The sequence below is a fragment of the Pseudopipra pipra genome, chromosome 20, assembly GCF_036250125.1.
Source record: "Pseudopipra pipra isolate bDixPip1 chromosome 20, bDixPip1.hap1, whole genome shotgun sequence".
Classification (NCBI taxonomy): Eukaryota; Metazoa; Chordata; class Aves; order Passeriformes; family Pipridae; genus Pseudopipra; species Pseudopipra pipra.
The window spans coordinates 10,878,154-11,432,266 of NC_087568.1; the positions used below are offsets into that span (position 1 = coordinate 10,878,154).

Here is a 554,113-nt window from a genome sequence, read left to right on the forward strand (position 1 = left end):
GCCGGGCTCTGCCAGGGAGCCGGCAAAGCAAACGCTAAATGTCACCACAATTACGAGGCGCTCCCGCAGCCCCAGCGTCGCCGGCACAGGAGCTGCTCCACCAGCCCTGCACCCGCGCAGGAGGGATGGGAGAGTGGCCCTACCTGGCTCTGGCACATGCTCTGGTTTCTTCTGAGCCTCAAATCCCTCGGGCTCTGTTAAACCCAGTGTCAGCTGGGCTGCATGGGCAGGGGGAAGGTTTCTGCAAAGCTGCCATTTTTATTTCTGGGCCAGCTCTGTCCTGTTTTGCTTGGGCACAAAGTGTTTTCTAAAGGAAGTGAGTCTTCCTTGCACCCTCTCACCCCTGAAATGTGGCTCTGGGGCTTTGTGGTCACTCCTGCCTGGGCCAGCAGCTCCTGGGAGGCTCCAGATCTCCCTGTCAGCCCCCGGTGGCACTGCAGGACAGGGAGGGAGTTTCTGATGTGACTGCTGCTGTGGGATCACCAACAAGGCATGAAATCCTCCTTTCCCTAGGAGTCCATGGGACTGTGCATACACAGGGCTGGGTAAGATGCAGCCCCAGATGAAGAAGGGGGCTCTGATGGGCACAGGGGACCCCACTTGCCCTATGAGGACTGTGGCTGGTCCCACTCCAACAGTCCAAGCCCCTGGTCAGAGCGTGGTCAGCATGTGGCTCTGGACCTCTGAACATCTCCAAGGATGGAGATGTCACCACCTCTCTGTGCCCTAGTCTACTCTTCAACCCTCACAGTGAAAAAGCTTTTTGCTGTTTAGCTATATGGAAATACAGCTGGAATTTCCCATACCCTGGCTTGTGGCTTTAGAACCTCATTCTCTCACTCCTCTCAGGAGATAACTGTGGAAAGCAATAAATTTTCCATGAGTGTTTTTTCCTGGCAGTTGAGAAACCCCAGGTCTGCAGGCAGGGAGCTGCTGGGGAGGGGAATGAAGGTCACCACACCCAAGGAGAGGGGAGGTGGTCCCTCTGACCCTGCTGCCTTGATCACCCTCCTCCTCCTCCCCCCTGCTCTCCTGCTCAGTGCAGCACCAGCAAGGTGGGCACCCACTTCACACCAAGGGCTCACAGAAGTGGCCACAGTATTAATCACTAAACTAATGGAGCCACTAATGGTAAAAATAATGATTATACCCCTTGCAAGCTATTGGGACTTTAGGAACATCTGTAACCTTCAAGCTGGCCAGAGTACCATGGTGTGTCAGGGTGTTCATAATTCCCAGAATCTGGAGGTTTGTGTGTGGTAGGCTATAGACACTTTGGGGATCTCCTGAGCACCATTTTTCTTGTGGTGGAGTCTCCGTAGACAGCTGTAAGCCTAGAAACTACCACATCCAACCCCCCACCAGTGTGTTAGGACTGTGCTGCAAGAGCATCAATGGCCAGGTCCTGACCACCAGCAGCCCACACACTGCTTCAAACAGCAACCAGAGAACCAGCTCTGCACCAGCTGTGGCATCTTCCACCAACCAGCTGACAACAAGCGACTCTACTGGTTTCTTGGCAGATATTTTAATAGCATCCTTCCCTCAAAATGGTGTTTGCTTTGCCTGGGCAAGCTGCACAGACAGCTCCTGTGTTGGTTTTGGTGGAGCAGCTTGGCAGATGAGAGCTGCCATGCTTTCCTCTTCTGCTGGGGTCTGCGCTGGGCTGCTGATACCACCTCACACAGGCCTGGAGGGCCTCAGCCTGGGACAGAGATGATTGTAGCACTTGGGGTTCCTTCTCCTGATGCTCTTCCCTGGGAAGGAGAGAGTTCTGAGGGGATGGAGCACGAAGGATGAAAATGTGGAGCATGGGCATTGCAGCCACCTCTCCCAGCCGCCCCAGGCTGGGCTGTCCCTCCGGCGCCGGCACCGGTGCTGCCCCACAAGGGCCTGCTGGTAAAGCTGCTCTCTGGAAAGCTGAGGATGAGCTCATTTTTTTGTGGGTGAATTATCTATGTGATGAGTGATTCACCAGTGCAAAACAAGATTGGTGTGAGAAACAGGCTGGATTTTGGAAAGAGCTGTTTATGTGTGCAGGACCCGGACAAAGGAACTCAGTAAGGAGAGCAGCAGAGTAAATAAAGGTGATGTGGGTCACTGCAAAGGGCACTCCAGGAGCTGCCAGGAGCACAGACAGCGTGGATGGGATCTGGGATGGGGGGCAGGAAGGTTGGGCACACACGGGGCTGTCAGCTCACTGGGGTTGAGTGGAAAACAAAGACACGGGTGTCATCACAGCACAGGGTCAACACTGACCAAGGACAGGGCCGTCCTGTCAGAAGAGGTCCTTCCCTGCAGGCATTATAAATCCAAAGGGCAATAAAATCCTGAGCATACAGCTGGATGACTGAGTAGATGATGACTGATGCAGATGGTGAGGAAGAAATTTAGGGTCAAATGACTTTCTGGCATCATCGTTTATCTCAGCAGGGACTGGCCTGTGGTGTTACAGTTCCCAGTACACCTCTAAAGCAAAGGTTCAGAACTGATCCATTTGTGACACTGGTAATGTATGAGTTTGGCAGAAAGAAACTGTGGTTTTATCCAGGTGGTCCCAAGACCAACATAATTACAATAATAACCTCTTGATTATAAACAACAAAACAATCATTTGGGATGCATGAAGTGAACCCACAGGCAAAGCTGCTCCTGTGTGTCTGCCCAAGGAGAGCTCGACAGAGGACCTGAGGACAGCAGGTACACTAGAACTGAGGAGCTCCCTCTGAACCCAAAGGCGTGCTTGGCCTGCTGAGAAGGTCTCTGAAAATGGTGAAATACATCAGTGCCACTTGTAAAAGCCCAGAGAGGACGCCATATCACATCAGCACAGCTCAGAAGGCATCCTGAGGATATTCACATGCAGCCAAAATATGTATATTTATGATAACACACAATACAATAGATTTTTATAAAAGATAATGCTGCATATATGTGTACATGACAAAGTTAGGTGTTAAATCCAAGAACAAGAGACAAGACCCAAAGACAAATGTTAGGGCTTGGCCACAGAGGCTGAGATTTGGTAGGGATATCACTCAAGTCCGCAGCCATCCAGGCCCAGACAGAGATGAAGGGTCTGGGGTTTAAAGGATGAGATTATTTTCAGTTTGGGTAGAAAGCAGAGATATTGGTGAATGAACTCAGCAGAGAAAAGGGAAAGCTCTGCATCGAGCATACAAAGCAGAGGCAGAGCCATTGGGGCAACAGGAGGATCCCAGCACCTTGGCACAAACACACTCTTATTCAGCAGAAAAGATGCCCAATGTAATTTATGATTATTTTTAAATAGAGCTGTTACTTAACTCATAGAGTAGCAGCATAATAACACCGTGTAGCTGGGTCAGCACGGGGATGCCGTATGAATTAATAACAGAAAATGGCTCGTGCTCACTCACTTCCTGCAATTTCCTTTGCTCAGTGAGCTCAGGCGTAATATATTGGCTCTTGCTGTCTGCATCCAGGCACATTAGCAGGGAAGTCAGGAAAAACTGACACAGGGAGGATAGGGAAGATTAAGGGAATCCCTGTTTAGCAGTGTTAGGGTGTGAGACAGCAGCAGCCTCACAGATTTGGGCAGGTGAGCAGATCAAAGAATGGCAGTTAGAGGGACTAGAGGCAAAGTCATTAGAAAATCCCTTATCCAGGGAGAGAAACTTGAGGATTAAAAACACGACCAGTAAACACTATCAACAAGTAAACATGGATTTCCAGGCAGAGGTAGCTGGTGGGTGACACTGCATGGTCTCAGGGGTACCACACTCTGGGGTCGGTCCAGCCTGAGGATGAAGTACAGCTGAGCCCTCAGGACACCGGGGCACTGCTCTGCCCGGGTGGCTTTGGTCATCTCTGCCAGGCCAGGCACGTGGGTGAGACTTTTAGCATCCTTGCCTGGGTGAGCAGATCATCTCAGGGCTGCATAAGGCCCAGTGGAGCTGTGAAATATGTGAAGTCCAGTTTTTGTGTTCATCCCACTGATGGAGGGGCCAGAGGACAGCGTGGGTGTGAGGTAAGGGCACAGCCCCAGGATGACACAGACCCCTTGTTGGCTGGGTCGTCGCTGCAGTGGGGATGGAGGGTCAGCAGGCAGGTCTGGGCAGGGTAACCTTCAGGCCTCAAAATCCAGGCAAAATCCTGAAGGAGTATAAAAAGCTTGAAAATGGCAATGGGTGACATGAGCAGGGAAACTCCAGCAGCACCCAGACAAGCCCAGTGAGTGCCCACTAGCACCCTGCCCCAGCCAGGGTGGGATGTGGAGGGATGGAGCAGGTTTGGATTCTGGTGCCCATGTGCCTGGGTTGCTGTCACTGGGGGGTTTGGCTGTGAGCTTTGGGTCCGGGGATGGGACATGGGGGGCTCTATGTGGGGCTGCCTGCCTGGGGACTCCCCGTGCTGGAGGCAATCACAGTGGGGGGAGAGGGCAGCCTGGCCTCTAATATCTGCCAGGGCATGGCAGGAGACAGGAAACATAGACCAGGAGTCACTCTCCCAGGGCACTTGTCCCCAGCCTACAGGCTCAGGTCTGCCTGTGCCACTGATGCGGGTCAAACCAGCAAGGTTTGACCAAGCCAGCTCACCATGGCAGTGAGCAATGCTCCCCAGTGCTCTGATGGACCTGGCACCGCTGCTGGGATGCAGGGCTGGTGTGACCCCCCACCCACCACTCTGAGCCCACCAACTCCCCAGGGACCAGCGAGACCCTGTGCCTGGCTGCCCTGGAGCTCAGCCAGGCCTGGAGGGCTGTCAGGGGAGCTCCTCTGCTCTGGTCCTGTGGGGGTGGCCGCGGGTCCCCTGGGACACGGTGGGGTGCACGGCTGATTCGACAGTGGGGAAAAAGCGGTGGTGGGGGCATTCCTGGCGGTCCGGCCTCTCCCCAGCCCGAGGGCTGCAGAGGCTGCTGGGGGGACCCACTCCCCGGTGTTGTCCCAGAGCCGCGGACCCGGAGCAGCATCGCCCGTTCCCATCGCCGCGGAGCAGCTTCCAGCGGCGCTGGATGCTGAGTCACCGCGGGCCCCTCGGAGCGACTCGCGGGGGCCCGGCCGGCGGCGGCGGGGGAAGGAGCGGGGCCGCCGCAGGGGGGGTGGGTGCGGGGAAGGGAGGGGTGCGGGGAAAGATGGGGGTGTGTGGGACAAGGGGGGATGTGCGGGACAAGGGGGAATGTGCGGGACAAGGGGGGATGTGCGGGGAGGGGGGCGTGTGGGGCAGATGAGGTGTTGCGGGGAGGGGAGGGTGCGGGGCAAAGGGGAGTGCGGGGCGGGGAGGGGGGTGCGGGGAGGTGGGGGTGCGGGGCGGGGAGAGGGGTGTGCGGGGCGTCAGGCGCTGCGGCCGGCGGGCCCCGGCGCTGCTGAGCGAGAGAAATGTGAGGCGGCTGCACCACTGCGGCGGCACTGCGGGCGGCGGCGGGAGCGCGCAGCAGCGCCCGCGCCGCCGGGCCCCGGGGACGGTGGGCACGGAGCCGCCGCTGCCTGCCCGCTGCTGCCCGCCGCTGCCTGCACCTGCCGAGGGGCACCGAGGGGACCGGGGTCAGCCCCCCGCAGCCTGCGCTGCCCGACGGGGGTGTTGCATCAGCCCCGCGCCGAGCCGGGATCCACGGCCGGGGGCGGCGGGGGGAGCCGGGGGAGGGGGCGAAGGGCCCCCCCCGGAGCGGCAGCGGCGCTACTGCCGCCTCCCCCGGCCTCCGGTCCCCGCGGAGCATCCGGAGGAGCCCGGCGCCGCCAGCCCGGCCTCTGTGCCCGGTGCCCTCCCCGCGCCGCCGCGGCCGCGGCCGGAGCGGGCGGCGGGGCCGGGGGGAGCGGGGCGGGGGGCGGCCCGGCCGGCGGGGACCGTCCGTGTGGAGCAGAGCCTCGGACCCGCCGGCATCCCCGGGGAGCCGCGCCTCGCCGGGGCAGCGCCGCATCCCTCTGCCTTTCAGATAACCTCCGCCGCTCGGGCCTGCGGACCCGCACCGGGCACCGAGCGGGGGCTGGCGGCTGAACCGGGACCCCCCGCCCTGGGCCAGCGCAGGTAACGGCGGGCAGAGACCGGGGGGGTCACCGTGCGGGCGTGCGGAACTGCACGTGTGTGTGTGTGTGTGTGCGAGGCAGCACATATGTGTGTGTGTGGGTGAGTGTGCATGTGCGGGGCTGCACGTGTGTGTGTGTGTGTGTGTGTGTGTGTGTGTGTGTGTGCATGGTGCACTTGTGTGTGCACATGCATGTGCACCGCAGGGCTGCGCGTGTGGGGCTGGGGACTGCGGTGGGAGGTCGGGGGAGGAGGGGGCTGCTGCGTGTCGTGTGGGGGGGTGCTGGGGAGAGCTGTGTCACCGTAGAAGTGACGGGGCTATGGGGTACACTGGGGGGCTGAGTCACCCCAGAAGTGCTGAGGATGTCACCCCAAGGGTGATGGGGTGTGGGGTACAGCAGGGGGCTGTGTCACCCCATGGGTGACGGGAATGCAGAGTACATCAGGGGGCTGTGTTGTCCCAGGGATGATGAGGGTGCAGGCTATGTCGGGGAGGCTGTGTTGCCCCATGGGTGATGGGGTGCAGGCTGTGTTGGGGGGGCTGTGTTGCCCCACCAGTGATGGGGTGCAGGGTATGGGGGGGGGGGGGGTTGTGTTGCCACAGGGTGATGGGGGTGTGGGGTACAGTGGGGGGCTGTATTTCACCCCAGGGTGATGGGGTGCAAAGTGCTGCACCAGGGCTGTGTGTGGAGGGGTGTGACAGCAGGAGCTTGGGAACGTGGTGACAGTGCGTGGCACTTCTGACCACCCGGATCACTGTGCCCGTGGGTGCTGTGGGTGAGTGTCTCTGTGAGAGCTGCAGGCAGAGCCCCCGGGGCTGCTGCTGTCTGCGGGGCAGGGGGGGAGGAATATATGGCACTTGTGGGGTGCAGCGTGAGGGGTGCAGTATGTGGGCCCATGATGGGGGATGCAGGACGTGAGGCCTCTCCTCAGGGCTAGATGCTTGCAGGACCCCGGTGCTGCCAGGGCATGGCCCCTGGGACACCTCGACTGGGGTTCGGCAGGGATCCAGCCCCTCCCCAGCTCTCAGGCACTTGGGGTTGAACCCCCATGGCCTCTCTTCATCCCCAAAGGCTCCTGCTGCAACCAGATGCCCCCCTCGGGTCCCCTCTGCCAGGCCTGGCAGCAGGAGCAGGCATCCCTCTAACAGGATTTGCCGTGTGATGGAGGAAAGCGCCTTCGCCCTTCTCAGAGGAGAGCTGGGCTGGCACAGGGGCTGCTGAGGGAGAAAATGGCCACAGGCTGGGTGCCTGCTCCCCATCTCCTGCCCCCAAATTTGGACTGTCCTCTCCAGAAGCCCCAGGACAAGGGCAGGGAGATGGGAAGGGGGAGAGGAAGCTGGAGGAAGGGATAATAGCAGGGACAGATTGGGAGCAAGCGATGGAGGTAAAAATAGATCCACTGAGCAGAGGAGGGGCTAAACGTGAGAGAAAATCCTGAGCAGAGGCAGGTCGGTGGAGGAGCCCCTTCAGGAGGGGCCCTGTGTCCCAGTGGGACACGGGGGGACCTGCCCTCCCATCCCCAGGGCAGAGGGGGGTTCCAGGACCCCACACTCAGGGCCACTGAGGGGATGCCTGTGGGGAAATACCTGCCTGCTCCCATTTCCGCAGCTCAAGCACGCGGGCGGATGGACAGGACCTGCAGGGCTCAGTTGCCAAATTGCCGGGATGCAGGCAGGCAGGCAGGCATCCTGAGGGAGTGCTGGCAGCCAGTAGATCCCTGAAGAGCCTTGGATCCAACCCTCTCTTGCTTTTCATTTCCAGCAAACAAGAAGCTGAGCTGGGGACAGAGGTACCAGGGACGGAGGGGACAAGGTGCCTGGTGGCCTCGAAGCAGCCAAGGTGAGCTGCCCTCCGGCAGGGGATGCACCCTGAGACCCTGCCCTGTGGGAACTGCCGGTGACGGTGACGTTAAGTGGGAGAGCCGGGAAGTCAGAGCAAAGGAATTTGCAAACACATTCCTCAGCGCCACGAGGATCCCACCTCGAGTAAACAGGAATAAAGGCTGGGCTGGGGCAAACTGAGAGCTGCCTCTGGTTCCTGTGAGACCCTCCCTGGATTCACCTGCCCCGGGCAGTGTCCGGCATCACCATCCCCAGATTACTGTTCCTGACTGCAACTGATCTGGCGGGAAGTGGCAGCGAAGGCAAAGAGGAGGGCTGCTGTGTGACTGAGGAGGGCTGCTGAGTGACTGCCAATGTCACCATAACATCCCAGAGAGGCTGCAGGGAGCTGACACTTTGATCGCCCGCCCAAGAGCATCCTGCAAGGCAGGCAGGATGCCACTCTGAGCCCTGCCTTCCCCTGCCTGCCCCGGCCTCACACCTGGCACCCTCAGGGCTGGCTGGAGAAGAGGGGCGTGGGGCCCTCTGGTGCTGCCCCGTGTCCCCAGGATGCTCTCCCGCGCCAGCAGCTGCTCCCCGTGCTTCTGCTCCGCTGCCAGACCGAGATTGAAAGCTCAGCAGGCTGCCAGCATGTTTTAGCCTCATGCAGGCGTCCCTCGGAGACCCCAGAGCAGTGGACAGTAATGTGAAAACGATACTCATGTCGTGTCTGAAAGGGCAACAGGTCATCATTAAAATGGAGGCGATGAAAATCATCCACCCGGAGAAGTTTTCGGAGCTGCAGGCGTCGCAGCCACGCTACGCGCCGGCCCCGCGCCGCGAGCCGCCCCTTGTGGCCAAGCGTGCGTGGCCCTCCGAGTCCGAGATCATCGTCAACCAGGCGTGCGGGGACATCCCCGCCCTGGATGCCACCCCCGGCCCCCTGCCGCTGCCCCGGACTCCCCCCCTGCCACGGCGAGAGCGCGGGTACCAGAGCCAGCGGAAGGGCAGCTCCGAGGTCTGCTACCACCGGCAGCCCCCGTCGGACGAGGTGATCGTCAACCAGTACGTGCTGCACCCCTCGACGCCCTGCGAGCCCCTGGAGTGCCCCACCTGCGGCCACATGTACAACTTCACCAACAAGCGGCCCCGCATCCTCTCCTGCCTGCACTCGGTGTGCGAGGAGTGCCTGCAGATCCTCTACGAGTCCTGCCCCAAGTACAAGTTCATCTCCTGCCCCACCTGCAAGAGGGAGACCGTCCTCTTCACCGACTACGGGCTGGCAGCGCTGGCTGTCAACACCAGTATCCTGAACAGACTGCCGGCCGAGGCTCTGGCTGCCAACCCTGTCCAGTGGAGCAGCGACACCGACCGCAGCTGCTACCAGACCTTCCGCCAGTACTGTGGGGCTGCCTGCACCTGCCACATCCGGAACCCGCTGTCCTCCTGCACCATCATGTGAGCCCTGCGCCCCTGCCCGCACCTCCTGGCACACAGCGGGTGGGAGAGCTCGGCGCAGCACCACGACTGGTCCCCAGTCCCCTCTTTGCCAGTGGCACAGCCAGGGAAAGCTCTGACACTCGTCACAGCCAAGGACATGGGACCAGCGTCCTCGCTAGCACTGCTGGGAGGTGATGGGGATGCTGGGACCTGGCAGCAGCCCCCAACACACCGGTGGTGCCCAGGGTGAGGGACACTGGGATGGGGAGCACATCTACCAGCACATCCAGGGGCTCCAGCTCCCCCTGGCTCTGCAGTGGGTGCTCCTGCTGTGCATCGAGCACCTCGCCGTGCTCCTTCCCCAGGCACCTCTCCCTCCTCTCTCCCCAGCTCTCCTGAGAGTGGACGCTGGGTCCCATCTGGGGTGACACCCTCCCCATCGCCCCACGGCCGGCAGCAGCAGCACAAGGAGCCCTGGAGGTGCACGATGCCACACTGGGCCACCCTCCCAGCACAGGAAGCGAGGACAGGTCCCCAGCTGCCCCCTCCTCCCCCCGTCTCTGTAAGTTATTTGCCAAAGCTTTCATCTCAGTGGCCACGCCGCCAAGCGCCGAGTCTCAGTAGCCACGCCAAGCCGCCGCACCGGCCCCTCGGATGCCAGCAGACACGCGGCCCGTTTCCTCCACAGGCCCTTGAGGAAAGCTCCACTTTGTCCTCGTTTTGGAGGATTCTTGTTTTTTCCCCATCCATCCCCAGCTGCCCCATCCCAGCCCATTATGTGTTCACAAAGGCATTGAGCTGTGCCCGTTCTCTGCTGCTCCACCTGAGACCCACACTGATGCCCTGTGAGATGGCTCCTGGGGATGGCATGGGGTCCGGTATCCCAAATTGCTTGGTCCAGTGAGGGGATTTGGCTAGGCAGGGGGACTGAGGTCTGGCTCCTGCCCACAGTCCCTTCCCTGGAGCAGCATCTCTGATGTGACCCCTGTGCGGAGGGGCTGGCAGGGCAGCAGCCCCCTGTGCACAGTCTTGCTTTCTCCAGAGCATCCAGAGGAGTAAGTTTGCTGCCAAAAAAGCAAAAAAAATAAAGAAAAAGCCATAATTTGTGGGTGCTCCCACGGGGCTGAGCACCACAACCCAGCACACCAGGGGCACATGCCAGCCAGCCCCGGAGCACGGGGGCTGAGCGAGCCAGAGGGGGCCCAGAACCCTGCATCCTGGAGGAAAGAGCAGCCCCTGGCACTGGCCAAAGCTCAGCATCCACCCAGGGAGAGGGGCCAGACCATCCCCCTGCCCGCCCCGAGGGAGCGGGCCTTGCTGCCGGCACAGCCCCGGGACCACCCCCTGGTGCAGAACGGGGCCGGTACTGTCTCTGTGTTGCTCTGCCAATGCCTCCCGCTGCTGGTTGTGACCATGATCATGTTTTATACCCGGCCTTGTTCTGACCTCCATCAGTCTCCCCAATAAAGATTATATTGGAACGAACAGCGAGCCGGAGTCTTGGGGCAGCGTCGCTGCGGGCAGCAGTGGGGGACACACCAGGATGCTGCACCCTGGCCCTGTTCCATCTCGGGCAAGCTGGGGGAGATACCCAGGGTTAGGGCTTTCCCCTGGGCCAACACCTCTTCCTCAAACCTGGTTCTCGGCTCTGGTGCAGTCGTGTCCCCTCCCTGCCCAGTTCCTGGTCCCACCGCACGTGGATGGGCACCGTGGGGGACCCTGCCCACCTTGGCGAGTGGTCCCCAGCCACACCAAGGGCTCTCAAACACCTGCTGGATGCCCCTTTCTCCCTGAGTGATGTGGGATACCGAGGTGAGGGTATGCCAGGTGGCACATGGTGTCGGAGGGAGCCGGGCAGGGACATGGGCAGTGCTGGGCTGTCTCAGCCCCTCTCTGGGGGCACACAGGGACTGCCCTGGGGGCTGCTGTGCACCCAGCAGCACTGGCCAATGGCATCGGTGGGGAACACCTGCTGCCTGCCCCCAGTGGACCCAGGGGTCACCAGGATGGCAGCTCCCCCTCTGGAAGAGGCAGGAATTTGCAGCAGGAGCTGCTGGGAGGACACTCCCAGGACACAGCGGTTCCCGAGGTGTGAGCTGAGCACACGGGCTGGTGTGTGCACGTGCACGCTGGAGGCTGTGTGTGTGTGCACAGTGAGGGTCTCTGTGCAGGCACAGCCCCACTGGCCCAGTACTGGGCCCCGTATTTCCCTTCTCCAGGGGCAGCAACTCTTGCTGTGGGCCACGGTGGAGCAGCTGCTTCCAAAGCACCAGCATGTCCCACAGCCCCCACCCCAGTGGGTGCAGAGGGTATGGGGTGGTTGCAGACCCCTTGTCCTTGGCTGATGATTCCCATCCCAGGGGGGTTTCTATGCCCGGAAAACAAAACCACATCCCAGTCCACAGTTGCTGAATTACAGCATCAATAATGCAGCTGATGCCATCCCCCTCCCCGAGCACACTGCTACCTGTCTTTCTATCCCTGCAACCACATGCCCATCCTGCACCCACATTCCTGCCATCCTTTATGGATGTGGGGCGTATATGCAGCCCTGGCACAGTGCAGGTGTCTCCTGGTGGTCACAGCAACATCCCAGTGAGTCTGATGTGGCTGCTTGGGGAAGCTGGGGCAGCCCCACATCTGGAATATGCATCTGCCTCACCCCAAAGGCTCATCCCGAACCCAGGATAAATGTCTCCAACACCCCAAAGGCTCATATCAAATCCAGGCTGAGCATCTCTGTCCTCAAAGACACAGAAGCAGTGGGCCAGCCAGGGCAGAGGTGGCAGCAATTTTGCCCTCAAAGCTGGAATTTGCCCTTTCTATTACATAAGGATGAAGGGTACAGCATGTCCTTCCCCACCCTGGTGGCACCTCTAGGGCACAGAGTAAATTTAAAACTGCTAATTTAATTTTGAGTTGCAATTAAGGAAGAAATGGGGCTTTTCTGGAGCAAGTGCTGACTGAGAGCCCATTTCTCCAGCCCTATTAACCTCAAATAAGCACTCAGTGGAGGAGAGGCCGTGTGTGCTGTGAGGGATAAGGACACGGGGCAGTGCCAGCCCTCGGGTCACAGCTGCAGGTGAATTAAAAGTCTTTCAAAGTCACATCCCAAGCCTTTGAATGCTCCCATGACCACACTGAGCTTCGTGCCTCCAAAAAGGGTTTTCATAGAGCTCCCAGGCCCTCCAGCTGCTTAAGCATGGCCAGGACATCACTCCAGGAGCAGGTTTGGCCATGTGTGAGCAAAGATGCCCCCAAAATGTTCCCAGACGAACTAGTTACAAAATCTCCTCATCATTGTAACATCTGTCCCAGGTTGGTATGAAGCTCTGGGCTCTCCCAGTGTCCAGTTTGGCCTGAAACAGGAGAGGGGACTTGGGGGGTTACACTGCTCCTGGGGATGACCCTTTCCCAAATGTCCTCAGATGTGGGATGGGCCAGGCTCATGCTCTGGCCTGGGTTCAGGGGATGATGTTTCACAACCATTCTCCCCAAAGTTCAAGAAGTGTCTGGACAATGCCCTCAGGCACCTGGTGTGATTCTTGGGGTGTTCTGCACAGGGCCAGGAGTTGGGACTCGATGACCCTGATGGGTCCCTTCCAACTCAACATATTCTGTGATTTTATGAAAATCAGCTCCTGCAGCCTGCCTAGTTGGTGCCGGGGGTCACAGGGCTGGGGCAGCTCTGCTCCTGCAGGTGATGGTGGTGGCAACCCTGGGCACTGCTGAGGCCAGTCCCCAGGCACATGGTCCCACCAGCCCCATCCTGCCCCAGAGGCTGCACAACAGGAGCAGTTCCCCACGGACACAGGTAGCGGGAGGATCCAGCCCCAGCGTGGGGCCAGAGCTGTGCCGGGCGATGCAGCACCAACAGGCCAGGCTGGAAGGAGGTGGTTGGAGCACCAGGGCTGTGCTTTCTTTGGGAACATGCAGCCTCAAACCCCAACTCAGGGCAGTCACACACCCAAAACCACTGTTTCAGCAGAGAGGAAGCTGCCTGCAACGGCATGTGCCAGCACCCGGCTTTCACAACGGGGTGCAACCCCACAGTGAGAGGATAATGGGCGGTGGCACAGAGCCCGAGAGGCTGGGACAGATCCCCAGGGCAGTGCTGGCCCTGTGGATGGGGAAGGACTGCTGAGTTCAGGGTTTCTTGGGGTCAAATCCAGGCGAGGTCTGCCCACAGTCACAGGCACACACTCCTGCTCACTGCCCAGTTCCATGTCCAAGGTCAGATTCTGGCACAGGACTTGCCCCCAGAGACTCACCATGCCAGTCCTGTGGCTGCTGGCCCTCTGGCCATGCTCTCACAGGTATGGGATGGGGACATATCCCCAGTGTGGGGGGCTGAGTGAAAAGGGGGAGATGCTGCTGCTGGTTGTGGTGCAATAGGGATGGGGATGCCTCTGGCCTGCGTTGGGTGGGGCCCCTGACATCACAACCCCCTGATCCCCCAACCTCCTGACCCCTGACCCCCAGCCCTTGGCTGCCCAGGCAGGTCAGATCGGGTACACTCAGGGCATGCACGAGGCTGGGAGCACTGTCAACGTCCCCACGGCCACCCCGCACAGCCAGTACCCGGGGGGACACGCCGGGCTCCAGTGGGAGGAGCCAGGATAGAGCTCTGGCCCCAGAGAGTTGGCAGGTCCCTGCAGGGATGGGGACAGCCTCGTCGCTGGTCTAGGGACATCCTGTCACCCCGGTGCCAGCACCTGGGGGATGTGATTGGGGTGCAATGGGGTGTCAGGGGATTGCGGGAGGGGATAGTGAGGGCTGCAAGTGGAGAGATGGGGTGGATCTGGGGGACGGTGCTGGAGTCAATGGTGAGGGGGCAGAGGGGTTGGGGAGCTGCAGTGAGGCAACGGGGGGCAGCAGTGAAGAGCTGGGGGGCAGGCGAGGAGGTGGGTGAGGGCTGCACGGGGCTGCATGTGGTGAGATGGGGGCTGGGGGCTGCAGGGGGTGTGCACAGGGACGCAGGGTGCGGGGGGAGGCACAGTGTTTCATGGGGTGCCAGGGGACAGGAGGGCATCAGAGGATGCCCGTGTGGGGCTGTGTGGGGGGCACTGGGGGGGGCTGTGCCCTGGGTCAGCCCCGTGGGCCCCAGCCCTGCTCCCTGTGGTGCAGCACCCGCATGCTGCCATCTCGGAGTGCTAAATATAACCCAGTCCCTGGGAGCAGACACTGCAGCATCGCCCTCGGGGTCCATCCTGCACCACAGCCCCCCAGGGACCCCTCCCCGGGGCAATGGAGGTGCCCTTCAGTGCTCAGCACCCCAAGGTGCAGGCAGTGGTGAGGGGAGGGTGTGTCGTGCTCCGCGCGTCCCCGTGGGGCAGCTCTGGCCTGGTTCACCCACACACCCATCACACCCCCCATGCAATGTAGAGCAGGGACACGTGCAGGGTCCCACGTGGTGACAGGGTCCCCCCGGGTGTTTGAGCCTCCCCTCCCTGCAGGCTCCATCCAGTCAAAAATGCCCCCAGCCAGGGTTGAGCTGGCGCTTCTCCTGATGGAGCTGCTCCACTTGGTATAAATAAATATTCCTTGGTGCCACAGGGGCTGGGGGCGACCCACCTGCCTCTGCCTCCTGGCCTGACCTGTTTTGGTGTGCCCTGCTCCTATCCCGTGCCTCGGTACTTTGCCAGGGCAACACATGGCAGCGCTGACACCGGGAGTGGCACGAGTGCCCTTGCAAAGCCCAAGCCCAAATCTCTGCCCCCAGAGGCACAAGGACATGTGTCCCACGGGCACAAGGACATGTGTTTCCTGCAGGGCTGTGTGGGCAGGGCAGTGCTCACTACTCACTGACCTGGTTCCCCGTGCAGGAGGAAGGGGAAGGGGGTGGGGGGTGCTGTGTGGTCCCCCACAGCCACAGGCCTGGGGAGGTGCCCACGGTGTGTTTCCAGGGGAGAAGGGCAAAGCTGGGACAAGTGGATGGTTGCACAAGCCCGGCATGGCTGGGCAGGAGGACAGGGAACAGCAATATCACCAGTCCCTCAGCAGGGATGGCGGGGATGGGGAGGGGTGACAGCCCAGGGGGGTGATTTGCACAGGGTCTGTGCAGAGCCTTGGCACGGCACCCAGAGGAGCCCAGCAGTGATAAATACAGAGCAGCAATACCAGGCTGTGACCACGGGTGCCAGCACCCCCCAAATGGTATCCTGGGGGGATCTCGAGGGTCTGACAACTCCCTGCCACCCACTACCAGCCCAAAGGTGGCTGAAAGCCTGGAGGCATCCCCATCCCTGTCCCCTCAGGGTACAGGTGCCCCCAAGGAGTGTCAAGGAGCAAGGGTGCAGAGGAGCTGCACTGTGACTCGGGCACTGCCTGGCTGGGACAGGGCCCCCATCTGAGCCTGGTTGCCCAGCCAGAGGCAGAGTCCAGACCCTGCTCAGCCCTGGGACACTCCTGCTCCATGGCAGCCATGGGCAGGTCCTACGTGGGCATGGCCCCAGTGCCGCTCACCACAGGCTCCTCCACCCGTGTGCTGCAGGGACAGAGCCGTGTTTGCTCTCTTATCTGCCTGAAGGGCACGGCCTGAGCACGGGCTGGCACGGCACGGCAGGGGCTGGGAGGTGCCGGGTGGGGTGGGCACCCCTCTCAGGGTGGCTGGGGAACACTGGCTGTGCCCATCCCCTCCTTGTGTCACCACTGGGCCCCAAGGGGACAATGCTCAGCCTGGACCAAGCACTGAACTCAGCTGGACATGGCTGTGGTACAAATGCAGGTTGTATTTCCAATCCACGCTGGGGAATCCCAGGCTGTCTGTCATGGGCGTGGGTGGCACAGCCCACGGCACAGCCCATGGCACAGTCCTGCTCTGCCTGCAGAGCCCCTCTGGTTCCCAGCCCTGTGCCAGGGATGTTCCCAGTGCAGGAAGGGGTCCCACTCCATCCGCCCTTTGCTGCTCCAGGGCTGTGTCTCCTGGTGCCCCGTGGGGCACCGGTGCTGCCCAGCTTCGGGGTTGCCTCCCTTGGCTGTCTGCTCCAGCTCCTCCGCTGCCTCAACCACTACGGGCTCACCGGCAGCGCCAGGTCAGGGTCACAGGCCTGCTTCCAGCTGGCACCACAACCCAACTGCAGCCCCGGGGCAGAGCAGGAGCAGGGCTCCTCTCCCCACACACAGCTCAGCCTGGGGGCACCAACCCAGCACTATTTATCGAGGATGAGGAAGAGAATCACCATGAGGACGATGGGGAGGAAGATGAGGAGCAAGCTGAGCATCTCTGCCGCCAGCAGCAGCGCCAGGAGCAGGAGGTAGCAGCAGCGGCAGCGGCGCTCCAGCCGCGCCAGCCCGTGGATGAGGCAGGGCGGGTACCGGACACAGGGCAGGCACCCAAACATGCGGCTGGTGTGGAAGCGCACCTGGAAGCGATGCTCGAGGGCACCGGCCAGGCCGGGGCGCCGGGGTGGCAGGGTGGGGGGCCGGGGGGTGGCCAGGGTGCCGGGGGAGCCGGGCTGGGCGTGCAGCAGGAGCAGCTCCTCTTGCAGCTTGCAGATCTCCCACTCCAGCATGGGTGTCTTCTGGCGGCAGATGGGGCAGCGCACGCGGCCGAACTCAGCGCCGGCGGCCGTGTCCATGATGGCGCGCAGGCAGGCGCGGCACAGCCCGTGGCTGCAGTTCAGCAGGGCCGGTTTGTGCCGCTGGTCATCGTAGGGCTCCGTGCAGATGGGGCACTCGTCCTCACTGCCCGCCAGCACGTGGCATGGCTCCGCTGCCGCCGCCATCTCATCGCTCGACATCGCCTCTTCCTTGCCAAAGAGGCTCAGGATAGAGCTGGAGGCGCTTTCCATGCTGGGAGACACCCCCCACGGAGCTGGGCTCTCCCTGCAGGGCGGGATGGGGCTGGTGGTGGTGGCAGCAGGAGGGTCCTGCCCTGCAGGTGGCTCATCATGCCCAGGCAGGAGCGGCTCCATTGCATCCTCCGCTGGTGGTGGGTTCCAGTGTCCCCAGGCAGCAGCAGACGCCTCTCCACAGAGTTGGGGTGGCTCCCCAGGGTCCCCTGGCCCCACAGTCTCACTCTCACCCCACTGCCTGGCACAGCCTTCCCCACTAGCCGTCTGCACAGACTGGGGCCCAGGCTCTGCCTCCTCGCCTGCTGCTGCCTCCATGAGGACAGCAGCTCCAAGGCCACCCCCCTCACCCACCACCTCCGGAGACCCCTTGGGGCTGGGCGCAGGACGTGGGTGCTGCTCCAGGGCAGCAGGCAGCCTTCAGCACGGCTGCCAGAAGGGTTTGGAGGCAGCAGCATGTGCACAGAGTCCCACCATCCCTCTGGCGCAGTTTGGGGCACCCTCCCAGACCAAAGGGTCAGGAGCCATCAAAGCAGGGTGTACCCCCATCATCCTCACCGACAGAACACCCCAAGAGGGGCATCACCATGAGCATCCAACAGCCTCTTCTTCCTCCTCCTCCTCTTCCTCTTCCTCCTCCCCAGCACCAACGCAGTCCTGACCCGCCACGGTCCGGCGGGGAGGACGCGCTGGGCGCTGCCTGCTCTGCCAGGAGGGGTGCAGGCGTGGCGGGCACCCGCACAGGCAGCTGCCTCCTGCTGCGGGCCAGGCAGGGCTGGGGCCGAGCCTGGCTCTAACCAGTCTGGTTTGTCAGCTTCTGGAAGCGGCTCAAATGCAGCAGCCCGGGGCAGGAAGCCATGCCCGCGCCAATCAGCTCCCGCCGGAGCCGGGGAGGAGCCGGGCCCACGGCCGCCTCTTCGCCTTGCCCAGCACAAATGGAGCCACCTCTGCGGCCAGTGCTCCCCACACCCCTGCCCCTGGGCATGGCAGCATGGGCCCCTCCAGTACAGCCCCCCAGCTCAGAGACCAGCACAGCCTCCCAGCACTGCTCCTGTGCTCAGCCAGCACAGCCCCCCAGCACAAGCCCTGTGTTCCCCCAGCGCTGTCTCCCCGCTCAGAGACAGTACAGCCGCCCAGCACAGGCCCTGTGCTGCTCCAGTCCAGCTCCCTATCCCCCAGGTCAGTCCCTGTGCTGGGCCATCTCTCCCTGCCATATCCCACAAGCAGTTTGCAGGGCTTGGAAGGAAGTATCCTGCCTGGATGAGGGGATGGTGTCACCAGCATGATGACTGCCATGCAGGAGCTCTGCACTGTCCCCCGGGGCTGTCCCTGGGCCATGGGGACACTCAGTCCAGCCAGGGGTTGCAAGTGCAAGAGCTCCTCAGGGCAAAATAGAGGGGTGGGGAGCCCCAAAACCACCCTGTTCCCCCTCCCTGTGGTGCCACAGCTCGAGCAATGCCCTGGGGCTCTGCTCTCCCCTGCAAGACCCCATGACTCGGAGCGTGGGAGGGTGGCTGGGTCACAGGTGTGGTGTGGCATTGCTGTCTCTTCCTGTCCCAGCCTGCTCCTAGGGACTGTCCCTGGCTGATTCATGCCCTGGGTCCTAATTGCTATTTACATGGTGGCACCCAGTTTGCTGAACTGGGGGAGGAAGGTGGTGGCACTGGTCCCACTGGGACATTGGCAGGGCCAGGAGGGTGCACAACCCCAAGGCTGCAGGGAAAGGGCTGGAAGCAGCTCCCAGGATGGGGTGGAGGACAGATGCAGCAGAGCAGGGAAGGCAATAACTCAGCAGGAGCTGGCACACAGAGCTCAGACCTCAGCATTAAGCAGGCTCAGGATGATGAACCGGCGGCAGAGACAGAGGGATCGAGGCTTCCTCCTGTGCCTGTCCCTGCTGGCCTTGGCCACTGGAGACAGGGGGAACAGGTCTGTCCAGGCAGCCTCCTCCTGCAGCAAACGCTGCTGACTAATGCCAGGGTGGAGAGACTCCCATGCAACAGTTCACTTCCTCTGGGCCTTCCCTCAAACAGTGGTCACTGCCATTGCTGGCTCCAGCAATGCCCAGCAGTGCTGCCCACCCTTCATGGAGACCCCCGGGGCTGGAGCCCCTAGGACAGCAGATCAGCCAGCAGCATCCCCCCAGAGACCCCTGACCTCTGCTCCAGCGGAGATTGGGCATGGGGAGCCAAACACAGCCCCCCAGGAGACAGCCCCCTCCCACACCTCCCACCCTGCTGCCATCAGGGAAGGGCTGGTTGGGTAAATCCACCCCCTCGGACAGGCCTCTGCCCAGGCTGGGGTAACCCCAGCCCAAGGAAGATGCCAGAGGCAGATCACTGTGCTGGCTCCTTTATTCAGACAGTTTGTGGGGAAGGGGGAGGCAGGGAGCCAGGCTTAGGACCAGGTTTCAGACTGGAAGCGCTGGGACCGTTCCAGGGCTGTTAAATGCTCCTCTGCTTCCGAGGGCGACAGGCCACCCTCCAGCTGCAGCACTGACTGCAGGGCCTCGGCCACCGCCACCGGCATCTGCTTGGCATTCCTGGGGGACAGAGCAGGGGCACAATGCAGCCAGAAAGGAAAACCAGGGGCAGCACCCCAGTGCTCTGGGATCAGGGGGCAGCAGGGCAGTGAGAATCTGTCTCACCCTGCCACATGGGCTGCCTGGCACGGGATAAATGACAGGCTTGTCATCCTACCCCTCCCTCGAGAGCAGCCCCATTATCCACAGGGCTTCCCAGTGCAGGCATTTGCAGTACCCAGACCTCGGGGAAGGAGCATCACAGCTCGGCAGCCTGAACTGCAGCCCCACATGGCTCCATTTGCCAGCATCCTCATTAGAGGGACACAAGGAATATGCATAGAGTTGGAATTTATTGGCAGGAGGGCAGGAAGCTGTCCTTTCATCTCAGGAATCACTCAAAGTCAAACATGTCTGATCCTGAGCTGGGTAAGACACTGCTGGGAAGGAGCAGCCGCTCCCGTCCTGCTGCTGCCAGCTCTCAGGAAATCCAAGATGATTGGTTTGATAGTGACATTTGGAACTGAAGCCAGTTCAAACCTCAAAATAAGAGAAATAGAGGAGAAGACACGAGCCCCTGTGCAAAAAATACCCAAATAGAATTCAATGCTTTCAAGCACAATTATTTCTTAGGGGAAATCAGAAATTCAGACTTTTTTTCCTGGATAGAGTTTCATTTGATGAACTGCCTGTGCGACAAAAAAAAAATCTAATAAAAAATTTCCCAGGCTGCTCCAATTGGCACGAGCATCTGGCAACGTCCTTGCTGTTTCCCAAGAACAAGGCAGAATTCTGACTTGCTGTTTGAAGCTGATTAACATCCCAAAATACCCAGAAAGGAGGTCTTCTTTTTTTGGAAGAGTCTATTGTTTCTGAGTCAGGCAGTGATATGCAAGTACAAGATAATGGAGCTGGGCTTTGTGATGGAAAACATGTCAAATAGCTATTTTTTTCAGAAAAGGAGAGACATTTTCAACCTTTTTGCCCCTGGGCAAGACAAGCTGGGAACAATTCTGTAGCAGATACAGCCCTGGCTCCCCAGAGCTGGCCTGGCTGAAGGCAGACATGACCCAGGGACACTGCTCAGGGACATACAGCTCAGGACTCACTTTATCTTAGTCTGGCTGAAACTCTGAATACTGTTTTTAGGGGGGAAAAGGCCATTTTCGGGCTTGCCCACCTGCACCTTCCTGTCTGGCACCCCACAGGCAGTTCAGAATCTGTGGGCCAGGAAAGGGAAGGGTGATCCTGGGAGTCTTTCCACATAGTGTGGGCTGTTCAGTAGGGGAGGGACAGTGCCCTCTGCAAGTGGACACTTGTACAGGGAGGACAAGGATCCCACCTGCCTGATGGGGGCTGAGGGACACCCTGTGCTAGGGACAAGGCCCTCAGCCTCAGAGCAACCCCGACACCCAAAACACCATCCTCACGGCCACCCAAAATCCTGCCATAGGGACAGTTGTGCAAGCCTGTTCTTTCCAAGACATTGATCCTCTTTTGGGAGTCCCCAGGGTATCTCTGCCAGCACCAGAAAGTAGGGAATAGGATCAAAGAAGTAGGAAAGGGGATGGAAGAAGGACCCAACAGCTGCCCAATAGTCTCAGCATTTGGGCTGTGGATGGTGGCACAACTCACGTCCCAAGTGCACCACACATGAAGCCCAGATCCAAGGGTAGGAGGGCCCAGTTTGGGGTAAGGGCCCAGGAAGCCCTGCAGTGCAGCGAGGCCCGGCAGCACAGGCAGCAGTGCAGGCAGCAGTGACAGACAGTGTGGCGGGAGACCTGGCCTCCACTTCCTGGGCAGTAAACAAGAATCTCCCTCTCCCAGGAATGCAGCAAGGCCAGTCTGGCCCCACGAGGCGCCGGGGAAGTTCCTGCTGTTGCACAGGACAGGCAGGAAGGAGCCTCCTGCAATTGCTGCTCGTGTCGACAGCAAGGCCCAGGTTTGCACAGCCCTTTCCAGGTCATGGGGTGCACCACAAACACCATCACCAGCCTCTTGCCAGCTCAAGAGCCCAAAGCATTTCACAACCCTCACCCTGGGCAATGGGGAGCAGTCCCCTCTCCTCCCTGTTGTGCAGGGAGTCACGACGGCAGGCAGGTCAAGGGCTCTGCCCAGGAAAAGAGGCGCAGAGCTCAGAGCAGAGCTGCCAATGCTCTGCCTCCAAAGACCAGACTCCACCTTTGGCCAGCAGTTCAAGATGTCCAACTAGTCCAAGACAACCACCTGGAGAATGACTGTGCTGTCAAAGGAGACTGGCTGTGGTGCCAGTCTTGTCCCTGCCCCGGGAGGCAGTTTTGCGTGTGAAGAGCCAGACAGAACATGCCGGGGTCCCAAAGCTGTTGCTCTGGAGCCCTGGTATATTATGCTTTCAAAACCTTCTGCCCACATGAGTGGCCATGGGCACCACACAACCCTTTTCTCTGATTTCAAGTGAGAAACAACCCTCTGAGCCCAGAGCTTACAGAGCAGGACACAGGGAGAGGAGGAACAAGCTGTCCCTCTGCAGCAGCCACTGCAGCCCGCAGGGACCTGTCGGGGTACGGGGTGTACTCACTCCAGGGGCTGAGCTGAGGGAATGTCTCCAAGCAGGTGGAGAAGCAGCAACACGCAGCCCCACTCCCCCAGTCCCTGCGCAGAGACCCCTCACTCACCCAGCCAGGTAGACATGAGCATTCCCAGTGCTCAGCAGCTCCCACACCAGCCTCCGGTTCTCCTGGATGCGGTGCTGAACATAAACCTTCTCCTCCTGCGGGTAAACAGGGCACTGAGCCTGCCAGCCCTGGCAGCAGCCACAGCTCCTGCTCTCAGGACTCTTCTCAGGGGCTGTTTGCAAGGGTTCAGGACAGCACAGCCCCCCAGAGCAGGGGCACTGGGAAAGCAGTTGGATCAATGACCACACAGGGAAGGGGAACCCCACATCTGATGTCAGTGCACTGAGATGGGCTGGAGGGAAATTGGTGCAGCAGCAGGAGCTTCAGTGAGGACAAAGTAGCCCTCCCAACTCTTTAGGTGTCCACTGGCTAGGACCATGAGGTGGGGAGGCCCCACGAGGATTTCCTTCCTGCCCTCTCCCCTTTTCTCCCAGCACAGGCAGAGGAGGCTCTGTGGCCTCCCTGTGCCAAATTTCCTGCAGGATAGGGACCCTTCCCCACACCCCTGGCTGCTGCAGACCTGAAACATCTTGGAAGGGCAGAAAGCTTGGAGGGATGGCCTTGGTCCCATTCCCTGCCTCTCCACTGTGCTCAGGGACTGGCTTTTGGCACAGTACAGCCCAACTAAGGAGAGTTCCCAAAGGGTTAATCCTCAAGACTTCAAGAATCCAAGCAACTGCCTACAGCCCTGGCTCCTGCCCAAGAGAACACCATTGCTAGCGTGCCTGAACTCACTGCTGGCCCAGAAGGCTCCTGTGACAAGGGGGACACTGTGATGAAGGCCAGGTCCCGTGCTGGGCATCCCACTACACCCGGTTTTGCACAGCAGTGAGCTGAGCCACAGGCACAGCCCCCTCCCCACACCCCCTCCCCACGTCCAGCCCCAACACCAGCACGGCTCTCGCTGTGGCTCAGGGCCGTGTGCTGCAGGCTGGAGGTGTGTGTGGGAACAACCCCGAGCAGCACCAGCCCTGGCTGTCACAGGAGCTGGTCCTCACGTGGGCAGCAGGTCCCACAGCCCCACTGGCTGATTGCACTGGAGTGCCAGGTCGACCTGGGCACGGCTCCACAGCTCTGAGTGGTGATGCCCATCATGAGCACCTCAGCTCTCAGCTTTGCCTCACATCGTTAACAGTAATGAGCTGAGTGCTGCCAGCCAGGCTGGGGCTCTCAGGGGGTCATTTAAGGACCTGCAACTGCCCAGAAACCAGAGCACTCCAGTGACAAACTGGGGTCACAGTGTCTCAGCTAAACCCTGGGGCATCCTGCTCAGAGTTAGAGGCAGCCACGTTAGGCTGGGATCAGTCTGCACCGTGATGTGACAGGAGGTCACTGCAAAGGGCACCTTAAGAGAGAAGACGGAAATCCTGCTCAGCTATGGAGCATCTCAGCCCCTGCCTGGCTCTTTGACAACAAAATTTTTGATGAGTTAAGGGCTGTGGTATCTCCTGAAGCCCAAGGTACAACGGCCCAATGCAGCTCATCCCACCTGGCTGTGCTCCTGCTCACCTCCTGGCATGGCTCAGGGGCAGGAGACTCTCAGGACAAAGTGCTTTGGCCTGTGGAGCAGGAAGGGACTCCCATGGGAGTCCCATCCCTCCAGAGTCTGTGAGGGCAGGAGGTGGCTCTGGCAGCTCTCAAGACTCCGGGAGCAGCAGGTCCCCCCTTCACTGGTCAACCAAGAACCCTCTGCAGTGCTGCTCCTGTTCATCACAGACTTGGAAAGCCTTCACAGAAGCATCCAGCTCATGCCTTACAAGTGAGTGCATAAAAGATGCTGGACTCATGTCAACACATGCACACAGTCAGGAGAAAGGGCTGGTGCAGCTGAGCTACCGTAAGATCCCCATTCCCTTTTTATCAGATCTCTGTTCCAAAGCCAGGCTGAGCTTTCAGTGCCATCAAGGGACAGGGCAAGGCAGTGAAACAGAACCCCAGCTCAGGGAGCCTCTCTGGCAGCATAAAAAGCCCTGCAGCCCTGAGAATGAGAGCTGCTCACCACAGACACTCTCTAGGAAACCAGGGAGCAAAGTGAGGGGCTGAGTTGTGGGGATGCTTGTACCTACAGGGAACTTTCTCCTGGATGGCTGAGACCTGGGGAGAACTGGCACAGAGGCCAAGCTCCCTGGGCTCAGCCACTGCTCAGAGGGACACAGTGAGAAGGGTGGTACTTAACCAAGGAAAATTATTGCCTGGTAACCCTCCGAGAGGCTTGTGAGCCTTTTATCACTCACGTGGTCCAGCCAAGCAAAGCTGGCTAATGCCTTATCTGCTCCAGTGCTCTCCAGCCCCGTACCAGCAGCCTTTCCAGTCACACATGTCCCGGCAGGGCCCCGGCACTGCAGAGCTGGGGTGCAAATCCCAGCCAGCACCGAGGTGTGTGGGGCAGTGAGGTGACACTGTGCCACCCCACTAGATTCCTCACAGGCCATGCCAACAGCTACAGGGGACAGACACACTGACAGAGTCTCATCAGTGCTGGCTGAGACACTTCTGTATCCACCCTCCTCCTCTGGGAACTAACCTGGTCCCTGGAGAAGGCTGTGAAGAGTGTCAGGAAGCCCTTTGCCACCAGCTCTTCCCACTCTGCCTGGCAGTAGAAGTCCTTGGATTTCTGTCGACAGCCAAAGAAGAGGCAGTTCCCTGCAGAGAGCAGAGCACAAGGGCTGTGCTGGGAGGACCGAATGCCCTGTGAGTGCTGGGCACTGCTGCTGCCCACGGGACCTGGGGCTGAGAGCAGAGGCTTCCACCTCTCTGCTGCACCTGCCTGGCAGCCCAGGCCTGGAAGAGCCAGGAGCCACGTGAGCATGAAGCCAAGTGACCTGTGGCAACCAGAGGCCCCTGTGTACTGGAAAAGCAGGAGGTGGGGAGCAGGTAGAGCAAAAATTGTCCCCCAAGGCTGCCTGTTCCCCTCCACCAGCCTCAGCTTCCTGCTGAGACTCATGGCTGAGTCAGGGGAATGAGAATGGGACAAGGGTAGAGGCACAACTCCTTGTGCAGGAGCAGATGAGCTCAGTAACCCATCTTCACTCTCAGAGAGCCAAGGAAGCTTCTGCAGAGCCCTACGCTGACCCAAGGAGCTGCCCTGCAGCACAGGCTGCACACACAGGCTCTGGTCCTCACCTGCCCCTGAGCCCAGCTTGCTCCCACTCAAACACAGCAAACCCTGCACCCGTCCACACCCTCACGAGCCCCCAGTCCCTCCTTGCTGTCTGCTGACACAGACCTGTCTGCAGCGAGGGGCACCCCAAATCCCTCCCAGGACCACCCCTCACCTCTACGTCCCTGTGCCACCCGCTCCTGTATCGCTGCTCGGAAAGGTGCCACCCCTGTGCCAGGGCCAATCATGATCACGGGGGTGGCAGGGTCAGCTGGGAACTTCATTCCTCCTTTCTTCACCCAAAGAGGCACCCGGACATCACCTGCAAACAAACAGACTGAATAGCATCACTCCACCATCCCTGCCCCTGGCACAGCCTGCAGAGGGGGAGCCAGGCATCCAGCTCTTCCAGGATGCTCCAAAGACATGAACAGCACCTGGCTCACCACCCCAAGCACCAAGGGCACACCCTGTGCGTGTGAAAAGTGCTTCAGCTGACTCAGCATCTCCTCTGCAAGAACCTGAGTGAACCCCAGGGCAAGGCAAGAGCCCCTCAGCACCTGGGCTGTGGGACAGCCTTCTCCTCACACAGCCCGTGCCAGGGAGGACAGCAGGGAAGGCAGGCAGAGATCCCAACCTGGCTGGATGGAAGGGAGGCCACACTTAACTCATCTGGGTGAAGAGCCCCATGGAGGTACTCTGAGAAGCCCCTGTCTTGCCCTGGACCCATACAGAGGAATTCTCTACCACTCTGCAGTTGGGAGACCCCATGAGGTTGTCACATTTGCGTGGGGACCCACTGGAGGTGGTTTGTGGTTAAAGTAGATGAGCAGCACACACAGGCTTTGCAGGACAGGGTGGATGCGCTCAAAGGAAGGACCAGCCTTCCCAGAGCTGGGGCTGCAGGGCTGGAGGTGTCCAGCAGTCAGAATATTACCAGCTCCAGGACACCAGGAGCAGCCATCAGGGGGACAGCAGGGCACACTCGGGAGCAGGAGGGTCAAGCAGCTGGGAGAAAACCAGGAGCTCAGAGGATGCTAGAGGAGCACACCATGCTCTCAAGAAGATGGGAGCAGCAAGGAAGAACAGCTACCTGTGAGTTCAGCTTATCCTGCCAAGCAAGTGTGCTCCAGCCCCCACGGAGGTGGTGCTCCAGCCAGGACCCAGGCAGCTCCAGCACGTGGCCAGCACACACACAGCTCCACCAAGGTCCCAAGGGGTCACTGCTGGGTGCTGTGACAAGCACACAGAGTCCAAGCAATTACCTTGCTCTGGATTGAGAGAAGCCAGCCAGGTAGAGCAGAGCCCACGGCGGGGTTTGCTGAGCCGTGTCTTGTACTGCACCACTGCCATGAGGATCTGGATCCTGTCAGGGTGAGCCTGTGTCCAGACAAGAGCCACGAGAAATGAGGAGATACCCAGCACAGTTTCACAGGAAGGGCCCAGCACCTCCTCCAGGGACAAAACCTGTGCCCAGCTCCTGCCAGGGTGCCTGCAACACTCATCCTAGCCCAAAACAGCCACTTAGAATGGAGCACGCCCTTACCCAAAACCTTTCCAATGGTTTTTCCCAGAGCAGCACTGCTGCAGGAATGCTCTGCACAGTTGTCAACAGTGACAGTGACCGTCCAAGCCAAGAGGCCCCCATGGAGGACAAATCCAGCCGTGCATTGGGCTGATGTCTGCCAGCACTGGGGCCAGGTCCCACTGCCACCTCCCGGCAGCACAGGGAGCAGCACTCCTGCTTGCCAGGGCCACCTGGGGCACTCTCAGCCTTCACAGCACCACATCCCACTGCTTCTGGTGACAAGGACACCAGACCTCTGAGGAGCAGTGGGACAGCACTTATTGGGCTGCAGGAGAGCAAGTGCCCTAATCTGGAGGCTGGCACAGCCCTGAGGTTGGCACCAGCAGATCAGGCTGCTGCAGACTCACTGCAGAGCAGGGGTTTGGGTGGGCTATGGGTGTCCAGGGGCCTGGGAATAGTGCTTGGGCACCCAAGGCATGCACAGCCAGCCCAGGCCCTGCCATACCCCCAGCTTAGAGCCTGACACGAGGCCTAAGGGGCTGAGCTCTTACCAGCAGGGAGGAGGCGATGGAGAAGGCACGGGGTCTGATGCGAGGGATGAGGTCCAGCAGGTAATCAGCTGGAATGGCACACGTGGTGTGAGGGAAATCCCACAGGGCCTGCAAAGCCAAGAGGGGTGAGACCTGCTGCACCCCAGAAGACAACCTGCATCCCCCTAGAAGGCAGCCTGCCTGTTCTCATGTGCCAGAGGCTGTCCCACATGGCTGTGCCACGCTGCCCTCAACCAGAGGCACCCCACCGGGCACCTCTGAGCACCAACCACCCGACTGTGTTCATTGCCCTCTGCCTCTCAGGCTGCAGCAGAGAGCCCACCTCAGAGCGAGAAGGATCTACAGCTGGTCTTAACTGCCAGTGGAAATTCACAGACACTTCATAAAGAGGATGAAGTAGATTAAATTCCCCAGCCAAGAAATTATGGCTGATCATCTGCCTGGGTGCTTTCTGGCCTGGCACAGCCCCCATGGAGCAGGTGTGTCCTGCTGCCCCGCCTCACCTCCAGCGTGGTCCTGCGGGGCCGGTTGCAGTAGCTGTACAGCTCCTCCTGGCCCTGAGCAGAGCTGAACTCCTGCAGCTTCTCCCGCTCCAGCTCGTTGGTGGAGAAGTAGGAGAGGAGCTCGAAGAAGGAGCGCCGTGGCACGCAGGAGATGTCCAGGTAGTGGGTGACCAGGTGCCGGATGGTGCAGGGCTGTGGCAAGAGGGGAGGGAGGGATGTGCCTGCAAGGCAAGGCAGCAGGGAGAGCTCAGGGCCAGCCCTGGGGCCGGATGCCTGGCACTGCCTGTCCCCACACCAGGGCAGCCCTGCTGCCTGTGGGCACCCACACGCTGCACCAATGCCCCAGTGGAGCCAACTTCAGCTCCCACTGCTCCCACCATGGGGCCTCACTCCCTCCTGCTCTCCCCAGTTTGCTTTTCAAGCCCACAGATTTGGCAACAGAGGAAGTCAGTGGTGTTCAGCTGTCCCTTGCTTTTGGGAAGTGCTTTGGGATAATGCCTTATCCATATGGCTCCCACCCATTCTGCACACAATGCAATGGAAATAACCAGTAGTGTCATGTGTCAGCCTGTCCTTGTTTCCTTTGTATGTCCCAAGGGTGTGAGGAGCAGCCTGAATTTTTCTTGGGTTTGCCTGCCAGGCAAAAATTCCAGCACGGACAGACACAGGAAAGGTGGAAGGGGAATAGGTGCTCAGGAGACAAGAGAGAAAACTGTCCCAATTCCATTGAGACTGCAGAGCCACCAAGGGCTCTGAGGGGCCTCCAAGGGGTTTCTCTGGTTTTGGAGCTCATTTGTGGTTGCAGAAACACCTGCAGGAGGTCCGTGGGGTTAAAGTAGAGTGGGGAGACCTGCACTCCCCTTACAAGGAAGCACAGGTTTCATGACCTGGGTCTGAGGAGGCTGCAGGATCCTCCCCACCCTGTGCAAGGTGCTGCCAAGGCACAAGGCCCAGGTGGAACCTGGCACTGCTGGATTCCTCCCACAGTCACCCTGACCCTGTGCAGGATGCACACGATCACAGCACTGGGAGAGAAGGACAGTCCCCATACTGCCAGACAGGCAGGTGTCCTGTATCCATCTGACACTCCCAACTCCATGAACCAGGTCTACAGCAAAGGAAGAGCAGAGCTGCAGGCTGGGCCAGTGCTCAGGGGCTGCCCTGTCCCAGCAGGGAGGGAAAGGAGCAGTGGGCAGGACCTACCAGGCTCCGTGGGCTTCAGCACAAAGTGTCTGTCTGGGTCCAGGCGCAGGAGCTGGCAAAACTGCTGCACGTCCTCGGGGCAGTTCTGGGGCTGGATCATCACCACGTCCCCTGCACTAAACCTGTGGATGCAGCAGGAGCTGCTGAGCACAGCCCCGGGGCAGAGCCACAGGGAAGAGCCACGGGGCATAGCCATGGGGCAAAGCCACAGCCATGGCATGTCCACCCCGACCAGCAACCAGATCAGGGGAGGCTAATTCCCAGTGTCACCAGCGTGCTCTCTTATTGACAGGCAAGGAGAACTGGTCCATGGGCAGGACCCCCACTGCCACACACCCCTGACTTTGTCATGGAGGAGGACCACGTCCTCAGGGCTGCAACATCCCATATTAGTGGAGACAGGGAGTGGTAGAGGAGGGCAGGCTACAGGAGACCTGGTCCCACAGGACAAAGCTTGGGGGAGTCAGGGAAATGCTCACGTGATCGCCGAGCCCGTGATGTCGAACTCGATGAGCCGGACGTCCTGGAAGTGGGACTGTGCCGTGACCCGCTGGTTGGACACCACGGGGGCAGCAAAGGGACAGAGCTCGGAGGGAACAGCCCTGAGCGCTGTCGGCTGGAGAAGGGCACCCTCGGGGGGTGGGGAGTCCTCAGGCAGGTAGTGCAGGGTGTATTTTGGGGGCAGGCTGTGGAGAGGAGAGCAATGCAGTGGTTACTCCATGCCACAGCTCCTCTGCTGCTCCAGGGCGAGGCCTGGAGTTTCCCACTGCATCCACCACCCATCATCCCTGTTCCCCAGAGCTGGCTTTGTAAGGGAATGCAATGCAGACTGCCAGGAGATTCCAAAGTCTCCAGAACAGGCAGAGGGAGGCTGGCTGGGCACACACACTCTGCCAGGGGCAGAGGCACATCAGGATGGCAAGATGGGCACAACCTGGCTGGGGCAGCTGACACACACCCACGGGGGACAAAGGGACACACCATCCAGAGAGAAGTGGGCCACCAGTGGCCAAAGAACAAGGAACACTTGGGACACCAGTAGCTGTGTGGGAAGGGTTCCTGGTCAAAGCAGAGCACATCTCCACTCTGGAGAACAGCCAAGGAAGTGTGGCACTGCACAGCAGCCAGTCCCTGCTGGGGCCCACCCTGCCCACCCTCTGCACCCACCGTGTGTCTGGGCTGATGATCTCAAGGCCAGGAGGGAGAGGATACAAAGCGAGGATCTTGTCCCATAAGGCCACAAGCCATGGATCAACCACTGCATCCGGCCTGCAAGAGGGAAATTCAGGCTGCAGCAGAACATCATCATCCCTTAGGGCCCAAGCCCTGCTACCCCTGCACCTGCCCAATGCTGGGCCAGCCCTGCTCCCCTTGCACTGCACAGTCACCCCAGGCTGTTCCCTTACAGCTTCAGGTCTGGGAGGAAACATGTCTCAGACACTCTAAGCACTCACTTGCTCTATGGGGCCCAACCACTGACACCTGAACAGAAGCACAAGCCCCCTGAGCACTACCTGTGGCCATCACCAATTCCATGAGCCACACAGAGCCTCTGCCCCATGCCAGGTGAGCACAGGTCAGGCTGCTGCAGGCACGTGGCTGTGTGACACAGCCATTCCCCGCTCTGAACAGGACTGGAGCTGAGCCAGGAGATGCTGGCACATCCTGGGGGTCGTGGGACACCCCGGAGAAGCAGGTGACCCAGGTCCTGGCACAGAAGCGTTATGAGCAGAGATCAGCATGTTCACAGAGCTGCTGGAGCAGCCCCGTGGTGGGAGCAGCACACTGCTGTTCCCCAGGCACAGCAGGGCTATGTGTAAAGCACACAGAGCCCTGCCAGCAGCCCAAGGACAGAGCTGTAGTGCACCCCAGGGCTCCCCCTGCCACACCTCCCCATGGCTCTTACCCCAGATCATGCTGGTCATCTCCCAAGGCCACTGGCAGCAGCGGGTTGCCCCCAAGCTGTAGCACCCGTTTGTGCAGCTTCTTTGCAACAAAATTAAACCTAAGCAGAAAATAACACAGCTGTGAAGGCAGGGCTGCTCCAGCAGCACAGCAGGCAGTGCCCACAGAAGCCAGCACCTGCTGCCAGGGCCACAGGAGCAGCACAGAGGCAGCAACACAACCTGGCCTGTGCCCTGCCCAGTCTGTGCCCCAACCTAGGGCAGCTCACAGGAGCAGTTGCCTGCCACTTGCTGGGCCTCACGGGCTGTGCCTAGCTCCCAGAAGGGACTTATGGAGGTCCTGCTTCCCTTCAGGGACTCAGAACACTTCCTTCACTCCAGCCCCTCACTGCCCCATGGAGCTCTGGCACGCCTACCCCTCCCACCACAGCTCTTTCAGGCACACGGGAACAATCTTTTGGGATAGAACTGGTACCAACAGGGCTGGCTGCCATTTGTGTTTGATGTCTCCTGTTGTCTTGGCCCACTGGCAAGTGGCACAGCCTGTGCTGTGGCACAAAGTTGCTTCCCTGCAGTTCAGATGGAAAACTGAACGGCTGCAACAAATGACTGACACCTGATGTCAGACCCACTGCAGCAAACGACCTGCTTGGAGAGGCTGGGGGGGAAGAAATGGGCAGAAGCCTAATTCCTGAGATTTGGGAGGGACACAGGCTGGTAGAGCAAGGATTTTTAAGGCTGGTGGGAATTTCATTTCATCCAGAGTCAGACTCTGTCTCCCCCCACCCCCTCCGTTCTCCAGCCACTCTGGTCCCTCCCGCAGCCAGAGCTGTGAGGAGCAGCCATTCAGGAGCTGCAGAACTGCTTACTTGGGGTAGGATGAGTCGCCAAGGCCCAGCACGGCGTAGTCCAGCTGGCACAGGGACCCGGGCGGCAGGTTCTTCCGGAACAGAAACCGCCAGAACATCTATGGAGGACACAGCTGAGGAGTCCTGCTGCTGCCCAGGCAGCCTGCCCTGCCTGCCAGCCCCCAGATCCCTGCTCTGCCCCCATCGGGCCCATCCTGAACCCCAACACAGGGGGGAGCACTCCTGCAGAGGTGGCCTCTGAAAGCCCCCTCACCAGCTCCCTGCTCATGTCCCATGAGAGGTGACTGGTGCTCCCCCCTCCAAAAACAACCACTGCTCAAGCTGCTTCTAGAGAGAATTCCCTGGATCAGGAACATAAAAGCAAGATGGACAGGAACATGTCCTACCTTCATGTTATCAGGTGGGTCTCCCTGGCCGGTGGTTGCACACACAAACACCACCAGTGGCTCATGGATGAGGTTGGCCTGTGGGCACAGACATGGAGAGGCATGTCCAGGTCAGCAGCCTACAAACTGCTCTGGGAGAGCTGAGGGTGTTCACCTGGAGAAGAGAAGGCTCCAGGGAGACCTGAGAGCCCCTTCCAGCACATAAAGGGGCTCCAGGAGAGCTGGAGAGGGACTGGGGACAAGGGATGGAGGGACAGGACAAGGGGGAACGGCTTCCCACTGCCAGAGGGCAGGGCTAGATGGGATATTGGGAAGGAATTGTTGGCTGTGAGGGTGGGGAGGTTGCCCAGAGAAGCTGTGGCTGCCTCTGAATCCCTGGAAGTGTCCAAGGCCAGGTTGGACGGGGCTTGGAGCATCCTGTTCTAGTGGAAGGTGTCCGTGCCCATGGCCAGGGGTGGAATTGGATGATCTTTAAGGTCCCTCCCAACCCAAACCCTTGTGTCATTCTACGAAATACGTGTCCTGACTGTCCCCACATGGCTGCCCACACCACAATGAGCTCCCAGACTGACCACGCTTGGAATAAAACCCACAGCCCCGCGTGGCACGAGCTCCTCCATAGGCCCTGCAGCAGCATCTGCTGCCCACCCACTCCCCGCAGCACCAGCCCCTCACCTGGCAGGGAAAGGCTGAGTGTCTGTGACTCCATCCCAGGAGTCCCTGCTCCCTTTACCCACCTGATTTAAGGGAGCTGAGTTAAGCACAAGCTGCCCCCAGGGAGGGCACAGAGCCAGGCCCTGGTGACACACAGCAGATCACAGCAAGGGTGGAGGATACCCAAGTGGCAGAAATGGGGCTGGTGGGGATGGAGCAGGAGCAGCAGTGCCCAGAGTCCCCTGTGTGTCCCATCTCACCAGGTCACAGCTGTCCAGGGCCTCCACCCTGCACTGCAGGTGCCGGCGCGTGGCCTCTCTCCCGATCCTCTCAGCCATGTCTTGGGCCGTCCCCGTCTGGCTGCCAAAGAGAACGAGGAGCTTCCGTTCTGCCATCTGCAAAGACAAACCAGAGCCACCACCCAGAGGGGAAAGGAGCTGGGGGGGCAGAGCTGGGCCTGCCCTGGGCCCAGCAGCACCAACCCCACCCAAAGGAGCACCAGGGACTGGGGGCCAAGGTGACGTGTGGGGCTGACACAGCAAACAGCCCAGGAGTGTGACTAGCTGGGATCCAGCACTGGGATACAAGGCTCGTGGGCTCTCTTCCCACCCCTGCACAGCGCTGAGGGATTAACGCCGTGTCCTCGCCTGCAGGAGCAGCTGGGACACACTATGCTCCTTGTCCCCACTGCCCCGCCACGGAGGGACTAAAATGCACATCCTGGCTCGTTTAACTGCCCTCATCCCCACAGGGTAAGTGCAGCCCTGGGATCGGCGGTTCCCCATTGCTGGTTTTAGCTTTCCTGTCTGCCCTATGAATTCCCCTCACTTGAAGGGGCCTGGGGAAGAGCCTGGAGCTCAGAGACAGAGAAAGGTGTGATCAGACACACACTGCTCTCAGCCACACTGCCAAAGAGCAAGGCCCTGTGTGTGACAGGGAATCCTGCAGGGAATCCAGCCCCAGAGGGATGTCTGAGCTGCAAACGGCTGCTGTCACCATGTGCCCATAAAATACTAACAATAAATTACATGATAATAATAAAAAACAAAATCACAGAATCACAGACTGATCTGGGTTGGGAGAGATCTTCACATTCATCCCATTCCACATCCTGCCATGGGCAGGGACACCTTCCACTAGCCCAGGTTGCTCCAAGCCCCGTCCAACCTGGCCTTGGACACTTCCAGGGATGGAGCAGCCACAGCTTCTCTGGGCAACCTGGGCCAGGGCCTCCCCACCCTCACAGCCAACAATTCCGTCCCAATATCCTATCTAGCCCTGCCCCCTGGCAGTGGGAATACATTCCCCCTTGTCCTGTCCCCAGTCCCTCTCCAGCTCTCCTGGAGCCCCTTTAGGCACTGGAAGGGGCTCTGAGCTCTCCTGGATCCTTCTCTTCTCCAGGTGAACCCCCCCGGTTTTCCAAGCCCGTCCCCAGGGCAGAGGGGCCGCAGGGATCGGGATCCCTGGGGGATCTCCCGGCTCTTCGGACTCACCATGGACCGGCCCCATCCCGCCGTGACGTCACCACTGTGCGACCGCTACCGTGACGTCACACAGCGGCCGAGGGGACTCCCCCGCCCGTTCCGCACTTCTTATGACGTCATCAATCACCGCGCCCCTTTGACGTCATCGCCGCGCGCCGCCCGCGCCGGGCGGGCCGAGAGCCCCGGGCGGGTCGGGCCCGGTGCCCCGGACAGGGCCGGTGCCGCTCCCCGGCTCTGCCCCGCGCCCCCCGGACCATGCTGTTCTCCCTGCGGGAGCTCGTGCAGTGGTTGGGCTTCGCCACGTTCGAGCTGCTGCTGCACGCGCTGGCCCTGCTCGCCTTTACGGTGCTGCTCGTGCTCAAGGTGGACGGCGCGGCCGCCGCGCTCTCCTGGTGGGTCGTGTTCGTGCCCTTCTTCGCCGCCGACGGGCTCAGCACCTACTTCACCACCATCGTGTCCGTGCGGCTGTTCCAGGACGGCGAGAAGCGCCTGGCGGTGTTGCGGCTCTTCTGGATCCTCACCATCCTCAGCCTCAAGTTCGTGTTCGAGATGCTGCTGTGCCAGAAGCTGGTGGAGCACACGCGGGAGCTCTGGTACGGGCTCATCATGTCGCCCGTCTTCATCCTGCTCCAGCTGCTCATGATCCGGGCCTGCCGTGTGAACTGAGGGTCCCCGCGGGGACGGGGGGACGGGCCCGGGCCTCAGGCTCCCCTCGGCGTTATCCCTGTGCAGAGGGCGGCGTCAGGGTGTGACAGGCTGGTGACAGGCTGGTCGGTGCCCCAGCTCGCTGCCGTGCCACAGAGCACCACATTCCCCCAAAAGCTCCCGTTGTGCCGCGTTCTTGTTTCAGCCCTCCCAGCCCCCGTGTTGTCCTGCCCTGCGAGCGCTGCTGAGTGTGCCAGTTATTTTATTGTAAAATAAAAGTGCGTTGAAGGATTGGGGTTCATTTAAAACTTTTTCCATAGAAAGCAGTTGTGCCTAAAACTGCCGCTTTGAGAGCAGGAATTGCCTGGAGGGTGGGTGGGTGCTGTAGATCCCTTCATACCCCCCAGACCTCTGCCCTGCCCTACAGCAAAGCTCATTGATTCCCATCTGTCCCCTCACTTCCCTGAGCACTTCATCCCGTCAGAGCTCTCTCAGAGTTTTGTGGGGCTGTGCTGTGAGCCGGAGAACACTGATACGTGTGGTTTTTAGCAGATGTTTTTTGTATTTCACTTCCGTTCCCTACGTCTGGAAGTAGGAGGCTGGGGAGGGCAGGGCAAAGGGCAGGACCATGCACTGCTGATGCCAGTTGTGAAGGGGGGTGTCACTGAACCCTGACTTTGCTGTGAAACACTGTGCTCAGACCCCAGAGAGCAGGAGTTCAGTATTCCATGTGGAAGTGTGGATCAAGGTGTCAGATACCAGTGTCACAGGGAGGTCCCAGTGCCAGGGACACCCTGGCACCCCTGGTGTCCAGCTCCCACCACAAGGGTGTTGGGAACGGCTAATGAGCCCCTCACCCTCAGCTCAGCAGCCTGTGCTCCTTCCCACCCCGTGTGTCACAGACCTGTGTGTTCTGCTGATGTTCCCTCTGACAGAACATCTCCTGGCAGCCAGGGCTGGAGGGGAAGCTCTGGCCCAGCTCTGGCTCTGCCCCCCCAGTCTCCCCTCTGCCCTGGGGTCTGTGCAGGTGGGGTCAGGGACAGGAACTGCCCTATAAACAGCTGTGTCACTGCTCTGTCAGCTCAGAGGCCCGAGGGGCACCAGGGATGTATTGGTCGGGCTGATCTCCCCAAGAGATCCTCTGATGACAACGGGACCAGTGGCTGCTCCTCTTCTCTCTGGAAAGGGGGTGGGAACTGAGGAGCTTCCCATCAGTGACAGAGGCTGTCCCTTGGTGCTGCTGCTGGCTCATCCTGGCTGTTGTGGAATGGCAGTGGGACAACCAGCAGCCCGGGCCAGCAGGATCCATAAACTGACACATATTTAGCCCAGACTGGTCCATACTGGGGATTAGATGCTCAGTGTGACCTGCTCCCACTAGCCTCTATTCAGGTAGCACCTGGCTCCATGTCCCTGGTGACTCCAGGTGGCCCATCCTGGGCTGGCTCCAGGGCATGGGTGAGTACAGGACAGGAGCACCACCCCCCCTTTGTTCAGTCCTCCCTTGGTTGAGGGAGGGGATTGTCCTGCTCTGCTCTGGTCTGGGGCAGCCTCACCTCGAGTGCTGGGGGGCAGTTTGGGCACTGTAATATGAGAAAGATGTGAAGCTGTTAGTGTCCAAAGGAGGGACACGAGGATGGGGAAGGGCCTTGAGGGGCCATACAAGGAGCATCTGAGATCACTTGGCTTGTTCAGCCTCAAGAAGGGGCTGAACTTCAGACTGAGGGGAAACTCATCGGGGTTTGCAGCTTCCTCACGAGGGGCAGTGCAGAGGCAGCTCCGATCTCTCCTCTCTGTGACCAGGGGATAGGATCCAGGGAATGGCCTGGAGCTGTGTCAGGGCAGGGTCAGGTTGGATCTCAGGAAAAGGTTCTTCCCCCAGAGGGTGGTTGGCACTGACCAGGCTCCCCAGGGCAGTGGGCACAGCACCAAGGCTGCCAGAGCTCAAGGAGTGTTTGGACAATGCTCTGAGGGACAGGGTGGGATTGTTGGGGTGTCTGTGCAGAGCCAGGAGCTGGACTGGATGATCCTCGTGGTCCCTTCCAACTCAGAATACTCTGTGATTCTGTGATACTTGCACACCCTGAGGTGGCACTGGGCCCTAGGTTTAGGGACCTGCCTCACAGGAGCTCCTCCTCCTTCCCCTTGTGATGTGGTTTCCCAGGGCTCAGTGTCAGGGCTGAGCCGTAATGGCCCCAAGTGCTCAGGTCACTCCACTGGGAGCCATTTGCTTACCTGGGCCAAGGACACCTGGGAGGAGGTGCCTAACTGCTCCTTGTCACCTCCACCTCACACCAGTGTGAGTTCACCCACACTCAGTGTCCCCATGATGTGGTTGTGCCAACAATGCGCCCAGTCACCCGAGTGCACAGGCCACGGGTGTCCCATCCCCTGCCATCACAAGAGCTGTGTCAGAGCAGCCACAGGGGCACTGCCGTGGCACTGGGGAGGGGGAGGGCCGTGTGGGGGCCATGGAGGTGGGAGGAGAGCACAGCTGGGGCTGGCAGGGTACAGTGTCTGCTGCCAGGGCTGAGGAACAGGAGCTGCAGCTGGTGGGGGACACCAAGAGGAGCAGGATGAGCAGCAAAGCTCTGAGTCAGGAGGGGACACTCACTGAGTGGCCCTGGGGACCAGCGGTGCCTTTGGACACTCCCACAGCTCCCAACCACCAGCTAATTAATAAACTAAGGAAGGGGCTCATCAAAACCAAAGAAGATCAAACAGATGAACACATCCCTCAGCCTCGCTGCGACGCTGCCCAGAAACGGGGATGTTTCCTGCTGCCCAACCCCAGCAGGACCATCAGCCCCAAACTAACACCAGCCCTGTCAGCAGGGCGTGGTGTTTGACATGGGAGCACAGTGCCACATCCCCCCTGTGCTGTCCAGCTCCCCTGCAAGCAGCTCTTACAGCATTTGGCAGCTGCCTTGGGGAAGAGCCAGCGGTCGACGTGTCCCAGCTCTGCTCCTCCAAGGTAAGGCATTACCCTACCAGGGCATCCGGGGACATAAGAGTGACACAATGGCACTTGGGGTGCTGCCTTGATGGGGGTGCCAGGGGAGGGGGGGATTGCTGTCAGCTGGGACCAGCTGTGTCCCCTGCCAGGACTCCTCTGGTGCAGAGGAGTCACCCACGGTGCCCAGGGCCACCAAGTCCTGAAACAAACCTTCCAGGGGCCGTTGCCCTGACAGCCAGCAGCATGCAGTTCTGACACACCTGCATGTGGCCACACAGAACTCCTTCTGGGAGCATCCGCCTTGGAGAAATCCCGCTGGATCCTCCACCTGCTGGCACAGCTGGAGGGGACAGACCCTGACACCCGTGCCCTGCCCGGTGCATGCCATGGGGTCCCTGCCATTCCCTGGCATGAGGCCAGAGGCTCCTCAAGTCTCACACCAACACTCTTCCATGCTGGAACATGCTCTAGCAAAGATGAAAATCTCCCCTCTAGATTTATTCTTGTGCTGAGGTGGGTGTGTTGGGTATTGCTGCCAGCTGAGCCTTTCCCAAACCCAAGAGCACGTGTCAGTGCCTCAGCTCCCAGCCCGGAGCTCTGGCCATGTGGACATGCTGGGGAGAAGCACAGCTTCCCTAGGCTGGTGCTGTGGCCCCCAGCCCTGAGCCCCTCCAAACCCCCAGGCCGGTGGGGAAGAAACCTCTGCACAGCCCAGCCTGGGTGCCAAACAAGCACCCCCTGGCAGAGGGGCAGTACCAGCAGTACCACCCTGTTCTGTGTGTCCCAGCTCCTGCGGGGACAGGAGCAGCTCTTGGAGAGACAACCGAAATATGGAGACGGGAACACTGGCAGGAGAAAAGCCAGTGCTGCCGTGTCCCTGTGGCATCTCCAGAGCAGAGCTTGCCTGGGACAGCACAGATGGGCTCCATGCACTAAGAGAACAGAGGTCCAGCATGACCTGAGCATCCAGAGGGCTCCCAAAGGGCACACCTGGGAATGGGTGGTCCAAGGAACCTCCATCCCTCCCTGCATCTAGACATAGGAAGCACCTGGGGACTGTGTGACCTCCTCAGTGCAGTGGTGGCTTTAACCTCCCAGTGTGGTGGGTGGCTCTGGTCAGGAGCTGGAGCTGTTTCCTGGAAGGACCCTGAGGTTGTCCTTTGAGCAGTGTCCAGCCTTTCCCAAGCTTGTGGGAAGAGAGGCCACACCACACCTTGTGTTCTGTGTCCAGTTCTGGGCCCCTCAATTCTTCCTGACATTGAGGTGCAGAAGCGAATCCAGAGAAGGGCAATGAAGCTGATGAAGGGTCTGGAGGATAAGTCCCATGAGGACTTCCCTGACAGAAAGGTGCAGCTGGGGGGGGAGTGTGTCAGGCTCTGCTCCCAGGGAACAAGGGACAGGACAACCTCAAGTTGTGCCACGGGAGATTTAGGTTGGGCATCAGGAGGAATTTCTTCACAGAAAGGGTGATTAAACATTGGCAGGGGCTGCCCAGGGAGGTAGTGGAGTCTCTATCCCTGGAGGTGTCCAAGGAACACCTGGATGTGGCACTCAGTGCTCTGGGCTGGGGGACAAGGTGGGAATTGGTCACAGCTTGGATTTGATGATCTCAGAGATCTTTCCCAAGCTCAGTGATTCTGTGACTCTGTGTGAGGGCAGGGCTCTGAGCAGAGCAGTTGCCCACCCATGAGGGTGGCTGAGAGGAGAGGAGGGTGGTGTGGTTGAACAAGCAAAGGCCATGGCTGGGGGGTGATGTGTATCCAGCACAGATGAACTGGTGCTGGGGGATGTGCAGATACCAGGCTGGGTGACACAGTTGGCTGTGGCTTGGTGGCTGAGCCCCGGGAGCTGGACTGTGTCTCTGGCACAGTTCTGTTATGTGGAGAGAGCTGGAACTGTTCCAAAAGTAAAACCAAGTTTTACAAGCCCCTGCAAACCTCATGTGCCAGCTGGTGTTCTCAGCCCCTTGCTGCTTTGTTATTCAGTACTCCCAAACAGCAGTGGGAACCCAACCCCCACCTGGTTCCCAAAGCTGGGCTGTCTCAGTGTTCAGAGAGAGCCTGGATGGCATCTTGAGGTGGCAAAAGCAACATTTGCAGCAGAGCAGGTCCTTGGTAAGTTCCTGCCCCAGCATTACCTGAGTTCGGTGTGCTGACACCAAATCATGGTCTGGGAGGTGGTACCAGGGTGGTCTGGTCATCTCACACACAAACCAGTTCCCTTCACCAAGGTGAGGGCCTTGGCTGCCTGCGCTGGATCAGTCCTGCTGGGAAAGCAGAGGGAGCCTGGCAGCCCTGCCAAGAATCACTCTGCCCTGCCAGTGGAGAGAGGAGCTGTAGGTCACCCCTGCCAGGGGTGCCCCGCATGTGTTCCCCTCAGAGCCGTGGACCTGCCTGCAAGCCAGCTTTCCAGCTCTTCCTGAATCCTCCTATTTTAGCTTTGTTTTGTTTTGGTCTTTAGGGGCTGTGTCTCACCTATGTGTCTAACATCATCTCAGCTTCTGGCTGCTGGGAACATTGGGACAAGCAGAGAGTTCTTGGAGAGCACCTAGGAAATGGAGAGATGAGTGTTTCACCTAAGTTTGCCAAGAAACCAGGCTCCCACAGTCTGACACCCCTCACCAGTGTGTGACAGCCTCGCTGGAGAGGAAGGAGTGGTGTGGCCAGCAGCTGAGCCCCCAGAGGGGCCTTTAGGTGTCCTTGGCTAATGGCCCATGTGTGCCACAGCAAATGTCACCGGGGTGCCCTGAGCTGCTGCAGCCCCCAGTTTCAGGGTAGCTGTTCCCAGGATTTCATCCATGATGGCAAGGCTGCAGATGAAAGTGCAGGTCCATGTTCAGTCACAGCTCTTGGAAAGATGTGAGAAGTGTGGAGCGAGTGCTGAAAGCCCAGAGGGGAGCAACCAGGGCAGCAGGGACACGAGGAGGAGGAGGAGAAAAGGCTGAAGGAAGGGAGACTCCCTGGAGCAGCTTCCCAGAAGCTTTACTGAGACTTTGAGGAGAAAGGTGTTAGAGAGGGGCACAGCCTGATGACATGAGATACAGGGAGTGAGGTGATATGGGACATCTGCTATCCACACCCAGCACCTTGGCAGGGCAGCTGCCTCCACCATGGCCCAAGCTGCCCTTCTCCAGACCAGTTTGGAAGTTCAAAGCGGACCTCTCATATCCAGAGGTTTCATGGCCTCCAGTGTTTGCTAAGGGACAGACACCTCCATCACATCGTCCTTTCACCTTCTGCCTTGTTTTCTTGGGGCCCCATTGATTGTGTTGGAGGCAATCAATCATCTCCAGAGCTGCTGCTCACCTCAGTCTCCCTCCCATGCTGTCCCCAAGCATTCACTGTGACATTAGTGGAAAGGCAAATCATGACCTGAGGGTGCTTCATCCTGTTTTCCCTGTGCTCAGGAAGAAAAACCCTTCAGGATGTCCAGAGCCAGAGGAGAGCCCTCACCTGTGAGCCTGTGAGCCAGATCCCAGACACCCTGACCTTGATGCTCTCACCCCCAGGCAACACAGCTGGTGAGGGAGTAAGAGCCTCAACCTCCTGGAGCATCCCTGTGTATCCCAGCAGACATGGTGCCCATCATGGCAGTGCTGGGCAGCACATCCCCCCAGCAGGGAGCTGGGGCCCTGCCCAGGCACCCTGCCCTGCCAGTGTCCAAATACTGTCATTGATATCATTAATTTTGGGGCTCTCACAAGGAGGCAGGTGCTGTGCTAAGTCCCATCTGAGCACTGTGGGGGATGGACCTACTCCCAGACCCGGCCCTGCTGTGTTGTAGCTGCGCACAGGGAAGGGGAATGGACTGGGGTGCCCATGGGTGGCACAAGGGCTGGCTCCAGGCACAGGTCCCTGACCCAGAGCACCCCCAGCTGGGAGGTGGCACCAGGACAGTCACAGTCAGGACAGTCAGGCCATGTTTAATCAGGATGCACACTGGAAAAGGCAGCTGGAAGGAGGGAAGGTTTGGTGTGCTATTTGCCAGCCAGGAACAGCAGGTGAGGGCATCCAAAAGGGATGATCCCAACTCCACCAGTTTTGCTGGAATCAGACTGGATGGTAGGGCTGGAGCTGGTCCCTGCTGAGACAAGTCACAGCAAGACCAAGGGTATGTCTGGAAGGGGGATGTGGGGCAGAAGCAAGTGGTGCAGCTCACTTGCAGACATGGGACGTGCATTGAGCCACTGCCTGCACCTCCCACCCCCAGGAATGGGGTGACCTCATGGTGCAGAAATTGAGTGGTGGGGAAATGAGAGACTCCCTTTTGACCTGAGTCAGGGTGGTTTCCTTTCAGAAGGCACCAGGAAGATGTCAGTGATGGGGGTGATCTCATTTCACAAACACCAGTCATCCCAGTGACTGGCAGTGATGGCTGGGCTCGAGCCCCACTGAGTCCCTGCACCAGCCTGGCAACTCCCTTCTGAGTCTCAGAGTCACTTCAAAGGCCACAGACAAACAAATACATGTCAAAAGCAGATCAAACAGGGGTGTGTGTGTACTCTAGCCACCCTTCTCCACAGCAGATTTGTCTATCTGAAGTCAGAATGAGACATTTGGTCCCTTTTTCAATGACGAGCAAATATCACATTTCACTCTCAGCAGAGCACAGCCCTGAAGGCAAACAGAGCTGGGGCTGATGGGCCCCAAGGACCCAAGGGGAGCCACGTGAGAACAGGTGCCCCTGGGGGCCAGGCACCCAGGCCCTTCCAGGTCCTGCAGTGCTCAGACACCACATCACCCTGAAAGTTGGTGTTTCAGCAGAGAAACCCCTTTGGGTGGGATTACCTGAAGAAAATTGAGGGCTGGGTGTATCACAGAGCCAGGGTGTCCTCACCCTGCCAGAGGCCAGCCACAGCAGCATTATCTGGCAGAGGTGCAGGGCTGCACGTGGGGCCAGCATGGGCAAGAGGGGGAACAGCCCCCCAACAAAACCTCTGGGTCTGTTTCTTTACTATAAGAAAGATCAGGAAAAGTCAAGTGAAGAGTTGTTCATCCCATGTTTGGATTTGGAGCTGGAGGGTTTGGTCAGCTCTGGGTGCACTGGCAATGTCACACAAGCACTGGGGCTGTTTGGTGCCTCTCTGTCCTGGGTGGAGATGAGACCCCCGTGCTCAGAACAGCCCTGTGCAGTAAACGGGGCTTTTCCAGAGCAGGGAAGGTAGTGGACACTCATGACCCCCTTCCACTGAATCCATGTGAATCCAAAGGTTATGTGTTGTTTGGAGATAGGAATGCAGGAGTGGTAGCATCTTCTGGGCTCCAGACATCCATGCCACCAGTCCAGGAGCCACCCCAAAGGAGATTGCCATGGGGATGTTGAAACGAAGTGCCATGAGCCTGTAAACACTGTACTGACGCACCATCACATCACAAAATGAAAGAGTATGTGTTGATTTTGTTCTTTCAGGTAAGAGTCAACTCTGCTTTTCCAAAACTAGGGTGAGACTTATGGGAAATGTACTGTGGACATATCCTTATGTCTCAAAGTGGGGATTTCTTGAAATGAAGTACAATGACAAGGTTAAAAATTCACTAAAGTACAGGACAGGACAAACAAAAGAACTTATGAAAGACGAGGGAATAACCAAACCTGCAGGAACTGAGAGCCATGACCTGAGAAGCACAGAACAGGAGGACACTACGAATCAAATGACAAAGACCAACTTTGTATGACCTTTGTGCTCATTAGCATTGTAAAATCCCCGCCCACAGGCTCTGATCACCCCTTACTCACATAAGCCCCTTCCCCATAGAGCATGAGTAGTAAAATAAGTGTGCAAGGTATCCTTAAATGGAAAGGAGAGAATGCAAAGCCAATGGCTGCAGCTTTAGGTCATGACCTAGAGGGAAATGCTGGTTTCTATTGACCTGAGTGTATAAAACTGGGCACCTGGCATGCTGAAGGTGTGCCAGCTTTGTGGAGTCACCACCCAGCACCCGTCTTTGCGTAGGTATGAAATAAAACTAACTCTGTGTGGATCAGCTTCTCGCACACAGGGTGAAAGAGCCCAGATTTGGGGCAAAAGGAAGAGGGACTGGCCTGGAGGTCTGGGACTGGCCAACAGCAGGGTCCAGCACAGCCCCCAGCTCGGTGAGGGACGGGGAGCACCCCGGGACTGCTGCACCCCAATGGCACAGCGTGGCAATGTCAGAGCACATGGCCAGCCCTCTGAAAGCACCGGGAAGGTGCCTGGGAAGGTCAGGTACAGTTGGGAAGGTCAGGTACAGTTGGGAAGGTCAGACAGTGAGGGTTCCCCAGCACAGCGTTTCGCCCCAGGCATTGCCCTGTGTGACTCAGCTCAGCCCAGGCAGCTGGAACTGGGTCTTTCCAGGAGATTGCCCTTGTGACAGCCCCGCCAGCCTCTTATCAGGGGCTCAATCAGCAGGAAGCAGCTTGGCTGTGTGGCCCAGAGAGAGCAGATCTATGCTCCCCAGCCCTTCTGCTCCCAGGGCGGGATCTGGGCTGGGGTGGCATTCCCTGCCTGAGGGATTCCCCGCCTGTGGGATTCCCTCCCCACAGGATTCCCTGCCCATGGGACATCCTGCCTGTGGGATACCCTGCCCATGGGACACCCTGCCCAAGGGACACCCTGCCTGCCCTGCTGAGCCTCCAACCTGCCCAGGGCAATGGGCAGCTCCTGACAGAGCTGGGGACGTCCCCACTCCCTCAACTCCCCTTGGGGCCTCTAGGGACCCCCAGCCCAGGAGCAGCACAAGGCTGGGTCACACACAGGGAAGGGGTGACCACAGTCCCAGCTGGCCTATGAAAGTGTCATTTGGGCCTCTCCTGTGTCCCCTGGCAAAGCCCAGCCAGCATTGCTGAGACCACTCTCATAGGGTCATCCTCCCCCTCTGATGTGATCTCATTCTAATAAAACTTGTTATCAAGGCACCTACCACTCTATGTGAGATTCCGGGGCGTTGGATACTGGAAAAATCACTGCCACCTCTTGCAGACCTCACAGAGATTCATAATGGGAAGGTTAAGGCTGGTGAAAGCAGAGAGAACAGAAATGGGGGCGGGTTGTGACAGCACAGAGAGGCAGAGGGACAAGGGTTAAAAGGAGAGATGTGTCCTTCATGTGATTCCATTCAAATGAGGAGGAGGGACTAACAGGCTGAAGATAAGGAAGATGCCGAGCTGGGCCATGAGTACAACTCTAAGACAAACGGGAGAACAGATATTAGAGAGTTTTGCCTAAGGCTGATGATCTGTGGGAGAAAATAAAGGGGGAAAGATTTTCCAGCAGTATCCACTTCCAAAGGATATAAAAGGCAAGTCCAAGTGGGTTTGCTGCCCTCGAAGGAGCACAGAGCCACGGTAAGGACTCTGAGCCAGCCCTGAGACACACATCTGGGTGTGGGGCCGGGAGTGCCACAGGTGAGCTGACCTTACTGACAGCTTGTAAAATGCAACCAGCCACTCTCCCCTCTCCTCCCACTGAGGGTTTTCGCAGTTTCCCCATGCTCTCCTCTGTTCCTTGCAGTGTTTCTCTTGTTCCTCCCAGACCTGATCCTTCCCAGTAGGAGGGAGCTGAGCAGGAGTGGGTGCTGGATGTGGAAGATTGTCGTGATCCCGTCACAGCTGTCCCAGGCTGCTGGGCAACCAATCCCTCTCTCCTTTGCTCCTCCTATTTTACCCTATTATTGCTTTTCCCAGGAAAAGATCTGACTATCCACCAGGATTTCTGAGTGGCACAGCTTGAGACAGTGTCACCTTTTGGGGTGTATCTCACTGACAGCATGTTCCCAGGTGTCCTTTCTCCTGTGTTTGGGTTCACAGGAGCCTTCACCTGAATGATGGCTAACAAGAAGCCCTTCACCAGTGCCATCATTGGGACACTGGTGGCACTCTCCATCATCGCCCTTGTTCTCAGCCTGGTGAAGGTTGAAGATGTGACACTGCCACCCACGGTCAAGGTGAGCCCAAAAGAAGGTCCCTGAGCACCACTGGAGAGACCTGTCACCTTGGGCAGGTGCTCAGAGACAACAGCTCATCTCCAGGGGAAGGGGGGCCGCTAGGAACTGCCTTACAGTAGCAGGGTGGATGTTTTGTTCCCACCTCAGAGTGCAGGCAGAAGAAACACAGCCTGGCCACCTCAAAGTCAAAGGGAGAAGCCTCCTCTGGAACGAGCCACCAGAGGCTGTGTTTGGAGATTACCTTCGGGCAGATAGGTAGGGCAGAGCCCTGACCTGCTCCCTCTGTTCTCCCAGGGCAGGGTGATAGAGATCCACAGCCCCTTTGTTCCTGCCAGCTCCCACCAGCCTGTCCTGACCTGGTCACACTGTGGCACAAGGATCGTGCCTCTCCTCTGTCATCCCCTGCAGCTTGGCATCCCACCCCAGCTGCTGGAAGAGGGATGGCAGGGTTTTAGGGTGAGGTGGAGGGCTTTATGGGGGACAGGCAGGGGGCTCCTGGACTGAGCTGGTATAGCCCTGCCAGTCCCTGCCCAGACTGGGTGCAGCTGTGGGGTTGCAGAGAGCACTGGAGTTGGTGAATTGCTGGCCCCAAGGTGGGGCCAGTGTAGACACAAAAGGTATGTGACCATGAAGGAAAATGAAAAAGCATGAGGAAACAATGAAGGAAATGTTTGTGTGAGCTGGCATTGCTGCACAGACCTCAGGAGAGGGAATGACAAAGTCCCTCAGCTGCCGTGAGAAATGCCTGGGCTGAGGTCACCGCTCTGCTCTGCCATAGCTGTGCCTCAGAGAGATGGGTTTTGGGGCATATTCTGACCCCACCACCCTGGCAGGGTCATGGTGGGGTCAGGGGCAGGCTGCTGCTGCTCCTCCACTACCATGATGTCTTGATTTTCCCCTGCAGTATGGGATGGTGTTTGACGCGGGCTCGTCCCACACCTCTCTGTTTGTCTACGAGTGGGATTCAGACAAGGAGAATGACACTGGTGTGGTCAGCCAGACCTTGTCCTGTGATGTCCAGGGTAAGTATTCCCCTGCCCTGGGCTCTGTGCTGCCCTGTGTGTTCGAGTGGTGGGTGGGATGACCTGGCCCTCCCTCTAAGGCAGCTCTGTCCATCGGGCTGGCACTGCAGGCACGGTGTGGAGCCCTGGCTGCAGGCAGGGTGTCCCTGACCCCTGGGCCTGGTGCCCGCACATTGGGTGGGACTGAAATCCCCGGGTGGTGAATGAATTTTCATTCCTCTACCTTGGAATGCCCCCACTTGCTGTCCTGGCTGAGAAAGGTGTCACCCATAGAGCTGGGGACACTGAAAGCATGGGAGATGTTGGGAATACATAGGAGAGGAAATAAATGTGGGTCAATCAGGTCTCCAGGGGACCCTGGAAAAGCACCTCTGTTGCTAAGAGGCGACAGACCTCACTGCCTTGAGCCCTCCCTCATCCCCTTCCCAAGCTGTTCCGACCAGCCTGTCCCAGCCTGACTCTCTTCCAGGGCCCGGCATATCAAGCTATGCCTACGATCCCCCTAGAGCCGGTGATTCCCTAAGGGAATGCCTGGATAAAGCCCTGAAGGTTGTTCCTGCTGCGAAACAGAGGGATGTCCCAGCTTATCTCGGAGCAACAGCTGGCATGAGGCTACTGAGGTACTGCTGTGGGGCACGGGGGTGACAGCAGTGACAGAGCTGCAAACAGCCACTGCCAGGACACAGTGTCCTGTGTGGGGCCAGGATCCCAGATCCCACTCTGCCATGAGCAAGGGATGGGTGAATGGGGATAAGGGGAGAAGGCAGCCCTGTTGGGACAGGGGTGTGACTGAGCTGTCCTGAGCCACTGCCTCTGGGACAGAGAGACTGCTCAGAGGGGCCCACATCCTGGGATGGTGCTGCATGCCCAGTTCCAAGCAAGAAACGCTTCTCAGAGCTCTGTTTGCTCTTCATGATTCCTTGAGCACAAGGGAGTTGAGATACCACCAGGGGATGTGCCACCTGCCCAGGTGGATGGGTGCTGGTGGGGGAGCAGGGGTCAGAGGCAATGAGGTGATGCAGGACCTGCTGTTACCTTTCACCAGCCCGTATTAGCTCTCTTCAAATATCAACCTTCATTTCATGGCTCTTGATTTTATGGCTGCAGATATCCCACATTATTCCTGTGCCTTGGCAGTCATACCCTGTCCCTGGGAAGGAGCTGGGCCATAGCCTGAGGGTTACTCGCTTCAGAAAGCGAGCCCTGAGATATCTTCCCCACTCAGAGGTCTGAAACCAGGCTGGAACCTTCCCGAAACACCCCCTGGAGCTCAGCAACCAGCCCTGCCTTGGGTGCAGTCAGTGGGTGACATCCAAATCTTGGTCTTGCAGCACAACTCCCTCTGTCCCCCAGCACTGTGATGATACTTAGGCAGGGAAGGGTGTCCTGGGAAACCTCTGTGTCACTGGGATCCAGTTGCACTGGAGAGATGAGGTTGCTCTTGCTGCTAGATGTGTGATGCCAAGCCTAGACAGTTGGGATTTACACCCTACGAGCAGCTTCACGCAGCAGGAAATTTCCTTTCATGAAGACTGCTTGTTGCAAGGGCTGGGAGCATGTGGAACTTTGAGATTTCCTCTGTAGTATTGGTTTTAGCTGGGTATGTGTCTTGACCTTTAAGTCTTTCCTAGGGAACAGAACAGTTCAGTAGCAGATCAAGTCCTGGCCGAAGTCACTAAAACCATGCAAGAGTACCCTGTGGATTTCAAAGGGGCCCGAATCCTTACGGGAGAGGAGGAGGGGGCTTATGGCTGGATCACCATCAACTACCTGCTGGACTCCTTCACTAAGGTGGGAGAAGGCTCGAACACCCACTCCTCTGCTAATAAAGCTTTTCTGATTTTCCTGAAGCTTGCTTAGCGCAGGAGATGTCAGGGTTAGAGGCTTTGGGGGATATCCCAGGGGAAGGAGGGACTTATCCTCTGGTTGCCCACAGTGAATGGGGGAGAACTCAGGAATGGAGGTGTCTGTTAAGAGCTCAGGGCAATCCCACACCGTGTGGACAGAGGGTCTCTCGGGGACAGCGAGGTTGGCTGCACAGCCCAGTGGGGACCATTTGCTCCTGCTGGGCTTTGTCTCACTGCCCTGGGAAGCTCCATCTCCCTGTGGCACTGAAAGACACCAGCTTTGGTTCAATGTGCCAGTCTGAAGGCAGCTTGGACCAAAACACTGTCCTGCCACCTTCTTTCCCAGCCCTGCCACAGCACAGTGTGGTGCTGACACCGTTGGGCTCCTGTGCGAGCTGTCGGAGACAGAACATCCTTCCCCTTGCACCAGCCCTCTGCAGCCTGGTCCTTGGGAAGGGCAGGGCCCCAGGTGCCCACCAACACTTTGGTCTGGGGACTGGTGACTCAGAGCCAGGTGAGCCCACAGAATGTGGGCACATCCTGACCATCAGACAGTTCCATCTCTCTGGTAAAGGACCAGGCTGGCTGGGCAGGGAGCTGGTGGGGCCTCACGTACAGGAATAACCAAATGCCCATTGAATTTAGCAACAGAATCCTGTTGAGTTCAATGGGATGAGAATTCTGCTGAGAGCAAGTAAGCCCAGCCATGTACTACTCCTCTTCCTTTCCTGTCTCTCCTTGGTAGTTCTCTCCCAAAGCACACACGTGGCTCCGTCCAGAGGTGGCCAACATTTTTGGGGCACTGGATCTTGGAGGAGCATCCACTCAAATCAGCTTTATGCCCGAAGGTTCAGTGCTAAACCAGAATGAAGCTTCCAAGTTCACCCTGTATGGGTACAACTACAACATCTACACCCACAGCTACCTCTGCTACGGGCAGAACGAGATGCTGAAGCGGCTGGCAAAGGAATTAATTGTGGTGAGAAGGAACTGAGGGGTAATTGGCCTCTGGTCTCATGATGCCAACCACAGACTTGTTAATGCATAAAATAAGACCTGGCAAGGCTCTTTCAGAGAGGTATCAGCAAGGACTGAGAGCAAGTACATGCTCCTTGGAGCATGGCAGGGCAAATGTGGAGAGGAGCACGGGAATCATAGAATCACATCCCTGAAATGGACCTTAAAGACCATTTTGTTCCAACCCCCCTGCCATTGGCAGGGACACTTTCCACTAGCCCAGGTTATTCCAAGTCCCATCCAACCTGGCCTTGAACACTTCCAGGGATGAGGGAAGTCAAAAGGGCACTTCGAGAGAGATCTTCTGGCTGTACACAGGGTGCACAAAAATGTGGGACCAGGCTCTTCTCAGAGGTGCAAAGTTCCAGGACAAGAGGCAACAGGCACAAGTTGGAACATCTGAGTTTCAAACCAGATGGAAGAGAAAAGTTTGCCCCAATAAGAATGTTCATATATCAGAATAGAACCCAGAAGTGTGTGGAGTTGCCATCCTTGGAGATACTCAAATACTCTACTCAGAACTTGATGGGACAAGGCTCTGAGTGACCTGCTCTAGTTGGTCATGCTTTAAGGAGGGGATTGGCACAGGGACCCTATAGGTCCCCCTGAAACTCAGCTACTACTCTGTGACTGCAAGAATATGAGAAAAGTGAACTGAAGACCTTTATTGGACCATTTTTTCGAAGGTCAGAGGTGAAACATGTCTTCATGGAGCTGCACTTTGCCAGGAGAGCAGCCTTGGTGATCCAGAGGGGTTTGCTCCTGCTGTACAGCCAGGAAGGTCCCAGGTGCTGCCTCTGGCTGGGACTGGAGCTAGAGCCAGAGCTAGAGCTGGGTGTAGAGGGCTTTGCATGCCCCAAAAATGATCGTGCTGGCCAGGGGAGACACACTCTGGGACTCTGAAACAGGTCTCCCTCAGTGGAAGAGGGGATGAGACAAAGCAGAGTAAGAATTAGTGCTGGGCCCAGGCTGGGACAAAGACAGCCAAACAAGACCAGGATTGGACAGCAGGAGGATCTTTCCTGCTGAGGAGGTGGGAGATGCCGGTGCCCGTGGCCTTGGGGGGATTCTGGGTGAGTCCTGGCCCCGGCCTGCCTGCCAGGAGGGTCTGGAGGAGGCTGCAGCCTGTGTTTTGCTGTCCCCAGGCATCGGCCCCCAGCACACGGGTCTATCACCCCTGCTACCCAAAGGGCTACAATGAAACGGTCCGTCTGTCTGCCTTCCGCGCCAGCCCCTGCACCGACTGGAGCGACGCCCGCCTGCCTGTCGGTGACAGCACGGTGACCCTGGAGGGCAGGGGCAATGCCAGCGGGTGCCTGGCAGCCGTCAGGGAGCTGTTCAACTTCTCGGCGTGCGGGCAGAGCCGGGACTGCACCTTCGACGGCGTCTACCAGCCCCCGCTCCGAGGGCAGTTCATTGTAAGGCAGATCCGCCCTCCCGCCCCAGGGCAGGGCATGTCCCAGGGCACTGTCACCTCCCTGCAGTGAACCGGGGCAAGGAGCTCTCAAGTTAACACTGTCCCTGGACATGCCAAAGATTGCCACTGCCTGGTTTTCCAGCCAAATCTCCAAAAGGGACCGTGTTAATAATCACAGAGCCTCAAAACGGTTTGGGTTGGAAGGGATCGTCTCATTCCACACCCCAACCCACTGTATCAGGTTGCTCAGGACCCCATCCAACCTGGCCTTAAACACTTCCAAGGATGTGTTAATAAAATAGGTGTTTGTCAAAACCCAAGTTTTTGGTAAAAACCCAGGAGTTTAGCCAGCAGCCTTCAGGCAAGGCTCTGCCCTTGCTGGCTGTCGCTTTGCTGTCACCAGCAGGCACTGACCTCCCAGCCCATCCTCTGCTGGGACAGGGACAGAACTGCCCTGGGACTACCCTGGGTGGGGCAAATCCTCTGAAGGACCAACCCGACCTCCTGATCCAGGGGAGACGGGTGCAGCTGCTGGGGGTTCCCCACTGTAGCTCACCAGCATTTCTGCCTCTTCCTTTCAGGCCTTCTCTGCCTTTTACTACAACTTCAAGTTCCTCAACCTGACGGAGGGGCAGCCGCTGGCCACAGCCAGGGAGGTCATCGAGCAGCTCTGCACAAGGAGCTGGGAAGATGTAAGCTCCCCATGACGGAGGCTGTGGGGGAATTTCACAAGCAAAGGGGTTCTGGGGTGGGGGGAGAGGAGCAGGGACCTGTCCAGGGAAAGGCTCCCCAGTTCTGAGCTGTGCCCTACACAGCTGAGCCATCCCTGCGCTGTGTGGAACCGGGACTGTCCTGCATCCACTCAAGGATGTTCATGCACCAGGGCAGGCAAGGGCAGCACAGGAGCTGGGAATGGAGGGGGTAATGGGGATGGAGGTGGATCTGTGGCACAGGAGGATGGTAAGGGCAGAGACGGCTGCTGGCACCAGTCTGGAGACAAGTCAAACCATAAAATCGTATAATCCCAGACTGGTTTGGTTGGAAGGACCTTCAATCTCATCTTGTTCCATCCTTCTGACATGAGCAGGGACACCTTCCACTAGCCCAGGTTGCTCCAAGCCCCATCCAACCAGGCCTTGAACACTTCCAGGGATGGGGCAGCCACAACATCTCTGGGCAAAAAATGGGGATGGATAAGACCCAGAGATGTGGCACCACCATGGGGCAGAGAGATGGGAGAATCTGGGGCAGGAGGAGCTCCAATATGTCTCTCTGTTTCCATGTGGAATGTAAATCCTCCCCAAAGGAGTTGCCCTGTGTAGAGAGGTCCAAAATCACTGCCTGGTCCAGAAGTCTTTTTCTGGATGCTGGTGACTGTGAAGCCACCGCCGCTCATGCAGCACTTGTCAGGGCATTGTCCCTGCACAGAAATTGCCTGTGGACAACTTCCCTTCATCCCCAAATGTTCCCCATCCCAGCTATCTTCCAGCTACCCTAAAGAGGATCCCAAGCGACTGCCTAAATACTGTGCCAATGCCAACTACATCCTCACACTCCTCCTCGACTTCTACAAGTTCAATGAGACCAGCTGGAAAAACATCTTCTTCCAGATGAAGGTGGGCAGCACTCTCAGCCTGTGAGGGGGAGCAGAGGTGGCACTGGGGGAGATCCAGCCTCTGTGTTGTGATTCAGGGGGAACCATGGTCCAGAGAACCCTGCCTGTCTCTGTCCTGGTGTGGCACTGGTGTGGGGGCAGCTACTGCACCCCGCTTGGGCTGAGCAGAAATAGTGGCCCTGTGATATCAGTGGCTTTCCTGCAGGGCTAACACTCTGTTCCCTCTCTCCCTGGGCAGGCAGGGAGTGCTGACGTTGGCTGGACACTGGGGTACATGCTGAACCTCACCAACATGATCCCGGCGGAGGCTCCAACCAGGGTGAAGGGGCACATGCCTTCTCTGTGGGCTGCAGCCACCACCTTCATCATCCTCATCCTTGTCTTGGGGCTCACTGCCCTGCTGCTACTCCTGTGGGTGTAGAAGCCCAGCTGTGCTTCGGAGCCCAGGAGGTATAAATTGTGCTGGGGTCCCTGTGCTCCTGCCTACAGGACTGGCACCAAAGAACTGGGGTCTGGCCTCCCATGGGACTGGCCCCCAACATGCAGACAGGCACTATGTGAGGTTTCCAGAGGAGCTCTGCTCCCGTGGACACCTGATGGGACCAGCCTACAGAAGCCTCAGCCATGCCTGTCTGCCTTCTCACATTGCTGCCTGTTACAGATACAGCTCCATCCCCCTGGAATATGGGCCCATGAGAGCCAGCCTGGCTCTGGAAGAGCTCCCCAGTGTCAGACTGTTGGTGCTCGGCTGCAGGCACCTGGTGTTGGGGTGCTCCGAGCCATTCTGGGTATGACCTTGGTCATACCGGCATGGCACTTGTCTCCAGGTGTGCAGGCATGCAGGGCTCTGCAGGACCCCATCTGCTCAGGGTCTGTCACTTGGGCTTATGTGGAGATGGTCTTGGAGAGAAAAGGAAAACTGAGCATCCAAAGTCAGAAGCTTGGTCTGTGCCCCTCCAGAGGGTCCATCTCATCTCGTCGTCATGTCATGTCATGTCATCATATCTCACCATCTCATCTCATCATCTTCCTTTGTGTGGGATAAAGGGATTGATGTTCCTGAGTGCCTTAGTGGAGGCAACACTGTCCCACCAGCAGAAGGCCTGGGCTCTGTGAGTGTCAGGCTGAGACTCCAGCAGGCTGTGGGTCCTGACCTGCACATGGCTCAGCTGGGCCCTGCCCACGGCTGTGTCCTAGTTAGAACAGCTGGGACCAGTTCATCACTGTGTGGGTGTTACACAAACTGTGTATTCTACACCCTCCATGCCATTTCCCAGGAACTGTTAACAATAGACCATCTGCAGCAGCTGCCCAGAGCACACCTGACTCCTCAGGCTGTAGTTCTGGGTGATGTTAACTCCCCTCCAGGGAGTCATTAGCACCTCCACACCCAGCCTGAGGGGTCATGTCTGCTAATGGGCCACCAAGGATTCCAAAAGTATCTCACCCATTGTGGAACTCCCCGCCCTGGGGGAGGTACTGGGCATTCCTGCCTGAACCTGAGGGTATATAATCTTGGGGTCTTGGGACTTCTGGTACTATTTGTTGGATCCAAAGGAGGACCAGAACCTTGACCGGACTGCGAGCACCACTTTCAACCAGACTGAGATCACCTCTCTCGACCAGACTGCACCAGCACTCTCACCAACAGGTTTTTCCCTCTCCTTTTACTTTGGACTCAGGGGGGGCCCAATGAACACCATTCTGTTCATGCCCCAGGGTGCTGGATTACACATCTGGGTTTTGTGGGTTAAACCAATTGTTCGTCTGTATAATTGTATTTATTGTATTATTTTTATTTGTTATTCTGATTTATAATCTCTTTTGAGTTGGGTTCATTTCTCCTGCTGATTTACCTTTAAACCAGCATTCTGTGCCCCTGCCTTTGCCTTTGGTTCTGCTTGTTTTTATCTGCCCCGTGGATGACTCATGTTGTTGTTTGCATTCCCATAGCAAGGCGCTGACCTTTGGTGTCCCTGTGGAGTGTCGGACACCTCACAGCTCTTGTGACCCACATAAAGATCATAAAAGGCAGCACATGGGAAAATGTCTGTTCCTTTGCTCCCAAACTGTTATGATTTTATTGCTTCTGTCTTCCAGGTAAAAGCAGGTGATGATGCCGGGAACTCAGGGGAGAGGCAACACTGCTCTAGTCTGTGGGAGACAACCCTGGAGACACTGAGGTGTCTGCTGGACCTCGGAGAGGACCAGCAGGGCATAAGGACAGGCCTTTTTCTTCTGAGAGGAGGGTGTGTCACCTCACTCATCACTGTCTGTCAGTGGGACTCCCCAGAAATGTAAGGGGGACCCTGGTAGCTGCCCCTGACATGTCCCAGCAGCCTTCCCAAATCACCCTGTGCTGGAAAGGGAGGATGAGTGTGGCTGTGTGCCAGGCACAGGGCACAGGGTGCAGCTGGACCGGTGAGGAACCTGGCACAGGAGAGCAGAAGGCTGTGCCATCCCCCACCTCACAGGGCTTCCCAGTCCTGGGCAGAGTCCAGGCCGGTGTCCCCCCCAGAGCCACGGCCCCTCGGGCTGGCACTGGCCACAGGCAGACCCTCGCCCTGGGATGGGGCAGGACACGTCTGCCCCACATGGGGTATCTCCTGCGGGCTGTAACCAGCCCTGTGATGGCCCCACTGCTGCCAGACCCTCCTTCTCTCCTCCCTGACCCCCAATCTCGAGCCACCCCACATCACTGTGGTCCCCATGCCACAGTGCTGAGCCCCTGCTCCACATGGCCATACCCTCCCTCCCGGAGCATCTCCAACCAGCAGGGCGGGGAAAGGAAAACCAGAGAGCACACAGCTACGGGGAGGATGTCTTACAGCATGTGCCAGTTCCAGCTTTCCAGGACAGGGCTTGGGGCCCCCCACAACATATCCATGGCCCCAGGGCACACAGGGGTGATTCCCTGGGCAGCAGCTCCTTGCACAGGTGTGGCAGTGGAACTTGGTGGCCTCAGCAGCCTCCGGAGCCAGAGCTAGAGACGCTCATAGCCAGAGGAATTCCTCTGGAGGCACATGACTGTGAGCAGGCAGAAGGTGAGGATGAGCATGATGGCCAGTAAAACTGTGACTGCTATCCAGCTCTTTCTCTGGAGCACTATGACTCCTGGAGGAGGCTCCGAGGGAATCATGTTGGTGAGATTGAGCATGTAGCCCAGAGTCCAGCCCACGTCTACGTCAGCAACCTGTGCAGACAGAGGAGGAAGAGGAATGTGAAAGGCTGCAAAGTACCAGGCAAGCTGGAGATGTAGAGAAGACCTCTGCTGCTGTACCCCCAGGTCCTGCTCCACAACCACTGTATCTGTGCCCACCTTTGGGCTGCAGAGGCCCCATTAATGAGATAAACTGGGGGAGAGCATAAGGGGCCAGGCCAGATGTACCAGCAGGTGCCTGATGTAGCTCTGGGTATGGGCAGTGGGGCTGTGCTGACCTGGCATCCCTTGTCCCCAGTCAGGGCAGGGGCAGCAGCAGGGTAGGCATGAGCCATTTCATGGCCCAAAGTGTGGAAGCTGGGGGCTGCCAGGCACTCTCCTACCTGTCGGATGAAGTGGATGTTAAGCCATGTTTTCTGGTTGAATTTGTAGCCTTGCAGGAGAAGGGTGAGGATGTAGGAGTTGACTGCACAGGCGTCACGGAGGTGGGTCCTGCTTGTTGTGGGGAACAACTTCTGCACCTGCAGAGGTGGGAGAACAGGGGTGGGCTGCCAGCAGGGAGCAGTGCTCGGTGTGCCCACGCTGGGGAACAGCCCCTCAGTGCAGCTGGGAGCAAAGACTGGGAGAGCAAGGAGGACGTGGGAGGCTACAGGCTGCTCTCCCCTCTCTCTCCAGGTTCAGAGACCTTTGTGCTCCTCCCAACTGTCCCCAGCAGAGGATGGACTGTGGATGAGCTTTCAGGCTGCCCAGCACCCAGAAGAAATGTGGGCAGGGGGTGGCACTTCCTGGGCATGATCTCACCTTGTCCCAGGTCCTGGTGCAGAACTGCCTGATGGTGGCATTGACCGAGGCCAGGGACTGCCCTCCTGTCAGGTTCAGCAAGAGAAAGGCGCGATAAAACCCGGAAAAGGCCTGTAGGTGTTTGAGACCAAAGGTGACAGGCTGATGAAGCACCTGAGCCACTGACACTCCTCAGCCCCATCCAGGGGGGTCCCTATAAGGCAGCTGAGTGGCTCAGAGGGAGCTGGGAATGTTCCCCACAACAACAAGGATTACAGCTGGGACCACAGAGCTCTGGAGCTCCCTGGCACATGGGTGAGCACCTGCGTGTCTCCATGTGTCAGGGACATCCCGGCTCCCAGGACTGGCACCATCCAGACTTTCCTACAGAGCTTTTCCTGGGGTTGTGGCCCAAAACCCAACTCCCCCTCCACCTGCAGGGACGGAGGCTCCTTACAAAGAACTGTCCCCGCACGGGGGGCTGGTACACCCCGTTGAACCCGCACGGCCTCTGGGCCCCGCAGCTGAAGTTGAAGAGTTTCTGCACGGCCGTGATGCACCTGGCTGGGTCCCCTGTGCCCGTCACCGTCAGCACCTGGGCAGGGCTGGCTGTGCTGGGGGCACGCACACACAGGCTGTCGTAGAGCTCTGCCACGGTGACATTCTCCTGGTACCCCATGGGGTAGCAGGGGTGTGAGATCTGGGCAGTCACGCTGTCCTGGAGAGAGAGGGAGCCATCAGTGGGGCTTGGCGTGGGATGCCAGGGAGACCCCACCCGCAGCCCAGCCCAAAAAGCAGCACCTAGACCCCAGGAGGATCTGAGGAGAAGCAGGATCCCTCCTGTGCACGACTAACCTGCCCACGGCTCTCCCTGTCCCCCCACCACTGAGCCGTGCCGGGGGGACGATGGCACTGCCACCCCCAGCAGTGGCACCTGCTCCCCAGGGCAGTGCTGGTGCTCTGCCCGCACAGAGAGCTTGGTGCTCTGGGCACTCGCTCCGTCCCCACTGCACCCTGCAGGCCCTGGCCCAGGGAGGACCAAGGATGGATCCCGACTCTGTGCTTCCCGACATCCCTGCATCCCAGGGCACTGAGCGCTCGGGCCCAGGGCAGGCAGGAGGACACTGCACAGTGCTGGAGCAGCGTGGGGACTGTGTTGGGAATCCTCTCTCGGGCACAAACTGAGCAAGGGGGAGAGAATATGGACAGGGAAAACCTACGGATACAGCTGGGCTTCGGAAATGACAAAAAATGCTATTACACATCAAGATCTGGGGAGAAGGGACCCCTGTCAGGGAACCACCCCATCTTCCACCCAAAGGAGGGAATTCTTTGGTTCCATAGATAAAATCTCAAGCTCTCCCAGTTCCTTAACACTTTATCCACAGGCATGCCCAACGTTCCTGGGAGACACCTTTCGTGGCAGTGGGGGATGGCTGAGCACATCCTGAGGCCCCAGGCTGTGGTACCTGGTGCAGAGCTGCCAGCAGCATCTTCAGGGCCTGTGTCTTCCCGTAGCACAGGTAGCTGTGGCTGTAGAGAGAGTAGTTGGTGCCGTACAGGCGGAAGAAGACCGAGGTGTTCCTGTCCTCCACGGGCACTCCGGGCTGGAAGGTTATTTGTGTCGAGGCACCTCCAAGGTCCAGAGCTCCCAGAACCTCGGTGTCCTCTGGATGTTCCCATTTCTCTGCAAAGGAAAACTGGCCCAAGAGACAGCATGTGTTAGTCTGAACGGGAGGGACTCCCAGTCCCTGGGAAAACCCTCATGGCTTTTGGGCTCAGAAGCCCCAGAGGGACCTTCCATGTCCTGTCTCCCTGTTTTACCCCCCCTGCCCACATCCTCCTCAGCCCACAGAAACTTCCAGGGAGCTCTGAGATCTGGCCCCTTGTTTCTGGGAACCAGAGACTTCGAGGAGGGAAAAAGGAACACTTTCATCTGGAACCTGGTACCGCTGCACCCCTGTGGTACCAAAATCCACCCCTGTGTCAGCGGAGAGCACAGGGCTGGGCTGAGCTGGACACAAACATTCTGTTCATCACGTCACTGGGGTTGGATCTGCAGCCCACGACCACAGGTGAGATTTATGGGGGGACCAGTGCCCTAAAACTACATCCTTCTCTCCTCTGGAACAAAGAACCCTGGCTGTCGCTGGGACAGGGATATTTTCAGCGCTCAGCCCTCCCCTCCCTCTCCCCCAGCTCACACCTTGACGAGTGTCTCCAGCAGGTAGTTGACGGTGATCCAGCCGAAGGAGCCCTCCTCTGTGCCCGTCAGGATCCGAGCTCCACGGAAGTCCACAGGGTACTCCCCAATCACCTTGGCCACCTCGGCAAAGACCTGCTCGGCCTTGGTGCCGTTCTGCTCCCTGACAGGGAAGGGATGAACACGGCTGGGGCAGGAGGCCTCAGCTGGGAGCTGTGGGAGCTGGGCTAGCAGCGAGAGGCTGCCGTGCCCTGCCAGGGAGCGGGGCTGCCCAGAGGCAGGCACATCCCCCAGCACTGCCCTGTCTGTGCTGGCTCCTGTGAGCCCCAAATCCCTCACCCGGGCCATCGGGAGTCTCCCTACAACGCTGCCTGCGGGCTCTGCCGCAGCACTGGGAAGGTCAGTGCCCGTCTGGCAGAGGGGCTTCATCCCCCTCTGGGGCTGCAGTGGGCCGGGGGTATCCCCTGGGCACGGCCAGCGGCTGTCCTGGACACCCCGTGGCACCGCAGACAGGGATGCTCTGCCCACCCGCACGGCCTGCCCGGGCTGCACCCCCTGCCCCCAGCCCGGCCCTGCCCCGGCTGCGATGCAGATGCAGGAGCGCGGGGGGAAGGGGCGGGGGCGGCCCCGGCCCGGCGGTACCTCAGCAGCCGCATGCCGGCCGTGGCCCCCAGGTAGGTGGGGGTCTCCCGCTGCTGCTCCGCCGGCACGATCTTCAAGGCCTGGTCCAGGCAGGGCCTCAGGCTGGCACCAGCCCCCGCGGGGTCGTCTGCGTAGCTGGAGATGCCGGGTCCTGCCAGAGGGCACCAGTGATGGAGAGAGCCCAGCGCACCCCGGAGGGACAGCACAGCAGGGGATATGTCCACCCAGAAAGCTCCCAGGGTTTTTTGGCTGCATAGCCGGGCTAGTCCCACCCTTGCCAGGGGTGTCCCTGAAGTGGGTGCTCCGAGCTGGCCTGCCAGGAGGCAGGACCTGTGTTACAGCCCCACATCCCACGGGAGCCGCTGCGAGTGAGCTCCAGCTCTGGATGCTGAGCACACGCTTAACCCCGGGTAGGCTGAACTGCTCGGACATGGCCAGCCAGTCCTGCGACAAACAGAGCCCTTCCGTTCCCCATGTCCCTGAGGAAGGGGCAGGCTCTCCTGCCTCCTGCTGCAATGGCATGCTGGACTGATACGAACACAGAGATGCCCTCTGTGTGCCTGAATTCCTATTTTCAGAGGCTGGCACTGGATCTGAGCACTCGGCATGGTCCTGCCGTGGGCAATGACAGGCTCTGGGGTGCAAATATCACTATTTACCTTCCCGGGAGCTTTGCACACAACTACTGCCATTAGCCCATGCACCCCTCTGTTACACTTTGCCCTCGGCCAGACCTTTGCAGTTAACCAGTAACTGCCACCACCACTGAGGGGGACAGAAGGTTGGGGTGAGCCCTGAACCCTCTCATCCCCTGCCCAGACACCTCTGCCCTGGCCTGGTGGCCTTTGCCAGCCCCAGCCCAGCTTCATCTACCATTTATCTGACCCCCACATCCCCCCTCTATCCTGGTCCTTTCCTCCGGAGACATTTGTCCTTGTGCCAAAGCCTGACAGCACCTTTGCAATAGGAATAAACACCCTTGTGGGTGTTTAAAAATGCCCAGTAAATAAATATACCATTTACCACACCTGATGTGAACCAGCTTCGGCATGTGGAACAGCCACCCTGGCAAGCACCGGAGCTGGGCAGCCACAGCGTCCCCCAGGTGAGCTGGGCAGGGAGAGGGACAGGCACATCCCAGCACACTCACCTTCCACGGTGCAAACATCCACCTGGGACACGATGCCGGTGCCGTTCTCCTTGTCCGCGGGCCACCGGTAGGTGTAGAGGGACGTGTGTGTGGAGCCGGCGTCAAACACCAGCCCGTACTGGGGGACAGAGGGGACATGGGGTCACATCTCTGCTGGGGCTGCACCAAGTGTCATGGGGGTTTCTGAGAGCTGAATGTGAGCAGCGGAGGTTTGCACGTCCAACCTCCCTACAGCAGCCCTGCTCCACCTCTAACAGCCCCGGTTTCGCCATTCCAGCGAGTTACGGCTCAGGAAGGAAGGACACACAGGTCAGCTGGGGGATTTGCAGGGCAGGGAGGCATCCGGGCATGTCCCAAAAGGCTCAGGCTGCTCCCAGGCCTTTGGCAAATCTCACAAAACCTGACATTTTTTAGCAGACTGGCAGCAGAAAGTAGCAGGGGAGAGAGGTGTAAACCCAACAGGTGAACTGAACGTTTGAAAGCAGGGAAAAGAGTGCAGTCACGGGGAGAGGGCTGTGCTTCTCTTTCCCATCCTTAGCAAGGAGGCAGCACCACAGTTCGGGGGTGATTGATCAGCCCAGTGCCCACCTTGATGAGGTTAAGCCATGAAAAGCTGGGCTAGTTACAGCTAGTTACACTTGCAAGTGGAGAGGAAGGCAGAGCTGATGGAAGAATGAGAGGTGGAAAGGGGCTGGTAGTCACTCCCAGCCTTCCCCAGGTCCCATTGGGCACCTACTTTGTTCCTCATAGGAAGGGCAGCATCCTTTGCCGGGGTCAGGACGAGGAGGAAGACGGCCACCCCCAGCACTCCCAGCAGGGCCGCCGAGCTCCAGCCCACCGCCCTGAGCAGGCGCGTCGGCATCGATGGTCTGTGGGGAAGGAGGGTCTTTGGGAGGGTCTTCGGGAGGATCTGGGGGGAGGGACGGCCTTTGGGAGGGTCTCTGTGGAGGGTTGATCTTTAGGAGGCTCATTGGGGAGGGATGGTCTTTGGGAGGGTCTGTGGGAAGCGATGGATTTCGGGGGGTCGTTGGGGAGAGCTGGATCTGGGAGGGATCATTTGGGGGGATGGCCTTTGGGGGGACGGTTTGCGAGGAGGCGGAGTCTTTAGGAGGAGGGTCTACAGGGAGGGACTGTGGGCAGGGATGGCTTTGGGAGGAGGGTCTGCGGGGAGGGAGGGTCTTTAGGAGTAGGATCTGTGGGGAGGGATGGTCTTTGGGAGGGTCTGCGGGGAGGGAGGGTCTTTAGGCGGAGGGTTTGCAGGGTGGAATGGTCTTTGGGAGGAGGGTCTGTGGGCCGGGATCGTCTCTGGGAGGGTCTGCGGGAGGGAGGATCTTTGGAAGGGTCTGTGGGAATGGATGGTCTGTGGTCTTTGGTCTTTGGGAGAGTCTGCGGGAGGGATGGTCTTTGGGAGGGTGTGAGGAGAGGGAGGGACTTTGCCAGGGCAGTCCAAACCCGCTTGCCCCTGCCCCGAACCTCGAGCCCTTCCTGGGGTCCCGTTCTGCCAGCAGCTCGGGATCCCCCACCCCCTGAGTGACCTGAGTGACCCCCTGGGACACGAGGCGGACGGGTGGGGAGACCGTGAACTCGTCTGGCCCCGACCCGCCGGGCAGGGGCAGGGGCGAAGTTCCCTCCTGCCGTGGTCTCGGCCGCCCCTGTACCTGTTCCGGGAGCCCCCTCGGTCCGCGGGCGTGGGGGGCGATGGGGTCACAGCCCGTTGCCCGCCGGCTCCCGGGCCCTGCGGGGAAGCGAAAGTGGAGCTGAGCCGCTCTCGGATGTCCGGGTCCGGCCCCGGCCGGGGCGGGCTCTGGGCGCTGCCGCGGGCGGAGAGAGCGGCGAGTTCGGGGCTGCGGCTGCCTGAACCGGGCACCCGGCCTGCCTGCACCCTGCCTGTACTTCTGTCTGCACCCTGCCTGTACTTCTGTCTGCACCCTGCCTGTACTTCTGCCTGCACCCTGCCTGTACTTCTGCCTGCATCCTGCCTGGACCTCTGCCTACGCCCTGCCTGGACCTTTCCCTACACCCTGCCTGGACCTCTGCCTGCACCCTGCCTGGATCTCTGCCTGCACCCTACCTAGACTTCTGCCTACACCCTGCCTGTACCTCTGCATACACCCTGCCTGGACCTCTTCCTGTTCCTTGCCTGCTCCGTGCTTACACCATGCTCCTGTACCTCTGCCTGCACCTATGCCTGTACCCTGCATGCCCTCTGCCTGCACTGCACCAAAGCCATGGGGACAGACAGGACCCTGGCCATGGGGGTGGCCCCCTGGCCGTGGGGACGGTTTGACCCCTGCCTGTGGGGATGGATGCCACGTGGATGGCTCTGGGGACAGCTCTTCACTTGACAGGTCCCTACTATTTTTGTCCCGGGCTCCGCTGTCAGCCTGGCTCTGCCTGCAGCGGGGCAGTGGAAGTCCAGCAGAGCCAGGTGACAGCAGGGTGATAGGACAGGCTCTGCCCCTCGCAGTGTGTGCAGCAGGGCTGGGCAGGGATGTCTGTGGGGCTCCCGGAGCTCAGACTCTGCCCCGTCACAGGGCCAGGGGACAGACACTCCGGGGCCAGGGGCTCCCTGGGGATCTGATCCCCCTCGGGCAGCACAGCCCCGCCCGGGCTGAGCGCTCCGGGCTGTCCCGTTCCTCCGGCAGCGAAGTGGTTAACCCCGGATGCGATTTCCACCCCGGCTCTCCAGCCCCAGCCCCGCTGCCTCCCGGACAAGCGCTCTCCTGGGCAGGTTGCTGGTCCGAGGCCAAGGGGAGGGCCACGCCGGCGGGGCAGCCTTTGTCCCAGGAGCGGGCTCCCGGCTCCAGGTGCGCGCGGACTCCGGGACGAGCGCGGCGGGGCCGGAGCGGCGGCCGGAGCCGGAGGGGTGAGCGGGGGCAGGCGCCGGGGGGAGCGGGGACCGAGGGCTGGTGCCCCGCGATGGAGCTGGGCTGGGAGTGGGCCCTGGGCAGCAGCGGGGCTGGTACGAGGGGAAACATGCTCCGTGGGCTGGAGGGACAGGAGGAGAGGGCTGGGGAGGCCACTCGTGGTGCCCAGGTGCGGAGGGCAGAGGGGCACGGAGAGGACACGGGCAGGGCACGGAGGGCACTGCCGAGCCCCAGTGCTGGTGGGAGGCGGGAGGCAGGGGACCGCTCTGCCTGGCAAAGATGCTCCTGGCATCCACATCCACCCTCTTAGAACCTTCAGAGCCCTCTTGCCTTTCAAATCTGAAACGTGCCCGGTGGAGAAGTCAGCTCCTCGTTTTCCTGAGCAACAGGAGGTTTAGATCCAGCAGCGTCTCTGAGCCTTTCCTCCCAAATGTTCCCTGTGCACGAGGGGCGCTGCAGACGAGGGATGTCCCACGGGTGTTTGTCAAGCCCTCTGTCGTACATAAGCAAGTGCAGCCCTGGCCCAGGTGCTGGGCACAGTTGGGAGCTTTCCCCACGTGGAAGTAGACAGGCACTGCACAGCATCGTGTCTTGTCTGCAGCTCTGGAGGTGTCGCCACCACCTTCCCATCCCTGCTGCTCACTGAGCCTGCAGGGGTGGGAGCAGGTGTCAGAGCTGGCCAGCCCCGGGGTGCCACGGAAAGGCTGGGCAGATCAATCAGCTTCTCATACGCCTCTCGCTGGGCTCCCTCTCTATGCCCTGCTCTCGTCCCTGGGAGAACTGGTTCTGTGCTGCTTTTGGATGTTGCCTGCTGCCCAGTCAAAATGGGAATTAGTCCCTACCAGAGCAGGGGGAGTCCATTTGCCACCACTCCCGTGTGCAAGATGATGCAGTTTATCACCAATTCCATCGCACAGTGCCTGGGACAGAATTTTCCAGGATATGGGCTGGGCTGGGGACTTTTGCTATTGCTTTGTTTGTTACCTGGAGCAGATGAATCACATCCCAACAGCACAGTTATATCTGGGCACACTCTAGCAGGGCTGATAGGACTGGGGATGTGACAGATGGTTTAGTGGTGATCATGGTGGGGCTGAGTTAATGATTGGACTCTATGACTTCGAATCAATAACAACTTCGATGACTCAAAGAGTTCTTTTCCAACCGTAATGTTTCCCTGTTTCTATGATAGGGGTTCATCAGCTGCTTCCATATAATCTCTTTTGGCCATTGCTATTGTTGAGGGAAGGGCTCCTGGCTGTAGGATAAGGTCCAAAAAGGGATTTCAGTAGTCCCATGTCCCATGAGGCTGCTGTTCATCGTTGTACATCTCATGCCACACAGGAGATTGGTCACTCTTGTTCATCACTGGAGATACTGACTCCAAAACAGGAATCAGAATCTCCTTTGAGCTTACCTTTCTGCTGACCTGGGAAAAAGACAGGGATATTTATCAGAGGTTTTATATGCTCACAGGAGAATTGTGTAGCCAACTGACAGCTCCAGGTTCCACCCAAAGCACTGGTGTGACTGTGCCCAGGGCTCTCAGGACATCCACCGTTCAGCCAGAGTGTGAAGAGAGGAAAGCCTGGCTCCCTGCAGGCATCCTGCCTGTGCAGCTCATGGCATGGAGCAGGGCAGGGCAGGAAGGAGAGCTGTGCATTTAGAAAAGCCCATCCGGACCAGCTGTGGGGTGCTGAGCATGTGGACGTGTCATTGTCTCTGTGCTGAGCCTGTCACGGAGAACCACTTTGGCTTTGCTTCTCTGCTGCAACTTCTTATGGGTGTCTTGGGGCTGGTTCTGCTGGAGCTGAGCTCTGGCCAGACCAGTGGGAGGTGCAGGCCCTGCTCCTGTCCCCAGGGGCCATTGCTGCGGCCGTGCCAGCCTGGCTGTGGGCTGTGTGCCCATATTGGCAGGAGCTGCCTGCCTCTGCCCTCCTGCCTGCCCTTGGGGCTCCCCCAGCAGAGGCTTGGGGATCACCACAGCGCTGTCCCTGTGTGTCTTACCTGCTGTAGCATCAGCAGGAGTGGAGAAAAGCTGGATCAGGCAGGAGACACATGGCTGGAGATACTGTTCTCCTGCCTAGAGCAGAGAGGACCCTCTCAGGGACAGGCTGGGCCTGTTGGACAGTGGATGTGACCTGATGGCCCAAGTGTGTGGGTGTTGGAGATGTGCAGCTCTGGCCACACTGGGAACCTGGCAGGGCATGGTCCTCCTTCCAGACTGGGACTCCAGCCAGACACAGCCGTGCTTCCCACAGTGCTCCTGCTGGGAAGGAAGATGCTGACCTGCCACTCAGCCAGCAGTTTGAGCAGGACAGAGGGCTGGGGTCCAGGCACAAAGGGATCTGAGGGGCTACAAGTGAGAAGGAAGGGCTGAAAAAAACGTGCTGAAAATCCTCTGAGGAAGGAGTGCTCAGAAGCACAGGGAGTTCCAGCCCTGAGACTGCCAAGAGCCCTGTTGGAGAAGGTCCAGAGGAGACCACGGAGATGCTCTGAGGGCTGGAGCACCTCTGCTGTGGAGACAGGCTGAGAGAGCTGGGGGTGTTCAGCCTGGAGAAGAGAAGGCTCCAGGGAGAGCTTATTGTGGCTTTTCAGTGCTTAAAGGGTATTTATAAGAAAGACAGGGATAAACCTTTTAGAGAAGCCTCTAGTGATAGGACAAGGGGTGATGGTTTTTATCTAAAAGATTTATTTGCAATAAGGGTGGGGAGGCCCTGGCACAGGTTGCCCAGAGAAGCTGTGGCTGCTCCATCCCTGGAAGTCTCCAAGACCAGGTTGGACAGGGCTTGGAGCAACCTGTTCTAGTGGAAGGTGTCCCTGCCCATGGCAGGGGGTTTGGACTAGATGGGTTTTAAAGGTTCCTTCTGACACATGTATTTTATGATTCCATGATAAGAGCAGCTGTGCACCACAGAATGGCTTCATTGTTGGGGAAGTGGAAAGGCCCATCTTGACAGGTCCCATATCCATCCATGGGATTTGCATTTCAAAACTGTCTTTGCAAATGCTGAGGTGTGAGCTGGGGGCTGGGGCTGTCCTTGCAGGTTGGAGGAGGAATGGACACCAAAGCCAAAGCTGTTGCAGGTCTCCTGGCAGCCACCTGTGTCTGCAGCATCATCGCCCTCATTCTGAGCGTCGTGAACGTGAAGGATGTGTTTCTTCCCCCCAGCACCAAGGTGGGTCCTTGGGAGGAGCCCAGCCACCCGCTCTCCCTTGGGTACTGACTCCCATTGGGTATCAGACTTTGCCCAGGTTTCAGGCAGACTGTGCTGTTTGTCAGTAGGGTGGGGCAAAGCCCCACACAGGCTGGGAGGGTCTGGCTGAATTTGATCACTGTGAGTGGCCCTACAGCACATAAAGCCTTTTCATCACAAAGCACTGCCTGCTCCAAGGGCTTGGGGTGGATCCTTGTCCCCAGCACAGCTGATGACTGCAATATCACCAGAATTTCTCTGTCCTGGTGACAGTCTTGGCTTGGCCACTCGAGGTCCCCCTGCTCACCAGCAGCTCTGCTGGCTCTCCTGGAGCTTCACTCTCTCTGCGCGGGTGATGCTGATGGTGATGCTGGTCTGCACCCCTTGACACCCGTGTCCCCTCTGTCCCCCAGTACGGGCTGGTGTTTGACGCCGGCTCCACACACACATCCCTCTACACCTACCGGTGGCCCGCGGACAAGGAGAACGGCACCGGCATCGTGTCCCAGGTGGATGTTTGCACCGTGGAAGGTGAGTGTGCTGGGATGTGCCTGTCCCTCTCCCTGCCCAGCTCACCTGGGGGACGCTGTGGCTGCCCAGCTCCGGTGCTTGCCAGGGTGGCTGTTCCACATGCCGAAGCTGGTTCACATCAGGTGTGGTAAATGGTATATTTATTTACTGGGCATTTTTAAACACCCACAAGGGTGTTTATTCCTATTGCAAAGGTGCTGTCAGGCTTTGGCACAAGGACAAATGTCTCCGGAGGAAAGGACCAGGATAGAGGGGGGATGTGGGGGTCAGATAAATGGTAGATGAAGCTGGGCTGGGGCTGGCAAAGGCCACCAGGCCAGGGCAGAGGTGTCTGGGCAGGGGATGAGAGGGTTCAGGGCTCACCCCAACCTTCTGTCCCCCTCAGTGGTGGTGGCAGTTACTGGTTAACTGCAAAGGTCTGGCCGAGGGCAAAGTGTAACAGAGGGGTGCATGGGCTAATGGCAGTAGTTGTGTGCAAAGCTCCCGGGAAGGTAAATAGTGATATTTGCACCCCAGAGCCTGTCATTGCCCACGGCAGGACCATGCCGAGTGCTCAGATCCAGTGCCAGCCTCTGAAAATAGGAATTCAGGCACACAGAGGGCATCTCTGTGTTCGTATCAGTCCAGCATGCCATTGCAGCAGGAGGCAGGAGAGCCTGCCCCTTCCTCAGGGACATGGGGAACGGAAGGGCTCTGTTTGTCGCAGGACTGGCTGGCCATGTCCGAGCAGTTCAGCCTACCCGGGGTTAAGCGTGTGCTCAGCATCCAGAGCTGGAGCTCACTCGCAGCGGCTCCCGTGGGATGTGGGGCTGTAACACAGGTCCTGCCTCCTGGCAGGCCAGCTCGGAGCACCCACTTCAGGGACACCCCTGGCAAGGGTGGGACTAGCCCGGCTATGCAGCCAAAAAACCCTGGGAGCTTTCTGGGTGGACATATCCCCTGCTGTGCTGTCCCTCCGGGGTGCGCTGGGCTCTCTCCATCACTGGTGCCCTCTGGCAGGACCCGGCATCTCCAGCTACGCAGACGACCCCGCGGGGGCTGGTGCCAGCCTGAGGCCCTGCCTGGACCAGGCCTTGAAGATCGTGCCGGCGGAGCAGCAGCGGGAGACCCCCACCTACCTGGGGGCCACGGCCGGCATGCGGCTGCTGAGGTACCGCCGGGCCGGGGCCGCCCCCGCCCCTTCCCCCCGCGCTCCTGCATCTGCATCGCAGCCGGGGCAGGGCCGGGCTGGGGGCAGGGGGTGCAGCCCGGGCAGGCCGTGCGGGTGGGCAGAGCATCCCTGTCTGCGGTGCCACGGGGTGTCCAGGACAGCCGCTGGCCGTGCCCAGGGGATACCCCCGGCCCACTGCAGCCCCAGAGGGGGATGAAGCCCCTCTGCCAGACGGGCACTGACCTTCCCAGTGCTGCGGCAGAGCCCGCAGGCAGCGTTGTAGGGAGACTCCCGATGGCCCGGGTGAGGGATTTGGGGCTCACAGGAGCCAGCACAGACAGGGCAGTGCTGGGGGATGTGCCTGCCTCTGGGCAGCCCCGCTCCCTGGCAGGGCACGGCAGCCTCTCGCTGCTAGCCCAGCTCCCACAGCTCCCAGCTGAGGCCTCCTGCCCCAGCCGTGTTCATCCCTTCCCTGTCAGGGAGCAGAACGGCACCAAGGCCGAGCAGGTCTTTGCCGAGGTGGCCAAGGTGATTGGGGAGTACCCTGTGGACTTCCGTGGAGCTCGGATCCTGACGGGCACAGAGGAGGGCTCCTTCGGCTGGATCACCGTCAACTACCTGCTGGAGACACTCGTCAAGGTGTGAGCTGGGGGAGAGGGAGGGGAGGGCTGAGCGCTGAAAATATCCCTGTCCCAGCGACAGCCAGGGTTCTTTGTTCCAGAGGAGAGAAGGATGTAGTTTTAGGGCACTGGTCCCCCCATAAATCTCACCTGTGGTCGTGGGCTGCAGATCCAACCCCAGTGACGTGATGAACAGAATGTTTGTGTCCAGCTCAGCCCAGCCCTGTGCTCTCCGCTGACACAGGGGTGGATTTTGGTACCACAGGGGTGCAGCGGTACCAGGTTCCAGATGAAAGTGTTCCTTTTTCCCTCCTCGAAGTCTCTGGTTCCCAGAAACAAGGGGCCAGATCTCAGAGCTCCCTGGAAGTTTCTGTGGGCTGAGGAGGATGTGGGCAGGGGGGGTAAAACAGGGAGACAGGACATGGAAGGTCCCTCTGGGGCTTCTGAGCCCAAAAGCCATGAGGGTTTTCCCAGGGACTGGGAGTCCCTCCCGTTCAGACTAACACATGCTGTCTCTTGGGCCAGTTTTCCTTTGCAGAGAAATGGGAACATCCAGAGGACACCGAGGTTCTGGGAGCTCTGGACCTTGGAGGTGCCTCGACACAAATAACCTTCCAGCCCGGAGTGCCCGTGGAGGACAGGAACACCTCGGTCTTCTTCCGCCTGTACGGCACCAACTACTCTCTCTACAGCCACAGCTACCTGTGCTACGGGAAGACACAGGCCCTGAAGATGCTGCTGGCAGCTCTGCACCAGGTACCACAGCCTGGGGCCTCAGGATGTGCTCAGCCATCCCCCACTGCCACGAAAGGTGTCTCCCAGGAACGTTGGGCATGCCTGTGGATAAAGTGTTAAGGAACTGGGAGAGCTTGAGATTTTATCTATGGAACCAAAGAATTCCCTCCTTTGGGTGGAAGATGGGGTGGTTCCCTGACAGGGGTCCCTTCTCCCCAGATCTTGATGTGTAATAGCATTTTTTGTCATTTCCGAAGCCCAGCTGTATCCGTAGGTTTTCCCTGTCCATATTCTCTCCCCCTTGCTCAGTTTGTGCCCGAGAGAGGATTCCCAACACAGTCCCCACGCTGCTCCAGCACTGTGCAGTGTCCTCCTGCCTGCCCTGGGCCCGAGCGCTCAGTGCCCTGGGATGCAGGGATGTCGGGAAGCACAGAGTCGGGATCCATCCTTGGTCCTCCCTGGGCCAGGGCCTGCAGGGTGCAGTGGGGACGGAGCGAGTGCCCAGAGCACCAAGCTCTCTGTGCGGGCAGAGCACCAGCACTGCCCTGGGGAGCAGGTGCCACTGCTGGGGGTGGCAGTGCCATCGTCCCCCCGGCACGGCTCAGTGGTGGGGGGACAGGGAGAGCCGTGGGCAGGTTAGTCGTGCACAGGAGGGATCCTGCTTCTCCTCAGATCCTCCTGGGGTCTAGGTGCTGCTTTTTGGGCTGGGCTGCGGGTGGGGTCTCCCTGGCATCCCACGCCAAGCCCCACTGATGGCTCCCTCTCTCTCCAGGACAGCGTGACTGCCCAGATCTCACACCCCTGCTACCCCATGGGGTACCAGGAGAATGTCACCGTGGCAGAGCTCTACGACAGCCCGTGTGTGCGTGCCCCCAGCACAGCCAGCCCTGCCCAGGTGCTGACGGTGACGGGCACAGGGGACCCAGCCAGGTGCATCACGGCCGTGCAGAAACTCTTCAACTTCAGCTGCGGGGCCCAGAGGCCGTGCGGGTTCAACGGGGTGTATCAGCCCCCCGTGCGGGGACAGTTCTTTGTAAGGAGCCTCCGTCCCTGTGTTTGCAGGGGAAGGGGGAAGAGAGAGGGTGGGAGCCTCCTCTGCCACCGGTTGTGGGAATGGGTGGGGACAGAGGCGACCCCAGAGCTGGTCCCATCTGCAAACCTCTGCTCCTATACCAGGAGATGGCTTTTGCCTCCTGAGGGAAATGGGAAGGCCTTGTCCAAGGGAAGAAAACTGAGCTAGCTCAGAATGCAAGCACCAGCTCTGCGGCTTGTCAGCCAGCTCCAAGACTTTCTGGTCGACCAACAAGTGGGTGCTGGATGCAGAAACCTGGGAATTACATGGAACTCTGTCCATAGGCAAGAGGGGCCCCTGGGTCTTTTCTTAGGTGATGAAGGAGATGTGGTTTTTACCAGCTTCTCTTATCCCCCAGGCCTTTGCTGGGTTCTACTACACCTTCCACTTCCTGAACCTGACCAGCCAGCAGTCTCTGAATGATGTCAACACCACGATCCTGGCCTTCTGCAAGAGGAACTGGTCAGAGGTGAGAGCCCTGTGCAGGGCAGCCAGGAGCCCTGTGCTTGTCCTGTCCCAAATCTGTCCCCAGGGAACACATGTCCCGCTGTTCCCAGGGCTAGGGAGTGTTTCTGAGCATGTGTTTCGTTCCCTGTTGCCCTGTGCCCCACAGCTGGAGCGGACCTTCCCGCAGGACAAGAAGTACCTGCACACGTACTGCTCCGCAGCCATTTACATCCTGACGCTGCTGCTTGATGGCTTCAAGTTCAATGAGCACACCTGGAGCAACATCCACTTCAGCCAGCAGGTAAACACACCTGTGGGCAGCTGCAGCCTCAGCCTTGCCCTGGGCATGTCCAAGAGCAGCATCTCTGGAGTCTCCTGTGCCAAAAATGTGTCCGTTTCATGGCCCCTCCCCAGCGATCCCAGCAGAGCTTCATTCTTTCTTACTGCTTCCAAATCTCTGACCCCACTCCTTTCTCACTTTCTCTGGTGTGAACTTAACTCATTTTAAGGGGGTCAGGGAAGTGCAGAGTAGGATTTGCCCACTTTGGTCTCTGATGTTCTCATCACAGAGGTGATGGTGGCCGATGACCCATTTGAACCAGAGTATGGCCAGGCCACAATATTTCCAGGATGAGAGAAAACAGCCTCAGGTTGTGCCAGGGGAGGCTTATGTTAGATATTGGGAATTTTTTTTCACAGAAAGGGTGGTCAGGCATTAGCACAGCTGCCTAGGGCAGTGGTGGAGTCACCATCCCTGGAAGTGTTAAAAAAACTTGTGATGTAGCTCTTGGGGTCATGGCTTAGTGGTAAACGTGGTGGTGGTGCTGGGTCGATGGTTGGATTCAATGACCTTAAAGGTCTTTTCCAACCTTAACAATACTATGGCCAGATCAGGAGGATTATGGGGAAGGAGGATAGCTCAGATCCAAAATCCTGTGCAGGTCACAGAGGCACAGCTGGATCAGAGCCATCATCCATGTTCAGCTGTCCCTTATCACTGGGGAAGGGGGGACAGGAAAGCTGCTGGCAGGATCAGGTTCACCATGGGCAGGGCCACCCGTGTGATGGCAGCTGGGGCAGCCCCCAGGAGAGATGCCTGCCAGTCCCCTGCACCAAAGCTACTGGTGCCTGGGACAGGTACTTTAGGGTGGTCCCCTCTGCTCTGTCCCTGCAGGCAGCACACACAGACATCGGCTGGACACTGGGCTTCATGCTGAACTTCACCAACATGATCCCCGCGGAGCCTCTGGAACTCGTCAAGGGCCACCAGCCTGGGCTGTGGGCAGGGGCTGTCTCCTTCATCGTGCTGGCCCTTGTGACAGGCCTGGTGGCTGCTTTCCTCCTGTGTTCCTGGAAAACCAAGTAGCTCCCAGCCTCCTGACTCCAGGCATCCTGCCCACTAACCCAGGCAAGGAAGTGGTGCAGAAGAGGTGGAAGGGGGAGAAGAATGAGGGCATTAGACCCATCTCCATTGCTCTGGAGATCTGACTGGGTCATCTCTGTGAATGTCTAAGATTACAAAATTGTCTTGATCTCTCTGAACCTCCAAGAGGAAAAGACTCCTTTAATCTGACTGCCAAAAGCTGACTGAGACTTGGTGGCTGGATGAAGCCAGATAAATTCAAACTAGAAATAAAATCTGTTTTGTTTTTCAAATATGAATGTCATTGCCCAGCCTAGCACAGTTTCCTTGGCACTGCCAGTCCTGCTGGGCTGCTCTCTCAACAGCCCTGGGAGGCAAGAGATGGAGAGCCATGGTGGGCATCTAACTCTGAGGAGAGGGATGACATCATCTGTATCCTGCCCTGTGCAAGATGTGCAATATTTTTGTAGTATGTGACAGATGATCATCTCCAAAGACACTGTCAGCTGTCTTTAAAAGTATTTACTGGCCTATCTCAGCAGAAAATCACAAGTGGAAGTTGATTTAAGAGTTGCCAACTCTGGCTCAGGGTTTATTTTATATTCAAGTTACACAGCCCAGCTTTGTCAAACTCCAAATCCAGAACGGGTTCCAGCTCCAGACACTTGAGTGTTTTATTTAGATCAGCAAAGCCCAGCCCAGCTCAGCTGGAGGAACTCAGCAGCCCTTTCAGTCCCTGCAGCACCAGTCAGTGCTGCACTTCCCAGCCCTCTCCCCAGTGCCTCCAGGGCTCTCCCATAGCCTAGAACTGCTCTGTGCAGTGCAGGCTTCTGCAATTCCCTCTCCTCTGTGCTGCAACACCCCACCTTGGACTTGGGGCTTAAGGAAAGAATCAAAGGCATCTGGGCTGAAGAATGGTCAGATCATAAAGTGGAAGCATGGTGATCCTAACCCACGGTGTTATCCCATTAACCCCTCTGCAAACTGGTCCCAAAAGCCTTCTGAAGGAGCAGCGTCTCTGCTGCATCTCTGCTGGTGGAGATAAGGTTGTGTGACCCGAGAGCCCGGGGAACAGGGCTCTGCCTCCTGCTCCCAGGCAGCCATCCTTGGCTTTGTTAGAGTGAGGCTCAGCTTTCCAAGCCCGAATGTGAGCAACAGGGGAGAGGGGATGAAGGCCTTCACCCAGAGAAACCTCTTCCCACCCAGAGGAATATCTTCCCAGCCCAGAGGTCTGAGCTGCCACATGGACAACTCCCACAGCCAAACAGCAGATCCCTCTCTGCTCTGCACAGACACATCTTTGGCAGTGTAAGCACAAGGTCTGGGGACAGGCTGTAGGAAATGCTGTCAGACTGCTGGAACTGACCCCATGGGATCTGGGAGCGGGAGATATCCCTTGTCCAGGTTCAGCAGAGCCCCTGGCTGGCTGGGGCCTGAATGAGCTGGGATTGGTGTTTCCCATTCCTGGGAGTGCAGTCGAGCAGGAAAAGGCTCCTGTTTGCTATAGGAAGGCAGCACCACAGCTGGTCTGGGTGGCAAAGCATTTGGGGAAGATGCCAGTCTTGCCATTGCAGCATCCTTCCAGCCAGTCCTCGTTCACTGGGAAAACACAAAGGAGCAGGATGAGTCCTGGCCCATACAAATGTGGTTACTGAGAGTTTTCATGGCTGGAATTTAACTCTGGACAAAACCCAGTGCAAGCCTGTCACTCCTGAGAGTATGAGCCTGAGACAATATGGGAGAGGCCTTGTACTCCCAGTCCCTCCCTGCAGCAGACTCCAAAAGCCTGTCCCAGGACAACCTGTAGCAGGACTGGAGAGCTACCTTCAGAGAGGATATCCAGCACATCTCCCTTGCTGAACTCCAGGTCTCCTGGTCCCTGTGCCAGGTAAGAGTGTTGAGCCAGCATCCGGTACAGAACAGGTCTGCCTGAGTGGGAGTCTGAGTCCTGCAGGAAAAGCCAGCATGGAGATTGCAAGGCAAAGCAGAGACTGGAGCCCAGCACAGCAGAGACACTTGTCACAGCCCCTGTACCTGGCAGTAGAGTGTCACCCTGCCATCTGTCAGCTGCTGCCACATCTTCCCCAAATCCTCCTCTCCCAAGACTGTCCCCAGCTCCGTGCCATCCAGGCGCCTGTAGCTGCAAGAGTTTGTTAATGCGGCACAAATCATCTCATTTAAATCCAGCCTTTGAGAAAAGCCCAGCCCTCTGCCACCCTCAGCCTTCACAGTCCCCTTTGCAGGCCAGCTCTGAGCTTGTCACCTTGCACAGTGACATGGGGCCACCCCACATGCTCAGCAGAAATGGCACTGTGGGGAGTGACACTGTCACCTCCTCACACACTGACTTGAGGGCAAGATCCTAAACTCTCCTGGCTCCATTGACTGTGTCCCAGGGGTGTCACAGTCAGGGAGATTTCACTCCAGGACCTGACTCCCAGATTGCTCTGCACTGATCCCAGTTACTGCAAAGGCTGAGCCGAGCAGGAGAAAATCCGATATACAGCAACTGCATCTACACAGTTTTTCCTTCTGTCCCCCCTTTCTCTTGACATGTACTGTTTTCTGGGAAAGATCCTTTTGGGCATACAAAGCCCATATATCACAGAGTCATAGAATGGTTTGGGTTGGAAGGGACCTTAAAGACCATTCACTTCCAACCCCCCTGCCATGGGCAGGGAATCTTTCACTATCCCAGGTTGCTCCAAGCCCCATCCAACCTGGCCTTGGACACTTCCAGGGCTGAGGAGTTCACAGCTTTTCTGGGCAACCTGTGCCAGGACCTCACCACCCTTATAGTAAAGAATTTATTCCTAATATCTAATCTAACCCTGCCCTCCTTCATCTTAAGGCCATTCCCCCCCTGTCCTGTCCATCGAGGCCCTTGTCCAAAGTCCCTTTCCAGCTCTCTTGGAGCCCCTTTATGTCCTGGAAGGGGGCTTACAGCAGGAACAGTGTGTTATCCTCCATGGAGCAAGAGCCATGGTAAGGTTTGCGTGCAAGGCAGACTGTGCTCACACCTTTGCTGGATCCCTGCTGGAATGCCTCAGCCCTGGATAAATGTCCCCGGGAGACCAGACACAGCGTGGCTGTGTCCTCAGGGGGATGGGTGCCTGCTGCCCCATCTCTGTCTCACACCCCCAGTACCTTGGGGTGCCCCGTTGTGCCTGCTGCCCCACCTCTCACCCCCCCATACCTCAGGGTGCCCCGCTGTGCCTGCTGCCCGAAGTGCTCCCGCAGCAGTGCCCGCAGGGCCGGCAGGGCCGGTGCCTCGCCCGCCCGCAGCACCACCGAGCACTCGCAGCACACTCGCAGCACCACCGGCCTGGCTGAGCCCGGGGAGGCCTCTCCGTGGCTCTGGGGGATCTGCTGGGAGATGTGGCACTGTAGTCAGGCTGGTCAGTCAGACTGCAGAATCACAGAATGTCCTGAGCTGGAAGGACCCACAAGGACAATCCAGTCCAACCCCTGGCCCTGCACAGACACCCCAACAATCCCACCCTGTCCCTCAGAGCGTTGTCCAAATGCTCCTGGAGCTCTGAAAGCCTTGGGGCCGTGCCCACTGCCCTGGGGAGCCTGTTCAGTGTCCAACCACCCTCTGGAAGAGCCTGGACTGACTGAAGTCCATGGACTAAGAAGAACCTCGACTGACTATGTCGGCTCTCATATCCAAGAGGTGACACAGACACAACCTCTCGTCTCTGTGCTGCCATGTCATGGTAGAGCATCATTAAAAGGCAGATCTGAATTTCAGAGGGGTAACTATGGATTCAAAGCCTGGAATCAAATGTTCCTCCAATGACTCAGGAAACCTGTTTCTGGGTCTGATTGCACAGGTATCTCCCAACCCAAAAATTATATGAGTAGGATCCAAATTCCTCCAGTCAGCTGGAGAGAAGCAGCCACATTCCCACTTTGTGCTGCCTTCTGGCTGAAGTACAGCTGACAAAGCTACTCCAAATGCCCTTCAAAGAGGGGTGGCAGAGCTGACCTGCAGCTGGGGGACAGAGGTTCTGCCCCCAGGTGGACAGAGGAGCAATTCCAGGGCCATCACACACAGAAGTTGGCAATGACATGGAGGTGCCTCAGAGAACATCATCCCAGAATGCAAATATGAATGAACTGTGGTACCCAGACTGAGGTGGGACAGAGAATGGCACACGGCAGAAGGGGGAAGAGACAGCAGGGAGTTCAAAGACAGCTCTCCCTTGCAAAGAGTGTGTATGACAACAGCAGTGTGTCTGGGGCTCTTGGCACCTTGGAGGGTGGCAACAGGTCAGTGCCTTGTAAACCTCAGCCCTGGACTGCCTCACAAAGTAGGATGGTCACAAACTTGGGAGTGGAGGAGCAAAAACCACATGGGAGCCTCTCTTTCGAATGAGAAAGAGGTCAGAGGAAGGACATTTTTTCCATGATTTTGGAGCAGCTCAGGAATTTTGGAGGGTCTGGCCAGGAATCTTGCCCTGTTTGCAGCCGTAGTATCTTGAGGCTGTACCAGCTTCCGCTGGTGGAGCACCTCACCTTGGAGTCCATCTGGGCACCGGCATCAATGGCAAAGGCATTTTCTCCCCCAGGAGGCTCTGCAGAACAGAACAAGAGCAGAGGAACAGCCCTGCAGTCAGCAGAGGCTGCTGGAAGCTTCAGCACACAGACAGGGGATCCTCAGCCTCCCCATGACCCCCTGAAGGGTGGGTTTGGGCACAGTTTCACCCACTGAGGTGGCCCAGGGACTACCTGGCTTCTGCTTCACATGCAGGCGGCTGGGAGGCACCTGGGCAGGAGGAAGGGGGATCCCATTGCTGATCTTCTGCAACAGAACAACACCAGAGAGGAGTGAGAAGACACTGGAGCCTGGACAAGGTTGATGCGTGACGGCTGCAGCCAGTTACAATTTGTGGGTGTAACCCCAGGGAGACCAGTTCACTAAATGGTTGGATGATGTGGATCACTCAGGCTCTTGTGGGCAGCAGGAGTGAGGAGAGGTTTGTGGGACACTTCCTTGGCCGCCTGGCCCTGCCTGGGTTGGTGCTGGAGCATGGGGAGGCTGCTCACACTGTGCTGAGGGCTCTCCCCAGCTTGGGCTGGTTCACAGTGAGTCATCCATGGAGCAAATGCCCAAGAGTGTGCTATGCTCAGGGATTCACTTGGAGGGGAAAAAATAATAGTAAAAAAACCCATAGCAACATCTGAACAACAACGTGTTTCAAAAATCCCTCACAGGAAACAGGGGTCTGAATCGCACCTTTCCACCCTGGGTTCAGACGGAAAACGATTGGGATAATGTGTGGATGTGCCTGTGGTGGAGATGGGAGATGAAGTTTTCCAAAGTCAAAGGTGAGGTGCATGATCTCAGGGCAGAAAGCAGGGCTTGCTTAAGGCATTCCTGTCCCACCGCAGGAGATTCACCTGCTCCCACTGTGCTGGTGAACTGGAACATGTGAGCACTCACCACCCTCTTCCCTGCTGCCTCTGGTGGCTGTAGCCATCTTGGGAGCAGGCTGGATAAACCTGTGCCTCAGGCCCTCAAATTCCTCAGCCTATTCCAGTGGCTCAACTAATTACAGTGGGGCAGGAGAGCTGGGGCAGCTCCTTTTGTGTGTTCTGTCAGCCCATGGCAGGTAAGGGAGAACAACACCTAGACCAGGTTGTGATACAAGCTTGGCTACATGTCCAAGCCCACAGATTTTGCTGTAAAGAGATCCAGTGCACTAAAAAAAAAAAAAAAAAAAAAAAGTCCCTTGCTCTTGACTGTTCTGTTTTTCTTGTTTAAGAAAACTTGGTCGTCAGTCAAGGGTCTCAGTGCTTCACACCCTACGTTTTTCTTACACAGTTGTTCTATCCTGTGATTATCTTACAAATAAATGTCCCAAATGCATCTCTTGGTCCCCCCCCTCACCCCTACTGCAAGGTTGCCAGCTCACCCATTTATCCATCCTTGAGACAGGCTCCAGGAGAGAGCTTGGGATGTGCAGCTTCTGTGGGACACAGAGCAGAGCAAAGTGAAACAGGAGCTGCTGCTGTGGCAGCCACAGCCCCAACCCCCCCCAGTCCCTGTCACTGCCTGTCCCCCTACAGCCACACAAATGTGCCTGGGGGGCCTGGGGTGACACACAGCCCCCCATGTGCCTTGTGCTCAGACACTGCTGAACAAAATCCAAGGGTCCTTTTGCGCCTTTCCCACTGTTGATGGAGTGGCTGTAACACATCAGACACTCACCAATCCACAGCCCCTGCTCCCAGGACAGATGCTTAGGCAGAGCATCTGTCCTGGAGCCAAGGACACCCAGGGACACCAGTCCAGCAGCATATCTGTGTCTTCTGACAATCGCTGCTATTAATTTCAACTGATCATTGTGAGTAATTGTTTGCTTACAATGCTTTTTTTTCAGTCCAGAGTCTATTATTTTACTTTTCTTGACTTTGAATTTCACCTGACACTTCACTGAGTGGTCAACCAGCACATCCAAATACTTGTATGACTCTTCACTCTTAGCTGCAGATGCCTCAGGCTCTGCTGAATGGTTTGATTGTCTGTCATGGAACATGGCCAGCTTAAGAAGCACCATATTACTACACCTGTTACTGTAGCACTTAGGAATTTGCTAAAAGTTTATGTCACAGCAGATTCACTGTGGGTACATAATTACTTTGGAAAAAAAAAAAAGAAAAAAACCAACCCTGTTCATTTATACCCACTATTTATTCTGTATTTTAACCTGTTACCAGTCCTCAGAACGCTGCGTCCCTTGCTCAGGCACCTCACTGATTTACAGTAGTCTTGTGAAGAATCTTTTGACTGTTTTGGAAAGACAGGCAGGTAATACATTCACTGGCTGAACCTAATCCAGGTATGCAATGGCTCTTTCAAAGAACTGAAGTAGACATGTGAGAAAAGGCTTCTGCCAACAAAAGATTTTTCATGTTGTTGTGTTTATCTATTTCTATTCAGTCTGTTTACCCTACAGTTCCCCAGTCTGCAGGAAGATGTCAGATTTTCTGGGCTTTAATTCCTTAGTTCTTTTCTAGAGCCCTTTATAAAACCTGCATAGCTGAAACCCTCCCCAAACCGCCCCAAAGTTAATTTAACAGAGGCATCAGAGTAAAGAATGACCCATCTCCTCAGCTCCCTTAGAGCTCTCAGGCGACAAAAACTGCTCTAGTTGGTGGTCCTTGGTGAGGTCTGATGTCCCACATGATTCAGCAGTAGGATCCTGGATGATGGAGAGCACAAGAGCCCAAAAGGTGCCCACATGGAACTGCAGAGGTGAATGGCAGAGGCTGGTGGGAGCCAAGTGTCAGGAAATCTCTGGTATGTGGAAATGAGCTCCTTAACTCACCTCCTGCTCTGCAGGGCTGCAGGTGACCCCGAGGGCTGTGCTCAGAGGGCCGTGGGCTCTGCTGGGGGCTGGGCTGTGCAGCCCCCTGTTCTCTCACCTGTCCATCGTGGATGGCTGTGGCCCAGCCCTCTGCTCCCCTGCTCAGCACAAACACCAAACTGCCGCCCTTCACCACCGGCTCCTCCGACTGCTCGGGGCAATACTGGGACAGGACTCGATGGTATCCTGCCTCACTGTCCCTGTGGAGAAAGAGTGGGAGCACCCTTACTAACCCCAGAGTGCTGGTCCAGAACACTGCACCAATCCCAACTGCCATGTGCCAGAAGTTTCAGGGGTTGGGAAATCAGGATTTCCATTGCTACGCTTTGGTCCAACTGTGAACAAAAGGAGCTTGGAAAACACTGATTTCCCAAATGTAGCTGCATTTTCATTGTACTGATAAACATTCTCCAGATCAAAACAATTGTTAAACTCAGGCCCGAAGTACTGCTGGTACAATATCACCAAAACAAATTACTTTCATGGGTTTTGAACCTGAATTTGGCTCAGCACAGCAGGGCTGGGAGTATTTGGAAGCCTTGTCCTGGGAACCAGGATGGGACAGCTGAGCATCCTCTGTCACAGACCTGGGCATGTCCCACAACCTGCTCTTTCATTCCTCAGCCATAGCATGATCCATGCCTGCCTCCCAAGACTGCTGAATCAACCCCTGCAAACTGCCCAGAGATTCTTGCATGAAAGATTCCAGGGACCCACAGTGTCCTTACATCCACACAAGTCTTTGCATGCTTGTCATTCACCCCACCCTTGGTGAGAAGTGGGTGTGGATCCCTCAGTCTTCACCCAAAGACACCAGAGAACAAAGCATGACTTTCTGAACAGAAACAGTGAGAGGAGAGTTAGACCAAGGTGGACAACACTCACCGCAGAGCATCAGCACTGGGTTCATAAAAGTCCTGTTTCTGTGGGAGAAACAACAGTACCTGTTTATAACAGTGCCTCGTCCAGCAGCAGTGCCACCTTATCTCCTGTCCCTCTGAACACCACACTGAGGTATTTTGTCTTTACTCTTGACCCCTTTTGTCACTCCACACCACCCAGACAGAAGTCTGCTGCTCCACACCTTAGCAGGATGTACCTTCTGTTTCTTCCCCTCCCTCTTTACCTCATCAGGAAGCAAGTAACAAAATCTCCTCCCTCTCCCTCGGTTCGAGGAACTCCTGTCACAGTGCAAAGCAGCCTCTCTGAGCTCATGCTCACAGATTTAATGAAGTGCTGGGCAAAGGCATGTTGAGCCCAGCAAAGTCTCCACTGCTGGTGAAGAGTCAAAAATGTATCTTCAAGGGGCTGGAGACTCCCATCACTGAGTCCCTTCCAGCTAGTACTGAGCCCACTGCTTGGCTCTGAACATCCCCACGGAGCCAGGCTGACAAGTGCGCTGGTTCTTTCAACAATACACTCTTCCCCTCATGTGTTAGGGACTGAGCCCCCGCCTGGAGCTCCATGACAGCTCCACTCCTCCTTTCACAGCTATGTCCTGCTCACCTGAGGCCTGAGAGGCTCAAAGCCAATGTACTCATCATTGGGAATGATGGACGAGATCACCTGTTGGAGGACAAAGTAACGAGTGAGTCCAGGCTGGATGAAGAGACTCCCAAACTTCATCCAAGATTATCTACTCAGACTCATTTCCTTCTGACATCCTAAGGTTAATAGAGCAATGTACACAGTGGAAAAGGTAGAGCTGGATTCCCAAATCAGACCACATTTTTTAAAGTCTTTTCAAGCTTTCTTTAAAAGCACATTGAACGAATTACTTTCCCTTTTCTTGATTCCTGTTAGAGCTCCTTGGCCTGTGACACTTCTGCTCACTGCACTGGTCACAGAAGGGATCAGAGAAATTCTCTGTTGGCTTGTGTTAAGGGATGTGACAAAGCATTTGTCTCCCAAGTGCCCACCTGTCACACTGGGAATGCAGGACTGAGCTGGAAAAATGTGCTCGTCTTCAAAACATCATTGTCAGCAAGAGGGGAACCATGGGTTCCCTGAGTACCTGCTTGGCCCTTTCAGACTTTAAAGTGACCAAAATTGGGAAGGGTTTTTAGTCCCAAAATGCATTTTTGATAGAAGAGGTGGCAATTCTAACGAATTTTGGCTTCTGTGTCCCAGGTGCCTGGACTGGCTGCAAGCACTGACCACCCTGCTCCGGGGTCACCCCCAGCACAGTGGCCAGTAGCACTGCACGCTGGAGTTGGCAGAGGTGGGATTTTAATCTGCTGCTGTTAATCTTAATGATTATGTGCCTGTTACCTTGGGTTTACCCAGGAAATCTTTGGAATCCAACTGTTCAACTTCCTTCTTCCGTGGTCTGAAAAGTTCCCCAAGAGGAACCTGCATGGGCTCTAAAAACAGGCGGTCCTAGGGCAGGGAAAGCAGATAAGGGAAAAGCCATCATCAATTGATATTAAATGAAACTTCAGAGCAGTGAAAAGCAAATCCAGCCTCCCCAGGTGTGCAAGAGCAGCTCCAGGAAGACATTGGGGCAAAAATTACGGCTATGAACTTGCCAAAGGCACTCAGGGTCAACAAGCACATGCAAACTGAGAGCTCAGCAGCCACTCCCCAGTGTGGAGTCAAGGGCTAACATGTCCATGGGATGGGTGGGAAGGGAGGCAGTGCAGGAAGGTTTATTGAACAATTTTCTAGACAGTTTTTTTATTTGACTTCAAATGTTTTCTCTGTTCAGCCACTGAGTAGCATGCTAATAGCAAATATAAATAATACGCTGTTGTAAAGTACAAATATGATGCTAAAGAGATGACTAGATTAAAAACAAAGTGATCATCTCTTGAAAAGTATGCAAATAAGGAAGTATGAAGGTAGCAAACTAATGAACTGCCCAGGAAGAGTTAAATCAGAGATCTGCAAATGTTTCCTGATCATAAAGGAGTCTAACAGGAAACTATTACTTAGAAGCAGCCCTAGAAACCCTTTCACACCCTCCTTAAGCTCTACATCAGATTGGCATTAATATCTGAGCTGCCACCTGAGGCAGCTGTTCCTGAGGCCAAAGGGACTGAAAGGAGTCAGCCACTGTCACCTGAAGGGAGACTCTCCAGATCTGCACTTGTAGGGGTTCTGCACTTAAAACACTGCACAAGGCAACTAAGTGCCTGAACAGGAGAGACCAGGAAGAAACTTCCACAGCCTGACAAGTCACCCCAGAAGTCTCCACTGTGGTGTTTCTGGGCCATGAAGCACCTGGGGGTGATGGAGTTCTTCGATTAGCACTGGTCTGGCAGAGCATCACCAGCAAAAGGCTGGGACTGGGTTAGCAGGTGGATAGACAAGAACATCCAAATGTACAAGGATCAGCACACTCCCATCTCACAGTTCTTTGCTGAAGCCCAAAGCACATACCCAGGAACTCAGAGGTGGTCTTACCTGCACCCGCTCAAGGGCCAGGTCCAAGATTGCTGTTCTTCTCTCAGGTCTCCACACAACAGCCTTCTCTAGGGTGACTCTGGCCTCCTGCCACTGCTGCAGGTGGCACTGCACTGCTGCAGTGCTGTACAGCACCTGGAGTGGGCACAGGGGGAGGGCTCAGAGGGCTGGGACCACGACACCCCCAACACGACCTACTGAACTCAGCCAAGAAATAGGGACCAGGCACTGAAACACCACAAAAACAGCAACGAGAAAGGTACTCTGAGCAGCACAGTTGAAAAAAACGTCATAATCAGAGTGGAAAAAGATAGAGGTGTGGGTGTGCTGGAGCTGCTGGCTCTGGTCAAAGCAAGGAGAGACATGGGGGCACCAGGAAAAGAGTCTGGTGCCACACAGTTTAAATATGATCCTTCCTGCATCTGAAAGGCCAGAAAGCTTTTCTTGTGTTTCCTTCTGCATGCAACTAGGTGATATTTTTTTGTAATTCTGACTGCCTGTCATTGCAAAATAACTGACACTATTTCATGTTGTAGTGGGCTGTGAATGTGCAAATTGTCACTTGTTACCCTTCAGCAGCATGTCAGTCTGTTCAGTGCTAAAGTGCAGGGTGTGGGAGTCTTGCAGACAAGGTGTTGGGGGCCTTGGTCTGTGTGCTGAATTAGGAGTGGGAGATCTCTCCTTGTCACTGGCCAGCAGTCAGTGTGTGGGAAACTTGCTGCGCTACAGGCAGAAGAGAGGCCCAGGAGCCACAGCTCGTTATTGTCTGTGATAAGGTTATCAGCCTGTGAGCTGCTCTGTGTGTCTGGCCGCAAGCCCTGCTCGGGACAGAGCTGCAGCCAACGGGATGTTTTTCTTCACTCCTTAATCATGACAGCGGGGACTGTTTGGGGGTGTGGGGGATGACAATCCTGAGCACGCACAAGAACTGCAGAGGTGCTCCCTCTTGGAGAGGCAAGGCAGCAGTTCTCACTCAGTCAGAAGTGTCACAGCCTTGCAAGAGGCAAATATTTCTGGATTTTCACAGCATACATGTATCTCCCACGAGAAGAGCGGCTGCAGCGTGAGAGGCCAGGCACGGGGAAAGTTGATGGCACAGTTCTGCTGGAGGATTATGTTTGTGTAGTTTGAAAAATGAGCTGCAGGTAGATGTAGGAGCCAGGTACAGTTAAATCAGGACGCTAATCCTGAGTCTGGAGGGCCAGCACGTGTCCTGGTGATGTCTGGAGTGAGGGACTGTGTGTTCACATCATGAAGGGCACAAGCCTGCCCTGGATGGCCTCAGGGCACTCCTGCAGCCCTGGCCCTTTCAAAGGGAACCTGTCACCTCTAAGTTAGCTCGGAGAAGGCAGCGCTGGCATTGAAACTGTTAAAACCAGGGGGGTTTGGGTAATCTCACAGATGCCAAGGAGAGCTTCTTCCTGCCAGGTATAAGGTGCATGAAAATTGCTGATATGCTTGACTGGAGTTACACAATAACTCCTCACTCCCACGGAATTAAGGAGTTAAATACTCTTTCCTGTATCTGCTTTTCAACCTCTATGTGTGGACTCAAGACAGAAGAAGACAGAATGAGCTCTCGCAGTAAAGGACAGTTTCTAGGAGTCTTTTACTTTCCAAATATTACAAATATTTACAATCAATTCAGACTTAGAGCTCTCTGAAACAGGATGGGGCAGGTTGACTCTGTGTAACAGTAAGAGCTGCAGGGCGAAGTGTCACAGAAGCAAACTCAGCCTGCAGCCCAGGGGGTAAGTCCAGGTACAGATGGAATATTAAGATCAGTTGCTGCAGTTGGAAAGTCAGGCTTTCATGCACCTGGATTTCCTAGACTCTGCATTATGACAAGTTTTGTTCTCATCTGTCTGTATTTTAACCTATTTCAGCTCTTAGAGTTGAGGAGTTCACCAAACTGACTGTAAATATTACACAGAATCCAGACTGGTTTGGCTTGGGAGGGACCTTAAAGCTCATCCAGTCCCACCCCCTGCCATGGGCAGGGACACCTTCCACTATCCCAGGATGCTCCAAACCCTGTCCAACCTGGCCTTGGACACTTCCAGGGATGGGGCAGCCACTACTTTTTTCCATGTATAGAGAAGATAAAAACCCTCAGTATACAAATTCTTGTGCACTTGCTCTGAACAATTTCATTTTCCAAACTGTGTAATTTTGCCAAAATCTCCAAAGATGACATTGTTTTATGACTTTTATGATTAAGTTACTTAAACAAAAAGTGCAAGCAGAAATTTTTTACTGTTCTTAGGTATGGTCTTAAAAAACTCTTGGGTTAGTAATGCCTACTGCTGAATCCCCCAGCAGAAGGGCAGGATTGCTGAGACAAGCTGACTCTTACCTCCCAGGCATAGAGGATGTGCCTCAGCCCCAGCTGCTTGTAATCGATGAAGGGATTCTGTCTTAAGTGACTGAAGGCCATGTGATAATCAGAGAGAGCATCTTCAAACCTGCAGCGCAGAGGTGACAGAAGAAACTGAGGCTAAAAAGCTGAAGACTGTTTAAGGAGTTCAAAAATAAAGCAGATAATGTCTTCTGCTCTGTAAGCCTGGGTGGGGAGAGCTGCACCAGAGCTGTATCATCTTGTGACCAGTCCTCTCCCTGTTGGTAGACAGCACACAATGAACATGGTGTGTCTCTCCTCTGGGATTACCTGCACTGCTTTACTCACTGGGATGAACAGGAGGCTTTGATCCCTGGAACAGTCACAATTCCAAGGAGGAGAAAATGTAAAGAACAAAGACTAACCACTGCTGTGAGCTCCTTGCCCAGGCAGTGCTGTCCCAGCACGTGTCTGGGAGGAGTGAGGGCTGTGGGAATGCTGTGGGAACCCCACTGATGGTGAGCAGTGAGGGCATGGCCAGAGAAGTAAGAGCAGAAATTTAGAACAACTCCAAGGATAAGGAGGGAATTAGTCTGCATTTACACCAGCTACACGTCTGAAATCCAAACAGGTTCCCACTGAGGCTGCAGGTGGGGAAAGGAAGGGTCCAGGAAGGGCTGTGCAGTGGGTACCTGACCAAGGGCCAGGGAGCACAGACAGGAGAAGGTGCCCAGGTGAGTGGGGGGGTGGGAGCAGCATCTGGTGAGGGAAGGAGCCACGGGGTGCTGGTGGCCACCAGCTCTTTGGGCAGGAGGCAGGTCTGCCAGCTGTGCTGCCCCTGCAGTGTGTGTGTCCTTGGGGCACAATGCTCTGCTTCTTCTGGCTGTAGAGCAGCTCCAGTGAGCCAGACAGGGCTCCACCAGCCTGGACTGGGGCTCTGTGGGCAGAGGCACAGAGCCTGGAGCTGCCTGACAGCACAGCTGTGAGTGCAGAACTGCTCACTTTAACTCCCTCCCAGAAATTAGGGTCTGGAAAATACAGGGGAAATAACAGGAAAGAGAATAACTGAAGCTCAAAGGTAAGAAGAGATCTTCAAACCTGAAGAAAATACTTCACCCACTTCTCTGAGCAGGATGCCACTGTGATTTAACCACGGAAACAATGAGTAATCAATCCCATGACACTACTGGAGCAATCTCAATCTTTTATCAGCTGTCAGCAGAGAGTGGCAATCAGACACTGTGGGCAGACTACATTTTTAGGAAGGCCAGACTCATGTGTGTCATGTGAAGACACACCAAGCAGCCCAATTATATTTTTTTAATTCCTAAAGAAAATCTGAATGGCAACACAACAACCTGGCAGCCCCAGAAGTCTCTGTGTGTACAGGACAGCAACATCATGTGTTAGCCACCCCTGGGGCCCCAGAGTTGTGCAGCTCTTACCAGAGATAGGACTTGCTGTGACATGGTTTGCAAGGCCAAAGCAGACCCTGTGAACTATTTAAGATTGCTGGAAGAAGTGAATTTTAGAATCATAGATTATTTAGGTTTAGTAATAAAGCATGGCTGGAAGGAGAGAACTAAAGACTGCCCTGGCTGTGCACCTCACTCACATTTCCAGCTGCAGGTGGACCAACCCTCTCTGGAAGTAGCCCACAGCCAGGGAATTGTCCTTCGCCACGGTCTGATCGAAGGCCTGAGGAGGAAAACACAGGCACATCCCCAGGCTCAGCTGGGATCTCCCCTGTCCGTGCCTGGGCACACACACCCAGCCAGCCCTGCCCCAGCTGCCCTGGCAGAGGCAGTCCCTGTGTCCAGCTCCCAGGGGCCACACACGGCCACGAGACATCTTTCAGGTCTTGGCTCCCTACGAGCTGAGCCTCAGGTTTTTATCCCTCCTTGCTATGATGGACTGGACATTCATGAGCTACACTGGCCACCTGGCATCTTGTAATGGGAAGACTGTGTAGCCCGGAGCAGTTTGCTGGGACAGGGGGAGCAGTGGGACGGGTCAGGCTGGGGAAGGCTGCGTGAAGTACATGATGGGAGCACACGAAAGGGATGGAGCTGCAGGGCTGCACACAACGGCCTCTAAGTCAGTATTTCTGGTTCAATTCCATGTCTAAATACAGGCAAGCACTAGCAGAGCTGGTAGCAGCTCGTGGCTGCTGGTTCAGAGTAACTCTGAGCTGGGAAAGCTGTGTGTCATCCTGAGACACTGAGGAGGTGTCCTCCTTCCCTTATCACTGCAGAGACTGCATGGAGACAACAGCTCCTGAAACCCAGACTTCCCTGACACTGCCTGGACAGGGATAGCACTGCAGGATGAAGATATGCAGCAGGAGGTCAGAGAGTGACTGTGTCTCCTGATGGTGCCTGGTTTCCGTGACTCCAGAGCACACCTTACTGGCACTGTCTGCCTGACTGTGCTATAAATGAAATAACCAACAACCAACCATTGAGCTACACGGAAGTAGCTTCTTCCCAGGCAGTGCCCATTGATTGGGGCTGAAAAGTCTCTCTTGGGCATTCCTATGACATGCTCAGTGTGTCCCCAGTAGCAACTGCCCTGCCCGGGGCCCCACGGCTCTGCCGCAGCTCCTACAGCACAGACTTAGCTCCTCTTTCTGCTGTTTAAGGAAGGGCTTATCTGCACCTCCTTACTGGGCCCTGACAGACAGACACACAGACAGATGGATGTGCAGACATGCCAGGTGCTGTCACAAAAAGGCTTTTCCTCAGGGCAGCTGCTCTTGCTTCCCAAAGGCAGCAGTTTTCCAGCACAGCAGCTTCATTTTGTCAGTCTCCACTGCAAAGCAGCACATTTATTTTTTCAAAATACACCTATCTCATTTCTAAATCTGTGCCTATGTAACAGCTATTGGACACCTTCTGCCTGCTTTGATTTAAAGCTACAATGCAGTAGAGGTGTGGTTTTCACATTATAATGAGCTAAGCTCATCTAAAGCTGATTTAGCTTTAGTAAAACTTTAGGTACATTGCCAAATGTGGTTTCTAGTATCTAATTTAAGGTTTCTGTGTTCCTATTATCTCTTCACTTCCAAACCTATTCTGCAACACCTTGAAATTTCCCATTTACCTGGGTTTTCATAATACCTATAGAACCATGGAATCACAGAATCATTAAGGCTGGAAAAGACCTCAAAGCTCATCAAGTCCAACCATTAACCCAGCACCATGGACTCACAACTAATCCACATCCCCAAGTACCACAACCTCTTTAACTTCAATCTTTCTAAGTTTTCTACGATTCACTCTGCAAAATCTTTTTCTCAAACCTCAAACCCTCGCTGTCCACATTCCTGCCGGGCACGCAGGACATGGAATGCTGGATTAACTCGAGTTGCAGCATCGTCCCCTCAAAGATGGACCTGGGGGAGCCGCGCTGCCCATCGCTGTGACCGCCTGTCCCCCTGCCCGTGCCCTCCGACCCCTGGGATCCCTCGGCCCGGTCCCTCACCCTCAGAGCCGCCTCTGGCCGCCGGGCAAGCAGCTGCACGCAGCCCATGTTGAAGCAGATCCGCGCCGGAGGGTCGGGGATGGCGCCGAAGCTCTCCAGGGCCGCGTCCCAGTGCCCGCGGTCCGCCGCCCGCACCCCCTCGTGCCAGCGCCGCACCAGCTCCCGGTACGCCATGGACGGGGCTCACCCGGGGCTCACCTGAGCCTCCCGCACCTGAACCCCACCTGGGGCTCACCTGCCGGGCGGGGCGGGGACGGGCGGCCCCTCCGCCCCCTCCGCTCCTCCCCCGGGCGGCGGAGCCCGCCCGTGCCCGGGGACACGGACACGGAGGGGAAAAGGACACGGGGATGGGACACGGACCCCTTGTGGGGACACGGATCGCATGGGGGCACAGGGACCCGGGGAGTGGTCACGGACCCTGGGAAGGGAAACGGACCCAGGGATGGGACACGGACCCCGGGAGGGGACACAGAACCTCGTGAAGGAAAACGGCCCCCGGAATGAGTCATGGACTCCAGGAGGAGACACAGAACCCCGGGAAGGGACACCGACTCTGGGAGGGACACACGGACCCCGGGAGAGGACACGGACACAGGGATGGGACACGGACTCCAGGAGGGGACGCGGACACAGGGATGGGACACGGACACAGGGATGGGACACGGACCCCGCGAGCCGTCGGGGTAGAGCGGCGAGGGCGGCGGCTACACCTGAGCGGGCAGCGGTGGGATGCTGCTCGCTGAGGGCAGCGGAGGGCACCTGAAGAGCCAGCAGAAGCGATCCTGGCCCGTGTCCCCGCCCTGCCGCGGCCAGAGCGCCGGTTTGGGGCTGTTTAGACTAAACGTTACGGCCACATAGCTGTGCGCGTCAACTACAGTAAGCACGGTAGGCGCTCAGGTAAATACGGTAGCTCCCCTGCCCCGCCCCTCGCCCTCGCGCTGCCGCGGGCGACAGCGCCCCCTGCCGGCGCTTCACATCGGCGCCTCCGGAAAAGGAGACCGGTGGGGACGCGAGGGCTGCGCGCGGGGAGTTCCGGGGCCGCTCGGGTTTCCCGCGCGGAGCGGGGGAGCGGGGAAGGGTTTGAGCGGCGGCCCGTTGGCTGAGGGCGCTTCCGGGCGGCGCAGGTGAGTCCCGGGGCGGCCTCGGCAGGGCCCGGGCAGGGCCGGGCCGGGCACCGCGCTGAGAGCGGGGAAGCGGGGGAGCGGCCCCGCACGGGGAGCCTCGCACGGGGCTACGCCGGGGGTTTCGCTCGACTAAAGCCTCCAAGTGTCCCTGGCCCTCCCGGGGCCGTGCCGGGGTCGGAGGGGGCTGGGAGGGAGCAGGGAGCCCGTGTGTGCAGAATCACAGTTACAGTAGTTAATTACACACCTTGCAGCCCCAGAGCGGCCTGGCAGGTCACAGTGAGTTAGTGACAGATGTCAGGGGAGCCAAAGGAATCCCCGCTGTCCTGTGAGTGGGGGCTTTCAGACAGCTCAGATTTAGACAAATGGGTTGAGCTCCCCGTCGCCAATTTTTAAATGTTGTGGAAAACGGGAAAGTAAAGTCAGAATCACAGAATCGGCAAGGTTGGAAAAGACCTCTGAGGCCATCGAGTCCAATCTGTGACCCAGCACCACCTTGTCACCCAGACCATGGCACTGAAGCCACCTCCAGTCTGTCCTTAAACACCTCCAGGGACGGGGACTCCACCACCTCCCTGGGCAGCCCATTCCAATGTCTCATCACTCTCTCTGGAAAGTCCAACCTAAACCTCCCCTGGTGCAGCTCAAGACTGTGCCCTCTTGTCCTTGAGGGGCTGGAAATCCACACCTGGAAAGATAATGTGTTTTAGGAAAATACAGTTTGTTGACCTTATGTCAGTAGCAGGAATAAAATAAAATGAGCAGGTGAAGCCTTGTAAATAATTAGATGCTGCAAATACAACAAATGTAGAGATTAAAAGCTGAACAACATGTGCTTGGCAAAGAGATTCCCCCAGTGTTCCTTCTTGAGAGGGGTTTGCAGCATCTGGCTGAGTCAGATGATGACACACTTAGTGTCACATACTTGGAATTTTCTGAGGAATTGTACTCTAATGTGACCTGACAGTTTAATTAAATAAAGGTGGTGTGGCAAGGTGAAGTTAGATATTACCTTAAGAGCAAATCCCACATAATTTGTTAATTGTGAACCATAAATGAGTGGGATTCAGCTCCTTCACTTCCCAGATCCATGTTCAGGTGGGGCCTGAGCCCAGAGCAGGTTTGTCACTTCTGCTGACACAGAGGCAGGTGGGCAGTGAGAGATGTTCATGCTGTGCCTGGGTGGTTCCAAGTGGCAGAAGGATCTTGGTGCCACATAAAGTCTCCAGCCCGCAACAGCTTCCACCACAGACAGAGGGGACTGGCAGGGTGGACGTGCACCAGTGACACAGTTGGAAGTTCACTGTTGTGTGTTTTTTCTTCTTCTAGAGAAAATGGAGCTACAGTGATCATGTGTGTGCATGTGGTTGTTAGATCAGGCTGCCAGAGCATCTCCAGTTACAGGAGCTCTCCAGTGAGATAGGAAAATACTGGAGAGCTCAGAGGAGGCCACAAAAATGCTCCAGTTCTGGAAAACAAACCCTTAATGAGCTCAGTTTATTCAGGCACATCCAAGAGAAGGGAGTTCAGGAGTGACTCAGCCACTCTGGAAATCTATGCCTATGGGAAAGTTATCCCAGAGCTGGGTCCTGTCAGCCTTTCCAACAGTGGGATCCAGTAACTGAGAGGCAAAGCTGCACAAATTCTTTTAAATGTGACCCAATTTCCCAGCAGTGCTGGTGGTTCATTACAGGAATAGTTCAGGGGGAGGTTAAAGGCCTGTCAGTGTCTGGGGCTCTTCAGCTCAACCATAACAGTGTTGAGGATGTTTAAAGCAGAACCTTGGGCAAGTCCCTGGGGCCAGGCTGGGCCAGGGCTCTGGGGAACTCGGGGGGGATCCTCACTGAGGCACCTCCTGGGCTCTGCTTGGGCTGCTGGGCTGCAGGAATAGCAGGGGAGTATTTTTGATGTTGCTGAAGGGCTGGTGGTCTAAAGACAGGTTTAAGCAATCTCAGGCTTTTGGATGAAGCTCTTCAGGGGGGAATTCCACAGGCTGTTCTTCCAGAGGAAAGTGAGATTAAGGAGTGTTTCTTCTCCACTGTTTAAATCAGAGGTTGGGCACAGCAGAGAGCTGTGCTACCCCAGTGCAGGGAATCCCCTCCCACATTTATTCTCTTTTCCCCATGTCTTTGCAGTTGATCCAGGTGGGAGATCAGGAAGGGATTCCCAGCAATGGCTGCTTTTTAAGTCACATACAAGTGTTTCATGCTTAGCAAAAGCAGAGTTTTCCTGATGGGACATTCTGCTGGTTCTTGTAAAGGGATTTTGGGAGTTTGTCTCAAACTTGGAATGGTTTGAGTGGGAAGGACCTTTAAAGCCCATCTGTTCTAACCCTCTGCAGTGAGCAAGGACATCTCCAGCTGGATCAGGCTCCATGTACTTCAGTAGGACAAGGGTGCTTTGAGGGCAGGAGGATTTATAAAAGGTGTTGGATGACAGGGTCAGGTAGAGGATCCACTGACTCACTCTGAAATTATTACTTTTTGGTTAAAATAAATCAATAAATCTCCCTGTGCTCCCATGGGCAGTGAAACTGCCTGTTACACAGCACTGTGCACTTTGGTGCTCTCTGAGGGCTTGCTGCCTCCCTGGTTTTAGATGGAAACAGGCACCTGCCCGTGGCTGGGGGCAGCCTTTTGGCACAGCCATCACTGATAGCCAGGACTTCTGATATCATGGTTTTTCTCATGGTATCTGCAAGCAATAGAGCAGGAATAATCAAATTTTAGCATGTGGAGCAGAGCCAGCAAAATGCATCTTCTGGAATGTAAATGCTCCTTCAGAAAAGCTGTCTGGAGTTTTTAAGGCAGAAGTGCTCTCTGGGAGAAATCCTGACACTCCCCTGCACAGTTTTGGGGTGGTGACAGTTCAGCAGTTGCATGAAACTTCTCATCTTTCTTTGTGGTGTTGAACATGCTGCTCATCTGAAACCACATCAGATCAGTGCCTGGGGCACATGCAAAGGGTCGGGGCTCAACTGGACACTACAAATTGCTCCTTTCCATGGCAAACACGAATTGGCAGAGCTGGAACAAGGGTAATTCCTGTTGTTCTCCAAAGGCAGCTTGGAGAGAGGTGAGGGCCAGCAGGGAGTGGGCCCTGTGTTGTGAGTTCTCAGCCCCGTGGTGGGACAGCTGGGGTCCTCATGCACAGGGAGATCCCAGTTCACAGAGGGTCAGGTCTGTGCACTCAGACAACCAAAGTAGTTGCTCCTGTGAATAAATAATTTATCCAAACATGCACTAAATAACTTGCTGATGTGTGATATAGCCTGGGAGGAGAGGGAATGAAGGGGCACAGCCACCTCTGGGCTAATGACAGAGACATTTTGTTGGAATTGAGGGTGTCCTTCTGAACCAAGTTTTAATAATTTGATTGAAAAGCTAATTACTGGGTTCGTATGTATAATATGCCTCTAGGTAAAAATTTTTTTGTAGCTCTCTGAGGATTCATGGTGCTTTGGCAGCCTCCTCAGCAGCTCCCTTGGTAACCAGGGACACTGGCTGGCCACAGAGGAACTGAGCAGTGTGTGAGGAACAGAAATACATGAACAGAAACAGGGCATGTGCTGGGGGCTGAACATCCTGCTGGTCCACATTTTCACCTCTTAATTGAATGAATGTGTAATCAATTGAGTGTTGGAGGAACTATGGTAGATGTCAGTGATAAAAGTCTGAAAAAATCTTGCAGAAAAATGAAACAGGGGAGTCCGTATATGTGGGATGTCAGAACTCTGGAAGGCTGTTTTCCCAGAGGATAAAAGTCTTCATTCTTTTGGAATCCATGTGGAGGTTTAGTTGCACTGTGACCAAATGGCTTAACTTGGGCTTGGAAGGTGAGAGTCTTGTCCAGGTGTTTTAGCTCAGGAGTAGGGAGTCCTTTTCCAGCTGTTCTCACTGCCTGCTGGGTGATTCAGGGCAAATAGTGCTTGGTGGACTGCAGGTCAAAATCAAGCAATAAACCCTGCTTCTGTCATTTACAGCTTATTTAGTCTCAGCGTTGCCACTCACTTGGGCTGTTGCTCTGGGCACAGCCCGTGGTGCTGGCTCTAAGGAGGGATAGGCCTGTTTGAGGGTTGAGGCAATTGCTACTGCCAAAGACATTTCTATAGCAGAAAAAACTCGTGTTGCTAACTTTTACAGAATAATCCTCCTTGCAGTGTCTTCTCCAAGGAGTAGGTGGCCCGATGAAGCTAAAGAAAGATGAAGTGTTTTGGAATCTGATCAGACCAGGAACAGTTAAAAATTCTTCAACTTCTGTCTGATCACCTGTAAAAGCTGAGAGTCCTGTTCCTTCACTGACCAATATCCCACTGGACAAGGTTGTGTATTCCCTGTACTTACCACATTGTGGATCTTGAAGAAGGAAGTTGCCAATGAAGAAAAAGTATATATAAATAATGGAAGAATTAAGCAAAGGAATAAAGTTCTGATTTATATTGTATAAACATTTGAACAGTAACAGCACTGGAACCAGTTTTAAACTGCCCTATCAGGAGTGGTTGGTGTTGGTGTCCTGGTCAGGAGCTGCTGTTCCTGCAGCCTTACCTGCCCTTACTCCTGGTAGTACTGACATAAAAAGTGCGTCAAAGCCTGTTTTTTCTGTCGTAGTGGAGCAGTCAGATTGTCTGCCCAGTACTTCAGTCCCTCCAAGTCTGTCTGTGAGAACAGGAGAGACTCGGGCTCTACATGGATTTCATGCATTTCAATAATTTCCTCTTTATTACATCTCCAGCTCTGCCAAGGATACAGTCACACTTCTTGTTAGGTCTAAACGTGTGGCTGCTGTCATTTTAGACTCCTTTGATTAATATAAAACTTTTTTTTCCTCATTCCATGGCTATTGGTACCCACACAATGTGATTTATTCTTGGCTGTTGCTCATCTTGCCTTCAAAAACAGAATATCTTGCAAGGGCTCACCCTTAAAGCTCTGCACATAACTGCACTTCAGTTACTCATTTCGGAGGTTAGTTTGCTCTTGCATTTTTCTGCACTTTTTAATCTGTGCTGAAACTTCCTGTTCTATGGTTCAAAAGACACTTTCTGGTAATTTTTGATTTTCACAGGAATTCATTGAGCCTTGTTTGGGTTACATGTTCATGGAGGAAAAGTCTCATTTTCAAAATGGCCAGGACACTGTCTGTCCACTGCTAATCTTTGTAATGTTAAACTCGGCCTGAACCTCCTCAAGGAATAAGCTGTTGTGTCAGGAAAAGAGTTGGCTGGAACATGGCAGTGCTGTGAGGAGTGTTTGAACACGTGAGCACAGGAGGGGATCTGCACTGCTGGGAAATCCTGGCTATACCAAACTGCTCCATGTGGCTTTTCTTGGGTTATACAATTGCCTGTACATTTTTGGAAAATACTCCTTGGGAACTAAAAATCTGCCACTGTTACAAACTTAAGGGAGATGGGTTTGGGTGTTTGAGGAGGGCAGTGCAGCTGTGCTGGACAGGCCAAAGCTTCTGTGTCAGCCGGGGCAGGGCAGGTTTTGTCAGCCAAGAGTGTCACTGTCTGGGGCTTCTTTGTGAGCAGTAGTGGCCACTGGGTCAGTGGATGGAGGGAGGGGAGGTGTCCTGGTGGGGCTGTGTTTGTAGAGGTGGAGAACCTGTGTGACTCAGGACAACTGGTTCTGTGAATGGTTCATCACATTAGCACAGTGTTCTGCCTCGTCTTTAGTGACTCTTACCCACATAAAATCACAGAACAACTTGAGTTGGAAGAGACCCACAAAGACCATCCAGTCCAACTCCTGGCCCTGCACAGACACCCCAACAATCCCACCCTGTCCCTCAGAGTGTTGTCCAAACTCTCCTGGAGCTCTGGCAGCCTTGGGGCTGTGCCCACTGCCCTGGGGAGCCTGGTCAGTGCCAACCACCCTCTGGGGGAAGAACCTTTTCCTGAGATCCAACCTGACCCTGCCCTGACACAGCTCCAGCTGTTCCTTTCGGTCCTGTCCCTGGTCACAGAGAGCAGAGAGTTGTAGACTGCTCTGGGGTCTCCCTTCAAAGCACCTCATGATCTTAACTTTACTGTAAAGGTGTTTAGCAAGATGTAAAAAGTTTTCAAGTGTGTAAGACAGGTTCAAGGAAGCATTTGCTGCCTACCAGTCTGCCTTCTCAAGTTTGCACTGACCCAGGTGCTGGTTGGGGCCATGGGGCTGAGGGGTTGTGTGGTCAGGTGCACAAACAATGTGCTCAGAGGCCTCTTTGCTTCCCTGCAGCTCCGTGGTGGCAGTGGGATCCCCCAGGCATCCCTCAGCAGTTAACGCCTTCACCGTCCTTTGGGGTGAGTTTGCTGGTCTGGGGGCACACCCCACATCTGGTGGGATTGGGGCAGCACAGCTTCAGGAACTCCTGCCCCTTTCCAGTCTGTCTTGCAGGAGCTTGGGAAAGGATCGTTTTCACCTTGTGCTCCCAGCTTGGGTGTTGGGGACAGCTGAGAGTGTCCTTGGTGCAGGACAGAGCAGGAGGGAGGGGGCAGGAGCTGCACAGACTGCTCTGGCTGTTCTGAACCCACACTGAACTGCTGTGCTCTCATGGCATATCAATGGGTAGATCTTTAGGGGGAAGGAATGGTCCTATTCTGACAGTGTGATGTTGAGATTATTAAAATGAATGTCTATTCTGAGGATCAATGTGGAGTTTGTTTCTCAAAGTATTATGAACTTCCTTGGTTTGCACGATGGTTCACATAGATGGGTGAAAGGGAACTGGACTATAAACCAAGGAGTGCACAATAAACCAAGTGCCTGTCATACAAACATAACTAGTCCTGTTTCATCACTGTAGCTTGTGTGACCACTCTTAGGTGCAGACATCCTTCAAATAATCAATATTTTATGGTACAGTGGTGTATTAGGGAATAGATTTATGAAGATTCCATTTTGATTTGTGAACTTCCTTCGTGATATTCACTTATTTTTGTAAAGATTGATTTAACTACATTCTATGTTGAAAAGTTACCCAGAAGTTCCTTACAGATAAAGCGGATTGTGTAGAGCTCAGTTTAATTTAAAAAGTTGTAGTGGGTTAACTGTTGTCTGATTCAGTGTCATTTCTTCTCATGGAGTGGGAGAACTGTGAATTTTCCTATCTTTAGTACTGATATTCCTTGGTGATGATTTACATAATACAGGGCACTATGAAATGTCTGTGCAGGAGCAGTCTCCAGTTACTGTGTATCATCTGCTTTTCCCTTTTCAAATGGAAACAAGCTTGATGTTTAACGAGAAATTTCTGGAAAGGCTCATTTTGGGTTTTTCTGCTGTCCTGTGTGTGTGAAATGCAGCCACAGCCTCGTTAGAGGGCACTCTGGCCTCACCCACGGGGAGGCTGAGCAGCCACATTCCCAAACCAGCTCTCTGGGGAAAAATCCTGATGCAAATGTTCTTTACCCCCCAGAGCAGTGAGAGAAGCCCGAGCTGGATTGCCCTGGGTACTAATGATCCAAGGCAAGATTACCTGTGCTGTGGGCTGATTTCATGCTTGTGCTCTGTGTGGAACCTGGCAACAATCTATTAGAGAATTCACTGTAGTTTTCCAAAGGTGAATTAATTAGAGTAACTTGCTTTTCTTGTTGCCTTTACCCATAAACTGCCCTGATCTTAAATGTATATCCATTTTGGAATTTCTTTGGGTTGCTATCAAGTTCAAAAAAGTCAGTCTGTTATAAAAAATAAGTTGCTTCAGAAACTCTTGGGTTTTAATACCAGCCCTTATATCAGTTCCGTCTGTGCCTTTGACAAACAGCTTGTCATATCTCCTTTTACTTTCCTTCTGAAAAAAGAGGATAATGATTTTTAAGTTGGAATAATTAATCGAGTTTATAAATGTGCTTTGAAATCTGAAGTGTTTTAGAATTTTTTAAAAATATAATTAAAATATTGAACAAAGCAGGAGTCAGAGAAGTCAAATTTAAGACCACGATTATTGCTTAACTGCTTTGGTGGTGCTTCTGTTCTGGCAAGATTATAGAGCCAGATCATTTGCATTACTTTTGATTTCTTGATGTTTTTAGGTTTTTGTCCAAGCAGAAGCATTTTTCATATGCAGGAGTCAGATTGTCTGTAAACATAAACACAATCTTACCTTTGTCCAAACATACCTTGTTTTGCTTTCACAAAACCAAACCAAACTGGTGGGACCCGAAACAATTTCTGAGCAATTAGCACTGACTCATAGCCACACTGGGGAGGCTTGGCAAAACCCAGGGCATGTTTCCTAGGCTGGAGCCATCCCTACAGAGCATAAACCTCAGTTTAAGGTATGGCTTTATTCAGCCTCTGAGTTCCCCCTCTGTGAGAGCAGTTCAGGTATGAGCTGGGTTCTGTGTCACCGCTCCTTGGGGTGCTCGTGTGGCTCTCTAAGGTGGGAGAGGAGGCACAACGAGGGACCATGATGTGGCAGGGCCAGCCAGGGCCAGCTGACTGACCAGCTCCTTCCTGGGAAGGATTCCTTCCAGCTGGGACTGGCACATCTGCCTTGCCAGGGAGCTTTACTCCGAGATGCAGCTTTGTTATCCATGGGGTAAGGACAATAAACACTGATAATAGGAGGTTCTGTGCTCCAGCCAGGAGACAGCACTTTGCTTGGATTTCTGAATCACTCTGTAGGGCTTCCATGAACTCTGTTGGCCACGAGACTCCGTTCTCCACAATCAAAGCAGAATAATAAGAAAAAGTACTGGTCAGGCCATCTTTTTCCTCTCCTAGTTTTTAATCTCCTCTTGCACCTTCCCTTTCTGTCCCACTAGAACAGCTCCTTAGCTTTTTGGCAAAGAGGGGTTGCCTGCAGTAGAAGGAAAGCTGAGATGTTCCCGCTCCGAGGTTCTCCAGTGTCTGTCCCAGCTGGAGAGGCAGGAGGAGGCAGCAGCAGCTGAGCTGAGTGGAGCCATGTGGGTGGCTGCAGGTGTGTGGGAAGCAGCGCTGTGGAGACGCTCCTGCAGCCTGGGAGGCACCTGATGGCACAGGGGGAACAGCCCTTACAGTCACATCTGGGGGAGGTATCCTGGCAAACCAGCCCTTGGGATAAATGCAGGCACTTGTGTGATTCCCAGCTCCCACCACTCTCCTGGGAGGGTGGCAACAGCTTCTCTGGGCAAAGGGAGTGGGCCAGGGAGAGGGAGCAGCCCAGACCTGACCCGGGGCTGTTGTGTGGCCCCTGGATTGTTTCAGGGAGTTGGGAATACGGCAGCGAACAAGGCAGGCTGGGATGGCTTCCCAGTGACTGCATCATCTGGAGTTTCTGAGGAACCTTTTATTTGTCTGTCTGGCAAATGGATTTTAAGGTGGAATGGAATATACAGGGACTCCTCTGGCAGAGAAAAAACCGTTACTGAGCTTAAAGCATTTCGTCTGTGGGACTGGGGATTGTGTTTTTCATGGTTTTCAAGAGTGTTTCTTGTACTCTTGTGATTTAAGTTAATGACACTGGGATTCACACTGTGAATGACAGAGGCTTCAGCCAAAGTCTTCACCCCCTTGATGTTGTTCTCCATCCCATATTCAGATTACTCTCATGTTTTACCACAGTCTGGGTGTTCTAAAAAAGGCTGGAAATCCAGGAGCCAGTGACATTACAGAACATACTTAAGAGGAGCTCCAGCCTGCTTGCATAAAACACTTTCCTTCAGTTTTGAGTAACATCTCCTAGAAATATTTTCTCACAGAACATTTCTGTGGAACTGAAAGTTTCATTTGATGATGTTTCGGTCTTTGTCATTGTTTGAAGAGCAGCTGCTGTTCTGTGGGGACGAGTTTGCCTGGGTTAGCCAACGCCATCTCCCCAGCACAGTGTACTGAAGGGTGTAATAAGTGATGTGCTGGTGTCATCTCTGCTTTAGCTCTGAAATCAGTCCCAGGTACAGTCTAATCTTTATTAAAGAAGCTGGTTGCAGTTCTTGGTCCCATCTCTGGTTACAATCAGTGTTGCACTTTAAAGGTTTCTGCCCAGTGCTGATTTTCCCCCTCAGCAGCACAGTGTCTGTGGGGATCTGGGGGCCCAGTGCTGGTTCTGGGCAGTTGTTTTGAGGCTGGTGATGTGACTGAGCTTTCTTGAGCCCATTCCTGCTGTTCACTTACCCTCAGACTGACGTTCTCACAGGGCAGGTTCTTGTGCTGGCACAAATTGCTGTGTGATGGCAGTAGGCAGCAAGAGCTGCAGAGTGTTTCCTGCTTAAAAAAACCAGTGAAAAAGCCACTGCTAACAGAGGTTAAGGGAAGAAGTACAACTGTGTTTATAAAAACACAGGAGAGGAGCATAATGGGGAAAGCTTAAATTGAGGGCAGTCTTCTGCCTGATGTGATGATGTAATGGAACAAGCACCATTTTTTCCTTCCTTTTTTTCTCTTGTTTCAGTAGGAGCAGTTTAGCTAAGAGCCCAGTGGTGCTGTCTGGCTGACTTGTCATAGGTTTAAGCATCAGAAAGTATATATTTTTATGTAGACCAAAGGCAAAACTTTGGGGATATGCTTAAAACACAAAAGAAAACAAAAACAAAAGAACAAAACCAAAGAAAGTCTTTGGTGTACAGTGTCCAGAGTGATTTTAAAATGCTCTTTTGCCATGCCTAAATAAATGGTGATTTCAGCCAAAGAGAAATCTTTCCTCGTGATTTATTACACTAATTTAGATATAAGCCCTCTGAGCAGGATTGTCAGTTTACTAGAACAGCCTTCTTTCTCCTTTCAGATTTAATCCACATGTTGTTGTATCAACAGAGCCTTTGTCTCTGCTCAGTTATGAGTTATCCTTTTTTAATAATAATATTAAAAAAAAGTGAAAACACATGTTTTTTACAGCCCTATTACAAAGAAACATGGGATGACATAGGGAGAGGAGACCATCAACTGGTGACTCTGATTTGTAAGTAACTTCAAAGTGATGCTGCTTATAAAAGGGTGAAAAATGGCCCTCTCCCTTCTCCCTGGGCAGGGACTGTGGAAACCCAGCAGTGAAAAGAGGAGGCAGCATTTTCTTTAGCCAGGATTTCCGAGGTTTTTTCCCCCCAGCTTGTGCAGTGATGCTAAACGTGCTCTTTTTAGTTAACTCTAATTTCCTTCCTTTTTTGTTTTTTTTTAAGGAGAACTTATCCAGAGGTGTATGTAATTCACATTTCCTTCCTTCCTGCCTTCCTCCCCTGCAGAGAAGGAGTTCTTTCTTGGACCCCTCCTGTTTTCTAAATGGAGAGGAATTACTCTCAGGAAACTCATGAGTTTGGTATTATTTCTATACTTGGTTTTGTGAGAAAACATTTATTTTGAGTATAAATGCTTACTTGATACCTGCATGAGGGTTCAGAAGCACATGTGAGAGCTGCTCAATAAAGCAACTCACTACATCATTGGATTATAACCTTTTCTTGGCCCTTATGACCCCACTGACTCCTGCAGCATCAAGAATTAGTGCTCAAGAGTTACCTCAGCACCTCCTGAACGGGCAGCTCAGGGGGCTGAATGCAGCCAAGGGCAGAACAGTTGCCCTGTTGATGTCTTTGGTGCCAGCCTGGTTTCTTGCAGCTTGTGCTGGACTCCTGGCCACTCATCACAGCCTCCTGTAATTCTCTTTCAGATGTCAGCACAGCAGTTCCCACCTCAAGTGTCAATATAATTATTTTTAGTGGTGTGATATTAAAAGAAGCTGCTAATAACCTGTCTTCAAGCAGCAGGAATTTGTCTGGCATTTAAAAAATGGGCATGATCCTATTCTACTTCTCAAAGTTACAGAAGAGAGTAAAAAAGATTCACCTTAAAGGCTTAAATAGTGGTGGGAAAAAGAAGGTTGTGTCCTTGCTGCCTGAGGCAGGTGCAGGGATAGCCTGGCAGGGATATTGGAGCTCTGGGGAAGGAAGGGTCTTCCTCTATCCCTTGATCCACCAAGCTCTTGAATCACAGAATCCCAGACTGGCTTGAGTTGGAAGGGACCTTAAAGTTCATCCTGTCCCACCCCCTGCCATGGGCAGGGACACCTTCCACCAGACCAAATTGCTCCAAGCTGGTCTTGAACACTTCCAGGGATGGGGCAGCCACAGCTTCTCTGGGCAACCTGTGTCAGTGTCTCACCCCCCTCACAAGAAATGATTTCTTCCCAGTATTTAACCCTGTCCTCTGTCAGTGGGAAGCCATTCCCTCGTCCATCTCTGCCTGTATAAAAAGTCCCTCTCCCTCCTTTTACAAGCCCCTTTAGGCCCTGGAAGGGGCTCTCAGGTCTCCCTGGAGCCTTCTCTTCTCCAGGTGAACCCCCCCAGCTCTCCCAGCCTGGCTCCAGAGCAGAGGGGCTTCAGCCCTTGGAGTATCTCCGTGGCCTCTGGACTCGCTCCAACAGCTCCACATCTTTCCTATGCTGGGGCTCTCAAAGCTGGACACAGCACTGCAGGTGGGATCTCACAAGGGCAGAGTAGAAAGGGGAAAAAAAAAAGCAAAAAGGACACAAGAATCCTCAATGGTGTGTGCAGGCCCTGGGAACTGGCAGCACCTTTTTGCAGGAGTCAAACTGGCCTGGCTTTGTTAGTGGCCAGGTGAGGCAAGGCAGGGCTGGCAGAGGGCAGGCCAGGCAGTGCTGCCAGTGTGTGCAGGCTGTTCATGTGGAGGCATCAACCCCCCTGGATGATAACTCTGCAAATGTTCCTTGCACAAGGAGGAAGAACGCAGCCCTTTGAGCACAGCTGTGGAATGCAGACGTGCTGTGGGTTGGGTTTGTTTTCATGCAGACTGGCCTCATGTCGGTGCTGCCTTTTTCTCATGGGCTGAGCATACCTTTCCAATGGGAGATAAAACATGGATCTTGGGAGGATTGGACTTTCCAAGCTCTCCCAGGCAGTCTCCTGTGCTCAGGTCTGAATTCTACCAGTTGAAGTTCTCCAAACCCTGGTCCTAATGCATACTTAGATTAGGTTTGTTTCCTTTTCAGTCTCACTGTTCGTGGTGGCAGCTGGCCATATTGCTTCTCAAAACAGCTTGGAACTGAATCATTTCCAGAGCAGTGGTAAGTGAAGGGGGGATTTGGCTTGCAGGAACAATTTCTTTATAGGTGGATTTTGTAGGGCACTGCACTATGTTGCTCTTTCATCTAAAATATCCTTGGGCAACCTCATCCCACTTTGAAGTTGGCCATTCTTTGAGCAGCTGATTGGATTGGAAACCTCCAGTGGTACCTCCCAAACTAACTGACTCTGTGATTCTGTTTTCTGGTAGACTTATGGCAAAGATGCTTCTTTTGGCTTCATTTCTATCTCCCCTTGTGCTCAACAGCTTTCATCATGTTCCCATCATAAGCAGTTCTTTAAACTGAAATGATGTGTAAACAGTTTCTAAACTGTGACATAAGTTTCCTTCCTTCATAGTTTAGACTTTTTTTATTCTGCCATATTCAGATGATATGAAAAATCAATTTTCCTTTATTGATATCTATTGAGAGCTAACAACTTTTTTTTTTGTCCTCAGACAGAAACATTTTACCATGAGGCAACACAAAGGATAATTCTCTAAAAGTTAATGGGTCTTGTTTCTGGGTCAGCTTTGGTCCTGTGTACTCTTTGTTGGGAAGCTGCAGAAGAAGGAAACACAAAGAGAAAAGAGCCTAGTTATTTGGGGCTTATAAGACTATATCATTACTGCCTTTTGGGGGAGTGTTGCATTTTTGAGTTAAAAACTGGAGTTAAGAGGAAGATACTGTTTTTATGCATATTGGTACCTATTAACCAAACACTTTAGCTCATACTTAAGCAAAATACTGTCCAGCATAAACTTAAAATGTAAGCAGTTGTTTAAGTCGCTTTGACTAGTAATGGACTTAATAATGTGTCTTACTGCTTCAGGAACTGTGTGCTGGACAAGGGAATGCTGACAGTGTTCTGGCTTGCTTGGATTTATGGTTTTATTCTGAGGGCGGGAAAGGATGGCGGGGCAATTAAATAGAGTTACATATACCAAATGCTTAATTTATCACATATGTCCTCAAAACTGAAGCTGCCTAATCTCGTAGTTGGTGCCTGCTGTGTGCTCAGACCTTAACCCCTGTGTTTGGATTGCCAACGTGGTGCCAATTAGTGGGACTGGGCTGCGGACACAGAGGAATATAACTCACTTCACATGGGCTGCCAAACAGCTCGCAGATGTTCAGCTAATGGTTCTTGGCTACTACCAGCCTGACTTGGATTTCAACTCAGAGGTGAAAGAATTTATTTCTCTCCCGTTACCATCTCCCTTGGGCCATATTGTCCCAAGCATCGGGAATTCCTTCAGCTTGCTCTGGAAGATGATGTAAAACGTTTCCCCTCCCCCTCAAACCTGTTCTCACGGTGTCTTGGATGTTGTTCTATTTTGATGTTCATTTGCTGCCTTGGGTATTTGTTATCCTCCTGGTAGGTCTGATGATCCCTGCCGAGTGACAGTGTGAGCCCAAACATGCAGCTCCCTCCTGAGCAGGACAACTCTGTTGGGAGTGTGTGGGGTGGCTCCTGCCCTGTCCCTGTAACCCCGGCTCAGAGCTGTGATGGAAAGTCTGTGGAATTACTGTTACTCCTCTGAGGAACAGAGGCCATAGAAAGTGGTGGGTCTGGGTTGCTGGGATCCTGCCTTTCTGTGTTCTCATGGCTGCATATTGTACTCTCAAACCCTGAAAAATGTGTAACTGCAGGCCCAGAGTTTTCCTCCTGGTGCTGAGTCAATGCTGAACAACTGCCTGGCAGGTTCTGTGGCTTCTCTGGTGGTGATTTAGAGGAGCAGGTGGTAGTTCTGACTCACGACAATTTAAAAATACAGTTTGATAATGGGGTCTTTGCCTCAGCAGCTTCAGGAACAGAGGCTGAGAAATGGAGCTCAGCTGAAGGAGCACTGAAATACTGATTGATGCCTGAATGCCATTTCATACCTCTCTCTGATTTAACTGTCATCTGACATGTTAAATCAGTGTGTGCAATATTAGGGCTGATGCTTTTTATTCTCTCTCCAGTAACTTTGTCTTTCCTTCTGTGAGGCTTTAGCCTTTGACCTAAAAATGTGGGCGGTACCATTCTGGGCAGCATTCAATTCCTCAGCAACTTCTTTCCCTTGCTCATTTCACACTTCAGTAAAAGACAGTGTTATTCAGATAACAGGTGTTTGAAAAGCAAAATTGTACTTAATGAGAAGCTTTCAGCTATAGCTTATTTTCTTAGTGACATGCTAGTTCGAGGTGTCAAACATGATCAGCATCAATACCAACAGGAAGAGCTGAGTGAGGGTTAAAAAACTGTCATAGTTATTTTTCAGTGAGCAATGAAAATAAACCACTTGCAAGGTCCTGTCATTTCTTGGTTTTCTTTGAGGCTCTAAAGAAAATGTTTGGTTCGGTGATGTATTTGATTCTAAACTTCCAAAGAGAGCAATTATTTTCAATTTCTTGTATGAGCAGAACTGTATCTGTCCTATGGATTCATCTTTCTGGATGTTTATGCATGTATTAATGCGAACATAACAGAAGCAATGCAATTATTCTGTACTTACATGACAAATAATAGCTAAATACGAATTACCTTTCTTGAGGCATGATTAACTTTCACATTTTCTGTAGAACAAACAGAGAAAACTCAACATGATAAACCAAGGAATAAGCTGAAATACCTGCTTTTCAATGGCAGATTTTGGGTGATAGGAAACAAAATGCAACAGCAATTTGTAACTACATTGGCTCCTCTCTTTCTCAGTATCCAAATAAGTTGTTCAGTTCAACAGATGCAGCCTCTCTCTAGTGATTTCTCTGACTGTTTGCCCCCTGAGTTTTCCATCCAGCTCTGTAGGATAAATTGGATCTTCTTGGTTTCTTTTCCTTTTAAGAGACTTAAGAAGCACTGACAGTCAGGCCTGTTCTTGTGCACATTGAAATTATAATAAATATGGAAAAAGTTCAGAGTACATTGTTTAACCCCAAAATCAAGACACTAGAAGATTCCCCTCCTCCCACGGGGGTTGCTGGCTTGATTAGTAGAGGTTTAGTCTCCCATCTCTAGTGACTAGTGGAAAATACTCTTGCTGGTTCTTTTTCTTCTATTTTTGGCAAATAATAGCAGAAAAACTGTAAAAATCCAGGAGACACTGAAATGCTCAATGCAAGAATTTATTAGATAACAGAGATGTTTTGGTCTGTCTCTGAGACTTAAACCCACCATGTTCACTTTGTCATTGAGAATTTTCATTGTACAACACACAGGTCTTCCCCTTGCATTGGCACTGACAGAACATGAAAAAAGGAAGCAAATTGGACCAATCGTGTCTATTTCTAGACAGACTCTGAAATCTTAAGGTAGGTGACCTGGGGAGTTTGTGAGACTTGAATAGGGCTGTAAGAAAGTTGGTGGAAAGTAAACTTCAACTGGAAAACCCAGGTACTGAGTTAAAGGTTACATAAAAATGAGAGAGTGGTTCATACCCACAGGGGAGTAGTGTGGTGTGGTAAAGCTGAACATCATATCAGGAAAATAACCGTATTAGTAACAGAATCCTTCAGTTTAGAAATTCTTGGGACTTGTAGATAGGAAAAGTATAGAATAATGCTGGGTATGGAGCTTTAATGTAGGAAACACAGTGGGAGAAAACTGGCACCCCAGTCCAAGAATGACATCCTTGGGAAACATCTGGTGAAGGAATCCAGAGAGGGGAAGATACTTTTGGCTTGCTCCTGGGAATTGCTCTGTCAGTGTGACCACAAGTGCACTTACAGATCCCACAGAAGGAACCCAAGCCAAAAGCTTCAGTGAAGCCAGATCCCTTGGTTTCCAAAGGGCAAGTACATCAGAATGAGGCAGCAGGTTAAAAAGAAACTGAAAGGAGCAGTGACAGGGGTTTGTAGGTAGTTGAAGTGGATTTAAAGGCACTGTGCTGCAGAGGAGGTGCCCCGACTCTATCAAAGGCAGTGTTGAGAGAGCAGAGTTCTGATGTGAAGCAATAGGGAAGGAAGGCTGGAGAGGCAGGGGCATCCTTCCAAAAGCTGAAGTCATGACCAAGCCAGGAAGATAGAAAAGAACAAACACTGTCAAAGGCAAAAAACTTAGAGGAACAGCTTTCAGACAGTATAAAAAGTAACACTTCTTTTCCAAATAGGTTGGGATTAAGAAGCTTGTGGAAAAGTTTGCAAAAGCCCTTGAAATACCAGGGTGTGAAAAATCACTTGCAGAAGGTGAAGCAGAAAGAAACATTGAATTTCTGAGGCATCTACACTCCTCCTGGTTTGCTTACCAGAACCCATGTCAAACCCAACTGTTAACTGAAGAATTTAAGAATGCAGGGAGCAATACCTGCCTGCAGGGACCAGGACGTTGGAGCCCAGGAGGGATTAGCAACCTTCCGGTATCTGAAGGGGTTTACAGGGAAGCCAGGGAGGGGCTCTTCATCAGGAACTGTAGTGATAGGACAAGGAGTAACGGGTACAAACTGAAAGAGGGGAAATTTAGGTTAGGTATTAGGAAGAATTCTTTACTGTGAGGATGGTCAGACACTGGCACAAGGAGGTTGTGGATGCCCCAACGCTGGCAGTGTTCAAGGCCAGGTTGGATAAGACCTTGAGCAGCTTGGTCTGTTGGAAGTTGTCTTTGCTCATGGCAGGGCAGGTTGAGACTAGATGATCTTTAAAGTCCCTTCCAACTCTTAACATTCTATGATTCTGATTAAAGAGAGAAACTGTTGAATAATTAACACTTGTATCACTTGTATCACCTTTCAATTAAAACCTCCTCACTCCTATTAGAGAACAGATGGGGCTGATACGATGCCAACTTGCAAGAGAATTCCAGGAGCCTGGGGAGCAGCAGACAGAAATCTGACTTTGTGTTGTGCAGCATCATCAAAAGAATAATATAGATTAGAATTACTTGGCACATGATTTTATGTGAGTGTGGAGGAGTCTGCATGTCTTTTGTGAAAGAACTTGCACTTGAGGAGTCTTCGAGGACGAGCATCTGGGTTCAGGTGTTCTGGTGTGTGTGGTATCCTCAGATTTTCAAACAGCTTCTGAAGTGGTCCTTTGTTGCAGCATCTTAGAGGGGCTGATCTTCCTGAGGATAAGAGAATGTTCTCTAGTAAACCAGGGACAGGTGAAAGGGTGAGAATATGTGTAACAGTGATGGTTGTTATAACAGAAAGTGGTTACCATGAGAGTGACACGGGAGCCTTAGGAGACCAGTGACCTGAGGGAGGCAATGGATGGAGAAATAACAAAGTCCAAGAGAATTCAAAGCACTTTGGCATAGTCAACTCTAAGGCTGCAAAAGTACCTACTTTTTGGTCCTGTGTGAGTGGAAAATAAACCAGCAGGTTAAACTTTATATTAGTAAATGCGCAGTAACGTGGGCTGAAGCAGGTACTGCCTCCCCCAGTAACAGATTCTGGAACTGTTTGCAAATGTAGAACATCTGGGCCTGAAGAAAGGAGTGGGATAGAAGATAAGCAGTCATTCCCCATTTCCCTTTACAAAAAGTAGGGATGTTAAAAGGACATAGGATGTTCAGTAAAAAGGAAACACTACTTTGCCTGCGGGTTACAATGTGGCAGCTGGTGCAACAAGACTCTGGGGCTGAGAGTTTTCAGGAAAGTGGTTGGATGCATTCTTGGAAGAAAGATAACAAAGTCTATTTCTTACCTATACAGGAGACCTGGCATTTGGAAATCTTAAACTGCAGGTTGTTGTAGAGTCAGGGAACTGTTGGGGATAGAGCTGCTCAGTTCTGGGCACTGGCCCCTGACTGCTGGGCACTGACCAGGACAAGGTGTGATCGGACTTGGCAATGCTTGGCTTTGGGGCCTTATTCCCTTGAATTGTATTTTGCTATTTCTGTGCTTGCCTGTTCCAGCTACTCCCTCCTCTATCAGATGCTTCTCCTACAAAACCCCCCCAAAGTTTGTTTTTTCTCAAAACACACTTTTTTGTATTTTTTTTTTTTTTTGTGTAGTACATTGAGTTGTCATGTATGTAACTTCAGTTTATTGTGTTTCTCTGTAGACTTCTTGGATGGAAAATAGAGCTGCTGCTTAAGCATTTCCATATGTGTTCAGCCATATTGTTCAGCTATATTCTTCACCTAATGTAACTTGTAAAAATAAACATCTTTAAAGTGTTATTTTTATGTGTTGGTGAAGAGTTAATGGAACTAGAAAATGTTTCAGACCAGTGTTTGTCCCCACTGTGGATTGTAAAGCTGTGTTGTGTCCTGCTAGTTTTTAAGTAACCTACAACTTCATGTCTATGAATTTGAAGGCCAATTAGTTGATCCCTTCAGGAGACTTCACTGAATACAGTCCTCCAGACATTTGAACACAGCACAAGACTTGAACGCTCGCAAGTTTTCCATTTATGAGTGAGTTGCTTGTTAAAAGTGGAGAGAACAATCCAGACCCTGCCAAGTACATGCTAGGCTTACACAGCCCTGCTGGCCTCAGACAGAATGTGTTGTCAATTTTGGTTTATTTAGGGCAGATTTGCAGAGCTGGTGTGTTGATATGACATGAGGGAGCCTGTGATATGTCCCATCTGTGTCAGCTCCATTTCTTATAGGCTGCCTTGCACAGATGGCCTGCTCATGAGTGGTTTTCATTTCACACTTGAAGCTGAAGCAGTCAGGTTTGAGGACATGTGCTGTCTGTTGATTTAGTCACTTGTAAACTTGAGATAGATAAAAGTGTTGGCGAAGGGGTAAGTGGCATGAAGGAGTAGCCACCTCTGTCTCCTGAGTCAGCCCATGGCCCCCACCTTTTTGCATGGAGCAGGTAAAATTCTGCCTTCTGTTTTGATTGTGTCTGTGGAATTGAACCATTTATCACTGCAGGAAGAAGTTAATGGGAGTTCTGACATGGAGCATATTCGCTCCTTGTCTTCTGTGTGAAAACATGCTTATGTGGGAATGAAAATTGGGGTGGGTCTAATTTTGTCTGCTTTCTAGTTCCCAGCTTTTCCATCACTGGTAGAACTGAATGAAACAGGAACAGTGGGATGAGGTTAGAGGAGCCCAGTATTGAGGCAAAGTCTGTGGCCTTTATGTACAAGAAATTCTAGAATCCTGCAGAGTGTGGGAAGAAACTTCAGATGCTCCAGAAGGCTGATCATTCCTGGCTAAAGTTGGCCATCATCTCTTTAGCATGGCTGTGTGAAGTGCTGAAAACAGGATGGAGACAAGGCTTTGCTTGTCTCTTACTGCTCTCTACAACTCCTTGCAAAGAGGGTGGAGCCAGGTGGGGGTCAGTCTCTTCTCCCAGGTAACAAGTGACAGGACAAGGGGAAACTCAAGTTGTGCCAGGGGAGATTTACATTGGGTATTAGGAAAAAGTTTTTCATGGAAAGGATTGTCAAGCATTGGAACAGGCTCAAAGGTTCTTTTCCCACCTTAACAATTCTATGGGTTGTAACATTGAGGCAAGGGGATGCTCCAGAAGGATCTTGTGGGTTTTGGTGATGCTGGATGACAGTGTGTCAGGGGCACACGTGACTTTGTTTAGGTTGAACTCAGAGGTGAAACCAGAAGATGGTCATCAAAATGAGAAAGAACTTGGACGAGAATTCGAGTTGGTTTTGGAGATTATTTTTGGCACTTCCTTCATGGGTAGCTGCACAGAGTGCCCAACAGAATCAGAGATGCTCAGGAGCAAGGGAATCTGGGTTACTTGGAAGCATCTCCTCAAAGGAAATATTACTAAAAGCATGGTTTATTTGTAATGGGATGAGAAGACTGGCCACGTTAGTGTGCCAGGCTCTGCAGAGGAGGTGCTGGTACAGTTCTGCTTTGTGCAACAGAGGGAGGGAGTTGGGTCACATGTGATCTGCCACCCCTTGGCTGAGGTCTCAGCTGGAGACTGAGAACCTGGTGCTCAATCACCAAAGAGAGCAGGGTGGCAGAAGGAGCAAGGATTTAGATTCTCTGCCCTGAACTGTGCTCAGGTTTTATGATGAGTGCAGCAGTGTTCTGTGGTAGCTGCTGAGGACAGGAATGACCTTCAAATGCCACCCCATGGTCAATATTTGATGCTGCATTTGGGCATTTTGGCATACACTGCAGAACTGAAATGAAGGAAATCTCCTGGTCAGTAGTACCTTGTGACAGCAATAGTCATGGCTGCAAGAGATATTTAGGACTCTTAAAGAATTTTAAGTTTGTCCTTCTAGCTGTTCTTCACTGAGCATTTGCAAATGAAGGTTTTTCTGGGCTCTCAACGTGGCCTGATTTGCAGAGATTTTAATGAGAATGGCAAAGCCACATCTGGGTGCGGAAAACATACGTGTTTCAGAAATGGAGGAAATGCTTATGAAGGAATTTTCTCAAGTAATTTAGTCTGCAATTTCCATCAAGGAAATATCCTTCCAGATAAAGCTTTTTAAAATTATGAGCAATTTCAAATTACAAGGACATTACAATGCTGTTGTTGGGGTTCTGTAAGTCTGGTCTGTAATGATTTATGCCTTTTCTAGACTGGAAAATAGCTTGGGATCAACTAGTTGTGTGCGCAGACAACATTCACATATTTCATTATTAGCCTCCTGCTGTTGTGCTGTGTGTGTGCTGTGATGTTTCGTTGGTTTTTTAATCTCTTTTGGGTCCTGTTTTGAATGACCCCTCTCCTGGGTGTTCCCGTCCAGGAGAACTTCAGTGCTTATGGGCCTCCCTGGTGAGTTCAGTGGTGCCCTGAGTCCTGCATCTCTTCCCACTGCCTGGAGTGCGACCTGGCACTATATTTTTGGATTAAGGGGGGTGAGAAGTCCCTGAGAGGGAGTGACATCTACTGTGGCTCTGTGCCCTGCAGAGCTGGTCACCTCAGGATCTGTACAGTCAGCGGGGAGAAGTGTCTAGGCATGAGTCTAAAAGGGCATGAGTTTTATCCTAAAATGAATGGTCTCCTAGAACTGTGTGTCCCTTGACAACAGGACTAACTGGAGGAGATACAGATCTCTTGCACGAGGTGTTACAGAACCTGCAGCTGGTATCTCACAGTGCTATGAGAGAACTAGAGGAGAAAATAAGGTAACATACCCTGCCAGAAAAGGAGCCTGGCTAAAACCAAATCAGTCAATTCAAATGTTGCTGTTGAGTAATCAGTGGGAAATTGCTTTCAGAGCAAAATCTTTGAGAGCACTTTCCCCTTTTCCTGTCTGTTGTGGTGTTGGTTTCCATGCCCTGTATCGTTGTGACAGCCCTTGTCACGGAGCTGCCGTGGTTTAACCATGGACAAGTCCAACTCTGCCACGTGTGTAGAGGTTTGTCAGGACCCCCCAGACAGAATGGGGTGCAAAGCAAAATATGCTTCATTTTTTCCTTCCATCTCCCATGTGTGCTAACACCAAACTCCACAGGGATGCAGTTGGATAACCCTGGACAGTGGGAGCTGGTGGGATCCCTGGTGACTCTGCTGCCCTGTGGGAGGGCTGGGGGGCTGTGCAGTGCAGCAGGAGGCTGTAAGGAGGTGGTGACAGTCTGTTCCAGCTGACCAAACATGCACTGTCTTTTAGCCAACATTGGCTGAAATGGTTCAGTAGATGCATATCCTGGATCTGTTTCAATGGGTCCAGGGTGGGTTTTGAGCCAAAGGGAACATCCTTCCCTGGTCACCAGTGAATGTGTCAGTGTGATGTTCAAGACCTGACCATGCCTGTGTTGTGGAAATGATGGCTGAAGTGCTCTGTGTTAGTGAACTGAGATCTGAAAGGGCATTTCTTGAGAGTTTTGGACCCGTCCTTGCCAAAGATAATGGAGTAAGGAGATGTACACTAGTGCTCCTAAAGCTTCCTTTATTCTTTCTGCTCCTCTTATTGCCAAAAAGGAGCTGGCAGGTATCCAAGTGCCACTGAACTATCTGGAGATGGAAACTCCATTTCATCCTCTGGAAGATGGATATCTTCTACTTCCTGTTAGCCTGTCCAGATTCTTCACATTACTGGGAAATATTGTGTCATTTATAAGCATTCATAAAATGCAGTCTTGGATTATGGAGAATTCATGAATATAAAAAATATAAAGGAATGGGAAGCATAAAAAGATGAGAGTGGTATAGAGTCCCTCTTCCATTGGTCTCTGACTGATAAGAGAAGAGTTGCCTGTCTTCCCAAGTGTTCCTGAGTGCATCCTGTCTTCTGGAGCTGCAGCCACAGCTGTAAGTGTGCAGCAACACCAAGAGCTTCTAAATCATTCCATTACTTCATGTAGTGATTGGAATATGGAGTTAATGCAGGATAGAAATAAGGTGCATTTTTCAAATACCCAGTTCTATTGAACAGAGCAAAAGGAAAGGAAAACACAATGTTTTAGTGAACTCTTTACTTTTTAAGGCGGAATATCAGCTAGATTTGAGGCTGACCTAATAGTGCCCCTAAACCTGTGTTTCATTTCAGGTATTTCTTAACTTCAAACTTCAAAAATAAATTTTGCAAATTGATGTGAGGTGCTTTTTGGGACCTTAAGGAGCATATTGGAATCAGTGGGGCATGAAAATTGTGTAAAAGGTTTGTGTGACTTTCCTTTTTCGCTCAGTGACAGTTGCACAGGCAATACTGGAAAGCTGCTGTGTGTGGTTAATACAGGCTAAAATGGAGACCACAATCCTCCTTTCTTAACTCCCTGTTGCTGAAGATTAAGCACATTCTTGGAATAAGGCCTGTCTGTGAGTTCTGGAAGCGTTCCTGCCTTTCTCCCTGGTGTGGTGGGTGCAGCCAACCTGCCGCCCCCCTGCCCAGTTCCCAGGAGAGCCCTTGACCAAATAGCTGTGGGAGGTTAAAAGGATATGGACTCCCTGAAGTCCTTTCCAGGCACATGCTCTCATTGTTCTTACAATTGGAAAGGATTTAAATGACAATCCATGCTGGTGGCAGACTAGCAGCTCTTCTATTCATCTAAATTTATTAACTCCTTGAGAAACAGCAGCATTAAATGAAGAGGAATGTACACTGTTCTGTTTCTCCAGCGGTGAGGACTCCTTTTCCATCATTTTGGGCAACAGGTTAAAATACTGATAAAAAGGCATTGAGGGCCTCAGCAGATTTATTTAACTGAATCCTTACTCTTTTCTGCCTTTGAGCAGATGAACTAGAGAAGTTTATTAGTAGATGCTACAATTAGTGCCTGATGATTCTACTATCTTAATGATTTGAGGATTTATCCCATTATCTCACTACTGCTGAAATTCATGGAAAGGAGAGCAAGAACTGTCTTACAGTGCCCAGCAGAACTGAGCAGTCATCTCTCAAAGTCCTTCAGAGGTACCAGTAACTGTGGTGAGCTGTGTGCCTGGGATACTGGAAATCCGTGTGCTTCCCAAAGTTTTCCAGAATGATCCGTGTTCAAATTCTGCTTAATCACAGAAGTGGATTAATTTGGTGTGCTTGTGTCCAGTTCTTTTTGTGAAAACATAAAAACAAAAGAAATTGCTGGAGTCTTTCATCCGATGTAACAGCCAAAAGAAAATAAAGGAAACTTCCCCAGAGCCTTATATTCATAAAACCTGATCTTTCAGCATTCCTGAAATATCTGCTGATCAAAACTTTGTTCCTCTGAAAAATGGCTCAAATATAGAATCCTGTTCATTCTCATCATATAATTCTATATTTTGTTTCTTTGTTTTCAGCTGCTTTCCAGCTCTTGAGACAATTCAGGGGCTGGGTTTGATACTGAGGCTCCCATCTGCACTCTGTATAGAGTTGATTATTAGTGAAATAAAGAACAGGAGATGGGAGAGCTTGAGAACAATCTCTTCTAATACCAGAGTTGTGGAGCTTCAAAATAACAGTGGAAAGGTCTAGATCTTTTTAGATCTATCAAAAGGAGATACTTTTTCATACACCATGGAGGAGTTATGGAAAGCTTTGATGCAGCGTGGTATGAATGCTAAAGCTCATGTGAATTCAAGAAACAATTGAACAAATTGTTGGAATAAAATTCCATCAAATACTTTTACAAGCACAGTCTCCATCTCTGTCTCAAATCCTCTGTGAAGCAGATTTCTAGAGGCTGGGAGAGAGTCAGGGAAGTATCTCTTCACACCTACTCCATTTTAGTACTATTCCCTTGGCATCTCCTATTGCCCAGCTTTGGAGACAGGACATGGCTCAAGGATCCTTCATCCTAGAAGGATCATGGGAAGGCAGGAAATGCACTGCTGTCCCGTGAAGCTGTCCCTTCAAGGTCCTTCTCTGCAGTAACCCAGCCAGGAGCTCCTTTGTGGAGCACAAAAAAACCCCAATGAGATGACAGAAAAATAAAGACATGACAAAACACATGTCAAAGAGAGTCTTAAGCTTTATCTCTAGGCAAGAAGATGGTATTACTAACCAAAGCGTTAAATATTCAGTAAAATATTGTCGCAGGCTCCTGTGAACCCTTGGTCTGAAGACCAGGGCCTTGTTCTATACAGCACCAGTGTAAAGCTGTCCTGGTATGCTGACAGAAACTTGGGATATTGAGATGAGGTTTGTGTGTTTGAGTCCTGGTTTAACATGAAGCCAGTCCTCTGCTCCAAAGGCCAACTTTATCAGCTCCATCATTTTCTGGGGTGCTTCACTGGGGTGTCAATAAATTCAACATGTAAAGGTGCCCCACGGGGGAACAACTCCTTCATACAAGAGGGGAAGGATGTTTAATGGCACAGTGTGTGTTTACAGCTGACTAGTCCTTGGATTAAACAGTTTATCCCTTTGGTAAGTGCCTGTTTATTTGGATGTTGTGGCCAACCCCCATTAGTCAAGCAGGGAAAGGGAAGCTCTGGCTTTTGGTTTCTTCCACAGCTGCATCTGAAGTGCCTGCTCTGATTTAGGTGTGCAGATGGAGGGTGCACAGAGAACTGATGGGATCCTGGTAGGTGCTGAAATGGATTCTGTGCCTGTTACAGTGGTGGGAACCCTCCCCAAGGAAATGCTGCTGGTGTTCCTGCTGTGCTCCAGTTAACTGGAATGAACTGGAAAGGATGAAGCAAACACAGAGAAGCAGTTTGGCCAGCCAGCCATTTTCCGTGTTTCCACTGCTGCCATCTGTCCTTGGAAAAGAGTTGCTTCTCCCACATATGTGTCTTTAAATATTATGTTCTTCTGGCTTTTTTTTTTTCTTTTAATCAAGTTCAGACCTCTTGTTTCCCCCAAAAGCTTTATTCTGTGTCTCAGTTTTCCCCTCCTCAGTATCCCTGGTGAATTCTGCCTTACAAAATCTGTGGACATAAATTGACCCATCATTAATACGAGAATAAAGTAACAATGAAGAGACACTCCCAGATCCCTTTCAATCTTTGGTGTGGTCTGTCTTAAGACCATACCCATGGTAGTGAGGGACTTGGGGCTCGTGAATGGGGCAGTACTAATGCTAACACCACAGATCCAGTGGTGAGGTCATGGTCTTCTTTTCACAGAAATCGGATCTGGAAATTGTCTTGCTAACACGTTTAATCCATTTCCTTGCCATTGTCTGATTCTTTCCTGCAGTACATTTGTTGGTGGAATGCCCAGTCTCTCATAAAATACCCACGCAAAAGCACTTCCACTGTTTCCCTGAGGACTAATTCCTTAGACTGATTCTCACTCTCTCAGATTTTTTTTTCCCAGATACTCAGCTTACCTTTTGCTCTTCCTTCATTTCTGTGCTGCTGTGCCTGCTGGTGTGGTTCTTGGTATAGTCTGGAAATTCTTCTACTCCCAAAGCTTGCACTGTTTAGATGGGTCTCCTGTTGCTGTGACTGAGCTCAGATGCTGCCTCCACCTTGTCTCCTGATCCTGTAGCAACCTGCAGCTTCCTCCCAAGAGGCAGCTCTGATCTCTGCTCCTGTGACCAGTGACAGGCCCCAGGGAATGGCTGGAGCTGTGTCAGGGCAGGGTCAGGTTGGATCTCAGGGAAAGGTTCTTCCCCCAGAGGGTGGTTGGGCACTGACCAGGCTCCCCAGGGCAGTGGGCACAGCCCCAAGGCTGCCAGAGCTCCAGGAGAGTTTGGACAACGCTCTGAGGGTCAGGGTGGGATTGTTGGGATGTCTGTACAGGGCTGAGGGGTTGGACTTGTGAGTCCCTTCCAGCTCAGGATACTCTGTGATTCTGTGACAGTGTTGGCTCAAGCACATGGTGCAGCAATGTTTGCCTGGTGAGATGCCAAGATTTCAGGAGATGCATTATTGTGTAGGACAGTGAACTCGAACCCAGAGCCAAGATCTGCTTCTGGAGCACTTGTGCATGTGCAGCCCAGAGCACACGTTTCCATGGATCCTGTGTCAGCCCATGTTCTAGGAACTCCGCTGGATGCTGTTACATTGCCGTGCTCTTGGTTGTCCACTTATTTAAGAATATTTCTCTGCAGCACATTTAGTTTAGTTTTTCCTCAGACTTCCTTTATTTTTCATTCACAAGCTTGAGGTTACGCAGGGTTTCTTTGGTGGCCTTTTGCCAAAACTTTTGAATAAGGATCATCTGCTCAATTTTTTAACATACAGTTGTTTAGAGTTGTCGAAGAGAGATGGAGCCAAACAAAAGCATCTTTCCAAGGGAATCTAAATAAATATTTACTACAAGATTTTGTACAATGATGGTGTTGTGAGTTTTACCTGAATTTGCAGTTTTATCAAAAATCCAAGGTAGTCCTCTCAATTAGTCTGCTAAGATTTATTTTTCAGGAACCTGTCTATGGTTCACTGATCACTTGAAAAAAAATTCTAAATTTATTGAAGCCAATCAGAGACCATAAAGAATTAAGTAGTTGAGTTTTTCTCAGCATCCAATTTCTAATGTAAATCTCTTGTTAATACCAAGAAAAATTATGAAAGTCAGTGTTATGTCACAAACACTAGTATGAAGTGTGTTTCAGGATTAAAAAGAAGTGTTACTTTTGACACCCCAGTGTTACACTGACATCTAAAAGCAGATTACTGGGGAACATGGAGGAGGTGAGTGTGTAACTCATTTATTTGTATGTCTCCATCAGAGTGTTTCTGCCCACAGGTGTGGACAGAAGCAACCAGCAAATGCTTGCTAAGACATAACATCCCAACTTTATTTTTAGCGAAGAGCATTGGTGGTGTCTGAGCCTTGAGACATGGGGCCTTTAGCTGCCTCCAGAATATTTCTTTCACTTTTCTAACAAGGTTAAATAGTGAAATAAATTTTCCCTTTCAGTTTATTTTATTTTACTGGTCTATTTTATTTCTTCTTTAAACAATAATATTCCTTCGTAAGTGATAGTGGTTGGCTGAGTTGTCAGCATAAGCTGTGTGGCAGATGGGAACTGAAATTAAGTTTACTACTCTGTGGAGCTAAAATTTTGCCCCTGTAAAAGGTCTTGAAAGAACCAGAGGGAAGCAAGACAATTCAGTCCATGTCTTCACTGCAAAAGTGTGTGATGGGGAATGCTCATCAGCTGAGAACTCCTGTTCAGCAGGTGCCCTCTGCAAGGGAGGGGAAGCACATGGAACAGATGGTGGGGAGCAAGGAAGGTTAACTCCCTTCTCTCTCCTGGGAATCACCTTGCTCAGGGTGGTACAGAGGCTCATTCTCACTAGGTTTGTGCTCAGATGAGATCTGATGTGCATGCTCAGTGAAAATACATATTTTTTAGAAAGGAATACAAAGCCTGTGTCATGTAAGTGACCTTGAAGTGCCCAATTTGAAAAGAGTGATGCAACAATCCTTAACATGGCTGTGCCAGATTTCCAAAAGCTCCCAGCAGCCAGCCAGTGCCATTGTTCCCAACTGGAGGTGCTGGCACTGAGGGCTTTGGGAAATCTGTCTCCAGCACTATCCCCAGTACCCTGCACCCTCGAAGTGCCAGGGGAAGGGAGGTGGAGAACACCATTCCCATTTGACAGGTGGGAAATGGGACTTGTGGTTCTTTGCCCAAGTTAATTAACTGAGCCAGGTGCAGATAACTGCAGGTTTTGATGGCACACTCAGTAAGATATTCCTTAGAACCAATGAACTAATGAACAGTGGTGACTGGGATTCTGCTGGCAGTCAGACTGCCTGCCCTGCTCATTGCCATCACTTCACTTGTGTCACTGCTGCAAGGCTGTAAGTACAGCAGTTTGAAGTAAACTAAGCTATTGCTTTTCTTTAAGTGATCCCTTGTGTGCAGGAGGTGTAGCTGTTCATACCTGTCCTGTGCTTGGAAGCACTGCTGTCGTCCCTGGGAGTCTCCAGCACTGATGGCAGGCAGCGTCCAGGAAGAGGGAACTTTCCTGTCATTTGAGGCCATGTGAGACTCCACTAATCCACAGACAGTAGGAATTATGCTTTGTAAAGGGCCAGTCAGGAGGGCTCCTGACTTTTCTTCTGCTTGGCTGTAAATGCAAGGAGGGAATTTGTGGGATGGAAGCTCTCCAGTCGAGATGCTCCTGAAAATGGGTGTTCTTTTCTAACTGTCCTTTGGCTGCAGGAGCTGCTGCATCACCACCACTGCAGCTGACGTGCAAACCAGAAAGGTTTTGTGCCTCTCACATACCCCCTCTTTCTTAAAACAGTCATACTGTTAATTCCTACTGGAAGAAGATATGTTGAAACTTGGTTAAGATCCATTTTTAAAACCTTTTACTTGATTGCAAGATAATGCTGTTTACTGTCCACCCAGGAGCATTTCCAGTCCTGCCCAGGTAGGATCCATTTTATTTACTACATATTTGTTCTGTCAAACAAGTGGAAGTGAAATGTATTCAGCAGTACCATTCTGAGTTGGAGTTTGGGTAACCATTCCAAGAGTCACATGAAGATTGTGAGAGTTGGTAAGAATAAATGGTATCACAGAATCCCAGACTGGTTTGGGTTGGAAGGGACCTTAACCATCATCTCATTCCAACCCCCTGCCATGGACAGGGACACCTTCCACTAGGTATCAGAGTGCACTTTCAGTGAAGTTGTGTTGATCAGATTTCCATCACGTTGTAGTTCCTGTAATCCTCCTAAACTCGGATCTGTAAGTATTTTTCTAGGGGTCTCAGGTTTTACTCTCTGTGCGCAGTGATAATCTAATATTGGAATTTTGGAAAAGCGTTACATGTGAGATGCTTCCCAAGTCTGGAAGTAGTTTTTTAGAGTGATCCTGGGACACAGTCCTTACAGAAATAAAAGCCAGTCACATGCAGTATTCCTAGAGGCTGGAAAAATGTGTTGTTGCAGTTTTTAGAAACAGTCTATGAGTGAGATCCAGAAAAGTCCATTCTTGGCTGAGATGTTCATGTTAACTGAAGGCTTTTCAAAGAATGCTCTGGGAAGTCATTTCAGGATACATAAAAGTTGTAGCCTGGAAGGGGGCTACATGCATGTGGTTTTAGCTGGGGCAAAACTCCTGGCTCCTGCTGAAGGAACATGATGTTCTCTTTAGAAGGAGGGCACTTAAAGCACAGCTGCGCCCCAGCACCGCAGAGCTCAGACCATGCTGTGCAGCTGCAAATAGATGAGAAGGGGAGGTTGTTGTTGGTTTGGGTTTTTTCTTTTAATTAAACTGTGTTCTAAACTTCTTCACATCAGTGTTTGTACAGTCTTGTAGTTACAGTCAGTGTACACAGGCAGCACAAAAACTCCACGGGACTTGCAGACCAGCTTAACACTTTTACTTTTTGCAGTCACCTTTGCTTTGGAGTAAGGGGGTTTGACCTAAAAACTCTTCCTCCTCTCAGCCCTGGCGTGGGTTATTGAGCAGTGGGCACTGGCACTTGCAGCCCTGGTGTGATAATCAGCCAGGGGTGAGAGCTGGCCCTGGCAGAAGGTGGGTGACAAACTCCTGCCCGTTTCCACGTGTTGGGCAATAGCAGCTGTTGCTGACAGAATTTTGCTCCCTTGGAGCTTTTCTTCCTCATGTTGAATGGAAACCTTGGGAATAAAGTGTGTGGAGCATGTGCACTCCCATGTGATGTACCTGGGGAGGAGGGAAGCAGTCTGGGAGCTCAAACTGTATGCAGATGATTCCTTGGGAATCCTTCTGTAATATACTTTAAAAAAAACTTTTAAGCTTTCAAACAGAGTCTGTCTTTAATTTAAGAAAACAAGTCTGGCCGTCTAGTTTAATTTGGGGGTTTTAGGTTGGCACTATAAATTCTCCGCTATTTCCTCCTCTTAATTACCATAACAATCCTCTGCATGTTTGGATTACCTTAATGCCTTCACTTAATGCTTTACTTTCTTCACTTAATCTGTGCATCTCTAATGCTCAGGACCCTGTGTGTTTGCTGAGGAGGAGAAGTGCCACACAACACCCTATCGACCAGTTTGGTAAGGGCTTAGAACTAGATGAGCGTTAAGGTCCCTTCCAACCCAAACCATTTGGTGAGGATGATGAACTCTGGACAGAGATGCTTTTATTTACCTCTGGGTGTTGGTATAATAATAATGTGGGGTTGAGTTATGATTTATAAACCGGTCTGTAGCAACCCAAGGGAGTGGCAGATACATGAATGTTTTGCTGATATGACCTGCCTATTTCCCAGGGGTTGTTCTCTCCCTTCAATTTTTGCTATAAGCACACGAGTAATCTCTTATTCTTGGCCAAAAAAACAACTGTTGTGTTATTGTGACTTTTCTATTCATTTATAAAGGTGAAGGACAATGGCTGTTTTTGTGCTGGTTTCCAGACTGATCAGGACAATAATGTAACACCACCTTGTTGCTGCAGAACCATTTGAATTTGGAATTGGATATCTATCTACTCAATCTTTCTTTAAGCTTTTAGGCTCTTTTAAATTGAAATTCTGTAGGAGTAGGTGTAATGCTGGCATGGTGCAATAGGGAACTGTCACAATTTGTGCTTTGCTCAGTGATTATCAACCAGCCTTCTGAGGCTGTTCAAACATTTCAGAGGACCACTGCTTCAGTTACATGCAAGAAAACATTGCCAGATGCATACTGCTTAATTATAGGATTATAGAGTCGCAGAATGCTTTGGGTGGGAAGGGACTTTAAAGCTCATCCAGTTCCACCCCCTGCCACGGGGGGACACCTTCCACTATCACAGGTTGCTCCAAGCCCTGTCCAACCTGGCCTTGGACACTTCCAGGGATGGGGAATCCACAATTGTTGCAAAGCAGATAAATGTCATGTTTTGCATTTCTGATATGTGGCCCTTCTTACTGAAGGATAAATAAAAAGGTCAGTCAACACATATTTCCATTCTTTGCCTGTTGCTAAAGCTTTTATCCTTGTTTTTGGTAACCTGGCTGGCTTTATTGCCCTGTAGACACCAGCACAAACCTCTTCCTCTGATTGGCACCCTTATGGAGATGCTTCCTGCTTATCCACCTCTGGGCTTTGGAGGTGTGATCCTGTGGTTTATTGGGACCTGCACAGGGCACAGCTTCCCAAAGCTTCACTGACTGCAGCCTCACTGCATTCAATGGGATCCAGGCTGGCTGAGTGCTCTGTGCCGCTTTCAAACGTTCCCACATTGCTGATACACCATCCACCCTCACAGGGCAGGGCCATTTTTACCTTCATTAATGATTATTTGTATTGTTAAGTCCAGTTGGCAAAAAGGAGGGCCCAAGGCTGCCAGAGCTCAAGGAGTGTTTGGACAATGCTCTCAGGGACAGGGTGGGATTGTTGGAGTGTCTGTGCAGGGCCAGGGCTTGGACTGGATGGTCCTTCTGGGTCCCTTCCAGCTCAGGAGATTCTATTATTATATATGATTCTATGAACTAATATAACAGATTATTTATGGTGATCTCTTAGAAGCATGTTTGCTGCTGGGTGGCAGATTCTGAGTTTCCTGTTTGTTTTTTTTTCCTCATTTTTATTTCTAATTACTTTGTTTCTATTCCTATCCAATTAATAACATGACCTCAAGTAGGTTCTGAGTCATGCTTTATTTAGCAAAGTATTCTGCCTCTGTATTCTTGGAGAAATTAGATAAGAATTATACAGAATGGCTCTTTAATGCAAAGTGGGTCTTGATAAATCTTGTAATTGCTTTACATACTGATTTTTCTTTGGTGAATTTTGCCCCAATACCTCTGTGATCCCAGCTCTGTGGAGGTGTTTTGCACCTTCACTGCCATAACTGATTTAATCATGGGCAGCTAAACTCTATCATCTGATAAACCACAGTGGTAAAATTTGTCACAAGCCATGAGAAACCTTTTGCAGGCAGGATCATTGCACTAAGATTTAATCTGAAGTGCACTAGAAATTAATTTACCACACCACTGCTAGTCAACACACAGGATGATAAAGTTACTCCAAACTGCCAATTAACTCTTCTGAATTGTTTTGGAAACTGTGTCAAGTCTTGTACCTTCTTCCCTAGCACTCTAAAAATACACCCCCCAGCTGCCTCAGCTGCTCCTCATCAGACTTGTGCGACCCTGCCCAGTGAAAGACTGGGACAGAGTCCCTTGGTGAGCTGTTGAGTCTCAGTGTTGGAAAGGTCTGGAGACTGGATTGAGTCTGTTGAAAATGGAGAAGCTACAGTTGACTCTGCCTGGAGGCATGAGAGAAAGACTAGATGAGCTCTTAAGGGCCTTTCCAGCTCTGCTCTTCTCCAGTTCTCTAATACAGTTCTATGTTTTCATGCCATTCATTACTGTCCTCACAAGTGCAGCTCCCTGAAAATGTGCCACTGTACATGCACTGCCCAGCAAATTCAGTGACATACTGTATACTCAACACAAGCTTGTTGCAAAGAATCTTCCAACTTTTCCAGCATGGAAAAAAAAATAAAGAAGCTAGAGCAAGCAATTATATCTGTATTTCATTTTAAATTTGGTCAAACTTGGATTCATCAGAATTTGAGAGTGTAAAGGATGTAGAAAGAAGGTTATTGTCCACCCAGCCATCTGAAGGAGAACATCAAAGGTCCCTAGGGATGTTGCATTGTGCAACAGCGCAAGCTCATGATTTACCTTCAGGAGCTGTAGATAAGAAACATTTGGAGGGTGAAGGCAGGATGTAAACAGTACAGCATGAAAGAAACACTAACACTGGCCTGGGTGCAGGCTGAGATCAGACAGCCAGGATTGTGTTACTCAAACAGGAAGCCGGAGGGACGTTCCTCCAGTGGCTGTCTTTCCATTATCAGCTAATAGTGGCTGGGCTGATAAGGAGGAGACATTTGTCCTCTGGCTACAGTTTTGCCATTCCTGGCACAGTCAGTAAGAACCACAAACACACAGTTTGTGTTCCCTCAGCAGTGCCACTTCAGTAGGAGCTCCTGCCCACTCTCCTGTGTGGTCCCGTAGGACCACCTCTCAACCACTGGTTTGGTCTCGTGAAGCCTGAAAGGCAGCCTGTACTTCAGCTCCAAGAAAGGGAAACCTTTACCATTTGGGCTGACGGATCTCCTCATCAGAGCCAGATGCGACTCGAGGAGGTCAACAAAGAGCAATAATAGATGCCCAATGATGACACTGTGTCAGTCGTCTGGGCTATGCAGAGAAACAGGAGGTTCTGACTAATTTTTTTCCAAAGGTCTCTTAATTGTAATAACTTGAACAGAATTGAATAGAAACTCATAAAGGCAGAAACAGAATGTTAGTCTTTGGCTGTTTTGCCCCACAACAATCTTCATCCACTTTCTCGCCGGTGTTCTCATTTCTCTGCCTGAGCTCTGGGGGTTCCTGTGCAGTGGTGATGAGGGATGGACCAACAGCTCCCTAGTGCAGTATTTATGTTGTATATGTTGTATCAACATCGCTACACATTGATGCCTTTGTGGTGTATCCAGCATGAATCCTGTTCCTATTCCCACTCTGTAGGAACAGTCCCACAGAGAGTCTTTCCCTTCTTCTGCCCCCTTCAGTTCGGGGGTTTGCTGCAGTAGGGCTGAAGGCTGAAGGTTCCTCTTGCAGAGTTGGATGAGAGCTGTTGAGTGGGAGACATCCAGTATCCACTAGCCCTTTCTGGAGACAGTGGGTGAAAGAGGGGTCTGCTCTGAGGTAGAAGATGTTCTAACCCAGGATGGATGGGGAGGAGGAGTGAGGTTGTAGCCCTGCCCTGCAATGCACCCACTGCTCTGGGATGGAGTCCCCAGAGAGGGACCTGTTTCTCCTACCCAGAGAGATTTGCTGTGGAGTGATGTATTAACAATTACTGCTGGTTTCCATTTTCTGAACCTCAGCGCCCTGTCCAGCAGGATTTTGTGGTATCACAACAGGATAGGGTGTTTGAAGGGACCTGCCCGTGAGCACTGTGATCCTGGTGGGCAGCTGAGGGTCTGGGCATTCCTCCTCTAGGAGCAGTGAGCGGTGGACCAGGGTCCTTCAGGGAGCTGAACACCACCTAACCCACAGCACCAGCCACTCCAGCTGTGACTGAACTGCTCCCTCCCAGGTATGGGGCTGGGTGCTCACCCCCTCTGAGGGCTGCTCTGTACCTGTTCTGCAGCTCTGGCTGCCTCCCGCTGCACCGGGGCCTGTTTGGCTGCTGTGCTTTCTCTGCTAAAAGATGTGCAGAACTGTGGCTGATTTGAAGAACTGAAGTTTCTGCTGTGGTACTGAGAGTGTGCTGGAAATGTGAATATTTAGCTTTGATTAAAACTACTTCTGCCCTGAAAGCCTGAGCCATTTCTGTTGGAATCTCTGAAGGAGACTCCTTGCTTTTGAAGACAGTAAAGAATGAGAATTCCCAACAGTGGTACCACCTTTATCACGATCTTGGGCAGAATCTCACTGGCCTTTCCGGTGGGCTCTGACCCTTTTGCCTATCAGAGTAATGCAGTACGTGGACTCCCACTCATGCGTCTCCCCACTTCTTGCTCCTACTTTCCTTTATCTTGGCCAGTGGGTCATTGAGCCATTATTAATGCATTTGACAAGGGGGATGTTCCTGTACAGAGAGATGCCATTTTAGGATGGTAACTTTTGAGTATCAGTATGAAAAGCCATTAGAAAAGTCATTATAAATATTATTAAAAAATCAAAATCAGTTTAGAAGAGTCAGAAAATTTTGTTCCAACCCAGTTACAGCAGATTTCAATCTGTTTAATAACCATAAAGACATAGTCAAACCCCCAGTGCATTATGTGGCAAACATTGTCTCTTTTTGTCCATTTGCTTATACTCTGGCATGGGGAAATGTGTATCTGCAAAAAGGTTAAATGAGTTGTAACCATTTTGCTTCGGAAGATGATGTGAATATAAAAGAATTATGTTCTTTCCTCCTGATGACTTACACTTATTTGTTTTGCTACCATGCATCCTGCCTTACATACATCCTTTCTTCTTCTTGGGAAAGATTCCATCACTGAAGTACTTCGATCCAATGCTGCCATGGTTGTTGTTGTTATTATTTTATACTCTGGATTTTTTCCAGAGTATTTTAATGCCACACTGGTGATGGCTTTGTTTATCTTTCTGTCTCAGCCTTTGGAATGACAGCAGTGTCCCCTCAGTGCCTTCAGGTCTTGGTGGGACCTGACATTTGGATAATGGGGAGAAAACTCCTTCAGGAGATTTTGGCTTGGGTGAAGGGATGAGCATCTGGAGACACAGGGAGATGATTTCCTTGAAGAGGACTCCTTGGAGGAGGCTTCCTGGTGAAGAATACATCTCCTGGTGCTTCACCTTTGAGGAACATTTAAAACCACCCGGGTAAGCCTAAAACCTACAGGGCTTACAACCAAGAGTGCTCCATGGGTAATTAAAATAAAAAATGCAAAATAAGCTTATAATGCTAAATAATAATAATAGTTCTTGAGGCTCAGCAAGCAAATGAATCAAAGCTGCAAATGATCTTTATAGCCCTCTCATACCAAAATTAACTTTTTTGCCTGCTCTTAGCACTATGAGTGTTTCTGTTGCACACAGAGAAGTCAGAGGCTTCATGAGGTTGTACAGTCTGTGTTGGCTTTGGACAGCCTCTATATGCAGTCTGTATTTTATGAGAAGCAGGAGTTCTGTAAAAGAAGAATGGTATCCTTTGAACTCAGGTACAGATATCTGTGTGCTGGGGTCCCACTGAGAGGGTATTTTTGTGATGTACTCAATGTTTATTTTCTGTCACTCAAGAAGAGGATTGAGTTGCATTTTAGGTGGCCAAAATGGCTTTAACACCAAACTGAAGTGAGTTAAACAGCTGAGGAGAGGAGAGGCCACACAAAGGAGAGTTGTGGATAACTCCTCCTTAGTGCTGTGGAAAGAAGGATTTCTCTGAGTCCACCTGTAGCAGACATGTAGGTACAGGATCACTCTGACTCCAGGTGAGTGAGGAACCTACTGCTGGGAGATCCATAGTTACCTTGGAATTGACCTGTGGAGATCCAGTCCACCATGAGGGATGGCAGTGCAACCTTCACCAACATCTCCTCTCTGTCTTTAAACCTGCAGTTTTCCTCTTTGTCTTGCCTGGTTTGAGTTTGGCCACCTTCCCTTACCTGGAGCTCAGCTCAAAATGAGGATGAGCTGCTGGGTGTTAATCTCTGTGTTGCAAAGACTGCATCCTGCCCATCCAGTGAGCCCTCGTGGGAAGTATGGGGAGTCAGAAATTAAGATCATGATTTAGACAGGAAGGGACCTGGTGATTACCCTTACCTTGTCTTCTCAAGGCTGGACCAACTTCAGTTACACCAGGTTCCCTGGGGCCTTGTTCCCTCTTGGATCTGTAAGGATGGATGCTGGTGCCAGAGTCTCGCCAGGCACCTGTTCCAATGTTTGGCTACTCCTGGGAATTTTATTTTCCCTAGCATCTAAGCAGAATTTCCCTGTTTGAAACTTGTTTTTATCTTTGCACAGGCTTCATCATGGGTGCACGGTGGGAAGACAAGCAGTTGAGATTTTCAAACCAAAAGATTAAAAACTGAAGAAAGCAGCCCTGTCCCTTCCCTGGTCAGCCTTAGATCCTCTGGCTGATGGTGCCAGGGTGTGTAGTGATGCCAGCAAAGTTTCATTTGCATCCACCAGCAGCAGGAGAACATTTATGAGCAAAACCCTTCTAATTTCCTTCTCCCCAGGTCTGCAGCTCACCACCAACATTGAAGGAAATGGCAGGGAGCTGGAGGCTGTTCCAGGGTGGGTGATGACAGGCTAACTGGAACCCTGGGAACTTCATTGTGTTTGTGTGACTGGAGTTCTCTATTATATGCAGCAAACCTTGTTGTGAAAGCCAAGAGCAGGAATTACCCTATACCTGTGGGGTGATCTGCACTGGAGTGAGGAAGAGGTGATGTCTGCTTCAGCCTCCCACTTGTGATGTGCTGCCCCTCCAGTGGGGTGTCCCCAGCGTGAGACAGTGTGTGGTTGTGCTGCTGCTTACAGGGGTGTTGGTGCTGCAGAGGGGTCTCAGTTCAGGCCATCTGTGTTTTAAACAGGAGAACAAGGAAGTAGATGATTGTATTGTGCATTTCCCAAATTGCTGCTGAGAGTGGTGGCCCTCACCTGCCGTGTCTGCAGCATTTCATCCCACAGAGATGATGTCCAGGGGCCAAATATCAACAGTCTGATTTTTGGCATGCTTCCATTAAAGGTTTTAACTCAGTGGTGTTTCTCAAATGGGAATTCCTTCCATACAGCTGGATGAAAAATTCTTCCAGTTTTCCCTAAAGCCACTTGAAATGCCCTTCTCCAAAGTGAGAAATTAGTCCTGTTAGTAGAGGAGTCACCTTCAATTTAATGTGGTGAGCTGGTGGAAGAGGAGAGGTGCAGGAAATGGTTAGTGCTGTGTGTTAGAAGTTTTCTGTGCCTTGTAATCATGCATTAAGCACTCCAAACAGTGTTATTTTGTCAGGTAGTTGCTGTTGTTTCTGGCGAGTTCGAGCTGATGAAATGCACAGCTTTGGCTCCCCATGCAAAGGGAGCCCTTCTGAGGGACTCCTGCACCAGGAGGGACTGATTAGTACCGGATTGCGAGAACTCATAAAATGATTTGGAGTTGGTTGGAGAAGTAAGAAATAAAATAAGAAACTAGAATGAATTGCAGATGTGTGTTGTAGATTTTAAACTGGGAATCCTAAAACTGCTTGCCTAAGTTGAACCACATTAAGGGCTTGAGAAACACCAGGTCCATGGGAATCCTGTGCTGTTGGCATCGTGTCCACAAGCCTCTGTTTTTCAGGCTAGACACCACATTTTCAGCTAGAGACTGTTTGGGTTCCAAGCAGATTTTTTTAATTTTGTTTTAAGCTAAATTAAAAAAAAAAATGCAGCCAGCAGCCAGGAGAATATTTGGCTTTTGTTTCTTTACCAGCTGTTTTTGTTCTCGGAAACTCATTTTAGCTCCTGGTGTGTTTCTGCAATTTGTAGCTCACGACTTGCAGGAGCAGATGATCTGCTGCCGAATGCAGCCTGTGCACGGAGCCATGAGGGAACCAGTGTGAGTGAGGGCAGAAGTTTTTGTCAGTAATTCCTAGAAAGAAGGAGATTTGGGGTGAAGGTCGCTAGACAGGATCTTGTGACAGAGAAGTTGGCTGCTTCCAAGAAATCTTGCTTTGTAAGAGGGTTTTAATGAGCTCCTTCCAGATCTTGAAGCTTTTCCTTTAATTGGGCTGATTTCCACAATTCACATGAAGCAAAGGCTGGGAAAAGTCTGTATATGGAGCTTTTAGATAGGAAGAGTTTTATATAGTGGGCTGGAGCACCTCTCATAGGAGGAAAGGATGGGAGAATTGGGATTAATTCTGGAGAAAAGAAAGCTCCAGGGAGACCTCAGAATGCCTTCCAGTGCCTAAAGGGGTTCCAGGAGAGCTGGAGAAGGACTCGGGACAAGGGCCTGGAGGGATAGGACAAGGGGGAATGGCTTCCCACTGCCAGAGGGCAGGGCTAGATGGGATTTTGGGAAGGAATTGTTGGCTGTGAGGGTGGTGAGGCCCTGGCACAGGTTGCTCAGTGAAGCTGTGGCTGCCCCTGGATCCCTGGAAGGCCAGGTTGGACAGGGCTTGGAGCAACCTGTTCTAGTGGAAGGTGTCCCTGCCCATGGCAGGGGGTGGGACTGGATAAGCTTTAACGTTCCTTCCAACCCAAACCAGCCTTGGATTCTGCGATTTACCCTTTCCTCCTCTTTCTGTTTTGGAAGCTGCTGGGCCCCTCTGGCCCAGGGTTCTGTCTGGAGAGCCCCATCCCGGCTGACAGCCAGTCCCTCGGCGGGCAGCCCTGCCCTGCCCTGCCCTGCCCTGCCCGCCCTGGGTGGGCTCCGGCCGCCCCCAGCCCTGCTCCCCCCCGGGCCGGGGTCCTGCAGCGCTTCCTTTGATCTCCTGCTGCTCGGCCTTGGCAGTGACGCCTCGCTCGGGCGGGGGCCAAACTCCTGCCTCCTGCAGCAGAAGCCCGAAGTCTGGTGCATATTTGTTGAGATGCTTCTTATCGCAGCCATTGTTTCACCTTTCCTGCTTGTTCCCTTAACAACCACCCTTGCTCCCGCTCCATAGTTACTGCCCACGCTCCCCCCCGCCGGCCGCGCGCCCCAGCCCAGGGAACAATGCCGTTATCTCCCGCTCCGCGCTGATGGCGTCAATATTATTCTTCATTTGTCTGCTCTAAGAATGAGAAAGACAAAGGCCGTTGGAGTCTGTACTGCCCTGAATGCCGGCCTTGTCAGCCCCAGTCCTTTCGGAATCCATTTACTGTCCAGTTTCTCTCTTTGATCTCAGCCCGTGTGCTCTCTCTGGGCTGTGGTTTGTGGTGCTCCATCATGTGCTGCGTTTCAGGCACAGTGAGAGTGCTCATGTGCTCGGGCTTGTTCTCAGAGGTGTGTCTGTCCCAGGGCTGGGGTGTGAATGAGAAGCCAGGGATTGTGGCTTAATTCTAGCAAGGGATCGAGTGGGGCTTTCATGCTGAAGAATTGATTTTTAGGGATGTTACTTTTTTTGCACAATTAATTTACAGTGTGGTATGATAAAAACAGTATTTAGATTTCTAATGCAAGGAACCTAAACTGAGGAAATGCCAGAGCTAAGGATGCCTGCACACCACCAACCTACCACAATGTGGGTGTGAGTTATGACAGGCTTTAATTACATGACCACATACCAACTTTTTTTCGCCCAAGAACTGTTGCTTTTCCCAGTGTTGAAGATGGATGTGCTCTCGAGTGGGTGGTTAAGAAAGCTCTTGTCTGTCACAGCTCTGCCTCACTTGTCACCCCAGCCAGGGGGTGCAGAGGGCACAGAGCAGTGTATTCCAGGAGAAAAGGAAATTCTGCATTCCTACAAAACCCTGGCTTCTATTCTGATTTCCTCCATAGAGCTCTCAGACAGAGGCAGCTGTGTGGAAGCTAAGCACACTCAGAGCAATTGTTCAGAGTGTCAATTAAATTGTCCCTGAAAGGAAAAGCGATGGGACTTGTAGAATAGGGAAGAGTAAGGATAGTGTCAGGGAGTGCTGAAGGAGAGCTGTGATGAGGGGATCCTTTTTTGGTAAATAGTTTATAACCTGTAGAACATCAGTGGATAGAGGGGGAGGTTTAAATGACACAAAATCCCTCCTTAATTCAGCTCTGTTACCTACAATGTGCTGCTCTGCCTAAAATATTTCACAATTTTTCCCACCAATCTGGTTGGGGTAATTTAGTAAAGATATTCACTGACAAACATAAAACAACACACCCGTAACAGCACCCCTTGGGTGGTCAGGCTGAATGCTTAAAAAAAAAAAAAAAAATAACCTCCAGTTCCTGAGCCGTCGAGGTGTGTGTGCACCTCAGGACAGTGGAATAGTCTCCCCCTGTGTTTCAGGTTCATCTGCTAGTAGAGCTAACACTGCTTGCCTCACTCACTTTCTCATCCCATGGCTTCCAGTCTCAGTGTGCTGTGTTTTGGGGCATCCCCCTCTATTTTGAAGGTGGTGACACTGGAGAAGGAGGTTTCAATTCTACAATTCAGGTACAATTCTGCAGAATTGTAGTTGTTCTTCATCTGATTTCATTCCATACTGAAAACTCCAAATGGAGTTGTATTTTCAAGAAAAATTATCCTGCTTAATTTTCTTTTTTCTTTTATCCTGATTGTAGTCCCACCACCACTCCCATTCCTGTATCTTTGGGGTAGGAGCACTGAGAGCACAGCAGGGCAGTGCTGCTGGTGGGATGAGCTATGAGCTGGCTGTTAGCAGAGCTGGGGATGTGTTCAGCCTGGAGGTTCCTCCTGTGCACAAGCTGGGAGGTGGCAGAGATCTGGAACAGCTCTCTTTGTCTAAAGGTCAATTTAGGGAGGCTGAGACAGCCGAGGGTGTTCACCTGGAGAAGAGAGGGCTCCAAGGAGACCTTGGAGCACCTTCCAGTGCCTAAAGGGGCTCCAGGGGAGCTGGAGAGGGACTTTGGACAAGGGATGGAGGGACAGGACAAGGGGGAACAGCTTCCCACTTCCAGAGGGCAGGGCTAGATGGGATATTGGGAAGGAACTGTTGGCTGTGAGGGTGGGAAGGCCCTGGCCCAGGTTGCCCAGAGAAGCTGTGGCTGCCCCTGGATCCCTGGAAGTGTCCAAGGCCAGGTTGGATGGGGCTTGGAGCAACCTGGGCTGGTGGAAGGTGTCCCTGCCCATGGCAGGTTTGTGGAATGAGGAGCTTTAAGGTCCCTTCCAACCCAAGCCAGTGTGTGATTCTATGAAATGATGATTACCCAAAGCTTTAAATGAGGATGCTTTTGTCCCGAGAATCCAGTCCTGCTCTCTGAGCTGGGCAGATGCTGAGTGTGGGTGCGGGTTGTCTCACTACTGGGTTGAAAGTTATTCTCAATGCTTCTGTCCCCCCCAGCACTGCCTCTGGAATCACAGCTAACACAGCCCTGCAATTACCGTGCCACGGATAAAGTTGGTATTTATTATACAGTATTTCATGCCATGTTTCTGTATTGTTTTAAATTAAATATTTTCACAGGACCAAAAGAACCCAAACCCCACAGATGTAAGGTTGGAAGAGGATTGCATGTTTCCAGAATCTTTGGCAGTGCTTTTAGTTCAGTTGGTTCTCAATTTCCATCATCTCCTTGTGCCATCTTACTGCAGGTGTGCTGCATCCTCAGCTGTGCCTGCTTCACCTGATGTTTAGAACTTGATAAATGTAACAGCTAAGAATGAGAAGTATTTTTTCAGAGTCAATATACTTTTAAAAAGGAAAATCCAATAGGGTGGTTCATTTAAGCCTCTTAAAACTGTTGCAAAAACTCTTGTTAGCTGTTGCAAAAACTGTGATTTCCTCATTTGTATTAATTTGGTAAATTTGTTGGATTTGGAGTTGGATAATTGCTTAGCAGCATAAGGATGTGTGTAATTCCCAAGTAGTTCAGCATATTACCTCTTCAGCAAGACTGTTATATTCTGTCCTCCTTTGTCTCACAAAATTCCTTTGCTCCATAGTGAATCCCACAGCACCAAAAGGGAGGGAGACTTTTTGGTGGTGAACAGCAGCTTGTTGCAATCTTTTAAGTTCAAATTCTCTTCTGTCCAAAACATGTTCTTACTGAGGTTTGGGCAGTTTGAAAAAAACTGATGAACAATTTACTTTTAATTTTTGTCTTACTAAGCCTGATTATTGTTTTAATTATCCATTGTTATTGTTTGTGACCTTCTACTAGAATTGTTCAGTGTGAGTTTAGAAAGATTCCTGCTTTTATGTGCAGAGGGTGTGACTGGGAGGAAATGTTTGTTCAGATGGGTGGAACCACTTATCTTTCTTGTGCTTGCTTTGTGGGACATTCATCTTCAGTGAATGCTGCAGGATCACTTACTGAATTGTTTATCGCCTCAAAAAAGATTTAGCAAATTGAAATGGCTGCTCCCCTAAAACCCCCGGGTGATCCCCTTTACTGGGGTGAAGTGCTTGAAGGACACAGAGATGTTTTAGTACCCAACTTTTGGCATATAGGAAAAGAAGGAATCAAAAAATCCTGGAATGCTTTGGGTTGGAAAGGACATTAAAGCTCATCCCATCCCACCCCCTGCCATGGGCAGGGACACCTTCCACTAGCCCAGGTGGCTCCAAGCTCCATCCAATCTGGCCTTGGACACTTCCAGGGATCCAGGGGCAGCCACAGCTTCTCTGGGCAACCTGTGCCAGGGCCTTCCCACCCTCACAGCCAACAATTCCTTCCCAATATCCCATCTAGCCCTGCCCTCTGGCACTGGAAGCCATTCCCCCTTGTCCTGTCCCTCCGTCCCTTGTCCCAAGTCCCTCTCCAACTCTCCTGGAGCCCGTTCAGGCACTGGAAGGTGCTCCAAGGTCTCCTTGGAGCCTTCTCTTCTCCAGGTGAACACCCCGAGCTCTCCCAGCCTGGCTCCGTAGGAGAGACCGGAAGAAACTGGCGGGAAGGGACTGGGCAAACCTAAGTTCCAGAGAAGCTTCCCTCTGGAATCAAAATCCTTTACATTTGGATTGTGCAATGTAGCCATGAGGCAGGAACTGAATGTGCTTTAATGAATGAAGTATTAAAATTGTCACTCTCTAATTTGTAGTTGCTTCATTTCTGGTTTGTGTCTGGAGGAGTTAAATTCCTGCCTGGTGGAGTCGAGGTTGGTGTGATGTTGGAAAGCCAATGCTGCCAACTTTGAGTCCCTGACTTCAGTAACTGGGGGGCCCACTGTCTTATCTATAACGAATGGGCACTTAAATGCTTTGTGTTTATTGAGCTAATTTCCTAATTTAAATGGCTGTTTAAAAGCTCTGGTTCAGTGTTTTGTTTCTCAGTGTTGTATGGAGAACCTGAGTTTCAGATCAGTGTCCTTCAGGATGTGACAGAGGGTTTTGGAGCACTGCACCATCTGAACTGCACCAGACATGGAAGAGAGTGATGGAAAACACTCTTAGTTCCATGCAAATTGTGTGAGGTTCACTGGTGATTAGGGAATGTGAAGTATATGGCTGAGTAACAATTATTTTGGAGAGCTTTACAGATGTGAAGCTTAACCATTGTGCCACAGTCCTGTGTGTCAGTAATTAAATTATTTTCAAAGGGGTGCCTTAGTCTAGTGCTGATATTTAGTGGGTACACTTTGAAAAGTGTCTGACAACTGAGGTTGTGCTTCCAGCTCCTTCAGTAAGGAGAACAATATAGAACCATATTGTTAATGATCTATGTACCTATTTAGTTTCTCAATATTAAGTACCATTCAATTTTTAAAAACCAGTTGCAAACAGTTTTATATTTTACTCAGTATTTATGTTTGAGTGATTTGTTTGGGGCAGCAAAGAAGTAAAATACGCAGAGGGTCGACTTCTTTAAAAATAATGATTTCAGTGCAATTGCTTTATATGCAGATTAGATGTTTATTATTTATGGAGAAGTGACCAGTAAAAAAATATATGTATCTATTTGAACAAAATAACTTAGATAAAGGCAGTAAAATTGTAAACTACAGAAACCAGTGTGTCATTTCAGACCATGCCTGTTTGGGAACAGGTTTGTGTTCCGGCTCCTTAAAACCATCGCCTCTTGTTTTAATCAGTAGCACGGTCGTTGGAAATAAACTGAACCCCCTGGGGGTGAGCCAAATGAATAATGTCCCACTTTTCATTAAAATCTCATTAGTTTTGCAGTTATGAGGTATAAATCAAAAAATATAAGCAAAACCAGCAGTTCCCAAAACACAGGGCTGTTCAGATTCCCGCTCGTGGATGTTTGGCTCTCTATGTTTCATGTCAGTATGTGATTATAAATCAACAGGTTTTTAGGCTTGGGCTGGTTAGTGTAGGTAATTTCTGATTCACAGGGACGTGGATAGGTAGGAATTCTGCTCCCCAGCATATTCCTGGGGCTTTGCATCCGCAGCCTCTTTGAGCACGTTTAACTTGGCCTGAGGAAGATGCAGTTTTAAAGAATTTCTGCCATGATTGTGAAAAACAGCTTTTAAAAGGCTTAATTGAAACTTCTTGTCTCAAATGTGTTTTGCAACACAGCGATTTTAATTTTAATGAAATATGGACATTGTGAAACTACAGAGATCTGAAAGTGGGCATGAAAATAAAGGAAACTTTCAATGTGTTTCCATCACACACAGTTTTTGCAAGATTATGTTAAACCAGATTGTTGCAAACACAGAGAGTGAGGGTTCATGTAACTGGCTGAGATGCCCATTCCTTTTCATTCCACAGAGTTAAGTCTTCTCTGGATATTTGGAAAGTCTGGATTATTTGGCCTTCTTTTCCTGTTGTGTTTTTTAAGATGGTTGGAAGCTGGAAGAACTCACCATCTTCACTGCAGACCCTGGTTTTATGGGACAGCTGATTAGTCACTGGACTATTGTGCCAAAGGTGCTTCTGTAAGAAGAAGGGCCTGGCAATTGTATCAAACATCAGTAGCAGCCTCATTTCCCAGCTCCCCGTAACTGCTTTAGTGGTCTTGGGGGAAAAAAATTCTGCTATAATAGAAAGTTTGGATTTATTTCCGAGGCTGTGGTGCTGTGTCTGCAGTTGAGTCGTCATGCACAAGAGCTTTTCTTTGACCTGTCCCAACAGTGCTGCCCCCTCAGCATGTATTTGTTCTTGATCGACCGATTTTCTGTTGCTGAGCTGCAAATCCCAAAGGAGAAGAGCAGGGTGTGATCTGGGGTCCCTCAGCACAATCTCATTTACTGTGAGTACAGTAATGAATGAGGCAGCATAGGGAGCAAATCATAGAATAGAGCATAGAATCAGAGACAAGTTTGGGTGGGAAGGGACCTTAAAGCTCATCTCATTCCATCCCCTGCCATGGGCAGGGACACCTTCCACTAGCCCAGGTTGCTCCAAGCCCCATCCAACCTGGCCTTGGACACTTCCAGGGATCCAGGGGCAGCCACAGCTTCTCTGGGCAACCTGTACCAGGGCCTCCCCACCCTCACAGGGAACAATTTCTCCCCAATATCCCATCTCACCCTGCCCTCAGGCAGTGGGAAGCCATTCCCCCTTGTCCTGTCCCTCCATCCCTTGTCCCCAGTCCCTCTCCAGCTCTCCTGGAGCCCCTTCAGGCACTGGAAGGAGCTCTGAGCTCTCCCTGGAGCCTTCTCTTCTCCAGGGGAACATCCCCAGCTCTCCCAGCCTGACTCTAGAGCAGAGGGGCTCCAGCCCTTGGAGCATCTTTGTGACCCTAAGTACCAGGGAAGAAGGTTGGATGATACAGTCAGATCACTGTTATTAATGCCATGGGTTCAGAGGGAGCTTTGCTTTGATGTCACTAGTCACCTGTGCAGTGTTGTGCTGGCTGAGGGCTGGAATCACTGCAGCCATCATTCCCAGTGTGTGGAGTCAGGGCCAGAAACACTGTTTGATCTCCCACTGTGAGTCCGAGTATTCCCAGAGCAGGGAAGGTGGCCCGGAGCACGAGATGAGTCCGGCGTGGCTGTTGCTGTGCCAGATGTGAGGTGTCTGTCCCCCTGCCAGACCGCTGTCCCTGCTCTGCTCTTCTGAGCTCTGGGTTTGGGAACTCCCAAACCAGTATGGGCCCCTAGAAACACTCAGTTGGTTAAAACTTGATGCTGATAATGCCAAGGTCACAGGTTCAATCCGCTATATGGGCCCTTCACTTTGAGTTGGTCTTGATGATCCTTGTGGGTCCTTTCCAACTCAGAACATTCTGTGATGGTGACAAGTTCTGCAGAGCCACCCTCCCATCTCTGCAGCCTTTTCCTTCGCCTGGCATGGACAAGACTCCTTCCAAAATTCCAAATCCAGGGATGGGCTGCACTCTCAAACAGGGGAAGCATAACCCCACACAGAAAACAACGAGCCAAGGAGGAGCTGCTGCCTGTGCTGGGGTGAGGAGTGATGCAGGGTAAGGCTCTCCTTTGGCTGGTGCTGTCACTCGTCTGTTGGTGCTGGCTGTAGGTGCCTGTCTTGTCCTGAGCCCCCAAATGCTTGTTTGCTGTTGCTGTTGTTGACACCAACACCAGGCCCACACAGGCAGCTCTTGCCTGTGGAGCCGTTTCTAGTCAGGCCTTCAGGACAAAGCTCCACTCGCTTGCTTTTTGTGGTTGTGTCTGCTTAACCACATGGCCTGTGTGATAAATATAGGAGAGGATGTATAGAGCAGTTCAAGGAGAGGAAAATGTCTCTAGCTGAACCAAATCCCAAGGAAAGTCAATTCTCCTGTTTAGTATTAAAACCAAAAGACAAGCTGCCTGCATTCATGTAATACCCAACGTGTCATTTGTGCAAGTGGCACTTTTTCTTTCACACCAAAAATGCACTCGCTGGGCCCAAACAGATTTAATAGCTGAGATTGGAGGGCACATGCAAGTCTGTTCAAAATCTGCTGTAATTTGACACGAACTTTGATTTCCTGCCAACCTGCAAATGTAGGTCAGGAAAAACAGGTACTTGTTTCTACAACAACTGTCTGATGGCTGTGGTAGAACTCGCAGGAGTGTTCTGTTTGCCTTTTTTTTTTTTTTTTAAAGATTTGCGTTTATTTATAAATCTTTACATTTAGAAAGGCAAAGTGGTGTTTCACTTTTTCCAGAAGTGCTTCATTCTTTCCACAATATGTGTTTGGAAGTCTGGATGCTCTTTACTTGGAGAGCAGGGGGAGAAGGGAAGGGAAGCGCTGGCCAGTTGGAAATGTTTTACATTTTTGAGAACAGCACAGGCTGCACTAACAAGCAGTGGGAACCCTTCCCTCCGGAGTGCCCTGGGATGCTGCGTGGCCTCATTAACTTGGCTACTCCAGGAACAGATTGAAAGCTGCTATTTTCATAGATATTGTTTAAAACTTGGCTGCATTGATGAGGTGGGGAGGGAAAAAACCAAAAAAAGCGAGAGAGCAAGAAAAAGAGCCTTAAGGCTGATATTGATATTTTTTTGTTACAGATACAGAAAATGTTGCAATTTTGCTAGGATAACATCATTTGGCTTTGATATATTCCATTTGGGATGTTTGCTTTACACTTGCTGAGTTTAACTTGGATTGAGATGAGGAACTTGTTCAGATTTGAGCATGGCTCTATGACGTCTCCCTGGTGGTAGGTTAAAAATAGAGCAGTTTTGCATTATTTTTTTCCCTGCTGTGGCCTAGATGAGGTGCAAAAAGAAACAGCCTTTGCATTGTATGTGCTGCCTCCTGGGTTTCATTCTGCCGTGAGCACGGGACACATCACTATTGTGTCTCCTTTGGAGGAGCTTTAAGCCAACTGGCACCTTGTTCAAGGTAGTGCTGAGGGAAGTTGAGACACCTGGGCACCTCCATGAGTTCCTTGGAAGGGTGTGCACATGGATGAAGCGTATCACACTCTCTCTGTGCCAGTCTCTGTGGATCAGGGATGGAGTGAGGTTGTTTTGTTCTCCCTCTTAGCCAGGAGTAGGCCGTTGTTGAATCACTACCTGAAGTGGGTGTTGAGTATTCTGTGGAGAAGCACACCTCCAAAGCTGGGCTGTGATGGGGAATGTTGCTCAGGAGAAGATCTGAGTTGTCCTGCTTGTGCTGAGCCCTTTGTCCTCACTGTTCTCTGCGCTGTCAGGTACTACCCGCGGGGTTAGCGAAGGTTTGGGTAATCAGGGAATTCTGACAATACGACCAAGGATGGATTTGTCTGTGGAGGGCTTTGAGCTTTCTTGTAGAATCACAGAAAACCTTGAGCTGGAAGGGACCCACCAGGATCATCAGTCTAAATCCTGGCCCTGCACAGACACCCCAACAGTCCCACCCTGTGCCTGAGAGTGTTGTCCAAATGCTCTCTGAGCTCTGGCAGCCTTGGGACTGTGACCACTTCACATGTTTGATAGGCACTGAAGGGTTTTCACATTTGGGTATTATTCAGCCTTCCTTTCCACTGCCCCCCTCCTCCTTCTCCTCCTCCTCACCTCTTGTACAGAAATACCACCTTTCCTCCTTAGTCAAACCAGCACGTAAACAATACTCTCCTGAGATCAGTGACAGGATCTGGTCATCACCAGTTCAGGTTGGTGGAGCCATGTGTGGCCATTGCCACCAGAGCACACTGAAGGGAGTGCCAGACTGTCCCAGCCATTGTCCCCAGGGTCTGGGGCCCATACATGGGAGGGGAGTGAAGGCTGCCCACCCACCACCTGCTCTCTGCTTCTCTCCTGGGAATAAAAGCCCTGTGAAATCTGCATGTTGTAGAAGTGATTAATTTTGGTTTCAGGTACTGCGTTTTGATTAAAAATTTCAAGTACTGGGTTGTCTGAATTTCCTACAGTAAATCAGTTGAGAGTGCTGCTGGTGGTGTGAGTAGAAAAAGAGACACTTTGATGAAGGAAAGCTGGGGCAGGTAATGGCTTTTGTCCTGGTTGTCTCTGGAGTGACAGAACCGTGCAGCTCTGCTGACAGGGGTGACTGGAGTGGGCTATGGGGAAGACATTCCTCACATCAGGAATACAGCGAGGGGCCATGTTGGCAAACCTTTGGATTGTGCAACCTGCTGAAATGCTGTCCTTGTTTCACATGAGAAAATAGTTGCCTTCTGTGATTGCTGTTAATCATGACCCATCCACAGACCGAGTTACTGAGAGCTGAGCTGTTCCCCTGGGAACCCCGGGCTGGAGCCACCTCTGGACATGTGACTTTCTGAGTTTCCAACGGTTGATGAACAGCTTTTGCTGCTGTAGCTGTGCAGATGTGAGAGCAAGCCTGGTGCCATCTGACCAAAGCTTTGGTGTTTGCAGGCTCTTTCTTCCCTGGGACCGAAGTCAAAAGAGGGCACTGGAAACGCTTTTGGTTGAGCATCTTTTGCCGTTGTAGATCAATACAGTTTTATTGTCAGTTCTATCCAGGAACGACTTCTGTTTTCCCTCCTGATTGTTTGCCCAGCCCTGCCACAGCCTGGGGACTCTCCAGTGGCACGGTATCAGATGGATTGTTGGTGTGTCTGAGGCGTTATTGTCCTAAGCTTGGCTTCTGATGCTGCGTGCGGCAGCGAGGGCAGAGAATGACAGATGAGTGGGGGCTTCCCGGCGAGGGCAGCACATCCCCCAGCTGTTTGGGAGAACTGAGGGAGAAAAAAAGGAGAAAGGCAGATTATCCCATTATGTTTGCAGGGCATCGGTCACACAAACAATGACTGTCCTCTTTGACAAGAGGATTGTTTAATTAGTTAAGGGTTTGATAAAGAGATGACTGAACATACAGTGCACTGAAGGCATCTGCCTTTTAGTACAGCAGGCACGTCCTCCCTGTGAGTCCTGGGCTTCTCCTTTCTCCTGAGGAGCACCGGAGGTGTCCAGAGCTCTGTTCCAAGTCTCAGAGCTGCTTACTTTGAACATATTAAATTGGGTTTCTGTTATCTGAGAAGCAAAATTATAATTTAGCTGCCTGTTATAATTTAGAACTAGTTCTGAGCATTCAGAAAGGGTGAGGTGATGTGAGTTACACTTGGAAGGACACACTTTTTCATGCGTGTATTCTGGTACCATCGGTCCTCTTATCTATTCTAGCTTTTTCCTTACTCCTTTATTCTTAATTTTAATCTGTGACAAGCATTGCCAGGTTAAATCCCACAGACTCTGAACTGGACTAGAACATGAATCTGTGGGAAGAGTAATTAAATAGGCACAGGCGAGTGGGTGTGAAGCAGTGGAATTCCAAATGCGTGTTGCAGTGGCTGTAAGTACAATGTTACACTGGCTTCACCTTGCTTCTGAATTTGACTATGAAATCCAATTTGAAATACAGAAGTTATGAGTAGAGATTGGATTTGAGTAGTATATTGCAGTATTAGTGTTAGCATTGATTCTAGTCTGTGGAGCTTCTCAAAAGAAAGGAGTGTACAGAATTAAAATCAATATTCACTACTTCAGAAAGTGTTCCAGCTCAGCCATGAAATAGTTTATGTTTAACATCCTGCTGCACTTGCAATGGTTTGCTTGGGTTTAAATTTGCATCTGCCTTTGTATCTTAAAACTGACAAATAATTACACGCAACACATTCTGTTGTAAGAAATAATGTTGTAGAAAATGCAACTCTTTTTGTGGACTCTGCCTAAAATGTTTTGTTGCTGTATCGTACTTGTAAGCCAACATTAGAAGGCACTTAGTGTCTGTATTATTTTTAAGGTTTGAGCCTCCTGTTGGTTTGGTTTTTTTTCTTGGAGACTTTTCATGCTTTGTAGTGTTTTGTGGCCCCAGCACAAATCCTCCTGCTCTATCAGAGCGTGTGTCATCAGCTGTTTAACCACAGCCAGAAGTGGTCTGTATCAAGCCTTTTAAATTCACAAGGGGATTGTGCCTCAGGATTAACTGTCCAGCGTTGGGGACAAACTGTCACTGTGGCTTCCACTTATTGATCTGTCCTTTGCAAGCTTCCTCTTTGTGTTGAGTGGGACAGAGTGGGGAGGCTGTGCCGTGTGTCAGCGTCCTTCCTCCCTGGGCAGGGACAACAATGCCCTCAGCGGCAGGGGACAGTGATGAAGCTGTGGGTGCTGATGGAAGCGGAGATTGGAATTCTTCCCCCTCAGACACTGAGATTTATTCTGTCAGTGCTCCTGTCTGGAAAGGGCTGCAAGTGCGTCCCAGCTCTCAAGAAAACGAGCTGTTACTGCCTTTCTTTAGGTTAACTAAAATGTACAAATGTGGCTGCAGCCTGGAGCTTCAAAGATGTTATGGAGGCACAGACACTGCTTTTGGGGCCTCCTTCTGCTTGTTCTTTATCCCTCAGAGTGGGGCTTGGTGCTGCAGGGGAGCCAAGCAGGGACTTCACAGCTGACCTCTGCTGCCTGCAAATCTCACACAAGTTTGTGGAGTCCCATGTTGGTGCATCACTTGTTACCCAGAGAGGTTGTGGACTCCCCATCCCTGGAAGGGTCCAAGGCCAGGTTGGATGGGGCTTGAAGCAACCTGGGCTAGTGGAAAGTGTCCCTGCCCATGGCAGGGGGGTGGAATGAGATGATCTTTAAGGTCCCTTCCAATCCAAATCATTCCATGATTCTAAATTCCCAGTATAACTTCCTAGAGCAATGCACAGTATTCACTAAGATGTTTTTTCCTAAATACAAGCAGCCTTCAATTCCTGTCAATGAGCAGTTTTCCTCCTGCTGCACCCCTGTGCTGTCTCTGGTTCAGGTCGCTGCTGCCCCGGCTGCTTCTCTTTTCCACAAACTTAAGCTAAAAGAGTTGGCAAAAGCACCTTGAAAGAAATTCAGGTAGAATATCTCATCAGCACAGGATGCTGCTTCATGCTTTCATACCAGCAAAGATCAAATTTCTCTTTGGTAGGAGCTGTGCCAACTTCACCACCCACGCTTTGACAAAGGGTATTGTTTCAGCATTTGAGGTGATTAATAATTTTTAGGAGGTTGCAGTTTTCCATTTTCAGCATGTTGCCTCTGATTTCCTTGTCATGTCTCAGAGGCTTTGGAGAAGCTGAGAGGCAAGGTGAGGAATGATTGTGTGACCAGGCTTACCTGCACAGAGCAGGGAACGCTGCAGTTCTTCCTCATCCAGCCCTATATGAGAACCAAGTCAGTGGCTTCCTCAGCCACCGAATAATGTTTTCCTTAATTGCCATAAGGCTGTAAGAAATTTCCTCTCTGATACTGAGTTTAAATAAAAACTTTCCTGCACCTTGTTTCCATTGTTAGCCTGAGAAGAATCCCTGAAGAGGGGCTGGAGCAGCTGGGGTTATACACAGCCTGCAGAAACGATCCCTTGCAGAGATGCAGTCAGGTCATCACTGAGTCCAAGACCAGGAACACACAGGATGGTGACAAGAAGCCGTGCTGGCTGTCTTTTCAGCTCATGCCTTACTTGTTTCTTGCCTGTTTTCTGGAATCTCTCCTCACTGATGCACCGTGCAGGGAGAGCTGTGCTGGGCTTCCTACTCTGCTCTGTGCTGCACCTCTTGCATGGAAACCAGACAGGAGAGACATTGCTCTGCTGCTCACATTAAGAATCGAGGGGATGAAGATGTGTCAGGGAGGGTCAGGTTGGATCTCAGGAAAAGGTTCTTCCCCCAGAGAGTGGTTGGGCACTGACCAGGCTCCCCAGGGCAGTGGGCACAGCCCCAAGGCTGCCAGAGCTCCAGGAGCATTTGGACAACTCTCTGAGGGACAGGGTGGGATTGTTGGGATGTCTGTGCAGGGCCAGGGGTTGGACTGGATGGTCCTTGTGGATCCCTTCCAGCTCAGAGTCTTGTATAGTTCTATGATTGTAAGTATTCCTGTGCCTTTCCAGCTCCCTGGAGCACTGTGACAGCAGCTCTCAGAGCTGGAGCAAGGCGTTTCAGTGCCTGGGTTATTGTCTTGTTGAGTGTTGCTGCTGCAGCCCTCTGACTCTGATGGCAGCAGTGGGGTTCTGTATATCTGCCCTCATTTATTTTCTTTAAATCCTGACTTGTCAGCTCCAGAATTTGGTGTCTGCAGAGAGACTGAGACAGACTCCCCTGAGAAAGGGAGCAAAGGGACTTTTTCTCTGAGCTGATGCATGCTCACTGCTGAGCACCTTTCCTAAGATAGCAAGCAGGAAAAATAAACCAGCATAAGGAGTTAAATAATATCCCTGCCTGGCATCCCAGTGTGGAGGGCTGCTAAGGCACAGACATGGGGGAAGGGATGGTATTGAAATCCATTAAGGAACTTTCAGTACAGGTTTAAAAACTTCCAAGATAGTTTGTGGCCATGGAAAGTGAGCGGTGCGAGCAGTGGGGAGCCAGGCAGGTGCAGTGGGGCACTTTGTGCCAGAGCACCCTGCACTGCTGCCATCCTGCATCCTCTGGGGTCCTGTACAGGGCGCAATCTCTTGGCGTTTTACAGAGGAACCCAAGGAGCTGATCTCTCACACAGCTGAGATTGCATCAGTTCTGCTGGTATCAGCACGTAGGATTCTGGTCCTTTGCTGCCCACCACGAGCAGGTGCAGCAGTGGGGCTGCCTGGGTTGGTGATACCAGAGGAGACATCAGGCTTCCCTTTGGTTTGCTTTTCAGACCCTGCAGTTTCTGGTAGGCATTTGCAGACTCAGAGCGGGGAGTGTTGTGGGGGAGCCGCACAGGGTGAGATCTCCAGTGGTTCCTTTAATCAAGTGAGGACTTGTGTGTACATGGTGCTTTACAGCAGAGGTGCTTATGGCTTTGTGGCAGAGCAGTGCAGACACACTATCTTGATGGAGCCGACTCACTGCCCTGTGAACAAGTGAATTGGATTGTAACATCCCAGAGCAGACATGCATTTCATGTTCAAATGCAAAAGGGAGGAATCCCAATCTTTCCAGTGGTTGCCCACAGCTTTGCTGTTTCACTTTGAATTTGTTGCCAGTTGTTCAGATGCCAAATCATTTGGCAGCTGATCAGATACTCCTACCCATGCCTAAAGGAGAATATGTTGGTTCTAACGTTTGTATTATTTTATGGGTCGATTCATCATTACTTAAAGGTCCTCCAAAAGGTGGTTAAAACTATGCATAAACTGTAGTACTTTCTGAAAAATTAGACCATGATTATTGCAACTCTTAACTACAGCTAATAAATCATACTAAGAAAAACACATGCCTTTCAGGTTAATAATATTGTTTATGGATGCAGAACAGTCCATAAGCTGGGTAATGCTGCATTTTTATCAACTTCTTCTGAAGACAGTGATGGAGACATCTGTAGTTATTGAGATCTCCTGATCTGAGCAGATGGTTTCACCCTGACTGTGCATGTCACTGCTCAAAACGCTTCTGAAAATTAATCTGAGCCTTTGAACTGGAGTGCTCTGTTCCTCAGACACAGTCTGACCCACGTGCTGGGGCTGAGGCAGGAGGAGGCTGGAAGGTAAAGCCTTTGCTTGTGTATCAGAATGAGGACCAAAGGGCAAGGAGGAGGCTGTTGAAGATCCGTCTTCCAAACGTGGAAAAACCTGGCTGCCTGCCCAGGAGATTCAGGAGTGGTTTCTCTGTGCTGGCCTTCCAGGAGTTCTGTGAGGAGAACAAAACCCCAACTTCAAAACTCTTGTTCTTTTGTACAGAATCATCTTCTACAAACCTGTTTACAAACCAGTGTTGTACAGAATCTTCTACAAACCTGTTTACAAACCAATGTTCCTTGTAAAAGCCATTTGTGTTGCCAGAGATGACCTGACATCCCACTGATGGCTTCATCACTGCATTCAGAACCTGCTTCCCTCACCCTTTACCTCCTGAATAAGCTTAGAGAAGGTTTCTAGACATAGCTTAGTCAGGAGGTAAAAGCTGAGGAACAACTCTCCATGAAAGAATTTTGAAAAATATTTATTATCAGGCATAGTGGAGATAATAGTGATACAGCTTGGGAAGAGGTAAAAATTCAGCACAGTGTGTAGTGAATAATGTGACTCGACTTTGTGGGATTTGACACTCTCCCTGTGCTCCAGCAGAATGTTGTTTTTCTTGCTGGGGATGTGGGGAAGTGTTCAAGGAGAACATGGTGGAGTTACTGGCTTCATGCTTGACAAAGACTTCATTGAATTTGATAAGCAGCCTTAATTGACCTTGAGGTCATCTGGTGATGACAGTGAAAATGAAACTTGTACAGGAAGAAACAGAGAGAGAACACAGACATTGGTGGATTGATCTGGGGGTGCCAGTCTGTCAGATGCCAGCGTGTGGAATTGCACAGGACAAAGGACTTCCCAGAGAGTGAGAAACAAGGCCAAGAAACAAGGCCACCAGTCCATTGTAAGGTTTGATTTTATAAAGAGATCTACTGGTCAAGGCCAGCAATCAGTAATACCTTAATTTATATTCCAAGCAGCAGTCAGGATCTTCAGCCACAGCAAAGCCAGTGTCTCCTCCAGCTTTTCAACCATGACCAGATGTTGCAGCTGATATGTGCTGCAGCTCCTGCCTCTCCGTCCTCCATGTCCTCCCCTGTTCCTCTCCTTGCTGCCTTCAGCAACGAGGATGGTCCCTGCAGGAGGTGGAAGGACTCACAGGCAATGATGTGGGCAAAAGACAAACAGAAATAAGAGGCAAAGCTTACTAAAACAAGTAGCTGCTTGCTGACATGGTATATCAGATCTCAGGTGAGAAAAAACTGCAAAGGAAATCTAAGTCAAGGCTGATCAGAACCTGGAAGTGAAAATGCCAATAGCTTGTGGAACTTCTGAATCGTGGAAAGGTTTCCAAGGTGCAGTAGCAGTGTTTCTGGGACACAGCCAGGGAGCTGCCCACCAAGCTGAGTGTGGCCTGGGCTGTGCAGGCTCAGAGCTGCTGGCTCCGTTCCGGCTGTGGGCAGCCCCTGAGGAGCCGGGCCAGGACGGAAGATGAGGAGCTGCAGACAGTTGGGATCTGAGGGATTTGCTAGGAACAGGGAAAACAGAGGAAATGGTGATTTGAGAGGAAATCTTTGGATTATTCTGCTTTGATTCACGTTTAGACATGGTCTGGAGTGAAAGTAATCAAGGAGAAATCCACACAGCGGAGCTTCAGCTCCTGTGGGTGAATGGAAGGGAAGATTGGGCAGAGAAGGAGATCAAGATGGTGAAATTTAGCAGATTTCTAAAATTACTCATCTGTCCTGTAAAAGCTTTTTGTTTAGAGTTGTATCTATAGCTAGAGGTATTCAACCAAAGCCCTCAGGAGAAGAAAAGCTTCAATGCTTTTTATAAAAAAAAAAGGGGGGGGGAAAGGTGGTTTTGCCAAAGACAAACCTTCCTCCCTCCCTTCTCCTGTAAATGCCATGATTCATAAAATTCTCTCTGTTTTGTCTGGGAGTTTGCTGGAGCATCTGTCAGTCAGGAGGGATCTGCATTTACTGCACTTTTACCAGCGTAACTGTACTCCTGAAACTATGTAGTGGAGATGTGGCTGCAGAGTCTCTCTGGGGGATCCCCTGGGGCAGCCCCCAAAGCGAGGAGTTCAGCAGAGGCAGGAATTCAGCTTGTGCTCCTGCAGGCACTGCTGAGCTGTGTCAGTGCTCTGACCCTGCCAAGCAGCTGCATTTGGACATCACAGTCCCCTGCTGTGTGCTAGTGCAGCACAAGGAATGTGGCCTCATAGCTCAGCTTCTCCAGCCCAGGCCCAGCAGTTCTGTACAAATACTTTCTCATTAAGATGCCAGAAGTGTGAGCTCAGGTATTGAACATGCAGGCACCCAGCCAGCAGTGCTGTCCTGGCAGAGCCAGGTGGGACAAACATCTGGCGAGAGCAGGGGCTTCAGCTGCCAGAGTCTGTCCAGCCAAGCCTTTCAGAAGTGTCAGACTCTGGAGGATGCTTCATGCTTTTAAAAAAAGCAGAAGATGAATATGCTTATGAGAGATAATAAAGCTTCCTCAGCAATCCAGGAGGAAACGTTCAAACACTCCGTCACAGAGCACTGGACACATGTTAATAATACTGGGTTAACACCACTGCCTGAATGAAATCCAAGTGCTGGGAAGCAGTCAAAGTGTCTGAAGGACTCACACCCAAACAGCCCTGACTCTGTTTTGGGAAGTGGTGGAGTCCCGTACTGAGTCCTCAGTGATGCTGTGCTCACAGTGTTAACAAAGCTGTTCTAGGACTGGAAAAGAGAAAGCCAAATAAGCTCTTTTAATGTGAGAGAGCTTAAGAGAGACTGAGTTGTCAGCATTTAAAGTAACTATGCTGGATTTCCTCATAAGAAGGATTTACATGTTACTATTACAATAGTCTTGATTATTTAGTCCCCTGACATTTTATAGTTTCTCAATTTTTTTTTATATTATAGTGGTTTTCAGTAGTGGCCAAAAATTGGAATGAAATTTATGAAGTGTGTTCACCTGACCTGTTTTTCTGTTTGCTGAGAATTCATTGATTCTTGTTGAAATCCTGCACTCCCTATTTCCAAAGTTGTTCCTTAGGGGTTTTTTAAGGTGCTGTTTTGGAGGTGAAATAATCCTTTAGGATTCTTTCTCCTGAAATGGAGACCCTTTGATAGGTTAAGTACAGCTGCATGGGTTTGAAATAGCCCTTACAAAGTGCCAGTGTAGGTTCTGTTCAGCCTGTGAGCTGTCTGAGATTTACCCAGCACGTGCTGGCACATCATCTCGGCCTCCCTTCACACCAGTAAAGAAAAAGCAAGAATCAGAAAAATGCAGACAATAACAAGGCTGAAAATCAGTCTCTGAAGTTAATACATCCCAGACTATCAGGTTTCTGTTTCACCATTGCCTTTACAGAGAATATTCTGTTCTTGGTGTTCCCTGTTCCCCAGGAATCTCCACGTGCAGCACGGCAGGGTCAGGACGTGGTTTGGTTCGGCAGGTCGGGTGTCACCAGTCACGGTCAGACACCTCAGGGTGTCTTTGTGTGAGACACTGCGGGTTGGACACATTGGACATGTGACAAAGGTGTGGCACTGGTGGAGGGGGTGGCACAGAGCCCCCCTGCCAGGCATAGCTCCGACTTCCACGTGCTGCTGCGGCTGCTGCCACTGATCCTCCTGCCCCCTCAGGGACAGGGATGGTCACAGGGTCACAGCTGCTGTGGGACGACTGTGGTGTGGAGACTGGTGAGGGAATCATGCATCAAAAGCGTGGGACTGGGAGGGTTTGAATAGTTGCCTTGCAGTGATGATTACCTCAGGTGTCCCTGGCTGATTCCTGAGCCAGAACATTGTGCTTTGGATTGTTGCCCTTTTCATTCTCCACATTAATGTTGATGTGTAAATCACTCCCTGGTCACCTCTTTAGAAAGCAGGAGATAGATGCTGCATGCAGGGTGCTGGGGGCACTGGTGGGTGGAAGGGATGAGAAATCCCAGGGGTCTTCAGTGACCCCAGAGACAGAAGAGTAGGACACCTCCCTGTACGGGGTGTGCGTGGTTCCCAGAGCAAACCAAGGGGGAGAAGGGCCGGCTGGGATTAATGTAATTTGACAGACACACGTGGCCAAACAAATAGAAGAAGATTTAAGTTATGGAATGTTCATCTAGCAAAGGACGGTGGATCACGGTCACAGCCTGCCCGTGTGCCGGTGCCCCAGGCACTGGCCGGGCGGGGGTTTGTCAGCAGAGGGTGCCAGAGACCAGCGGCTCCTCCCTGTCCTCCAGCCGCAGGGAACACAGGTGTGAGCAGCACCTGCACAGCCTTCCCGGGGCTGGGCACGACGGCAACCTCCTCCAGCACCAGCACAGACCCTTGCAGTTGTCCTGAGTTCAGCAGAGACTTCAGCTGTGCTGGTTGTTCCCAGGGTGTTTTCCAAGAGGCTGGAGGCGATTGATGTGTAAGGAGAGTGAAATGAGCAGGGAGATCTGGGTGTGTGGAACTCTGCAGACGTGCAGGGGGACAAGTTCTCTGGTGTCCAGGGCTTTCTGCAGCGGGTCAGGTTTTATTTATGCCCTTGGTGTCACAGCAATTTGCTTATTGATGTCAGGAACTTGGGCAGAACTTCCATTAAAAGTACATTCTTGTCAAGCTGGTGGGTTTCACCAGGCTGAGGGGATGGCCTTGGGAATCCAACAGACTTTGATAGACATCTGTTGATATTTGGGCAGCTGCTTTCTAGTTATAGTGTCCGAGCTAATGAGGCAGAGGGTGTTCACTGCAGCAGTGTGGCTGTGCTGGCTTTTGCTGTGTGTGTTCTGGTTTGAGCCTTCAGCAGTTCCAGTGAATCTTATTATGGTAATAATGGTGTGAAGTTATTAAATTACAGCCAGAAATGATTGAAAGTCAATAAACATTTAATAAAAATCCCGTTAAAGTGAAGCAGGTAAAGAGATATCTCCTTAGAATGAACTCCAGTAAAATGAATGGATACAGGAGGCAGCTTTCAGCTGCAGGGTCATGTCCTGGCTCCTTGGCTTCTGCTGTGCCAGTGGTCCTGGTGGTGCTGAGCAGCCCATGGATGGTTGTGAGATCCTGTGGAGCCCTGTTGGCTTTGGGGTGCTGAAGGGGAGGGGAGGTACCCTGGGCTTCTTTGCACAGGCCTGGTGCTGTGGCAGGCACTGCCTGAATGCTGCCTGGGTTTAATTTTCTTTTTTATTTTTTGCTGGTGTCAGTGATTTTTTTCTATATTCTTATCACAGCGAAGTGAAGTTTCTACTTCTGAGTAGTGAAAGATTTACATGATAAAGAGAAGTCTGTAAAAGTAGGTGGAACTGCTGTTTGCACTTCAACCTGAGGTGCTAAGAGGCCACAGGGCTCTTGATCACTTCTTCCCACTCTGAAATAACATATGCTACAGAGCTGGCTTGTAAAGGGGCTCAGGATGCAGGTCATTTGTTACATGCTGGAGTCTGAGATACCTCAATTCAGGCAGAGATTTTGGGTGGTGTAGCTTAGCAGGGGCATTATGAAGAATGAAGTGTTGGGTTTGTTACTGATGGAAGCCAAATTGAAGCTAAACTGGGTATAAGTACAGGATCCAAAGTCTGTAAAGTTAATGAAGTTAATGCTCTTCACAGGTTGTTTTTGCATGCACTCCTGGGACTACAGTTCCTTCACCCATCTTCTGACTCAGATTTTTTTTCTGCAGAGGGGTAGGTGATGCTGGAGACCCCAGAGCTGCCTCCTGAGGGCAGTGGAGGGGCAGCTCCAATCTCTGCTCTGTGTGAGCAGGGACAGGACTGGAGCTGAGTCAGGGCAGGGTCAGGTTGGATCTCAGGAAAAGGTTCTTCCCCCAGAGGGTGGTTGGGCACTGACCAGGCTCCCCAGGGCAGTGGGCACAGCCCCAAGGCTGCCAGAGCTCCAGGAGGGTTTGGACAACACTCTGAGGGACAGGGGGGAGCGTTGGGGTGTCTGTGCTGGGCCAGGAGCTGGACTGGATGGTCCTTGTGGGTCCCTTCCAACTCAGAGTATTCTGTGATTCGATGATATCTTTTGCTGCATGTGCCTTTATGTTCTGTAACAATAAAGCAATAAAAGGCAGGTTGCAAGATTGTGAGATGGGCTTAAAAATCTCAGTATGGAGAGGCCTACAAGTGAGCATTGCTTTGTAGTGTTTTTTTTTCTTGTTTCTAAAGATTTAAGTTTCTCTCACTTCACATTTTCAAATCTTTTTTCATACCCAGGCAGAATAGAAACCTGCTTTTTTTTTTGTTTTGGGGACATTTTCTGAGGAGAGATAAGATTTTTTTACACAGTTTTTCACACTTGGAGAAAAGCACCAGCTCTGGCAGGGCTAGAGATACCAGCAGAGGAGCTGATCCCACAGGGGGGTTAACAAATGGTCAGGAGGGACATTTGCTGCTTTTCTCTGCACAGCTCCAGAGCTGAGGGCCAGGAGCCCCTTGTTCACTGCAGTCCAGCGATGGCCCTGCTTGAACTGAAATCACTCAGAAGGAAACCAGTGGCCTCCAGTTCCCTGTCTGGTGGTGGCTGTGGCCTCAGCTGTTGCTGAGGAAGCAGGACCTGAGCTCTGTTCACACCATCCCCATCCACAGGGAGGTCACTTTGCCCTTAGGACAGGTGTGACCTGCAGGCAGGGCAGGTGTCAGACACTCACCACGCATCCATCCTTCCATCCCTCCCTCCATCCATCCCTCCCTCCATCCCTCCCTCCATCCCTCCATCCATCCATCCCTCCCTCTATCCCTCCATCCATCCATCCCTCCCTCTATCCCTCCATCCCTCCATCCATCCATCCATCCCTCCATCCACTCATCCATCCATCCCTCCCTCCATCCCTCCATCCCTCCATCCACTCATCCATCCATCCCTCCATCCATCCATCCCTCCCTCCATCCCTCCCTCCCTCCATCCATCCATCCATCCCTCCATCCATCCATCCCTCCATCCATCCCTCCCTCCATCCCTCCATCCATCCATCCCTCCATCTATCCATCCATCCCTCCCTCCATCCATCCATCCATCCCTCCCTCCCTCCCTCCCTCCATCCATCCATCCATCCATCCATCCCTCCCTCCATCCATCCCTCCATCCACTCATCCATCCATCCCTCCATCCCTCCATCCCTCCATCCCTCCATCCATCCATCCATCCATCCCTCCATCCATCCATCCCTCCATCCACTCATCCATCCATCCCTCCATCCATCCCTCCCTCCATCCCTCCCTCCATCCATCCCTCCATCTATCCATCCATCCCTCCCTCCATCCCTCCCTCCCTCCATCCATCCATCCATCCATCCATCCCTCCATCCATCCATCCCTCCATCCACTCATCCATCCATCCCTCCATCCATCCATCCCTCCATCCATCCATCCCTCCATCCCTCCATCCACTCATCCATCCATCCCTCCACTCATCCATCCATCCCTCCATCCATCCATCCATCCCTCCATCCATCCCTCCCTCCATCCCTCCATCCATCCATCCCTCCATCTATCCATCCATCCCTCCCTCCATCCCTCCCTCCCTCCATCCATCCATCCATCCATCCATCCCTCCATCCATCCATCCCTCCATCCACTCATCCATCCATCCCTCCATCCATCCATCCCTCCATCCATCCATCCATCCCTCCATCCATCCATCCCTCCCTCCATCCATCCCTCCCTCCATCCCTCCATCCATCCATCCCTCCATTCCACCATCCATCCCTCCACCCATCCACCCATTCCTCCATCCCTCCCTCCCTCCTTTCTGCCCCAGCCCTGGGTCACTCAGGGTGACTGTGTGCACCAGTCGCTCATTTGGCTTAAATAGGAAGCAAAGCACTCCTGCATGGCCCTAGTCCTCGAATCCAGAGTCTGACAGTGCCCACACCTGCCCTGGAGGAATGTCAGCAGCTCTTGGAGAAGCAGTTTGGCAGCTCTTTGCAGAAGCCTTTTCCTTTGCCTGCTCCATGCTGGGTTTCCACAGGGGGAATGTGTGAACAAGAAGGCTTGTTGCCCACGAGCAATTGCCTTCTTGTGGGACATCACTCACCACAGCATCCTGCAGGACTGAAGGTGTGCAGTTATGTTCTGCCTCTGGACACACTTGATTTAGACCTAAGTGGGGCTGACCTTACAGAAAAAACTACAAACTTGATCCTGACCCCAAAAATAGCAGGCAAGGAATGGGAGAATAGCCTTTGGAGTGGGGAACAATGGAATTTCATTTCACATTAATTCTTAAATTACTCTGATATGATGTCAGAAAGGGTTTTCATATAATGTTAAGGTTGAAAGAAGCCTTGAGGAGAAATTGTAACTTTTTTTGTTTACTGTTCAAAGGAATGGAAGTGGTGCCTCAAAGTGTCTTCTGGCGAGAAAGTTTCACTGTAGCAAGTTATGGGATGTGTCTGGTGCAAGTGGTGTGAAAAACTGCGAAGCGGTGCAGAACAAAGCTGAGGCAGGTACTCTGCAGCAAACAGGGGCTCCTGGGGGGTGAAGAATTGGGAGCAGACTGGGGATAGAATCATCTCATTCCACTCCACTAGCCCAGGTTGCTCCAAGCCCTGTCCAACCTGCCCTTGGACACTTCCAGGGATGGGGCAGCCACAGCTTCTCTGGGCAACCTGTGCCAGGGCCTCCCCACCTTCACAGGGAACAATTTTTTGCTTATATCTAACCTCAGTCTATCCTCTAGCAGTGGGAAGCCATTCCCCCTTGTTCTGTCCCTCCATCCCTTGTCCCAAGTCCCTCTCCAGCTCTCCTGAAGCCCCTTTAGGCCCTGGAAGGGGCTCTCAGGTCTCCTTGGAGCCTTCTCTTCTCCAGGTGAACCCCCCCAGCTCTCCCAGCCTGGTTCCAGAGCAGAGGGGCTCCAGCCCTTGGAGCATCTTTGTGACCTCCTCTGGACTTGTTCCAGCAGCTCCACGTCCTTCTTGTGTTGAGGAACACAGAGCTGGAGGCAACACTGGTGGATGGGTCTCACTTAAGCGGACAGAGGGGCAGCACCTCAGAGCTGTGGTGTTTGTTTGATGGCAGTGCTGTGCCTGCCTTTCTCTAGTGTGTTCCTGTGGGACAGCAGAGCCGGGATGTTCAGCTCGGGTTAAAGTAATGGTAGAGGGTGGGATTCAGCCTGGGATTCAGCCTGTGCCTCATGGATGCCTTCATCTGAGATGAAGACTCCCTGGACTCCACCAGAGAGTAACATGTGACTCCACTGATGTCACCTTCACATCACTCCTCATGGGATGAGCTCCCCAGAGGTGCCTCTGTGCTGCATATGATGGATGAATCGCACACAAAGTGCACTTGGAGGGGCTTTGTGTCACCAGAGCAGCACCTGTACTCCCTGCACTTCTCTGAGAGCTGCTTCTGGACTGACTGGGGATCAGCAGGGATCAGTCTTGGAGTCTGAAGTGCAAACAGAGGGGCTGGTTGAGGGGAACTTGCAGGTGTTCACATGGGTGCCCACAGACCAGCTGTGCTTTCCTGTGGGGCTGGTGTGTCCAGCAGAGCCTGGGGGCCCTGCCCATGTCCATGGGTGGGTGCTGGCCCTTGGCTGTCCCACGGCCCCAGAGGCTCTGGAGTCTCCCTTGGCTCTGCTCTGGAGGAGCTGCCTCGTGGCTGGGCTTGTTAAAGCTACTCTAGGTACAAGTGTGACCCCAGGACACTGTGAGGGTTTGGTTCCCTGTCCCTCAGGTCCTGCTGGAATTTCCATTCAATGACATTTACAGGAGTGCACAGAAATGTTGTCTGAGTTCTGGGCCTCCGCCCAAGTCCGTTTATTGGTTACTGTGGTGGGGTCTCACGGGACACAACCTGGGAAGCCACTTCTTGGGAGTGGGGAAATTCTCCTTTGCCCAACTGCTGAGGAGAGCTAAATTCTTCACTGTCCTGGACCATGAATGTGCTATTTCGGTGGGTTTGTGTCTTTGGACAGATCATGGATGAATTACAGCCCTTTTTGTTTTCTAGGAGACCAATGGGATAAAGTGTGTTTAGGCTAAAACCTGTTTGTTCCACTTTTGGTATCTTCCTCCACATACACCCTGCTTTTTTTTTTATTTTTGGGCTAAAGACCTTAAAGAAAGCAAAGGCCCTTTGCTCATACAGCATGTTGAGGTTAATTCTGACCCACTGGATCCCATACAAACTGCTTGCACTTAGGAGCTTGGCATGAGATGCTGCCAAAGGTGACTTTCATGGTGCCTGGTAAGAATCTAAACCTTCTGAGTGCCCCTGAGTCAGGTACACCTCATGCTAAATGTGGAGGAGATGCTTTCAGAGTCTTGTGTCATCCATTGAGAACAGGAGGCTGTTCCTGTGAGGCCACCCGGATGCACTGCTTGTTCTGTGTCATGTCCTGCTTGATGTGCCTCACTGACACTGCTACAAACAACAAACCCAACACACTGCTGTGCCTCCAGCCTGGTGCACAGGGACTTAAATCACTTGTTGTTATTGCCTGTCTGTTTGTATTTTTTTAAGCATTTGTGTTCCACCAACACACTCAGAGTGAGTATTCTCGAGGGGGAATTTCCTTCCTGATAAACAATCCTGTAGTGTGATTCAGCAGGAAGGATGTGGTGGTTAAGGCACTGGACTGGGATTTGGGAGACATGGGTTGTCTTTCCAACTCTACCACAGTCAAGATGTGATGAGTGGAAGGGCAAGCAAAACAAAGAGAAGGAGCTGTTTAGCTGTGGCAAAAACATACTTTCACGTGGTCTGTCTGATTTGGGGTTAGATAGGTCTGGGGTTTTCACAGAATCATAGAATGTGCTGAGTTGGAAGGGACCCATCAGGATCATCAAGTTAACTCCTGGCCTTGTGCAGGAGTTTTGTTTGGCTACTCAAGTAAACAGCATTAGGACTCCTGTTTGTGCAGTTCAAATTTGAAAGCTCATCTTGACCTGTTCCAGGAATCCAGATGTGAGTTTAACTACACGTTGCTTTAACATGCATGAGATCTCAGATGCCACTTTTCAGTGTTTCTTGGTTGACTTAATTCAGTTCACTGTTGAATTCTCTGATCTTCAGGCAATGTGTAACTGTGGCTCCTACAGCAAGTTGTACTTGCACGTAGATTCTCCACTCTCTTGTTAGATTCAAGGACAGCAGACCACACACGAGATATTCCCTTTGTCATACAGGGTGAAGTTCCTGCAATTTGACAGTAACTCTTTTTTCTTTTTAGAAGCAAGAGCTTGGAGTGCCATCTCTGAGTTTAGACCTCCAACCTCAGCATCCTGATCTGGTGCCACCTTCGGGAGGATGAATCAGGACAGTGACTCAAGTGATCAGCCCACGGGTGAGTTTTCTGCTTCTCTAAGTGTTTGCCTGTCTTCTCCTGTTCATTCAGCATGATTTGCTTTCCATTTATTTTCTTAGTGCTATTGGAAGAGAATACTGAGTCACAAATAAAGCAAAACCTGTGAATCAGTGCTAAATTGCATGCCCTGAAGGTTATTGGATCTTTGAGGCTTCCTGTCCACATCTGGATATCAGAATTCTTAGAATTCTAGTCCAGGTTGAAAAGTTTACTAGCAATTGTTTTTATAACTTCTCACCAGTTCAGAAGCACACAGGGTTTTATTACTGTGTTACACAACTCATTCAGCTTTTAGCCATAGTTTAATTCTCTCACTAATTGCTTTGGTACTTGGTTTCCCTGTGCAGAAAGGGAACACATGCACACACACCGTTGTCATGGATGTCCCATGAAGTCTCAGTGTCGGATCCTTGCTGGAGACATTAAATGGACAGGAATTGGTTACTTTTTCTGGCCCAGACCTACCATAAATTTCCTCTCCTCTTCCATCCCCATCTTTGGTTGTTGGAATTCAGCCTCATTGAGTGCTTCTGGCAGTTTCTGCCCCGGGGCAGGGCCTGGGAGAGGCGGGTGCCAGAGGCAGTGCCTGTGGCCTCCCAGGCTCTGCTCAGCCTGGGCTTTTTTGGAAGTGTCAAGGGGCATTCTTAGCTCTGACGTGAGGGCTATTTTTTGACAGTTCCCATTGTTCCCCACTCTTTGTTCATGAGTGAGGTCTTTTCTTCTGAGGCCTTTGTCAGAAATACAGGCTGTTAGGAGGGCTGTCTGCTCACAGGTTTGGGGAGCTTTCTTTAGTTGTCAAGAGTCCTGAGAATTTCTTCCTTCCTTTTTCAGACTTGCTTGGGCAAACTGGCCCAGACAATATGTGCCTGAGGGGATTGCTGGGATACCCCCTTGCTGGGACAGCCAGGACAGTGGTCCTCAGAACCACACCCTGTGTGCCCTGCTCTGGCTGTCACAGGCCACGTGGCTGTAGGCAGAGCAAGTTCATGAGTCTGGGGTTCTGAACACCTGCCTGCACTAAAGCCCTTGCTGTTGTCTATGGGTTTGAATCTGGGAGCTCAAGAATGGAAAATTTTAGAAAAATTCCTGTGGTAGGGGAAGTATCTATTCCGTAATACTCAGCACGTATTATTACTGTGAACAGGTGATGATTACACATCGAGATGTGTGGAGATTCATGAATCATCCACAAAAGGACATTGGGGCTGGGTTTTTGGAAAAAGGCTTTCAAGGCAAGTCTCTATAACACATCCTGGGTGCTCGTGAGAAATGTGCAGTCAGAATATTCATAGATGGCTCGTTGCAGCCTTGTGTTTTGTAGGGGTAATGAATGTTGTGGTTTCAGTTTAGATCCACTCTCTAAAAGAGGCACAGGAAAGAAGTTGTCCAGAGGGACACATTTCCAATGTGTGCATTTTATATCTTCTGTTGAAGTGCTTAGTCCTGGTTACTCTTGGAGTCAAGTCCTGGGTTAGACAGGTGTGATCCACTGGGGATTTATATCTTGGCTGAAGATAGGGATCTTCCACTTTGGGCCTCCATTTGTTCAGCTTCCAGCACCACCTATTGAGTGTTCACTTCATTCTGAGCTGCCACTGTAACTATACTTAGAGAGGAAGGATATTATAATCTTGTGAAAGATTAAAATATTGTTACTGTAATCCAGCTGGAAGGGGAGCACTTTTCTCAGGGTAGGAGACAGCCAAGGTTTTTCCCATTCTGTCCTCCCCTTGTATACAGGAAGGAAGTGCTGGCAAAGGCCCCCCGGGCTTCCTGTCGACTTGGGAGCACATTTCCAGACACAACCTTCTCCACCATCCATCACCCAGCCCAGCCAAACAATCGTGGCAGCGCCAGGGGAAAAACACCCGGCTGGGATAAACAGCAGGGAGGAGCGGGAGCAGCACCCTGGGACCTGGGCACGGGCCAGCTCCTGCTGTGACTGTGTCTGACAGCAGGGCACTGGGCTTCCCTTCCCTTCCCTTTGGAACTGAGAGCTTAATGGTCAAAATTCCCCTTTAGAAGAAGCAGCTTACCAAAGGAAAAAGAGGGGGAAAGAAGGAAAAGGGCTGATGTTTAGTAAAGAGGTTGTGGAGGCACTCTTTACAACACTGGCAGGTTGTGGAGCCTGGAGCCAAGGAGGTGACCGGGGATGCTCCTGGGCACAGAGCACCCTGGGGTGATGTGTGAGTAACTGGGATGGAGGCAGAGCTTTCTGTCAGGTCTGCAGGGCAGGGCAGTGCTGAGGCAAAGGCCATCTGTGATGCCTCAAAGAAGGAGAAACCAAGTAGGGTGGAAGCCTGACCTTTAACTGAATCATCTTTGCTGAATAGGATTCTCTCCAAGAAGATACTCAGAACTGAACTGGGATCTTCTTCTCTGTGTCACTGATTTTGTTTAAACTCTGCATTACAATATTTCAGTAATACTTTCAGATCTGTCTGCTCTGTAACCTTTTTTTAACTTGAAACAACTGTTTGGGTTTATTTTTTTTCATTATGGTTTTAGTATCCTCACAAACTTTGAGCTGGGAATTTCTCCCTACAGCTACCTTAAGGAGGTTATAGTGAGGTGGTGGTTGGTCTCTTTGGTCATGTCCCAAGATACAGGATCAGAAGAAATGGCCTTAAGTTGTGCCAGGACAGATTCAGATTAGATACTAGAAAATATTTTTTCATTGAAAGGGTGTTCAGGTATTGGACTGAGTTGCCCAGGGAGGTGGTGGAGTCACCATCTCTGGAAGTGTTCAAGAGGAGCCTGGATGTGGCACTTGGGGACATGGTTCAGTGTTTAACGTGGTGGTGGTGCTGGTTGACAGTTGGACTTGATCTTAAAGGAATTTTTCAACCTTAACGATTCTGTGATTCTGTGACTCAATATTTGAGGCATAATTCTCCTTCCACACCTATCCAGAATGCTCTGTGGGTAAGCTGAGCACCTGGATTGGTCAGTCCAGGTGTGAGCATCCTCACAGACAGAGCCTGCTAACGTTACCGTGTTCTCACTGTTTTCAAACCATTGATTGTTCCCTGACCTGAGATGCTCCAAAGCTCCCCCCTAGTAGGTTGTCCAATAGCAAGAGGACTTGTACGTGGGAATGGAAAGAGAGAGATGGAGAGACTTAACCACCAAAGCCCTTGTGCCTGCCCTGCTTGTTTCACACTGATGCTGCCCTGCCTGAACTGAGCTCTGTGTTTGAGCCCAGCCTCAGGCTCAGCCAAGCACATCAGCTGGTGAATTAGTGTGGAGATAAAACACCTCCAAGACTTCTCCATTTGGATCATTGGGGGGTATAATTCAATTTAAGAGTCCAGCCTAATGGTAAATTTGGAATTTCCCCTGAAACTTCAGCAGTTGCTCATAGTGTAAGAAAATACTTTGTGGGGTTGCTTTTTTCCTGAATTAACTGATGCTACAGGATTCCATCAATCTTTCCTTGGACTTCTCTCCCTGAAAAAGCCTCTGTCAGTAATTCCTGCAGCATGACCACCTTAACAGTGTGTCCAGTGTGCTCAGGGTCAAAACAGTATTTAGTTAAGGCTTTTTTTTGGCAAAACTGGGATGAAACTTGAATACGAGTGTAACCTCTTGAATTAAGGAAAGAGCGTGTTGTTCATTGAGAAGGTTTTTAGGCTGGAGTTGCAGAAGTAACTGGTAAAGACTTCCCAGAAGCAAATTATATGCTCCTGAAATCTGCCCATTCTGCCCCTGCATGCACACTGACCATGGGATGGGGTACTTGTGACACATCTTTCTACACAGTTTATGCCTTCTATACTTTTTTACTGTGTGTAACTCTTAACAGTCTTGATAAGCAAAAAAAATCCCCAGCTCTGTGCTGGCTACCTGCAGGAGCACCTTCTCTGCCCAGCCATATGTGCCTTTCTGGGGTTCTTTCATTCATTCTCCTGTTTCACATTTTTATTGTCCTTTGTCTGGGCTTACAACAGGTGTGGGGTGGGCAGTAAGCTCCTTAAATGCCTTTACAGTATTCTGTGGGACAGAAATTATTTCTTATTTAAGATTTTTACAGAAAGCAGGATTATGGAGCCCTCATTTAAAAACTGAAAGCATTTCTAAAATGCTAACAATTATTTTTAAGTCTACCAGAAATGCAAATGAACGACAGCAATTGAAAAAGAAGTTACTGGGAATGGGATGGATAATAAATAGCAGTACCGGCTGCATGGTTATGAAAACATTACCCCACAAACTCACCCATCTGGCCTAGAGCTGGGGAATGGCAGGTTTCCCTACTGCTCAGCACTGAGTGTAGGTGCTGGCAGTTGAAGCTGTCAACTTTAAAATTAAAAAGGCAAAACACAGCAACCTGGTTTCAGGTCCTGCTGCAGCCCTGCAGTCCCCAGCCTGTTCGGGGCATTTGACTCTCTCATTTCCCTCTTGGGGACAGTATTAATCTTCCCCTTTGTGAAGCTGTTTGACTGTACCTGGGAAAGTGCTCATGTTAACAGCATGCTAAATTTCTTAATTTCCTTCTAGAAAATAACTGGTTGTGTCTTTGCTTCTGGCCATCCTGATGTCTTCTGGCCATCCTGATGAGAAGAGTAGAGGAGACTGAGGGGAGAGCTCATGGCAGTTCCAGCCTCCTGGGGAGGGGCAGAAGAGGGGCAGGCCCTGAGCTCTGCTCTAAGGGGACCAGGGACAGCGGACAGGGAATAGTCTGGAGCTGTGCCAGGGCAGGGTCAGGTTGGATCTCAGGAAAAGGTTCTTCCCACAGAGGGTGGTTGGGCACTGACCAGGCTCCTCAGGGCAGTGGGCACAGCCCCAAGGCTGCCAGAGCTCCAGGAGAGTTTGGATGATCCTCTGGGGCACAGGGTGTGACCCTTGGGGATGGGCCTGTGCAGGGCTGAGGGTTGGACTCGATGATCCTTGTGGGTCCCTTCCAACTCTGCACATTCTGTGATTCTGTGAGACATCACTTGAATGGGCAGTGGGTGTGATTCTGCTTCGTTCCTCCAGGCACTGCTCTCTTAGTTATTTTATTAATCTAATTATGCACTGTGACAGCAATGGGTTAAAAAAAGAGACAAGACTGTGATTCGTTGACAGTGTCCCTTTCAAGTCCAAGAGTACCAACCGGGAATGAACCCGGAGCAATGTGAGGAACGCGCAACACGATGGGATCTGCCAAGAGCACCAAGTGCCGGGAGAGGCTGCGAGTGCCGGGGTGTTCAGGGCTGGGAGGACTGGGAATTCTCAAAGAAGGGAAAGCAGACAGGGACTGCCAGCCTGTTCTGACATGTGCTAGTGGCTGTCATGGTTCATGGCGCAAGGGAAGAGAAGTCCTTGGGGTTGCCAAAGGCTTTGAAAAGACAAAGACATAGGCTTGTGATAATAAGTGCTGTTTGCCCAGGGATAGGAGAACACTGTGCGTCTGGGAAGAATGTTTACATTGAATATGTGGTCATACAACAGAAACTGATGGATAATGAAGGAGTTTTCCAAGCATTGCCTGCTGGTCTCAACATTCATCTTTGCAAAAAGAAATGGAGTATAATAGTTGTTTCCTCCCTCTCTGGTTCTTTCACATAAATCTAGTGAAGACAAGGGTCAAGTTAAATCCAACAGGCCCCAACACCTTCCCAAATTCTAGCAAGGTCCAGGTAACAAACACTGGTGAAAGAATATCCTGTGAAATCAAACAAGCACTAGTTCTGAGAGAGACAGGAGGTGACTGTGTCCTACACGCCAGGACTATGGTCCTGCCTCTCGGTGCCTGTTCCCATGCAGTGCCCTGGGAGGTTACAGGATTCCCTGCATCCTTCTTTCCTGCTCCACATCCCTGGCTCCCTGGGCAGATGTCCCCTGAGGGGTGGTGTGTGTTGTGGGGGAGCAGGGGGGGCTGCCTGCAGCACACAGCCACAGCTCTTCCCTCAAGGTGTCTGTCCCTACAGAGGGTTTTGTCTATGGAGGGAGGGATGACTCTGCCCCTGCAGGGATTCATTTGTGCTGTAGTGGGAACTGGGAGGCAGTGGAAACGTCCTGCTCGGAGGCTGGAGCAGGGTCTGCTGTGTGTGATTGTGCGTTCTTTTAAATTAAACTATTTTGCAAGCACTTCCTTCCTGCATTTCTCAGAAGGAGGGAGGGGGGTGTGCAAAGAATGTTGAACTGCCTTTGACGGAGGAGGAAAACTGAAGAAAACAAGAGATGCAATCCTAACTACTGACCTTTTACTTGAGCTTGGTGATGTTTTTCAGCAGCAGAGCCTCTGGGGAGTAACAGCATCCTCCTTGCTATTGTGCTGCCTGCCCAAAAAGGGGGCTAAAGTTCAGCTTTTATGATGTTCTCACTCTGGGCTTGTGGGAAAAAGGCCACATTCCCTTTCTTAGGTCATACGAGTGCAAGAGATGACAGAGTCCTACAGTCTAACCCCAGGGCAGGAGGCCAGTTCAAAATGGGACTGGGATAGACAGCTTGGTAAATATGCCTCCAGCTTTTTCTTCTTATGGAGAGTCACAGCAGGTGGGAGGGTAATTTACATTGTTAAATTAAAAGGCACTGATTTATTTTATGTTGGTGTGTTATTGTTTCATAAGAGCACATGGGTTGCCATTACTTGTGATGGACTTATTGTTAAATCCTCCTTTTCCACTTTGGTCGGGAGTTACTGGAAGTGAATGTTATCCATGAGGACAAAAAGGCAAATAAGCATAAACAAAAGCCCAACCTCCTCCCCAGCAAACTGCAGGTTTTTAGGGAACCTTCTGCAGTTTTGAGAATTGAGATTATTGCAGTGGATGTTCTCAAATGGAGCTCCTTGGCCCTCAGACTGTTTATTCCCTGTACCTGGGGGCTACAGAGACACCGGTCCCTTTGCTCATGGGTTCAGTTCAGGCTCCATGTCTCAGAGGTGCCACCTGGTCTCGCTGTCACCCCTTCCCTCAGCAGCATCTGGTGTTTCTCTCCACTGAGGTTTCCTTCAGTTGTTGAGGTGTCATTCAGCAGATGCTGAGCTGGTGTTCTACATGGCGTGATCCTGGCTATGCTGTGCTTCATGAAGTGTTGAGCTGGGTCTGGGGGTAGAGGAGGCAGTTCTGTCTGGAAAGGCTGCCCATCTTAGGGATAAATTCTGTTTTAAAGTTACAGATCCTGTTTTAAAGTTACTATAAGACATGCTGTTTAAAAAATAAATCTGGATGATGCTGACATCTGTCTGTGCACTGACATTCTTCAGCAGTGCTCGTGACTCCTGCTCCAGGAGCTCAGAGTGCTGATCAGCCCATGGCCACACTGTCCTGTGGCTGATGTGTGAGTTTTATCTAAAGTTTGAGCCTTGTCCTTCTGCATGGTAGATCCCATAAAACCTAACACTGTACCTGCCCTGCAGGTCATTAAAGGCTAGGTATCCCTACTTCTTACACTGTCAGTAATGTGGATTTCTATATGTTATAAGGAAAGATGTGTGTTTTGGCAGAATGGAGCAAATGGAAGTGTTGACTGTGAGGGAGGGTCTTGCTCCTGCCCTTCTCTCTCATGTGCTTGTAACCAATTCTGGTACCTTGGGCCCTTCACTAAGTTGCTTCAATTCACTGGCCCAGCAAGAACAGATCCATGTTTTGGCCAAGTAGGTTTTCTGCTGAGGTGAAGCAGAGGGGCAGCACCGATCTCTGCTCTGTGTGAGCAGGGACAGGACCCAGGGAATGGCTGGAGCTGTGTCAGGGAGGATCAGGTTGGATCTCAGGGAAAGGTTCTTCCCCCAGAGGGTGGTTGGGCACTGCCCAGGCTCCCCAGGGCAGTGGGCACAGCCCCAAGGCTGCCAGAGCTCAAGGAGTGTTTGGACAACACTCTGAGGGACAGGATGGGATTGCTGAGGTGTCTGTGCAGGGCCAGGAGTTGGACTGGATGATCCTCGTGGGTCCCTTCCAGCTCAGGATATTCTGTGATTGTAATGAGAACAAGTCACTTTGCTTTTGGACAATGTATGTCCTAAGTAAAATGTCTTGGCACCAACGAAGTAGTGAAATAAAGCCAGGTATTAATTCAAAATGCTTGAGAAAATGTACACACACCAAATCACAGCTTTGGGTGGCTGTTTCAGGGGAGCAGACCTGTTGGTGCTGCTCCCTCAGTGATGGTTTCACCTCCCTGGGTACCCCACACCTGTGACACGGGGGGGTTGTGACTGTGGCGAGGTGAGACCCAGCTCACCCACCCTGTGATTTTTGGTTTGGCCTTTTCACAATGAGCTTTGCCTTTGCAGCTTCTTCCAGTGACTGACCCTCACATTTGGTAAATACGAATACCCAGTTACCTGAGGTGTGCAGGAAGATGTTTGGGTTGTGGAGGAGAGAAATGAGGTACCTGGAGTCTGTCAACTATCTGGTATTTCTGGTTATCACAGCGAGTGATGGAGAACAAATTAGTGCTGGGAAAACAGGCCTGCAGCTGAGGGAGGTTTACCAGGAGGTTTGCCACACACAAGGGATTTGGACCCATGATGTGAAGCCACAGAACAATGGCATTCAGCTAAACCCAGGAGTGTGTCTGGTCAACGCAGGCTCGCAGCTCTTGAAAGTTGCTTAACACTTACCTTTCTTCTGGCTTCCAAGTATTGATTTTTGTATCCACAAGGCAATACCTGTGGCAGCCTGTCTGGTGCAGGTGCTGGAGGTTCAGTCTGCCCCTCTGCCCCCTCCACCCTCAGCTCAGCTCTGGTGGCTGTGGCAGAGCCCCTGTCCCTGCTGCCCTCCAGGGAGGTGCCTGTTTCACAGAGCTGTAGGCTTTGGCTCTGCACATCGCTCATTTAACCTCATTTAATTCTGGCTAATCTGAGGACATATCTCTTTTTATTTTCTGCTGGATGCACTTTGCACAGAGCCACACACACATTGGGAGGGAGAAGTATTTGTCTAAATTGTTTGTTTTTTCTTGGGGAAAAAGAAATGAAGATTTATTATCGGTTTTCCCTCCCCAGGGCTCTACCTCAGCAATATCTTCTGCAGAGCCATGTTTCAGTTGCAGAAGTATGCAGGGAGCTATCAGCAATGCAGCATGACAAAAGTTCACACAGTTCAGAGCTCTCATGATTACAGAGGAGCTTTTCTTGGGATTTTTAAAATGTCCTAGACACAATTAAAGGAATTTCTCAGCAAGGAGAGTGCAAGCTGGGGACTCTCTGGCAGATGTAATCACTCAAGGAAAACTTTGTTTGGCTTGGCTGGGTCCTGCCTTCGTTCCATGCTCTTTCATCCCGCCACCAGGCTTTGTCTCTCAGTCTTTGCAGTGTCTGTCTGTCTTTTCCTCTTTCCATCTGCCTTGCATTCCGCTGCAGGCTGAATGGGACAGCCTTAACCTGGCTACTTCCAAGACAAACAGGGAGTCAGATGGAAAGAGGGGGGCCCTTGGCTGTCAGGAGGCTTCGCGGTCACTCACTTCCTAGAATTAAAGGCTGGGAGTTGATCTGTAAGCCAGCCAAGCCAGAGACAATGATTGGGTTCCCATTTTGTTCCTTTGATACTGCCTTAAATATGTGCACCAACTGGGAAAACAAATTTTACATGAAGTAAGTAGGAATGCACTTTCTCCTGCAGATTTGCTCTACCCCGTGTCTGCCAGGATGGATAACACAGGTAGCAAAGCTCACCTGTTGTTTCCCAGAGGGCTTTGGGAATCAGGCCTGTTCTTAGAGAACTGATTCCTAGTTGTGATGGGATGTTTTTGGTAGCCCTGAGAAGAAGGGAGTGGTGCAGCTGGAACCCCAGGTGGTGAGAGGAGGCTGCACAAACTGTAGTGACTCAGGCTCAGCTCATGGGGAGAGTCCCTGTGTCCCCTGACACCCAGAGGGCTTGTGCCTTCAGCTGGGCACTGCCTTTCCAGAGGTGCTGATACCAGGCTGGAATGAATGAGAAGTGTTTGTTCAAACAGAGGGATCCATAGTGATGGGAAAATGAGGGAGGTCAGAATTGCTTCCTCAGGTTCTTGCTTCCTCAGGGATTCTGCTGGGAGACTTTGGGTGAACTGCTCCACTTCCCTGCGTGGAAGAAGTGCATCATCTTCCTGCCCTGTAATGGAGAGCCTGAGGTGCCACTTTGAAAGGTCTTGGTGGCATTGTTGACTTGCAAGAAAATGTTGGAGTGGTCCCAGTGAGGACTGTAAAGGGATTGCATTTGAGGGATCAGGACATCCTTGGCTGAGTGTAAGTCCCATAGGGAAATTTCAAAGATCTCCTTTTCAAACGTCTTTGAAATAAAGAAAGTGGCAGTGGAGGCGAGGAACCACTTGGGAAGGGCATTAGGTAACTGCAGCTCACTCACTCATGGAGAGGGTCAGGTTATGTATGTGGCTTTGTGTTAAATGGGGTGATGTTTTTGTGTTGCCAGTGGAGCCAGTACAACCTTCCTAATGGGTTTGCTTCAGTGCTCCCAGAGGTCCAAAGCCAGCTCCTTTCCTGCTGAACCAACTACAAGCTAGAATGGCTCATCAAACAGCCTCAAGTTGTACCAAGGGAGGTTTAGATTGAATATTAGGGAAAATTTTTCACAGAAAGGGTGGTGAAGCACTGGAACAGGCTGCCCAGGGCAGTAGTGGAGTTACCATCCCTGGAAGCATTCAAAAAACGTTTGGATTTGGCCCTTGGGGACATGGTTTAGTGGTGAATGTGGCTGATGGTGGACTTGATGATCTTAAAGGTCTTTTCTAACCTTAACGATGCCAAGATTCTCTGATTCTCTGCAGTCTGTGCAGCTCCTGGCTGGCAGATACTCCAGGTAGCATGAAGAATTGCTGAAGGTGGGCACTGCAGTCCACACATCTCTCAGTGTGTGTTCCCCTCTCGGACTGGAGCTGTGTGACAGTGCACAGGCTCTTTGATCCTTAATCCCATGCAGTGCTTGGTGCTCTCCTTGGAGAGGTGTTCCCATACACTTCCTCCTGCTCTGTTCCTTGCTGCTCACTTGTTTAAACGATTACTGACTCCACATATTTATTATCCTTCACTTCAATATCTGATTGTGCTCATTTTTAAGACTTTTTGCATTCTTTATTACACCATTATTATGCTAACCGTGTGCCCACATGTCTCTGTGATGACTGAGGTCCTCCAAACCCCAGCATTGTTCCCAGCAGGTCTGTGGTGGCAGGTCCTGTGTCTGGCAGCACAATTTGCCCTGTGAATGATGGGTGTGCTGTAGTGAGTGGTCTGGGTCTTCTATAGGATATGATGACATGCAAAAGGCCTTAATGAATATTTTATTTTAAATTATATGTGCATTTTAAATAGGCCAAGTGATGAACAGATAAGTATGTGAAAGATGGCTCAGCTTCCCTGTTTCACAGTTGACAGCTAATTTTTGGATAATAATCAATATTTATCAGTATTGATTTTCCTGTGAGGCTGAAGATCAAGAAGACTTTAAGTCCAGTCCTTCGTAGTTCCCAAACAGGAATGAGCCCATGGGAAGTCAGGCTGACACATGCTGTCCTTCTCCTTCATATTCTGTTTAGTTCCATCTAAACCTGCTCTGAGTGGTTTATGTGGAATCACAGAACTCTTTAAGTTGGAAAAGCCCTTAAAGATCATTGAGTCCAACATTTCCCCAGCACTGCCAAGGCCACCACTAACCCATGTCCCCATGTGCCACATGGCTTTTCAGTCCCTCCAGGGATGGTGACTCCACCGTTTCCCTGGGCAGCCTGTGCCAGTGCCTGACCATTCTTTCAGTGAAGAAATTTTTTCTAATATCCAACCTAAATCTCCCTTGGTGCAACAAATATGTTCCAAATATCCCCTGAAACACAGAGGGATGTCCCACTTACAGCCTCTCACTTTTCCATTCCAGCTTTGTTGCTGAACACCCCACTCTTCCTGCCACCACAGCAAGGCAGCCTCTGGAATTAACTTGCTGAGCTGTACTTTTTTAGGTTTTTCTAATATACCTGTGTCTAAGTAAACCTTGTCCTTTCTCTCTGCCTGTGGGTGTTCTTCTCTTCTCCTAAATGAGCAGGATACATTAAAGCCACTGTGACCCCAGGTCACATCCAATGTGTCCAGCCAGCTCCTGGATTAAGTGCCATGGCTTTGTCCTGCAGCTGGATGTTTCTGGGTGGGTGCACACGGGTGACAGGAGCAGGGGTGTGAAGGTGCCTTCCCCTGCTCCAGAACCACCCCTGGACAATGCTGTCATGCTTTTTGGACAGGGCCTAGTTTTCAGCTTTGAACCCCAGTATGCTGCTGGGCTGTACCAGCTCGTGGTGATTAGTGGGCAGGTAATTAATGACCAGCAGTGACTGCAGCCCCGCACTGTGCTGTGTGATTTGGGCACAGTGCAGGTTCTGTCACTGATGGAGTTGGGATGAGGAGTGGGGAGGTTTGTCCTCAGGCACTGGTGGACATTTAAAATGCTGCAAAGTGCCTGCAGGGGTTACTCAGGTTGGGTGAGAGGCCTGAGAATCGCCTGTGAGCTGGTGCTTGTGGCCACAGGCCATGTTATGATGCAGCCTGGCCTCCCTGTGCAGCCGCAGGACCGTCACAGCCCCCGTTCTCTGGGAGTGGCAGATACTGCCCAGGGAGCTGTTCCTGCGTTTTTGTTCAGCGATGGAACTCAGTACCACACACTAAAAAGACTTTCCATTGGTATTCAGGGCTCATATAACAGCTCCTCAGGGTTTCCTGCGGGTTCCAAGGGAAAGGATCTTTCCATGCATAATTTAATCCCATTCAGCACAGGAGCACTGGGATTTTTTTTACCCAGAAAATCTATAACATCTCACTAGTGACCTCCTATACTCTCAGAACTCGCAGTGCGCTTGCTTATCTCGCCCTCTCAGATAAACACCTCTCAGCATCCTGTTTTTCTTGAGCCATACGAACAGGAAGAGAGCGATTGTTTGAGATGTGCGTCAGCCAGAGCGGGAACCAGGCAGCCCCTTACCCTCCCCATCGCCATGGAAACCCCCAAATCGCTCCAAACACACTGGTGCTGAGCTGACAGGTATCCTGGCCTTTCCACCTAACCTCCCCACAGCTATAACTTAAATGTGCAGGACCTCTCAAAAATAGGGGGGTTTATTTTATGTAAGAGGGTGCAGCTATAAATTTTGGAAGTGAACAGCTACCACTACTTTTATGTTAAGCAGCAGTGAGATCTTTTGTTTGGCTGTGTTTTTAGTGCTAGAAACTGGAAAAGCTCCAAGGCAGCTCTGTGGTCAGTGGGAGCACCCTGTGAGGTACAGGGCAAGGTTTTACCTGAGCCCATGTGTGATGCCTGTGCCATGTGCTGGAGGAAATGGTTTGGGCCAGCCGGCTCAGGGAAAAACATTTGGCTGTTTTGCAACCACTTAAGAGAGACCTGGAGAGCTTTGTGTGTACAGGGAGCAGATTCAGGATTTGAGGCACATTTGGGAGCAGTTCCTGGCACCTGAGGATGGGATTTCCAAAGGCAGCAGCAGACATATGGGTGAGGAACATGTTATTTGAAGATTCTTGCTTTCTCTGATAATGTTGAGTATCAGTGCTGGTCTAGTGGAAGGTGTCCCTGGCCATGGCAGGGGAGTTGGAACGAGATGATCTTTAAGGGCCCTTCCAACAAACCAGCCTGTGATTCTACTGGAGGCAGAGTTTTAACCTCCACTCTGAGATGTCATTAGCTATTGGAAGAAGAAGGAATTCTTTTAACATAGGAATTTTACCATTATTTTGTTCAACATAAGCAAAGTAGCAATTTCCCTCTGCCTGTGGAGAGATGGACTCAGCCTGGACTGATGGATCTTCTCCACTTTGTTTACTTGAGTAAACATGTCACCGTGTCCCCAGGTGTCACATCTGCACATTTTTTGAACACTTCTAAGGATGGCAACTTTGCCACTGCCCTGGGCAGGGTGAAGCTGCAGCACTTTTGGCTCTGTACAGGGCCTGGCCCCTGGTCTGCACTGATGGGGATCAGCACCATGACACATCACACAGCCTCAGGAAGGATCTGTGGATGTAGAAGTGAGGAACTGGCATAAGAAAAGGTGCAAATGTCATTTAAAGAAGAATCAGACTATTGTTACTGATCTAAAAAGAAAGTTGGATAGCTGCAAAACATGTACTACAGCTTTTTAGAATTACCAGTTGAGTTTTTTTCATGTAAAACTACTAAGGAGAGACAGCTAAAGGTTTTTAGATTGAGAACTTGGGGATTTCCAGAGGTGTCTGGAGGGGAAAAAACAGATCTCCTTTTAGCTTTATGGTAGTACTCTGCATCTGATGCTTCTTTCCCATACTGCACTTCAGTCCACTGGGGCTGCTGCTGTTCCTGGCGGTTTCAGTCTCTTATGTAAGTAAGAAGTTCCCCCTTTTATCCTGGACAATATTGGCTTTCTTCCCCTTTGCAGGATTGGTAAACTTGAAAGAAGAAATGGTTAGTTGTCTGGAGTGATGTTGCAGATGTTGTTTTTAAACTCCTGAATTTCAGTTTCCGTGGAAGTACCATTAGCTCAGTGTAGGACATAGACTTGCACCCTGGCTGTGCCAGATCCTCCTGTTCCTGGGCTGAGGAGGTTGGTAAGACAGTGGGATGTGAGGAATGGTTCATTCCACGGCACTGATTATTGTCCTCCTTCTGGGAACATGGTGACTTTCTCCTCACCCTTCCCTCAACACTGAGATAGTTTATGGGAACAGAAACCAATTCTCTTCATCACTGAAAAAATGCGTGGAGCTGGTGGCTAAAGGAGGTAAAAATAGCTTGGCTGATTTTTTGGAGGAAGAGGAATACTATGTGATGAAACTGTGGGTTTTATTTAAACAGTTTTGAACACAAGAATCCAAGCCCTGGGTTGGGTAGGACGGAGATCACGGAGCTCAGGGCCTTCAGCTGGATGGAGGGAGAGGGTGTGAAACTGGAAGGGAATGAGGGCCTGCAGTGCTGTCCTCCCCTCCGGTGTGTGCCCAGGCTGCCAGCAGCCCCGTGCCAGAGATCTTGGTGCTCAAGAGCCCTTGACCCTGAGGTTAGAGCCCATGACAGATGAGGAAACCATTTGACAGTGTTGCCAACTACTTGCAAAAGGTTTACAATGCTTACATTTTTAGGCTTTTATGAAGTTAGATTTCATTAACTGCCTAGAAAGCGATTTCTTGGTGTTATTTTTAAATTGCCACTTATGTAAAAATAGCTGCACTTGTCCTTCTTGTCTGTCCAGGGCACATTGAAAGTGTCCCCAGATGACCTCTGTTTGTCTGAGGTGATGACACACATGGTGTTCAGAGTGACAGTGTTAGATGGCCTCCTTCACTGTTGTGCAGTGACCCCCAGACTGTGTCATCTCAGGCACTGTGAGGATGTCCCAGAGCTGGAGAGCTCTTTGGTGGGATTTCATTTTTATCTCTTCAATTGGCACCAGTTCTGAAGGGCATCCCCTACTCCTGTGCCATGTGTGATGCCCAGGTGCTGTGAGGGAGGTGATTTTACCCCCCTGCTCTGCTCAGGAGATATCCCACCTGCAGAGCTGCCTCCAGCTCTGGGGTCCCAGCACAAGAAGGACGTGGAGCTGCTCTGGAGTCCAGAGGAGGCCATGGAGATGCTCCAAGGGCTGGAGCCCCTCTGCTCTGGAGCCAGGCTGGGAGAGCTGGGCGTGCTCACCTGGAGAAGAGAAGGCTCCAGGGAGAGCTGAGAGCTCCTTCCAGTGCCTAAAGGGGCTTCAGGAGAGCTGGAGAGGAACATGGGATAGAGGGACAGGACAAGGGGGAATGGCTTCCCACTGGCAGAGGGCAGGGTTAGATGGGATATTGGGAAGGAATTGTTGGCTGTAAGGGTGGGGAGGCCCTGGCACAGATTGCCCAGAGAAGCTGTGGCTGCCCCATCCCTGGAAGTGTCCAAGGGCAGGTTGGACAGGATTTGGAGCAACCTGGGCTGGTTGAAGGTGTCCCTGCCTATGGCAGGAGGGTGAAATGAGATGATCTTTAAGGTCCCTTCCAACCCAAACCAGTCTGGGATTCTGTGATGTTGTGGGTATGTGCTGGGTGGGAGAAGACTGTGAGTGTCCTCAGGGCTGATGTGAGGTGAGGGAGGAAGGTCCTTGTTTGGAGCACTGGGATGGGGTTGCTCTGTGCCTTTCCTGCCCCAGAGAGCCTGGGGAGCAGCTCTCCTGTCTCTTCATTGACAAAAAGCACTAAGAAAATCAGAGGGTAATGTTACTGGCTGTGGTGCTCAGCCAAGCGAGCCTTCTCTTTTAATGAGAGTGCATTCTGTTTGATCTGTGCTTTTTGGGGGGAAATGATGAATTTTAGCCATTATGAAAACAAAAGCCATGGTTATTTGTAAGGATTGTTTTATAAAAAGCATATGTGTGCTGTATTATTCTTGTGCTTGAAGTGTGGGGATTGTTTTCAGTTGGGAGGCTGCAGTAGAAGAATGTGAACTTCTGACTCACTGAGAAATCAAGCGTGCGTGAGCCAAATGCTGAGGGTTCCTATTATGTTTTCATAACTCAGATTTCTCAGAATGGAAGGGATCTCTCGTGCCCTTAGTTACAGAATGACTTTTGCTGCCATTGAGAAAGGCTGGATCTTTTTCTAGAAAAACTTGTTTTGCTTTCAATGCACTGTTGCACTGCCCACTGTCCTTCATTTCCCTTTCTCCTCTCCAGCAGTTTCTCAGTGTTCTGCCTGTGCAGCTCATTCTCCACCATATTTCTGTTTGAGCTCCTAATTCTGACTTTTCAGTAACAATGTGGTCAGCAGCATACACCAAGGTATGGCTTAACAGAGTGATCCCAGGAAAGCGTAGGCTCACTAATGGCACCTGAGGAATTCTGGCTTTTCTCTGGAAGAATCAAATGAGAAACACGAAATAAGCATTGCTTGCAGGGCTGAGTGCAGCCCTAACCATTCTGAGATTCTATGCTTTGTGATAAGCTTTTGCAAGGATATTAGAGAAAGTACAATTGGTAGGACTAATTCTATGATATATAATTGCTTCCTTAATAGAGTACATCCAAACCAGAGACTCAGCTGAGGAATTGCTGGACTGTAACTTGCTGTCCTACATGGAAGGTGCATCATTGAATTAGAAGTTTCTGTTAAATCCGGTCTGTCTGAAAGATGGTAAAAAACCCTCAGAAGATAAGCTTCTAGATATTGATCTCCCCCTAAAGTGAAGCAAAATATTTCCTGCTCAGTGAAATAACTGTCTCAGTTGGATTGGAATGAAGCTTTGCCTTTGCTTTCAATCCAGGCACAGAACCTGGGCTAGGGGGAATCACTTCAGGCTGACCTGGCTTTTCCATCTGGACTATGAACAAAACAAAAACTGGTTCTCCAGTTCCCAGTGGTGTCTGGACCAGCTCGTGGCAGTGCATTAGGTGATGTGAGCCCATTTATTTCAGTACCAATTCCAACTGTGGGGAATTTTGTCTGTTGTAGAGAGGCTGCAGGGATGTCCAGGTCTCTCTTGGCAAGTCAATGACTGTCATGTAAAGAGCATCTCAGGGCTGGGAGAAACTTATCAGAGCAAGCTGATAAATGCAGAAATAAGGAACCATTCATCTTAAAGGAGGTTTCTGGTGACTGAGAACTAGCTGATGTTCATAGTCAGGTGATAACAAGAGATGAACTTAATGCATTAGGGGATATTTTTCCCCTCCTGTCTGATGCAGATCCTCCCACTGGCTGCATTAGTGCAGAAGGGGAATCCAAATGTGTGAATGAAGAGCTGGAGGAACAAGTAATAAATGCCTTTTCTTTGGTGAACCTAAACTCACAGACCTCCCAAAAGGCTCTATCTTTAATGTTAAAATTACAGGGGAGGTGTGTGGTGTGAGCACTTTAAGAGTGTGGTAGCTGGTGTGGTTCCTTCCCTTCCGGGATGTGCAGGGCTCGGTGTGGTGGAGTTCAAAGCTCTGCCGATGAGAAAGCAGCGGCTGAAACTGGAAATGGAGCCCAGGCTGGAGTGAGCCAGACATACATAAGGAAGGACTCTCCCCGCCTTCTTGCTTCATTTCCTTGGTGTGTGAATTAAGCTAAACCCACAGTTAGATGTTCTAAAGCATATTTGCCTTTTGTGGGAGGCAGTGAAGGAATGAGATGGAAGTTGATGGGATGATGAGGGAGTTTTGGAGCTCTGGAAATGCTGCTAAAGCAGAGCACTGCATTGTTTCTGAAATGAAACAGTTCTGTGACATCCGATCCTCCTGTAAATTTGGCACTGGAGGATTCAGTGGTGGGTGTAATTAGCATTGAAGTGTATCAGGCTCTCCTGGAAGATCCTCTGCCCCTGCAGACACTGCTACCTGAGCCATTGTCCTGCAGGGAATACATCTGGGAGCTTTTATCCTTAGTGAGAGACTCATCACTGCAGTCAGTGGAGATTGGGATGAATCACCAAGTGATTACTCCTTAACCAAAGTGTTCTTTGGAGTAAAGTGCTATCATTCCTGGAAATAACTATTTTCCCTAAGAAACAGATTCTGCCAAGAGAAGGTATTGAAGAGCCTTTGCCCCCCTTGGTGCAGGTGCATCTGAAATAGGACTGGACACTTGTGAGGGAAAATCCTCCCCATCCCCAAGACAGTGCTGGTTTACATTCAAAAGTAACATGCGGGGGTGGAGAAAGGTGCCTTGGAAATTCTTCCTGGTCATGGTGTTACTGGAACGTGAGTGATATCCCTGAAAAAAAAAATCAACCTCCCTTAAGACAGCAGCCAGCAATTTAACTGGGAATGAGAAGGTGTCCAGGAGCCGTCGACTCCCTCAGTGCGTGTGAACTGACAGGTCTGATCAGAACTTCATACAGCCCCTTCCAGGGCCTAAAGGGGCTCCAAGAGAGCTGGAGAGGGACTGGGGACAAGGGCCTGGAGGGACAGGACAAGGGGGAATGGCTTCCCACTGCCAGAGAGCAGGGTTAGATGGGATACTGGGAAAGAGTTGTTCCCTGTGAGGGTGGGGAGGCCCTGGCACAGGTTGCCCAGAGAAGCTGTGGCTGCCCCTGGATCCCTGGAAGTGTCCAAGGCCAGGTTGGACAGGGCTTGGAGCAACCTGGGCTAGTGGAAGGTGTCCCTGCCCATGGCAGGGAATGGAAATGAGATGAGCTTTAAGGTCCCTTCCAACCCAAACCGATGTGTGATTCTGTGACTCTGTTAAGCTGAGGTGGACACTGCTCAGGCGCGTTGCCTGCCCAGGTCCATGTTCGCTTTCCCAGCCCTCAAAGCATGTCTGTTGGGTGCTGATTTGGGCACAGGGCTGTCGGCATTGGGTCCTGGGTTGCCCCAGCAGCATCTGCAGGCACCTGCTCCCCCATGCTGAGCACATCCCGGCCCCACATCACAGCCCTCACTGGAGCAACCTGTACTCTGGGGATACAGGGAAACACAGCCCTTCCCAAAGGGTTGCTAAAGCCCTTGCTTTGGCACTGATCTTCTTAGAATAGTGTTCCAGAGTGGTTTGGGTTGGGAGGGACCTTAAAGCCCATCCAGTCCTACCCCCTGCCATGGGCAGGGGCACCTTCCACTAGCCCAGGTTGCTCCAAGCCCTGTCCAACCTGGCCTCGGACACTTCCAGGGATCCAGGGGCAGCCACAACTTCTCTGGGCAACCTGTGCCAGGGCCTCCCCACCCTCCGAGTTCCTGAGTTCACCACCCAAGTTCTTACCTTGATTCTGCGGTAATTTGGAGCTCTGCCTCTTGTCTGCTTGCTAAGTTGTTTGGTTTTTAATTCTTTATGGGGGAAATACATTGTTATTTCCCTCTTCCCTCCACTCCCAGCTATAACTATGGGTTCAGTGCCATGGTTTTGCAGGGAGCACTGACTGTCCCCCCTGTCCCTTGTGCTGATGAGGGTGCAAAGCAGGCAGAGGTTTTGTTTCATTGTGGGTGAAGGAGGAAATATGAACCTTGGCACTGTTGCAGAAATACAGGCAGCTTCCAGCAGTGGCATTAAACGTCATTTAGAACACATGTTCTCCATCAGAAATGGGGAAGGAGGTCAAAGGGGATGAAGCAGCAATGCCAACAAACCCACTGCTGGGGTATTGCAGCCATCAGGTTCTGACCAACTGAGAAAAATGTGTCCCAAAAAAACATTTCCAAAAAACCCCACATCCCACCTCTGTCCTTTGCAGTTTCTGATGCACTAATTGCCCTTTGCTCTCTCCTCCTTGTGAAACCAGAGAAGAGAATTGCATATGGGGCTCGGAGCAACCTGGTCCAGTGGAAGGTGTCCCTGCCCATGGCAGGGGGTAGAACGAGATGAGTTTTAAGGTCCCTCCCAACACCAAGCATTCTATGTACGTGTGAATACAGGCTTTTACTGGATATACCCAGGATGGAAACACAAGAAGTTACTCCAAAAGACACAGGAATAAGCAAGATTTGCCCAGCAGCAGGAACAGGCTTCCCAGGGATGCTCTGGAGCAGCAGTGTGGGGTTCTACCGCCGTAATTTCTGTTTCCAAAGGGATTTCCCCATTGCAGTCCCAGGTTTGCTGGAAGCCTCAGACTTAAGAGAGGGTTCTTAAAGTGATTCTTCAGTACAAGAGAGGGATGACGTGGCAGGACCAAGAACTGCTGTGACAGCATATTCCTAACTCTGAAATAATCTGTGTCATACCTGTTTTGATTGGTGACCATTAATTCTGGTGTGTGGGACATCTTTACCCATCCATGGATATGTGGCATGTTTGGTATCGCTCCCCAGGCCCTGGGATAAATCCAAGTAAGCAGAAATCACAGAAGAAGCCTCCCACAAAGCAAAAGGAGAGTGGCACTGCCATGCTCTGCTAACACCCACATATTCACTCGTACTTGTTTTTTCTCAAGTCTTCCTACTTACTTTGGATTCACATAGCCCTTTCCTTTTGTTTCTTTATTGTATGTTTTTTTAATTCCAACCCATACTTTTACAATGCATGAGCACATACCTGCATGTTTTAGAATTGGTTTTGTGTCTTTTAAATGTCATTTCACATTGTTAGGAGATGTTCCCTGCGGCATCATATTCTCAAGCTCAAAACTGCTTAAAAACCGCTGGAAGGTTTATTTATATTATGTGTGCCCATGAAAAGGAGGCACAGCGAGAACACCTGGAAGGTGTCACAATCTGTGGATTTCTGTGGAGGAATTTTGTGCCTTTTTAGTTAAATCAGCTTGTCCTTAAAGACTCAAATTTGGTCCCTAGAAAATGCATCCATTCATTTTTGCATTATCAAAGTGATATTATTTCTGTGCCCTCTCAGCGTGTTGTTCTGCAAAAGCAGCACACACTTGTGAGCTGCAGCCACTTCTGAACAAAATTGAGGCAGAGTAGGTTTTGATCAGAGACTTTGATTGGTTCTTACATAACACAGTATTTGTTGGTTCCCAGCTGTAATTTAATGGGCAGTGTGGGTGCACCCATCGTGCTGCTGGAACACGAGCTGGCTGAAGGACTGTGCTCACCCAAACTCTCAGCTTGTGCATTGCCTGTACACTGATATATTGGAGTTTTTAAGTCCAAACGGTCTGGCTGCCCTTGGGCGGGGACGCAGAAATGTCTCAAATTTTTGTTTTCCTTTCTGAAAAATATCTCAGATATATCAGAGATGAACAGGAGTTTTCACAGAGAACATATCTCAGGGATTTATTGGGGCAGAGGGCATACAAGGCAATAAGTAATAGTAAAAATTCACTGATTGTTTACTGGGTGGGTTGGATTTGTTGGATATTCCATTAAACATTTATTAAAATCCCACTAACTTGCAGGGCAGAGGTGTAATCTGGCTGCCTAAAGAAAACATAATCATTGTAGGGGCAGCTCTGATCTGTGCTCCCTGTGAGCAGGGACAGGACCCCACAGAATGGCTGGAGCTGTGTCAGGGCAGGGTCAGGTTGGATCTCAGGAAAAGGTTCTTTCCCCAGAGGGTGGTTGGCACTGACCAGGCTCCCCAGGGCAGTGGGCACAGCCCCAAGGCTGCCAGAGCTCCAGGAGAGTTTCGACAACAATCTGAGGGACAGGGGGGAGTGTTGAGGTGTCTGTGCAGGGCCAGGAGTTGGACTGGATGGTCCTCGTGGGTCCCTCCCAACCCAGAAGATTCTATGATTCTGTGATTCTGTAATTAGCTTTTTGTTCTTGACCTTTCCTGTCCATGACTTTCAGCTGTAAGTGACAGTTTGGGGGCTGTGATACTGCATTTTAGTCACTTGAGCCTTATTTTTGGGGGTTGCTTTTGTTTTCATTCTGTATCTTTTCTTTTGCTGACTGTAATTCTTCCAGATCTCAACATCTGGGGGCATTTAATGGCTTTGGACACAAAGAGAAAGTCTCAGGAATTTTTTCCTTGGGAAATTCCTCCTCTGGGGTTGGATGCCTCACTTGCCTCAGGTGAGAGACACGAGGAGCCTCAGTCAGAACATGGGGTTCTCTTGCCAGGCCATTTCAGCAGCACTGGTGGTAAAGCAGCAGAATTTTGCAAGGATGTCCTGCAAACCTCACCAGCAAACCCAGTGCTACCTCACCAGCCCGTGAGCACCGCTTTTGTTGTGATCACAGCAGGGTCTGGGTGAGGGATGCACAAAGGAAAAGGAGAGAATGAACAGAAAGTACTTTATGGTTTTCCTCAGAGGCACTTTTCTAACTCAGAAATATAAGCCTTGTGGTTTATATGGTTTTGAAATGTAACCACAGATCTTGAGAACTGGAAGACATTTGATTTACCAGCTCCTCCAATTTTGGTACCAGATTCAGGGCAGAGCTCATTTATTTTCAGAATGAAAAATGTTGAGAGGAAATACGTTAATGTCAAAATGTTTAAAACAGGAACATGCTATTGGGAGAAACTCTCAGAGGAAAAACTCAAAGTTATTTGTGTCTTGATGGAGTGGGCACAGATGTGTCTTTTTGAGATCTCCACTAACATTCTTTAACCTTGTTTTGGTGAGGCTTTGCCAGGTGTTTTATGGCCTGCAACCCCCTTTTTTGGAGCTGTGAAGGGAAGGATCAGTGTCAGACTGAGCACTCTCTCTGGAGCTTGGTCTAGGAACGGGGTGGGCTCAGTTGCCTCGAACACGTCTCGGCTGCTGCAGTGGTGGACCCGGCCAGCCCTGCTGCTCACAGCTGGAGCAGGGACAGCTCATCTCTCTGACTTGCCACATTGGGGTTTTTTGCTGGTTTACATCCGTGTTTTGTTTATTTTACTCATTGAATGTCCCTTGCTAATAGCTGGATATCTCTTCAGGATGTAGGAATCTCTGCAGGATTTAACTTCTCTTCAGCAGTGGCTATTCTGGGTGTTCTTGGTGGAGCATATGAAGGTGTTTTTCTGGCCATGCCCCATCCTTGCCTTGTTCTTGTCCTGAGCCAAGCCCAAGTGCACTTGTGGTTCAGTTCTGACCACTTGGTTTTCAGTCTCTTTGCTTTATTCCTCCTTCCCTTGTATTTCTTCCTCACTCTCTTGTGTCTGGAGCAGTTGTCTGCTCTCCAGATTTGTCTGGAAGGCTTATGAAATTCCCTGTAAGGTCCTGTTGTTTTTCCTTGGATATCCCGGCATTAGTTTACTGCTGCTTCCTTCTGTGATGTGGATGAGCAGGAACCTGTCTGGTATTCCAGTGGGAATATAGCAGTAGTTATTAATTCTTCATCAATGCCAAAGACACTAATTTTTTGTTTATGGGTGCCAGGAGAACCATGAGGAGGCCAGTCCTCCAAAGAGGTTCTGCAGGACACAGAACAAATGAATTGTTCATTTCTTTCAGGAGACAAAATTATGTGAACCTTCACATTTCCATCTTCTGTCTCAGCTGGAGAATAACTGGATGCAATAGCTCAAAATCCAGCATGAACTGCAGCATCCCTCCTCTCTGGTGGAATTAGACAATGGCATGATGTGGCTTTGCTGTCCCGTTCATGTTTGGCTCTGGGAGCTGCTACATGTGGGTTATTTTGTTATGTTTAGCCTCTGACTATATTTCATCCTTAGATGCTTACAAGCCTTACCAGGTAAGGAAAGGAGCAGCCCTGTTTGGTCACCAACAGGTGATTTCTCAGAGTTTCTCTCGTTCAACCCCTGCCCTCTGGCAGTGGGAAGCCATTCCCTCTTGTCCTGTCCCTCCATCCCCTGTCCCCAGTCCCTCTCCAGCTCTCCTGGAGCCCCTTTAGGCCCTGGAAGGGGCTCTCCGGTCTCTCTGGAGCCTTCTCCAGGTGAACCCCCCCAGCCCTTCCAGCCTGGTTCCAGAGCAGAGGGGCTCCAGCCCTTGGAGCATCTTTGTGGCCTCCTCTGGACTTGCTCCAACAGGTTTGTGTCCTTCTGTGCTGAGCACCCTGGAGCTGGACAGTGCTCCAGGTGGGGTCTGTGGAAATAACTGAGTACTGGGTGCATTCAGTGCCAGGGTCTGGGGAGGGGAAGGTGCCCCTTGTACCTGTGCCTGCTCAGGGCCATGTTGGCACCACACTGAGCTGGTTAAAATTGACTGGAGAGATGTTTCCATCAGTCTATGTGTCTCAGACCAGTGAGTTTGGGTTTCAGTTGCAGGGAGGTAAGGCAGGAAAAAGTCAGTAAGAAAAGGGCTGGGTTTGTTGATTGAGGTTTAGAAAGCTTTTTAACAAGTTGAATTATTGGCTGTATCTGAAGTGAAACACTGCTCTCCTTAACTGCTCTCATTTCCTGTATCATTCCAGCTTGTTCCCTGCATTAATTACAGCTCAGATTTACAGTGTATTTGGTTACACACTGCATTGCATTCTAGTTTTTTTTTTTCCTGTGTGTGTATAAATTTCTTTGGGAGTTAGGCCAAAAGGAGAGTGTGCAGATATGCACACACACATGGGTTGAATTTGACTGTAATTTGCTAATTTAGTGAGGAGTAGGGATCTGGCTTTTCTTCTGTTCTGGTGTAAAAAGAGCCTTTTCTTTTTCCAGAGGAGGAGCAGTAGCTGAGAACTGCCAGGGTTTGGAGAGTTCAACATTTCAGAACAACCAGAGATGAAAGAAAATATTATCTTATGAATTGTAAATGTGGCATTTTTAATTTGGCTGGTGTTTCCCAGAGGTTAGTGGATAATGGGAATATTATCATGCTCTTGGCTCAACCAGTAATCAGCTTGCTACTTCAAATATTTTATAAATGCAGTGCCTCAGAGTTCAGTTGGATGAGGTAGAGCGTTTCACAGCTGAGGAAGTTTTTTGTGACCTGAAATATGAAGTGTGATGGGATACTGAGCATGAAATCTGGCATTTGGAAATGAGCTCTTTAGGAATTGTAAAACACAAAAGGTGATTGAAAGAATGCTTCCTTTTCAGTTTAACATTTTCTTTTGGCTGTGTGAAAACATAAGAAGAGGTACACGAGAAGGAGTGGTTTTGGAGAGCTCATTCAGATTTTTAAAGTCATTCTTCACATTTAAACTGTTCATGCCATAGACGATTTTCATTCAGAATATTCTGAGTCATGGTTTCATAAGAAAATGATTGTGCATTAAATAGAATCAAATATCAAACATGTTACTGCTTTTAAAATGAGTTATTCCTAAAAAATTGGTTCAGAAATACTGGCATGATGAGTAACAGTATGATGAATGATAATAGACACAAAAGAACAACTGACTTCAAGTTCTACAATAACTAGGTGAAAAGTAAGAGGAAAATTCCAAATAACCTTCTTTCGAAATATTGGATCCCTCTTTGTTTAGCATTGCCACTAATCACAGCAGCATTTCATCTTCCCTCTTCCTCAGATACCACTTTGCCCAGATCCCTCAGCCTGTGTCCAGTCCAGCCTGTCAAGGACAGACTCTCCCCTCCAGCACCCAAATTCACCCACTCCCTCCTCCACCCCCAGGTTGCCATGAGGTTACACTTCAGAGCCATTCCCTAAAAATCTGTGTGCTCATCACCCTTCCCGACCTGTGCAAGGTGTTCTCTCTTCCAGGACCGTTTTGTTTCATGTGAAAAGGGGGTGGGGGTGGACGGGGTGAGGAGCAGCAGCAGGACTGAGCTGTGACTGCACCAGCACAGCTCTGCAGTGTTGGAGCTGAGGGTGCTGAGTTAAAGCCGTGCATGGGTGGTGGCTGTGAGTCGGCTGGGGTTTGGAGTGCAGGGGTTTAGCACTCTAATCCTGACTGGCAGTTGGAAGGTTGGTGGTTTCCAACACAGTGCACGGAGTAGCTGATTTCTCTCGGGTGAAACAATGCCCCAGTGTGTCTGGGCTGCCTTTACAGAGCCAATAAATCTGTTTTGTTTTGTTTTTCTCCCTCCTTTTCTCTCTCTCTTCCCCCTCCTCCAGGCCAGGACCCACTCCTATTGCTGAAAACCCTTCAGCTTCTCTGGACAAAGCAAGAGCTGAGGAAGGTAAGGCTGAGCCCCCTCGGTGACATGCAGAGCATGTCCAGGCACAGGTCAGATCCGCAGTCCTTCACTACTCTTTCATTCCAGCACACAGGGGAAGAGCCTGTGCATTTGCAGCTACAAGTGAAAAGAAAAGGTACTCTGTGTGATGTGGAGCAGCTCAGGGGCTCCTATAAAAGAGCTGGAGTTTACAGGGCTGAGTCACAGAGGGAAAAAAAATCAAAGTTGCTTTTGTTTTGTTTTAAACACTTTTTTGTCCATTAAATGGAGGATCTTTGGGGAGGGGGAAGAATACTTCTAGTAGCTGTAAAAAATGAGGGTTGAAGTCGGTAGAGAAGTGCTCTTTGCCAAGTGGAATGATATCAAAGCTTTCCTATTCAAAGTTTTTTTTTTCTGATTTGGTTTGTCTTTGCCTTTTAGAGTGCTGAATTTACACTGCTTGGCTAAAATTAGTGCAGTATTTTTATACAGCAACCTATGGGCTCTACATGGAGATTTCTCTTAGGCAGTAAAATATATTTAATCTAAATCTCGGAGCTTGAAAACTAACAAAACCAGTAGATGAATTGGCTGAGTGGTGGGTTTCCCATGTTTAACTCTCCACTGTTCAGGCAGGTTCACAGCTGAGATGGTTTCTTTTCTAAAAGACCCAGGACCCTGCATCTCCTGGAATGTGTCCTGTGTGGAATGGCCAGCATGGCTGAGGACCTGGTGTACGTGCTCCATCCTGGGTGTCTGGAGTGTTTAGTCATTGTCCTTGTCTGCTGCACTTAGACTTTCCATTACTGATAGTCTGTGGTTCCCAGCTGGAATTACTAAACAACTGGAAACCCAGTGTGAGAGGTGCCTTTCCAAATGGTCGTTCACCAAGGGAGATTTGAGCTCAGCAACTCTAAAGCCTTGAGCTTTCCATCAAGTTTTGTTACAGTTGGAGGAAAAAAAATATTATCCTTTAGGTCTTGAGGTCAGTTAATCCCACAAAACAACAGTAGGAAAGGGTAATCATCAAAATTCTTTGCACTTGGTACCCTGGGATCTGTGTGTGGATTGGGAAGAAAAATACTCTGGAAATGACAAAACCTCCCATGGACGTGTCGTTGGCCAGAAAACACCAGAGTATTCCTGCAGGAGATGGAAAAGCTGGAGGATCCCCAGGACTCACACTTGCAGCTCCATGTGTTCAGTTGGTTTGTTTCTGTAATGGTCACAGAATGACAGAATCCCAGACTGGTTTGGGTTGGAAGGGACCTTAAAGCTCATCTCATCCTGCCCCCCTGCCATGGGCAGGGACACCTTCCACTAGCCCAGGTTGCTCCAAGCCCCGTCCAACCTGGCCTTGGACACTTCCAGGGATCCAGGGGCAGCCACAGCTTCTCTGGGCAACCTGTGGCAAGGCTTCACCACCCTCACAGCCAACAATTCCTTCCCAATATCCCATCTAACCCTGCCCTCTGGCAGTGGGAAGCCATTCCTCGTTGTCCTGTCCCTCCATCCCTTGTCCCAGGTCCCTCTCCAGCTCTCTTGGAGCCCCTTTAGGCACTGGAAGGGGCTCTGAGGTCTCCCTGGATCATTCTCTTCTCCAGGTGAACCCCCCCAGCTCTCCCAGCCTGGCTCCAGAGCAGAGGGGCTCCAGCCTCCTGACCAACTTAGTGGCCTCCTCTAGATTCATTCCAACAGGTCCATGTCTTTCTTGTGTTGGTCATTCCAGTGGGATGCAGCATTGCAGGACATGCAGGCTGCAGCTCCCCAGTGGGGTTTGCAAGTCCCCCTCTAGGCAGTGCTGTGGGGGTGCTGGTACAGGCAGGAGTGTGTTTCTCCACCTGGAGGGTGCATTTCTGACCCCCAATGAACCCTTTTTGGAGTGATGAGGAGGCCTGTGGTGGGACCAGCTGGTGAGGGAAGCTCAGCAGGAATGTCCCAGTGGGTTCTGACATGTGCTGGTCACGCTGTGACTGAGATGGGCTGATCCCTGCCTAGGGTCATGCACCCACAGCAAGTGTGGAATCTTAAGGGGCAGGGCTGCCCTGCCCTCTCTGTGCAGCTCAGGAGTGTTGTACTGCTGCTGCCACCCCAAATAACTGAGGGAAGTTTGTTTAAATACAGCTCAGTCTGCTCCACTGCCAGGAAAATGGCAGGAGCTTCTTTGCCTCTCGCTGTGTGCCTGTAAGTGAATATTGTCTGTGAACTTGGGAGAATCAGCCCTTGGTCTCAAATCAGTGACCATGGGCAGGAGAGTGTCTGCCATGGCATGACCTCAGTTCTGGAACGCGGGTATAAGAAATGGTCATTTTCTACATAGGAAAGACGGTTCTGGAATAACCAGGAAGCATCCACAGACTACCTGGAGCTGTGTGACTGGAAACAAGGGACCAAAGCTGAATGAAGAAGTGTGTAGTTTGAGCATCAGCAACATTTTCCTATTCCCATGATCTGTCAGGCTGTAGAAATCCCCCAAGGAGCATTCCCTGCCATGGGAATCAATTGAAATGGAAATGGCAGTTATGTCTGAGAGGAATCCTTCTCTGGCAGAGGGATGAACCAGGGAGCACAGCACTCTTTCCTCTCTGATTTAGGTGTCTCATGCCCTTTCTGGTTTTGCTTTTCCCCCTCAGACTACACACCTCATGGTTGAAGGCTTCAGCTTGCTCCGAGGGCTGCAGGGAGGCTTTTTCCCAGCTTGTCCTGGCCTGGCTGGTACCAAGGCCAGATTCAGTCCGGATGAGCGCAGTTCATGCTGCTGGCAGCGGGGTCAGTGCTGGGAGCTGCTCTGCCCGTGCCAGCAGGACCTGGTGTCTGCTGGAACCCAGCCCGCCAAAGCCCAGGCTCGGACTCCAGCCCAAGGAGGAGTTGAGCAGTGTGGTGGAAGCTCTGAATGTGCTGAAGTGGGGCTTTGGGGGGAAAAAAGCCATTTCTAAGCAGTGCAATTGAGTTGGCAAGTTGCTTTGTTTTCCTTTGGCTGTTGTATTGGATGATTGTGGTTGGATAAGACCTCGGCTTTGCCTTCTGCTGCATCTCCCAGTGAAGTTGAAGCGAACTCTTGCCACAGGGAAAATTACTTGCAGGGAGAAATCTCTTATCTGAAGTCACATCTTTGTTAGTCATCAGCTTTTTCATGCTGCCTTTGATAGTCTAGTGAGAAAGAAACAGTTTCTGTTGTAAACGATAGGTTCTGTGGTTTTTCCAGACATGAAAGGCACTCTGGAAAATGACTGTCTTCCAGTAAATATTGTCAATGAATAAAAAAGAACAAATTCATTGGCAGATTTTCTGTAGATTTTCTTTTGTTTTCCATGTTGTTCTTCAAACTTTATGTTGTTTCCATTGGAAGCTCTGACTGGGGCCATGATATACAGTAAATTACAAGTGCTGGCTGCAGCAGGAATGAGCATCTTTTGGATTTGGCTTTTTAGCCAGAAAAGAAAGAGAGCAGCTGCTCTCAGTCATTTCTTGTCTTCTGTCTCTGCCTTTGCCCTGCTCCACGCTGGTGCATGTACCATGCAGTGAGAGGTCCTGTGTGGGTACTGAGGATGCCACTTCCTCACCCTGCCAACCCTCCCAGCTCCTTGGAAACTACTTCTAATGTAAACATTATAGAGATATTGCTCAGTACTGCTAATTTATCACTTCTACCAGATGGGTAGTAAGTAGCCTATTAACATTCACAAAGTGAGGGTCCAATTCCTTCACATTTCTAAACACATCACCCTGGGATTCCTAAGATTTATGGCATGGAATTTTCCCATGTTCCAAACCCCTTTGCAGGGCCTTTAGTCTCTCGGAGGTGCGCGATGCCTGACATGCAGGGGCTGTAGGTGGTCAGCAGAGAATACCCTGCTCAGGGAGGTTTGGGGACAGGAGCACAGATTTGGAGAATGGCAGTCTGACAGAGTTTGAACTCAGATATTTCATTCATTTTGACCCTGTGTGCAAAATCCAAACTATTTTGAGATTCCCAAATATTCCAGTTACGCTGAGGAGCCATTGTGGCTGAAGTGGGGATAAGGTCAAATGTGCAAGTTTGTGGTGCAGGAATGAGGAGGTTCATACACTGTGCTCGTGTAAGTCTGTTAGATGAGCAGGTTTTTGAACCCAATTCTCTACCTTCGGTATTGCCGTTTTCCTAATAACACCCCTCTCTCCAGCTCTCTTCTTTTCTCCCCCTCCCCCAAATCCCAAGCCCCTTTGTCTGCCCCACAGAACAACTTCTCTGTCTTTATGGGATAATTAGTGTGGACAATTGCTGCTTTTCCCATTGGGTTTGAGGTGCAGTGAGCCATGAAGGAATCTGTAATGACATGAAAAGTCACTGGAGGCGCGGATGGTGGCTGAATAGCAACAGTTACCTCTCTGAATAGATTAAATTTAAAAAAATAAAGCTTTGTGTTCAGCTGGGGGAAGGGAGGATTCACTAATCTTTTTGTACGTGACAATGTGGTTTTGTATCTCAGCAGCTCAAGGAAGAAATCAGGCGGGGCTTTGCCGGACTGGAGGACCCTTTGGCAGGACTCCTGGCCATGCTGGAGAACAGCAGTGATTGGAAGGGGAAAGGGCATTCCCTGGGGTATTACATCACCACAGAGCTGCAGCTTTGGATAAAAGAGCATCCTGCTGTTCCACAGGTTAGAAGAGAGTTGGGAGAGAGGGACTGATTTTAATGTGCCTCAAGTATCTCCACTTTCACTTTATTCCATAGTCCAGCATCTTCTCTGTAGCCTTATACACAGTGTGACAAGGTGTGAAACTCTTACTGAGATGTTGTTGTCTGTGGCATGCTGGTCTGAAAATGAAATCATATTGGAAGCTGTGATGCCAGAGCTCTGTTTCCCTTCCCAAGTTGGGCTTTCCAGCCTTCCAGATCAAACCACTTCGATGGAGCGTTGATCTTGCTGCCTTTCCAGGCTGGAGGCTCTCCCACTGGAACTCACATCCCTGCTGTCAGGATAAACCCAGTTGCAGTAATCTGCTCTGTGTGTTCTTCCAGCTCTGCAAATAGAAGCCAGTTACTGTAGGATTGCTTAACTCCTGCCATATGGTGGGAATGCAGAAAATGGGAACAGTCTGCCTTTTCAGCAGCCGAATGATTAGTTCTGTAATGTTGGGTCATCAGATTATACTTCCTGATGTTTACCATTCCTTCTGCCTTTACATATTCTGACCTATAAGGAAAAGAGATTTTCTCTTTCCTATAAGCTGTTGGCTCTGAACTGCAGGATACTTTTATATTTGTGTTGCTTCCTTTCACATTTTTCCAAATGGCTCTGGTTAGATGTTGAGCTCTGCCATTACAGGATCTGCAAAGTGCAGCAAAGTGCTACTGCCACTGAAATTCCTGAGTCACGAGTGTGGGAAATTGTTGTGTCATGAATGATCATGTGGGAAACACAAGGATTAATACCTTTGTCTGTGCATCTTTTGATGGTGCTTTTGCTTTTCCTGCCCTTCTTGCACCCAGGAGCAAGCCTGGGAGTGTGAAATGGAATTCTTATGCCTGACAGGTGAGATCTCCCTGGAGGGGAGTCTCTGGATTCAAAGATTTTCTGCTGAGAACTAGAGAGGAGAATTTCTGAAGAGCTGTGCTAGTTCAGAGGGCATTTTTCCAGTTTCAGATTTTACTTTTGCACAAGGCCATATCCCTTCTCCAGAATTATCCCGCAAACTCTTCATGTTTTTGAATTGGATGCTGTGAAAATAACGTGTATCATATTGTTCTGATTTGTGCTTGCAGACTCCGTGGGGAAATTGGAGAATCCCTTCCAAAGGAATTGGCTTATTCTGTTTAAACAAGCTGCATTTCCCACTGCTGTTGAATCTCAGCCATCTTTACTAAACCCATGTTTGATTTTTTTTTTTGTTTTTTCAAGTCTGGCATCCAGCTGAAGAAGCTGCAGGCCCGTGTGCTCAGAATCCTCTCCCAGTGCCCAGCTAATCTGCTTGACCCCCTGATCAGCATTTACCAGCTCCACACAGCAGACCGGAACTATTTGCTTGAACATGTCAGTCATCTTTATCTCAAGGGCGATTACAAAGAGGTAGGTCATGTCTTTCAAATAAATTTACCTTCCCAGCTCTCTGTGAATGTCTGTGTCCTTCTTTTTGGATGCATTTCAATGTGAATTCCATTTCATCCCAGCAGCTGCACGCTGTGAATGCTGCAGCCTAGCAGGCTCTTCCCCTGTACAGGAGCTATGTCCAGCCTCAGCTTTTCTGCTAGCTGAGTACAGAATGCCAGGGAATCCTCCCTCCCCTCCTTCTCTGACCTTTGAAAGTAATAGGTTAATAGGGTTTAATTTAGAGAATTTAAGGGGATGGTTGTGTTCTTTTTTGTTTTCCTTTTCCATAGCAAGAAAAGAAAGGATTTTGGTAGCCAGTCATAGACCTGCTGTGCTATCTCCAGCCTGCATGCAGCCGGAGGGCTTGGAAAACTCAGTGATTGCCCCAACCTCAACTCTCAGCTGGAGGAGTTTTGAAGCCTCTTTACCAGTGAGGCTCATATTCAAACTGTGTAACTGATCCAGGCAGGAGTTCACTGGACCCAGGAGCCTGTGTGTTCTACCCTGGGGTTACAGCACTGCAGCATCTCTGGCATCACGGATATACCTTGGTGGCCTTGGGAGTTCTCACGTTCTCATGAGCAAACTACAATAGTGCCAGTGCTTTAGATGAGATATTGGGAAGAAATTCTCCCCTGTGAGGGTGGGGAGGCCCTGACCCAGGCTGCCCAGTGAAGCTGTGGCTGCCCCATCCCTGGAAGTGTCCAAGGCCAGGTTGGACAGGGCTTGGAGCAACCTGGGCTAGTGGAAGGTGTCCCTGCCCATGGCAGGGGGTGGAACTGGGTGGTCTTGAAGGACCCTCTCAACCATTCTATGATCTTTCTGTTTTAAAGACAAAAACTATAGGTTTCTTTTTCTCCCAGGAAGGTGGTTCGCTTGGATAGTGTAGAACAGCTTGATCTTGTTTAGCAAAAGGAAAATCTCAAGTAGCAGTATTAAAAATCCTGTTCTTCTGTAAAGCTGAATTCCCAAGTGAGATCCTGGAATTCCATTCATGTTGATTTCTTCGAATACTGAAACAAAGATATTTTGTATTTGGTTCAAAATTCCCAGGTAGCTGCTGGAGACTCACTCTTTTGCTCAAAAAGTTTTTGAATGTGTTTGACAGTTGTAACAATATTGTCCTATTTGACTATATTCAAGTGGGATTTTAAGTTCATGGCTCCAAAGATATTTGTTGTTTTCATGAGAAACACAGTTCTTTCTAGATCTGGTTTTGGAAAGCTGTAAATTTTTTTTGTGGAATTGTTTTTCTGTTCTTTCTTCCTCAGCAGAGCTCATTTGCTGCTCATTCCCAGTGTGAAGAACAGGAAACCTCAACAGCTTCTCGCTCTCAGCCATAACTTTCTTCTAGTTTTGTTTTGTTACCAGACGGATGAATAGAAATATCTTCAAAAATAACAGGAAATCTTTTACTGCCCTTGGGGACTGAACATACCTCAGTTCACAACAAATAACCCCAAACAACCTGGAGCTCAGGCTCTGAGCACTGCAGTGGGCTGAGGGTGTCTGTCCATCCTGCTATTCCTCATCTCTCAGCTGGAGCAGTGAAGCAGATTCACATGTAGGATTTTTGGCTCTTCAGTCTCTCACCTGAAAGGACAGAAACCTATGCAAATCCTGACTACCATTATTTATTTTCATGCTGTGTTTGCAATAAGACACTGGGTGTTTTACAGTTCAGTACTTAAAGGGGCTTATAAAAAAGAGTAAGGGAGACCTTTGCACGGGCAGAAAGTGATAGGACAAGGGGCAATGTTTTAAACTAAAAGAGGAGAAATGTAAATTAATTGTTGGGAGGAAATTCCTCCCTGTGAGGATGGGGAGGCCCTGGCACAGGTTGCCCAGAGAAGCTGTGGCTGCCTCTGGATCCCTGGAAGTGTCCAAGGCCAGGTTGGACAGGGCTTGGAGCAACCTGGGCTAGTGGAAGGTGTCCCTGCCCATGGCAGGGGATGGGATGAGATGTGCTTCCAACCCAAACCAGTCTGTGATTCCAGCACTTATTTTAGGGAAGATTATTCCCTTTGTCTGTGGTTTGCCAACCATGGATCTCTGCCCAGAGGGTTAAGGCTCCCTTCCCTCGTGGAGGTTTTGGAGAAAGTTTCCTTTGGCAAATGAGATCCCAGAGCTCCCTGGGCATGGCCGTGGCAGTTATTTGTTTCTGAAGTGAATCCAACCCTCCCTTGCGCCTGGTTTTAGTGGAGCTGGCGGGAGGCTGAGCAGGGTCAGGGCACTGTGGGAGGGCAGTGGTGGGACAGGGGTCAGGGGGGTGCCCAGCCGTGCCCAGGCAGTGCCAGGCCCAGGACGATGGCGCGGGTGGAGTGACTCGGTGCTGGTTTGGCAGCTCCGGCTGTGGTGAGGAGGCACCTGCTGGGCCAGTGGATGGCACTAGTGCTCCCGGGATGCAGGAAAACAGTGGGTACGGCGGCTTGGGAAAAAGCAGAGATGTGTAAGTGGGGGTTTGAGGTGTCTGGGCTGTTTTGGGGTTTATCCATCCTGTTGTGAGTGGAGTGAGCAGCTGCTGGAGGAGCGCCAGGCACTGGGAGCAGAGTGAGGGGCTCCCAGCTCTGCCCATCATGGCCCCCACAGTGTGGGGAGATGGGAGGTTTAGCATTCCCACTCAGGGAGTTCCAGGTGAAGTGTAGCAGCTTTGTCCCCTTCCTAGAATCCCTCCAAAGCCAGCCGTGGCTCCGTGCTGCCCTCAGCCTGGGTTGTGCCAGTGGTGCCAGAGCCCAGCCATGCTGCCAGGAGGATATAGTGTGGGAGGGCTTTGGGGGAACATGGTGTGGGAAGAGTGATGGGTGCTGGGAGATGTGGTGTGGGAAGGGCTCTGGGTGCTGGGGGCTGTGGTGTGGGAAGGGCTCTGGGTGCGGAGCCGGGACAATGCGGGGATTCAGCAGACCGGGGGTAATGCAGCGCGAGCGGGGCTGCGAGAGGCCCTGAATAGACCAGGCTGTGCTGGAGAAGAATGAGGGGTAGGCAGAAGGCAAGCTAGTGTTTCATGGTCATCTTATGTTACACTTCAGCCTTTCAAAGAGTGTCTGGGGCTGGTTGAATGAACCTCTCTTGCACTGCGAATGCGGGAGCCCAGAGACAAAGGGGACTCTTGTCACTCGCAGGCCCCTTTGGGGAATAAAAACCATTGTCACATGAACAGGGGCAGTCTGGCAGGCTGTGCATGCTTCAGTGCCCCATGATATCGCTAAGTCTCAGCAGAAATCACATTCAGGGCCCTGTCAGCTTTGATTAGCGGGGTCTCATGACTTAATGTGCTGCGATATTTCATGTCTAAGGGTGGCGGCTGTCTTTCTGGGGGATGAATGCCCTCTATTGTCCACTGAGTTATTTTATTTACATTTTTTAAACAGCTTATAAAGGTAAAAAGATAGCTGTGCTTAAAGAAAAAAATCAAATTCCTTTGCTTCTGGATCAGCAGTGAGTGCTGCTCGGGTCAGATACAGTGAAACTTGTTTTCACAGTCAGCATCAAAGTTCTCGTCTTGTTTAACAGCTTTATAGTAAATTCTGAACAGGTGGCAGTGGAGCTGGGTTTAGGAAGGAAACAATAAATAATCTTTTTAGCCTCTGACAACCAGAAATATTCTTGGGCCTGAGAGACCTCCCACTCCAGCCTCTCTGTGTCGGTGATTCGCAGCATTTCTCTCCCCTTCATCACTTTGCTTCTTAAACAAGAATATTGGATGAAGCTGGTAGCGTTTTGTTTTTAAGAGGCTTTTCGGTTGCTGTCCATTCAGATTTCTCTGTTTTCAAGAGCAGAGTATATTTTCTTTACTAATGTTTCATCCATTAATTTCTACATATAAGGAAGAATCATTCCATATGTGAAATTTGATTAATGTTTGCTCTTTCAATTAAGATAATGTGGGTTATCTATTACAGTTCAGTAATTAAAATTTGCCATAAAATATGTTGGAGTACCCAGAGAAAAAGCTGTTTAGACACAGAATGTCAAGTTTTTGTCACCAATACATACTCCTGCAGATGTAATAGAAAGGGGGATGGTTGACCAGAGTTAAACTTAAAGGAGCACAAATACTCAAAGGTGTAACAATGACCAGTTCAATCCCCACCATGACCTTCACTTTCAGTGCTATGATGCTTTGAACACCAAGTTAGGGATGTTGGTGTTTGTAGTCCTACTTCATATGTAGTGCTGGAGTGCACACAATGTATCGTTGCAGATCTGTCAGTAGAGATCAGTGTTAGCATTGATCAGATTCTGGATTCCTTCACTCTGACTTTTTTTGAGCTGTTCTCAGGCCAGGGAAATGTCTCTGATACTGCTGCTTCCCTCCATTCACCACCTTAATTATACAAAGGCTTGTTCAACTTTTGCTGTGTTTTAAAGCATGTGCATTTGACTTTCCTTGTTTCTTTTAAATTGAGAACTATAATGGATAGGAAAACTAAGGAAAATGTTACAGCAGTTTTTTCTCACTTAAAGATGATGATGTTAGTCTCAACCGTTTTTTCCTATTAACTTGCTCTGCTGCTCAAGGACAGCTTTACTGGCAGTTTCCTGCCAGATGATGCCCCTCCAGAGCAGAGGCCCATGCATGGGCCACTGCCACCTGCTCCCGACCCTGCGGCTTTGGGAGTGGCTCTGCTCTTGGCCTCTGCCTGGGGAATGGCGGGGAAGGAGCTTGAACGATGCTGGGAAATCGTAAATGAGATGGTAGTGCTCTGCTCCTCCTGCCAGCACTTCTGGGCTCTGGGAGAAGCCAGGAGGATGAGCAGCGGATCCAACCGTACAGAGAATGTGGATCTGGGAAGGTGGGTGGCCTGAGCCCACAGGAGCCTTGGGCAGTGCTCCAAAGGAGTACTGGAGGGGGCACTGACCAGTTAAACCCCATTTAAAACTGCTGAGTGACCTGAGGAAGACAAATCATAGAAGTGTTGGTCTCAGTTGCCTCCTCCCCTCATCTGTGCACAGGCATATTCCAACCTTGACTTTTACTTCTCCACCTCAAATCCTTTAGCTAGGAGTAACCTGTCACTGCTTCATGTAGATGGTCCTACTCCTTCATGGTCCTTTGAGAGTGGACCTGAGAAATCTTGTGTTTTCCTCATTTCTGCAGACCTTCTCCTCAGCCAGCTGTGTGTGTCGAGTGCCCTTTGAGCAGGAAGCAATCAACCATCGAACCTGATGTCATACGCTGTGCAGGAATGCACTCAGAACTCCATCAAAGCTGATGAGCCACAAGTTTGAAATGAGTGATTCCAACACACAAACCAGATGTGCCCAGTGATTAATACCTGATGTGCCTTTTACTCAGTTATTTCTGCCATTATCCAAGCTTTGATCACTGTGATTTTCCTGGAGGTGACGTTGGATCCTCCTCTGCAAAGTCTGGTTTTGTTGTTTGGTTTATTCTATGGGTTTTCAGAAATTCGTTTGCCTTTGGTTCAGAAATAGTGCACTAAGTCAGGCACAGACTTATTTACCCTTGTGCTGTCCCAGCTTGCAAGCAGAGCTAAGTAACACAGGAGTCATCAGAAACCACTGGTATCTGTCGTGCATCGCCACTCCAAGCAGTTCTACTGAAGAGGTTATTCTTCTGATGTGAACCCCACTGTGGGAAAATTGCCTAAATTGTCAGTGTAGACACCACCCAAGTGCACATGCCCTTGCAGATAAGATCTTGTGTGGCTTCCTGCACCTCATGCTGTACGTGGAAAGAATAGTCATTTTTAGATGAGACAGAGCCAATTGCATTCAAAACAAGGCGAGAGGATCAGCTGTTGGTGCAGAGTGCTCTGGGCCGTGCACTCACCTCGAAACACTCCCCACTTTCCCATGCTCTCAGTGTTGCAATCGCCTGACAAGAGGAGTGTTCTGGTGCTCCTGGCTGGGCCTCGACATGTCAAGTTTGGGAAACTTCCCCCATCCTTTGGTCAATGCACCTACACACGGTTTAGGTAGAATTCAGTGTAGGTTTGGATCTCCCCTGGCCTCAGCCAGCCCTTTGCTATATTTTAGATGTCTGTCCTTGGGAGACTAAACTGTTGCAAAATGTCCAAATAGGATTTTTGCTTTCACCACCATTAAGTAAAGAATGACCCAGAGATCCCTGAGGATGAGAAGACTCAGGAGCTTTGACAGGATTTGAATTAGGTAATGGGCCATCAGCTTTTCTCCTGTACTAAGCAGTGGCTTCATAATGTAGCTCTCCTGTGTACACTTGGGGGTTCAAGGCAAGAGAGGGATCAACGTTCCTCACGTTTGTTATCACCTGGGGTTTTAGTACAGGTTGAATATTGTTAGGTGCAGCAATAATGCTAATTATTGCTGTTATTAGATTACATGCTAGAAACTCTCTGTGTATGAAATGTATTTTTGTGAAAAGGCTCCTTGTACCACCAGCCCCGACAATAACACATTCTCTTTGGAGTTTGAGCATGTGAGTAGACCCTGATAAGCTGCCAGTATCTCAGCATTCCCAGAGCTTCCCCACGTTCCTGCATCCTAACTCGATTTTTTGCTCTTAATGGTCAGCTGGTGAAGTGGGGAGGGTGGTATCTGCTGCTGAGGATTTGTGTTGCCCCGCTGACCCAGCCTGAGGATCTACACTTGGATGAATGGGATTGCCACCTTCCAGCTCCCCGGCTCACCTTCCAGCCCAGCCTGGGAGTGCAGCACTGCAGGTGGGGAATGCTGGTTCTGGGTGGGGAGGGGGATTCTCACCCGTTCAGTTACAGCCTCATTGAAGTGTTTGTTTTCTAACTACAGAATGAGCCTGCGAATGAGGTGTTGCTTTGCTGGAGATCTTATCAGCTATAAACAGACTGTTAAAAATAGGGTCGTTTTACACAAAACTTGTTTGTGGAGTGAAACAATTCAAAACACGATAATAATAAAACAAAATCTTATAATAGCTCGAAGTTGAGACCACAGACACAGCTGCCAAGTGCTTTCATCTTTATTACAGTTACTCATATCTCTTCTCTTGCTATTCCCATTGTAAACATGCTGATGTTATCTCTCTTGTCCTCCCTGCTCGGCCGCCAGCCCCTGTAACTGCACCCTGTGATCCAGCCTGGTGCTTGTTCCAGGGGCCCGGGTCATGCTACTTCTTCCACGTTCAGTTCCAAGTGTGGACAAGGCTGCTGGTGTTCCCTGCTGAGGGAAGGTTCTGCCAGCAGCACTACTGGTGTGGCTGCTCCATCACCACCTTGAGCTGGAGGATGTTAAATTGCTGTTAAAAAACAGCTTATGTAAAGCTTTGGAACAGCTGCCAGAGCAGTGGTGGATTCACCATCCCTGGAACTGTTCAAAGACATATGGATGTGGCACTTGGGGACATGGTTTAGTGGTGAACGTGGTGGTGGTGCTGGGTTGACGGTTGGACTTGGTAAACTTAAAGGTCTTTTCCAACCTTAAGGATTCTATGAATCTATGTGTGATCTGCTTGAAGTTCCTCTGTCCTCCAGCCCTGGTGTGGTAGAGCTGGGTCTGCCAGCCCTGGGGTGGGAAGGTGAGGGCTCTCCATGCTCTGGACAAATGAACATCTGCACCTACATCTACACCCTTTGGTACAGGGTGGAATATCCAACCAGGAAAAGAGGAAAACCCAACCTGACACCATGCATGTTCATCTGATTAAGTCATCTGTACAGTTAATAGAGCTGGAGATAAAGCTTTGCCATTTAGATAACAGGGCTGCAATTAGGTTAATCTGAACATTAAAAAGCCATTAGGGAACCGCTGGATGTTGCACGTTAAAGCTAACGGTGCAATAAAGGTACTCATGAGATCAAATGGTGAAACAGGGTTTGGAGAGTTGCAAGTCTTTTTTTTTTTATGATTTCTTTTAATTCAGCAAACTGAGGAGCTGGGGGAAAAACAAAACCAGCTGCCAAAGCTTTGGAGTCCCAAGCCCCTTCTTCAGGTCCAAACCAGAAGTCGCACCCTTCGACTTGTCTGCCAGTGGAGAATAATCACTCGGTTTGAACTTTGGGATGTAAAACTGATAATTTGAGAGAAAAGGAACTTGATGCTTGTGGAGCAGAGGAGCTATTGACCTCTAAGAGTTGGAATAGTCTGGAGTAAGAGATTTGGCTGAGGTTTAGTTGGGCTGAACGCTGCTCATGTACCTTTTTGTAGCAGTCTCTGTATTAATGGTGGTTTCTGCTTTTGTCACTTAAAGCTCCTCTCTTGATTTCTCTTTTGAGGATGAAGCCTGGACTTTCAGTGTTCAAAAAACCAAACCCCCCCTAAGACCCCCCAAAACCAAACCCAAACCCAAAGCAAACATAAAAAACTAATGTTTTCCAGCTGCTAATTGGGACAGGAGGATTTAACAGCCGAACTTCCATGATGTGCATTGGTTTTCTGCTTTTGCACACTCAGTCTGTGGTGCAGGGGATGAAACACAGGCATGAATTCCCCAGAAAGTAACATAATCCACGGCTCCTGCCGTGAGCAAGGCTCAGATGAGCTGTGAGGTGTCTGTGGGGCTTGGCTGGCTCTGCAGAACACGTGCTGCCAGTGATGGGCTGAGTTCAGGTGTCACTCAAATGCTGGGAGAGATCACAGAAAATGGATTTCAAAGTGTGTGCCTGCCCCCACTTAGGGTACTTTTTTGGTTAAATCTTTCTAGAAAGGTTTCATGCATGTGACATGTAGTGGTGGGGGTTGTGTTTCCTTGGGGAAAGGCACATCTGTTCCTGCATTATGTTTGCTTACATATTAGGGGGCCTATAAGAAAGATGGGGACAAACATTTTAGCAGGGCCTGCAGGGGTAGGACAAGGAGTGATGGTTTTGAACTAACAGAGGGGAGATTTAGATTAGATATAAGGGATTTTTTTACAGTGAGGGTGGTGGTACACTGGCACAGATTGCCCAGAGAAGCTGTGGATATTCCATTCCTGGAAAAATTCCAGGTCAGGCTGGATGGAGGCTCTGAGCGCCCTGATCCAGATGAAGATGTCCCTGCTCACGGCAGGGGGGTTGGAACTAAACCATTCTATGATTCTACATTCTAACAAATAACGCAGTTCTAAAATGCAAATCCTTCTCTCAAATCAAAATCCATCACAGAGAGCAGAGAAATCTGTGAAAGAGAAGAGCTTTTCCTCCAAGCCCTACCACACTGGTTTTACCCACATTTGAGTAAACAGGCATTTGTGAACTCGGTGGGTTCCATGTAGTGCTCAGCATTACACACATGCTATGGCAGGGTTAGTGTTTTCAATACTGCTTAGAACCATTCTGGGAAATACAGCCTAACTTTGCAAAGCAGTTAGAAGGACACTTCTGTAAAACCTCCTCATTCCCTTGTTCCCTGTTCAGCACTAAGACACAGAGGTGCTCAAAGGCTCCCTGCCCTTATTACTCCAATTACTGGCACAATGCACTATATTAAAGCAACCCACTATATGCTTATTCTGTATTTGAGATCCAAGTGTTCTTACACACTTCAGAAATTAGATAGTATTAACTACTGTAAATCCTAATTGGTGTCTGTGCCTCCCAAGCAATGCACAGTTAGAGCTTCCTCCATTCCTGTAATCCCCAGCTGGGATGGGACGGGCAGTGGCTGAACCAGCTCTCCTGAGCCTGAGTTCCTGCAGTTCAGCCCAGCAGGTTCCTTACTGCAGAAGATCCTGATTTGGAGGCAATTTGTGAATGTGGTAGGTCTTGGCTTATGAAAGATTTGGAAATCCCACAAAAGGGAGAAATACAGTGCTTCCCATCTTGCTGCCTCTGGTGAACCTTGGTGCTGTCAGGGATGTGGAGCAACACAGGAGCTGGGAAAACTGAAACCTCTTGATTTCAGGGTGTTCTAAATCTTGAGTTGCTTTCACAAAATCCAACTATTTTACAGAACTTCAGTCTCAGAAAGGTGTGCTGGGTCAGGTGTTTTTTACCGTGCATGGATAGGAAGTAGCCATCTCAGCTGGTTTTATACAAGTGCTTCACTTTCTCTCTTTTTGCCTGACAACGTGATCTTTAATTTTTGCTCCAGGAGATGTTGCTAATCATGATATGCAGGTCTGCCACGAGTGTTCTTGTACATTTGGAAGTGGAATGTCTGTGACCAAATGTTTGCAGGATTTGTGCTTGACAACATAACAGAAATAATTAACACATTAAAAATGTGTATAATAGCCCATTTATCCACTGTGGGGTTCTTCTAAATACACAACTTTTTTTATTTATATTTTCTAGGCAGCCATACTGAGTATTAAGCTGAAATTACAGCCAGATCAAGATGTGGAGAAGGTGAGTCATTTCCTCTGCAGGCTCCTCTGTCATCAGATCCACCTTTTGTTCAGCAGGACATCCATCATGCTGCCTTTCACTTGAGGCTTTACTTCATTCCCCAGAAGTACCTATTGCATTGATGATGTACCTTTACATCCAGGTTAGGCACAGAATGTATTTCGTTTGACCCCATTCCAGCCTCCTACCCTGTGTTTCTGGCTGCAGCCTCTGTTACAACAAATCCTTGCTGTGTTCAGCACTAGGGTGGAGGTCAGTGCTTTTGCTGCACTGAAGCTTTGCTAATATTTGCTGAAACGTCAGAGCACTCTCACAGGCAGCACTGGTGGGCTAAGCAGGGGGTTGGGACTTGCTCACTGTGTCTGGGATGCAGGGAATGGGACAGTCCTCTGCTAGGATTTAGTCATGGACCTTCTCCGTGCCTTCCGTGGGCTCCGTGGGGATCAGAGGTCTTTTCTTATCCTAGATGTGCATCCCACTGCTGCTCCAGGATAAAGTCAATGTGGTGGAAGATTATGTGGGAGAATATCCTGAGCTCCAGAGCAAGCTCCTGCAGATCCTGGACTCGTGGTGTGAACCTGGTGTCAACATCAGAGACATCACAAGGTAGAAACACTTGTTGTCTTTCTGAACAGCCAGGCCAAGGTGCTGCCAGAGCACAGTGTGTTCCCTGGTTGTCTGTCTGCAATCGTGTCTCAGCGTAAGGCAGTGCAAAAGATTGACTTTGAGCTGAGGAAGGGGAAATTCTGGTGTCTGTGCCAGAGCCTTCTCAAACGCCCTGGCCTGCAGGACAGAGGAATTGTTGCTCTTGACAGATGCTCCGTTCCTGCCAGGAGCAGGAGTGCAATGAAACCTGTGCAGCACATCCCAGTAACAGAGCAGTGTCAAAGGGAGGCTGGAGCAATCAGCCTCTTGTGCTCTGCTGCAGACAAGGGTGAGTTTCAGTATCGGTTGTACAGGTTTGGCAGGAAGATAATACTGTGATGAAGTGGCAGAAAAACAAGAGATGCAAGTGGTTAACCTTCATGTGCTTGTCAAATTGTGGTGTGTGTTTTAATTTCTGACTTGCCTCTCACTAGAATAACTCCTGCCAGTCACAGACCCAGCAGCACAGTCAGAGTCACGGTGTAGCTGCAATACTTGCAGTCTTAGCTCTGAAAAAGGGATGAGAAGGAATTTCTCCCTTTCTTTAAAATGAACTTCTAGACTTGCTTCAGTCATTGACTGAAATTTGTGTGGTTGTACTGTTGGCTTTTTGCTGTACCTTGTCCTTACCAACACCAGCAAACCCCAATCCCTCTGCTGTTAAATATCTGCTGTTTGGAAAACATCCTTTAGGTGATGCCACAGGTATGTATTTCTGATGTTGTTACAGACCATATCAAGGCTTGTCCAGATACAAACCAGAAAAATTTAACCACAGAACACTCAGCAAGCTGGTCTTCAGGCTCCTGGACCGATTCCACGTAGATCCAGGTACAGGATATTGCAATATATTGTGGAGTTATGTCAGCAATAAAGAACACACAAAGTCAATTTGTCTTCTTCCATGTTCATCCAGGAATTTCTGCTGTCATTTATCTTGGGGAGTTTCAGGGTTTAATTAATGATCCTGAAAAACAAAGCTGGTAAGTTATGGGAATTATCACTTTGTGCTGTCTAAGAATGAAGTGCTGTTGACTAATAAGCTGTTTCTGCCATGATATGGAATAAATCCTGACCTCAGCATGGCTCTGCATAAACACACCATGGTCAGCTCTGAGTTATGACTCCATTCCTCTCACGTAAGAGGCAAGTCATTATTCATTGGGGATCTGTTTTCTTGAGCTACGGGTCCGTCAGCTGGGAGGAGATAACCCTTTGGAAGCAGGAGCCTCAGAGCCCTTTGTATTCTTTGTATAAACTAGGGTTGGTGGTAGGGAATTTTAAGGCTCCTGCAGCCTTAGAAGTGGCACATCTTCTGTCACTGAACAGATCTGCTTCACCTGCAGATATCAGTTACCTAACAAAATCTGCTTTGCTTTGGTTGCTGGCAGGGACTGTTGATGTTTCCTTCTCTTTAGGACCTTGCATCAGACCCCTTTGGGTGCACCGTTAGCTTTTACCCTGCAGAGCTTTCCATCATCAACCCCCAATATGCAATTCTCTTTTCTTGGACTGAAAGTGTTTTCTAACCACAAATTGTGGGCTTATTACACCTGTCAGGAACACTATTGCATATTAATCTTCCATCTTCAGACTGGTGTTCAAAAGTTAACAAGTTAAACCTTGCAAACCTTCATTGGAGTAGAATTGAATATAATTAAACATGGCACGTTGCTGTGAAAGCTGAGACATATGGGGGGTGATTTATTTAGAAATTAAAACCTTCCCAGGAGTTCACTAGTCTTCAGTAATTTTTCCTCCTTGACAGGGTTGGGCATTCAGTCAGCTGTGTTGTCTTTGATGATCTGTAAAGGGAATTGAGTTGTTCCCTTTCCTTATGAAAGGTCTGCCAAGGGTATGATATAACAGTAGAGGTGAAATAATATAACTGTTCACATGCAAAATCCTGAGAAATAATAATTAAAGAAAAAAAAATCAGGAGAGGAGCATGTAGGTGTGGGTCTCAGGTGCACTCTGTGGGATGCAGTCTGCTTCAACCTGCTGCTGGTTTCTAGATGTTGTAGCTGCTGATAATAATGGCCAAATCTTGCCAGTCCTCCACAGTCGTTCACTGGTGAGGAGGTTCCTTGAGGCAGATACAAATCCCATTCCTGCCTGCACTTCCAGACATTTATCCCATGCAAACTGCAGTGTCTGCAGGGCAGGGTAAGGCCTTGCTCAAGAAGGCTGCCCACCTCTTCTGAAGTGAGAGGGGATGTGGGTGACTGGTTTAGACTTTGGGCAGATAAAAGCAGTGCTGGATGACTGTCATAGTCCCATATGTGAAAAATGGTGTTTATTTTTTGCATAATATCACATGCAGTTATGAGCAGAAATTCACACTTTGCTGAGCTGTGGCAGTCAGTCTCCTTTGAAGTGCTTTGGAAAGGGAAGAATGCCCTGCAGAGGAATTGCTGCCTTAGCACTGGTCATACTGGAACTGAGTTGGGAAATGCTGGCAGCTGGAACAACGTGGCTTTCCTTGTCTTCCTACCTCTCCCCTCCCTTTTGCTGAATTTCTGGGTGTTCTTTCTGCATTGATAGTGGAAGCAGGTCTGACTGTGATGAAATAGTGTGCAAGAAGGCAGCAGACTGGGCAAAGCATACAGATGAAAGAACCCCTCATGACTCTTGTTCTGAGCAGCTTCCCCAAAAACTTGCAGTGAGGTAGAGCTCACACTTCTTGTCACCCCACCTGGCTGGGGGCTCATCTGCTGCCACAGCTCCTGCTGCTGCTTTCGGTCTCCTCCTTGCTGTGACTCCCCCTCACCGTGGGAGCCTGAGAGCAGCAGCAGAGAGGGAAGTGGCTTTGGTGAGAACAGCTGGAGGAGGATGGGGTTTCTGGGTATGAGGAGGCAAACTTGTGTGTGACTCAGTTCTTGCAGTTCCAAATCGACTTTCAGATTTTACTATCCAAGCTCACTCTTGCCCATTCCCAGTAAATCACACTGAGTGCCAAGCTGAGGTGTCCATCAACCACTGGAGTCTGAAACACTCCTGGGAGCTGCCAGCCTTAAACTCCAGAGCCGGATAGGAGGTGGCCCAATATAAAAAAAGATGTGGAACCTCGGGGGAAAAGAAAAGCCATCCTCCTTGATTAGTCCTCCTCTGCTTTTTCAGAGCTATATTCCTGTTAACTCACAGACAGGGTATGGTAAGTGGGAGATTTTCTGCCGAGTCCCAGAGGTGTCCCAATAAAATGTGTGTGGATTCCATTTAATTACCCTTATTGGGCAGAAGTGGTATGTGATTGAGGAAATTGAGGTTTACAGAGTCTTTCCTCACACCTGGGTCAGTATGCTCTGGTTTAATGAGCCTATAGCTGTTTCAAGCTAATTGCATAATACTCTTTGGAGACCCTGTGAGGCTGACTTCACAAACACAAGTTTCAGTCAAAACAGATCTCAGAGGTGAGGGAACAGCCCCTTCCCAAGGCTGCCATGGTCGAATCTGTTCTCTGCTGTGGTTTTGCACAGCTGAGACACACAGAGAGCTCAGGGATGTTTTTCACTGACAATTCCTGGGGTTTGAAATAGAAATGATCCCACTCTGAGAAGTGTGATAACCTCAGACGTTGGGCTTGGTGCCTCTGTGCCAATGAAGGAAATGACAGCTGTGTGACAGAGAGGAGACAGATGGGGCTGAGTGCCCAGTAATGGCGGTGCTTGTGCTGTAGCAGCGTGAGAGGTGAGGTGAGCATCTCAAGGTTTGAATGCTCTGTGTTTTTACCACAGTCTTTAAAAGGTTTTTTAGTATAAACCAAGAGAAATGTTTCTTTTACTTGAGCACCGGGTTATCCGTTTTTTTCAACAAGTAATTTCCGTCTGTGTGACCCCCTTCCCCCACAACACACACATCCAGCGGGGCTGCCGCGCTCCCGGCGGGGCCGGGGCAGCAGAGGGCAGGAGAGGGCTGTGCACAGCCCCACATGTGCCCAGGTGAGGCACAGCTGGGAGGGCACAGCCCCGCATGTGCCCAGGTGAGGCACAGCTGGGAGGGCACAGCCCCGCATGTGCCCAGGTGAGGCACAGCTGGGAGGGCACAGCCCCGCATGTGCCCAGGTGAGGCACAGCTGGGAGGGCACAGCCCCGCATGTGCCCAGGTGAGGCACAGCTGGGAGGGCACAGCCCCACATGTGCCCAGGTGAGGCACAGCTGGGAGGGCACAGCCCCACATGTGCCCAGGTGAGGCACAGCTGGGAGGGCACAGCCCCACACCTGCCCAGGCGAGGCACAGCTGGGAGGGCACAGCCCCACATGTGCCCAGGTGAGGCACAGCTGGGAGGGCACAGCCCCACACCTGCCCAGGTGAGGCACAGCTGGGAGGGCACAGCCCCACACCTGCCCAGGTGAGGCACAGCTGGGAAGGCACAGCCCCACACCTGCCCAGGTGAGGCACAGCTGGGAGGGCACAGCCCCACACCTGCCCAGGTGAGGCACAGCTGGCCCACACCTCCTCAGGCTTGGGCACCTGCACGCCCATGGCAGGGCAGTCACCAGGGGGGCACTTTCAGAAGATGCTGAGTTAAAGAGAAGGGAATGACTTGTAATTCCACAGGAATGCCTTTGGAAGGATGAAATTTCAGCTAGTTTTACCTTTCCCTCACTAAAACAGAGCAGAATGTTTATTCCTCTCCTCCCTTCTGCTCCCCTCCTCTCCCTTCCTCTCCCCTCTCTCTCTTTTTTCCCTGACTTCCATGTGCTGCTCTGGAGTGTTTTAACTCGGGTGTTCAATACCAGCACAACTCTGCACACCCTGTGCCTGAGGAGAACCTCCAGGCTGGGACATTGGCAGGCAGGAGCCCCATTCCCAAGGCTGCAGAGCCAAGGTGCTGAAGGAGGAGGGGATGGAATGATCCCCAGTCTTTTTTAAGGCCCTCAGCCTGAAGAACAGGCAGTAGGATATGACCTGCTCTAGGCTCTGACATGCTGGCCAGGAGCTCCAAGCTTTTTTGTGGAAAAGCTAGCCCCATCCTGGCTATTCTGAGCATGAATTCATCATATCCACATGGTGTCTAAGGGTACACCAGGGCATGTTTTCCTTCAGGTGTAGACTAAACCCTTGTGCTGTGCTCTGTTCTCGCTCCAGGCAGCACAGCCAGCAGGTAGCTCAGGGATTTGAGGGGGAGTCTGAGGCTTCTACCATGTCACCCCCTTTCTGAGGGCTGTGGGCCCCAAGCTGTGGTGCCACTGAGAATTTAATGACACACTAATGCATCTCTCAGGCTACAACAAAAAGAGGTTTTCTTGACTGCAGCCCTGTCCTCCCCTAATTCGCATTTAGGGATTAATCTCATAGCACAGCAAGAGCCCAGTGCACAGACTGCTGCTCCTCAGCTTCACCAGCAATCCTTAGCAATACCAGGGAAAGCCTCTGGAGTGTCAGATACCCTGATTTTATCCAAAAGGCTCCTGTAGTTTGCCCCCAAACCAAGCACACTGTGTGTGGGACCTGCTGTTCTGCCAGGACAGGGAGAAGGAGTCTCTTTGTGAATGGAAGCTCTCAGGGCTATGGACAGAGAGGATTGATTGGGTCCACGTCCCAGCTCGGGAGGCATTGGCATCTCCTGGGAGTGGTACCCACCCACCACACCTAAAAATATATTGCACCATGGCCACAGGAGACACATCTTACCCATCTTGCATGATTGAAATCAGTGTGGACTGTGGGTTTGACCCTGTGTGACAAACAGATTTCATTTTTACTCCTTCTGGAGTAAAAATGACCATTAACTCTGCCAAGGGCTGGGAGCAGGCTGAGGCTTTGGCCTCTGAATCAGGCCCAGGTGTGAAATGTAGCTCAGATGAATGTTTGTGGTGCAACTGCCAGGTTAAGAGTTAACGTGTCCAAAGAGCTGCTTTCATGGTATTAAACCATTTATATTCCACTAGTGCTCCACAAACCAGTCACGATCCCATTGGACAGACACTGACTAAGAGGATGGTCCCTGTTATGGAAAGCTTAGGATAAGGTCTTTTGCTCTGACCAACAGGACATTGGTTGAGGTGCAGGAGACCTGGGTTCAGACTCCTGGTCCCCCAGCTGGGTGTTTGACCTTGAGGAAGGTGCTGTGCCCTGAAGTGCTTTGATTTCTGCATGTACAAGGTGCAGATGATCATGAAGGTGCAGGGAAAGGTCTGGCAAAGGCTCTGCAGTGCCATCTGTGCCCCTTGGCCAAAGGAGCTCCTTCTGATACTTCTGATCTACTTGGGAATGTGCAACCTGTTACAGACCTCCAAGGTGGGAGGTTTGCCATCTCCACACAGCTTCTGCCAATTCTTCCCTTGCATTAGATTTTGCTGGGTTGTGGTTGTTTTTTTCCTCCAAAAGGCTGTATGGAATTTCTCTTGCCTTTATAGCTTTTGACAGAAACATGTTTTACTTTGGGCTTCATGATTTTATGTGTTTCTGCTGTTGACTTGTATGTGTGATTCATTTTTCATGTTCTTTTAACCTCCTTCTTGTGACTGAGATCCATAAAAGCTTTTGTTTTAGCAGTTAAGTCTCTTCACTTCCAGTTTTTCCTTTGTCAGCTCTTCTTAACTCCTTTTTCTCTCATAAATGATTTCCACATGAAATCCAGTTTTCTGAGTTTATTGAAGTCCATTTTGTTGGTTTTATTTTGTTGTTCTTCCTTTCCTTAAGAGCTTTGATCTCTTCATTTCATTGTCTCTCTTACCAAGTTACCATTCTCCCTCATATTTTCCGTAGAATCTCAGACTGGTTTGGGTTGTAAGGGACCTTAAAGACCATCCAGTTCCACCCCGTGCCATGGGCAGGGACACCTTCCACTAGACCAGGTTGCTCCTGGCCTTGGACACTTCCAGGGATGGGGCAGCCACAGCTTCTCTGGGCAACCTGGGCCAGGGACTCACCATCCTCACAGCCAACAGTTCCTTCCCAATATCCCATCTATCCCTGCCCTCTGGCAGTGGGAAGCCATTCCCCCTTGTCCTGTCCCAAGTCCCTCTCCAGCTCTCCTGGAGCCCCTTTAGGCACTGGAAGGAGCTCTCAGCTCTCCCTGGAGCCTTCTCCAGGTGAACCCCCCCAGCTCTCCCAACCTGGCTCCAGAGCAGAGGGGCTCCTTGGAGCATCTCTGTGGCCTCCTCTGGACTCCAGAGCAGCTCCACGTCCTTCTTGTGTTGGTGCCCCAGGGCTGGAGGCAGCTCTGCAGGGGGGTTTCACCTGAGTGGGGCAGAGGAGCAGAATCCCCCCCTCCCCTGCTGCCCACGCTGTGGGATCAGCCCAGGGCACGGGGGGGTTTCTGGGCTGCCAACACAAATGGTCAGGCAGGTTGAGCTTCTCATACACCCACACACCCAAATCCTTCTCCCCAGGGTTTTTCTCGATCCCTTCTCTATCCAGCCTGTACTTGTATTCTTGATTAGTCCTTCTCTGTTTTTTGTAATAAAGTATAAAAAACCAGATTCAAACTCAATTCACTTGTTCCATCAGAATAAAATATGTCACTAGTGCCTTCCAGCATTTTTCCAGTGCATCCGTGTTCCTCTGTCCTTTCCACACAGATGGCTGGCCATTGAAACTCCCAGTTCTACCAGAGCTTCTGCTTTGGATATTTCCTCTAGACACTCAAAGAAAAAATATTCAGTGGATCTTTTGGGTGGCCTGGAGCAGTCATGCCATGGTTCTTTCTGAAGTGCTTTGAAATCTCTGAGTTAGATGGGAATGTTATTAATTTTTACCTTGATCTTATGTTCTTTTTAGCGAGTGTTGCTTTCCATGAGCTGGTGATTTTTCCTCCAGATATTGGGATAATATCCAGAGGAAAGATCATATTTATTGGGACAATATCCTGTGTGATAATTGCAATAATTTACTCAGATCCTTGGAGGGTAAGGATCTGTTGTCACACTGTGGAAGATAAAAATAACAGCTTTAACCTTTTGTGTTTGAGATGGAAATGTTTACATTCTGAAGTGATGCTTCAGAGGACTCTGAGAAGCTGCTGTATCTAGTGGGACATCAACCCATCCCCCTCTGATCCCAGGATCTGGTATCCAGAGATCTTTCTTTGTTCTCCTGGTTTATAATCCTTGGGCATGCCCTGTGTGAGGCACTGAGAGAGATAAGGAATTGCTTTCTCCCTGTGGACTCTTGTTCAAAGGAAGCTGCAGAAAATTTTCACTTTCCTGCTCTCTGTGACCATTTCTGATTGCTGGTCCTGCTCTTTCTGACTCCCGGTGGGATGGTTTTAGCCACTGAAGCCCCACAGAAGGCTTTGGTTAAGCCTTTCCCTGTTCATGCATCCCAACATCCAGCAGGAACTGACAGATACCTATGCTAATCCACTTCATGTATTTTATCTCCTGCCTTTATCTCTCCTTGCACTGGGTTTCAAAACAAGGCACTGTGTGAAGATCTCGAGTTTTGCAGTTGTAATGAGCTATATCTAATGAAGATGACAGCAATAAAAATATTATCAACAAGTGTGGCTTGCTAGCTCAGCAAAACAATAGTCCCCACCCTCTTTGTGTGGACGAGGAGTCTCTTCCATGGATCTGTGTTTTATCGGATAAACTTTAGCCACAAGTTTACATCCTGAGTAAGTTGTTCACAACTGCTTCAATGACTTAACAACACAGGTTCCAATTAAACCCAGAAGAATGCAGCCTCTAGAAACTGAGGTGGTGCCCGTGTGGGGATGCTGCCTAATTAAAGGTGTGAAGTCATTGACTGTGGAGCATATTGAACCACAGGGTGGATCTTATCACTCAGGGGTGGTGGAACCAGAGATATCAGACCCGAGGATTAGCATTGCTAATCACAGTTGAAAGTGTAAATAACAGTTTATAGTTGAGATAAGCTGACAATGTTCTACTCTGTCCCTCACTGTTCCAAGTGTGAGGGCATCCTGCCTTCCCCAACCCCAGTCTGACATTGGGGAAGGAAAAGTGTCATGTCTAGATAGTAAAACTTCCAGGAAATTTGGCAATGTTGGGTACTTAAATGTCTTTTTCCTTCTTTCAGCCCTCTGCCCTAATGTCATAAATCAGCGGCACTTGAGAACCCTGAACTACCTCTTTTACAAGAGATTTGTTGAGGTATGTGCTGTGTTGTGTGTGGGGGTGAATGAGGATTTTCATTCCATTTGCATTTTGAATAACACAATTGAGATAATTGAAATGTATCAATAGTGTATGAGCAAGTTTTTGGTGTGAGTAGTATGATATAAAGATGCCTTGGATCTGCCATTGGATCAGTTTGTTCTGTGAATGAATAGTTTGTGTGTCCATTCGTGTTCCAATGCCTGGGTGTCCTGACTGCTCAGGGCTGGAGCTTCTTCCCCTCAGCTCCCTCAGTGCTCTGGGTCAGGATCAGCTCTCCAGCATTCAGCTTCCTTCAGCCATCTCAAATAAGCAGGAACATACTGGATAAAGAGTTTTTGGGGCATTTGTGTGGGGTTTTAAGAACACTAGGTTCTAGACATTCCTCATGTCTGGGTGCTCTGTAGGCAATTTACTTTGGTGCTTGTGGCCTGGCTGGGATAGGTATGGCCCAAACCTGCCACAGGAGCGTTTTTGTGCTGCCAACCTTGTTACTGTGGAACAAAATGGTCCTATTTTCAGCTCCTGAACCACTCTTTGAACAAACTTTACTTCTGTTCAGCCTCCAAATTCTCTTTCCAAATCCACTGGTACTTGTGCTGGCACTGAGGGGTTGAAGGAATAAGAAAATGCCACTAATTCTTTCTGAGAAGCAGTTTTCTAGGAGGCAGCTTGGAGGTTGACTGTCTGCAGAATGACTTGAATGTGGTTTCTCCTCCCCACTCATGAGTGCACTGAGCCAAGTCACTGCCCTTTGGATGCTCCTGAGCTCCTGTACTGGGAACACATTTATCTCCTTAACAGAGTGGGTTTGGTGCTTCTCCTGATGGTCTGGCTTTCAGCACAACCCTGTGCCTGGGGACAGATCATACCAGTTGAGAGTCAGATTTATTTTTTTCTGCCTCTTCTGTAAAAAACAGCTCACACTTGTATCCAGGTGTATCCATTGAACTGTGAAGGACAAGGACCACAAGAGACTGAATATCACAGTGAAATGTTTCCATTTCTTGTATTTCGAATTCTCAAGCAGTATTTGCCAAGCTTGGAGCAGGTTTTCATCTGCAGTTCATAAAAGATTTTCTTCTTGTAGATAGAGGAGGTTTTTAGCAGAGTCTGAGCCCAGCAGGTTTCTCAGATGTTCCTACAGGACTATTGATCCCGTCTCCAGAGAGCCAGCGTTCAGGGAATGAGCCACCTCCCCTGAAGTGCCTGTTCTGTGTTCAGAAGAGGATTCCTTTTTGCTCTGACAGCAACAAGCAAATCCAGGCATATCTTCTGACCCCCCAGCCCCAGTACTTTGAACATGAGGATGGGGTTGAAGTGTGCTGATCTGATGACACCGTTCTGGCACAGCAGGTTCTGCTCCCAAGACCTCCCGAGCCATCAGTGAAGGCTCTGAGCTGTCTTTGCTGCCTGCCAGCCTCACTGCCAGGAGAGCTGGGGAGGAGTGGGCATTCCAGCCTCCTGCATCTCAGATCTTTAGTGCAGATGACATCACTGGAACAAGCTTGGTCATCCACTGCGAGTGAGCAGAGAGCATTTATCCAGGTGTGTTTATTTAGCAGAGTGGAATGGATTCATGATCTGGGGTTCTGCTCTCTTTGGTCTTCCATTTCCTTTGTTTTGGAGCATTTGCTTGATTTAAAATATTCAAGCTGGCCAGTTACTTCCATTAAGGTACATTTGGCAGCTGCTTCTGGACACAGTCCCTTCTTCTCAGAGCTCTTTGGTGCTCTCTGTTTACCATTCTCAGCTGTGTCTGAGCTCTGGCTAAATGGCCCCTTCATCTCACTAGTATTTAAATTACATGCTTGTGTATCTCAGAGCTGTTTTCTTTGAGGCTCTTACTCCATGTTTGCTCTTGTACCTTTCCATAAAAGTGGCACTAGCAATCCCTGTTCCTCTGCCAGCACCAAGGCTGAGGCTCATGATCAGTCTCATGCAGCCTCTGCTCTTGGCAGAGTGGAGAGTAGATCCAATCCCAAGTTTCTCCCCAAGTTTGGCTCTGAACTACATTAGAATGAGAATATTAACTTATCAGTTTCCTTTCCCAGACCTCATGATTCCAGAGGATTTTTGATGACTTGGCTGTTGAGAAAAGTTTGTATTTTAATATTCTGAATGCTCAGCCTTGCAGAGGATCCCTGAGATGTCTCCTTTTCCTGGAGCCCATGGGATGGCTCTCCATGGGCTGGCTGGAGAGCTGAACAGTCTGAGGACACATTGCACATGAATTTTTATATCTTACATGCTGTCATGTAACAGTTCTTTTGAGTTACTTTGTCCAAGCTGTGTTGTTCTGCTGTGCCCTGACAGCTGAGCTGTCCCGTGTGCTCCAGAGTGCGTTCCTCGACCACAGGTGATGCCAGTGGGTACCATGTGGTGTTCCTTTCTAGTTTGCTGTGTGGAACATCTTCCCTTTTCTGAGATGTCTCAGGAGTAATTTTATCTTTTCAGAAAACCATGACTGAGGAGAACTGGGCAGATCACGTTCAGGTGAGTATGGATTTCCCTCTCCCGTTTTCTCAGGGTTATTTGCTTGGAGATTGTTTTAAACTGTTCAGAGTATCCAGTTGTGGATACTGTATTTCTGCTATTACAGTTCTGCCCTTTCTCATCACTTTGAAAGCATACAGCAAAACTGTACATGCAGGGAAGGGCAAAGGAGAACATTTATATTTTAATTCCTGTTATGTCTTTGTAAATGCTCTCATTTGGCTGGAGTTTTGGCTGGAGCCAAACTAGAATGTTTGGACAACACTCAGGCACATGGAGGGATTGTTGGGGTGGCCAGTGCAGGGCCAGGAGTTGGACTCGAAGACCCTTGTGGGTCCCTTCCAACTCGGGACACTCAATGGTTCTGCGATTCTGTGATCTGAATGTATCGAGTACATTCTTTTACTTTCCATTAGTGAACCATCAGTGCTTATTTATGTGTCCATGGTATCCCTGTGGGATTGCAACCTCATGGTGTTTGCTCCTGTTCTGTAACTCCTCTCAGTTGAGTTCTGCAGCCATTGGGGATTTCTGAAAATCCACTTGAAGGGTCAGCACGGGCTCCCAGTGGTAACAGCCAGCCTGGTGACTGATGATCTCAGGGATTTGAGGTCTCTGGCACTGTTTGGACACACCAGCAAAGCGATGGGATTGTTGGGGTGTCTGTGCAGGGCCAGGCGTTGGACACAATGACCCTTGTGGGTCTCCTTCAGCTCAGGAGATTCCATGATTCTCTGATTCTAACTTCTGGATGTGCTTTGGTGTGTGAGGTGAAAGGCTTTCTGTTGATGATGGAGTGTGGGGACACCTCCCATGCCCATCACTTGTGCAGGCAGGAGGCTCAGGATACTCCCTGGGAAGTAAGTGCATGTGTGGTGCCTGGTAAAGCCACCTCCCTAGAGAGCACAGAGCGTGATGGACTGTGGCAAAGGGTTGTCTTCGCTTTCCCAAAGGATTCCAATCTTTGTATTTCCTGTGTGTTGCCAACTGATCTGTTTTTCACAGCTATGTAATTATGAGCTGAGCAGTGCTGGAACTTGCCTGTTATCAGCCTGACTCCGAGTTATCAGAGATCTGCTTTGGCATCACTTGAAAGTGATTGGAATCTGTGCCTGTGCATCTGGAGGGAACTGAAACCATCACCTGGGCAGGCTGCTGCTGCTGCTGACAGGGAAAGGAGGGAACAAAGGAGAGATCTCAGAGCAAGTTTTGCTTTTCAGTGCAAGAACTAAGGTTGTCTGGGACTTTATAGGTTTTGAAAGATTGGGCTTTACAGGGGGGAATGACTCAACATTCGCTCAGAGTTTCATAGAATCAGGATCACAGACTGGTTTGGGTTGGGAGGTACCTTAAAAGCTCATCCAGTTCCACCCCCTGCCATGGGCAGGGACACCTTCCACTAGCCCAGGTTGCTCCAAGCCCCATCCAACCTGGCCTTGGACACTTCCAGGGATGGGGCAGCCACAGCTTCTCTGGGCAACAGCTTAACCCGTGACTTGACATGTTTTGATCAAAAAAAATTTGCTGAGTTCCTTGTGGAGCTGAGGAAAGCCGTTGTTTGTGTTGTGTGTCCCATCCCTGTGTTTAGTTGAGGCTCAGAGACAGTTTGAATCTCTCAAGCTCTGCCTGTCCAGGCACTGTTAAAGACAGGAGGCAGAGGATGGGACTCAGTGTGACCTCTGGTCACCTGGGGGAATGGGAACCAGAACACCCAAAAGACTCCACAATGACAAACTCTCAAAATAAATGGATAATTTTTGGATATGTTTTTTAATTTGAAATTCAAAGAGGTATTGATGGGATTAAAGCTCATTTTCATTTAATTCTGTGCTGCAGCCATAACAAAGGACCTATCAGGAGCCCTCGTGGTTATATAATATCAGGAATTATAGAGATATCAGGTGAATTACACAGATCTCAGGAGCCCTGATGAAAGCAGGTCTGTCTCTGCTGGCCATGGCACACTCACCATGGCAGGCCAGAGACATTTCAGGGCTGGGATTTCTTTTTGTTCACCCTGAGCGTTGCAAGTACACATTTTTCCTGTGGGATGAATCCAAGGTGTGATCCTGACTGCTCCTACAAAAGGCAGAAACTCAGGAGTTAAGTGTGGGGCCAACAGAACTTGTTTCCAGCCCTGTAGCAAACTGGTTTTGCCCCCTCTGCCTGCCAGCACCCAGTACCTGAGCTGACGTCCAGGCAGGGATGACAAAGGAGGCAAAAGGGGAAGGAGAGGGATCAAAACCTCTTCATACCATAGGGAAGCTGCCCTCATCCCCACTGCCTGCTGCAAACCTGGTGAGCCAGGAGAGCTGCCACTTGTAGCATCTTCTCTAAGTGGAGGTGCCTGGAGGGCAGAGGGAGGGAAGAGACTCTCTGTGCCCTGTGCCAACTCTTCATTCCCTTGCCTGACTGATTCTGGGCTGCTGGAAACACACGGGAGTGCCTGTCTTCACAAGGAGAGGGGAAGGTGTGTAGGACAGTGGTGGTAGATAGGCAGCGAAAAAGGGGCAGGGCATGAGGCTCCTGTCTGCTTTCTGTGTGCCTTTCTACTTCCATTTTCACATACTTCATGTTGTTCATGGCTTCATCAGCTGCAAAAAGAGGGTAAAATTGGGCAAAGCAAGCACAGAACAGCCAGTCTGAGACTCTGCTCAGAGGTGTTCAGGATTGTCCCTCCAGTGACTGCAGAGAGCATGTGGCCAGTGGCAGGAGGGGCTGTGGAATGCTGATGTTCCCCTGGAAATTCTGCAGGACAAAATCACTTTGAGACTAAAAAGCACAGAAGGCATTTTTGGCACTGGCAAAGTGATGGGATTGTTGAGGTATCTGTGCAGGGCCAGGGATTGGACATGATGATCCTTGTGGGTCTTTTCCAGCTCGGGAGATTCCATGATTCTCTGATTCTAACTTCTAGATGTGCTTTGGTGTGTGAGGTGAAAGGCTTTCTGTTGATGGTGGAGTGTGGGGACACCTCCCATGCCAATCATTTGTGCAGACAGGAGGCTCAGGATCTGCCAAGCTTTCAAAAAGTGAACACACACAGAACTGTGATATTGGTGAGGAGCACAGTAGGGAAGTGACTGATGAGAGATGTCACCTCTGCCGGTGTTTAGGTGTCAGATTGTGTCTGAGATACTTGTGTGAGGTTGGCAACATGACATGGGCCCTGCTGAGGTGCACTCCGGTCTCAGGTGGCACCTGGAGCCCCAGGATGTCTCAAATAGCACCAGACACTTGTGTTCTGGGGAGCTGAAATTCTCCAGTTACCAGAGGACTGGGAGTGGGAGGGTCTGGTGTTCTGCTGCCCCACTCTCGGTGTGCCCTGTTCTCACCAGTGTTTCAGGGGGATCTTGTAACTGGGCCCTTCTAGACTCAGCTGGGTTGATCAGTGCCAAATCAGTTTAAAGTGTTGTCTCAAATATGCCAGAAGTCTGTGTGCTTATTTGGCCTTCCTGCTATGAAACTCCTTCTCCCATGGAGCAGAACAGGGTGACACTGCACAGCTCTTGTTTGGGGCACTGACTGGAATCAGTATTGGACAGGGATAAAACACATTGGTTCATTTGGGACTGCCAGTGTCATAGTAACTGTGAGGTTGGAGAAAGGGAATGGTTAGAAATGGGATTTTCATTTTTACTGACCTTGAGCCAAAGGGCCTTTTGCTGCTAAATCCCAAACAATTCTGTGCTGAAGTCTGCACAGGGAAACTGTCCCTTAGCTTCTCAAATATCAAAATCTTAAACCCTTCCAAAACTTTGCTCAGAAAAACGCTGCTGTTTGTAGAGGTGTCACGTGTTCCTTGAGTGCTCCTTGGGAGCAGGGGCCCACCAGCCAGCCCTCTTGCATGGGATGAGGGGAAACAGCCTCAAGTTGTACCAGGGAAGGTCTAGCATTAGAAAAAAATTTTTCACAGAAAGAGTTGTAAAGCTTTGGCACAGCTGCCCAGGGCAGTGTGGAGTCACCATCCCTGGAGGTGTTCAAAAAACCTGTGGATGTGGCAGTTGAGGACATGGTTTAGTGATGAACATGGTGCTGGTTGACGGTTGGACTGGATGATCTTAAATGTCTTTTCCTACCTTAACGATTCCATGATTCTCTGATTCTGTACTGGGTGGAACCACTCTGGCCTTCACTTCGGCCTGTGGGGTTTGAGAGAAGGGGACGGGGATACAGGGATACGCCACTCAGAAAAGTGGCCCTTGTTTTCCCTCAGGCCCCTGTTTTGCAGCTCTTCAGCCTGCTCGGGACTTCTGTGGGAATGCTGAGATGAATCCTGGAGCCAGCTGTTCCCCTGTTCAGCGTGGGGAGAGCCTGCAGCTGATCTCTCTCCTCCTCCAGCTGGGTCAGTGAGATAACTTACTTATTTTAAAATTTCTGACCATGGAAATCAAGCACTGTGCCAGCTCATTCTCTGGGTGACCAGGGATGAGATGCTGGTAATTCCTAGGAAATCTATAGCTCCAGTTCCACTGCAGTTCCAGGGTTGTTCTGCTGCTTACAGACAATATTCTGAAATCTCCCCCAATAGAAGGCAGAAGGTTAAAGTGTCCTCCTTTCTGTGCAATAAATTGGAAAAACTTGGACAATTCCTGCTTTTTAATAGGTGTAAATTACCTTACACTGCAGCAAGGACTTGATGTAATCTTACTTATTTAACCAATTACTTTATAAATGGCAGTGGCTGATGGCAAGATCCTTTCTGTACAGGATCATTTTGACCTCAATTGAAACACAACTACCTCTGGAATAAAATGCAATAACTGCTACACTCAGGGAGAGGATTTTTAAGGGGAATTTAAAGAGCAGAATGTAATTATTTTTCCAAAGGTTTAGGGAAACTTTTCAATTGACTCAAGATTGTTTTGAGGTCGGCAGCATCCCCATGGTGTGAGGAACTGAATGAACAGGGAATGAAGCAATCTGTGCAATGCAAATGGGAATGATGCTTGGGAGGTGGTTAAGGAACGACTTGTCTCTCGGTATAAGACTGCATGTCAAATTATCTTCCCCTCTGTGTTTGAGTGAAGTGTTTATTCAGGAATGGGATGGATTTCATCACTTGAACATCAAATCCAGACTGCCTGTTTTCCTGGAAGGTGGAAACCCAAACTAGTTTAACCAGCCGATGTGTGGAGTCCCCTGTTAGTACTTCTGGGCTCTTTTTTAGCAGGAAATTAGAACCAGTGGATGATTAGTTTTGTTCCTTCTGGCCTTAAAAATCTCAGGGAGGAACCATCAACTGAAATAAATTTTTGTGGTTCCACCAGTGTTTCTGCTCATGGTGCTTTTTTTTTTGAGTTGCTGGGCCACTGGAGCCCAGTAGCTCCCAGTATGGGGGTGTGTATGAATACATAGGAGCTGCTCCTGGTCTGGTTTTGCCTGCAGTCTGCCTGTTAAACCATCTTAAAGAATTGCATTTATCTCTCCACAGCTTTAAGCGGCTTCCTAACAGATCCTGTTTAAAAAAGGAGATTTGGTTTTTCTTTTCCGTTTCCCTCTTGCAAAGTAGCTGGTGTCTAGACCTGAGTAGTGACAGTTTTAAGGTCTGCTGTCTTGGGCAGTCAGGACTGGGGTAATGGCTTGGTTTCAGGAGAGAACTGGCAGCCTTGCTTCCCCCAGTGTCCACTGGTTGCTCCCATTGCTCCTTCCATCCCTCTCCATGCGTTCTGTCCCCTGTTCAGGGACTGACAGGAGCTCAGGGGGGTGACAGTGTTTGGACAATCCCTCTGCTTTTGCCCTGTGCCATTTTCTTTGGATTCACTACTCCTTTTGAAGGTCTCTGGGGAGAACATAGAGCTACAACATGATGTAAAAGTATATTGTTCCTAAGGGCATATTAAACCATGGGTAAAATGGACAATTAAAGTAGGAGGCAAAGTATAGATTTCTTTCTATTTTGCAGTTCAGTTTGGCAATGGAGTGATACATTTCTTGATAGCTGGAAGAACACCAGTTACTGCAAAGCAGAGGTACTGACTGATGGTGCTGATGCAGGGAACAGACATATCTGTGACTGTCTCAGGAGCAGCATCCTGTAATTCCAGGATTTGGACCCAATGATCCTTGTGGTTCCCTTCCAGCCCAGGATATTCTGTGATTCTATGATTCTGTGATTCAGTTCTGTAGCTCTGTTCTGCTCCGAGGATGGAGAGCAGGAAGATGTGCACCTGTCCTAATAAAGTCAACACCGTTGGGCTAAAAGAAATGGGAACTTATCATTGAACAAACCCACAGCTGCTGTGGGAGAATACATGGGAAAAGCCAAATATGCAGGGTGTTCTGTGCCTTCCTGCCTAAAGAAGAGTCTATCACATACAGTTAATGTAAATACCTCCAGGTACCTCCTGCGTGGCCTGGACTGGGTTAATTTTCTGTTAGAGCTGGAGGACTGGAGTGTCCAATGGTAATTATGGTAGTTTTGTTTATAACAAATCCAGCCATTGCTGAGCACAAAGACACTGATGAATTCTGGTGTAATTTTACAGTAGGTGCAAAGAAGCTAAGACAAATTACCATTGTCAAAAATGTCCAAAATAACTTTAAAAGTCAGCTTAAAATTTCTCTGGAGTGATAGAAGATTTGTTTGCTCAATAACTTCAGAAAATCAGCCCCCATTTACTGAAGGGTGGCTCCACAGGGCTGAGTTCTGGGGCTTGATGGGAGGTAAGTGTCTGTGATTCTGATTCAGTGAGGGATTGTTGAGGAATTCCTTGGAAAGCTCAGGATCTCAGTTTTAAAATTCATGGCTGAATAGCCTTTATGTGCAGGCATAGTAAGTACTGGAGAGTGAAGAGAGGAACCTGGAGAGAACACACTAGAAAAAAAGAAATCTCCTTTAAATTGTTTTGGTATGTTAGAGATGCATTCTGACCTTAACCCCTGCCACCAGCCAAGGCCAGCGTGCTGCTAAGCACTGTAATTACATTTCTGTCACTAGCAGGCATTCATTCAAAAGCACAGCTTCATCAGAAAGAGATTTGGTATGGTATAAAAAAGAGCTAATTGGCTTATGGCTGTAGGGTGAGAGGTCAGTGTTAGATTAAAGAGTTAAGAGCATCAGCGAGCTGCTCGGCTCCACTGGGGTGTGCTGGGGGAAGTTGAGTTCTGCCACATGGGAAAAGCATCTTGGGAGCGGGAAACTAAATAGGAAGGACAATCACCCAAAACCTTACAGGAACGTGTAGAACATACCAGGTCCTTAAAATCTATGTCAGGAGTCAATATATAGTGTCGAGCATACCTGTTACTGACTCCAGACTGCAGCAGTGGTAGGGTTAGAGTCACATAATCCCGGACTGCTTTGGGCTGGAAGGGTTGGGAAGGACCTTAAAGCTCATCTCATGTCATGCCATGGCCAATGACACCTTTGACTATTGCAGCTTGCTCCAAGCCCCATCTAACCTGGCCTTGGACACTTCCAGGGATGGGGCAGCCACAGCTTCTCTGTGGCAGGGCCTCACCACCTTCACAGGGAGCAGTTTCTTCCCAATATCTAATCTAACTCTCCCTTGTATCAGTTTAAAAACATCCCCCCTTGTCCTGTCACTGTCTGCCCTTGTAAAAAGTCACTGTCTGTCTTTTCTATAAGCCCCCTTCAAGTACTTAAAGGCCACAACAAGGTCTCCTCAGAGCCTTCTCTTCTCCAGACTGAACGTCCCCAGCTCCTGTTTGTATACCAGAGGGTAAAAATGAGGACAGGCTCACTTCAAACAGGCAAATCCTCGTGTTCCTTTTGCTCTAGGACAAAGGGAACCCTGTCAAGAGCACTGACATTGGCCTCTACAGCAGAAACAGGGAAAGGCAAAAGGGAGGCTGGGACATAGAGCTTGCCTGCTTCCTGGTGTAGCACAGAAGGAGAGGATGGATTCACTAATTTTAAAAAAAAAAACAAACTGAGAAACAATAGGGCTCTGCATATGTTCTGTTTGCAAGTGGGAGACAACTCTTACCTGCAGCTCCATGGCATGAGACCACATGGTGGGAGTTGCTGAGAGCTTGGGGCTGTGCAGGTGGAGGGGCTACATTTGCCCAGTGCTACTAAAGTTTTAAGCCTTGTACATATTCACACACACAGACCTGCTCTGCCCTTCTTATCCAGCCCCCAGTAAAACTATCCAGTTATTCAATAATCATCCCAGATTATTTAAACCCTCTGTAATCGATCGGTCCCTGTCTGAGTGCTCCACTGATAGATATTGGATTCTAAACCCTGTGCAGATCAGCTGCCTTGCACACAGATAATCAGACTGTTGGCAATTGATAGTTTGGCTGTATTATACTTTTAGTCAAGATTAGTTCCCCAGTTCCCTGCCAAGAAGAGAACCACATAAACAGAGGATTGTTTGGAAACAAAAAAAGTTCCTCTTGACAGAGAAGTCATGTAAATGGGAAGAAACAGGAAACTAATCTTCCCTTGTTCGCTCTGAAAGAATGCATATCTCTGAGGAATGTTGTAATTATGGATTTAGGAAATCAGTCCAGTTTGCCAGGGTGTGAATTTCAGAGTTCATTCAGTCAACCCTCTCAAGCATTTCTCCTCCAGAACAAAAACCACCAGGAGCTGAACTGTACCAAAAGAGATTAAAGGAAAGAAAAATCTACTGCCAAGCTTTGCTTTTGGGAAAGATCCTGCACAGATACTGATTATTGCTTTGGCTCTGAGCCGGGGAGGTTTGGGCATGGTAGAGTAGAAATCAGTGGTAACCCATGTTTGTCCTGTGGGCATCTATTTCCATAGACTAATGATGGGAAGAGTTTGTGCTCCTGAGCAAGTACTTCCATCGTCAGGATTTTTGCTTATTTACTTTGAAGACTTTCCTAAATAGAAAAGTGGCCCCTGCTGGGAATGGCACATTAGAATGTTCTTAGAGAGAAAAGAACCTAAACCCAAGTTCCTCACTGTTCTGAAGCGGGGCTGGAGCAGACCCATGAGCAGAGCGGAGCCAGGGAGAGCAGTAGGGGTGAGTACAGGGCACAGAAGGCTGGAGACCATGAGTGACAGAGCCCTTGGGGAGCATTGCTCGGAGTTTCAGCCTGGTCTGGAGAAGGGCTTCCACAGACAGGTCATGAAAAAAATCATCTTCCAAACCTGCTGGAAGCGAGGCAGCAGCAGAGAAGAGACCTAAGAAGTCATGTCAGTGAACCCCAGGGCTGGGTTATAAAGAAAGCAAAGAAATTAGCTTGTGGCCTCTGTTCTTTGTCAGCTGACATGGGAGATGTGAAGTTCATTCCACCTCAAACCTTACAGGGCTTTTAGTTCAGGCAGGGATACAGGTGAGAACCTGGAGCACTTTGATAGCCAGTCTTTGATACATCTGTTTCCACAGGAAAAGTGCAGATCTGAGGGGAATTGCTGTACATCAGGAGTGTGTGGCAGAGTCATGACCGTAGAGTCCTAGAATCATGGAATAGTTTGGTTTTCAAGGGACCTTAAAGATCTTCTAGTTCCAACCCCCTGCATCCTGGCCCAGGAGGACCCCTCTAGAGAGCTGTTAAAATAATCCACAGCCAGGACCAAGTAAAAGGAGATTCCTGCATTGTTGCTCAGCATCATAACTTGGAATTTGACCTGAGCAGGGAGAATGGAGTCAGGAGAGAACAAGAAGCACGTTTCTGAGGCTCTTCTCCCATCTTGCAAGTGCTTTCTCCTGTGAAGTCTGTGGAGCGGACATAGGCTGGACCCAAGCAGGAATTCCCACTGGGCAATAAATGTGCTGTAATTCCATGTCTCTTTGGAAAGGAAGATGGAGTTTATGGATTCTCATTATGTATGTGACTGCGTATGGGAACTCTTAGTGGAGTGATTGGTTGGGTTAGTTGCCTACTGGTTTAGCTCGTTAGAGTTAATATTAGTACTATCCAAACCAATTGGGAAGGCATCAGGGTGGCTTCAGCTCCTGCACACCCCGACAATTGATGAGGTGTAATCCTGTGAGTTCAGTTCCCAGCAGCAGTGGAAACACAGTGACAGTGGTTTCATTCCTTTACACAGCTGCAGTTCTGGCAATCCTGCAGTGACGTGGAGCTGCAGTGCCCTGTCCCTGTCCCTGCAGTGGGGTCAGGCTCCAGGCATCCCTCGCTGTTCCTGCAGACAGATCCTGTAGCATGAGTGGATGTCACACACCTCTGCTCAGTTGGATTTTGGAATACTCAAGTTGGATAGTCATCCTTCAGGCAGACCAAGCTTAGCAGAGTATTTCCCTCATCAGGGCTTCCATGCTTCGGGATACAAACCAGAGTTCTGTGATGTGACTTTTGTAGAACATTTGTGGTTGATCGTATAAACCTTCTGAGGCTTGAGAGACCAGGGCAGTGATCTTGGGTCACATGAGGCCTAGGCTCAGTGAGGCTCAGCAGCAGTGCTGGTCACCCAGGGTGCAGTATATGATGGGAGCCTTCCCTCCCTCCAACTGGAGAGCAGGATTTGCCATTGGCCACAGCAACACTTTGTTCGTGTGTGTGTGTGACACGATGACAAAAGGCGGGTAGATAAATGCTACTTCAAAATACAGTGGGGAGATAAGGGTTGCCAGTTTGTCTTCAATGCACTGTGTCATTGGGCTTAGACAAAGCATCTACTGTGATAAGTAACACACTACTCTGCTCTGAAAGAGTTTGGCCAATTTCCCCATCATCATTCATCTTCAGTCTTTGCCAAGTGCTGGAATGCTCCCAGAAAATATCTCCAGCCTGCCATCGTGGGACCGAGAGGTGTGAGAAGTCTGGAAGCATATCCAAACTCTGTGGCTTATGTATTCAGATCAAGTGCATGGTCCTTTACTGATCCCTGGGATGAATAATATTCATCAGCTCTGGGGCCCCGGGGTTAGGTTGGAATTCAGAAGGTGCCTCGGCAGTGGTTGTGAGAAAGGGATTTCAGGGGAAGAACAGACCCTCAGGACAGACTGAAGGGAAGGAAGAAGATTATATCTGGAAAAGCATGTAGGCTAAAGTTACCTTAGAGTGTTTGTTATGGAGTTGTAGTATTGGTTTTTATGGATGGCATGCAGTTATTTCTCTCTCCAAATAAAGGCTATTTCAGTGGGGTCAACCTGACACTACAGCTCATTACAGAGCTACACCTGTGCCATTCCCTGGCCAGGTAGTGGAGGGGAGAACAAGTATTGCAGGTGGATGCACTGTGATTTTGTGTATCAGCATACCTGGAGTTGTGGGATATAAGGAGTTAATTGTGAGTTAAAACAAAAAGTTCTGATCTTCCCACTGGGAAAGTTCCCAAAGTGTCACTATGCCCACACTGCTGAACAAGACCAGGAACTAATCAGTGGCCCCAGGGACAAGCGACACTGGTTGACTGGTCCCAGCACAGCCTCAGGCTGCCTTTCCTCCTGGGGCATCTGTCTGAAGTCCACAGTGACAGGAGCACAGGGACAGGATCCCTTCCCTAATATGTTCTGTGGGTGCAGCAGAAGTGGCAAATCAGGCAGTAAAAGCTGATTTTTTAGGATAGCATTTTCAGGCTGTGTTTATGTACCAGTGGGGAGTGGGATCCAGTGTCAGGGCTGAGCTTTGCCATCTTACAGATGTACTGTGGTGCCCTCCGTACCAAATCCTCCCTCGTCCTGAGGCATCTGGGGGATCGAGTGCCAGACAGTCCCTTGGGCACATGGGAGCAATGTCATTGTTCCTTTACTCTTAAACCTGTTAAATATCTATTGCAGAGGTTTAGGTTGGATCTCAGGGAAAGGTTCTTCCCCCAGAGAGTGGCTGGCACTGACCAGGCTCCCCAGGGCAGTGGGCACAGCCCCAAGGCTGCCAGAGCTCAAGGAGCATTTGGACAAAGCTCTCAGGGCCAGGGTGGGATTGTTGGGGTGTCTGTTCAGGGCCAGGGATTGGACTGGATGGTCCTTGTGGATCCCTCCCAGCTCAGAACATTCCATTTTTCTGTGATTCTAGGATCCTCCATTTCTGTCCGGGCTTGTGCTTTGTCCAGCCAAGACACATTCCTATCTGTGTTCTGGTCAGCTACTAAAGTGAAATCTGAGAATGATCATGTTGGCTTCACTTCAGTGAAACATCCTCTGTGGAGCCTTCCATCTCTGTGGAGGGAAGTGTCCATGTCCTGTGCTGTGGGGCCACTGCCAGCAGATGGTTCATCTGTTCTGTGGCTCTGTGAGCTGGGTGAAGGCATATGAAGGATGTCAAACACTGTGCTGAAGGAAATGTCTCCACCTCTTGCTCAGTGTTATTTGAAAATTCTCTCTCTTCAGATCTGCCTTTGAAAGCAGTGTTCGTTCTTTCCTTCTGCTCTGTACCTGCTCACATCTGTGGCAGCAGGAGCAGATTTTGGAGACATGATGACTTCATCTGTTGAAGATGAGTTACTTCCCTCAGGGGCTGCCTGACAGAAATTTGGAAGGAATCCCAATGCAAGAAATGTATTTGGATCTCTGTGTAGTATTGTTGAGCATGATCAGGACCATCCTATATTCTGGGTAAATGTGATCTTGGGTGTTCTTCGCCCAGGAGGTGCTTGGGACTTGAAAGCAGCAATTGCTGCAAGAAGCCGCCTGTCTGTGTGGAGACGAGTCTGGGGAATGCACAGCCCTGCTAATCACACAATCAGAGCCTAATTTCAGTTTGGAATTAGCTCTTCTCTGCGAGCTCATCTCTGCCCTCCTGCTCAAAGCAGGGCGAACTTAGTTGGACTAGGTGTTGCTGAGCCCTGCCTGGTTCCACTGCCCCTCTGGGCCCGTTGCAATGTTTAGCCATTTTCACTGTCACCTTTTTTTACTTTTAGGCCTGGCTGGAATTCCTGGAAGGATCTGACTCCATCTTCTCTATGATTTCCCATGACAAAATTGAAGAGACGATTGTATTCCCCCACATCCCCCCACTGAGCCCTCCCCATGCTGAACAAGCCCTGCTCCCTCAGCTTCTCCATTGTACTCCTACACCATGTGCTCCAACCCACTGACCATCTCCTGGAATCACAGAATGGTTTGAGTTGGAAGGGACTTTAAAGCCCATCTAGTCCAGCTCCTGGGGGGATAAGCAGACCAGCCATATGGTTTGATTCTTCTGACTGCCACGTGGCCATAGTGTCTGGACTTCTGAACCAGACATTGCCTTGGCGAGGTTGTGTGAGCTGCAGATGTATCCTGTCCCACAGTAGTGTCCCAGCTCCTCACCACATGCCAGCAGCTTCCTCCAGGTTGCCCAGGAACAATAAGCTCACTGTGAGGAGCCCCAGCACAAGGGCAAGTTGGCTTTAACAGTTGCCTTTGCCTTGATTCCTTCTGGTGATATCCTAAGTTAGACTCCTCTGAATTGCCTTTAGGAAGAGGCAATTGCATCGGGAAGTGGAGTCTCCTGATTCACAAAGCTGGAGCTAGGTAGTGTGAACATGCCCCAGGGAGCCACAGTGCCAAAGCTTTGTTGAAAGAGAGAAGAAAGCCCACTTCCCAGGCATTGATGTGGTAATGGCCTCCAGAACACTGGAGTGTGGCTCTGTCAGTGACGCACTGATTGCTATCTGAAAGCCAGTCTTCTGGGTTATGAATGAAGGCTATTTTGTTCTTCTTCAGTTCATAAATTAGTGCATCTGAGTAGCCAGTCCCTGTGAGCGAGAGAGCAGCTTAAGTGGTGAGAAAGCAGGGTGTTCTCAGGCTCTGGCTGTGGGCAGTGGCTGTGAGTGAGTGGCTTCTGCTTTCACAGCAAACTCGGCTCAGAAGGGAGTGGGGGTAAAATAGGCATTTGTATCCAAGGGAGGGGGTTTTACCACACTACTCTGCCCCTGCGAGACCCCACCTAGAGCACTGTGTCCAGCTCTGAGGTCCTCAGCAGCAAAGGCATGGATCTGCTGGAGCAAGTCCAGAGGAGGCCACAGAGATGCTCCAAGGGCTGGAGGCTCTGCTCTGAAGCCAGGCTAGAAGAGCTGGGAGTGTTCACCTGAAGAAGAGAAGGCTCTGGGGAAGCCTTATTATGGCCTTTTGGTACTTAAAGGGGGCCTATAGGATGAAGGGAGAAGGACTTCCCATGGGCAGATAGTGACAGGACAAGGGGAGATGGCCTTAAGCTGAAGGAAGGCAGGGTTAGATCAGAAATTGAGGAGAAATTTGTCCCTGTGAGGGGGGTGAGGCCCTGGCACAGAGAAGCTGTGGCTGCCTCATTCCTGGAAGTGTCCAAGGCCAGGTTGGACAGGGCTTGGAGCAACCTGGGCTAGTGGAAGATGTCCCTGCCCATGGCAGGGGGTGGAATGAGATGGTCCTTAAGGTCCCTTCCCACCTAAACCATTCTGTGATTCTGTGATCTATTCAGGATCTCCAGAAGCCAGAATCCCCCTCCTCTCTGGGAACAGGCTGTGGCCTGGTCTAGGCTGGCGCTGAGGGTACCAACTCCCATCTCATGCGTCAAGGAGTTTCCTTCAATGACATCTGATGTCCAGTGACACTGCAGCATCTCCCCATGCAGCACAAATGAGGGTAACTTCAAAACAGTTATGAGCACAGACACAACGAAGTAGCAATGACAGAAGCACAGTGGGATGCTCAGGGAATCTTCAAGCACAGGTGTCTGTTCAGTACCTGCTGCACCACAGGGAACTGAGCAGTGCTGTCTGTGCCCTTCACTGCTGACAGGGGCTTTGTCCATTACAAGTCCAGGTTTCTTTTTCCCCTTTTAAAGTTGCTGACTCTAAAATCTTCTCCTTGACATTTTCTCTACACTAGTAGGAGGGGTTTTTTTGTTGATTCTGGAACCACTTGAAAACAGGGGAAATTGGCCAAGACATTCAAAAGTTAAATTAAAATCTGACTCTGCAAATAGCCAGTGTCAGTGGTGTGAATAATGTCCCTCTCCAGGAAGAGATGTTGAGGGAAAGGGGAGAATTGGATCAGAGTGAAACACAGCTTAACACAGACAGATAAAAAAATCTAGGGTTGGATAGGGTGACTTCTAAAGGAGATGCTGAATATTTGGATTCAAAATTTTTGGTACCAAAGGAGGAATTGTTAATGGGTTAAGGTCAGGACATTCCTGAGCTTGCCCTGCGTGTTTGGGGGGAGCTTTGTGAAGCCCTGGCAGTGAGAACAGGATTTACGGGTAGGAAATCTGCAGCCATTGCTTTGGAAAGCTTTAATCATGGGTTATTGTTGTGTCAGGGGTTTCTGTGTGCGCCTATGGATTAAAGAATGTATGATATGTCTAGAATTCCGAGAGGGATGTAAACAAGCCTCATGTTCTATAGAATCTTTTCCTGCTTGGAGGTGTCGCTGATGTTGATCAGAACACTGTGCCAGTTTCCTCTTGAGAAGTGTTCATTTACTGACAGCAAAGCACATGAAATGTCATCCCTGGTGAAACATTGCTCTCTGCATCTGTGCCCACATCTTCTGGGGCCAAACTTTCCACATTCTTGCCTCTTGCAGAGCTGTTGTGGTGGAAGCCTTTCCCCTTTAGAGCAATGTTGGGGTTTTTTTCAGTAAAAAGACAAACAAAGCTATTTTCTGTTTCAGAATGCAAGATGGGATATCTCTGGAGAGATTAACCTTCTTTACAGAGTTGTTTTTTGTGGTTGAAAAAAAAATCTGTTATCGTTAAAATAATAATAAAAAAAATCTGCACCTCATTATTTCCAGAAATAAAGCTGCCATAATTAGATTTATTAAGAATTGACTTGGGGTGAACTGAAGAGAACTCCAACCCCAAAGAGTCTGTGTTTTAGAAAAAAGGCAGGAGGACAATAGGATGGACACAGGGGAAGCAAGAAGAGGGAATTGCTCTGTGATGTTAATAAGAAAATATGTTCTTTTTGGGAAGGACTCTGAGAAGTGGCTTGGCAGACACGGCAGGAGGGGTTACTCAGCCCCTCTCCATGTGTTCAGTGCTTGCCTGAGCTCAGTCACAGGAGGTGGAGATGGGAGAGATGCACAAAAGTCAGGACTGGCGTGGCCAAGGGAAGAATTCAGGAGGAAATGTAGAAGGCAAGAAGCGTGAGCAGGAGAGCTTATCCTGTCCTTTCCTGCCCTGCCCCTTCCCTAGCTTCCCTCCTGTGCTTGAGCCCCTGGTGAGCTGCTGGACCCCTATCCCACTGCCCCTGACTCCTGCTGTGCCCCAACCTCTTGGGAACAGCAGTAAAACTATTCCTCCACATATCCATGGGAAGAGCTGTGGTTTGGCATTTGACAGAGTCTCAGGGGTGCAGATGTAGTGCTGAGGCAGCAGTTTTTGTGAGCAGCCTGGTGCTACCTGGGGTTCCGGATTCCTCCAAAGTGTTCTCAGGAGCCTCTGCCCCCACCTGCACCTCCGGAGGGGGGTCATTCCTTTTTTTCTTCTTGGCTTTCTTTTTCCCTTCCCTTTTACCTTGGGGCCATCAACAGATCTGTTTCCTGATCTCTGTGTCTGCTTTGAAGACAACTTCTCACCTTTTAGTTGCTGAAGGAATGTGAGGAATGAGGCCCCATGGCCCCAGCCTCCCACCCAGCTGGGAGGTGTTCCTACATGCCGGGGACAAGGAGCAAGGTGCTGCCATCCCTGGGAGCAGGCTCAGTGCCTGGGAGCAGGCTCAGACCCTTGGGCACTGCTGGTGGGCAGCAAAGGGGAGATGGCAGCGACATGTGCAGGGTGGAGATGGACTTTCAGTGCAGATCTGAGCATTTCAGTCCTCCGAAAATACTTGTTGGTAGTGCCAGCAGGGATCCAGTCCTAGAGCTAGAGGTCCTGAGCCCCCGTGTAGATTTTCAACTTGTTTTAGCAGTTTTGTAGGCAATATTAACTTCTAAGGCAGATGCATGAGTAAATCAGAGAGGAGCAAGTTGCCAGCCTGGCTGTGATGGCTCTGGGATATTTGCAGGCACATGTAGGGGACAAGGGGTGCTCCCACCCTCATGGAGCTGCTGTGACTGTTGGCGTCACTGTGTTTGTATTTCCTCTTACAACTGCACCTGCCAAGAGGTAGACAAGTCAGAAGAGCTCTGGTGCATCCAGCTGTCACCGTGAGGGCTGTCAGAGTCCCTGTGCGACAGTCACAGTCACAGGGGCTGTCACAGTCCCTGCCCTGCCCCTTGCCCATGCCAGGGTGGGCAGCCTGCCGTGCTCCAGCCACGCTGGCTCACAGCTGGGATTTGGACTTAAACCACTGGCAGCATGAGTCTGTGCTGGTGCCCCAAGGCTCTGCAGTGTGTCAAGGCATGCGTTCACTTCCTCTAGAGAACAGATGGGAGCAGGGAACGTCCTAAACTGCCCTCCCTGTTTGCAGGTCCAAACACAGTGACACCTGAGAGTGTGTTTGTCCCTATGGCTGGAGCAATGATCCAGTTGTCACATCCCCAGAGGCCTCGAACAGACACAAAGGGAGGAATTTCTTCACCCAACCCTGGTTCATCCCAGCTGGAGAGACTGCTCTGGGTTCCTCTCACTGTCAGTGGGGATGAAGGAGGACTTTCAGAGCACATTTCATGCAGCCTGTTTCCAGTGCAGGGTGACACTACTCTCCCCCTGGCCCCCACCCTGCCCGGTGGAGGGACCTGGTGCCCCTGTTTCACAGCAGTGGGTGCAGGGGAGCTGTAGGCTGACATCAGCCTTTCCCTGGCTGTGAACACCAAAGCTGTCCCTCAGGAAAGCTTTGCTGATGTGCCTTCCCTGTGACCCGTGGGAGACTGGCAATCCTAATTATCCGTGCAAATACTTCCAAGAACAGATGAGGCCCCACTCCACTGTCTGCCCTGAGAGACACTAAGCCATGCTACGAAGATGCTCCAGGGCCTGGAGCCTCTGCTCTGGAGACAGGCTGAGGGAGCCAGGGGTATTTACCTGGAGAAGGGAAGGCACCAGGAATATCTCAGTGTGGCCTTTCAGTACTTAGAGAGGGCTTATAAGAACGATGGGGACAGAGTTTTTAGCAGGGCCTGTTGCAGTAGGACAAGGGGTGATGGTTTTAAACCATCCATAAGGATGAACTTTTTTATAACAAGGGTGCTGAGGCCCTGGCACAGGTTGCCCAGAGAAGCTGTGGCTGCCCCATTCGTGGAAGTGTCCAAGGCCAGGCTGGATGGGCCTCTGAGTGCTCTGGTCTAGTGGAAGGTGCCCCTGCCCATGGCAGGGGGTTTGGACTAGATGACCTTGAAAAGTCACTGCCAATCCAGCCTGTTCTGTGATTCTATTATTCTATTGCCTCTCACAGGCCATCAAGTCACAGCATCACTTTGGACCTATGTACAGGTGCAACATGGGATTAAAACAATCTAAACTCTTACCCCTCCATAATTATCTGTTTAATTGCAGACACCTTTGCTCTCTTGTTAGTGGCTGGTTCTGATTTTGCTTAATGTAATCAGTGTCTAAGTAAATAATATACAGGTCACCAGTCAGGCTCAGTGGTGGTGGTGTAGCCTTGTTTCTCTGTGATGTACCTGCAAAGTGGCTTTCCCTGGACAAACAGCCATGCTGGCAAGGGGACACAAGTATCCCAACGAGCTCGCAGTTCAAGTGTGTGCTCTTCATCTCCTGGCAGAGAAGTGCAGCACTCACTGGAAAACCACTCCTGTGGTGGGATGAGCCCTGCTCTGGCAGTGGGGTGGCTCCTGCTCCCCCCTGCCCTTACCCAGGACCCCCGCAGGACACTGCATCCAGAGATGGGGGGAGAGACAGCCATAATGGGAATTGCACTGACAGTGTTCCTTCCCTCTGCTTCCCCTCTCAGAGCACAGCTGGGGACAGTCGCTGTCTCCAAGGGCACCTGGTGCAGCTGCTGCTCCGGCACTGCCCTGGGCGCGCGGCGCGGTGGGCGCAGCACTGGGGGCTGCCCATGGACGTGCTGCCTCCCGACCTGGCTGAGGAGCTGCCAGAGCTTCACACCCAGCAGAGGTAAAGACCCTTTTCAGTGTACATTACTTGTATATTTATTTGCTTAAAATCATCTGCCATAATGCTTCCTTGGGAAGACAATTTTGCAAAGGCTTCCTCCATGTACTCAGATCCATCATGGCCCTGTACACACTGCATTTGTTTGTCATAAGCCTGGAAATGTCTGTGAAAGGAGCATTTTAAACTCATCCTGAGTTTATCACAGAAGCTCTGTGAGATTGCTTCATGCTGCAGAGGGTTCTTAAGTTTCCTCTGCCAGATCAACAGTGCAAATGAAATCATGTGACTAGGACCTGAATATGCATCTATTTTACATATGCTCTGCACCCCCACTGGACTGTAACCTGGTATAATGGCTTTCAGGAGGCTTATGACCAAGAAACTAATTGTAAAGTTCCTTAGATTTTTTAATTGTATTTAATTTCTTCCTTCTTTTACAGCTCATGAGCCAGTTTTTTTCCCAGTCCGTAATGTTGGCCTCATCCAAAGAAGTATTGAGAATTTTTGACATTTGGGGTCAGATAACAGAAGAGACACATTAATTGAATAAGTGAGCTTAAGAAGCTTTTAGCCCCCTCATTAGTCTCTGTTCTCTTTTCTTCCTCTGCTGCAATCCCAATAACCCAGTGCCATATTCCACTCCTGCTTTGGGACCCCCATGTTGTGTGCACCAGATGAACCTGCAGTAGCCACAGTTCCTCCCCCAACAGGAGCTCCATTCTCAAAAGAATTGAAAAATCCTTATATTAAGAAGGATTCTTACAACTCCTTGATTTCAGGTGCTCAGAACTGTGCAAACAGCCCCAGTCAAGGAGCTCTTTAAACCTGCTGGTGTAGAAGGAGCAGAGGGGAAGGATGGAAAGATGAGGGTGGCAGGTTCCACACCGTGTGTAGACAAAGCTGTGCCAAGTTGAGAAGAGGCTCAAAACTCAGGAAGGCCCATATACCCCCTGAAGTGTCAGGAGCTGTCTGATCCCCATGGCAAGCTGGATCTGGAGGAATACCAGGGCTCTGAAGTTCTGGTTCTGAGTATTCTGTGCTGTGTCTCTCTGAGAAAATGTCCCAAGATCATCCTCTTCAGGCAGCAGTGTCCCCATTTAACAGCTGCCCAGCTGTGCTGTACAGAGAGGGACAGAATCTGTGTGAAGAAGTGACTCAATGCAAGTGATTTGCTGAGCCCCAGTTCACTGTTACACTCTGGTGAGCACTGGTGGACCTGCCATGTTTCAGTGACTGCATCCGTGAGATGTTCCCAGGGAAACTGTGGCTGCCCCATCCTAGACCAGGTTGGATGGGGCCCTGAGGAACCTGATCTAGTGGAAGGTGTCCCTGTCTGTGACAATGGGGGTGAAGCTGGATGATGTCTGAGGTCCATTCCAACCCAAACCAGTCTGTGATTCTCTGATTCTGTGTTTAATCAAGTTCTTCAGAGACAGCCATGTTTGCCACCCTTTTTTAACCCTTTTTCTCCTGCAGATATTCAGCCTACTAAAAGTGTTGAGGAACCTGCAGAGCTGGCAGTGGATACTGCATGAGGGTCCTGTTAGGATCTCACCCAGGGCTGCGGAGGAGATCTAGAACCTCAGGCTGGATGAGGCCCATCAACACACAGCCCAGAACTCTGCCCACACTGTTCCTGAGCCAAACCCCTGCCAGGCTGCAGGTCACCACAGCCCTTGGGGTCAGAGTCATTACCCAGCCACCTTGCTGGTCTCTGCTCATTCATGTGCAGGAATTCATCTAATTGGATTCCTGTGCAGGGAAGAGGACTTATCCCTGAGCTCGATGCAAATGCAGGAGCTGTGGGCTGTGGTTGTGGTGCAGCAGAGCTCAGAGCTTTGCTGTCATTCCAGGAGCAATAACATGTTTCCAGGTACAGTCAAGGCTTTTTTCAAAAACCAGAGTGAGGAAGCAGTAGGTTCCTTACAACTCTTTGATCATTGAACACATCAGCCACCTTATTCCAGGGTGTTATGCTTGACTGGATTTGGCTCCACCTTCCACATATCTCTCTCTTACCGTCACTGGTGAAACATGTTGGGTTTTTTTGACATGGAGATTGGTGTCTCAGGTTCAGAAGGGAGCTGGGATTAGAGAAATGTTTATGGAAAAATTCTGACCACTCCCAAGAGGTAACCATTGACAACTTTGTGCAAGCTGAGAGCCCGTACCTTCAGCAACCTGCAAACATGGCCCTTGAAGCCTTTAATATGAGGGAGTAACTTCCCATATGGAGCTGAACTTCTCAGTGTATGTGATGGAAGTGTGGATCTGAGTTGTAATGAACTGTGTGTCCAGGAGGAGCTGTGATGACCTCAGACGTTGCCTCAGACGTTTGAGGAGGAATAAAGCCATCAGAAAGTCGAAGGTCACTGCTCCATGGCCAGCAAGCTGGGGACTCCAGCACCATGCTTGTGATGAGAAGCAGAGGCAGGGCCCTCTTGGCACGAGTGGTGCACGAGTCTGCACACCCATGGTCACCTTGTGTGGGCTGGGGCTTCCTCCTGTCACTGCAAACATGCAGTTGTGTGCAGGTGATTTGGGAGTGTCCTTTTACCTGATGTTCTTACAGCAGGACTTTTCTCCTGGGGTCATATGTCCGAATTATGAACTCCAAGTAACAGCTAGGATCTGTCACTGGCTGCCTGATTAATGCCAACACCTCTCTGTGGAATAAGGAGACCATTTTAAGAAGACCAAGCCTGAGACTGAGCAGGACTATCTGCTCCAATGGATTTATCATCAGATTTGCTGTCCTCAATATTACAGCCTATTTCAGTCTCCTATGAAGAGGTGCTTATGCTTTCATAACTAAATTGGTATTTTTGGAGCATGGATTGGACTAACTTAAAGGTGAATGAGACCACGGTGTATTACTATTTTTTAAAGCTGATGATTTTGGGAAAGTCTCACAGGTGGCCTTGAACTGTTCACGTTCATGGATCATGGCTTTGTGGATCTACTGTTTCTCCTAGTGCAGATCTGGTTCTTGTTCAGGCCCCATGTCACCTCAGGAAACACGACACAGATCGAAACACTCTCTGCAAAGAACAACTTCTCCAGAGGGTCCGTGGTTTTTCTGGAGCGCAGGAAACTCTTGTCTGTCTAGGACATGCTCCTGCCTTGCTCTGATGCACTGCTGGAGCTGCCCTCCTGCTCCTCCTCCTCCTTCTCCTCCTCCTCCCTTCTAAAGCTGCATCAGCTGCCAGTTGGGAGCCAGGGGGTTTTTGCATGAGGGACAAGCCCTTAAAACACAAAGGGATGGTTACAGGAGTGTGGCTGAGCCACAGACTATGCATCTAGAGATAAAACTCATCACTACATCTCTGTGCTGTGGGAATCCTGTGCTGTGCCAGGTGGAGGGAAGGCAAGGCAGTGAGGATGTGCTCTGCCCTGCATGAGGAGTTGGGACAGATGAATAAAACCCTTTATGCTGCAGTTTACTCATCCAGTCATGATACCTGCTATAGTAGCTGCTATAAAGTCAGCAGAGCCATGGAACCCCATAAAACAGTCTGGCTGCCTTGTTTATTGAGCCAACAAAGCCACAGGTTCCCAGAGAGGGAGTTCACACTGCAGAGAACAAGGTGGCACCAGCATGTAAATGACATCGTCTGTCTCTGGTCACACCACACGGGGCTCCTGAGCTCTGCAGGTGAGAATATTCTTGGAGACCTGAGCCTACACACCTTCATTAAATATTTTACACAAATATTGACTTCCCCGTGCACACAAACCCACTGGAAAGAGTGTTTGTGCAAGGAGAGCTACTCTGCTACAAAATTAGTCACGCAGGCTCCCAAACACAAGGTTAGTAAATAGTTTCTCAAATAATGAACCATTTCAAGTTTCTGTGGGAAAGAGACTATCCAGAAATGTGTGATACGTCCAAAGTAGCTGGATCTTTTTGATTAGTTTCTTTTCTCTGATTGCATCATCTGGCTGAGCCGCCAGAGCAACACGCTGACCTTCATTTCTGAGGGCATTTCACGAGACTCTGCTGCATTTGGAACAAAAAATGTGCTGTGTAAGATCCTGTTGTAGGCAATCATTTAGCTCATTTTTGCAGACATCTTCCAACATTCCCAGGGAATTAATACACAGAGACTGAGTTTCTCTGTGTGGTGCCATCAGAAACCCACACGGAGGGAGTAGCACAAGCACAGCACACACTCTGTGGGTTCAGCTGCTGCCTTCCCCAAAACAGAGAAGGGTTTGAATCTTTGTTTCTGAACTTTTTTCATTTCATCCCTGTGCAATGTAGGACAAATGTCCTTGTGCATCCTATGTGACCATTTTACAGGGAAGAGAATGGAGGAGGAGAAGCTGGATAGCTTCAGGGAGGTCTGTGAAGCCTTCGCAAGCCATTGCACTGTAAAGTGATGAGGCAGATTCCCCTGTTCCCAGCTGATGGGGATCTGAGTGTGGAGCAGTCTGAGAGGCTGTGTGAGTGGGGCACAGTGAGGCTCCTGTTTGGACAGAGTGCTGCTCAGAGCTGACTCTCCATTTGGTGTCACACCAGCAGGCACCTGTGTTAGCTTGAAAGCAAGAATCACTAAATCTAAAATGTGTGTATCCCTGAATGTGGAAACAGCTGCCCAATTTTGTCATCCAGGTTCTGGGCAAGAAGGATGAGCATTGAGAACAGGCTTGGACTCTGACTCCAGCAAGTGGTGTGGGTGTTCTCTTCAGTGGATACAGTGCATGTGCATGATGAGCTCGTGGGAAAGGAATGGAAAGAGAGGATGAGCCTACAAGAAGGCTGGAGAGGGACTTTTCACAAGGGCCTGGAGTGACAGGACAATGAGGGATGGCTTCCCACTGCCAGAGGGCAGGGTTGGATGGGATATTGGGAAGGAATTCCTCCCTGTGAGGGTGGGGAGGCCCTGGCACAGGTTGCCCAGAGAAGCTGAGGCTGGCCCATCCCTGGAATTGTCCAAGGCCAGGTTGGATGGGGCTTGGAGCAGCCTGGGCTAGTGGAAGGTGTCCCTGCCCATGGCAGGGGGTGGAATGAGATGGTCATTAAAGTCCCTTCCAACCCAAGCCAGTCTGTGATTTTGTTATTCTAAGATGAAAGACTGAGATTACAGGGAAAGTGAGGAAAGAGTGGGTAAGAGAAAGAGTGGGAAAAGAGTGGACTGAGGTGAAATAAACAGCATGAGACTTCCCACTTTTCCTCAAATTCAATATTTTCTCCCATTGCATGGCTTAAAACTGTTGTATCTGATTTTGTGCAGGGTAGAAGGGGCCACAAAAGGAGATAATTATGAAGACAGTAAGAAGAAGGACTGTTACCAGCTTCCTATTTCACGGGAGAATATTCACTTCCTGCAGACATGGGAGGAGACACTGCAGTGCTGGGAGAAGGTGCTGCAGGTGAGTGTTACCTGGGATTGACTTTGCAGGGTCAGGGAGCAGGAACTCTGTATCAGGCTTGTACTCCCAGCTGGATGTGGCCACTGCCATCCAATGTCTCCCTCCCCAAGCCAAGAATAGCTGCTCCTTTAGGTTTGTGTGATCTGGGGAACGTGTCAGGAATTGTGCCAGGAAAGGTCCCCGCCGGGGTACTCGGGTGCTGTGGGAGTTACTGTCTCTGTAGCAGTTTGCACAAAGAGCTCCCGTGGTTGGAAAGGAAAGGCTTGTGTCCTGGACAGACTCTCCAGGCCCCTCTCCAGCACAGCAAGTCTCTGAGTGCAGGAGGTGTCTGTTGCAGCCTGGGCAGGTTGTTGGCGTTGACATGGAGTGGAAGCCTTCCTTTGGCATGGTGGGGAAGCCCCGTGTTGCCCTCCTCCAGATGGCAGTGAAGGATGAGGTGTTCCTGTTGGACCTGCCACGGCTCCTCGAGCAAGCTGAGCTGGAAGGGGAGAAGGAGAAGCTCCCCCGATTCATCCAGATGCTCTATTCAGATGCTGCCATCACTAAACTAGGTAACACACCTCTCTTCTCCCTACCCTGAGGCTTCACACAGCCTGCTTTGTCATTTTTGTCATTCCTAGATCTTCTTGGAGTTGTCGTTCTCCAAATCCACTTGCCATGGAATCAGCTTTCGTAGCCCTGGGTGTTGAGGCACTGCCAGGCCAGGAAGCAGGGTGACTAGGGGAATGATAGAAATATAGAATCACAGAATCCTAGAATATCCTGAGCTGGAAGGGACCTACAAGGATCATCCAGTCCAACCCCTGGCCCTGCACAGACACCCCAACAATCCCACCCTGTCCCTCAGAGCATTGTCCAAACTCTCCTGGAGCTCTGGCAGCCTTGGGGCTGTGCCCACTGCCCTGGGGAGCCTGGGCAGTGCCAACCTAAACCTCCCCTGACAGAGCTTCATGCCATTATATTTCCCCATTTCAGATCAGAGACAAGATTTCTAATTTGGCTTGCACTCTTGGACTTGGGATTATCCTAATTCCATACTAAGCTCCAACTGACACCCTAAACCTTTTGGTTTAGGGAAGTCTGGCAGACAGAGCTTTCTGAATGTCCCTGTCCTTGCCCCAGAGCTGTCGTGCTGGACACCAGAGCTCTCTGAATTACCATACCTGGTTTTTGGAGGCTTTTGGCAGGATTTGCAAAGCCTGGATTTCAAGGACAAATTCATAATTACCTTCCCAGATTTTAAATAAGTTGATCTTAAACTCGGCGTTTTTCATCCACCTCTTCTCTCCCTGGATCTGCAGGAGTGTCTCTTGGGAAGAGGAGAGATGGGAGCCAGTCTTTTTCCCTGTTTGAACAGTCTTCCCACCAGTGTTTGTGTATCTTTTGTCACCATTTTGACTCTGAAGTAGAAGAAGCTGCAGTGCTTTAGCCATGACCTGAGTTTTCTTACCTGTGTGATTTGGGCTGTTTTTGTCTCCAGGTTATGGGATGTCTGGAGACCTCAGCAGCCTTGCAGCCACATGTTCTGCTCTGAAAGACATAGAGAAGCAACTGCATGGTGTGGTGGATCTACTCACAGTGGACAAACAAGTAAGGATGAACACATCGAGATGTGGGAAGTTGTGTCTTCTGCGTGTACTGGTGGATAACTGTACTGAATCCATAGTTCAAACTGTCTGTTTGTATTCTGGATTGGCAGGGATACAGCTACATGTGTAAATAGACCATTTCCTGTAGTGTGTTTGATGTGTTGGGATTCTGTAAAGGAAGACAGAAGCATTTTGTTTTCATCAGCTAAAAGGTTAAAGCTTGCAATATTGACAGCTTTTTCACAGCCTTCATAAAAGCTCCATTCAGCCAGGGCAAAGTTTCTGAGCACAAGTTATACTTGAACTTAATACTAAGTTCTTGTAGGAATTCTGCTATCCCAGGACCATGCAGTATTGAAGCAGATATGATGGAGTTAATGATTTGTGCAGAACTCTAAATGTTCCTTGGAGGGCTGCTGGTGGGTTCAGCACAGGAATTTCTGGTCAGCTGAAGCACAGCTGTCCCTGGGTTTGCACACAGGAGCTTTTAGCAGTCTGCAGAAGTGTTGAGCACAACCATTTTAATGGGTAAAATGTACAGAGTGTGTTTAAGGCTGTGGGTTGGGGTGAAGCAGGTCTTTGGGACTGATAGCTTAACCTGGGAAGTGCTGCAGGGGCTGACATACCTGCCAACAGCTATTGCCTCAGTTTAACCTGAGAAATGGCAGCTTCAGAAAGGGCTGCTGCCCAGGGTGGCACAGGAATGCCTTTTCTCATTGGGACAAGGAGCAGAAAGATGCTGAACTGCCACTGCTGGTCTTTTATTGAGTGGGTGCCTAGCAGCCTCCAGCACAGATGAGCACCCAGAGCTCTCTGAGGAGCCCCAGTCCCAGCCCTGCAGCTCTGGTACAATGCTGTACAACAATGCCCTTTTTTTTCTTCCTTGGCTATGAAACAGATTTCTCTCCAGCAAGTGTGTTTGTTAAACAAATAACCTGACGCTGTTTATATCTAATGCCATCCCAGCCCTTGTCTGAGACAACGGGGTTCAATATGCCAGGCAGGAGATGGACGTGATAGAGTTGTGCCTGACCCCACCCGCTGGAACACGAGGTGGTGGTGAAGCTGTTTTATAATCAGGTGTTTTCTATCTCTTTGTTTCCAACAGCTGCAGAAGGGCTGCAGTGAGTGGAGGAAGGACGGCCGGAAGGTTGATGGACTGTCCCTGGAGCACAGCCACGAGGAGAGAGGGGTCAGGCAGCAGGAGAAGGGACTCAGCCTCCTGGTGCACCATGTGCTGGGGAAACCTCTGGATAAAACGGAGCAGCTGTCAAACTGGGAGAAACGGCCTCTCCGGGAGGAGCAGATCCTCTATGCAGGTCTGGTCCCTGCTCAGGGACACGGAGCTACAGGTGTCCAGGACAGGTTGTGTTTGGCTGTTCTGTCACCAGGAAGGTCATTAAGTAGCAAAGGAAGAGAATGGCTTTGCAGATTAGTTCCTGTTCAGAGGAGTCAGCACATGTTTTGTTTGTCCTTTTGCGGACATGGCTTTAATGGTTGAAGTTTAAACTGTCCAATGATTCATTATTTCCCTTATGAAGGAATTCCTGTGCTTTGCAGATTTTGTCTGATGAAACATCACCTCAGTGGAAACTCTTCTCAGTAACTGAAAGGAAGAAAGTCCACTTCCTTCTGCCTCATTTCACAGCCTTCCTGGGAAACAAATGCTGTGTTCATTTGTCACAGTGAAGCGCTTGTTAGAGTCGGGTTAGAAATGGGCAGACGTGGTGTCAGAAACTGCAGCACAGAATCAGGACTGTGGAGGGACCAGTGGAGTTTATTGCTGATTATCCCAGAGTCAGAAGTCTGGGTCTAAATCTTTTCCTGGGGCATCAAAGGACAGTCTTTACTGAAGCAAACCAGCCCTTTGTTAAATTCAACTATCCTTGAAGCTGACACAGTTCCCACAAAAGTTAATCACTAGGACTTGTCAAACTGGCTGGAAGACTCTGGCAGTTCCCGTTGCAGGGAGCAGAGCCACACAACAATGCATGTGGGCAGGTGATTGCAAACAGCTCAGTTAATGCCTTTTCAGATATTGTATCTAGTGGGGAAGTTCCCTTCCCACTGAGAGATGTGGTGAGGAACCCTGGGCAGGCTCAGGGACAATGATGAGGAACAGAGGCTGGCTGGAGCTATCAGGTGGTGGTTGGAACAGCCACACTACAGTTTGCATTGTGTTAGAGTGGAGAGGGCAGAGCCTGTCACCTTTGGAGATCCTGCCTTGACCCTCTGTGACTGTGTTCAGGTATGAGGCTTCGTGAATCAGTCACAGAGCACAGGGTAGGACGAGAGTGAGTTGGAGCTTCACAGGTTGTTCACAGTGGCTTTTACAAAGGTGGAGGCTCTCCCTGGCATCAGGAAAGCCTCTGGTTTACTTTTGAATGGAACCAGGTGAGGCTCATATCCCCTTCCTTTCAGCCTCCGACGCGTACTGTTTGCTGGAGATCTACGAGAGGCTCTGCAGGGACCCAGAGAGCTTTGGGCTGAGCTCAGACCTGATGGAGAGTCTGGTGGGAAAACAGAGCATAAAACCCAGGGCAAAGAAGCAGCTGAATAAACAAGAAGCACTGTCACCTTCTGGACAGGTTTGTAAACATCTTCAAAGAACTGTTTGTTGCTCAAGACCCCTGTAAATCATACCCTGCTCGTTCTCAGTCATACCATGAGCTATGCACGGCGGGCCCATTTGCAGCCTGTTCTCAGGACTATTGCAGCAAACATCCTCCTCATCCCTCCCTCCCTGGAATGATGTGCTTTCTCCTTGGCCTGCCTGAGTTCACCTTTCCCTGCTCTTTGAGGTTCTTTTGTCTTTGCACAGTGTTGGTGCAGATCTGTGTGCAGAGTCCAGTGAGCCTTGCTGGTCGAAATCTCCTTCCACGTTTCCTCAGTGCTGTGGGCTTGGATTCTGTGACCAAGGTGTTGCATCCAAGAGGTTTAAAATTCTGGCCTTCTTACTTTTTCTTTTACTAAGCTTCCACACCTTAGTTTCACACTGGGAAAGTCTACTTAGTTGTGTCTGGAGTACAAGTGTGCAAAGTTGAAAGCAAACGATCCATCAAAAATGCCTTCCTGCTGAAGATTTGTCTCTGCCTCCCTGCACAGCACCACAATCCAGGACTGGCCTCTCCCAGTAGACTGTGTTGTGGCAGAGCCTTAAAACTCCACTGGCCATAACTTGGAGCTGTATGACTCTGCTTAAGTATCTTAGAATATGACTGGTTCCTCTCAATAATAAAGTTTTACTTTTGAAATGAAACCATCCAGTGGTTTATGCACCTTTGGAAACCTCAGCAGAAACCCCATTTTGTTTGTTATCTGAGAAGACTGACTGTAACTGTGTATCCTTCTGAGGAGCTCCAAATGTGTGCTGAGTTCCTGAAGTCCATGCCACCTTCCGTGGTTGGGCTGAGATGTTACTGACTGTATCCACCTTGTCAGGAGGGTGTAGAAGTGCAGCATCCCCTTAGTCCTATCAGGCAGTAAAACATGGAGCTGCTCAGTAGCTCCCTAAGCACTCTGTTCATGGGAATGCTGTGTTACAGCAGAGCTGACTGGCTGCTGCAGAGATGGGAAAAGTGAGTACTTCAGCCTTGAATTACCTTGGGAACCCACGGGTCATCTTTGTGTTCTGTACAGTCAGATTCATGAACTGAGAGGCAGTTGGTAAAACCTGGACTGGGACGCCAAGAAAAGCAGACTTCTCCTGACTCTGCATCCTACAGGACTCCAGACTCTCTTTCCCAGTGTTTCCTGGTCCACTATCTGAAGTGGGGCTAATGACTCTATTCTCCTTTATAAAGCTTTTTGCTCTCTGCTGGCATGAAACGTGAGAAAAAAGCTACATATGACAGTGCTGGCCACTGCATAAACACTGGTGAGGGCCAGCTACTGCTCCTGCACATCTGTTTGAGCAGCAGCAGCAGCCAGGGTTAGTGTCTTCCAACTGCCTCGGCACTGAGGGGCAGCTCGATCCCTTGTCACAGCCCTCTGATGTCCCAGCTGCATCCACCAGGGTCCTGCAGGAGCTGGTGACAGTGCAGTCTGCCCAGTGCTGCAGAGCCCTGAGGTCGTGGACCAGCTTCTGGGAGGTGCAGCCTCCCACCAGTGGAGCTCCTGGATCTGAGCTGGTTCCCAGGGTCAGCCCAGGTGGAGCTGCATGTTGTGCCACAGCATTCCCAGCCTCGAGCCAGCTCCTGCAGGGCTAATCTGCAGTGCTGACTCCCTGCATAGGTGCTGGCTGTGTCCTTCAGTCATCCCAGCTGATTCAAGTTCCTGGAGTCAAAAGCTGAACATTGGAAGTTCCTTAATAACTTCCCTTCTCCATGAATTTAGCTATTGTACTTCTGGGAACCTCCAAGCGCTGAAGTCCTCCAAGTGCAGGAACTCCCCCAGCAGCAGATATTTGAAATAAAACAAACAGAATTTAGGCACTGCCTATTTTTAACCTTCCAAAGATAACAGAGCTGACGTGGTTGCTTTGTCTACCTGTTTCTCCCTCTGTCTGTGTGATCCCCTTCCCAAATCATAGCTTTGGCACATGTTTATTAGTTGCACACTAATTCCGTAGGGGAACAGCAGCCTTGACGATGTTTCTGTGACTTCATGAAGGTGGATGTCTGTGTAGAGCACTGAAGGCCAGGTTGGCATTTCTCCAGGGAAAGGCTACAGCTCCCTGGATCGGGTGGCCAGCTGGCCTGCGAGACAATGACTAATTCAGAATTAGCCCCATCATGTGCTGCCTCCTACCCACATGGCAGTGGGCAGTGTGGAAAGAGGGAAGGAGGATCTAGAGGTGTTGCAGAGCATGGTGTGATACAGGTGGAAGGAGACAGTTGGATTTGTTGCGGTGGGTTAATGCAGGGACGTAAAACACGAAAGTACTGGAAATCAGCCTTCTGCTGTTTATGGGTCTCTTGCCTTTCTCTAGCAATGCCAAGGATCCCAGATGGAGACCTCCCGTGCCCCTGCCCCTGTGTCCCCCAGGGAGTTCAGCGTGGTCTGTGACAACATGCTGCAGGGCCTCGGGCGCTACCTGCGCTGCCTGGGTGTGGATGTCCAGATGCTGGACAACGAGGATGACCACAGGAAAGCTGCTGAGGTGAGTCGGGCACACACATGTGCATGTTCACAGCTGCCACTGTGCTCCATGGAGATGGCTGCTGCCTGCTCTGGAGCTGCACTGGCTGTCACTCTGCCCAACAGGCAGTGGGTGCAGGAGCTGCCCAGCAGGCGCCTCCTCCTGTGCCTGTGCTGGGTCCCAGCTCTCTGGGTCAGTCTGAGAAGCTGTGCCACCTGGCAGCTGGTGACAGCTGGTCCCTGCAGTGGTGTGTGGGCTTGGTTCTCTGCTTCCAGTAGAGAGGTGAGCAGAGACTGCTGTGATCTCACTCTTATTTATGTCTGTTTGTGTCATCGACAACCAGAGCAGTTAAGTCATGAGAAGAACACAAGTAGAGTGTAAAGATCATAGAATCACAGAATGGTTTGGGTTGGGAGGGACCTTAAAGATCATCTCATTCCAGCCCCCCAAAGATGTGACCAGGTGTCTTTGGGGAGGCTGTGTGTTTGCAACAAGACAAAAGTCACTGAAAGGAACCCAAAAATCACTTAGATTTCTAATGGATTCCAGTCTGGGCTTACCGGAAAGGTAATTGTTTGCCTTGTGTCCAGGTCCTTGTGTCTAGTTGGGCAGAACCATAATCCAAAGATGGCTGTTCATTATGGAAGGGAAAATGTCCGTAATCAATGGCCATGTAATGTCCTGGCTGGCCACCACCTTGTGAGGTGACTCAAAGGTGATCAACCACAACTTACTATGACATAATTGGAAAAGGAAGAGTCTCTAACATACATGGGGACAGTGAACATTGATTTGGGCTCCCATAAGAACTCTGATCCTCTGCCTCCCAGAGGAGAGACATGTGCTGCTTCATTTCAGACATATTTCTGCTATGCCAGAACTGGAGATATCCAGCCCACACAGTGTGTGCTACCAAATGTGCGCGAATCACCCGGCTTGGTGTGCAGGATGTTTCCTCTTCAGATGTCTGCTTGGCCTGAGTCCGGGGCGGGCTCTAACTTCTGCAGAAATAATTAATATCTCCTCCCTGCCAAACTTGCACAAGTCATTTAAACAAACTAGTTCTCACTGCTTCCCCCAGAGCCCCGTCTCCGCTTCTCATCCTGATACCTTATCGTGCCACGGACAGGATGTTTGACATTGCTTTCTCTATGGTGACCGGACAAACATCCTTTCACTATCAAAAGCCCTTGGAGTGTTACTGTATTGCAGAGCCTTTGATCTGGGCTTGGATAATCAAAGATAAAAATAGACTCCTCCCACCCTGCTTTATATCTGGCTTTCCTGATTTAATCAAAGTTGAATGTTGACCATCCTACGCCCAAAAACTTGGAAATGGTATTGCAAAGGCCAGGAGGGGGTTTGAATCCAGGTCACTGAATACAAGACAGACAGTTTGGGTGTTGCCCCAGCACAATCTCAAACTAGTGTCACTAGGAATACATAAGTGTGTACAGAGTTAGTGTTTGTTCTTCATTAAAGTCTTTTTGCTCAAATGATTTATCAGTCATATTACACATCTCCTTGTGCCAAGAACTCCTGCATCACCTGGCATTTGCTCTGTATTGTTCTCATTCCTCTTGCGGCAGCCAGTGGCAAGTTCACCATACAGCAAGATCTTAGGAAGGCGGTGGTCCTTCATCCTGGAGACGTGCCCTGCCCAGCGCAGCTGTGTTCTCATCAACATGGCTTCTATACAAGGACTCCCTGAAACAACATCTCAGCCTTGGCCATATTGATCACCATAACTGGTCTACTCTGGCCTCCAATCGGGAGGCCTGGAGACACCCCATCTATAACACAGCTGTCTCCTTTGAGAACACACGCAGGATCACTCTTGAGGAGAAAAGGCAACGCAGAAAGAATCGTGTTCTGCAGAATATACCATCTAAAGAGTGCCTTTTGCAATCGGATATGTCTATCTCGTATTGGCCTCATAAGTCACCAACGTGCCTGTAACAAATGTGGTTAGAGCCTTCCCAAATCTTCGTTCGCGAAGCCCAGCCATGATTGTTCTCATTCCTGTTGCTTGTTAAAGTGGCTTCAAGTATTGATAGGCAGGTAGGTCTGGTCCTTCACCCTCTGTTATTTGGGATCAAGCTTAAAAGCCTGTGAACTTCATCAGCTGTGCTTGGGCAGCTCGGGAATTGATTTATGTTTTGTTTTAGACTAGTGCACATGGCAGGAATCGGTTTGAGAACCCCCATTCCCAGGAGGTCCCTGTTCCATGGACATGAAGTCTGTGTCCTCTGTTCTGCTTTATGGTGTGCTGTTGTTATTGGCTAAGTGTTTTATCTTGGACATCAGTTGTCATGGCAAGTTTATTGTGCCAGATCTGCAATCTCAGATGTGCAGGCATGTGAGAGCAGGACCTCTGACAGCACAAGCCACTGGATCCCCCCTGATTGTCCATATGTAGTGGTGGCAGTGCTGGGCTAACAGCTGGACTCAATGATCCTAGAGGTCTTTCCCAACCTTAATGATTCTGTGATTCTATGGTTCTGTTTATCTCCTGTGAGGTGCCACCAGCTTGCAGTCTGTGATTTAGTGGTGCTATTTAATCAGGATTTGACTGGAGAAGCAACTGATTAAAGTTACCTGTCATAAGCACAGACACAGAAAATCTTTAAAAATGGAAAAATAGGAGAAACTCATACTGAAAATGTCTGTGGTGAAATCTGTTCTTGTGTGAAAGGCAAAGAGCTCACAGGCCATCCTTACAGAAACATTTTAGCCTCTGTCCATGAGCACCAGCCTCTTGGGGAAGGGCAGTACAGGTGTCCTTTCCCAAGCCCTCTTATCCAGTGCTGTTTTTACCACTAACTTACCTGCTGTAGCACTTGCACACACATTTGGCACAGCAGGAATGCAGCTGGGGGATGAAATTTGTTCCAGATGTGCTGGATGAGCTCCTTTACCTGACATTAGCAGCGTGTACATTGAGAGATGGGATCCAGCACATGCTTTTCCTGACACATTCCTGCCTGGCAGCACTGCTCTGGTCCTGCACCTTGGGTAGGTCCTTCTGCAGGACTTTGGGCAGTGGCCCAGATTGGCCCAAGCCTGGCTCCCTGCTGTGTGGCCTCTCTGAAGAAGGGCTGTGTGCATCCAGCCATTCCTCCCCAGGACTCTGACTCCAGCCCAGGGTGATCCCTCAAGTAAAGAATGCAGAGATTCCATCTCTGTGATGCAGCACATTCGGGGGGTGCAGGTGCCATGTTTTTGTGAGCCACCCTTTGCCGTTGCATTTATTTCATAAGCAACATGTTATTTCCAATTAATACAAGATTCTTTACTTAAATCATGTCCTGTGCCTGTAAGGGTTCCTACCCAGGTCTTCCATGCCCCATCCCTGGGAAACATTTCTGGTCAGGTTGGAGGGAGGCTCTGAGCAAACTGATCCAGTTGAAGGTGTCCCTGCTTACTGAAGGGGAGTTGAAATGAGGTGGCCTTTAAAAGATCCCTTCCAACCCAAACTATTCTATGATTCCAGATTGTCTTCTGCAAACTTCTCCTTTCAGAGAATCTTAAACCTATCTTTTGAATTTTCGAGATGGATAATTGGAAGAAGATAGGAAAGTTTCAGTGGGTGTTCCTCTTTTCTCTGCAATTTTGTAGATCAGACAGATGCTTCTCATACTGAACCTAAAGGATCACCCATCAGCCTGAAGTGACTACAGTAGATCCTGCAATGTACGTCAGGAGTAGAGAAGAGGTTTTTAAGAAAATGTTGGTAGTCTCTTAGGTTTCTAAGAGACTCAGTGGAATCTCAAAGCTGCTTCAGTTGAGTTGAGGGTTGGTTTGTTTTATTTTTTTAATGGACTTTGCTCTTGGTCTTCAAAATCATCCTCATCTCTAAGAATACTTTGACACTAAGGCAAACCTGGTACCTTTTGAAGTGTGATAATAACCAGAAGGCAGGTAAAACTGGCTTCCTGCAGCTCCCATGCTGTCGAAGGTTCCCTTACAAGGTTACACCTACCCCCCGAAACTCCAGGTGAACCAGCGAGTTGGAGAGGAGGGTCAGGCTGGATGATCTCAGGAGCCAGATAGAGCACTGTGCACCCAGATCTAAATTGCCCTGGACTGATTTGGAGCCAGGGAACACAAAGGGGACTTTAATACTGCAGTGAGCAGAGGTTCACATAATGGGGGAATCTAATCTCAGACAAGAGATTAGATTGTCTCAGCTTTGAAAGCTTTTTCCATATTTTTGATGTAGATGACATTCTTCAGGTTTGCTGGTGTTTTTACTGCACAGACTGTCAGGGAGCTAAATTCACAGAGGGCAGATGAAGACCTGTGTTGCTTTTAAGATCAAGACTTGGCTTGTGATGTTTGGTCAGCAGGAGGAGGAGGTGTTTTGTCGGAGACCTTGATACCAACAAGTCTGCATTAAGAAACAAAACTGGGTGGATGGTTTTGGTGTGATACTTAAGGCCACATTACAAAACCATGCGATAACTCATGGTTATTGTATAGTTTTCAGGAATGCTGAAGAGAAGTTTAGGGTTGCAGTATCAGTGGGGCTGGACTGAGGGTGCTCAGAGCTGTTGAACTCTTGGTTTACTGTCTGTTTTAAAGGAGCCTGGGATAACCCTCCCTCGAGGGTTGGACTGAGTTTTGTGATCCACTTCTCTGGTAGATCCTTGTCTGAGCGCTTTCCCACCACATCCTGGGCCAGACACTTTCTGTCCACTCCCTCTTCATCTGAACTGGGACCTTGCTGGCCCAGGCTCAGGATCACTGCAAAGGGGTCACAGCTTTTCCTCGGCTGCAATTTGCTTCTTAAAGAGCATGTGGCATAGCCCAACATGTGTCTTGCACAGACTTGGCAAAGTTTAACTTACAAATCCAGAGCCTTGTGCTGCTGTTTCTTGAAACCTCTTTTGGCCTTACTTCAGGATCCTTCAGGTTGTCACAAATCATCCTGGTGCTGGGTTTGAAGCAAAGGGGCTCTCTACCCTCTCTCCTCAGTCACTGTCTTTTCAGGTCTCTTTGACAGTAATTCCTTTGGGTTCATTCATCTCTGCAGGATGGAAGTTGGCTAAACAGGCAGGCACATTAAGGGCTAAACAGTAATACCAAGGGAGTGCTTTCTATCCAGAAGGTCTGAGTCTTTTTCAGAGGAAGTTGATGTTATCTTTGTAATAGATTGTGAAACTGAGGCCAATGCCCTCTCTGCAGCACTTGGGCTGGAGCACAGGTCCCTGACACCCACTCCAAAATGCTGCCCTGGGCCCTCCTTTCCTCTTGTTTGGATCGCTGACCACACATCTCTCGATGGTCCCAGCACTACCTTCCCTACTGCTTTTGGAGAAATAGAAGGAATTGTGCCTCTTTGGTCCCAGTCAGATGTGTGCTGTCACATGGCTTTTCTGGCTCTGCATGCTTCTCCCAGGCCCTGTTCCAGAGGCGGAAAAACATGCTCCGAGAGTTATTGCTTTTCTCCTTTTTATTTGATGTTCTTTGCCTGTCTCTGCAGAGCCGTTCAGATAAGGGGATTTATCAAGCTTGAACTAATTAACCCTGGATGCAGGAAGTCAGAATGGAGTGTTCCAGCTCTGAAATCCTCAGCCTTACCCTGAAGCACACTTGGGTCTGACGGAGTTTCACACCTCTTTTCCCTTGCTGGCAGATCGCTGTGGTGAACTTCTGCTGTTGCCTTACCAGACTTCTCTCAATAATGTGCTATGAGGATGCTGTCTTGGCTGCTCTGTACCCAAACTATGTGAAGCAGGATTGCATGGGGTGCCTCTGGATGGCATGGGGTGCCTCTGCCGCTCACCTTTGAGGTTCCTGTTCTTAAAGATTTTTTCCTTCATCGAGAGAGAGAGTTGATTTTGAAAGAAATCCAGTAATTCTACCTGTAGGAAGGTGCTTCAGAAGTTGTTACCAATTGCTTTGTCAGTGCAGAACGGGCAGCCAAAGAGTGACTTCACAAAAAAAGGAGGGAAGCAGCTACCTAAAAGATCAAGAAGGAAAAAAAGAAAAAAAAACGTTGCTTAGCTGCCTGCATGGGACCTTCAGAGCCTTCTCCCCCTTGTTTCATGTTGCCATAGAACCAGTGGGTCTTAAAAAAATGTCTGTCCAAGACAGAGTTTAAAAGTCATGGTTGGGTTTTCTGCTGTTCCCTGGCTATGCTTGGTGGTGTCATCTGTGTGGAAAGTGCAGCAGGACTTTGATCCCAAATGTGTCCTCCTGCCAAGGCTAGAGAGTGATCCAGAGAGAGCTGCTGAACTCTGAACCAGATGAGAGACCTCCACGACACACATATGGAATCAGTGAAAAACATGAGGGCTTCCAACAGAATCCAAACTAGAGAAGAAAGATAACCTCATGCCTACCTCAAAGCACTGATCTCTTGTCAACAGGATCAGAGCTGAGTCCTGGTTCACATGGGAATCCTTTGGAATCCTCCTGTCACCAATGGCCATGAAGCTCTTTCCCTCCTACAGGAGGGGGAGGGGGAGGGAGGGAGGAATGTCATTCAGTCATAAGGTCAGTCACACTTCCATCCTTGCAGCTCCAGATGTAGTGTCTCCTTTTGGCACCAACCCATTTGCAGTGTCTCTGGCTCTGTGGGAAGGTCAGCAGTGCGGGTGATGAGCCCCCTGGTAATTCAGTGCAGACCTTCCACTTGAAGGACCAGATCTCTGATAAAAGCTCGGGACTACAAGCTGGGATGTGATAAACTCTAAGGGAGATATTCCTCGAAGCCCAGAAAGGTGCATAATTCCTGTGTGTTGGGTTGCTGGGACAATAACACCCTCTTTCTTTTAGGAGCATTTTCTGTTAATGATATGAAGTTTGCAGACACATTTCGTGGTACATTTTTTTGCTGTAATGACCTGCTTAGGCTAGTTTTTCCTTTCTCCCCTGTGTAGCAGAAGTGTTTGCTTCTTTGTAACCCAGACTGAGGAAATCGAAATAGTCTGGGCTAAGGGAAAAATATAAAAGATTGGTTTTGGATAGAATTGTTTCAAGGTGGGATGGTCCCCTGGGCCATCTGCAGTGAAGATGCAGCTTGTTCCAGCACATGAGAGACATGGCAGGGATTGGCAGGGAGGGGACATGGGATGGATGAGCCATATCTTGAGCTGCTATGGCTCTCAAGAGCTCTAGGCCAGGTGTGGGCTGACACCGAAGAGAAACACTCAGGATCTCCAGTTCACCTTCTCTCTTGTGACTGCAAGTAAAGCTTGAACACAGTGTAACTTCAGCCCCTGTTCATTTGGATTTTTACTGTTTTTTCCAGATTGCCCGACAGGAAGGAAGAGTCATTTTAACCTCTGGACTCCCATATCAGACTGTAAGTGTTCCGAGCTGCTGCCGTGTTTCTGGCACTGTATCACTGCGTGGTCTGGGGTGTGCAGGGGAGAGAAGAGGAAAAGTCACATGTGAATGCAACAGCTGACTTGGCTTTTTCATGTTTTCTGCACTAAAAACTATGTTAAGGGTCTTGAGAGGTTTGCTGTTCTCAACTGCCAGAGCTTGGGGTGAAATATTCTTTTATACTTATTCTCAGTCCTGCATCAGTGGGGAGAGCAATTGCTCTCTGTCGGGAGCAGCTATGGAAGTCAAGCCAAGCAATCCAGAACAAAATGTTTCTGTTTGACCTCACTGGCAGGTGAAAGGCAGCTCCATTCCTGTGCTTTTTATCCCAGAGATTCTTGTTTACTGACTGGCTCCACACTGACAGTTTCAACACTTAAAGACATTTCTTCAGGCTTGGAAGGCAGAGATTGGAGGTCCCCGAGGGTCCTGATGGAAACTGTAGAGGTTTTGTGTTCCTATAGATAAACAAAAAAGTCAAAGAAAACCCAACCTTACCCTCAACACCAGCTGTTCAGAGCCCTTCACAAACAGTGTTGGTGGGGATCTGCTGAACCTGCCAAGTCAGTGGTTGCAATGTTGTAATTACCTGCTCCAGGTAGCAATTTTTTACTGCCCAAAAATTCATTTGGAAGAGGGAAACTGTTCTGGATGAGCCAGAGTTCTGTTCACGTGAGCCAGAGTGCAGGACTTCTCTGTCACAAACTCTCAGTACAAAAACTCCCAACTACTCAGCCAGCTGGAGTATTTGCAGAATATGGGTTGATGATTTCCTATGTCGTAGCTGAGTGTGGAAGAAAACTCCCCCCACGATGAGACATTGGAGGCAAGTGCAGTTGTGCCACACTGCAGGTTCTTCATCCAGACTGTGGTTCCTTGAGCCTACAGCTGATGTTATAAGTAATTCAGCATCCAGCATAATCTTGTTTGGCAAAACTTAAACTTCAAAGTTCTGTGTAGGAATTGTAGAAGGAAAATAACTATTTCCAGTGTACAGTACTGACCTGGGAAATGTCTGGGTCCCTTTGTTCCCTTGCCTTTGGATGTCCTCTGCAAGGACAGGATGGCTCTGCCAGGCTCCTTTACTGGTGTGCAGCTATCCCACCTTGTGAGTACTTAGCATGGTCATAAAAATATGTCTGGAACTTCCCAGTGCTTGTTCCCAGATGCAGACTTCTCTTCTAAATGTGGAACAAACATTGAGGGACTGTCCACTTCAGCCCCTTCAAATTTTTTGACCATAAGGGAACTTAAACATTCTGTGAAGCAGAAGGGTTGGAGGGGTCATTGGACACCGTTTCCATCCTCGTGCTTTGGCACACTGATCTGGCCAGATTTCATCTGATAGCTGGGATTTAATTCAGTTTCCTCTTGCTACCCCTGTTAGCACCACTGCACCAACTTATAAACTGACAGGATTTGCCATCTTCTGTAGAATAGAATCATGGAATCATTAAGGTTGGAAAACACCTTTAAGATCATCAAGTCCAACTGTTAACCCAGCACCACCACCAAGGCCACCGCTAACCTGTGTCCTCAAGTACCCCATCCACATGTTTTTTGAATCCCTCCAGGGATGGGGACTCCATCACTGTCCTGGGCAGCCTGTGCCAGGGCTGGACAACCTTTTCAGTGAAGAAACTTTCCCTAATATCCAACCTAGATGTCCCCTGGCACAATTTGAGGTCATTTCCTCTTGTTACCTGGGAGCAGAGCCTGACCCTGACCTGGATCCAACCTCCTGTCAAGGAGTTGTAGAGAGTGAGAAGGTTTCCCCTGAGCCTCCTTTTCTTCAAGCTAAATCATATTTCATGTTTATAAAATACTGCAGTGCTTCAGGAGTCAGAGCTACCGCAGCAGTGACTGACTGTTAAATTACCAACTGTGCTGGTTAGATCAAAATTCAGACTGTAAAGACATACTAACTCCAAACATTATTTGTAATTCAAACCAAACCAAGTGTATCAGGAAAATCCCCACATGTGCCTTACTGAGTGTCTTTTTGGTTTGAAGCTGCAGTCCCAGGTGGGAGAAGGAAGGTGTTTCTCTGTGAACTGCTCAGAAAAGGCGAAAGAACAGGCCCTGCAGGTTCTGAAGCACTTCAACGTCCAGGTGTCCCTGAGCGATATCTTCAGCCGCTGCCAGGTAGGACGAGGCTGGTTTGAGTCCCGGGGCCCTCTCACTCGCTGTTCCCTGCACAGCAGGCGCTTCTTCGGTATTTTGGGCCTTGCACTCAGTGTGTTCCTGGTTCCCAAGAGTTCTGCTTCAACTTTGGCAGCCCCTTGCAAAGCCCTGAGGAGTTCTGAGTGCGCTCACGTCCTTCAGAGTGGTGATGGCTGTCATGGCAGCAGAGGCTCTGAATCTGCAGCTTTGCTAGAAACTCGCCTGTTCTTCTGATTTTTGGTACTTGGCATGTGTTTTGGCATCGACTGTCATGGTTATAGTCTCTTTGTTGCTGTGTTCTCTGTCTAGGACACATGCTGTTTTAATTATGAACTGCGTTTAATTATGTCTCTGTGATTCTGATAACACTTAATTACTTTAATAGGAGGATTTTTTCATAGGACTTCTTTTTCTTTCAGAAGCTATTAGGTTAATTCATGTCCATGCTAGTTGATGACTCTAGATTGTGTTTGGCACTGTGTATCTGTGGATTGTTGTTAAGAATAAATTTTAATTGTGTTAGCTCAAATCACCATCTCTTCCAATTTCACTCTTATATTTGTTACAGCAACACGCTGAAACCTATCCCTCCAAAAACTGTAATATAAACCAACGGGCAGCTCCAACATCTCTCATCTTATCAGTGTTTAAAGAGAGAAAAAGAAGAAACTGGAAATTGAAAGGAGCTTTCTCTTAGGGATAAACAAGCCCTTGAGTCTGGCTCAATGCCTTGTGGTTGAGCTCTGGGGTCTCCTGGCCCAGTGGAGCTGCACAAGCAGTGTAGGAGCAGCACTGACTCCTGAGCAGACACACCAGAGAGCATGTCCTAGACTTCTGCTTATATCTGCTGTTCGATGTTGAAACTGGATCTGTAACTTAGAGAGGAAATGAGGGTTGTCCAGCTGGGCAGGTTGCTGTGAGAGGAGGCTGACGGAACACCCTGCAGGTTGGATCGACAGAATATGGGTCGATCTTACTGCAGGATAAATGTACATTCTCAGATATAGCATACTGCCTTCAATCCTGTGGTTTTATTGTCCCAGAGCAGATTGCAGTTGTTATACATATTTGTATTTACAGTGGCACACTGGCTTCTTGGCGATTTTAAACAAAACTTTAAAAAACCTCGTGGATTCTCCGATTCCCTGACATCCCATAAAATAGCAGTGTTCCTCCTGATGGTTGTTGAAATACCACAAGAATCAGCACACACACACAAAACCATGCTGCAGGAAACCCTGTACTCTCTGTAATAAATGCACAAGACTGTGCAGCAGCCGATGGAAAACTGACCCCTCTCCAGCAGGATCTGGGGTCTGGAACTGGTTAACTCTATGGGTTTTGGTACATGCTGTCTTGGTTTACAATATAAATAGGGGTAATCAATCTGGCTAGGAATATATACTAACTGTTCTCTTACTTCCAGGAGAAATGCCTTCCCTGTAAATTGTGGTGGTGGAACATCTGCATGTTTTATACCCCTCGGCATGGGAAGATGCTGATTTGTCAAACCTCTCCATGTTCTGAATCATGTATTTACCTACATTCAAGGCTTTTAGAGCTTATTTTGTTCCACTGTCCTCTGCAGACAGCTCAAGTCTGGCTGATAACGTTACTGATGCTCTGGAGGAGAACCCAAGCTCTTCCAGCTGCATGTGCCCAGGCACTGCAATGCTCTGTGGACTGTGTGTGAGGGGGGCTGTGGGCAGCACATGGAAATGGATCATCCTCCAGCACTGTGCAATATTGACAGCCTCGTCAAAAATGGCGGATTTCTGCCTTGAAGAGGGTGCTCTGGGGCCTCAGTGGCCAACAGAGACCTCAGCAGTTCTTTTGTATGTTCTTTCTAAAACATCCTCATTCTCTGCAAACCTAATTGGACTTAATTAGAATGGAGTCTGGATGCTGAAACTGCTGAGCTGTGCCTGCCAGCCTGCCCGTGCTGCTCTGGGGCCAGGTTACAGACCCCAGGGCTCCCAAACTGCCCCGAGCCCTGCCCCCTCCTTGCAGAGGGCTGGCGGAGGGTTTTGGCTGTCCCTGAAGTGGGGAGCAGGTTGGGCATATGAGCGGAGCTCTAGAAACAACTGAGTGCTGCTGTGTCCATGCTAGGCAGAAGGAAGAGGATGGGGAATACTGATCCATAACATGGGCCACTCTCCTCCCTTGTCTCCGTAGAGCTGGTCTGCCAGTGCAGGGGTGGGTTATGGACACCATCAACCATCACAGATAAGCGTTCGCTCTGTGTCACAGGAAGCAATGTGGCATCCTGCCTACCTCCCTCTGTCTCATAGAGCAAGGGCTTGTTTTGTCTCCTGGGCTTCTGTTCTGTAAATGATTGGAGTAAATATGTCAGCAAATGTTGTTGTCGTAACAATTAATGCGTGTAGTGCAGAGCCCACGGTAAAAATAGGTTCCAATTCAATGTTGTACCCAAGATTGCTGGAAAATATGTTTCCTCTGTCATCTCCCTCAGCAGGGACGGAGGGGCTCGCTTTTGCAGACGTAAAGAATGGGATTGCTTTGTCACCCTGCCAAAATACTGATGGTTTTTTCTGTTAAAACAATGGCCAATACTGGTTACTTCTGTCTGATTTAGAGCAGCAAGTGCCCAGGGAATGTCACCCAGGGGCTTCTCAGCATTTGGTTCCCTCTCGAGCTGGGCTTTGGCTTGGTTGCTCCAGTTAAAGGCTCCAGGAGTGGGGACTACAGCCAAAGGTGTCAGTGATGGCACAGGAATGGCCTTCTCTTTCCATGCATCTCTCAAGTGCTGTGTTGTAAGGACTTGGTGATAGTCATGGAGAAACCACCCCTGCACAGCAGCTGTAGCCAGGCCTGGTGCTGCCTTTGGTGAGGAATGTTTTAGGGGGGCTGAATAAAAATAAGATTAATTCTGTCTTTTGGTGACATGCAAAAAATCCCCTGAGAAGTTCTACATTTCACAGCCTTAAAATATTTGAAACCCATTCCCTCTATTTGAAATGCAAATGTCCTGTGCCTGTCACCTATGCACACATTTGAATATCTTGTATGCAAGTATCTTGTATTTCAGATATCCGAAAGTACCTCCTTCAGGAAGGGGCGATGTGAAATGATGCTTGGGGTGTTCTGACATGATCAGGTCAGAACAATGAGCCCTTACAGTAGTCAGGAACGTCTCTGTAGAGTTGTCAGGGTCTGTTGTGGGCAGCCTTAGGGCAAGCTCACAGCCTGGCTCACGTGGGAGGCCAGTGATCCTCTGCTCTCCACAGCTTGGAGGGAGTTCTAACACAGAAGTAGCATTTAAAAAAGAAAGAAATACCAAAACTTGCTAAGGAAGGTGGCTGCTGGGTGGCTGCAGTCATGGCTATGGGCAGCTGACAGCTGGGTCATTTCACAGTGGGAACTTTGGCTCCTTCCCCAGGTCCCTCCATTCATGGAGGTTGTTGTCTCCCATCCCTCCTGGTGCTGCAGATGGGATGTCCCTACTTGGGGACATCCTGCTGTGTCACTTGGGTATGGCCTGTCAGGACAATAGGAGGACATTCCAGTCTCATAAAGAAACTCTTGAAAACAGACACGTTTTGGCAGATATTACCTGGATGAGTGGTGCGGCTTTTGCCATCCGGCTTTTCCGTGCTGTCTGATTGAAGGTCCACCCAAAGCAGGTGTGGGCTGTATCTATGGACCTGCCAGTGCCTCATCACTGACTGCTTGGTGAGCCCGAGGTCTCAGGACATTTTACTCTCCGTGGCTGGGGTGCAGTGTCTGGCCCTACCAAGTTCTTGTCAGTGACAAAACACTTGTGTGGAAGCAGATCAATGGAGGCGCAGGGCTGGCAGTGCCACTTCTCACACACTAACAGGGTGAAATCACGGTTTGAATGGTGATAAACTGAGGAGATAAACACTGCAAGTTGTTAGCTTTAAATCTTTATATCACAATGGTTTGAAGGGAAAACAGCATGTTCAGTGTTCTATGGGCTCGCTGAGAAATTCCTTCTGTTCTGGAAGAATCTTGTGGTTAAAGGATTCTAACTCTGCTGTAAAACCGTCACTGGTGTGAGGCTCTGCAGCCACATTTGGAGCCAGGAAAGCCTGTCTGTCCGCAGAAAAGCTGCCTTTCCTCAGAAGTGAAGCTGCTGCTCAGCTCAGTTCTGAGTCCAAAGCTCTGCTGGGGGACCCGGGTTCTGCAGGGCGGCTATGCCACCCCCCACCTCCCCTGGGCCTCTCTTTCCTTTCCCACCCTCTGTTTGACTTGACCCTTTAGTCTTTAAGCTGGCCAGGGCAGGGACCCTGCTTGAACAATACCTAACACAACGGGAGGCTGATCCCAGGTGAGGTTTCAAGGCTTTCCTGCAAGTAAAAATGATTGCAATTATATCCCCTGCAAAAATAAATGTGTGGGGAAAAAAAGATCTCAGGCTCCAGCTGCAGTTTGTGCATCTGAACAGCTCTGCATTGATGGTGGGATTATCTGCAAATTCAAATAGGTTGTCTCTTTCACTTCACTGAATTCTCTGATCCTAAATAAGCAAATTACATCACCTGTTCTGATGTCCTGTTTAACTTATGACCTCAGCCTGAGTGCTGCAGGATGTGAGAGATAGCTGCTCGATTTCATTGTCTGGAGATCTGATATATTTTTCTCCTTTTTTGCCCCCCCCCTTCCCTGCTCTTTCAGTTTCCAAACCACTCACCCCAGCCTTTACAAAGGTGTTAGCAAGGGATTAGGAGTAGGCGGGGAAGAGGGGGAAGGAAGAGAGGAAACCACCTTTTTTTTTTTTTTAAATTAGGTGCAAAAGCATTCTGACAGTTGCAGCAAATGTTTCTGGGTTTTTGTGGTTGAGGTAACAAATTTCGTTGCTGCAAAGCTCATCATGTGCAAGCTGATTTACGCAGAGGGAGCCTGGGATGGAGCAATCCATTTAGCAGGGACAAAGAAAAAGGCCTTATGATGAGATGGAAACCCTGTGCTTGGGGCACTTTGCGAGAACCTTTGAAGCCAGCCTGGGAACTCTGGCAATATTAGTCAATAATTAGTAATATAGATCCCTCAAGCTGTCGTTTAGATTGAAAATGTGCATGTCTCTCACGAGCCTCTGCCCCACCAATCTGATCAGCAGGCTTCTTTTTCTCTTTTATGTGGGTTGCGCTGTCGGTCCAGACGATGATGAGAACTGCCAGGCATCATCTTTCTCACTCACTTGAGAGGAGAGCAGCTATCTCCTGCTCTAGAGCGGCATGGAAGTGGAACCAGGGCAATTTTGTTTTGTGGTCACCTTTTGGGGCCCGAGCAAGTCATTTTATTCATTTAAAAGTACCAGTTGTCCTTCCTCATGCACAGAGAAAAAAACAGTAGAGTTTAAAGGCTGCATATTTTGTGAGATGTTTCTGCCCCAGAGACAGCAAGGGGTTTGTCTCAGGAGCCACTCAGAAAAAAAAGCATCTTCAACTCAAACAGGGCTGAGGTGATCATCAAAGAATTCGAAAATGTCAGTTCTCAAAGCCCCCGATTCAGCTTTTGAGCTACTTTCCACTGAGGTAACATCACATCCCCATTTACTTCCTTTCAGCCCTGAAACCTCTTTGGAAAGGGCTGTGTCACCATCTAAATGAAGAATTAAGAAGGGTCACGTGTGCTGGATTTTGATGACTTGGGAATGCTGAGAAAGAGAATATCATTTGGAAACCCTCTGTGGTTTAATAAAAGGTTCATCCATAGGATGCAATTTGTCAGCGCCTACAGGTCAGGAAAACCTGTGATTAAGAGCATCTGTGGTTTCCCCAGATGTGAGTGAGCTGATTACTCCTCCCCAGCCCGTCACCCAAACACAGGGCTCAGCCCTGTGCCTGCCCATGATGTGGGCTGTGATTTCTTGCTTCAGAGCGGGATTGTTCAACACAAAGGGTAAGGCCCTCTTAATCTTTTTGTTTATCCTGGGTTTGGCAATTCCGATGTAATCTGCAGCTTGTGCTGCAGAGGCTCTGGCCAGGAAGCACAGCTGGTATTATTCTGCCTCGACAGACACTGTTGAGGGAGCGAATTGCCCTCCAAAGATACTTGTGCGGGACTGAGTGTGAGGGCTGAGTGTGAGAGCACCTCACCCTGGCACCGCGCCCCGGCCACGGGGACTGAGCCCTTGGTGTGCAGTGGCTCTGCGCAGCAGTCCTTAAATACCAACAGACTCTGGGATAGTTTGTCATGGCAAATTCTGCTTCTTTCGAGTCTCTGGTTGAGATTTGTATTTGCTGATCTCTAAGGCTTTATAAACCATAGTGAGAGCTCATAGTGAGTGGTTGCTGTTACATGCAGGGCTGTGGGGACACGCCAAAGCAACGCAAAGAACACAGAATGGTTTGGGTTGGAAGGGACCTCGTCCAGTTCTAATCTCTCTACCACGGGCAGGGACACCTTCCACTAGACCAGGTTGCTCCAAGCCCCATCCAACCTGGCCTTGGACACTTCCAGGGATGGGGCAGCCACAGCTTCTCCGGGCAACCTGTGCCAGGGCCTCCCCACCCTCACAGGGAGGAATTTCTTCCCAATATCCCATCTATCCCTGCCCTCTGGCAGTGGGAAGCCATTCCCCCATTGTCCTGTCCCTCTAGGCCCTTGTCCCCAGTCCCTCTCCAGCTCTCCTGGAGCCTCTTTAGGTACTGGAGATCCCAGCGGACACTGAGCAAGCCGCAGTTTGCGGGTGCCAGGCAGGCGGGTGAGCAGCACACTGTCCATGACAGCTCTGCCACACGACACTTGAGTGCATAGAGCACCAATCCTGTAAAATTCCCAGCCTGGAGCTGGCTTAGCCCTGTGCTCCTGGCCACGTAAAACTCAGAGTCCCCCAAAAAAGGGCTCGGCTGGGCCTAATTCTCAGCAGCGAGCGCGGCCGGCGCTGCCTGGTTCCCACAGACTGTACACTTCCCTGCCAAGATTTCAGTATCTTCAGAAATTCAGTGGAGCATGAAGGTCACAGCAAGGGGAGAATGACAGCCTGAGAGTTTTTTTTCCCCTTTCAGCAGCTCGGAGCAGACTGTTATCTCTCTCTCATGTTGACTGTTTTCATAGGGTTAGCGTGAAGTTTATGTTTTACACAGCCCAGTGGCAGTCGAAGCTGGGAATGCAGCAGATCAGCTGTGTTTCTTCAAGGAAGACGGTCTCATGTTGCAGACTTTCTTTCTCAGTGTCTGCAAAAGCTTGGTTTCCAGTGAAATATCCTTTACAGATCTTTGTCTTGAGGTTCTTTTTATGGATGTATGTGAGAGACCATACCCAAGGTTTTGGTTTGGGTATTTATTTCCTTTCTTTTATTTTCACTTGCAAAGCTGCAGGCGGATATTAAACTTTGCTGGGGGGGAGGGAGAAGCTGTTAATTTTTCACAGTGTTATGTATTCCAGTGCTCAAAATGATGATGCCAAATTAGCCATTAGAGGTCAAACCTCAGCTGACAGCAAATGTTTTCTTTTGAGGAAGTCATCCTTATTCCTGGGAACCAGTTTTGTTCTCCTGTGCTAAATGCAAGAAAGGTATGAATGTGTGGTTTTTCCTGGAGGGCAACACTAGCTGGAAAAATGCTGGGTTTAGCCAGTGGAAACAGCACAAGCAAACAACGATTGGCAGTGAAAACAGCACTTGTATTTAGACTAGCATAGAAAAGAAGACACAATGTAGTGCAGAGTAAATGTCCTTTTATACAGCCTGTACAAGGCTTTTTCTTCCTCTCGTGGTTTTGGACAGACTGTGAAGTGCGTTGGTCAGCAGAGATGCTGGTGCACTGGGAGAAAGTAGTGAAAGGTCAGCGGGTGACAGTGATGGAGTGACTGTAAGGAAAGCAAGGAACTCTCTGGAGAAGGCACTGACACAGCTCTAACTCCCATGTGTCCTGAAGAAACCGTCCCCATGGTTTCTCTCAAATGTCATGAGAAAACAAGAGATTTGTAGCCAATTTAAGTTCTGTTGGTTTCCAGTCCCCTGTGCCTCCTGAGGTCATAGTTCAGTGTATTGACTGTGTCAAGAAGTCAAAATTCCCATGTTTTATACACTGTGGAGTTTCTCCTCCTTTTTGACATCAGTGCCCTTATAATGGTCTTTGTTTGTATGTCATGGTGAGGATGGGTTGGCCAGGTCCTGGTGTTTGAATGGCTGTATATTCATGGGGGGTGGGGGTTCAGAATGAATAGCCTGTATATAAATCAACAGTGCAACCAATGGGTCTCATTTGAGAGACCTGGTACATCAAAAGTTCAATATTGTCATGGCAGAGTTCTTGTTTTCCCAGTGGAGAGACCAGCTTCAGTAGCAGCTCAGGTGCAGTGGATTGGTTTGAACCCATCCAGAAGAACTCCAGGCCTTTATTTTCCTCCAAAGATCAAGAGGATTGAATAGTGGCAGGTAGGATCTTTCTAAACATCTCAGTGTGTGCACAGACAATATCATAGAATCACAGAATGATTTGGGTTCAAAGGGACCTTAAAGATCATTCCATCCCCTGCCATGGGCAGGGACACCTTCCACTAGCCCAGGTTGCTCCAAGCCCCATCCAACCTGGCCTTGGACACTTCCAGGGATGGGGCAGCCACAGCTTCTCTGGGCAACCTGTGCCAGGGCCTCCCCACCCTCCCAGCCAGGAATTCTTTCCCAATGTCCTATCTCTCCCTGCCCTCTGGCAGTGGGAAGCCATTCCCCCCTTGTCCTGTCCCTCCAGGCCCTTGTCCCCAGTCCCTCTCCAGCTCTCCTGGAGCTCCTTTAGGCCCTGGAAGGGACTCTGAGGTCTTCCTGGAGCCTTCTCTTCTCCAGGTGAACCCTCCCAGCTCTCCCAGCCTGGTTCCAGAGCAGAGGGTCTCCAGCCCTCTGATCAGCTTAAGGCAGTGTGTTCCCAAGTCCTGTTGAGAATCTGTACAAAACCATTGTCCTGTTGTTGCAAATGCCATTAACTCCTGCTATGTGCATCGTGGGCACTGCACAGTTCTGCAGCCATGCCAGCTCTACAGTGTTTGCCAGAGCGGCATCAGTGCTGGCAGCAGACTTTTGTTCCTCTGGAGGAATGTGGGATCTCCAGGTGTGTTTGGAGCTTTCCTTGGAGTCAGCACAATATGCTGAGCCACACATACGTGGCTTCAGCGTAGAATTTGCCAGATCTGTAATTGCTCAGCAACATTTATCTGAAGACCTTTAGGCATTAAACTGTGTGACTTCTGACTAGCATAAAACAAACTGTATCTGTCATTCATAGTATTAATTGGACGAGGTGACACCCTACACCAAAACCATGTGTCCATGAATCATAGAAACAGAGAATCAGCTGGGCTGGGAAGGACCTCTGAGATCATCAAGTCCAACCCTTGATCCACTACTGCCATGGTTACTAGACCATGGCACTGATGCCACATCCATGGCATCATCTTAAAAACCTCCAGGGACGGAGAATCCACCATTTTCCTGAGCAGCCCATTCCAATGCCTGATTACCCTCTGTAAAGAAATTCTTTCTAATATCTCACCCAAACCTCCCCTGGCACAGCTGAAGACCCAGCCCTCTAGTCTTACTGATTGCTGCCTGGGAGAAGATCCCGACTCCCACCTGGCTCCCCCCTCCTGTCAGGGAGTTGTAGAGAGTGAGGAGGTCTCCTCTGAGCCTCCTCTTCTCCAGGCTACACAGCCCCAGCTCCCTCAGCCTCTCCTCACAGCACTTGTGCTCCACACCCTTCTCCAGCCTCATTGCTCTTCTCTGGACCTGCTCCAGCCCCTCCATGTCCTTCCTGAGCTGAGGGGCCCAGAACTGGACACAGCACTCATGGATCCTGGTGACATGTGGTACATAATTGTCTTTGGCATCTACTGCTGCAAAGGCATTTCCATCTGGTAATGAAGATGGCCAGCAACATATGTGGGGTTTTTGGGCTTTTCAGTAAGGAAGACCTTGTCCCCGTAAGGCGCATATGGTTTGAATGAATGATGGAAGAGACCATTTTGTGTTTGTGTGAACCCTCTCATCCAAGGACCATACAGAAAAAGGGACACAGAAAAAGGGACAGGTACAGCAGTGTCCTGGTGAAAAGAGAAACAGAAAGCTTTTAAATGAGTGTCACAATTCATACATTGTGTCAGTCTTGATGAAGATGACATTTTTCAGTTATTGTGATGAAATGCAGCTATGCTGCACGCTGTAAGCCCAAGGTAGGATCTGGCTGAGCTAGCTTAGAGGGAGAAATGACAGCGTAGGGGTTTTGGCAAAGGTGGAAAATGTAACATTCAATACATGTTTCTTGTGAGTCATTGTCTTTTCTCTGGACAAGGGGATTTGGATGATTTATTTGTCTTAATTCAAGACACATAGTCTGAGTTGATCACCCTTTTATTCAGGGAAGTGCTAGGGCAGGATGCAGGTGAAAGCCTGTTTTTATCTCATCCCCAGAAGCTTCTCCATTCCCATCCCCACCTTGGTTTTTCTCTTGATGGTTTCTGGGGGAGCTGCTCCTGCTGAGGCATTTTAGTGAAGTGGGAGAGTATCTGATGTTTGAGGTGAGCACAGCAAAGTTTATTTTCCTTACTTCCCCTTAAAATGCCTATGGTTGCAGGTGTCCTGCAGGGAGTCCCACACCCCATGTCCCCTACTACCTTTCCATTCCTCATGTTTGAAGCTCACGTTTGGGGAGGGGGCACATGGGCAGCCAGATGTTGAGACTGATACAGCTGAAATGGGAGTTTCCATCTGCAATTGGATGAGTGCTTTTTAGTCATAAGGGATTGCAGGAACAAGTTACATCTCAGGTGAACCTGTGGCATGACTGTTTTACCTCTGGCAGCCTGATCCTGGGGCTTGGCAGTGAGGATGGGTGTCCTGCAGAGGTGTGGGTAGTGGACTAGTAACCTCTGTTGGGTTTTTAATTTGACAGTCTAATTTCATGGACTTTAAAGAAGGGGATCACTGAGCTTGGTCCTGCTGGAGGAAATGAGCTGGTAGTTGGAGAGAAGGAAGTTGGTGACAGAGGAGTTAGAGGAGGAACATGATTCCCTACAAACAAGGTCATGTGAATGGCTGTTTGGTGACAGGATGGAGTGATTGATGTGCAGGGATAATAGGTCACTGGGGAATCAGTCTGAAAGCTGAAGCCTCTCAAAATATCTAGGACATGGTGGAAAAGAAACTTAAGAAGACATCAAGAAGCTAGACAGCTCTTGCCCCCAAGCCCACCTCACGGCTCTGGCTGCGCTGCTTCCCTCGGCGTGGCTTTGCACACTCCAGTTCCTGACTGTGTAGATGCACTGGGCAATAAGAAGTTGTTCTCTCTATGCAGACACTGCCCTGTGTCCAAGGATTGAGTCTTGGCTCCCAGGACCAAACCCAGAGCAGCCAGGACCAGCCTCCCTTGCCCTGGCCAGCCCTCGCTCCGGCTGCCCGCGGCCATGGGGCCATTCCTCCCCTGACGGGGCCTTCCCTGGATCAACCACATTTACTGGCATTTACTGGTGGGCTCAGATTACCCCAGTGAAAATAATCGGTTATGCAAAGTTACGCTGTTTAGATTGGGTTTCTTCTGTGTGGCCAGCGAGGTGTGAAAGGCAATCTGCACCGCAAACCCTGCGGGCACTTTCTCTGTGCTGACTGGATGTGATAGCTCTGGGGTTTGGCTGGGGGGGGGGGGGGGGAAGCTGGCCCTGGGCTCTGGGCTCGGCTCAAAGGGACACAAACCATAGGTGGTTACAATGGGAAACTGTGAACCACACAGCACGTCTAAACCCAGCCTGGCAAAGCCAACGGGTTGCCCGTGAGGAGGGTGCAAGGTCTGGGTCTGGCTGGGCTTGGGGAGCCCTTTGGTCATCTCATCCAGGAGAAGGCTGGTGAGGGCAGACCATGGGTGCTGACAGAATACTCTTGTTATGGTTTTGCCATAGAATCACAGAATCATTAAAGTTGGAAAACTCATCTAAGATCATCAAATCCAACCAGTTCCCCAGGACTGCCAAGGCCACCATATCTCCAAGTGCCACATCCACGTAGCTTTTAAATCCCTCCAGGCCGTGCTGCCTGTTCCAATGCCTGACCATTCTGCCTAAAACTGACTCTAAACCTCCTCTGGCACAACATGGTGCACTCCTGTTCACAGGCACATCCTCTTGGTTCATACAGTAAACAACAGTGTAAGCAGTAAATTCTCACAGTTACAGGAAGGACTTGCTGTTGCAGGAGTATTTCACAGTGTCCTTCTGGTACTTTTTTTATGATTGTCTTCCTTTTCCCCCTGATAGAATCACAGATTTGGAGTTTCACTGCAGAATAATCCCTGTGCACCAACAGCCCCTCCTGACCCTCCTGCTGGCAGCCATAGTTTCCCTGTCACTCCTGCCCAGAGAAACCCAGGCTCACTCCCAGTTTGAGCTGGTGTGTCAGCTGTGGGGAGGCTGCATGTGACATGGGGCTCAGGCTGGAGCCCTGAGCCAACACACCAGTGTGGCACTGTGCTGTCTGTAAGGTCACAGCAGTGGCACATCATAGCCACTATGAGGGGCTTGCTGGCTGCTTATTGGTGTTCATAAGCATGGAACATTGGAACATGCCAAGATCTATGAGAGATGGTCCAAGGGTTGTAGACCCAATGGAATGGGAGAAACACAGAAAGGCAGCACATGCATATTTAAATCAGTGTCAATTTATGCTGTTGCTGATCTGTGACTTACCGCAGTAACATTCATATTCAGCTTTAGTGCCAAAAACAATACTCAGCTGCTTTCTTACTCCTTAATGAAAAATACCTCTTTAGGGCTTCTTTGAAGTCCCCACCCCTGAAAATCCCAGCTATATTGTCATCATTGTTACTGTTAACAGCCCCTGCCAGGATCAGGAGCCTTTCCTGACAGATAGCTCCGCAGGGGCTTTGTCCGGAGCTTCCATTCAGCCCTGCACTATAGCCAGTTTGAAATGGCTAATGACGGGCCTCCCAGGGGATTGCTGCCAAGCTCTCAAAGACCTCCCAGGTTTGGAAGTGGCAGGGTGTCCTTTTCCTGGGGCCAGCCGCAGGAGGAATGCACACACTCAGATTCTCCTACCGAAGCTGCATCAGCCAAGTTATTTTTTCGGTTGCAAAGAGTCATCCATGCGTGCAGAGCCGGTTGCTTAGCAGGAGAGAGATAGCTGTGTCAGTGGAGGACATGGAATAAATAGAGGGAAAAGGTTAGGTGGGAAGATCGCCACTAGTTTGATGTGTTATTGTGTTTTAACATTGAAAATACCCTTTTGGACAATCGCAGAAAAATATGAAAGACTTTGAAAAATTAAGCCAGGGTCTGTGTCTGAGGTAGGACAAGACTCATCCGTGCCTGGTGTGCAGTGGTGGTGCAGTGATGTTCATGGGTACAATCAGGAGTGTGAATGGTGTCTCCATGAGCTGGGCTCCTACATACCATTTGCAGAGGAGAGACAGAAGAACACTGGAGGATCCCTGAGGATCTGCTGGGAATGGGACTGGGACACTTCTGCCAGGATTTCATGAGAGTTTTAGGTCTGTGTAGGCAGACACTGCGACCGGATGAAGCCAGGCCTCTACTCTCACCTCTCCCCTGCCCCAGTCCCTCTCTCACCCCCCTCTTCCCAGCACAAGTGCTTGTTTAACTGCAGGGCCACTGGATCAGGGAACTGATCCCAGTTGAAACGGACCTGTCAAAACCAGATGGTTAATTTTATCCCCACTCAGCTCCCCAGTCTGGTTCACTCTGCAGCTGCCCAGATGTGCAACCGCAGGGAGGGGGGCAGGGGGGCTCTGCCTCTGCTGGGTCAGCACAGGCTTGTGCTGGCCAAAACCCTGTGAGCCCACAGCTGGATGAGCTGCGGCCGGCGCTTCCACAGCCCATTCCAGCCAAACAGGGAGAACTTGCCGGGGGGCTCACCAGGAGCCCCTGTACTCCAGGGCTGCCCACTCTTGGCTCAGGAGATGGAGCCTCAGCCTTTCAGCCCTACCCTGGTAACATCCATTCAGTTTGGACCCTTCTGACAGTTCGAACTCTGGTTTGCAGGTTGAAATTTGAGCTTCAGCTCAAAGTGAGGTGGGTACTTATCTCTGTGTCCGGACACCGCAGAGTGTTGGGCAGCTCAGAGCTGTCATGCCCCTCGCTGCAGCTCTGGGTCGTGCTGACCACAGCTCACAGCTTCCGAGAGTGCTTCTCCATTATTCCAAGTGAAAAGGACTCTTCTCTGTGCTTAGCAAATGCATTTCCCAGAGAATATGTAAGAATTGTTTCATTTCTTGCTCTTATGCTGCCAAATGCAGTTGAACATTTTTCTGCCACTAATGGAATCCAAATTAATGCATTCTCTTCTTACTAAAATCATTTCTTTTTTTTTTACTGAGGGGAAAGCTGCCCTCTGCAAGTGATGCTGTGCCTTTAACTGGGCTGCTGCTGTGCAGAGCAGTTGAAGCTTCATTTCGCCTGAACGAAAAACTCCATGTGAGTTGCTGAAGAGAGGAAGCCAGTGGTGGATGATTTACTTGAAATGCCCTACAGCAACGGGGTTATAAATGAGGAAGGGAAACACCATGAGCACTGAGATCTGAACCAGAGGAAATGCACGAAGCCTTGAAGTGACCTTATGCAAATTCCTAATGATGAGACTTAATTGAACTCATTTTTTCCAGGGGTTGTAAAGATCAAAATAACAACAGCCTTGAAATGCAAACATCTCTGGATAATGCATGTGAATGTATGTTGCATACAGCCGAAAACTGCCCCCAGCCTGCCCGGGATACCCGACCTGGGCTTGCTCCGGGAGCTGGGTGTGCCCGGGGCCCCGACCAAGGCATCGGGGCTGCTCGAGGAGCAAAGTAATGCCTGGGGTCTCCTCCTGCCTCCCACCCCGAGGGACGATGCCTCTGCAGAAATGCTGATTTGAAGCTCAGTGTTTCTGCGCTGAGCCCCAGGAATCCTGGGTGCCCCGGGAAGCCTTGGTGTGTCCCAGGAAGTTTGTAGTGTTCTGGGAAGCGAGTGGTGTGCAGCTGGGACAGCCACTGGTGAAGTGAGCTGGTGTCCTCGGCCTGGCGCTGTGGGGCCGGTGCCCCATCGCAGACATGACAATCCCAGTGAGGAGAAGCAGAGCCGCTCCTGAGGGTCCCGGGGCTGTGCCCTGCTTGCAGGGGCTGGTTCCCAATGGGAAATAGTGTGGGCATGTGTTCAGTGTGACAGTGTCAGAAACTGAGCCGGAGACTGTCAAGACCGAATTCCTGGGCTGTTCCTAGAGCTTCAGATTTTTTTTGTCTGTGCTTTTATTTGGCTCTAGGATTCATCCCCCGGAGGGGGACTTTTCACAAAGGCATATAGTGATAGAACAATGGGAAATGGCCTTAAGCTGAAGGAGGTCAGGGTTAGATGGGATATTAGGAAGGAATTCTTCCTGGTGAGGTTTCCCAGAAAAGCTGTGGCTGCCCCATCCCTGAAGTGTGCCTGCTCATGGCAGGGGGTTGGAACAAGATGATCTTTAAGGTCTCTTCCAACCCAAACCAGTGTGTGATTCTGTTTCTCCTCCTTCATATTAATGCATTCGTGGCAACATGAAGAAGTATTGATCTGGGGAGAAAAGGCAAGTTGGGCACTGCCGTGAAAAATACTCATTCCTGATTCTGGTGCCTAAATTCTCTGTGCTGGTGTTTCCAAGGACTTGCAGAGTGAGGCACCCACATGCATTGTGTCTGTGAAACACCGGCTGCCAAAGTCTTCTGAATTTCATTCCAAATACCAGATTAATTGATTTATTTAGATTCATAACCAGCAGTAGAGAGCAGGAGGCTCTGACCCAGTGAAAAACGGCAGATATGGCTGTGAACAGCAGCTAATGAAGATGAAAAACCTTCCCTGTCCGGAGGAATCCAAACACAGCCTTACAGATGAGTCTGCTGGCCCAAGTGCAGCTGTTTGTCTTTCCAGTAATCCGAAGCCAGAGCAGAACCCTGAGAAGCAGAGGGGACAGTGACTGTGTGTGTGTAGCAGAGGTCAGTCATGTGTGCAGCTTCCCGTGGCAGAGGTGAACTCCGTGGCACAGCGGTGCCACCGTGGCTCCATGGACACACTCCCATGGGCACAGCCTGGCTTCCCACCTCCATCAGCCCAAGGACAGCAAGAAACTCAGCATCTTCCCTTCAGAGGGAAGCTGGAAAACGTTCTCTGTATTTAAAGTTCCCATGGCTGCAGTTTGAATTTGGCACACAGTTGGCCATGGGGTTATCTGAGGTCATGTACTCAAATAGTTGTAGATAAAACAAGGGCCTGTTTGGATTGGAAATCTCCAGAGGGCTTTTCCTCTGCGCGCGGGTAATGATATTGCAGAAGGACAGGAGCCAAAATAAAGATTCAGCTCCGTATGCAGTAGCACAGTAAAGTAAAATGAGCAATGGAAAAAAAAAAGAAAAAAAAAAAGGAAAAAAGAAAGTCTGTTTTCATTACATTATTTTTTGAACTTGCTGTTGGGATGGAGGAGTCTCGGCCAAGGAGAGGGAGTCCTGCAGTGAGGCGCCATCCAGGACTGGGCTCACTGCGCTGCTCTTCCAGGAAATTCCCTGTAGCTGTGGAAAGCCACTGCTCTCCGGCTGGGCTCACCTGCCCACGGGCTCAGGAGCAGCCACCACGGCATGTCCCACACTGCAGAGCTGGCAGGGCACGGGGATACTGCCCGGGGCTGTCCTGGCTCCTGCTCCTCTGCTCAAGAGTTTTCTTCTCAAAAATCCTTACCAGTCAGGACAGCTATAAAGAGGGGGAAGTTAATGGGTTTTGGAAGTTAAAGAGGGAATCAGATTCTGTCAGGCTCTTTCACAGGCCCTTGGGCTTTTAATGGGAAACTATTTCCTCATGGCTAATGACAGACTGAAAGCACATTGGGACAAGAGCTGTGAGTCAGTACTTTTCCAAGCTGCTGTTGGAGAACAGGGAATGCCAGTAACAGCAGGTCTACCCTTTGCTCACTGCCTGCTATAGTGATCTTTGTACCTTCCCAGCCTCTTATTGGGAAAATAATTGAAATGTAAAAGCAAGGTGACAAAGTTGGGAAGAAAATTTGGCCTTCAGAAGCTTTCTGTCTTCCTTGGGTGCTGGGGTGATGGATGCTGCTGTAAACACATCACCTAACGGAGAGTGGGAAAGTAAAGACAAGATAGGAATGAGGAGAAAAAGCCAGAGAGGGTGTTCTTCAATGTCAGAGCTCAGGGCACCAGGGACACTAAGCAGGATTGTCCTCTTGGTGCCTGGTGAGAGCACAGGGGGGATGTGGGGTGGCCCGTTCTGTCAGGAGTCAGGACTGATGTGTTGAGAGCAGCTCCACATCTTGCCCAGTCTCCATTGCTCCTGCTTTCTTCTCCCACGGAGTGGGACAGTATGAGGAATCCTCCTGCCCGCACTTGGAATCCCGATGGAGGGCAGCTGGGCAGTGTTCCAGACGTGCATTCCAGGTGGCAAATTGGCAGTGCCACCTCCAGGCTGATCCCAAGAGGGAGTTGCTGTTTGACAAGAGAGCTGCTCCACAGCAGGCAGGGTCACCCAGGCATTGCAGGGACCTGCTGCAGGTCCTTTAGTGCTTTCCCCTGAAACCTCTTACTAATAGGAATTGTATTTCTGTACAGAAATTGCCCTAAGACAGCTCATGGCTCTGTTGTGGTGGTTTATTGTGTTGGGTTTAAGCTTGCTTGTTGAGGTGGTGTCTTGGACATGAGGAACCCAACTCCCAATGAATTTAGTGGGACTCATGTGTCCCTCTCCTCTGGGCAGCTGAGAAGAATTCAGACTTAGCCAACAAATCTTCTTCTACACTTCCATTAGAGTTCATCAGAGTGTTCATCAGAGACTTTGAGAGTTTGAAAGGTTGAATGCATAGAATCACAGGCAGGTTTAGGTTAAAAGGGAACTTAAATCCCATCTCGTTCCACCCCCAACCATGGGCAGGGACACCTCCCACTATCCCAGATTTCTCCAAGCCCCGTCCAACCTGGCCTTGGACACTTCCAGGAATGGGGCAGCCACAGCTTCTCTGGGCAACCTGTGCCAGGGCCTCACCACCCTCACAGCCAACAATTTCAAATGTAAATCTCCCCTCTTTCAGTTTAAAACTGTTGCCCCTTGTCCTGTCACTATCTGCTGCTGTAAAAAGTCATTGTCCCTCTGTTTTATAAGCCCCCTTTAGGCACTGAAAGGCTGAAATAAGGTCTCCCTGGAACCTTTTCTTCTCCAGGTGAACACCCTAGGTCTTCCAGCCAGTCTACAGAGGAGGGGATTTTCAGCCCTTGGAGCAACTCCATGGCCTCCTCTAGACTCATTTCGGCAGGTCCACATCTTTCTTGTGTTCCAAATCATCAATTTATTGCTGTCCCCTGCCTGGATGAAAACAACTGATAAATGCAGGTTTCTGGTGCAGATTCTGAAGTTTACATCTTCCCAATTCTGTTTCTGCTAGGATATGCTTCAAACGTATATTCACTTTCTTTCTGTGAAGCCAGTTTGTTAGTAGGAAGGCAGTCACCAGAAGGTCATCTATTCATCAGGATTCATTTTTAGAAAGGGAATGAGGCTGCATGCATGTCTCTTTGGAGCTTTGGCTCTGCTTTTCTCCTTATAGGGAGTATTTTAATAATGGGAACACGTCATTTTCAGCTTATGGAGACATACAGTGATGTTCCCAAAGAGCCTTCCTTGCAGTCAGTGCCACCAAAGGTTTCCTCTCTGTGCTTCCCATGTTCCTACAGTGTGCATGTTACTGCTGCCTTTCTGGGTCTTGTAGCTGTGGTGTTTCCTAATGTGTGTGCAGTGTGCTTTTAGTACTGGTCTCATGACAGATTGATAATCATAGAATCACGGAACCGTAGACAGGTTTGGGTTCAAAGGGACCTTAAAACTCATCTCCTTCTGCCCCCTGCCATAGGCAGGGACATCTTCCACTGGACTAAGTTGCTCCAAGCCTCGTCCAACCTGGCCTTGGACACTTCCAGGGATCCAGGGGCAGCCACAGCTTCTCTGGGCAACCTGGGCCAGGGCCTCCCCACTCTCCCAGCCAGGAATTCTTTCCCAATTTCCCATCTATCCCTGCCCTCTGCCAGTGGGAAGCCATTCCCCCTTGTCCTGTCCCTCCATCCCTTGTCTCCAGTCCCTCTCCAGTTCTTCTGAAGCTCCTTTAGGCCCTGGAAGGGACTCTGAGGTCTCCCTGGAGCCTTCTCTTCTCCAGGTGAACCCCCCCAGCTCTCCCAGCCTGGTTCCAGAGCAGAGGGGTTCCAGCCCTTGGAGCATCTCTGTGGCCTCCTCTGGACTTGTTCCTACAGCTCCATGTCTTTCCTGTGCTGAGGACCCCAGAGCTGGAGGCAGCAGTTCAGGTGGGGTCTCACCAGAGCAGAGCAGAGGGGCAGAACCACCTCCCCTGGCCTGTTGCCCACACTTCAGACACTTTAGGTCAATAGTATTACATCGAAAGCACTTTTTTTTTTTGAGCTGCTGGGTTTCTGTCTGAGTGTACATGGGAAAAAACAGTGAGTCCCAACTGACCAGAGAAAGGAAAACCTAGAGGGCTTGGCACTTGCATAGATGCTTGTGATGACACACAGTCTTTTTCCTTCTCATAGGCCTGGGTGCAGGTCATTAGCACTGTCCCTGCTGCAGGACAGTGACTGTATGGTCAGGCTGGGTGTGTGGTTGTGTACTGTCCATTGCTGTGACGGGCAGGGTCACTTATCCCAGTGCCAGCTGAAAGGGGACAGCAGGTGACTGATGTGTCAGAAGCACTGGCAGACAACACCCATCCAGCCCAAAGCCAGCCGGGACAGGGGAGTTTGAAATTTTTAGGGGTTTTTTGTAGACATAAGCACTGGCTCCCTGGCCAGGCACTGGGGGAGTGCTTTGTGTCACCTCCCTGCCCTGCCTTTGGTCCTGGAGTAGAAACTTTGCTGTGGTGTTTGCTGTACTGTCACACCACAGCCTGGCTCTCACTTACCTCTCTGGGGCAATAGCCCATGTTACAGAACCTCATCTGAGGACTGTTGTTTTGGCTCAAAAGCCTCTCAGGGTTCAACAGAAATGCCAAGGACCTGGTTTGCAGCATACGGGCAAAGCTGGGAGCACGAGGGAGACGTTTGTCCCCTGAAGGATCTGTGTGATTTGAGCAAACACACGTCTGGCAGTTTTATGATGGTGACATTTTGCATTTTTTTCCTCAGCAGTAGAGCAAAATTAATCAGAAACGCTTTGGAATGACAACTGGTTTATAGAGATCATAGCCCAAGTGCAAGAAGAGGCTTGTCATCGGGGCAGCCTGGGAGCTAATTTGCTGAGACATTCAACTGCCTTTAAATCTCCACTGGAGAATTTTTGCACTTCTGGTTGTGGGTCACTTGTGCTAATTTGGCATTTCTTAAAGCAATTTACATTTTTCTTTCAGCACAAACACTTATCCTCTCTAGTAATGAGAATGCTCCTGTGCTTGGTTTTGGGGGTGGTGGTGGAAGTAGTTCAGCTCTGAAGGGAGGCAGCTGTTCTCCTTGGCTCGCCAGCAGCTCTCAGGCATTTGTTGAGCCTACAGAGGAAACACATTCTTAAAGTCTGTGTCAGGAACCCAGCTTGGAAGGCAGAAAAGCCGTGTGAATTGTCAGGGTTGCTGTAAGAACTGTCATTTGTTACAGCACTGGGGGTGCTGCAGGGCGTTTGTGGTGTGTGTTGGTGAAACCCTCACGGGATCTACAATGCAACACGTTGAGCAGATTTTAATCTCACATTAGAGTTGAGTCAAGAGTTGCTGTATGAGAAGGAAGAGTGGTCATGTGATTATTAGTGCACAGAGGTGGACTCTTGACCCGAGTTCAGGCCTGTGGGTTTGTGTGTAACCTGGCCAAGAAATGAGTTGTTATCAATGCCATACAAGTAAGGCTGTTCCTAAAATAATTTAATATTAAGTATGTGAAGCAAATCCCAGATCCTGCCCCATCTTGTGCATCCCAGAACTGGAGGAACGGTGAGGCAGTTGTGCCTGAGCTGCTCAGTTCTGTGTCAGGGCAGGATTAGGTTGGATCTCAGGAAAAGGTTCTTCCCCCAGAGGGTGGTTGGGCACTGCCCAGGCTCCCCAGGGCAGTGGGCACAACCCCAAGGCTGCCAGAGCTCCAGGAGCATTTGGACAACACTCTGAGGGACAGGATGGGATTGTTGAGGTGTCTGTGTGGGGCCAAGACTTGGACTGGATGGTCCTTGTGGGTCACTTCCAGCTCAGGGTATTCCATGATTCTGTAGTGAGCTTGAAGGCTCTGGAGAGATGTTTCCTGGTGAGATCAGAATTTTGGCAGTTAAAAGAGGGAATAAGATTTGGATAAAGATGATTTATTTGATGTGGAATACAAAGGTGCCAGGACCTGCTGGAAGAGGACAGTGGCACATGAGAGGACTGTAAAGCCCATGAGCACTCTTGCATAAGCTAAATGCAAAGCAGGGACCAGAGCAGAAGTGTCAGAGAAAAACCAGGCCCTGGTGACCCATCCTCCCTCTGAAGGGTCCAGGAGGTGTCACAGCCCTTGGGGTGGATTAGCAGGAAGAGAAACGAGGGATTTCTGTCAGAAAAGGAGATGGTTGGCTGAACCTGGGCAATTAAATAGTCTTTGCAGATTCCCCCTTCTGTGCCAGCAAGCCTTGAATTTGGATTTAAAGTAAAAAATGTCATTCAGATCAGTCCTTCCAGCCTAGGTAACATTTTTCCAAAACATAAAAGTGCAGAACAGCTACTTCCCAGAAGGAGACCTCCAAATGGGAGATGGTTTGTGTGTAGCTTGTCTAAGCAACAATGATTAAAGGTTCCTCAGGAGGCTTGTTCCTTCATTAGGGATTTGAGCCTCTGCTTTGAAGTTCCATCTTCAGCTGGAAACTCACACAGACTGTTGGGCCAAGAGCACTTTTTCCCCTGAAATATTTGATATCAGTGCTTTGGTACAAATCTCTTATTTGTGTTTGGATTCTGCTTTGTGACTCATCTACCTTGGCAGGAGACATCCAGCTGGTGACAAACTGGATTACTGAATGAGGGAAAAATCCATATTCCCTGGAAAGATACTTGGGGACCTCAAAGTGCTGCCTTGATATAAATGCTCATCCCAGCCGGGGGGGGAGATGGAAGTGTTTTACATCACTCCCCTTTCTTCTCACTGCGCATGGAAACTGTCCTCTATACCCGTGATGGGGAAATACAGAGTAGAATCCTTTGTCTTTTTGGAACCAGGGACACACTCCCATCAGTAGTTTTTTCCCTGTGCATGAAGTAGTTGTGTGAGTGTATCTCTCTCTCCTCTTAATGCATTCCTGAGGGCTCCAGGAGAAACGAGTGGCTTCAGGACAGGGTCCACACTGGTCCTGTGCTCCAGTCACCATCAGAGGGACCTGCTGGTGGTGACTGGGGGCCATCCAGTTCAAGACACAGTGCACTCCAGATCTCCCTCCTCAGTGGTGGAAGACATTAAGACTGTTCATGTGTGACCCCAAAACAAAATGTGCTCTTGTTGCAACCTGACAGGTTGGGATTGATGCTGGAGAGCTGCTTCTTCCTTCCAGGACTACTTGCTAAAGGCTTCCAGAAAGCATTTCCATGGAAGAAAGTCCCATCTCTTCATCTCTACCCCACCCCCAGTCACAAGCATCTTTGTGTAGCCCTTCCCCATTGCTGTTTTCCCATGGCAAGAAGTGCCTAGTTCAGAAAGCATCAGCCCTGAGCCCTTTGATCTTTTCTTTCTCAAGAGAAAAAAGATTAAAAAGAGACAAGAAGTTAAGGATTTGTGAGGGGGAACGGAACATGAATAGCAAATTCTGCTGCAGAGGTCACCTCCCCCCAGCTTTCTTCCTGTGTGATCAGGAGGGAGGGGTGCTGAGTGGGTTGTGGGGGATCCAGGGAGAAGGGGGGTAAACTGGGGGCAGAGGAGTGGGGGTGGAGTGGTGAAGCCCTTCAAAAGGAACAATGCTGCCAGCTCTGGCATTGTCGGGTGGCCCTTTACAGAGGACTATGAATACAGGTTATAAATTCTTTGGCCATTGAGAGAGCTCTCCAAACCTGACTCCATCCTGCACTAAACCAGGCCTGAGCCCTATCAGTTGCATAGCAATGAATTCATTTACATCTGGATAGTTAATCTCCAATTCACTTGACAGTTTATCTCTCTCTTAGAAGAGCAGCAGTGCCTGCTCTATTGTGTTGGAGCCAGTCAGTGATCATCAGCTGGGCCAGCACCTCTGTTTCGTGCTCAGCAAAGATAAGCAGGGTGGGTGTTGATATGAAAAACATGAAGTTATTGCCCCAAGCCACTTGATTCTGGTGTCCTTTCACTTGACACCTTCCCCATCTTCACCCTTTTCCTCTCCAGTGTGGAAATGCCATATCCCTCCATCACTGTCACAGTACAACTGGAGAGTGACTTTTCTGATGTGAATGGCATTAGATGAACAACTGACAATCCAGAATAATTTAGTTTGTTCTCATTTACTGCCATCTCCTAATTCTGCACTGATTTTTATCTCTGAATATTTTCACAGAATCATAGAATCGTTAGGGTTGGAAAAGCTCTCCAAGATCATTGAGTCCAACCATTCCCCCAGCACTGCCAAGCCCAGCACAAAGCCGTGTTCCCAAGTGCCACATCTACATATTTTTTGAACACTTCCAGGGGCGGGGATTCCACCACTTCCCTCCTCAGATCCCCCAAGGTGCCCTGCAGCTGTGAGCATCTTGGTATGTCCCTGAGACTGGAGGAGGCATCACTCACCCAAACCCCAGCGAGAGGAGGGGACCTGACTTGTGAACCAAGACTTTTTGAGTAGCAGTGATTCAGCCCGTTGTGCCTGGAGAAATAACTGTGGTATTGCACATCCAAACGGGCAGTGATGCAGAACAGGGAACCTGTTGCTCTTGGGTTGTGTGGGCATGTGGAGATGAGCACACAGCCTGGTTTGGCAGATGGACTCACTATCCTGTTTGTGTTAGGAAAGTGGATCAGGAAAGGAGACATTGGGGGTCAAGAGGACAAAGTTAAGTGTGAGAATTCCTTGATTTATTCATGGTTTTAAGTCTCCAACTTTAATTTCCTGCAGTCAGTATTTGTATGTATTTGATGCGGTTTGGACCTGATCTGGAGAAGGGCCACTCTAATTAAATATCCCTCTTCTTTTATCTGGAGTGGCTGCAAATCTTTAACCTGGCCTTTTGTTTCCCATAACACACAGTGCATTTACTCTGTTCTGGTCAGAGCGATGGCCGAAAGGTTTCATGTGGTTTACACCAAACAGTGAAAAATAGTGAGGTGAAGCGAAAACTGGGAGTTTAATATCTGATACTGAGTTGAGGCAGGAAAGCAACTTCGGCTTTTTCTTTAAGTACTAAACCATCTTTCATCTATAGGCAACCAGGAAAAGTCAAAAATGTTTCCTTTTCTCATGAAAGCTCAAACTGTCTCTGAGTCCCAGCAGTCCAGCAGCTGAGACTGGAAGTGGAGCTCCAAAGACTGGGAACAGCCCTGCATTCACTGAGCTGTTCCTGCTCTTCTCTCCCTCTCACCTTACCTGGAGAGAGGTCCTGATGTCCCTGACAGTAAGAGGCAGTTGAATGTCACGATATGACTGGACCAGAAGTGAAACTTGCCCCTGAGCACTGAGTGAGAAGTGATGGGTGTGAGCAGGACAGGCCAGAGAAGCAGGGGACGTTGGGTTTGAGGGCTGGGACACAGAGGGATGAGCGGCCATGACATGGAGGGGGAATGCTTGTTGCAGCAACACCGCAGGGACTGTGAGTGGAACCAAAGGGCATTTGCTGAGACTGGAGGAAAAGGTGCAGCCGGAGCTGCGAGGAGGTGGTGGGAGCCTTGCAGGACCTGCTGGTCTCAGTGCCACAGGCTGGGGCAGCTCACGCCCATCAGTTCATGGCAAAAAAAGCCACAGCCAACAGCTGCTGGCCAGAAAGTGGAAATTTTGGTGGAGATTTGGGAAAGGGTATCATAGATTCATAGAACCATAGAGTATCCTGAGTTGGAAGGCACCGACAAAGATCATCCAGTCCAGCCTCTGGCCCTGCCCAGGACATCCCAACAATCCCATCCTGTCCCTGAGAGAGTTGTCCAAACCCTCCTGGAGCTCTGGCAGCCTCAGTGCTGTGCCCACTGCCCTGGGGAGCTTGTTCAGTGCCAACCACCCTCTGGGTGAAGAACCTTTTCTTGATATCCAACCTAAACCTCCTCTGACACAGTTTCAGACATTTCCTCAGGTCCTGCTCTGAGCATGATTTCAGGTACTCTCTTGGTTGTGTCCCTCTCTGAGAGCAGCAGGTGGGAGCTGAGGCACTGAACTGTAGCCAGACCAGAGGAGACCTTTGGGCTGTGTCTGGGGACCGCAGTGCCCCGAGGGGGAGCGTGGGCTCACCATCAGCCCAGCACCTGGGGATGGATGACAGTGGCCCTGTGTCCATGACCATGAGGCTGAGTGTGTCCTTTGACTTTGCAGCCTGTAGACATGCATTTTTAGCTGTTAAATAATAACATTTTCATTTACCAAGAACTTTTGAGTTCCATTTACGCCTCAGTTTTTCTCTGCTCAGGATGTTGCTGTGGAACATGCAGATTGAAGAGGACAGAGCTTGTTTCTAGTGTTGGTTTGTAGTGGTTCAGCTGTGATACCCAAGGCTGGTCTCTGCAAGGACCTCAGCTCACTGGGGAACTCAAAGCAGGGAGCTTCTGTCCATGGCCAGGGTAATTCCTCCTCCTGAGGAGGAAGGTCATTTCCCTTTGGGTGCCATGGTCATTATAGGAGCATGACAGTGTTTTAAAAGCATTTGCCAGTTATGTTGGTATTCTGGAGACTTCCTCCAGAGCAGAACACCTCCCAGCTTTGTCTTCCCACCCATGCCTGGCAGCCGAGGAGGAGTGTGGGATGAAGCCACCCCGGCTGTGATGGGGTGCACTGAGCCCCCGCACCCTAACCCTGGGTGACCTGCCATGTGCACCCCCAGTGCTGGTGGAGCTGGAAGCATCAAGGTAGGAGGAGGTTTGCATAAGAGGACAGAAAGTGGAACTTGCCTTTTGACAGTGATTTGATGTTTTCTTTAAAAAGGACCATTTTACCCAATATTGGGCCATTTCCCATTCATTCTCTGCTTTACCTCACCTGACAGTGTCGTGGGGCTGCTGCTGCTGGGAACCCTGGCTGTGTTTCCCCTCTGAACCCCACCGGGGCTGGCACAGCCCTTGCAAGGTTTAAGTTATTGCTGTTGGCAGCCGTGGGCATTTATTTTTGTCTGCTTCTTCTGAGATCAGCCCTTTCAGCTCCCAGTGGGAAGAGTCAGGGGCTGGCTGGCTCCTGGGGAATGACACACTGAGCGTGATTAATCACTGGGACAGCTCAGGTACCAACATGATACATCCTCCAACTTTTGGGGATTTAATGTCACTTCAGTGTGTGACAGCAGAACAAGGACTTATCCAAGTAAAATGATGTGATTAACCTTAAACCTATGGGGAGATTCAGTGTTTGGTAAATAAATTAAAGGATCTTAAAAAGCAATATGCTCTTTCAAGTCATGAAAAAAACCTTTTCCTACAGAACCAAGACAGAGTTGTGGGGTTTTATGTTTCTTTTTTGTGCTCAAGCGGAAGAGTGAGGAATTGTTCCTTCTTGTAGAGTTCACCCTGCTCTGCCTTCACAACTCCTCATCACAGTGTGTAAAGGCCTTTTTATCGTTCCTTGGTGGAGAAACCAATTTCTGTTTCTTGTGTCAGTGGCTGGTGACCCTCAGCCATCTCTCCACAGGAAAGCTGTTCTCTATCTTCCTTATCTGCTTTGTGGTTTTTGTTTTTAAAATAACCTAACACGACTTTATTTTATTTTGCTGCTGTGCATGTGTTTAAATGAAAATAAATTAGAATAAGTAGCATTAATATAAATATTATGGTTGATATTTAAGCTAAACAAAATTGTGATGTTCAAAGCTGAATTTTCCATGGAAGCTGATGAAACCCCTTTCTACTTCACTTTACAGCAGTCTGGAAAGTAGGACACATGGGGTGTGGATGGGACAGAGTGGGACTCTGGGCTTGGCACATTTGGCGTTTGCTCATTTGAAATTTCAGCCATGACACATCAGTTCCTTGCATATAAGATCCCTCCCCCTTTTTTTTTATTAAAAAGCAGGTTATTTTATTTCTTCTCCCACTGAATGGGAGCTGACACGGGCACAGAGTGCATGGGCAGTTGGTATGAGTGTGGGGAGTGGAGCTGGCTCTGGTTATAAATTGTAGAATCCAGACTGGCTTGGGTTAGAAGAGACCTTAAAGATCATCCCATTCCACCCCTTGCCACAGGGGGACATCTTCCACTATTCCAGATTGCTCCAAACCCTGTCTAACCTGGCCTTGGACACTTCATGGGATCCAGGGGCAGCCACAGCTTCTCTGGGCAACCTGTACCAGGGCCTCCCCACCCTCACAGGGAACAAATCCTTCCCAATATCCCATCTATCCCTGCCCTCTGCCAGTGGGAAGCCATTCCCCCTTGTCCTGTCCCTCCATCCCTTGTCTCCAGTCCCTCTCCAGTTCTTCTGAAGCTCCTTTAGGCCCTGGAAGGGACTCTGAGGTCTCCCTGGAGCCTTCTCTTCTCCAGGTGAACCCCTCCAGCTCTCCCAGCCTGGTTCCAGAGCAGAGGGGCTCCAACCCTCAGAGCGTCTCTGTGGCCTCCTCTGGACTTGTTCCTACAGCTCCACGTATTTCCTGTGCTGAGGACTCCAGAGCTGGAGGCAGCAGTTCAGATGGGGTCTCACCTGAGTGGGGCAGAGGGCCAGAATCCCCCCCTGACCTGCTGCCCACACTGTGGGATGAGCCCAGGATGGGGGGATTCCTGGGCTGTCAATGCCCACAGCTGGGGACATGTTGAGTTTTTCATCCACAAACACCCCCAGGGCGTTTCCCTGGGCAGGTACAGGAATTGGGGTTTTACAGGTTTAGAATTCATGCTTGCACCCCGGACGCATCTGGAAAATGTCTCAAACAGCTGCTGATGATGACACCCTTGTGCTCAGCCATCTGCAAAACAGACCTATGGACTGCAGTCCATGCTTGTGTTTGGGTGGGTGTTTGTGTCTGAGTACGGGAATTGCCACTGGATTTGCTCCTGGAAAACCCTGGAGCATGTGGGATTGGGCTTGTGTTGGGCTGAGAGCAGAAATCCTCTCTGCTGCTGCAGAGACAGTGAGCTTCTGCGAATATCTATTATCTTCCATGACGAAAGCCAGATGAGGAATTGCTGCTACTTATACCATTGAACTTTCCTAAAGAAATTCTCCCCTGGGTTAAGAACAAGCATGACAAATCCCAACCCAAAGGAATGGAGGTGGGGAGTGGGAACTTATAAGCCATGAAAAACAAGAGCTTTAAATGGAAAATGGCTTCACACCATAACACTTGGCACTCACTCTTCCACACTTCAACCTGCACAGCCAGTGAAGCCAAGAGAAAATGGGGATTGAGTTTGTGTCTTGAGGAATTACAGCAGTGAGCCCTTCCCTGGTGCCAGGCACAGCCACCTGCCCTGTCTGCATGATGGCAGGTGAAACCAGCATCCGTGTGCTCTGGGCAGAGAGCACCAGCCCTGGGTGGTCCACAGATGGGAATTAACCACTTGGGCATTTTTGGGGAGCACTGGAAGCCCAGGCTGGTAAAGGGCAGCACTTCACTTGAGGGGCTTCAGACCCTGCCAGGACTGAGGAAAGTTCTCAGCTGTTCTTTCACAGAATCACAGAATGGTTTGGGTTGGAAGGGACATTAAAGCTCATCTCGTTCCACCCCCTGCCAGGGCAGGGACACCTTCCACTAGCCCAGGTTGCTCCAAGCCCCGTCCAAGGGATGGGGCAGCCACAGCTTCTCTAGACAACCTCTTTGGTGGTTTTCTGAGTGTGGGGGGCTCCTTCCTGTTTTTAGAGAGCTGCAGATAGGATGGGAGAGCTGCCAGGAGCACTGAGCATGCTGATGGAGCCTCCCAAGCTCAACCCTGGAGACCCTGGCATGGGCTGGGTGCTGGCTGGCTCTGCCTTGGAGGACAGTGGAAGGAGATGAAGACGTGAGCTGTTGTCCCACCTGGCCATCACTGCCATGCTCTGCTCCGAGGGCTGTGGGCACACCAGGACCCTGTCCCCATGACACAAAAAGCCTCAATCTCAAAACCTCTGCAGGGCTCCATTCTCCTGTCCTCGCTGGTGGTGATGGGGTATCGTTACCCCACAAAGCCCTGGGTTCACCCTGACCTCCCTGTGAGACCATTATTGCTGTGTGTTCAAAGGGCCCCAGTTCCCTGGGAGGACAGAGAGAGGTGTCATCCCTTAGAGAGGTGTCCCCCAGGCAAGGTTGGCAGCTCCTTCAGCCTCTGTGCCAGGGCTGTAATGCCAGATGGAGAACGCCACAGGAGAGGGTATGGTGGGGGAAGACCCCCATGCAGGCTGGGAAGGGTTAAGGAGAGGGGCTGTGGGCCAGGGATGAGAGCAGTACCTGTGTGACCTGCTCCCTCCCTGCCAAAAGTGGGGCTTAGAGGCAGTATCAGAACCTCAGAGGAATATACTTTAAGAAGTGTTTTCTTCTTGAACTAATGCAAAAACCGAAGAGCTTGTTTCAGCGCTCGCCTCCTCTTTCAAGCTGGATGGGATCCTGGATTTTTTAAAAGAAAACAAAGCATATTTCAAATGCAGGCTTTCTTTTAGCCTTTTTTTCCCCCTTCCAGTTGCTTTCTGTTTGCTGACAGTGATTTTGGAGCCCTGGGGAAGGTACATCTGCCAATGATGATCTTGACTCTCCATGAATCTGGGCCCTGTGTTGGGGAGCTCTGCCTCCCTCACTACTGCTCCTTCCCAAGCAACAGTGGGCTGAGCAGGGTCCTGGACCCGCTTCTCACAGGATGACAGCATCATCGGGACAGCACAGGGAACAAGGGCTGTAGTTTGGCTATACAAACCCTAATCTGCTGTCCCAAAATCCTGTCTCCTATGGCAGCTCCAGCTGCTCTGGGCAGATGTGATGCTGCGTTCAGTTAAGGCCTCTGACAGTTCCTCACAACAGTGGACTCTCACCTTTGCATCCTTTTGACTGCTTGGCTGGAAGAAGAGAAACCAAGGCAGTGAAATGGTCAGTCTCATGTCCTGTGGGAATGTGGATGGCAGAGCCCCACTTGCCAGGGCCAGACCTCCAGGACACAGGGGCTGAGGGATGTGTCAGAGACCTGCCGCACTGTCAGTCTGACATTACCCGCTAGACAAGGAGCCTGACAACTGGCAGGAGCCAGACCCTTCACAGTGCCCTCCTGAGCCTTATCAGAGGGAAATAAATCCTGCCTGATTAGTTTTTTTAAATGAGAATTCTCAGCAAATAAATGAACTGCCTGGACAGTGATAATGGGCTGTTTGGAAAGCGAGTCTACAGTGTGTATATGCGGCTGGAAGTCATCAAAACCATCTTATCCCGTGGAGTCTCCTGTGCTGAACTTGTGTTTACAATATCAGACAGGAAAAGGAATTTTTCAATGGGTATTTTTTGATAATTTTTTCAGCCCAGCAGCAGTGTAAATGAGGGCCTGTCTGCGCAGGGTCGGGGTATCTTTGCTGGCTGCCAGGGTTGCGCCTTCTCCTCTCCATCCCTTTCGTATGATTTTGACACGTTCTGCTCCACTCTAAATCCATGTGTTGAGGTTTGATGGACACTGAGTCCCATGGCCAGTGGTCCTAAAGGAATGTGGGTGAGGGGGACAAGCTGGTGCCTGGAGATGAGCCCACCACTCCTGCCCTCGTCCCTGCCATGGCTCCGTGGCGTGCAAGGACACAAGTCCTTACACCATGCAAAGCTGCTGTGATTCAGGAGCATTGTCAGTTTTACCCATCAACTATTTTTTTGCTTATTTTAACAAGTTCTCTCAAATAATCCTGACATTCAGTCACTATTTATAAGCTGGACTAGGAACAGTCTTTCAGAGGACAGTCATAAATACTCGATTGTAGTTCACCTCGATGTTCATTTTCCCTGAGAGTAGCCTCTCCCTCCTTTCCTGCAATCTTCTCAACTATAAAAATCCCTTTGTATGGTTTCTGCTAAAAGTCAGGGCTGGATAATTGGCCAATTTCCTGCACTCTGGCAGTTTTGTGGATTCATTGTGCCCATGCTTATCTTCCTTGCTGTGTGCCAAGATCACCTCTCCCGGTGCAGCATGGAGCAGACTCAGCCATGGCTGTGGGGTAGCTCCTGAAAGGTACCATGCAAAAGCTTGGAGTGTGCTGTTCTGGATGGTGATCCTGCCATTAGAATCACCTCTGCAGTAGGCAGGGAAATGTGGGCTCCACTAAGGGATATGAGCCCCTGCTTCAGAGGGAGAGTTAGTAAAAACCCCTCGAGGTGATTCAGCTCAGATTGCTGGGTTCAGCGTTAGGTAACCATGGAAAAAATGCAAATGGAGCTCGAAGCCCAATCTCCCAATTGTTTGTATGTGTGAAATCTCTTGGCACCTCACATCCCTCTCTGAAAAGCTGGTATTTTTAGATTTACGACAGATTATTTTTGATGCTGGAGGCCTTAAAACTGTTCTGACATGAACTCAAGCTATTCTGCTATTTTCAAATATGAAGTCTTAAATGAGAACTGAAATTTATTGAACTGTGTTTGAATTACAGTAGGCCAGAGCACTTCAACATGTGCATGGAAAGAAGCCTGGGAGGAAGGGGAACAAACCTGACCGAGGTTTAGAAACTGGAGCTTTTCAGAGGCACTACACGGGTTACCGCTCTCTGGAGCTGTACCCTGGAGAAATCAGCTTTGCGTGCGAAGCCATCCCCAGCAGCTCTGAAACCCAGTTGAAATGTAAACTTCTCTGCAGCATTCACGGGTGGTTTGCATCTGTATCTGTGTCTGATTAGCCGGAGTTGCGCAACGGCAGCGGGTTCTGCTGCCAGTTCTTCCCTCCTTACCTTGACCCGTGGATTCACTCTTTCATGCGTTGTTTTGTCTTTGACTCAGACCAGCCTCCTCTGGGCAAGTTCAACCTTGCTTTGTGGGTCTCCAGAAAGACAGAAAGGCTGAATGATGGTTGTGATTCCTGGGGACAGTCATGGTGCAGATGACAGCCAGACAGCTCACCTGGAGTGGGGGCTGGAGGTGGTCATGAGCCCAGGCTTTCTCTAATAGGATTTTCATGATGATTTGCTTCCCTTGTCATGTTGTTTCAAATTCCTCGCAAGCCATACTTTTCACAGTCTGGATTTTCTCTCATGAATTTCTCAAGGGGCTATCTGGAGGGGAAGCTATTTCTCACCATAACAAACAACCAAAGCCTTCATCGTTAAAAAATAAAGCACTAACATGGCCCCACAATGGACCCCTTTGTCAAGTCACATCTGTTTAGATCACCCGAAATTAGAAGCCTTTACTTTTGAAAGTAACTTTCTTTTATCAAAATAGGAAAGAAGACTGCAAAACATTCAGGAAAAATATGCGTGAAAGCGCAGGCATGTGGCAGTAGCCCTCTGTGTTACACAGAAAAACCAAACTGCCTGTGTACACAAATACTGGGTTTAGGCTCTTCTCACTGAATGTGAGGCCAACTCTGTAGCACAGGTCCCTGCTGTGCTTATGTAAAAGCAGTGTGAAAAAAAATCTGTCCTGCTGGATAGAAAACCTCTAATTTCAGAGCTTATACAGTTTACCTCGGGTTTAGCCCCAAAGTTTAAAATCTGTTTTTCCAGAAGTTATCTGCCACTAATTGGCAGGACGATTCACATGGGGAATATGGAAAATACTATGTGAAGTGTATTTGATCATTTGAGTTAAATAATCCACAGACATTTGTCCCCAGGTAATACAAGTGTGCCTGCCCACCCAGGAAAGCTCAAAGTGCTGCTGCACCAGTATAGGCCAAAGCACAATTCCCAGAGGTCTCACAGGTGGGAATGCTGATGCTGCAGCAGGAAGAGCTGCCCCAAACCCACCACATAAGACCCTGCTCTGTCTTGCCATCAATTCTCTCTCTCCCTTTCCAACACCTTTCTGCAGGAGAGGAGCTGGGAACCACCATCACAACAACATCTGATCTCCATCCTTGGCACTGGCCCAGGTCCCAACTCTCTTTTGAAAAGAGGTCACCTTCCTCTGGAACAAGGGCGAGATTTAGCAAGGCAGCCAGTCTTTAGGATAGAGGATGTAAGTCAGCTCTCACCAGATCATGAAGCTTTCCTGGTGGCTTTTGAAAATCCAAAATATTTGGGCTGAATTCATCAGGTTTGAATTCCAGTAGAGCTCTGGAACAGGGTTGTGGGGGCAGCCCAGAGGCACTGAGGTTTGGGGGATGCAGATGAGCTTGGTGTGAGCTGTGGTGCTCAGGAAAGTGAGACACGTGGGTCTGGGTTCTTAAGATAGAAGTATTTTGTGAAAAATCCTGCCCTCTACCCAAGGTCACACCAGGCTCACTGTTTGCCGTAGCCAGGAAAGGAACAAATCTGCTGGTTTCCATCGAGCTGTTTGGGACACAAACTGGGCTCCTCCTGTGTCACCAACAGCTCTCAAACTGCCTTTGTTATGTCACCACAGAGATTTTCACTGGCAGTGGCTGAAAGGTCCCCAGCCTTTTGTCTAACATGAAGCTGGAAATACACTCTAAATTCCCCTGCTCTCAACTGAAGACCCTGTGTTTGTGCTAGGTGTTTTCCCTAGATAAAAGAAGGAAAAAAGGAAGCAAATTTATCTTGATGGAACTTCTTTCCCTCTTAGAAAGTCCTTCACATCCTTTTCAGGGGCATAATCAGTGGTGATGAATTACAGATCATTCCTGTACATCCTGTACACCCCTGGTTGTAGAAATTCCTCTATTTACATTTAATTGGTTTTGAAATTAAATGATCTGGATCTTCAGTGAGTGACTCTCAGAAGGATTGCTGGCTGAGACGGCAGAGTAGCCTGTTGGAATGAGCTGGATACGTGGAAGCAATGCTGGCAATAGTTATCTTTGAGAATTATGACACTAGAATTAGTTAGACCAATTTAGGTCAGTGCATGCAGACAGTTTCCTGTTTAACTCCTGCACTACAGGTACTGTATTCTGACAGCTCTGGAGGGACAGGAGTCCATTTAGCATCCTTAAGGAAAAAGGCTAAACAGCATGTGCTGAGGCGAGGATGGAAGATGTCAATCCTCTGTATTTTCAATCTGAAGTGATACAAAGCAGAGCTGCTTCTTGCCTATCCTTTCCCCAAGTATTTGATACTGCTAAGTGGTTTAATTCATTCATAAATGCTCTCTGGACTGCACAGTCGTGGCAAATATGCAACTGTCTGGGTTAGGGTGTACAAACAAGGTGTGCCTGTTTCCTGCCGGTAGTTACTGTGGCAAGTGCAAACATGCACTGGGAATTTGAATACACGCATGAACAGACACTCTGGTTAGCAAAGAATTTCTGAATGCAGAGACCTGATTTGAGCAACAAGTCATGGTATCTGTACAGGTAAATGATGTGTACCATTGCACATGAATTTGGAAACCCTGTTTCTAAGGAATATAGGGATTTCTATGTATTAGACCACAAAACTTCTCCGAGTTCCCCCTTTTTAACCATAGTGATGAGATCACTGGAAAAAGAGTGACCCGCTGTTCATCCCCCTTCCTCATTCTGAGTGCCATGTGTTAAATGTCAGGCAGTGCTCGGTTCCAAGTTTGGATATCTTGGGAAAGCAAGATCCAGAGATGAAGGTGACAGCAGAAGGGAACTCACAACCTGTAGAGCCATCTCTTACATGCCAGGAAAAATACAGCATCCAGCTCCTGAGCTCCAGGAGCCCCCAGCCCGAAGGGATGGAGATGTCGGTCTGGGAAGGACACTTGTTCCTCTTCATGTCACCCAGACTGTCACCAGCAGCAGCAGGTAAACCCTAAAACATCATCATCATCATGGCTGGGCTTCGTGAACGAAGATTTGGGAAGGGCTCTACCCACGCTTGTTGCAAGCGCACTGGTGGCTGAAAAGGCCAATACGAGATAGGCACGTCCAGTTGCAAAAGGCACAGCAGAAAGACTCCTTAGGTGGTATATTCTGCAAGACACGATTCTTTCTGCGTTGTCTTTTCTCCTCAAGGGTGATCCTGCTGCATTCTCAAAGGCATCAGCAGCGTTATAGATGGGGTGTCTCCAGGCCTCCCGATTGGAGGCCAGAGCAGACCAGTTATGATGATCAATATGGCCAAGGCTGAGATGTTGTTTCAGGGAGTCTTTGTATCTTTTCTTCGGGGCTCTTCTCATGCGGCAACCGGTGGCAAGTTCACCATACAGCAAGATCTTAGGGAGGGGGTGGTTGGTCCTTCATCCTGGAGACGTGCCCTGCCCAGCACAACTGTGTTCTCAGCAACATGGCCTCAATGCTTGTGACTGCTGCTTGCTCTAGAACAGATGTATTGGTCACATAATCTGACCAGTGGAAAACCCTAAAACAATGAAGTGCTGAAAGCACTGTGAAAGCTGTCCAATAGTGTCTGTGCTCACCAGCCCCTCTGTGCCGTCCCCATGGTGCTCTGACCCGTGGGGTTCAGATGACACCACGGTATGGCCATCTTCTCTCATGCTCTTCCCTTTCAGACAGAGGAAATCCAAAGGCAGTTGACATCTGTGGGCCCCCAGAACCTGCTGCTGACCAGCCTTGAGCTGTCTGGCTACAAATTCATGTGTCACAGGGAGCATCAGCACTTACTGCTTTCAGGTGCAGCTTGAAAATACCTGTGAAACCATGGTGGCCCCAGAAGTCACAAGGATGGACAGTACAAGGCCACAGAGAGCCCAGTCTTTGCCACGCATTTCCCATTTCACTGTTGTTCCAGTCCCCAGGTGCCCAGATGCCTTTAGCATCAGTGATGTCCATGCTCCTCTTCTCTAGCAGGAGTCACCTTTTCAGTTATTACTCTGCTCTTTTGAAGAGGAAATGCTGTTGGGTTTTTTTTGAGCTTTTAAAGACTTATTTTTCAAAACCATTTTAGAAACATACATTTGAAGGTGGTGGTGTGATGAGCAGGTGCTCACTGCCATCAGGCAGCCAAAGCCACAGGAAAAAGTCAAACTGCATTTAGCTACTTGAGGCATGCAAAGAAAAGCTTTAAAAAAAAAGACATGGAGTGCAAATAATTTGTCTTTTTGCAGTGCTGCGTGCAACACAAACAGCTCACTTACCACATCAGCCAACAAACAGCTGTGTCAGCAGGAATGTGGGAGCAGGGTGTGCTGGGCTGGGGGGGGGAAGGACACCCTGAGTTGACACAAAAGGGGACAAGGATTGATATGAACCTGGGCATTCAGAGAGCAGAGAAACCTCGAGGGCAGAGCACCCTCAGGGGCAGAGCCAATAGTTCCTTCACTATTCCCTTTTCTGAAGTGTGATTGCCACTTTGCTCACATAGAAACAGCCTGGGGACATTGGGTATGACCTGACTGTAACACAGTGTAGCTGAACTGCGTGGCAGTATCTGAAGCTGATGGATGCGTCTGGTTTGACATTTTCTTGTCATTTTTTGCATGCATGCATTTATGGATGTTCTTGCTGTCTGTTAAGTCCCCCTCCACTTGCAGTCCACTGTGAGTGCAGGTGTCAGTGCAAGCAGTGACATGTAGGTGACAAAGTGCCAGTGCTGCTGTCCCCTGCAGGGATGCCCAGTTTGCAGTGTAACTTTGACTGGTCTGTGTGGAGCATCTCCTGCACCTGTGGCCAGGATGGCACACAGCAGATGGGAGCAGAGCCATATGAACTTTGTGTTTTGGGGATTGTGTCTCTCCATTTGCCCCTGAGGTGCTGTGCAGCTCTCGCTGCCACGGCTGCAGGGCAGGGGAAGGCTCCCCAGGGCTGGTGAGCCCACGGAGCATTAAAACAGCATTGGGGAGCACTCTCTTCCAGCAGAACCACGGAGAGGGGAGCTGCTGTGACCCAGAAGTGTAGTGTAGCCACCTGCTCTGTCAGGGCGAGTGGGACACAAGGGTGCAACAGGCATGGGTGCTGAATGGATGGGACTCCCTTCCTTCCGCCTTCCTTCCACCACAGCACAAAGCCAGTGCTTCTGAAGAGGTTTCTTGTGCCTCCATGGTGCCTACAGGAGAGCTGGAGAGGGACACTGGACAAAGGTATGGAGTGACAGGACAAGGGGGAATTTGTCCCTGCCCATGTTGGGAGTTGGAACAAAATGATCTTTAAGGTCCTTCCAACCCGAGCCATTCTGGAATTCCATGATTCTGACAGTGAGCGCAGAGGGGCTCAGCCCAGCTGATTTGTGCAGGGAGTTGTGACATTTTTTATGTTTTTTTGAGATTTCTGGCCTTTCCTTTGGTGATGGCTGCTGTTCATTGCAGTCTGTGCTGGCCTGGCACAGGTGTGGCTCTTGTTTGGTACAAGGTGTCTCCTGTGCTTGTGGCTGAGCCGAGCTCCGCACAGAGGGGAGGTGGAGCCGGGTCCCACCAGGACCGAGGGCTGTGCCTGGCAAGGTCCTGCTTCCCCCCATGCAGTGCATGATGCTCTGGTGGGCTCCTTCCAGGTGGGACATTGGTGAGCTCCAGCCATGTAGGAAGATATCTATGGGTTGAAAACCTGTGTCCTCCCATGGCACAGAGCTGTGAGCTCAGCCAGACTCAGCGCGTGCTGCACCGGGACAGAGGGACGTGCAGCACCTCCCGAGATACTTGGGCTGTTCTCTGACAGGGCACATGCTGCTCCAGCAGCTCAGACAATTCTGAAAAATAATCTGATTTGTTCTCATTATCCCCATCAGAACTCATAAAAAAAATCATGCCCTCAGAACCAATAGCCAAATTTCTGCCTGTTTACATCTCGTGTTGGAGCCTGAGTTATGTGGGGAGATGAGGGCTGTAAGCAGAGTTGTAAACAGAACAAACCTGGAGAGCACAGCAAAGGGCAGCCCTGTGCAATGTTGTTCTTAGTGTCAGTGTAATTTGTGTGCGGTTTCATTTAGTTTATAAAGTCAGCGCAGCGACGGGATACGCCAGATGAGATAATTAGAAAATGCCTCACTCACGGGGATAGCTCCAAGGTTTAACTCTAAGCTTAAATTCCCATATAATTCCAGCCAGGCGCTCGAGCCCAGGGTTTGAGCCGGAGCACGCTCAGGGCAGTTCCGCAGGCGGGAACAGGGGCAGGTCCTGGTGCCCTGGCGGGTCTGGGGGTGCGGGGCTGCAGACCCTCCTGGCAGGGCTCGCAGGGGAGCTGTCTCAGCTATGAAGTCATGGTTTGGTTCTCAGGCTATTTTTGAAGCCAGCAATGCGAGTGTAACCAACGCTTCAGCACTTTCCCACACCTTTCATGTGACACAGGACTCTGCCCAGTCATAGGACTCTGTCCCCAGCACTTAAAAATTGTCAGTTTCACTTCTGTTGTGGTTTTTTTCCCCCTTCCTTTCTGGAGGCAGCAGAGTTGGTTCCCTTTGCTGTCCTTTTAGATGCTTTGGGACCTGCCCTTTTATGGCTCCTTCCTGAAAAACTACCTTCTTTGGGATAGTCTCACAAATTTTCAACTGTTTTTGAAGGCAGGCAGAGCCCTTTTCAGTCCTAGATGTGTTTCACACCAGCTGTTCTATATCTTGAAGCATGGAACCAACTCTTGGGGACAGAAAAAGGAGCTTTTGGGGTTATTTTATACATAATTTCCACCTTATTGCAGTTTGGATTAACATTTAAAAATAATGAAATTTACAGCGATTTCCTTCTAAAGAAATGGTTAAAAAAAGCAAATCCCAGATATTGCACATCCACAGCCTTCAGATGGACTGTGGATTGCTGTCTGCTCCTGATCCTTCAAGTCTTGTCTCCTGTTGCTCTGTGAAGGGAGGAGCTGCCCAGCCAAGGTACGTGGGGAGACTGGCTGTACAGAAAATGCTGCAGTTATCCATATAAACCCCAAACCATCCAGGGAGTTGCTGGTTCCCTGATCTGCCTCAATTACAGGCAGTCCAGGGATTGCTGGGGCACCAGGCATGGAAAATGCTCACTCAGTGAGTTTTTTGCTGGTGGTGTTCCTTTAATTCTAACATACTGTGAGAGTGTTAATTAAAAAAAGCGTACCAAAATGAAGTGCTCCTTCAAGAACCAAGAACCTGTCATTTGCATGAAAACCCTGGATTATAAACTGCTTCTTCTACTTTTGCTGCCAAATATGCAAAGTAAATTGCACAATTTTGGGGATGCAGTTGAGCCGCTTTGTGTTTTTCTTTCTCCAACTGAGAAGAAACATTTTTTCCCATCCGAGAGGGAGCATTTGTTTTTCTTGCTGTGTAATACTTACAGCTCCACAGCAGTACAATAACTTCTTCATCGTTTCTTATCTCACTTCAGCATGACGTTGGGATTTTTCTAAGACAAGGATGGTTTGTTTTGTTTGTTTTATTTGCTTGCTTTAATTTCGTAGCTATTTTTCCAAATAAAAGAAAGTGAAGTTTAGGAAGCAGAGCAGTGATGGCAGTTGTGAGCTGTGCTGAGTCTCATTCCCATCCCTGCTGAGGCGTGAGAACGTTCTCAGCCAGTGGGACTGTTCGCAGACAAACTTTTCTCCTCTACAGTTGTCACATACCGAAGTTGTTTCCCCGAGCTTTATCCATTGATTGCACAATCAATTATTGCTTTATGACAGATATTGGGATGCTTCCTTATTTTCTTCTGATTTTATTTTTTAATTTGAGGCTTATCAAATGCTGGATAATGTTTCAACAGAGCTGTGATGTACCCTAGGAGATGGGGCAGACCCCTCCCCAGCACGGGGAGGCTTTTAGGGACCTAGCTCAGTACATCCTTAAATTCATGTGCCAGCCACTGCATTGCTGAGAATGGTTTGTGAGTGAATCTCCTCACTGGGAGAGGCAAATGGGACACACTGGTTTCAGGGTGGGACAGGAGAGAGCAGGTTGGCACAGAGAATGGGTGTTTCCAGGGAGAGTTTACACTATCATAGAAAGCTTTAAAATATTTTTAGAGCACTTAAAATTGGACAGGCTTTTGATAGCCTCTATGTTTATTATAAATCAGAACAGTTGGGGTGTTCAGTCATGGCACCTTTATAGGCAGATTGTGCTCTGAGGTCACTGTAAGTGTCCAGCCCTGTTTCCCAGGTGGGACAGCCAACTCCCCATATGTTACCTCTCCAGAGTTGGGGTTTTTTTCCCATTATCTATCACTTCACTGTCCTTATCTGAATTGTCACTTTGGATTTTTGTGGTGTCCCACCAGATACCTCAGCACGAGACAAAGGGCTCGCATTGCCCCTCACAGGCCACTGGGGCCAAGCACAGCTTCTCCAGCCCACAGCCACCCCAGCAGGGTGTCCCACCCCAGTAACATAGTTCAGCCCACATAAAGGTGTAAAACATTTGTCTGTTTTACTGATGACCTCAGTGTACTTATCCTCAAAAGGCTTGAACAACTAAAAGAGGAAAACTAATTGGAGTGCTTCAACAGCAGAGGTTAGAAAGGACTTTGGGGCATCCCTGGAATCAATATAGGATTGATATGAGTTTGATCTGAATAAGAAAATGGCTGTGAGTGCTTACATGAAATGTTTCTCTCCTGTGGTCCATCTAAGACTCTTTTGAAGTCAGTGCAGAGGCTTTGATATTGAATGTAAACTTGAGGATCTGTGTGGTGACATTTATGTCCCCCAATTTTGGACTCCAAATAACTAGACAAGTGGTGTAAGCTTCTGGAAGAGACACAGAGGTCTCCAGGGCCACTTCCACCAGCCCTGAGGCACGTGGGGATGAGAGTGACCTGCTGCAGGTCCCTAGCTCTCTCCACCAGGTTTTTGGAGAGCCTCTGTGACCCACTCAGTGCTTTGAGATGTTTGGGTAAGAGGGTCCTTTACCTTGATGAGAAGGTCCAGGTGCCTGTCTCTGTGCTGAAATCAGTTCATATGTTAGAGCCATTAAAGCTGGTGGCAAAACCTCTGCTTGAGTACTGCAGGATGATTCCCCCTCACCCTGCAAACTCAGCTGGATCTGGCTGGAGCAGAGGCACCTTGTGGGTTGAGCAGGGAGGTCACATCCCTGGGCTTCACCAGGTGCTGCACTTGAAAACCTGCTCTGGTTTGCAGCCAAACCCAACATCTCAGCTGGTGTGATTTTTTGAGGACCTTCAGTGGAGAGAGAAGAAACGGTGTAATGCAGGGCAGTGGCAGCTGCTCTGGGGCTGCAGTGCCTGGAACGGTGCTTCTGATGTCCAGAGCCCACCGCAGACTTCTCACACATAATCGTCTTGTAGAGCCGATGTCAAGCTCCTGACAGGCTCCTAATCTGTCCTGACGTGCATCCAGATGCTCAGTGAGTGTCATTTCCTGCTCTACAGAGCCCAGATTGTTCCTTACTGGTCCTTGGGTTTGAGCAATCGCTTTAATTTTTCTCCCTCATTTATTTCCTTGGCCTGGGGGAACTCGGCTTCAGCCCCTTCCATAAATCTCCCGATCGCGCCATATGAAACACTCTCTGCGGGGGCAGGGGCTGAATTTATGGACTGGGCTCTGCTGGGTTTAGCAGTGCTGCAGCACAGGGGGTTTGCTCGGGGTTGCTGCTCAGTTGGACGCACACATCTCCTCCAAGCACCCAGTGTGGTGCCGGTGGGAGCGCAGGGAGACGGTTCCTACTGCTCCTGGGAGGCATCAAGGGCTCCAGCCCAAACAAGGCTTGGTCTGAGGGAAGAGCAAATTCTGCTCCTTTTTATGTTGCTGACTCCTGCTTTCACACCCAGGACAACCCAGGGCTTCCCGAGAGGAAAAGAGCCGCAGGAGCTCCGGCTGTGGTGTGGGAGCAGAGCAGGGCTACAGCAGCAGATGTGCTGGGACAGCACATCTGCCTGCTTGCCTTCCAGAGGGAGTGCTCCATTGGAGTCCCTTCCGAAGCAATTTGAGGTTATTTAGCAACTTCTGGCTTCACTATCTCACTGGTCTGTTTATCTTTTGTCTGAGTGAGTTTTCCTCTCTTCCTGTGGTTGTTCCTCCTTCCTGAGGGGAATGGGGACTATGCAGACACCCTGCCCTGTGCCTGGGGACTCCTGCTGTCACCCCCTCCCCGCTCCCAAACGTGCAGCTGGTCCTTGCCTTTGGAAATGTCTCTTGTTACCCGTCACACTCTTTGATTTTGCTTCTGCTTGAAGGAGGTCCTTTGTGAAGCGAGGTGCTGGAGGCCAGAGGCACAGTGGTAGTAGGAGCAGCACTGAGGAGAAGAGGGCTCAGAAGGCCACAGCCAGGCACGCTGGCTCAGAGGTCTCACCTCCCACAAACCCAGCAAGGCCCATCCTGGTGGCCAGTCCCTCCTGCTCGCGGTGCTGGGCCCTCAGCGGGTCCTGCAGCCCGTGGGTGGTGCTGGAGCAGAGAGACGACATCTGAGCTGCCCTTGGCTGCTCGGCCGAGCCCAGCTGTTTGTGCTGAGGGAAGGCATCCAAATACCAGCACATGGGCTCCAGCTCAGCCTGGGGGTCAGCCCTGCTCAGGCACCAACTGTAAATACAGGCCACTGTGTTACTAATGCACCCACCATAAATGTTTTATGTAACCTCATAAACTCCGAGTAGCTGTAATCTCATAAAGCCCATGGCCTTTGCGGGGCTGGCATTTGAGGCGAGAGGCCTGGAAGAGCCAAGCCATCTGTGGTGGTAATGAGTTTCTCATCCTTCCAGAAAGAGAATAGTCCCTCGGTGCCTGGCCTGTGGGGTCTCATGTGCTGGAGACTGCATGGGATTTTCCTAACTTGCATGTCAGCAAGGATCTAGTGGTGCAGCAGGGGGAATCCAGAGTGAACTACTGGATATGACCCTTAAATTCATCCATCAAACTGCTGCCATGGCAGGATAAGTGAAACAACAGATCCTGAGCAAGGAAAGATCATTGTATGCAGAGGAATTAAGCGGTCTATAAATGAACCCCAGATCCACACTGCAAGGTGCTGCTGCCCACAGCTGTTTGGTTTAGGTTGAATTAAGCTTTTTCTTCCCTTCGGAGCTGACTGGAGGCTCCTGTAGGCTGGGGGGTAGAAGAAACCTACCCCCAAACTGCTGGGGACTGTTTTTACAGGGACTGTGTCTTATCTCTTAATGCCTCAATTTCTCTGCCTTGATCCTTTCTGAACACCCTTCACAGAGGACTTGACCCCTCCTTCCACTGCCCCGGGTAACCTCAGCCTTGCACAGACGGTTATCACGGGAGGACCTCCCCCAGACTCAGGTCTCTGTCTCATGGGAGACTCTGCCTCCCTCTCGGCCTCTCATCGTGGAAACCCTTCCTGCTGCCCTCCCTCCCGTGCAGCCCCAAACAGGCAGATGGTTTGTGTTGCAGCTGTCGGCTGCAGCTGCATCGCAGAGCCCTGGACGGCAGCTCTGCCCTCATCCTCCTCCCTCAGCACTGTGCCCAGCCTTCCTCTGCCCCCTCCTCAGTGCCACCACTCCACAGCTGACAGCTCACTGCCAGGGGTGGCAGGATGGGTCGGGGTCTTCACCTTCACACCAGGAGTTTTCACACCAGCTCGGCCTGCACGGGGGACTTGGACAGCAAAAATATTCTCTGTATTTCTCAGTGGGTGAAGTCTTCACCCAGCCTTCAGGCTTAATCTTTGGGGGATTCTGGGTGCTTCAGGTCTCTTGCATTCGTGTCCCTCAGTAGTAACCACAGCAACACAGGAGTATGGCTCCTAGGGGAAAACTTGCTGCTCCTCCTGGCTCTTGGAGCACATGCCCATGGATTGCCTTCCCAAGCATCTAAAATGTTCCTGGGGTGATAACACCACAATAAGAAGATAACAAGGGAAGAGCAGTGCCAATGAAATGGACCTTCCCTCCATGCAGGGGCTGGGCAGAAAGCAGGTTTGGAAACACCCAATGAGAGATGTGCATGGACATGCATCTCCTGATGTGGGATGGTTTGTTCCTGGTCACACAGGAGAGAAGGCATCTGCCTGGAAATCTCATTTTCACACACCCACTGTCTGAGTTTTCAATTCAAACCCTGCCCCAAACAGGCATCTACTTTCCTGTCCACTTTTGGCTATCACTTTTTGCTTTGCCCCCTACCCCCGTTTTGAAGCATTTTTCTGGATGAAAGTGTTGAGGCAGGAATAACTGAGGTTCCTTGGTTCCTGAAATGCCTGCCTGGTGCTGGACTGCTCTGCCAGCCACCAGTCCCACATCCACAGTCCTGACTACTGGCTCAGCCTGGTCACTCACTGCCTGTAGGGAGCCCAAACTGTCCAGATCCCTGTTCCAGGATGAAGCCAGGGGTTGAGTTTTAGCCTGTTGGTCCTTTCCAAGCCACTTTTCTTGGAAATCCAGGTCATAAGAAACATGCAAATGTTTTCCAGCCTCCTACTTTCCCCTGTTAATCTCAGGCTTTCAGCAGCAGACAGTCCCTTGTCTCTGCCCATCCTCTGTTTCCTGGGCTGTCCGAGAGCGTCTCCTTTGGGAAGAGCCACCGAGCACCATTTTCTGTGTGTTTGGTGAGCATGTGAGAGACACCAGTGCTGGTTCTGCCCGCTGCCAGCTCGGCTGCAGGACGGCTGTGCTCTGAACACTGTGTCCAATGTGCTCTGATTTCAGTGGGATTCCAGCTCGTGGTGGTTCACATGGAGTAGCTCAGCTCCCGGGCTCAGCCCCGCACAGCTCCCTGCCAGAGAGCTCAGTTTGGCAGAGATGAGCCAACTCCACACACCAGTGGGGCTGATATCGCTGCAACTGATCTTGGCCCCAGCCGTGGGAGAAACAAGTCTTGGCAGAGAGCTGGCCATTGCTGCTCGCTTTTCCTCCTGCCTGCTGACCCTCTCCCAGAGGAACTGGCTCCCTACACCGGGTGGCTTCTGGGGCTAATGGAGGGACCTCCTGACAAACCCTCTGGTCACCACTACAGCCTGTTCCTTCTGATCACTGTCATTGGAGCTCCCCCAAGCCCCAGACTCATCTGTCACCTTTCCAGAGATGCCCAAGTCTATGCATGACCCAGGGCAGAAGTTCAAGCTCTTTTCGGGAAGGAGCTGGAGATGCCACCTCCTGCATCTGAGCTCTTGCCTTGTCAGACTTTGCAGTGAGTGACCAGTTCCTCTCAGAGGAACTGTGCCCGGGCTGATCTAACTCTTCTGCCTGCAGCCAGGAGGGTGTGAAGGAGGTAAGTGAGGAAGGCTTGTCCCCACTTGTCCTCCTGTCTTTGGGGCTGGGAGGTTTGCACTATGAGCTGTTGGTCTTCTCCACCCCACAGGGTTTTGGCTCTGCGGAGGCACCGGACAGACAAGGTGAACTCAGCTCTTCAAGGAGGTTTTCTCTGCTGGAGCCTCCCCAGGTGAAGGGATCAGGGATGGTTCAGGCCATGATGAGGAGAGCTGTGCTGTGGGTGTGGAGCTGGCCCTGATGCAGCAGGGTGGTAGAAATATGGACATGAGATGGAGTATTCAAAAAACATGTGGATGTGGTACTTGAGGACATGGTTTAGTGGTGAACATAGTAGTGGTGCTAGGTTGATGGTTGGACTTGATGATCTTAGAGGTCTTTTTCAGCTTTAATGATTCCTTAATTTTGTGAGGAGGCACTCCTCTGACCAGTGCCTCTGAGAGCCCTGCTCAGGAGCTATGATCAGGTTACTGAGAGGAAAACTGGAGAGGAATCCATATGGTCTCTTGAGGACTGAGCCTGTGTTAACCCTTAGAGGTGACTGAGAGAACCTGGGTTCATAGGCTGGCTGTGCTGGCTCTACTCTCTCTTCCCCTCTTCCAGGTTAGGAATGGGAGGGACTCAGAGCCTTGCCATGGCCCCAGCTCATCTGCCAAGAGTGGAAATCCCTCTGGTGCTTTCTAAACTGCACTTAGATGTCGTTATCAGAAATAAAAGAGCCATGAGAGCCATGGTGATGCACAGGGCAGAACCCTACCTATGCTGCCACCCTGGGTCTCAAGCAGATGGGAACATCTCTGGAGACAGCTCCCACAGCAAGGACACGTGGGGTAAGGGACTGAGTTTGGAGGTGACACATTTGCAGCAATGGAAAAACTCATGGCTGGAAAAATCCCTTAATTGGTGGAAAGTTGGATCAAGTGGATTAAAAATGAGAATGCTAGCATGCCAGATAAGCCATTCTTTTCCTGAACATTCAAGTTTGCACTGAACAGAGTAGGAAGAGCAGTTTACAGGTGGAGATGTATAAATATTCCAAACTTGACCTGTGAGACAGGCTTCACTGACAGCCTGGGCCTCGCTTCACTGCCCACCACCACACTCCTGCCAGCAGTGCCTGCTCCAGCAAGGATGAGCCTTAGGATATTGGGGTAAGTTTCTTCTCTCAAGTAACAAGCAACAAGGACAAGTCAAAACAGCCTTCAGTTGTGCCAGGGGAGGTTTAAATTGGGTATTAGGGAAAGTTTCTTCACTGAAAAGGTTGTTCAACGCTGGCACAGGCTGTCCAGGGTGGTGGTGGTGGAGTCTCCATCTCTGGAGGGATTTAAAAGCCATGTAGATGTGGCACTTGGGGCGATGGTTTAGTGGTGCCTTGGCAGTGCTGGGGGAACAGTTGGCGTTGATGGTCCTAGAGGGCCTTTCCAACCTTAACGGTTTTGTGATTTTGTGATTCTGTGTTGCACTGGCAACCTGATGATGAGACTCTGGATGTCTGATGGCAAGCAACTCACCCCACCTTGAGTTGGCGGGCATCACTCCTTCTCTGAAATGACTGAAATCTGCCTGGGCCACTGTGGGAGCTGCGGGCACAGGGCACAGCTCACTGAGGGCTTGGCCTCTGCACTGCAGCCACTGCCCACGAGTGTTGGAGTAGTCAGATCTGCTTCTGTTCCCGTGCTGCTGTTGGAGTTGTCTCAGGGCAGGTCAGAAGGCCCAAGGCTGTGATTTGCAAGAAGCCAAATGACTTGACATGTTGTTCTCAGTGGGAGGGCGATGCCCAAGCCGAGATGTGAGGAAAATAAACAGGGCCAAGTTGAGAGGGGCAAAGCCAGACGGGCATCCAAGACACCCAGCCCTCATCCTGGGGCTGCATCCAGCAACTGTTACCTATGATTAAGAGTCTGTATCAATCTTGATGTCATGAAAGTCACCCAGACCATGAAATCCCCATGTTTGGTGTGGAAATATGGCATTTGATGCATTTTTGTTTGAAATGCGTTAAATCTGTGTTAGAGGGGCCACAGGACGGGTTTGGGTCCATGGGCCAGGAGGAACTGTGCTGTCTCACTCTCTGGTGGAGCAGGGCATGAGGATCCAGCAGTTCCTGATGGCTCATCCATGACAAACTCCAAAAATCGCAGAGATGTTTGCCACGGTTGGGCTGTGAAATCAGCCTCCTCTCTAGGAATGAGAAGCCTCCATAGCTTCAGTCCAGGGCTGCCGGCTGGCTGCGGCTTCCCTTCCAGAGAGCAGCTCCCAGCAGGGCCAGGCAAGCAGGGAAGCAGGCAGGGAAGCAGGCAGAAGGCAGGAAGAAAGGCAGGGAGGCAGGCAGGGCTGCCCAGCCTCCAGCACGCCAAAGGGATGGGAAAGCAAAGTGAAAACAGAGGTTGCAGTGATTTGTCTCCCCACTCTGTGCACATGCATCTGTGTGTTAGGAAGGGGATTTGAACACCCGAGGCCTTCCATTCATAGGCTCTGTGCAGGGCAGGCTGTAAAGCCACTCTTTGGGTGAGACATTCTGCTGGCAAGTGCAATGTGTTTTAGCAGCCAGATGGCCCTGGGGATGTCCCCAACCGTTCCAGCCGTCCCTTGGGATCCCTCGTGCACCTGCAGCCAGGGGGAAGCGGTGAAGCCTGTGCTGCTGCTGGTGGCTGTGTTAGGGCTCACAGTCTGCCCCGTGTTTCCAACAGCTCAGCAGCTCTGAGATCACGAACGTGCTGATTGATAACTCTCTGGAGTGCCTTTTCCCTTCCTTTTCACATCATATCACAAAAACTCCCTTTGGCAGTTCCCACTTGTGTAGAGAAGATGGGGGCTTTGGTCCCAAAAAGGGGCAGGTCCAACAGGCCAGCAGTGGCTCCCTGCCTGAGCATGGGGCCTGGCAGCCCTTGTTTGTGCGAGGTAAAGTTCTCACGCTCTAAATATACAATCTGTGATAAGGGAAGGGAAAAAGCCCAGCATGGAAATATTCCTTCTGTAAGAGAAATAATTTGCTGCTGCTAAAAATATATGTTCATATTTTTCCTGCTTTGCTCTGCAGCTTGATGGGAGAGAGTGCACGCAGGCTGCCCTCAAGGGACGCGGCTCCCCGGCACAGACCCCGGGCTGCGCGTCCGCTGGGGACAGAGGGATCGCGGGGGGGAAAGAGGGGATGGGGCTTCTCGGCTTCGCCCTGGTTTATCATCTCCATCTCTTTCTCAGGGCAATAAAACTGTGATACAGCGTTACCCTTAAGGTCGTAGGATGTAACCTCTAAGCAGGTGCTGACAGTGGGAAAGGAAAGTGATCCGTGGCGTTCCCAGAGCAGCTGGGAGCCCGTTCCCAGCCCCGGCTGCACACAGAGGCAGGAACGGCTTTGTTCAAGGGGGACGCATGTTTGGAGCGGTGGGATATGTGTAATCCCTTCCTGTCTCATCTGCAAAAGTCCTGGGCCTGCTGCTTCCTCCCCTGATTGCTGTTCCCGGGACCCTGGGTCCCCGTTCCCAAGCACTTCTGTGCCCGCGGGCGAGCAGAGCCTGGCTGAGCCAAGTGGAGCAGCCAGATCTGCCAGGGGCAGTCCCGGCCCGGAGACAGAACCTGCCTGGGGTCCCTACCCTACCCGGGATCCCTGCTCTGCCTGGGAAACCTGCCTGCCCTGCCCAGGGTCCCTGCCCTGCCCGGGCTCCCTGCCCTGCCCAGGGTCCCTGCCCTGCCCGGGGTGCCTGCCTCATGCTGCGATACCAAGTGAGGAATGGATGATGTTTGCCACTGCCACCATCTCATGACTTGAAGCTGGTTAGGACCATCTCTGTGAAGCATTCCTGTTAGAAACAGGTGGAATCTTGGGCATTTTATGGCAGATCTGTCTCTGGAACATGGTAGGTGGACACTGTTTCTGCAGGTTGTGTCTCTTATCTTGAGAATCACAGAATCACAGAATGGTTTGGGTTGGAAGGGACCTTTAAAGGCCAGCTCGTTCCACCTGCCTGCCATGGGCAGGGACACCTTCCACTAGACCATGTTGCCCCAAGCCCTGTCCAACCCAGACTTGAACATTTCCAGGGACAGAGCAGCCACAGCTTCTCTGGGCAACCTGTGCCAGGACCTCACCACGCTCAAAGTAAAATCTTCCTTACAGGTAATCTGAATCAGCCCTCCTTCAGTTTAAAACTGTTAGCCAAGAACATTACCCAGAATATGGTCAAGGAGGTGGTCAGTATGGTAGAAGATGTTTTTGCTGCAGCAGAGCCATCAGCAATTAAAACTGTAAACCCCAGCAGACCTTACTACAGTTTTTTTAAATCATATATAGCCTTGGTGTTGCTTTTTTTGATTCTCAAAGAACTCCTGCCACGTCTGGGAACAAACATGCATCCCCTGACCAGTATTGAGGAAAAAACTTCTTCGTGGAGAGGATTGTCAAGCCCTGGAACAGGCTGCTAAGGGTCACTGGTAGAGTCACAATCCTCAGAGATGGATATATGGATGTGGCACTTGGGGACATGAGTTAGTAGTGGGCTTGGCAGTGCTGGGGGAGCTGTTGAACTTGATGATTTTAGATGTTTTTTCCAATCTTAATGATTCCATGATTCTGTGTCCCCGTAGCTCCCTGCCCGCCCCCAGCTGTGAGGGCTGTGGGGAGAGACAGCACCGTGCATGGGCACTGTGGGGCAGCAAGCAGAAGAGCTTGGAGAGGAGATGCACGTCCGTGAGGTGTGGGCTGGATGCTCTGCCACTGTGACTGGAGCTGCAGCGTCTCAGTGTGAGTTTAGTGCAGGTTATGGACTGGGAGAAATGCAAAACACCAACCCCAGAGCAGAGCCAGTGCCGAGCTGTTCCCAGCGCGGCTCTGTGTGGAGTTCAGGAATGGTTCTGTTGAGGACAGTTCCCCTGCTGGATCTGTGTGAGCTGTGCTGGCCGGGCGAGTCAGAGCCTGGTATCACCCTTAGCAGGGAGCTGCAGGTTTCCTCCCGGCCTGGGACTGTGTGCTTGCTGCCCGCGGGCTGCCCGCTGTCCACCCTGGCACCGTGTCAGGAATGTCTGTGCTGGGCAGGGCGGGGAGATCGCCACCCAAAGAAAGGGAAAAGCTGCCTCCTTGTTTTTCCTGCTCCAGCCCCTCTCCCGTTTCAATTGCTGGGAAAGGCAGGGTCCAGCCCGGCTCAAGGTTGTGTCCTTCTGCTGCTGGCTCTGGGCCAGCGAGCGTGAGAGCGAGCAAGGCACAATAACACGGATGTCAAACACAGGATCCCTTCCCTGCAGGCCCAGGCAGGCGTGCAGGAGCACTGGGAGGGATTAGCAGAGCAGGACTAGCAGTCAGGCTAAAGCACGGCAAAGCTGGTAAATAGGGTTTTTTTCCCCAGGTATTCTTCAAAAAAAGGGAGCCTCCTGCCTCTACCTGGATGGATCCTGGTGTGCAGTTCTGTCCCGTCAGTAATTCTGCTGCTCACTGGGTTGGGGTGAATTTGGGTGATTTTACAGAATCTGGGCACAGCTTGCTTGAAACCAAGGACCCAGGAGGGGTGACTGGGGCTTCTGCTTAGCCCTTGATTTCAGCAACCAAACACTGTCAATGGCCCATCTCCTGCTCCAATCCTCAGGTCTAGGCGGGATTTGTGTTTTGGATGCACTGGCTTAAGGCCATGGTTGGTCCTTTTAAGAGTTAAGAGCAGGATGAGGTGAGCTGCTGCCCCAGACAGTCAGTACAGCAATGGGGGCACATGTGATGGAAGGGCACTGTAAAATAGCCTTTAACCTGCTTAAAACACAGGGAAGACAAAGGGCATCTGAACGTGGGCAGACATGGCCACAATGGTGGCTGTTTGTCACTCCCTGCTCAGCCTGCTGCTACTCCTCCAGGGACACTGGCTTTGCTGGGGATTCAGGTGTTTGTAGGGCTTCTTTTCCTTTCTACCATAATGGAAATGTTGGAATTTCTCAATACGGATGGAGCTTGGTTTGGGAATGGAGCTGAGGAAGAGAAGAGGTTTTGTCCCCTCCCTCTGCCCTCTGATCACCACAGTGTTGGGACCAACCAATACGCCTCAGCAGAGGAAGAGGAGACAGGAGAGCCGTGGTTTAAGGAAGAGTGTATATATATATATGTGTGTGTGTATGTGTGTGTGTGTATAATACTGGAATATTTGGGATTACTAAATAAAGACAGTGGGCTAGGTGGGGAGAAGAGATTGCTCAGAGATTTCCTTCCAAGCTCTATTAGATTGTCACCTCGGTGTAAGCTCACTCATGGGGTTATTTCTCACCTGCCTCAGCTGAACAGGAGGGTCACAGTTATGCACTGTCATCCTCTTGCTAAAGGAGAAGTGTTGAGATCTCAACCCTCAGCCATGGCAGCAGCAGTGACAGTGTGGTGGGACACAGACAGCCCAGCCCCATACCCATGTGCAGGGTCAGGGATCTGCAAATGTGTGGAAAATACAAACATTTCTGCCGGGCTTAAAGGCCCTGGAGGTGCTGGTTGCAGCAGTTGAACACAAGCCCGGGTATGCCCAGGTGGCCAAGAAGGCCAGTGGTATCTGGCCTGTACCAGCCATGGTGGGGCAGCAGGGCCAGGGCAGGGACTATCCCCTGTGCTGGGCACTGCTGAGGCCCCTCAAATCCTGCCTTCAGTTCTGGGCCCCTCACTGCAAGAAAGACACTTAGGCTGGAGTGTGTTCAGAGAAGGGAACAGAGCTGGGGAAGGGTCTGGAGCAGCAGGAGCAGCTGAGGGAGCTGGGGGGGCTCAGCCTGGAGAAAAGGAGGCTTAGGGGGGACCTTCTGGCTCTGCAAATCCCTGACAGGAGGGGGGAACAGGGGGGGAATCCAGCTCTGCTCCCAGGGAACAAGGGGCAGGACAAGAGGAAATAGCTTCAAGTTGTGCCAGGGAAGATTTAGATTGGATATTGGGCAAAGTTTCTTCACAGAAAAGATGGTCAGGCATTGAAATAGGCTGTCCAGGGTGGAGTCACTATCCCTGGAAATGTTCAAAAAACATGTGGATGTGGCAATCGGGGACATGGTTTGGTGGTGGACTTGGCAATGCTGAGTCACTGGTTGGACTCGTGATCTCAGAGGGCTTTTCCAACCTTAATGATTCCATGATTCCATGATGTTCTGCAGAGAATTGCAGAAGAAACTTTTTCTGACAGATGAATGCATTTTTTTTCTTTAATCACTGTTTGCTTCCCTGCCTCCCTCTCCTGCCAAATGTGAGATCATATGAGTGGTGGTGCCCTCATGGATGGTGACCCACTGTGCTGCAGAGAGCACATGAGACTGCAGGGAGTCATGGGAAATGGGGGATATGACACATCCAGGTTGATAGGAGCAGCTGTGCCAGAGGCAGTCCTGGTGTTCTGAGCCCTGCTTTACCTCATGCTGCTCCTGAGGGTTATGCCTTTGGAGTAAGGTCCTGGCAGGTCTTGAGTGGGTGCTTGCAGCCATGCCCAGGGGCTGCTGTGCCCAGACAGTCCAAGGAGGCAGCACCGCCCCTGCTTTTGACAGAGGACATGATGAGCCAGGACCCATCGACCCATGGTCGGTGTCTGCTAAGCCACCATGACTCGTGGGGCAGTCCCATCTCCTTTGCTCCTTGAAGGCATTCTCAGACCAGTGGGTCGCCAAAGACCCTGGTGATGTCAGTCTGGCTGCACTGCTGTTCCCACAGTGCCATCTCACATGTCCCACTTCACCCTGCTGTGATGGAGCCGCTGCAGCCAGTGTGTGGGGTCTGAACCCAGAGCCACAGCCACACACAGTTGGCATGTTCATCCTCCCTCCGTGCGAGTATCTCAGTGCCATGTGGGCAGGATTTCAGCTCCAGCACCGTCACACTGCGGAGCAGCCCCAAGTACAACAACTTGGACTCCAGGAGCAGAGACCAGGCGATGCATGGGGTCGCCTCTGCTGCCCTAATCCGGGACCAGGTAGAGCAGGGTTAATGCCACCAAAGTGTCTCTGTGCAATGGCCCTTTTATCTGATGCAGTCCAGCGTGTTTCCTGGTGGAGTGGTTTGCATCCGGTCCATGAGGCTGCTTGGCAGTGGAGCAGAGAGGAAGGCTGGAAGTAAACACAGGCACTCTTGGATCAGTAGCTGGGAAAAGCAGTGAGAAGCTGCATGGGATTGCCGTCTCCAAAACCTCCTTGTTTCCTTGCCTTGCAGACAAACGGCTTCCTGCCAGGGCCAGCACACACTGAGGCACTGCGGCAGCGCTGTCCCGGCCTGTTCTCCCAGCGAGGCACAGCACAGCAGGGTTGCCAGCGCCAGCTGCAGCGGGCACTCTGCCTCCCATGGGCATTACCAGCCACTTGCGTGGATCAGGGACTTGAAGTGGTTTTGAGCTTTGTGAGGTTTGAGCTTTGTGAGCTCCACAAAATCACGGGCTGTATTAACTGAAAGTATTGATCCACACTGGAGCAGCAACAGCCGTGTCCATCGGGACGGGGCAGGGGCAGGGAGAGCTGCTGTGTTGGACACCTGCCATCAAGTCCTCTCATACCTTCAGGCTCTTCCACCTTGAGTGTGCGGCTGCTCCTGCTGGGGGAATGGTTGGAGATTTTCATTGCTGAAGACTCCTAATTTCTATATTTTCACCTTTCTCCTTTGAACCAGAGTCTGGTTTGAGCATGTTCTGGAGTTTCCTAGAATGAATGAAAGAAACATTAGGAAGAAGTTCTTCCCTGTAAGGGTAGTGAGGCCCTGGCACAGGTTGCCCAGAGTAGCTGTGGCTGCCCCATCCCTGGATGTGTTCAAGGCTGGGTTGGACGGGGCTTTGGGGCTTTGAGCAAGCTAGTCTAGTAGAAGGCGTTCCTGCCCATGGCAAGGGGTGGAACGAGATGATCTTTAGGGTGCCTTCCAAACCAAACCAAACCAGACTGTGATTCTATGAAACCTGTCTCTAGATCCCTACCTCTCTGGAGTCAGGTGGGAAAACATCATTTTGAGCAACTCAGAACTCAGTCCTGTACACCTGGAAAAAGGGGGAAAGAATCATAGAATCATAGAATCGATTGGGTTGGAAAAGACCTCCGAGATCATCGAGTCCAACCCTTGTCCAAATCCAGTCCATTTACTAGATCATGGCCCTCAGTGCCACGTCCAATCTGCATTTAAAAATCTCCAGGGATGGTGAATCCACCACCTCTCTGGGCAGCCGATTCCAATGCCTGATCACTCTCTCTGTAAAGAATTTTCTCCTGATATCCAACTTAAATTTCCCCTGGCGGAGCTTAAGCCCGTGCCCCCTTGTCCTATTGCTGAGTGCCTGAGAGAAGAGACCAACCCCCACCTGGCTAGAACTTCCCTTCAGGTAGTTATAGACGGTGATGAGGTCACCTCTGAGCCTCCTTCAGAAAGAAGAATAAAGAGAGAGGTTTTGAGGCTCATCTTATTTGTCTCTGTGTTGATGATATATCTGTTCAGCTACAGAAATTAATAATTCATCCCATGGAGCTGTAGCTGAGGCTTGGGGTCTGGACATGGCTCCTAGCTTCACTCTGCTCTGGGCAGAGAAGGAAAGCAGAAATACATGGAGTTTCTTATGGAGGCATGGAATAAAGGAGCCTATTTCCTGAGCCTGAGCTTCCCTCTGTAAGGTCAGTAATCCCAAAATGCACCAATCTGGAGGGTAGTGGGATCCCAGTCACAGTATCTTCCACATCACGGGCTTGTTCTGAGTCTCTGGAGCTGTGACTTCACTGGTTTGCAAGGTGGTCACTCTGGCCACGTGGACGGACGGATGGACAGACAAATGGATGGCAGCTGCTATACTGGCATGAGCTCACCTCACATTTCCACCGGGGCCTCCTTTGGATTTCATATATCCACGCAGAAGGGCAGTTGGCTGATGTTCCCACTCTCTCAGCTCTTCTCAGTTCTTTACATTCATGGACTTTCCTGGATTTTCCCAGACTCTGACCTGCTACTTTCCCTTTTCTTACACCCCATTTCTGTTTCATCCAACCCCTGGATGTATGAACAGCCCATTCACATTTTAGCGTGAATGTGCTGGCATCCTGGAGACAAAGGTGCTGCACTCACCTGAGCTCTTGCAGAGCACTGCAGGTGCCACGGGCTGTCCCGATGGTCACCGACACCGGCCATCAGTGGCATCAGAGTCTCTGGCACATGAGCCAAGAAGACTGTTTGAAAGCCATGTCCCATGTGGGTGATGTGCTGGCTGCTGAGCTGAGCACTCTCTCTCCAGTTGTCACTCAAAGAATCACAGAATTACAGGCTGGTTTGGGTTGGAAGGGACCTCAAAGCCCATCTCATTCCACACCCTGCCATGGGCAGGGACACCTTCCACTAGACCAGGTTGCTCCAAGCCCCATCCAACCTGACCTTGAACACTCCGAGGGATGGGGCATTCTATGGTTCTTTGATGTTTTTTAGACAAAATCAAATGTGTCTTGCTCCCTCACATCTTACCAGCTGGATGCTGGTACCTCTTGCCCTGCTCTGATCTGTGCCAAGCAGGATCCTCTCACCTTGTTACTGACTCCGATTTCTTCAGTCAGGCTGGCGGATGCCCAAGAAGCCTTTGCTCAAACACACAAACCAAGAGCCACAAGTAGAAAAGCTTTCTGTCCTTAAACATCAAGGCTTCTGTGTTTATTTAGAAAGAGTGAAAGTCCTCCCAAGCCTGAGCTGTGCTCGAGTCTGTCTTTGACTTCCTACCACTTCCCCTTCTTCCTCCAAGGCCCATGTAGTCCCAGTCGAATGGATGTTCACAGGAGATCTTGCCAGGCTCGTGGATCAAAATAAAATATTTGGAGACTTAGGTTTTTCATGAGCCTGTTCCCTGACTCTGTTTGCAGGAAGAGCCAAGTCCCTGGGCTGAGCAGCCTCCTCCGTGTTGGAACACGCACACACTTGCCTGTGAATTTGCATGTCTGAGTCCTTACTCACCCCTTGGAGAGGCACAGCACCGCCTGGGAACAGGACAGGGATGGGCAGCCTGCGATTTAGGGGAGCAACGTGACAGTGTGTATCTGGATGTTTGGGTGAAGGGAGGATGGTGTGCTTCCTTTGATGGGAAAATGAGTGTCCAAGCCTCTTTCAGCCTGTGCGCTCATTTTCCTGCCTTGCCATGGATCCCTGTCTCTGTGCACCGGTGCTGGAAGAGCCTGCTGGCCAGAAAAGCGTTCTTGATAGGAGCAGTGAAGAGAGCTGGAAGCTTCCCACAGCAGTGCCAGGGGAATCTTCAGCACTTCAAGCCTCTCTACCTCCTTTCACAGTCCTGTTGGTGGGAGCTGGGGGAGGTCCAAGGCAGCACAGCTGGGCTGAGCAGTGTCAGCCAGTGCCCCGTTGCTCTGCCAAGTGTTGGCAGCGGGGACTGAACTTTCTCTCTTGTCTGAGTGCTTGGCTGGCTAGTGCAGCTCAGGCTGCAGTAACCTCTGGTGTCGCTTGAGTCCTTGGAGGCTCTCAGGCTTCTTTCTTGCCACTGGTTAATGATCTCTCTCCATGCTGTGAAAGATAACCAGTTTCCTATAGCTGCTTGTAGAAATAGAGAAACTGAAGCACATGAAGTTCAGGCAATGGCTTTGAGCCCTGTAAGGTGCCAGGAAGACTGTGTGTGTCTCTTGGCTGCCCTTAGACCCAAGTTATTTAGTCAGTGTGTGACCTTTACTTCTTTGTATAAACATCACCGTGTCTATAATATGTCATCAGGCTCCAGTTATTCCCTGAGCTTGTGTCTGACTTCTTCTGAGGAATCTAATTCTGTTTTTCTGTCCAACATGGGCATAGCCCAAAGGCCCTGGGACTTTGTGAATGAAGGGATTTTGCTGCCTACAGGATGCAGTGTGAAGTTCTAACTAGGAGGAAACGTCAGTAGGGAGCAGCCTCTGTGCGAACATCCCAAGCCCCTAAGCTGCTTTGGGGGTTTTGCTTGGATTTCTTCATCCCTCAGCATCTTGCAGAGAAGGGTGTTGCTCTGGTCCCATGAAAGCATGGAGGGGGCGTGGCCACCTGCATCCCACTGGTGTTTATCTCTTCTGCTGATGGGTGTGGGGAAGTTCTGTGTTAAACTTAACTCCATTTGCCAGATGCAGAGTTGCAGGAGATTGAGCCTGTGTTTGGGGTTTCTTCTTCCATTAGGGTAGTGAAGGGAATTGTATGGAGAAAGAGGGATGTCCTCCAGGCATGCACAGAGGGGAGGGCAGACAGGTATTAACTGTGGCTGTTAAATTCTCTCCCTGGAGAATATCCCTCCAATGCAGTTTGCCTGTTGCAGGATCACAGGGGAAGCCATACAAGGAGCAGCTGGGATCACTTGATTTGTTCAGCATGGGGAAGGGGAGACTGAGGGGAGACCTTACCATGGTTTGCGGCTTCAGACCTGAGGGAACAGCATTAAGCTGTGTCAGGGCAGGGTTAAGTTGGATCTCAGGAAAAGGTTCTTCCCCCCAGAGTGTGGTTGGGCACTGAACAGGCTCCCCAGGGCAGTGGGCACAGCCCCAAGGCTGCCAGAGCTCCAGGAGGGTTTGGACAACATTCTCAGGGACAGGATGGTATTGTTGGGGTGTCCTGGGCAGGGGCAGGGGTTGGCTTGATGATCCTTGTGGGTCCCTTCCAGCCCAGGATATTCTGTGATTTTATGAGCTGTAGTGCATCCGGGCTGCACAGCCCCTTGACTGGTAGTCAGGTGATCAATCCATGGACACAGGACCTGTTGGTCTGGACGAGCCCTCCCAGCCAGTGTGGCTGTGCCTGTGGAGCACCGTGGTGGCTCGGAGGAGTGGCAGACATGGGTGGGTTGCTGTGGTGTGACGAGAGGTCAGTGTGAGGCTGAGAGGGGAACTCAGCAGTGCTGAGCACACCATATACAGCTCTGGTTGAACAGATGTCAGAGGGGGTCTTTCCTCATGCTCCGAGGGCTGGCATTGCCCCAGCACCCTGCATGCTCATGGGATGTGTGCCCCATGGTGGGGACGAGCCCTTAGGAAGGGAGATCCCTCCAGAGCTGCATCTCACTGTCCTGCTCTTGGCCACAGAGGGGGTTTGGAAACTTCCCCTCTTCCCCCAGCAGCAGTTTCCAAGGGGCCATCTGGAACCTCCTGTCGAGGTGTCCCTCAGTCCTGCCATGAGCAGAGGCTGTCATGTGTGAGGTGGGGGTGGAGAACCAACTTTCTGGTTTCCCTGACTTTGTATAGGAGGAAGTAAGAGAGACTCAAAATCTCTGATTATCTTCCAAGGGGACTCCCATCCCCTCCAAGGCATGTCTCAACTTCCCAGCCAAGACTGGAGCCATTCCAAGAGCTGCAATGTTTCTCATCCTCTTTTGAAGCACTTTCCTTTGCTCCTCTCCAGTAAAAAAACCTCCTCAGGTAGCAAAGCCCCGAGCCTGGTGCACAAGGAGCCCGTGGCTGGAGCACGCAGCCAACTGAGGCTCCCATGTCTCTTCCCACTGGAGGGGAGACCTGTCCTAGGAAAGGTGCTCCAGAGGAGTGACTTTATGCAGAAGTACAGGTTTGGAGTCCTGCTCCCGGGAGATTTGCTCCCTGCCTGGGGAGACACAGATATCCACGAGCTGGTGTGTGGGCAGGACCTTCTGGTAGGCTCGGAAAGCCTTTGGTGGTGACCGGGGCACTCTTCCTGCAGGGAGGAATGCTGGCGCAGAGCTGTTTCCCGGGGCAAGTTCCTAGGGTTTCCCTCCTCCCACCTACCTCTTTCCTCCAATTTTGTGGATATTTGTGGGTTTGCACTGCAGGCACTCCGTGCCGCGTGGCTCGTGGAGCCTCAGCCTGCTTTGGAGAGGGGCTGAAATGAAAGATCTAAAAATAATAGCGATGATTATCGAGTTCCATGGGATTCCAAGAATCTGCCCCGGCTCCTGGAGCTGCACAAGACCAGCTGGGATGGACACAAGCACCGGCCCAAGTTGCTCCTCTGATAGCCAGGTGTGGGATGGAGGGCTTTTAGCTGATGAGCAGGTTTTGTGGCTCACCATTCCCTCTGCCGGGACATCTCTGCTCACCTGCCAGGTCCGAGGTGGGATTAAGCCTCTCCTGCAAAGGCTCCCACTCCCCTGGCATGACACAAACAGAATGACCATGGCCTTGCAGCCAGGAAGGCTGTGAGTCACCAGCAGCTCCCTCCTGCTGACAGCAGGACCTGGCTGCTTCCTGTGATGGCAAGGCAGGGTCTGGAGAGTCTGCAAGGACAAGGAATGGACTCCGGGGCTGGTGGGTGGGAGAAGATGCTGCTGAGGGAGATCTGACAGTCCACAGCCAAGAGAAAGAAAAACAGTACTAAAAAGGAATTTTTGAAATTTTTGTAAAGCAAACAAGTCTGAAAGTATGGCAAAATCCAACCTTGCCGAGGTTATTAAAGGAAATAGCAAAGGATAGGTTGCACAACTCTTGGAAACTGTCCAGATGTATAAATGAAAGGGGAAGCAGGAAAGGAGAAGTGGGGCTTGTACGTGCTGAGGATGGGACAGAGACATAGGATAATCTATGTATAGTCCCAAAAAAAACCTGTGAAAACTTTGCCCAAGTTTTTGGCGGCACTGAGGACAAAGGGGAGAGAGACAGAGTGCTGAACGCATGGGAATGGGAAGTGCCACAACCAACATGGACTCAGCAGGCAAGGATCTTTGAGCATGGGAACAGGTAGGAGCAGCTAGCTTCTCCTCCAGGAATGAGAGAGGGCTCACAAAAAGCTGAAGTCGTGGAAGAAGGGTTTGTAATAAATCTGTCAAAGCACAGGGGTTGGGTCGTTTGGCTGGAGAACAGCAAACAAGGCCTATGGACTGGAGCAGGGAGAAGGTGTTCTTGGCACGTAAGTGTCTGTTAGTCTGAATCGGTGAGTATGCAAAGCTTCAGAATAAAGATTAAAATAGAGAATAATTAAGAACATGGAACACGGATAAGATGAGATACGGATTTTCTGAAAGCAAATGATGCCAGTGTAGATAAAAAACCTGAACTTCTCGACAAAGCAGACAAGATACATCTAAGTTGTCTGGTCTACAGTAAAGGAGAATATTAAATCCATTAGGAGAGGAAAGTGCTAGGCTGTGAGGACTGTGCTTAGATGGGTTGCTCAAAAATTGGCCTTGGAAATGATGTTGTTTTACATTTGTAGTGGCCTTGACACAAAATATAGACATTGCTAATGAAATTTGATGATTACCTGTAATTGGTAATCATCATCAAAACAAAGGAGTTGGGGGAAATTACACACAAAGAACGGGATGCCCTTCAGGATAGAAACACAAGCAATATGATGGAGTCCAGGAGAGATACTTGGGAGGATGTGCAGTTGGATTTCTGCTCCCACAGACTGTTGGTGTGGAGCCAACAGTCACTCAGAGTCCAACAAATCCAGGAACACGAGAGACACCCCGAGAGCATGAGTCAGACCTGGGGTCAGTGGAACTGAGCAGAGGGAAGAGAGGAGGGGAAGCTGTGCTGCCTGTTCCTGTGTGATGTGTGGCTGCGTTGGGAGCCCACGGTGATGTGATCATGTAGAAAGCAAACGTGGGGCAGAGGCCCCACTTTTGGCTGTGGAATGTTGTGTCCCCCAGTGTCCTGAGCGTGTTTGTTCTTGCAAGCTGTGAAGGATTTACTCTTCCATTTCCCTGCTCTCCTCTCCATCTCGCAGGATGTGATGTCATGGGATGACCTGACTCACTTTAACTCATCACTGCTGCTGCTAAAGATCCTGCTCCTCTGCAGCTCTCCCTGGTGTGCTTTGCTGAGCCTGAGCAGTCCTGAGGCTCTTCTGACCAGCCAGGGAGCCAGTTCAGTGCTCTGCAATGGCAGAAAACAAACCTGACAAAAAAAAGAAAAAAGAGGAGGACCTCTTTCCATGTTTGCAAGGGGAATGGCTCCTGTGGGATCTGAGGTTGTGCCAGGACCAGTCCAAGAGTGTGAGCAGGCACTAGGAAGGGGTTCAGGGAAGGGGAGCTCCTGAGATGTCCCTTCTTGGCAGCAGGGAGCTTTGAAGCTGACTCTGCTATACCATGAAGCTGTACCCCAAGCATCAGTGCCCAGTGAGTGTCCCAGACAGGTTCCTGGGCTGGAAGGGTCTTTGCTCTGATTTATCCCTGTGTCATGAGAGTGACCAGTTCTGGTCCCAAACAGTGAGGTGGGAGCTGCAGGGAAATCTGTAGGCAGATCAGGGAAATTAAGATGCTGTCATGCCAGAGGAGACCTTGGGGTGTGGGCTACGGAGAGGGGCTGGCTGTGAGGGGCTCTTCCTGTGCTCATTGCCTGCGAGGGGGGATGCGCACAGGGAAGGGAGGAGAGACTGAAGCTGAGCCAACAGTGCAGAGGGGTGAAGGTGCAAAGAACCATGAATGAAGCCAGGCTGGAAATTAGAAGGAGACTCTAAATCCCCCAGAAAACACACCGTGTTGCTGTGCAAAAAAAATCCACCTCAGCTCCTGTTGAGACCAGGGGACAGTGCAGTGTGGGAGCAAAGCCCAGCCTGGGTGACATAGTCCCTTCAACCCCACACTCGGGGCTCCTCATGTGTGTGATCTCCCGTCACCAAGGTGTGCCTGGGCAGAGCACGTTCGCAGGTTTTCTTTTGCCTTTGCCAGGGCCACGTGCTCCTACTGCCAGGGCTGCACCCCTCGAGGTGTCCTCACTGTGCTCCACGCACCCATATGAGCACCAGGCTTTGTCCCTGTGTCCTGCTGTACAGTTATCTCTCCTGGCTACACTATGCTACAGAGAGTGAGTAAAACTCAGCCTTAAAAAAATCCCTCCTGGCTGTTAGTTCTGCTGTTTGCTGAACCTTTTTGCATCATTTGTTGTGTGCAACCTGTGCCAGCGTCGCCTGGCACTGGCAGAGGGTGACAGAAAAAAATGATGATTTGAGTACATCCCTTTGTTTTTTTTAATAATCCCATGATACAGTATTTTGTATTGCAACACAAAGGATCACCTGAGGCAGTAGAATGGTGAGAAAATAAGCCTATTAAAATGTTCGAGCTTACTTAACTCTCCGACAACATCAGAGGATAACTAGACAGTTTTTAGCCAAGTCTCTGAGTCATCTTGTCCTGCACAACTGTTACTGCTCAGCTCAAATGTTCTGTAATTGCTGGGGGAGAACCGCTCCAGCCCAACACCGTTGTCCTGCCCAAAGCAGCGAAGGATGGGTTCCTGGTCAGCATCTGAAATAAAATAAAACTTAAACCCCTTGAACAGCTGCGATGGGAACCCATCAGGAAACGAAGCTGATGATTCTTCTGTCTGTGTGAAGTTTTTTTAAAAGAAACATTGATGATTATTTTATGTAAATCAAATGAGCTCTCAGCATTTGCTGGATCATCTCCTATCTCAGGTACTGGCATAAAGCCTCCAGCCTTCCCTTGGAAAACGCTGGGAAAGTGGCCCATTCATCGCCTGCCACTGTCAAGTGTTTTTTCAGCCTGCTCCTGATTAAGCAGCCTGGTATCAAGGGGATAATTGCTCGTTGGAATTGATCCCAGAAGAAAATCATTCACTTCTTTCTTATCAGGTCCTTTCTTGCAGGGCGAGATACCCACAAGACTTATCTCCCTCTCCAGTGCTAGCCTCTAATTACTATTTAAATAGCTCATTAGAAAACCTTCATTAACGTGTAATGGTTGAAGCTGGAAAGAACGGAAGGCTGGTGCTGCTGCCGAAGCGCTACCCGCCCACGCTCTGCCCTGGGGGCTGGAGGGGAGCTCCGCTCGTTTTTCCCCGGCCCGTCCGCACACACACCAGAGCCGGGGATGTCACTTGTCCTGCTGCCAGCCTGCCTGCTCGGCTTGCATCACCGCGTGGCTCCAGCCCTGCTGGAAGCGTCCCAGGAGCTGAGAGCTCTGTGTCCAGCCCATTTCCATGCCTAGCACAGGATTTCAGCAGCTGGAGGCACTGCAAAGCTGTGATTGCAACCCGGAGAAAATTTGAGACCAGACCAATCCTGTTTTAAAGCAAAAAAAAACCCTCATACATGGGAAAAGGTTTTATATGAATGTATTCGCTGGAGAAATGTTCACAAGTGAGAGCCTGAAGTTTTCTTGTGTCCCCAGAGCATGGTCAGCATTAGCCCAGATCCCCCTAACCTTGCCCCAGTCCTGGCCAGACTGTGGCTGATCTCTCTGGCTGTAAAATATCAGGGAAGGAATGGACAGGCAAGCTCTATCCTTCCCTGTGTCCTGGCTCCCTGACAGTTTCAGGCCCAGAGGAGTCACTTCTTGGCATTAATCTTTCACTGGGTTTTTCAGCAGGAAAACCACAAATGTTTAATAAAACTGATTGCCCGGAGCATGCCAGGCAGCGCCAGGCAAGGGTGCAGGTCTGCCCTTGGGGCTAGTGGTTCTGCTCAGCACAAGTGGGCCCTGTAAATATTTTCTTGACATTTAGGAAGTCTAGAGAAGTGTTTAGTATTTCCCTGCCAGCTTGACAACCAGTGCGATGAAGGGAGGAGATGTCCAGGACTCCCGTCCCTACCTCAACAGTTCCTTACGGAGAAGAGTGGAGGGTTTGAGCTGGTTTGAGTTAGGAAAACAAGCAGCTGCAGCTGGTTTGGGTTGCTCCCCCTTCCTTCTACTATTGCTATTTGGGGTGACAGCGCTGGCTGTGATTTGTTCAGCTCCCGTCCTGGCTGCAGAGCTGCACATGGAGCTGCAGTAGAGGAGGTCCTGCCCTGGGGAGCAAGCATGGCTCAGGACATCCTTTGGACACACCTGGACTGACATCCAGTCAGGCATCTGACAGTGAAAAAAGCATGTCCTCTGGGGATGGATTGAAACCCAAAGCAGAGCCGAGGGTGTTCATGGTTACAGGCGCCGTCAGCTTTACAAGCTGGGGAGTCCTTGTGTCCCTCAATCCCTCTGCACTCAGTAACACACTTGGTTTTTGCTTCCACTTCATGAATCTTGTGGAGTTACTGAAAAACTCTGAAATATAAAACTCTATGAAGCATGGCAATGTGCCCACTGACCTCCCGTCACTTCAGCACCTGGGAGGTGCAGTCCACAGGCAGCTGCAGCCATGTAAGGGCTCTCGGAATCAGGGGGCTCAAGAAGCAGCCAGCTGCAAGGATGCACCTACAGCCATCCCAAAAGTCTTGTTTGGGAAATGCAGGATGATTTGTGTGGGGCCAAGTGTCACTTTGCCCTGTGGCATGTGGTGGGATCAGTGCAGCAGTAGAGTTGCATGAGTAACACGTGGTCTAATGGAAGGTGTTCCTGCCCATAGCAGGGGGGTAGAATGAGATGAGCTTTAAGGTCCCTCCCAACCCAAACCAGTCTGTGATTGATCTGAGTTGTGGGGCTGTGTCTGCTGGTAGTGACCAGAGTGCTCAGAGCACCTTCATCACAGAAACAACTTCTTATGGAGTGAGGGCAGACTGAGACTGCTCTGCAGGTATCCGTTTAAATGCCTTTGGCAGCCTGGGGAGGAATTTACAAGTTTAGCAGTTTCTGGTCCAGCTTAAATTCTGTATTGGGGGTCCTTTGAGGCTGTGAGAATTTGGATGTGAGCTGACACCGAAATGTTGTCAGCACCTGTTATCACTTGCTTGGCTCCTCAGAGAGCTCATTTGGGAATCATCAGGTCTTGGTTTGGATACACCCACCTCAACTCACCGTTAGCTATTTCCGTTAGCAGAGCTGCCCGGCTCTACAAGGTTTGTGGTGATGTAGAGATGTGCGGGGCTGTGGGCATACCTGTGTCCTGGCAGCAGGCTTCACTCAGGATTCAGGAGCTCAGAGCTCATCAGGTGCCATCTTAGGCAGTGTCCCTTCCCACGGTCACACTGCTCACTACAGGACAGATGCTCAGTCCTCTGCACCTTCAGGTCTGTCCCTTTTAGCCACAGTCCAGGGAGTATGTTCATGATGGAATTGTGGGGATGGCAGGTATGGTAAACTCTCAGTTCTGTATCTTTTGTTTCTCAATATTTTGTTTCTGATTTAACCAGAGGAGTGGCCCATGCTGGGCTGTCAGAAGCTGTTGAAGTGTTCCATGGAGAGGAGTGCTCCTATCACAGTGGGATATAGAGCATCACTTCCAGGCATCTCTTCACTTTTTCCCTTCCCCTGCTTTTGCTCGCTAGTTTTCCATACTCATTCCTTGCAGTTTCTTCTTTGCGCAGTCTTTGTTTCAGCACCTCCTAAACAGCCTCAGGGTCCATCTGTACTTAACTGATAGGTTTGGTATCTGAGTGACATTGCAGTAGGTGTGTATTGAACAGGCAGATGCAGAAGGTAAAAATGACATCAGATAATTCCTTAATTGAACAACGAGCCTTTGTTTCATGAAGACCCAGTGCTGGAGCAATTCCATCCTGGCACAGCAAAGGGAGGAGGATCCTGATGGAGCTGAGGAGGTGGGACATGGTTGTTCACAGAGTGTGCAACCGAATTGCTGAATGCAACAGGTTCAAGTTGCCCGGTAGGGTGAACTCCTGCAGCTCCTGCTGAGAAAACTGAGTTGTAAAATACCCCATAGGTGACACGTGCCTGACTGAATAGATGTCGAGGGAAGGACCTTTCTGTCCTGTGCTGGTCCCTGGGACCCAATGCCGTTCATATGAGCTTGACTGCTTCCAGTGCCTGGAGCCTTTGGAGGAGGCAGGAGGCAGCTGTGTGGGAAGGAAAGGAGAGAAATAGGTAACCGAGACTTTTTAAAGCTGCAGGGAACTGAAAATCACCTCTAGTGCTTTCAAAGGTGCAGGCTAGACACAGCCTTCCATGATTGAAACTCAATCAGCTGAGAGTGGTGATGCAGCAAAACCAGCGAGGGTTTTCATTAGATGCTACCTTTCACCAGACTTTCACAGAAGTTCATCTGATTAAGCTGGCATTTTTATACACTAGTTATTTTTCTGACACATAAACACATTTCCTCTCTCGTCCTGTGATAAGGGGGTTGGTGCTGCTGGACAGTGCTTTCCTTGGAGGGGAAATCCACCAAACCATGGCCCCTACTGACATCTTCCAGGAGCATATCCCTGGGTTCCCTGTGTGGGGAATCGCTATGTCTTTGGGTCTGTTGGGTGAAGAACCTCAGTGCATTTATCAGGATTAGGATTAGGGATATGGCGTTCCCTCTCCAGTGAAAGCAGCGGATGGATTGAGAGAAGATACCACACTCTGGTGTTCAGCAGTCCCATCCCTGGAAGTGCCACATTCCTGGAAGTGTTCCAGGCCAGGTTGGATGGGTCTCTGAGCAACCTGGTCTAGTGGAAGGTGTCCCTGCCCATGGCAGAAAGTGGGGCAGGATGAGCTTTAAGGTCCCTTGCAACCCAAACCAGTCTATGATTCTACGATAGCATGTGCAGCGTGTTGGGGCCAGCCCTGTTCTGACTGGTCAGAACATGACCTGCTGCCTCCCAGATGTGTGCTTTACATGAAGCTCCTCACTTCATTGAGACTCCTGACCTGGATACTATATTTTTGGTCAAGAAGGATCCCCTCACTCCCAAACAGCACAAGCAAACAACAGGATGGTTTCCAACATTTTTAACTAAAAATATTTTAATAAGAATTATTTTTTACCATCAAAATGTTTTTAGCTAAAAGAATAATTTCACCACTGTCGAAGTAGCAAACTCCAATATCTCTGTTATCAAGCATTATCATTCAGAACCACTTAAAATCTCTGATTGACACCTGGGACAAGGTTCTCTGTCCCCATCTGGTACTTAAAGATTTTCCCTCTTTTGGCCTTGGTAACCTTGTTTTTCATCTTTGTCACCCTGCTGTTGAAATTCAAGTATAAAGGTATGAAAACAGGCAGTGATAGTACCTGGATCAGAGTGCAGCGTGCCCTGAGCTCCAATCTTGCCCTATTTGCTTGAAAATCCCTTTCCAGGTGCATTTCTTCCCAGGCCTTTCCCATATACATGTAAATGTATATATTCTGTTACATATAATACATGTATAATATATGTATATAAATGCATATGTTCTGTATATATAATGTCTTCTATTAACAAAGGGAGCCTAATTGGGTGCCCGCAGCAGCAGGAGCTCAACCCCACGGCCCTTTTGCTCCTGTTGAACTTTTCCCTGTTATTCTTGGGAAAGCTGAGCAGGGGTCAGGCTCAGGCAGGGAAATGAGTTCTGGGGCGATGGAAAATTCAGACCCCGCAGCCACCTCCTATGATATAGATATAAATGGAATGGAAAATTATTTCAAATAAAAGTGCACTGCCCTCTGAGAAATGTTCTCACAGAACCGCCTCCAAGAGTGCCTTAACTCTTTATCAAAGCACAGCACTAGGGGACCTCAGGGCAGCAGTGACAGTGACGTGGTGTTCCAGAGCTGGGGGGACCTTGGGGCAGCGGTGGCAGCCAGAGCCAGTGACATGCCAGAACCGGGGACGTGCCAGAACCGGGGACGTGCCAGAGCCGGGGATGTGCCAGCACGGCCGTGACCAAGTGCCATGGCCAAACCATCCCTGTGCTTTCCAAGCACAGCACAGGAAGGAGATTCCCTGTTGCTTCCCTCTCCCTCTGTGCTGATGATGAATCTAAATCCATGAGCTGGCCAGATCTGTGTCCCCAGGAAAGAAATGGGACACGGCTCCAGCTCTCTCCATCTCCACAGGACAGTGCAAGGACAGCTTGGGGTGCAGATGTGGTCCCTGCATCCCCCGTCTGCACCCAAATCCATCTGAATTTTTAATATCTGAGGTGCTGGGCTCACACAGCAAGGGAGAAACAGTCATGTGCCCCAGCTGCTCCCTGTCTGTTCCCAGTCCAACACCAGCTCTCTGCTTTGCTGTGCACATGAGAGGGAAGTGTTCATCCTCACGGACGAAAATAGCCACTAAGGAGCCCTCCTGTCCCAGGGCAGCATGTGCAGACAGCTGGGACAGCAGGACATAGGGTGCAGCAGGGGGGTGGATATCCAGCAAGGGACAGGACACAGGGGAGGGAGCACAGTGAATGTGACACGACAGGGCCCGAGCACTGGCCTTGCCTTCTCCTATGTCACTTGTCACTGCCAGCCGTGTCACCTCCCAGCCTCTTAGCAACAAGGCTTTGCAAGAGAATAAAGTGCCAGTGAGTAGGAAAGCTCATGGAAGGAAGAGGAGCAGGGAGGTGGGCAAGCAGGCAGCACTCATGATATGGTGAGAGAGCTCTCCTGGGAGCAGGGCTGAGCTGCCTGCCACGGGCTCTGCAAGCCAAGGCCAGGTCAGAACCAAATCGCTCCAAGAGATTCATGGATCCTTCCCATCTCCAAGGCCTTGGTCTCTCCTGCTGCCTCCCAACATCTCCTAAAAGCAGAAAGGTTTTCCCCATTTAGGTGATGACACGAAGCTGCTTGCAAATGAACTACAGTAGATATGGTTGGAATGGGCTGTGCCAGGCTTTTGGATGGCAGCAAATCCCTCTGCAGAGGCCTGAGAAGACAACACTCTTCAGCCCGTCCTCAACAGGTGGCATCTGACGTGTGCCCTGTGCTCTGGAGAGCCACTGGCAGCTTCTGGCTCAGGTCTCCTGTGCCCTTTGATGACATAATTAGCAATCCACTCATTAAGGATGCAGATCATTCACTTGCGGAAGAGAAGCTGCTGGAGAAATGTCAGTAGTCACTAAAACCCTTCCAGCTCTCATTTCTCTCAAGACAAAAAATGAGAGGGCTGCACACCTTAGATAGGACTGTTTTCTAGTGTATGTCTTAGCTCTGAAGAGGACAGACGCCAGGCATGAGTTGGTAGGTTCGGGAATATCTTCCAGCCTATATTCATGAAGAGGGACGCCTCAGGTCAAAGAGAGTGTTACATCCTGAACCCATGTGGGTTTCGGGCTTGTTTGCGTTGCTGCTGTTGTTATTTGTTGTACTGAGGACTTGGGAAGATATTTAAGAAACTGGTTTGGTGAAGGTAGTAAAGTTAAAAAAGAAAATGGATCTGATTTCACTCAAAGGCTGTTTGAGTGCCCGTAAGAGCTTCTCTCCACCTATCCAACAAATCTGAAGGTAATGAAATGCAGAGGGTAATAGAGCAAGGCCAGGTTGGATGGGGCTTGGAGCAACCTGGTCTAGTGGAAGGTGTCTTTCCCATGGCAGGGGGTGGGAACGAGATGAGCCAACCCAAACCGCTCTTGGATTCTGGGATGACAAGCAGAGGCTGCTGCCATGGGCTTGAGAGTCTCTTCTCTCCCCACACAAGAGCTGAAGCAGTGACCTGCAGGCTTCCCCTGCACAGCACAGGGAGGAATGGAGGGTGCGATTCTGGTGGAGCCAGTGAACCCTCCTGGCTGTGGCAGGCAGAGGAGCTCCTGGGTGAGGGGTGAGCTGTGGTCCTCAGTGCCCAGCACTGCATCAGTGCTGGGGGAGAAACGGTTGGTGCCTGGAAGTGATGTTACTGATAGCAAATTATTCATTGTGGATGTCAGAGCAGGGTGAGTTTGGAGGAGATCGGGGACTTTTTCCTTGCTGTGCAGAGGAGGTTGCACTCTCTGAGATAAGGGGGCTGCTCCCCTCTCACAGAGTCTGTGGGGATGTGTCCATGGGCACATGGCAGCTTGGCCTCCTGGCAGGTTGCGTCATCAACTTTTCTTCCCTGTGGTGATCCTACGAGATTCTGTTTCCAAGGGATTGTGTTTCTCATCCTCTCAGGGTGCCGTCCTCAGGCCCTGATGTCACGGTTTTGGTGTTGCTGGGTGCAGGTGCAGTGAGGTGCTGTGCTATCCCAGGGATGCCTCTCTGGCTTTGCCAGTGAGAGCTGATGTGGTACGTAACTCACGCTGTGGTAGGTTCAAGACATGACACAAAAAGATAGATTGGAAATCTCTGTTTTTTCTTAGGAATACCAGTCGGGCATGGCATGCTGCATATTCCTTAAGGGAAGTAACACCATGGTGAGAAAAAAAGGCTGCTACCAGTGTGACTACCAGAAGGTTTAAGCATTCTGCTGGTCTGCATAGCTTTATGCTTTGGAATAAAGCCTGACACAAGTGCCTGTGCAGCCTGCCTGTGCCAGCTGCCCCAAGGGAACGCTCCATTGTGGAAGGTGAAGACCATTGGGGTGGTGGTGGGATCCACCTCCCCGCATAAGGGACCTTGTGGAGGACCTGCCTACCTTATCTCAAACACGATCTCGGGCACTGCAGCAAATAGCCCTCAGCTAGGAGAAGGCAGGGAGGCTGGTGGTGCAGCTGGGTGGCCGGAGGCCGGACTGTGGGCTGCCATCCCAGCCTGGTGTGCGGGTGCTTGGAACAGGTCACTTCTCCAGAGCCCAGGTTCCCCAGTGAGAGGTGAGCTCTCTGCAGGGTGGCTTTGGAGAGCCTCAGACAGGGCAGATGGTGCCTGTGGAACCCCACAGGGGCACAGGGCTCACCCCAGGAGCTGTGGGTGCCCCTCTCTGCTCTGGCAGTGCGCTGGCCGGACGGGCTCACGAGCACTGTTGGGAGCGCGTTTTTTCCCAGGCAGATTACACAGCCTTTTTAGCTTCATCCCCCCACTACACCCCCCTTCCTCTGTTATTTTGGTGCCTTTCCCCAAGGGAAACAAAGTTAGTTCAAACACTGTTCCCACCAGAAAGGCAAAAGCTCCCCCCACCCCCCTTTTTCCTTCCTCTTTTGGGTTCAGGGTAATGTGTCCCGTGACAAAACAAGCACAGATCCCTGCACAGAGGGCTTCACCTTTCTCCTTAAAGGGAGAGTCTTTCTCCAGGGCCCCAAGGGCCATCACTCCATCACACTGAGGTGCATCTCAGATGGTCAAGCTGTACTCTTTTTGTCTTTGGTGAAAGCCAGACATGAGGGGCAACACTGGTGGATGGGAATAGGGTAATATGGAGTGGGGAGCAGTAATGTGCCCAAGAGAGCCAGGCTGGAGGTCTTGTGGCTGAGCTTCAGACATTCCCACTGGAGATGTCTCCATGCTGGAAGAGATGGAGAGCACCTTTTTACGTGGGGAGACAGTGATAGGACAAGGGGGAATGTTAATGTTTCTAAGTAAAAGAAGAGAGATTTAGATCAGATATTAAAAGGAAATTCTTCCCTGTGAGGATGGGGAGGCCCTGGCACAGGTTGCCCAGAGAAGCTGTGGCTGCCCCATCCCTGGAAGTGTCCAAGGCCAGGCTGGAGCAACCTGGGCTAGTGGAAGGTGTCCCTGCCCATGGCAGGGAGGTGAAACAAGATGATCTTTAAGGTCCATTCCAATCCAAACAGTTCTATGATTCCATGAGGGTGGGTTGTTCAGGCCCCTCTGCTGCTCACAGGGAGACAACATCCCTCCTGTGACTCTAAATCCAATGTCCAAGGCAGAGCAGGAGCCTAAAATATTTCTCTCCACTGACTGTAGGAATAATGGGTGAGGAGTTACCCTTCCTTCCCCACTCAAAGCAAGGGCTGATAGGATCACAGGCAGGAAAAGAGAGTCTCAATCCAAACCACCAGCCTGCTTCCATCAGCAGAAGCATCTGGGCAGGTGGCCCAGGTATAAATGTTTAATTGGAAGCGACTAATTTGGCCTCTGGATGAGCATCCTCAGGCTGTCTCCCACAGCAGCAGAGAGGCTGTACCTGCTGCAGGAACCTTTTAAAGATTTTCATGACTATGGGCTTTTCCCACTCCTTTGGGAAGGGAGATTTATAGTCTTTCAGTAATTGATCCATAAAACCTTCTTCCCAGAAAGCACTGGTCGTCACTTCTCTGCCTACCATGTCAGAGAAGATTTAAGTACTTTTGGTGCCTGTGGCTGCTGCATCCTCCTGCCCTGCTTGGAGCCGATCTTCTTCTCTCTGCAGAATCCTGGCACGGGCTGGCACCACCCTCATTCAGTGCATCATCAATATCAGTCACACCTCTGGGCCTCCACGGAATTACCCAAAACAGCCTGACGTACATTTTTCCTTGTAAATGCTGTTTGCAGGATTCCCTCCACCCCTGGATTTCTTTAAACAATTTTTAACAAATGGGATTTTAATGCCTCCCTCTCAGTCAAGAGGCTGTGAGTGTCTGTGTTTCCAATACAGCTGATAAATGGGTGGTGGAGGCCTGGGGACAGAGGCGTTTCCTATTTTTGCAACTCAGTAATTTTGCACGATGAGACCTTGGCAGCTTGTGCCTGGAACCTGTGCCTGCAGTCAGGGATCTGAAAGAGAAAGAAGCAAAAAATTGAAAAAAAACCCAAAGGCCAATAATTGCTCATGATGAAAAAGGCAATTAAAAAGTGTAATTTAGATTTGCAGTTTTAAAGCCAGAAAAACCATTTTTGTTCAAAGATGTTGAAAGGAGACTATTGTTTTCCTGCAGATGTTTCTAAGGAATGCAGAACTTGGAAAGAGTAGGGAGGTTTATGGTGAGCATTCACGCCTGGTGACTGGGTGGGCCCTGGTTGGGCTCTGAGTGGCCTGGGTGCAATGTGGGCACTGTCTTCTGCAACACCTTTCACCCCAGTGACACCTGGGGCAGAGTTTGCTGTAGCCTGGAGCAGCTGCCTGCTTTGGGTGAGAGGAATCACCTCAGCTGAGTCACAGTGCCAAGCCCAGCTGTTGGTACCTCCAGAGTGGCCACGTGAGATGGACCCCCAGGGTCTCTGCTGAGTTTGCATCAACCAGTGGGACAGCGAAGCAGCCAATTTCTACCAAGATCACTGAGTCTCACGTCCAGAAAACCTCCCTGCTGAAAAATCTTACCTACAGCTATGCAGCCCAGGAGCCAGGCAGAGCTCATGCTGGATGCCAGAGGCTCTGTTTCTGCAGCCCTCACAACAAGAAAGACACTGAGGGGCTGGAGCGTGTCCAGAGAAGGGAACGGAGCTGGGAAGGGGCTGGAGCAGCAGGAGCAGCTGAGGGAGCTGGGGGGGCTCAGCCTGGAGAAAAGGAGGCTCGGGGGGGACCTTCTGGCTCTGCAACTCCCTGACAGGAGAGGGAAGCTGGGGGACGGAGTGTCAGGCTCTGCTCCAGGGGAACAAGAGACAGGGTGAGAGGAAACGGCCTCAAGCTGTGCCAGGAGAGGTTTAGATTGGGTATTAGGATAAATTTCTTCATAGAACGGGTTGTAAAGCATTGGAACAGGCTGCCCAGGGCAGTGGTGGAGTCCTCATCCCTGGAAATGTTTAAAAAACATGTTGATGTGGCACTTGAGGACACAGTTTGGTGGTGAACATGGTGGTGGTGCTGGGTTGACAGTTGGACTTGATGATCTTAAAGGTCTTTTCCAACCCTAATGATTCCATAATTCTGTGATTTCCTTCCCATACTGTGTCCAATATGATATTTCTGCCTTCAGACGTACCTTCCCAGCTGGTACACGGTGATTAATGACTTCCAGGTCCCAAAGGTGTGGATGTGGGAGTGAGAATTGTGGAGTGGAGGCAGTACAGCTCTGGCATAAGATCTGTAACAGCCTGGCTCATCCATCAGGAATGCCGTGATGGAGGGGACGTTCCAAGTGTATTCAGCATGGGAAAATATTTTATCAAAGAAACTCAGAATAAAAAAATAAAATTAAAATCTAAACATGAGCACTTGACACTGTGCCACACTAGGGCTATTTTAAATTTCCTTCCTGATCACTCAGTTGTTTGCATCACTGTCGCCTCTATGAATGATGGAATTAGTCACCATCTCTGAGATGAAGTACAGACCGAGGTCATGGTTTCCAGTGATGTCTTGGTTTATTGACCAGTAGCTAAACCATAACAACTGATATCATCTGAACTCTCCTAGAGGACAGAAGAGTCATGATGGGCCAATGCCAAGGGATGTGCCACCAGCCATGGGTGACCTGGTGGCACCAGGACTGTGCTCAGTTGAGTGTGTTTGGGTGTGCTGGTTTAAAAATTAACCAACAGGGGAAGTGAACTCAACTCAAAAGAGAGATTATAAGTCAGAATAACAATTTATTAAAATAGTACAATAAGTACAATTATACAGACAGACAGTTGGTCTTAACCCACAAACCCAAATGTATAACCCAGCACCCTGGGGCATGAACAAAGTGGTGTTCCTTGGGCCCCCCCTGAGTCCAAAGTAAAGGGAGAGGGGGGAAAAACCTGCTGGTGGAAGAGCTGTTGCAGTCTGGTCAAGAGTGGTGATTGCAGTCCAGTTGAGGATGGTGGTCTCAGTCTGGTTGAGAGCGATGAGCTGCAGTCTTCCTCTGGATCCCACGAGTTCTGAAACTCCAGGTTTATATATTCTCCAGTTCAGGCAGGAATGGTCAATCCTTCCCTCAGAGCGGGGAATTCCATAAAAGGGTATGAGGACAGGAACATCCCCCCACAGGCAGCCCCCCCCCCGACAACAGTTTCTGGGAAATGGCATGGAGGGCCATAGAATACACAGTTTTGGGCTATACCCATCCAGTGATGAATCGGTCCCAGTTGTTCTAACTAGGACATTGGGACAGTGGCACCCAAAGGAGGGCTGGGATGTGGCGGTGTTGTGGCTCTGTTGCAAGGGCTCACAGTGCCTGTGTCAGACACACTTTTATGCCTCTCTTTGGGGAAGGTGCTTCCTGTGGAATCACCAACATAAAAGAACCACAGAACAGTTTGGGTTGACTTTAAACCTCATATCGTTCTACTGCCCTGCCACAGGCAGGGACACCTTCCATTAGACCAGCTTTCTCCAAGCCCTGTCCAACTCGGCCTTGAACACTTCCAGGGATTTTTAGAAAGGGGAAAGTAGATGGGGGCTCGGTCCCCACTGCTCAGTATTTTAATTTTGATTACTTCTAACTGTGCACTTAATGAGCTGGAGAAACCCTGGCTGAGAGCCTGATATAGGTATGGGCTTGACATCCCTCCTGAGGCCAATCCCAACAATCCCACCGTGTGTCTAAGAGCATTGGCCAATGTTCCTTGAACCCTTGTTACTTGGTTTTTCAATGTCTTTAACTCAGGGCAGTACTAATTTCTTGAATTTCCAGTTGTGTGGGTACAGTTGTGCTCAGTGACTCTTGAAAAAAAAGGAGTAGTATTTGGTTGATGTTGCAACTGGAAAATGCTCATCGATCTAACTGAGAAATCTCCTTTTCCTTGATCCATAGAGGAGGATCCCTGTGGTTATCCCTGTAACTGCACAACTCAATTACAGAGCTTTCCATTTTGCAGACTTTAGCTAATCTATTTCCTAATCCTTTGGGCTGAGCTCCTGAAGCTGATGGGAGTTATTGGAAAGCCTAGGGAGGAGTCTTTAGGTGAATGACTTTGGAGCTGGACTTGAATAATTCCTGTTCATTATATTACTTGGGAATATCTTTCTAGGCAAATATATTCAAAATTTCACTTCTTAATAATCTCTGTATCTGTTTCTGTATCTGTCTGATTAACAATGATCCAATTGAATTGCAAAATGAATTAAACACCTAAGTATGCAGCCAGGACACTGACCACTGACTCCTCATGCTGGCATCACTCCGGTCTTCAGTTTTGCTGTAGATTGGTATTAAGTCCAAGGAGGGTGAATAGGATCACCTGATGCCATGGTACTAGTCCCCTTCCATGGCTTTATGTTTCATTTAATTGTTTTAATGGAAGATTTGCAATGGGGTTTGGCTGTTACTGCTCCAAGAAGGAGCCTGAGTGATGGGAGAATTCAGCTGGGCCGGGACACAGAGCCATGTTCCCAGACACAGACAGTGGCCACCCCCAGCAGAGCACCCCCCTCATGCCTCCCCCTTGGCCTAATCAGCCCATGGGTTCCAGAGCTTCCTGAAAAATTGCTCATTTGGCTTTGGCTTATTTAAAAATAAAATCTCATGTGCAAACTCAAGACTATTTGTTTTTACTAGAGTCTGGAGATTCCCATAGTGAGCTGTTATGTTTGGGGACTGTTGGAGCCAACATCTGTTTTTTTCCTTAGGAAAGGTGCCTTTCTTACCAGGATCATTAGGATAATTTCCTAATTATTTGTTAATCACGGGCTGGCCTTTCTAACGTGTCCTGAGAGCTGATGCTCTGCCAAACCTGCTCCTTCAACTGTGGTCTCCATGGTTGGGCCATGTCCCAGGAGGGACTCTGGGATGGTCCGTGTGCACAAGGGAAGTCATGGCAGGAGCCTCTGAACCAGAGATTGGCAGTGGGCAGAGATGCCCGAGGGAATGTGTCCTGGGAGGGGATTCAGGAAGCAGAGCCAGGGTCTCCTCCCTATGGGGAAGGCCTTGCGCAAGGCGAAGCCGTGAGGGATCCTCAAGGACAAGAGCTGGAGGTGCACTGATGCAATTTGGCTACTGCCTGCAGGGTGGGGTGAAAAGGAGAGAGAGGGTTTGGAAGGGTATTTTGAGTCTTGGAGATCTCAAGAGCCCAGTGGGTGAGGATGGAAACGCCCATGTTGGGACGCTGAGTCTTGCCCAGACTGAGCATCCCCATTGCAGTGAGGAGCAACACCAGGCATCCCACTGGGAACATCCCCCTGGTCCCTGCTGAAGCTCCTGCTGGGGCTGCACTCAGTGAGCTCTGCCTTACGAGGTTTTCTCATTTACTGCACTGTGATGGGAGAAGACCAAGGCATGTCGAGGGACAACCCTGCGTGCTGGCTCTGCCTTGGTCCTGGCAGCACCGTGGTGCTCCTCCAATGGAGTGGCAAGTGCAGAGCAAGCAGGAGGGAGATCATCCACCCCAGCCCCACACCCCACCAGCCTCCCAGCGAAGAGCCACAGCAGGAGCCATCCATCTCTCCCTGCTTTTCCTCCTCCCCAGCTCTGCCCTATCCTTTGTGAGTGCAGGGCCGCGGCGACACGCAGGGTACCCGGCCCCGTTCCCACACTCATAATCCCCGGGTCACGGGAGACACAAAGGAGGTGCTGCCGCTGGGAGCCAGGGGGCAGGAGGGGCGGCCGGGCAGAACTGGCTCTGCTGCTGCTGCCTCATTTTGTTCTCACTGAGGATGACCTTCAGTTTTCTCCCTGCTAATCCCTCCCTTTAATCCCCTTCTCCTCTCCTTGCCTGGGTCAGGGTGCTTTCTTGTCATCTCCCTCCTTCCCCGCGGCTCCATCCCGGTCGTTGTCGATAAACCCAGATCCAAGCTGAGATGTCTCCTTCACACACATGCTGCATCTCGCTGACAGGCAGGGGCCAAACCAGGGGCTGCAGGAAGGTGGAGATGCTGCCTTGCTCTGCCCTTGCTCAGTGGAAGAGAAGTCGCTCGGAGGTGGATCAGGACAAGCCCAGGTCCTGCCTCCTGGTGAATCCCCACTTGGGAGCTGAAATCGGCAGGACCCCTTTGCCAGGTGGATGAAGTACACATAGGGCTGAAACCCCGTGTTCCCATGGGTCCCAGGGCAATACTTCACTCCTGGGTTTGCTCCTGGGTCTGAGGGTCTGGCAGAGCCTTCAACCCTGCCTTGGCAATGTGGTCCCTGCCAGGCTCTGCTGTGAAGCACCCTCAGTGGACATCACCACTGCCAGGCTTAGCATAGCATCACCAGAGTGATGAGTCCTTAAGGGCTTTACTCAGAGTCTGAGTGGAGATTCAGGGTCTCACTTTTTTTTTTAGGTCCTGATTTGTGAAAGACATGGCTCTAACACTGAAACACCAGGGTGTTCTCTACTGAACTGCCTGATGCTGTCGGTTCCAGCCGGTACTGCAGCGATGGGAAGACAGACACCAAAGTGGAGGGAGTCAGTAGTTGTGTTTTTATTGGAAATCCAACAGTAGTATACACATTTCCAGGCTTGGTAGGGAGTTGGAGGGCTGAAGGATGGGCAAAGCCTCATACACTGCTCATCTGCTGTGGTGCCTGCAGATTGCAGAGCCATTCCTTTTTGTAGCTGTTTTTGGAAGTGCCACTGCCCCTCATGAGCAGTGAGTCCTTTTTGTCTGGGATTTCAATATTTCTAGTCCTAATATTTTGTCACATGACCCTTACCTACTGCTGAGTTGGCTGCTCTAAAATCTCCTATTTCAGGACTTTTCTATGGTACCTGCAAAGCAGGGGCTGACCTGAGCAGAGAGTCTTGCCAGTGACTGTGGCATCTACCCTGCTTCTGGGGGCCCCTGAGGACATGCCTGTGGGTTAATCTGCAGGTTTTATTACAATGAAGGTGGTGAACACTGGCACAGGTTGCCCAGAGAGGTGGTGGATGCCCCCATCTCTGGAAACAGTCAAGGTCAGATTGGATATGGCTCTGAGCAACCTGGTCTAATGGAAGATATCTGTGGTCACTGCATGGGTGTTGAACTAGATAAACTTTAAAGGTCCCTTCCAACCCAACCTGTTCCATGATTCTATGATCCTGATAATAAACTAAACCTCCTGGTGCCATTCAGGTGCTCAGTTGTGCTGCCAAGGGCTGCGGTGAGGCTGCTCATGGAGCTGCAGCACACAGCCCTCTCTGCTGACCTGAATCATGTAATATCAGGGATGAGTGGAAAAAAAACTGAGGCTGTGGTGGGAGAAGTGCCTTGGGGTGGAAGATAAGGTCTTCCTGTTTCCCACAACACCCTGGGTTTCTTGTCTTCAGTACTGTAAATAAAAACCAGGGAGCCAGTGAGGCTGATTCCCACACTGTAGTGAAGACTCATCAGCATTTGTTTTCCGGTGGCTCCCATCTCTGTAGGAGGATGACTACGCCCTAGGATCAGCTTCCCCGTGAGACATCAGCCCCTCAGAGGTTTGCTGTCCCCCCTTGGCAGGAAGGACTCTGTGTGTCCCCTCTGTGTCCCATGGGATGGCTCCCGCCAGCAGCGTGTCCTCGCAGAGGTCAGTTGGCAGCTCTGCAGGGACCTGGATGTTGTAGAGTCCCACCACTCCAATCCCCAAAAGCTCCTTGGCCACCATAAGGGAGAGAAATGCAATTGTGCCATGCGCTGCAGGTGGGAACCACACACTGAAGCCCCCAGCAGGATCCCTGTCCCAGGGGGGATGAGCTGGGTCTCTCTGCAAGCCTTGGCACTCGGGAGCCCCATCTTCAGATAGGCAACACTTGCAGTTCTCCAGAGCAAATGTGGGAAGTTTCTAATACCTGATCATTATTTTATGGAGTTCAATGAGGTTTTGAAATGTGATATCTCTAATTTATCACCTGCATTAAAATAGGACAACTTATTTTATGGAATCATAGACTGGTTTAGGTTGGAAGGGGCCCATAAAGCTCACGTCATTCCACCCCCTGTCATGGGGTATTTCTGCACCAGCCTTTCCGATACAATGGATGCTTCTTCTCCACATTACCCTGTTTGCATTACCTGCTTCTGGAGACACGTATGATTTATGATTTTACCCTCTCCCCATGGAAATAATAGGGAAAATGTAGGTGCTGCTGATCTGGAGCCTGTTGAAGCCACATCTCCCAGTTTCCAGGAGAAGTCAGGGACATGGATATAAAAAAATGCAATGGTGCCCAATATGCCATTAAGAACAAAAGAGCATCTCAGCAGGGGTTTGGCCTGGACTGGGTCTGGCAGCATGGGTAAAGCAAGACTGGGACAAACTCTGGGAATTTTTAAGCCAGAGGGAATTTCACAGCAGGAGGAAATGCAGTGGTGGGGCGGGGACTCCTCAGCAAAGCTTTTAAGTGCAACATCGAAATCTTTAAGTAGTTGTACGGACTTTTAAGGTGTCTGACCTTTGACTTGTCAGGGAAAAAAGCAAGGAAGGGATTCCTTTTACCGCTGGAATAAGTCCAGCTTGGCAGCCCGCACCTAATTAGCAGCAAAAGCCATTAACGACGCAGCATGTGCTGCTCCAGCCTCCAACTCTTCTCACAGACCTTGTGAACTCTGGGACTATTTTCTTTTCAGCCATCCTTTGCCAGCAAAATCTATGCACTGGATGGTCTGTCCTGGGAGAAATCAACTCTGCTGTAGCCCGAGCCATTTTGGGGGGAAAGCAGTGGTTTCTGAGTACTGGGGGAGCTGTTCTGAAAATCCCGTTCCCTCCCTATTAAATCACTCAGTCTCTATTGTATGAAAATGTATTAAAATTGTTAATAGACATGTATTAGTTCATTATATATATGTTGCATATATATTCGTGTGTGTGTGTGTGTGTGTGTGTGTATTAGATTCCACAGTAATGTGCTGAGGCAGTGGAATTTTACTGGAGGCTTTGGTAGCATTCATGCTTAAGTAAAACAAACCAAAGGACAACCCCAGCCCTGGAAATGATGTTTTCCTTCACCAAGCAGCCAAGGAGCTGAGGAATAGAGGTCTGGTTTTTTGGGGAGCCCGGCTGCACTGTTCTCTGCCACTGTAAGAGCACGTGGCTGACGGCTCATCCCTCCCTGGGGAACCACACGCGGCTGCAGGGCCCCTGGCACCACTGCTGGCTCACTGGGAGCCCTAAACCTCAGGAAAATACCAGAATTTCCCCTGGGAGTCTCACCATGGCTCTGTTCAGGGCTGAGCTGATGCCATCAGCTCCCGGGAAGGTCCCTGTCCGTGAATGAACATCCTGTTTGGGGCCGGGGGGCTGGGGCACAGCGTGACCAGGCTGGGCCCAGCTCCTGACACAACTGCTCGGGATTTGCCTTTTCCCACAAGCAGTTACATCCCCCTCATAGTCCCTTTCTGGGTGATTAATGACCCTGATGATAGATTTGTGCCACTGCTTCTTCAGGGGGCTGGTCCTGGGCAGAGCAGTCAGGGCAACTCCCTCTCCCTGACCTTCGCAGGGATGCTCCCAGTTGTCGCTTCCCATGTGAGGGACTAATGTGCAGCTCCGGCACAGCCTCACCTCGGCTGTGAGCTTGGCAATGCTTGCTCCTTCCTCTACATCACTGTGTAACAAGCCATAAGCTAGCCCTGCCAGCCCCAGGGACCCCAATTCCCCATGGGATGTCCCTTGCCTGGAGCTCCCCTTCTCATGGAGTTGGGGGCAGAGCTGGGCCCTGCACACCTCATGTCTGAGTTCAGCAACGTGGTGAGTGCACTGAGTCCCACCCAGGAACAGAACCACTGGGTCAGTGCAGTTTGGCCATGGGGAAGGGACCTGGGAAGCTGCAGAGAGGCTGCTGGGTTTTGGGGTGGTCTGTCCCTTGGTGGCCACCCAAGTCCCTACTGCCGAGGAGCTGGAGGGACTCCCAGAATGCAGGAGTTGTCCTGGCAATGGGGCAGTGCTAGCAGCTGCCTAGGGAAGGGGATGTCTTGGAAAAAACATCTGTCAGGGATGTTTTCCCTATAGAAATGGATGAGCTGCTCTCCCTGGAAAGCTCCAGGACTCTGGGCTTCACCAGAGTTGTGCATGAATTTCTCAGAACCCTGCCTTTCACCAGTGCCTTTCCCTGGCTTGTTCCTCCTTTTCTGCTCCTTTTCTGTGTGATTTGTGCCTTAAAATAAGGATGGCCCTACCAGCCCTGCCTTCCAGCTCCTACTGAGCTGCTTTCCCCAGCTCGGAGTACCCAGGGCAGGGAACGCTGGGAGGGACCTTGGGAAGAAGAGCAGAATTAGGCTTTAGTAAAAACCCTAGAAAGCAGTTTCATTAAGGCAATAAAACAGCAAGGCAGCTAAAAGCAGATAAATCTACTAATTGTTTGCTCATTAAAAAAGCTCTCCAATAAATTCTTTTAAGGTGATTCCATAAATCTCTCCAATGCCATTAAGGCCAGTTTTCTTCAATTCTTATCTCCCCCCGGGGAAGCCTTTTATGGGTCTACATACAGTGGTTTTAGGATTTGTATTGCAGATATAATTGAAATTTGATGAGATTATTCTACAAAAGTGACCCCCCTGTTCCCCACGGCAGCAGCAGGGAGCAGCAAGTCCTCCCTGGGGAGGTAGATGAAGCCCCTAGGATTGGTGGGACTGGCAGCTCTTGTCCCATGTCTCCAGGAGCCACTGCCAGGCCTTCTGAGGGGGCTGCATGGATGCTGAATGAATGCTGAGACTTGGCCCCAGCTACTACGAACGCCTTTTTCTGGCACTGAAAGCATTTGAGCACAAGACAGGCCCATTTGCAGCCACTGGGGCTCCTGCACTGGCTCCATGACAGGTTGGACAGGGTTTGGAGCAACCTAGTCTAGTGGAAGGTGTCCCTGCCTATAGCAGGGGGTTGGAAACAAGATGAGCTTTCAGGTCCCTTCCAACCCAAACCAGTCTGTGATTCTATTTGCCAACAAAGGGCAGGGGATGGGGCTTGCCTTGGCCATGCTGGAGGGACTGGGCAGAGCCCAGATGGAAGGCCATTCCACCTCGAGCTTCAATTCTGTGTGTGCATATTAAAAACTTTGAGGAGGATCATCCCCAACCACCCATTATGGTCATTTACCCACTGGCAAAACCCCCTTGAAACCCTGAAATTATGCAGGAGGTGTTTTAGCCTGAGAGCTGCTGGTGCAGGGCTGCTTCCTGCCATAGTGCCGGGTAGTTGCCTTCTTCTCCACTCAGCACTTCCACCATCACAGCTTCCTGCTTCCCTTCCTGCAACCACATCCAGCTCTCCTCAGCCCTGACATTGCTTGCTCCCATCTGAGGGAGCCTGGGCAGGAGCTGGCAGGGGGATGCTGGCACTGGCACCTCCCGTTCCCTGGCTGTGCCATGCTCCTCTCCAAATGCCAGCTTTCCTGAGTTCACGGCCCGTTTTCCAGCTAGCACACGGGTTACCAACATTCAGCTTCATTTGCTCATTGCAGGAAGGTGTTATCCTCACTGGGGCCTCACTCTGGTGACACAGAGGGTGGGATTAAATGATGGTCCCAAGCTCAAGAGATTTTTCCTTCTTAACCAAACCACCTTCTGTTTTCAGGCACAGGGCAAGCAGCTGAGTGGCCTCTTGATGTCCCAGCATGCAGCCATGCTGGGCTGGGAGCCCAGCAGTCTTAGAATCATGGAATCATTCAAGGTGGAAAAGCCCTCTAAGATCACTGGGTTCAACTTTCTCTCAGCACTGCCAAGGCCACCATTAACTCATGTCCCCAAGTGCCACATCTGCACTTCTTTTAAATCCCTGCAGGGATGGTGACCCCACCACTGCCCTGGGCAGGCTCTTCCAATGCCTGACCACCTTTTCCATGAAGAAACTCCCTAATATCCAGCCAAAATCTCTGCTGGCACAATCTGGGGCTGTGTCCCATCACTAGCACCATGATGGACCCCCACTTGGCTCCACCATCCTGTCAGGCAGTTGGAGAGTGTGAGAAGGTCCCCCCTGAGCCTCCTTTTTCCAGGCTGAGCTCCCCCAGCTCCCTGAGCTGTTCCTCATCAGACTTGTGCTCCAGACCATTCCCCATCCTTCCATCACCATGGTCTCTGCCACCACAGCCGCACTGGAGCTTCCTGGTTACCCCACATGCTGGTGCTGTGGGACTGGGGAGCAGGTCCCCAAGGGAATGTCACCAGCAGCCTGATTTAAACTGACAGCGGTGCAGAAATTCTGACATGAGCCTGATGTCAGCGCTCAGCCCCTGTGTCCCAGTCCCCTGTTCCGGCAGCAGCTGCTATCTGGCTTTTATTTTCAAGTTTTATTGCTCTGAGATTACAGGCCGTACAAGGGAGGTGTTTCTAACTATCCTTTTCTTACTGAGATGATGTGTCACTTGATTTTATGTGTGTTTTCTTGATGGCTTTTGCTTTTTGCCTGTGCAAAGCCTTGCATCTGGTTTATGGAGTCAGGCCGGTTCAGCCAATGCCACTCAAATCCTCCGCAAGTGCCCAGCATCCTTATCCCAGACACCCAGGAGTGTAATCACTCTTTAAAAAAAAAAAAAAAAACAAGCCAAAAACAGTGAAGAAAATGTTGAACTTTGGATCTCAGCACATGCAAAGACCCCAGTGTCCTGGCCAGGACATTAGGCAGTCCTGGGTCTCCTGCAGGATGCATCTCCATAGGAAACTGCTTTCTTCCCGAGACTTGTTGGCCCAGGGTGATGCTGACGCTGTTGTGGAGTCCCAGAGCCAGCTGGGCGTGCTGCTGTGGGTGATGGGGAAGCAGGAGAGCAGTGAGCCTTGGTCAGCACTGGGTGCAGTGATTGGGTCTGGAGTCTGTCCTGCATCCCCTCACCCAACCCCAGGATGACACCAGCAATGGCAACATGGCTTTTGCATTGTCCACGTCGTGGTGGCCACTCAAGCCGCAGCCTCTCCTCCCCGTGCTGGGCTGTATGGGCTCTCCACCCTGGGTGACAGACCCCAGAGCCACTTTCCCACGGGGCAATATCGCCTGCCCCTGCCCTGCCCCCTCAGCTCCTCTCTGATGTGGCCTCTGAAGGATGTGGTGACAATAAAAGTGTGAGGCCAGAGAGGTGCTAAGGGAGGTGAGGCGGTTGGTTTCCTGTTAGCACCAATGCAACAAGCCCCAGCTCTTCCCACTGCCCGGAGCCAGCCGGTTCCCAGCCCGCTCCCACACCACAAGCTCCATTTACAGTTATTTGCTAAAACAACACAGAGTGTGTGAACTCCCTCTAGGCCAAAAATAACTGCCGCCCCATTAACTCCAACTGTTTGTTTGTTTTCAGCTGTTTTCTGCCCTTATCGCAGGAGGGAGCCTGCCTGCCGGGGGGGCCTCCGAGGGGAGCGGGGTGGGCACCTCCGCCACCCGTCATAGCTGGGCAGAGACTTTGAGCCCCCCTTGCACCCTGTCCCGGGGAGATTTTGTTGCACTGGATTAAAAGCAGGAGTGACAGGCTCGTGCCTCTGGGCTGGTTGGGTTTTTGCTCTGTGGTGTGTAATGGGGGCTCCTGGAGATCTCCTCCACAGGGACAGGGCAGCGGGGTCACAGTGAGATGTCTTCCAGCCCTGCCCCCTTGACAACTTGCTTCCACCAGATTTTAGGGACCTGATGGGATTGTGGCGATAGCAAAGGGTTGTGGCTGCCTCTGGCTACAGGAGCCAGGGAATGGGTCAGCAAATGTCCCTGTAGGAGCTAAACAGGGTCAGTTGAAAGAAGGGGCTTAGTGGACTTCCTTAGGGGCTTAGGAAGAGGGGCTGGGCAGCCCAAGGTTAGCAGTTGAAGCTTTCTTCATGGAAAGGGTGGTCAGGCACTGGCAGCCCAGGGCAGTGGTGGAGTCACCATCCCTGGACTTGTTCAAAAGCCGTGTGGATGTGGCACTTTGGGACATGGGTTAGTGGTGAGCTTTGGCAGTGCTGGGGGAACAGTTGGGTTCAATGATCTCAGAGGGCTTTTCCAACCAGAATGATTCCATCATTCTAAGGAGGGCTGCAGCCCTTCCCATTACCCGTCTTCACTGCCTGCTGGCTTCAGCCCACGTGAGGAGACATTGAATGGGCATCTCTGCCTTCCTGTGCGATATTCTGCTTTTTGGCTCCTTTCCTATGGGAATCAGCATAAAGTCCCCATGGACTTTTCTCTGCCCTAGCTTTTTCAGCTCAGTCCCTGCCTTTTTGCTTCATGTCTTTTACTGTGTAAGATGTGATTTCTCCTTTTTTTAACTCTTCTGCCTTTGACAGTCGTGTTTATGGAGCAGGTTTTGCTGGCACTTAAGAGCACATGACAGTTGCATCCATCCTTGTGTCCATCTCACGTCACTGGCGTGGTGGGGAGGGATCTAGCAAAGTCCTCAGCATTGCTCTTGGTTCTTGCCAAGACACCTAGGATGGAATTGGGACATCCAGGAGTGCTGCTGAAACCCCTCACACACTGGTGCCCACAGCTGTCCCCAGGAGGGGTCACCCCACCATCCCCTCAGGAGGTGGCAAAATGCAGCAAGAGTGTGGGACTGACCACCTTACAGAGCAAAAGTGACCCGGAGCAGAAAATCCAGGGAGTGTTGCAGGGCGGTTAAACCTCCTGTTTGTCACTTCTCAGCCATAGTCAGAAAGTCCCTTAAATGCCCTTTTCCACAATCAAAAATAAGAAGTTGTGAGTGACGGGAAAGAGAAGGGAGTATTTTGTAGGCTGGATGAAATCAAGCGTGTCACTCCCACGCAGGTCACTGTCTCAGCCACTTCTCCATCGCACCCGTGAGCTCTCACCTCTGCAGCCACTTTGCAGAGCTTGTGGAAACTCTGTCTGCCCGATGAAAATTACCTTCACAGAGAGCCAAGGCCAGGAAATTCATTAAAAAATTGCTATTTAAAGTGTCCCCAATATGCCTCACCTGAGGGTCTCCAATTACAGTGGACTTTCTGGGGAAGGGTCGCATTATCCACCCTGGGGAATTGCTTCTCAGAGGTGGGCTGTGGGAAATGTCTGCTTTTGCCAAAATGGTCTTTCTGCTTCTGTGAGGAAGATCTGGCCCTGTGTGGAAAACTGACAGCCTTGCCTGATGTTGGCAGGCTCCCTCAGACTTCCTCAATCAAAACCATCACATGCGACCACTGGTGCACGAAAGCCTATGTGATGCCCTCGCAGAGATAAAGTGGAAAAGTCAATGAGGAACTGATGGAGCTGAAAGAAATATTATCCAGGAGGTTGTGAGCTGTTGCAAGTCATAAAATGTGGAGCAAAAGCCTTTCTTTGGCAATAGCAGTAGCTGTCCAGATTGATTCATTTGGGCAGGGGCTGCCCTGGACTGTGGTGGTCATCCAGGACCATTTTATCTCCATTATCTTTGCATGGATGAGGTTAATAATGGGGCTGTGGGGAACACAGTAATAGAGATTTTCTTCCTGCTCAGGAAGATTTTGCAGTTTGGAGTTTGGACAGTGCAGAATGAGCCACCAGCTTTGGTATTTTGTTTGTTGACTCTACTGGAATGTTTATGGTTGTCATCAATGTGATTTCTAATTGCAGGAGGTTCTTTCCAATATTTCTCTCCCCTGCTGACAGTCAAATGTTATTCCCACCCAGCAAGTTTTCCCTTACATGACAGATGAGGATGGTTCATGGCATGTGAAAATTTCTCACCTTATTTTACAGTCTCCTCTGGTTCAGATCTGCCTGGTGTCCCTCTCTTCATCTGTCTGTTTGCAATGGGATGGTCACCCCATCTTAATCCGATGGAAAGCCTCTTCCAGCCTCCATGTTTCAGTAAATCTCTTGATATCTCACATTTCCCTGGGGAAGGAAAGGCTTCGGGGGGATCTGATCCCAGCCCATCCCTATGAGGGTGTTCCAAGGCAGGGGAGGTGCAGGCTGAGCAAGAGGCCATGGCCGTGTGTTGGATGGTCACTGTGCTGGTAATTAGACACTGATGAGCTGGCCTTGGTGGAGCCTGGCAGAGCTCTGCCCTCTCACCTTCTCTGGGGCAGTGGGGTGGTCCTGGGGGTGAGGCCAGTCCTGAGACCCCCTCTCATCTCCCATCCCCTGGGGAGCTTCACCCTCGCTGAGCCCTGGCACATCATAAGGATGATCTGGTAACCCTGGCACTAAGCATGGCAGCCTTAGAGGCACTGGAGATGTACCTGGAGTCTGGTGAGCTTTGAGTCTCCTGCTGTGGCCGCAGCTTGTGTGGATCAGAGGTGCTGTGGTGGGTGCAGGGCAGCAGGGCTGCTTCAGGCTTGATAGGTGGGAACATCACTGGGTGCCACTTGCACAGCACATGAATGCTCAGGTAGGAATTATATTTAAGACTGCCAAATCAGAGGATTCTCAGCCAACAGCTTTCCATTACTCATGTCCTCAGGAGACTCCAGCCCTGACTTTCAGAGCTGGGTGTCACAGCTTCCCAGGACAGCAGGTTTGGCCTTGGGCCTGGCTTTTTGTACTGGGGTACATGTGATGTCCCCAGGGGCTCGAGCGATGGCATTTTCCTTTCAGACTTTGCAGAGTAGCAGGAGACATTTATGGTGCTGTCTGACACAGAAGATTCCTCATTTCTCCTTTCTTCTCTGGGAAAATGTTCAGAGAACAAAAAATAAATTTTAAAAGACAGTCTCATTTTCTAGTTTTGAGAAGTTAGTGCTCTGTTTGTTGCAGGTAGTGGAGAGATGGATGTTCACTGTGTGGAAGGAACTATGCTTGGTTGCTTTCAAGTCCATCATCTCCAAGGCCTCCAACAACTCACATGGAGTGAGAGAGACTCTGGAAATGGGGCTCAGAAATGGGCTCAGCACAAATCCTGAGCCTGTGGTGCCCCTGAATGCTGGTCTGGCTGGTCCTGGACCATTTCTTTTGGGCAACAGGGAGCTTTGGGCTGCCCCTGCCTCTCCCAGAGCAGAAACTTCCCCTTCCCTGCCTGATCATGTGACCCAGCTTCAGCGTGGTTGCAGAGCACCTACAGCTGGAACAACACAGCTAAAATTAATTTGATATGAATAGAGGGCTGAAGACACTGAAGAGCAGGAAACTCATGTGCTGGGCCTGTGTTTTGGGGCTATGGGCACCCCAGAGAAGCCCCCGTACACCAGCGGGACCCCCAGTGGCTGGCAGGTGCCAGCACCATGTCAGCTCTATGGTCCCACCACAGGCCCTGCTCCCAGGGAATCCGCCCCTGGCAGATCTGCATCTCAGGAGGGTTTATTCAGCTTCCTGGACACTTAGCAGTGTCTGGTGCTTCAGTCTGAGCTATTCGGCCGCGTTGGTAGCTTGGAGAGGAATAGGTCTGATCCCTGATATCCCCTGATATCCCTAAATGCTGATAGGAAACATTGTCCTTGGCTAGTGTTGCCCCCCACGGGCAAGGAAGGGCAGGATGCAGCTCAACACCAAACTCAGGGGAGTCTGAGTCCTGTCCCTGGGGTCTCTGCTGTGCATGATGTGGTGGGGAGTCAGGGAAAGGAGGCAGAGAGCTGAGTCCACGTGTGCAAAGCCCTTCTCCCCTCACCTGCTGCCTGGCTGCTTCTTTGAGTGCAATACAGGGAAAGAAGGGGAAACTTGTTTATTTCTGACCTTGGAATAAAGGCAGACCCCCCTCACCAGCCCATCCACTGGAGGAGCAGTGGGGACACCATCAGCACCCGCTCCCCCACTCCCCCAGCAAACCTCCCTGCAGAACTGGGGGCACGTTTTTCATTTGGCTTTTGCTCGTGGCAGGGTTTCAGTGTCGCAGCCACGGCAGGAATTCCCACCTGTTCTCGCCCACAGTCCTCCCCCAGCAGAACGGATGGCACTGCAGCTCACTCCAGGGCTGGTGCTGTGTGCCAGCCCTCGGCGTGGGGACTGGCACAGACAGGATGCCTGGTCTGATAGAGGCAAACCCCCAGCTGGGTGTGTGAGATGTTTGAGCCCCTGCCATGCAGCAGTCTCACTGCCTCTCTCCCCTTCTGTCCCTTTGCTGTTTCTGCTACCACCATGTCTCTCCCCAGTGCCCGGGCAGTGGGACACAGCAAGGTGGCAAATCCCTGGACACCAGGACTGTTATTTACTGTCCCAACCTTGTGGGATCCCACTTGAGCCTCTGAGCTCTCCAGCCACTTCATCTTTTTGTTTCCATCTTCACACATTTTTCTGGACAGTGTGTTTTCACATCTCCTGTTTGTTTTGAATGCTGGGGGAGATGGACACACAGCAGTGAATTCCCAGCCTGGAACACGCTGTGTCCGCCGCTGGCACAACACGGGGCCAGGGGTGTGAAAGCACCTGCTGAGAGCGTGGTCATGTTGCAACAGTGACAGCAGCTGCCTGCAGCCATCCTGCTCCTCATGTGGTCACTGCGACTGTGGCCCCCAGGGGAGGAACACAGAGCCCCCCCTGTGACACATGTGGGCAGGTGCCAGTGGGACCCAGCACCACATTTCAGGAGGATGCTGAGCTGGGCTCACCACTGCAGCGCAGGGAGGAATCAAGTGCTTCACCCACAGGGGGTCAGGGAGGAGGGAGGTGGGAGCAGCTGAGGGACTTTACCCCAGCCAGGACAGTGCATTATCCTGCTCTTGGCATGATTCTATTTGACGTTTCCTCCCAGTGACTCCGGGGCTGCCCAGTCTCTGTGGTTTGATATCAGCAAAACCCTCTGGGTGGGGGTCGGGTCTGAGCAGGGGAGGGGGCCCGTCTCCAACAAGCCCCAGCTCTAGTTCACAGGGTGGCATTGGGCTGGACTGGGCCGGCAGGGGCTCAGCTGCCAGCACTGCTGTCTGTGCTGCTGTGGATGCCAGCTGGAACCAGCCACTTGAGCAGGGATTCATCTATCCTAACGAATCTTCCCATGGGATTTTATTGGGCTCTGGTTCTGGGTGGTGCTCAGCCATGCTGACAGTACTCAGGGATCCACCAGGATGCTCCACCAGCACCCTCTCATTAGCCTTTATTTTAAAACAAGGAGTCTCATGCCAGTCGCAGCAGCTTCAGGACGTGGTCCTGTATCTTGGCAACAGTGCTGAGTCCTCTGGTCCAGGCCTAAAAATTGGAGCCTTTTGAGTGCTTTGGGTGGTTGTCTGGCTATACCCTCAACCTCCAAGGTCACTGAGTCCATGCTGGATGTGCTGCCAGAGGGTATCTCCTCACATTCCGCCGGCTTCAGCATCACAATGGTCCCACCTCTCACAGCTGGCCTCTCCTTGACCACACTCAGGACCTCCTCCCTTTCCTTCCCACATCCTCTGCTGCTGTTTGGGAGCAGATCCTGTTTCTGGTGGACTCCTGAGGGCTTCGCCCACAAGGTGATTCCTTCTCTCTGTCTGCCAGTTTGTCAGATCCGGGCAATGTCACTGGGTTTTTTTGACCAGTTCTTCATACTTCTGTGTTTTTCTTTTTGTTGTTGCTTCACCTCAGGTGCCCTCCAGAACAGCCCAGGGATGCACCAGAGTAAAGGCAGGCTGAGGACATGCTTGCATGTGCAGGAAGGGCAGGAGGGGCAGGAAGGGGAGGAAGCCAGGACCAAACACTGCCCTGCAGCACAGCACAGTGCCCAGAGTGGAGCCTTTGGCCCTGGGCTGGCAGACAGGGGCCCACACTCCCTGCCATCTCTGCCTGGTGAGGAGCACAGGGACAGCAGGATGGAGTCACACCAGGCTCTATTTCTACCAGGGCCTCCAGCAGGTTGGAGCTCCCTGCAGGGACCTTGGCTTTCCTCTCCTTCCCACAGAAAGCTCAAGGAGAGGTGAGGCTTGGCTCTGTGGAAATGCAGATGGATTTGCTTGCCCAGCATTTGTCCCCAGGTAGATGTCAGCAGGTACCTGAGGAAGTGGGGCCACTTGTGCCTGTGACAGTGGCATAGGCTGGGTGCCAGCTGTGCCTTCCACTGGGTGCAGGAACTGAATTGAGGTGGTTCACAGTGATGTAGGCAAGGCAGAAGCACCCAGGAGAACCCTGCACTGTCCTTGAGCACAAAGCTGGCATTGCCATCCATGCTGATGCTGGCACTCAGGCTGTCATTAGCACCCACACTGATGTTGGCCTTAAACATCCACTGGACTGGCCTTAAACACCCAAACTGGAGTTGGCACCCAGGCTGGTGTTAGCAATCCAGGCTGGAATTAGCTCCCAGGCTGGTGTAAAACAGCTAGACAGGCACCAGCACCTAGGTTGGCAGGAGCACCCAGGCAGCATCTCTTGACTGGATTGAGGGACAGAGGGACAAGATCAGGATGCAGCAAAGGTAATGCTAGAAAAGGATTTTACTGGATTTGGTGGAACTTGCAGGAAAATAACAACAGCCCTGGTAGAGCTGAGGGAAACCTGGAGTGATTGGACAGGGCTTGGAGCAAGCTGGGATAGTGGAAGATGTCCCTGCCCATGGCAGGGAGTTGAAACGAGATGACTTTAAAGGTCCCTTCCAACCTAAACTAGTCTGTGATTCTAATGTCCCAATTAGGTGGCAGTGCCCTTCTCTGGGGCAGACCCCCTCACTGCTGGCACCTGTGGGGTGCAGGACAGCTGCAACCTGCATGCTGTCCCCTGCTAGACCCAAACCAACCCCCAGCCTGGCCAGGCTAAGGGTTATTTTTGGCATTGGGAGTGCAAAAGGCAAGTGTCAGGAAGGGATGCAGGGCTGGGGGGTGACAGCAGCCCTGCCACGTCGTGCCCTCCTCAGCCCCGTCTGCACCTTGGGGTCAACATCAGCAGGAAGGTGGTTTGGCTTAATCCAAACCTGGGTGCCCCAGTGACACTTTGTTCTTGATCCCAACCAGCAGCAGCAGCACTAACCCTGCCTGTCCTCTGCAGTGCTGCGGCCAAGCCCGAGAGGGGCCATGCTGGGGTTTCAGGTCCAGACCCTCTGTCTGCAGCAGTTTCTGTCTCCCAAGGGATTTAGGGGCACTGCTTCCCTTCACACCCGGGGCACAAAACTTCCTGGCAGCCTGACGATCCTTGTGTGAAGCCAGCCTGGGTCCCAGTAAATGCTGCCATCCCTGTTGTTCTCCTCAGAAGGGCCGAAGGGGAACCTCAGTGTGGGTCTTTGGAGGATCTTCCATGGGAAATGCTGAGATACTGTGGCCTTTGGAGCAATGGAGTCTTTGGCAGTGTGTCCTTTTTGGGGTGCCTTGGCCTTGTGCTGGCTCTGAGCAACTAAGAGTGAGGCTTGGGGACTTCATCCCATGTGACCACCAGATTAACAGGGAGTTAAACCCCACCATACCAGCTCAGCCTGGAGCATTTTTGCCTCTTCACTTTCTCCCTGGTCTTGTGACACAAAGAGCAAAGCTGCCAGTCTGCCCGGAATGACCTCTGTGCCCTCCAAACCTAACCCCTTCCTCAGAAAGACAAAAATCTCATTGCCTTGCACCTCCATCTGTTTAGTGAACAGTTTAACCTAACAAGATTAGCACTCAGGGTTGGCTCTTCTGCTTTTACGTTTTTCCCCTGCCGTTTGCAAAGAAAACAGCATTGGATTTGGGACAAAAGCTTGAAACCCCTCATTTGTAAGTAGTGCAGACTTTGGAAACTGTTTTGTTCCAAAGTTATCTGGGGAAGGGCTTGTGAATCCTCTCCTAAAACAAACAGGAGCTGGACGAGGGGCTCAGCCACAGGGAGGATGGAGCCCAGCACAAGGCATTGTGCCCAGCACTGGGGAAATTGCAGCAGGTTATTCCCCCCAAGGAAGTTTGTGAGGAGAGAGGGTTGTGGTAGCAGAGAGAGGCTGTGGTGAGGTGGCTGAAACAGGAGTGAATTGTTCCCTGTTCCCCCACAGGCACCCTCTGTCCTGTTGGGAACGCATGGGGAGTGCAGGCACGTGGAGGTGATGGATGAAGCCGTGGCAGGAAAGGGTCATAGAGTCATAGAATCACAGAATCATGGAACTGTTAAGGTTGGAAAAGACCTTTCAGATCATCAAGTCCAACTGAGACCACCACCATGTTCACCACTAAACCATGTTCCCAGGTGCCACATCCACGTGTTTTTTGAGCACTTCCAGGGGTAATGACTCTATCACTGCCCTGGGCAGCCTGTTCCAGGGCTTGACCACCGTTTCTATGAAAAAAGATTTGCTAATATGTAGTCATGAAAGAGCAGTGGGTGTCAAAGCCGAAGTAACCTGTGAGGGGACACAAGTGGATTTTTTTAAGTGTGTGTGATCCTTAACCACCACCACATCCCTCCTCCACAGGAACCCCTTCCAGCAGGCTCAGCCTTGGTCCTCTGCTGTAGCCTGGCACTGCCCAGGGAGGTGACAGTCTAAAGAGTCCCTAGGGAATCTTCGTCAGGGTGGGGGGGAAAAGGTAAGGGGTCTGATTTTCATTCTCTGGGACTGTTTTCCCCTCCCTCATCTCCCACCCACCCCCTCCCTTTTCTCCACATTATGCTGAGCTTGAATTGGGCCTTCACAAAGGGGATTAGGGGCCGGTTGCTGATAAATAGGAAAGCAGGTTGGAAGCGTGGGAACCAGCCATGGCGCAGCACGGAGGGACATTCCTGCTCCGGAGGGCCGGGCGGGAGCAAAAGTCCGGGCTAACCCCGGGTCACCCGGGGGACCCAGCGCCTGAGAAGATTTGTTCGGACACTGGCTTTTGTTGTGCACAGTTCCGTGTCAGCCCAGCGTGTCTCTCGCTGCTGTTGATGGGGAAGGAAAGCGCTATTGTCCGGTGCCCGAGGGCCCCCCTTTCACCGCGGCGCTTTCGGGGTGACGTCAAGGCGGTACGTGGGAACCCGAGCAGCCAGCCCAGAGCGGGGCCAGTGGTCCCAGCCGTGCTCCGTGTCTGCCGAGGCCAGCAGGGATGCCCACAGGGTCCCAGGGAGCTGAGCGTTGCCTGTGGGGCCAGAGCTCTGCCTTCCCTGTGCAAACTATCCCGGTAGTGCTGCGAGAGCCACAGCCAGGTGGGATGGATCCTCCAGCAGACAACTGGGTGGGAATGTGGAGAGTGTTTTTCTTTATCGCAGCCCCGGCATTATCAGGGAAATTTCCCAGAGAGAGGGGTGATCCCGCCAAAAAATTCCTGCTGGGAAATGTCTGCTGGCTTAGAGGATGGCCGCCCAGCCTGCAAGTCCCAGGGCTGTCTGTGGCATCCACTCTCGCTGCACCTCACACCTGCCAATGGGTTGAGAATCCTTCATCCTGATGGTTTTACTCTCCTCCTGGAGACCCCAAGAGAGGTGGGAGAAGGGCCTGGGACAGGTCTGACTCACCCCTGGTCCAGCTCCTGCTCTGGCCTCTTTTCGGGAAGAGGCCAGGCAGGGAATTTCCCCGATGAGCACTGTGGGCTTGTGCAGTGAGGCTGCCCGGGACAGCCAAATGAGGCTCAGCTGCTTTGCATCTGGCGCCGGGGCTGGAGCAGCACAGCAGAGCATCTGGGGACAGGCGGCGTGCCAGGGAGGGAGCCTGCTGGGAAAATCACTCCAGCCCGCCTCTGCCTCCTCCCCCCGTGACCTGACAGCGAGGAGCTGCAGGTGACCTTGAACCCTCCCATTGGTCCTGGCTGGGCTCAGCACAGTTCATCCTCCACCTCTATGCTCAAAAAAGGAGCTGAGCACCAAGGATGGGACTTGCTCCCAGCCCTCCCCTCCTCCTCTGAAGCCCAATTTTGCTGCCGAAGGCTCCATCCAGGGTCTTGGCAGGGATCACCAGGATGAAGGACACTCCAGAGCTGGCCCCAAAAGCTCAAACGAGCCAAAGTCAAATGGTATAAACGGCCATATCCAAGTGTATATAGATGTGCACCAACAGGCTTTGTGTCCAGCAGGGAGGCAAAGGGGGAGAGCGACAAATATGTGCTGCCAGAGGGTCCTGTGGCTGCATTCTGCCGCACTGGAAAGGAAAACAGAAGCCTCTTCTATGAGCTGAGATTACCCCAGAGAAATGGGACAGCTCAAGGGGACGGGGGACTGTGGCTGCTTTGCTGCTGAGGATGCACATTGCCCTGCCTGGGAAATCTGTGTAGGCAGCTCTGGAAATATTCATGGAGGTCACTTGGGAGTCTAGAAGCTGCAGGGGCAGTGTGGCTCTGCTAGGGCTGGGCAGCAGCCAGGGGTTTTTTGAAAGAGCTGTGAAAAAAGCAGGAATAGCTTCCAAGAAGCTGGATTTTCACCTGGTCTGGGTCCTTCCTGGTGGATGGAAAAAACAAGTCACCATCTGGCTGCATTTTTGGGGCCTTGCCCAAAGTGCCTCCCTGGCCCTGTGTGTGTCTGAGGGCAGGGACCCACTGTGCTGCTGCCCACCTGTACCCTGTTGCTGAGTCAGCACTTGGCAAGCCACAGTGCTCCTGGTGAGCCTGGGAGCATGCACAGGTGGGAACAAGGATGAGGATGGGAATGGGAATGAGACTGAGGATTGGGATTGGAATGGGAATGAGGACTAGGATGAGTCTTTTTAGCAGGGCCTGTTGCAACAGGACAAGGGGTGATGGTTTTAAATTAAAAGAGGAGACATTAATATTAGACATAAGGAAGAGGTTCTTTTACAGTGAGAGTGGGGAGGCCCTGGCACAGGTTTCCCAGAGAAGCTGTGGAAAGTGGAAGCTGTGGAAGCCCTGGAAGTGTTCAAGGCCAGGTTGGACAGGGCTTGGAGCAACCTCGGATAGTGGAAGGAGTCCCTGCCTGTGGCAGGAGGAAGGGAACTGAATGGTCTTTAAGGCCACTTCCAACCCAACGCATTCTGTAAGGATGAGGATGGGACAGAGATGCTCTCCTGCTCGAAGCAGATGGGATGCTTTCAGACATATCACTCTTGCACAAGCCCACTGTGTTGCCCAGGCTCCTCTGTCCCTCACCCCACCTGCCCAGTTACTCCTCCTCCTCTCCTGTGGGTTCAGAGACCCACAGGATTGGAGGGAGCTGGGAACAGCCTGAGACAATCAAGTCCTGGGTGTCGCAGTGTGGTCCTGGTGGATGTGGCTGTGGCACATTCCATGGGCACAGAGGGGCAACTCCCCAGCACCAGGAAGGGGATGGTGCTCTGGGTGAGGCTACTTCTTCCAGCCACTGCACTTTGGGTGCCTGACTCAAATCATCTTCTGCATTCTCCAGCAGTACCACCCACTTGCCTACAACCCCCCCCCATGGTGCAGCATCACCCACCCCCAGCCAGGCTGAGTTCCTCTGGAGTGCTTGGAGGAGCTGCCTGGCCACCATTATCTCCAGCCTCTCCCACCATGGCTCCCCCCTGCTGAAGGGACTCAGCCAATCCCTGCCTGCTGTTGGAATTTTCTATAGAAAATAAATAGTCCTGCAGCAGGAGAGGATTTTATCCTCATTGTTATTATTCCCAGCTCTCTGAGTCCCCACCTTGGCCCTGCCTAATCCAATACAGCTGTTTCCTGTGCTCCACAACAGCCCTGACGCTCCAGCCCATTTATTTAAATAGGTAAGATCCAGATTTCCAGAGCAAAACAAACAGTGCTGGATGACTGAATGGCTCCAGCCTGAACCCCCTGTGCCCCACCAGTGCCTCCAAGCCTTCAATCCTCTTCTGGCCCCCTGGGTTCCCCTCTGCCACCGTGGCAGGGCAGGGATGGCTGGAGAAGGCACTTGTGGAGGCGCTGATGGTGGCCAGTTTGATTCCTTTATCCAGTGCTGGGAGAGGGCCAAGGGAAATTGTCCAGTTGTCCCAAAAGAGCACATTTCTCTGACTGGAATCTTTAAGGCTTTTGCCTGGGAAACCAGCGGATCAGACCTCTCCTTTCCATCAGTGGGATGTTAAGCCCCTGTGCCCCTCCACAGCTCTGTAAACCCTGGTACATGTGTACCAGGGGAGAAAATTCCCCTTGGTCAATCTGTATGGGATTAGTTAGAAGGATAAATAATAAATGTGAGAAAGGCAAGTCACCAGGATGTTTGGGTTCAGCAGGGGAGGCAGGCTGGGAACATCAAGGGTGTTAAGATGGACTCTCGAGTTTTGCTGGGCTGAGCTTTATGGCTGTTTTGTAGCATTAGATGGAATTTGGGTTGCTGCGGTTATGGAAAAGAATTAACGACAGGTGCTAATTGCTTCCTTATATTAGGAAGAAGTTCTTCCCTGTGAGGGTGGTGAGGCCCTGGCAGAGGTTGCCCAGAGAAACTGTGATTGCCTCATCCCTGGAATTGTTCAAGGGCAAGTTGGACAGGGCTTGGGATAGTGGAAGGTGTCCCTGCCCATAGCAGGGGGTGGAACTGGATGATCTTAAAGTTCCCTTCCAACTCAAACCAGTCTGTGATTCTGTGGTTCTATGATTTGAGCATCTAGAAAGCAGCCTGGAACACCGGAGCTCTGTGGGTTACCTCACTGGCACTCATGGAGTGCATGGGGCAAACTCCCGGCCCTTCTAACCATCCTTGTGTGGAACACATCAGCCAGCACAGACAGCACAGGTGGGTACTGCTCAGGCATGGACTGGGTCAGACCTGCCAGGGCTCCCCTTACCCCAGCACCCCACCCGCACCGCGGGTTTGAGCTTGTGACGCTCACTGGGGACAGCCCCGTGTGCCAGGAGCTGTGGTGACTCTGCGCCTCAGCCCTCCTTTGGTCCTGAGCCCCCTGGCCCACGAGTGTCTCCATTCCCACGGCTCATCCCTTTGGCTCTCTGAGGAAAAGCCGTTTGCTGGTGTGAAAACTCTTTAGTGTTAATTCCTGGCTGTTTGGGTGCAGTTCTGTGCCGTGGCGATGCTGACATGTCCTGACGCCACATGGCCTGTCCCGGGAGTGCTCACTGATGGCCCCATCGCTGCTCCCAGCAGTGGCACTGCCTGGCAGGAGCCCAGCCCAGGCCATGGCCCTTCCCCATGGGAATGCCACTGGGATGCCATCTGTGGGTGTGTGTTTCCCAGTGACAGCTTGGGGCAGAGCTTGCCCCAGGTGCCGCCAACACCAGTGGCACATGACTGCCGTGGGGCAGTGCTTGGCCAGGCCTCCTGTAGGAGTCCCAGAGTTAGAATGCTTCACATGAGCCTGTTGCTTTCTTTTCCTTTTCCTTTTCCTTTTCCTTTTCCTTTTCCTTTTCCTTTTCCTTTTCCTTTTCCTTTTCCTTTTCCTTTTCCTTTTCCTTTTCCTTTTTTCCCCTTGTTATTCTTTTTCTCTCTCTTCTTAATTTTCTTTCTATTTGTCTTTTTCTTCTTAATTTTCTTTCTATTTTTCTATTTCTCTCGTTCTCCTGCTCTCCTGGCTATTCCCATTACCCAGCTGTACTCCCTCTGCAGTTCACACCCATCAGGCACTTTGTTCCCTGCTGCTTTACAAAGACTCACTGCCCTTCGACAGAGGTGCCCCCGTGCCCTGACACCCTGACCTGTGTGGTGACACAGGTCACCTTTATACCAGAACCCAGAAATAAACCGTGGCTGGACCATGAAATGCTGGTTGTTTGCCAGTATGACAGTGAGCTTCCCTCTCTCCTGGGCTGGAGGCTGGGCAGGGCGGCTGGGATGGTTCCTTTGGGAACCAGCTTGTCACCCACAGTCAGGAATGCCAGGGCACAGGGACATCTGCCCGCCGGGACACGTGGCCCCAGCCCGGCGGGCTGGCTCTGCGTGGGCACGAGTTCACAGACGTGAGCCGAGTTTGAGCTGATGGGAGGGAGAGCAGGCACCTGAAAGCAGCCAAATTTTGGGGGCGCTGAGCAGTTTGCTGGTGACTGCAGAGGTGGTAGAGGTGACCGGAGCTCACCCACCATCCCTCTCCCAAGGGCAGGGGCCATTTGGTCGCGGCAGCCTCGGGCTCAGGCGGTGCCGGCGCGGTGCGGGGGGGGCGGCGAGAGGGGCCTGGTTCGCACCTCGGCGGGAGATGAAAGAGCCGCTGGGCCGGGAGATGAAAGCGCCGGCGGGGCCGCGGCGAGCGAGGACGGAGGTGAGGGGAAGCCCCGAGAGTTGTTTTTCTTCTCATCTCTGCGGCGCAGCGGGACAGCGGCAGCCAGTGCCAGGCTTTCCCAGGGCCAGAGCAGAGCCGGACCCCGCAGCGCCGGGGTCCCCTCCCGGTTCCAGACCGAGATGCCGAAGCAGCGGCAGAACCCACTGAGCATCCGTCAGGATGTTGCATGGAGGGAGGGAGGCTCTGGGGCTGTTTGTTGAAGGAGGAGTGTAGAGGGGATAATAATCTCTCCTTTAATAATTTGATCATGGTGAGTTAATAACCTCTCCTTTGCCTGAGACGGAAGCTGTGAGAGCAGGAATGCCAGGGGCAGTCAAAGTCAGCCTGAGCCAAGCAGGTGTTCCCTGAGCTGCTGAGGATGTTCTGCTCCAGAGGTCCCTGTAACCTCCTGCACTGGAGTGGTGTGTCCCCAGTGGCTCCTGCAGAGCAGTGACAGCAGAGGCTGGCGCTCTGGCAGACGGGCACTCACACTTTCTTTAGGACTTGGAGGTTTGGATTTTGATGTGCCTTGGGCTTTGAGATTGAGTCTCCAAGACCAATGTCAAGCTGCGTCTCCAAAAAATTTCTCCCCGGGGTCCATTTTTTATTTTTGTGTATCATTTTTGGATACGAGAAGGGCCTGGGCTGTTTGAAGTGCCTCAACCTTGCAGGTATGAATGAAATGGGGCTGAGCAGGCACAGATCCCACCCAGCTGCTCCCTTCAGCTCTCTCCCAGGGTTAACCCCGAGTCTGCTCACCCCAGCAGCTCAAGCGGAGCTCAAAAAGTTTTATCCTCCAGCCCTGGCCCTGTGTGTCTCAGAGCTCTGCCAGGCTGCAGGACCTTCTGGTGACCAGGGTCCCTGACTGGCTATTACCGCAAGGGCAGTGAGGAACAGGGCATTGACCCCTGATATGGCAGGTGAGGACCAGAAAGGCTTCAGGGCCCACGGGGAGTTGATGAGGATGCTGATGGAGCCAGAGAGGTCTCCAGCTTGGCTTCTGCATGACCCAGACTGCAATGTGCTCATCCCTGCATGGACTGACCTGAAAAATTGTGGAAATCACTTGTTTCAGCTTAAAATGTTGTGTTTGCATTTAATTTTCATTGCCTCAGGGCGGCTTGGCTGGACCTCTTTGATTGGTTTCAGGCAGACCTCAGGTGGGGAAGCAGAAAATCTGAAGCCACCTAAACCACTCTCCGTTTGTGTCTCCTGGCTGCTCTCCCAGCAGGTCTGGGGCTGCCGCCCGCTCTGGGGACCGCCCTGTGCACCTCTCACCCTGCACACACCGGGCACCTGGGGTTGGGGAGCTGCTCCAGGGAGCTGGGCTGGAATGAAGGCACCGGACAAACCCTCCCAGTTTCTCTCTCTCAGCTGCAACAACTCTGACAGTGTTCTGCCTGCTCCTCCCTGGAAAACACCAAGCCTTTCAGGACCTGTGAGGTTCAGTTGGCATTGGGAAGTCTGGGGACAATGGTCTGAGGGACAAAGGTCCCGACTCAGCTCTGTGCCTCCCCTCTGCACCAGCTCTCCCTCCTCCTGCCTCATCCACCCCAAATGGTGGGTAAGGATTGCTTCTCACCTTGTCCGAAGCTTCACACCTGTGGCCTTGTCTCGATTCCTGACTCGAAGGTGCTTCTGAACCACACACAGGCAGCGACAGCTCACCCACGTGTTCATCTCCATCACATGGACATCTGTGAGTGCAGGGCAGGCTCTGCCCTCGCTTCTCAAGCACCACAGCACCTGTGTCATGTGGGGAACTAAACCTGCCCAGGGTTTCCCAGGACACTAGGAGTGAACCAAGAGTTTTTGAAATCAGCCCAGAATTGCACTGGGACAGAGCCTGCATTATCATACCTTTGCTTCCTCCTGAATTCCAGTCCTCTGACACGTTTAGATCAAATCTGATGACCCAAATCTGACTGCAGCAACCGAGAGGAGAAATGATCCTCCAAAAAGAGCAGCCCGGCCACCCCGGACCTTGCACCCATCCACAGAGGAGCAGCCAGGCAGCACCAAAACCAGTCACCAGGTTTAATTCAATTACTTTGCAGAGCAGAGCCAGTGGCACCTCTACAGCATCCACAGCAGTGGGACAGCCTGTGCAAAACAGCTGAGTGGGCTGGGGCCAGGAGCCAATAAACACGTGAGCCATGAGAAACCCACTTGCCTCTCTGCAACGGGACCTGCCGATGGAGCTGGGGGAGCACATGGGCACCCCATTCATGGGAGTTGGCCAGCAGCTAGTTGGGAGTCCTGGCAAAGTCTCCCAGCCCTTCGAGACAGGCAGGTTGTGGGGTCAGGGAGGGAGCTGCCTTCGGAGCCAAATGCAGGTAGAGGCAGGCATGGAAGGAAGCAATAGGGAGTAGGGAGAAAGGAAAAAACTGGGCACACATCCCTCTTTCCACCTGCTTTCCTCATTAGGAGCGTGGAGCTGGTTAAGGCTCCAAGGCAACATGTGAATCTGGAATCTGTGGGGTCTTGCAAGGATGTGTCCCCAGGTTTGGGACACCTGATGTGGCTTTGGGCACCTCTCAAGCCCACTCCCCCAAGTTGCCAAGGGTCTCCAAACAATAATGGGGCAGAGCAGGTATTGTTAATGTGAAGAAACCAGGAAAACTTTTCATTTCAAGAACTCTCCTGTGGCCCCTTCTTTATCTCAGTGTCAAGCAGCTGCGATGGGCAGAAGCTCAAGCTGCTGCCCCAGACAGATCTCATTTAATAAAAAACCTGAGTGAAGAGGATGCTACTCCAACTGTTCCTCTTCTGAGACAATGTCTGCCAATGTCTGGGGCAGGGAGTCACGGTCCCAGATGATGCATGTCCTACCCCTGCTGCTGCCATGTTCCCAGGGAGGTCTGTGCTGCTGTGCTCAGTGCTCATCTGGCCGCTCTGGATGCTGACCTGGGGCTTGGCTGTTGTGCAGATGGGCTTTTCCATGGCCTGTGATGTTTTCCCAGTCTCGCTTCCCACCTTTCAGAATAGTCTGAAGGAGAGTGGGAGTTTCGGATGTTGCAAATCTCAACCTGCTTTGGTCAGTGGTGAGGGAAGAACCAGCCTGAGCCCTGCAAACTGCTCAAGGGGAGCCGGGGGGGAGCTGGTGAGGGTCTGTCAGCCTGGGGAACAGTCAGTCTGTCTGTCCAGGGAACAGCCAGGACAGCGTGCCTTCATGGAGACAGGCTCCCTGCAGCATAAACGCCAGGGGAGGGAGTCCCCCTTTCACCCCCACCTACAGCCCCATGCCCCCCTCTGCAAGGAGGGGCAGGCAAGGGCCACCTCAACCATCTCGGGGGCTGGAAGAAGGACCCCTCGCCCCGGGGATGGTTCTCCAGCTCCACCCCACCAGGACTGCGTGCCCGGCTGACCCCCCACTCACAGAGCCCCTTCCACCCCCAGCGCACATCCCAGGACTGGCGGGGTCTGGGAGCCGGCGGGGAGGGCTGGCCCCGGAGCCCCCGCTAAGTGCACTGGGGTTGGGTTTTTCCCACTCCTGGGAACCAAGCGTCGGCTTTTGTTGACGAACAGAGCGTAGCTTTCATGTGAAAAGGTTAGTACAGTATGTTAGTTCCTAATGAGGGGATAATAGAGTCTGATTCTCACACTCCGGAGACTGCGAGGTGACAGCAGCACGGGAGAAGGGTATTTAACACCTTCGCCTTGGGAACCTTTTCCCTTCCCAGCCAGAGTCCCCCCGCCTTGCCAAGAGCAGGGAGGAGGAGGAGGAAAAGGAGGAGGAGCGCGGTGCAACGCCTTTGTCCTCGCTTCCCTTTCGCACCACGATCCCATCCTATCGGCACACGCGTCCCCGCAGCCGGCAGAAGAGCCTGGGAAACAGTCGGACAATAATTCAGAACCTGGCTCCCTGTCGCTGGCTCACGGTGTCACAGTGTCCCTAGCTACAGGCACCGCGGGGAGGCTGCGGATCGCGGTGCCTGGTGGGGACAGGGCCCCCGGGCGGGTGTGTGGGGCTGTGGGGATGAGCCCCCCGGATGGCGGGTGCCCTCAGTCTGCGTCCCCGTGGCTGTCACCTCCCTCGCCGTGTCTGTGCCAGGACTGGGACTCACGGTGCCACCTGGGGCATCCTCAGTGGAAGCCTGGGCAGTGAACCACAGCCCAGGTGCTGCATGGGGAGGATTTAAGGGCCCTGCTGCCTGCCTTACTTTTCCTAGAAAAGTCAAGATTTCTTCCTAAATCCAGCCTCAGACCCGCCATCCCACTGCAGTGAAGCAGGAGGACAAACCCTGTGAGTTCGTGCCACCTGCAGGTGGCTGTGACCCCTCCAGGGCTGCCAGGCATCTACAGCCACATGCCATCCCGGGCTGGGGGGTCACATATAGGCTGGTGTTGCTGTTTTCTTAGGGGTCACAGCATCCAGCAAGGGCAGCCCCGACACCAAGGGGAGGGGTCACAGGGTGATTGCCTGCACAGTTGGCAGGAGCTTTGGTGCTGGCAGTGGCTGGAGGCTGGATGAAGCCTCCCCCAGGAGCTGCTGCTGTTTGTCTAACTGGCGGGGGGGGAGCTGGATTAAATCCATGGGTTCTGTATGTATTGAGGGAGTTCAATTTAGACTGCCCATGCAAGAGCTGGAATGTCCTCAGAGCAGGAGAGACCTGTTCTGCCAAATTCCACCCCATGGGATGCCAAATTATAGGTGTCATTGCTTGCCTGTCACTCCACTTCCCACTACTTACTGATCTCAGAAATGGCACATTTTTTAGGTAACCCTTTCCTAGGTGATCTGGTTCTGACACTGAGGTTGCCTGTGGGAAACCAGCAGCTTCCCAGTCCCCAGCACCTCCTGTCCTTGATGTGTGGCTCCTGCTGGGCCATGCTCAGGTGGGACAAGGAAGGCTGCAAAGCAGCAGCTCAGGGCCACTATGTCCCCTCCACAAGACTAAGTCAGACACCAGAGCATCAGGGGTGGAATTTTTTGGGAGTATGGTTTGTGCCTGCTAAAAGCAAGGTGCTGGGGAATTACTGCAAATAATGGCCAAAAATGTGGAGGGATGGCTCCTGCAGGGCTCGCAGGGCTGTGCCAGCTCGGTGTCATCAGACCTATCCTGGGCATCCAGGTGATCTGAGAGGGGATCTCCAAGCCATTGTACCCCAGTCTGCTGTCTTACAGGCCTCCCTGCTCCCAGCAGCACCTGGCTTCATTGCTCAGCTCTTCCATGCTCTTTTCTTTCTCTTTCATTCTTCAAAGTAGCAGGATGACAATTCCAGTCTCACTAGATTTTCTGACAGCATCACTTGAAGGGTGTGTGCTCTGGTTCCCACTGTGAGAGGAAGCCAGTGGCAGTGCCTCCCTGTCCTCTCCAGTGGGGCACAGTCCCACAGGCTGCCCAGCATGCAGCAAACCCCTCTCGGGGGAGCAGGGCCAGGCTCCAGGCTACTCACAGGGCTGGGCTGTCCTCTGCCCCACAAAACCCAGAGGGAAACAAAGGTAAAGTCCTGCACCTGGTTTGGGGCAACCCCAAGCACAAATACAGGCTGGATTGAGAAGGGATTGAGAGCAGCCCAGGGGAGAAGGACTTGGGGGTGTGGGTGGATGAGAAGCTCAACACATGCTCTGGCCACGTGCGCTGGCATCCCAGAACCCCCCCCCCCCCGTGTCCTGGGCTCATCCCACAGTGTGGGGTCAGCAGGTGAGGGGGGGATTCTGCCCCTCTGCTTCTCCCAGGTGAGACCCCACCTGCAGAGCTGCCTCCAGCTCTGAGGTCCCCAACATAAGGACATGGAGCTGCTGGAGCAAGTCCAGAGGAGTCCATGGAGGCTGGAGCACCTTTGCTATGGAGACAGGCTGGGAAAGCTTGGGGTGTTCAGCCTGGAGAAGAAAAGGCTCTGGAGAAACCTTAGAGCCCTTTCCAGTGCCTAAAAGGACTCCAAGAGAGCTGGAGACAGACTTTGGACAAGGGCCTGTCAAGTGACAGTACAAGGGGGAATGACTTCCCACTACCAGAGGGCAGGGTTAGATGGGGTATTGGGAAGGAATTCTTCTGTGAGGGTGGTGAGGCCCTGGCACTGCCAAACTGTGGTCCAGGCGTGGGGGGGAGCAACCAGCAGCCCCAGGCTGTAAGAGTCATAAATTTTGGGCAGAATCTGCTTTAGTGAAATAGGAACTCTGAGGTCCAAAACCCACCAAGTTTGAAGACACGGTGCTCTACGGCTCTGTGAGGCACAACATCAAACCCTTATACAACTTGCTGGAGGGAAACTAACCTTTCCTAAAGTGCTGCACATACACATGGGCAAGGCAGAGTCATGGTCTCTCTCCATCAGTGGGCAATTTCTAGGTTAGAAAGCCTGGATTTGGGGCTCATGAAGCAGCTGTTCCCTGGCTTTCCTTCACACTGGGCTGATGCAGGAACAGACACTGCCTCCTGCCCCTGCAGGCTGTGTGCCCTGGGCTGCTGCCCCCAGCTCCCATGGTGGGGAGTGGCAGAAGTGCCAGCAGTGGTACTGCCTGGGGTGGACCTGTTTGCAGGGCCCCTTCTCCAGCTGCTCCAGCCTGAACCCCTTCTCAGGAGAGGGGGGCAGCAGTGGACCCTTGCTGGCGTGGAGGGGGTGGATAGGAGTAGGTTGTCCACTCTGGGGTGTGGGTTCACATTATCCCTATGGCCAAGGAGCATCCTTCTGGGTCAACCTGCGCCAGCCCATTCACACCAGAGGGGATGTTTTCCAGCTGAGATGACCCGGGTCTGAGAAGCAGACATTCCCTCGCTTGAGTGTGCTGAAATGTTTAATTAGAGTTTAACAGCAGCCTGGGAAAAAGATGTCTCGTCATATTTCTGGACTGCATTTTGTTGTTGAGCCACGCGCCCGTACGCGCGGAGCCGGGGGAGACCTGCGGCACAAAGAGCCCTTTATGTGCCTCTCCCCACGGCTCGCCCCGACCCTGAACTTCCCCATTAGCTGCTGGCGCGGTGCCCTCGCGCGGTGCCCGGGAGGGAGCCAGGACGCCGCGAGGACGGAGCACACAGCCACGCTGGGGCTTCTGCTCTGCACCTCAGGTTGAGGCTGTAGGAAAGAGGACAGTGTGAGGTGTCTGGAGGAGAGGACATCCCTCCAGCTGTGCGTGGATATTTGGGTGAGCCCAAGGTGCCGTGTTCTGGTGCGGCTATAGGGATGCAATGTGACAACCATGAGCATCGCAGGACATCGGGGTTCAGTGGGATGGTACCCGGGGACACAGTGTTGCCTGTGAGGGTCCCTCACCAAGTGCTTCTGAAAGTACTGCCCACATAGATCAAAGATTTCATTTCTCAGATCCCAGCAGGATTCAGACCTCAGTACCCTTCCTCTGTCCCCTCACTGGGAAGGTTTGGGAAGGGAACGGAAAGGAGGGTTTGGGCAGGGCAGGGCAGGGCAGAGAAGGTTTGGGAACGGAAGGTTTGGGACGGTTTGGGAAGGGAAGGGAAGGTTTGGGAAGGGAAGGGGAGGTTTGGGAAGGGAAGGGGAGGTTTGGGAAGGTTTGGGAAGGTTTGGGAAGGGAAGGGAAGGTTTGGGAAGGTTTGGGAAGGGAAGGTGTGGGAAGGGAAGGGGAGGTTTGGGAAGGGAAGGGAAGGGAAGGGAAGGTTTGGGAAGGGAAGGGAAGGGAAGGTTTGGGAAGGGAAGGGAAGGTTTGGGAAGGGAAGGGAAGGTTTGGGAAGGGAAGGTTTGGGAAGGGAAGGTTTGGGAAGGGAAGGTTTGGGAAGGGAAGGTTTGGGAAGGGAAGGTTTGGGAAGGGAAGGTTTGGGAAGGGAAGGTTTGGGAAGGGAAGGGAAGGGAAGGGAAGGGAAGGGAAGGGAAGGGAAGGGAAGGGAAGGGAAGGGAAGGGAAGGGAAGGGAAGGGAAGGGAAGGGAAGGGAAGGGAAGGGAAGGGAAGGGAAGGGAAGGGAAGGGAAGGGAAGGGAAGGGAAGGGAAGGGAAGGGAAGGGAAGGGAAGGGAAGGGAAGGGAAGGGAAGGGAAGGGAAGGTTTGGGAAGGGAAGGGAAGGGAAGGTTTGGGAAGGTTTGGGAAGGTTTGGGAAGGGAAGGTTTGGGAAGGGAAGGTTTGGGAAGGGAAGGTTTGGGAAGGGAAGGTTTGGGAAGGGAAGGTTTGGGAAGGGAAGGGAAGGGAAGGGAAGGGAAGGGAAGGGAAGGGAAGGGAAGGGAAGGGAAGGGAAGGGAAGGGAAGGGAAGGGAAGGGAAGGGAAGGGAAGGGAAGGGAAGGGAAGGGAAGGGAAGGGAAGGTGTGGGAAGGGAAGGTGTGGGAAGGGAAGGTGTGGGAAGGGAAGGTGTGGGAAGGGAAGGTGTGGGAAGGGAAGGTGTGGGAAGGGAAGGTGTGGGAAGGGAAGGTGTGGGAAGGGAAGGTGTGGGAAGGGAAGGTGTGGGAAGGGAAGGTGTGGGAAGGGAAGATAAGGTTTGGGAAGGGAAGATAAGGTTTGGGAAGGGAAGGTTTGGGAAGGGAAGGTTTGGGAAGGTTTGGGAAGGTTTGGGAAGGTTTGGGAAGGGAAGGCTTGGGAAGGGAAGGGAAGGGAAGGGAAGGGAAGGGAAGGGAAGGGAAGGGAAGGGAAGGGAAGGGAAGGGAAGGGAAGGGAAGGGAAGGGAAGGGAAGGGAAGGGAAGGGAAGGGAAGGGAAGGGAAGGGAAGGGAAGGGAGGGGAGGGGAGGGGAGGGGAGGGGAGGGGAGGGGAGGGGAGGGGAGGGGAGGGAAGGGGAGGGGAGGGGAGGGAAGGGGAGGGGAGGGAAGGTTTGGGAAGGGAAGATAAGGTTTGGGAAGGGAAGATAAGGTTTGGGAAGGGAAGGTTTGGGAAGGGAAGGTTTGGGAAGGTTTGGGAAGGTTTGGGAAGGTTTGGGAAGGTTTGGGAAGGTTTGGGAAGGTTTGGGAAGGGAAGGGAAGGGAAGGGAAGGGAAGGGAAGGGAAGGGAAGGGAAGGGAAGGGAAGGGAAGGGAAGGGAAGGGAAGGGAAGGGAAGGGAAGGGAAGGGAAGGGAAGGGAAGGGAAGGGAAGGGAAGGGAAGGGAAGGGAAGGGAAGGTTGGGGAGGGGAGGGGAGGGGAGGGGAGGGAAGGGGAGGTTTGGGGAGGTTTGGGAAGGGAAGGTTTGGGAAGGGAAGATAAGGTTTGGGAAGGGAAGGTTTGGGAAGGGAAGGTTTGGGAAGGTTTGGGAAGGGAAGGGAAGGTTTGGGAAGGGAAGGGAAGGTTTGGGAAGGTTTAGGAAGGTTTGGGAAGGTTTAGGAAGGTTTGGGAAGGTTTGGGAAGGGAAGGTTTGGGAAGGGAAGGTTTGGGAAGGGAAGGTTTGGGAAGGGAAGGTTTGGGAAGGGAAGGGAAGGTTTGGGAAGGGAAGGTTTGGGAAGGTTAGGTTTGGGAAGGTTAGGTTTGGGAAGGTTAGGTTTGGGAAGGGAAGGGAAGGTTTAGGAAGGTTTGGGAAGGTTTGGGAAGGGAAGGTTTGGGAAGGGAAGGGAAGGTTTGGGAAGGGAAGGTTTGGGAAGGGAAGGTTTGGGAAGGGAAGGTTTGGGAAGGGAAGGGAAGGGAAGGGAAGGGAAGGGAAGGGAAGGGAAGGGAAGGGAAGGGAAGGGAAGGGAAGGGAAGGGAAGGGAAGGGAAGGGAAGGGAAGGGAAGGGAAGGGAAGGGAAGGGAAGGGAAGGGAAGGGAAGGGAAGGGAAGGGAAGGGAAGGGAAGGGAAGGGAAGGGAAGGGAAGGTTTGGGAAGGGAAGGGAAGGGAAGGTTTGGGAAGGTTTGGGAAGGGAAGGTTTGGGAAGGGAAGGGAAGGGAAGGTTTGGGAAGGTTTGGGAAGGGAAGGTTTGGGAAGGGAAGGGAAGGTTTGGGAAGGGAAGGGAAGGGAAGGGAAGGGAAGGGAAGGGAAGGGAAGGGAAGGGAAGGGAAGGGAAGGGAAGGGAAGGGAAGGGAAGGGAAGGGAAGGGAAGGGAAGGGAAGGGAAGGGAAGGGAAGGGAAGGAAGGGAAGGGAAGGGAAGGGAAGGGAAGGGAAGGGAAGGGAAGGGAAGGGAAGGGAAGGGAAGGGAAAGGAAAGGAAAGGAAAGGAAAGGAAAGGAAAGGAAAGGAAGGGAAAGGAAGGGAAAGGAAGGGAAAGGAATATGCTCAGCCTTGCCCTGCCCAGCTGGTGGTGGCAGCGAAGTGGCAGTTCTGGATCACCCTGTCGATCACCCCCTGGGCACCTAGTGGGCCCTGGGGAACACAGCTTCCGCCCCAAGGAAGCTGGGGAGGAATGCAAGGAATGGAGCACACACCTTTCTCTCCCGACTTCACCTCCACAAATTGCCCATCAGCATTTTCCACTCACAGGTGTTTTTTCTGCAGGGTGAAATTACAGTTTTGGCTTCACTCACCTGCCCACGTCCTGCCCATCAGCAAAAGGGCAAACCCATGTGTTGTGGGGTCAGATCCCTTTTCCTGTCATCTAACCCAGCTTTGCCTCCTGCAGTTGGGCACTGAAACAGTAGAGAGCAACTCCCTTGGATCCAGCAGGAACCTAAAAAAATGCCACATTTGTACATTATTGCCCCTTTTTAGCTTTTTGTGTGTTGACACAAGCATGTGATGCTCTAGATCACTCCCCATCCCCCTTGCTGGGGTGAGGAGCCGTGGAGGTGTTGGGTCCCGCTGTCACACCGCGGTGACCCCACATGTCACCGACACGCTGGGCTCACGTTAGCATATCTGGGAGCTCTCAGTCTGGGAACGTGGGGAGTAGGTGCCCGAGGTCTCCTGGGGTTTGTTGTTCTCAGGCACAGCAGCTCTTCCCCCACACCGCTCCTGGGACTTTCCTCTTGTGAGTCCCAGGTTGCAGCTCATGTGGCTTCTTTCTGAGACTGTTGGGGGGAGCTTTTTGGAGAAGTTCTAGAAGAGCTGGTGTTTTCCCTCAGGCTGAGGTGCAGATGGCTGTTCTCAAAGGAGTTGGTGGTCCCTGTGGGGCCTTCTGTGCTTGGAATGCTGCCCTCCATTCCTGCTCCATTTCCCAGGCAGCTTCCCCAGCCCCCTGAGCCCTGTTGGGGCTGGAACCAAGGAAAGAAGTGCTGGGGGTCTGCAAGGATGACAGAGAGCAGCCCTAATGCCACAGTGAGGGACAGTGAGGCTGAGCCATAGCTTCTCCAGAGGGGCAGTGCCCAACTCCAGGCTGGGGGCCTGCATGGGCTGGAGATGTCCATGATGTGTGCTGAACCTGCAAGAGCACCCACCGCTCTGGGACATGTGTCAGCTCTGCTCGTGTGAGGGAAAGATCTGACACTTTTGGGCTGTGGCCCCAGCACTCTCCCCAGCATCCTGGGGGCTGAACATGGGTTTGGAGAGGCTGGAGTCTGCATTTGGAGGGGCTTTGGAAGCTGCAGGGCTGCCAGCCAGGACATGATCAGGCTTACTCGGCACTGGCAGTGGCTTCTCCCGTCAGGAGTGAGGAGCAGCTGCACATTTCTTCTTGCCAGTGAGCGACAATGAAAAACTGCCAGGAGAGACCCAGGGGACAGTGCAGTGGGAAAGGCACATGGGACATCAAGGGTCCTGGGGAGAAGTGAATCCAGCAGGTCCAGACTGTGGCACAGAGGGATGGCTGCTGGCTCCTGGCACACTTGAGTGAGACACTGGGCAAAGAAACCCACCACGGTGCGAGGCTGGCAGGCAGGGGCTGCCCACACCTGCTGAGTGCTCCTCCTCCTCCTCACCTGCCCTTGGGCAGCCTGTGAGCAGCCCCCCTGCCCACAACCCCAGGGCCACAGGAGTCCTTGGCTCAGGGATGTCCCCATCAGGGCTAGTGGCCAGTGCCAGGATGGCACGGTCCATGGTACCTTCTGAGCCCCAGCTTGTTCCCAGAGCCCCCCTTGGCCAAGGATAGGGTTCTGCAGCCCTTTCCTAACCTATCAGAGTGGGATCTGCCCTTCCCGCCTGGCTCCCTCACTCCCCTCTTTGTGCCCAGGCAGTGACAGCTTTTGGAGCAGCCCCACATTCATGGGGACCACCCCAAGCTGAGAATCGGTGGCAGACACTGCTTGAGGCCGGGATAAATCAGTGGCCCATGTTCTGGGGACACTATCTGGCCACAACCTATGGCCTCAGCAGTGAAGGTTGGGCTGGGGAGCCAAACACCTCCTCCAGCACCAGTGGCACAGCCAGTCTGCCTGGAGGCTGTGGGGTGCTGCAGCAGGATCATAAAATCAGAAGATGGTTTGGGTTGGAAGGGACCTTAAAGCTCATCTCATTCCACCCCCCTGCCATGGGCAGGGATACCTTCCACTATCCTATGTTGCTCCAAGCCCTGTCCAGCCTGTCCTGGAACACTTCCAAGGATGGGGCAGCCACAGCCTCTCTGAGCAACCTGCCCACAGCAGCCTGCTGGGAACCATCACCACCTCAGTGGGGTCAGGGTCCTGGGTGCACAATCTGGTGTCAAACACGTCCAGGAGTGTCACACACCACACAGAGCAGAGGGGCAGGATGGAAACTCCTGGGGCAGCAGGAGCCCTGCAGGAGGTTTGTTCCCCACTGTCCCCAGCACTATCCCCATCTGTGCTGCAAAACATCCCCTCTGCTTACAGCCATTGTCCCTCCACGTGCAGGTGGATTTACTGCTGCCTGAGCCCTGCAGGGCTGCACCTGCAGGGCTGGAATGGGAGTTTTGGACTGTCTTGTGATGGGACAGCCTGGAGCTGAGGGATCTCCACCGAGATGCTGCTCCTTGTCTCGTCACTGCCACTGTGAGTGACGCAAATGGGTTTGCTTGTGGGCTGTCCCTGCTCATGGTGGTGTTTGATGTAGGGCTGAGCAGAAGTAAAGGGCATAGGTTTGGCATTGCCCTTACAGGGCTGCTGGAAGGCTGCTGCCAGCTCAACCTCTCCCCAGAAGTAAAACAGTTGGTGCAAACCCTTTGGCTGAGGTGGGGGGGGGGGGGGAGAATGGTTTAAAAGGTCTGGATGGATCATTCTAAGTTCAAGAGAAGAAGGTTGTGAAGGGTGACTTCAGGACTCGGAAGGGGCCGAAGAGAGAAGTGGCTTCTTTGCGGGGTTGCTGTGATGAGCTCTGACAAGGGTTGTGCCAAAAGTGATGGAGGAAAAACATCTGGCTAGAAATACCTCTCAAGGCAGAAAGGCAGAACAGGAAGGAGAGGGCAGGGAAGGGCTTGGTGGTGAATACATGTTGAAGTGGGATGACCAGGCTGGAGGTGATAGGAGTGGGTCTGGTCAGAGTGGGGTGGCCAGACTGGAGGTGGATGGTGCTGCCCAGTGAGAGGAGCAGCCACCCTGCAGGGCACCCTCCAAAGCACAGCGAGACATCCCCTTGCCTGCCCCACACAGTCAACCTGTGCTGCGCCCTGCCAGGTATTTGGGTGATGTGGGGCCCTGTGGGTGCAGGCTCAGAGCCAACACCCCAGATGAAGCCTCAAGAGTGTGTCAAAGCAGAAAAATGTGCAGGAAACAGCTTTGCCCTCCTTCTCTGGCTCCCCCCTGAGCCAGGGCAGGTCCCAGTGCAGGCAGGTGGCTGCCTCCTCACCAGGCAGCTGCCCCAGCCCTGCCAGGGTGAGCAGGGAGGGATTTGTAGGGCACTGTGAACTGTTTGGCTCATGGCAGGTTGGGTCAGGCTGGCAGGGAGCCCTGACTGCTCCTGCACAGCGGGTACTGCGGGGATGGATCCCACTCAGCCCTCCAGGAGGCTGGGGCTTGTCCCCAGAGTGGGGACCCTGTGGGAGCAGCTCTGGGCGCAGTCAGGCTCATCTGCAGAGACAGGGCTGGAGGGAATTCAAATCCTCAGGCACAGGGAAGTCCCAGCAGCTCATGGTGGTGGGTTTGATTTTAGCAGTGTTTAAGATTCTGCTTCAAAATGAAACTCTCTGGTCCTCTCAGCTGTGGGGAGTGCAACCCCCTGGCACATCCCAACTGTTGCTACACAGCCAAGGGGATGGATCCAGAACACATGTCTGTGGCCAGGGCAGGGGACAAGCCACTGAACCATGATGTAACTGGTTTATCCATCTGGACTTTCCCCATTCCAAAGCCAAGGGTTTGCCTGCCAGGAGGTGCTGCCCAGAGGGACAATGAGCAACCCACAGTGGGAGCTCGGGGGGTGAGGAGCTGGCCAAGCTGGCAGCAGCAATGCCACTTCCCTGATGGGCACCTGTCTGGGACCTGCCTCCCACCAGCCCAGGGGAGCCCCGCTGGCAGTTCAGCCCAGCTCTGCAGCCCTTTGGGGGTGAGCTCTGCCTGTGGGTGAGCCCTGTCTGGGGATAGGCCCAGCCTAAGGATGAGCCCATTCGGAGGGTAAGCTCAGCCTGGAGATGATCCCATTTTGGGGGTGAGCTCAGCCTGCGGATCCTCTCATCCTGAGGCTGAGCTCAATTTGGGATCAACCCATCCCGGGGGTGAGCTTAGCTTAGAGATGAGCCCATTCTGGGAGTAAACCCTGCCTGGAAGTGAGCCCAGCCTGAGGGTGAGCCCACATTGGGGTGAACCCAGCCTGGTAGCTAATCTCAAAGTGTGGATTAATCCCAGCCTGGAGTCTAATCTCATTTTCAGGTCTAATCTCAGACCAGTTGCTGAGCCCAGCCTGGGTGCTGAGCCCAGCTGAGTTAAACCAGGGAGCTGAGCCCAGTTCTGGTGCTAAACCCAGCCCAGCCCCGCCTGGGTACTGAGCCCTACCAGCCCCAGAGCGGGAGTGAGCTGCTGGTCCTGGCTGTTCCTCCCTGGGGGTGGGTGCCAGCCCGGCTCAGCACACCAGGATTAGGGGTCCCCCACCCCCGGGAAGGAGCACCGTGCCCCGGGCAGCGCAGCCGCATAATGCCCGGCTTGTTCTGCGCTGGGAGCGGGAGCCTCCCGCCCCTCCTCCAGCGTTCCCAGCTTATTCTACCTTATGTGTAGGAACTGGTTTTTCTTCCTGGGCCATTGTTTCCGCTGGATTGGGTAGATTGCTCCAGGCCTCGCTCAGATTTCCTTTCTCACGCTTTTTTTTTTTTTTAATATTCCCGTTTTCTGCCCCTCCTGTTCTCGCCCCAGTTAAAGCAGCAGGCGCTGCCTGCCGGAGAGGGGGATTCACCTCCTGCCGGCTGTGCCCTCTTGCTCGCTGTCATTGTCCAGGACGATGGAGCAGGCTCCAAAACCATGTCCCCTCGCCGGGGAGCCAGCTTTCATATCAGTAAGGGCAGTCTCTGGTGCAGCCCCACATCCTCAGCACTGGCTCCTGCAGAGCGCTCAGTGGGTCAGGAGCAGCAGGGTGAAGAGCATCCTACTCCCCTGGCACAGATTTAAGGCCAGGCTTGAGAAGGGACCCCAGCGCCTGGCAGCTGACCTGGGTGGTGGCCTGGTGACAATGTGAGAGGGCTATTCTGCGGCTCCAAGGATTAACTGTGATATGTGTGTGTTCCCAGCTCCTAAGCAGCTGGAGGCGAGGGGAGCCTGGTCTGCAGAGCTGCTCCCAGCTCCTTCCCTCCTGCCACACCACACTATGAGCCAGGCAGGATGTCCCGGTGCCTCAAGTGATGCTGTCCTCTACCCGGAGGTCTGGCATGCTGACAGGGAAGGGCAGGTAGTGCTCGGATGGTATCTGGCTCCAGCTGGGGAAGGCAGTGGTCCCCCGGGGGCCCCTGCATAGCAGCCCGGGGCAGACTTGGGTTCCCAGATAAAAATAGAAGCTGAAACATGAACCCAGCTTCCCCAGTTCTGCCTCTGCCCGTATCCCCACATCCCCTTGGGCTGCTGCACTGGCCCAGGGCACAAGCCCAGGGCATCCACAGGGCTTCCCACAGAAGGCAGAGGAGGGGGCAGCAGGATGCCTGGGGACCAGATGGCCATGGAGGAGCAGAGGCAGGCAGCCACCTGGCCAAGGGCGGCCTCAGCCACTTGTACAGGACTGAAGACTATTCTGGGGAAAAGCAGAGAGCTGAGGGCACAGATTCCAGCCAAGCACAGGTCTGAGGGCTGAGCATGGGGCAGGGGGAGAAACCCCTAACATACATTACACAGCTGGTCCCAGGATCTCAGCTGCCAGGGAAAGTCAGAAGGAGTGGGAATAAGGGTAGCCGTTGGTTTAATATGGAATAAAGACAATTTCCTAAAGCTTGTTCAGTCCCAGGAGCCGAGGACGGAGACCCCAGCACAACTGGGAGAAGGTGCAGCAGCGGAGCTGAGGCTTCATGTGCTGTGCTGGGGACACTGGGGATTTGTGGAACCAGGGTCAGGCAGGAACCCAGCTTACAGCACAGCCGGCGAGCACCTGAGTGAGGAAGAGCAGTGCTTGGCTGTTAATGACCTGAGTGTGGGCTCCTCTGCAGGGAGAAAAGCTTCATCCCTTTGCAGTTTCCAGGACTCTGACTCTCACAGGCAGAAAGTGTATTTCCATGACCTTTTCCATTTCTGGTGCCAAAATGTGATGCTCCTGAAGGTCTGGGGTAGCTTGGTAGCCAGAATTCCACCTATGTTTTAGTTTTGGGGTGAGACTCTTTTGAATATGAGCTGGCAGGATGTGGCCCTTCACTCTGTTTCCGGTGCTGGATGATGCCAGAGCTTGGGTTGGGTTGTTTTCTCCAGCCCTCAGGTTCATCAGCCTCCAGCATCCTCTGTCCAAGAGCTGAGCTCTCACCTCCAGCTGGATAAAACAAAATAGCTTGATAAAGAGGAGCAGCAATGAGCTGCATTGTAGGGAGCTGGGCCAGTTAACCCTTCTCCTGCTGTGACACAGGCTCCCTTGGGATGGCTCAGGAGCAGGCTGGAGCAGGAGATGTGTGCCCTGGAGCAGCACAGCACAGCTTTGCACGCTCAGGAGGGGTTAACTCTCACCCCAGGGTTAGATATAAAGCACATTTATAAGGCAGGAAGGTGCTGGCATAGGGCTGGAGGAGCAGAGGCACCACAGTCAAGAGGGTGGGAAGAGACAGCTCACACCCTGGCCCCGGCAGCTCCTGGCACAGAGCTCACCCTAAAGCCAAGGCTTCAGGGATGCTGTGTAACCTTGTTATGAGGCAGTTATTACTGGTTTGGCTTCATTATTTAACTTGCTGTGAGCGCTGGGAGCCTGTCCCAGAGCAGTATCCGGCTGTGCTGGGTGCTGTATAAACAGGGCTCGCGGCTACAGTGAAGGTTGGGTCAAGGGTGCTTTGGCAGCTTCAGCGTTTTGGAGGGGCTCAGCCCCCATCTCAGCAGCTCACAGCCCAGCTGGGAGGCAAAATGAGCAAGTGAGACTTGAGATGACTGAGAGGCAGCTGGAGGAATCCGCCGGGGGATGTGTGTGGTGGGAGGGGGATTGAGCATCATTTTTTTTCCCCTGGGAAATTCAGCTTTGCATGTGGGTTTAGATGCAATGTCAGGTGAGATTCTCATCACTACAAAGGCCTTGAGGTACTGAAAAGGGCTTTCAGTGTCACTGACTACCCACGGCAGTGATGGCAAGGCGGCGGCGGGATGGGGTTTGTGGTTGGGGACCTGCAGCGTCTGCACTTGAGGGAGCACATGTGTGAAAACCGGAGATCACACAGCCTGGGCCCATCCCTTGCCAGACGCCAAGCCCGCTCTGACAGCCTCCACGTGTTATCCAGGGATGTGCTTGTGCTTCCTCTCCTCTCTTCCCATCCCTGTCCTTCTCCAGGGGAGCTGATGGACAGCCCCCCACAACCCAAAAGTTGTATCTTTGTTCAGAGCAGCTGCAAACTGGGAGGTGACAAGAAGCCAGTGGGAGCTGGGGTGTCCTGAAAGGGAGCCAGTGGGAGCTAGGGTGTCCCAATGAGGAGCCAGTAGGAGCTGGAGTACCCATGGAGCCTCTGGGGCTCCATCACCCTGACCTTCTGCTCTCACTATCTCCCCTGTCAGAGGAGCTCCACTAATCTGCCCGTTTCAACCTGTGGTTGGTGCTCCCAGACAAGCAAGGCCATTGTAGCTGTCAGGTGAGCCTTTCCCAGAGCTTATGCAAATGATACTAATTAAAGGCATTCTTATCTGTTCGATTTCCCACACCTTTTGCCTCGAGGGGGATAGAAAACTTCATGTTTTAATTCCGTATTTCATGGCAGTTGGAAGGACTGCCTAGGGAAAGCGTTGGGAAATGCAGCAGGTCACTCCTGATGAGAAGAATTGGCTTATGCAAGTGTTGAAACACTTTATTATGCATGAGAAACCTTCCAGAAACAGATGACTAATAGCAAAGCGGGAGCAGAGAAAGCAGTGGGAACACAGTACCAGGCTGGCATGGGATCCATGTCATCTTACCAGCTTAGCAGGGTTGGGCTAGGTCAGCACTTGCCTAAGAGACCTCTCAGAGTACCTGGCTGACAATGAGGGAAGTGATGTTAATGATTCAATAAACAGAGCCCTTCCCTCTTTGTGAACCAAAGTGCCCCTGGATGATGCCTGGATCCCACCAGCAGCTCTGTTTCTACTGGTAGCATATTACTGAGCTCAGATGGCCGTAAAAATCCCAGTGCTGGATGTGCAGGCAGGTCTGGTGGAGGATGCCCAAGGTGAATTGGGAGCATCAAGGTGCAAGGTGATGTGGGAGCATCACAGTCCACCTCCCAGCATGTCTCTCACCACGCTGCTGGCAGACAGGGCTGCCCTGGTGCTGGTGGTCTCTAAAGGCTGTTGTGTGCACCGAGAGCCTTTGCTCCCTTGAAGGACCAGGCTAACACACCCGAGCGTCTCCTGTGCTGCTGAGGTGAGTTTGCTGGTATCCAAGGACAGACATGGAACCATTTGCAGCAGAACAGGTGCAGCAGTATCTACCTTTATGATTCCCAGGTACTGGTAATCAGTGAGAAAAGCTCTTGGCATAGAGGGAAAGGAAACAGCCCAGCCAGTTGCTCTCTGAAAATCCCCTTGGAGGATGACTGTCCCCAGGGCTACACCCAGAGTTGGCCTTTGCACCCAGAGGGTGTGAGGAAGCTCCAGGGGGTTGAATTACTGAGTTTCTGCTCTTTATGCAAGGACCTTGAAGGTGCTACAGGGTAGAGTGTTGTTGGAGGAAGAGGAGAGTGTCTGAAGGTCAAAGCTGTGAGTGCAGAGAGGAGAAGCTGGAAATGCTTGGGAGAAGTGTGAGAAAATAGACACATGGGCAGATGAGCATGATCAGTTCCAGACCTGTGCTTGGCATCTGCTAAGTTGTTACCTGGTTTTCTTTCACTGCCCTTCCCAGCACCTCCCACCTTTCTAGGCACTCACTGCTTTGGATGGTAGGCAGGAGGTCTGCAGAGGCAGATCCATCTACCCATGACTCCTGGGCTTGGAAGCTGCTTGTGGGCAGTCTGTGCTGAGCCTGGACATCCTGCAATCTGGGGATGTTTCTAGTCTCGATAAGTCCCTGCAAGAAACTCTTGGATGCTCAAGAGCTGTGCTTTCACAACCAAAGTGAGAGTTGCAACCTCCATCCGGAGGAGTGGCCCTTTCACCAGATGATATCCATCTCAGAGAGGGAGAAAGAGGAGAGGGTAGGCGGTGAGTAGGAAAAGAGATATCACTGCAGGTGGCTGTTGAGTAGTCCTGTGATATGGCAAGCAGAAGACGCCCAAGGAATTGTCCTGACATGAGCTGCCCTGAGTTGCCCCGAAGAGTTCACACCAGGCACTGTTGTCCTTTAAAGCAGGTTTGATACACTGAGGATTTCCCAAGTCAGGAACTCTCCAGGCAGAGGGTTGTGTCTCACTGGTAAAACCCTTGCCAAGGAGATCCCTTGGTGACGTTAGCCTATGACGTTTGTCAGCAGAGAAGGAGGAAGGAGCCCTCAGGCCCAGGGGCCATTTCAGGGATGGCTCCTCTGGGCAGAGCTCAGCATCACCAACTTCAGCTCAGCATCAGAGAACTTTGGAGATGCATCTTTCGGGGATATCAGAGGAAGGAGCAAAACTGACTCTAGTGCTGTGTGAACTGCTCATGTTCCACATGTTTTGGGTACCAGCCTATGGATGTCCACCCGAGCTCATAGGCCCAGCTTCAGCCAAGCTCACATTGGCTCCTGTGGCTCTTTTGGGTCCCAGAAGGTTTGGCTCCTGTTATGTACTTGAGTTTTCTCTGAGCTTCTCAGCTCCCTGGGTGGAGGCTCAGAAAGAGGATGGGATGCTGAGATGGCTCCAGAACTCCAGGCTGAAGCATCCAGTCCCTCGAGTCCTGGGAGTTTCATGCGTCACTGCTGGTGAAATCCCCACCCAGGAGGGCTGGGATAGGCAGGGATCATCCTAAACAAAAACAAGGCGCCGACTGGGCTGCCAGCATTGCAAAAGGACATCTCAGCTGCCTCGTCCTCCTCAGCGGCGCAGGCAGGGAGAACCTCACTGCGGGGTGGCTCAGGCTGCTGGGGCTGCTGACAAGCACCTTGCTGGGCTCGGGGACCACAGATCTACACCAGCTCTCCTGCTGTGACACCACCACAGTCCCAGTCCAATGACATCACCCCTTCTAATCCCCATGTCAGAGCTCTTGGTGGCGACAGCACAGAGCAGCCTGGGCTGCAGTGTCCCTCTGGATGCTGGCCCGAAGTCCTAGGGCAGGAGCACGTGGATGTGGGGGGGATGGTGCACCACACTGGGGTGCAGCACCTTCGTCAAGATGGACAGACAGGCACAGGGAGAGGGGACAATAGTGAGGGGCTGCAGTAGGGACCACAGCTCCATCTGGGATGAGTTGCACATGCTCCTCTTCCTTGCCGTGGACATGGCAAGCAGAGCCCGGGAAGGCAGGGGAGGTGTCACTGCCGTGCCCCTCTGCCCAGGGAACTTGAATTCGGCACCAGCCTCGCCGCCTCTCCTGCTGAGGGGGTCGGAGCGGGGCCGTGCTCGCCTGGCCGCGCTCACGCGAGCCGAACAGGGCACAGTGCTGCCCGGGCAGGGGCTGATTCACACGGGGCGCCGGGGGCCGGGTGCCGTGGGAAAGCGCGCCCGCCAGGGCTCCCGAGCGCCGGGATTGCTTCAGCGGGGGTGCAGCCAAGACCCATTTCACAGAGGGCAGAGCAGATCTCGGCTGGGATTTACCAGTGACTAAGCATGTGCTGGCACGGGCTGCCCCAGCGTGAGAAAGGCAGGGCTGCTCCTCCTCCGAGGTGTGCCTGCTGCTGCTGCCCCGGGAGCACCGCCCCGGGGGCACCGGGCACCCACCACGGCAGGGGCACCAGGGGCACTGGACACCCTGCTGTGCCACAGGGCCACTGGTGTCAGTGGACCGGGCAGCGTTCTGAGTTCGGGGGGGCTGCAGACCCCCGGCCTCCTCGTCCCAAGCTGGACTCAGCCCTTGCTTTGCCTATGGCCCAGCACCTACACTGGCCATATGGCCAGGCAGGATGGTGTGAGCAGAGCACTTGGCGTTCAGCCTGCTCAGCACATCGTCCCCAGGGCAGGGCTGGGACATGGGGCATGCCACCCCCACCCTAAGCCAGGCACAGGGGCTGGGGGGACCCTGAGATGTTGCAGAGAAGCCGAACCCTTCTCTGTCAGGTCATGGCCCTTGCTCACAGCAATTGCATCCTCAGGCAGTGTTCTGAGGTGCCACCAGCTCCTGCTGACTCACCTCATGAAGATTTTTGGAGGCCACAACTAATCCTGCCATGGGAGATGTGTGGAAACCAAACCTTCCTGAGGAGGAACAGCCATCTCTTCCCCACAGAGAGGCTCCCCACCTCCCTACCCTGAAAACAAAAGATACGCACAAAAAACTTGCTCCACGTCCCCAGGTCGTGACACGGAGACACAGAAGGCTTTGGGGAACTGTGTCCCTAGGCAGGAGCCAGGCATCAAGCCTGATGCCACCACTGGTCCCTGCAAGGCCAGGCGGGGAGATGAGAAGAGGAGCTCAGCCCAGCCTATGGAGATGGCAGACTGCCCCACTCACTTCATCTCTTTTGGCTCATTTTGGCAAGACATTAAAAAAAATTAACTGCAATTTTTTTATTACAGCTAATTGGTATTGCTGCTAAGTGGCTTATCTGGCTCCTGAGCTCACCCCATGTTTTTGGGAAGCTGAGGACAGTGAAGGCCCAGAGGCTGGGAGATGGTGTGGGGCTGGAGCCTGGCAGCGAGGGCCTGGCAGCCCTGGTGGGGGGGAATGCCAGGCTACCCCTGGGCTGCCAGGCGTCTCTGGGCCAGGAGGTGGGCTGCCCCTAGTTCACAACAGTAATGAATTTTAGAGAAGCAGAGAAATTTGTCTGAGATCACTGTGCACCCAAGTATGAGCCAGGAGCCCGTGCCTGGTACGCTGGCACTGCTGCTCAAACGCCTGACAGGCTCCAGGCTGCCAGGGCTGGGCATCCTGAGGGATTTGGTGTGTGTGACAGAGGGCAGAGGAGCCCCTGCATGTCCTTGCCAGGCAGGGAGGGCTGGGGAGGAGGGTGCTGTTTGCCCTTGGGCCCCTGCTGTACCATCCTGGCTGGCAGCTCCATGGCCAGGTGGTTTGGGAGGTCTCTGAGAGCTTCTCACTCCCCAGTGCTGCCACTATGCCCAGGATGTGCTATCCCACACCTCTCCAGGCTCAATGCCCCTCTCTGGCACGCAGCCCCCTCCCCATTGTCACTATCATGGCCAGTGAGGCCAGTACATGACCCCAGGAGCTGCCCACCACCTCTGCCTGCCTGCTGCAATCCCACAGGTCCCTGGGAGCCACACAAGGGTTTGGGTGCCTGTCAGGGGGTGACACCGTGGCTCCAGGTCCAGCCCGTGCAAGCTGGGATGTCCTCAAGCCTCAAAGGGACCACCTGTCCTGCAGAACCAGCACTGACTCCACCACTGAAGGTGACAGGGACTGGAACACGACTCTGGTGACAGCATCATTAGGGTCTGTCCCATGGCTCTAGGTGACAACTGTCCTAAAAGGAGTCCATCTCTCTCTTTCCCTGCTCATCCTTGGATCTCTCTGTGCTCCTCTTCCCTATTTCTGAGCCATCTTTCAGGATGGGTCTGGCCCAGCTGATGATTCGCTGGGCTGGAGTAGCAGGATCCTGGGGACTCAAGCCAGGCATGCTTCATGGCCAAAAGGATGTGGAGCATGTGCTGGTTTTGTGGAGGCTGCCAGTGGGAATCACCTCCTGATGCAGGGCAGAGCTGGGATATGGTGGCGAGTTTGTTTCCAAACAAAACATCTTGCCCCCATCGTCCTGCAGGCAGCTGTGTGGGAGCAGGGGCATCACTGCCCCGCGCACTGAACCCGGTGCTGCTCCAGCTGCGAATCAGCAGAGCCGCCGCCAGCCCGTGCCGGGGCCCGCTTGGGAGCTGGAAAAACCTTTCTGGTTTCAACAGGCTCTGGAGCAAAGCCCCAGGCAGGGAACTGATTTGTTCTGGTCAGCAAAGCTGCGCATCTCTCTCCTGGCTTGCCTTGAGTGCAGCTTGCTGGGAATGCTCTGCCAGCAAAAAACAGCCCCTAAAAACAAACAGCTGATGAAAGGAGTTGTGGCACATCCCAGCATCCAGCTCCTGGCCCAGTAGGGATGGAAGAGGAGAGGGAAAGTGTCAGGGGGCTGGCTGCGATGCTCCCGGGGAGATTTAGCTGATCACTCTGGGTGAGTGTGTTCAGCTGCACCCTGTGCTCAGCCCAAGGCACTGTCTGTGGGTGCTCCTCAGCAGTGGGATTTGGAGAGCTCCTTGGAGTCCAGCACCCAGCACGTCCAGGCACTCAGAGACCTCTCTGGGTACCTTTTGGCAAACTAAAGGTGGGGTAGAAAATGTGACTCAGTGCTCACAGTGCTGCAGCAGAGCCAGGCTGAGCCCAGCATGAAGCCAGCCAAGAGTCCAGCGTGTCTCAGGGTCCACAGCCATCCTCCCCATCTTCTGTTGGACAAGTGAGAACAAATCTTGAAGCCACAGCCCAGACTTATGAGTGTCTACTTGATGCTTTAAGGCAGCCTCAATTGCTGGTGTTATCTGGCCAGGGAGTAAGAGTGGGCAGCAGTACTCTCTGCCTGGCACGGAGACGTGGCTGAGCACCACACAGGTGGAGTGGCTCTGGAGAGGAGGTTCCTGGGGCTTGTGCCTGGTGCCCTCTCTGTGCTCAGCGGGATAGGCCTTGCCCCGGTTTCCTCTGTAGAATGTGATGGCAGCTGCCCAACCTGTGCTGGGGATACCCAGTGTGGATTTGTGCTCCAGGCAGGCAGGAGGTGCCTGGGGAGCACAGTTGCCATCTCACTGATCTCCACCTCTCTCTTCTCTCAGGTGTGCAACTGCGACAAGTATCTGAAGGTGCCCCGGGAGAGGATGAGGCAGCTGGTGGAGGGCAGCAGGCGGGCGTCGCAGGAGCCCAGTGCAGGTAAGCTGGGAGTGATGGTCTGACCCCAACCCCCTCCCTGTGCCCTTGCCTGGGACTCACTGCCCTGGGCAGAGCAGAACCAATCCCCTGGGGCTGGAGGTTTCTCAGAGGGCAATCAGGTCCCCTGCCACCAACCTGCCACTGAGTGCAGGCCCGCAGAGCTCTTCCAAGTCTGGTTCATGTCTCTACCCTTGCGACCCTGCCCTGCCCCTTGAGGCACGGGGTCATGCATAGGATTGCTCAACCTGGGGGGGTTGGTGACATGCAACAGTGGTTCAAGTGACAGCCTGAGGCCATCAGTACCTGAGCATGTAAAACTCAGCCTGGGTGGTGAAATACCTCCTGGCTGGGGCTGCTCAGGTGCCTTCCTCACCTGCCCAGTGCCTCTTAAACTAGGTCAGGCTGCAGGGAGGTGAGTCAGTGCTGCCTGCCCAGCCAGGCTCCAGCGGGCTCTGGGGAGGGAAGGCTCCTCCATGCGTGCCCTGAGCTGTGCTGACCCACACACACTGCTTCCCAGAGGGAGACACATTTTGGTGGCAAATGACACCCACCCCAGGCACACCAGAATGGGAACATGCCCCTGTTGCTGCTTCAACCCAGCCTGGGCTCTGCCACCAGCCATTGTGTGCAACCCTTGCCATGCTTCAATTTGCCCATCTGTTGACAGCAGAGAGCAGTGGGAAGCAGTGGCTGCCGGGCACTCCTGGCCAGCTGTGGCTTTGCTGGAAGCTGCATGTGTGGCTCTGGGGGTGAGGGACGTGGTGGGGCAGCTTTTCTCATGGTGCCAGCAGCCTGGGAGTGCTGCGCCTCCCCAGAGGCTGGGACATCCTCCATGGTGGTTTCTCTGGTGAGGGCACTCACTGTGTGTGTACCCAGAGACCAGCTGGGCCAGTTCAGCCAGTTTTAGAGTATGGGAAATAGAAATGCTGTGGTTTGTGTTCAGCATGTGCGTTGTTTCCCCTTCCCCATTCTGGATGGGGATGATGGAGCTGGGATAGTCTCACACAGCACTGTGGCTCCTCCACGCAGACTCTTCAGGGACCGCCTTGCTCTAACCTCTATACCCCCTCTGCAACACTCCATGTCCACATCAGGCCATGCAACCTCTTGCTGGGTCCTCGTGTCCCTGGAGCCTCATGGGAGCCTCATGAGGAAAGACCAGGTGGGACCCCTGTGCTGGCCATGTCCGACATGACCTTATCAGGGAGCATCCTCCACCCTGGAGCAGTCAGGGACAGGGACAGAAGGTGCCACAGCATCCTCAGAAGGTTGGTGGAGACATAAAATAGAAGCCATGATTCCTGGGCAGGTGGGCACAGCAAAGCAGTGGCACCCACCGAAAGTGAAAAACCCCTGGGGGCTTGCCAACAGGGTCTGCTGTGCCCTGGGGCTCTTGCCACCCAGGGGTTTCCATTTCTATTTGGATTTTCCTCAGAGCTGCTGGGATGGTGAGCATCAGTGTGAGCTTGACTAGGTTGTCCCCAGATGTCCCACTTTGGGTCAACTTTTGTGAAAGAGAAGGCTGTGCTGACAATGTCCTGCTATCACATGGTAGGGACAGTGGTGGCAGTGGGACAGCCTGGGCAGCCACAGAAGACCATGAGGAAAATCTCAGTTGTTCCCTGATTTACTTTACATTTTCCTTCTGGAGGGGTTGGTGCCAGGGACCTGCTCTGCCCCCAGTTGTGGCTCAACACATGGCGTGGGGAGTTCAGCACCCACAGCCCATATCAGAACTGGCCCCTGTCCCCTGACTCCAGCCTAGGCCATGTCATCTCCATCATGTCACTGAACATGGATTAACCCCCAGACCATGGCCAGGTACTGCTGCTTGAAAGGTAAGAAAATGCCTTTTCCCTGCTCCTGCTTCCAGGCAAGAAGGGATCCTCCTCTCATGAGGAGGAGCCTATGAGTGCTGGGGCGGATGGGTGATGGGACTGGATCCTGCAGGACCACCTCTCAACACAATCCTACGGCTAGCCCAGATGCTCCAGAGTCCTGGGGTCCATCTGCAGCCAACCTCAGGCCAGTGCTGCTCAGTTAGGCTCCTGGATTTTTATAACAGGGCTTCCAAATGAGGAAGGGCCAATTATTCATCCTGTAATAGCTCATTTTTACTTGGACCTAGGGCTTTCAAAGGTTTTAGGGAACATTTTCCCTGACACAGCCACAGTTTCCCTGCATGAGGGCTTTGATGGAAGGGCTAGAAATTAGTTTCAGGCCCTGATAGCTTTGCCATGTGATGCCTTTTTCCCAGTGGGATGCTCTGAGCACCCCGAGTGCCTGGAGCAGACTGGAGCTGGGACAGAGAGAGGAGCAGGGCTGTGGGTCACCACAGGGCACAGGAAAGACCTCGCTGGAGGCATTGACAGCATGTGGCTCCTGAATGACCCAGAGGGATGGGCTGTGTCACAGACTCTTGTCTGGCATGGGGAAGCTTCTTGCTTAGTCAGTGCAGTAAAACCAGCTGGCACGGTGCCCCAGTGCTTGAGGGGTGCTCTGCCAGATGAAGTCTGGTCCCTGGGAAAGGCGAGGATGTAGCACATTCCATCAGGTTGGGATTCACCAGAGGAGGCTAATTGTAAAATGCCCCCCTTGCCATCTAAAACATGCTGCAAAAGATGAAAACAATTGGTCCTGCTTCCCTTGGGTCTGTGCTGCTAGGCAGGCACAGCAGAGCCTCTGCTCCCTGCTGGAGAGTGGCCGGGGGTGCTCAGGGACACTCGCCCATGCTGGGTGAGCACCTCCCTGACCAGCTGCCAGAGCTGGTTCTGGAGACCACTGAGATCTGCACTACCCAGCTTCTCCTCCAACACCACATGCAGGTGCAGGATACGTCCCAGACAGCCCCATTGGGTGGCTGGAGGAGCAGCCAGAGTGTCCCTGCACTGGGTGCCAGGATGGTGTTGGGCAGCTCAAGCACTCACCTTGCCCCTGCCAGCCTGAGCAGTGACTTGGGGTTTCTTTCCCGTCTCACTCTCAGCTCCACTACCAGCCTGGGGAAAAGTGGGCAGAGACAGCACAGGGCAGGCAGGAGGAAGAGCTGCAGAAGACGGTGCGGGAAAGGCTGTGCATCAGCTCCCAGCCAGGGTGACACCAGGAGAGTCCCAGGTCCCTCCTCTACAGCCACCACACTGGGACAGCTGAGGGCTGGTGAGACCCACTGCCCTTAGCCAGGTGCTCAGCAGGAAGAGCCCACTACGCATCCACAGCCCTAAGGCTGGGTGCAATTTTTTTCCTTCCATGATTCCCTGATCTACAACATTTGGCTTTGCTGTGAGCATCACATTCGCCTTATTGCCATGTGGAAAGGGCGGGAGGTTCCTGTGCTTTCCCAGGAGCACTCTCATACCCATGGAGCCTCATTGCCTTATACCAGACCCAGTGTGTGGGAGGGGCCAAGGCACGCCCAATGTCTCAGGCTGCTCTGAACACTTCCACAGGGAAAAGGATAGATTCCTGGAGGGTTGCACTGCTGGATCCCAGGGGGTCCCCAGCCCTTTCACCCTCAGACCAGGCAACCCCACACAATTAAGCTGTCTTTTCTCCAGGGCACAGCGGGATGATGGGAGCATCCTCATGTCCCCAGGTGGGGCAGGGATGGGACTGGGAGCTGCAGTGGCAAGACCAGCCAGAAACGCCCCCCAGATGGGTTGTGCTCTGCCAGCTTCCCCTCTTCAGCAGAATTTCATTTGCTCATGTAGAAAATCACAGCTGAGCTGGAAACCCAGTGACATTGTCATGGCTGCGGGTTTGCAGAGCTCTGCTGTGCCTGCTGACAGGGGCACTGTGCCCAGCATGCCCTGGGAAGGAGCTGGGAGCCATTTGGAGCAGGACCGTTGCTGCTACCTGGCACTGGATGCAGGATCTGGCAGGGTTCTCTCCCACAGCAGCACCGGGAGATGAGAGCAATTGAAGGTGCCTCTTGCTTGAGCTCATCCTCCCTCCTCCACCCTGGGAACATCTTAAGATCATGGCCAGGCTGCTGCAGCCCAGGTTGCACAATCCCAGGTCCTTTGTCCTTTGTTTATCTGTCTTATCGAGGAGGAAAAGATAACCAGGCATCTTCAGTGCCCTGCAATCAGCACATTTCTCAGGCTCGTAACTCCTCTTATCAGGCTGATCTCTCACTACGGCTGAGGTTTCCCATGCACCTTTGTACTCCAAGAATGCTCCCAGGTCTGCTTCAGCCCTGTGCAAAGCCTGGACGCTGTGAGCTTTCTCCCAAACACCCCAGCCCAGGCTGAGGCCGAGCCCCCACACGCAGTTGCGATGGCGCTGGGTGCGGCTGGCGCAGGGCTCAGTGCTGGCACAGGCCTGCCTGACCCACGGCCTCTCCGGAGGCAGCTGGAGCTGCCAGGTCCTCCCCTGAGCCAGCCTGGACAGGCACATGGCTCCTCGTCCCAAGGTCTTGGTTCGGGCTGGGTTGACACAGAGGGACCTGGGCAAGAAACAGGGCCTGGGGAGCAAGACTTTGGGCAGAAGTACTTGGCACCCCTGGGAAGTTGGGCTTACAAGCCAGCACCCTGACACTGAAACCCTGGGGGTGCCCAGGGCTCACACATGTGGGGACGGGTTGTTTCCAGCCAAATCAGGGCTGTGTGGGCTGGGAAAGGGAAATGGGCACTGGTTCAAAGAAGGTTTGCCCTGATCCTGCTCTGTCCCAGATTTCCAGGCCCTGCTGTTCCCCCCCATCCTGCCATGATGGGTCCCAGTGCTGACCCAGCACTCCGGCATTGCAGCCAACAGAATAGGTTGATACAGGTCACCGTATCACCATCACAGAGGCCTTTCAGTGTGACCTCCACAGTGCTAAGGGACCCTCTGTGGGTGGGGGTGTGCATCCCCCCATCCCTGCCATGTCCCTCCCATTGGGCTCAGCCCCCCATCCATGGGCAGGACCTCACAGTGGGGCACATGGAGTTGTGACTCCTGCCCTGTCCCTGCCTTGAGACAAGTCACCTTGCCCCTCACAGCCTGCCTGTGGCAATAGTTCACGGTTCATGTGGGACCACCAGAGTGACGGTCTGCAGCTGTGGGGTCTGGGGTGCTGGATGCTGCTGTGCCCTTGGGGCTCTGTGTCCCCTGGGGTGAAGAGACTGTGAGTTCCCAGGCACCAGAGCCCATGCAGTGCCCAGAGTGTGAGATGTGCCTTTGGCGGGGCTCTGCCTCACTGTCTTGGTGCTGGTGGCTGGGGACTGAAGGAAGAGGATCCATTCCAGGCCATAGGGCTCCTGCTGCACCCAATCTTGTGGAGCGTGGGGCCGCCCAGCTCTGGGGCACATGGCAATAGCTTGAGCACAAAGCAGGCTGCTACAGAGGTGAGATCCCACTGCTGAAGGTGGCCTTGCTCAGCCCAGGGTGTGTTGTCCTTGCTCATCCCTGATGCAGAAATACTGTGTGCCCCTGATGCAGGAATGGGATTAATTCCCATGGGCGAGCAGGGGTGGGCGGGAGGTGGCAGTGTGAGTGGGCAGCATGTGCTAGGCCAGGAGGAAATGGCTCTTGTGCTGAGCAGGTCTGCCTGGTTGCGGATAGTGCTTGGGGATAAGGATGATCCTTGCTGCCAGTGGAGCTCTGCAGCACTAACACGTGTGGGTGCTCAGCCCCAGGGTGCTGGGGGGCTGCAGGGCTCAGCCCGCCCATCCGGGTTCTGTCATCCCCGGGGTGACCCAGGCAAGAGGCAAAGGGGTTTTTATTTTCAAGATGTTTTATAACAGGATTATTAGTTCCCAAGAGGTGTTTCGAATCGATTTGTTAAGGAATGGCTTTCCTTTCTCCTCCACGGGTATACAGTGGAAATCCAGCCTTTGGTGTGAACCTCAGAGAGCTCTGGAAGCTGGGGATCTGACAAACTCCCTGCATGTTGAAAGGACATACTGAGCTCCCCGCAGCCCCATGCACCCCACACATGCCCTTTGCTCCATCTCCATTGTAACTCCAGGGTGTGCAGCAACCAGGAGAGCTGGGCTGCAGCCCCGGGAGAGCTGCAACTCCTCCTGGGAGGGCTCTGCCTCTCTCAAAGGGGAGAAAAAAACTTCCTTCAAAAAATCCCCCTTTTCTCCAGGAAACCACCATTTTTCTTGGGGGTCCAAACTTTTCCCAGTGCAGTTTTCCCATGTGCCCGGCTGGTATCCTGTGCCTGGTGCCTAGTGGCCCTTTAACCACGGCAGTGAGGGGAGTGCAGGCATCTTCAAAAGCCCTGGGAAGAATTTGGTGGGAGGGGGAGAAGGGATTTTACAAGCTCCCATTCAGAAATGGTCACTTTGAAGTGATGTAGCATTCTCAACCCTTTGAAGAGCCACAATTAGGAGGGGGCTGGTGCAAGCAAAGGCAGAATACAGGGTGACCATCACAGCCTTTCTCTCCCCAGGCTTTTAAGGGATGAACTTTCCCTCCCTGCCTGCCTTTTTCCCACGAGCCCAGGAGGGTGGGATTGGGGTGTTTGGGGGAGCTGGAGGTTTCTCACCCCCTGTGCAGGGAAGAAGGAGTCTGCCATTGGCTTTGCCCACCAGCGGCAGGGCAGCAGAGGGAGCATGTTGGAAGGGAGAGCAAATTGCTCAGGACCCCTGCAGGCACACAGAGTGTTGGTGTTCCAGTGCTGTGTCCCAGCCGGGGAATTCTTTAGGCTCCATGATGAGGAAAATTGTTGTCCATGGGTGCTTAGTGCTGGTAGCATCATTTCTGTTATGGTTGGATCTAAAAGTCTCACCTAAGGCTGATGTCCCTCCCTCCAGGATCATGTGCCCGAGAGCGGGGACAATGAGAGAAAAGGGTGCCCAGGCAGAGGCCACCCCATGTCACCATGTAGCACAGGGCAGAGGGAGGCAGGAATGGGGCAAGGACAGAGCCCCTGCTCCTGCCATGGGGATCTGCCATCTGCTGACAGGCTTTGTCCTAGAGGAATCCCTGGGAAATGGGCTCCTCCTCTGTGTACCTGCTCCAGCTGTCTCAGGAATCTCCCGAGAGCAGCCTGGGTGCTTCACCACTTGCCAGAAACTGGAGAAAATGGGAAATCAAGGTCACTGTTTTCCCTCTAAGGATGGATGCCACTTCATGTCTGAAGCAGATGCAGGAGATGAAGGAAAGGCCCATCTACAAGTGGGGCCATGGGGCACTTGCCCAGGCCACAGCGATGGTGAGCCTGACTCTTGCCCAGTGGCTGGGATGGGGCTTGGGGCTGCTTCCCCTCGTGCTGTGGCAGCAGATCAAAAACTTGTGCCACTCATGAGTGGTGTGGTGGTGCAGGGCTGGTCTGCAAATCCACCCTGAGAACATCTCCAGTGACAGCCATGACCCTGAGGGTGGCTATTTGTCTTTTGGGAAACAGAGGTGACTGTGCCCCACCAGCTCCATCTGGTCATCTCCTCTGGGGAGGTGTGGAAGGGCTGGGGGGGCTCCGGGGAGCACCCCTGAACCAGGGGCTGGTGTGAGCTGAGCCTTCCACACCCCTTCTGGGCTGCAGCTCTTTCTGCTCCAGTACTGGTAGGTCCAGACCCTTCTGGACAGCCATGGGGCGGTTCTGCCAGGATGGGGTGGCTCTGCCAAGATGAGATGGCCATTTCAGGGTTGTCCTCAGCCTTGCTTTCCCTCATGATAATCCCAGCATATCCCAAGCTCTTGACAGCTTTGGGACGCAGGGAAGAGCCAGCCAGGAATGCTGGTGTCCCTCTCTGTCCCAGGTGGCTCCCGATGGGGTCCCTGTGATCCTGGAAAGGGCAGGCTGGACACCCCAGAGCTGGCACTGGAGTGATGCGGGATGCCCTTTGTTGTCTTAGTTGGTGCCTGGGCAGGACAGTCTCCCCCTGCCAAAACTGAGTCATCCCATAGCAATAACTGCAGCCTGTCCCCAGCTGCCAGGCATCCTGATGGATGGGAGGCAGCTCAGCCCTCAGCTTCTGCTGCCCAGATCCAGCGACGTGCCGTGTCCCTGCTGCGAGTGTGAGAGCCTGCACCGAGCTGCCAAAGCTGCCGGGGGGGTGTGGTACTGGGTGTGCCATGGAAATGATCCCCCCATGCTGGGGGCGTGCAGGAACAGCTCGTGGGACATGGCCCCACATCACACCCCACAGCGTCCCTTGTGGGACACCCCACGGTGATGTGTTTGTGGTGGGAGATGGGGGGTCACGTATGGGAGATGAGGAATGAGGCCACAGATACCCCAAGGCGTCGTATCCATGAGCAGGTCAGGAGAGTCATGGGTGTCATGAACAGCACAGACAGCTGGGAATGATGGTGATGGTTTAATTTAAACAGCAGTAAGGGCAACCTTGCTGTTGGTTGTCCCATAACACAGCCATGGGTGGGGGGCCCAGCCCAGCTTGGAGAACAGCTCTGCCTGACCTGCGACAGGGAGGAAAAACCATTGCACCCAGTACAGCAGTAGCACTGGTGCAGTTACCAAGACTGGAACAGATCCCAGGACACGGCAGAGGTGCCACGCTCAGGGCAGGCAGTTGGTGGATGCTGGTGACCGCCCCTTCTCCCAAATTCATGGGATGCTCCTCCTTGGGATGCAGGATAGAGCCTGGACCCCCTGCAGGTATGACGGGCCCCTCACAAGGGTCGCTCACATGGATAAACACAGACTCTGCTAATCACAGCAGCGGCTGATGTCATGTGCTGTCTCCTCTCTCCACAGTCTGCCCAGGGAGCCAGCTGTGCGATGTCACCGTGCCAGCCCGTGACACAGCCCAGCCCGGCTGCACCGCGCACAGAGAGCAGCCAGAGGAGCTGGAGCAGCGAGGGGCAGATGCAGTGCTGGGGGGAGGCACAGTCCTGCAGGTCGATGCCGTCCCCCCCGGGGTGCTGGACAGAGCTGAGCTCACCGACTTCTACTGCTGCTCCTGCTGTGGGAAGGTGTTTTGGGAGGGGTCCCATTTTGGACGTGTCGTGTCCCAGTTTCGGGATGTTCTTTTGGCCTCGGGGGATGCACAAAGCGTCTATGAGCTGAGCTGAGGGAGGATGCAGGGGCTTGACAGTGAGACAGGGAACTACACAAGGAACCTCAGCGGATTTTGGGCCATGGGTTTGCAGTAAGAGGCTGGAAGCAGGGGGGCTCTTGTTTTGGGATCCACCATGGAGCACTGACACAGTTGCACTAATGGTTTGCAACAGCCAAAAAACACGTGGCCTCCATGTGATCATTAAAGTAGAGGTAGCCAGGGAATGAACCCTTTGCTTTATTTCTGCCCCTCTCCAGGCTGGGCATGGCAAGAGGGTAGCAGAGGTCTCCAAACCAAAATCATCACCCCAGCAGTGCTGACCCCATGGCACCCTCACCCCAGTGCCCCTCTGCCTGGTCACTCATGGTGCGTCCCCAACAGTAGCACAGGGGAGAGCATCTCCAGTGCCTGGAGTGCTCCCAGCTTGTGGGACATGTGCCACACCACAACCAGTATCCTGCTCACCCTGATCCTGTTCTTCCAGCATTCCTCAGAGGTGATCAGTAGGTGCAGGAGTCCCGGGGGGCTGAGCACTTCTGGGGTCAGGGAAATCTCCGGGTGCACCACGATACCACTGGCATCCACATCCGCCTGTGCTGGGATCTGAGATGCCCCAGCAGAGCCAGGCTGGTCCAGGGGGGTCCCAGTGGTGCCAAAGCTACAGCCACCTGCCTCTCTGGGGTGGTCCCTCAGGGCACCCACGTGCCTGAGGCTCTGTGTGGAGGCAGCAGGACTGGCATGTGGTCCCACCACCTCCAGCAACCAGTGTCACTGGTGGGACTGGCCAGCACCCAGGGGAGGCTGCACAAGCTGTGGAGATCCCAGGAGAGGCGAGGAGTCCAGGCAGGCCTGTCCAAAGCTCCAGGCACTTCTGTTGGGTGCCTCCAGATCCAGGGCCAGGCTCACACCACTTCACCCTACAACAGAGGAGTGTTTGCAAAACTTCCCTTCTAATCCAGGTTAACTTCCAGGCCCTGCTGTTATTGCTGAGAGGGCCCGAGGTGCTCTTGGCTGAGGTGTGACATTTTTGGGCCAGGGAAGCACCTGCACTGCAGGACTCAGTTTCCCTCTTCCAGAGCTCCTGGCCACACAGTGCCAGGGGGTCCTTCCCCCCCCCAAGGGACATCTCACCCTCCAGCTCAATGCTTTAAGAAAAAAAAATAATTTTTCCACTTTTAATATCTCTCTTTCCACAAGACCCTGTCTGAGCATTAATTAAATGACCCTGAAATGTGACTGTACCTACACTGTGCCCATCCTCACTCCCTAGTGGTCCTAGGTGAGTCCTGACCATGGACATGACCCTCTGGTGACACTTTCCATGGCCACAGTGTGTCATTTTGTCCCTGTTTCCATCAGAAGATGGCAGATAATCCCTGTGCCCACCCCACTGTCCCCATCTATCTCACAGCCCTGCCACAGCTACCCGCTGCCCCTTGATTGCTGCCATGGAGCTTCATCCCTGTCAAGGATGAAGCATAAAAAGCATAAAATAACAGCATCTCCTTCACCAGTGATGAACAAAGTCGAGGTGGACACCAGTGTCACTGTGACAGAGGGTCTGTCACCACCTCAGCATGCACCACTGGCCCTGCACATGAAAGGTTTGGACCCATTTTGGGAGGACAGGGATGCTAAGCCTGGCCCCTTCCCATTGGGACACACAGGGGTGAGAGTCAGCTACAAGATCTGTGTTTCCCAGGAGATTTGGGGGGGGTTATTCCCTCTTTCCCTACACTTGGCTGACAGAACTTGGAGAGAAAGCCTCCTCCATGGCTGAGAATCACCATCATCATCATCACAGCAGTGTCTGCCAGGGAGTGGTCATGTGTCAGCAAGAACCCCAGCCTCAGCCACTGCTCTGCCCATGGAGTGATAGACATAGGGATCACACCTCCTGCTGCCAAGGCTTTGGCTGTGGGGGAGTGCTGGGTTCGAGGAATTTCTTAAAAGGCTCCATCTGCTCTCCTCTCCTTTTCCTCTCCTCTCCTTCCCATACAGTCACAGACAAGGAAGGCCACATCTGTTCCCTCTGATCCCCTGGCCCTGGGGTAGGGTCTGGCCCCATGGAGCCCCCACAGCCCAGCCTTGCCATGGCACTGCCCAGGTGCCCCAGGACCATTCATTGTCCCAGGCCAGTGGGTGCCCAGCACTGGAGCTCACCAGCCAAAACCAGTCTTTGAGCAAAACCTTCCCTCACCACCACCTTCATCCCTCCTTTCCTATCTCTCTTAGTTTATGCTGGAGATGGCTGCTGCTCCTAGAGATGGGCAGAAGAAAAACAGGGATTTTCCCACTTGACTGGAGGCTCCTGGACCCTGGCACACCTTTCTGAATGTGCACTGACACCTCCAGCCATGGGGATTATTTCTCGTAATGGGATTAAAATGCCTGCTGCTCATCTTGTCCTCCATGGCTGTCATTGTTCCATCCACTCTTTCCATTTTTTTGTCTTCTCAGCTGTCTACATTTTTTTGCACATAATCTTGAAGCAATTGTCTTTCACTTCCTTGTTTTCCAGCCCTGTGCTCTCTCTTGGTGTTAATGTGTTTTTCTTAATTCCCTCTTCATCTAAAATGGAAATGTCCCCTTCACTTTTACCCCCAGGTCATTTTTATCATGTTTCTGGTACAACAGCTTTGGGTCAGGCAGTAACAGCAGGGGACAAACTGGCACCATCGCATGTACCTGGCCTGGTATGCTGGCAACTGCTTGTGGGCCTTCTGGTCCTGGAAAACTGGCACATGGAGGGACCAAATATCTGCTCTGTTGGTGATGTTACAGTTGTCTGGAGACAAAGACCCTGGTTTTATGTGCCTTGGACCAACCTCTGCACCTCTGGGCCACAATTACCTTGTCCTGAACCATCAGGGTGAGCTCCAGGACTGAATCCCATGTGAAAGCAGAGCTTTGGCACTAGGAAACAGCACTCATGATAACAGGTTTTCTGCCTCTATGTCATGGGCAGATGTTTACAAAGTGTCCCCAATTCCTAATGGCAGCATGGGACAGCTGAGGTCCCTCTGGCCTGAGTTGTATTTGGTGCTGTGACAGGACAGTGACCTTGCTTGGACATGGACACACTTGGATGGAGCTGCTCCCAGTATGCCAGCTGTAATCTCAGCAGTATGGGCCATGGCATATGTTCTCAACCATCTGTGCCACCGACCCTGAAGCTCTCCATCTCTGCATCTCTCCATCCCTCTGTCCCTCCCCATCCCAGCTCAGGGGCCCGAAGGCTGCTTGAGACTGCCAGTACAGTGTTCTCCTTTAAGCCCTTTCCAGATTCCTCAAGTGTCCGGCCTGGGTGGCAGGAGCACATGGGATCCCCGCTGAGGAATCCCCAGCACCCACCTGAGGCAGCCGCTGCCCAATGATTGCAGATGCTGTATCTGGCCCCTCGAGGACATCCTGCCACTCTCAGCCTTGATGAGTTGGTGCTCTGGCTCTGGGAGTTTTGCTGTTGTCCCTGTGTGTCCAGGTGATCTGTTCAATGCCTGGAAGCAGGATGTTCTTAGGTTCAGGTTCAGAACCCTTGATGCTCTGCCAAACATTGGCTCCTCCAGTGCATAGGCCACCTTCTTCCTGGATGCCACTGGAGTTGCCATGTCCTTATGGACCACCAAACCCCCAGCTCCCTGGAGCATGTGGGGACCTTAAAGAGTGTCCTGTGAGCAGGGGGTGAATGAGGCTCGTGCTTTGCCAGCAGCCCCTCTATGCCAGCCACTGGTGAGAGATACCAGTGGGGTCACTGCAGCCGGTGAGCAAGGGACTGCCCACACCAGAGGCTGAGCTGCCCAGCCCCCTGGGCTCCATGCAGGCTCAGCCATGTGTCAGCATCCTGCTTCTTCAGGAGTTGTTCTGGGATGGCAGAAACTGGGGATAAGGCAAAGCAGGAATGATCAGAGCCTCCCATTGCTGGCCCGTGTGGTGAGCGGTGCTTTGTCATGCTGTGGAATGTTCATCCAGAGTGGGACGAACCTCTCCAGAATGGGATGAACCTGTCCAGACCCCATGTGGAGGAAGCTGCTGAGTCACATGGACATCTGACCACCCATGGGCACTTCTGGCCTTTGCTTACTGGGTTTTCCAGAGCTGTGGTTTCATATCTGTCTGCCACCCCTTTCACTGCAGAGGGGAGCTGTTGGGAAACAGGGACACATGGCCCTGTCCCTCACCTGGGGACAGCTGCCTAGAAGAATGCTTTCCCTTCTGAACCCTGGGGACAGTAGGGTCATGTCCTTGACGCCTCCCGGACTTTATCTGCCTGTCAGCTCCATCGAATTTGGGGAGAGCTTTTGTGTTTACAGCCAGGGCTGTGCTAGGGCAAGATCACCACTGTGGGACTTTTTTTAGGAGACCAACCCAGGGCAGACACCAGCAGGTCATGTGTACCTGTGGACGTGGCATGAAACAGCTCCCAGAGGATCCCATCCAGCTCCTGGGGACAGGGGTGGCAGCTGTGACCCAGCACAGCACCTCTCCCTTCCTGCTGCCCACAGGAGGTGGTGCCGTGGTGGGATCTGTGCAGCAAGGTCACCTCCAGTCATAGACACAGTCAACAGCAAATTCCACATCCAATCAACCTTGAGGAGCATCCAGGAAGTAATGAATTGTCCAGTTTTGAATGGTGGATACAGATCAAAGGGAATTAAAGGAGCTTTTTAATCAGCCAACAGTATTGTTTCCCTATCTGGCTGCTTAAAAAAGAGATAATTACAAAATCCCATTGTCTGCGTCATACTAATGTTTAACATTTATTAGGGCAGTAATGAGCCCTCCATGCTTTTATGGAGCCATTTGATCCTGCGTGGGAAGGGCAGCCCCAGCAGGGATGGGGGCTCTGGGTGGGCTCCAGGAAACCATCGATCCCCCAGGTGTTTCACCCGTGCTCAGCTCCTGCCCTTGCATGGCAGGATGTGATCATGGGGGGACCCTGGGATAAAGCAGCATTGGAGAAGGGTTTTATTGCTCATGAATGAGACCTGACTAAACAGCATCCATCCCTCAGCCCTGGGAAACCACACGCTGCATCAGATGTCAGAAGGTTCCTCTCCTCTCCTTGTGTATTCCTGCACATCCTTTGGAGCTTGATGGGGACAAGGTGTTTGACGCTCAGGCCAGCTTTAGTTTACAAATGAATATATCAACATTGTTCCTCATCAGGCAGGAATGCACTTCCCTCCCTTCTCCTCCACCTTATCCCCATCCCCTTCCAAGCAAACTTCCTTCCTCCAGTAATCTGGAGCGGAAACCTCACCGCATATTTGACCGGCTCACAGAAACCAGCTCAGTTTTCCCTGGCGTGACTTTGTGCCTTGAACTAGTGCTCGTCAATCCCTAAGGCAGCTGGTGAGGCAGGGGAGGAGGAGAAGGATGAGGGCTGTACTGCTGCCCATCCTCATCACGGAGCCGCTCTTCCAGCCGGATGCTCCAATTGAGCTCCCAGTTGCTTGGCTGCCGTTTTCAAACAAACTGTTGTGTCTCTGGGCACGGACCCAGGGCTGAGAGCCCTTGACTGGCTGCAAGCTCAGGCCCTTATGCTGCCCCACACCATGGCAATGCTGCTCCCATGAGCCGGGGGTCACTGTTGCTGGCCCCTCGCTGGGGCAGGGAGACGAGAGAGGTGTCAGTGCCACACAAGGAGGGACATATGCATTGGTCAGGAAGATGTTTGCTCCCTGGGAAATAGCCTGGGACCAGACCCTTCCCATCAGCCTGCCAATATGTGGGCACAGCTCCCAGGCAAATGAGCTTACACACGCTCACCAGGCACGTCCCACAGGGACTATGGCCACATTACCCCTGAGCCTGCTCAGATCCCAGGGATGTCCCCACGGAGCAGTCACCAGGTCCCCAGGCCAGCCCTGGTGATCTGTAATGTGTCTTTTGGGGTAACTATGCAGTGGGAGCAGTGGGGTGACATATCTCCATTTCTGCAGCCACCGCAAAGGAGTGGCCACACAATGCAATCAAACAGGTTGCCCAGAGAAGCTGTGGGTGCCCCACGCCTGAAAGTGTTCAAGGCCAGGTTGGATGAGGCCTGGAGCAACCTGGTCTAGTGGAAGGTGTCTCTGCCCATTGGCAAGGGGTTGGAATGAGCTGGACTTTAAAAGTCCTTTCCAACCCAAACCAGCCTGTGACTCCATGGTAAGTGGCCCTGGGGACCACGTGTCTCAGGAGATGGTCATTTACCAGCACCAAAACACTGCACTAACACTGTATTCAATCCTGGAGATCATTCTGATGGCCCAGGACAAGGTAATTATGGCAGGAAGGTTGGCCTAGGGCACATGAAACCAAGGTCTGTGCCTCCAAACAACTCTATCAGCACCTGCAAAGTGGATATTTGGTCCCTCCACATGCCAGTTTTCCATTACCAGAAGTCCCACAAGCAGCTGCCAGAGCACCTGGCCAGGGACACGTGAGGCAGAGCCTGGGCTGGAACCATGGCAGTTTGGTGCATGTGTACTCAGTGGCCAGAGGGATATCAGTCAAGGTGATGTCTCAGTATGACCTGGCAGCACTGGGACACTGCTGCAGCTGGATACCCCTGCCTGTGGCACTAGGCAGTTCTTCAGCTCCAAGCACATCCCAGTTCGTAGCCTTTTGCTCCAGGAACATATTTATGCTGTCAGATGCTGAGATTGTAGGCTACATCAGAGGAGCTGCATTTCCAGCAGGATAAGGACTGACGAGATGGGGCACTGGAGTGGTTAAAGGCCAAGCTGCAGTGAGACAACCCAAACTGCACAGTCCAGCACCACGTCCTCCAGCCCACGGACGCCTCCACCTGTGCCTCCCCCAGCGGACAAGGATCACTTGTAGGGCTATGACCATGCTTGAGTCTCGCTCAAACTTTAAATCCTGTTTGTCACAGGCTGGGAAGGAGGGACTACACAGAGCAGCATCCTTAGTGGCATCCACGGGAAGTGGCAGTCCCCAGCCCATGTTCCTGCAGTGGCCCCTGTGATGGGGGTGTCCCAGGAGGATGTCTGGGGCCTCCCCTTGTCCAGAGAGCTTCCCAAACCACTTGTAAGAGCTTTGCTAGTGATGCCATGCTCCCTGCAGAGGACATGGGGAACTCACACATGTCCTCACTGCAAGACCATGAGGTTTCCCTTACAAATTCTCACCACTGGCCTTAGCAGCTCTGCTGGAAGGGGCTGCAAGGTCCCAGCCCACCTGGGCACTGTCTGAGTGCTGCTGGAAGCTCACAGTGTGTGATGTGTCCATGGGGGGAGCATGAGGCCAGTCCTACAGCCGTGTCCCTGCTTGTGCCCCACTGCAAGCAGAGCAGCTCTCAGCCATACGGAGGGAGGTTTTCCTCTGAACCCCCCGCATTCCCTTTCCTCCCCCCAAAGATGAATCCGCACAAGGGAGACTGTTCCCACACAGCAACCGCGGCCCCTTGGGCCCAGCTGGTCTCCCTACATCCTCGTATCCCACATCCCCGCGGCCGGGCGGGCGGCATTTGTCGAGCCCCACGTTTCCCCACCGGCGATTCGGCAACGGCTTTGCCAAAAAGCCGGGAGGCAAAGCGCCGGCGGGGCAGCGGCGGAGGAAACCTTCGCGCTTCCTCTGGCTCCGGGGAGCCGAGCGGGCAGGGCGCTCTCCCTCGCACGCCTTTCGCTGGGGCTCTGCGCTGGGAAGAAAAGCTCCCGTCTTTCCCACGCTCTCCGACACATTTTAATGAATTAAGTGGGGGCACGCCCCCTCGCCGCCTGCCCCGGATCCGTCCCCCCGGCTCTCCGGCTCCCTTCAAGGAGGCCTCCGGGGGTGGCTGGACTCTCGCTGCTGTGTCCGCCTGGCCTGAGGACGGGCACTGCCCGCTGGGATTTTTGGGAAAGGGTTGCTACATGCCCAGCCCAACGCGCCCAGCGCCGGGGCGGCTCCGAGCCCCGCCCGCAATGCCGGTGGCAGCCGGTCCTACTCCCTCCCGCAGGCTCTCACGAGTACGGGGAAATTTGGCCGTCACGTCTCCTAAGGAGGGGAAATTTGTTCCGCGCCTCTCGGCGTGACCGTTCGCTTAAGGCATCGCAGCTCCGGGGCCCTTCCCCACCTCCCGCTACGTCTTCCCCTCGTCTCAGAAGAGAGCAGATAAATCACTGGGTGGGACTACTGGTTTTGCAGGGCCCCATGGAGCCAGGACAGGGGCCGTCGGTCCCTCCGCAACCCCTTCCCGGCCGGAACCGTGCGGGGAGCCTGGCCCGGCCGTCACACCGCTCCCGGCTCCTCTCAGGTTACAGAGCTGGGTACAAGCTGAGGTTGAAACGCACCGTTTCAAAATTTAATTTCCTTTTTTTTCCCCTCTGCTTTTTCACTCTTTTCCCTCCCTCTCTGGCCCCGTTCCCAGGCCGAGTCCTGCCCCCACCTGCCAGCCCCGAACATTTGCATGGCTGGGTCCCTGCCCGGGCTCCTTTTCTCACCAGTGTCACTGGCTAATGCAGATTTGCTTGCGAAGATGTAACTCTGGCCAAGCCCCAGACCGGGGAGGTGTGAGCAATTCCCACTCTCCCACGGCTCACTGACAGGGCTCCACACCTCGCAGGATATGGCCTGTAAATGCACAAAATCAGCTGTCACGGGATGTTTAGGAGTGGAAAGGAGAGGGCGAGCCTGGAAGAGCAGAGCCCCGACCCTCAGGCCATCACACTCAGCTCCAGCAGAGCTGCCGTAGGACCCGCTGCCTTCTCTTTTCCAGCTTTGCCATGATGGCTTTGCTGGGATTAGTGCCAGAGAACGGTCGTGGGCTGCAGTGGCTCCCGCGCTCCCCGCTGTTTGCACTGCTGGGCTGTGCCGGGCCCTGGCACAACCAGAGCTGCCGTGAGTCACCAAGAGTCACGGCTCACCACAGCGAGTGACACCGGGACAGCAGGGCAGGGATCGCCACTGGTGATCCCCGCAGCCACCATGGCTGGGGTGATGGGGACAGAGCCACCACCTCCTGCCCGGAACGGGGCCCTCGCAGGGAGGGACAGGCAGAAGTGGCTCTTTTTCGCTGTCCTCGGGCAAACCTGGCTCCTGCACAGGCCCCAGGGCTCCAAGCCCTGAGCCTAGCTCTGTGTCCTGTGCCAGCGCTGCGGGGGCCCCGCGCCTCAGTGGCACAGAGACATCCTGGGAGAAGCTGCAACAGCCACAGGAGAGCAGAGGAGAGCCTGCAGCTCCTGGCCGCGGTCACGTCCCAATCCCCCTTTTTCCGTGAGAACAGTGCGCTGCGACATTCACATTAGAAAGGTGTGACTGGGAGAGCTCTGGCCTGGGGAAGCCAGTGAGACCAGACAGATGGAATTGGGATAGGGGTTGCGATGAGATGGGCATGGGTAAGGAGATAGGGATGTGGATTGAGATGGGGATGGGGATAGGACGAACGGGGATTGGATGGAGATGGGGATGGAGATGAGTAGGTGCACGGGCATGGGATGAGGATGGAGACAGGGATGGGATGGAGATGGGGATCTGGACAGGGAGATGGGCATGGATATAGGGATGAGTATGAAGATGGGAATGGGGTAGGAGTGGGTATAGGGATGAGAAAAACTACCTGCAGAAATGGACTTAGAAAGGCAGACCCTTACAGGAAGAAAAACAAGAGCTGCTTTACCAACTTACAGCCAAAAGCAGGCTGGGATAAGGAGAAGTACCCAGCTGGGGCAGAGGCGTCCCCGGCTCCTCCAGCTGCTGGGAAAAGCCACAGAAACAGGCCGTGGGGCAAATCGCACTCTAAGCTCACGGCCACTGTCCTCCAGCCATGTGACAGACAGCTCCGAGATGGCACGTTTCATCAGCTAGGGTCGAATTTATCAGTTGGCTGATTTCTCTCTTTGCCTCCCCAAAAGGACACACCAGCAGTGCCAGGTGACAGCAGCTTGCCACCCAGCTGCCCCTGTCGTGGCTGCTGTCACCTCGGTTTATGACACGCTCCTTCGTCTCTCCCTGCACCTCCCGTCCTGCTCCAGCTGACCAAATGCCCGGCGGAGGCAGAGGGAGCTGGCCCAGGAACGCTGCTTCCCACCCAGACCCGCCGTTTGCTCCTCGGGGACCAAACGGGCATGGGGGGAAGGGGAGGGCTCCCCCAGTACCGTTTCTGGTTGATGCAGTGTTTTCAGGTACCTTTTTGCCCATTTTTCCGCCTCCCCGCAGTGTTCACAGCTCCCAGTGCTCCCGCACCAGGAATGTGGTCCTCAGCTGGGCAGTGGGTCCAACCCCAGATAAAGCCCCAGGCAACAGAACTGAGTCACTCCAGCGCTGGCGGGACATAGTGGCGGTTGCATCTTCCCTCCCCAAATCAATCCCACCCATAGCTCCCTGAAACCCAGTGCAGCTCCCACTGGGAGCCCCCAGAGTGGCCAGACCCCGCGGGCTGAACCTCCCATCCTGTTCCTTGACCTATCCTGGTTGGCTTATGAGGACACAAACCCGTAGCAATCCCGTGTCACCCCCAAATCGGGGGTAATCGCAGCCCCTTGATGACCCTCATCGGCGGAGTCCCGAGGGATGTTTGGGGACGGGCACAAACCGGTTCCAGCACCGCGCTGCAGGGAGCGGCGGGGCCGGCTGCTCCCGCCTGGCCAATCGTGCCCAGTGCCGAGGCTACCGCCGAGCCGGGCTGTACTGACCCGGGCTGCGCCTAGCCGGGATGTACCGAGCTGAGCTGTCCCGCACCGGGCTGTCCCGGGCTGTCCCGGGCCGGACTGTACTGGACTGTCCCGGGCTATACTGGGCCGGGCTGTCCCGGGCCGGGCTGGAATGTCCCGAGCCAGGCTGTCCCGGGCTGTCCCGGGCTGGGCTGTCCCGGGCCAGGCTGTCCCGGGCTGTCCCAGGCTGTCCCGAGCTGGGCTGTCCCGAGCTGGGCTATCCCGGGCTGTCCCGGGCTGTCCCGGGCTGTCCCGAGCTGGGCTGTCCCGAGCTGGGCTATCCCGGGCTGTCCCGGGCTGTCCCGAGCTGGGCTGTCCCGAGCTGGGCTATCCCGGGCTGGGCTGTCCCGAGCTGGGCTATCCCGGGCTGTCCCGAGCTGGGCTGTCCCGAGCTGGGCTATCCCGGGCTGTCCCGGGCTGTCCCGAGCTGGGCTGTCCCGAGCTGGGCTATCCCGGGCTGTCCCGGGCTATCCCGGGCTGTCCCGGGCTGTCCCGGGCTGGGCTATCCCGGGCTGTCCCGGGCTGTCCCGGGCTGGGCTGTCCCGAGCTGGGCTGTCCCGAGCTGGGCTGTCCCGAGCTGGGCTATCCCGGGCTGTCCCGGGCTGGGCTGTCCCGAGCTGGGCTATCCCGGGCTGTCCCGGGCTGTCCCGAGCTGGGCTGTCCCGAGCTGGGCTATCCCGGGCTGTCCCGGGCTGGGCTGTCCCGAGCTGGGCTATCCCGGGCTGTCCCGGGCTGTCCCGAGCTGGGCTGTCCCGAGTTGGGCTATCCCGGGCTGTCCCGGGCTGTCCCGGGCTGTCCCGAGCTGGGCTGTCCCGAGCTGGGCTGTCCCGAGCTGGGCTATCCCGGGCTGTCCCGGGCTGTCCCGGGCCCGGAGCGCCCCCGTCCGCCCCCTCCCGCCTTCGCAGCGCTCGGGCCCCTCCCGCTCACCCTCCCGGGGGGGCGTGTCCTCCCGCTGAGTCTCCGCCCCCCGCCCGCCGGGGCCAATGGGCTTGCGGCGCGCGGCCCCGCCCCCGCAGCCGTGCCATTGTTATGCAAATAAAAGGGCGGGTAAAAGGCGCGCGCGGCGCCGGGGTCACTCCAGACGGGCGCGAGCGGAGCCAGCGCAGCACCGAGCGCGGCAGCGGCGGGGCCGGGAGCGGCCACCGGGACCCACCGCGACCCCAGCGGGACCCCCAGCCCCGGCAGCACCGCAGCACCGCCCGCCCGCCGCCGCATGCCCGGGAGGGCGCCGCCGTCGCCGTCCATGCGGGGCGGCGGGGCCCAGGCGGCGGCATGAGCCAGAGCGAGGTGTCGCCGTGCGCGGCGCCGCCGCCGCCCCCCAGCCAGCGGGTGTTCCAGGAGGCGGTGCGGCGCGGCAACACCAAGGAGCTGCAGTCGCTGCTGCAGAACATGACGAACTGCGAGTTCAACGTCAACTCCTTCGGGCCCGAGGGGCAGACGGCGCTGCACCAGTCCGTCATCGACGGCAACCTCGAGCTCGTCAAGCTCCTGGTCAAGTTCGGCGCTGATATCCGCCTGGCCAACCGCGACGGCTGGAGCGCTCTGCACATCGCCGCCTTCGGAGGCCACCAGGACATCGTCCTCTACCTGATCACCAAGGCCAAATACTCCGCCGGCGCACGGTGATGCTGGGGCTGCTCCCCCGGTGATGCCGCGGCTACCCCCCTTCTGCTCCCTCGGTGATGCCGGGACCGCTCCCTCGGTGATGCCGGGACCGCTCCCTCGGTGATGCCGGGACCACTCCCTCGGTGATGCCGGGACCGCTCCCTCGGTGATGCCGGGACCGCTCCCTCGGTGATGCCGGGACCGCTCCCTCGGTGATGCCGGGACCGCTCCCTCGGTAATGCCGGGACCGCTCCCTCGGTGATGCCGGGACCGCCCCCCGGTGATGCCTGGTCCCCCCCACCTCGCTCTCCCCCGGCGATGCCGAGGTCCCTCCCCGCTCCCCCGGCCGCCAGAGCTGCTCCCGCCCCCGCCCGGGGGAGGGTTTGGCGAAGATTTGGGGCCCCACGCAGAACACGCCACCGCTTTTACGTTTTTGGGTTTTTTGTTGTTTTGGTTTGGTTTTCCTTCCAAGGGTTGTTTCCTACTGTAACATGTTTTTTTTTCCTCCATCTACCTCGGCTGCACTCACAGTATTCACGGTTTCAGTTTGACATCTGGGCAGATGTTTTAACGCCCCCTGTCCCTCCTCGCTAATATTTAATCCCTCTCCCCGCTCCCCTCGCTCCCAACCCTCCCATTTAAAGTATTCTGGCTCAGAAACGATTTCATTTCAACGCTCCCCAAAAGCCTCTCCGCCGTCCCCCTCTGGTGCTGGGGTCCCCTCTCCCGTGCCAGCCGCGGCTCCAGGCGCAATGGCCCGTCGATGAGCTGGGGGCTCCCGGTCGCCCGCGGCCCTTGCTGGCGAGGAAGAGCAGGAAAGTCTTCCTCCTCTCCAAGGTTCACCCAGTGTTTTCCCACCGCTGATTTTTTTTTTTTTTTTTGTCGAGGCGATTCCGTTGGAATATGACAGACGTGGTTTTCTCACCCCAATTGCTCCTCGTTTTGGTTGATTTTTCATTGGGTTTTCTGCTTTGGTTCTTCCTTGGGTGTCCGAAGAAAGTCTGTGTCCTCACCCACTCCACGAATCCGTTTAGCACACGTGAGATCCCAGGAAAAGACATTGAGTCCTTCTGATTTTGTGTATAAAGGGGGATTAGCAAATCCTGGACTTCTTTTTTTCTTAAAAAAAAAAAAAAGTAAAATAAACTCTAGAGGCAGAGGATTTGCTTTTGCACAGAAAAGGGGCGCGAGCGCTCTCTGCTGCCTACAGAGATGCTGGAAAACTACTGAAAAGAGTTTGGGAACTTTATTTTTTTCTTGTGGTGAAACTTGGATAACACTTCTCAATGCAGAATGATTCACTTGACGTATGTACACTCACCTGCCTTTTATAGGAGATATATATCCCACAGTATATATCTTTATAAAGGAAAGGGGGGAAGCAGAGTGAGCCACCCGAAGGCGCATTTTGAAGTGACTGCACGTATAATCGCAAATGCTGCTTTTTTATTGCTATGGCACAAGACCATCCATTTGGAAAATGTGGAAAGTTTTAGAAGTCTCTTCGCTCCCGCTGATCTTTCAGCCCTCTCCTCGTCTGCACTAAAGCCATCCGTATCACTGCCGTCTACCTGCTCTCTCCTCTCTCACACCCTGCATCCAAACCATTCCCATTAAAAAAGAGAAAAGAAAATAGTTACCTGCTGGTTTATTTGGGTTGTGTCTTACCTATTTATCATGTTTGTATATATTTGTGGTGAAGATTGTGAGCCTGATTTTGTTTGAAGCTGGTGGTGAGTGTTTCAAAAATATGGTTTGGGAAATATGCCTTTTGTCTGTTGGTTTTTTTGTTTGTTTGTTTTCCTAGTCTTAAAACTAAAAAAAAACTAGAGTCTGCCATGATTATTTCCCATTGCACTGAATATTCTGCTTTGTCTCTGATGGTTTCACCTGCAATTTGGGTTTTTTGTTTGTTTGATGTTTTTTGGTTTTTTCTCCACTTTAACAATTTGAGATGATTTCAAAAGCTCCAAATTTAAAGAAGAAAGAGATAAAAAGCTCTATCAAAAGCATCTACTGTTAATGCTGTAATTTGCAAGGAACTGCTTGGCTGAAGTCTTTCTGTGAGCATGGAAGGGGGTGTCCAGCACTTCCACTGGTGCTTCTGTGCGATAGTTATGGGGTGGGAACAAGACCTTTTCTAGTGAGGTTTTGTCGTCGTTACCAGATGGTTGCACATTTTTTTTTTTTTTACATAAATGGATTTGCCACAATGAAATGTCATAACATTTATGACATGATATTAAAAAGTGTATTGTAAAGCCAAGTTCTAGATGGATTTTTAAAAAGAAATCTTGGTTATAAACCCAGTCTAAAGGGAGCTCTGTCCAGTGTTGTAAAAACAACATGAGGTAGCCCATATTTATATTTTTATAAAATACCTATTAAGACTGTGAATCTCCTGTGTGAATTGCTGGGTGAGTTGTTTAAGAAAAGTATTGTTCCTTTCCAGCTTCCTGGAGCTTTAGACACGCTGAGATTTTTGGGAAACTGTACGTCGGGGAAGGGGGTTTGCTCTGAGATCGTGAGTTGATGTATTTTTACATCCCTTTGTATTTTACTGAAAAGCTGCTGCCCTTCCTAGTCCCTAGAGTTTCAATTTTCTATGCAACCCCCACACCCCTGGTCTCTCTTGATCCTGAGAAGTAAAAGGGATGCAGACTGATTCAAATTGAAATGAGGGTCCCCCCACCCCCCTTGTTGGCTCATCGTGCTGCTGACCCTTCATGCCAAAACGGGGAGTACAAGAAAAAAAAAAGAGGCAGGTGGGGGAGGCTCTTTCATGCATGACTGGTTGCCTTCCAGCAGTCATCTTTTTAATTATTATTATTATTTTTGTAAGAAGAATATATTGATAATGTCAGTGAAATAAGCAGACATTGAAGCTGATGCACAGATTGCTCCAGAAAGGAGTTTTTCTGTAGATTTTTCTTTAGATGCGAATACCTTTTTTAATTATGTTAATTAATGTTAAGAATTCTTAGGCTTATATTGAAGCTGTATGTGGGTCACTATATGATCATTTCTAACTGGATAAAGTCTGTACAGTACAGCATATTCCTGAGTGTATGATATAGACGTGTAGCCCCAGAGTGCGAAATTTATAAATAAATTTTTCATTGATCTTTTTATATAAAAAAAAGGCTTTTCTGTTTGTTCTTTCCCATGTGGTTATGGGTGATGCTGGGTGGTTCCTGGGGCGGGGGGTCTGGCTGGGTCCCCAGGTCTCTCTTTTGGTGTCAAACCTGCAGCTATTCTGTGGTTAAATGCATCCCTGGAGGGGGATGGCTGGGATGGATTTGGGGTATGAGCATGTGGCCCCTTCCCACAGGCTGGAGGAAGCTCCCTGGGCTCAAGGGGTGTCCTGGTTTGCCCCACCCCAGCTTTTGGAGGCTGGTGGAGGAGTTATGGCTTAGACTAAACCCTGGTGCTGGATGGGCACATGGTGTTTGAGACATTCCTAAAGAAGCTGCTTGTCCCAAGGGAGTGAGGGAAGAGCTCAGCAGCCAATCCTGGGACTGTGGCAGTGAGGTGCATTTTTGGGCCTGCAGCTCCAGCCTCAACCGCTGAGCACCCTCCAGCTACCTGTGAACCTTTCCAGGCTTTTTGATTCCAACCTGGGCCCCAATGAGGGGTTGAGGCAGACCCTCAGGCTGTGGGGGTGGGGTCAGTGGTGGCTTCAGCTGCCCCCTGGAAAGGGGCACGGGGTGAGGGTCAGCCTGGGCTCTCCATCCCCAGAGGCATCTCTGTCCTCTCATGTGGCTCAGAGCAGACCAGTGCCCAGAGCAGGCTGAACCCTGCTCCTCTGGAGGCTTTCCGGGCAGGATCCAGCTGCTCTGGGAAGTGGAAAGAGCAGAGGCAGTCCTATGCCTGCACTGGTGGGGCCCTCCCTGAGGCCAGGGCTTTGAAGGCAGGATGCCGACAAACTTCCCTCACTGGCAGCGCTGGAGGTTGGATGAGGCTTCTTCTATATCAATAATTTTGCCAACCCTGGAAATGTCTAATCCTGGGGAAATTTGTGCCATGCTCAGTTTGGCTCTGGAGTGTAGATTCCTGGGGATTCCAGGAGTGGTGTCCTATGAACACGGTGGGGAAGAAATGGGGATAAAAGGCTTGGTATGACCTTTTCAGGTTGGTCAAACTCCACTCTGATGTGCCAAGCCCCTGTGCCATCTGCTGCCAGCACAGGACAGTGCTTGGGACAGACACAGCTGGTGTCCCCAGGTGCCCTGGGGCCATGCAGCTGCCTGGGCAGCAGCTCAGTGTGGAAAAGACAGGCACTGAGTGACTGGATTTGAGCAGGAAAGAAATGATGATGCCAAAACCCTCAGGCACAACCACTGGTGGGTCTGGGAGTCCTTCACCTGGGGTCCTGTGGCAGCTGCTGATCTGTGGGGAGGATGTGTGGGGTGGGCACCTCTCCCCTCTCCTGCCCCAGCATTGTGACACTGACCCATCAGCACATGCCACCAAACCTACCACCACCGCTATGTTCCCAGGGCTGGCACTGCAGGGTCGCACCTGCAGGTGCAGCTCATCTCAGACTCATCTTGGAATGCTGCAAAACCTCATCCTGGTGCCTGTGTTGTCACAGAGCTGGGCTCAGCCCTGGGGCTTCTTGCATTTCACCTTGTCCCAGGGACCAGCCAGCTGGGCTGGGCTGGCCACTACCCCAAGGATGGGTTTTGCTGAGGAAACACGGCATTCCTGTGCATAGTTTCTCTCTCTCCACAGTGGATGGGGCGGGCTGGGGTGTCTGGCAGGCCTTTGCAGGGGATTTGGACACCCCCCCCGAAGCTGCCCTGTTTTCCCTGGCTCCCAAGTGTAATGGCCCTGGCAGGAGGGCCATTCCAAGGGCACAGCTGAGCCCCAGCCCCCAAGGCTGAGCCCCTTGGGGCACAGCTGCCCCAGTGCCAGGCTCCTCATACAGCCCTTGACCACCCCATTTTGTAGTTCACCTCTACAGAAACCCTGTCCAAGAAATCTAGGAACTCCAAAGCCTTGATTTTTTTTTTCATTTTTTTTTCTTTTGCTTTTCTATTTTTGTTCCAATATCACAGAAATATTGGCTGGTTTGGTGGTGTAGGCACATTCTTCTGGCATTTTTGCCTGTCCCTGGCTGTGCATTATTGTCCGCCGGCCGCATTACGTAGGTGCTGTTGTTCCAAGAGAAACCAAAGCAAGAATTTGAACTTTCAAGTGCTTCCTGCCATTGTCTTTTGCTTTTGTTTGTGCTGCTGACTCCAAACCAGATGGATCGGGCTCCCCTCCGTCCGGGGGGCGATGGGAAGTCAACACAGCCGGGCGAGGTTTGACAGCTTTGTCTTCTATTGCCCTTCATCCGTCAAGCCCAGCCAGTGGCACTGAATTGGCCCTCGCATATGGATGTGGGGAAGGAGGTGGGATTTTATTTGAATTTCAGGGAGCTTAACACAGTAAGTAATGAATGAGAAAGAAAGACAGTGAGCAGGCAAGCAAGAGGGGACAGGCTGTCATCAAAATTCAGGACATTTTAAATAGATGCTTTGTTGGGCATTTGTATGACTATGATAATGCTACAGCCCAGCCGATCCAAAGAGGAGTTACCTTTTTCAACAAAAAAAGATCACAATCAACTTCTGTTGGGTGCTGAGGAAGAGCTGGTGGCTTGGGCTGCCTGGCCGGGCTGGCCTCATTTCCAGACTTCATTTTTTTTGCCCCTTCTTGAGGCTTTCTTGGCTCCATCTCTCTGGGTGAATGGGTGGGTGGGTGGGAGAGGGTGGTCAGTGGCCCTGGGGGTCCTCAGCAGCTCATGAAGGACAGGATGAGTCATGGTTTCAACCTGTTTTGCTACTGACCCAAAGCTGCTGCAGTGTTTGGTGCTGGAACTTGGTCCTGTCCCCCAGATCCATCCCAGGCTGGGGCTGGAGCTGGCCAGCCTACTCCTGTAGCTTGGAGTCATTTTGGGCTCTTCCTGGGGTGTACATGAGCTTCACACCCTGCCATGAGGTGAGCATGGGGTTTTCAGTGCCAGCCCCCATGCCCTAAAACCACTCTCACTCTACAGACTCCCATGCTCAGAGGGCTGTGTCCCCCCAGGGATGATCCCAGACCTGGGATGTGTCAGCACAGGGACTACAGGCAGCTCCCATTTCTTGGTACAGCAAATGTCCCCAGGAAGATGACACTGCTCCATTGTGTGTTAAGCAGAAATGTCTTTCTTCTCTTCCCAGAAATTCTTCAGCTGCCGCGTTGCACTGCCACACCAGAAGCACCCATCTCTGGGAGTGCCCAGGGAGAGGTGACCTCTGTTCTCACTCCAGGTGGGACACAGACCTGCAGGTGCCGTGGAATTTTTGGCTTCTTCATTTTAACAGATTTTTCTTTCTGACCCTATGGAAACGGCCAAGCATGGCAACATCCTGGTTTGGCTTGTTTTGGGGAGGACAGTGGATGGTGCTTGGGTCTGGAGGGGTAGAAGGCTGAGTGGCTGGAGGGATCGAGGGATGTCTGGGAAGGGCAGGGGGGCATTACTATGGACATGGAGAAGTGGAGGAATGGGGGGATAAGGGCTGGCTGGGAGGAATGGAGAATAAAGGCATGACAGGAGGGATGGGTAGGGGATGGGTAGAAGAATGGAGAGAGGCAAAACTGAATGGCTGGAGGGATGGTGGACTGGAGGATGGTTGGGACAACTGCTTGAATTGGAAACTTCTCATTCAGCCTGAATTCAAGAGTGTTCTGTGGTGGGGACCAGTCCCTGAGGGCAGGCCAAAGAGAACAGCACATCCAGCAGCACTGTCACACGATGGCAGATCTCGGCCCAGCTGAGATCTGAGCTGGTGGTGTCCTCCTGCCACTTTTTAGGAAGAGGCTCCCCAGAAGGGGAAAATTCCCCAACCAGCTGCATGTTTATCCCGAGCAGGATGGTCATGGCTATGCTGATCCCTTCTCATGCCAGCCCTGCCATCCTGGAGGACCCGGACACGCAGCACGGAGCAGGAGCAGAGTGGACCCAGCAAGCAGAGCCCTGCACATGCCTGGCCAGAGGGGGCACACGCAGAGGGACATGGGCTGGCCAACACCTGGTGGTTCTGCTGTGATGCATTCGTGGGGCAATTGAGGCTGAGCCTTCACATGGGACCCTCAACCCTGGGACTGATGTTTTGTGCTCCGAAACATGACTGCACAACAAGCAGATCCTGGCTCTGAATGAATTCTGCAGCCAAGGAGAGCCTCTGCCTGGAAGTGGCAACTCTGCAGCCTCCTCTCACCCTAAGAATGCACTGGAACTTCAGTTCTCATCTTCTCAGCTGAAAAATTCCTTCGTACCTGTGTCCAGTCCTCAGCAATGTTCTCAAACATGATGCAGTTGCACAGACAGACTCCAAATGTGCCCAACCACCTCTCAGTTTTCCTGCTCTGGACAAGACCTCTGCACACACCCCCCAGTGTGCCTGGGGAGCTCTCACTGTGATGTCTCAGTGTGGTCATCACTCTGCCAGCTGGGGCAGGAGCTGGGTGGCAGCTCCCTGGTCTCCTGATTTACCTCAATTACACCTAAAACACTCAGTCTCCCAGTAGCTGGAGGGCTTTCCCAGGAGAAGGTGGAGGAGCTGGAGGCTCCCCTTCCCCTGGTGCCCATCCCATGCCCAGCCTGCCCCATTGAGAGGAGTCAGGTCTTCCAGCAGCCCAAAACCTTTGGGTAACTGACAGGTGCTGTGACACTTACCAGGATCTCTCTCCAGATGCTTCTATTTGGAGGTCACAGACGGGGGACCCCAGCCTCAGCCTCAGGGTGCTGGGGCACCCCCAGTCCCTGCAACAAGAGGGATGCAGGCTGGTCCAAGGCTGTGGGTACAGGGGGTGCTGGCTCAGTACCCCTCCCCCAGCCTGTGCCCATTAGATGTGGGGCACAGGGCAGCCTTGGCCTCACTGCACAGTGCCAGGATCAGGCCTTTGACCCCCAGCACAGCGCCTGGACAGGGAGCCTATCCCCACCAGGTCCCCACATTTCACCCTGCTCACATTCACAGCTACGGTGACAACTCTGAGCCGCCCCCGTCCCATTTTCCACTCACTGCTCCCCCTCATTCAAAGGCTCTGTCCTTGTAAGCTATTTTTTTCCCCCTCCTATTCATTTCCTGGACGCCTCGATCCTTTTCTCCTGCCTAGCCCCTCTCCCAAGCAGCTGCTATGCTAATAAGCATGAGGCAGAAAAGGGATCGAGCCTTTGGAGGGCTGGGGAGGAGAGAAAGACCCCAGAGCCCTCCAAATGCTAAATAAATCCAAGGCTGGAGCAGCATCCCCAAACAAAGAGGCCTGGCCTCCCCCCTCTCTTCCCCTCTTTCCAATTCCACCACCTTTTCACATTCAAATCCATTAAACAGCGAGCAGAAAGAGCCTGAGTATTCATAGCATTGCATTAAAGAGAAAGCCCCGGTCCCTCTCCATTGCGGCTGGGCGGAGGGAAGGGCTCTCCATCCCTGCAGGACTGGGAATCACGCAGCTCTGGACCCTCGGCTCGGTGGAGGGAGGACAAAAGCCCCTGGCATTGCACAGAGAGAGTGGTTGCCTTTCCCCTGAGTTCCAGGTTTCTTCCCCACACGGGACCCCTGGGCTTCTCTACTGGGATGGAGCCCCTGGTTCCTGCAGGCAGCATGGGCAGCTGCTGGGGGCTGCATGGGAGTCTGGGGGTGCAGCAAGGTGGGGACCCCCTATGTTTCCTGCCCTTCGACCATGCTGGGGAGTGCTATGGCAATGGTAGGGCAGCGGGGACACCCACATTTGAAGATTTCCCCAGGGCAAAACCCAAAGGCAGATCTCTTGGCCTCAGTGAAGAGTAAGAAGGGACAGTGCTCCTGCAGGGCCATACACAGCTGAGGGTCACTGCCATCGCTGCCTCACCACGGCTGGTGCCTGTCCAGCATGGCGGGTTGCCTTAGTCCCTCATGCCAAACTTTTCTACCCATTTTGCCTATTTTGCCCTAACGTCAGAGTAGCTTTTTGGTGCAAAGGCCTCAGATCTCGTTCCCTGAGACAAGGAGGAAGAGATGGAGGTGGACATGCAGTGGGTTCCATGTTGACTTCTGAGGTTGGTGGTGGGATGCCCAAAAGGATGGGACTCTTCTCTGGAGGAAAAACAGGGAGGCATTTTCTTCTTCCTTCTGAGATGGAAATGGAGGCCACCTGCAGGAAGGATTCCATGTTCTTCTCTTGACCAAATTTCTGCTGGAATCACAGGACTCCTGGAGATGGGGCTTTTAGTACCAGATACTGAAAAATGTTTTAAAGTCATGGCTTTTAGCATGTGAGGATTGAAGCTGTCTGAGTGATGACAGTTGGACCATGGAGACTGTGATGGTCACTTATGGTGCTCAGGAGCAGCAGTTCCTGGGACCCTGCCTGCACAGCTTGGTCAGTGGGGTGGGATTCAGCTCTGATCCTGGGGTGTCCATCTAAGTTGTCCTCTGGGTTCCACTGCGGAAGCAGGGGGGGATGGCTGCGCTTACACCTAAGCTCCTTTTGCTGCTTGAGTTGTCCTGGCGTGTCTTGCCTGGCCTCTGCTCCAGGGTCTGGAGGCCATTCCAGGTGTCCTGGATGCACTGAAGCATCTCAACTGGCACATGGTGCTGTCTTTTGAATCCTGAATCCTCCTCTGGACCAGTAAAATAAAGAGTCTGGAAGGTGATCCAGGCTGCCTGATAAGCCACCTCCATGTGCTCAGCCATATCCCACCCTGAGCTCCTGCATTCATGTTCATGTGATCACCAGGGCTCCATCCTGACCACTACAGGTGCTGCACAGCTTTGGGGTGGGTGAGGGACCAGGTCAGCAAGAGATCTAGATCAGAAAATGGGGAGAGGTCGGACAACTCTCAGAAAACCTAAAATGACCTTAAGCTCTACATGGGACATGGGATACAGGAGATCAGACCCCTGTCCCTGCAGTGCAGGACCCCGCAGCTGCATGTGCAGTGCCCTGAGTGTGTCCCTGCATGGGATCCATGGCTCCCTCACAGTGTGGGGTTCGTGGGGTGCCTTCACAACTGATGCTTCAGGGCTGTAGGATCAGCTGATCTACCCCATCCTCCCTCCCCACTGCAGACCACCTGCTTCTCAGACTGGTGAGAGTGTTGTTCACTCTGGGACCTTTCCCAGCTCCACCACAGAAATCAGCTCTCTAGAGTGAATGTCAGCAGGAACCCAGAGATGTTTCTGAGAACAACCTCTCCCTGTCCTGTGAAGGAAACTAGTCTCAGCCTCAGATTCCCAATTCATAGAGAAGGTCCCTACAGTGAGGAACTTGTGTGAGCAAACACTACAGATTGACCCAGCATGCCAGTAACAGCGAGCGGGTTATGCTGCTCCAGTTTCTGTGGAGGGATCTTGCCCTGGCAAGGGAGTGCCCTTGGGCAGACATTGGGCACCCATCCTGCACTGGCCTGACCAGGGCACTCACTTCTACCTGCCCATCACCTGAGGTGAGATGTGGACAGTTGACCTGGCATGGAAAGACATGGAAAGAGCCAGATGCTGCCAATGCCAAGTCCTGCTCCTGTGTTACTCCCCAGGGGTCTCCCCATGGGTCAGTGATAGACAGCCATTGCCCATCATTGCCCTTGGGGACTCCTCATTCCCAGCGTGACCAAGGGTGGAAGGGTCAGTGGGAGGAAGGAATGCAAGGCACCAAGCCCCGTTTGCACCCCTAACTGCGTGGCCCAAGGAGGTGCTGAGAAGGGCGGAGGACACTGTGGATTTTTGAGGGGTCCCGTGAGATGACATGGTTAATGAGCAGTGGAGCACCACCATCCCTGCCACCAAGGTGGTGGCTGGAAGTGCCCCAGCCCTTCCCTGGGGCTCACAGGTCCAACCCTGCTGCAGGCTCCAGCCTCCTCTGAGCTCTGACACCTCCAACCTTGCAGGATGAGGCCCATAGCTCTGCTGGGTTGAGGGCTGGGAACACGAAAAGCCCCACATCGCTCCCAGACTGGTCCAAGGGATGCCCCAGCTGCCTCTTCATCCTCGTGGGGCTGGCTGGGGGCATTGTGTCCTGGACTGGACAGGCTAACCCAGGGGACCTGCAAGCACTGTAGCGCTGCTGTCCTCCATTGTGGCTGCATCCTGAGGGGTTGCAGTGTAGTGGGACCATCCTGGGCAGGTCTACCTGCAGCAGCAGGTGGGACAGAGGTCCGGGGCATCCCTTCGAGGGGTTGGCCGGGGAGCAAGGTCCCTGCTTAGCAATGCAGGAATGCAGGTCGGGCTGAATGCTGCGGAGGCGGGTCTGATCTGGTGCCCCACTAAGCCCCCATTCTTTCCCAGCCGGTGCATCTTGTATTCAGGCTGCCTGCTCCTAAGCAGAGCGTCTTTAATCCTTCCCTTGTCTCCTCCATTCCCTTTCAGGCCTTTGGCCAATGGGAAGGAGATGAGCAGCTCTCTGCAGGAAGGAAATTAAAAGCGAGGAGGAGGGTAGGGAGGAGGAGAGTGAGGGGAGGGGGACTTGGAAGGGGAGACAATCCTGGAGTGGAGATGCCAGTCATCGGGATCTCAATAGCCCCATTCACCCTGCCCAGCCACACAGAAAATCAGGGTCACCAGGATCCATGCCCTGCCTGGAGACAACTGTTGCTTTATTCTTTTTAATTGCTGGAAAACGCAGAAAAGTTCACTTGTGTGTGTGGCTGGCTCCGGTGGGGGCTGCGCCGGGGGGCGCGGGCGGCGGAGGGGCGGGAGGGACGGGGTAGAGCGCGACCCGCAGCGAGAAGGGACAAAAAAAGCAGCCGCTCGTGAGGGTGGAGGCTGCGACCCGGTGCGGCAGAGGAGGCATCTGTACGGCTGGGCAGCCCGAGCAGCGGACGGCTCGGGGACGGGGCGAGCACTGCGATGGCAACACGGTGGCATCGGCCCCCGGCACGCATGGGAAGAGTTCCCGGTGTGTTGGTGTGGAGGGGGTAGCCCCAGAGCCGGCGGCCAGGCAGAGGAAGGAGCTGTGCAGACAGACACGTGTAGGTAGATGGACGGGTGTCCTCACATCTCTGGGCATCGAGGTGCCTGGGTGATGCTTCTGGCTGGAGACAGAGCGATCAGGCAGCTCAGAGCACACGCACCCACATGGGGCACCAGTGTCACATTGACACCCAACCCAAGGGTGCAAACACACCTCCCAGATGGACATACAGCTGTGCCACCTCCCCTTTGAGATGCTACTCCAAGTGCCACCCCGGTCAGGTGGATGGTTCCACCTCTGCGCCCATGCAGCCATCCCCAGGAATGTCCAGGAGAACACCTGTGCAGCCTCAGGGCTCTGGTGAACAGCTACCCCAGCTGCCCTCCCACTCTACCATCCATCCTTCTTGCTGTCCCATACAGCCAGATGTGGCTGAGCACCAGTCTTGAGACACAGGCCACCACGGGCCATTGCCACCCCTCAGCAGCCCAGCAGTGCTGCAGCAGCAGGTTGGCAGCTTCCCTCCAGCTCTGAGGGGTGGTGAGTGCCAGGGGACATGCTGAGAGAGGACACAAGTGCCTGGGCCACAGATGGAGCCAGTCTCATCCTGCCTCCATCAGGGACACCTGTGCATCCTCTCCCAGGCCTCCAGTGAGCTTGGGGTGATTTATGCCTGTTGCAGCCCCCAGATTTGGGTAGCACTTCCCTCCCCAATCCAGCATTGTCTCTCTTTGCTCTGCCCTTCACTGAACAGTCAACTGTTCTTTATGAAGAGCACCAGAGATGGGCTCTCAAACACTCTGTGGTCCATGGAACACAAGGCAGCATCTTCTGAGGTTTCCCTGATAAACATGCAAACCCCTTGCAAGTCATAGGGTTGGGAGAGACCTTAAAGCTCATCTCATTCCACCCCCTTGCCATGGGCAGGGACACCTTCCACTAGCCCAGTGGTTGCTCCAAGCCCCATCCAACCTGGCCTTGGACACTTCCAGGGATGGGGCAGCTACAGCCACAGCTGGGCAACCTGTGCCAAGGCCTCACCCCCCTCACAGGGAAGAATTTCTTCTCAATATTCCATCTAATCCTGCCCTCTGGCACTGGAAGCCATTCCCTGTGTCCTGTCCCTCCCTCACTTGTCCCAAGTTCCTCTCCAGCTCTCCTGGAGCCCCTGTAGGCACTGGAAGGGGCTCTAAGGTCTCCCTGGAGCCTTCTCCAGGCTGACCAACCTGAAGTCTCTCAGCCTGTCACTTCACCTCACCTACCCTGATCCACCATTCCAGCCTACCCTCTTTGCTGCCACAGGGCTGGCAAGCCCAGAGCAAGGAGGTACAGGGAGTACCTGGCACACCAGCCAGTGTCTGAAGCAGGGGAGATGTCTCCTGAGCATGAACCAAGCCTCCAACAGGTCTCCTGACAAGTTCCAGCAGTGCTGCGGGGTGTTCACCCTCAACACAAGCCCAGAGACTTCTCTCTGCCATCACTGGGATGAGAAAACTTAAAAGCCTCAGGGTAGGAGCAGAGGCCCTAAGGTAAGGAGCACCCAGTGGGCAGAGGAGAGGAGGAGGAGAAGGAGGAGGAGTAGGTGACAGGTTTGTGGAGCATAGAAAGAACGCACACTGCAGAGCACAAGCACCCCATGCTGTTCCTGGGCAGAGGGGTGGTGGGACACGAAGCCAGCCCATGCACCTGCAGCCTCAGCTCCTTCCTGGCACCTGTTATTTTAAAGCCATAAGTGCTATTTCAAAACCATTAACCTGATCCTGATCAAATGCCAACAGAGACATTCCCTGGGCAGGCTCAACTGGGAGAATCATCACAGTGAGTTGTCTGGGACACAACCTGAGCCCTGGATGTTCAGAGGGTTTGGAGAGGGACATGAAGCAGAGAAGAAGGGTGTGAGCCCTGATGATGCCAGAGGTTGGCCCAGAGGCAAAGGCAGAACTGAAAACACTTCCACATCAGTGCTGAGAGCACAAGAGGCAATGGGAAGCTTGGCAGCAAGTGATAGCATTGGACACCAGGACAAAGAGACAAGGCATGGTAACCATTGAGGTACACTGATGCCCTGGGTACCAGCTTGGTAGGAGTGACAGAGGAGGGGGATGGTTAGGAGGGGGAGTGTATAGAGTGAATCACTGTAGGAAAAAGTAAGCGAAGACATTTTTGCAGGTGAAAATCCCAGGGTCTCCTAATAAAAATGTAAAATTCAGACTGCTCACTACGAGAACAGTAAGTTATCTGGAAACACTGAGAGCAGAGAAGGTGAGAGCTCAGTAAGTGGATCTGTGAGATCACTCCCCCCATGCACAGACCAGCTTTGTCAACACAAGATGCAGACATGGGCTGTGGGGACAGCCAATGAAGCCTCTGGGAGTGATGAAAGCTACAACCCACAAACTACAAGCCACAAAGGTGCTGATCTGGGCCAAATCTGGAGTGCTTGGGACAGGCTGAAGAGGTCTGGGGGAATGACCCCATAGCACTGCCTGGCTTAATGCTGCAGTGAGATGAGAGAGCCAGGTATAAATTCCTAATAAATTCAGGAAAGGGAGCTATGTTGAAATGGGGCATATTATCTAAGATATCACAAAACTCAAGATCTTAAACATAATCTGAAGGGTGTTAAGTAGGGTGTGAAAACCTGAGTAAAACATATACCCCAACTCAAAAAGCAGCTTAGGTGGTTCCACAACCCTTTCCTGGTTCGTTGGGAGAGTTAACAAGTGACTGTGGAAAACACCAGCGTTTCAGAAACAGAAAGCTTGTATAGGAGAGAATGGGAAAGTCCACAAAACACGTCAGTTCTGCTGGAAGTGTGAGAATGAAAAGCTCAAAACAGATGTGAAGAACACCCTGGAAAAGGTGCTATAGATGGTTGAAGAACATTCTCGGGGGTGTTCTGTGGAAGGCCAGGAGTTGGACTCAATGATCCTTGTGGGTCCCATCCAACTCAAGACATTCTGTGATGCCCTTAAACCCTCAAAGGCAGAAAGTCAACCAGGAGCTGAGGGATTCCCAGAGAGTAATGGGACCTTCAGGGAGATGAGGCCCCATGAAGAACCTGTTGGCCAATGGTAGTGGGGACATCCCCTGGCCTGGCACATGTGCTGCAGCAGGTTGCTCAGAGGAGCTGGAAAATTTGAAGTAAATCTAGAGGAAGCCCCAGATGGACAGGACAAACTGCCCATCAGTGTGTCAGGTTGTGGAGCCTCCCTTCAGGAGGTACTCAAAACCCATCTGGATGCAGTCCTGAATGACTGCTCTAGGGAACCCCGCTTGAGCATGGAGGTTGGACTGGATGTTCTCCAGTTGCCCCTTCCAGCCTGAACCGTGTTGTTTGCTCATGGTTTGCACATGGTGTTTGTTCATGTGTGAGAAGAACCTCCATGTAAAACAGCGGCAGTGCTGGCTGTGAGTGGGACCGCTCCTCACAGCTGGGCAGGGGCTGGTGGACAGGGAAGCTCTCAGCTGTGGAAATGGGGTGCTGGGAGCTAACAAATGAAAATTCTGATTACACAGCCTATATGGGACTGCTTAGCATGGGGCTGAACACAGAGCTGAGGAAGCTGGCAAGGCTTCTGCAAAGAGGAACCCTGCCTCAAATACAGAGGATCCAGAGGATATTATCTCTCTGGACTCTCAGAAAGCTTCTGATGAGGCACCACACTAAAGGCTATTAAAGGAAAAAACTTGCTGTGGGAGCAGAAGAAAGGTTCTTCCATGAACTGAAGGGTGGTTGAAGGATCAGAAGCAACATGTAGAGGTCTTGAGGGTGGAAGATAGTCAGCAGTGGAGGCCCCAGGGACCAGCCCTGGAATCGGTTTTATATTTGACATTTTCATCCATGCCCAGGAGAAGGGAGTGAACAAAAAATCTTCAAGTTCAGGGGTGACACCAAGCCCTCTGGATGGCTGAAGGCTGTGCTGATGACAGGGAGTTCCAGAGGGACTTCACAAAACCAAAGGGCAAAGAGGGAGCAGGTGAGCTTTGGTGTCAAGGAATGAAGGGGATGCTGGAAGGGAGAAGAGATTAGAGGGGCATCAGCCTGGAGCTCGGGAAAGGTGGTAACTCAGGAGGAGGGCTGGGAGCCATCACTGACTGATGATTTCAGAGAACTGTTAATAGGAAGCACCAGCAGCCATAAAAATCACCAAAAAAGCTGTGTGATCAAGGAGGATGTTAGGAACAAGATGGAAAGTGGGAACAAGATGGAAAGTAGGAACAAGATGGAAAGTTGGTGACCCCTCAGGTTGGGCACTGTGTTCTGGGATCTCGAGAAGGAGACAGAGGAGTTGACTTTCTTTGGACCTGCTCTGCAATAACCAAGATGAGAGCGGACTAGAAAGACTGAGACTCCCCTGTTTGGAGACGGGAAGACCCAGGGAGGCTAAATCATGAAGGTGAACAAGGTGAGCATGAAATTGCAGCATTCGAGCAATCCTTGGAGTATGGAGAGCTTACACGTTTAAAGCAGCAAAAAATGTCAAACTTCTTTACATAGCAGGTTTGAAAGTCTAGGGCATGCTGCTGTGGAGGGAAAGGAGACAGGAAACACTGACAGGTTCAGGTAGGGACTGCCCCAGCTCGTGGACAACAAGTTCATAGCAGGAGACTGAAAGGACTGAGCAGGAATGTCTCCTCTGACCCATAATCCAGCTGGTGGGGAGTGGGAGAGGAGGAAGGTCAGGCCTGTGTGAATAAGTTGCATCTCCTTTTCCCACTGTTGGACATCAAGTCCTGGTGGTCCTCACCTCTGTAGGTGTGTGCCTGATGTGCCACCAGCCCCAGGGCTGGGTATGGAGCCTTGGGGCACCTGGTATCCCCTCAGGTTCTGCTGCCCCTCCTGTCCCTGTGCCAGCCCCATTGTGACCCCATGAAGCTGCTGGGGCTGGAGCCTCTTGGTGCTGATGCGGTCAGGGGAAATTTGGTCTGCAGGAATTTTCTGGTGGTTTCTCCCTACCTTTGGTTTATGTCCAAATTGATCTGAAACAAAAGAATTTTCTGAACTTTTTAAACTTCCTGGCAGCTGCTCACACCCCACAGGCTTCCTCCAGGACCCTGCTGCCCCATCTTCCTGCCAGAATAAACCACAGGAACATCCCTCCTTGAGCACCCAGATCTGTCTGTTCTATCTGCTTCTCCCTGGAGTTGTCAGGCATGGAACCACAAAGCCCAGGGTCCTGGACCCCAGCGTCCCAGCAGACCCCTCCCTGGAGCCATGCCCTTGCAAAGGCTCCATCACAGTGCTGTGCTCTGGGGCATTTCTCCACCCCAGTCCCTGTGAAAGCAGCAGTTCAGTGATGCTGGCATGAATGCAGCCACAGTGTCAGGGATGAGGATGATGAGTATGCTTTAGGGAGTGAACAAGGAGCTGGGGGGCTGCACCACTTCCCTGTCCCTTATCAGCATGGGCAATGGGCATGGGCTGAGATTTGCAGCCAGTGCAGCAGCTCCCAGGCTTCCCAGCAAGGACAGTGCCCATGGGCCTGTGGTCACAGCACACACTGTATTCATGTGTATGGAAGAGGAGAGGAGCAGGCTGGCTGTGCCCAGGCCTGCAGCTTCCCCAGCTGTGGTCCTTGGGAAGGGAGCAGCTCCCTCTGCTCCCCTCAGCACCAGCAAGAGAGGAGAGGAACAGAGCAGCAGCCACAGAAGGACAGCACATGCCGGGGTCACACATCCTCCTCCCTCCCCTGCCAAGTTCCAGCATCAGGCACTTGTGATCCCAGTAAGGCAGACTGGTCCCCAAAGAGGATATGTAGGAGTGTGTCCTGTGTTGTTCACACCTGGGTCCATTGCTGCTAGGGCACATTTACCCCCATAGGGCATTTCTGTGCACAAGAGCCACGGGAAGGCCAGTTACCTGTGCAGGCAGCATGTGGACAGCTGGTCCTGCTTTACTGACTGCTGCCTGTTCCCTGTCGGCTGCCCTGGGATAGCATATGGCTCTGGCCACATTGCAGGCACCAACAGTGATTCCAGGGCCAGTTTCCACTTCTCATTGCTGCCTGTCCCTGCCATAGAATCACAGACCAGTTTAGGTTGGAAGGATCTTAAAGACCGCCTTGTTCCACCCCTCTGCCATGGGCAGGGACACCTTCCACTAGCCCAGGTTGCTCCAAGTCCCATCCATCCTGGCCTTGGACACTTCCAGGGACGGGGCAGCCACAGCTTCTCTGGGCAACCTGTGTGAGGGCCTCATCACCCTCACAGGGAAGAATTTTTTCCTAATATCTAACCTAAATCTCTCCTGTTCTAGTTTAAAATAGTTTCCCCTTCTCCTATCACTCTCTGCCAGTGTAAAAAATTACTCTCTCTCTCTTTTATAAGTCCCCTCGAAGTACAGCCTTCCCCGATGCCCATCACTGCCCGGATCACAGGAAGGGCCACAGAGGGGGCACAGCGGGACCCTCCGCCCGCCCGGGGCTGCAGCGGGGCCGGAGCGGGGATGGCGGCGGGGCACAGCGAGAATGGGAGCGGGGCCGGGACCGGAGAGAGGACGGGAATGGGAGCGGGGCTGTCATTCCTTACCGCCGGCTGCCACCTAGCGCTGGAAGGGCCGAGGCAGAGGGGACCCCGAGCGGGACCCCGAGGAAGGACCCCCGGTTCGGGGGCTGAAGCCCAGGGCTGCTGCTGCGCCGGGGATGCTCCTCCGGAGAGAGCAGATGGGATGGGATGAGGGTGGGCTACCAGAGGCGTCTGTGCCGCACGTCCACATCTCCCCCAGTCTCCTGGCACACCGCGGATGTGGCACGGAGACATGTGTGCAGAGAGTCCAGGCTGTCCCTGCCCGGAGCACTGCCACCCCGCGGGCCCCGTGCCCGGGCACCAGCACCCGCTGGTCCTTATCCAAGGGCCCGTCAGTGACTGAGGGCGGACGGAGGGTGAAGGTCAGGCCGACTCCTGACGTACTGTCGGCTCAGGCCCTTCTCCACAAATATTGGGACTGTGGCCGTCTGGAGAGGAGCTCCTGCCCTTTGCTCTGTTTGCAGTTTCCCTCGGGCTGTTTGGTTTCAGTTAATCATCCCACGAAGGCAAACAGTGCTGGGAAAGATGGTGTGCCCAGTGCTTCCAGCTCCTCTAGGCCCAGGGACACTCAGCTGTGGGTTTGGGTGACACATAGCCAGATCCAGGATGCTGGGACTGCCTGGAAGGGGGTCCAGAAAGGGAGCAGGCAACTCAGGCTCTGTTCCCTATAGACACTGGTCAGGATTAGGCAGCCTGAGGCAAGCCCTGGGGACCCTTCGGTTCTCTCCTTTGCATGGGGTCAGGCTGGTCTGTTGGGGCTCGGGGTGTCATCAGGGCTCTCTGTAGGATGCCAGAGCAGGAATATGAATCCCAAGGTAGAATAAAGGGTCAGACAGCTCCTGGCCACAGTAGGGGTGTAGAAACAGGGAAGGGTGAGGAGCTCGGCCTGGCATGGCGGGAGGGTGCCCATCTCCCCTCCCACACCCCATACCAGCTCCCTACAAATCCCCACCACCACCGAGGGCAGTGGTGATGCCCATCCAGGCCGTACACCCTCCCTCCCCCGGCAGCCCCCCCGCAGGCTGGCCGGCCCCGCTGGCCCTGGGCTGAAGGTCACACTGCTGCGCAGTGCGGACAGCACAGAGTCCAGGATCCCACCGACACACTGGGGCTCAGCAGCACTCTGAAGTCACCAGCCATGATTATTTGGAGGCTCCCTTCCCTCCTCCTCCTCTTTGTCGTGGCCAGCGGAACCCCCATCGGAGACCAGGATGAGGATATCCAAGTGCAGGAGAATTTTGAGGCTGAGCGGGTAATGGCAGCTTGTGGTCCCTTAGTTCTGGGGGCAAAAGGAATGGGGCAAACTTGATTTCATTTTCCTCCAGAGAGAAGGGCAATAATGCCTATGGGACAGGCATTGGCAGCATGGCACTCCCTGGGTGCCAGTCAGAGGATGCCAGCCTTTGGGGTGGCCTCATCCTGGCAAACACCCAGGCAGGGTGTCTGCAGTCTAAATGCCAGTTCAGATGGTTCTCATGGGATATCTGTGGGGTTTCTGTGGGATGCAGGCTCCCTGGGAGATTCCTCACAGCCAGCCCTGTCCCCTGCCAGGCTTCACATAGCCCCAAATGTGTGCCTGGGTCTGGGTTCCACTGGTACACATATGGGGATGGCAGCCTGATGCCTCCAGCTTTGCCTGGTAGTCAGGGAACCCGGGAAAATCCTGCTCAGTGGTGATCTGCTTCCCAAGTCCTGAAGCAGCTCTGGCCTCTGCACCCTGCATCATCATCTTCCAGTTTCTCTCTGGGCCATGAATATTTCAGCTCTGCAGAAAACCAGGTGTCTCACGTGGGCAAAGAGCGCTCATGGTGTATACTTCCCTCGCTACTCCCCACAGATGTACGGGAAGTGGTACGACATCGCCATTGGCACGACCTGCACGTGGATGAAGAACTACAAGGAGAAGTTCAGCATGGGCACATTGGTGCTGGGCCCCGGCCCCAGCACCGATCAGATCAGCACTGCCAGCACCAGGCTGCGGTATGGGGCATTGCTGGGGGTGTTGAGCTTCCTCCAGACCCACCCTACCCAGGAGTGCTGGGACAGGACACGAGGGGTTACTTGCTCTGTCTGGCAGCCCTGAGGAGGGAATGGATTGGGTGCAAACATCCCATGCCTCAGGCAGGGCGATTTTGGGGGTCCTGTGCCATGGCCTTGGCGCCCAAGACATGATTTTCATGCTATAACCAGGGGAAATGATCACTCCAAGTAGCTGATTGTTTTCTTCCTCCCTCTAGGCAAGGTGACTGCACAAAAGTCTCGGGAGAGTACCAGAAAACCAGTACCCCTGGCAAATACACCTACTACAACCCCAGTGAGTTGGGCTGTGGCACAGCTGGGTGATGGGGAGAGCAGGACTCAGAGGCCATTCCGCAGTTTTGGTCATTTCTAGTTAAAGTCTGGAGTAAAATCAGGGGAAAGGGCTGTTTCAAAAATGTTCCTGCATAGGCAGAGGATGACGAGATGTTCTAGCAGGTCGCTCCTGTCTCCAGGGTCACAGGCTGGGGCAGGCTCCCACCAGCCACACTTCAGGAGCATTGGTGGCATTTCATTTGTCTGCAGCCCTTGGTTTACAATTCCCTCAGCTGAGAGCCTGGTGAGCCTAAAGGAAGTCATGATTCTATGAATTTGCTTCCCAAAAATCATGTTTTCTTTAATTAGGTGCCTGATTTCAGCCCCTAGATCTGGCGCTGTCCTACACTGCTCCATCTCTCCCCGAGGGGCAGGAATGACATCTCCTGTGTCTCTGTCTCACCCAGAATGGGATGTGTCTATCCAGTCCTACGTGCTCCGCACCAATTATGAAGAATATGCTGTCATCCTGATGAAGAAGAAAAGCAGTTTTGGCCCAAGCACCACCCTGAAGCTGTATGGTACGTCTGACCATGGCTCTGGGTTGTGCCAGCACAGCTCAGAAACACCACGTAAGGGTCTCTCAGCTCCCTTGGCCTTGAGGGACTTGACCGTGGATTTTGGAAGTGGTGCCTTGGAACAGCTCACCTTTGGCAGGGCAGAGGTGGAGTCTCATGGCTCTGTCAAAGCCACATCAGGCAAAGAACATCCAAACCAGCATGGGGTTTAGGATGAAGGTGGTGATATTTGCTTGGAGGAAATCCAGGCCCTGAAGTGGCAGGAGATGCTGTTTTCCATGATTAAGAACCATTAAAGCCACTTTGTCCAAGGCCTTAGTCAAGGCTGGTTAGGAACAACAGGTTGCCCAAGGAAGTGATGGAATCTGGATGTGTTCTGGATGTCTCAGGATGTGTTCAAAAAACGTGTAGATGCGGTGCTTAGGGACATGGTTTAGTGGTGGACCTGGCAGTGCTGGGTCAATGGTTGGACTCGATGATCTTTGATTCCCTGATTCTATGTTGGCAAGGACCAGGAGGCTGGTATTGGACCTGCCTGCAGCTACCTGAGCTCTATGAGGCAGTGGCTGGTTGGGGACAGACCCCCTCCCACACCCACCCTGGTCACAGCCCATTCTCTTTCTCAGGGAGGAGTCCAGAGCTGAGGCAGGACCTCATTGAGTCTTTCCAGCAGCTGGCTCTGGAGACAGGCATTCCCATGGATTCCATCTTCATCCTGGCCAACAGAGGTAAGCTCCCACGGAGCATGTGCCTCTCCTGTTACTGGAGCACTCTGGCTGCTCCTCCTTGGTTTGCCAGGCTGGGGAGATGGCGGATAGTCAGGAGGGAGGAAGGAGAGACAAGGGCTTTGGTAGCATGGGATGGAAAGGAAATAAGGCCATGCATCAGTCAGGATTGCACCAGCTTCTAGTCAAAGGGCTGTCAGATCAATGCACCCACATCACTGTGCTGGGACAAGGGCATGGGACACCCAGGGACACTCACAACTCGTCCTCATGGCTGGGTGCTCCCAGCACCTGAGGGGCTCCTTGCTCAGCCTGGGGCTCAGAAGGGGCTGGCATGATGCAGGGGGATGTGGGGATTTCAGGGGGATGAATGGGGGCTGGGCGATTTTAGGGAGATGCAGTGAGGTGTGGGGATTTTAAGGTGGTGCTTCTGTGAGAGGGCAGTGAAAAGCAGAAAGAGGGGAAGAAAACTGGGAGGGTGTCCCCTTCCCCGGGGTCCTGCATGGGCATGGCGCAGTACTTGGTGAGATGAGGACGCCTCTCCTCTCACACTGCTGATCTTCTCTTCTGCATCTGGGCCAGGTGAATGTGTTCCTCAGGAGACTGGAAGTGCTCCCCAGGTGAGTGGCACAGCTGGGACCTCCTGAAGTGGATCAAAGCTGAGGACATTCCTCCCAAGCCAAACTCACTGGAGACCTGGTGTCCAGAGAGAGGCTCTGTGGGTAGGACATGTTGTTTGGGCAGCTGCTCCACTGACCACCCTGGGAGCTGCTCTTCCATCTCTGCTGATGGGCTTTGCCTGCAAGGATGGGGGCACAGGCAGGTGCAGGCTGCAGGGTGAGGGCCCTGGGGGCCAGGAGGGCACTAGGACTCATTTCCAAGAAGAAGGCAATAGCCTTTTCCTACTCTGATTTTTTCCATGGCATGAAGGTTGCTGGTGTCTCCTTGCTCCTTGACTGCCTATGAGTGTCCCAGCTGTAGGCCCCTTCTCTGGGGATGGGGAGGCTCAGCACCCCACTGGTCCTTCAGCAGCCATCAGTCAGCACCTCCCAGTCTCACAGGGTTGAGTTTTGAAAGATTTTCCAGAGGGGATGGGACTTTCACAGGAGAAACAACCCAGCTGACTTGAGAGCAGGTTACACACCATGGAGACACATCCCCAGCACAGGGCATGACTGGGGTACTTCAGTTGTCTTCATCCACAACCCATGATCATGGTTCCCACCCAGGATGAGCACAGGATCATGAGGTGTGGAGGGATCACAGCCTGCAGACCGAAGATCAATGATCAAGATCAGTGCTGAGAGAACTGAGGGAGGGTTGGAGCCTCCATAGCTCCACTCCAGGGGCAATGGGGTGGGCAGCAGGGTCCTATAGGCTGATGGCAGCCCTGTGCTTCCTTCCTGGTGCAGAGGGCACGGAGAGCAGTCCTGCCCCCCGAGGAGGGCTCAGCCGCAGGACCCCTGCCCCCTTACATTGGCAACAAGGAAGGTAGGTCCCAGGGGAGGGGGGCTGCGTCGGGACCCCACTGCCCTGCCCCTCATCTGCCTGTGACAGCCCGGGCTGTGCTGCTCCGCAGACTCATGCCGGCTGGGCCGGGACCCCGGGCCCTGCAGCGGGATGCTCTCCCGCTTCTTCTACAACTCCTCCTCCATGGCCTGTGAAACCTTCCTCTACGGAGGCTGTCTGGGCAACGGCAACAACTTCTACTCAGAGAAAGAGTGCCTGCAGGCCTGCCGGACCGAGGGTGAGCAGCCGCCGGGACAGTCCTGGCCAGGCCAGGGCACGGGAGGTGGATCCCATCAGAGGAGATCTGAGCATGTGTCCCGCATCCATGTGGGAGGTGTGGGGGCCCCTGAACCTCACACAGCCCTGTCCCACAGCTGCCTGCAGGCTGCCCATCATGCCAGGTCCCTGCAAGGCACTGGTGACGCGCTGGGCCTTCGACGCCGCCCAGGGCAAGTGCATCACCTTCAGCTATGGGGGCTGCAAGGGCAACGGGAACCAGTTCTACTCGGAGAAGGAGTGCAAGGAGTACTGTGGGGCTCCTCCATTGGCAGGTACCCCCCTAGCCCCCCACTGCCCATCCTTGTGCCAGGGAAGCCGTGGCAGCAGCCTTACACCACCTCCTAGGTCTGCCTAGTGTGGGTGTAGGGCTGTCCTGGCTCTGGGATGGGTCGGTACTGGGCCTGGATGGGTCCAGGATTGGGTCTATCATGGGCCTGGACTTTGTCGCAAGTCCACGATGGGAATGTGACGGTTTTGCGCTGTGTTGGGAATATGGCCATTAACCCACAGACGGTATGGCACAGGAGGGCTGGACAGGCTGCAGATGTGCTGAAGCCATGACTGAACTTCAGAATGGTCTTGATGAAAGGGGGAAGGGCCCCAAGCAGGCTGAGGTGCAATGGGGAGCACAGGCAAAAGCCCCTGGACTGAAAGACTGGGGGGGTTCCAGAGACCCTGACACCAAATAAGGATCAAACCAGGGTCCCTGTTAGGGATATATCTTCTGTGTGACACCTGCCAGACCCCCCAGCTCAGCACAGGGGGTTCCATCCTGAGCCTCCTCGGGAGGCACAATGGGCACCCCTCAGCCCTCGGGTGAAGTGACAAGCAGGTTGTCAGGAGCGTGGCAGAGGAAATCTTCCCTCAGAGCGGGGGGACTGAGGGGTCTTTCAGCACACTCTACCCAGAGCAAGCCTGCTTCCAGCATACAGGAGCTGGGGACCATCTGTGATCCTGGGGATGGGAGCTGGAGCCTGAGTAACATGTCTTAGGACAGAAACAATCTTTTATTATCCCTGTCAGCAATATGAAGTGCATTAATGCCACCATGGCGGGTCGTGGGACATAAGGTGACATCCCAGGATAGCACGGCTGTGTATGGAGGGTCTCCACTGCTGCCCCCCTTCACTGCTGGCAGGGACAAACGGGAAGCAGATCCATCACCGTCTGACCACAGGGCGAGGAGGGGTCTGTCCATCATCTGGTGTGTCTCTCTGTTTGCAGAGGATGAGGAGTTTCTGCACCTGTCAAACTGAGCAGGCGGAGGACAAGGGGCTGGGACCCAGCACTGGCGTCCCACGGGACAGCACTGCCAGCTGCCAGCAGCACAGGAGATGCCTCCAGCAGTAAATGTCTCTAATGTGATCAAAGAGCCCCGTGTCCATTCTCGAGCTGGTGGGGAGCAGAGTAGGAGGGGCAGGGGATGCAGTGCAGGTCCTCTCTGGCCTCCCTGGTGGGGTGTCCCCACCTTTGTGGGGTTGCTGGGTGCTCCCACTGAGTCTCTGACCCTTCCTCAGCCTGCTGCCCCCTGCACACACAGGACTGGGGTGGCCAACTGGGGCACTGAGAGGCTCAGGGGGTCCTGCTGGAGGGGGTTCAGCCCCCCCTTTCCCAGGGAATGGGGGTGAGCTGCCAGGAAGGAGGGAACAGCTCACCTTCTGCTCCTCCCTGAAGGTGAATGATTGCTGCTGGATCCGGCTCACAGTGGGACTGGGGAGACCCATTTGTAGCCGGGATAGGAGTCACAGGACAATCGCAGCAGAAGATTATACAGTGTCAGAGAGGACCCTGAGGGGTCACAGGAGAGAATTGCAGGGTTATGAGGGTCACGGGGGGAAATGGGGCTGGCACAGGGGGGATGACAGGGGTTATGGGAGTCCCAGGTTGTATAGGGGTCCCAGGAAGGGATTAGAGGTGTTTTGGGGGTGGTCCCAGAATTCAGGCCTGGCCCCATGAGAGGTTATGGGGGTGGGTCAGAGGGCAGCTATGGGGGTCCCAGGAGGGGGTTACAGGGGTTATGGGGATCCCAGGGGGTTACAGAGGTCCAAGGCAGGGATTAGAAATGTTTGCGGGGAGAGCCAGGGATGCTGGCATGGCCCCAGGAGGGGTTATGGGGGTCACAGGTGGGGGCCTGTGAATCTGACAGGAGGGCATTGAGAGAGTTTTGGGGGGCTGTGGGGTCTCGGACGGGTTAGGCTGCACTCAGCCTTTGCAGGTGACGGGGGATCCCGAGGGTCCCGGCGGCGGCCGCGCTCCGCGCCTTCCTGTCCCCCGCCGGCCGCCGTACCCGCGCCGCGCGCGCTCTGGCCCCCCTGGCGAGGCGGAAGAGCCAAGATGGCGGCGACGGGAGACCCGCTCCGCCCCCGCTCCCTGTGCCCGGCCCGCGGCCCCGGCCCCCGGCGGGGCTGAGCTCCCCGGCCCCGGCCCCGACACCGACACACGCACCGGCCCCGACACCAGTACCGGCCCCTGGTGGGGCTGAGCGTCCCGGCCCTTTTGCCCGGCCCCCGGCACCGGCCTCACCGCTCCGCACCGGGACATGCCCGGGTAGTGCCCCCTGCCCCAGCACAGCCCCTCCCGCCGGGCCGGGCTCGCGCCCCTCGCCCCGCATGGCCCTGCCGCTGCCCTGAGCCGCCCGGCGCCCCCCGGCCCTGAGCCCGCGCTCGGCCCGTCCCCGGCGGTGCCGGTGAGCGACCGCGAAGATGTTCTCGGCCCTGAAGAAGCTGGTGGGCTCGGACCAGGCTGCGGTCCGCGACAAGAACATCCCCGCGGGGCTGCAGTCCATGAACCAGGCGCTGCAGAGGAGGTTCGCCAAGGGAGTCCAGTATAACAGTGAGTCGTGCGCGGGGTCGCAGGGGCTCGGCCAGCCCGGGGGGGACACGGCCCCGGCCGGTGGCCGCTGGGACTCCGGAGGGGCTGGTGGTGCGTGTGCTTTTCGTGTGCCTGGCGGTGCTTTTACCCGTATTGGCCCAAAGGCAAGTGTAGAGTTAAGCATTGGAGCTCGTGGAAGCGTGGGAGGAGTGAGGGATGGGAAACTTTTATCTTTCGGTGCAGGACTCGGGCCCCGCGGTGCAGCAGCGTCCCTGAGTGCTGCCTGCCGGCTGTGGCACAGCACAAGAGGGCCTTGTACATCAGTTTGTGTCAGTTCAAGCATCAAGAGGGTAACTCCCCTGAGGGCGTGGGTGACCTTCCTTGCAGCCCCGGATAATAGTGTTTATAATTAAGCTCTAGTTGTTATATGATAATGGTCTATTAAAAAGCTCAGCCCTGCCAGACTCTAATGAAAGGTGAGCTGTGAATGCCTCTGTGTGCCCTTGGTACATCATTCATCCCGACTGTCTTCTTTGCAACTGATACATTTGCTCTTTTCTTAGGGAACGCTTTCAAAATTCTTTTCCTCTCAGTGTTGAGGCTTAGGGCTGTGGTTTTCCCTTGGAGGCCAGTAAAGGTGATTTTTAATACAGTGTTTCAGGAGGGCACTGCAATTATGTGAAATCAGTCCCAAAGTAACAGTCGTGAGACAGGGACAGCAGTTATGTCATCCCTGCCGAAAATGGAGCGGGTTCTAGGGAGCACTGCAAGCACCAGCTCAGTTGTGTGGATTCAGGCAGGCAGGGAGGCAGATTGCAGAAGGCTGAGAGATTGGCAGGTGGGAAAAAGACTGATTTGTAAACTTGGCGCTGGATAATTTCTGTGGAGGCACACGTTTCAGGAATAGTGCTTATGTTGGATCTTAGTCTGGAACAGAATGTGATGTAGAAGTTAGCACTTTGGGTTTTGGGGTGTTTTTTGCTTTGTTTAATGTTATGGCTATTGACTGCTTTGGGACTGATGTGCTCTGCTTTACTGGGGAGAGCTTTTGGTGCCTTTATCTATAGCACATCTGCTTAATTTATAAAATTAGTGTCTTAGCAAGCAGTCCTGAATGTGAACAACAGCAGTGTGATTGTTGAGAGTGGATTTCCAGTGAAAGATGGGGGTGAGAGTGAAACTGCTGCCTTGGAATATAGCGCTGCATCCTTGAACATATACCTGGTGATCTGCTGGTCACAGACCGTTGAGCTGTGCAGAGGCTTCATGTGGCCACAGCCACAGCCCAGAACACCTGCGTGCTGTACTGGCATCTGAATATCTGAGATCAGGTAGCTAATACCAGCTTGTGAATTATGTAAGAGAGAGGAGTTGACTCCTCAGACAGGGCAGGTTTGTGCTGCAGACAGAACAGCTCAGCTGTATCCTGCTGGCACAACAGTGGACAGGACCAGCTCAGTTCTGTGGTGACTGACCCGTGGATGTGAACCTGCCTGCCATTTGTGCAAGGCCAAAAATGCCAACTGTAGCTTCACTGCTTTTTGTCTTGTTACTGAAAGCCTCAGGAAAGCTTTTTGGTTTGTGCTCTGTGTTACCAGGATTTGTGTTCTAGTTACTGCTTTACAGCTGGAATAAAACTGCAGCTTTCTGTCACTGCCTGAAGGCAAGCTTTCCAATCTCCATAGTAACTCTTCCGAGCATCACTGTTATATAATATTTATAGGAGATACAGGCTGGCTTACAAAAGGGTTTCCAAGTACCCTCCACAGCCTCGGCACTGGGTAGATGGAGAATTTTCCAGCATGGTGAGGTGGTCACAGCTGAAGATGGGCTGTGAAGGAATGTCATTACAAGGGCTGTTGCTTGGGAAGGGCAGAGCTGCAAATCCTGTGCATTGCCAATTCTCCTTTCTGGACAAATCCCTGACATTCAGTAGAGGAGTGCAGGACACGGTCTGGAGCCACCATTAGCACACACAGATCTTTACAACTCCTCCAGTTCCCCTGGAGCTACCTAAACCTAAACCATAGGGTGCTGTGATGACTTATTTACAGAAACGTTTCCTTGCTGCATTAGATTACTACTGATCCTGGACTAAAGACTGTTTCCTTCCTAGAAATATATTTAATGGTCTGAGAATGCTTTGGGTTGTTTGCTGATAAAGCGGGCCAGGACCTGAGCCTTGTACCTGGCTCTGGGTGCTCGCCGAGGGGCTCAGAACAGCCCCCTGTTTGAGGGGATGCTGTTTGAGGTGTTTTAATGGCACTGACAGTTACAAGCACTGGGTAGAATGTACCACTAAACTGATCCCAAATGATTTGTTTTGATGGTTGCTCTCCCACAGTCACATTTTCAAAACGAAGAGCATTGCAGGGTGGGAAGGTTTAGGTTTCTAATGAAGTGATGAGAGCAAAGGCCAGTACCAGCCCTTGGCAGCAGTCACGTCCTGTGCTTGGGACATCCTAATTCAAAAGGAAAGCATTTCCATACAGCATTCCAGCACACACACTCCTTGTTTGCTCTTTGTACCACCTGCACAGAGCTGCTCTGGTTTCTGTGCTGTGGCCCAGTCAACACCAAAGTTCCCTGAGCACTCAGAAGGCACAGAGCTGAAAATGATGGGTCTGTGCCATGTATGTAATGGCTGGGATGCTTATAGGGGATCATGGTTTCAAGGGTGGGGAAAATAGGGAACCAATCCTGGTAAGAGCTTTCTCTTGCTTTCCTGCTTGGGATAGCCTGGCCCTGGATCAGGTGTGCTGTGTTGACACTCTGAGGGCTGTGCTGGCCCTGGGAGGAAGCACGGCCAGAGCGAGTGGGCTCGGTGGAGAGGGAAGGTGGATCTCGTTTGGGCAGTGGTGCTTGTTTGAACAAATTACAAGACCAATTACACAAGGAAGTACTAGCACAAGGGTACTCAAACTTGACTGTTTATGTAAGGCAGGGATGGGCAAACAAGGGTGAAATGAATGGCTCTGGCTGGTTATTCCCTGGGAGTTATCCACTGGTGATCAGGGAAGGTTCAAATCGATCCATCCTGTTCCCCAGAACACAGAACACCTCCTGCTCTGGGCTTTATATGCTGTATCCAGTGTGCACATCACTTGACAAACCCCACTGCTGAACAGGCTGAAGCACAGGCTGAACAGTCACCAGTACTGAAATACCAAAGGCAGTAGCTCAAGAATTCCCCCTAGTCCCTCTCCTTATTCCTTTTCTGCCTAAAATGTGCCTTCAAAGAAAAAACTTAATTAATATTGCATATCTGTTTAGTAAGCATTATAGTCCTTACTTCTTTTGTGTTGCTTTAAAGTCATAGTTCCCAGACTCTGGTAAGTATTTTCATTCAGCACAATTCCCAACAGAAAGGCTTCTCCTCTTCCTGCTGCTTCCCACTTTTTCTTGTTTTCGTCTATGGCCTAAAACAGGTGTTTGTGCAGCATGTGCCAGCCCTACTTTGCCTGCTGCTTTGCTTGTGCTTGAGGGGGTCTGCAGAGCAGGTGGTGCTGCTTCTGGCAGCAGAAACAGCTCAAAGCATTTCAGTTGCAGTCCCTAAGACCTTAATGAGGACAAGGTTATGGATGTCTGCATGGGGTTATTAGTTTGGGGATCTTTGCTGCGGGGTCCTGGAGGAATATGGGCAGAGCTGGGAACTCCTGATTTCCAGTTCTAGTTGGTCTGAGACCTGGTCTCAGGGCCTGTATCTTCTCTGCTTTTGTTTCCCCCTCTGGAGAATGGAAATCCCTCTGGTTTTCCTGAGGCAGTAACAATATGAATAAAGTGATTTGTTTAGCTTTTTCCTTGCCACTTGATCTATTCCCCATCCCTACCCTTCTTCCCACGGATAATTTTCCTGCCTTTGCTGCAAACCTATGGCTGTTTGCAGTAAGTACTGATTTAACTTCAAATCAAAACAAGGCAGAAGTTGTTACTGTCCTGCAGGTGACAGCACTGACCTCACCTGTCATTATGCTCCTCTTTCCACATTCATCCACAGCCCAGGATGTACCTGCCTGGCTGTACTCTGAAGCTCAGTCAGCTTTTCCTGCCTTGCAGGTCCTGTTACTGAGTATGCCTGCCCCAGCTGAAGTCCCAAATACAGATTTTGCTTTGCTAAAAGTGATGTGTGTCACCTCCCTCCTTCCTGCTCTGCTGTTAAAGACCTTTTCTTTCTTCAGGAAGAGTCACTGAGATCTTGTGCACTATGTAGGAGAACAGAGATCCTAATGGAGAGTTCTGGAGCTGGAAGGGGCCCTTGGACCTGTTCAAACTGAGTATGTGGTGCCACAAGCACCCTGCACTGATCTAAACATGAGCTGCTCAGCGGTGCACTTCAACTGCTCGGCACTTCAACTGTGCCTCCTGTGTGGTGCTCATGTAGCTGGGCACTGGAGCTACAGAAGAAAACTGAAAATGGATGATTTCAAGGTTATTTTTCAGCCAGTTCAGTCTAGCCACAGTTAGAGTCTAAGCTCTGCTTAGACTCCTCAAGAAATCTGTCACAGGTGAAAGGTGTCTGCCTCAAGGAGAAGCTTAAGAGGTGTCCCAGCTCCAGGGGACACAATGCAGCCACGCTGCTGGGCAGAGAGAGCTCAAGGAAGGCTCACCCGGGCTGTCATATTGATGGGATAACGTGGGGGCTTGTAGTCTAATTGCATACAATGGGAAGGGTGTGTAGGAGACTTCTTGTACCCACAACTTCTTTGTTCCTTGATAAACAAGTCTTGGAAAAGCCACCTAGTATTCTTGTGTTAATCCATGATTGGTGTGGTGTTCCAACCTCATGTGCACCAAAGCTGGCTGTGTCACTGCTCCTCTCTGGCTTTCCTGGAGGAGTTCTTGGTCCAGCTACGGCTCAGGCCTAAACCAAACTACTGCTCGTTTGGGTAAGGGATCAAATGCATCTGTCACAGAGCAGAGGCTCAGCGGGCTGGATTTTGAAGATTCAGCCTTGCTGGTGGTTCTTTCTGCTGAGCTGGTGTGAGTCACTGAATAAAGATTGATTTTAATGACTGGGGCTCATGTTTTCTAATGAACCCCATCATGCCTGTGTAATATGGGAGGACTAATTACATCTGAATAATGCTTGTAAAAAGTTAACATGCTTTTCAGAGTGTTCTTCAAGTTGTGTTTAATCAAGTTTATTTGTCTGCCTTTTCTTTTCCCCAGTGAAAATTGTCATCCGAGGGGACAGGAACACTGGGAAAACCACACTCTGGCACCGACTACAGGGAAAGAAATTTATCGAGGAATATATTCCGACTCAGGAGATCCAAGTCACCAGCATCCACTGGAATTATAAAAGTAAGATGGAATAGAGTGGAGGGACTGACAGTCATGCGACAGTGCCTTGGGGGAGGAAATTCCACTGCAGCCTCATTTGCTTCTTTCTTCTCTGTCTTCTTGGGAGATGAAATGGTTTCTCATCACTTTTTATTTTAACTTATTATTCATAGTTTCTCAGTCATGTTTTTAATAACTTCGCAGAAACTGTATGTTTTAAGTGCTAAAGTGTCTGTGGAAGCCACAATTCAAGGGAAGCATTTAATAGGTGGTCTGAAGTATTTGAGATATTTGTGATATGCTTGACATGTTAAAGAAAATGAGTTATTATGTAAATCTGGCTTTGAGGCTTTGGGTGTTGCCTAGAAGTGAATAGCAGGGAGAAAACTAGATTTCACTGATGAAAATATAAAGAGCATCTGGTAACTGGGGAAGGTGATGTTTCAAAAATTAATGTAGTACTGTTAGCTCTAGGCTGAGTTACTGAGGCACAGAAATACCAGTACCTTTTTTAAGTGTTTGTTGGATTCTGGGTGATCAGATATGATTTTGTATTTTAATTTTCCCCATTATTCTAATAGTATAAAGTGGCTGCGAAAGCCCTGCCTCTTGCTTGAGGAGACACTGCAGGCATTGAAATTGCATAAGGCTGTGACTCAACAGTGCATCAAGTCCAGCTTTCAGGTTCCTGAAAAAGAATGCCACAGCCTTGTGGGATGAACTACTGATTCAGTATGAAATTGTAAGACCGAGTATGCTGTACACAAACGGTCAGCAGTTGTTTGTCATTATCAGACATTGTCCATCTGCCCCAGTCAGACATTCTGTTGAATCAGATACTGTCCATCTCCTCCCAGCTGGGAGAACAAGCATTGGGGTGAGCACCAAATTGAGTGCTGGGTCTGATTCACCACTCAAATTGCTATTGTCAGGTGATACCACGATGCCCAAGTCTCATGATAATGCTCACAAAACTACAGGGTATGTTCACCAGCAGATCTGCTGTGGTCACACAGTGTTTCCCACCTGCAGCCAAACCTCTGGCATGGTGTATGTTGGCTGTGGCATCCTTCCCCTCACTCCTCTTCCTCTCTCTCAGGATATCAGCACATCAGTTACTGAGGAATGAACACAGAGCTTACAAGTTGTTTGGATGATGGAAACTATCTCCAAAATCAAACTTGAATGCTTCAGCCTAAACAGACTTAGATCATAGTAAGAAATTAAATTCCTCTTTCCTGGATATGCGAGTGTAAAGAATGCACTGAGTGTTAATTGTGGGTTTCTGCATTATCATGGGTTAAAGGTCAGAGTTGGGTTTCCTCTCTGATGGGTGTAGGTAACATAACAGTGCTGGTAGATACAACCTCAGAGTCTGGCATTTAATTCTAAGAGGCTTATTCTTACCTAACTGTTTGTGTATCCACAGACAGGTACAAAACGCATGTGTACATGCAAAATGGTGTTTGGAGAAAGATCCAGTCATCTCACCTGTGTCTGCATTTCTCTTCCTGAGCTGAGGCTCAGGCACTGGCTTTTTCAACATGGGTGCAATAATGGGATAGGAAACATCTACACCTGGGGTGGCTTTGCTGTGTACTGAGAACCACAGGTGCATTGGTTATTTCTGGTGCCCAGTTCTAACCTTGGTGTGCTGGGTTTCTGTAGAACTCCCTGGCCAGAGCTGACAGCAGTATGTACATATGCTGATGGACTTTCCTCAAGGCGAAGTGTTGCTGAGCTTGTCTAACTATCTGGAAGGCTGTACCTGAAATTGTGCCTTTCATTTGTGTTTCTTTTACGTTGTAAAACACTGTACTATTGTCTTAGTAATAATTTCCAGCAGTATAGGAAATTCTCCACTGACCTTCTTAATACTTGTTTTAAAATGTACCCCCCATTTTAAAAGATGTTATAAGGTCTGTTTCCTGCTTTGAGAACTTTCCATCCAAGACAGGTGATGTGGGCCCTCAGAGTAGTTGGCTCAGATGTAATTCCTGCCCCGTTGGCCAAGTTAATCAGTAAAGGAAAAATAAAGTTTGTTTTTCCTGTGATCATGCTCTCAAGCTACCTTAAATAAACATTATGAAGTAGTTGGCAGCAAATATTTACAGATGTTAATGAAATTGCTGTCAAATATTGAAGGATTCTTACATTGCCTGGTCTTAGAAGAATGACATTTTAGATGTGGAATGTAGCACCTTCAGAAATTTTATACTTGAGGAATTAATGAAGGTAGTGGAATTTGAGTTATTTCTTCCTACGCAGAATGAACAAAGTTGCTTTTCTGTGCCAATTGTAATGGATATTTGTAATTTTTTGGTCCAAGTAAGGAGTTACCATTCCTGACCCTAAGGAACACTTTTTTAGATTATGCTAGTCACCAATTTTATTCTCTGTTTGGCAGCCTCAGAAATGAAGTCTGAAATAAACATTGGCAAATAGTTTCGTTCAGATCTTTTGGATGCTTTATGGGTGGGAGTGAGGGATGGCAGAGCTGCCCTGTGCTGTAGGATTTGTGATCCAGAGCGAATGAAGTGAATCTTGTCATTGCAGGAGAGTAAAAATGCCTGAGGGCCTGTGAGTTCGTGGTGGTGAACCCACCCACAATCTGATGATTCTTATTTTTAAATGAGTGTTCTTGCAATTGGAGTCTTCTCACAGCTCTCCACCATTTTCTGGGAAAGCAGTGTTCAGTGTGCTATGGAGTACCTGGCCAAATAGCAGCTGAGAACAGATCTTTGCGGTGGTTTGATCGTGGTTTGTGCTAATCCAAGTTAGGGAGCTGAAAGGATGAACTGGCTCTGTTTTTGCTGCGACATCCCTTCCAGATCCAGTTCAGGTGAGATGCTGCTGGGCATGAATCACACACCAAAGCCAACACAGCAGCACTAAAGGATCATCAGGAGTGACACTAGTGATGAAAAAGAACTTCCTGGCTGTGAGCTAGCAGGAGCATGTGGAAATACAGTTTTGGTTTTCTTGGATCTCATGCAGAATCTCATTTTCTTTGAGAAATTTCAACCTTTCCCTCAGACAAAAGGAGTGTCGAGCAGGTCTGTGGGGGTCAAGAGGTTCAGCTTCCCAGCTGCCTGCTCAGCAGGGTGTCAGTACTGCAGAAATCACTCAGCAGGTCAACAAATCATAACTGAGGGTGTGTTTGGCTCCTGATAAGGAGGTGGAGAGCTCTGGAGCTTGGGAGCAAAGTCCCAGTGCCAAGCACTGGGTCACCTCATGGGAGAACACTGCCTGTCACCACAGGGGCTCACTTCTCTGAACTGGGGTTCCAGCTTCTCCCCAGGAGCCCCTTGTTAGTGCTGATGTACAGCTTCACGTGGCACTGCTGGAAAGAACAAGTAGCTTTCTGGGCTCCTCCCGAGCCCCTGCAAAATCTGGCATCTGGAAAAGGCAAACATCTCCTACCCTTTTACAGCAAGTCTTGATTGTAGAAAGGCACCAGGATTGCCTTATCACCTGCAGGGCAGGAATTTGGGGCAGACCTCCACTAGCTGATCTGTGTCCCAGCACCCGCAGGGGCACGGCACACCCTGAGCAGTCCAGGGCACAGGGAGAGCTCCTTTCAGTGCCAGTGCCTGTGAGTGAGGAGCTGGCTCAGTTGGGTGCCAGGGGAATGACTAATATGTTGGACTTGAGCTGTACATGGCTTGATGGTATGTAGGAATGTTCAGGGACAGAATTAATTTGGGGAGTGTAGTGGTTTGAGCAGAAGTGTTCAGACTGCAGGCTGCTGTACACCCATGTGCTTTCAGTCCTGCGAGGCACCGGCTTGGCTGACCTGGGGGGAGTCTCCTGTGTGTCCAGTGCCCACTGCCAGCTGGCACAGGGGGAGATAAGTGAAAGTTACTGTGAGGAAAACAGAGGCCGATTTTGCATCATGCATAAATGTAAAAAACGATCTTTCTCCAGAAGTAGAGGATCAAAATTTTCCTTTATTCATAATCTGTCTTTACAATATTTTGAAACATTTAAGTTAAACCAACAGTGAATTCTGTAGAGAAAATTTTTCCTGGTTGACAGTGACACTTAGCTAAACTCTCATGCCATCCTGTGAGATTATTTTCTACTCTGAGACATTATCCTCCTATTCCATTGCTTTATGTTCAGAGCTGCTCCAGCTACAAGCTTTTGCTTTGAAGCCTATAACATTTTCAAAAAGCAGCTGTTTCTTGGAACAACTTTCTGAAGATCAGATTCCTTGGATTCTGTGGAAACATTGAATCAGATCTGCCTGTCCCTCATGCCACCCAAAAGTGAAACTGCTGTCTGTGCTATCAGTGCCAGTCACTGGAGTTAGAATTTTGCATGTCTTGCTTAAGATTTTAGCAACTCAAATATATAGTTATGTTACTGCTTGTAATTTATTGATGCTGCAGCTTGTAAGAGGCAAAAGTGCTAGTGAGACCTTATTTTTCACGAAATACACCTAGAAATGTGCAGAGAAAATATGTTTCTGGTAGCTGCAGGGGTGTCTGCGCTGGCTGTCACGTTTACTTGGAAATGCCACTAGTAAGGTTGATCTTCCCTAAATGTGTATATTCCTTCTTCCAGTTGTATGTCTTGCTTATAGACCAGACTTTATCCTCAGAATTAAATTTTCATCATTTTTGAAGGGCTATGGAAAGCTCTGTTTGTTATGAAAAGAATCTACACAAAATACTTCCAACACGCCTCAAATCTGACATGAACCATCAAGGAAATCCAGCCATCACTTATGTGACTAAGAATTTTTAGAAAGTTCTTTAGATGGCATGGTTTTGGTTGACAGCTTGGACCTTCAGCAGCGCACCACCTTCTTGTTCTGGTTGGGTTTTCTTCTCACACAGGATTTGCTTTTCTTTTGGCATTGTTGTGCTGCTTTCAACATGTTGGCTTTGGGTTGGGCTCTCTCTGGTGAGCACTGAGTGATGGACATATCACTGAAACCTTCTTTTAATCTTTTGTTTTCTTATTGTGCTTCCAGCCACTGATGATATTGTGAAAGTTGAAGTATGGGATGTAGTTGACAAAGGTAAGATTTATAACTTCTTTTCTAATGGAGATCTATTGTTCTTTCTCAATTTTGATTAAAAACCTACATAGAATATAGAAAGACCTACTTATTCTACTTTGAAAAAACATCTCTACTTACTTTTTTCAAGTGCACAGATATTACTTCCTGAAAAAATATGGAAAGGAGAGGTGAGTGTCCTATGCTGAGAGCCCATTATCTAGAATCTGAACTGATCTGAAATCTACTGATCAAACCCAGAAGCAGTTCAGAAGCGGTTGTTCCATGTGTCCATGATAGATGAAGTAGCCTGGTGCTCAGTGTATTCAGATTCTCTGAGCTTTAGAATAAACTTTACTTTCTTCCCTTTATAGTTTGCTGTATGTTTAGACAGGTTCCAAGTTCTTTTCTCTGGTTCTGAAAGTTCTTGTTGAGCTGTTTTGTGAAGGCATGCTATTGTTAAGTGGATAAAACAGTATCTGCAGTGGGTAGTGCTTGCAGGGGGAAAGGATGAAAGAGAAGCCAATTACTTAAATTTACTTAGGACAGAAAATGCAATATGTGCATTCTCAAAAGCTTTTCTAAACACCTAACCAAGGAAAGCATTATGATGTATAAATACATTTTTCATTAGTTTTCAATTTTTGTCAGAGTGTAAACTTCTATTTTATAAAAAGTAAAGCCAAACCCCAAAACATCTGTGAAGATGCAGACTGGATGCAATGCAAACTGGGATAGGCAGTATGATCTCTTCCTGGGAGGGGTTGGGGTTCAGATGTAAATCTCACCAGCCCATTCTGTAGCCCCAAATGCAGATCTTGTTTGGCTTTTCAGAGGCATTTGGTATCATTTGGTATCAGTCAGGCTCCTGGTTTAGTGTGATTATGGTCAGGAAAGCAGCTGTACAGGTGAGCAGCTGTTGCTCTGTGGGTTATGCTCCTTGTTTGGTGTCTCTCTCTGTCAAATCTGTTGACCACAGTCGTCAAAACTTAAACTTTGATGGTTTGTCTGGTGCTGCCTTTCCTGCAGCCTTGACTGGAATCCATACTGTTGTCCGAACGGCATCCGAGGGGCACCACCTCTGCCCCACCACCTGTGCAGCTTACACTGAGTACACCTAAAACTGAGACAATAAATACAATAGGGAGTGGGAAAGGGAGAAATTAGCTGAATTGTATTCAAAATAGTAAAACCAAAAAAGTAATTAGAGGTGGTGGCTCTAGTTCAGATGCATAATGGAGCCTTCAGGGTAAACTTGAGCCAGGAACTTTAAATGAAAATCCTGTGTACTTTATCTTTTTATTGGTTTAAGCCCCAGTTTTCACAGTATAGACAAAACCTTGCTTTGGCCAGAGTTACTGCTGAAGTCAGTCTGATTACAGTTTGGCTTTTGGATCATGGGATGACAAGTGAGAAGCTGGAATCTGAGCAAAACATCTGTGTTCCCGCTGCCTTGCAGCTTTGGTATGAATAGATAGATAGTTAATTTGGGAATAATGTGGTTCCAGCATTTATTTCTGTGAATAGCTTCTCTGAGCAGAGTCATCTTCTCAACTAGAGACTTGTAATTTTTCTGGCAAAGCAGACGGGATGTGATACATGCAGATGTTGATAACAGCTCTTCTGCTCCTGCTTTTATTTCTGACAGTGAAGCCTGTGTTAGAAATCTCAAGGGACTCTCTCTCTTCCCTCCACTTTGTAGCCTTTTAAAATAGAACTCATTCTGTTAAGATCCCTGCTTATGGACCACAGATATGTATTTTTTGCAATCAGTTGTGCTCAGTGAGTGCAGTGTAAAAAGATGTTAACAAAATCAAATCCTTTCCTATTACCATAGCATGGTGGATTCCTGATAAGTGCAACTTTAGGAAAATGTTCATATTAACCATTAAGGGCCTGCTCATATCTAACTTTCATATTAATGTTATCTCATGACATTTTTATTTTCCTTCTGCATGCTTAGGACAAAAAATCCTCCTGCGTGATGCTTTGGGTGAGAGCCACACTACACTGCAGACTTCCAGTAGTAAAGTATCCAGTGCTGCTGTAGCGTAGTGCTGACAAGACCAAATCCTCCTTTTGTTTCCTTGCCTACCAAATCCTGGCTAATGTGCATATTTAGACTTGGGCAGAATGCTGCATTTATCAGGCTGGATTTGAAACTGTCAAAAAATGCATGTTCTGAACATGCATTTCAACATAACGTTGTTTTCCGGGCTAAATTCTTTCACCAGTGTTTCCCCATTTCCTTGTTGGAGGAAATTAGGAGACTTCTATTTAAATGAAGATGTTTGAAGCTGCGTTGGAAGCCCTGAAATGGGTTATTATGGCTTGACCAGGTGTATCCATGAACTGCAGTTTTCAACTTCAGTTGAGTAAAGCAGCTTTGAGCTTTTCTTTGCTGTGCAGTGCTGCCATTCTGCTTGTCACAGGGGGCTGGGGGGAATAGCAGAAGGGAATTGCACCCCAAATTTCAGGGAATTGCACCCTGAAAACTTAATGTATATTTCTGAAGTTAACAGTGATTTTCCTCTATGATGCTTCTCCTGGTGCTCCCCAGTAGTGTGTTCCCTGTCCTTGCTGGTTCAGCAGGGTGGGTTTTACCTCCAGAATCTTTTAGGATGCAGGAGGCAGCTCTGCTGGCCCTGCCTGGACGGTGACTTAGCTTGGTGTTGTTTATTTAGCATCCAGAGTTAATTGAGAAGTGTGGGGAGGTTTGTTGTGAAAACTTAAAAGTTAGTGTGGTGAAGTTAGTGTGGTGAAGTTAGTGGTGGTTAGTGTGGTGAAGCAGAGGGGAATGGCAGCTGCCAGACTGTGCTGCTCCTCTTTGCTTGTTCTTGACTCTTTGGGATTCTTTTTTAAGATGTTCAGACTCACTGGAGTCCCTACTGCATTCTCTGTGGGCCTGCTCAGGGAGCTGGGCTCATGTCTGGAAGGATGCTATTTGTTAAATCTTACCAAGTTGAGCTTGCCCCCAGCTATGGATTGTATTGAATTTTGTGCAGCATTTGTAGTAAATATCATCTCCTTTGCTGCCTTTGGAACGGATGGAACACAGGAAAGATCTCTCTCAGCAAAAGTCACACTACTGACTCATCTTTCTGACTTTGCAGCAAGTTGTGTAACTACTGCAGGTCATAAGCTGTAACGGATCCTGAATGCGGAGAAGCTGCTTGAATGCAGGTGATTCAGGAACAGTTGTGAATTCCTGTCTTGTAATTTCTGCCAATTTGGTTCCCACATCTTTTCCCATACGCACCTGAAGGGATCAGATCATAGTTTTTTCTATTGCCCACAAAATAGCATGAACTGTTTCCCTTGTATTGGAGATTCCTTTCCTTCTTGCTGCCCTTTCACCCCTCTCCCTCTCAGAGGTGTGCTGCAAGAAGAAGGAAAGAACATAATTCATATTTTTGTTATTTTCAGACAGCCCAAGTTAGATAACACAGGGGATGCAAATATTCCAGATGTGTATTTTTGACTGGTGAAGGGAAGCAGCTCCCTTGCACTGTGGACAGCATTTGTTGGCAGGCTATACTGAATCCTTGCTATCCTGCACCAAAACTGATGGTACACAGAGATGCAGAGACTCGGGTGCTGATCACAACCCGAGTCTTCTGGTGTCCAGTAAGAACTGTTCGGTAGATTTTGGAGCTCTGCTGCCACAGGTGTTTGGTGTCAGTGTTGCTCCTATGCTTGTGAATAAGGAGCAGCCATCATTTCAGGGAGAGGACCTGAGCCATCACAGCACAAAGAGCCTTGTTTTCTGATTGAGGCTCCTACATTACCTATCAGTGCAACCTCAAACACACAACTCTCACCATGCACTTGCCTTTACAGGCTGAATTGCATCTTTTCACTGCATACATTTTGCCTCTATCTGGCTCATCCCGCAGTTTTGGTTCCAAAAATAGATCCTGTGCATGAATCTGTACACACATGCGCTTTTCAGCTCTGTGACTCCTTTGAGGTGACCTCCTTTGCAGCACATCTTGTGCGAGAAGATTACTCATTTCTCTGGATCCACACAGAAAACCATGAGCAGGGAGAGGCGTGCAGGTCACATATTCCATCTCAAAGCGTTGAGTGTAAGTGTGCCTGGGTTAGGCAGACACCTTGATTGGTCAGGATGGGAGGAATGATGGATAGTATTTGTGGTTGCTTGAGCTTCTCTTGACTTAGAAATTTAGGTCACGCAAAGCATCATTTAGCAGTGACTGCAGAAATAGCAATGCTTTGATATTTAGAGAAGCCACACAAATGCCACTGACTTGAAATGAAGTGGGAAAAGGCATGCATGGCCTAGACAATCCACACCTTCAGCTGCACCGGGAGAAATCAGAGCCCATACTTGGATCCCTCGGGGAAACACAATGCCCAAATGAGGAAGGATCAGGATTAATATTTCTACTGCTTTCAGATGCAAGCAGTAAGATGTCATGAGTGGTGCAACATTTTGCAGTGATGCGCAGAAGCACCCACCAGAATATCCTGCTGTAACCTGCAGCATTAAAACTTTCCTTAAATAACTGTATTTTCTAACTATTTATCCTTGAGCTGGGTGCAGGAAGAACAAATACTTTGTTTCACATGCAGCATCTGGCAGAACCCTGAATTCCACAAGTCTTCACTCAATGTGATTCAGCAGAGTTGAAGAGTTGGTGGAAGCTATTTTGGTCCTCAGTGTTGCAGAGTCTTTTACAGAGTCGCTGGGAGGGTTTTTGCAGGTGCATCCGAGCTGCCAACACCTTCTGTTGTCAGCAACACAGTGAATTTCTAGAAATCATGAGAAGGAATCCCAGGTCTGTGCCAGTATAATTTAGTTAGCTTGTCTTTATTTAGACTAAGAAAATACAGAACAAAGTTAATTCAGAAGTGCAGCTCTCAACTGCTGTCAGTAACATCTGGGAGATACTTGGTATCTGTAGAATATCACTCCAGATGTTGCAGGGTTCTTCATTGTGCAGTGCTTATCATTGATAAAACTCTGGAGACTCTGAACACAGAGTTTAAACAAGAGGACAGATTTTTTCATTGTATGTCCACAGTAAACCTTCTTGACAGAAGATGTTGAGACTCCTGGCTATCCTTAGAGCCGGGTGTCTACACCAGAAAATCATGTCAGCTGATGGCCACTCTGGTGGTCGTAGGTGCAGATACACCTGTCTACTATGACTCCAGGCTGTAAGATATGGAAACATGATTAGAGTGTAACTGATGTAACACAAAGTTTTCAGGGAGCTGAGGTTTAAAAACACTGACTCCTTTTCTGGGAGTGCTGAGTCAAATGCCGGTGGTACTTTAAAATGTCGTTTTGTGAACTTATCAAGTGCTTCCCTAAGCTGTAAGGAAAGGGAGAAGTCTCAGGGGGCTGCCCTTTAACTATGAGGGCTGGACTTTAGCCTTAGAGGAAGCAGATGAGTTGGAGAGAAACCTGTAAATTGCTCCAGGTGGACCCATGGCTGTGGGACTGCGAGGCAAGACTCTAGAGTGGTTTTCTAGTGTCTTCTCCAAGTGTGTAGCTTGTTGCCTCTTGCACTTTTCTGGGAGCTTAATCAGAGTTTTACCTGTCTTCTGGCTTATTTCTGTGTGCTTTGGGTGATACCTTTGGAGGATTTCCTTTCTGCACCTACACTAGTGATGCCCAGACCCAACCCTCCGGCTCTGGCCTTTGGAGCACATGTAGGCCCTCTCTGTCTCCACAGCCCCGTTCCCACAGTTTATTTGCTTTCACTTGGATTTCCCCTTCTGTAAGTTCTGTCTGTCTTTTGGCTGTTAAATTCTCATAGTCACCTGCCACCCCTTTTTTCCTTAGTCATGAGGCAGCCCAAAGCACCTGATGGGCTCTGAGGTCACATTTATGACCTGACCTCTTGCTTCAGGTCAGTGACAGCACAGCAGTATCACAGCATCTCTCAGGAAGGCTGCACATGCAGTTGTGCCATCAGTCAGAGCAGCCCCATGAGCTTTTGCTTCTTCAACACTAATACAACAAAAACTGCAACAAAGCAGCTTCCCTTTGTGGCCAGGAGTGCACCAACCCTGTGTTACTCAGTCATTGGGGCTTTATGCTGTGAAGAGCATGGTTTAAGCTACCCCAGATATCCTTACTGCATCTTCGAATAGACTAGCTGGGATTCTTGACATGGGGAGCTTGGATTCCTCAACAAGGCATGCCTGTCCTACCCCTTCTCATCCCCCAGGCTTACAGTAGAAGTAGGATCTGCTTTAAGGTTATGTTCAAACTGCTGTGGTCCTGCCCAGACCCATCCTGCAGTTCTCTGCCCAGTGTAATGCTTTAATTTTTTTTGTACAATTCTTTTTAAGGAAAATGCAAAAAACGAGGAGATGGTTTGAAACTGGAGAATGACCCTCAGGAGGTGAGTCACCTGGGATGCAGAGGTTTGCCTCTCAGGGGGAGGCCTTTCATCCACTTTTGGTCCATGGAGAGCAAGTTCTGTATTTGTTTCTGCTCTAAGACTGGCCTAGCAGGTAGGTGAGGGGCAGTGGGACCCCTGATGCTCTGCACTCTTTGGTCTGTGCATTTCAGCCCTTCTCCTGCCCTCACCACAACTTCCCTGCTGGTTTCCATTCTGTCTTTTGGAAATAACTGCACTGCTGAGGTGTTTGCTCAGCAGCTTTGTACTTCTCTGCCTGTGGGCAGTGGCAGGAAGTCCTTTTGTCAGGGCCTTCCTGTGGGGCCTCAAGAAGTCGCTCAATGCCTTGCCCTGGCTGTACCTCAGAGCTGGGCCGTTAACCTTTCACTGGTGCCAGTGCTGCTCAGGCTGTGTGGTCAGATGAGGACAATTTTCCTTAAAATATTCTCCTGTGGAAAAAGCCTTTATGAGAACAAATAGCGCAGCTGCTTCTTCCTTTGCAAACATGGTGCGTTTTCCACTCCTGGGAAATGAGTGAGAATTGTTCCGGAGGCGCCAAATTGCAGCAGGAGCTATGGAGACTCAGTTGGGACCTGTACTGTCCAGTACTGTCTGGACTTTGAGGCATGCAGAGTCCAAATGATGAGAAGACAATCAGGTGCTAATAAATTCTGTCAGTCCTCCATGAGAGAAACTGCCTCCTGGCTTTGGACACCAGAAGGTTAAGGAGTACAGTCAATATTTGGATCAGCAAAGAGATGGAATGGGAGTTGTGCCCTCTGTCCTCCACCCTGTAGCTTATATGGAGTTTTCTTGCCAACGCAGGATTTGAGAGCTCAGGGGAAAAGGGCAGGGGTGGGTTTTAGCATGTGCTGTCAGACACTGTCAGGTGCTTCATGTGCTGCTCCTGTGGGAAGTGGAAGCTGGGAACCACCACGTGTCTTACTTCAATAATGATGGCGTGACATCCACAGATACTCCTTACAGTGGTTGCCCCTTTAGAAGTTTGCCTATTCAGCACTGTATCTGTTGCGTTCTGTACAAGCCTAACATTGAATCAAGTTATTTGCTGCTTCTTTGCCTTTATTTCCTCAGGCAGAGTCAGAAATGGCTCTGGATGCAGAGTTCCTGGATGTCTATAAGAACTGCAATGGTGTAGTGATGATGTTTGACATCACCAAGCAGTGGTAAGAGACCTTCAGTGATATCTCATGATTCTCCCTTATTTAGGCAAAACAAATTACTTCTAGATTTCCAGATTCCCAGTTGGATTTGAGAGCTGATAACCAGCCTAATGAGTTGAAGCAAGCTTGTATCCCTTAAAATAAAAGCTTTGTCTTGTGACATGGGTTTTAATAAACCCCTCTCCTGGGCTTGTTCCAAACAAGCAGTGTCCCAGTAGGTTGTGTGCTGCAGTTGCTGATACACTGCTGGCTGAGGCTTGATAATTAGCGCTATCACAGGTGCAAAGTGCATGTTACAAATCCCTGCTCCCCAGAACACAAGGGAAAGGGGAATGCTACTGAGGAATTCCCAGGAAGACTGGTATTAGTATGGATTATTTAGAGGCCCTGGGCTGCATTAATGTACAGAAATAATGAACTGTTCATTTTGCACATCTGCTGAGGAGGGTGAGGCAAATACGGAAACCAGAGTGGGAAGAGGAGGGGGTAAGAGCTCCTGCTTTATATTTAAGCTAATGTTGTACAGGTTTGGTGTTGGTCAGAGAGTCTGGGGGAAGTTGAAAGGAGGGAAAACTTTTCTTCTACTGACCCCACACAGTTTTGCAGGACTGAGGGAAACATTGCTGTAGGAGATGTGAGGTTGCTGGTGGAAGCGGATTATTGAACTTATCAAGTTGTTTTGGGATAAAGAATGATCCAAACATATTGAGCCTTAATGTATTTCTCTGAGGGGACAAAGAATCCACAGAGTTGGAAGAATTTTGGAAAAAACATTCTTTGGGGTTTTTTTCCCTACGATTTGTGCATGAAGCTGCTCAAAGAAGGATGTTCCCACTCATCTGCCTTTCTCTCTCTCTCTTCTCTGATGAAGGACATTTAACTATATTCTGAGGGAGCTTCCTAAAGTACCGACCCACGTTCCAGTGTGTGTGCTTGGGAATTACCGGGACATGGGGGAGCACCGGGTCATCCTGCCCGGTGACGTGCGGGACCTCATTGACAACCTGAACAGGTGAGCTGTGCCACCTGGCAGGGCAGCAGGGCTTGACTGCTATCTGACATCACCCATAGATAACCATGTTTCACATCCATGTCACATGCACCCTCTGCCCCAGGGCCTGGCTTTGGGCTCCCAGTGTCTCACAGCAGCATCTGCTGACACGATGGGCTCTGATCCGGGAGCCTGCTCTGGGCAGGTTGTTTGCTGTGTTCCTTGAAAGCAGGGAGGGCCTGGCAGCAAGTGCCTTTCAGAAGTGCTGTTCCCAAGAAGTCATATTTTTTCTGAATAGTCCTCATGTGAAAGAATCCTCTTCTTGCGGCACAACCATTCTCTGCTCTAAGTAATTCAGCTACAAGAGAGCCAGCCAGTGCAGCTGTCTCCTTGCTCTGCCTCTGAGCTTCCCCACACAGCATTTACTGGGCACAGCCAAGTCATACACCTCCGTCACCAGCCAGACAAGAATTTCCCTTATGCAGAGGTCTGAAGTGCTCTGTTATGTAGTATAAAATACTATTTGTTGGTCAAAATTCAGTAGATTGTACCTTTTTATGTCATTTCATGTCTTTAAGGTAATTTTTTCATTTTCCTCATCTCTTACTTGCTTATGCCTGTGTCAGTCACACAGAAATGGTGTCCTTTTTAAGACTTTGTCCATGATGTAATCATTTCTTTACAGATTCATCTCTATATGTGATTTTTGTCACTCTGTTTGGAGTTTTAAACCAAAACCGTCACTGAGAAATGAGAAACTTGTATAGCTGTAAATCCCCAGTATAGGAAACCAACATCCCGGTGTCCTGACTGAGTATTTCTTAGCCTAGGAGGCACATTGACACTGTGACACACCAACAGCCACTTTCTACCACCCTTCAGGGGATCAAAGCATGAATTTTGGCTGTGCACAAAATAAGAGTCCCAGGCAGAATGATCCACTGGCCTACATTTGGGGGTGGGGGGATGGCCTGTGGGGCTGCTTGTGGTGTGTAATTCAGCCAGTGCCCCTGTGTGTGCAGTCTGTCCTGAGTACAGTGTTCTTCTCTCTGCTTGGGACAGGCCTCCTGGCTCCTCCTATTTCCGCTATGCTGAGTCTTCCATGAAGAACAGCTTTGGCCTCAAGTACCTGCACAAATTCTTCAACATCCCCTTCTTGCAGCTGCAGGTAAGAAAGGGATATTGCCCTGGTGTGCTGGGTGGGTGGGACAAATTGTATTTGCTCTGTCTCTATCGCAAAAATTTGGTATTTGGGGTTTCTTTTGGTGTTAAAGGATCCTGAGTAGATTTTTGTTTTTATTAGGGTTGGTATAGCAATATTGTGTTAGAACATTGGTGCCTGTGACATGTCTGTGGTTGCGAGAGGATTTCTCTGCTGAGTTCCCAATACTGACTTCTGGAGAAAGGCTCCAAGGGAATGAGTAACACTGACATGAAAATGGCATCCAGTGGTGCAGTTACCAAGTCAAAAATGTTGCACAGACACGTTTATTAAACTTTGGATTTCAATTCTCTTCAGTTAAAACTCAGACAAGCTGAGATTTGGTCATGAACTGAACAGTTCAGGAACCTCTGTTTGCTGAAAATATTTGCCCTAACGGTAAGAGATCTGCTTGGATCCTGTGCACACGGATCTAATCTCATATTTTCTTCGTAATTGAGGATTCTTGGGAGGGCTGAAGAGAAAGGCAAAGGCCAGATGGGCAGAGAAGGATGGGATTCTCAGCTGCAGACCTTTAGAAGAGACACTTTTGGGGTGATCCTGCTGGGATCCTTTGGGATCAATAGTTTATGCTTTCTAAGGGCACATATGATGTTGTGTCATTGTCTTCTGTTGGATGGGAAAAAAATAGACAGTTGATTATCTTTCACCAGTAATTGAAGTGTCCGTGTGTATTTCTATACAAATAATCCCCACTGGAATGCTAGTTCAGAAGGAGCTGGAATATGTTAGTAGATGTTACCATGTCCTCAGGCTGCAGAGCAGAAAGAACTAGAATAAGAGAACTGGATGTATTAAATCCCAGTAAAACAAGTCAAACAATAATTTGTTTAGGGGGCAGTTGTAGAAACCTGAGCTATAAATCCAACCTGCTGCTCAGAGGAGAAGATTGAAATCTGCCAGCATGGTGCTGGTGAAATGTTTGGGTTTATAACCTCAGCTCCACTGGTAAAGGGGTGTCTGGTGGAAATCACGCAGAACTAATTCCCAGGTTACTTTTGTTAGTTTTGTGGATCTGTCCTTTTTTTCCTCTGATGTTGATAAGAGACAAAACCTTCCTGCCAGAGTTGTTTCTGGAAGCTGCTCATGGTGATACTGTTGACAGTCTGTGTATACCAGGATTTTCCCTGGCCAAAGTAATGAGCAAGAAATTCTGAAGCGTTTGTAGTATTGAGTTTGCTTGGAAGCAGCTTCAGGGTGTGAGTCTTAGGGGACCTTTCATCTAAATGTGCTGTGTACAAGTAAACATGATCTATTAATCTGAGACTGAAAGCAATTAGGACACTTTGATAAGGTTACCAAAACCAGATAACTTTTTGAACAAATCTTGGTCTTTAGGGTAAAGAAAAAATAAATCTTATATAACCTTTAGTTGTTTGGAGATTCCAGTGGTGGTTGCTTAGGAGAGGTAAGGGAATGGGGTGAGCAGCTCACATTTGTTCTCCTGCTCAGTGAGCTCAGGGTGCCAGTGGAGGTAGCCCAGAAGGTGCAAGTGCCACGTAATTAGGCTCCCACATCCTGTGGCTTTCATGTAATTAAATAATTCAATACTGCAGAAACAAGCCTGGGAAGACTTCTCCTTAGAATTTAGTTCCCAAAATGTGCAAGGGGAGTTTTGGATGGGCACATGTAAACCATGCTTTTAAATATGTGTGCTCTGTTCTTTGCACCTCAGCACAGAAGGTGGGACCTGAGGAGGTTGTCCTGTGCCTGTCATTCCAGGAGAGCTGCCTGGCTGTGCCTTTAAAACAGCAATGTCCAAACTAATTCCTGCAGTTCTGTGCTCATACAGGGATTGCAGGCAGGTGTTTTGGTGTTCATTCTGATAAAAATCCCAGCACAGGATCCCCGTGGAAATACCTTGTTCCATTTCCCTGCAGTGTGCAGGAGGTCCCCGGCCTTGCCTTCTGTGCCAAGGGAGGTGACTCTGCACATTCAGAGGCTTTTAGTTGCTTCCCCCCAGGCACTGGGGCTTTACTCGATGTCAAACTTCAGCCGAGTTGGGCTGTATTGGATTTTCCAGTGCCCCTTGCATTTGTGCCACAGGTTTATGGGCAGTGCCTTCTGCTGCTCCACAGTAGCTGGCTCGGAGCACTTTGCTGCTCCTGGAGACTCATTGAGAATCTTGCCTTGGAGTGCACAGGGACCAGGCCTGGGCCTGATTAGCATCCAGTGCAGTATGATGCTGAATTTGTAGGAACATCGCAGTTAGATTTAATTCCTAAAGGTTCTGCTTGTGCCTTCAGAGATTCTTGCCAGTACCAGGCTCCAGAAGGGAGTCTTTTCCCAAGTACTTTGGAGCAGGGTAAAGGCAGAGGGATGCTGCCAGGTGTAAAATGCACATAGGATTTACTCAGCCCTGAGGGTTTCTGTGTCCCTCAGCACATCCCCTGCAGCTCTCCAGGGGCAGAGTTGTCCAGCTGTATCTGAGGACCCAGGCTGTCCCTTAGGGTTGGTGTCAGTGGCACATTCCTGTGCTCAGCTTACAGTCATGCATCTTTCACGGAGAAAGCAGGGCTGAAATCCATACCCCCAGCACAGAGCACGTTCCCTCTGGCAGCCTGGGCTCTTCAATTATTTATCAGTTCCTTTCCAGGGGCAGGGTTGGCAAACCTGAGGATGCAGTTTAGCTGTAGGTATTGCTGGTGGCCCACAAATGGGATCAGGTCACCCAGGCCTCTGGATGCTGCACTGGAAGGGGACAGGATTCTGCAGATAGCTGAAATTGCCTTTTCCCAGGAAGCCCTTGAATGTGGCTTTCAGCCAAAGCATTGGTCTGTAGCATATGATTTATTCCCTTCTTTTGGGTTATTGCTAAAATAAGCTGTTTCTTTAATATTTTAATACCAGCATGGTAAAATAGGATTCATTTTTTGACATATTTGGAGGTCTGCTAATAGTGACGAATTTTTACAAAATTAGTTAAAACTTGCTCTTAATTAAATCTATATTCTTGATTTACTGTGATCTGTGAAAATTGAAATAAATAAAACCCTGATGTGTGTCTCAATCCCAAAGTGTGAGGCAAGGCAAACCACTTGTTTAATAAAAGTCATTATCAAAGAGCCTAAGGTAAGCCCTGGAGAGCAGTAGCCCTTCTGTCTCTGTTTGCTCAGCTAATTTGCTCAGCATTTGTTTCACCCATCTTAGGAAACTGGGGACAAAGAAGCAGCAGACTTGCCCTTTTTTGTCTCATTTTTGCTCGTACTGCCTGAATAACGTAGGAGATGACATCTACTACTTCTGAAATCTTGATTTTCTTGAATCTTGAGTTGTAAAATCTAGAATTTGAATAATAAAATCTTTATTAGTACTTCTGATTAGTGTAGCACATTTAAATATGTATAGCATATTTTTCTGAATCTTTCTTGTCTGTAAACCATGATAAAGGGAATTGACATTAAGTAATGATTTCATAATTCTTTGCATACATGTTAATTGAAGTCAAGTTTCCGTCTGAAGAGAGCTTTTGAATTTGATGAATAAAAATAACCTAGCAAAGAAAACAGGAATTGCTCCAAGCTCTTAACACAATGGCAAAGGTAAACATGAAGCAGTAAATTAGATTAAATGATCACAGAAGCTCTTAAATTTCAAGAAAGGCTGTGCCTTCCAGTAAATTTCAGTGTGTTTAAGGGTTATCACCTGTGATGAATTACCTGGTCTTATAATACAAAATAAAAATTACTTGAACCTTGTCTGCTGATATCAGTCATGATAGAATTTGATATAAATTGGCCCGCTCCATGAAGGGCTTTGGCTGTGCCCTATCTGTGCCCTGGGTCACAGCAGCGTGGTGTGGTTTGAATGAGCCAGATGAGTTGTTTGCTCTTAAAATCTGTACAGTGTCTTGATGTCTTCAAAGTTGTCATGTCTGTGAAACCATAATGCCAGCAGCATGTGCACACAGGGACTGAACACCATTGCTTCATGCAAATGTTTGTCTTCACAGAGGGATTTTATTCCGGGAGTTATGTAGTAGATTTCCTTTTGGCCTTTTAGTCTGGTGGGATCTTCCTGCAGTGAGTTTATGTGTTGTCAAACAGGGAATTAAAAATTCACCATGGTTACTGATGCCAACCTTCAAAAATATTTGTCAGAGTGGAAACCTTAAATGTTCTTGGAGGATAAGGCAGTTATAAAAGCAAAAACCTTGGCAATGCGGAGGAAGCGTGTGGTTTCTCTTCCATCTCCTCCTGCCTTGGCTGCACCCCTGGCACCACGGACCTGCTGTGACGGGGACAGTGCAGTGCCGTGAGTCACCGGCCGAGCTCAGCACGAGCTGTCCCTGCTCCTGGACCACACAGTGCCTAGGCAGTGGGAGAGGGAGGACTGATACTTTCAGACACTGAACATTGTGGCTTTTGACTCCAGAATTCAGGGTGTGAGCTGGTCAGCATGCCCCATGCTCGGAGCCCCCTCAGGAGGCAAGCAGGGTGCCAGTGCCCAGCTGTGTGCCAGCCAGCTGTGCCTGAGCAGAGGGGACGGGGCTCTGGGGCAGGATTTGTATCACATACAGCTCTAGTGTTGTCCAGGGGATCCGGAATGATGTTTCTGAAGGAACGGATGCTGTGTCAGCCCTGTGCTCAGGGCTGTGGCAGAGCCCTTGGAGCTGGCTCAGCCTAATGCCTGTGGTTATTGATCTCTCCTCACTGACATCCGGGCTCTCAGGAGGAGGGAGTCTGTTAAGCCAGCACTTCCCCTCAGCTGAGATTTTTGCTTGGGTTCTGTTGGAAATGTGGGAAGTGAAGGACTGAATGGGGCTGCCCTGGGTTACATTAGTGAAGCCGACTCACTTTACTTTCCATTTGAAATGGACTGGGATGTCTGTCCCCCATCTGTGGGGCAGCAACAGGAGGCAGAGGGGCAGGGACTTCAGAAGTGTCGCTTGGTTGACAGTTATGCTCACTCATCTACCATGACAGCAAAAAGAAAATTACTGGGAGGTTTTGCATCAGCTGAGTCCTGCTCACAGAGGGGCTGTTTTAGCACAGGGAAAATTAAAGACCCAAGTGAATGGGTTGCACAACTGATCTCCACAGGAGCTGAATCTTTTATCCAAGTGTAACTAGTGATGCAGTGTCTGAAATCACACATTATTGATTTATGGCTGAGAACAGCTCACAGAACAAGGCAATTCTTATACATAAACTTTCTGGATTATCTACTTTTGCTTCTGCTTCCTCTGTGTTCTGTACTTCAGTTGACACTGTAAGCAGGGCCAGTGCTCCTGTTCAACACGTTGCTGTGGTAGAGTGGTGACACAGGATCTCACTGCTCAGAGATATGTTACAATGAGCCTTCCCTGCTCAGACCTGGCTTGTTTTCCTTTCCTCAGAGGGAGACGTTGCTGCGGCAGCTGGAAACAAATCAGCTGGATATTGATGCAACTCTGGAGGAGCTGTCAGTGCAGCAAGAGACTGAAGACCAAAACTACGAACTGTATGTCACTGAGCTGTCTTTTCTAACTGTTTGGGTGTCACGTGAATGTTGGGCAGCCCCAGTTGTGACATGTGGCCAGGTTGAAGGGTCTAGTGTGTGACGTTTAGGGATTCTTTGGATAAAATGTCACTTTTAAGTGGCATCACCTGAAATAAAGCATGCACTTGGGGATCCCTGTGAAAGGCTCTGGTTCTTACAGGCATGTGATCAGGGGAGGGCAGGGGAGGTGAGGCTGAGCAGCACACCTGGAGCCAGCACATGCTGAAGGGATTGTAGATGAATTGCTGAAAGGGGATATTTTCCAGCTCTCAGTGGCTCAGTACACAAACTGGTTCCTCTCCTTCTGGCTGTTGTATTCCTGTGTATTGTGTGTTTTGTGATAGGCAGAACGTAATAGCAACAACACTGCTGTCTTCTGTTCCATTGAGCACTTCTAAACTCCTGGGTGCATTTCTAGTTTGAAAAAGTGAGTGGTTCCTCTCCCCTGTGTTTGTTCTGTGCCCTGACTGTGTGCTTGCTGCTTGGAACAGTGTTTGCCAAATTTAGCCCCACAAAGCCAGTACATCTGCATAGTGAACAGGAATCCATATTCCATGAATTCCCATCACAAGGCCTTTATTGCAATGTGCGAGCCAGAAAAGTCAGCCTCAGAATGTATTGAAAAAGGATTATTTACAGTAGCTTTATTTGGGAGTTGGAGTCGATGATTATGAAATATTCATGCACAGCCATTTTGACAAGCATTTTTCAGCCCAAGTTTCGAGTTCTATAACCTTGTTCAGTGTGTTTTCCTTTGAGAGCATTGAAAGACCCCAATGGGCACAAAACAGTGCTGTTTCCAGAGTGTTCACCTCATTCCTCAGGGACCAGTTAGTCTCCTCATGCCTTCAGCATTTCTCTTGATGTCCCTGCTCCAAGGGCCTGGGCTGTGTGGGCTGTGCTGTCAGATGGTTTTCCATACTTTTGTTTGTACTGCTTCAGTAATGGGAAGATACTTAAAAGAATTAAGAGTTGGCAGAGCTATTTCAAACTCACAGCACAAGATCTTCCTGCTTCGTCACCTCTCACCCTTCCATCAGTTTTAGAATTTGCTGGACCTCCACATGTGTCACTTCAGCTCACCAATCCAGGAGAAAACCAGGCTTGACAGGGCTTGGAGCAACATGGTCTAGTGGAAGGTGTCCCTGCCCGTGGCAGGGTTTGCAATGAGATAAACTTTAAGGTACCTTCCAGCCCAAACCAGTCTGGGATTCTGTAACTCTATGAAAACTATCTTATGCCATATCTACCTCTGGGTTAATCTGCACTGGGCTGGCTCTGAGAAGCATCTGTCAAACACCAGATCTTAAAGGCGGCAGCAGCAGCAGTATGGTACTGGCAAAGTGGTGACCAGACCTCCTGATTCCAGCAGTGGGTATTAGACTGGATCATGCCATCCAGTGTGACAACATTGCCTAGCTGCTGGGGAGCTGATGGCACTGTCAGGCTGCAGAATTAGCTTAACATGGCCTCAGAAATACCACAGCCATGGTGCCTGACAAAAGAGGAGTTGCTAAAATATTAAAAGCAGTGAGGGTTTGGGAAGATCCTTGCATCCATGCTTGTCAGATGCCCATAATTTTGGGATTATAATGTTTAATATGCTACTTCAGTGGATGTCTGAGTGAGCACCTGCTGCCACTCACTCTGTTGCACGCAGCATGTGCGTTGATGTGGTTTGGCTTGGTGACCCTTGGCAGATCACAGAATCATTAGGGTTGGAAAAGCCCTCTAAGATCATGAAGTCCAACTGTGTTAACCCAGCACTGCCAAGACCACTACTAAACCATGTCCCCAAATTCCACATCCACGTGTTTTTTGAACATTTCCATGGACAGTGATTCCACCACTGCCCTGGGCAGCCTGTTCCAACGCCTAGTCACCCTTTTTGTGAAGAAATTTTCCCAAACGTCTAACCTAAACCTCCCCCGGTGCAATTTGAGGCCTCTTTTGCATGTTCCTTTTTAGTGCTTGTTACCTGGTAGAGGAAACTGGCCCCTACCTGGCTACAACCTCCTGTCACAAGGCCCTTGTGTTTGTTGCCTCAGTTTGGACAGCACTGGGAGTTCTGCTGTGGGTCACCCAAATTGCACAGCAAGGGGAGGTGACCGTAGGCATTTGGGGCCACAGGCCATGGTGTGGATGCTGCAGCACTTCCTCAGAGGCCATTCCTGCTCTCCTGCCATAAAATCAGGCCATGGAGCAAGGCGAGGTGACAGTGCTAGGACATCTCGGTTATTCCATTCACCCTGTGCACGTCTGGTAGCTGCTCTGTCACAATGACTGATTCTAAATTTGGCTCTGTGAGAACAGAAAGAGAATAAGAGCCCTTCCTCCTGCTGCAGCAGGGGACCTGAGGACAAAAACATCACTTCTCCAAAATGTGGATCCCAGAGACAACACGAGGTGGCACACGACGCTGCCTCATCCACCTTACGTAAGCCATCCCAGGCAGCCACTGCCCGTGGGAGACACGGTCAGATGCTTCCAGCTCCTTCCCTGTGCTTAGGCTCCTCTCTGCCTGCCACACCTCTGGCTCTGGTACTTTCTCTGTGCTTTCTCAGATTTTACATTTTCAATGCTGCTAAAAACACATTTCAGCCTTTTTTGAGTTCTTAAATTCTTATTAAAGAAAGAGCAATTACTTATCTTATGCTGTTCAGAATTTGTACCTCATTTGCTCAATTTCTGCATTTTTAATTGTACCCAGCTTATCTTCTGTCACAAGGAGAACTTGTTTATGCTCAGTGTGCCTGTCCCCTCACAGAATGGTGCCAGGGCCAGACAGCCCTTTTGGTGAAGAAATTTTCCATGATATCCAAACTAAACCTTCCCCTGGCACAACTTGAGGCTGTCTCCTCTCAGCTTGTGGATGCCAGGCTGCAGAAGGGCATTTGGGCTGCCCTGCTGAGGACTCTGCTTTGGGGATACATGCTCCCTGCAGCGACAGCTTTAGTCACTGCAGAGTCATTGATTGAGGGGTTGGGGTTTTATTTGCCTGGTTGTTTTATCCACGTTGAGCACAGCTCATAATTTTGGGAAGACTGTGGTGCTGAGTAACACCAGCACTGTGGCAGGAGGAGCTGCTGCTGGACCTGTTCTCTGGTATCCTTGGCTGGTCCAGAATGACACCAGCTACCAGTGGGGAAAGTAAACCCACCCTGCTTTCTCTTCCCCATGCCCCACCTTTATCCTCTGCTCTTGCTGTGAATCCCTGTGGCCATCAGACAGGTCAGGAGCCAGCCTGAACTGGAATGGCACTCTAACGAGGTCATACTTTTGTGGGGTGCTGCATTAAGAATTAAGGGCATCTAAACATGTCATCATCGGTCTTGCTAGAGAAGTGGGGGACATGGTGCATGTCCTGTATGTTATGAAGCAGAGGGTTACCCTGCTGCATCCATTTTGTCAGGTGGAAAACAGGACAACAGCATGATTAAACCCTGCTTGGCCATTGATTCCATATTCAGTGGCCTGGGCTGATCGGGGGGATCAGGTGCAGTACCTTTAATGAGCTCAAAACAAGCATGTGGAAATCTAACCATCACTAACCCCAGTTAAATTGATGTCATACAGCCAATTAATCTTCATTTTCACAATTAATAAAATAACCCAAAGCTTTTCTTGCCACATGAAATACATTTGAAAAATTGATCACAGTACATTAGAACCAGGAGCCAAAAAGCTGCTCCCATCTCGAATAGGAAATGAACACAAGCATTGTGTTCATTTTAGCAAGTTGTGAGGCTAACAAGTCTTTTTGTGTTTGCCCTGGGAGCAGAGCAATAGTAACCTCAGGCTCTGATGAATTTTTGTTCCCACAGAGCGTGTTCATCTTTAAAATTGCATAGAAGTCTCTGCTTGCGAGCAGGTCCAACCTCCAGTGAATTATTCAGGGGTTTGAGGATATTTTGGACTTGTCTGAAATGGAGGGACTGAAAGGCAAACAAGGAGCCCATGGGGTGAGGACAGATGACCCACCTGGACGTGCGTGGCACGTTTGCTGTCTCTATATCCCAACGGAACAAGAGTACTCAGGCATGAGTTTACCTTGTGCTTTACTGGGACCTGGTCTACTACATCCAGTGGGCACGAAGCTGCTTGTTCTACAGTAGGGTTTTGAGTGAGTCCCTTTGCAAAGGACTGATGGATAGAACAAGGAAGTGGACAGATTATATAAAATCTGAGAAAAAACACACACATGACAGGTTTGGCCCAGTGTGTTCCCAAAACGGCCACACTTGTGCCTCTGAGGAGTGTGTATAAAGCCAGAGAAAGCATTCATGCATTATGTAGTATTTTCAAAGTGTGGAGGACGCTCAGACACCTCCACCCTGGAAATTACTGCGAGCTTGCTGGCAGGGTTTCATGTGTGCTGGTTTTCCACCCACCTCCCTCACAGAAGAAGATCTGAATATAAAAGCTCAGCAGAGCTGGTTTATGCAGCCCATGTAGAACGAGTGTCAGACCACCCTGATTTCCCCAGTGTCACAGCACAAGGCTTGGGCCACGTGTCTGGTTGGAGATGAGGGAGGTGACATGAAGCACACGTGCCACAGCTTTCTTTCCTTGGCGTTGTGCTAGGGCAAGAGCCTGTGTTGTGATGTCCCCAAATAACCACTGGTATCTTCCTATTGAAAGAACTTGCTGTCTCCTGTTATGTCCTTCACACGCTGTAGGTGAGCAAGGTGTAGGAGCACAGGTGCAGACCAAGCCTGCATGTGTGTTACTCTCCAACCTGGCTGAGCTAGAGGGAAGGATGACATTCTTTATACTTCAGTTATGTAGCGTGTTTTTTCCCTCCAGCTCTTAAAATTCATGTGTTTCTGCAGGAGAAACAGGTGGTAGTCTCAGCCTTCCCTCCCTCTGGAGCTGGCTACTTTCCCAGAACAAAGCAGGTTGTTTCCAAAATCAGCAGCTTTAGTAGAACCAAGTACAGTAAATCTTCAAATACCCTGGTATTGTTAAGAGTGTCCTATGCTTTGGTGAGTCCAGCTTTAAGTACTCTGAGCTTTGTATTCTGTATCCTAAAGTGACTCTATATATTCTTTGTATCTCCTTGTTCCTAAGTCTTCAGAGTACAATCATCTTATCCTACCTGAGTCACCCAGTTGCCTTGATGGTGGGACCCAGTGACCTGAGACTCAGAGGTTGTTCGTTCTGGCTTCATGTGGCGTTGGTGATTTAGGTGCTCACACAGACAGCCAGGGAGCCCAGCTCAGCCAGGAGAGCGAGTGGTGCTGGCAGCAGTACCTTGGCTGTGGGTGCAGCAGTGACCAGGCTTGCAGGCTTCCATCCAGGATTGCTGTTGCTATAAACAGGAACGGGGATGCATGTAGAGCAGCTGGGATTAGACTCTCCTCACAGATGGAAGGCAGGAGTCTTTAACCCTGAGTAGGGCTTGGGAGGAGGAGGAGTGAGTACCACAAAGCAGAACTATTCAGCCATCCTGCCTTTGGCTCGCCAGGAGCCCTGGATCAAAGCTGGGAGGGGAGGGATGGCACAATTCAGCACTGAGCGTATGTGGCGGGGAGCTGAAGAGCTGCACATCCCGTGCAGGCAAAGCTCTTGGACGGCTTTTCAGGCCGTGGCAAGTCACATGGTTTGTGGATATAGAGTCTTTGCTTTGTTGGATGAGGGCTGAATTGCAGGGCCCCCTGGTTTGCCTTTCCCTCCCCGATGCCGTGTGTACCCTGCCCAGAGGGATGCTGAACCACGTCTGGTCCCCTCTCCTCAGGAAAGGAGCGATGTGTGATGCTCGGCCCTGCAGCGCAGTGACACAGATGTATTGAGTACACACTATTATGTTCTTGCAGCATGTGTGATGTATTGTGCACCTTCCAAACAAACCCGATGCAGTCTCCACAGAGCTCAGTGCAGGAGTTAAACTCCTTTATGTTTTCTCTTTGGTGCATGACAAATCCATGCATCATTTTCAGTGGAACGTGTTGTCGCACAGCTCACCACAGCTACTCATCCACAGAGAGGGAGGATGTGGAATGGATCCTGTGTCACATGCTCTGAGCTTAGCTCTGCCAAGACCTCATTTTGGTCTAGCCAGTGTACTGGGTGGAATACACATATAAGCCTTGTCCTTGATCCTAGTGGAAGCATCAGTGAGCCCACCACAGCATTGCACTGATTCAGATGCCTTGGCAGTCTGCAGCTTCCTCACGAGGGGCAGTTGAGGGGCAGCTCCAGTCTCTGCTGTCTGTGACCAGTGACAGGATCCAAGGAAACAGCTGGAGCTGTGTCAGGAGAGGTTTAGGTTGGATATTAAGAAAAGGTTCTTCCCCCAGAGGGTGGTGGAGCACTGAACAGGCTCCCCAGGGCAGTGGTCATGGCCCCAAGGCTGCCAGAGATCAAGGGGCATTTGGACAACACTCAGGCAACATGGTGGGATTGTTGGGGTCTCCTGTGCAGAGCCAGGAATTGAACTCGATGATCCTTGTGGGTCCCTTTCAGCTCAAGTTATTCCATGGTTCTGTGATTCTATGACAGTGATCTCAGGGGATAGGCAGTGGACAGAGTGTGAGAGCCAGGTTCTTGCACCGCTGCAATTGCAGTCTTTAGTCCAGTCTTCTGAAATGAGTGAGGTGAGTCTTTCCCAACCATTCTCATCTGGTGAACTGGGAGCAGGAACACTTGTTTCCTCGGCCTTGAGCAGATGAAGATTTCCTTTGTACTGCCTAATTTCTTCCTATTTCTGTTACTTGGGATCATCCAGTTCTATCTGTATCTTGTCTCTATTCTCCTCTCTGCTGATGTTGCCTCCCAAGTTGCACCTCATGAGCATTTCTCTGGTCTCTGTGCTGCTCCACTGAAATGCTGAAATATATCTCAAAGCCAGTCCTTGAGGAACTCTGCCAAGGATTTCTCTTGTCAGTAGTTCTGCTTTTTAGTGCTGCCCTTGATCTCCACTTTAGCCAGTTCTTTAGTTAGGAAGGACTGCTGGTTTTCCAATTCAAGTAACAGCTTCGTTGGGATGTTGTTCCCCAGGGCTCCCGACACTGCTGGTCACAAAGTATATTAGTTTCTTCCTTAAAAGTATATCAAGTTACTCCTTAAAATAGGAAATTATATCTCAAGGAGGTTTAGAGTCTCTTAGCCTCTGCTGTTTGCATTCTGCTCAGCAGTCAGTCCAGGGTAGGTTCAGGCTGGCTCAGGTCCCTGAAGGACGAGGTCATGCTCTGTATGGGAGAGGAGCTTTACTTTGACATTTTCATTGCCTGAAGCACAATCAAGTCTGTCTTGCAGAACCAGCTGAACCTAGAGCCTCTGTGCTCAAATTCATTAGGCTTAATGAAATGAGAGGCGAGACCGTGACGTGCTGGATTTTATACAGGATGCTTCACTTTGGGTGTCCTCTCTGTATCTCTCAGCTGTGCAGCATGTAGCAGATCTGATTTTGAGACCATTTCATGGCAAGAGCCTGTCTCTCTGTCCGTGTTTCTCTGCTCACAGCTTGTGAACAGGCTGCTGACCCTGCAGGATGCAGAGGGAGGCTTGGGTTAGGCTTGGGCTCCTTTTGGAAAAAGAGCTTTTCATTCTCTAGCAGTACAGGCTTTAATGCTCTTCCAGGCAGGAACACAGCCAGGACCACAGCCTGCTGCAGAACTCCTGCTGCTTGGCTCCACTGCCTCCCACACAGAGGGGGAGTGTGTGCAGGGGGAGAGCCTGCCTGTGCATCTGAACACTGAAAGAAGGGTGATGGCACTCAGTCCTCGCTGAGCCCTCAGGACAGCTCTTTTCTTTTGATGTTCAAGGATTCTCCTCTCAAATCCGTTCTTGACTGATAAAGAAGTTATTATAGCAGTTGAGTTTTCTTGAACACTGATCCCTTCTGCAGAATCTAAAACTGTGCCATTCCTATAGCACATAGTCCCTTAGAGACATATGTCCAACAACTGACTTAAGGTTGCATTCGAAACCCTGGCATATAGTCTGTCTATCCAGGGAGTTCCCAGTAGTGTTGAAAATATAAGTTTCATCTTGCAGTGCAGAGCAGGTTGGGATTCTCCACACCTCAATGCAGGTTGGGTGAGTTTAACTCATGTGGCCTGGGGAGTCACAGCATCACTGGAAGCAGATCCATACCCTCCCAGCCCAGCTGGAAGCAGACCCCTACCCTCCCAGCTCAGCACATAGACAAATAAAAAGGGCTTATAAAAAGAGGAAGAGGGACTTTTTATATGGGCAAGTAGTGGCAGGACAAGGGATAATGGTTTTAAACTGCCAGAGGGCAGGGCTAGATGGGATATTGGGAAAGAATTCTTTCCTGTGAGGGTGGTGAGGCCCTGGCACAGGTTGCCCAGAGAAGCTGTGGCTGCCCCATCCCTGGAAGTGTCCAAGGCCAGGTTGGACAGGGCCTGGAGCAACCTGGGCTAGTGGAAGGTGTTCCGGCCCATGGCAGGGAGGTGGAACAAGATAAGCTTTTAAGGTACCTCCCAACACAAACCAGTCTGTGATTATATGATTCTTGATTCCTTATATTTGTAATTTGTCTTCCCTACAGGTTTCTTGAAATGATGGAAGCCCGAAGTCAAGGACACACGTCACCACTAACAACGAACGGGCAGAGCCCTTCCTCTGGCTCCCAGTCGCCCATCGTACCTCCGAGCTCCACGTCGACAGGCAGCTCTAGTCCTGGCACCCCACAGCCGGCACTTGCCACAAGCTCCACCATCTCTCCTGACCCCCCACCATCCTTTTCACCGGTGCCTGCGCCCGAGGCCCCACAGCCCCACGTGCCTGCGCCGGCACCCCCGGCCGCAGCCCCCCCGCCCAAGCGTGGCATTATTGCGCGGCTGTTTGGGACATCCCCTGCCTCAGAGCCCTCTCCTCCCCAGCCAGGTAGGTGCTGGTGCAGGTCCAGGCAGGATGTCACCTGTGGGCCTTTCGCTGTCTCTGGGCTGGGACAGAGGATGTTTCACACATCTTGTTAGAGTTGGTGCTGACAGCGCCAAGGCCATGGGTTCATCCCCATATGGATTCACTTAAGAGTTGGACTTGTTGATCCTTGTGTGTCCCTTCCAACTCAGAACATTCTGTGATTCTGTTTTATTTTCATTATTTCCCTGTGAGAGGCTGAACAGACAAGTGTGTGAAGGCCCAGTGTGTGTGCAGCGAGGCTGTCACTCTCTGTTTTTCTCCTGATCAGTATTTTGGTTTGTCTCTGTGCTGGGCTTGGATGGGGACTGTGCCCAGCCAGCTGGGTGGTGGCTGTGGCATGCTTCAGGAGGAAGGTCCTCAACACACAGGAGACACTAATAAAATAAATAAAATAACTGTCAGGTTGTTACCAGGAGCACAAACACCTCTTGAATAGCAAGAAAAATGGTTAGAGAAGCCATTTGAAGTGCTGTCCTTGCACAAGTGTGTCAGCTTGGAGGGTCCTGTGTGTAGCAGAGAGCAGCGGAGTGCTGGGTTTAAAGGTTATTCAGCCAGAAATGATCACGTAGGTCCAGGCTCCGCAGCGGATCCCCCTCCGGGGAAATAACGCTCCTTCAGAGCTGCTCCGGGAGGAGGGAGTTGGGCTTAGCTCCTACCTCAGCACTGGTGCAGCGTGGAGCAGCTTAGCCCTCAGTCCCAACTCTGCTGGACAGAGCGATGAGGCAGAGGCATCGGAGGTTTGTTGCATGTCATTTTACTGATCTGGACCTTAATTTGCCTGTCACATTCACTTTGTTTGCAAAGCTGACTGGAGCTGCAGAGCTGGCACTGCCTAAAAATCCTGACATGGTTTGAGTCACCGTTTGGAAATACCTTCCCTCTCACACTGTCAATCCCTCGAACTCACAGTGCTGCCAAGGCACATACAGAGAGAAAGGAGGAGGTGCTGGGAACGCCGGTTGCAATTTCAGATGTTGAAATGGATCTGCACACAGTGTTCTGCATCATGAACCTCTTCCCAGATATGACAGAGTGCACCCATTTTGGTTTGTTTATGACTCTTCCTACCCAGAAAAAAAAAAACCAAAGACCAAAGAGGAGCAGATGTTAGAAATTCCTTGTCAATAAAAAAACCTTTGTTGTATTGATCTGTAGGAAAAAAGAGACAAGTGGTCTACTACCAGTGTTACAGCATTTGGGTTTGGGGTTTTTCTTTTTCTTCTTTTCCTTTAACTCTCACTTAGCTTGAGAACTGTTTTGGGCTTGTGACCTGCAGCCCTGGTATCTCAGGATGCTTAGGGAGGGTTACAAAAGGCAGCCAGGAAGAGCTGATGTGTCGGTGTTCTGAGGTTTCTGTAGTGTGCCAAGAGTCTGCACCTCCACTGGAATGTACCCAGGGACTAGTTCACTGGAAAGCAGCCAAAAAATCACTGTCACCAAGTAATCCTTGGATTTTTCTGGGAGCTGCTATTTAAGCTTTTCCTTGAAGTCTTGGAGAATTAATTCTTTTGGCTGGGGTTTAGCTTACACCAACGGTATTCTATGGCATTAGTGATAGCATTTGTATGCAAAAGTGATCTGAAAGCTGTGCTAGGAGAGCAAAAAGCAGGAAAAAATAAGACACAAATCTTGTTCATCCAAAAGAAAAGAGCCTAGATGTAAATTGCAGTGTGGGCAGAGGAAAAAGGTTGAATACTGCAGATTCCAAAATGGTTAACTTCAGGCTTCTCAGTTATGCTAATTTCATGAGCTTTCATCCTGATACCTTAAAGATGGGCAAAGGTGTCTCTACAAATAAACTGTATTAAAGTAAGCCTCTTCTTGAGATAGCTCTTGAGCATTTGGTTACACAGGATATCTAAAAGCACAGGGTGAACAATTCTGCCTTGGACAGTTACAGCTGAAAAAAGCAAGAGGATAGGAGAGAGTGAACCAAACAGTCTGGAAAAGGTAAGAGAATAGTGAGGGGACATCCCACAGGAGCAGTGCACATAGCACAGGTATAAAACCTGTGGTACAGGCAATTGCAGCCCTCCCTGGAGAGCAGAGCCAGCCCGTGCCAGAGGTTTTCAATTCTAAACCACAGCAGCCATGTGTGATCTGTAAGTGCCTTCATGCCAGACTCTGGGCTGATTTATATCCTGTTTATAACCTCCCTCTGCCTCATGGTTGCTGCCACCCTGGGCAGCACAGATCTGGAAAAAGCCAATTTCTGTCTTGCTTGTGTTGACCCCCGTGTTTTACAACTCCTGTCACTAATGCAGATCCTACTGCTGCCACTCCTCCCCCTGACCCTGCAGCCCCTGCCAAGGTACAGAGCGTGGAGGACTTTGTTCCCGAGGACAGCCTGGACCACAGTTTTCTGGAAGACTTGGCACCGCAGAAGGACAAAGGGAAAGCACAGGCCAAACACCGTGTGGATAGTGAAAGGTAAGGAAAGGAGGGTGGAGGGAGGGTGGGACAGGGACACACCTGGATATGCAGCCTGGCTAACCTGCTGCAACCATTCAGACAGTGATTCCAGAGCTGTCCCTGAGCTTTTCTGGGTACGTTATGGTCAATCCTAGCATTCACTGTCTCCCATTTAGTGACAAACACTGCTCCCTGGAAAGGAGGAACAGCAGGAAAAGCAGGTTATCACCTTCCTGGTGTTGCTGTCTTGCTTTGTGCACAGGTTAAACCACTGGATCCTTTGGATCAGGAAGGGATTTTCCTTCTGGCCAAACACACTGAATTATTTGCAGTATTTTCCTTCTGGAACACAGTGCACTTTGCAGGGATATTATGTTTTCCTTAATGAATATTTCCCTTCTGCAGAGGCCCAAAGCATGGCCAAGCTCCTTTGTGACCTGGTTCTGCCATTCCTGAGACACTATAAAGGGATCTGGGGTTTGCTGAAAGGCACTTGGGGGCAATCCATAGCTCTGTGGAATTTTGGAAGGAAGGATGGAGAGGGTCATGCTCCTTTGGGAGTGTCACTGCATGGTTGCCTGCAGATTCCAAAAACCTCTTGAGGGGTGCCTTTATTTTTCTTTGTCTATGTCTAATGTTTCTTTCCAACATTTTCTGTCTGAATTGGCAAGAGATTTGATGGGTTGATAAGGAATGGTTTGGATGATCACATCCAGATAGTAGTGATCTATGTCTCAAAGCCCGGGTGAAGATGAGTAAACGAGTGGTGTCCCTCAGGGGTCTGTACTGGGACCAGTGCTGCTTAATGTCTTCATCCATGACACAGACAGTGGGATCGACTGCACCCTCAGCAAATTTATCAACAGCACCAAGCTGAGGGTGCAGGTGACACTCCTGAGGGACGGGATATCATCCAGAGGGACCTGGACAAACATGAGAGGTGGGCCATGGGAACCTCATGAGGTTCACCAAGGCCAAGCTAAAGGTGTAGAACCTGCGTCAGGGCAACCCCTGGTATCAATCCAGGCTGGGGATGAACAGATGGAGCAGCCCTGGAGAGAAGGACTTGGGGGTGCTGGTGGGGGAGAGGCTGAATATGACCCAGTCCAGAAACCCCCTGTGCCCTAGGCTGATCCCACAGCGTGGACAGTGGGGAGGGGAGGATTCTGCCCCTCTGCCCCCTCAGGTGAGACCCCCCTGCAGAGCTGCCTCCAGCTCCGGGGACCCCAACATCAGAAGGACGTGGAGCTGTTGGAACGAGTCCAGACGAGGCCAAGGAGATGCTCCAAGGGCTGGAGTCCCTCTGCTCTGGAGCCAAGCTGGGAGAGCTGGGCGTGTTCAGCCTGGAGAAGAGAAGGCTTTGGGGAGACCTTATTGCAGCCTTTCAGGATTCAAGGAAAGGTGAGGACAGAGTTTTTATCAGGGCCTGTTGCAATAGGACCAGAGGTGATTGTTTTAAACTAAAGAAGGGGAGATTCAGACTAGGTATAAGGAAGAAGTTTTTTACCGTGAGGGTGGTGAGGCAGTGGCATAGGTTGCCTAGAAAAGTGGTGGATGCCTCATCCCTGGAAACATTTCCAGTCAGGCTGGATGGGCCTCTGAGCAACCTGCTGCAGTTGAAGATGCTCAGTGCGGAGCGATTGAAATAAGCTGAGCTTTAAGGTCCCTTCCAAACCAAACTGGTCTGTGACTCTGTAACTGTCTATCTCCTCCAAATGGCAGAGCTGTGCTTATGCCATAAGGTGGATTTTCTTTTTTTTTTTCCCTTTTTTAATTTTCCTGGCTTTGATGTTTTTTAACCAAAAAGTAAGGGAAAGGGCATTGTGTATACTGAGCTGCTCAGACAAGAGAATGTGTAGTGAGCTGTCTGAAAGCAGACTGTCTCTTAAGAGGTGACCTAAGCATACTCACAGGCTCTGCATCCCTTTGCTTAGTATGTTCCTTGCCTGCTGCCTCTTGTCATCAACACTGGATTAACCAAGAGAGTAATTAAACACTGACACTGCTAATCTGTGAATGTGGTGGATTCTGCATCTTTTGACATCTTTGTCATGATTCAGTGTTCTCTAGTTCAACCACAGCAACTTTAAATCAGTGCTGTGTGTGAGGCTCGATTTCTATCTAATGCAGGTCAGCCTGAATCATCATCCCTTGTGATGGCAGAACACGTGGATGTTTTATTAAAGAAAAAAAAAAGGCAAGGAAAAAAATATTGGTTGGTGGCAGCATGCTGGCCTACAAAGTGTCTTGCTCATGGCTGTGGCTGAGCTGGGATATTTTTCTGTGTTTAACAAGAAATTGTCGTGAAAGCCAAATCTGACCATGCTGGGTTTGGCCAAGGGACTGGCCAAGGGAAGTGCCCTCAGAGCTCTGGAGCTGCAGTTCTGCTGTGGGCAGGAGGCTGGATCTTTCACAGGGGCTTCTCTGCTCCAGAGCGTCGGTCAGTAGAGGCAAATAGGTACAGGCAAACTGTATAAAAAGGCAAATGTGTTGAACAGGGGTGCAAGAACCCTGCTCCTTGGTTTAGAGTTGACATGTTTTTGGATGCTCTGATGTCCTTTTGCACTCTGTCCCCAGTCTTGGTAGCCTTCCAGTGTCAGTGAACTGGTGGGGGCAGAAAAAGAGACCCCTTTGGGCTTTCACAGAGTCCACACTTGTTCACAGCTTCATCCTTTGCTGACAGTGGTACCCAGTGCAGTCAGAACAGCTCTGTTTCCCTGGGAGAAGGCCTTGCAGCACATCCCTGCAAATTGACATTCCTCTGCAGCCTGGCATCCCTGGCTTGCTCTGGTTTCTTCTGTAGATCACATAGTTTTCTCTATGGTCTGGCAATTTGATGTTCTATTTCTTGCCAAAAGGGGCCTACCACAATAAGCCAGATGTGCTGAAATTCAGACATGCAGATGTGGCTCTGACCTTCATCTGCAATAACCATTTTCTTTCAGGATGCCAGTTACAGCCCCATGGTACCCGGTAACAACATACAGGTTCTGTAAGCGCTGTCCTCAATAATCAGCTTCTGCTGCAGAGAGGAGGTGGTTGTAATTGCAACAAAATCTACTGCTGCAGAAATTTATCTCTGACCTAAAGAACACAGTCCTATGAAACCACTCAAACCTCAGGGAGATTTTATTGGTTTTAAAAAAATTAAATCCTAGAAGCTGCTTTCTCCCTGTATCTGAGTGAGGAACAAGGCCTGAGAATATACCAGCAAGATGCTTTCAGGTCTCCTGGTCATTTTGAAGCAGATGCCTGAGTGCTGAGCTTACACAGCTCACCCGCACTCCTTCTGGGTGCACTAGAGCCAAGGTAGGCTCTGAAAGTGAAGAGCCATTGAAGATGTGGCAGAAGAATGGGCCATGGTTTGAGACTTTGTGAAGTTAGTTCTCTTACCCAAATCAGAGGAATCGCCTCAGTGACTGTAAGCAAGAACCCTGCAGTGAGCTCTGAGAACACCTCAGCGCACTGTGGTTTTGTATGTGGAGCAGAGATACATTCACAGGCTTGGAAGGCACCTTGGGGGTCGTCTGGTCTAATCTCCCTCCTCATCCAGTGCTACTCAGAGCCAGTTGCCCAGAACTGTTTCCAGATGGCTTCTGAATATCTCCATTAATGGAGAACCCACAGTCTCTCCAGTGCCCAGGCACGCTGTCAGTGGAAAAAGTGTTTCCTGATGTTCGTGGGGAATCTCCTGTATTTCAGTTTGTGCCCCTTGCCTCTTGTCCTGGCATCAAGCAGCAGTGAAAAGAGCCTAGCTCCACTTTCTTTATACCTCCTTCAGCTGTTTAAATACCCTTTCAGGGTCCCCCCCAAGCCTTCTCCAGACTAAGCAGTCCTGACTCTCACATGGGAGAGCCTTTCCTCTTGTGAGTGTTGCTCCAGTAAGTTAATCAGTTATTCATCCTCATGGCCCTTCATTGGACTCACTCTCTCTGGTGTGCCTATGTGTCTCTTGTACTGAGGAGCACTCAGAGCTAGACACAGGACTCTAGCTGTGGCCTCACCAGCGCTGAGCAGAGGGGCAGGATCACCTCCCTGACCTGCTGGCACTGCTTTGCCTCATGAAGCCCAGGATACCATTTGCCTTCTTGGCAGCAGAGGCACCTTGTTCAGCTTGGCACCCCCAGGAACCCCCAGGCCCTCTTCTGTCGAGCTGGTGACCCCCAGCATGTATTGGTGTGTGGGGTTGTTCCTCCTCAGGTGCAGGACTTCACACTTCCCCTTGTTGAACTTAATGAGGTTCCTGTCAGCCCATTCCCAGCCTTGTCCACGTCCCTCTGAGTGTCAGCATGACCCTCTGGGCATCAGTCACTCTTCCCAGTTTGGGATCACGTGCAGACTTGCTGAGGGTACACCCTGCCCCATCATCCAAGTCATTAATGAAGGTGATAAACAGGACTGGGCCCCATATTAATCCCTGGGTACACCTCTGATTTCTGGCCTCCAAGCAGACTTCATGCCCAAGTCTGCTTTCCTGAGCTCCAGCTTGCTTTTTACTTTCCTCCCTGCCCTTAGGATCCTGAATTTCACCAAGGCTACCTTTGACCTTTGCTCTCCCAACATGTGCCCCATGTTTTGCGGGTGTGAGGTCCAGCAGAGCACCTTTCACTGGCTCCTCTATCCCTCGGAGGAGGAAGTGACCGTTAGTGTGCTCTGGGAACCTCCTAGGTTGCCTACATCTTGCTGTCTTGTCCCTCCAGCAGGTACTCAGTTGGTTGAAGTCCATGAGGACCAGGACCTGTGAACTGGCCTGTGAACGGGGCTGCTCCTCTCTTTTTTGTACAGGGCCTGATGCGCTTGTTCTTCCCAGCTGGGCAACCTGTTGCAGGCACCCACTGTGGTGTCACCTTTACCAGTTCTCTCTGGAACCCTGACCCCTAAGCTCCCAGCTGGCTCCTCATCCTTCCCCAGGCAGAGCTTGGTGTGCTCAGGCTGCTCCCTCCCATGGAGGAGGGCAAGGTCTGGTCTGGCTGTGAGCAGGATGTTGTGCTGTGTCACTAAACTGCTTCCTGAGCTCCGGGGTGTGTTTGCTGCCAGTTGTAAGAATTTGTTTGCTCTTGTTGAGCTTTAGAAAGGCTGTAAATTCTGGCATTTGTTGAAGTAGGGAATTCTTGATTCTTTTGCAATGATGTTTTGTCAATTTCCCCCGTTCCCTGCTCCATAACATCTCTAAAATAATGGAGCAAGAATTGATATGGAGCAGCAATGTTATTAAAAACCATCTTTTTTTCCTGAAATTCCTCTCAGTGAGGAATGTGCTCTTGCCTGTGGAATAGGGCTGTTCTCCCTAAGGATCAGACATCTGTGGAACCTTCCAGCATTTAGTGACAGCTCTTGGGGTTGCTGTAGCTAAATCCCAGCACAGGCCTATGGAGATGAATGGAGTCCTGGGTTTTGTTTAATGGTATGTTATGGTTCTTTGACTTGCAATAGAGAACTCCCCGGATCAGTTTCTTTACCAGTTAATTAGGAAGGTATTTCAATCTCCCAGTTTGCTGTTTCAGAACTTAATTTGCTGCTCTTTAACCTGATACTCTGAGCCACTGTGTAAGTGACTGCACCGAAGGAGCTAATCTGCTCCAAAGGACCTCCTGCCTTGGCTCCTGCTGGGTCAGGCTGGCCTGGATCCTGGGTAGTCTGGAGGTGTCTGAAAGCCAGTTTATGTTGTACCTGGCAGTGTTCCTGATCTGTCTTCTCAGCATCCCTAGCTATATCTTAAATGTTGATTAGGCTGCTATGTCCTTGCATCTGAAGGGCTTTGAACTGATTCTTTGCTTTTACGGATCTCTTGTGCATATAGTGGTGCCCAGCTGCACCAGCCCAAGGGAGGGAAGCCAAGGACAATGGTTCACTGAAGAAGGCCTCCATCTCCTAGAACACAGCCATGCAGGCTCATCCTGTGATGTGGGATTCCCTCAGCTTACCTGCTTTATTAGGGCTTGGGTTTTTTCCTCTTTCTTTATCCCCAAAAAAGGACATGGCAAGAGAATTCTGGTGGCTGCCCTGGGGCTGTGGGAACACAGCCCATCCAGGTGTGAGGCCCTGAGCTCAGGTTGCAGCAGGGTTTGTTTCCTCCCCAGCAGCCAGTCTGTCACTGAGGACACCCCAGCAGGCTCTGTGATCAGAGCAGACCTCAGCCAGTGTAGTCAGTTTTTGGGGGGTATCTGTGCCCACAATCACACTGGCTCAATACTCATGCCAGCTTGGCAGTGCCTCAAGGGTTGGAGAGACCCATTCAACGTGCTTGGGTTTACATGCTCTGCCTTCCTTCCAGCTGGAACCTCAGGACCACAAGCTGATCCTAGTTTTGCCTTGTCAGACCCTGTTTATACTGCAGCAGTGATTTTCCTGATGTATGTTCACTCCACTGCTCTGCTCTTAAGCTGTCGCTCAGCGATCTGTATTGGTTAGACATGGAGGCAGTGCACTCACTGCAAAGGGAGGTGACCCACTTTGGCGAGGGGGGGTAGAAACATGGATGTTCCATTCAGACTGGGAATGCTTGAAAGGCTGCAAGTCTGGATGGTGTGTGGTAGGACAGTGACAGCAATGTCTGAAGAGCCCCTGAGCCTAATAGAGTAGTGATGTGTTAAAGAAATGCAATGTCTTTAGTTCAGAATAATATCCTGCCATTTTTAGGATGCCACTCCATTTTCTTTTCGGTGCATTTCAAGAGGAAACCCTGCCAGTGCTTTGCAAACGTCAGGAATCGCTCACTTGTAATTCCTCCAGCCTTGGGGGCTGGTTTGGGCACCAGTTTTCCTCTCCTTTGTGTGACCAGGCTGTGTGCCTGCTTCCTGGCTCGGCGTGAGAACAGCAGTGTTAGTGATGAAGGGGCTCTTCAGCAGCCTGTCCCTGCTCAGCCAGGCGCTGCACTGAGTCCTGAGAGCAGAGGGATCCACACCAGAAACAGAGAGAGGGCTGATGTTGGCCCAGCTCTTGGCACTCCAACCCAGACAAGCACTGGTTGTGATCACTCTGGCTGCACCAGGTGTCATCAGCCTGGTGTCCCATTGTCACAAATAACTCCAATGTCTGTTGGCAGATGTATTAACTCTTTAAAACTGACTTGTAAGCTGATATCCAACTGTATGAGAAGAGTCAGAGTGAGCAGTTACCATCATCCTGACAGTGTTTAGGGCATTTCTCTTCTTACCAGCACACCATCCTCCACTGTCTTCCAGTGCTTGCCTTGTGCGACTGACTGGGAACACCACCTTCTTCCAGTTTAAGGACTTTGTTTATGTCTCTAAAATCTAATCTGTTCCAAGCTATAACAATTTTTTTGTCTCTGTGTAAAAATGAAGACTGTGCTTGTATAATCCATGTGGTGTCATTAAAAGGACAGTGACTTGTGTGTGGTGGGTTATTGGGGAGGAGCTAGGTATCTCTGTGAATAAAGCAAGTAGAACAAGGAAAAGTGATACAAAGGCTCATCAGCTGAGCCTGGGGAAAATCTATATTTCTGACATGAGCAAATCCTTCAGAAAGTATTAAAATTGAGTCCTGGGGACATTCAGACAAGAATCCTCAGCTGCGAAGCTCTCAATCAAGCTGCCTCTGAACACAGAACTGTGCTACATCCAGGGAGGCTGACAGACTTCCAGCTCTGAATGTGTGTCCTTAGGTTAATTTAATTTCGGGAATGGTAAAGCATGGTCTCGATATCTGTCTGCTTCAGGGAGCACCACAGAAATAGAAACGATTCCAAGAAGCTGATAGCTGAGTGAGTTCCCATAGCAGTGACAGCATATGATCAGGTTTAATTACAGGATGTGGAGATGAAAGCAGGCAGTTCCCATGGTTTGACTGACTGATCCTTGCGTGTTGGATGGAGCTCCATGTTCTGATGGAACTGAGGCCACAGGCTGCTCTGTACCAGTGAGGCTCACCTTTTCCAGCCACTTATTTCCAGCTTGAGAGATGGCAGCTGGTGTGTGACACATCCTAATGTGGCCTGTTTGGTGCAGGGCTCATGCCAGTGCTGCAGCCTGCAGGGAGCAGGTCCAGCCTGAGCTGGGCAGTGGGCAAAGGAAGGCTGGCACTGCATAGAATCACAGAATCACCGACTGGTTTGTGTTGGAAGGGACCTTAAAGCTCATGTCATTCCACCCCCTGCCATGGGCAGGGACACCTTCCACTAGCCCAGGTTGCTCCAAGCCCCGTCCAACCTGACCTTGGACACTTTCAGGGTTGGGGCAGCCACAGCTTCTCTGGGCAACCTGTGTCAGGGCCTCACCACCCTCACAGGGAAGGATTTCTTCCTAATTTCCAGTCTACCCTGCCCTCCTTCAGCTTAAGACCATTCCCGTTTGTCCTGTCCCTCCAGGCCCTTGTCCAAAGTCCCTCTCCAGCTCTCTTGGAGCCCCTTTAGGCACTGACAGGGGCTCTCAGGTCTCCCTGGAGCCTTCTTTTGTCCAGGCTGAACACCCCCAGCTCTCCCATCCTGTCTCCAGAGCAGAGGAGCTCCAGCCCTTTAATCATCAGCTGCCCTGGGCTGAGAACGTTGCTCCTGAAATTGGCTGGAAAAGCCAGGCCAGCGTCAGTCTCTGTCCAAGGGGAGGCAGGTCTGTCCAGCCCACCCTGGGGTGGGTGTCTGATCACTGTCTGTTTTGCAGCGATGGAGAGGCAGCCGGGGGGAACCCCATGGTGGCAGGTTTCCAAGATGACCTGGATCTGGATGACAAAATTCCCAGCAGACCAGTGCTGGCAGGAGAACGGGTGCCCAGCAAGAACATCACCCTCTCCAGTGAGGAGGAGGAAGAGGAAGAGGTGAAGGACTCTAAGGTCATCCTCATACCAGATGGAGACAAAAACACGGAGCAGGAAAAAAAAAGGTACAAAGCACAGGCAGAAGTGTGGGGTTGTGCTGGCCTCTTCTCAGTCCTGCACTGACTGTGTGCAGCCTTTGGAAAGTCTTGGTGTCTCTGTGAGCTTGTTCCTTCAGCTGTGAGCTGGGGCTGTAGTTACTGTAGGTGTAATTGCTTTGTGCAGTGTTTCCTGCCCCGTGCCTTAGAGCACTGAGCTCCTGTGGCCACTGGGACAGTTCTACTTGGGAGTGGCCCAGCCTTTTCCTCAAATTTGAACAAGAGCCCATAACTGGGCGCCAGAATGGCTGTTCATAGTGGTGTGGGGAGGGGAGAGGAGTCAAGTCTCGGGTGAAGGGAGTGGAGTCACTCATTACACCCTGTGCTGGGGAGCAATGAGCTGGGTCATGTTCTCCACAAACCACATCCTGTGGGTGATATCAAGCACGATGTGCTGGCATGGACACCTGTGCCTCAGCATTCACAGAGACACCAGGGTTATCCTCAGCCTGAGTGGTGTGTTTGACCCCACCCCCCACCCCCCCACCCCCCCCAGGTAGGATGAACTGCCTCTCCCAGTGGGGTGCACAATTCAGCCCCTGAGGCAGTCTCAGCTGTTAATTGTGCTTTGCTCCACAGAATGGGAGTGAACAGGCTCTGACAACTTGTTTCTTCTCAGGTCTTCCAGAAGTTCTCTGAAACCACAGAGTGAAGCAATTTTGACCAAAGCAACTGACCCGAAGCCTCCTGACAGTTTACCTTCCCGTTCCGGGTCTGAACGAAACAGCAGCAGCAAGGTCAACACTGGCCTGGCAGCCACTGCTCCTGGCCCTGCAGCAGCAGCCCAGGCCTCAAAGGCCACTTCCCAAAGCAAAGGACTTGCTTCCAAGCAGAAAGTGGTCAAAGAGGAGAAGCCTGAGGAGTCTGACAGTGATCAAGAGGGACCAATAGCTACTCAGATGCTCTCATTTGTTATGGATGACCCAGACTTTGAAAGTGAGGATTCTGACAGCCAGAAGAAGAAAATGGTAAATAATATGCCTGTGTTGCTGTGAGCCATGCTGAGCTGAGCTGGAAGGGTTGAGGCATCTCCCTGAGCAGAGTCTTCATCTGTTCTCCCCTCCCTCAGGAGCAGTCGCAGCAAGGCAGGTGCTAAGCAACCTGCAGAGATTGATGTAAGCACAAACCCACCAATGCTCTGAATGTGAAAGCCACATGGCAACAAGAATCACAGAATCACAGATCTGTAGAATACCCTGAATTGGAAGGGGCAAGGATCATCCAGTCCAACCCTTAGCCCTGCAATCCCACCCTGTCTCTGAGAGCGTTGTCCAAACGCTCCTTGAGCTCTGGGGAGCCTGTTCAGTGCCCGACCACCCTCTGGGGGATGAACCTTCTCCTAATATCCAACTGAAACCTCCCCTGACACAAGGTTTGTATTTGCAAACACAAACAAGATTTGTGCTTATGTGTTTTACTGTGCTGCTTATTCTCAGCCAGTCCAAAGCACAACCAGTGCAGCAGTGTGGAAGGTACAAAATGCAAAGCTATTGGGTTTTCATCCAAAGTTTAACATGTAGAAGTGTGTCTCTGCCAGAGAGAGTGAGCTTCTTGCAGTCAATCCAGCAATCAAAAGGCCATCACAAAATTTGCTTGGCAAAGCCTTAAGGGAAGAAGGAAGTCTGCCTGGGAAGGACTTTCCAGGATAGCCAAGGTAGCTGTAATTTCTGCAACATTCAGCACATGCTTGCAGGTGTCTGCTCAAACACAGGGTACACCAGGAGTCGCCCCACAGCCCCCCATATTACAGATGAAGAAAACACTTCTCCCACCCATCTTCTCTGAGCTGGTCAGAACTTGCTGCATGGCTCAAGATATCCCTGATTTCAGTGACCTGTACTCGCAGCCTGCAGAGCAATCCCTGGAAACTGCTGACAGTGATTTGTGATGGGCAGTGGCTGTTCAGGGGTGCCCTGGTGTCTGTGATAGCTGGTGTTCAGGGAGGTTCCCTGTGTCTGCATCATTCCAGAATCTTGTAGAAAGGGCGGTTGTCCCAGTTTCTTTGACCTTGCCTATGTGTCATGCTGTTTATTAAGTAATTTTCCATTCATTTTGCATTTTCATTTCCTGCTTTTCTTGGCAGTTTAATATGAAAGCGAAGTATTTGGAGCAAGTTTGTATCTCCTGCATGTGCTGATGAGAAGGGATTGGTGAGGGTGTCAGTGCAACAGTGTCAGGGAATGCCTGACACAGGGAATGCCCCATAACAGGTGAATGTTTTCCCACTGCAAGATATACTGGTCAGGCAAACTGGTAAAGCCATCACCATTAGCAAGGTGTGGGGCATTGCCTCGACCAGCAGCACAGCAAGGCTGTGTTCAGTCGGTATACAGGGATATAAGGTATATGGAAAGGTTGGATAACAAATTCTGAAGAGAATCAGTTGACAGTATCAGAAGATCATTAAACTGAATTTCCATTCCCGTCATACAGAGACGGAGGATTTTTGGGTGGTATCCAGGCTCTGCAGCATCCTGGGTTTTATCCCGCAGTGAAGGGGCAGATTTGCCCTGGGAGCACATTCCCTTTTAGCTCGATGAAGGGAGTTATTCTGCAAACACACTCTGCTTCCTTGGCCCTGCTGCCTCTGGTACCTGAGACCCACAGAGCTGCACAGCAGAAAGATTTTGTCTCTCAGGGCTGGAGGTGAGTTTTCAGCCTATTTGGTTTGATTTTCCCAAAACAGAGGTGCCTCCCCAGGGCAGAAAAAAGATGATGCTGGTAGCATAACAGAGCTGAAGGTCTCATTTAATCCCTTTACGTTGGGAATTTGATTTTGACAGCCCCAGTGTGATGTTCTCAGAACACCCTTGCCAGTACCAGTGCGACCATTTTTACCAAGGCAAGAAATAGAGCTCATAAGATCCAGGAGGGCATTGATTTCCAGGCAGTAGCAGCTCAGTTCAGATGCCATTTCCTTCCCTCCTGCCCACCTGCTGACATCTGACATTTTTGTGTACTAAATGCTTAGAGATTTTGGTTGAAGCATTTGTCAGTGTTACCTGCCTTTGCTTGTCTCTAGGATGAATTCCCAGTGAGGGAAGATCTCTCAGAAGTATCTGATGATGATACCTCGCTGGCAAAGCCACCCCAACCTGTGAAATCAACAGTCCCCTCATTTAAACTGAAAAATGACTCAGATCTCTTTGGTTTGGGTTTGGAAGAAGCTGGTCCCAAGGAGAGCAGCGAGGAAGGTAAAGTTCACACCTTATATCCACTCTTGCTGCTTTTGTTTGTCAGGCATCTGTTTTTTCCAAAGTGGTTCCAGGGTGTCAGCAAACCAATTTGTACTAAATAAAACACCCTCTAATTTCATGCAGTGCCCTACGTGAGTCTGTAATCTGATTTAACACAGCATGAGTAGCTTTAAATTTTTCCCCATGAGGAGACAGGGAACTTGGCTTGTCCATGGTACCAGCCATGTATTATTTTAGTCCCAGCTGAAAGCAGAAGCACATCTTTCACAAGCTGCTGCTGTGTAAGGCTTCCTGCTTAGCCTTGCCTGTCTGGCAAGTGCCATTCAGCATTGCAGTGTCCACCTCCTCAAGAATTTGGATCAACTTGAGCACAATGCTCTGACATACCCTGCCAATCTCCTCTTCTGTTTTGGGGAAAAATGGGGTGGGATCTTGATCACAACCTAAGCATTCCTCGGGCTGTATTTTTCCCCCCATTCCCCGAGGGAACAAGTCTTACTTGTGCAAATAATTCCTGCTGTCTAGGCGTTACTGCAGAGCAACTTCTATAGACCGCCCTGATGTCACGATGAAAGATGGGAAGTTAAAGACTTAAGGAAGGAAGAAAGCTGTGAGCAGCACCAGAGAGAGCTGTTCCAAAAGTGTGAGCAAGGTATCACAGGCTGCCATGGCTTCATCAGCTTGTCGCTCTGAGCTGCTGAACAGCAGAGCTTGAAATAACTGCAAGTGCATCTGCAGAGGCCCAAGTCAATAATTTAACTTCAGTTTAGCATCTTTAATAATTCACCATGGGTTCCTCCTATCTCTTTTGGTGATAAATATAAAACTGTTTCTCGGTCGTCAGTCTTTGGAACTTGACTGGCAATTAAACTTCTCCATTTACAGAGCAGCTGAGGAAAAAGGGCTGCGTAGGTAAGAGTGACAGTTAAATCGCACATGTGAAATGTGGTGCAGTCATGAAGCCTTCTGTGAAACAGCCAAGCAGATACCCTGCTGTTCAAGGAGGTTTTGTGCAGAGACAGTGGAAGCTCAGCAGCCACAGTCACATGGGACAAATGTTGTGACAGTGATGGACTCTGGGACTCATTTAATAGTATTCACCCCTGTAGAGTAGGGCTGCAGCAGGGTTGCTTTGGGGATGTAATTTCCATACACAGTGTGAGCAGCAGTGAGTGTTGGCCGGTCAGGGTGTCCTATCTGCTGGCACTATGTCCTCAGTTGTCCTCAGAGAAGCACAAACCATGCCTGGGAGGATTTCCATCAGAGGAAAACTGTTCCCGGGAGCTCTTCTTCAGTTCTTGAAATAGTAATCCAGTCCCAAATTTGGCCTTCGGACCATTTTGTAAAGCTGGTCTCTAGATTTGTTTCTTAGTAGCTGTGACACAGTGAATGCCGGGTCAGTGTTGATAATGCTCATAATTAAACAAGTTGCATATTGTTGAGTCAGGGTGCAAGTGCTGGAGCCTATGTTGGTTTCTAAAGGGGCACAGTTTGTCCTGAGATGTCAGCATTGCCGTTGCCCATGGCTCCAGGATGGAGTATTTTGTTCTCAGAAATGGGTCCAGGGCAGAATTGCATCTCTTACCATTTAAATTGAGTAAAAACAATGTTTTTTTCTGTTTTAATAGATAAACAACCTTCTAAGGAGAAAAAGAAGAAGAAAAAGAAAAGCAAAGAGGTACTGTTTAATTCCTCAGAGCTGATCTGCCATGTTATCTACCATCCAAGAACAGGGGTGGCCTTCTGTGGTGTCCTCTGGGGACCAGGTGGACTCCCTTCCATGTTCACATCCTGCAGCTGGTGTGTGCCTCCCAGGCTCTGCAGACCATTGAGCTTCAAATCAAGCTTTTAGAGAATTTTGAAAAGGGAGTGTTTGAGCTTGTAAAATACAGGATGAGGCAGAGCAGTGCATCTGTGCTGAACTGAGAGTGTTCATAGCATAGATTTTTCCCGAGCAGAGGGGTGTCCCCAACAGACCTAATCTCAGGGACAGCGAGGGAAGTCTGCAGGAGTCTTTTTCTGTGCCATTTCTGCCTGTCCAATACCGTGGTATTGTTGGGCACAAACTGCCTGACAGACCACTGCTACATATAAGCCAGGTGGTCTGTCCACTCTTCTGTCCAAGCTTGCAGAATGGTCTTCTGGAATTAACTCCAAGCCAGCCTTAGTAGTAGATGCTTCACCCTAACCTGATCCAGTTGAAGATGTCCCTGCCCATAGCAGGGGGTTTGGACTAGGTGATCTTTAAAAGGTCCTTTCCAACCATTCTGTGATTCCCATCAGAGCCAAGTGTCAGAGCAGTATATCCTGGGTCACTGAAATACTCAGAGGATTTACTAATAAAAATGCTCTCATTTTACAGGAAGAGGACAAGACAGTGAAAAAGAAGAGCAAACACAAGAAGAGCAAAGAGAAGGAGGAGAGCAAAGAGGAGAAAGAGAAAAAGAAAAAGAAAAAGAAGAGCAAGGAGAAAAGCAGTGAGATAGATGAACTTGAGGCTTTTCTTGGCGGAGGAGGAGCCAGCATGAGCAAGCCACGGGGTGGGGGGGACTATGAGGAACTGTAGGCTGGCTGTGAACTCTGCACCGTGGCTGTCTCCATCTTCTCTGACGAGTCACCCCAGGACAGGCACAGATGTGTAAAGCTTTGGCCATTTAATGTATATTCTCTCAAACCAGAGTGAGCAAAACAAAAGCTTTACATCTGTGTGTGCTGGCCTGGTGCATCGTTACACAAAGCAAACGCAGCTGAGATGTACATGAGCCAGGGGAAGGTTCAGGGTACGGCTTCCAGGCTGTCAGCTTTTCTCCTTCCAGAGATGCCCCGTCGGGTCGCTGGCAGGGTGTGGGCGTGAGGGGACCTGCCTCCTGCTCCGTCCCTGCTGCATTCCACTCCTGCACACTTGAAATTCCTGTCTTGTTAAGAGGAGTACAAAAACATGCCGCATGAACGCATCGTGCTCGACTGTCTCAAGTCTTTAACTTCTTATCCTTCCTATTTTTTTAAGGAGAAAGGTGATATTGGCCATAGCTTCACCCAGCAGTTGATGAGCTTTAAGTCAAGCAGATCATCTATGGTACAGCTCTCTAAAGTAGCAGGCGCAGAGCCAGCGTGAGAGTGTGTGTGATTTTTGAAGCCCTTTGAACGGGACCTTTCTGCACAGCAGCTTAATTAGCCCTCACTGGTGCTGCTGTTGGAATTCATGAAGCCCATTGATTTCCGTGGCCCCAGTGTCTCAGACACTACATGTAAGCTGCTATGCAGTTTGGGAAAACAATGCAAAGTGGAAAGATAACCTGAAAGAGAGAGAAAAATCAGTGCTTTTCTGCACTTCCCACTCTTAAATTTGCATATTCCAGAATCCCCTCCCGCCGGGACCTCTCAGGGACATGACTCCATATGGAAATGAAGATATCCAGAGCTTCAGAATTGGCTACAGGGCAGTGTTGGCATGGCAAGGCATTTGCTTCTCAGGCATTTTACAGTCAGGCTGTAAAGCCCCAGCTGCCGCTCTGCACCGAGAGGGACCAGCACTGCAGCTCAGCAGCGTCCGTCCTGCTCCAGCTTCTGTCCATACTGCAGCCAGCCAGCGTGCTGCCTTTCCTGCCCCAAGCAGAGCCCCCTCTGCCTCGTGTTTGGGAAGCCTTTTAGTTTTTGCTTTGAACTTAAACCTGTGGATTGGTACCTGCTCAGCAGCCATTGGATGGGCACTACAGCCACCCATGGCGCTCACCTGTGCCTCAGTGAGCAGCCTCTGTGTTTGATGGAGTGGTCAGTACTCTGCGCTCCTCCTGATTTGGTTCTGGGGTCCCTTGCTCAGCTCAGACGGTGAAGCTCCCTCCAGGTTCTGTGCATTTCATTTCCCTCTTGCTTGTAAGTTGATTTGAGGTTTGGTTTTGTTCTCTCTCTCCCCTTTTTGTTGTAAAATGTCAACCATGAAATCCAAACTGGAGTTTCCTTCTGTGTCCCTATCAAGCAATGTGTTCTTTTGATCCGTTATCCACTCCAGAGCTGTCTTGACCAGCAGGCATTCTCCTGCTCCATTTTTCTTTTTTGTTGCCCACAAAATGCACTTGTAACCATTTCCCTATAAAACAAATTGGTTTTTTTGCTGCATGAGCAGTGTATCGTTCAGGTCTGTTTGCCATTAGCATTTGCCTCCTCTGAGCATTCCACATGACACTGAAGGGAAATTGCATGGGACTGTTCAAACTGCACATCTGGGGAGGAAAAGGAAGACTGGGACAGGACCGGTTTGCAGCCCCTCATGCGTGAAGGCAGGTGGGCACTTGAGCCTCAGCTGCTGCAGTCCTGAAAGCATTTCTGTTCCACCAGGATTCTGGGTCATGTTCCATTTCTGCATCGAGAAACCCTGGTACAGTCCATTCTGACTATAAAGCTCTGTTGTACACCTGCCTCTGCACATCTTCTTTTCCCTCAGAGCTCTCCTGCCCGGGCTCAGGAACCATGTGTCCCTCAGCACCCTGTCACAGAAGGGTGTCTCCCTGCCCCTCCCCAGGCTGCTGTGTTCCCAACCTCACAGGATGGGGCATGGAATTAAAAAATCAGTCCAAAAAAAGGAGCCGAATGTAAAAACCGTGAGCTCTTTCCCCAAAACCGAAGTCTACCCTGAGGGAGCTGTCGCTTTCCCCAAGTGTGGAAGGGTCGGTGGTTTGGTCAGATGTGGTTAGCAGGGGGCTGTACTGGTGCCCTGTCCCTCCTAACACCAGTGCTCTCCTCAGTTTGTCTGGCACCTGGGCCAGATTTGCCACTGTGGGAGCCTTCACACTCCCTGTGGCTTGTCAGCACAAGGAGCTGTGGCAAAAACAAGCAAAGATCAGTCATTTTGTTCTAAAATACTCCTGTAAAGAGGAAAAGCAGATGTGGGAACTGGCTCTGCTTACACTAGAGCCCCAGGAGGGTGTGTGGCATGGTTTGACTTTTGCAGCGAGGCCAGAGAAATCCTACCCTGTGGGTGAAGCAGGAGTGTGGAAGGGAATAGCAGCAAGAAGGCACTTTTTATAATACACACAAAATCACAGACTGATTTGGGTTGGAAGAGACCTTAAAGTTCATCTTGTTCCATCCCCCTGCCATGGGCAGGGACACCTTCCACTAGACCAAATGTTGCTCCAAACCCTGTCCAACCTGGTCTTTTTAGACTTAGGCTTCTCCCCTTTCCAGGGGATGCTGAACTGGTTCGGGCTACAGCGTGAGGTGTGATCCAGAGTCAACAAGTGTGAGGGAGGGGAGAAGGAAACAGGCCTTGTCTGAGCCAGGCTCTCCCATGCCCAGCCTTTCAAAGAAGCTAAATATAAAAAGTATGTGTACATGCCTGTCATTAGGGGGAAGCTTCTGCAGGATCACATCGATATAAATAGTTCCTCTGAGCATCTGTAGAGGTACCAGCGTATTTGCTTTTGGGTTTTATCAGTCATCCCAAAAAAAATCAACAGCTTGAGGCTAAGGAGCTGCAGTTTCTTGAAGCTAACACTGGCCAGAGCTGCAGCATTACTGCTCCCTGGGTTTGGAGCAGTAGGAGGGAGAAGAGCAAATTGATTGCTGCAATTCAGCTGGGGCTGGTTCCTCGGCACAGCACAGGGAGCCTCATCCATGGGGGACAGGGCACTGCCTTCTCCCCTGCCTGGCTGGGATCCACAGGGCCCTTGGCCACCATCCGACTGCATCTTGGCTTCTGCTGTGCCAGCTGGGAGCCAGACTACTCGAGATAAGCCAGGAGAGTAACTCCGTGGGTGCCTGCTCCCACCCCCTGTGTCCTTCCAGCCATGATGGCTCAGGTGCTGCCCCAGCCTCTGTGGGGTGTTTATTTCGGGAGTGTTCCTTGCTGTACCCCCCCTTGGAGTGGGACAATCTGATGTGACAGTTCACAGCTCCCATCACTTCCAGTGTGTGACGATGCAGCTGCTGTGGTGGGACGTGGTGCAGTCAGAGTCCTGACTGACGTTCTGATCTCAGCAGGCTTCGCCTGGCTGCCTGGCAGCCCTGTGGCTCCTCAGCTGGGAGCTGGTTTTGGGGAGACCTTCCAGCTGCCCCAGAGTGACCCGACTCCTCTGTGCTGTACCTGTTCTCCCCAGGGATTCCTCCTGTGTGCACAGCATTTCCCTCCTGATGGCCCAGGTCTCATTTGCACAGATGGCTGCCCCTGCCTGCTAAAAAAGCTCTTCCTTATGTTGATCTGTGTTAGTGGCTGTCACAAAAGTCATCCCTGCAGGAGATCCAAGCTGCTGAGCTGTGTGCCCCAGCCCTGCAGGGCCTGTGCTGAAGGGATCGTGGCTCTGATGCCTGGCCTGTGGCTGCCTCCTTCCCCTGTCAAACACCATGTAGGGAACCAGCACCAGGACAGGCTGACGGGCCCCTGCAGCCCCCACCTCCAGATCAGTTTTTGGCATCCCTGGATTTCACCGACCGTGGCAGGAGGCTGGAACCAGCTGATCTCTAAGGATTCTTCCAACCCAAAGCACTCCCTGATTCTATAATCCCTGTGGAAAGTTGTCCATCAGCTTCTGCCTTGGGGCTTGAGAGCTGTCTGATCATTGCCATCCAGATTTATTCCTGGACAATTTATGCTGATTTGTTCCTTTGCTAGAACTGTGGTTTAAGTGCTGCTCCCTCTTCCCAGCCCTTTGCCAAAGGGGCTCTATCCCTGCTCTGCCATTTTCCTGTGGGCCAGTCCATCCCACAGCTGTGCCCATTGGCACCAATTCCCTTCAGAGTTCATCTTTCTGTGGTCGTGCCAGTCCAGCTGAGGTCATGCCAGGGCTGGTTCTTAATGATTCCCATACAATCCCTCTCCTGCTGACCCTGGGATGGGACTGGCCTTTTCCACAGCTGTATCCTGGCTCACCAGTGCACGTGGCCTCTGTCATTCTCCATAGTTAATGACAAGGGCCATGTGCAAGGAGTGCCCCAATGCTGCCCTTTGGGGGATACAGCTTCACCCTATTTCTGTTGCTCCCATAAGGTTATAACAAGGTTTTTTCCTGGCTTGCCAAGGCCCCAGGGTGAGAATTTGCTTCCTTCCCCCCAGCAGTGAACATGAAGAGGTCATTGGAACTCGAGTTTTAGCAGGACACAAAATGAATGTGTGAGGCTGTGGGTGCTCTTGGAGGCTCAGGGGGGCTGTGGTGCCGGAGATAAACCTGGCTGCCCCCAGGCCTGGTGCAGAATGGACTTGGGCAGGGGCTGGCCTAGGGGCACACTGGGTTTGCTGCCTGCAGCGTCCCTGCATCCAAGGGTCCAGCTGGTCAGAGAGCCCAAGGTGCTTGCCTGTCCTTTGGGATGCCCCGAGCAGCCAGATGAGTGATGCTGGGGAAATCCTGCAGTAGGACGGGCTTAGGGACCGGGGCCGTAGCCTAGCAACAGCCTCAATCATGACATAATATAATTAATCCAGCACTGGTTCAGTCTGGTGCGTAAAGATACCAGAGCAAGTGGCTGAGCCTTTTTAACTTGTAGGTTTGCCTCCAAAACCAGCCTGCAGTGTCTCAGGCATGTCCGGCGTGTTCCTGGCCTGAAGGTACTCCTCGGTGAGTATCCAGACTTCCTCTTCCAACCCCTTGGCTGAGAAGTTGCTGAGTAAAGGGGATTATCCTCTGGCACCTTCAGTGAGCCATCGTGGGCAATCCCACTGGGTCCCACGGGCTCAGGCAGGCCCTGGCAGGGTGAAGTGTGGCAAGGTTGGCTAAACTGGGGATTCAGGCACGGAGCAGCCTGTTGGGAACAGGACAGCATTCCAGGTTAAAGCAGAAGTGTCTGCATGCATATGTGCTCTGCTCGGAGCTGCATGCAGGATACTGCCGTGGGGCAGCCAGCCAGCTTGGGAACCCCTAAAATTCCTGGTTATCCCCAGGTTGTTGGCAGGCTCTGCCTTAGGGCAGGAGCAAAGAGGGGAGGCAGTGGTGCAGCTTTCCATCACCACAGAGGGAAGATGGAGGAAGAGAGGGATGCTGTGTTTCCTGGTGGCAAGGGACACCTGTGGGATGCCAGTCCTGCGTCTCCCTCCTCCAGGTTGGCGTGTGTTAGCACTGAGAACGCTCCCAATGCCTGAGGCAGCTGCAGCCAGAGCCTGAGCTGGTATCTGCAGGCTGGCTGTGGGAGGGAGCCAGCCAACTGGGAAAATAGCTGTCCGGAGAAACGCCCCTCCCTGTGCCATTAGCAGGCAGCGGCTCTGTGACAGGGTGCGAGGTGGTGACTCCCACCTGGCCTGGCTGCCAACAGCACTGCCAGTGCTGGAGCCATCTCTGGGTGTCACTGCGAGGGGCACGAGTTACCAATGCTGAGTGTGGCATCCCTGGGGTGGGCTGGAGGGATGCCCAGCACCCTGCCCCGTGCTGAGGCACAACCCCCACCATGCACTGGTGGCAGGGCAACACCAAGATCCCTCCTTGCAGCCACCGTGGGGGACAAGGGCATCCAAAACAGGGCGTCTTCTTACCTCTGGCCCTGCTGTGGGTCAGCAGATGAATACCCTGTGCCTGACCTCCAGACTGGTTTCCTGCTGGCCTTTGAGGACCAACCAGTCCTTCCCAAGGAGGCCAACAGGAATGTGGGGTTACAGTTTTCTGTGCAGGCAGGACCCCTCAGCAGCTGCTCTACAGGATTCACTTCACCCTTGTGTGCCACCAAAGCTATGAGGGCTGCAGGGCAGGGTCCAGCTCCCTCCCTAGACTATGAGCAGGCAGCAGGGCCTGGCTCCTCCCGAGGTTCAGAGCTGGAGGCAGGGAGGGGATGTGAGGGAGAAAGGAGGAGAGAAGCTGAAAGGAGGGGAGACCCTCCTGTCCCCAGCCGGTCATCACGCTGATGCCAGCCAGCTCTGGAAAAGGAGAGCATTGCCCCCAGACAGGTGAAGGGGCTGGCAGCAAGTGTCTCATCCCATTCCAGCTCTGCCTCTCCCAGCTGTGGGATCCCCACGTTGCCTTGGAAATGGGGGATTTCGAAGCAGCTTGCAGTGGTGCTGCCTGCGGTGGGGGCAGAGGCCCAGGCCCATGCCACTGCCCTGCCCTCTGTGTGCCCCCAGTCCTGCCTTTGCTGCTCCCCCCTCAGCCCTTTCCTGTGGGCAGGGGTGTGGCAGCGGCCAGATCCTCCTCAGGCCCCCCCAGAGCTGGTCCTGTAGTGAGTGTTCTGTGCCCCCACACCGTGACTGCCCGTGCCAGAAACAGAGAGCCTGAGCAAAGGGAAGGTATCAAATTTTTATCCCTGCTGTGAATTGAGCAGCGTAGGAGGGAGCGGGGCAGTCCCTCGCCACTGCTTGAGTGGTTGCAGCACCCGTGAGGAGGAGCCAGCAGCCACCCCACTGCCCACAGGCCTGGCCAGCCCCAGCTGCTGCCCCTTCCCATGGAATCACAGCCCACGGGGGCACGGCACAGATCCGGCATCGCCTCCCAGTGCTCCGTAGGGCACCTGACCTGCTCCTTTCGCCTGGACGCCGCGGTCGGGCAGGGATTTCTGCTGCATTCGGGAAGCCAAGTGGGAGCCAGCGGCCTCCTCCAGCTGCCTCACTGGAGCTGCTCACGCTCGGCTCGAGCCGTGCCCAGCCCTTTCCCGGCAGAGCCGTCACCCCGCGGGTGCAATCGCCCTGACGCCGGTCCCGTCTCTCAGGTGGCCCCGGGGACAGGCTGGTGGTGCCTGCGTCGCGCTGTCGCTTCCCATCGCGGGCCCCGTGCTGAGCTGCCCAGCCTCCCCCATTCTGCCGTGCCGTGGACGCTGCCCAGCACAGCCAACACGGGGATCGCCGTGCCCAGGGCAGCGGAGCCCAAACTGCCACCCGCGGTCTGTCAGGTCACACACCCCCCACCCCAGACAGCCTCGGGCACCTGCAGACAGGATCAGCCCGCCCTGTCCCCTGGACTGCCAAGGGCACCCCATGGGAGGGCAGCTTGGCCCCCGGCTCCCCAGGATGGGCATTTTGGGAACCTACTGGCTGCTTGACATCTGCCAGCCTGTCATGTCCTGTGGAACAGGTCCCAAAGCGCAGCTGGCACTGGCCTGGCTGCCCGGTCCATCAGGTGAGGATGTGCTGTCTCGCCGTCCCTCAGTAACGTGCCTGGCACAGGACAGAGGTGGAAATTGTTCCTTTGTGTTTAACATCTTTCCAGGTATTTTTCCCCAGTTGCTTCAGAGTTTCTCTAATCATCTCCTTCTGCTCTCAGAGTGGGCCGTGCTGGGTTCCCCTGGCAGCACCACATCAGTGCCCCAGTCCCACTGCCAGACTGGAGCTGCCAGAGGGTTATGGAATCTTATAAAATAGAGACAAACAGTATATTCAAACAAGATTTATTTTATAAACCAGATAAACCAATTAAAGCTTCCCCAACATTTGAATACACATTCATGATGTCAGATGGAATTGGTGCTGCCTGACTGCCTTGAGAATTCTCAAGATTTTAGGACAGCTAACGTGGAATGTGCAATCACTCCGCAGTAAGGTGGGGACTCTCAGCCTCGAGGAGTTCCCTTGGGCAGTGTCCCACCACATGGGAAGAATCCCTCTTGGCAGTCCTGCTGCTCCAAGGGGGATGGGCTCCACTGACCTCCAGTGGGGCTTGTGGTCAGATTGTGGAATCACAGACTGGTTTTGTAAAAGGACCTTAAAATTCATGTCATTCCATCCCCTGCCATGGGCAGGGACACCTTCCACTAGCCCAGGTTGCTCCAAGCCCCATCCAACCTGGCCTTGGACACTTTCAGGGTTGGGGCAGCCACAGCTTCTCTGGGCAACCTGTGTCAGGGCCTCACCACCCTCACAGGGAAGGATTTCTTCCTAATTTCCAGTCTACCCTGCCCTCCTTCAGCTTAAGACCATTCCCGTTTGTCCTGTCCCTCCAGGCCCTTGTCCAAAGTCCCTCTCTAGCTCTCTTGGAGCCCCTTTAGGCACTGACAGGGGCTCTCAGGTCTCCCTGGAGCCTTCTTTTGTCCAGGCTGAACACCCCCAGCTCTCTCAGCCTGTCTCCAGAGAAGAGGGGCTCCACCTCTCTGTTCTGTCAGCTCTCCCTGGTTAGCATCTGACCTTCTGTCTCACCACAGCTGCCACACAGAGGTGACAGGGTCACCTGCCCAGGGGCAGCTAGTGCTACAGCTGGGATCAGTGTCTGGAGGGCCTCCATCCCTGCTGGGGTGGGTGCTGCTGCCACAGGGATCCCAGGGAAAACCTCCCCTCGCTGCCCACCTCCTGCCCATACCTACCTCCCAGTGAGGCTCTGACCCTCCTGACAGAGGGGTGCACCGTTTTGCAAATGCTCAGAAAGGTCTTTCTAGAGCTTCAAAATTGCTCTATGCTGACCCAGTCAGAGCTGTCGTCCCCCCCCACACCGTGTCCCTGTGGTCCCCACCAGCCTCCCTGTCCCTCTGCCTCCTGATGTGACTTGAGGTTTGAGGCCAGAAGAACCCCTGCCCAGCAGGTTTGGGGACTGGCCTCTGCTGCCCTGCCAGGCCCCACCAGGGTCAGCATCCCTGGGGCAGGCATGGGAGGGGTCCCTGTGTTGGGTGGCCCCTTCCTGCTCTGAGTTGCACCAAGGGGCACGGGGGGCTGGATCAGGGGATCTGATGTCCTGAGCATCAAATCTCACACTGAGCTCTTGGCATGGCCCCAGCTGGTCCTTGAGGAGGGCTGGTGATACACGCCCCACCCAGCCTTGCAGCTGTGCAGGACAGATGTCAGCCCCCCACATCCCCCCAAGCTGAGATCTGCCCTGCTTGAAGTCTGACCAAGTGCCCAGCATCACTACAGACCCACACAGGTGACCTGTGGGCACGCTGTTCCTCCGCGCCTCAGTTTCCCCCTTGGACAGAGCCTGGCAGAATTGAGTCTGTCACATGCAGACACACTGACGAGGGACACACTGTCAGGGCTGCTGGGGAAACTGAGTCACAGGGACACAGTGCATTGTGGCTCTGCTCTCTGTGGGGCTTGGGGGAGGACCCAGCACCGAGGAGGCAGAGACTCCCGCAGAAAGGGGAGTTTGCCCCCACACGGGCCCAGCGTGGCTGCTCCTGGTCCTAATGACCAGCCAGGGCAGGGCAGCACAGCCACGCACTCCACACACAAGGACAGGAGCTGCTTCTGCTGGGGACAGGCATCAGGCTGGCCTTTTCCTTGTAGGATTGCAGGAACAAGCCCTGGCTCGTGTGATCCCTCTGGCCACTCATGTGTCCCTTCCTGGCAGGACAGGGCCCCGGCAGCTCGGCCAGGAACAAGCCTGGACCCGCCCAGCCACGGCAAGGGCCCAACACCCCTGTTCTCTGCAAGGAGTAAGGGACAGGCCCATCCCTCCCCGCAGAGCTCTGCTGCCCACGTGGCTGTGCCAAGGGGATCCCCTCCATCTGAGGGGCTGCCACCCCTGTGGGCAGTGGGCACAAGGTGGGGGGCAGCTCCCTCCCAGCCACTCAACCATTCTCATCACCTGAGGCTGGGCTGGAGCTGTCCCCCTAGCCTGTGTGTCCCAGACCGGGTGCCCAGGGTGTCACAGCCCAAAGCAACAGCATGGCCCAGTGCTCGGGAAGGTGACAGCTCTGAGCAGCCAGCACAGCCACAGCCCTCTGCTCCAACCTCCTCTGTAGGATCTTCCCCTTCCCCTCTCCCCCAGGCTGCCACTGGCTCGAGAAGGAGGAAGAGGAGGAGGAGGTGAAGGAGGAGAAAGTGTCCACAGCCCCACTGCACATGCCATGACGCTGCCATGTCCGGTGTATGGAGACATGCCCGTGGTCCATTTGGATCCCTCAGCACTTTGCAGCCTGGAATAGCAGCCACACAGGGGGAGCAGATGGTCCCGTTGTCCCCTGCCATGGGACTTGGGGGATGTGGTCCAGCCAGTTTGTCCCCTGATTTTGGAGCTGTGGTTGCTCCAAAGCACAGAGCTCTGGACAGGTGACCTTAATCCATGCAGGTGTCAGGGAGGCCACAGCTGCATGGACAGAGGGTAGCACTGAAGGAGATGCCCTCAGGGCAGGTGTTGCTGTGCCCACCTGGCAGCATCCTTCTCCATGCTGGGAAACCCTGCTTTCCCGTAGGGATGGTCTCCTGCATCCCTCGGGTGATCACACCCATGGGGGACACAGAGCCCAGCTAGTGCTCCCGTGTGCATCAGCGGCCGCGTCACGGTGCCACTGGTGCTCAGCCCTGGCAGGGGGATGGCTGACACAGGGCAGCAGCAGGCAGGAGCAGATGGAGCAGCACGGCAGGGACTGCGGGGGCAGGAAGCCGGGGGCAGCAGGAGCGGCCAGACCAGCAGCCAGAGCCCTGTGTCCTGCAGAGAGGAAAATGGAAGCGCTGGGGGGGTGATGGGGCCCGTCTGAGCATGGCACAGGGGGCCCCGGTGGTCTCTTGGCCCAGTGTGTGCAGCAGGGACAGGCTGACCCTGCTCCCAGCTCCTCCCCCCAGCTCTTGTCTCACTCATGAGTGCAATGAGTTTCTGGAGCTCAGCCTGGCCCCAGGCAGGGCACATGCTGCTGGTCCCAGTGGGCTCAGCAGTGCCCACAGTTCCCAGAGAGCACCAGGGGCATTCCTGCAGGAATCACAGCAGTGCCAGCCCATGGAAGGCTGCCCAGCACAGCTCTGCCTGGTGCAGGCAGCAGCGATGGTGGAAGGATGTTTGTGTTGCCGCAGTGGAGGGAGGAAAGGGTCTTGACTACAGGGATTTTGAATCAAGCAAATCCCACGGTGCACCTGCTTTGGATCAGGGCTCAGAGCCACAGCAGTTCCTGGCAGGTCCTCAGGGCCATGCCCATGCTGGGGCACCCACAAGTGCTGGGGCTGCCCTTGGGGCTGTGGGCAGCAGAGGGTGGCTCAAGGAAGGAGGAGATGGGGAAACTGAGGCAGAGCTGTGATGTGGGAGCCGTGCTGTACTGGGAGCTGCTTTGGCCAGGTATGCTGGGAGCTGTTCTGTGCAACGTCTGCCCATCTCCATCCCTGAGGATCCCCATGGCCTCTGGCTGCCACAGGCAGCGACAGTCCCGGAGCCTCTGGGAAAACGAGGCCATTCCATGGAGGAGCTTAGCAGGGGATTTCCCTGCCCACTTAGCCCCAGCTGCACAGGGCCATGGTGATGGGCCAAGGTCAGGCAGGACAGGCCTGGGAGGCTGCCAGTACTGGGGGAGCTGTTGAAGCTGGGGGGCTGCTGGCACTGGAGTGATGCTGGCACTGAGGGGTGCTGGCGCTGGGGGGGCTGATGGAATTGGGGGGCTGCCGGTGCAAGGGGAGGGGGCTCGCACGGGCCGTGGGATCTCTGAACACGATATGGGACTGAGCCCCCCTGCAAATCTCTGGTGCCCAGGGACACCGGTGGTCCTGCGGGCACCCACACCCACGGTGCAGGGAACCCCCCCGAGGGACGGCACCGGGCGTCCCCCAGACCCTGCCCGGGGGATCCCAGGGATGCTGCGAGGGGCGGGGACAGGGCCGCAGATGGGACCGGGATAGAGCGGAGCCGGGCGTGGGACTGGGGATGGGGATGGGGACCGGCCCGGGGGCGGCGCCGGGGGAGGCTCCGGTGCCGGTGCCGGCCCCGTTGGTAACTCCGCCTGCCATATTTATGGCAAAACAAGCGGCGACGGAGCGTTGGGCCGAGCCGTGCCCTGCCGAGCCGAGCCGAGCCAGATCGGGCGGAGCCGGGCCATGGCCTCCCGAGCGGCGGCATCCCCAGCCTAGCGCGGCGGCAGCGGAGGCTGCCGGGGCGGCGGGCGTGGAGCAGGTAAGGGAGTCCCGGGCAGGGGGCTGGGGTTTGCCGTACCACCGGGGGCTCCGGCCGGACTATCCCCTCGTGGCTCCCAGGATCATCGCATCGCATCACATCCCAACCTCCCGCTTCACTCCCCCGTGTTCCACATCCCCATCTCATCCTCCCGAGATCCTCCCGGGCCATCCCAACCCCCTGGCTCCCCTCATTCTCCCCATACCATCCTGCTGTGCCCCATATCCCTCTTCCCATCTCCCTGTGCGCTCTCCACCTCTCCAGCCCCCCGGGGGCCACCCCCATTCCACGCTCCTGAGCCGAGTCATCCCACCCCATCCTACCCGTATCCCCGTAATCCTCTCGTGTGCCCCATCCCATTCCCATCCCTATCCTATCCCATCTCCAATCCCATCCTCATCTCCATCTGCATCCCATCCCGCCGCAGTGCCCGGGCCGAGCCATCTCCCCCCGGTGCCCGGCTCAGCACCCTGCGGGGCCCGGCGGGCCCCGTGCCGGTGCGCAGCGGGGTGGGGGTGCCCGGGGTCACCGCCCCGGCGTCTGCGACAGTGCCTGGGACAGCCCCGCTCCCCCTGGGGGCCGCCCCACGCACTCTCCACCCAGCCCCGGCCCCAACCCCCCCCCCCCCCGGGGTACTCGCAGCCCCCCCTCCGCCCGGCCGTGCCCGTTTGCGGGTGCCCTGCAGGGTGGGGGACTAGAGGGGCCAGGAGTCAGGGCGTCCCCTGCACCCTGGGGTGCTGGTGACACCAACCTGGATGCCGGCACCGGGGGTACCCTCCTGGGCTGGGGGTGCCTTCCGGAGGCACAGGCAGGGTGGAGGCTGGGCAGCCGTGTGTGCATGGGGGGCTCCGGATGGGCGAGAGGGGATGTGGCAGTGCCGGGGGCACACAGGCTCTGAGGCACAGGCAGGGCCACAGGGCTGGGGGGCACAGGGCTGTGTGGAGGGGCTGCATGATGTGCAGGGCGGGCAAAGCCGTAGGGGTGTAGGGCACCGTGTGTGTGTCGGGGGGTGTCCTGGGGACGGCACAGGGGGAAGTGTCTATTTGCCATGTACACGGGGCAGGGGCCGGGGGGATGACGGGCTACCTCACCACGGGCTGTGCCAGCTGCCAGCTCCCGGGGCAGGCAATGCGCAGGCAGCAGCGGCCGTCAGTGCCCTGCTGGCACACACACGGCACACAGGCCTGTGCGCAGCGGTGCTGGCAGTGCCAGGGCACAGCGCGCACAGGCACTGCCCCCACAGCAGCTGCTGGTGGGACCTCCAGCATCATCTGCTCGAGCAGGGTGGTTGCAGCGGCTGCAAGATGCTGCTCTGGCTGCATGTCCAGACACAGGTGCCGCTGCTGTGCTCGGGGCAGCACTCAGGGCGGTGCTGGGGGCAGTGTAGGTGCTGTTGGCCGTGCCCACGGGGCCGTATGGGGGCAGTGGGTCCGGTGCAGTGCAGTGTGTGCTGGGGCTGCTGAGGGGTGGGGGGGAAGTGCTGCATGCTCAGTGCTCTGCATGTGCAGGCAGCATGCAGGCAGTGTGCAGGCAGCTTACCTGCTGCAGTGCCCTGGGCAGCGCTGCTGCCTGCTCAGCAGGATGTGTGTGGGCAGTGAGCAGGCAGGGTGGGCAGCAATGCCCAAGTAATGTGCTGGCAGCATGCACAGGGCACCGGCCTGCACTTGAGGCAGTGCCCCAGAGCAGGGTGTGCAGGCAGCAGCCCTTGCCACGTGCAGGGACAGTCAGTGAGTGGGCAGTGCCCTGGCAGTGTCCAGGGCAGCATGGGCAGGCTGTGGGGCAGTCACTGGCAGAGCAGTGTGCACAGGCAGCTCGGGCCAGGGCACAGGCAGTTTGAGCAGTGTGTGGGCAGTGCCCTGGCAGGGGCAGCCCAGGCAGCACACACCGTGAGCATGGGGCAGGCAGCAGGCAGGCAGCAGGCAGGCAGCAGGCAGGCAGTGCACAGGCAGTGCACAGGCAGTGCACAGGCAGTGTGGGGTGCGTTGGCAGGGGGCAGTGCACCCCACCCCTACACACCCCTCGCAGCCCACACGTGGCACGTGCAGGCAGCAACCCAGTTCCCGGCAGCCTCCTGCGGGTCCCTCTGGCATCTGGGGTCGCTCCTGGTCCCCAGCCCCTCGTGCTGCCACGGCCGGTGCTCACGTGTGGGGCTGTGGGGGGCTGGGCTAGGCACAAGGGCAGGACCCCACAGGGGTGGCTCCCGCCCACTCCACGGGCAGTGGCTCCTCTGAAATTGCTGCTGGCCGGTGTCAGCATCCACGGGGTGACAGAGGGTGGGAACCCTGGGCAGGGAGTCTGCTGCCTGCCAAAAGTGGGCAGCGCTGAGGGTGAACGGGGATGCCCACGAGCAGGGGGGGTTGGAGAGCAGAAGGGATGCAAAACCCTTTCCCTCTGGAGGGGACTCAGTGTCAGAGGTGGGTGAGTGTGGGAGTGCAGTGGCATTGGCAGCACTGTGGGACCATCCCAGTTCCGCCCCCCATGATGGTCGGGGGGTGTGCCTGTGGCTGTGCAGGATCTCCACTATCCCTGCACTGCTGTGGAGTCCCAGCCCCCCACGCAGCCTCCTCACACACCCACGCTGTCCTCACCCACGCTGTCCTCGCAGAGGAGGAATAATTTGGAGAAACCATGGCAACCCTGCGGCTCCACGGGTGATGGGTGCTGCTGGGTGGGTGGGGGACACACTGGTGCCTGTGGGACAGCACCCACATCCCCGACACACAGGAATGTGCACAATGGCCTCACTGCTCCCTGTGCCCCCAAGGCATCCACGCCCCGGCAGCAGGCCCTGCACCACTGCTGGGGGTGCCCCAGGACCCTCATGTGCCTTGTTTATTTTGCAGTGCTGGGATGGAGCCGCCACCTCAGCCCACTCACCACCTCCCCGCTGCTGCCGGACCAGGTAGGACCCCCCTGCTCACCAGCCACCCAGACACCATGGGGAAGGGCTTCCCATCACCACCGTTGGCATCGCTGCGGTGTGAGGTGCTGTCTGCCCAGATCCAGCCCAGTGCCCACACGCTGTAATGCATAGGGGCCAATGCTGGGCCACCACTTTGGGGGCAAACCTGTCCTCCCAGCCCTGGAGGGAGACACTGGGACCCCCACCTCTGTCCTCCTGGCATCCTGTTCTCCCCAGCTCATGCCATGGACAGACACCCCAACCCTACTGGCTTCACCTCAGCTCCAGCATCCGCAACCCCCGGCTTTGAGGCGGGTAACGAAGGGGAATCCAGGTCCCCCTCCCCATCCCTGCATAGTCAATGTTTCTTTCCAAATAAAGTCAGTCCCTTTCCTTCAAGAAACACCTTCCCTGTGGTCCTCTGCTGCTCTTTAAAGCCAAGTACCCTTTGGTGGCCTTTGCCACCCACCTTTAGTGCATTGTGGAGCAGCCAGTATCCACTAGCGCTCTCAGGCCTGTGGTGACCAAAACAAGCAATGCTCAGAGCACATGGTGAGGTGACAGCCAGCTGAGGGTCCCCACTGTGGACAGAACACCCTCGGTGTTGGTCACAGCCCACGGCAACTCTGGAGGGGCTGGTGGGGAAGGTCAGGGCCAACACCAACCTAGTCCTGCAGGCAAACCCCCTCCTCTGCTCCCCCAGCTCGCTCTAGGGAGTTTGTGCTGATGTCCCCATTGTCACACAGCTGTGTCACACTGTGGCTGGGGACTCTGCGCACCCTGACCACCCAACAGCATCGTCCTGGAGCAGTGGGGTGCAGGGTGCTGGCACATGGTGGGTGTCAGACCCTGTGTCCCATGGGAGCTGGAGCCACCATCCCACTCACCCTCCAGCCTAGGGGCTGTGTCATAGTCATGGGACATGGAGAGGACAAAGCCAGTGGGTGCTGAGCCAGCACATCCCTTCTGGCACAGGGAGGAAATGGAAGAGTTACTTCCGACATGTGGGTTGGGGCACCTCTGCCACCCCCAGTGCCACCCATGGAAGCCCCAGGGAGTGATGTGGCTCCGAGCAGCCAGGACTGTGGCCACCCTACAGGAGTGTTTGTGGGCCACAGTGGGTGCAGCCATCGTGTGGGGGGGTACAGCTCCCGCACCCCAGAGAGCCCCATGCTGTGGGGGCTTCCCAGCTACCATGGTGGGTGGTCGTGGTGCCCGTTCCTGGGCCGTGCTCCTGCCTACAGTGCTGGTGCTGGGATGTGGGTGCACACAGTCCCAGGAGACCCCTCACCACTCAGGTGCTCACACCAGGGCTGGGCACACACTCCCTAAGGAAAACCCTGGCAGTGAGTCCCCCCCAGCCCTGCTCAGAGCTTCTGATTCTTGTGATGCTGCAAGAGAGTCCCTGCATCCTATGGCCTAGGAACAGGGCATGGTGCCTCGTGTTCTCTCCCTGCACTGAGCTGGCACCCAGAGCTGCCCGGCTGCCCCCGCATGTGGCCTGCCAGCCACTCCGTGATTTGTACCCTGGATCTGAAGATTTTTGGCAGCTTCTTCCCCCACCTGAGATCTGACTATTAACAGCAGCAGTGGAGGCTAGGATGCCCCCGAACCCTCATTTCTGAAGAGGTGGCCAACTCCCTGCCCTGAGCCAGGAGCCATGGGGATTGATCTGAGGTCCCGCCAGGACTGAGGCGCCTCATGTGTTCTCTTGCAGGGCGGGCGACCGTCCTCTGAGGCCGTCTGACAGGTGGGAGAAGAGTTGCTTTTAAGATGACACGAACAGACCCACCTGACATCCTGGTGTCCACAGTGTACCAAGACATCAAAGTGGCCACTGCAGCCCCTGGGGATTCTGTTATCTGTCAGCCCCTGGCACAATGTGACGCCTCCATGTCCTCATCCTTGTCCCGCGAGCCGCAGCCCTTCAACAAGCGCCATTGCAGGAGTTTTGACTTCCTCGAGTCGCTGGAAGAGCTGGGCACCCCCCCGGCCATGGAGCGCCCGTGCCCGCGCCCCGGCACGCCTGAGCCCACGCCGGGGCCGCCGGGCAGGCGGGTGCCACCGAAGCAAGACCCTTATGTCGGCAGAGCCCCCGTGCCTCGGAGTGAGCCGAAGCGCCGTGCCCGCTCCAAGAGCGCTCCACGGGTGAAGTCCACCTTCACCGCGGTGCCCATTACCGTGGCGGCATCGCCACCGCCGGCCCGGCGCGGGCGGGAGGTGCTGCGGGTGGCACGGGAGCCCTCCCGCCCTGATCCCTCGCCGCGCCGCGACGGCCCGGTGCCGCTGCGGGCGCTGGCCAACGAGGTTCACCCCATCAAACTGCAGCCGCAGCGCAGCAGCGTCAGCCGCATCTCCCCGCTCTGCCTGGGCAGCAACTGCTACGAGGAGGGGCCGGGGGCCAAGGTGGGCGCCAGCCCACACGTCAAGTGCCGGGTGGACATCAAGCCGGACGAGGCGGTGCTAGTGCACACAGCGCGCAGCCAGCGGGCAGCCCCGAACCGCCCGGAGCCGCCACGCTGGCCCCGCGCCCCCGGCGCCGCCCGCAGCTTGGCCGTGCCGGGGAGCCGGCAGGCGTCCGCATCCCGCACACCCACCCCCAGCGACTCCTACAGCGGGGACGCCCCGCTTCTGCCCTACCCCGCTGAGTACTACGAGGCGGATCCCCGGGTGCTGGCGTACCAGACGGTGCCGGTGCCGGCCTCACGGGAATTCAGGGAGTACCCCGACAGGGGCTGTATGACCTTCTCAGCCGCCGGCGTCCCCGCCAAGTTCTTCTACGCGGAGGAGACAGCACGGTGCCCCAGCCCCGCCATGCCCCTCCGTAGCTCCGGCTACGCCAGCTACCCCTACCCCGGCCGCCACGCCGTGCCCCAGCCCTTCTACGCAGAGGACCCGGCCAAGGCTGCCGTCCACACGATGCCGCCCCGGACGTTGTACGTGGAGGAGGCACGGGGTTACCCAGTGCAGGAGGCGCCTGCCCGCGCCTTCTATGGGGATGAGCCCCGTTTCTATGCCCCGCGCGGGACCCCCGTCAAAACCCTCTACGCCGAGGACGCTCGGACATACCCGGCCCTCGGGTCCTCTGCCCGGATGTTCTATGCCGAGGACTACGGGAGGTACCGGGAGCGGGAGGTGCTGTCGCGGACGTGCCCCCCACCCCGCAGCGCACAGCCCCTGCACTTTGGGGACTGGTACTGTCCTGAGCGGGCCACGCTGCCCTACCAAACCCTGCAAGTGTCACGCTTCACCCCGCAGCAGGCCGGGCGCGAGGCCATGTTCTCCTCCTGGCACACCAGCTATGGCGTGACCCCGCCACGGCTGGGCCGGGAGACACAGCACTACTCCAAATCCTGGGATAACATCCTGGCGCCGGGGGCACGCAGGGAGGAGGCCCTGCAACGCGGGCGCAGCTATGAGAACCTGCTCACCCAGGAGCAGCACCGTGCCTTATCCCCCGAGGAGCGCCGGCAGCCTGTGGTGATCAACCTGTCGAGCTCACCCAAGCGCTATGCTGCCCTGTCCCTCTCCGAGAGTTCCATCCTTGAGCGGGTGCATGCTGATGGCAGCCGCGGACCCCCAGGCCGCTCCTGGTACGTCACGCCAGAGATCACCATCACTGACAACGACATCCGTGCCGACGGGCTGGGCCGCAGCGAGAGGCGCTCGGCCAGCTGGGACATGCTGGACGCGGGACAGGAGCGTGGGCCCTATGCCGTGCCCTGCACCCCGCAGCCCGGCCCCAGGGAGAGCGGCTCAGGGCGCCAGCGCAGCCTGGAGCAGCTGGACGAGCTGATCACCGACCTCGTCATCGACTACAAGCCAGCGCCAGGCCACCGCGCCGGGGACAGGGACAGCCTCGCCGAGCAGCTCAAGCAGCTCCTGAGCAGCAGCGCCCCGGGGCCCCCCCGGCGGGGCGAGGGCAGGCGGGTCCCCCCCAATGTGCCCGAGGGACCCCGACCCACGAAGGAGCAGCCAGGCCCCAGCTCTCGTGCTGGCGCCCCACGGCCCTCGCCCACCCCGCTGGCTGTCGGCCCCTTTGAGAAGTCACCAGAGAACTGCTCGCCCGACCTGAGCGCAGAGGAGGACGACATGATGATGTGCTCCAACGCCAAGTGCCGGCGCACAGAGACCATGTTCAACGCCTGCCTCTACTTCAAATCGTGCCACAGCTGCTACACCTACTACTGCTCCCGGCACTGCCGGCGCGAGGACTGGGACACGCACAAGGCGAGCTGCGTCTACGGGCGGGTGGGCAGTGTCTGCCGCCATGTCCTGCAGTTCTGCCGGGAGAACACCGAGGTGCACAAGGCCTTCTCGCGCATTGCCAAGGTCGGATACCTCTCCCGCGGCCGCGGTGTCCTCTTCCTTGGCTTCCCCAACGCTGGCTCAGCTGAGAACTTCCTCCAGTTTGGGCTGGAGAGCCTGCTGATGTCCCCCACCTACTTGTCCCTGCGGGAGCTGGACAGCTACTCAGACAACCTGGGGGACTATGCCCGGGAGCTGCGGGAGACGGGCAACCAGTACGACCCCAACGAATGTTTCCTGCTGAATGTAACCGTGGCCGTCACCCAGAAAGTGCCAGAGAGGCCATCACCCAAGACACAGGTGCCAACGGTCAGGAAATACGCCAAGGTGGCCTTAGCCTCCTCCAGCCCCGAGAAGAAGATCCTGAAGAAGGAGCGGGACATGGAGACATTGATCCTGACGCCACCGCCTGGCACGGCAGACATCGACAAGGAGGGGGAGGAGGGCCGGAAGGCACGGGAGATCTGCTTCATCAACATCCAGCGGGAGCTGCGCATCCGTGGCGTCTTCTTGCGCCACGAGTTCCCCGCTGTCTATGAGCAGCTCTGCGACTTCGTGGAAAGCAACAAGCGCTTCACACCCACCACCATCTACCCCATTGACAAGAGGACGGGCAAACAGTTCATGTGCATGATCATGGCAGCCTCCGAGCCCCGCACCCTCGACTGGGTGGCCAGCCCCAACCTCCTGGACGACATCATGTGAACGCAGGGCAGGGGCACCCTTGGGGCTTCCCCTCTGTAGATAGGTGCTGTCCTGTTGTGGCGGTGGGACAGGGACTCCCTTGGCTGCGGCACCAAGGGGAGGGGGTTGCAGTGGGCTGCGGGTGGCCAGCAGTGCTGGAGGGACCCAAGGGATGAAGGGAGCCCAGCCCAAGGTTTGCCCTAGAGCCCAGAGCCTGGCAAGACCCCACAGAGCCCTCTCAGGTGAGCGGTGCCTGGCCAGAGTGGGGACACCCTATGCACCCCCCAGCCCCTGCCCGCCAGGCTGCCACTCACCCAGAGCCCCCTGGGGCCTGTTCCAGGGCCCTCAAGTCCAAGGGGTCCAGCAGCGGCCCCACGGCCGGGTGCTGCAGGGAGAGCTGGGCTGCACCAGGACCGTGTTCTCACCGTGTCCGTGTGTCCTGAGCGTGTCACTGCGCGAGCAGCAGGGACTGTGGAGGCCCAAGGGCGTCTGGAGGCACCTGGGCTGTCCCGGGCCCCGACGCGGGCTCTGGGCACAGAGCGGGGCAGGGCTGGGGGGTCCCCGGCCGCCGCCGGGGGAGGGCGGGCGGGGTGAGGGATCCGCAGGGGGCGGGCGGGGGGTGTCTGACAGGGTATCTGACCGGGGCCGGAAGGAATCGCCGGTAAGGGGTGACGGCGCCGGGGCCGGCGCTGCCCGGGGTTGCAGAGACGGGGAGGCAGAGCCCCGGCCGCGGCAAAGGGCCCGCGCCCGCTGTCACCCGGAGCAGCCGCAGCCCCGCTGCCACTGCCCTTCCCCAGCCAGGACCCGCTGCCGCTCCCGCTGCTGCCACCGCCGGGGCCGGGCCGGGCCGGGCCGGGCCGGGCCGGGCTGGGCTGGGCCGCAGCAGCCCCGGCGCCCCCAGAGGCGCGGCCCCGCCCGCCAGGACCCTGCGCCTCCGGCGCGGCTTCACCGCCCGGCTGTGGGCGGGGCCTAGCCCGCGGGCGCCAGTTGGCCGGTGGGACGGAAGGGGCGGGGCGGGCGCTGGCGCTGGTTGGGCGCTGCCCCGGAGGGAGCGGGGCGGGCCGGGCTGGCATGGCGGGCACGGCGCTGTCGCGGGTGCCGGTGGTGCAGATCGATGGCGATGGCGTGTTCAAGTACGTGCTGCTGCGGGTGCGCGGCGCTGGCGCGCCACACAAGGACGTCGTGCGCGGCCACGGCTGGGCCGAGTACCACGGTGAGGGGCGCGGGGCCGCGGGGGGGGAGCTCCGGCCCGCAGTCCCGAGGGACGCGGCCGCGGGCCCCGGGGGCGGGCGGGGGCTGCCGGGAGTCCAGTCCGCCTGAGTCGGGGGGTCCCCGTGCCCCCCCCGCTCCCTCCCCGCAGCCGACCTGTTCGAGCGCACCGCGGAGGAACTGGCGCGGCACGGCCTGAGCTGCGAGTGCTTGGGCGGCGGCCGCCTCGCCCACCGCCCCGAGGAGAGGAAGATCCACGTCTACGGGTACTCGGTGGTAAGCGGGGCCCGTGGGGGACCCACGCGCGGACGCGGCATCTCCCTCCCCACGACAGGTCCCGCTGGCCGCGGCCGAGTCAGCCTCGCGTCCCCTCAGCGATGGAAGGGCTGAGCCCGGCGGCGTTGCCGGGGGTCCTGGGGGTCCCCGGGAGGGAAGACCCCACAGAACCCTCTCGGGTGAGCAATCCTTGCCCAGAGCAGGGGCACCCCACACACTCTCCAGTCTCTGCCCGTGGGACAGTCACACACCCAGAGCCTCCCGGGCCTGCCCTGGGCACCATCCAACCCCAGCGCTGGGTACTGCGGAGGAGCTGGGCTGCACAACAGCCATGTCCTTGCTGTGTCTGCATGTCCTGAGTGTGTCACTGCAGGCGTGTTAGGTGCTGCGTGTCAGGGTGACTGGTGGCACCCTTGGGGGCGTCACCCATGCAGGGGGTCCCTAGGTGCTGACCCTGGCTGTGCCCGTGTCTCGGCACAGAGCCCAGCCAGGGCCAGGGCAAGGTGCTGGTCCCCAGGCCACGGTGCTGCCGGTTTTCCCAGCGCCGGGGTGCTGTGCCAGCCGCAGCTGGAGCCAGGCTGAGCTGCCACCGAGGGTTGTCACAGACAAAGGCTCCGGGGCCTCTCTGGAGCTTGTCAGGCTCCCCCACGGGTGGCCACCCACCAGCTCTCCTTGGGGATCGTCTCTCCTGTGCAGGGCTTTGGGCGAGCTGACCATGCTGTGACCACGGAGAAGCTGAAGGCCGAGTACCCCGACTACGAGATCACCTGGGCAGACGAAGGTTACTGACTGCTCTGGCCGTGGGGCCAGCCTGGAGCTGGCACGGTGCCGAGGCAGTGCCAGCAGGCTCCCTGTGCCCAGCAGTGCTCTGGGCTCTCTTGCTTTTCCTCTGTGAGAACTCGCCTGTTCCCCACCGTCGCTGGACTGTCCATGTGCCAGGTGCTCCTGCCTTCCTGGCATGGCAAAGCTGGTGAAGTCAGTGGTCACTCCATCCCAGCCTCCCGGTGCCGGGGGCTCATCCCACGCGTGTCTGTGAGAATTAAACTCGTTGGGGAGCACAGCTGCTCGGGTGGCCACACTCATGGCTCAGCTGCTCCTTGCCCAGCTCTGGGTTGCGCCCGCTGACAGCAGGAGAGACCCCGCAGGGTTTCAGCCCCTTGAGGGGGGTCTGACCCTGGAGTGGGCAGGATCTGGGGTAGGGACAACAGGAGGTACATTGGGATTTGCCTTGGGAAGGGCTGAGACAGGAGGGGGGAAAATGATGGGTTCTCAAGCCTGGGGGAGGGAAAGGCAGGGTGAGGCCTGTGCCCGGTGTCCTGCCCCAGACTCCAAAGGAAGCTCACAGTGAGGGGTGATGAGCCTTGTGGGCAAAAAAAGGGTTTTCCTGTGCCTCATCCTTCCTTTCTGCAAGGTGTGACCCTCCCCTGTGCCAGGACGGAATGTCACCCAGTACTCACACGGAGGAGCACAGCTTCCCTGCGAGTCTTTGGATCATGGAGCCTGGAGGCATATCTGGGATGTCCTGTCCATCCATCAGCACAGCAGGACCAGCTCCAGCAGGTCTATCCTGATGACATTGTTGGGGTGTCCTGTGCAGCGTCAGGAGTTGGACTCAATGGTCCTTGTGGATCCCTTCCAACACAGGGGATTCCATCGTTCCATGATTTTATTCTATGATTAGGTTGCTGGGGGCTGTGGCCAAATGGGATTTAGGAATGTCCCTGAACCCAGACCCCCTGGCAGCCTGCTCTGGTTTTGAGAACCTTCACAAGAAAAAAGGTTTCTCTTAACCTTTAAGTGGTGTTTGCTGTTCTCGCGTTGTCCTCGCTGTCTCAGCCCTTCTCAGGGCACTCCCTGCTCAAAGGGTCAGCTCCCTGCACCCTCCTGCCAGGGCTTACACACATTGGTAGCATCCCCCTGCACCTTCTCCAGACCGAGCACCCCCAGTTCAGCCTTTCCTCCTGGGAGTCCAATCCTCTCATCATCATCAGGGAATCTCCTTCCCTAGAGACACTCAGAACCCGCCTGGACACATCTGACTGCTCCAGGGAGCCCTGCTGGAGCAGAGGGGTGAGAGTGGATTACCTCCAGTTGTCCCTTCCTGCCTGTACCATCCTGTGACCTGTAGGATATACTCTGCCCACAGCACCCAGGAGGCCAGTGGCTGCTTTGCCATGGCACTGGCCCATGGCCAGCTCGGTGCTCCCAGGTTGCTGGGCAGGGCAGGGCTTCTTTCTGTGCCTGGAGTGCCCAGGCTGGGGAGTGTGGAGCTGCTGGTCCCACTGGATCTGGCTGGCGCTGGGGGAAGGAGCTGAGCCTGCGTTTTACTGTGCCTGATGCAATCCCGCTGCAATCCACAGTCCAAGGCCGTCAGCACAAGGGGAGAAGCAGCGCTCAGCAGGGGCCCCTCTCTGGGCACAGGGGCTGCAACAGCAGAGGTGAGAGGGGTCCCATGGGCTAGCAGCCCCCATGAGCCCTGGCAGCAGCTTCCCTTACCCAGGTGGGGAAGCAGGTGGGGGCAGCAGTTGCCATCACCAGGCAGCACTGGTGGTGCCCTGTGGGGCTCTGACTGCCAAGCCATGCTTCTTCCAAGCTGATCAGCCCTTGCTGGGACTCTGCAGGGATGTTCTGCCCCAAGAGTGACCTGATTGTGGCCCCAAAGCTGTGCCCCTTTGCCTCGTGGGAGTCATAAGCTGGGTGCTGAGCTGCTCCCTCCAGCCAGAGTGGTGCAGGCAGGGTGAAGGTTGGCTCCTGCTTATGGCATCTCAGAAACCCGAGGTTCCAGGGAGACCTTAGAGCCTCGCGCTGCCTAAAGAGGCTCCAAGAGAGCTGGAGAGGGACTTTGGACAAGGGCCTGGAGTGACAGAACAAGGGGGAATGGCTTCCCACTGCTAGAGGGCAGGGTTAGATGGGATATTGGGAATATTGGATATTGCTGACCCCCAGCACAGCTGCCCTCCCTGGCAAGGGTGCAGCCCACTGCCAGCCGGTGCCCTGCACCCAAAGGCTCTCCCACTGCTCCTTATGCTTGGGGACTGGTTCTCCCTGTGATCTAGCCCAGGGGACTGACACACCCACCATGTCCCTGGCATAGGTGCCAGCTTCTCCCGCAGGGCTGGCAGCATCCCTGGCTTCGCAGGAAGTGGCCAGATCCCTCGAGGGGCTGGTGCGTGTCACCAGCTGTGCCCTGTCCCAGTCAAAGTAGCGTCTTGTCCATGGTGAGAAGAGAGGCTGAAGAAGAGGGGTTCAGTGGGGGAAAGCTGAAGGCCTCCCTGGGACACCTGGCTGGCAGCTTGCTGCTGCAGTGCCAGCGTGCCGGGTGGCAGGACCATGGTGCGTTGTCCCAGCTCGGCACAACCTCGCCATAAACCCTCTGCCAGGCCGGGGAGCCGATAACGGCGGGGCTGAAGTCCAAAGCGGGCAGGTCCCGGGGAGCAGATTCCAGCCCGGGGCTCACGGTGTGGCCTCTCCGAGCTCTGTTTTACTGTCGCGGTGGCAGGGATGGCTGCAGGCGGGCAGGTGCTGGTCTTCCTGGTGCTGCTGGGTGAGCTCTGCCGACACGGGGGTTGTGCCGCGGGCAGGGAATGTGCTGGCTGCTCCACTCTGGTCCTCCGCAGCCTGGGCTGCCATGGGGATCTCTGTTTCCCCCAGCTCTGGGAGGGCTGTGCTGCTCGGGCTGGGGGGTGCTGGGGCAGGTACAGCCCAGCCAAAACCTCCTCTGGGCTCTTCTGGTGAAGGTCAATGCGGGGTTCCCCAGGGTGAGCAAGTGCTGGAGCTCCCAGTGCCGGGCTGGGTATCACCCATGGCTTTATTCAGCATGGGACAGAAAACACCCCGATTTTCCCGTTTCTCCCCAAATGGGGGCTGGGACTATGATATAGCAGGCTCAGTGCCCCGGTGGGCTCTGGCACCCTGAGGACACACAGGAGTGGGGCTGAGAGTGGGAGATGGCAGTGTGGGACATGTAGAGTGCCAGAGCAGTGACAGGGGGTCCCATCCAAGGAAGATCTCAGTGCGACCTGCTCCCCCCCTCCCATCAGGGTCCTAAACCAGGGTGCCCAGACAAGTATCCCCTGCAAGCTACATGTGCCCTCTGTCACTTGCTGTGGGCAACATGCCTGGTTCCCTACAGGGTTTTCAGCCCCCTTGTCTCTCCCATAGCCAAGACCCTCCTCCCCTGCGGGTCAGTGATCATCAACAGCTGCAGCAGCACAGCTGAGCAGCTCTGTGACTTTGTCTGCGACTGCAGTGACTGCTCCGACGAGAACCAGTGTGGTGAGTGCCCAGACTCCCCAGACCCACTCTCAGGCCCTGCTCCTGGGATGACAGCATGAGAGTCTTGTGGGTGCAAGTCCCTGGGGTGATGCTGGTGTCCAAAGTGGATGCAGGGTCCCCCAGGATGGGCACAGGACCCAGGGTGGGTGCAGATCCATGGGGTGGGCACAGGTCCCCAGGATGGTGCCAGAGCTGCCCTGAACCCCCCATCTGCCCACCCTCAGGGTACCTGCGAGGCTCAGCAGTGCTGGGCACCCCCTTCACTTGTGACTTTGAGGATGGTGACTGTGGTTGGCAGGACGTGGGCACCTCAACATACAGATGGGTGCGGGGCCAGGCCAGCCTGGCCAGGTGGGGCACAGGGCCTCACTCAGACCACACCGTGGGCACCGACCTGGGTAAGCAGGAGCTGCTTGGCTGGTGAGTGCTCTCTGGGCACCCACAGCACCACCCCACTGGGCTGTGGGTGCCCTCGAGTCAGGGTGCCAGGACACCCACCCTTGTAAGGTGCAGGGGATGGAGCAGACCCGTGGAGGGGCAGGATTGGTGCTGGCAGAACTCCTGTGCCATCCCATGGGGCTGCAGCCCCTGCTCTGCTCTCTGCCCTCCTCAGGCTCATTCTTGGTGACTGTGTCCCCCCCTGCAAAGACTGTGGCTACGGCCTGGCTCAGGTCACCAGAGATGCAGGAAGCAGCTGCCACATGTGAGATCAGAGCCTGGTACCACCTCTCAGGAAGCTGTGAGGGCACGCAAGGTGGGCACAGACAGCATCAAGTACCAGGCACAGGGCAGTGAGGATGGGAGGCAGTGGGGAGGGACGGGGCCCCCACGGCAGGGGCAGGATGGCAAGGCAGTCCTTGCCATCCCACTTACCTCTTCCACACTCCACACACAGACCTGGTAGAGCCCAGGAGTCCCAGCTCCAGTCCCCAGAGCTGGCAGGGCCCCCGGGATGCCCAGTGCCAAGGGTACTTTTGGGGCTCCCTGCAGGGCTCAATGAGATGGAGCAGCCAGTGCTGCGCCTGGACGTGGCATACAGGGACGAGGTGGTGGGGCTGTGGCAGAACCCTGAGCGCAGCAGCAAGGGCTGGCACCAGCTGGTCGCCTACCTGGGCCGGATCACGGGGCAGTTCCAGGTGAGACAGTGTCGGTACCCAGGTACTGTCCCTCCAAGCTAGGGCCAGAGGAGCTGGGGGGTGCTCCAGGAGCCCAGGGGACCCAGGCAGCTCATGCCATCCCTGTCCTCCCATCACAGCTTATCTTCTCCCTGACACAACCACCCGCCTGCGGGGCAGAGGTGGCACTCGATGACATCATCTTCAGGAACTGTGGCTTGCCAGGTGAGTCCTACATCTGCTGATATGTGAAACAGGGTCTCGGGGGAATTGGGTGGGGCTTTGCACCCCAGGGGAGCTCTCCCATTGCCCACTGTGTCTTGAGGCACTGTGCCCTGGCATGAGGTGGACAGCGAAAACCTGTCCCTTGAGCCACCCCAGGGAAAGATGTGGGGGTGCCCACCATGCCCCTGTGGGGCCAGCCACTTGCTGACGTGTGTCCCCCTGCCCCAGGGCCCGGGCAGCAGGACTGTGGGGCCCAGGAGAGCCGCTGCAGCCGCGGCTCCTGCGTGGCACAGCACCGCCTCTGCGACGGTACGGACGACTGCGGGGACGGCTGGGACGAGGACACGACACGTTGCAGTGAGCAGCCCTGGCCCCGGGAGGGGGTCCTGCCCACCAGCTCCCTGACCACAGGGATGGACTGAGGTTCTGCCTTGGTGGAGAAAAGCTGTGCTGTGGGCTGGCAGGGATCCCCCCCAGCTCTGCCCCACAGCTGTGGAGCCAGGGAGGGAGAAAATCACCCTGAGGGTTTGTAGAGGGGTAGCATCAGCCCAGCCTGTTACCTGTCCATGAGAGGGCCAGGACTCCCATTCCTGGATCACAGCTGTCCCTTCTCCCTGCAGAGTCCTTCACCAACTGCTCCTTTGAGCGTCATCTCTGCAACTGGGAGGCAGAACCTGGGCCGCCATCGTGGGACAGGAACACAAGCCTGAACCTGGGCACCTTGTATGGCTTCCCCACCCGGGACCACAGCACCAACAGCAGGGCAGGTATGACACATGACCCCCCCCACAGGTTCTGGGGTGGACGTGCCCTGCTCAAAGCTGTGCCAGGACAGAGGTGTCCTGCACTCACACACCTGCCTGGCTCCACTCAGCCCCTTCCTGGTGTCTCCCACAGGGTTTTTCCTCCACGTGAACAGTGCCCCCAACATGGGGCCCAGCGGCACAGCTCAGCTCAGCAGCCCCACTTTCCAGGCCACCAATTCTTGCTCTGTGAGTCACAGCTGAGGCCTTGTGTCACCACCTGTGTCACCACGATGGTGGCGGGACATGAGATCCCCAAGCTATGGGGTCCCTCATGTGGGGATGGGGCTGCGGTCAGCCATTGCTGGGGATGAGCAGCAGGTTTTTGGGAATGTTTTGGTGACATGTCACACAAGCAGCTCTCACCAGGCCCTGAGCCCCCTTCATATGGTGGCAGCTCCCAGTGTCCATTGGGAGCTCTGAGCTCCTCCGACCCTACCTCTGTGAGCATCCTGTGGGGCACAGGGGCCTGTGTGACCCTGCCCTGAAACTTGGCCCTCCCTCAACCCCAGCTCGTGCTATACTGCCACCTCCATGGCTCGGCCAACAGTAACCTCAGCATCTTCTATGTGACCAACTCCACCAAGCAGCTGGTGAGGGAGAGGACAGGGGACATGGGCAGCTGCTGGTTCCGGGAGAGAGTGAACTTCAGTGTGACAGAGGCCTTCAAGGTGGGCTGGTTCCATACTGGGGGGAGCTGGGCTGCCTGCAGGGTGAGGGGCACAGGGCCAGTCCAAGTGGGCACCCATGGGACAAGGGCTGAACTGAGAACCAGATACCAGAGCTGAGCCTCCAGTGCTGGCACCTGCCACCCCCATGTCCTTATGCCCACACCTCCAAATCTCCCTACCAGCCCCTAGCCCAGGACCACCCCACTGGAAATGGAAGGTGGTTGGGCTGTCTTCATCCACACTGCCCGTCCATGCCTTCCCACTGTCCTGGGTGCTGTCCCCCACTGCCACCAACACAGCCCTGCCCGCTCCCAGCTGAGCCTGGAGGGCACCCCAAAGACACCCTGGGGGCACCCTGATGGCACCCCTGTGGCACCCCAGGCATCTGCATGCCACGGCTGCGTGCAGGGGCAGCACCATCCCCCTAAGCCCACTATGGCCCTGCCAGCCCACTCTGTACACCCCTGTCAGCCCCTGCTCCCACCGAGTCCCTTTCTGGGGGAAGTGTGTCAGCCCATAACAGGTGCTGGCTCCCCCATCTCGCAGCTCCCTGGTGTCACCCCAGTCCCCTCATACTCTGCAGGACCCCATGGTGATGTTGCTGGCATGGTGCTTCCCTGCAGGTGCTGATCGAAGGGGTGGCTGGCAATGGGGGGACTGTGGCCATCGATGACCTGATCCTGTCACCGGGCTGTGTGAAGGAGCAGGGTGAGCTGGAGGGCAGCATCCCTCACCCTGTTGAACGTGGGCAGCCAGTCCCACGTGTCTGTGCCCATGTCACCATCCCTAAAGGACCCAGCATGGAGTCTGCGGGTCCCTCTGCTTATCATAGGACCATCCTGGGTGCTGCACAGCAAGCACTTGCCCTGGGACATTGGTGTCCTTCTACTGTGGCTGTGACACTCCATCCTCTGTGCCAAAACATGTCACACAAGCAGCTCTCACCAGGCCCTGGATCCCCTTCATATGGTGGCAGCAGCGATGGGATGGGATGGGATAGGGTGGGATGGGATGGGATGGGACAGAGTGGGGGAAATGGAGAGCCAGGAAGATGCTTGGGGACAGGGGACTGAGGCTTGAAAGGGTGACACCAATGCTGTTGCTGAACCCTCTCACTGCCACTCTCCATCCTGGGGTGTTTCACCATCAGGGAAGTCTCCAGTCACGCTGCCGAGCCAGGCAGGTGCCAGTCCCTGTGCAGCAGGGGAGGTGGCCTGTGACAGCGGGGGCTGCATCGCCGCAGAGCTGGCCTGTGACTTCAACAATACGTGCACCGACGGCTCCGATGAGAAGCACTGCGGTGAGAGCTGAGAGGAGCAGTGGCACCCCAGGAACCCCGCAGTGCAGGGGACCAGGCAGTGGAGGGACACAGGCATGCCAGGCTGGAATGGCCAGGGCACATGGGTACCTGTACAGCCCCCAGGAGTGCAGTGGCCCAGCGAGGCTGAGCCTGGAGTTTTGGGTTGCCCAGAGAAGCTGTGGCTGCCCCATTCCTGGAAGTGTTCAAGGCCAGGTTGGATGGGGCTTGAAACAACCTGGTCTAGTGGAAAGCAGCCCCCCCATGGCAGGGAGTGGAATGAGGTGGACTTCAAGGTCCCTTCCAACCCAAATCAGTCTGGGATTCTGTGATTCTTTGACTTTGCAGGGGCAACAACCTTCGAGTCAGGGGCTGGGGGCTGGCACGATGTCAGTGTGGGGCACCTGCGCTGGGGTCTGCAGAGGCTCGCTGAGCCCAACACCTTCCTCACAGGTGAGGCTGTTCCCACTGCCCTGACAATGCTCTTCGGTCCCCAGCACTGTGGGAGCCCCAGAGCAGGAACTCCTGCTCCCACCCTACCGGGGTGGCTGGATACCACTGCACGACAGGGGGTGATGCCCAGGCAGGATGCTGGGCTAGGGGTGCTACTATGGATGTGGGATCCTAGCCCTGACCTCACAGAGTGTTTCTGTGCCCAGGGTCTTTCCTGGCCCTCCAGGAAGGAGAAGGACAGATGGTGAGTGCTGCAAAGGCACGAACTCCTCTGCTGGGCCCCTCTGGCCCCACCTGCACCATGGAGATGAGCTACCTCATCCAGAGTGGCCCCCAAGGTAAACCCCTGTACACTCCTGGGGTGGCCTGCCTGCTCCCTGCCCCCAGAGCTCACCCCAGGCAGAGCCCCCCATGCCCACCTGCCTTTGCTGCCTCTCCCAGCCCCATTTTGCCACATCACACCATCCTGAAGCTGGGGCATCCCTGTCTCCCTCCCTGTCTCCTGTGACTGTGGGCCAGGGCTGTGGGGGACTCCCACAGGGTGGCCAGGAGCTTTGGGTGTCCACAGCCTCTGCACCACCTCTCATGCCAGGCTTCCTCGCTGTCCGCATCCTGGATCACACCACCGGCACCACCCAGCTGGCCTGGCACACGCAGGGTCGTGGTGTCACAGCCGGGGAACATGTCCGTGTCCCCCTGGGAGAGAGGAGCTGGCCATTCCAGGTGTGCCAGGGACACAGGGACCAGCCTGGGGGGGCTTTCGTTGGGGCACTGCCAGTGCTGCCAGGAACCCCGGGCTCATGGCTGATGCCTCCAGGTCGAGCTGCTGGCGCTGGTGGATCTGCAGGGTTCGGCAAGTGTCGGCGTCGACAACGTGACGTTCGAGCAGTGCTACCTCGGCGTGGTGGCACCCTCAGCTGCGGGTATGGTCAGGGGCACGTGGGCAGGGACAGTGACCCCAGAGCCCCCCCCCGGGGGCTGCCTGGCGGCTGTCACCCTGTCCAGGGACGGGACCATGGTGCAGAAGCCACATCCTGCTCTGACCTGGGACACCTGCATGGGGTGAATCTGGAGAGTGGGGTGGGGGAGCAGAGGGAACAGGGGGACTCATTTGCTTCTGGAGTGCCTTATCCCCTTCCACCTCACCTCGACCACGTCTCTGGCCAGAGCTGACCTGCAGCTTTGAGAGGGACATGTGCGGCTGGTACCAGGATCAATCTAGTGACTTCAAATGGGTCCACAACATGGGGCAGGGGCAGGGCTCTGACCACACCACCGGCTCAGGTAAGAGGCTGGCTGCTCTTTGGGGGATCCCAGGGCACCCCACTTCCCTCCCATCTTGGCACAGGCCAAGACACGCCCTTTGCACTCCAGCAGCCCCATACCTGTGGAGTGAGCTCGCCTGGGGCAGCCTGGAAGAACCCAGGTTGGGGTATGGGTGATGTGGGCACAGCTCAGAGCACTCCCATCCATGTTCTCTCCACCCTGGCTGTCCCCACCACTCAGGCTACTTCTTGTCTGTGGACCCCTCTGCACTGTGGAGCCGCGGGCAGCAGGCACAGCTCATCACATCCCGCCAGGATCCTGCTGCTGCCCCACGCTGTCTCTCCTTCTGGTACCTCCTGGCTGGCCCACAGATTGGTACGTGCCCCCTGGAATCCTCACGGGGATGCCCCAAGCCGGCTACACTGTGGGGACAGCAGGTGCTGGATGGCTGGCCCCCACCCCTTGCCTAGGCACCCTGAACCTCAAACTGCAGCCAGAGGGAGAGGAGGAGACAGTGCTGTGGACCTGCCGGGGGACCCAGGGCAGCATCTGGCACCGGGCATGGGCGACACTGCCCGCCACGGGCCAAAAGCCATACAGGGTGAGGACCAGACCCTTCTGTGTCCCTGGCACCAACGAGGCACGGGGCTGTCTGACACCACTGCCTGGCTGGCAGGTGGCCTTTGAGGTGCTGCGGGATGGGTTCCTGGGGGATGTGGGGCTGGACGACCTGGCGCTGACAGCGGGGCCCTGTGGGGCCGAGCTCTCCTGCTCCTTTGAGGCAGAGGGCTGTGGACTGGCCGCCAGCGGGCAGGGCACCTGGCAGCGACAGAGCAACGGCACCGGCACCACCGCCGGCCCCGCAGCCGATCACACCACCGGCACCGCCGCAGGTACAGGGCTACAACAGCCTGGGGCTCGGGGAGCCCTGCTGCCTCCCTGCCTGCACTGTCCTGCCTCCCTCCCTGCCCTCTCTGCCTGCCTTCCTGCCCTCCCTGTCTGCTCTGAATGTCCTGCCTGTCACCACATCAACTCTGTTTGCCCCCCCTGTGTCCTGTCTGCCCTCCCTGCCTGCCCAGGATGTGTGGAAGGCAACCCTGTACAGGGTTCCCCAAGCCTGGAACTCTCCAAACCCAGAGTTTCCCACCCCCAGGGCTCCCCAGTCCTGGGGAGGTCCCTGAACTGGGGAGACTCCTCAACCTGGGCAGAAACCCCAGACCCAGTGGTCCTCTAGGGCCCTCCAGCAGGGCTGGGCAGGGACCGTGGCATGGGGACTTCTCTCCCCCAGGTCATTACATGGTGGTGAGCACGGGCAGGGACTCCCTGCCTGCAGGGCACAGGGCTGTCCTCACCTCCCAGCCCTACCAGCCCTCTGTGCCCGCCCAGTGCCTGGCCTTCTGGTACCAGCTGAGCGCCAGGACCCCAGGTGAGAACCACCCTCCCCGAGACCCCTGGGGGCACCTCCAGAGGGGGGGGGGTCCTGCACAGCACAGCCCTGGACCCCTCCTCCATGGCGGGTGCCCTGGGCAGGCTCCCTTGGGGTGTTTGTGGAGCAGAGCGGGGTGCGGAGGAAGGTGCTGAGTGTGAGCACCATGGAGGGGAGCGGCTGGCACCGCGGCCACGGCACCATCCAGCCTGATGGCGACTGGCAGGTGAGATGGGGCAAGGTGCCAGGGACAGCTAGGGGTGATGAGGGTTGACTGCCAGCCTCAGCATGCCACCCTGCCCAGGTGGTGTTCGAGGCAGTGGGAGCTGGGGGTGACCATGGGTACATTGCGCTGGACGACCTGCACGTGTCAGACGGAGCCTGCCCTGAGCCAGGTGAGAGCCCACCCCAGGGGGCACCATGGACCAGATGGGGGAGATGGGACATCCCACGGGGGTACGCAACCATGGGGATGGGGACAGCCTGTCCCTTCCATCCGGACACTCTGCTCCTGCCCTCAGCTTGGTCTGGCCCAAAGCTGGCAGTGGTGGGAAGGGGGCTGGCAGCTGCCCCCTGCCCCCAGATGCTCCATCTCCTGCCAGGCAGCAGTGGGTGTCTCACAGCCCCCCTTTCCTCCCAGCATCCTGTGACTTCGAGCAGGATATGTGCGGCTGGAGCAGCCCCTCGGACCCCCACCTGCACAGCTTTGCCTGGGGCTGGAAGAGCGGGGTCCCTCTAGCCAAGTACCCCGGCCCTGAGCAGGATCACACCCTGGGCACAAGAAATGGTAGGAAACCAATCCCTGCCCGGGCACCATAGCATGGCCAGAGGGAGGAAAAGGAGATGGGGATGCATGGGGTCACCCCAGTACCTCCTGGGGAGCCTGGCTCCTCAGCATCCCTGTCTCCTCCTTGCCTGGGAGGGACAGCTCGGTCCCAAAGGCAGATGCAGGGCTGTGGGGTGCCATCCTCTGGGCATTACTCTGGGGATTTTGGGGTGGAGTGGGGCAAGCGGGGTGGGCTGCAGGACTGGAAGACACCCTGTGCTCTGTCCCTGCCTGCCCAGGTCACTATGTGCACTTCGACACCAGTGTGCTGGGTGCAGGGGGCACCAGTGCCCTGCTGGAGAGCCAGCCCCTGCCTGCTGCCACCGACTCCTGCCTGCGGTTCTGGTACCACATGGACATCCCAGAGCACCTCTGTGAGCACCACAGGGGTGGGGAGGAGGTGCTGTCCCTGGGGAGGGCATCATGACCCCACAGTGGGAATAGGGGGCTTGGTTGGGGGCTGCAAACTCCCTCCCCACCCATAGGACCATGGACACTCTGGTTCAGCTCCAGCTGGGTGGGGATGGCCTGTTACTGCTGGATGCTGCTGTCCCAATGGAGGATGGCATGGCAGGGAGGGCCCCATGACTTTTGGGGGGCTTTGGGTGATCAGTGATGCCGGGGTGCCTGTGTTCCCCCCCCTTGCAGCCAGTGGGGAGCTGCGAGTGATACTGCACAGCACAGCAGGGCAGCGCATGGTGTGGAGCGTGGAGGGACACCACAGCTGGGGCTGGCAGGGCAGCATGGTGCCTGTGCAGAGCCCCAGCGAGTTCCAGGTCAGTGAGGACACCTTGGGGTGCAAGGTGCCCAGTGGGGGTGCTGGGTGCCCTGCATCAGATCCCACCTTCCCTCACAGATCATCTTTGAGATCACCACACGGAGGTGGCCGTTGGAGGGGACAGTGGCACTGGATGATATTGTGTACAGTGCTGGGGTGGGCTGCCATTCTAGCCCGGAGGAGCCAGTGGAAGGTGCGGGGGGCGGGGGGGGCGGTTCTGGCTGTAAAAGGTCATCCCAGCACTGCTCAGGGTGCTGGGCCAAGGCTGGAGGCAGCTCTCTGGGTGGCGGGTCAAGCCTGGCAGCATCTCCTCTCCCTTCTCTCACTGCAGAGAAACCCTCAGGCAGCTTTGTGGCAGAGGTGGTGCTGGGTCTGCTCCTGGCCCTCGTCATTGTTACGCTGGTGGCTACTGGGGGCTGGTACTGGCTGAAGCAGCAAGGGCTGGCAAGCAGGACACCAGCGGAGAGTGACACTCCCCAGGGCTTTGACAACATTACCTTTCGAGATGTAAGGACAGGGTGAAGGACTTTCCTGATTACCCCAACTGCACCAAAACAGCATTTTCCTAAAAGCTCAGCAGATGTTGGCAGGCCCCCCCCGACACTGCACTCTGCCAACGCGACAGGGAGCAAAGGGCTCTGCCTCTTATCTGCTTGTTGGTAAACGAGTGACCCAGAGCTGTAGGACTGACCTAGAAGCACTGCTGCTGCCAGGCAGCTGCTCCAGAAAGAGCTGAGTGTGCTCCTACCCCAGAGCCCTGTGAGAAGGGGGTCTGGCAAACGTGGCTCATCCTCACCCAGCCAGCAACCAAATCCACGAGAGGCAGCTTAAGCTGTGGGTCCCTTGGACAGGCCTGGTGCCACATGGACCATGGCAGAGCCCCCAGCCCCAGGAGGGATCCCAACAGAGGATGTGGAGCCCCTTGGGTGCACTTGGGGTTTAGTTCCTCTGCTGGGGTCATGGGGGGCTGGCACACAGGTTCTCTCCACTACAGCCTGAAAGAAATCCTGGTCTCTCACAGCAGACAGCCCACGTTTTCCACTGATTCCCGCTTACCTTTCTTTGCAGGACAAGGTCATTGTATCTCCAGTGCCAAGGGAGGGGGATGAGGCTTGAAATTATCAGCCAGCAGCAGAAATTGCCCACTCCCACCAGGCAGACCATTCCTCAGCCAGACCCCACACTCCAGCAGCTGCCGGCTCTCTGCCCCCAGCACCAGGGAGCTGCTGTGGCACCACCTGGGCTGCCGGCCCCACAGAGACACACCGCTGCCACTACCTCCAAGTGCTCGGGAAAAGCATTTTTGTTGTTTGTAACATGATCTTCCAAGACACAGCAACGTGCCTGTGCTTTGGCAGGCCCCAGCAGCAGGAGTTCTTCCAGCGACCATCCTTGTCCGAGCAGGGGGTGAAGTGGGGAAGAGCAGGGGCATGAGCCACTTTCCACACCCAGGATGAAGCACAAGAGCTTCCACGGCAGAGCCCCCACAGGGAGGAAGCCCAGTATTTCTGCTGGTTTTGGAGAGGGGGGCTCTGAGGAGAGTGAGCAGGAGGGATCAGAGTGGGGGGCACCACGCAGCACCCCCAAGGGCAGCAGGCAGCCCCGACTCCAGTGTACAGGTGCCCACCTCCTGCCCACACACCTTGCAAGGACTCATTTTGCCTTTAAATGTCACTGGAAAACCCAAAAAAGTTCCTGAGGCACAGGCTGGGCTGAGGGCCTGGGCCCCCACCCTGCACTAGATCCCACCAGCCTGGGACCTCTCCCTCCCGCCAGCTCTCACACCTTATCACTGTGAGCTCCGAAGCAGCCCAGGGCCAAACCTGCCCCCCCCACACAACCTGACTCAGCCACTGCACAACAAGCAGCCCACCAGGGTCCTGCCCCCACCAGCCCCCCATGCCTGGCCAGAGGACACTAGAGCGTCCTGCTTTCCCAGGGTGTCACCAGAGCCTGTTTCCCTGTCACCCAGCTGTGTCCCCCCTAGGTGATGCCTCAGAGCACCATCCCCCAGCCCTGTCCTGCCTGCAGGAATGAGCCCCCAGCAGAGCTGGGTAAGGAGGGCTCAGACTTCACCCATAAGTGACTTCACCCATCTGCCTGGCTCTGCAGAACCAACACCTCCCCTCTCCTCCACAGCACTGACTCCATCCCTGGGCTGCCAGCCAAGCTGCAGCCCTCCCCCAGAGGGGAGGAGTGACACAGCCAGGGAGGCTAGGTGTCCCTTTAATTACAATCCCAGAAGGAATAGGTGCTACAGCTCCAGTCACGCCCAGCCACAACATTTGCTACCAGCTGGTCACATGCAGCAGCTCCCCTGGGCAATTGAAGGGTATCAAACTTTATTATAGATCTCTTTAAAACAGGCTGGAAGGAACAAACCAAACTCATTGAGATATAGCAACTGAGTCATCATTTCTGATCAAGCCCCAACTCTCCCAAATTATTTATATATAATATATCCCACCCGTCCCCTAAACTGTTCTAATTAAGTGATCACATTTCAGACCACCCTAAGTGCCTTAACATCAGCTGCTGCTAACATCACAATGCACATGTTTTCTGGCAAATCAGAGGCAGGGTCTGGGTTTTTTGGGGTGCTTAGATCCTCAATCTCTGAAAAGGAGGAAGGAAAAACAAACATCAGGAAAATTGCTTCTTTAAGGTTGCCTTTTTACAGCAGGTATAGATTCGGCAGAGTTCCCCCCCAAAGCAAGTCTGAAACCCTCTTGTTCAGCTTCGCAATAAGCAGAGTGTTTGAGGAGAACCAGCCGGGCCAGATCAGTCTGAACAAACGGATTTCGAGGCTTTGTTGTCATTTCCCTTTGGGTCCAGTTTCCAGTGGTTTTCCAATGTCCTTCCCACGCAGTTTGAGGCCTAGAACAAGACAAAGACGACCACCACCATCAGCACTCAATCATTCATCCAGTAACTTTATGTCCTTCAATTTTGGCTATAAGGAAGAGAGCATCCAGAAAAAGAGGGCAGGGGAACCACAGTTTGGGAGAATCCTACTTTAGTTTCTAGGAGCACCAGACCAACTTCAAACAAGACCAACTGTCTTCCTAGGAAATGGGATCTGAACTGGCCCGGGACAGTAACACCAACACTAAATCCTTCCTCAAGTGCCCTCAGGCCTCCGTGGGTCTCAGCATCTCGCTGGTTTAGGGGGGAAGCACACAGGGGTGATCCCCAGGACATGGCCCCATGCATGAAGGTGTAGACAAAGAACAAGAGCTCCCAGTTCTGGTTCAATCAGCAGACCCAGGTTTTATCAGAACACAGGTGGCACCACACCCACGATAACCTCCAGCCAGCAACATCCTTGACAAGGAAAATGGAAATACCTTCCCCCAGCCCATCCCTCCCAGGCCCTGGAAGCATCGAGTCTCCCTTTGCTCACCGATGGCTCTCTCAATCTTGCCCATGACCTGGTTGTTGGGGATCGCTCGTCCCGACTCATAGTCAGCGATAACTTGTGGTTTTTCATTGATTTTCTAAAAATGGAGGATGAGTCTCAAACACAGCAAATGCTCAGCAGCAGCCCCCCAGGACTCACACAGGTAAAGAACAGGATTATGACAGGACAGATGACCAAGTGCTGCTCCCAGGCCGACTCCATCCCCACTGGCACCTCCCTGCACTGGTAACATCCATCTTGGACAGACTCCAACCTTCCTCCCTCCCAGGAGGAGCAGGAACACCAAGGACTGCTGTTCCTTCAGACAGCAGTGAGCTCTCGCTGCTCAGCCCCAATGGTACAAACCCCGGAGATTGGTGAAGCTGCTGGGGGGGGGGAGGAGCAGCCTCCCCCCTCCCAGCTCAGCAGCCACAGCAGGCTCTGCCTCCAAGCTGGGGCTCGAGGGCTGCACAGACAAACCCCGAAACATTTCCCAGACAACTGAAGGCACCAGGAGATCAGACACCAGAGATGCTCCACTCCCCAAACTTCCTGCCCATGACACCATCCCACTGCAGCTGCCCACGGGGGACAGAAAAGGTGCCCACCCTCACCCACAGATGCCAACCCTGCCCCAGGTGCCCCTCACCGTGGCCAGGTCCTTCTGCGTGAGGCCCTTGCTCTGCCGGCCCTGCTGGATCACTTTGCCCACCTCCAGGGAAACTCTGTCATGGTGCAGCTCCTCTGTTTCACGGTCAAGCTTGGCCGTGTTCTTTGTAATGAAGTGTTGTTTGTTCTGGCCTGCTGCCCCTGTTATTCCAAGAGAGAACAAAAAAACAACCAAGGACAAACAAATCAAGGCTCAGAGCTGTGCCAAAAAGTATCAAAGGGCTTTTTCCAAGCCCTCAGCTGCTCAGGATCCCAGAGAGCTGTCAGGATTACAACATGCCAACATCAGCACTGATCTCACCCAGATCCTGCCCATCAGGGCAGCCCTGTTCATGGTGCTGTGCAGAGCACAGGCCTGCAGAGGCCCCTTTCCATACTTTACACCTGAACTTCTCTCCAGACAGGCCAGGTCTTGCTTTTCCTTCAGGATTTAATACTCAAACTTCACTCCAGACACATGTTTGTGCTGCAGCATAGGGGGGTTAATTCTTGAAGTCGAATCTTGTTTGCTCAGGTATGAGGCAGCACGAATAAGGGTCTTTTAACCAATTTTCTGATGCCTTTTACAAGTAAATTCTAACTGTACTTAGCTTCACTGAAAGCCTGAGGTCCAAAATCACATTATTTGTTTTGTTTCATTTTACAGTATTTAAGTCTTAAGTTGGATCCTTTGTCTCACATTAGTCTTTGACATTCAGTGTCTCGACACAGCTGACTAAACTTCCTTCAAGAACCACCTCTTTCTTTATTTTCAACCATCGGAATCTCCTCCCTACAGTGAGAGAACCTGGGAATTTACTTCAGACAGGAAACAAGGGATTTTTACAGAGAAGCGCCACAGGAAGATAAACAACCGTTCAATCTCTCAACAGAAATAAGTTGCAAAAATGGGGAGCTTAAGTTTTGCGACCAGAAGAGCTCTCACAAGATCTCTGCAGAAACCAGCCAGGGCTGTGCTCTGGGCCACCAGAACCTCAGGGGGCGTTATCCGCGCTCCCGAGGCGCGCGGGGATCTCGGGTCTCTGCGTTAGGCCCAGCTCAGGCCGCCGGCTCAGCCGGGCGGTGCCGCCTCCTTCCCCCCCACCCACAGGCAGCCGCCCCCGGGGCCGCCCCAGGTCGGGCCGGGCCGGGCCCCCCTTGCGGGATACCCACACTTCTTAGAGGTCTCCACGTCCTCCCCGCGCCGCTGAGCCGCCAAGATCGCCTGGGGAGAGAGCGAAAGTGCGGGCTGAGCGCGGTACAGCTCGGAGCCGCCGCCTCGGCCGCACCAGGCCCGGCCCCGGCCCCGCAGCCCCCGCGCCGCCCGGCGCTGCCCCCGCTGACCTGCTTGGACTTGGCCTGGGCGGCGCTCGGGCCCTTCTTGCGCAGCACCGTCACCGTGTCCCAGTCGCTCTCCGCCATCGCTGCGACCCCGCCCGGGCCGCGCCCGCCTGGCCCCGCCCCACCCCGCCCCCGGGGAGGGGCCAGCGCCGCGCGCGTGGATTGGGCGGCGCGCACGCCCGTCACGGGCAGAGCCGCTCATTGGCGGGGAGCGGCGCTAGCGCGCCGGGCGGGGCCGCGCGGCCCCCATGGACTTGGGCTTACCAGAGCCCAGCGTGACGTATTGCTGCTAATAGGTGTAAAGCCTGCCAATCAGCCTTCTCGCGCTTCGATTGGCTAGCTAGCCAGTCAGCCTGAAGGCGGGCAGCATGCGCCCCTGCATGCTGCGATTGGCTGCTGGCATTGTCAGTAACCCGGTACCCGGCACGGATTGGCTTTCTCTCCGGTGCTGTCACATCCGTTGACCAATGGCCGTGCCCGGCTGAGACGAGCCGAGCACGCGCAGAGTGGCGGCCCGCGGTGCCTGTACCGGGCGGTGGGGGAGCCTTCCCGCCCCCGAGAGCGGAGACGGGACCGGGCCCGAGGGGACACGGACAGGGCCGAGGGGACACGGGAGCAGCGACTGAGGACACTGCGTTGGTTCAGCCCAGGGAAGGGGATACAGAGGACTGACCGCACTGGGGTCTACAGCTCCTCCCAAGGGGCAGCTCCCATCTCTGCTCCTGTGACCAGTGACAGGACCCGAGGGAACGGCTAGAGCTGTGTCAGGGCAGAGTTAGGTTAGATCTCAGGAAAAGATTCTTCCCCCAGAGGGCGGTTGGGCACTGACCAGGCTCCCCAGGGCAGTGGTCATGGCCCCAAGGCTGCCAGAGCTCAAGGAATGTTTGGACAACATTGTCAGGGACAGGGTGGGATTGTTGGGGTGTCCTGTGCAGGGCCAGGAGTTGGACTGGATGGTCCTTGTGGGTCCCTTCCAGCTCAGGAATTCGATGAAACTTCCTGAATTGCATGAGAATCACCCAGAGAGTTCCGCAATAAAGGCAGGAAAAGCTGCTCCTGCTCTCGTCATTTCTGAAGTGAGAGGGGACAGGGTTAACGCTCCCCGTGTGGGTTTTTGGGGGGTCTCCCCATGACAAAGCGCAGGAGGAGTGGCTGGAGCCCGGTCATGGTGATCTGGGCACTGCTCGGAAATCAGGCGCCGGGAGAGCACAGAGGTTTGTCATCTGTCGTCTGTCAGCCGTCACTGCAACACGCCGGGCCCCGGCTCCCGGGGGGCGGGAAAGAGCAACCGTGGGACGAGAGATGGAACGTCAGCGGGGCGCAGGCCGTGCAGTGGGGCCGGGGCACAGCAACAGCAGGAATGGGAGCAGACCCAGGTGGTCCGGTCTCATCCCGTCGTCATTGGAAGCAACCCCGGGTGGTCCCGTCCCGCAGCGGGTGCTGTTTCCTGCCCCTTTGGGAACAGCACGTCCTGCCCCGGCACTGCTGCCAGGTCACGGGCAGGTCAGGAAGTGCAGGCAGGGTTTTCCTTGGCTGGATGACATCACGCAGCCGAGAACTCCAAGCCTGCAGAGCTTTCCATGCTGGTGTTCCCAGAGCAGTGCGGTGTGCCGGGAAAAGGGCGGTTGCAGTGCAAGGAGTGACGCGGTGCCGGTGCGGGAGAGCTCTGCTCGTGCCATTCCCGGTGCCGACAGGGATGTCCCGTTCCCGGCAGCCCGGCGGCAGCCTGAGCAGGACGTGGTGCCGCCGCGGCCCCGCCGTGCCCCGAGCCCCGACCCGCTCGGCCCCGTCCTCGCAGCCGCGCTGCCAGGGGAGCCTCTTCGGCGGCTCTGTCAGGGCAGCACTGAGCCGGCTGCCCCGGCTCTGGCCGGGCAGGATTTCCCCAGCCCGGGTGAATTCCCCGCAGTGAGAACGTGCCAGCGGTAAAACCCTGGAGCCCGCGCGCCGAGGCGGGCTCGGGGGACTGCAGGCTGGGGACCCCGGGTGACAAATCCTGCCGCGGTGACCTTTCGCTGAGCAAGTTCCCCTGCGAAAAGCACCTCGCCGCGGCTGTGCCGCGCCTTTCCCCACACGGCGTTTGTCCTGCCGCCGCCCACTCTTCCCGGCCTCCTCCTTCGCGTGTCCTCGGGAAGGCGCCACGGGACGCGGGGTGGCTATGGCACTCTGTGCGCAGGTAGGGGAGCACCCACCGCTGCCCAAAAGTGGCTTAAAGCAGTTCCTCAGGGTGCCAAGGCTCACCCCGGGCCGCTCCCGAGGGACCAGGGGCTTCTTACCCGGCGAATGCAGCGGGAGGGTGTCTGTCCCTCGGTGGGACCCCGCGGGGGGATCAGGGTGCCCCCGGGCTGAGCACCACAGTCTCTCCGGGTCCCCTTCCAGCAAGTGCAGAGGGTGGAGGGGGGTCTCAGGGGGTGGATAAGGGGACCCGGGGGGTGTATGGGGGGTGCGGGGGGGTGTATGGGGGGTGGATGAGGGGACCCTGGGGATGGAAAAGGGGACCCAGGGAGGCGTATGGGGTGTCCCGGGGGCTGTAGGGGGGTCCAAGGGAGTGGAGGGGGAGTCCCAGGTGGTGTATGGGGGGTCCCGGGGGGTGTATGAAGGGACCCTGGGGGTGGATAAGGGGACCCAGGGCGTGGATGGGGGTTTCCGAGAGGCTGGGTTCATTGCCAGTGGGGTGGCCTGAGGCAGGGATATGGCAGTGGACCGTGGGGGATCATCAGGACGCGGTGCTGAAATGAGAAGTGGCAGAGGGTGTGTGGGGGGGCTGTGTGAGGGGGCGACAGGGATACTGAGTGGGTGACAGCGGGTATGGCAGGAGGCATAACTGGGGGTGTCGGTGTGGGGGTGTTGGGAGGGTGATAGAGATTGGTGTGGGGGTGTTGGAGGTGCAGGGATGGGTGATGCTGTGGGGGTGACGGTGTGGGGGTGTCTCTGTGGGGGTCTTGGGTTGTCGGTGTGTCGGGGTTGGTATGTCGGTGTCGGGGAGTCGGTGTGTCGGGGTGGGGGAGTCGGTGTGTCGGGGTCGGTGTGTCGCTGTGTCGCGGTGGTGTGTCGGTGTCATTGTGTCGGTGTGGGGGTCCCGGTGGGTCCCGTTCGGTGTCGAGGGCGGGGCCGTTGCCCGTTGTGGGCGGGAGGCGTGGCCATGTTGGGGGCGTGACCATGTAGGGCGTGGTCATGTGAGGGGGCGGGGCCCGGCGCACACACGTGTCCGGGGGCGGGGCCCGGCGGCGTTTCCGGTGCGGAGCGAGGGGTGGTGAGTGCGGGCGGGGGCACCGGGGGGGGGGCGGGGGGACGGGGCCGGAACCTGAACCTGAACGGGCCTCCCTCTGCCTGCAGCCCCCGCCGGCACAGAACCCTCCTGGGTCTGGCACAGACCTCCCCGGGTCGCGGGGTGTCCGCTCGTGGGGGCTCCCCGCGGAGCCAGGCTGGGAGAGCTGGGAGTGTTCATCTGGAGAAGAGAAGGCTCCAGGGAGATCTCAGAGCCCCTTCCAGTGTCTAAAGGGGCTCCAGGAGAGCTGGAGAGGGACCTGGGACAAGAGATGGAGGGACAGGACAAGGTGAAATGGCTTCCCACTGCCAGAGGGCAGGGTTAGATGGGATACTGGGGAGGAATTCTTGGCTGTGAGGGTGGGGAGGCCCTGGCAAAGGTTGCCCAGAGAAGCTGTGGCTGCCCCTGGATCCCTGGAAGTGTCCAAGGCCAGGTTGGACGGGGCTTGGAGCAACCTGGGATAGTGAAAGGTGTCCCTGCCCATGGCAAGGGGATGGAATGAGATGAGCTTTCAGGTCCTTTCCAACCCAAACCAGTCTGAGATTCCATGTATATGCTCCCTTGGGTATTCTGGGTGGTTGTGGGGTGTACTCTCAGTGAATGAATGTGTGAGATGCACCTTTAGATCATCATAAGCAGTCAAAACAAACGCATTTTGTTCTTTTCCTCCTTTCCAATTTGCTTGTGCCTCTCATGTGCTCATTTTCCATCCTTCTGGAGAGCTATGCATGCCTGCTTGGGCATCACCAGTGAATCTGGGCTTCACTGTGTGTCCCTGGGACCAACTGCCTCGAAGCAGAATTTTGGTGCTTTCTGACAGACATGAGGACAAACATTGGTAGGCTGTGGTCAGCTCACTCAGTGTCAACAGGTTCTTGGTGGAGTGGGGCCATTTATTGTATTCCTCATCAGGTTTAGGACAGTTTTTTTACCTTGTTTGGGGCCAGAAGCCGTGATTTCTCTGAACAGACTGCATTTCAGTCAGCTTGGACAGGAGGTTTTATGAGGTCTGTCCACCCTGTCTCTTTGTTCTGGATTTAGTTCTAAAATTCAAGTTTTCTCCCATGTTTTTAACCAGGTGAAAGTAGGCTTGTGATGTGGTTTACATCAGTGTGTTTGCCTGTGTTGGTGGGGTTGGGGGGCCAGCGTAACATGGCTGTGAGTAACGTGTTCATATGAAAAATCATGGCCATGCTGTTATAATCAAATAGGGGAAATTCTTTTATTTTCAGTCTCTGGAGATACAGCCAGAACTTTTCGTTCACATGGCAGCAGCAAACTCTTCTCCACCTGGTTCTTTGGATGTAAGCCAGCCTGGGTTTGCAAAGGAGATCCTGGGAACTAAACTGGAGGTCAAATACCTCTGCTCTGATTGCAAGAACATCCTGAGGCGGCCGTTCCAGGCACAGTGTGGCCATCGCTACTGCTCCTACTGCCTGAAGAAAATCATCAGGTAACTGTTGTGCCTTCAGGATGGACACAAAATGCTTGAAAAGGTATTTTCAAGATAAAAAGGAGAGAAAAAGTCTCATTTTCAGAGCCCTCTCAGCGAGGGAGCTGTGTTTAATCATTGAGGTTCAGCATCACCTCTTCTCTAAGGGAATGTCTAATCTCTGACTTGCCTTCATTGTTGCTTCAGAGTTCCCTTTTCCATAATTTCCTGGATTGTTTTTGCTGTTCTGGAGGCAATCCAGGCATATCACCCATCTCCCTCAGTCTTCATCACAGCTGTTGAATGCTCCTAAAAGTCATCATTTGGTTGTTGTGTCAAAGTGGAAGAGATTTAAGCACAAGCTGGCTTCCAAATAAGTTTCCTTGTGTTCTGTCTCACTCCTGCCATTAAGTGAGGGAAGCTTAATAGAATGGTTAATCATGAGAAGAAAAAAGAGTTAGAAATAGGCATCAAAAATACACACAAGGAAAGGCTCAGTGTCGTGTTTTAAAGATAGAGAAAGCTCTTTGATTTTGTAAAGTTACCAGAAGTCACTTTATTGCTAAATCATAAATCAATTCCTTTTTGTTGTGTTTGATGATTATTTTTCTGTCTGATAGTGCTGGACCTCAAAAGTGTGCCAGCTGTATCCAGGAAGGAATATACGAAGAAGGAATTTCTATTTTGGAAACAAACTCGGTAAGAAAAAATGCACTTAAGAAAAAAATTAACATATCACTGGTGTCACTAATTGCAGTTTTTGTTTAAAACATGGGCTCTGAGAACCCCTTATTCCTAGGAACCCTTTTCTTCAGTAATGAGAGTGGTGACTGCTGTGTTGGCCTCCCCGGTGCTGAAATCCGGGTCACGTGTGTGTGGTGGTGCCCTACTTAATGCTGTCACAGCAATTTGGTTGCCATTAGCACACCTCCAGGGCTGCGATGGGGCAACTGGCCTGGGAGGAGTCTTCAAAAAGAATTAGGAGTCCTGATCAAAACTGCAACCCCTCAGTAGTATTTGTGGTTTGCTTGTTTTTTGCCCTCCAGGCTTTCCCCGACAACGCGGCGCGGCGGGAGGTGGAGAGTCTGCCAGCCATGTGCATCAACAGCGGCTGCACCTGGAGGGGCACCATCAAAGAGTATGAGGTACAGGCCACACCAGGGCTTGCCACGTCTGCACCCTTCTTTCCTCCATGTTCGGGGAAGGCTCGGGGGTTACCTGTGCCCACTGAGGGTGGGGTGGGAGCTGTCAAATCCCTGGGCTTCACTGTAAACTGGCGAGATTCCCGGAGCGAGGGTTTGTGTGCCCTGCTGAGGGCACAGGCTGGACTGAGACCGTTTCAGGTTTGCTTGCGAGCATGTCGCTTCCATGGTGGGAGCTACCTGCTATGTCTCCAGCTCCTTTCTGCTATAAAAGACTATCAAGAAACGGTGCTGTGCCATGAAGTTGTTGTGAATTTCTCTGCATTATATGAACCTAAAACCTCCTTCAGATCCATCAGCTCAGGGAAAGTGGCCTGGCCATGACCCTATTTCAGCTGTCCCCATAGCTACCAGGGCAGTGTGACTGAGCACTGGCTGGTCACCCATCACCCTGTTCTGGGCCACAAGCCTGGTTTTTCGACCTCTTCTCAAGGAGCCCACTAGCTTTTTAATCCAGGTTTTAGTTGTGGCCATGGGTGCCTGGTCCATAGCATGTGAATCTGTATTCACCTGTGAAGCTTTGGTGCTCCCGAAGGATAGTTTTATCATCCCTCTTGGAATGGCAGAACCACCATGGGGAGGGGTTGAGATAAGAGGGATTTTATTTCCCTCTAACACTTGCCCCAGGTCAAGATTATAGCCTTGTGGTTCACAGAGCTCTGGTAGCGACTGAGATGTATGTCAGGAACAGGTTTCACCTTGGTTTGTCGAGGCTAACATTGGGATTTTCTCTATGATGCCATTGCAAGGTGGAAGGAAGAAGCAACAGCTGGCGCATCAGGCCTGAGCTTTCAGCCCAGGCTGCTGAACCTTTTAGCAGAGAGGTGCTTCTGGAGCTCTGCTTCCTTGTCTTGCTCTCTGAGCCTTCTGCTGTGTGCTCAAAGTTCAGTCCAGAGGATGAGGGTGTCGGTGCTAAATGGCTCTGCTGCTGTGAACCCTCATTCATAGATCTGTGAGAGACTCATGGTGTGGATGTGGGACAAGAAATGTCAGGTGAAAAGCTTAACACTGCTGCAGCATGGAGAGTTTGGGGGTTGCATTTCAGGCAGCAGGGTGTACCCTGATTCCAAGGTTCAGGCTGTGCTGCTGGTGCCTGCATATTGTTTGCTTCATGCTTCAATTTCTGCTGGTGTCCATAAGCCTGATGCCCTCTGCAATGATTATAGTGAGCTCATCTCCATTAGACTAAACCAGATGACGTCTGTCAGCAGCTTCCAGTGCTGAATGTGCTGTGGCTGATAAGCTCTGCTGAACTTCTTCTGGGTTTAAGAAAAATCTTAACACATTCCTGCAGAGCTCAGCAAAAATCATCAGCTACCAAAGGTCCTCCTTGTGTGGCCTAAAAATATTTGAGTGCTTGAGTCTGGCCAGGGCTCCCCCTGGGATTTCAGAGGAGCAGGGAGCTGTCCTGGGATCAGGCTGACTTCTTGCAGGGCTGCAGGTGTGTGTGATGCCCCAGAACCTTACACACAGCTGCTGAAGAGCTCCTGAATGGATGAGGCTGTGCCTCTTTTTTCCTTCACACCTGATCTTCCCAAGCCCCAGTTTGGTGTTTGCTCAGACAAAGGGTGTTTGAAAGAGGTGGGCCCCATAGCTTGTGGGTCTGTGGCACACCTCTCCCGTGCCAGGGGTTTGTGAGTCTCCACCGTCCTGATTTTTGTGAGTCTTAGGGCAGTCCTGTGTGTGTGAGGGTTGTGGGGGTTTGGAGCAGTGCTAGCTGGTTCCTCTCACAGTTGATTTGCCTCTCCTGCCTGTCTGGTGGCATTCAGCCTAAGGGAGGAGGTTATTTTGTGCTGTCTTGGGAGAAGCTGGTTCTTTCCTGGGAACTGGTGGGAGGAGGCAAGGTCTGGCCTGTGTTATCTCCTCCCAGCTGCCCGCCAAAGAGCTGTGGCGTTTAGTCAGTGCTGGCTGTCTCCATGCTGTCAGAGCCGTGTGGCTGGGAAAGGAGGCACCGAACAGCTGCGTTGGCCCAGAGCCTCTCAATACTGTGGACTAGTTAAACCCAGCCTTCAGGGCCACAGCCTAGAGCTGCCTGGTGCAGGAGGGTTGTATCCGTAGCTACGCTGTGGGTAATGTCCTGCAGCGGCTCAGCACTCCCACTCTGGAAAGTCCCTCAGAGCTATTTCTGACAGGACATGGAAAGTCCCTCAGAGTGAATTCATTGTTTGCTAATTTAAAAGTCATGTGTTGTACTGAGAGAGGCTGCTCCCCCCTTGCAAATCAAGAGATACTGTCACTTCTGGTTTGTTAATCTTATCAGGGCATGCACAGGGTAAAAATGTTCTGCAGCTGGAAAGCTCAAGCTTCAAAAAAATGAATAGAGCTGATGTCAGTTTTGCTTTCTGTTCAGGCAGACTAGAGTTCACCTCTCAAAGGGACATACAAAACTGAACGAGTGCAGTCTGCTTGGTCATGACTTGCACTTCTGTTTCAAGCTCTGTAGATCACATGAAAACTTAAGTTTAGGTTTAAAAGTGCATTTTTCAGCCTTTGTAAGTATTTAGTGGCATTTGAATAAAGCAATTTGTGGTGGGGCTGAAGGGTTTCTTCTCTCTCATTAGTGACCTTGTTTCCTGTATGGGTTTCCTGATGAATCTGCCTGCATGTACATACAGAACAGAAGGCTGTGGGCATGAGCCTTTAGATTCAGGTGGAAAGTCCAAGAAGGGATGCAGAAACTAAAACCAGCCTGTTAGAACAAAAGCAAAGAGCCCAAAATGTGCCCAGTGGTATCCAGGCAGAGGGAGTTTGTGGTACCTCGGCTCTGATGCATTTCTCCTCTTGCCTTGCAGTACCTCCAGCTGCCCACGCCCCTCTCTTGTTTTATCAACATATCCTCAGTTCTCGTATTTTTGTTTTTCATCCCACCAGCTCCCATTTTTCACCCTCCCTCCAGGGCTGAAATGGGAGGAGGGGGCTGTGGAGGGGGGTCAGCCTCGGCATTCCCCTTGGTTGCCCCAGACAGGGGATTTAACTGTGCCCCCTTCAGCTGGGAAGAAACAGAATTATCTGAGACATAAGGAACTTGAATTGACCAAGTTTAGGAAGAAGAACTAATTTTTAAGCTTAATCCTGACAGCAGTATTTAAATTAAGTTTTGGGGGGCAGTTCTAGGAAAACAGATTGGCTCAGCTCCTGAGGCAGTGTGACTATCAGCTGTGGGGATAACTTGGCCTAATCCATGCTGGAGGGGATGTGGTTTCCTTGAGTTTGTTGTTGACACCTTGGTTTTAGAGAGTTCGCTGTAAGTGAAGCTTGGAAGGCTGTGGAAAGTGCAAGACTCAGAACTCAAGTGATGTTATTCCAAAGCCTGTGGTGTCGGAAAGGATGTTCCTTCTGGGCTTCCTGGGACCAGGAGAACAGGATAACTGGGCAGTTCTTTCCTGCCCAGTGTTCTTACTGAGAGATGCTGGAGAACCCCTACTGCACCTGATGTAGGGAAAACTGTCCCCCTTCAAGAATGCTTCTCGGGGCCCTGAGCCAGGGCCTCCCACTGCCCCATCACCTTGTCATGCCCCCCTTTCCCAGCTGTACCCCAGGAATGGGGTGATTTTCAGCTGAGACGGAAACTTCATCTTCAGGCTTTTGCACATTTCTCAGAGCAGAGCTGCTGGTCTTTGGAGCTCCTTCACCTGGCTCCTGCTACTCCAAAGATGTACCTCTGAGTGTTGTATCAGTGTTGTCTGTGTGGGGTACAACACTCAAGATGCTGTGGCAGGCATGGTGATGCCGTGTCAGGGTGACCAGCCTTCTCTTTAAAACTCAGTATAGCATTTGTTGTCTTTTTCTGAAGGTTTTGGCTCCAAGTTCTGGCCTGGTGGTGAAGTGCAGTTTGCAGCCAGCTCCAACCTGAGCAGCAGGACCAGACCACTTTCTGGTGGGAGAATCCCTGACTTGCATGTGCAGGTGACCAAAAGGACCTGCTGCTTTGGTAAAAGGGATCTGACACATCTTTGTTTTCCAGAGCTGGAGCCGCAGACACATCCCAGCTTCCCTTACAGTCCCCACAGTAGTTTGTGTAGCTGGCTGCCCAGGCCCCAGGCGGTTTCCCTTCCAAGCCCATGGTGGGAGATAAAGCCACGGGGAGCGCCAGAGAGCATGCGTGGGAGGGGGTTGGAAAGCCCGGGCTGTGGAGGGTCTGCTCTTCGTTTCTAAAACCAGCTCAGTCTTCTTGTGGTGGCCCAAAAATTAACAGTTTTGGCATCTGCCCATTGGAGAATGAAAAGCTGTCAGTCACAAATTTGAAGTGGAGGTGAGTGCTGTGTGTCCCTTCTATACCTGAGGAAACCCCTTGCCATGCATGCAGCTGGGGGGGTTGTAGGGCCAGGCAGATGTTCTTTGGGCTCCAGGTGTCTGGCAGGAGCCAAAGCCATAATCACACACACACACCCCCTTGGGCACTTCCAACCTCTTGGACAGCAGAGAGAAATCGAGTTTGAAATTAAGCTGCTTACCACAGGCTCAGCCTCTCCAGCATGTAAAAGACACCTCTCCCCGTTGAAATATTTGTCTTATCTCCCCTTTTCTGAGTGCCAGTGGTGTCCTCAGCCTCACGCTGTAAGAACCCTTCTGTTCACAGCCTTCATCTCCACACTGCCTGCGGGGCAGAGGAGCCACCCTTGCCCCTGCCCACCATCTGCAGCTCCCAGAGCTTGGCCAGTGCCAGCACCATCCTTCTGGCGTGGAGGTCAGGTAGACCCATGAGAACTTCATCCTGAGGCTGTCCCTTGTGATCTGAGTGGTTAAGGTGAAGCTTTGAGTGCTGGAAAGGAGGGAGATTCTTTCCAGGAGTGTTGTCCTGGGAACTGGTCAGTATGGGCAGTGCTTTCACAGAATCACAGGGCGGGTAGGGTTGGAAGGGACCACAGCGGCTCCTCTGGCTCAACCTCCCTGCTCAGGCACGGTCATCTCAGAGTACGTGGCACAGGACTGTGTCCAGATGGTTCCAGAATATCTCCAGTGAGGGAGACTCCATACCATCTCTGGGCAGCCTGTCCCAGTGCTCAGTCACTGCACAGTGCAGTTCTTCCTCGGAGTGTGGCCGCCAGCCCTGCAGCACCTCCGCAAGCACACAGCAGATATGCCATCAGAGAGGAATTCAGATCCTGGCTACAAACCTGCTGGTGCCTGGCATCCTTAGTGTGGCCGTGTGACTGATGTCACCTCCCTGATGACAGAGTGTTCTCCAGTAGTGACCTCTTTGGGTGTGAACAGCATATCTTGGGCATTTTGACACGACCAGGACTGTGACTGTTAATTGTAGCCTGGAAGACCTGCAGAGTTGTCTCTAATCAGTGTTCCCAGTTGCTTTGACCCTTCCTTACGTGTCAACCAGCTGTTTAAGGAGACTCAGTGTAGTCCAGCGCCGTGATTTTTAATTTCCTTGGCAAGCAGATTTAGTCCTTTTGGTTTTGCAGTGCAGCTGGCCATGTCCAAGGTGGGGAACAGTGGAGCTGGACCAGGGCAGGGTCAGACTCAGGCTGATCTAAAATGCCCTGAGGGTCCAGCCCTGGCTCTGTTTTGGAGTAGAGTTTCCCTAGGAAAATCATTCCTCTGTGGTGATAGAGGGATTTGGAAAAAGCACGCTGGATTGTGCCACCACCTCATGCTTGTCTAGTTCAAAGCAACCAGGGAAAGGCAGAGTCTGTTTTAGGAAATGATGGAAAACCTGATGCTGCTTCAAATGCATCTCATACCCTTTTCTGCCTTCAGAACCTGCTCTTGCCTTCACACCTGTCTTCAGTGCCGGAATGCTGCTTTGGTGTCCCTCTGCCAACAAGCCCCAAAGCAAAGCCTCTCTCACATCAGCCCTAAAAGCTGATGAGTAAAACGTCAATGCCAAAAGCAAGAGTTCCTGACCACTTCTGTCATCAGCTCGGGTGGGCACTGGGCAGCAGTGAGGGAGTGCTGTGTTGCCGTGCCCTTGCTGCCCTACACCCACCCAGCTGGAGCCAACAGCAGCTACTGATAGGAACTTCGTCCTTGGTTTTGACAGTTTCTTTGAGGTTTGATTATTTGTGGTGCCAAGTGAACTTGCTTGGATCTGTCACCAGCATGTCCCACCAAAGGGAGAAGTTTGCGTCTGGCACCAGTTTGTGTGAGTCTCAGAAAGCTCCCATTCCCACTTGGCACTGGGAATTACAGACTGGGTTCCTGCCTTCCAGCCTTGTGTTGCTGGTTCCATGCAGTAGCACAAGGACTGAGCCTGTGGTCACCATGGGCTTGGTAGCCTAGCCCACCTGCTTGGGGAGAGGTTGGAGCAGGCCTGGCATAGAATCAGCTTAGGACTCTCCTGGCATTAGGAGCTCCAGTATGGAACGGTTTGGTGACTTCAGAGGAGCAGGACATCCCAAAGTATCTGCCCTGTGTGGCACATTCCCATCTTGGAGACTCTGGAGCCCCTGGGGAACTGTGAGAGGTGCATGAAACAACTCGTGCTTCTTGGCGCAATGGATTCGGGTTCCCTCAAAACCCTCTCTTTTACACTGGAGACCCATTTTCCTCTACGTTTTCCTCTACAATTCCATGGGCCCATCCTTTTCCTTGTAGCCAGGCTAAGATGGTGAAGGAGCCAAGTGCTGGACATGGCAATGCTGGGGCTGGAGATTGCCCAAGCCCTGACAGCCACCAGTGTGCCCTGTGCCATGGCACCTGGCTTTCCTCTGCCGTCCTGGTAGTTTTCCTTCATTTTTGTTGCTCCCATCCAGCTGCCAAGCCCTTGAGCTGTGTCTGCTTATGGTTGCTGTTGTTGTGCTCAGAGCAGACTAACAGACTGACTTTCCAAGACCAGGAGACTTTGCAGGAAGGCTGCAGGGTGCAGCTCACTGTGAGTCTGTCCTTCTGTCCCTCTGCCAGCCCTGCCCTTTGCTGTGACCTTCCCGCAGGCTCTGGCAGAGGTATCATGCAGCAGCTGCTTCAGCAGTGGTGTTTCCCAGCCACCTGCCTTGTTGCTTTGCTGGAGGGGAACCCTGTGTCACTGGTGGATTCCCAATGTGGTTACAAGAGCTCCTTAAAACTGGACCTGTGTGGATGTGGCAGATAACGAGCAGAGCAGCTGGGCAGCAGGGGCACCTCCTGCTCTGCCACCAGGGTATGGGGATAATGATTTCCAGCAGAAACCTCTTCCATAGTTGAAGTCAAGTTTAGCGACACCCTAAGAGGTGAAGTGGCAATGAGATTAAACTGCAGCTTTCGCTTTTGTCTGAAGCAGAGAGAGGGGAGCAGCTCATCCTGGCATTGTGATAGAACCACAGAATATCCCAAGCTGGAAGTGACCCACAGGACCGTCTGGTCCAGGTCTTGACTCTGCCCAGGACACCCCAACAATCCCACCCTGTCCCTGAGAGCACTGTCCAAACACTCCTTGAGCTCTGTCAGCCTTGGGGCCGTGACCACTGCCCTGGGGAGCCTGTTCAGTGCCCGACCACCCCATGGGGGAAGAACCTTTTCCGAGTATTTAACCTAAACCTCCCCTGGCACAGCTCCAGGCATTACCTGGGGTTCTGTCACTGATCCCAGAGAGCAGAGGTTGGTGCTGCCCCTCCAGAGAATTGCCTGTCTGCTGGTGGTGGGTGATAGACAGGCTGCTGTGGGATTGTCTCACTGTTTATTATTAGGGAGTGAAATCGATGTGCGGATCAATCAGCAGTTTTGGTTTTAATGGGGTGGGAAGAGCCAGATGTTGCTGACAGGCTTTTAACCTGGGTTGATTTTCCTGCTCCTGCTGTTGGATGCTGCAGGCTGGCATGTGCCTCGGTGGGTGAGAATCAACACTGAGGTCACCAGAGATTAGCCCTGAAGGTCTGAGCCAGACTGTTGTCTTCCAGCCCCCCTTTAATTCTTCCATGGCTGTCCCCTCCCTCTGACCCCTGTCTAACTTGATTTCCACTCTAGTTCCTTCTGGGAGAGGATCAGCTCTTGCCTAGCCCTGCTCGCAGCCACGGCTTTCCAGAGCTCCGGAAAACATTCCCAGTGAATGCCTGGATGACAGTGGTGCTCGTCCCTGTAGCAGGGGCTCACAGATGTGGGTGTAGGAAAGGTGTAAACAGAGGGATTGTCCCATTCCTGTGGGAGTGGAGTGTGGCAGATGAGGCTCAAGTGCCAACCTCTGCTCTCGTTGGCTCCGGGGTGGGGTGGATTTCTTCCAGCAGTGATACCATCCATCTCTGTTCTGACACCCACATGGGGTGGGAGGAACAAGGGATTCCAGAAGAGCCTGAAACTGTTTATACAGAAATGTTTGTCTGGAGGTTTGGATCTGCGCTGGCTGAAGCTACTGGGTGTCTTAAATCGTTTACATACAGAGCAGTTGCATTGTGAGCTCGGCAGGGCTGGTTTCCTTCCTGTGCTGCAGGCAGGGCTGCCTGCTCTTGGGTGTGGTGCTGCCGGGAGTTGGAATGGAGGATAAATGCTGGGAGGTGGGGAGTGTAGAGGGGGTGGTAGTTTTACACTCAGCACGTTAGCATGGGAGACCATATGTTTAAAATAATCTCTTTTAAAATAGTTGTCTCTACAGTGAAGTTTCCTTCCTTCAGCCAGACCGTCTGTCCTTCTGCCAGTGCTTTGTGGGTCGTGGGGGAGATGCTATCGGGTGTTTCTAGCATAGGAGAGCACTAGGTGGGTAGAAGAAAGGGCTCAGCCCCTCTGAGTGAGTGGGATGAGGGCAGGCACTTGGCCTCCTCCTGCACAGGCAGAGGTGTCTGTGCTGGGAGAGTGTCCGTGCAGGCAGAGTTGTCCGTGCAGGAAGAGTGTCCGTGTGGGCAGCAGTGCCCCCCGCAAATCCTGCTGGCTGGCTGGTCACCAGGGACATGCAGTGAAGCTCTGAGCCTGGTTACTCACTTAAAGCATAAAAAGGAGAGAGTAACCAAGAAGCCAACGCTGAGCCACTGATGGTTTCATTTTCCGCTTTCTGATGTGTAACAGGGTGAAGTTTTCCCCCATATGTGTTTCCCCCCCTCGCCCTGCCCCAAGACAGGACCTTCTGTCAATAGAGACTAAATGTGAACAAGTTTTCAAACATCTCGTTTCAGACAGCTGCATTAGAAATGCTCCTTGTTGGTATATTTTCTGTCTCTACTATGGCAGGAGACTTCAGTGCCCTTATCTTTTAATCTGAATTTTGATCTGCATATTCATGGTGTTTCCAATGCCTAATTTCAGCTGGTCAGTGTGTAAAGAGAAGGGTTAGGCAGTGTGGAAACAACACAGAAGCTGGGGCATATTCCAGCATTCCCAATTTAGCTGGCATTGCTGCCCAAGAGTCTGCTGAGGACAGAGGATCATGTTGCCCTGATCAGTTGCTCAACCCCTCTGGCCATCACACAGCCCATGAGCTCTGGCTGCAGGGGCAGGTGCTTGTGTGCAGGGACTGCTAAATGAAACAGTTTAAAAATACTACAGCACTCAGCTGTAATAAACTATAAACCGACCTTCAGTGGGGCTTTTATGTAGAGGACAAATATCTCATGTTCATTTTTTCACAGGCTCATGATGAAGTCTGCCCTGAATTCCCACTGACTTGTGAAGGCTGTGGGAAGAAGATTCCCAGGGAGAAGGTATCCATCCAACCCTGTGCCGTGGAGGTGTTTGTCCCTATGGGCTGAGCTTGGCATTCTGGGAACAAGGAGGAAAACTGAGTCCATTAGGAAGTGGAGTGGAGAGAATGATGGAGTGGCAGCTGTTAGTGTGGATGTGACCTTTCCGTAAGGCTGAAAGTACTGGGTGGGTGTGAGGGAACGTGACTCACCAGCGCTTGCAGGTCTGCACTGGTGCTGCTGATGACACCTCATGTCTGGGAGCAAAGCCTTTGTGGGAAAAGCATGCTCATGGGTTTGTGTCCTGCAGTTATGGCAAGGGAGCCCATCTCCAGCTATATTAATTGATTTCTAATTAACCATCTAATGGAATCCATGTATGTAGGATCTCTGTGCTGCTGGCTCCTGGGACAAGGCTCAAAAGTCTGAAAAATCAAAGTTTTGGAAAAACATATTCAGAAAGCACATTCATCTGAAACCATCCTGCCTGCTATGGGCAGATGTTTTTTAGTAGCAGAGCAAGGGAACAGAGGCAGCAAAAAGAGGACCAAAAGAGTTCTTCTAAATGGGCAGTGTAGGGCACGGCTGGGGGCTGGCAAGGCAGCCCAGCTTGTCTGGGGGCTGGAGTTTTGGGTACAACCCTGCTTGTCTGCACGCTGGAGCTGAAGCCCTGCAAAGAGCTGGCTCGTGGGATCCCCATGGGTAATCTACTGTGTTTAAATTTTAACTCCTTTGTTTATCTCTCCAAACTCTTGTTGATTATCTGCAGCCTTGTTAACTCTGAGTAACCTGACACATTACACAAGCTAGATGGATCTAGAAACCTTTAAAAATGTAGTTTAAAACCAGTTTTAATTGACATCTGTTGTAGCAGATGTAGGAGTTAAGTGGGGAATATGATGGTTGTTCAGAACAGAATTCTGGTATCTGTTGAGAGGTGTATCAAACTCAAGCTGATGCTGTGCCAGTGCTTGGTGGATTAATCATATGCTGTGTGGGAACCCGAACAAGTCATCTCAGTGCTGGGGTGTTAGTGTCACCTCTCTGCAGAAATATAATGCTGGGATGGAGGTAAAAATACCAACCTGTGGCACATCCTCACCAGTGTTATCTGAAGTGCCCAAAATGAAATGTGTCCCTGTTTTGTGGGGTTGTTCCCTCTGCCTCCCTTTCCTCAGCCCTTAGGGAAGGTTATTGCTCAGCATGTGCAGCTTGTACCTGTGCTGCTTGCTTTTTCTCCCTTGTATGTGCTGGTGAACAGTGAGACCTCCAGCCATCAAGAGAAGGAGAAAGTAAGCTTTCTTCAGAGGTCAGGGCTGTATGTATATACAGTGAAAGTCATGCCTGATGGCAGGCAGTGCCCAGGTTTAGCCAAGCATGGTGACAGCTAGTGATTAGCCTTGGGTGTTCTTCAGCTCGACTCAGTTTCCCAGATGTCAGTGAGATGAAAAGGGAGCACTGGGGACACATCAGATCTAACAGTGTCTGTCTTCCTTCCTTCTTTCCTTTCTAGTTTCGGGACCATGTGAAGACCTGTGGCAGATCCAAAGTGCCTTGCCGGTTCGAGGCTGTGGGCTGTGCTGAGGTGGTAAGGGCTCCTCTCTTGGTTTACCTTGAGGCTTTTCAGTCCCAGTATTAGAGTTCACCTGCAAGCTGCTGTTGCCCAAGCTGGCCCAGGTGTCTGTGTTCAGGTAATTGAACAAAGAGAGGTTTTAAACCCTTTGCACATGGAGCTTCACATCGTCTGCTGTGGAGAGTCTGAGTATCGCATGAACTTCCTGTGGAACAAAATCTCCTCCTACTTGAGTGCTTTGGGACTCTGGTGGTCATGCTGCTTTCAGGGGGACAGGCTTCAACTGACAGAGGACAGGGTTAGATGAGACCTTAGGAAGAAATTCTTCCCTGTGAGGGTGGTGAGGGCCTGGCACGGGTTACCCAGAGAAGCAACGGGAAGAAGACGGGACTTGGAGCAACCTGGTCTAGTGGAAGGTGTCCCTGCCCATGGCACAGGTGGGACAGGATGAGCTTTTAAAGCCTCTTCCAACCCAAACAAGTCTGTGATTCTGTAAGCAAAGAACTGGGGCCAGGCTATATTTCTCCATGTCACTTAGTTTTCTGAGCTCCCACTGGTGACGTTCATATAAATCTCTCCTCTAGGGGGGTTACGTGAGGCTTATTCTTTGGTGCTGTTAAGCTCATCTGAGAGAGCCTTTCTGAGGGGGTGGAGGAAGGCAGAGCCAGACCAATGTGCACAGCTGGAGAAGTATCCAGCATCCCTCATTGTATGTGATTTGAAACACTTCTAAAACAAAACAAAAACCCACACCACCCCCACCAAAACACATTTTTTATCTTTCTTTGTTTTTTCCCCTTTATAATTTAAAATTTTTCCCCTTTATAATTTAAAACTGGTGTCGTGACCTCGAGAGGAGGAATTCGTTCTGTGAATGATGACAATGCAAATTGTGCAGGCCGAATAGGGGATGTGTTTCTCTTCGTGTAGGTGGAAAATGAAAAGCTCCTGGAACATGAAAGCAAGTGTTTGGCAGAGCATCTCTACATGCTGCTGAGCTCTGTGCTCAGCCTCAGGGCTGGTGTTGGGGACCTGAAACCCCTTCCTGCACTTTCCTCATCGCAAAACAACTCCCCGCTGCTGGCAGCAAACTCACTGTGCTCAGAGTCAGAGCTCTCCCGGTCCCTGCAGCTCTTAGGAAGGTGTGAGGCCCTCGAGAGGAAAACAGTGACCTTTGAGAACATTGTCTGTGTGCTGAACCGGGAGGTGGAGAGAGTGTCCCTGACAGCCGAAGCCTACAGCCGCCAGCACCGACTGGACCAGGAGAAAATCGAAACGCTGAGCAACAAGGTGTGTAACTGCTGACCTGGGGCCTCCCAGCACTTCCAGCAGAGGCTGTTTCCTATTTCCTTTCCATGTTATGAGCTAGCAGAGCTTCACCATCTGGCCCTGAAACTCCGCAAATCTGAAGGCAGAACTAAAATACCCCTTGTGCCTGTGCCCAACCTTCAGCAGCTCCCTGGAAAAGCTGGGGACTAAACTGACTTGCATAAAGCATCAGATCTGTGTTAATTATCAAGTTGGGCAGACACCAAGGGGTTCCTCCTCAGCAAAGTTTTCCAACAAGAGCCAGAGCACCCAGGATTTCACTGCATCTCCCTGAATCCATGGGGCCGTTTGCCTTCCAGATGTTTCCAAAGGAGTGCTGCCTTTGCCAAAGGAGTGCCTTCATTGCTGCTGCCTGCAGCATTGTGCCACGCACAGTCTGAAGGTGTGAAGGAGCTGCCCACACCAGTCTGCTCCAGCACAGTTCCTATGGAGTGCTCCCAGTGTTCCTGGCACCCAGAGCTGTGCCGTTTGCAGTGAACCTGTGCTCTCTGGGCAAGGGAGCTGCCCAACTGGCGTGACCCTGTGTGAGCTGGCAGGGACAAACCTTCCGGAGGGTGAAGGTCCTTTGCTTTCTCAATTTAGTTTTGTCACAGTGCTGAGTTATTGGGGGTTTTTTCTCCTCATCCTCACTTCTTGTGCTGCTCACCCAACAGAGTGGCTCCTTGGGAGGATTTTTCCACTGTCTGTGGGAAAGCTTCCAGCTCAAGTACTGAGCTGTAGCCGTGAATCTTCTCCAGAATGTCGGGGTACAGAAGGAAGCCTCAGTGAATTGGCTTATGTTGCTTGATTTCTCCCTCCTATGATCCCTGTCTTTTCTGGAGAAGGTCTCCCACTAAGGAGCAGTCCTGGAGGGGATGTAGAAGTGTGCTGGTACGTGCAGGTGGTGCCAGTGCTGCCAGTGTTGCCGGCTCTTGCCAGACTCACAGCCTGCGTGTTTCTGACCAGGCTGCACCATGTGTCCCACTGAGCAGGTCCGGCAGCTGGAGAGGAGCATCGGGCTCAAAGACCTGGCCATGGCAGAGATGGAGGAGAAGATCCGCAACATGGAAGCTTCCACCTATGATGGGGTCTTCATCTGGAAGATAACGGAGTTTGCCAGGAAGCGTCAGGAGGCGATAACAGGCCGCTCCCCTGCCATCTTCTCTCCAGGTGTGCAAAATCCCCAAAACCTTTTGTGTCTCAGCTGGGTGTGGGGCTTGTGGTGGGTCCTTCGCTGCCAAGGCCAGGTTGGATGGGGCCCTGAACACCTGGTCTAATGGAATGTGTCCCTGCCCATGGCAGGGGGTTGAACTATCTGATCCTTGCATAACCCTTTTGTTAGAATTAAAATACTCAGAGACTGTAAAACCAACAATAAAATGGTTAAGAAAGGGAGGAAATATATATTAGAGCCCCAGAAATATATTTTTAATGCCTAAAGCATAACTATGCAAGAGACAATGTCAAAATAAAGCCCAAACCTTACCTAGGGAAGTGCTCAAGTATCTATCAGAGGAAGGGGCTCTCCTCACAGAGCTTCCCCATCCCAGCACTGGGACAGTGAGCAAGCAGCACATTGGGATCTAGTTGTTTTCTTGGGAAGGCATTTCCCAGATGTGAGCAGTAAGCTGAAACCAGCTCCTCACACAATTCCCTGGCAGAGCTCCAGCTTTGGGGTGCTCGTGCAGGCAGCAGTGTGGTGCAGGTATTTTAAGACCAAAACCTGGCTCCTCCCAGATTCCAAACTTCAGAGCCCTCAAATTTCATAGGGATCTTCTGGTGCCAGGCTATGCTGGGTTGGACCCTCACTCTTCCTGTTCTGCACCTCTCTGACAGCTTTCTACACCAGCAAGTACGGCTACAAGATGTGTCTCCGTGTGTACTTGAACGGGGATGGCACCGGGCGTGGGACCCACCTGTCCTTGTTTTTTGTGGTGATGAAGGGACCCAACGACGCACTGCTGCGGTGGCCCTTCAACCAGAAGGTGGGTCTGGGACAGAGCCTGCTGTGCCCAGCCATGGGCCTCTCTGGTTTGGCATCCACTCAAGCTTCTCATCACTCTCACTCTGGCCCACTTTGCAAGGAGGAGAAAGGACTCTGTCTTGGCTGCCCTGGGGATCCCCCGGGTGTGCTGAGAGCACCAGGTGTGCTGTGGGGCAAGGGGGTGACATGGGTTGTTCAGGACCCCACAGAGCATCTGCAGGGGTTGAAGGCGAGGGAAGTTTGTGGTGGCCTCGGAGCTTGGTGTCAGGAGCTCAGATCCCAGCTCCTGGGCCCTGCAGGTTTGGGGAACATGTGGAGGCTGAGCAGACATGCATAGATCCAGAGAGGGAACGCTGCCTTTCGCAGGGGAAAGCAGCTCAGGGAAATACCTGAGTGCAGTGTTGGTGTTGTGAGCAAGGTGTAGGTTTCAGTCAGTCCGACAGCCCTGTGCTGCCACAGGGAAGTTTGCAGTGACAGGCAGGATGTGGGATGGTTTCTGCAGGATGTCACTGAGGTGACATTCTCTGCTGGCCCCACTCGGAGGCATTTCTCTGCAGTTGCACGGGGTGGCTGTGGCTGCTGGTACCTGCACCTGTTACAGTGGGTCACTGGGCTGGGCTTCCATGTGCCTGTTACTCAGCCACTCCCTTGTGTTTTCACCTTCCCCCACAGGTCACCCTGATGCTCCTGGACCAGAACAACCGGGAGCACATCATTGATGCCTTCCGCCCCGACGTGACGTCCTCCTCCTTCCAGCGCCCTGTCACGGAGATGAACATCGCCAGTGGCTGCCCCCTCTTCTGTCCTGTCTCCGTCATGGAAGCCAAGAACTCCTACGTGCGTGATGACGCCATCTTTATTAAAGCCATCGTGGATCTCACAGGCCTCTAACCCTCCTCACCTTGGAGCAGTGAGCGTGGAGCCAGCCCTGCCCGGGGCATCCCCCGCTTGTGCTGCACTTCAGGCAGGTCTCGGAGCAAGGAGGGGGCACGGAGTGGAAGGGAAAAGCCCTTCCCGAAAAGGGACCTTCGCTCTGAATGGAAACGAGGTGTCTGATCGGAACCCTCTTCCTGAGGAGAGGTTTGGGTGGACATTGGCAGGCTGTGGGATATGGAAGATTTCCTGCAGGGACTTGGGCGTCTGAACTGCTGCTCTCTGGGCTCCCAGTGGAAACCAATGCAGCTCTTGTTCTACCAGTTTAGTGTGCATCCACGGTGCTCTGTAGTAAAACAACAGTTTGCCCTGCCCAAGCTCCACCTCCTGTGGATTTTGGCTTGGCCGTCTAGGACTTCCTTCCAAGATCTCCATGTTCCTGTAAGTTGTGTGCTGCTGGGTGCTCCACACTATGGGGGACAGGGAGGGTGTGTGGCAGCCGCGGTGCAAGAGAGACACGGACTGGTTTGATGCTGGGTTGATGCAGTCGGTGTCTTCAGGGGGTGCGGAGCTGCGGGGCAGGGGAGCCCTGAATCCAGCCCTTGCTGGGAGTGGGATGGTTGGTGAGCGCTGGGAGTGTGGAATGGGGCAGGAGGTGTTGCTGCCCAGAAGGGAGCCTGGAATAACACCAGGGATGCCCATAGAGAAAGAGAAGTGAATCTACCCTGGAGACCGTCCATCCTGTGCCAGCAGAGGAGTCTGACACAGGGCTCAGTATGTACCCTGAGAGCCCGGGTCCTGCCACTCTCTGGGCAGCACTGGGCAGGGTGGGGGCCAGGCTGGGAACTGTCTTTGCTCACAGGCAGATGCTCTGTGCTGGCTTCCCTCCCATCGTGGGGCAGCTGCACCAGCCTTCCCAGGGCTCTTGCCGCTGCCAAGCTCCACGTCTGTCTGTGCCTGTGCTGCTGTGTCTGTCTGTCTGGGCACTGTCACCTCTGGCTGTGGCACTGATGGACGGGGCACGTCTCCTGTCTGCCCATGCAGTGGGCAGTGCCAGCCAGCCCCTGCCCTCCCCTGGGGCCTGCAGCTACCAGCAGCAGCTGTCCCTGCCCATCGCTGGGCTTGGGAGTCGTGGGCCAGCTGGTTCCTGGTCAGAGCACTCTGGAGCTCTTCCTCTGCTCAGCCCCCTTTGAGCCTGCAGCCACCTGGGTAGGACCTGGGGGCTGGAGAAGTCCCTCAGTGAAGTGTGCTGTCCCCTTTCTGTCCCTGGGCTCCTTCCCTCTGGGCAGCACATGTTTAACACCCATGAGAAAATCTCTCTCTCAGTGTTTGTGGGGAAGAACCAGCTGCCACATCCCTGTGTGGTGCCAGCTGGTCCTTCTGAAACTGTTGTGGGTTCCTGAGCCAGGGTGGACTTGAGGCTTTGTTGCCTTCTCTGCCTGTGCTTCTGGCACCTCTGTCAGTACCCCAGGAGATGTTTTGTTGGTGGCAGGAACCGGCTGTGAACACCCCTGCAGTCAGTGATCAGGGGCCCTGGCTGGCTCCTGTGGGCAGCAAGGCTGGAGCGTGGCCATCATCCTCCATGGCAATCCTGGATTGCCCTGAAAGGGAGTGGCAGCTGTGCTGGGCCTGCGGGCTTCGAGGCTGCAGGGGAGGAATTCCCAAAGGCCCCCTGCTGCCAGCAGCTCCTGCCAGGTGCCCAGCCCTGGCCTGATGGCTGCAGAGTCCACCCTGCTTGTGGTGTGTTCCCACCTTGGCTCTGGCACAGCCACCCTGGCAGGGCCCAGGACACCATTAGGTGAGGGGCTGTGACCTGATGGGGATCCCTGTAGGGTCTGGCTGTGCCCCCACACACTGGCACTACCCTGACCTACCCCTGGGGCTGTTTGAGGTGTCCCTGCTGCTGCCCAGGTTGCTCGGTGGTGCCCAGTGTCCTCCAGGCTGATCTGAACCTCCCACAGCCATGGCTGCTGTGCTGACCAGGAGCTCTCCCTGTCTTTGAGCCCTCTTTGGAGTCTTTGTGTAGAACTTGTCACACCTGTGTGTGCAGGGAGCAGGAGAAGGGGGACAGGAGCCTGTGCGGGACAGAAATGGCAGGGGGAGGAGGCAGGACCCTTCCTTTGTGCAAGTCCCCTCCAGCCTGTCCCATGGGACATATCAAGCCCTGTGCTGCTGCTTTCACCCTGTGCCTTAGGAGGAAAATCCAGCCTAGCAGAAGCCCTGCTCCCACCCACTGCAGCTCTCTAGGGAGGCTGAGAAAAGCCTGGGAAGGGAGAGGAAGGTCAGCTCTTCTCATTGAGTGGTTGTGAATAAAGTGTGTTATGGGGGGGGTGCTTGTTCTGAGTTGACGTGAATGTCTTTGCTCTTGAGGTGCTGCCTGCAGCAGGGCTGGGGTCTCCAGCCAGGTAGTGCCAGGAGTGGCTGTGGAGACACTGGCTCAGCTGGGGGAGTCTGGGTGGCTTTCAAGGTGGGAGATGGTCCCCTCCTGTCCCAGCACATGCCTGGAAGGTTGGTGGGAGAGTCCGTGCTGCGAGCAAAGCTCAGGCTGAGCCATTCCAGCCATGGTGGGGCCAGGGGGTTGCTACTGGTGGAGGGGACATGGCCTGTCAGCCCCTTCCTGGAGCTTTTCCTGGCCGTGCAAGGATGAGGAGGATGAGGCTGCAGCTCTGGTGCTGTAGATGCTGTCTGGGCCTTTTTTGGGTTTTAGCAGCTCTTGAGCTGGCAATAGCAATTGTGTCCATGTGCTGCAGGCAGGAGTCCAGCCCCTTCCTGGGCTCAGCTCTGCCAGCCTGGCCATAACGTGGGCACATGCCACCGCTGGATTTTTGTGGGGTTTTTTCCCTTTTTTTCTCTTTTGACCACACCATCTTAGCCTGGCACTGTGAACTAAGTTGTTTGTTTTGTTTTTTTTTTTTCCTTGAGGATGTAGTATGGTCAGAACCACTAATAAAACCTGTTTGAACAGCATTTTGTGTATGAACTGTGGGACGCTGGGGCAAGATTGACTCACGGTGGGGGGATTTCTGTGCTGTGGGCTCTCCCCAGCTCCTGCCTCCCTGCAGCCTGGGGCAGCTGCCCAGCACCAGGGGGGCTGGAGCAGGAAGGGAAGGAGCTGGAATCTTGCAGCTGGAGCTCCACTGGGCCAAAGAGCCGGTGCAGTGGTGCTGGCTCAGTGTTAGCAGAGCAGAACCACTGGAAAGGCAAATCCAGCACTCCTGGGTTATAACAGCTCTGAGCTCCTCTGGGACAGGCTGCTTTTCCCTCCCTGCTGTTGGGAGTCCGGTGTCTGCAGGATATCTGTTCCTGCCCATCCCGAGCTGCAGCACCTGCCCTGGGACTAAACCTGTGTGGGGAGCAGCAGCCTGGTGGCCTCTACTCACTGTGTGTAGAAGAGACAAACAGAAGGGATACCCATGGGCGTCTGTCCCCTCCTGGGAACCCCCAGCTCCATTTCATAGTGGCTACTGCTGCACCAGGAATAAGCAAAGGGCTGTGAGGGGTCAGTGGCATTGCAGCTCAGGATGCTGCTGTGGCTCAGGAATGCCAACCAGCAATAACAGGGCTCTCCGCTTACCTGCTCCATGCCTGTTAGTGCTTGGAAAAAAATATAAATCCAGGAGGAATCCATCCCCTGGCCTATTCTGGAGCCTGCAATGCTCAGCCCTGACAGAGAAGAGCATTCCCAAGGCTGCCGGGGACTGCTGCTGCCCTTCCCCTGGGCTGTTCCATCCTCCTCCCTGAGGGCAGAGGAGATTTGGGCAATTCCCTGCCTCTCACAGCTCTCTGCCCACACTCCCTCACCCAGGGCAGGTAACCACAAGCTGGACAGCAGTTCCTGCAGTGCCCCAGTCCAGCCCTGTGACAGTCCTGGCCTCAGTTCTGCCTCAGCAGAGCAGCACTCCAAAAAACAAGCTCACATTGCAGAGATGCTTTAGCAGAGTATTTATTCAATGCCAGAGTGAAGAGCAAAACTCAGTACAAACAACCCCTTGGTGCCTCACTCGCTGCTGCACCAAGCCATGGGTGGAGAGTTCACAGTTGGGAGAGGAGAAGGGAAAGGCTGTTCCTTCACTGTGTGACTGCACAGAGCGGGATGTGGAGCCTGTGCGTGCACACACACACACAGAGGAAGGAACCCCTTGATTCATGACAGAAAACCTGAGTACGGGGGTTTTGGAAGAAGCTGGGGCACAGCAGAATTGTGGCTGCCGACCCTCCTGCTGCAGGGACTGCTAAAGCCATCAGTGCCATCATGACAGGAGCTGCCACCTCTGTCAGGTCTATCTGTAACCCCAGGCTGTGCTGGGGGCTCCCAAGGGGGACCCTGAAACACCTCTCCTTGCCCGGGCTGCAGCTTCTTCCCAGCCCCACTCTCAGGAGTGACAGCAGCTCCTGGGAGCCCTGGCTAGGCCAGGTCAAGATTAGGAGCTTCATTTCAGACTCTGACATTTGGGTACCTGCTGTGGGGAGAGAAGCTTCAGGGACAGACAGTGAGTCCACTAAGTCCATAATCACTCAAAGTCACCAGCCCCACCAACCTCAGGATCCTGGGGGAGCTGAGCCCCCACCCACAGCGGGTCAGCCCCAGGGACAGGGAGCTTATTCAGCTGTCACTGCAGGCAGGAGGACTCCGTCCCCATCACCTGCAGGTGAATGAATACCTGCAGCACCTGTGGGTGCCTACACCTATTCACAGAGAACTTACCAAGAGAAGCTAAAGTGCCATAACTTGGGTAGCATGGGAGGGAGGTGACAACAAGCCCCACCAGCCATCCTCACGGGTGCCCCAGAATGGGACAGCAGATCCCTCACAATAAATACGTTCATTGATCCATAGCTTACTGAAGTGCTACTCAGCAGAGGAAGACAGAGGCAAAGCCAGCACCATGTTACCACCAGCCCTCCCCGCTCCCGAGTTTCGAAACTGGCAATATAAACACGCAGTTCCCAACGAGGCATCAACAGGCAGTGGAGGCCAGCCAGGCCCCCAGCCCTGCCTCCCCTCCGTCCTCTCACTGCCCCCCAGTTCCTGCCACCTCCTAGGAAGAGACACCATGGGGAGGAGGCCCTCAGCATTCCTCAGCAGTCAGATGAGTTGCCCGTGGAGGTTTTGGACAAACACACAATAAAACACCTATGTTAAAGTCAGGCAGTGCAGCTGCACCACGGCTCCTGCCAAGCGCTCTGCAGCCGGCGGCTCCCGGCAGGGTCAGTCACATCCCAACCTCACACAGACCTACATTGGACATGCCTCAGTGTCCTCCAAGCCCAGAGCTCACCCAGAGAACTGTGCCCAAGCAGCAGTGCTGGTGAGAAGCTGTGGGGAGCCCACCTTGCAGTGACCAGCTCAGCTGCTGCCCGATGGGCCCAGAATAGGCCCCTCGGCTCTTATGTTCTGTCTTTGAAGCAGATGCTCCAAGGAGGAGGCAATTCCTGCTGCTGGGGCTCCTCCTGGCTCAGCCATGGGATTTGTGTGCCCAGAGCTCATCTCTGTGCAGGGCTCAGGGCTCTGAGAGCTCCGGAGGAGGTGCTGCAGTGAGGAAGCTGCAGGAGCAGGTGTACCTAGGTTCAGCTTTTCTGGTTCATGAGCCAGGAGAAGAGCAGTTTCCGGGGCCGGGGCCTCCTGGCCTGCCGGATGCGCACAGCCCGCGGGGACCGCCACACCTTGATGGTGGTGTCATCGCTGGCTGTCAGCAGCAGCTCCTGCTCCACTGGGCTGAATGCCACCGAGTTCACCACGTTGTCATGCTGCAGTTTGGCCAGGCAGATGTTGTAGTGCCGGTCCCAGATGTAGCCATGTCGATCCTCTGCCCCGCTGTGGCAGAGAGACACCAGTCAGGGCATCACGCCGGTCAGGGCGTCAGCCCGGCAGCCCCAACACTCTGCCACTGCCACTCCCATCCTGCCGTGGGGATGGGGGCAGAGGGTGCTCCAGCCCCCACCTCCAGAGCTTCACCCTACGCAGGCAGCTCCCTCCGGAATCCAGGGCCCCCACAACACCTGCAGGCCCTGAGAAAGGCATTTGCCACCCACCACCAAACACGCCACAACCCCAGATTTACCCTTTCCCCAGAGATTTACAGCAGGAGCAGGGCAGACAGCCTTTATCAGCATCCTCCAATTCAGTCCCTCTGCTCTATCCAACTCCATTCCCTGCCCTGCTCCCAACACACAGGAGTGTCCTGCTCACTCCAGCTGTCCTGCAACAATGGCCTCAGGCCCTTGCGGATGCAGGGTCAGGATCCTGCCTACCCACTTGCCACACACCTCGCCACAAAGTCCCTGCTGACGTCCAGGAAGATGAAGAAGCACTCCTCGTTGGGTGTGTAGGCCCGGTGCGCACGCAGGGCTCGCTTCACCTCCTTCATCGTCTTCAGGTCGAACACGTGCAGGTCGATCTCCTCGGCGATGGGGGGAGGCTGCATCGGGTCGGAGATGACGCAGTCCCGCGGCCAGGCCCGGCTGTTCACGTACAGGTACCTTGGGGAGGGCAGGGAGGGGTCACCTGCACCGTGCCACAGAGCTCACAGAGCCCCTGGCATGACAGGCACTGAGCCTGCAGTCCAGGCTGAAACAGGGGAACAGGCGCTGAAACGCTCCTAGCCATGTTTGGAAAGGACAACCACACCTGGGAGGTGGCTCTAGGGGTCAGGTCATGCCTCTCTAATCCCATTAAACCTATCTTTAAGGATGGATGGGGGTATCTTGTGGGCAAGTACGGGGGGGGATTCTGCCCCTCTGCTCCGCTCAGGTGAGACCCCACCTGCAGTGCTGCCTCCAGCTCTGGGGCCCCCAACAAAGGAAGCGCATGGGGCTGATGGAGCAAGTTCAGAGGAGGCCACGGAGATTCTCTGAGGGCTGGAGCCCCTCTGCTCTGGAGACAGGCTGGGAGAGCTGGGGGTGTTCAGCCTGGAGAAGAGAAGGCTCCAGGGAGACCTCAGAGCTCCTTCCAGTGCCTAAAGGGGCTTTAGGAGAGCTGGAAAGAGACTTTGGACAAGGGCCTCAAATGACAGGACAAGGGGGAATGGGCTTCAAACTGCCAGAGGGCAGGGCTAGATGGGATATTGGGAAGAAACTCTTCCCAGAGACTGTGGTGAGGCCCTGGCACAGGTTGCTCAGAGAAGCTGTGGCTGCCCCATTCCTGGAAGTGTCCAAGGGTAGGTTAGGTAAGGCTTGGAGCAACCTGGTGTAGTGGAAGGTGTCCCTGCCCATGCCAAAGGGGTGGGGTCTAGATGGTTTTTAAGCTCCCTTCCAACCCAAACTATCCTAGGATTCTACAGACGATCTGCCTCAGGAATAAGACACATTTGTGTGGGCAGGTCCTCCCCTCTCACAAGGGCTGACCCCATACTGAGCTGGCTCAGAAACACATTCCTGCTGCAACCAGCAGTGATGCTCAGTGGTAACAACACGCCTTCAGCGCCAGGATCAGCAGGCACCTGTTCCATCCACCACAGTCATTTCTTCTCCTGGTCACCCCACAGAGTGCAGGAGCACCTCTTGCCCACCCTGGCAGTGGCTGAAGCCGCCCACGCTTACCGGTGGTCAGGGGACAGGCCCATGCCGATGATGTGCCCATGGATGTCAATGACGTGATCCAGGGAGTCAAAGAACTCATCCGAGCGCCTCTCCTCCCCCAGCACCGGCCCAGCGGTTGTCATCTGATGGGGCAGGATCCTTTTAATCCCTGTGGGACAGAGAGAAGAGGGAGGTGGTTCCACAGGCCACTGCCAGCAGGCAGCAGGGCTGGGGGAGTCCCCAGGCTTCAGGAAGGGACTTCCCTTGGTGCTGCTAAGAAGGGAGAACCAGCTCGCTGGCTGAGGACTGGGACAGGGTTGCTGTCCTGGTCAGGCTCCTTCAGCTCTCCAAGTGGGCTTTGGGTCAGGACTCCACCTGTGAGTGACACACTGGCACATTCAACCTCAGACAGGGAGATGCCCGGCACCTGTGGGTACAGCCACACCTCGCCCCAGCCCAGCTCCAAAGCACAAGGAAGCTGCGCTGGCCCAGGAGACACACTTGTTGCAGAAAGGTTTTTCTCCTAAATGAATCCCCGGGTCAGGCCCATTCCTGCAGTATCTGGCCTGGAGAAGCCCAGCATATGCACTGGCTGGGGCAGAGTTTTCTCCTAATGCTGCCAAGCGCAAGTCAGTCCCAGAAAGCTCCAAGAACAGACGCTTAAACTGAAACTGTGCTCAAGTGCTTTGTAGCTTCTGAACTTCTTGACTAAAGGAGACACATGAGATGGGTCAAGCCCAGTCCCTTTCCAGCTCTGCCAGAAGTCCCAAACACAAACCATCTCCAACAGCTTCCTGGAGGACCCTTGTGAGCCTCAGCAGCTCCTGGGCACACACAGCCTTCATCCTCAGCAGGTCCAGGAGGAGCTAGAAGATGGCTTGGCCCATCTCATCAGCCCTCTGAGGGAATTGCTGACAATACCCTTGATTTTAGCCCTCTCCTGCAGCGCAACAAGACAGGAGTGACACACCACTGTACCTCAAGTCAAAGGCCATTACCAGCATCCATGTCTCTGAGCCTGGGCAGCCCAGGGCCTTCAGGACAGTACCAGTGTTCTTCCACCCCACTGGCACTGCTCACCAGCATCTTCATCCTCCCTTCCACAGCACCACACTCCCAGTTCCAAACTCAGACACACATGAGTTAGCAGGACAAGCTGCTCAGCTTGCCACCAGCACAAGGAATGGGAGCTCAAGGACCTCGGGCCGGAACAGGGCTGTGTGCCAGCAGCAGCATGGGAGGTGAGCACAGAGCGAGCTCCTTCAGGTCCTGGGGGCACAGAGCAGGCACACCAGGGCACACAAACCAAGGGCCAAATGACACTGCAGTGACTCATGGCGGGCCAGGAGCCGAGCCAGCGTCCAGCCCTGTGAGCAGCAGCCTGTGCTGCGGGCGCTGGCCACCAGCCAGGGAGTCACAGAGTTCAAAGGTATCAAACAAATCCCTTTGGCCCTGAGAGGCTGAGTGGGAATTCGGGAGCCTGAACAGGAATTTGGGAGCCCAAAGGCTCTGCCTCAGTGTGTGGCAGCCTCGGCTCAGCCCAGGGGATCTGGGTGCAGCCCTAGCTCAGCCCAGGGAGCAGGAGCATGGAGCAGAGCTCACTCAGTCCAAGCCATGTTCCCAACCGAAGTAGGCAAAGACCAAGTGACTCTTCTCCAAGTTGTCTACAGCTCTGTAAACTGCCTTCTCCCACCTTACTGGGTGGTGCTGGTGTGGGACCAAGTCACAGGAAGGTCAAGAGACTCTGCAGCAGGGAAGCAAGACTGGAACTGTGCAAGCAGCGAAAGGAACTAAAACTGTGGTTTCGCAGGAGTCTTGCCTGGGAGCAGCTCTCTCCTTCCCTACATTTCTGGTCCTTTTTACCTCTCTGCCAGCTTTAGGGTCTCTTTGGAAAGCAGCCAGACTACCTGCTCCTGCTCCCCACTGTGCTGATTTTCTGTAAATTCAGGCTCTGCTAGTCCTGGTGCCTCAACAGGAGCACCCCAGATGAGAAAGGGACATCTTAAACCAGGACAAGGTCCCCAGCAATGGCACTGCCTGACACATGCTGCACCCACACTCCGTTGTACCCCACTGAGCAAGGAGGCTGCAAGCTGCCTAGCATCACTCATCACAGAAACACTGGCTGGGGCAGTGAATAACCCCCTGTGAAACCCCCCCTAGTCCCAGGGCAGGGGTGCCCAAGTGCCTCACTGAGGCTGAAAGCCCATGTGAGGGTGGTTCCACACCGGGCAGAGGGGAGGCAGGCAAGGGTCAGGGGCAGGCAGGGCACTGACACCCAGAACTGGGGGCACTGCACAAGCAACATGCACATGAACTCCACGCTGCTCAGACCAGTCTTCCCTTGATGCCCTCTCCATCCCCACATGAGAACAGGACCAAGGTCCCTCCACACACCTCTCCCAGGGCAAGCGCCACTCTCCCCCTGCACCAGCTAGTGGCTGGTGTCCTTAAACCACAAGCTCCTTCCTGATCTTCTGCTCAGCCCTCAACATGACTTTGGCCACGTGTCATCCTGACAGCAACAAAACAACCCTCAGGCAAGTGCTTGTGAGGTGGAACCCCCTTCAGAACCTTGAGCAAACTGCAGCTCATGCCTCACAAACAGGCAGCAGAGAGACCAGGTCTTTTCCGGACCCAAGTCCAGAGCCCAGCTGCAGCCCATGTCCCCAGGCTGGCCAACTGCCCCAGGCTCAGCCCCAGCCTTACCTATTTGGTGTGGAGAGTAGGTGAGGCATCCTGTGGTGAAGATTAAGTACTTAGTCTTGCTACTGCTGTCCGTGGGGAGCAGGTTTGGCTCAGGCGGTTTAGTTCTGTTACGCACAAACAGCTCGGCCACCTTTGTCTCCAGCTCTGTGTCAGTCATGGCAGGCCTCATGTGGCCCCCCATGATATCATCAAAGAACTGCTGCAGCCCGTCCTCTGCCGGCACACCCCCGGCATCCGGCAATTCCTGTACGGCTGGCTCTGGAGGCTGCTTGGGCTTGGCCTCTTCTTCCTCGCTGTCACTGCCAAGATCAAAGACTGGGCAGGTGGAGGAAGCAGCGAGCTGCTCCTCGTAGTCCAGGAGCAGGTCCGGGGAATCATATCGGCTGCAGTCAGCCACCATCACGGTCCGGATGGTGCTGGCGTTCAGGTTCTGGATTTTGAACAGTCTCTTCACTACATTCACGTTCTCAGACTCGATGCCCTACAGGCAGAGGGGAGAAGTGAGCAGGAACCACCCCACATCACTCCCACAGTTCAAACCAAGACCTGAGCCAGAGCAGGGACACCAGCCACCACCGACCCTTTCACACTGCATGTGGAGCACTGGCACAAGAACTGGTTTGAGGCTTGCCAGCTCTGCTGAGCTCCTTCCTCTCCTGGATGGAGACATATTGAGGCAAAACATTCCTGCAGGCAGGCAACAGTGGAGCTGGGAAGCACAGAGGCTGGGCAGCCCTGCTGCCATCCCAGCCTGAGGTCATCAGCTGGTGCTAACTGGTGCTTTACAGTGCAGGGCCAGGAGTTGGACTCAATCCTTGTGGGTCCCTAACAACTCAGGGTACTCTACATTCTATAATCTACAAGGATTTCAGGACAAGGCCTCTGCAAAAGGCATGAAGTAGGATCCCTCTGGCTCACAGCAGCAGTGGCACAGGACCCCCGTGCTCCTGGAGTATGCCTGTAGCCTGCAGCAGGACGCAGCAGGTCCCTCCCTGCCTCACTGCTCCCAGCCTGCATTTGCACTCCCACACCCCCATCATGGGCAAGGACCTTCTTGGCCTCTCAGGGATGGAAGGGCTAATGCTGTATGGTCAGTGCAGCATGGAGATGTGGCTGTGCGAAGAGTCTCTGCTACCAGAAGATTTCACATGGGGTCAGCACCACGTTAAAAACACAAAAAATGGGGACATGCAGCTATGACACTGAGATAGAGGGCAAACATGGAAGAGGAACACGACTGCCAAGTGCCAGGGAATAAACAAGCAGTCTAAGGCCAGCACACATGGTTCTCCAGGTCTCACCATGGCATCAGAGACAGTACCTGGCCTGAGAAACCTCAGCAAGACCAGGCAGGGCTGAGATCAGCTCAGGCTGCTCCAGCTCCCAGGAAAAATACCCTGAGCAACCAAGTGGGAGAAAGGCCATTGTTAGGACACATGCCAGGCTACAGCCATCCCAGGCCAAGCTTCAGACTACCAAGGACCTTAGCAGCCCAGCTGTTAGGCAATGCATGCTCTGGGGCACTGCAGTCAAGTCCTCAGTCTAATTAATGGGGCAAGAGTTAATGGGATCTGAGGGCAGAGTCGGAATATTACAGTGGATACCATGACACCAAGCGTGGAGAAGCCTCATGCAAGGGTTGCCTTGAGCTCAGGATCCTGAGGACAAGTCAGAGGAGACAAACAGGGATGACAGGAGGATTGGGCCATCCTTCCCTGCAGCTTTTCCTCCCCCAGGAGCCAGCAGGAAGCTGCACTGCCTGTGGAGCTGGAAGGAAGGCAGCTCACCTGGAAAGCATTGTTCAGCCACAGCACCGAGCAGGAGGTTATGCGCCCAATCCGATGCAGATTGCCTGAGATCAAGTTGGTTTCATTCAGCCAGCAGCCAAACACATCATAGGGTTTATTCCTCACCCTGGAAAGTAGTGTGAAGTTCTCTGGAAGAGAGGGGAAACACGAGTGTGAGGCGATGACTCCCAGCAAGGGCCCTGGAGAAACAGGGCCTGTCTACAGGACAGGTCTCTGCAGGACAAGCACTGAGGCAGCACTGCTAACCTCCATCCAGCTTCAAGCCACTGCTAAGGAGACACATTATTTCTCTTTTCTAGAGAGACGTGTGATGAGACCTTGACAAGGGAAACCAAGACAACAGGGCAGCCTGACAGAGCCAGAGTAGAGAGCAGTCCAACCTCCCAGCCTTTCCCTGAGCAGGACCCAGGGGACAAGAATGAGTTAAACACACATGGAATTTCACTCCTACTCCCAGTGCTCAGGGCCTTTCCCAGCAAGGCAGCTGTGCACTCCTGATTCCTGGCACAGTGGGACTGTGGCACAGAGATGGTGAGAGATAATTCAGTGGGGATTAGCCACATGCACAGGGCTGCAGCAGAAGAGGTGAAAGAGGCTCAGGTGACAGCCCCTCAGAAAGCCATGTGAGACTTAAGGGTGGAACTAGGGCCCCAAAAAGATGGTCTGAGGGCTGTATCCAGCACCTCTGCTCTGCTCTGGAGACAGGCTGAAAGAGCTGGTGGTGTTCAGCCTGGAGAAGAGAAGACTCCAGGCAGACCTTAGAACCCCTTCCAGTGCCTAAAAAAGCTCTGAGAGAGCTGGGGAGGGACTTTGGACAAGGGTCTGGAGGGACTGGCCAAGGGGGAATGGCTTCACACTGACAGAGGGCAGATGGGATATTGGGAAAAAATTCTTCCCTGTGAGAGTGGTGAGGCCCTGGCACAGGTTGTCCAGAGAAGCTGTGGCTGCCCCATCCCTAGAAGTGTTCAAAGCCAGGTTGGAAAAGTCTTGGAGCAACCTGGGATAGTGGAAGGTGTCCCTGCCCATGGTAGGGGGTGGAACGAGATGAACTTTAAGGTCCCTCCCAACCCAAACTGTTCTGGGGTTCTATGGTTCTATGCCTAGCACCACATGAGACAGAAATAGGAGCTTCAAGACAACAAGTAAGGTGGATAACTTCTGTCCTACGTGACAGTCTGGCAAGGGTTAAGTGAGGGTAAATACAAGCCACACTGCCTTGAGGTGCTGTCGTGATGACCCGAGCAGAGTTAAGGCTGTCTGTAAGGCTTCCCCTCCAAAACTGTGATTGGAACCCTTTAGTTCAGGTGTTGGGTGTCAGGACAAGCTGAGGTGAAGGCCACTGCACACCCTAAGAAGAAGGGAAGCCCAGCACCCAGCACTCACCCCTCCTGGGAGCCCTTGTGAAGGCAGCACTTACCCATGCTGATCACAGCGATCTCCCCTGAGGAGGAGTTGTGAGGCCCCACAAAGACACCAGATACCAGCAGAAGGGAGTCATCAGAGTTGAACTGGGAGAACTGGGTGTAGCTCCAGTTGTATGGTCTCATGTTGGAGCTGTGCTGCAGGGAGATGTCCAGCTCATTGCTCCAGACCTACAGAGAAATGGACAAACAGGTAGGAAACTGCTGAGAAGCCTGAGAGTGGTTCCACTTTATCTGTTCTGCCAGCACTCAACAGGACATGAAAAACAAACAATATCACAAACCCCATTTAACTGCCTCCCAGTCCCCATATTCCTGTTAGAACTCCCCATTTCCCTGACAGAAAATTTGGAGGGGCTAAATGGAGAACTGTTGCTCCATTGGTCAGAGAGGGTGTTCAGGTAGTAAATGCTGCTGTCGCACCTGGGTTTCCAACGTGTTCAGAGAGATTTCTCCCAGGACAACCACTTATGCAAGACATCTATTGCAGTGGATCATTATCTCCCCACTCCTTGTCAGACCCAGGTCACAACAGGGCACTGATTTGCACCTAGAAAGCACCAGGCAGGCACTTTGGCTACCTCCACACAAATGGGCTGGAGCTGGAATCCACAGCCCTCAAGGCTACATTTGCAAGAGTCATTAGTTCTGTGGCTTTGAGAACAGCTCAGCATCTGCAGGAGCCAGCCTGAGTCCAGGGACATCTGGTCAAACCTCTCCTCTCCACAACCTTCCCAAAGGCTGCTCTCAGGGCTAAGTACCACTGAAACCACATCTGGAAGGGCTGGGCAGGGCACCTGCCACTTTACCTTGACTGTGCAGTCTTTGGAGCAGGATGCAAACAGGCAGCCAGAGTGCGAGAAGCTGAGGTGCAAAACCTGGTCACTGTGCTCCTTCAGGGCCTGCACCTCCACGCAAGGGATGGTGTCGTAGAGCCTCTGGAACTCATCATACCAGGAGACAGCAGCTGCAACACAGAGCAGGGACACGGGACAGGAGTGTGAGCGGAGGGAAGCACAGAGCTGGGCTAAACACGGCATCAGTCTTTAATAAACCAATCCTAGCTCCTGTGAGCAATGCCAGGAGCTCTGCTGGGGCACCAACGCATGGCTGCAGCTGAGTTACCAGCACTCACCATTTTCCTCAGTAGCTTCCCTAACACCCCACAAAAAAAAAAGCCTTTCTGCCAGTACCCACACAGCTCCACATCACACCTTCCAAACCAGCACAGACTCTGCTGAAACAGCCAGGGCAGAGCTGCTGGCTATCAGACCAAAACCTTGCCCAGGATAAAACAGTCCTCCAAAGGGAGACATGCTCCAGCACAATCAAACCAACCAGGAAGGGAAGCTGCTCCTCACCATACCCAGCTCCGCATTGATTATCTCTGTCTTGTCTAATGCAGAATTAAGACAGTTCTAGAAAGGGTCTGGGACCAGAAAAAAAAACATCTCCATGAGATAAGAGACTTGAAAGAACGAGAGAGAAGAATGGGAGCTGGACAGAGCGTGCCAGAAGAGGAGGAGCCCTGCAGCAGCACAGCCTGGGGTACACTCACAGCAGTCCCACTGACAACCAGTGAAGAGACAAATAAAGAAGATTTTTAACGAAGGGCCCGGCCAGGCAGCCTACAAACTTCTTGCAGCAGCAAATCCCAAAGAAGCAAAGAGGATTAGGCATGTATATGGATAAGGGCCAACTTTCCTAGTGACACTGAACAGGACCGAAGGATTTTTTGGAACGTGCTGCAGCCCGGGAGGCACCTGGTCCTAGAGGAAGGGACCAGCTGATACCAGCACATGCCACTGCTGCTCGCAGCCTGGGCACTTCAGGCTCCTCTAAACCTCCTGGGCCCAGCCCATGTGGCTGGGAAACAGCCTGGACAGGCCCCACCTGGCCAAGCAACCCCAACCTTTCCTCTTACAGACCCACTGGATACCATTCCCCCAACTGTGGAGCTGCCCAGTGCAAGCAAGCTGGCAGAGGTATTCACCAAACTCCCTTCCCAGGCCTGCCAGCTGTCCCTGTCCTGCTGCCTCATGGAGGGTGCCTACAGCTCCAGCAGCCAGGGAGGTGCCTGAATATGTTACTGAGCTACACCAACTGCTCCATCCTAATTAGTGCTCAACAACAGGGCTGGCAGCTGACTAACCAGCTCTAGGAGGCTGGGAGGGAACAAGGCTGGTCAAAGAGTCTCAGATAAACCCTAAAGAGAATGTCCTAAGCCCCACAGAACTCCCAAGGTCTGCAGGAGTGAAGTCATGCAGCCTGAGTCATCCCATCCACATCCCACCTCTCCCTAGAGCCCTTCTGCTCTGGTGTTCCTGGTGCAGGGAGATGGGCTCCTGCTGCTTGATCCCTGGCATTTCTTCCTATATTTCCTGGCATTTCTTCTGTAGCCACTGCAACTCTCGATCAAGGACCCAATTCCCTCAGCCACTGCTGGGAGCCCCCTGCAGCATACTGGGAACAGGCTGCTTGGGCTCTGAAAGAAACTGCCCTCGGCAGCGGGGGTTCCTGCTGGCAGGTCCCCAAGGCCTGTCCCAGCATGTGACAGTGCAGCCACCCTTCCAGACTGCACTGACTGCTTCCAGCACTGGATGCTCAGAGGGAGCAGAGCTGTGACAACATGACTGCCACCCTGGAGCCCTCTGACAGCTTGGACAGGGATGGCCATGTGGGGCTCCCTCAGTTCCTGCTGTGAGCCCAGATCGAGCCCCACCTGCCCTGGTACAGTGGGGCAGCTGCTGCCTCAGCATGTGCCCTCAGTGCCATCACAGGGCCACAGGCCCCTCTGCACAGCCCTGGGCAGCCAGTGTTGCTGTGGCAGTGCCCAGTCCAGCTGGGGGTTGCAAGGTCCTGGTGAGGCCAAGCCAGCAGTGGTTTCCCACACCCCAGGCCAGCTGGGATGCAGCAATGTGTGGCGACCCACTATTGCTCCCGGGATCTCTCTGGGCTGCAGCCACTGAGAGCAGCCCAGACACCTCCTTTCTGTGAAAGGGAAGGAAAGGGAAGCATTTTCAGCCCTTTGACCCCATTTCTGAAGGGTCTGGGCAGTCCCAGAGCCCCTCCCGTGCACAGCCCAGCTCGGAGCACAGTGGCAGAGCTGAGGGGACGGTTCGGGGGGCTCCACCGCCCCACCACGGGTGGGGGAGCGCAGTGTCCCTCCCGGCTCAGGGCAGGTGCCCCCCGCTCACCCGGGTGCCGCGGCACGTCCCGGGACACGCGGTAGTAGCGGTAGAACAGCTCCTTCCACAGGAACTCGTCGCGGGACACGGCGCGCCACTGCTGGCACACGAGCCCCACCGAGAGCACGTCGGCGTGGTCCAGGTACAGGAAGATCTCGAACAGGACGGTGTCCGGCAGCCGGGGCCCGCCCGCGGCCATCGTGTCATTCTGCCGCCGCGCTGGGGCCGAGCGGGGCGCGGGGTCAGGGGACGAGGACCGCGGAGGCCCTCGGCCCGCCCGTGCCGTGCCCGGTATTCCCTGTTCCCGGTATCCCGTTCCCCCCGTGCCGTTCCCGCTGTGTCCCCGGTCCCGGTATCCCCGGTCCCCCCGTGCCGTTCTCGCTGTGTCCCCGGTCCCGGTATTCCCGGTCCCCCCGTGCCGTTCCCGCTGTGTCCCCGGTCCCGGTATTCCCGTTCCCCCCGTGCCGTTCCCGCTGTGTCCCCATTCCCGGTATTCCCGTTCCCCCCGTGCCGTTCCCGCTGTGTCCCCATTCCCGGTATCCCCAGTCCCTCTGTGCCGTTCCCGCTGTGTCCCCATTCCCGGTATCCCCGGTCCCTCTGTGCCGTTCCCGCTGTCCCCGTTCCCCCCTGTTCTCGGTATTCCCGTTCCCCCCGTGCCGTTCCCGCTGTGTCCCCGTTCCCGGTATTCCCCGTGTTCCCGGGCCGTTCCCGCTGTCCCCGTTCCCCCCCGTTCCCAGTATTCCCCGTGTTCCCGGTCCCCCTCCGCACCTCGGCAGCTCCACTGCCCCCGCCCCGTCCCCCAACTTCCGGCCGCCGCTCCGGGCGCGCCCCCGCCCGCCAATCAGGGCGCCGCGTCCCGCCGCAGCCCCGACAGATCGAGCACAGAGCTCCCCGCCGTGCGCCAGATGTAGCGAGCCGAGCGCGGCACGATCGCTCCCGCGGCGGCAGCGCTGCCCCGCCCGGCCTGACCAGGCCACGCCTCTGAGCCAGGCCCCGCCCCGTCGGCCCTGTCACGCCCCGCCTGAACAGGCTCCGCCCACGCCGGGACGGGCCCCGGGGTCGGTGCCCGGCCCCCCCCTCGGGTCCCGCTGCGGGCACCGCCTCCGGTCCTGACCCCGGCCTTGACCCCTGTCCTGTCCCCCCGGCCGTACCCGCCTGCCCCGCCGCCTCCCAGCACAGCGTCTCATGGCGGCCCTGCGCACCCTCCTGCTCCTCGGGCTGTTCCTCACGGCGCGGGGGCAGCGGCCGAGGCGGCGGCGGCCGCCCCCTGCCCAGAGCCCGCTGGACAAGGTGGCGGCTCAGGAGGGGCTCAGCCTCCCCCAGGTGAGGGTTTGGGCCTGGACCCCGCACTGGGGGGGGGGGGCTGCAAGAAGTGTGGGGGCTCCCGTTCCCCTCTGTTCCCCTCCAGGGCTGACCCTCAGTGCCCCCCCAGACTCAGCCTCCCAGCTCGTCCCCCAGCTCAAGCCCCCCGTGCCCCCCGCACGCAGCAGGGGTGGCAGAGCCCAGCTCAGCCCCAGCACTGCCCGCAGGGCTACCT

The 554,113-nt window shown here is 52.5% G+C and overlaps 19 protein-coding genes and 1 long non-coding RNA gene across 52 annotated transcripts in view; 14 read left to right on the top strand and 6 right to left on the bottom strand.

Moving 5' to 3' along the window:
• Positions 1-8,486: 8,486 nt before the first annotated feature.
• Positions 8,487-10,747, top strand: RNF208 (ring finger protein 208). The gene has a single exon (XM_064677273.1). The coding sequence runs from the start codon at positions 8,487-8,489 to the stop codon at positions 9,282-9,284; it is 798 nt and encodes a 265-aa protein (XP_064533343.1). The 3' UTR covers positions 9,285-10,747.
• A 5,226-nt stretch (positions 10,748-15,973) lies between these two features.
• Positions 15,974-19,294, bottom strand: LOC135425202 (E3 ubiquitin-protein ligase RNF186). Its single transcript, XM_064677272.1, has one exon. It carries the CDS (start codon positions 17,371-17,373, stop codon positions 16,414-16,416), a length of 960 nt encoding a protein of 319 aa, XP_064533342.1. The 5' UTR covers positions 17,374-19,294; the 3' UTR covers positions 15,974-16,413.
• Positions 19,295-19,391: 97 nt separating this feature from the next.
• On the bottom strand, positions 19,392-34,552 carry NDOR1 (NADPH dependent diflavin oxidoreductase 1). Of its 4 annotated transcripts, none has more exons than XM_064677267.1 (15): positions 34,422-34,552; positions 33,189-33,323; positions 32,275-32,352; positions 31,889-31,986; positions 31,022-31,120; positions 30,283-30,384; positions 29,595-29,801; positions 29,116-29,237; positions 27,913-28,133; positions 27,410-27,517; positions 26,596-26,710; positions 25,506-25,652; positions 24,755-24,873; positions 22,231-22,325; positions 19,392-19,597 (listed from the first exon to the last, which is right to left on the bottom strand). In XM_064677267.1, the coding sequence occupies exons 1-15, from the start codon at positions 34,422-34,424 to the stop codon at positions 19,453-19,455; spliced, it is 1,794 nt and encodes a 597-aa protein (XP_064533337.1). In that variant the 5' UTR covers positions 34,425-34,552; the 3' UTR covers positions 19,392-19,452. The 4 variants fall into 4 exon arrangements, with proteins under 4 accessions (XP_064533337.1, XP_064533341.1, XP_064533340.1 ...); XM_064677271.1 differs by lacking the exon at positions 34,422-34,552 and adding an exon at positions 33,576-33,756; XM_064677268.1 differs by lacking the exon at positions 19,392-19,597 and adding an exon at positions 19,911-20,153.
• TMEM203 (transmembrane protein 203) lies at positions 34,547-35,348 on the top strand. Its single transcript, XM_064677274.1, has one exon. The coding sequence runs from the start codon at positions 34,668-34,670 to the stop codon at positions 35,076-35,078; it is 411 nt and encodes a 136-aa protein (XP_064533344.1). The 5' UTR covers positions 34,547-34,667; the 3' UTR covers positions 35,079-35,348.
• A 9,803-nt stretch (positions 35,349-45,151) lies between these two features.
• LOC135425209 (ectonucleoside triphosphate diphosphohydrolase 8-like) lies at positions 45,152-54,904 on the top strand. Its single transcript, XM_064677300.1, has 10 exons — positions 45,152-45,336; positions 45,799-45,935; positions 46,840-46,957; positions 47,427-47,577; positions 48,589-48,748; positions 49,550-49,783; positions 50,967-51,239; positions 51,820-51,930; positions 52,717-52,854; positions 53,092-54,904. Exons 2-10 carry the CDS (start codon positions 45,813-45,815, stop codon positions 53,272-53,274), a joined length of 1,491 nt encoding a protein of 496 aa, XP_064533370.1. The 5' UTR covers positions 45,152-45,336; positions 45,799-45,812; the 3' UTR covers positions 53,275-54,904.
• On the bottom strand, positions 54,903-62,969 carry LOC135425207 (ectonucleoside triphosphate diphosphohydrolase 8-like). 2 transcript variants are annotated; one of them, XM_064677295.1, is made up of 10 exons: positions 62,447-62,965; positions 61,525-61,657; positions 60,789-60,906; positions 59,639-59,789; positions 59,000-59,159; positions 58,263-58,493; positions 57,251-57,511; positions 56,815-56,925; positions 56,397-56,534; positions 54,903-56,046 (listed from the first exon to the last, which is right to left on the bottom strand). In XM_064677295.1, the coding sequence occupies exons 2-10, from the start codon at positions 61,648-61,650 to the stop codon at positions 55,837-55,839; spliced, it is 1,506 nt and encodes a 501-aa protein (XP_064533365.1). In that variant the 5' UTR covers positions 61,651-61,657; positions 62,447-62,965; the 3' UTR covers positions 54,903-55,836. The 2 variants fall into 2 exon arrangements, with proteins under 2 accessions (XP_064533365.1, XP_064533366.1); XM_064677296.1 differs by having other exon boundaries at positions 55,899-56,046; positions 56,815-56,879; positions 62,447-62,969.
• ENTPD8 (ectonucleoside triphosphate diphosphohydrolase 8) lies at positions 61,546-73,063 on the top strand. 2 transcript variants are annotated; one of them, XM_064677297.1, is made up of 10 exons: positions 61,546-61,655; positions 66,703-66,834; positions 67,266-67,383; positions 68,383-68,533; positions 69,013-69,172; positions 69,679-69,909; positions 70,661-70,921; positions 71,319-71,429; positions 71,574-71,708; positions 72,582-73,063. In XM_064677297.1, exons 1-10 carry the CDS (start codon positions 61,653-61,655, stop codon positions 72,771-72,773), a joined length of 1,494 nt encoding a protein of 497 aa, XP_064533367.1. In that variant the 5' UTR covers positions 61,546-61,652; the 3' UTR covers positions 72,774-73,063. The 2 variants fall into 2 exon arrangements, with proteins under 2 accessions (XP_064533367.1, XP_064533368.1); XM_064677298.1 differs by lacking the exon at positions 61,546-61,655 and adding an exon at positions 63,538-63,654.
• A 231-nt stretch (positions 73,064-73,294) lies between these two features.
• On the bottom strand, positions 73,295-90,250 carry NOXA1 (NADPH oxidase activator 1). 4 transcript variants are annotated; one of them, XM_064677292.1, is made up of 15 exons: positions 89,373-90,250; positions 87,505-87,587; positions 85,908-86,016; positions 83,552-83,686; positions 82,418-82,525; positions 81,653-81,712; positions 81,032-81,069; positions 80,205-80,346; positions 78,692-78,745; positions 77,505-77,577; positions 77,292-77,350; positions 75,967-76,136; positions 74,805-74,910; positions 74,595-74,718; positions 73,295-74,369 (listed from the first exon to the last, which is right to left on the bottom strand). In XM_064677292.1, exons 1-15 carry the CDS (start codon positions 89,544-89,546, stop codon positions 74,272-74,274), a joined length of 1,533 nt encoding a protein of 510 aa, XP_064533362.1. In that variant the 5' UTR covers positions 89,547-90,250; the 3' UTR covers positions 73,295-74,271. The 4 variants fall into 4 exon arrangements, with proteins under 4 accessions (XP_064533362.1, XP_064533361.1, XP_064533364.1 ...); XM_064677291.1 differs by having other exon boundaries at positions 75,967-76,139; XM_064677294.1 differs by lacking the exon at positions 87,505-87,587 and having other exon boundaries at positions 73,296-74,369; positions 75,967-76,139; positions 89,373-89,482.
• Positions 90,251-90,371: 121 nt separating this feature from the next.
• Positions 90,372-384,579, top strand: EXD3 (exonuclease 3'-5' domain containing 3). Of its 14 annotated transcripts, XM_064677280.1 has the most exons (23): positions 90,404-90,496; positions 96,718-96,782; positions 106,682-106,774; positions 157,102-157,215; positions 183,423-183,487; positions 187,933-188,103; positions 189,346-189,513; positions 199,728-199,781; positions 200,248-200,387; positions 201,157-201,257; positions 209,415-209,488; positions 211,949-211,987; positions 230,652-230,815; positions 236,053-236,191; positions 236,529-236,742; positions 237,672-237,781; positions 238,889-239,099; positions 240,202-240,368; positions 242,711-242,881; positions 250,119-250,172; positions 252,209-252,340; positions 375,313-375,406; positions 384,048-384,579. In XM_064677280.1, exons 4-23 carry the CDS (start codon positions 157,179-157,181, stop codon positions 384,362-384,364), a joined length of 2,622 nt encoding a protein of 873 aa, XP_064533350.1. In that variant the 5' UTR covers positions 90,404-90,496; positions 96,718-96,782; positions 106,682-106,774; positions 157,102-157,178; the 3' UTR covers positions 384,365-384,579. The 14 variants fall into 14 exon arrangements, with proteins under 14 accessions (XP_064533349.1, XP_064533350.1, XP_064533345.1 ...); XM_064677275.1 differs by lacking the exon at positions 106,682-106,774; XM_064677281.1 differs by lacking the exon at positions 106,682-106,774 and having other exon boundaries at positions 187,936-188,103.
• Positions 384,580-395,774: 11,195 nt separating this feature from the next.
• Positions 395,775-399,735, top strand: NRARP (NOTCH regulated ankyrin repeat protein). The gene has a single exon (XM_064677301.1). It carries the CDS (start codon positions 396,018-396,020, stop codon positions 396,612-396,614), a length of 597 nt encoding a protein of 198 aa, XP_064533371.1. The 5' UTR covers positions 395,775-396,017; the 3' UTR covers positions 396,615-399,735.
• Positions 399,736-401,110: 1,375 nt separating this feature from the next.
• On the top strand, positions 401,111-403,957 carry LOC135425211 (uncharacterized). Its single transcript, XR_010435516.1, has 2 exons — positions 401,111-401,302; positions 402,806-403,957. It is a non-coding gene; the product is annotated as an uncharacterized LOC135425211 (long non-coding RNA).
• Positions 403,958-416,094: 12,137 nt separating this feature from the next.
• AMBP (alpha-1-microglobulin/bikunin precursor) lies at positions 416,095-421,799 on the top strand. Its single transcript, XM_064677330.1, has 10 exons — positions 416,095-416,298; positions 416,884-417,026; positions 417,284-417,360; positions 417,806-417,919; positions 418,543-418,644; positions 419,224-419,261; positions 420,054-420,132; positions 420,221-420,388; positions 420,525-420,701; positions 421,654-421,799. The coding sequence occupies exons 1-10, from the start codon at positions 416,185-416,187 to the stop codon at positions 421,683-421,685; spliced, it is 1,044 nt and encodes a 347-aa protein (XP_064533400.1). The 5' UTR covers positions 416,095-416,184; the 3' UTR covers positions 421,686-421,799.
• Positions 421,800-422,742: 943 nt separating this feature from the next.
• RABL6 (RAB, member RAS oncogene family like 6) lies at positions 422,743-476,570 on the top strand. Of its 3 annotated transcripts, none has more exons than XM_064677319.1 (15): positions 422,743-423,261; positions 428,410-428,544; positions 433,505-433,552; positions 439,859-439,911; positions 441,004-441,095; positions 441,964-442,104; positions 443,146-443,251; positions 448,644-448,747; positions 457,302-457,639; positions 459,943-460,108; positions 468,709-468,927; positions 469,577-469,925; positions 471,980-472,151; positions 473,783-473,832; positions 474,517-476,570. In XM_064677319.1, the coding sequence occupies exons 1-15, from the start codon at positions 423,132-423,134 to the stop codon at positions 474,718-474,720; spliced, it is 2,307 nt and encodes a 768-aa protein (XP_064533389.1). In that variant the 5' UTR covers positions 422,743-423,131; the 3' UTR covers positions 474,721-476,570. The 3 variants fall into 3 exon arrangements, with proteins under 3 accessions (XP_064533389.1, XP_064533390.1, XP_064533391.1); XM_064677320.1 differs by having other exon boundaries at positions 459,979-460,108; XM_064677321.1 differs by lacking the exon at positions 433,505-433,552.
• A 3,003-nt stretch (positions 476,571-479,573) lies between these two features.
• Positions 479,574-495,182, top strand: AJM1 (apical junction component 1 homolog). 2 transcript variants are annotated; one of them, XM_064677318.1, is made up of 3 exons: positions 479,574-479,701; positions 489,703-489,761; positions 491,479-495,182. In XM_064677318.1, exon 3 carries the CDS (start codon positions 491,535-491,537, stop codon positions 494,772-494,774), a length of 3,240 nt encoding a protein of 1,079 aa, XP_064533388.1. In that variant the 5' UTR covers positions 479,574-479,701; positions 489,703-489,761; positions 491,479-491,534; the 3' UTR covers positions 494,775-495,182. The 2 variants fall into 2 exon arrangements, with proteins under 2 accessions (XP_064533388.1, XP_064533387.1); XM_064677317.1 differs by lacking the exon at positions 479,574-479,701 and adding an exon at positions 486,635-486,859.
• A 256-nt stretch (positions 495,183-495,438) lies between these two features.
• On the top strand, positions 495,439-497,316 carry PHPT1 (phosphohistidine phosphatase 1). Its single transcript, XM_064677348.1, has 3 exons — positions 495,439-495,966; positions 496,114-496,238; positions 496,935-497,316. Exons 1-3 carry the CDS (start codon positions 495,825-495,827, stop codon positions 497,025-497,027), a joined length of 360 nt encoding a protein of 119 aa, XP_064533418.1. The 5' UTR covers positions 495,439-495,824; the 3' UTR covers positions 497,028-497,316.
• Positions 497,317-499,638: 2,322 nt separating this feature from the next.
• Positions 499,639-510,708, top strand: MAMDC4 (MAM domain containing 4). 5 transcript variants are annotated; one of them, XM_064677312.1, is made up of 29 exons: positions 499,639-499,782; positions 500,400-500,513; positions 500,738-500,911; positions 501,127-501,267; positions 501,504-501,649; positions 501,769-501,853; positions 502,082-502,210; positions 502,474-502,620; positions 502,751-502,845; positions 503,169-503,327; positions 503,951-504,035; positions 504,478-504,627; positions 504,973-505,077; positions 505,284-505,415; positions 505,670-505,800; positions 505,895-506,000; positions 506,245-506,361; positions 506,584-506,718; positions 506,814-506,944; positions 507,020-507,236; positions 507,632-507,769; positions 507,874-507,995; positions 508,074-508,164; positions 508,410-508,556; positions 508,835-508,969; positions 509,244-509,371; positions 509,452-509,566; positions 509,705-509,880; positions 510,442-510,708. In XM_064677312.1, the coding sequence occupies exons 1-29, from the start codon at positions 499,740-499,742 to the stop codon at positions 510,487-510,489; spliced, it is 3,642 nt and encodes a 1,213-aa protein (XP_064533382.1). In that variant the 5' UTR covers positions 499,639-499,739; the 3' UTR covers positions 510,490-510,708. The 5 variants fall into 5 exon arrangements, 4 of the variants coding, with proteins under 4 accessions (XP_064533382.1, XP_064533383.1, XP_064533384.1 ...); XM_064677313.1 differs by lacking the exon at positions 509,244-509,371 and having other exon boundaries at positions 508,835-508,995; XR_010435517.1 differs by lacking the exons at positions 509,244-509,371; positions 510,442-510,708 and having other exon boundaries at positions 509,705-509,722.
• Positions 510,709-511,698: 990 nt separating this feature from the next.
• On the bottom strand, positions 511,699-514,910 carry EDF1 (endothelial differentiation related factor 1). The gene is made up of 5 exons (XM_064677345.1): positions 514,766-514,910; positions 514,595-514,646; positions 513,423-513,583; positions 512,777-512,870; positions 511,699-512,250 (listed from the first exon to the last, which is right to left on the bottom strand). The coding sequence occupies exons 1-5, from the start codon at positions 514,841-514,843 to the stop codon at positions 512,189-512,191; spliced, it is 447 nt and encodes a 148-aa protein (XP_064533415.1). The 5' UTR covers positions 514,844-514,910; the 3' UTR covers positions 511,699-512,188.
• A 1,442-nt stretch (positions 514,911-516,352) lies between these two features.
• Positions 516,353-538,899, top strand: TRAF2 (TNF receptor associated factor 2). 4 transcript variants are annotated; one of them, XM_064677326.1, is made up of 10 exons: positions 516,355-516,935; positions 519,260-519,480; positions 520,080-520,158; positions 520,506-520,604; positions 530,144-530,215; positions 531,708-531,782; positions 532,698-533,057; positions 534,068-534,245; positions 534,912-535,060; positions 535,732-538,899. In XM_064677326.1, the coding sequence occupies exons 1-10, from the start codon at positions 516,918-516,920 to the stop codon at positions 535,948-535,950; spliced, it is 1,470 nt and encodes a 489-aa protein (XP_064533396.1). In that variant the 5' UTR covers positions 516,355-516,917; the 3' UTR covers positions 535,951-538,899. The 4 variants fall into 4 exon arrangements, with proteins under 4 accessions (XP_064533399.1, XP_064533396.1, XP_064533398.1 ...); XM_064677328.1 differs by lacking the exon at positions 516,355-516,935 and adding an exon at positions 517,948-518,012; XM_064677327.1 differs by lacking the exon at positions 516,355-516,935 and adding an exon at positions 518,068-518,316.
• A 960-nt stretch (positions 538,900-539,859) lies between these two features.
• On the bottom strand, positions 539,860-553,408 carry FBXW5 (F-box and WD repeat domain containing 5). 2 transcript variants are annotated; one of them, XM_064677323.1, is made up of 9 exons: positions 553,345-553,408; positions 552,586-552,795; positions 550,198-550,355; positions 549,385-549,559; positions 547,947-548,095; positions 546,160-546,640; positions 543,472-543,619; positions 542,200-542,412; positions 539,860-541,747 (listed from the first exon to the last, which is right to left on the bottom strand). In XM_064677323.1, the coding sequence occupies exons 2-9, from the start codon at positions 552,773-552,775 to the stop codon at positions 541,501-541,503; spliced, it is 1,761 nt and encodes a 586-aa protein (XP_064533393.1). In that variant the 5' UTR covers positions 552,776-552,795; positions 553,345-553,408; the 3' UTR covers positions 539,860-541,500. The 2 variants fall into 2 exon arrangements, with proteins under 2 accessions (XP_064533393.1, XP_064533392.1); XM_064677322.1 differs by lacking the exon at positions 553,345-553,408 and having other exon boundaries at positions 552,586-552,940.
• Positions 553,409-553,595: 187 nt separating this feature from the next.
• C8G (complement C8 gamma chain) overlaps positions 553,596-554,113 on the top strand; it is a 3,809-nt gene continuing 3,291 nt past the window's right edge. The window contains exon 1 of the mRNA XM_064677335.1: positions 553,596-553,899. Within this exon, the coding sequence (XP_064533405.1) occupies positions 553,762-553,899 (138 nt within the window). The 5' untranslated portion in view covers positions 553,596-553,761. The remainder of the gene's footprint in view (positions 553,900-554,113) is intronic.

What these genes read in the sequence shown, in the direction of transcription:
- RNF208 (XM_064677273.1), top strand. Translation starts at nt 8,487, where the DNA reads ATGCAGGCGTCCCTCGGAGACCCCAGAGCAGTGGACAGTAATGTGAAA.
- LOC135425202 (XM_064677272.1), bottom strand. Translation starts at nt 17,373, where the DNA reads ATGGAGGCAGCAGCAGGCGAGGAGGCAGAGCCTGGGCCCCAGTCTGTG.
- NDOR1 (XM_064677271.1), bottom strand. Translation starts at nt 33,713, where the DNA reads ATGGGGAACCGCCGATCCCAGGGCTGCACTTACCCTGTGGGGATGAGG. An exon ending in GCTGAAGCCCACGGAGCCTG is followed by an intron (nt 28,134 to 29,115) that starts GTAGGTCCTGCC and finishes CTTGCCTTGCAG; the next exon opens with GCACATCCCTCCCTCCCCTC. An exon ending in GGTGGCACAGGGACGTAGAG is followed by an intron (nt 24,874 to 25,505) that starts GTGAGGGGTGGT and finishes TGCTCTCTGCAG; the next exon opens with GGAACTGCCTCTTCTTTGGC.
- TMEM203 (XM_064677274.1), top strand. Translation starts at nt 34,668, where the DNA reads ATGCTGTTCTCCCTGCGGGAGCTCGTGCAGTGGTTGGGCTTCGCCACG.
- LOC135425209 (XM_064677300.1), top strand. Translation starts at nt 45,813, where the DNA reads ATGATGGCTAACAAGAAGCCCTTCACCAGTGCCATCATTGGGACACTG. An exon ending in GCTGGCATGAGGCTACTGAG is followed by an intron (nt 47,578 to 48,588) that starts GTACTGCTGTGG and finishes AGTCTTTCCTAG; the next exon opens with GGAACAGAACAGTTCAGTAG. An exon ending in TGCTGGACTCCTTCACTAAG is followed by an intron (nt 48,749 to 49,549) that starts GTGGGAGAAGGC and finishes TCTCCTTGGTAG; the next exon opens with TTCTCTCCCAAAGCACACAC.
- LOC135425207 (XM_064677295.1), bottom strand. Translation starts at nt 61,650, where the DNA reads ATGCCGACGCGCCTGCTCAGGGCGGTGGGCTGGAGCTCGGCGGCCCTG. An exon ending in GGATGTTTGCACCGTGGAAG is followed by an intron (nt 59,790 to 60,788) that starts GTGAGTGTGCTG and finishes GCCCTCTGGCAG; the next exon opens with GACCCGGCATCTCCAGCTAC. An exon ending in GCCGGCATGCGGCTGCTGAG is followed by an intron (nt 59,160 to 59,638) that starts GTACCGCCGGGC and finishes CTTCCCTGTCAG; the next exon opens with GGAGCAGAACGGCACCAAGG.
- ENTPD8 (XM_064677297.1), top strand. An exon ending in GCAAGAGGAACTGGTCAGAG is followed by an intron (nt 71,430 to 71,573) that starts GTGAGAGCCCTG and finishes TGTGCCCCACAG; the next exon opens with CTGGAGCGGACCTTCCCGCA. An exon ending in ACATCCACTTCAGCCAGCAG is followed by an intron (nt 71,709 to 72,581) that starts GTAAACACACCT and finishes CTGTCCCTGCAG; the next exon opens with GCAGCACACACAGACATCGG.
- NOXA1 (XM_064677291.1), bottom strand. Translation starts at nt 89,546, where the DNA reads ATGGCGTACCGGGAGCTGGTGCGGCGCTGGCACGAGGGGGTGCGGGCG. An exon ending in TGGCCCTTGAGCGGGTGCAG is followed by an intron (nt 82,526 to 83,551) that starts GTAAGACCACCT and finishes TCCCTGCCCTAG; the next exon opens with GACCGCCTGTTTTTAGAGCC. An exon ending in GCACAGCGGGGCACCCTGAG is followed by an intron (nt 74,911 to 75,966) that starts GTATGGGGGGGT and finishes AAACTCTTGCAG; the next exon opens with CTACAGGCGCCTGGATGGCA.
- EXD3 (XM_064677279.1), top strand. Translation starts at nt 157,179, where the DNA reads ATGAATCAGGACAGTGACTCAAGTGATCAGCCCACGG. An exon ending in TTTACAAGAGATTTGTTGAG is followed by an intron (nt 209,489 to 211,948) that starts GTATGTGCTGTG and finishes TTATCTTTTCAG; the next exon opens with AAAACCATGACTGAGGAGAA. An exon ending in GCTGGGAGAAGGTGCTGCAG is followed by an intron (nt 236,192 to 236,528) that starts GTGAGTGTTACC and finishes TGTCTGTTGCAG; the next exon opens with CCTGGGCAGGTTGTTGGCGT.
- NRARP (XM_064677301.1), top strand. Translation starts at nt 396,018, where the DNA reads ATGCAAATAAAAGGGCGGGTAAAAGGCGCGCGCGGCGCCGGGGTCACT.
- AMBP (XM_064677330.1), top strand. Translation starts at nt 416,185, where the DNA reads ATGATTATTTGGAGGCTCCCTTCCCTCCTCCTCCTCTTTGTCGTGGCC. An exon ending in ACTGCCAGCACCAGGCTGCG is followed by an intron (nt 417,027 to 417,283) that starts GTATGGGGCATT and finishes TCCTCCCTCTAG; the next exon opens with GCAAGGTGACTGCACAAAAG. An exon ending in TTACATTGGCAACAAGGAAG is followed by an intron (nt 420,133 to 420,220) that starts GTAGGTCCCAGG and finishes GCTGCTCCGCAG; the next exon opens with ACTCATGCCGGCTGGGCCGG.
- RABL6 (XM_064677319.1), top strand. Translation starts at nt 423,132, where the DNA reads ATGTTCTCGGCCCTGAAGAAGCTGGTGGGCTCGGACCAGGCTGCGGTC. An exon ending in ACAGCCAGAAGAAGAAAATG is followed by an intron (nt 469,926 to 471,979) that starts GTAAATAATATG and finishes GCTTGTCTCTAG; the next exon opens with GATGAATTCCCAGTGAGGGA. An exon ending in AGAAAAAGAAAAGCAAAGAG is followed by an intron (nt 473,833 to 474,516) that starts GTACTGTTTAAT and finishes CTCATTTTACAG; the next exon opens with GAAGAGGACAAGACAGTGAA.
- AJM1 (XM_064677318.1), top strand. Translation starts at nt 491,535, where the DNA reads ATGACACGAACAGACCCACCTGACATCCTGGTGTCCACAGTGTACCAA.
- PHPT1 (XM_064677348.1), top strand. Translation starts at nt 495,825, where the DNA reads ATGGCGGGCACGGCGCTGTCGCGGGTGCCGGTGGTGCAGATCGATGGC. An exon ending in CGGCTGGGCCGAGTACCACG is followed by an intron (nt 495,967 to 496,113) that starts GTGAGGGGCGCG and finishes CCCTCCCCGCAG; the next exon opens with CCGACCTGTTCGAGCGCACC. An exon ending in ACGTCTACGGGTACTCGGTG is followed by an intron (nt 496,239 to 496,934) that starts GTAAGCGGGGCC and finishes TCTCCTGTGCAG; the next exon opens with GGCTTTGGGCGAGCTGACCA.
- MAMDC4 (XM_064677312.1), top strand. Translation starts at nt 499,740, where the DNA reads ATGGCTGCAGGCGGGCAGGTGCTGGTCTTCCTGGTGCTGCTGG. An exon ending in TGACCACACCACCGGCTCAG is followed by an intron (nt 506,362 to 506,583) that starts GTAAGAGGCTGG and finishes CCCACCACTCAG; the next exon opens with GCTACTTCTTGTCTGTGGAC. An exon ending in AGAGCCCCAGCGAGTTCCAG is followed by an intron (nt 509,372 to 509,451) that starts GTCAGTGAGGAC and finishes CTTCCCTCACAG; the next exon opens with ATCATCTTTGAGATCACCAC.
- EDF1 (XM_064677345.1), bottom strand. Translation starts at nt 514,843, where the DNA reads ATGGCGGAGAGCGACTGGGACACGGTGACGGTGCTGCGCAAGAAGGGC. An exon ending in CCCAGGCCAAGTCCAAGCAG is followed by an intron (nt 514,647 to 514,765) that starts GTCAGCGGGGGC and finishes CTCTCTCCCCAG; the next exon opens with GCGATCTTGGCGGCTCAGCG. An exon ending in CAAGATTGAGAGAGCCATCG is followed by an intron (nt 512,251 to 512,776) that starts GTGAGCAAAGGG and finishes GTCTTGTTCTAG; the next exon opens with GCCTCAAACTGCGTGGGAAG.
- TRAF2 (XM_064677326.1), top strand. An exon ending in CCCTGCCATCTTCTCTCCAG is followed by an intron (nt 534,246 to 534,911) that starts GTGTGCAAAATC and finishes CCTCTCTGACAG; the next exon opens with CTTTCTACACCAGCAAGTAC. An exon ending in GGTGGCCCTTCAACCAGAAG is followed by an intron (nt 535,061 to 535,731) that starts GTGGGTCTGGGA and finishes CTTCCCCCACAG; the next exon opens with GTCACCCTGATGCTCCTGGA.
- FBXW5 (XM_064677323.1), bottom strand. Translation starts at nt 552,775, where the DNA reads ATGGCCGCGGGCGGGCCCCGGCTGCCGGACACCGTCCTGTTCGAGATC. An exon ending in GGACGTGCCGCGGCACCCGG is followed by an intron (nt 550,356 to 552,585) that starts GTGAGCGGGGGG and finishes TCTGTGTTGCAG; the next exon opens with CTGCTGTCTCCTGGTATGAT. An exon ending in GGCCTGTCCCCTGACCACCG is followed by an intron (nt 542,413 to 543,471) that starts GTAAGCGTGGGC and finishes GCCCTCCCCAAG; the next exon opens with GTACCTGTACGTGAACAGCC.